The sequence below is a fragment of the Rattus norvegicus genome, chromosome 13 (genome assembly GCF_021556685.1).
Source record: "Rattus norvegicus strain SHRSP/BbbUtx chromosome 13, alternate assembly SHRSP_T2T, whole genome shotgun sequence".
Classification (NCBI taxonomy): Eukaryota; Metazoa; Chordata; class Mammalia; order Rodentia; family Muridae; genus Rattus; species Rattus norvegicus.
This window is the reverse complement of record NC_141546.1, coordinates 60861758-61438473: the sequence shown is the minus strand read 5'-3', so window position 1 is coordinate 61438473 and position 576716 is coordinate 60861758. Positions and strand designations below refer to the sequence as shown.

General features: G+C 36.1%; 1 protein-coding gene and 2 non-coding genes across 6 annotated transcripts; 1 reads left to right on the top strand and 2 right to left on the bottom strand.

Annotated features, from left to right (window-relative positions):
• Nucleotides 1-90890: 90890 nt before the first annotated feature.
• Brinp3 (BMP/retinoic acid inducible neural specific 3) lies at nucleotides 90891-525626 on the bottom strand. 4 transcript variants are annotated; one of them, XM_087580095.1, is made up of 9 exons: nucleotides 523569-523871; nucleotides 514520-514585; nucleotides 503923-504208; nucleotides 323606-323796; nucleotides 293446-293636; nucleotides 240449-240554; nucleotides 226299-226535; nucleotides 159264-159486; nucleotides 90891-92364 (listed from the first exon to the last, which is right to left on the bottom strand). In XM_087580095.1, the coding sequence occupies exons 3-9, from the start codon at nucleotides 504156-504158 to the stop codon at nucleotides 91248-91250; spliced, it is 2301 nt and encodes a 766-aa protein (XP_087436221.1). In that variant the 5' UTR covers nucleotides 504159-504208; nucleotides 514520-514585; nucleotides 523569-523871; the 3' UTR covers nucleotides 90891-91247. The 4 variants fall into 4 exon arrangements, with proteins under 4 accessions (XP_087436221.1, XP_087436218.1, XP_087436219.1 ...); XM_087580092.1 differs by lacking the exon at nucleotides 514520-514585 and having other exon boundaries at nucleotides 523569-523902; XM_087580093.1 differs by lacking the exons at nucleotides 514520-514585; nucleotides 523569-523871 and adding an exon at nucleotides 522245-523265.
• On the top strand, nucleotides 247856-248038 carry LOC120096403 (U2 spliceosomal RNA). Its single transcript, XR_015636465.1, has one exon. It is a non-coding gene; the product is annotated as a U2 spliceosomal RNA (small nuclear RNA).
• LOC120096447 (U6 spliceosomal RNA) lies at nucleotides 490612-490718 on the bottom strand. Its single transcript, XR_015636435.1, has one exon. It is a non-coding gene; the product is annotated as a U6 spliceosomal RNA (small nuclear RNA).
• Nucleotides 525627-576716: the final 51090 nt, after the last annotated feature.

Sequence of the window (576716 nt, the reverse complement as noted above, 5' to 3'; positions counted from 1 at the left end):
TTCAATTCCTCCTCCTGTTTGGTTGTATTTTCCTATAATTCTTTAAGGGATTTTTATTTCCTTTTTAAGGGCTTCTACCTATTTACTTGTGTACTCCTGTATTACTTTAAGGAACTTTATATCCTTCTTAAATTCCTCTATTATCATCATGAGATGTGATTTTTAAGTTTACGACTTCTTTTTCTAGTGTGTTGGGGTATCCGGGACTTGCTGTGTTGGGAGGAGTGGGTTCTGATGTTGACAAGTAGCCTTGTTTTCTGTTGCTTAGGCTTTTGCACTTGCATCTTGCAATCTGGTTATCTCTGGTATTCCTTGGTCTTTCTTTTTCTGACTGGAGCTTATTCCTTCTGTGAGCCTGTGCAGCAGTGATCTCAGGTGGATAAGCACTCCTGAGAGTCCATCTCTCTCCGAGTATGATTTGGGTAAGGAGAGCTGTGGCACAGCCTTAGCTCTGAGGCACAGAAGGAGACAGGAAGGATCCTGTCCCCAGTTGCTCTGTGGTTCCTGTTCCCTGTGGTCTCCTGGCATGTCTCTTTTTGGCCAGTTATTGGAGAGAACTGGTGGGTCTTACCTGTGAACTTTGGAGTGACAGTGTTCCCGGGAGACCAGCTCTCTCCAGGTGGGATATGTGTACAGTGAGCACAGCCTTAGCTCTGGGACGCAGATGGAAGTGTTTGAAATTCTATTTTTAATAATAATTATTTACATTTCTAATTCTGTTTCCTATGTGCAATTTTGTCTTCCATCTATAAACCCCATCTCAACCCCCAACCCATCCCCTTTGCCTTTAATAGGATTCTCCCCAACCAACCCACTACTCCCCCCTTACCCCTCTAGCATTCCCTTTCACTGTTCCTATTTCTCTGGTAATATTTCTAGAGTCATTTATGTATACTATCATATTATCCACAAATAGGGATACCTTGAATTCTACCTTTATAATTTGTATCATTTTGATGTCCTTTTGTTGGCTAATTGCTAGAGCTAGAACGTCGAGTACTATATTGAATAAGTAGGGAGAAAGTGGGATGCCTTGGTTTGTTCCTGATTTTAGTGCGATTACTTAAATTTTCTCTCAATTTAGTTTAATATTAGCTATTGGTTGACTGTATATTGCTTTTATTATGTTTAGGTTTGGACTTTGAACTCCTGATCTCTCCAATCCTTTTCACATGAAAGGTTGTAGTATTTTGTCAAAGACTTTTTCAGCACCTAATGAGATTGAAATGTTTTTTTTTTCTTTGAGTTTGTTTATATAGTTGAATACGTTGAAGGATTTCTGTATATTGAACCATTTCTGCATCTCTGAGATAACACCTACTCAGTCATGGTGAATGGCTGTTTTGATGTGTTCTTGGATCTCTTTGTGAGAATTTTCTTCATTATTTTTGCATCAATATTCATGAGGTAAATATTTCTGAAGTTCTCTTTATTTGATGGGTCTAGGTGTGGTTTAGGTAGCAGTGTAACTGTGGCTTCAGAGAACATATTTGGTGGTGTCTGTTCTGTACATATTTTGTGAAATAGTGTGAGAAGTATTGGTATTAGTTCTTCTTTGAAGTCTCATCTGACCTGGGCTTTTTTTTTTCCTGGCTGGGAAACTCTTAATAATTGCTTCTATTTTCTTAGGGATTACAGGACTGTTTAGATAGTTCATCTGGTCCTTTGTAAACTTTTGTATCTGTCTAGAATAGTATTCATTTCATCTAAATTTTTCATTTTTCATGAATAGAGGCTTTGGTAGATGAATCTAATGATTTTTTGAATTTCCTAGGTTTTAATTGTTAAGTTCTCCCTTTTCATTTCTGATTTGTTAATGTGTATGTGAACTCTGTGCCCTTTAGTTAGTTTGGCTAAGGGTTTATCTATCTTGTGGCTTTGTCAAACACCTAGCTCTTGGTTTTGTTCATTCTTCATATACTTCCCTTTGTTTCTAATTAGTTGATTTCAACTCCGAGGTTGAATATTTCCCATATTCTACTCCTCTGTGTATTTGCTTCCCTTTGTTCTAGAACTTTCAGGTATCCCATGAATTTGCTGCTGTTGTATGTATTCATTTTCTCTATGAATGTACTCAGTGCTATGAATTTTCCTCTTAGCACTGTTTTCATTGTGTCTCATAAATTTCAGTATGCAGTGCTTCATTTTAGTTAAATTCTAGAAAGTTTTCAATTTCTTTTTTTATTTCTTCCCTTACCAAGTTTTAAAGGAATAGAGAGATGCTCAATTTCTAGGACTATGTGGATAATTTTTTTACTCTAAGTCCAACCTTTGTCCAAGGGAATCTGATTGAATGCATGGGTTTATTTCAATCTTGTATCAGTTGAGGCTTGTGTTGTGTTTGATTATATTTTTGAGAAGGTACCATGAGGTGCTGGGAAGAAGGTATATTATTCTGTTTTAGGGTGGAATGTTTTGCTGATATTTGTTAAACTCATGTGGTTTATGATTTCTGTCAGTTTAACTGTGTCTCTGATTAGTCTCTGTTTCAATGACCCATCTATTGGTGGAGTGGTGTGTTGAAGTCTTCCATTATTATTGTGTGAGGTTCAATGTGTGTTTTGAGCTTTAGTAACATTTCTTTTTTTTTTCCTTAAACAACTTTTTAAAGAATGTTAATGCTTAGTGCAAATACATCACTAAGTATGTGGTAAACCAGTACAAGCTTGTTTAGAATTTAACATAAACAAGTCTGCTTTGCTTTGAGTCTGTGATCTACAACATATAACAATGGAATCTTTTTTTTTAATTTATAATTTTTTTATTAACTTGAGTATTTCTTATATACATTTCCAGTGTTATTCCCTTTCCCGGTATCCGGGCAAACATCCCCCTCCCCCTCCCCTTCCTTATGGGTGTTCCACTCCCAACCCTCCCCCCATTGCCACCCTCCCTCCCATAGTCTAGTTCACTGGGGATTCAGTCTTAGCAGGACCCAGGGCTTCCCCTTCCACTGGTGCTCTTACTAGGATATTCATTGCTACCTATGGGGTCAGAATCCAGGGTCAGTCCATGTATAGTATTTAGGTAGTGCCTTAGTCCCTGGAAGCTCAGGTTGCTTGACATTGTTGTACATATGGGGTCTCGAGCTCCTTCAAGCTCTTCCAGTTCTTTCTCTAATTCCTTCAACGGGGGACCTATTCTCAGTTCAGTGGTTTGCTGCTGGCATTCGCCTCTGTATTTGCTGTATTCTGGCTGTGTCTCTCAAGAGCGATCTACATCCGGCTCCTGTCGGTCTGCACTTCTTTGCTTCATCCATCTTGTCTAATTGGGTGACTGTATATGTATGGGCCACATGTGGGGCAGGCTCTGAATGGGTGTTCCTTCAGTCTCTGTTTTTTTTTTTTTTTTTTTTTTTTTTTTTATTAACTTGAGTATTTCTTATATACATTTCGAGTGTTATTCCCTTTCCCGGTTTCCAGGCAAACATCCCCCTCCCCCCTCCCCTTCCTTATGGGTGTTCCCCTCCCAACCCTCCCCCCATTGCCGCCCACCCCCATAGACTAGTTCACTGGGGGTTCAGTCTTAGCAGGACCCAGGGCTTCCCCTTCCACTGGTGCTCTTACTAGGATATTCATTGCTACCTATGGGGTCAGAGTCCAGGGTCAGTCCATGTATAGTCTTTAGGTAGTGGCTTAGTCCCTGGAAGCTCTGGTTGCTTGGCATTGTTGTACTTTTGGGGTCTCGAGTCCCTTCAAGCTCTTCCAGTTCTTTCTCTGATTCCTTCAATAGGGGACCTATTCTCAGTTCAGTGGTTTGCTGCTGGAATTCACCTCTATATTTGCTGTATTCTGGCTGTGTACTCAGGAGCCATCTACATCCGGCTCCTGTCGGTCTGCACTTTTTTGCTTCATCCATCTTGTCTAATTGGGTGGCTGTATATGTATGGGCCACATGTGGGGCAGGCTCTGAATGGGTGTTCCTTCAGTCTCTGTTTTAATCTTTGCCTCTCCCTTCCCTGCCAAGGGTATTCTTTTTCCTCATTTAAAGAAGGAGTGAAGCATTCACATTTTGATCATCCGTCTTGAGTTTCGTTTGTTCTAGGGATCTAGGGTAATTCAAGCATTTGGGCTAATAGCCACTTATCAATGAGTGCATACCATGTATGTCTTTCTGTGATTGGGTTAGCTCACTCAGGATGATATTTTCCAGTTCCAACCATTTGCCTACGAATATCATAAACTCGTTGTTTTTGATAGCTGTGTAATATTCCATTGTGTAGATGTACCACAATTTCTGTATCCATTCCTCTGTTGAAGGGCATCTGGGTTCTTTCCATTTTCTGGCTATTATAAATAAGGCTGCGATGAACATAGAGGAGCACGTGTCTCTTTTATATGTTGAGGCATCTTTTGGGTATATGGCCAAGAGAGTTATAGCTGGATCCTCAGGCAGTTCAATGTCCAATTTTCTGAGGAACCTCCAGACTGATTTCCAGAATGGTTTTACCAGTCTGCAATCCCACCAACAATGGAGGAGTGTTCCTCTTTCTCCACATCCTCGCCAGCATCTGCTGTCACCTGAGTTTTTGATCTTAGCCAATCGCTCTGGTGTGAGGTGAAATCTCAGGGTTGTTTTGATTTGCATTTCCCTTATGACTAAAGATGTTGAACATTTCTTTAGGTGTTTCTCAGCCATTCGGCATTCCTCAGCTGTGAATTCTTTGTTTAGCTCTGAACCCCATTTTTTAATAGGGTTATTTGTTTCCCTGCGGTCTAACTTCTTGAGTTCTTTGTATATTTTGGATATAAGGCCTCTATCTGTTGTAGGATTGGTAAAGATCTTTTCCCAATCTGTTGGTTGCCGTTTTGTCCTAACCACAGTGTCCTTTGCCTTACAGAAGCTTTGCAGTTTCATGAGATCCCATTTGTCGATTCTTGATCTTAGAGCATAAGCCATTGGTGTTTTGTTCAGGAAATTTTTTCCAGTGCCCATGTGTTCCAGATGCTTCCCTAGTTTTTCTTCTATTAGTTTGAGTGTGTCTGGTTTGATGTGGAGGTCCTTGATCCACTTGGACTTAAGCTTTGTACCGGGTGATAAGCATGGATCGATCTGCATTCTTCTACATGTTGCCCTCCAGTTGAACCAGCACCATTTGCTGAAAATGCTATCTTTTTTCCATTGGATGGTTTTGGCTCCTTTGTCAAAAATCAAGTGACCATAGGTGTGTGCGTTCATTTCTGGGTCTTCAATTCTATTCCATTGGTCTATCTGTCTGTCTCTGTACCAATACCATGCAGTTTTTATCACTATTGCTCTGTAATACTGCTTGAGTTCAGGGATAGTGATTCCCCCTGAAGTCCTTTTATTGTTGAGAATAGCTTTACCTATCCTGGGTTTTTTGTTATTCCAGATGAATTTGCAAATTGTTCTGTCTAACTCTTTGAAGAATTGGATTGGTATTTTGATGGGGATTGCATTGAATCTGTAGATCGCTTTTGGTAAAATGGCCATTTTTACTATATTAATCCTGCCAATCCATGAGCATGGGAGATCTTTCCATCTTCTGAGGTCTTCTTCAATTTCTTTCCTCAGTGTCTTGAAGTTCTTATTGTACAGATCTTTTACTTGCTTGGTTAAAGTCACACCGAGGTACTTTATATTATTTGGGTCTATTATGAAGGGTGTCGTTTCCCTAATTTCTTTCTTGGCTTGTTTCTCTTTTGTATAGAGGAAGGCAACTATTTATTTGAGTTAATTTTATACCCAGCCGCTTTGCTGAAGTTGTTTATCAGCTTTAGTAGTTCTCTGGTGGAACTTTTGGGATCACTTAAATATACTATCATGTCATCTGCAAATAGTGATATTTTGACCTCTTCTTTTCCGATCTGTATCCCCTTGATCTCCTTTTGTTGTCTGATTGCTCTGGCTAGAACTTCAAGAACTATATTGAATAAGTAGGGAGAGAGTGGGCAGCCTTGTCTAGTCCCTGATTTTAGTGGGATTGCTTCAAGTTTCTCTCCATTTAGTTTAATTTTAGCTACTGGTTTGCTGTATATGGCTTTTACTATGTTTAGGTATGGGCCTTGAATTCCTATTCTTTCCAGGACTTTTATCATTAAGGGGTGTTGAATTTTGTCAAATGCTTTCTCAGCATCTAATGAAATGATCATGTGGTTCTGTTCTTTCAGTTTGTTTATATAATGGATCACGTTGATGGTTTTCCGTATATTAAACCATCCCTGCATGCCTGGGATGAAGCCTACTTGATCATGGTGGATGATTGTTTTGATGTGCTCTTGAATTCGGTTTGCCAGAATTTTATTGAGTATTTTTGCGTCGATATTCATAAGGGAAATTGGTCTGAAGTTCTCTTTCTTTGTTGGGTCTTTGTGTGGTTTAGGAATAAGAGTAATTGTGGCTTCATAGAAGGAATTCGGTAGTGCTCCATCTGTTTCAATTTGTGGAAAAGTTTGGATAATATTGGTATGAGATCTTCTATGAAGGTTTGATAGAATTCTGCACTAAACCCGTCTGGACCTGGGCTCTTTTTGGTTGGGAGACCTCTAATGACTGCTTCTATTTCCTTAGGAGTTATGGGGTTGTTTAACTGGTTTATCTGTTCCTGATTTAACTTTGATACCTGGTATCTGTCTAGGAAATTGTCCATTTCCTGAAGATTTTCAAGTTTTGTTGAATATAGGTTTTTATAGTAAGATCTGATGATTTTTTGAATTTCCTCTGAATCTGTAGTTATGTCTCCCTTTTCATTTCTGATTTTGTTAATTTGGACACACTCTCTGTGTCCTCTCGTTAGTCTGGCTAAGGGTTTATCTATCTTGTTGATTTTCTCAAAGAACCAACTTTTGGTTCTGTTGATTCTTTCTATGGTCCTTTTTGTTTCTACTTGGTTGATTTCAGCTCTGAGTTTGATTATTTCCTGCCTTCTACTCCTCCTGGGTGTATTTGCTTCTTTTTGTTCTAGAACTTTTAGGTGTGCTGTCAAGCTGCTGACATATGCTCTTTCCTGTTTCTTTCTGCAGGCACTCACCGCTATGAGTTTTCCTCTTAGCACAGCTTTCATTGTGTCCCATAAGTTTGGGTATTGTACCTTCATTTTCATTAAATTCTAAAAAGTTTTTAATTTCTTTCTTTATTTCTTCCTTGACCAGGTTATCATTGAGTAGAGCATTGTTCAATTTCCATGTATATGTGGGCATTCTTTCTTATTGTTATTGAAGACCAGTTTTAGGCCGTGGTGGTCCGATATCACGCATGGGATTATTTCTATCTTTCTATACCTGTTGAGGCCCGTTTTTTGACCAATTATATGGTCAATTTTGGAGAAAGTACCATGAGGAGCTGAGAAGAAGGTATATCCTTTTGCTTTAGGATAGAATGTTCTATAAATATCCGTTAAGTCCATTTGGCTCATGACTTCTCTTAGTCTGTCGACATCACTGTTTAATTTCTGTTTCCATGATCTGTCCATTGATGAGAGTGGGGTGTTGAAATCTCCCACTATTATTGTGTGAGGTGCAATGTGTGTTTTGAGCTTTAGTAAGGTTTCTTTTACGTATGTAGGTGCCCTTGTATTTGGGGCATAGATATTTAGGATTGAGAGTTCATCTTGGTGGATTTTTCCTTTGATGAATATGAAGTGTCCTTCCTTATCTTTTTTGATGACTTTTAGTTGAAAATTGATTTTATTTGATATTAGAATGGCTACTCCAGCTTGCTTCTTCTGACCATTTGCTTGGAATGTTGTTTTCCAGCCTTTCACTCTGAGGTAGTGTCTTTCTTTGTCTCTGAGGTGTGTTTCCTGTAGGCAGCAGAATGCAGGGTCCTCGTTAAGTATCCAGTTTGTTAATCTATTTCTTTTTATTGGGGAGTTGAGGCCATTGATGTTGAGAGATATTAAGGAATAGTGATCATTGCTTCCCGTCATATTCATATTTGGATGTGAGGTTATGTTTGTGTGCTTTCACTCTCTTTGTTTTGTTGCCAAGACGATTAGTTTCTTGCTTCTTCTAGGGTATAGCTTGCCTCCTTATGTTGGGCTTTACCATTTATTATCCTTTGTAGTGCTGGATTTGTAGAAAGATATTGTGTAAACTTGGTTTTGTCATGGAATATCTTGGTTTCTCCATCTATGTTAATTGAGAGTTTTGCAGGATACAGTAACCTGGGATGGCATTTGTGTTCTCTTAGGGTCTGTATGACATCAGTCCAGGATCTTCTGGCCTTCATAGTTTCTGGCGAGAAATCTGGTGTGATTATGATAGGTCTGCCTTTATATGTTACTTGACCTTTTTCCCTTACTGCTTTTAATATTCTTTCTTTATTTTGTGCGTTTGGTGTTTTGACAATTATGTGATGGGAGGTGTTTCTTTTCTGGTACAATCTATTTGGAGTTCTGTAGGCCTCTTGTATGTCTATGGGTATCTCTTTTTTTAGGTTAGGGAAGTTTTCTTCTATGATTTTGTTGACGATATTTTCTAGTCCTTTGAGCTGGGAGTCTTCACTCTCTTCTATACCTATTATCCTTAGGTTTGATCTTCTCACTGAGTTCTGGATTTCCTGTATGTTTTGGACCAGTAGCTTTTTCTGCTTTACATTATCTTTGACAGTTGAGTCAATGATTTCTATGGAATCTTCTGCTCCTGAGATTCTCTCTTCCATCTCTTGTATTCTTTTGGTGAAATTTGTATTTACAGGTCCTTGTCTCTTCTTTTGGTTTTCTATATCCAGGGTTGTTTCCATGTGTTCTTTCTTGATTGCTTCTATTTCCATTTTTAATTCCTTCAACTGTTTGATTGTGTTTTCCTGGAATTCTTTCAGGGATTTTTGCGATTCTTTCAGGGATTTTTGCGATTCCTCTCTGTAGGCTTCTACTTGTTTATTAATGTTTTCCTGTGTTTCCCTAAGGGAGTTCTTCACGTCTTTCTTGAAGTCCTCCAGCATCATGATCAAATATGATTTTGAAACCAGATCTTGCTTTTCTGGTGTGTTTGGATATTCCATGTTTGTTTTGGTGGGAGAATTGGGCTCCGATGATGCCATGTAGTCTTGGTTTCTGTTGCTTGTGTTCCTGCGCTTGCCTCTCGCCATCAGATTATCTCTAGTGTTACTTTGTTCTGCTATTTCTGACAGTGGCTAGACTGTCCTATAAGCCTGTGTGTCAGGAGTGCTGTAGACCTGTTTTCCTCTCTTTTGTCAGTTATGGGGACAGAGTGTTCTGCTGTCGGGCGTGTAGTTTTTCCTCTCTACAGGTCTTCAGCTGTTCCTGTGGGCCTGTGTCTTGAGTTCACCAGGCAGCTTTCTTGCAGCAGACAAGTTCGTCTTACCTGTGGTCCCGAGGCTCAAGTTCGCTCGTGGGGTGCTGCCCACGGGCTCTCTGCAGCGGCATCAACCAGGAAGATATGCGCCGCCCCTTCCAGGAGCTTCAGTGCACCAGGGTTCCAGATGGTCTTTGGTGTTTTCCTCTGGCGTACGAGATGTGTGTGCAGAGAGCAGTCTCTTCTGGTTTCCCAGGCTTGTCTGCCTCTCTGAAGGTTTAGCTCTCCCTCCCACGGGATTTGGGTGCAGAGAACTGTTTATCCAGTCTGTTTCCTTCAAGTTCTGGCGGTGTCTCAGGCAGGGGTCCTGCCGCTCCTGGGCCCTCCCCCACGGGAGCCCAGAGGCCTTATACAGTTTCCTCTTGGGCCAGGGATGTGGGCAGGGGTGGGCAGTGTTGGTGGTCTCTTCTGCTCTGCAGCCTCAGGAGTGCCCACCTGACCAGGCGGTGAGGTCTCTTTCCCACGGGGTCTGGGAGCAGAGACTTAGTAACATTTCTTTTACAAACATTGGTAACCTTGCATTTGGGACATAGATATTCAGAATTTAGAGTTCATATTGTTGGATTTCTTTTTTTTGTTTGATGAGTATGAAGTGACCTTCTCCATTTTGCTTTATAAATTTTGGTTGAAATTCTATTTTATAGGATAGTAGAATGGCTACTCCAGCTTGTTTATTGGGATCATTTTCTTGGATTTTCTTCTTGCCTTTTTATCTTAGATAATGTCTGTTTTTGTCACTGAGGTGTGTTTTCTGTATACACCAAAATGATGGGTTTTTTATCCAGTCTGTTAGCTTGTGTCTTTTTGGAAGAATTGAGTTCATTGATGTTGAGAGATACTAAAGACCAATTTTTGTTGGTTGCTGTTATTTTTGTTGTTATAGGTAGTATTATGTTTATGTTGTTCTCTTCTTTGGGTTTGTTGTGACATGATCAATTTCTTTGTTTTCCTTGGGTGTATTTTCTCTCCTTGTTCTAGAGTTTTTCTTCTATTTTCCTATGTAGGACTTAATTAATGGAAGCATATTTTTTAGTTTGATTTATGTCATGGAATATCTTGGTCTCTCCATTTATGGTGATTGAGAATTTTGCTGGGTATAACATTCTGGGCTGACATTTCTGTTCTCTTATGGTCTGCATGACATTTGTCTAAGTTCCTCTGACTTTTAGTCTCTGATAAGAAGTCTGGTGTAATTCTCACAAGTCCATCTTTATCTCTTATGTTGGTGATGCTTGCTTTGTATCTATAACTTTTAATCTTTTCACTAGGCTTTCCATTTCTAGGATTGCCCCCCTTTGTGATTTCTTTAATGTTTCTATTTCCAGTTGTAGATCCTGGATGATTTTGTTCATGTCCTTCACTTATTTGATTGTGTTTTCCTGTATTCTTTAAAGGATTTATGGGTTTCCTCTTTAAGGGATACTACCTGTTTACTTGTGTTCTCCTTTATTTCTTTAAAAGAGTCCTCTAAGGGAGTTATTTATGTCCTGATTAAGGTCCTCTATCATTTTCATGAGACAGAATTTTAAGACAGCATCTTGCTTTGCAAGTACTTTAGGATACTTGCAATGTTATGACAATTGGGTTCTGATAGTGCCAAGTGGCATCAGTTTCTCGTACTTATGTGCTTGTACTTCTCTCTTGCCATCTGGTTATTTCTGGTCATAACTAGGCTTGTTGTCTCTGACTGATGCCTGTCCCTCCTGTGAGCCTGATAATGATAGAACTCCTTTAGTCAAGCTGTCTATAGGTGTAGGTAAGTTTGTTTTTGTTTTGTTTTATATCAGTCATTTTAATCCTATTCAATCATTGTTCTATTTTCAAATTGCATTAAACTATTTCAGTAAAATTCTAAAGTAAGCCCTTCATAATATGGATATCCATTGATATTTGTGTACACTAATATGTTTTGTAAATGTGTTAGTACTTAGCAAGTATAATATTAACACACAGAAATGCTGCATTTACTATCGTTTTTGATGTAGTATCAAAGCATATGATTTTGTTAGCAACTCTTACTTTGATAAATCGATGACTTTTATAATTTATTCACATATAAAATTAAATTTAGGAAATGAGCCTACTCTCCATAAAACCTTACCAAGCAGGGATTTGTGACATAGTTGGACTGAAGGGTGCACTACAAGCCAGGACATTTTTCTCTAACCCCACTTTTCTACTTCTGTGTTTATTCACTGGAATCTAGAAGAAATCCACAAGGAATTCACAGCCACCATTATCTTATGAAGTATAAAGGTTTCATTAGAAAAACAGGCTGCAGTTAATAATTTTGAACATGTGGACAGTGACCAATCATTATGATCCTTCTTAAATCATGTATGCAAGACTTTTGCTATATATAAAATAAGTGTCTATACTGATACAAGTATGGACAAAATGGTAATGATTTGGGTTAGCAGTTACGAAAGTGGCCAATAAGAGCAGGTTATCATCTCCTCTATGAATGGTTTAAAGAACAATAATTTAACACCTTCCTGATACATTAATTAATGCAGAACTAAAAATTTATTCATTTATACACATTGCTGATACTTTGTTTGTCTAGTATATATGTGAGCTGGATAAGTTGCACATGGAATTCAGAGGGCAACTTTCAGGAGCCAGAATTCTCTTTCTACCCTGTGGCTGCTGGGAATCAATCTCAGCCCATTAGTCTTGAGGAAAAGTTCCTTTGTGCTTTGAGACATCTTCCTAACACTTGATAAGCAAGTTTTATCATAATTAATTTATAATAATTACAAATTGATGGTAGTCACTGTGATATTTTCATACATGCATTCATAATATGATGATCTCAACTATCTATTTTTCTATACTATTCTATTTTCCCCCTTTTTGTGGCAATAATCACATATTTGTTCTTTCAAAACTTTCCATTTTTCTCTTTATTGTACATTTTAAAATTATTTCCATAAAAGTAAGCAAGAGAGGATTTTTTTCTGCTCAGTTTATTTCATTTAACCCAATACATTAAGAATTTTCTCTTACTGTTGCAACAGACAGGACTCCTACTTTATGATAATGTAATAGCCCATTCTGTGCATATAGTATGTATTGGGATATACATACAAACATACAGAGATCAGGGGACAACTATATGATGTCAATTCTTTTTTTTCCATTTCTATGTGGGTTCCAAGGATGGAACTGAGGTTAGGGATGTGAAGTAAGAGCTTTAAGAATTGAACCATTTTACTGGCTCATAAGTTATCTTTTATATGTAGAATCTAGTTCAGCTGGATAGTTACCCAACTGTGGCCCCACTCTATGATAGTTCTATTTTTAGTTGTACATTAAACCCCCACCCTGCTGTTTGTAATAGAACTCTCTTGCTGTTACCCACAGTAACTGGAACTATTTATTTCCTCAATAATGTTCAAGACTTCCTTCTACTACATGCTGTTGCCAATATTCCTTATTTCATTTCTTTTTAATAAAAACCATATTAGCTGTGGTAAGATGAAATGTTATTATAACCTTGATTTGTAGTTCCTCATGCTGATGCTATTGAGGTTTTTCACATATCTATTCACCATGGGTACCTTTCTTTTAAGAAGTATTGATTAAGATACTGAATATTTAATTCAGATTATTTTGATTTTTTTGTTTATAATAAGTTCTTACTGATAGACCTTCATTAGATTATTAGTAGGATGATGTTTTTCTCTTTTTTCTACACATAGTCTCTTTGCTCTGTTATTTTCATTGCTATGTAGAAGCTTTTAATTTAATGCAATCTCATAACTTATTTTCTTTTTATTCTCAATTTTTAATCATCATCCCAAGGACATTTTTGCTGTGCCAATATCTTGAACTGTTTCTTACATTATTTTGATAGTATTTTCAGAGAATCAAGTCTTATACCAGGGTCACTAATATTTTTCAAGTTGATTTCTGTACAAAGTGAGAGATTGGCATCTGATTTTAAGCTCCCACATTTACCCACCCCAGTTTTCTTCTACCATTCGTTCTTTCTGGTTTAATCACAGGTTACTTTCTGTTGTAACTCTGTTTACTTTGTTTACTCTTGCAGTAAATTTGTTTACTCTTAGGGCATGGATGTGAAGCCATCCACGGAAACAGGAGTAATTTATCAATGTCAATACCACACACAGAGACACAAAATTGACTTCCTCTCTTCCTACACTACTGAGTACCATTAGTTCTGTTGGGGCAACATTGGCTCCTTGCCTACTTAGGACTTGCACATGTGTTGTCTCAGTCTTCTGCAGGTCTATGTAGGTAACCTCACATACATGAGTCAAAATGTCAGGTCATAGCTATGTGGGTTTACTACATCTTATTTTCTTATATTTTGGCGCATATATTATTTTTAATTACTCCTCTGTTCTGCTTCCTGGGTTACATTATATGGTTATTCTTTAAATGTGCAATAATCAGCTATCATGTTTTTTCAGATAAAAAGACAAGATATGCATTTCTGTTCCCTACAAAAGAAAGTGTCTTTTATTTAGACTGATGACAGCACTAGTCTGTGAATATACATATAATATTTAAGAGGCAATCTGACAGTATGTTTATTGGGACTATAAAAGGAGTAGTTCACCTGTAGTGCATATGACTTTTCCAGCAATTAGTAAATAGTTGGTTTACACATTACAATCATACATTATTGAACCAGTAAACATCTTTTTCCTGGCAACTTGGTATTGTAGCATGCAATCTACAGCTGGGAGAGATCCCCCCGTTTTGTTGACTTTTCTTCTCTATGTCAGCATAATAACTTCTGGCATTATGAAGGCTAGGCAGCAGTAGGGAGGCTTCTAGCTCTGTTTTAGCATTGTTTCTACATATTCTCCCACAACAATAAGGGAACCTTTACAACAATCAGGTCTTGCCTCCTAGCTTTGTAAATAATCAATGGCAATGTCTATATCATATAACGTTTTGGGTGTCTCTAAGGATTTCTTTGCCAGCAACTTCTCGCACTGTTATTTTCATGAGATAATGTATAAGGTCTGAAATGAAAATCAGCCAACATCACTTTAAATATTGTTTTAAATTAGATAAACTCTTACACTTTCTTGTTTTCTATCCATATTTCTGTCTTAATCGTATGACTGCTTCCATTTTTATACAACCCCTTTTCTGCTATCCCATTTCTAACCCAGAGTCTCAGTATATTTTTCAGGGCTCTAAAGAATGGTAATTTAAAAAAAATCTAAAAACATGGAATCTATTATTCACATTGGAAAGAGAACATGCAGTGTTTGACTTTCTCTGCAGAGTGATTTCACTCTATATAATTTTTCCTGATCGCATTAATCTCCTAAAATTTTGATTTTTCTTTATACCTGAATAGAATTCAATTGAGTTTATATGCACCACATTTCTTTTTTTTTCCGGAGCTGGGGACTGAACCGAGGGCCTTGAGCTTGCTAGGCAAGCGCTCTACCACTGAGCTAAATCCCCAACCCCTATGCACCACATTTCAATTATCTATTCATCCATTGATGGATATCTAAGCTGATTTCATTTCTACCTACTGTGAATAGAGGAGAACGGGACACAAATATGCAAATATGTCTGTAGTAGAATGGGGAGTCCTTTTGGTATATGGCTGCGGGTGATATAGCAGTACAGTTGGTTTATATGTTAGCTATTTTTCTACTTCTTTTTTTTTTTTGAAAAATACAGGCTGGTTTGCAAAGTGGCTCTTTTAGTTTGCACATGACAAATAGTGTATACATACTATTGCTCCCCACACATATCAGAATTTTCTATTATTTATATTATTATGTTGGCCATTCTGACTGTTGTGTAGTAGATATGTGTAGTAGATACCGAACAGTTTTTACAGTGTTTAATACCAATTTTTGTTTCTTATATTAAAGCTCTCTTCAATTTTCCGTCCATGTTCAATAGGATAGTTATTTATCATCATTAGACATTGATTTTCTGTTCACTCCAAAGTAACATTTCCAGTAATCTCTATAGAATTGGTTTGGCAGTCAAAAATTATTTATTCTATTTCAAAACAGAACATATAGCTTCACATTCAATTGTAGTAGATAATAGTCTAAGTTTGCAGTTTTGGTCTTCTATAACTTGAAATCCACTTTTCCAACCAATTCCAGTGTCATATATATTAATTGAAAAATATAAGTGAAAATTCAATTGCGAAATGTGATTTGAATTTTGTAAGACCAGGAGAAGTAAAGAATGGAAAGAGGAAATGAAGAAGATTTTCTCTAAAATTTCTCTAAAATAGAAACATGATGCAAATAGGAAACAAAACAGAGGTTTCTCACACTCTGCAAGGATTAATGTGGAAATGAAGCCTGTTTATGTGCTCATGACAATTAATCAAGAAGGATGATTATTACAATGGAATATTACTCAGCTATCAAAAACAATGACTTTACGAAATTCAGAGGCAAATGGATGGAACTGGAAAATATCATCCCGATTGAGGTAACCCAATCACAGAAAAACACACATGGTATTCACTCATTGATAAGTGGCTATTAGCTCAATTAGCTTGAATTACCCTAGATGCACAGAACACATGAAACTCAAAGATGACCAAAATGCGAATGCTTCACTCCTTCTTTAAAAGGGGAACAAGAATACCCTTGGCAGGGAATAGGGAGGCAAAGTTTAGAACAGAGGCAGAAGGAACACCCATTCAGAGCCTGCTCTACATGTGGTCCATACATGTACAGCCACCAAACTAGATAAAATGGATGAAACAAAGAAGTGCAGGCCGACAGGAACCGGATGTCTCTCCTGAGAGACACAGCCAGAATACAGCAAATACATAGGCCGACAGGAACCGGATGACTCTCCTGAGAGACACAGCCAGAATACAGCAAATACGTAGGCGGGTGCCAGCAGCAAACCACTGAACTGAGAACGGGACCCCCGTTGAAGGAATCAGAGAGAGGACTGGAAGAGCTTGAAGGGGCTCGAGATCCCAATGCCAACCAACCAGAGCTTCCAGGGACTAAGCCACTACTCAAAGACTATACATGGACTGACCCTGGGCTCCAACCTCATAGGTAGCAATGAATATCCTAGTAAGATCACCAGTGGAAGGGGAAGCCCTTGGCCCTGCCAAGACTGAACACCTAGTGAACGTGATTGTTGGGGGGAGGGTGGTAATGGGGGGAGGATGGGGAGGGGAACACCTATAGAGAGGGGAGGGTGAGGGGTTAGGCAGATGTTGGCCTGGAAAACTGGAAGGGGAATAATAATCAAAATGTAAATAAGAAATACTCATGTTAATAAAAAAAGAAAGATGGTTATTTTAGATATTCAATACTTAAGTATCTAAAAGATAAAGACATTAAGGACAAAATATGTTTTACACAGATAGAAACGCAGAACTCCTCTTTTAAAAGATTAACTTAATTGATTTTATAAGTGAGTGTTTGGCCTGTATGTAAATACTTGCCTGGTAGCTTTAGAGTAGAAAATGTACTGGGTTTCCCTAAACTGGAAGGAATGATGATTATACCTCAGCCTGTGGTGCTGGGACCCAGCTCTTTTTCAGTTATAGCAAGTTCTTTTAGCCACTGAATCATCTCTCCCACCCCATATAATTATTTTATACACTCATGTCGCTGGAGGTGACCTGGAAGATGTAATGGTATTCTACAATGAGCAATTTTTAATAAAAATAAGATTGACCACCAGATAAGATACTCTCAGTGGAATAAGTTAAATGAACTGAAGTAAAATCAGAGTAGAATGCAAGCTATGATGTCTCAGTCTAAGAAGAATATGAAAGGATTTTGATTAATGTAATATGAATCACATTCATAACCCTTAGATTGTTTTTCTCAGACAATTTAGGCAGCATTGTTTCATTGAAGAAGTAGGTATGGAATGATATATGTTTGAATAAAAATGTAAGTAAAGAACAAACAAAAGGATCTCCAGAAGAATGGTAGAGTATGTCTTTCCTGTGCAGTTCTTGGCCTTCAACAATCACAAAATAACCAGCATGTAAAGGAAATGAAAAGAAGGTAAAGGAAAATTGAAAAATAACAAAACAAGCAAGGAACAACACAGAAGCTAATGGACTTACAAATGCAGAAACAGGACTTGTTTTTTTGTTTTTTTTTTTTTTTTTCATTTTATAGTATTCTGTATAGTATTCTGGTTTTGCTATTGTTTCTGACCTATTTTTTTTTTTGGTTTTTTTTTTTGTTTGTTTGGTGTTTTTTTTTTTTTTTTTTTTTGGTTCTTTTTTTTTTGGTTCTTTTTTTTTTTTTTTTTTTTTGGAGCTGGGGACCGAACCCAGGGCCTTGCGCTTGCTAGGCAAGCGCTCTACCACTGAGCTAAATCCCCAACCCCTGACCTGTGTTTTAAATAACAGTAATATTCACATTTAATACTGTGTTCTCCAGGGCCCAACAAAAGCTCCAAAATTTATGGACATGACATCAGCTGTGGTTAATTTCAACAGATGATTATGTACAATGACTAATCATGAAAATGAGAAAGATATTTAGTGAGGGAAGTAGACAAGAGTGATAAGGTAGTGAGAGAGACAGTGATTTCATGTGTTACATACATGTGAAAGAAACAAATATAGTTAGAGAAACATAAAGGAAATAATGTATAAATGGTGGAGATTCTTAGTTTTAAAATATTTCGACTGCTTTTTTCCCTCTCCAGTCCTCCGTGTCTTTTTAATTAATTGCATTATGCTACTTTCTTCCCCCTTTATTTTATGAACTCATGATGTGTCCAGTTTAATGTCTTTAAAAACAGATGCTTTTTAATATATATGTTAAAAATTACATTTATCCTAAAACGAATTAACTAAACCTGGATAACATTAAAAGTACTTTTACTTTTCCTCATACTGTTGAATCAGAACATATTTTATGTTCTAATATTTTGTTTCATTGTTGGGTGAATTGCTCAGTCCAGCTACCTTAAGCCGACAAGAATTATGTATCCTTTCAGTTCTTCTTTACTAGTCCTCCCTGACCATATCCTTTGGTTAGCCAAATACAAACAGAACCTGGTATTTTGCCAAAATCCATCTAAGTCTACTGTCTAACAACAGTTCATTTCATCTCTCCTTAGAATTGTTTAGGGTTAAATTCTTTTCTGATTAAATTCATTTCAGAGTAATAGAAAGGAAAATTCTGTGTTTTGATTATAAAAACCCTTTGAAAAGTACAGGCCACAGATTATACTGATATTTTCACTGTGATGTTCTATGTGTAATTATTATTATTTTTTTTTAGCAAATTTAAGCTTTAATGCCAGGAAATAAACAATGTTAACTAGGGAAGAAAAAAGAGTATAATGATTCTTGCTACTGTGCAAAGTAAACTCTGATTCCTTAGGAAGAAAACATGAGTATCTAAAGCATTATATCTAGAGGGTACAAAGAAATAAGACTACTGAGATAAAAATAATCAAGTAATGTGATCTGTTCTGATTAAATCTATTCATTCATTTGTGCTATTGGTGCACATGTAATATGCTAGTGATGTGGAGATTTTTATACTACAGACTTCATGTTGGAGGGAAGGAATTTAATTTACCCAATGAAATAACAGGAAGTGAACACATGTTTTTGTGTTTTGTCTTTCAGGGTCTGGGTTGCATCACGCCATATAATATTTTCTGGTTCAACTCATGTACCTACCAATCGCTCAGTCACTGTGGGTTTTGTTTGTTTGTTTGCTCCAAGCTGAATAGAATTCTACTGTGTGATAGGTAGCATATTTGATTAGCTACATCCGTAAAATCTTCATAATATGTTCACCTAACAATGACCTACATAATTAATACACCAGTTTTTATGTCAACATGAATGGGAGAAATCACACAAGGCTTGACCCCTACATGCTGCATAGACTGGGAGAATTAATCCTTATTCAGACATGAGTTTCCTGATAAGTTATTCATTCCCAAGTCGTAATCCCTAAACACGTTTATATGCTAGCAACAGCAACACTTAATAGATTTGGCAAATTGTATGTATCAGTACAATAATTGTTAAAATGTACTAAATATTATCAAATTTATATGTACAGTATTAATAATTAAGAAATCATAAATTTCAGAGACAATACAGATAGTCATGAGAGGATCAAAATTAGCACAATATACTAACTTTTGTTCAAGACATGCAATCAAATATCAACAATAGTGAAACCAGTGAACTTAAATCATTAAAATTCTTTCTCTCAACTTTTTAATTCAATGTGAGAAAAGATGATTCAGTTTTTTTCTAGTAATACTTCAACACCTGTGCCAGACGATATTTATATTTAGTAATGTCTAGGTCTTTAAAATTTTTATTTTTTCTTTTATCAAATAGAAAATAAGAAAATCCACCAATTAGCTCTCAAAATAGTAGTTTTATTTTCCTCCTTGCAAAATAGCTATCCAGAAGAAATTTATATCAAATGAAGTAAAATTGTACTGTGGCTGCTTATAATGGATTGTAAATAATATGTATGAAATATGAAAAGCTGTGATCAAGACGGATAAATAAATGAATAACTTAAGTAATGAAAAAATTTAAATCCAGTACAGTGTTGATATGCTGACAAATTTTTAATAAAAGTTAACTATCTAACAAAAAGTGTGAGGCTTGATATCCCGGTAAATATTTTTCAAATAAAAATTAAAAGGGAATAAAGATTCTAAATGTTTTTAATTAAGGAAATGCTATGGTGTTTGTGGTTTTGATTTAAGTGTGACAAATCTGCATTATACTCTACACACACAGACACACACACACACACACACACACACACACACACACTATGTATTCATTTATCCATTTCCTTGACAATGGCATGTGAAAATCACATGTGAACAAATTTCTTCTCTTTCTTAATTTAAGTTTTCTTTTTTATTTATTCACTTTACATCTTACTCACTACCCTCTCCTGATTACACCTGCATCAATCTTTCCCACATCTCCCCCCTTCTCCGTTGAGTGGATTGTGGTGCACCTGGGTATCTCCCCACCCCGGAAGTTCAAGTATCTGCAGGGTAGGTGCTTTCTCACCCCTTGAGGGCACACATGGTGTCCCAGCTAGTAGAACACATCCTACATACGGGGAACAGCTTTCGGGATTGCCTCAATTCCAGTTATTCTGGACCCAAATGAAGTCACAGACTCCATTCACTGTTTGGCTGTAGGTGCAGCCTCTCAAAGGACAACATGCTCCTGAGTGTAAGCCTAATAGAGTAGCATTAATAGTGTTAGGAAGTGGTGCTTGTCCACTCGATGGGTATCAAGTTGGGCCCATGATCTGTTGACTACTCCCTCAGTCTCTGCTCTATTCCCTTGCCTGGATTCCTTGTAGACAGGATACATTTTTGGTTGAAAGTTCTGAGGATGGTTTAATGTCTCTATAGTTCCACTGGGGTTCCTGTCTGGCTACAGGAGGTGGCCTCTTCTGTTTTCATATCCCCAGTGTAGTCACAACTAAGTCCACCCCCATTGATTCTTAGGTGCCTTCCTTACCTTATCCTAGGTCTCTGCCTTGTCCTGGAAATGATGCCTACCTCCTCACACCTGTCAGGTGCAGCTCTATATACATCTTCATGGCTATCTAACCGGCTATCCTGTCCTTCCCCACAACTGATCCTGAACCCCCTGTTCCCCGCCTCATCCATCTCCTTCACTGACCTCTCCCTAACATTTCTTATTACTTTATAAAAATGACTCAGAGGCACAATTTTCTAAAATTGATATAGAATAGACCCACAGCCCAAGCAAGTATCCTATTAGATGCTGATAACTGGACTCTCTATGGGTGCTTTTCAATAATTTTTTTAAAAATCCAAAGGCTTTCACTCATAATTGTGTTTATGTATGCAAATTTGTTTAACTTTTTGATGGAATTTGTTTCTCATTAGTTTGTTCCTTATTTGTACTTGACTAAGTAGTGAATTCAATTTTTTAATATGTAACAAAATGTGAAATCTCTAAATATATTTCACATATATGGCTATCTTTATGGATTAAGCACAATAACTTTCTATTACTTTCTTCTTATAAGATAAAGAGATATGAGGTCTTTTAGTAAATAACTGATAGATTTAGTAATCAAATCTATCACTGTACTCAACAACTGGTCTTACAAGTAACTTGTAGATAATTTTGCACTATCTGTTAAGTATGTCATTAGCCTTTCTTGGAACTGGAAGCTTTAAGGTTTTATGAAAACAAGACTGAGAAATGGGTGATCAAAGAGGTGTTACAGATATATGCTGACATGAAAACTGTTGAATTAAGTGTTGTCCACCATTTATCCTGAAACTCAAGTGTTCATAGAATTGGTCTAAGTGGAGTTTTAGACTGATCAATAAAACTGATTTAAGTGTAAGCTGAGTAAATTATAGATAAACAGGAAGACCAATTTGAAAGAAAATGCAATTTTCAAGGAATTTGTGTCATTTAACAACCAGTTTACTCACTGAAAACTAATCTTAAACAACAGTTTCTGGATACTGACTGTACGTGATGTACAGCACACTTTGTGTTAAAAAGAATGAGCATGTTCCCAGTTTTAAAGCTAGCAGAGAATTTGTCAATTGTATTTCAGTATTTTTAAAGAAAACATTGTGTGACGCTGGGAAACATTTATATGCTGATGCCCCGAAGCAAAGAAATGAGAGTTCAATGTGTGCCTTTTACAGAAAAGCCAGGCTTATAAATACAACTGAGTTCTTGTGGCAGAACTGCCTGGTGCCATCACTTAAATTATTGGATACAAATATACTCCATTTTTTTCAAGTATAAAGCACATTTCAAAGCCCTTACTCATAGCTGTGAATTATGGTTCTAACACTGTAATATTCTATTTCTGAAATCCCACTAAGTTAATACAATAACTAAATGGTAATTCCTATATACTTTTCAGATGGTTCTTTTAGGTTTACTAAATATATTCTTTTTATGCTTTAAAAGAGAATCTTGCTCTCTCTCTCTCTCTCTCTCTCTCTCTCTCTCTCTCTCTCTCTCTCCTCTTTCTTCCTATATCTGTTTACATTCTTAGGCTGATTTCTCCCATACAACTATTTAATATATTCCTAAATTAATTAAACTTAAATGCTTTTATAATGTATGTAAGATTTATTTTATAAGGTCAGATATTTTAGATCTAATGATCATTCATCAACTATCAATTTTATTTTCTCTAAAACAGTTTTAATTAACCATTAAAAATTGAAACCTGTGAGATATAAGCAACATTGCCAGCAAGTCTTGACTTTCATTGAGTACATTCTGAATTAAACTGTTAGACCACTGACTCCAATAAACATATAAACATGCAGAAGGAAAGCAAATCATTCATTGTATTCAGTTGGATCTTTTAAGAATGATAGGTTTGGAGTAAGTGACATATACTGTGACATTAACCTTTCTATGTGTATTACTGTGGTCAGTCAGTTCTCCAGCTATCCAGCAAATGCCCTCATGAGCAGTTGTATGAGCATCTTTCTACTTTAGAGACATGACAACACATCTATTTGCCTCATATAGGACACTGATGCCCAGACTTGACAACCTGTTTTATGAACCAGTAGTTTTATTATTGGGATTTCTCCCAGTAGTGTATCAGTGAGGAAATATTTGTAGGAACATAGGAGACACAAAGGCAGCATCATCATGAAAGGCCACTTTAGTGTGAGCAATTCCTCACAAAAGTTGAGTCCCTGGGGCTTCCTGGACCACTTGCAGGCAGCTCAGTTGGTAGGAAACTCTCCTCTCCTCAACCATCATTACTACTTCTGGGAACAGTTCTTTTGAGATTTACAAGTTTCAGGAGCTGCTAGAGACCCTTGGCTGTATTTCCTTCCTGAGTTTTAGTAATATGTTTCAATTAGGATAAAATGGCTACACAGTGATTGGTGTCTTCTGCCTCTTACACCCTTACGTTGTTATAGCACAGGGACGACATTAGGTCCTGTAGGGTTCTCTGGGCTCTGAGGAGAATGATCATTGGTCTAGAGCCATTGATGCTAACTCTGAAGAAATGGCCTATTTTTTACCTGTGAAGCATGCTGACCCTTGTTAAAAGGGACTCTCCGTCCATGACAGATCAAGACTGGAAGGAAGTAGTTACCTATGGGCATAAAGAGAACTTCTTAAAAGCCAGTTGACCTCACATCCATGTTAAAAAAATAATAGCAATTGCACCTCCAAATTCTGGTCCTATGAAAGGCATTCAAAGAGAAAGGGACTGCTAGTTCAGTCTCCACCTGTTTTCTCCATGTCCTGCCAAAAGTACACCATGTTTTTAATAATCCACTTATTCCTGACTTATCCAACAACAATAGCAATAGTGTTATGCTTTGGGTAGGTTTGCAGCCCTCAGTGTCAGCCAATGCATAAGAAAGCAATTTACTCTCGACACTATTTTGATTCAGAAATGGGTGTTTCTTTTCCCAACCATTAGGTGTATCTTCATTTAAACTTAACTGTTACTTTGACTGCTATGTTTTTTAGGATATTCTTACAAATCTGTGAGAAACTAAAGTCATTATGGGACGGAACCTTCAGGTGTGAGTATCAACTGTACAATTTTTTTATGTCACATTTTTGTTTTATTTGTTTTCTTCTGGTAAATAAGATTTTTAAATTATTGAGATTTATTATACAATGGAATTTAATACACTAGTATATAAGTAATAATGTTATAACTACAGATCCAATTTTAAACCTGTTTATAAGAATATATATGCATGTACTTCTTATGTAAGTTAAAAACATGGTACATTTTATATAAGTTAAAAAGCATGATAAACTTCTGACATTTAAGTAGTTAATATAAGATGCTACATGAATAACAAATTTGTATTGTACCTCCCAAGCCTTATTGAAATTAATATTTCTTACAGAAACATTTTTGAGTGTTTTCAATTTCTCTATGATGCACACCAAATGCTTCACTTAGTACTTAATACCTTAATGTATATGCACTCCAGGTTTTCTTAAATCTTCATTCCTTTTTATTCAGAGAACTATGAGAACCATGTTTATTTTTGAAGAAAACCTTGTCTAAAGCAAATCTTTCTTTAACTGCTAAATCTTGGGAACATGGTCAAGACTCTGACATATCTGAGATTTTCTTCTGGATTCATGCTAACAAGGTAGCTTGCCAGGTTCTTGGATGTCATCAAATGATAGAATACTCTTAGCCACAAAAGGCAGTTTATAATTCAAAGCAATAGTTTCAGGCAATGTATATCCTTTTACCTCTGCCGAACTCCTAAGTCCAATGGGAAAACTTGAGGAAGATGACTAAATACACACACAGTGACTTTGCTTACAGGACTGTGAGCTCAGACAATCCGAATATTTGATATTCAGCAAAAAGCCTTTCTGACCTTTGCTTTGTTAAGATATTTTTTATTCTAGTCTTGGTCAGATAAGTCTACCTTCTACCCTGGAATTAAAGCTATGATTTTTACTGCAGGGAATAGTGATTCATTCCTTTAATCTTAGCACTTGGGAGACAGACAGGCAGAGTTTTGTTGGTTCAATACCAGAATGGTCACATAGTGATTTCTAGGAGAGCTAGAATTGTATAGCAAGATGCAGTCTCAAACAAAACAAACAACACAACTAAGATTTTTCACAGTGAAATTATTAGTTGTTTGCTAAACAAACATATGGAAAATTTAGTGTGTATTAAATTGTTGGTGCCTCTACTAACCAAATGAGCTCAGACACTACAAATAAGTATAATTATAAATAATTATCTCACAATGCAAGGCCGATTTCTGGGGTGAGTTAAAATTTACTCCATTCGTAAATTCATTATATTCTGTTGTTTCTATTAGTCAAATCTTGTCACTGTGCTGAGCAAAAGCAATTATTTTGTATTCAACTTAACATGTTCTGTGTATCTGTCCAGCATTCTTGTCTGCAGGTCAGTGGCCATCTTTGATGGACTTAGGTTTAAGCTCTATGGCTCTACTTCAGAAAAGGAGTCAGCATGGATTGCTGCAGGCAGCTGTGGGATGACGTTCTGCTCAGCATGTCTGGTCAGGCTCCAGGCTGAAGTTATAGCAGTTGCCAGGAGGAAATTTTCATTTCACACATGATGACCAGACCCCCTACGTAGTCAAATCACTCGAGTGTGCAGTGATCCTTCACTTACATCCAGTTGCTTCTCACTCTGTTACGCAACACAAATTACTCAGTCAAGCTCATAGTCATGTGGACAGGGAAATGCATTTTCTTGGAGCCACTAGAAACTGAAAGTTTTTTTTTTATTTTACAAAACTATAATTAATAGCGACTTTTGTAAACTTTTTACTCTTAATGAATATGTTATGAGTTTTCATTGGTTGAATATCTTTAGCAGAAGTAGAAAAATAGAGACAATTGTTGTTAGTACGTGTTAATGTCCTCAATTAAAAGGCAGTGGTAACTAAGAAAATATTCTTACGTCAGGGAAATAATATTTCAATGCCTCATTCTGTCCTCACAGAGATAACAAGATCAAGAAATTAGTAAATAAAACATTTATATTGCTACACAATATTTTAGAGGCATCATATGTGTTTTGTTAATATTCAGAACCAAGGTAAAAAATGACAAAGATAAAAACAAAATTTTATCTTTCTCTTTTCAAAGTCAGTTTATGTGTGTCACAATAATTAAGATAAAACGAGATCATCAATTTGAGAGTAGGGAAGCAGAGGAGAGGTTGGTACCAGGAAATCTCAGGGGATCTGAGGAAAGAAAGTGATGCAATTATATGCAAATAAATAAAAAACCACATGTTTACATAATCTCATTGATTCTCCAAATAGACAAACTTATGACTGAGATAACATTGATAGTCTTTTGCTTTCACAGAGAATCACAACCATCAAACATTATTTTTCTTGGTCAATTGTTTGATATTAGTGAACAAGGAGCCCAATAAACAATGCTCAAAAGCATGGAATAGCTAATATTGAAAAGTCTAATGTATCATCAGTTTGAACTTTTATCTATGTTAAAATAATATGTGTTAAATGAGCAATCATATTGCTAATCTGTTTGCTGGCTTAAAACATTTTATTTAAAATCTCTGTGGTCCAATATCTGCTTTGAGTTAAAACCAAGGTCATGAAATGGAAGCCATACCTGACTCTGCTCATGTGACCAAGTACATGAGCCCTATGCGATCACAAGAATGAGCGAGTCTCAGCATCTCTATTTATTTCTGGGTCTTCTCTAGCCTTCTTTTCCTTCTGTTTGGATTTTTTTCATCCTATTCCAATGTTGTTTCTGTTTTACCACATTATATTGTTTTATTTTTATATCATTATCCTTTAGAAGACTTTTTGTTTTAAAGCAAGAAACACAAAGTAGGGTGCCTCTGGATACAAGGGGAGATGGAGAGAATTGAAAGGAGTAGAGGGAGGGGATAGAGTAATCAGGATATAGTATATAAAACATATCTATGTCCAATAATAGAAAAATTACTCTGTTCTTTAAGATACTATTTTGCCATAACTGAAGACATGTTGATATTTTGCTGATTATAGAAATTAAGTGACTTTTTATGGTATAGTGTCCATATAACCATTCATAAATTGATATCACACTAAAAATACTTCTAAGTTATACTTAGTGCAAAGGCTTACATTAAAAAGTATGACATGAAAAGTCAAAATTTGAAAAGGCCCTCTAATGGGATATTTGAACTCTAATGCTGTCTATTTTTTAGTATATTCCACAGATTTTAGTATATTCACAACATACTGGCATCATCAACATCCTGCCATATATAATCTATCTCAACCTTAATTTTAAATGTTTATATCTCACCAAACATTGTTCATTGTTTCAGGGCTTTTCAGTGTAGCACCATTAAGAAATATATATGTAATATATATATATATATGCACATATATACATGTGCATATACAAATGTTACATATATATCAGTACACACATATATACACACAAAGTTGTATATATACATATATATGTGTGTATAATTATATTATGTATATGTATAAACACACACACTCCACAGGTGAATAGGTGATAGGACTGTTTCAATCTCCATTACAGAAATATTTTTTTAATTAAGAAGGAAAAGACCTATACACTGGGCAGGAACTGACCTGATATCATTCTTCCTGAAGACTAGCTTTTAGGATAACAGAGGTGCCAGTCAAGCTTCCAGATAGTAAAACAACCAATGGCCCTAGCTAGCCCTAATAAATAAGAATCACAACAATTAACAGCATGGCACTCTAGACATAAAGTTTCAGTGCTGCTATACCACAGCTCTCTACTTGGACTAAATGTCTGCTCAATTAGAAGAAAGTCATGACTGGCACTGGGAACGTGGCCAATTACTTAGGGTTAGTAAAGTCATAAATCTCAGTGGAGATACAAAAAACACCATTTTCCTGAAGCAGCACAATCTACAAGTATATTCTAAATGTTTGTTCTTATACACATAAGTGTATTTGTCAACCCTCATCAAGGAATCATTTTATAACATAGGATTCCATTTTATAGACAATGTTAACAAATCAAAATTCAGGGTTGTATATCTAAGTCCAAAAGAATATATTTCTATGCAACTGCTGTGCTTAAGTTTCAGGTATCAATGTTAAAGAGGAGGCAAAAAAAAAGTGAGAAACAGGGAAATAGGGAGTGTGACTTGTGATTGTCTCTCCTAGGTGTAACTGTCTTATGATTTTACTGCTGTGAATGAATGGACATGATGAACAAGGCAATTCTTAAAAGGATAAGATTTAATTGGAGATAGCTTAAAGGTTCAGAGGTTTGGTCCATTATTTATCATCAAGGCTGGATCATAGCAGCATCTAGGAAGGCATGGTGCAAGAGGAGCTGAGGGTTCTACATCTTCATGTGATGGCTGTTAAAAGACTGGTCTCCAGGCAGCTAGAAAAAGGGTGATAAAACTGAAGCCCACACTGACACACTTCCTCCAACAAGGTTAAATCTACTCCAATAAGGATACACCTCAAAATAATGCCAAGCTTATTCAAACCACCACATTCCTCTTCCTGAGCCCCATAGGCTTATTCAAACATGCATCTATGGGTACTATATACCTAAACATAGTATAATGCATAATACATGTAGTCCAATTTCAAATGTATTCATACACCATAACTATCTCAACAATGTTAAAAGTTGAAGGTCTCTTCTAAGATTCATCCAATCACTTAACTCTAATCTCCAAAGCAAGACAGAAAACCAGCTTGGCAAATTCCAAACGTCGTATCTCCATGTCTGATGTCAAAGTGCTCTTCAGAGCTTCAACTCCTTTTTCATCTTTGTTGACGGAAACAAACTTCTTTCTCCTGGGCTAGTTCCTCCGCAGATCGCCCACAGCTCTGGCATGGCAAACACTTTGGCATCTCCAACCAACTTCAATATTACAGCTTCTTATTCTAATGTCTAAGATCCACACATGATCTCCTGGGCCCAAGCGTAGCACTCTCTAAGCTTTGGTTGATGTTTCTTTACTGCTGCTGCCGTTCTAGGCGATCATCCTCTGGTACTTGAATCTCCTATGAACTGATGTCTTCTGCTACAGTTAAGGTTCACCAAGAGCCTCTCATAGGTTTTCTTCACGGTGTCAAACCTCAATTTCTTTGCATAATCTTTCAGTCCTGGTCCGTCAAATACAACTGAGGCAGCACCTTCAGCAGTGACCTTCTCTGACCTCTCACAGTGCCAAGACATAGCTGCTCTCCATGACCCCTTCATGCCTTCAAAATCAGTATCACCTGAGTGATTCTTACACATTGCCAACTTCAGTTGTGGCATGAGGTACAAACTTGGCTATCCCTGAACACAGCTTCTTTGAGCTCTCAGAAAACCCTTCTCAGATGTCACCTCAGTAGTTTTGGTTTTCTCTCTCTCTCTCTCTCTCTCTCTCTCTCTCTCTCTCTCTCTCTCTCTCTCTCCCTCTCTCTCTCCTTTTCTATGCTGATATTATTTTTTTTCTAGTTTTCCCACTTTTTATTGCATATTTTATGTATTTATATTTTAAATGTTATTCCTCTCCCATCCTCCTCCTATAAGCTTCTATGAAGATGCTCCCCCTTACACCCACCTACTCTCACCTCACCACCCTGGCATTCTCCTACACTGGGGTCCCTTCACAGGACCAAGTACTTCTCTTATTGATGCCAGACAATGCCGTCCTCCAATACATATGCAGCTGGAGCAATGGGTTCCTTCATGTGTACTCTTTGGTTGATGGTTTAGTCCCTGGGAGCTGTGCAGGGTCAGGTTGGTTGATGTTGTTGTTCTTTCTATGAGATTGCAAACTCCTTCAGCTCCTTCGGTCCTTTCTCTAACTCCTCCATTGGGGTCCACATGCTCAGTCAGAGGGATTGCTGCAAGTATCTTCATCTGTGTTATTACGGCTCTGACAGAGCCTCTTAGGAAACAGCTATATCAGGGTCCTGACAGCAAGCACTTCTTGACACCAGCAATAGTGACTGGGTTTGGTGGTTGTCTATGGGATGAATCCCCAGGTGGGGAAGTCTCTGGATAGCTTTTCCTTCAATCTCTGCTCCACTCATTTTCCCTGTATTTCCCTTAGAAAGGAGGCGTTCTGGGTTAAATTTCTGAGAATGGTCGGTGGTCCCATCCACTAACTGGGAACCTTGCCTAATTTCTAGGTATGGTTTCTACAGATTCTCCCTCCACTTTGTTGGGCATTTCAGCTAATCTTATCCTCATTGGGTCCTGGGAGCCCCTGGCTTTCCTGGCATCTGGGACTTGCTGGTGGCTTCCCCCAGTTCTCCATCCCCTACTGATACATACCTCTGTTCAAATTTCTGATCCTCTCTATATAATCCCCACAGCCTCTCATACCTAATCTTGTATCCCCTTTTCCTTCCTCCACTTCTTTTCCTTACAAGTCTCTCCCACCCTCTACCTCCCTTGAGTATTTTGTTTCCTCTTCTAAGAAGAAGGACTGAAGCTTCCACATTTTGGTCTTTCTTCTTGAGTTTCATATGGCTTTGGGCTAATATCCACTTCTTAGTCAGTGCATACTGTGTTTGTGGTCTCTTCCTGATGATCACTAAATCTTAGCTCAGGCTAACCAGCATCAATTGTTCCAGTAGTCCTTTCTGTATTCGACTCTAAAGACAGAGTCACGTGGCCAGCGCCTTTGACTTCTGCTCATGCTGGAGATGGAAACCAAGCCCCCACGAACCCCCATTCTATCATATTATCACCAGCTTTCTGTTTTTCAACTTCTTCACTGCCTAAGCTTTACTGTCCTGGACCTTGCATTGTAAACTGACAAGAGGATGTCCCCACCATTTCATCCTCACCCCACCACACTCCTTGGGGTCTCAAGTCGCTTGAGGGACAGGTGTATCTTTTCTGACTGAGTCCAAAGCCAGCAATCCTCATTGACAGGTTATGTGTCCATGCATACAAGAGAATATCCCTACTTCTCACATTTTATAAAATAAATTTTCTCTAACATCAATCAACTATATATAATAGGTACATTTATGAAAAATGTCAGATAAAAATTGAATTCACAATGTTCAATCCACATGCATTTGGTAAGCTTGAAGAATGTATTCCAATATCTGTCTTATCTTGATGAGTCCAAAGTTCTGTACCTAAATCATTTTCTCTCATAACTTGCATTAGCCACCGTATAATGTCTTTTTAGGCTATACAATTTGCATTTCTTAATTACCCTAAACAGATTGTAATAGCAGCTTTCCAAATGACTAGAACTTTATATTGCATTTTTAATGAATGAATTAGGTGCGATACCTTAAATAAGAGGTGAAATATATATATACATGTTACATTGTAATCCTGAATCTGTATCAATATACAAAGTCTATACCAAATGTAAAATTATTTGTTTGTTAATACTCCTTAGTCTAAAAGTAGATCCAGTAATCTACCTTTTTATCTTATTGTTTCTAAATTCTCCCCCTTGTTTCTTCCCTTTCCCATTTATCTTCCTCTCCTGCTAGATAGAACAAAAGGAAGGATAGAGGGGAGAAAAAGTAAAGAGAGAAGTTTCAGAATCTAACTTTCCATAATTTGTTTAAACCTAAGACTTCCTTCTAAATGTTCTTTTTCCTAGTTATACTCAATCATGTTCCCAACCATAACATTTGACTTTTTCAAATGTTTGGTTCTAGTGATAGTACAATCTTTGTTTTCTTTTGCACTTTAGACTGCTCCATTAATTTTGAAGATGTTTCATTAAGTTTTATTAAACTCATTAAACTAAGACAGTAATTGCTACTTTACGCACACTCACACACACACACACACACACACACACACACACACACACACTCCTGTCACAGAAACATTTTACTTAAGACAAAAAACCGTATTGACAACAATGTTCATTGTACAGTGTATTTAGTCTCCTTTTAATACAGTCAATTAGAAATAAGCACTTTAATATGTAACCAACCAAGTAATTTCTTATGATGTTGAAGTTCATCAGTTTTTTTCAAGCACACTATTTTAGAAACTTTTCTACAGTTGCATTTTATAATCATTTGGTCTTTTATTATATTTAAAATTACATGCATTTTACTAAAATTAGGAATAGTTTTTAGCAATATAAAATTTTTGATACAATAAATATATCAAATTGCCCATGCTTCAACATGTTGAAAGTAAAAAATAATACTCTTTTATCTTAGATGTATTGTCCATTTTAACATACAGGGCTGGGCTCAAAAGATTAATGATTATATAAAGGATCATGGGATCAAAATAATACAACAGGTAAATATGCTGTTTCTTCATTTTTTTGATTTTTTTAAGTGATGAGCACAAAATAGAGTTTTTTCTATTTTTTTATTGGTTACTTTAATTATTTATGTTTCAAATGTTGTCCCATTCCAGGTTTCTCTTCTACAAACACCCTATTTGGTCCCAACCTCCTCGACTCTGCTTCTGTGAGGATGCTCCCCCACCCACCCACCCATAGCTTCCCCCTATGCTAGAGCATCGAGCCTCCACAGGACCAAAGCCCTCCCACTGATGCCCGATAAGGCAATCCTCTCCTATACATGGAGTTAGAGCCATGGATCTTACCATGTATACTTTTTAGTTGGTAGTTTAGTTCCTGGGAGCTCTGGAATTGGGTCTTTTTGGTTGATATTATTATTCATCCTATGGGATTGCAAACCCCTTCACCTCCTTCAGTCCTTCCCCCAACCACTCCTTTGGGGTCTCTGTTCTCAGTCCAATGGTTGGCAGTGAGTGTCTGCCTCTGTATTGGTCAGACTCTGTCAGAGCCTCTCAGTGGAAAGCTATACCAGGCTTCTGTCAGCATTACACTTCTTGGGATCAGCAAAAGTTTCTGAGATTGGTGTCTGAAAATGGGATGGATCCCTAGATGGGGAAGTCTTTGGATGGCCTTTCATTCAATGTCTGCTCCACTCTTTGTCTCTGCATTTCCTTTAGACAGGAACAATTCTGGATTAATATTTTTGAGATTGGTGGGTGGCCCCATCCCTCAACCAGGAGCCTTGCCTAACTGCTGGACATGGTCACTACAAGCTCTATCTCCCCTTTGTTGGGTATTTTGGCTAATGACATCCTCATTGGGTCCTGGGAACCTCTTGCTTCCCTGACATCTGGGATGTTCTAGTGTCTACCCCCAGTTTCTCATCCCCATTGCCACAGACCTCTGCTCAATTTCCTCACCCTCTCACCTGTTCCTACCCCCTTGTTCCCTCCTCCTCCACTCTCCCTCCCAGGTCCTTCCCTCCAAGTCCAGTGACAATTTTGTTCCTCCCTCTCAGTAGGATTGAAGCATCTACACTTTGATTATCTAAGTATCATCATTTATATCATCCAAACACTAAGAAACACTAAGATCATATATATTCAATGTGTCTTTTGCCAAACAAAAATAAAAGTTAGGGTAATCTTGCAAAACCTCTTTTTGTATAAGTTTTTGAATGTTTTATCTATGTCATAGATTAAAGCTTACAAAGGGAATATTTAAGTGACTTAAGAAAGCCTATGAGGGCATTTTACAATGTACCTGGAGCATAAAGAAAATACTGTAAATACCAAAAGTGATATTCACTTTGTATATAACTCTTAATATATTCTTTGGTTGGAATTCAGTCACTATTTAGCAATTAGTAAACTAAATGAATCAATTCTTTGTTTTACTTGAAGTTAAGAAAGAATACAAAAGGAAACATTTGTTCAAATACCACCGTGATGGCTAGAAATCAAATATTGGAATGACTAGACCCCTGGGGTAGAACCAAATTTGAAAACAAACAAACAAGCAAACAAGCAAACTACATATATATATATATATATGTATACATATATATATATATATATATATATATAAAGAGAGAGAGAGAGAGAGAGAGATGGAAAAAGAGAGAGAGAGATACTTAGAGATATTTCTTTTTTTGTTTTGTTTTGTTTTTGTTTTGTTTTGTTTGTTTTTATTAACTTGAGTATTTCTTATTTACATTTCGAGTGTTATTCCCTTTCCCGGTTTCCAGGCAAACATCCCCCTAATCCCTCCCCCTCCCCTTCTTTATGGGTGTTACTCATAGATCAGTGTTTTGTCCAGTTGTCATCAGAGAGATATTCTCCAGTTGCTGCTGAGAACTGATGCAGGGACCCACAGCTTACATTATATGAAAAAAGAGTCTAATTGGAATTTTCCATTGGGTTTCTCCCATTGCAGCTTGCAGAACCCTCAGAAAGAAGAAAAGAAATGACTGTTGGGAATTAGAAGCAATGGAGTACTCCAAGAGAACATGGCCCATCAAATCTGCTAATCAGGCTCATATGGGCCCATAGACACTGTAGGGTAAAGGACGGGGGCCTGTGTGGGTTTACACATGGTCTACTTTATATATTATAGTTGTTTGGTTGGTGGTTTTGTGGGACTCCTAACAGTGGAAGTAGTTTTTTCTTTGACTCTTTTGTTTGCTCTTAGGACTCTTCCTCCTATTTTCTTGCCTTGTCTAGTCTATACACAAGGGCCTTCAGCTTGTCTTATTGTATCCTGTTTCGTAGTGTCTGGATGTTCTCTCTTGGAATCCTGTTCCCTTTTGAAGAGAAAGGAAGGGAGAATGGTTCTAGGGATTAGAGATGGTAGGATGGAGCTGGAAGGAATGAAGGGAGGCAAACTGAGGTGGTATGTATTATATAAAGAAGAATCGAGTTCTCTGCACCCAAATCCCGTGGGAGGGAGAGCTAAACCTTCAGAGAGGCAGACAAGCCTGGGAAACCAGAAGAGACTGCTCTCTGCACACACATCTCGGACGCCAGAGGAAAAAGCCAAAGACCATCTGGAACCCTGGTGCACTGAAGCTCCCAGAAGGGGCGGCACAGGTCTTCCTGGTTGCTGCCGCTGCAGAGAGCCCGTGGGCAGCACCCCACGAGCGAACTTGAGCCTCGGGACCACAGGTAAGACCAACTTTTCTGCTGCAAGAAAGCTGCCTGGTGAGCTTGGGATACACGGAAGCAGAATTCCTCTAGGACCGGGCACGTTCTGTGTTTACCAGAAGTCCCACACCCGCGGATCCCGGCCCGCAGCAGCTCTCGGCTCCCAGACCCCGTGAGAGAGAGAGACCCAACCGCCTGGTCAGGTGGGCACTCCTGAGGCTGCAGAGCAGAAGAGACCACCAACACTGCTCACCCCTGCCCACATCCCTGGCCCAAGAGGAAACTGTATAAGGCCTCTGGACTCCCGTGGGGGAGGGCCCAGGAGCGGCAGGACCCCTGCCTGAGACACCGCCAGAACCTGAAGGAAACAGACCTGATAAACAGTTCTCTGCACCCAAATCCCGTGGGAGGGAGAGCTAAACCTTCAGAGAGGCAGACAAGCCTGGGAAACCAGAAGAGACTGCTCTCTGCACACACATCTCGGACGCCAGAGGAAAAAGCCAAAGACCATCTGGAACCCTGGTGCACTGAAGCTCCCGAAAGGGGGGGCACAGGTCTTCCTGGTTGCTGCCGCTGCAGAGAGCCCATGGGCAGCACCCCACGAGTGAACTTGAGCCTCAGGACCACAGGTAAGACCAAATTTTCTGCTGCAAGAAAGCTGCCTGGTGAACTCAAGACACAGGCCCACAGGAACAGCTGAAGACCTGTAGAGAGGAAAAACTACACGCCCGAAAGCAGAACACTCTGTCCCCATAACTGACAGAAAGAGAGGAAAACAGGTCTACAGCACTCCTGACACACAGGCTTATAGGACAGTCTAGCCACTGTCAGAAATAGCAGAACAAAGTAACACTAGAGATAATCTGATGGCGAGAGGCAAGCGCAGGAACCCAAGCAACAGAAACCAAGACTACATGGCACCATCAGAGCCCAATTCTCCCATCAAAACAAACATGGAATATCCAAACACACCAGAAAATCAAGATCTAGTTTCAAAATCATTTTTGATCATAATGCTGGAGGACTTCAAGAAAGACATGAAGAACTCCCTTAGAGAACAAGTAGAAGCCTACAGAGAGGAATCGCAAAAATGCCTGAAAGAATTGCAGGAAAACATAAATAAACAAGTAGAAGCCCATAGAGAGGAGACACAAAAATCCCTGAAAGAATTCCAGGAAAACATAAATAAACAAGTAGAAGCCGAAGAGAGGAGACACAAAAATCCCTGAAAGAATTCCAGGAAAACACAATCTAATGGTTGAAGGAATTAAAAATGGAAATAGAAGCAATCAAGAAAGAACACATGGAAACAACCCTGGATATAGAAAACCAAAAGAAGAGACAAGGAGCTGTAGATACAAGCTTCACCAACAGAATACAAGAGATGGAAGAGAGAATCTCAGGAGCAGAAGATTCCATAGAAATCATTGACTCAACTGTCAAAGATAATGTAAAGCGGAAAAAGCTACTGGTCCAAAACATACAGGAAATCCAGGACTCAATGAGAAGATCAAACCTAAGGATAATAGGTATAGAAGAGAGTGAAGACTCCCAGCTCAAAGGACCAGTAAATATCTTCAACAAAATCATAGAAGAAAACTTCCCTAACCTAAAAAAAGAGATACCCATAGACATACAAGAAGCCTACAGAACTCCAAATAGATTGGACCAGAAAAGAAACACCTCCCGTCACATAATTGTCAAAACACCAAACGCACAAAATAAAGAAAGAATATTAAAAGCAGTAAGGGAAAAAGGTCAAGTAACATATAAAGGGAGACCTATCAGAATCACACCAGACTTCTCGCCAGAAACTATGAAGGCCAGAAGATCGTGGACTGATGTCATACTGACCCTAAGAGAACACAAATGCCAGCCCAGGTTACTGTATCCAGCAAAACTCTCAATTAACATTGATGGAGAAACCAAGATATTCCAAGACAAAACCAAATTTATACAATATCTTTCTACAAATCCAGCACTACAAAGGATAATAAATGGTAAAGCCCAACATAAGGAGGCAAGCTATACCCTAGAAGAAGCAAGAAACTAATCGTCTTGGCAACAAAACAAAGAGAATGAAAGCACACAAACATAACCTCACTTCCAAATATGAATATAACAGGAAGCAATAATCACTATTCCTTAATATCTCTCAACATCAATGGCCTCAACTCCCCAATAAAAAGACATAGATTAACAAACTGGATACGCAACGAGGACCCTGCATTCTGCTGCCTACAGGAAACACACCTCAGAGACAAAAACAGACACTACCTCAGAGTGAAAGGCTGGAAAACAACTTTCCAAGCAAATGGTCAGAAGAAGCAAGCTGGAGTAGCCATTCTAATATCAAATAAAATCAATTTTCAACTAAAAGTCATCAAAAAAGATAAGGAAGGACACTTCAAATTCATCAAAGGAAAAATCCACCAAGATGAAATCTCAATCCTAAATATCTATTCCCCAAATACAAGGGCACCTACATACGTAAAAGAAACCTTACTAAAGCTCAAAACACACATTGCACCTCACACAATAATAGTGGGAGATTTCAACAACCCACTCTCATCAATGGACAGATCATGGAAACAGAAATTAAACAGAGATGTAGACAGACTAAGAGAAGTCATGAGCCAAATGGACTTAACGGATATTTATAGAACATTCTATCCTAAAGCAAAAGGATATACCTTCTTCTCAGCTCCTCATGGTACTTTCTCCAAAATTGACCATATAAGTGGTCAAAAAACGGGCCTCAACAGGTACAGAAAGATAGAAATAATCCCATGCGTGCTATCGGACCACCACGGCCTAAAACTGGTCTTCAATAACAATAAGGGAAGAATGCCCACATATACGTGGAAATTGAACAATGCTCTACTCAATGATAACCTGGTCAAGGAAGAAATAAAGAAAGAAATTAAAAACTTTTTAGAATTTAATGAAAATGAAGGTACAACATACCCAAACTTATGGGACACAATGAAAGCTGTGCTAAGAGGAAAACTCATAGCGCTGAGTGCCTGCAGAAAGAAACAGGAAAGAGCATATGTCAGCAGCTTGACAGCACACCTAAAAGCTCTAGAACAAAAAGAAGCAAATACACCCAGGAGGAGTAGAAGGCAGGAAATAATCAAACTCAGTGCTGAAATAAACCAAGTAGAAACAAAAAGGACCACAGAAAGAATCAACAGAACCAAAAGTTGGTTCTTTGAGAAAATCAACAAGATAGATAAACCCTTAGCCAGACTAACGAGAGGACACAGAGAGTGCGTCCAAATTAACAAAATCAGAAATGAAAAGGGAGACATAACTACAGATTCAGAGGAAATTCAAAAAATCATCAGATCTTACTATAAAAACCTATATTCAACAAAACTTGAAAATCTTCAGGAAATGGACAATTTCCTAGACAGATACCAGGTATCGAAGTTAAATCAGGAACAGAAAAACCAGTTAAACAACCCCATAACTCCTAAGGAAATAGAAGCAGTCACTAAACGTCTCCCAACCAAAAAGAGCCCAGGTCCAGACGGGTTTAGTGCAGAATTCTATCAAACCTTCATAGAAGACCTCATACCAATATTATCCAAACTATTCCACAAAATTGAAACAGATGGAGCCCTACCGAATTCCTTCTACGAAGCCACAATTACTCATATACCTAAACCACACAAAGACACAACAAAGAAAGAGAACTTCAGACCAATTTCCCTTATGAATATCGACGCAAAAATACTCAATATAATTCTGGCAAACCGAATTCAAGAGCACATTAAAACAATCATCCACCATGATCAAGTAGGCTTCATCCCAGGCATGCAGGGATGGTTTAATATACGGAAAACCATCAACGTGATCCATCATATAAACAAACTGAAAGAACAGAACCACATGATCATTTCATTAGATGCTGAGAAAGCATTTGACAAAATTCAACACCCCTTCATGATAAGAGGTCTGGAAAGAATAGGAATTCAAGGCCCATACCTAAACATAGTAAAAGCCATATACAGCAAACCAGTTGCTAACATTAAACTAAATGGAGAGAAACTTGAAGCAATTCCACTAAAATCAGGGACTAGACGAGGCTGCCCACTCTCTCCCTACTTATTCAATATAGTTCTTGAAGTTCTAGCCAGAGCAATCAGACAACAAAAGGAGATCAAGGGGATACAGATCGGAAAAGAAGAGGTCAAAATATCACTATTTGCAGACGACATGATAGTATATTTAAGTGATCCCAAAAGTTCCACCAGAGAACTACTAAAGCTGATAAACAACTTCAGCAAAGTGGCTGGGTATAAAATTAACTCAAATAAATCAGTTGCCTTCCTCTATACAAAAGAGAAACAAGCCGAGAGAGAAATTAGGGAAACGACACCCTTCATAATAGACCCAAATAATATAAAGTACCTCGGTGTGACTTTAACCAAGCAAGTAAAAGATCTGTACAATAAGAACTTCAAGACACTGAGGAAAGAAATTGAAGAAGACCTCAGAAGATGGAAAGATCTCCCATACTCATGGATTGGCAACATTAATATAGTAAAAATGGCCATTTTACCAAAAGCAATCTACAGATTCAATGCAATCCCCATCAAAATACCAATCCAATTCTTCAAAGAGTTAGACAGAACAATTTGCAAATTCATCTGGAATAACAAAAAACCCAGGATAGCTAAAGCTATCCTCAACAATAAAAGGACTTCAGGGGGAACCACTATCCCTGAACTCAAGCAGTATTACAGAGCAATAGTGATAAAAACTGCATGGTATTGGTACAGAGACAGACAGATCGACCAATGGAATAGAATTGAAGACCCAGAAATGAACCCACACACCTATGGTCACTTGATTTTTGACAATGGAGCCAAAACCATCCAATGGAAAAAAGATAGCATTTTCAGCAAATGGTGCTGGATCAACTGGAGGGCAACATGTAGAAGAATGCAGATCGATCCATCCTTATCACCCTGTACAAAGCTTAAGTCCAAGTGGATCAAGGACCTCCACATCAAACCAGACACACTCAAACTAATAGAAGAAAAACTAGGGAAGCATCTGGAACACATGGGCACTGGAAAACATTTCCTGAACAAAACACCAATGGCTTATGCTCTAAGATCAAGAATCGACAAATGGGATCTCATAAAACTGCAAAGCTTCTGTAAGGCAAAGGACACTGTGGTTAGGACAAAACGGCAACCAACAGATTGGGAAAAGATCTTTACCAATCCTACAACAGATAGAGGCTTTATATCCAAAATATACAAAGAACTCAAGAAGTTAGACCGCAGGGAAACAAATAACCCTATTAAAAAATGGCGTTCAGAGCTAAACAAAGAATTCACAGTTGAGGAATGCCGAATGCCTGAGAAGCACCTAAAGAAATGTTCAACATCTTTAGTCATAAGGGAAATGCAAATCAAAACAACCCTGAGATTTCACCTCACACCAGTGAGAATGGCTAAGATCAAAAACTCAGGTGACAGCAGATGCTGGCGAGGATGTGGAGAAAGAGGAACACTCCTCCATTGTTGGTGGGATTGCAGACTGGTAAAACCATTCTGGAAATCAGTCTGGAGGTTCCTCAGAAAATTGGACATTGAACTGCCTGAGGATCCAGCTATACCTCTCTTGGGCATATACCCAAAAGATGCCTCAACATATAAAAGAGACACGTGCTCCACTATGTTCATCGCAGCCTTATTTATAATAGCCAGAAACTGGAAAGAACCCAGATGCCCTTCAAGAGAGGAATGGATACAGAAAATGTGGTACATCTACACAATGGAATATTACTCAGCTATCAAAAACAACGAGTTTATGAAATTTGTAGGCAAATGGTTGGAACTGGAAAATATCATCCTGAGTGAACTAACCCAATCACAGAAAGACATACATGGTATGCACTCATTGATAAGTGGCTATTAGCCCAAATGCTTGAATTACCCTAGATCCCTAGAACAAACGAAACTCAAGACGGATGATCAAAATGTGAATGCTTCACTCCTTCTTTAAATGAGGAAAAAGAATACCCTTGGCAGGGAAGGGAGAGGCAAAGATTAAAACAGAGACTGAAGGAACACCCATTCAGAGCCTGCCCCACATGTGGCCCATACATATACAGCCACCCAATTAGACAAGATGGATGAAGCAAAGAAGTGCAGACTGACAGGAGCCGTATGTAGATCGCTCCTGAGAGACACAGCCAGAATACAGCAAATACAGAGGCGAATGCCAGCAGCAAACCACTGAACTGAGAATAGGTCCCCCGTTGAAGGAATCAGAGAAAGAACTGGAAGAGCTTGAAGGTGCTCGAGACCCCAAAAGTACAACAATGTCAAGCAACCAGAGCTTCCAGGGACTAAGCCGCTACCTAAAGACTATACATGGACTGACCCTGGACTCTGACCCCATAGGTAGCAATGAATATCCTAGTAAGAGCACCAGTGGAAGGTGAAGCCCTGGGTCCTGCTAAGACTGAACCCCCAGTGAACTAGACAATGGGGGGAGGGCGGCAATGGGGGGAGGGTTTTGAGGGGAACACCCATAAGGAAGGGGAGGGGGTAGGGGCATGTTTGTCCGGAAACCGGGAAAGGGAATAACACTTGAAATGTATATAAGAAATACTCAAGTTAATAAAAAAAAAAGAAGAATCTTCTTTCCATAATTTTTTAAATTAAAAAGATGTATATTTTTACATATATAAGTGGGAAGTACTCAATCATAATAGATGCATTATATACAAAGTATGTATATTGGACTACCAGCATTAAATATATATTATATATAATATATAACTTATAAGTAATTATTGATATGTATAATAGATTTTATATCATACTGTATCTTAAAATGTATATCTTACTTATGTTCTACACAAAAATATCATTCAATGTTTATTTTATTGAAATTATTCTCTCAAATATCATATTTATTAAAATATAATAAAGTGTCAACTGTTTATTGCTAAGAATCAGAAGGGAAGAAAAGAACAAAATATAAATGTTTCCATTTTGTTTATTTTTTGTGTTTAACTGGTTGAGTACACTGGTATATTTGTGATTTTTTTATTGAGTTGGGTGTGTATTCTACAACTTTAATTGCAGCCCTCAGGAGGCATAGGTAGGTTTAATCCATGTTTCTGAGGCTAGCCTGGTCTACATAGCAAATTCCAGGATAGGAAGAACTTCATAATAGAGTCCATGTCTCAAACACAATAAAAAAAAGAAAATACGGAATTAAAATGTGTATTTTTACGTGCTTATCTGACATTAGAGTTTTCTCCATTTCAAACTTCTCTATTATATCTGTACCCAACTTTCATTTGGGTTACTTGAGTTATTAGTGTCTAGTTTCTTGAGTTCTTATATTCTGAATATCAGCCCTCAGTCATATATGTTGGTGAAAACCTTTTTCCAGTCTGTAGGCTGTTATTTTTTCTTTGATGGTGTCCTTTGACTTACAGAAGCTTTTCAGTTTCAAAAGTTTCCATTGTTAAATTGTCGAACTTAGTGTCTGAGCTCTTTGCATTCTGTTCAGGAATTTGTTGTTGGAAGTGACAATGCATTCAAGGCTATTTCCCACTATCTCTTATCTCAGAGTTAATGCAGGTAGTTTTATGGGAGGTCTTTGATCCTTCTGGACTTGAGTTTTGTGCAGGGTGTTAGGTACAGATCTATTTACACTGTTTTACATGCAGACATCCTGTTTAACCAGCACCACTTGTTGAAGATATTTTCTTTCACCATTGTATAGTTTTGGAATCTTTATCAAAACCCAAGTGTCCATAGGTGTGTGGAATTCTTCTGGTTTTTGGTTCGACTTGATTGATAAGCATCTGTTTTTATGTCTGTATTATGTTTTTATTAAAATTTCTCTGTAGTATAGCTTGATGCCAGAATATTTTTAATTGTGCAGTAATGTTTTAGCTCTTCAGAAATTTTTATGTCTTTTCTTAGCAAGTTGAGTATTCTGTCAAGGTGTGTAAGGAAATGTACTGGAGTTTTAATGGAAATTACATTGACCCTGTAAATTGCTTATGATAGGATTCCATTTTTACTATGTTAGTCCTACTGATCCATGAGAAAGGAAAATCTTTCCATGTTTTGATATTTTCTACAAAGGTTTGATGTTCTTGTGATACTGGTCTTTACCTTGCTTTGGTAGTTACATGAGGATATTTCTTTATATTTGGGACCACTGTGATTTTTGTTGTTCCCCTAAGACAACTGGATTGAAGTAGAGTGCTATCTTTGAGACAATCTCAAAGTCTAGGACCATGAGAACTCTTGGGAATCTATGAGGGTAGCTCTAGCTAAAACTCCTAGCATTGGGAGATATTGTGCCATCTTCTCTAACCAACCAAGACTTCCAGTGAAGGGACTGGAGTAACAACCCAGCCACAAAATCTTACACCCAAAATTTGTCCTGCCTGGCACATGTACAGAGGTAAAACATGAAGCTAAATCTGAGGGAAGGACCAACTTATGACTGGATCAGCTTGAGGCCTATGCCATGAGACAGAGCATACACCTGACACTATTATTAATATTCTGCTGTACTTGAATTCTGGAGCCTAGCCTGTCATCAGAGGGGCTTCACCCAGAAGCTGGTGGAAATGATGAGAGGCCCACAGTCAAACATTAAGTGGAGCTTGGAAAGTCCTGTGAAAGTGGGAGAGGAAGGATTGAAGGAGACAGAGGAGTCAAAGGTACCACAAGATAACCCATAGAATCAAGTAACCTGGGAACTTACGGGCTCAGGGAGAGTGAACTTCCAACCAGAGAGCAACTATCTTTGCATGGGATAGATTTAGGCCCACATGTGTAACAGCTGTGCAGCTTGGTCTTCATGTGGGACACCTACAATAGGAGTAAGTGCTATCTCTCACTACATTGCCTGCATTTTGGATCCCTTTCCCCTAACTGGGCTTCCTTGTCTAGCCTTAATAATAGATGTGTCTAGTCTTACTGCCACTTGGTATGCCAAGGCTGGTTGATATTCATGGGAAGCCTAACCTTCTCTGAGGAGAAGGGGAGGAGGTGTGCATGGGGCACAGGTGTGCAGAGAGTATAATGGGGAGGAGAGACTGGAAGGAGAGGAGCAAGGAGAAGCTGCAATTGAATGTAAAGTAAATAAATACTTTAATCATTAAAAAAGTGTGTCCTACTGGGATGATGGATACTGATTTTTCTGGGACAAAGAAAAAAAATACAAGTGTAAAGGGAACAGGATCTCCAAAGTAAAAATTTCTGGAAAATACATCTCTAGATGGATGACATACAAGCTGTATTCCATACAGGGAAAGATTGCACATCTTTCTGGCAGTAGAATTTGGCTTACAATGTGTAGGCGTTTTTCATATGAAAGCAAGAAGGAAAACTGGAGAACAGTTGGGTTTGGCCCTATGTGGCAAGGTCAAGGTCTTCCTGAAGCAAAGCCAGGTAGGCCATTAGTTTAAAATGCAGCTTCAATCATGAAGGAAATTCCAAGAATTGAACAGACGTGGAGATAAACTGAGAAGAGAAAATTAATGAAGAAACATTTATTTCGGTTCAATATTTCCGGATTTTCAGTCTTCATATTATTAAAGATGAGAAGTACAACATGAATTACAGGTAGTAGTCCAATTAAGCCAACAATGGCCAGATGTGAATGGAAAGTCCAAGAATCTGGAAGGTAGTCCCATGAGGCTATGTTTTTCAGCTTGTCTCCTGAATTAGCTGAAATCCTGAAGAAGTAGTCTCGAATACATATGCTGGCAAAGTACATAAAACCAGGCAAAGAACCAAAGAACCCTTCCTTCTTCCACTGTCCTTATTAGGCCTCCAGATTAAATGTGTGCTATGAGATCTGCATTAAAATTATGCTGATCCAGATTAAGAACATGCGTCATCCCACCTAAGGATCTGGATCAAAAGCTTGTATCTTCCAGCCTCTAGCAGGTCACAGATGTGCCCTCCATTTCTGGATTGTAGTTCATTCCAGATATATTCAAGTTGACAACCAAGAACAGCATATATATAACCAAGATTAGAATATATATATATTTATTCTAATGATAAGGTAGAATTAATAAAATTAAACTGTGATAAAGATCATGTATCATTTTTTGTATTTCTAATGATGATATTGGAAAATGCTTACAGTTTTGATTTCACATGCCATTCTGCAATACCAAGATGGCAGGACGAACCAATGTGAATGACAGAGGGATATAATACAACATTAGGATACCAATATCTTTTACTGGATCTCTGGAATGCGCAGTGTTTCATCATGACAGTATCTAAATAGTATATTGAAGAAGCAGCTACAATGACTAATAAAAGTTTGGCAATGTAAAATTCACATCCTTCAGTGGATAATGTTGGACAATATGAATAAAATGGCATATCATAAAATTATTTAAATTTAAAATATTGCTCATTTCTGAAAATTTTCTTTTTCTGTTCTTTGAATATTATAGAGTATCTGGATCTGTAGGAAGTGAAATTGTGTATAGGTATGCTTTTTGGATGTGGTTGTTTTATTTGCTTGATTTTTGAGAATAGATGTTATATTGTCCAGGCTACTGAATGTTGGAATTACAGGTGTGTGTCACTGTACCAGTTTATATCATGCTGGTATTGAACCCAAGGCTTGTACCAGTCTGTATCATGCCCTATAAGGCCTTATGCAAGCTTGTTAAGTGGGTAGCCAATTAAGCTCCATTGTGTGGCTCAGAAAGTATAACTGTAAATAAAGGGAATCATTGTACCATGTAAGTTGTCACACACATCGTTTCTTGTTAAGCATTTTATTTACAGGAAGAGAACAAGAAAATGAATACATAGAAAACTTTGTGAACTGTATTATCTGTCCATTACCTAAATTGTATAAAATATTATCTTACTATGCCTAAGAGAGTTCAGGAGTACCACTAGCCTATACATAGTCTGTTATCAAATTTGAGGGTTGCTTGGTAGTTTTATGGACTCTTTTCAACTTTGCAATCACTTTATGGCTCAGAAGTTTAACATTTATAAGTGCTATCCACAAGATTAGAACTTTTGGACTTTGATCCAAACATCTTCAGGTACTGAGGATTGTAGGATGCTCAGAATTTAAATAGCCTGGTGTATAAACTAGGCTGTGGTCTGTTCATGAAGAATCTTCACATTAGCCAGAATCCTCCATGTAATTTCACAAGCAAATCATCTTTCATTTCTTTAATTGACATGTTGTCATATAGAATACAAATTATTGCTGTGTTCATTATGAAGTGCTAATATTTCTCTTAAGCACACTCTTTGAAAAAGTGATTGTACGTTTTTAAAATCTTGCTGCAGATATTTGAATTGGTATCTTTCAGTGTTAGACTTCCAATTATGAAATGTTATTGGGTATTTTCTAAATACTAAAGATATTTTCCAGTGATGAGTTCTCTCACATCACATCAAATATATCCCTAGTTGATCAATTTTTATGGATTAGATTTCTCTGGGTTAAATTTTAACATGAGTGAGCAAAAATTATTAGTTTACAACATCTACACATTTTTTTTTCAAAGGATCTATTTTTAACATAAATTCTTTTACCTGGGAGTTAGCATTTGATTCCAGTCAATTATTCTTTCAATGTAGAAAACTGCTACTTAATTGCTTTGTTTTTCTTTTGTTTTAATTGAATTCTCTTTGAAAATTTCTGGCCATTAAAACACGGTCTTGGATGTTCCCCTCTATGTAGCCAGCAATGATTCAAGTGTAAATGCTACACACTGTGAGACAGCACAGTTTCATTAAGTTGATCAAGGAGTCACTTAGCTTCCTAGCAATTTTGAATGTCTAATATCTGCTGTAAATTATTTCACTAGATAATAACATATTATCATTCTGAACCTGGTAAATACTTTTTTATATCTCATTGTGAACAAACAGCGGCATGATAAAATCATTCTTTAAGTGTTTATGGGACATATAGCTTAACAGAAGATGATAAAAACATAAGCAAAATTTTAATCTACTATTATAATAATGAAAAAGTTATAAGAAGTATAGATTTTTTTAGAAGGTTGTAAATGGTAAGGGATTCTTTAATCTGCACTTGCAGTGATAAATATGTTTGCCATTTCTGTGTTCCTATAAAATTAATTCAAGACTAGCCACTTGATTACATAATATTTGGTTTAACTGCAAGTATAATAAGCAATATGCAGGATGGAAGTAGGCTATCTACGTTTGGCTGTTCTATTTAGCAGTCATATTGTTTAATAAGAACTTAGAAATTGGAGAAATTAAAAAAATAAGAAAACCAATATAAAACTAATTTTCATTTCCACATCTTATTTGAGCACGGCAGGAAATACTAATTGGGATTTTTGTCATTTGAACTAGATTTTGTGGATTCAGAGATGTATTTATAATGCCTCTGGGAAAACGTATTCAATCCTCTCTCTCACAAATATAATCCTTTTCAAATTATACTGTCATGATATTTTATTCATTTTGAAAGTCATGCAAACTCTGATACTGTTTCTAAGAATTAATGTCTAACATATCAAAGTTTGAGTAAAGGGAAAAATGACTTGAACCTTTAATTCATTTGGTTCCTTTGAAAATTATTTTCTCTTCCAGCTGTGTGTTCATTTTGATGATAACAAATTTTTTAGGCTATCTGTGAGTTTTTCTATAACTAAGCATAAGTCATCCTAATTGTATTTTAATAACAAAGAGTTCTAAATCCAATCACGGTTTCTGATAACATTAATTTTGAGTAATACTGTTGGTATTGTAAGAGTGGACACTGTATTTCCACTTGTCTTTTATGTGTTTCCTCCAGACGGAACAGACTGTATAATGTTCTAATCAGGCATCTCAGTCATGAGATTAAATGTTTGAGAAATATAGGATCAAATGAATAGATTATATAATTAAATGAGCTTTCCTTGTCCCTTCCATTAGTTTGTGTTTTCTTTTTTTTAGAGATCCTCCTCCAAAAATACCTTACTTCTGCATAAGTGAGTTGGCCTTGAACTCTTAGTGTCAAATATCACTCATGGTCTTATCATGTCTTCTCCTTTTTATCCAAGAGAACACCAATTTATTTTATAGCCTTCTCTGTTTGCTTATTTTCTATGTTTGATACTAGGAAGAGAACTCAGAGCCATAGCATGCTATGAAAGCATTTTGCCACTTAACTATATTTCAAGACCCAGAGATTAATTTCCTTTATAATTTCATATGCATGTGCTCTATTCACGCCACTCCTCCTGTGCTCTGCTCCTTTTAATTATTACTCAATTCCTCAACACTTCCTCTTGAATGCATGGAATATTTTAATTTAATTATTATTGTTAAATACATATATACATGCATATAAATTGATATGTAAATATACTCTGTTGAGGGTGTGTATGCTCGTAGCATGCAAGAGGCCATACCTACTCCATCAGCAGAGTGGCCTCCATCTTAAAAGAAAAGAGCCTGAGAATTTGACCTGCAGCTGAACCTAAGCTATACCCAAGTACAGGGAAGAAATCCGTGAATTGTGCTTGACCAATTCCTTAGAGTTAATCCCTAGCTACCTCCTAGCCGACAGTTAATCAAAGATTAGTCTGATTCAGATGTACTTTCCTACCATTTGTGATTGTTCATGGTTTTGCTTCAAAGCACTCACCTGTTGGCTTACATCCCCTTGAATGCTTGCCATTCCCTTATAAAATCTTATCCTGATGAGGGCTCGGGGCTACTCTACTTTTCCATTCTGCTATGACAGGGTTGGCAGAGAACCCAAGCTTGAGACTGAAGAGACTCTAACATAGTTGCTTAGGAATAGGCTCCTTGGTGGCCTTTTGGGGTTCATGAATGCTTTTTGGCAAAACGTAAGTGTGTGTGTGTGTGTGTGTGTGTGTGTGTGTGTGTGTGTGTGTGTGTGTGTGTGTGCATCCATGTGCATGTGTGTGTACATGCACACCAGAAAGAGAGAGAGAGACAGACACAGAGAGAGAGAGAGAGAGAGAGAGACAGAAAGAGAGAAAGAGAGAGAGAGAGCGAGCATTATGTCTTTCTCACAGAACTTTTAGCAATCTCTTGATTGCCTTTTGTCCTATTGACAGCATCCTTATGAGGTTCCATTTGTCAATTCTTGGTCTTAGAGCATAAGCCATTGGTGTTCAGTTCAGGAAATTTTCCCCTGTGCCTATGTGTTTGAGGCTCTTCACCACTTTCTCTTCTCTTAGTTTCAGTGCATCTGGTTTTATGTGGAGGTCTTTGATCCCCTTGGACTTGAGCTTTGTACAAGGAGATAAAATGGGTCAATTTTCATTCTTCGACATGCTGACCTCGAAAGGAAGACTTAACTATAGTCAAGAAAATAAAGATCAGGAGGTAGAGATTGTTATCTTATAACCTCAAAAACTGAGGACGACTAAGCTCTCAAAGGCAGAACTAACTGTCTAGTTGTCCTATCGGGCCTACTCAAGGAATTCCCAGTTGAACTCTAATTATAGATAGGTTAATGTGATTGACCAGCATTTGTTTGGTTTCCAGTACTCTCATCTCTTGTCCTCTTGCTTACCCGGCAATGCTATAACTGTTGAGCCATTTACACAGACCATCATTTAATTTATTTATTTCTAAGAAAGGACCCAAGCTGTCCTAGGCTGGGCTTGAACGCACTGGGTGACCATGAAACTTATGATCTTCATGCCTCAATGTCACAAGTATAGAAATCACAGTTTGTGGCACTATATGTACCTTGATAATCTCTTTTAGGAAGAAAAAACATTTAATGTTTAAATAAAAATATTTGTCATTTATAGAGTTTGGAATGAAAACTTTTTTCTAAGTTTTTGCAATACTTTTTTTGCAATTGTTATATTAAGCAACACTAACATTTTTTCTCTATATAAATCTTCATGCAAAATTAACCTAATGATTCATTTAGTATACCTTATTTTTACTGATTCTCATGTTTTCATTATTGACAACAATAGACATTATGGTTTGAACAACTGTTAATGGACAAATTAGACTGTAGTCTTGTGACTGAGTTCACCAGTCTCTGACTGGTGGTACACAATTCTTGCTAATGAATTTACTATTTTTTTTCATTTTCTAAAACATTTGACAAATTCACTCTATTTATGTAGGCTTTAAATTAAATTGTTCAGCTAACAAGGGAGAATTAAACTCCCATTCAATGAGAAACCCATATAGCTTTGGCCATTGAGATACATATTTCCCTTACCAAATTAGATGATGGCGTGCTAATAAGCTATTTTCAATTACTTTTACTATATTTTTAACACGATTCTTGATGTATGTAACAGTAAGTATTGAATGTAAACTTGACTGCATACAGAAGACAAATCTATGTGCATGTGTGTTGAGGAATTTCTGGGTTTTAATAATTAAAGTGGAAAGATCTTCTTCAAATGTGCCTGAAATGCTGTACTGTGCCAACAAGGGTAATTCCTTCTGAGAAACAGCTGTCTTCTCTATATATAGTATAAAGATCTGACTCAGGCTCAGCCAAGAAGGATTTCATGTCTCTACCTTCAAACTGTGATTAATGGTAAATGTGTCTACCCTAGAGATAACTTTGTTAGGTCATTCTTCCACAGAAAGGAAAAATTAACTAATAGAACAAATAAATTAGATTTTGTTTGCTATTTATTAGTAGTGCCTTTTTGTCTTTGTGTTTTGGAGTTGATAAAATTAAATCACCAAGTATTATCAAATGCATCATCACAATCACTAGGGATAAATACAACAAAATAAATAAATTCAATATAAAGGAGAATGAGACTATCACATTGCCATTATCGATGTTTGCATTAATTAATATGTTACTTCTGGAATTACTTCAAAAGAAAGAACTGGATTTTTTGCTAAACGGAAAATTAGGAGATTTCCATCTGTTGTTTCTCACGACTGTTTGTATATCTGTTTATGACTACTAATAATCTAGCTTATTAGCTATCTTTCCATGCATATAAATAGGAAAGAAAGGATTCTTGTTGTCTATAAATTTCAAATCCACTGTATAAATGACGATGACTATACCTTCTATCTTAACCCTACCTCAATTTACTCTGAACTTCTTAGACTATACCGTGTATTCAATATGATTTTAGTTCTAATCCCTGTAATAGTAAAACTCTTCAACATGGGGATGCATGGGGATGCAGAGGAATGACTCAGTCCTTAAGAGCACTGACTACTCTTCCAAAGTACCTGAGTTTGAATCCCAGCATCACATGGTAGCTCGAAACCACCTGTAACTTCAGCTCAATAGGATCCATTACGCTCTTCTGCTGCCTCCCTGAGCACCAGTAATTCGCATGGGGCCAACACAGGCATATGTGGAAGAAAAATAGCCATAGCTATTAAAACAATAAAAGGTATCATTAAATGAAATCAGATAAACATCTTTATCAGTCAAAGTACAACACTCTAAATACCAAATGCAGGTTAATACCAAAACAGCTTTAATTAACATCTGTAAGAATAACAAATAAATATTTAAATGTGTGAGCACTGAAATAGTATGGAGACAAATTCATAAAAAATGAACTCTTGGAAATACATATAACCTGAAAATTGGCAACTGACAATATCTCCCATTAAATGGGACAAAAATTACATTAATTACTACAAAGGACAACTTTCTTTTATCCCATATAATTGGTCACTAATCCCATTAAATCAGAAAAATGGAGAACTGTTTCATTCTCAGTATGCATATGCTCTTAATTTCTGGTCCTTTACTCATTAAGGTCAAATGTAACTTTGTGTTTCAGAAAATAAAATGTGAGAAAGAGATAAAACCCAAGAATATCAAACCAAGATTCAACCAGGCAAGTGCACGTCAGCTTCTATCATGTGTCTCACAGGCACTGGTTAATCAGTCCACACTTAGAACTGACCAATGTTTGGTTTAATCCATCACCATGACCACTGGAACCCATTAACTCTTGAAAAAAGTTCCTTTTGTCACTATTTATATATTGTTGTTTTGAATCTTGAAATTTATGTAGGCAGTTGTGAAGAAATTGGCATATACCAATCAATTACACTTATTCTTTCTCTTCCTTCCTTCCTTCTTTCCTTCCTTCCTTCCTTCCTTCCTCTCTTCCTCTCTTTCTTTCTTTCTTTCTTTCTTCCTTCCTTCCTTCCTCTTTTCCTTTTTTCATTTTTTCCTTTCTTCCTTTCTTCCTTTCTTTCCTTCTTTTTGATAGTATTTACCAATGTGACTACAACCTTAATATAAGATATTTGTAGTATTTTACTGGAACACATTAAGCTAAAACACAAGTGTTCTAATATTAAAAGAAGAAAACACATAGTTCTCTGTAAAAGGCATAACACATTGCTTATATTTTGTACTATTTCATTTCTAGAATTCAGCACTAACAAGAACAATGTGGATGACTAGTATAATTTAGTTGAATAAAGCAAATTTTCCATAGAATAATTAAACTGATGGAATAAGATAAACTCAAATATTTCACTAGATGAGCATAAGTCATGACACAGCCATTGAGAAAATATTGACCCAATATTATTATTGAGTAAAAGTTTCTGAAAACAAGAAAATTCTTGCAAAATTCTCTGCTCAGGAAAAATAAAACAGATGAGTAATACTCCTGTAATACCTTATTTTCAGGAGTATATATAACATTTCATTAAATCATACAGAGTAGAGATAATTCCAGGACATTAAGTAAATCGTAGTAAAATCTTGCTGAATTGGGCATCGATTTCATCTATGTATCTATGTATCTATGTATCTATGTATCTATGTATCTATGTATCTATGTATCTATGTATCTATGTATCTATGTATCTATGTATCTATGTATCTATGTATCTATGTATCTATGTATCTATGTATCTATCTATCTATCTATCTATCTATCTATCTATCTATCTATCTATCTATCTATCTATCCATCCATCCACCTACCTACCTACCTACCTACCTACCTACCTACCTACCTACCTACCTACGTACCTATTTATACTCTTCTCTCTGTTGTAGGCCCTATAACAGAGATGACATATATTAAAGGAAAAAGGACAGCATTCGAATGATTACATGGGCTTCTATGTACCCAAATAATAGAGTAGTGCTTTCGAAAGTGACATAAACATTGAAAGTATAGCTTTGTGGAGTCATTTAGTATATAACAAAGCAAGCTTAGGGTGTGAAATAATCACAGTTATGTGTTATTTCTCAACAGAAAGTAGCTGATGCTTATTTTGATTACTCCATATACTTAGATGTGAAATTCAAAACAAGCAACATCAAAAGAATTGCAGTGAAATACTTTGAAAGCATAAACAAGGATACAGTTTGGACTTCTGAAAAATATCCCTAAAAATACTATACAGAGCAGTAAATGGATCAAAAAATAAATGGAATTCTATAATTGCAACATATGAATGTTTTGCTTATTAATGTGGAAATACATGGTCAGATATTCAATTGCAGAATGCATTCCATATAAAGTAATTCAGTAAAGACTTTATCATGTTAATAAGAATAATGGCTAAACAAAAAGACCTACAATAACATAACAATCAAATAGGATAATTTTATTATTACACTATTGGGTTCTAAACATGATGAATGCATGGATTGCCTTTAAGTAATCACTTTGGGGATAGCGGCAGCCTCTGATGTCCTTAGACTATGAAATTGCAAGGCTTTTTCTATACCATCATTCACAGGCAAACCAAGAGGAAGATTGATCTCAAGATAAGTTTTTTGTTTGTTTATTTGTTTCCAGCAAGTTAGAAGAGAATTGTTAAAAAAAAGTGCTACCAGCATTACCTGGGTCACAATTCAGACACATTATCAAGTCTCCTTATCTTGGAAGTGTTCTACAATGAAAAGTAGTAAATGAAATTGAGATAATACATATTGTTACCAAAAATACTTCCAAGAATATATAAAAAGCTTGTTTTTGTTTTCTTCTTACTTGCTTATCTTTAAACACCTCTCTTTCCTCTGGGAGATCAAGAAGCCCTGCAGAAGAGGAATAGGGAAGATTATAAGAATCAGAGCAGATGGAGGCCAGGAGGCACCAGGGAATCGACTAATCAGAACTCATATGGACTCACAGATACAAAAATAGCAAGCATCGGAACTACAACAGTCTACAATAGGTCTTCTGCATAATGCTACAGTTGTTAGCCTGATGGGTTTACAGGACTCCTACTAATTGTTGGTGCAAGTACATTTCTGACTCTTGCCTGTTCTTGGAACTCGTTTTCTTCTATTGGGTTGTTATCTCCAGCATGATATGAGCATTTTTTCCTTGTTTTATTGTATATTGTTTTGTCCAAACAGGTTGTTTTCTCTCTGATCTTTTCTGAAGAGGAGAAGGAGGAGGAGTAAATCATGGGAAGAGGAGAAGTAGGATTGAGCTAAAGGAAGTGGAGTGAGGAAAAACTGTAGTAGGTGGGTATTGTATGAGAAATCAATTTTAATAAGTTATTGTTGACCAAAATAAAATGAGATAAAAAATAATTTTCAGTTTTTAATGAACATCAATTCCATCCCAGGGTCCATCATGTGTAATAGGAGTTTCTAAACTAGGTTTTTTCTGAAGGAATTTACAGAATAAACAGTAAAAAAACAATTCTTCTCAAGAATTTTCCGGTTTTGCTAATTTAATAATAATCCCTTATTTTATTCTCAGATTTTTAAAGGGTAATATAATAGTATGAGAAATTTTATCTTTCCAAATTTTAATTTTGTACATATACAGCATTAAAATAACATTACATTGCTATATTTTTAGTTACAGTGTATTTCTCTTCAGACTATTTTAAATAGATCTTTTTCCATTCTATTCTGTATAACTTGAATTTGATATGTTTATATATCTTAGGATAATAGTACTTTTAAAAGCAATATACTATAGGATAGATAGATTATATACAACACAAAGTTATTTTTGAAACAGAACTCCAAGGTCAAGATGTTAATCAATTTAATGTTTAGTGAAGATCTCTTTCTTGACTCATAGTGGTAAATCATTGTTATATTTCATGAGGAATAAGGCATAACAAACCTTACTCTGATGAATTTTATCAGGATACACATATCCTCCAAAGTCTGTCTTCTGATCTCATCCCTTTTCTAGGGGAAACATGAGTCAGATAAGGACACAACAGTCACACTTAGAATTTTTTTGGTTTGCATATTGATAATCTCTGATGTTCTAGATATTTGAACTGGTGTCTACAACTAATTTTTATTTTTTATTAACTATTATTTTATGTTTGTGGTTTTTCCTTCTGCTGTGTGTAGTTCTGCAATTTCAGGCTTTCAATAGTTGCAAGGACAAAATATACAAGCTATGTAATTCAATGATCAATTTTGACTGGTGATAGGAATTCCATTTCTAGAAATTCTGAAAGATAGCTATTTGAGATCAATGTTTTTCATTGTATTTATCATTATATAAGCCAGTCCAAATTTTGTATATAGTAAATATACTATGGTTCTGTTTACATTTTATTTCTCTCCTCTCTCACTCTCTCCCTCCCTCCCTTGCCCACTTATGCAACTACAATATACAAAGAACAATTTTGTAAAGCAGATTTTTTTTTGTTTTTCCAGGGTCTCAGGGTATTGAATTCACATTTCTAGACAAGCTAGCCAAATGCTTTATTACCAACCAAGACATATATTAAAAAGCACATATTTTGCTGTTAAATTCAATATAATCAAATGTGGAGGAAAGAATAATGATATCTTGTATTTTTGTGACATGTGAAAGAATCAATCATGTTCTTCATAAAATTAGATTCTTGTAGCTTACATATCTCATGAATTCAATCTCAATGTGACTTTTGTCACATGCAACTTTTACTTAAATCAATCAGGCAAAAATGGCACACTTCTCAAAAAATATTTTTTGGGTGCTTTGGCCATATTAGTGAACTACTGTTAAGGTAAACATGCCAACATTGTAGAGACATCATCTGGACACAAGACTGCTGAACTCAAAGTTGAAGGCATGTGACGTTTTAATTATTTATATGAAAGTGAAAGGAAGCAAAATTTAGAAAATTTAAAAGTGCAGTTATATGAAAATTTAATATAGTTTTACTAATCTTTTTATTTTAGCAAGAAGTTTTCCACTATCTCTGTTTTTATTGATTAATTGATTTAATTTTTTACCAAAATGAGTCTCAAAAGCAATAATCATATTTAAAATCATTTGTATATTTATTGCCCAGAACTTTTTATGGGACAAATTTATAGAAGCTTTTTGGTAAACGAATGAATATTTTGATAAGTACTTGTAGAAATGAGAAAATTTAAAGGCAATCAGATTATTAGTAAGCAAAAGTTCTAGAAAGAGTATAACCATCATAGATATTAGTGTCATTATTTCTTCAGTTATTTTCTGTTGTTTCAATAACCTGTCCATTGATGAGAGGTCCATTGTTGATATCTTCTACAATTAATGTGTGGGGATTAATGTGTGATTTAAGACTTACATATTCAGATTTGAGACATCGACTACGTGATTTTTCCTTTGAAGCATATGACGTATACTTCTCCATTTGTTTTGATAAGTTTTGACTGAAAGTCTGTTTCTTTTCATATGATAATGGCTACTCAAGCTTGTTGTGTCCATTTGCTTTAAAAACCTTTTAATACTTTAGAATTCTGAGGTGTTGCCTATCTTTGTTACTGAGATGTATTTCTTGTATGCAGCAGAATAATGGATTTTATTTATGCATCCATTCTGATATCCTTTGTCCTGCTATTGGTGAATTAGTCCTATTGATATTGAGAGATATTAATGAGCAATGATTTTAGTACCCATCATTTTGCTGTTGAAATTATTAGTGTGTGTCTGTGTGTGTGTGTGTGTGTGTGTGTGTTTGTGTGTTTCTCACCTTAGGTTTTGGTGGTATGAAATTATTTGTGTGTGTGTGTGTGTGTGTGTGTGTGTGTGTGTGTGTGTGTGTGTGTGCATTTTATGGTGTAGTTATCCTCCCTGTGTTGGAGTTTCTCTTGTATTCAGTGTAGGTCTAGATTTGTGGAAATATGTTTAAAGTATGTTTTGTATGGAATGTCTTGGTTTCTTTACATATGGTGATTTAATGTTTTGCTAGGTATGATCTGACATTTATGTTCTCACAGAATTTGCAAAATATCTGTCCAGGCCCTTGTAACTTTTAGAGTTTCTGTGGAGACGTCAGCTCGAATGCCAATAGGGCTGCCTTTATATGTTATTTGGCCTTTTGTCCTTGAAGCTCTTAATATTCTTTTTTTTTTTTATTTTATTTTTTTTTTTATTAACTTGAGTATTTCTTATATACATTTCGAGTGTTATTCCCTTTCCCGGTTTCCGGGCAAACATCCCCCTCCCCCCTCCCCTTCCTTATGGGTGTTCCCCTCCCAACCCTCCCCCCATTGCCGCCCTCCCCCCATAGACTAGTTCACTGTGGGTTCAGTCTTAGCAGGACCCAGGGCTTCACCTTCCACTGGTGCTCTTACTAGGATATTCATTGCTACCTATGGGGTCAGAGTCCAGGGTCAGTCCATGTATAGTCTTTAGGTAGTGGCTTAGTCTCTGGAAGCTGTGGTTGCTTGGCATTGTTGTACTTTTGGGGTCTCGAGCCCCTTCAAGCTCTTCCAGTTCTTTCTCTGATTCCTTCAATAGGGGACCTATTCTCAGTTCAGTGGTTTGCTGCTGGCATTCGCCTCTATATTTGCTGTATTCTGGCTGTGTCTCTCAGGAGCGATCTACATCCGGCTCCTGTCGGTCTGCACTTCTTTGCTTCATCCATCTTGTCTAATTGGGTGGCTGTATATGTATGGGCCACATGTGGGGCAGGCTCTGAATGGGTGTTCCTTCAGTCTCTGTTTTAATCTTTGCCTCTCCCTTCCCTGCCAAGGGTATTCTTTTTCCTCATTTAAAGAAGGAGTGAAGCATTCACATTTTGATCATCCGTCTTGAGTTTCGTTTGTTCTAGGGATCTAGGGTAATTCAAGCATTTGGGCTAATAGCCACTTATCAATGAGTGCATACCATGTATGTCTTTCTGTGATTGGGTTAGCTCACTCAGGATGATATTTTCCAGTTCCAACCATTTGCCTACGAATTTCATAAACTCGTTGTTTTTGATAGCTGAGTAATATTCCATTGTGTAGATGTACCACATTTTCTGTATCCATTCCTCTGTTGAAGGGTATCTGGGTTCTTTCCAGCTTCTGGCTATTATAAATAAGGCTGCGATGAACATAGTGGAGCACGTGTCTCTTTTATATGTTGAGGCATCTTTTGGGTATACGCCCAAGAGAGGTTAATATTCTTTTTGTACTTATTAAATTGTTTTATTTATTTACATTCCAAAGGTTGTCTACCTTTCTGGACACCTCCTCCAATCCTTCACAGCATGTCCATCTCCTTGTCTCTGAAGGAGTACTCTCCCACATGTCCACCTATCCCCACTCCTATCAGGATTTATCTTCTGTGGGGCATTAAGTTTCCATGAGATTAAGCCCATCCTCTCTCACTGAGGACATACCATTACCATCCAGTCCTTTGCAACACATGTGCCCAGGGCCATGAAAAAGGCTTTGTATGCTCCTTGGCTTTTGGCTAATCTCCAGGCGCTCTGAGAAGTCTAGGTTAGTTGGTATTCTTGTTCTTCCTATGAGGTTGCAATCCCTTTCAGCTCCTTCAGTACTTCCCCAAATGCTTCCATATTTGTCCCCAACCTCAATCCATTGGTTTGTTGTAAGTATCAGTATTTCTCAGTCAGTTGATGGCAAAGCCTCTCAGAGGACAGTCATACCAGGTTCCTGTCCGCAAGCACAATATGGCCTCAGTAGTCATGTCAGGATTTGGTGGTGCCTATGGGATGGGTCCCAAGCTGGGTTGGTCACTGAGTGGCCATTCTTTCAGGAACAATTCTGGGTTAAAATTTTTGAAGATAAGTGCTTGGTACCCTGACTCACCTGGGGGGGTGGGGCATGTATATCAACTGGAGGTGATCCCTCCCAGTTTCAGCTTCACACTGTTGAGCATTTTGGATAATGTCATCCCACTTGAGTCCTGGTAGCCTCTCACATCACAGGTCTTTGAGACTTTGTAAAGGTTCTCCCTGAGGGTAGCAGGCCACTGTGACTCTAGGCAGAGCTGGTAGTCCCAGATGATAGCAGGCCCCTGGTTGTTCTGGGTGACAGCATACTTCCAGGGAAGCAGGAGAAAGTTTTTCATGGTGGCTTCAGGCCTCCAGCAATGCAGGAAGAGTTGCACCACTAGGAATTGAGCGGGGATCTGTGATTGCATCCCGAAATGTGGACCTGAAGATAGAGCTCAGCAAGTACAGAGCAGACTTTCATGCCTGCTGGGCTTGCTTTGGGGATAGGCCGTGCTTACCTTGAGGGACCAGATCTTGGATTCAGACTCCATCCTAGAGAACCTGACCCAAGGTTGAACTCAAGTTACTCTGAAACAAGCCTGCATCTAGCACTAGTTTCCATGTTACTCCCTAACAAGCCTGTGTCTAGTACCAGTTTCTAGGGTCCTCCCAAACAAATTTGAGCTCAGCACCAGTTTTCAATTGACAAGTCTGCCCCACAACATCATTAGCTCCTAACAACTACAATCAGGTGGAAGGTAGAAGTTAAGGTATGGTTTGTCTCCAGTCAATTATTTAAAAAGAGCAGCAAAATTCCACAATAGGCCCCCAATAAGATGTGTATCAGGCTAGAAATCCCCTTGCATGTTTGCTTACCTCTATAAAGGCTCGCTTGAAACTGGACTCAGAGCTTCACTTTCCAGTCCTCCTGAGTCAGGGTCAGAGGTGAGTGTGAGCTTGAGATTAAATAAAAATACCCTGGTGTAATTGCTTCAGAATCAACTTCTTTGTGGTTTGGGGGGGGGGCTTGCAAAGAGTCACAACATCTTGGCTGGGAAAGCCTTCATGACATCAGGAATATTTACTCAAAGGTAAGAACTTCTTGTCTGTCGGTATGATAAGTCATGGTACAAACTTCTCTGTCTTTCTATAAAATAAACACATCCATGTGTTTGAGCAGTGCTTCAATTCGGTTCCAAGTGCTTTGAGTAGCACCATGGTAATTCTGTTCCATGTCTGTGTAGAACTGTGGTAATTATGCTTTGAAAAGAGTCCTAAAAATAAAATTGGTATTCAGTGGTTAGAAGTGACTAGGCAGACTCAATAAAAATCCCCACTTGGTGAATCCAAGCACACATACAAAACATCATCCACCACCATCAAATGCATTTCATGCCAGGGATGCAGAGATGTCAGTATATGAAAATTCATCAATAAAATTCACCATATAGCAAATTGAAAGAAAAATCCATGTGATCATCTTATTAGATGCTTAGAAAGCTTTTGACAAAATCCAGGCACTCTTCATATTCAGGCTCTTCCTGAAATCAGGGATATAAGGTACATAATTAAATATAATCAATGCAATATATAGCAAGCTAATAGTGAGCTTCAAACTAAATGGGGAGAAGCTTAAACCAACTCCACTAAAACCAAGGACAAGACAAAGCTAGCCACATTCTCCATATCTCTTCTGTATACTACTTGCAATTCTAACTAGAGCAATATGTCAACTAAAAGACTTGAAGAGGACAGAAATTGGAAAAGAAATCAAAGTAGTGCTGTTCATAGATGGTATGGTAATATTCCCCCCAAATACTATTAAATAACCTCAAAACTGATTAACACCTTCAGTAAAGTGGCTGAATACAAAATTAACTAAAAAAAAAAAGTTGCAGTTCTTTATGCAAATAAACTGGCTGAGAAGTAAATCTAGGAAACAACATCCTTCACAATAAAGTTTCTTCGTGTAACTCTAACCAAGCAAGTGAAAAACCTACATAACAAGAACTTCCAATTTTTGAAAAAAGAAATTGAAGCAAATATAAGATCACTCATGCTCATGTAGCTGTAGAATTAACATATTAAATATGCCAATCTTACCACACAAAAAAATCTACAGTTTCAATGCAATTCTCATCAAAATTCCAAAGCAATTCCTTACAGAACTTGAAAGAAAACTTCTCAACTTCATATGAAAAAAAGACTCCTGGATAGGAAAAACAATCCTGTACAATAAAAGAATTTCTGGGAGTATCACCATTTCTGACTTAAAGTTGTAGTGCAAAGCTATAGCAATGAAAACTGCATACTATTCATACAGGAAGAGACAAGATGATCAATAGAATTGAATCAAAGGCCCCAAAATAAACCTACACACCTACAAACACTTGAGCCTTCACAAAGAAGCCAAAATCATATAGTGGAAAAAAGAACGCATCTTCAACAGATGTTGCTTGTACAACTGGATGTCTTCATGTAGAAGAATGGAAATAGAACCATATCTATCACCTTGCACAACCTCAAGTCCAAGTAATTAAAACACTTCAACATAAAACCAGATATACAAAACCTGTAGAAGAGAAAGTAGGGAATACCTTTGAACAGATTGGTACAGGAAATAACTTTCTGAACACAACACATTAGCCCAGACATTAAGATTAAAAATTGAAAAAAATGCGACCTCGTGAAACTGAAAAGCCTTTTAAGGCAAAGGATACTATCAATAGGTAAATGGCAGCACAAATAATGGGAAAAGACCTTCACCAATCTTACATCTATCAAACACTAATATACAAAATACATAAAGAATAGAAGAAGATAGACAAATAATCCAATCAAAATTGGGGCACAGAGGTAAACAGAGAATTCTCCACACAGGAATCGCAAATGACCTAGAAACATTTAAAGAAATGATCAATGTCTCAAGTAATCAGGAAAATGTAAATCAAAATGACTCTGAGATATGACTTTATACCCTTTAGAATGTCTAAGATCAAAAGCTCAAAGAACAGCACCTGCTGGGGAGGATGTGGTCAGCATGGGATGGTACCCGTGGGAGGGCTTCCTCTTCTCCTCAGAGAATGTGAGAAAGTAATGGAGGGAGGAAATTGGGAGAGGCAGTGTCTGATGAGATGAAGAGAGCTAGGGGAACTTTGATTAGGATGCAGCGTGAATAAATAAATAAATAAGTTAGAGACAAAAATTTAAAAAGAGAAAGTGAATAACCAGAGTCTTGATATTTTAGGGTAAGCGACATTAAGTGTAAATATTTACTTTGTTTACCTGTGAAGAGAAGATCGTATGAAACTCACTCACAATAGTTAATGTGTGACCACCAATCCCTGCTTTCCTAATGAAGAAATAGAAGATATGAACTAACATATAGAGGCACACATTTTTCTGTATTATTTTTAATTTAACTCTAATTATACTAAGTATATTTAAAAATATTTAGCTAAATATGTATCACATATTTGTATTATAATTCATATTAGGTTTATAGAAAAATATTCACAATGGCACATATAGAAGATAGAAAATTTTGAAATCTTATACCACCTGTTAATCCATTTATTGTAAAATGAAGACATAAAAATAAAATGAATTAATAGTGTAGACATCACTGTATCCTCCTTTTATTACTATTTTGCCGCCTCATGTATTTTCCTTTCATGTCATAAGTGAATCATACAGATTTTATAGTTGTAAAACAAAATGATTATGTATTATACATTCAGAGAAGAATTGTTGGGACTGCCTATTAAGTTAATGCTTTATCATGTGGGATAATAATATTTTAGAAAATTTAGGGGTAAGTATAAAGAAAATAAAAATGAATTCTCATATAATGGATATTAGGCTGTGTATATTCATTGTATAATAATTATTCTGTCACTTTATAAAATATATTTTGCCAAAGAACATCAAGGCAGTAAAGCAACCTCGTGTCCAATTCCTGGAGTCAGTGTGATCATAAAATTTTGTTAGTTAAGCTAAGACATGCATTTCACAAATTTTTTAAACTTCCCTGTCACTTAAACAATTTCTACAAATTAAAAAATTTCTACAATTAAACATTTCTACATATTTTAACTTCATACATTCTAAATTGTAGCACATTATTTCCAAAATTTGCACATATTTTTCACTAATGGTAATAGGAAGACAGGCTTTGTAAGTTTGTAAATATGTACTGTCATCATAAAAATATTAAATAGTCTGAAAACTTGTAAATATATGTTATGGTAACCTAATTATTTTAATAATGAAAATGTGCATTTATTGTTCATTATCTTAAGATACCCAAGAAAAGGATTGTTTGATACAAAAATTAATAAATATAAATATTTGTGTTAAAACACATATAGAAATATATTTAGTAATATAACCTTATAAGTGTGCACTTATCTGAAATATTTTATTGATAACTAAATGAATGCATTTACTATGCTTGGTTACCCAAGCAGTGGCAAATATGGTTCTGTCTCATAGAGAAGACTTTAAGTCATATCAGACATTGTTTGGGTACTCTTACAAGCTTTATGCCACTATTGCCCGAGCATATTTTGAAGTCAGGAGACATCATACATCGATGGATTTGTGACTGGGTTGGTTTTTATGTTTCTCTTTTGGTAGCCTGTAGAGTACAATTCTGAACCAAGATACTTGAACTTATGGGTACAGGGTTGCTCTTTCCATGTTCTTCAGTTTATTGAGACTGTTTTGGTAAGGACTTACAGTATTTGGGAATTTCCATGTACCGCCTTTGACTAAAAGCTCAATTAATTATAACCGAGTCCCAGTACTGGAAGCATTGTTTTGTGACAGCAGATGGAAAGTTGGTAGTCTCTCAACCTTATTATTTGGAAATGGCATTAGGATCTCTTTCATGTTTTAGGAAAAAATTACTGTTAGGCTTTCACAACAGTCCACAAATAACCTTTCATTCTAGCTGTCTTGCATAGATCTCCCTTTGTCAACCCCATTTCCTTCCCCATTTCCACCAGATCACCCATTGCCACAGCTCAGCCCCAATTCTATGCTTAAACTCCACTCAATTTATCCTTCACATGGTTATCAATGTATCTCTCCTGGTCCTATCCTCGGTTCCTAAACTCTATATGTCTACAGATTTTAGCTTGGATTTAGGTTTATTTAATGACTGATATCTACATATAAGCAAATATGTACCATATTCATTTTCTTTGGTCTCTGTTATCTCACTCAGGGTGACTTGCTAGATACTTACATTTGATTACAAATTTCATATTGTAATTTTTTCCATCTTTATTAAATTGGGTATTTCTTATTTACATTTCAAATGTTATTCCCATACCCGGTTGAAGGCCAACATCCCCCTAACCTCTACTCTCCCCTTCTATATGGGTGTTCCCCTCACCATCTTCCACCCATTACTGCCATGCCTAAAGAATCACGATCACTGGGGGTCCAGCCTTGGCAGGACCAAGGGATTCCAATTCCACTGGTGCTCTTACTAGGATACTCATTGCTACCTAAGCAGTTGGAGCCCAGGGTCAGTCAATGTACAGTCTTTGGGTAGTGGCTTAGTCCTTGGCAGCTCTTGTTGGTTGGCATTGTTGTTCATATAGGGTCGCAAGATCCTTCAGCTCTTAGAGTCCTTTCTCTGATTCCTACTATAGTGGTCCTGTTCTCGGTTCAGTGGTTTGCTTCTGGCATTAGCCTATTAATTTGCCACATTCTGGCTGTGTCTCTCAGGAGAGATCTACATCGGGTTCCTGTCAGCATGTACTTCTTTGCTTCATGCATCTTATCAAGCATGGTGGCTGTATATGTATGAGCCACCAGTGGGGCAGGCTCTGAATGGATGTTCCTTCAGTCTCTGTTCTAAACTTTGCCTCTCTATCCCCTACTAAGAGTATACTTGTTCCCCTTTTAAAGAAGGAGTGAAGCATCCACATTTTGGTCATTCTTCTTGAGTTTCACATGTTCTGTTCATCTAGGGTAATTCGAGCATTTGGGCTAATATCCACTTATCAATGAGGGCATACCATGTGTGTGTTTCTGTGATTGGGTTACCTCACCCAGGATCATATTTTCCAGTTCCATCCATTTGCTTATGAATTTCATAAAGTCATTGTTTTTGATAGCTGAGTAGTATTCCATTGTGTAGATGTACCACATTTTCTGTAACCATTTCGCTGTTGAACAGTATCTGGGTTCTTTCCAGCTTCTGGCTATTATAAATAAGGCTGCGATGAACATAGTGGAGCATGTGTCTTTGTTATATGTTGGGGCATCCTTTGGGTATATGCCCAAGAGAGGTATAGCTGGGTTCTCAGGTAGTGCAATGTCCAATTTGCTGAGGAACCTTCAGACTGATTTCCAGAATGGTTGTACCAGTTTGCAATCCCACCAACAATGGAGGAATGTTCCTCTTTCTCCACATCCTCACCAACATCTGCTGTCGCCTGAGGAATTTTCGATCTTAGCCATTCTCACTGGTGTGTGGTGAATTCTCATGATTGTTTTGATTTGCATTTCCCTTATAACAAAGGTGTTGAACATTTCTTTAGGTGCTTCTCAGTCATTCAATATTCCTCAAACTGTTCTTTGTTTACCTCTGAGCCCCATTTTTAATAGGGTTATTTGTCTCCCTGAAGTCCAAATTCGTGAGTTCTTTGTATATTTTGGATATAAGCCCTCGAGTGTCCTTTGCCTTACAGAAGCTTTGTAGTTTTATGAGATCCCATTTGTCAAGTCTTGATCATAGAGCATAAGCCATTGGTGTTTTGTTCAGGAAATTTTCTCCAGTACCTATGTGTTCAAGATTCATGCCCACTTTTTATTCTATTAGTTTGAGTATATCTGTTTTGATGTGAAAGTCCTTGACCCACTATGACTTAAGGTTTGTACAGGGTGATAAGAATGGGTCGATCTGCATTCTTCAACATGCTGACCTCCAGTTGAACCAGCACCATTTGCTGAAAATGCAACCATTGGAGGTTTTGGCTCCTTTGTCAAAAAACAAGTGACCATAGGTATGCGGGTTCATTACTGGGTCTTCAATTCTATTCCTCTGGTCTATCTGCCTGTCTCTGTACCAATATCATACAATTTTCATCACTATTGCTCTGAATTACTGCTTAAGTTCCGGGATGGTGATTTCCCTGGGAGTCCTTTAATTGTTTAGGAGAGTTTTAGCTCTCCTGGGTTTTTTGTTATTCCAGATGAATTTACGAATTGTTCTGTCTAACTCTATGAAGAAATGGATTGGAATTTTGATGGGGATTGCATTGAATCTGTAGATTGCTTTTGGTAAAATGGCCATTTTTTCACTATATTAATCCTGCCAATCCATGAGAATGGGAGACCTTTCCATCTTCTGAGATCTTCTTCAATTTCTTTCTTCAGAGGCTTGAAGTTCTTATCATACAGATCTTTCACTTGCTTGGTTAAAATTACACCGCGGAATTTTATATTATTTGGGACAATTATGAAGCATGTCATTTCCCTAATTTCTTTCTTGTCTTGGTTTGCTTTTGCGTAGAGGAAAGCTACTGATTTATTTGAGCTAATTTTATTCCCAGCCACTTTGCTGAAGGTGTTTATCAGATTTAGTAGGTCTCTGGTGGAACTTTGGAATCATTTAAATATACTATCATATCATCTGTAAATAGTGATATTTTGACTTCTTCCTTTCCAATCTATATCCCTTTGATATCCTTTTGTTGTCTGATTGCTCTGGCTAGGACTTCGAGAACTATGTTGAATAAGTAGGAAGAGAGTTGACAGCATTGTTTAGTCCCTGATTTTAGTGGGATTGCTTCAAGTTTCTCTCCATTTAGTTTAATATTAGCGACTGGTTTGCTGTATATGGCTTTTACTATGTTTAGGTATAGGACTTGAATTCCTGTTCTTTCCAGGACTTTTATCATGAAGGGGTGTTGAATTTTGTGAAATGCTTTCTCAGCATCTAATGAAATGATCATGTGGTTTTTATCTTTCAGTTTGTTTATACAGTGGATTACGTTGATGGTTTCCCATATATTAAACCATTCCTGCATACCTGGCATGAAGCCTACTTGATCATGATGGATCATTGTTTTGATGTGCTCTAGAATTCGGTTTGCAAGAATTTTATTGAGTATTTTTGCATCGATATTCATAAGGGAAATTGGTCTGAAGTTCTTTTTGTTTTTTTGGTCTTTGTGTGGTTTATGTATAAGTGTAATTGTGGCTTCATAGAAGGAATTAAGTAGTGCTCCATCTGTTCAAATTTTTTTTAGAATAGTTTGGATAGTATCGGTATGTGGTCTTCTATGAAGGTCTGATAGAATTCTGCACTGAACCCATCTGGACCTGGGCTTTTTTTGGTTTGAAGAGTTTAATGGCTGCCTTTATTTCTTTAGGAGTTATGGGGTTGTTTAAATGGTTCATCTGTTCCTGATTTTACTTCAATACATGGTATGTGTCTAGGAAATTGTCCATTTCCTCCAGATGTTCAAGTTTTGTTTAATATAGGCTTTTGTAGAAGGAGCTAAAGATTTTTTGAATTTCCTATGATTCTGTTGTTAGGCCTCCCTTTTCATTTTTGATTTTTGTTAATTTGGACAGACTCTCGGTGTTCTGTGGTTAGTCTGGCTAAGGGTTTATCTATCTTCTTGATTTTCTAAAAGAACCAACTTTTGGTTCTGTTGATTCTTTATATAGTCCTTTTTGTTTCTACTTAGTTGATTTCAGCTCTGAGTTTGATTATTTCCTGCCTTCTACTCCTCCTGGGTGTATTTGCTTCTTTTTGTTCTAGAGCTTTTAGGTGTGCTGTCAAGCTGCTGATATGTGCTCTCTCCTGTTTCTGTCTGCAGGCACTCAGCGCTATGAGTTTTCCTCTTAGCACAGCTTTCATTGTGTCCTGTAAGTTTGGGTATGTTGTACCTTCATTTTCATTAAATTCTAAGAAGTCTTTTATTTCTTTCTTTATTTCTTCCTTGACCAGGTTATCATTGAGTAGAACATTGTTCAACTTCCCTGTATATGTGGGCATTCTTCCCTTACTGTTTTTGAAGACCAATTTTAGCCTGTGGTGGTCTGATAGGACACATGGGATTATGTCTATCTTTCTGTATCTGTTGAGGCCTGTTTCATGACTGATTATATGGTCAATTTTGGAGAAAGTATCATGAGGTGATGAGAAGAAAGTATATTCTTTTGATTTAGGATTGAATGTTCTATAAATATGTTAAGTCCATTTGGTTCATAACTTCTGCTAGTCTTTCTATGTCTCTGTTTAATTTCTGTTTCCATGATCTGTCCATTGAGGAGAGTTGGGTGTTGAAATCTCCTACTCTTATTGTGTGAGGTGAAGTGTGTGCTTTGAGCTTTAGTAAGGTTTAGTAAGGTTTAGTAAGGTTTCTTTTACGTATGAAGGTGCCCTTGTATTTGGAGCATACTTATTTAGGATGAAAGTTCATCTTGGTGGATATTTCCTTTGATGAATATGAAGTGTCCTTCCTTATCTTTTTTTATGACTTTTGGTGAAAATCGATTATATTCAACATTAGAATGTCTACTCCAGCTTGCTTCTTCACATCATTTGCTTGGAAAGTTGTTTTCCAGCTTTTTACTCTGAGGTAGTATCTGTCATTGTCTCTGAGGTATGTTTCCTGTAGGCAGCAAAATGCTGGGCCCTCATTTTGTATCCAGTTTGTTAATCTGTGTCTTTCTATTGGGGGAATTGAGTCCATTGATGTTGACAGATATTGAGGAATAGTGATTGTTGCTTCCTATTATCTCGTATTTGGAGGTGAGATTATGTTTGTGTGCTTGTCTTCTCTTTGTTTTGCTGCAAAACGATTAGTTTCTTGCTTTTTCTAGGGTGTAGCTTGCCTCCTTGTGTTGGGCTTTACCATTTATTAACTTTTGTAGGGCTGGATTTGTAGAAAGATATTGTGTAAATTTGGTTCTGACATGGAATATCTTGATTTCTCCATCTATGTTAATTGAAAGTTTTGGGGGATACAGTAATCTGGGCTGTAATTTGTGTTCTCTTATGACCATCTCTCCAGGATCTTCTGGCTTTCATACTCTCTTTTGAGAAGTCTGGTGTAATTCTGATAGGTCTGCTTTTATATGTTACTTGACCTTTTTCCCTTACTGCTTTTAATATTCTTTCTTTGTTTTGTGCATTTGGTGTTTTGACTATTATGTAACAGGAAGAGTATCTTTTCTGTTCCAATCAATTTAGAGGTCTGTAGGCTTCCTGTATGTTTATGGGCATCTCTTTCTTTAGGTTAGGGAAGTTTTCTTCTATGATTTTATTGATGATATTTACTGGTCCTCTGAGTTGGGAGTCTTGACTCTCTTCTCTACCTATTATCCTTATGTTTGATCTTCTCATTGTGTCCTGGGTTTCCGGTATGTTTTGAGCCAGTAACTTTTTCTGTTTTACATTATCTTTGATAGTTGTGTCGATGATTTCTATGGAATCTTCTACTCTTGAGATTCTCTCTTCTATCTCTTGTATTTGTTGGAGATGCTTGTATCTGTGGCTTCTTTTCTCTTCCTTTCTTTTCTATATCCAGGGTCATCTCCCTTTGTGCTTGCTTTATTGTCTATTTCCATTTTCAATTCCTTCACCTGTTTGATTGTGTTTTCCTATAATTCTCTCAGGGATTTTTGTGTTTCCTCTCTAAGGGCTTCTACTTGTTTACTTGTGTTTTCCTGCATTTCTCTAAGGGAGTTCTTTATGTCTTTCTTAAAGTCCTCCATCATCATGATAAAATGTGATTTTAAATCTAGATCTTGCTTTTCTGGTGTTTTGGACATTCAGTGTTTGCTTTAATGGGAGAATTTTGCTCTGATGATGTCATGTAGTCATGGTTTCTATTGTTTGAGTTCTTATCTTGCCTCTCACCATCAGGTTGCTTCTTTTGTTACCTTTTTCTGCTATTTTTCACAGTGGCTTGACTGTCCTATAGGCTGTGTCAGGAGTGCTGCAGATCTGTTTTCCTGTTTTCTTTCAGCCAGTTATGGGAACAGGGTGTCCTGCTTTCAGGCGTGTAGTTGTTCCTGTCTACTGGCTTTCAGCTGTTCCAGTTTCCTGAGTCCACCAGGCAAGTCACTTCGAGCAAAAAGGTTGGTCTTACCTCTGGTCTCAGGCCTGAAGTCGCTCATTGTGGCTGGGTTTCAGCTCTCTATGAGGGCAGCAACCAGAAGGGCCTGCCCCTACTTCTGAGTCCCTGTGGACAGGGGACCCTGATGGTGCTAGGTGTTTTCCTCTAGAGTAGTCTCCTCTGGTTTCCCAAGTGTTTCTGCCCTCTGAAGGTCTAGCTCTCCCTCCCATGGGATTTGGGTGCAGGGAGCTGTTTGACCAGTTCCATTCAGATCCGGGCACAGTCCGGACTGCAAGGCTCCTGCAGCTTGACTTGCCCTATCTTTCTGTTCCCAGAGTCCCTATCCAGTTTCGTCTTTGGCAAGGGATGTGGGCAAAGGTGGGCAGAAAGTGGCAATCTCTCCTGTTCTGCAGTCTCAGGATTGCCGACACGTCTGGGCGATGAGCTATCTCTCCCATGGGGTTTGGGAGCAGGGAGCTGTGGGCTTGGATCAGCAAGGTTGGGTCATCAGCTAGAAACCCCATAGTGTAATTTTTAACAGCTGCATAATATTCCATTCTTTAAACATACCATGTTTTCTTTTTCTTTTTTTTTTTTTTTTGGTTCTCTTTTTTTTTTCGGAGCTGGGGACCGAACCCAGGGCCTTGTGCTTCCTAGGTAAGCGCTCTACCGCTGAGCTAAATCCCCAGCCCCATACCATGTTTTCTTTATCTATTTTTCACTAGAGGAACATCTCTCTAGGGTGTTTCCTAGGATAGCACTAAACATGGTTGAGAAAGTAGTCAACTGTCAGATGAAGTGTCTCTTGTAATATGCCCAAGAGTGACATGTCTGGATTTTGAAATAGATCTACTTCCAAATTTCTGAATATACATCATGTTGATTTCCATAGGTAGTTGTAAAGGTTTGCACTCTGACCAGCAGATGGAGGAGTGTTCCCCTTGTTCAGAACCTTCATCAGTATCAGTTGTCACTTGAGTTAGTCATTTAGACAGGTAGATAGTGATAGAATTTTCCTTATGGGCAAGGGTGTTAAGCTGAGTAGATAGCTCAGAGACCCTGAGATGTGGTGTGAAACTAACACTACTACTTGTCTTTAGAAAAGAGATAAGAAAAATATAACAATAATGACGGTGAATGATATTCTTCTACACTAATATACAAGTATCATTTTCAGCTATTATAAGAGAAGCTTTCTCCTGCAGCTGATAGAAGCTAACTCAGAGACCCATAGCCAGATATTGTACAAAAAAAAAAAAAGAAAGAGAGAGAGAGAGAGAGAGAGAAAGAGAGAGAGAGAGAGGGGGGGGTAGAGAGAGAGAAAAAGAGAGAGAGAGCTTTTGAAATACAGCTCTAAATAAAAAGTCTTCATCAAATCTCTCCCCTTAGGTCTCAGGCAATCCTAAAGAATAGGAGAAAAATAGAGTGTAAGATCCAGAAGTGATTGAGGACATAAGGAGAAAAATATCCTCTAAGTTAACTGAGCAAATCTCATATGAATTCACAGAGACTGAAGCAGCAAGCAAAGGGACCATACAAGTCCTCATCAGATCATATGTATGTATGTGCTTATGTGCATATGTGCATATATGTATATGTGTATGTGTATACATGCATACCTGTATACATGTGTATGTGTGTATGTATGTGTGTACTTGTGTATGTGTGTATATATGTATATATGCATATATGTATATATGAATATGTATACATGTGCATATATATTTTATTATAGCTTTTACTTTAGGACTTGTAAGTGTGTAAAAAGATGGGTTTCTGATTATTTTGCCTTCTCATGCATGGGCTTTGTTTTGTCCAACTTTTAGGTGAAGTTTTCATTTTATCTTAGTATGTTTTATTTACTACTTGTTGTTATCTCTTAGAAGCAGATTTGTTATCTGTTGTTTTCTAATGAGAGAAAGAATTGGTGTGGATCCAGGAGGGAGGGATGATAAGGAGGTACTGGCTAAAGTAGTCTGACAAAACTAATCAGAACATACTGTATGAAAAGAATATATTTTCAATAAAGAAAAATCTAAAATGGATTAAGGAAATGCTGTGAAGCCCAAAAAGATAATTTTCTTTCTTTTCTTTTCTTTATTAGATTTTTTAATTTACATTTCAAATGTTATCCCCTTTCCCAATTTCCTAAACTCCCTACCCCTAATTCTTCTATGAGGGTGTTCTCCCCATGAACCACATACCCCTTCCCACCTCCCAGCCCCAACATTCCCCTATACTTGGGCATCGAGCCTTGACAGGACCAAGAACTTCTCCCATTGGTGCCCAACAAGGCCATCCTCTGCTACATATACAGCTGGAGGCATGGGTCTGTCCATGTGTATGTACTCTTTGGGTGGTGATTTAGTACCTAGGAGCCTGGTTGGTTGGTATTGTTGTTCTTATGGGGTTGCAAGCCCCTTCAGCTCCTTTAATTCTTTCTCTAACTCCTCCTATAGGGACCCTGTTCATTCTTAGTTCAATGGTGTGCTGCTAGAATTTGCCTCTGTATTTGTCATGTTCTTGCAGAGTCTTTCAGGAGACAGCTATATTAGGCTCCTATCAGCATGCACTTCTTGGCATCAGCAATATTGTATGGGTTTTATGGCTGTATGAGTATGGTCTGGATTCTAGTCATTATCTATCTTCATACCTCCTTAAGGCAGTTTGTATAGGAAAGACATTAATATTTCATTTGCAATAGAAGTTTAAAATATCAGCTTTTGTAAATACTAAGAGACAACACTTCAGATGAAACTGCTTGGAGGCTAGAAGTGAAATCAACCTTTATTTCAGCACAGTGGCAGTTAAATTCTAGTTGAATGATAAAACAATGTTTTACATTAGGAAGAATATATAACTTCTTATAATTGTGGGTTTGGTATTTTGATTTCAAGTTTACTATAGAATAAATAGCATAGAGATAAACATTATTCATAGAAATGATTTTCATTGCATCTTTAAATTCTAAATCATCCTTCAACATCATTCATTTATTCATTCACTTACTCACCCAATAACCTTTTCCTAGACTTATAAATTATTCTATTTAATGGATATTTTAATTGGATAGTTATCAAATTTTTCATAATAAAATGTAGATGAAGAGTGTGTACCCCATATCTAAAGATATACTAACATAAATATAGGCATAAAATATAAGAAAGCTTACATTAGTATTTTGACCTTGTTATAAATGCAGAGTAGCTCAGTAAATGGTTGTTTTTGTTGTTCTTTTACTAATGAGATTTTGAAGAAAAATTGTTCTGTTTCACAAATGAAAAAAATGAGTAGTATTAAGTTTTCAAGGTAATCAATAATCCTGGACAGAAAATTTTGCTAACTGTTGACAGGTCACTTTCTCAGAAAAACAGCTTCTTGAGTCATTTGAATATATTAGATATTATCTCTCTATTGGATATAGGAATGGTAAAGACTTTTCCCAATCAAGTGCTTGCCATTTTGTCCTTTTGATAGTGTCCTGTGCCTTACAGAAACTTTACAATTTTATGAGGTTCCATTTGTTGATTGTTGATCTTAGAGCATAAGCCACTGGTGTTCTTTTCAGGAAATTTTCACCTGTACACATGTATTATAGACTTTTCCCCACTTTCTCTTCTGTTAGTTTCAGTGTATCTGGTTTTATATGGAAGTGCTAGATCCACTTGGACTTGAGCTTTGTACAGGTGAAAGTAATGGATTCATTTCCATTATTCTACATGCCGATTTCCAGTTTAATAAGTACCATTTTTTGAAAATGCTATCTTTTTCCCCCTCATTGGATCTGGATAGTTTTGGCTCCATTGTCCAAGATCAAGTAATCATAGGTATGTGGGTTCATTTTTGGGTCTTCAATTTTATTCCATTGATCAATCTGCCTGTCTCTATACCAATACCATGCCTTAATTTTTTTATCACTATTGCTCTATAATAGAGCTGGAGTTTAGGAATGGTGATTCTCCAATAAATCTTTTATTGTTGAGAATAGTTTTCACTATCCTGGGCTTTTTAGTATTCCAAATGAATTTGCAAATTGCTCTTTCTAAGTCTAAGAGGAATTGAGTTGGAATTTTGGTGGGAATTCAATGAATCTGTAGATCGCTTTTGGAAAGACAGCTATTTTTACTATATTAATCCTGCCAAACCATGAATATGGGAACTATTTCAATCTTCTGAATTCTTCTTCGATTTTTTTTTCTTCAGAGACTTGAAATTCTTGTCATACAGATCTTTCACATGCTTGATTAGAGTCCAGGTAATTAAATAAGCCTATTTATTTATTCATTTATTTTTGGTTCTTTTTTTTCGGAGCTAGGGACCGAACCCAGGGCCTTGCGGTTCCTAGGCAAGCACTCTGCCACTGAGCCAAATCCCCAACTCCTAAATAAGCCTATTTAAAGTGAGGTACAGAAATAAATAAAGAATTCTCAACTGAGGAATATGGAATGGCTGAGAAGCACCAAAAGAAATGTTCAACATCCTTAGTCACCAGAGAAATGGAAATCAAAACAACCCTGAGATTCTACCTGACACCAGTCAGAATGGCTAAGATAAAAACTTCAGATTACAGCAGATGCTGGCAAGAATGTAGAGAAAGAGAAACACTCCTAGAGGATTTGGTGGGATTAGAAGATGGTAGAACCACTCTGGAAATCAATCTGGTAGTTCCTCAGAAAATTAGACATTGTACTTTCTGAGGTCCAAACTACACATCTCCTGGACATATACCCAAAAGATGCTCCAACATATAACAATGATATATGCTTCACTATGTTCAATAGCAGCCTTGTTGTTAATAGTCAAAAGCTGGAAAGAACCCAGATACCCTTGAACAGAGAAATGGATACTGAAAATGTCATACATCTACACAATGGAGTACTGCTTGGTTATTAAAAACAATGACTTCATGAAATTCTTTTTTTCTTTTCTTTTGTTGGATATTTTCTTTATTTACATTTCAAATGTTATCCCATTTCCCCATTTCCCCTCCAGAATCTCCCCATCCATTCTCCCCTCCCCGTGCTTCAATGAGGGTATTCCCCCACCCAACAACTCCCTCCTCCTTCTTCCCAGACCTGGTATTTCCCTACAGTGGGGTATCAAGACTTGTCAGGACCAAGGGCCTCTCTTGTCACTGATGCCCCATAAGGCCATCCTCTGCTACATGTGTGGCTGAAGCTATGGGTAGCTCCGTGTGTACTCTTTCTTTGGTGGTTGTATTCCTGAGACCTCTGGGAAGTCTGGTTGGTTGATATTGGTCTTCCTATGTGGGTTGCAATTCTTTGGCAAATGGATGGAATTAGAAAATATGATCCTGAGTGAGGTAACCCAATCACAAAAGAACACACGTGGTATGTACTCACTGATAAGTGGATATTTGCTCAAAAGCTTGGAATACCCAATAAAATTCACAGACCACATGAAGCTCAAGACGAAGAAAGATCAAAGTGTGGATGCTTCAGTCCTTCTTAGAAGGGGGAACAAAATACTCACAGGAGGAAGTATGGAGGCAAAGTCTGGAGCAAAGACTGAAGGTAATGCCATCCAGAGACTGCATCTCCTGCAGACCCATCTCATTTAGAGTTACCAAACCCAGAAACTATTGTGGATGCCAGTAGGTACATGCTGACATAGATGCCTCCAGAAAGACTCTGCCAGAATCTGACAAATAAAGAGGTAGATGCTCACAGTTGACCCTTGGATTGAGCATGCGGACCCCAGTGGAGAAGTTAGAGAAAGGACTGAAGGATTTGAAGGGGTTTACAACCCTTTAGGAAGAACAATAATATCAACCAACCATACCCCCTTCCTCTCCAGTGCTTCCTTGGACAAAACCACCAACTAAAGAGTAAACATGGAGCAATCCATGGCTCTTCCAGCTGCATATATAGCAGATCAATGGGAGGAGAGGTCCTTAGTCATGTGAAGTCTTGATGCACCAGTGTAAGGGAATGCCAAAGTGGGGAGGCAGGAGGGAGTGGATTTGTGGGTTGGGGAGTACCCTCACAGAAGCAGGGGGAGATTGGATGGGATTGGGAGTTTGCGTAGGAAAACCATGAAAGGGGATATGAAATTTAAAGAAATTATTCAATAAAAGAAAGAAAAAGTATCTAGGCATTTAGGATTTTGTGTCTAATTATTCAATTTTGTGTCTAATTATTCAATAAAAGAAAAGAAAGAAAAAGTATCTAGGCATTTAGGATTTTGTGCACCACAAGCACTTTTCACAGATAGATTTGTATTAGGATGAAATAAATTCAGTGGAAGAATCAGGCAGGTAATACCCTAGAACTGCATTAAGAAAAACATTACATGCCCATGCCCACTAACAAGTTGTATTTTTACTCTATAGAGAGACACACAGCAAATTTGCATTTTAAAAGGTTTCTGCCTTCAGTGGTCATTCAGTAACTGAGTAGAGAAAGGCTTGGAAAGGTACCAAGGGGAATTAAAGGGAGAAGATGAGCTGTGTGTTTCCATCACAGCAACACTCCTTTATTCAAAAAGCGCTCCCCTATAAACATTTAAAATTGAAAGTGTAAGCAATTATTCTTTTACACAGACCTACAGAGTAACCCAACGAATGGAATTATCAAAGCTCCTGAAACAGAAGTTCTGAAGAGATTATGTAGCATAAAGAACTTGGGTAATGCCTGGTGGGGTAAAGAGTGAGGGAGCAGAGTTGAAATCCCCAAGAAGTATTGCTTTATCCAAATGTAGTCTATTAGGGTATTAGGAAAGACCTTGAGATCTTGGAATGTATAACAAGCACAATAAAACATGAATAAAAAGTATGTAACTTGGATAAAGATGTTCAATCAAGATGACAAGAGACTCTGTCTCTGTCTCTGTCTCTGTCTCTGTCTCTCTCTCTCTCTCTCAAGTAAAGTCATGCATAAAGAAGCAGCAGAGAAGAGTCTGACTCAGAGGAGCACTGTGAATCAATAGTGTCCATGAGGGAGTGCTTGCAACTAAATCCTCAACAATTCCTTGACCATGCTATAGGTAAATGCAAATTGCATACCAGGCTTTCAAATGTTAGTAAAACATGATAATGCTTCATAGTGATTATGTTTGTAAATACAGTATCTTAGATCCACAGATGCACCTAACACCATTTCCTTATTCGTATATTGCAAATATAGCTTACTAGAAATGTAGATGCACTATTTCCATATTAACTTTGCCCCTCCCTTTATAGAGAACCTGAGGATTTATTTTATATGCTGTTCCTCATTTAAGTCAATTTTGAAAATTGCCCCAGAAAATACATTGAGCTTGTAGACTGAATGGGAAAAGAATGGGAGTAGATGTTTCTCAAAAACATAGTGAACAAAAAGTACGAAATCATTATACTGCTTGTATAAAAAATAACCTGGCAATTAATAACTTTTGGTAAGGGTGCATGTATGTAGTAATTTTAAAGAAAAGTGTAAGAATGAGTTCAAAATTCTGGTACTTATTTATTTAGTCTTGTATTTTTGAAAGCTCTATTACAATTATTCTCACTGTAATGCTTCTGACAGAAATAGAGGAATCATAAATACATAAGGATTGCAATTTCACATGGAAGTCCTCTTGTACACCATTCCTCAAGGGTAATACCTTAATGTCTAGATGGTTAATGAGTAAAAAATGCTTTGCAGTTATTTTACAGAAGGTATATAGACTAGTCATTAGACTGACAAATATTTTAGTTATTAATTGCTAAAATGATTTAGAGTGCATGAAATAATTTCCAATGTGATATTTTATTCTGTCTGAAATTCATTTACTTGTATAATTTTATCACACTTGGATTTCCTGCCATAAGCATCAAATGATGTGACATGGATATTCTAATTTACAAGGTTATTAAAAATTATGATGTCAGCTTCATGTAAATTTAATGGAGATATTTGTGAAATTTTCTATTTATGAAAACATATTTGTCAAGTGCTGGAATAATTAGGGATGATGATTGAGTTATTTCTTTAAAGGTTTTCCTTAGATTATCAGAAATATAGTATATAGAAATGTAAATCTGTGTAGGTGGAGTGAAAGACAGCAGAATATTAAATACTAGAATACAGAAAAGACACAACAAATGGGTAGGGAAAGCTGTGAGTTTTCAGGTTATAAAAATCCTACAGGTTGGATATCTTTAAAGCATACCCCCGTATGACTAATATCCATCACTTTTATAGTAGGCAGTCTGAGGAAAATCTCAGTTTTTTGCTTCTGAAGCATTATTTAAATAAATAATGATTCAGAAACAAGTGTAATATTTCTCCTACTCTGTATAATCTGATATTATTATCAATAATGTTGATCTGGAAAATATACAAAAGCCTCTTAAAAACCCTATACATGTTTATTACTTTTTTCTTTTGAGACAGTATCTCTCTATGTATCCCTGTCTATCTTGGAACTGGTTATGTAGACAGGCTGGACTCAGACTCAAAGAGATCTTCCTTCCCCCTGCCTGCTGAGGGCTGAGAATACAGGTCCATGCTACACCATGCTGCTGGGTTTTAAAATCTGATTTTATAGTTTTCTAGCATTTTAAATATTCAGTTTTCTATATTTCTTGAACTTGCTTTCTTCATTGTCTATTATTTCCATAATGTGAGGACTTATTTGACTTTGACGACATTCCATATGGATTTTGTTTTTCAAATTAAGGGAATGTTGAATAGCTATTAAATATTCTTTTGTTTCAACACACAATTCTTTATTGATTCATGAAAAATAGCTTAGCTCTATATTTTTAATTTATTAATAGCAGATTACTTGCTAAAAACAGTGTGCTATTTTAAACCAAAAGGAAAAGTGTGTGTGTGTGTGTGTGTGTGTGTGTGTGTGTGTGTGTGTGTGTGTAGTGTTAGCCACATTAACAAGCCTGGATCTTATTCAAATTCTTTCCACAATACTAGTGACTTTATGTAGAACTAATAGTGTTTTTAATCCATGTGATTGTAATTCTAACAAGTATCAGTGCTGAAATATATGAATCTGTGGAATCTATGTCGTATATTCTCCCTCAGATTGTTTATAATTTCAGCAATTTATGGTCTCTTCCACAGTCTGTAATGTGTTGAATATATGAAACTCGCAAAGTATATTTGCTTGATATTCAGGAGTTATGTGATCATTTTTAAAACAAGAAAGCAACACATTGACTATATTTAATGTGACAGTTAGAAATCCTCTCTTAGGCACCAAAGGGAAGGGAAACCCTTGGTCCTGCCAAGGCTGGACCCCCCAGTGTAAGGGAATGTCAGGGTGGGGAAGCAGGGACGGGTTGGTGGGTTGGGAAGCACCCTAAAGAAGGAGGGGGATAGGGGATGGGATAGGGAGTATATGGACAGGATACAGGGAGAGGGAATAACATGTGAAATGTAAATAAAGAAACACACAAAGGCAAAATTACTCGGGGACCTGGACACTTCTAGTTTCTAGCTGGTGAGCGAACCTCACTGATCCTGGTCACAACTCCGTGCCCCAAACCCAGTGGGAGAGAGTGGTGATCGCACAGAGGTGAGGGCAATCCTGAGACTGTAGGGTAGGAGAGACCATCACTTCTGCCCACCTTTGACCACATCCATGGCCCAAGAGGAAACTGTATAGTGCCTCTGGGCACAGGAAGATACAGTAAAGCTGCAGGAGTACTGCAGTCCAGACTGCAACCCATTCTGAATAGAAACGGTTAAACAGCTCCCTGCACCCAAATCCCATGGAAAAGAGAGCTACCCCTTCAAAGGGGCAGACATGTCTGGGAAACCAGAGGAGACTATTGAAATCCACACATTTCTTTTTTTTTCTATTTAATTTTTTCTCCATCTTTATTAACTTGTATATTTCTTATTTACACTTCAATTGTTATTCCCTTCCTGGCAACCTCCCCCTATCCCATCTCCCTCCCCTTCTATATGGGTGTTCCCCTCCCACATCTTTCTCCACATCCTCACCAGGATATGCTGTCACCTGAGTTTTTGATCTTAGCCATTCTCACTGGTGTGAGGTGGAATCTCAGGGTTGTTTTGATTTGCATTTCCATTATGACTACAGATGTTGAACATTTCTTTAGGTGTTTCTCAGCCATATGACATTCCTCAGCTGTGAATTCTTTGTTGAGCTCTGGACCCCAATTTTAATAGGGTTATTTGTCTCCCTGCAGTCTAACTTCTTGAATTCTTTGTATATTTTGGATATAAGCCCTCTATCACTTGTAGGATTGGTTAAGATCTTTCCCCAATTTGTTGGTTGTTATTTTGTCATAACCACAGTGTCCTTTGCCTTACAGAAGCTTTGCAGTTTTATGAGATCCCATTTGTCGATTCTTGATCTTAGAGCATAAGCAATTGGTGTTTTGTTCAGGAAATTCTCTCCTGTGCCCATATGTTCGAGATTCTTACCCACTTTTTTCTTGCATTAGTTTGAGTGTATCTGGTTTGAGGTGGAGGTCCTTGATCCAATTGGACTTAAACTTTGTATAGGGTGATAAGAATGGATTGATCTGCATTCTTCTATATGCTAATATTCAGTTGAAACAGCACCATTGGCTGAAAATGCTATCTTTTTTCCATTGGATGGTTTTGGCTCCTTTGTAAAAAATTAAGTAACCATAGTTGTGTGGGTTCATTTCTTGGTCTTCAATTCTATTCCAGTGGTATATCTGCCTGTCACTGTACAAATACCATACAATTTTTATCACTATTTCTCTGTAATATTGCTTGAGTTCAGGGATAGTGATTCCCCTGGAAGTCCTTTTATTGTTGAGGATAGTTTTAGCTATCCTGGGTTTTTTGTTATACCAGATGAATTTGTAAATTGTTCTATATACCTCTCTGAAGAATTGGATTGGTATTTTGATGGGGATTGCATTGAATCTGTAGATGGCCATTTTTACTATAATAATCCTCCCAATCCATGAGCATGGAAGATCTTTCCATCTTCTGAGATCTTCTTCAATTTCTTTCTTCAGAGGCTTGAATTTCTTATTACACCGATCTTTCACTTGCTTGGTTAATGTCACACAGAGGTATTTTACATTATTTGGGACTATTATGAAGGGTATCGTTTCCCTAATTTCTTTCTTGTCTTGTTTCTCTTTTGTGTAGAGGAAGGTTACTTATTTATTTGAGTTAATTTTATACCCAGCCACTTTGCTGAAGATGTTTAACAGGTTTAGGAGTTCTCTGGTGGAACTTTTCAGATCACTTAAGTATACAATCATATCATCAGCAAATAGTGATATTATGTCTTCTTCCTTTTCAATCTGTATCCCTTTTGTTGTCTGATTGCTCTGACTAGGACTTCGAGAACTATATTGAATAAGTAGGGAGAGAGTGGGTAGCCTTGTCTAGTCCCTGATTTTAGTGGGATTGTTTCAAGTTTCTCTCCATTTAGTTTAATATTAGCTACTGGTTTCCTGTATATGGCCTTTACTATGTTTACATATGGACCTTGAATTCCTGTTCTTTCCATGACTTTTATCATGAAGGGGTGTTGAATTTTGTCAAATGCTTTCTCCCCATCTAATGAAATGATCATGTGATTTTTATCTTTCAGTTTGTTTATATAGTGGATTACGTTGATGGTTTTCAATATATTAAACCATCCCTGCATTCCTGAAATGAAGCCTACTTGGTCATGATGGATGTTTTGATGTGCTCTTGGATTCAGTTTGTAAAAATTTTATTGAGTATCTTTGCATTGATATTAATAAGGGAAATTGGTCTCAAGTTGTCTTTCTTTGTTGGGTCTTTGTGTGGTTTAGGTATAAGAGTTAATTCTGACTCTAGAGGAAAGCGCCTAGCTCCATCAGGTCCCCTGTGTACAGGGACCTAGGAGAAATAGGGGCAGGAACATCTGGTTCCTGTCCACAGGGACAGATGAAAGCCTGTGGACAGGAATGACTATATGCCTGAGTAAAGAACACTCTGTTCCCATAACTGACTGAAAAAAAAAAAAAACAGGAAAACAGTTCTACAGTACTCCTGACACACAGGCTTATAGGATGGTCATGCCACTGTCAGAAATAGCAAAACAATGTAACACAGAGACAACCTGACTGTGAGAGGCAAGAGCAGGAACCCAAGCAACAGAAAGCAAGACTACATTGCATCATCTGAGCCCAAGTCTCCCACCAAAGCAAACACTGTATATCCAACTACAGTAGAAAAACAAGATCTAGATTGAAAATCACATTTTATCATGATGATGGAGGACTTTAAGAAAGTCATAAATAACTCCCTTAAGGAAATACAGGATAACACAAGTAAACAACTAGAAGCCTTTAAAGAAGAATCACAAAAATTCCTTAAAGAAATATTGGAAAAACAACAAAACAGGAGAAGGAAACGAACAAAACATTCTAGGAGTTAAAAATGGAAATAGAAAAAAATAAAGAAAGCACAAAAGGGAGACAACCCTGGAGATAGAAAACTTAGGGAAGAGATCAGGAGTCACAGATGCGAGTATCATCACCAGAATAAAGAGAGAGAAGAGAGAATCTCAGGAGCAGAAATTCCATAGAAATCATTGAAACAACTGTCAAATATAATGTAAAACAGAAAAAACTACTACACCAAAATATACAGAAAATCCAGGATACAATAAGAAGATGAAACCTAAGGATAACAGGTATAAAAAAGAGTGAAAATTCCCAATTCAAAGGACCAGTAAATATCTTCAATAAAATCATAGAAGAAAACTTCCCTAACCTAAAGAAAGAGATGCCCATAAGCATACAAGAAGCCTACAGAACTCCAAATAGATTGGACCAGAAAAGAAAATCCTCCCCTCACATAGTAGTCAAAACACCAAATGCACAAAATAAAGAAAGAATATTAAAAGCAGTAAGGGAAAAAGGTCAAGTAACATATAAAGCCAGACCTATCAGAATTACACCAGACTTCTCACCAGAGATTATGAAAGCCAGAATATCCTGGACAGATGTCATAGAAAGTAAGAGAACACAAATGCCAGCCCAGGTTACTGTATCCAGCAAAATTCTCAATTAACATAGATGGAGAAACCAAGAAACTCCTTGACAAAACCAAATTTACACAATATCTTTCTACAAATCCATCCCTACAAAGGATAATAAATGGTAAAGCCCAACACAAGGAGGCAAACTACACCCTAGAAAAAGCAAGAAACTAATTGTTTTGCAACAAAAAATACAAAACACGTACACAAACATAATCTCACAGGCAAATATGAAGATAACAGGAAGCAACAATAACTATTCCTTAATGTCTCTCAACATCAATGGACTCAATTCCCCAATAAAAAGACACAGATTAACAATCTCGATATGTAATGAGGACCCAGCATTCTGCTGCCTACAGGAAACACACCTCAGAGACAAAGACAGACACTACATCAGAGTAAAAGGCTGGAAAACAATTTTCCAAGTAAATGGTCTGAAGAAGCAAGCTGTAGTAGCCATTCTAATATCTATTAAAATTGAAATGTACATAAGAAATACACAAGTTAATAAAGATGGAGGGAAAAAAGAAAAAAATTGATTTTCAACCAGAATTCATCAAAAAAGATAAGGAAGGACACTTGATATTCATCAAAGGAAAAATCCGCCAAAATGAATTCTTGATCCTAAATATCTATGCTCAAATTCAAGGGCACAGACATACATAAAAGAAATCTTAGTAAAGCTCAAAGCACGCATTGCACCTCACACAATAATAGTAGGAGATTTCAACAACCCACACTCATCAATGGACAGATCATAGAGACAGAAATTAAACAGAGATATAGACAGACTAACAGAAGTTATGAACCAAATGGACTTAACGGATATTTACAGAACATTCTATCATAAAACAAAAGAATATACCTTCTTCTCACCACCTCATGGTACTTTCTCCAAAATAATCGGGCACATAACAGGCCTCTAAAAAATACAGAAAGATAGAAATAATTCCTTGTGTCCTATCAAACCACCATGGGCTAAAGCTGGTCTTCAATAACAATAAGGAAAGAATGCCAACAAATCCATGGGATTTGAACAATGCTCTACTCAATGATAACATGGTCAAGGAAGAAATAAAGAAAGAAACTAAAGATTTCTTAGAATTTAATGAAAATGAAGGTACAACGTACCCAAACTTATGAGACACAATGAAAGCTATGCTAAGAGGAAAACTCATAGCTCTGAGTGCCAGCAGAAAGAAACAGAAGAGAGCATATATCAGCAGATTGATGGCACACCTAATAGCTCTAGAACAAAAAGAAACAAATACACCCAGGAGAAGTACAAGGCAGGAAATAATCAAACTCAGAGCTGAAATCAAACAAAGTAGAAACAGAAAGGATTATACAAAGAATCAACAGAACCAAAAGCTGGTTCTTTGAGGAAGTCAACAAGATAGATGAAACCTTAGCCAGACTAACCAGAGGACACAGAGAGTGTGTCCAAATTAACAAAATCAGAAATGAAAAGGGAGACATGATGACAGATACAGAGGAAATTAACGAAATCATCAGACCCTATTACAAAATCCTGTATTCAACAAAACTTGAAAATCTGGAGGAAATGGACAATTTCCTAGACAAATACAAGGAACCAAAGTTAAATCAGGAAGATATAAACCATTTGAACAACCCAATAACTCCTAAGAAATAAAAGCAGTCATTAAAAGTCTCCAAATCAAAAAGAGCCCATATAAAGATGGGTTCAGTGCAGAATTCTATCAGACCTTCATAGAAGACCTCATACCGATACTTTCCAAACTATTCCAGAAAATTGAAACTGATGGGTGCTACTGAATTCCTTCTATAAAGCCGCAATTACTCTTACACTTAAACCACACAAAGATCCAACAAAGAAAGACAACTTCAGACCAAATTCCCTTATGAATATCAAAACAAAAATATTCAATAAAATTCTTGCAAACTGAATCCAAGAACACATTAAAACAATCATTCATCATGATCGAGTAGACTTCAACCCAGGGATGCAGGGGTGATTTATATACAGAAAAACATCAACATAATCCACTATATAAATAAACTGAAAGATAAAAACCACATGATCATTTCATTAGATGCTGAGGAAGCATTTCACAAAATTCAATATCCCTTTATGATAAAAGTCCTGGAACGAACAGGAATTCAAGGCCTGCACCTAAACATAGTAAAAGCCATAAACAGGAAACCAGTAGCTAATATTAAACTAAATGGAGAGAAACTTGAACAATCCCACTAAAATCAGGGACTAGACAAGGCTGCCCACTCTGTCCCTACTTATTCAATATAGTTCTCGAAGTCCTAGTCAGAGCAATCAGACAACAAAAGGAGATCAAAGGGATACAGATTGAAAAGGAAGAAGACAAAATATCACTATTTGCTGACGATAGGATTGTATACTTAAGTGATCTGAAAAGTTCCACCAGAGAACTACTAAACCTGATAAATACCTTCAGCAAAGTGGCTGGGTATAAAATTAACTCAAATAAATCAGTAACCTTCCTCTACACAAAAGAGAAATATGCCAAGAATGAAATTAGGTTAACAACACCTTTCATAATAGTCCCAAATAATATAAAATTCCTCAGTATGACTTTATCCAAGCAAGTGAAAAATCTGTATGATAAAATTTCAAGCCTCTGAAGAAAAAAATTGAAGATCTCAGAAGATTGAAAAATCTTCCATGCTCATGGATTGGCAGGATTAAAATAGTAAAAATGGCCATTTTACCAAAAATGATCTGTATGTTCAATGCAATCCCCATCAAAATTCCATTCCAATTCTTCAGAGAGTTAGACAGAACAATTTGCAAATTCATCTAGAATAACAAAAAACCCAGGATAGCTTAAATTATCCTCAAAAATAAAAAGACTTCCGGGGGAATCACTATCTCTGAACTCAAGCAGTATTACAGAACAATACTGATAAAAACTGCATGGTATTGGTACAGAGACAGGCAGATATACCAGTGGAATAGAATTGAAGACCCAGAAATGAACCCACACACCTATGGTCACTTGATTTTTGACAAAGGAGCCAAAGCCATTCAATGGAAAAAAAGATAGCATTTTCAGCAAATGGTGCTGGTTCAACTGGAGGTCAGCATGTAGAAGAATGCAGATCGATCCATGCTTATCACCCTGTACAAAGCTTAAGTCCAAGTGGATCAAGGACCTCCACATCAAACCAGACACACTCAAACTAATAGAAGAAAAACTAGGGCAGCATTTCGAACACATGGGCACAGGAGAGAATTTCCTGAACAAAACACCAATTGCTTATGCTCTAAGATCAAGAATTGACAAATGGGATCTCATAAAATGGCAAAGCTTCTGTAAGGCAAAGGACACTGTGGTTAGGACAAAACAGCAACCAACAGATTGGGAAAATAACTTTACCAATCCCACATCTGATAGAGGGTTTATATCCAAAATATACAAAGAACTCACGAAGTTAAACTGCAGGGAGACAAATAACCCTATTAAAAATGGGGTTCAAAAAATGGGGTTCAGAGCTCAACAAAGAATTCACAGCTGAGGAATTCCGAATGGCTGAGAAGCACCTAAAGAAATGTTCAAAATCTTTAGTCATAATGGAAATGCAAATCAAAACATCCCTGAGATTCCACCTCACACCAGTGAGAATGGCTAAGATCAAAAACTCAGATGACAGCATATGCTGACGAGGATGTGGAGAAGGAGGAACACTTCTCCATTATTGGTGGGATTGCAGTCTGGTACAATCATTGTGGATATCAGTCTTGAAGTTCCTCAGAAAATTGGATATTGCTCTGCCTGAGGACCTAGCTGTACCTCTCTTGGGCATATACCCAAAATATGCTCCAACATACAACAAAACACTATGCTCCACTATGTTTCATAGCAGCCTTATTTATAATAACCAGAAGCTGAAAAGACCCCAGATGCCCTTCAGCAGAGGAATGGATACAGAAAATGTTGTACATCTACATAATGGAATATTACTCAGCTATCAAAAACAATGACTTTATGAAATTCATAGGCAAATGGATGGAACTGAGTGAGGTAACCCAATCACAGAAAAACACACATGGTATGCACTGATTGATAAGTGGATATTAGCTCATTTTCTCTAATTACCCAAGATGCACAGAACACATGAAACTCAAGAAGAATGTCCAAAGTGCTGATGCTTCACTCCTTCTTTTAAAGGAGAATAAGAATCCCCTGAGGCGGGGATAAGGAGGCAAAGTTTAAAACAGAGGCTGAAGGAACGCCCACTCAGAGCCTGCCCCACATGTGGCCCATACGTATACAGCCAACATACTTGATGAGATGCATGAAGCAAAGAAGTGCATGCTGACAGGAACCGGATGTAGATCTCTCCTGGGAGACACAGCCAGAATATGGCAAATTAATAGGTGCATGGCAGCAGCAAACCACTGAACTGAGAACAGGACCACTGTTGTGGGAGTCAGAGAAAGGACTGTAAGGGCTGAAGGATCTTGAGACCCCATATGAACAACAATGCTAACCAACCAGAGCTTCTGAGGACTAAGCCACTACCCAAAGACTGTACATGTACTGACCCTGTGCTCCCACTGCATGGGTATTAACGACTATTCTAGTAGGGGCACCAGTGGAAGTGGAAGGCCTTGGTTCTACCAATTCTGGACCCCCAGTTAACGTGATTATTGTGGTGAGGTCGGTAATGCTGGAGCATGGGGTGGGGAACACCCATACCGAAGGGTAGGGGTAGGGGTTAGGGGGATGTTGGTCTGAAATCCGGGGGAACGGTATAACATTTGAATTGATATATATATATATATATATATATATATATATATATATATATATATTAATAAAGATGGAAAAATGCTTCAGAAGAAAAAAGTTCCAAATTTAAAAATGTATGTGTTTTTTAGGATTTGTTTTTCTCTTTAAATTTTTATTATTTGTCTCTTATTGCTCCCTCTTTCATTGTAATTCACATAAGAGAGTGCTATCTGTGTCATTCACTTTAATAAGAAACACGAAGTTCTTCCTTCCTCATAAATGAGATGAGTTTGAGTGCAGGACTATACAAGGCTCAAGAGAAGCCTAAAAATATTTTTCTATTTTACAGGAATCATAAAAATATAGAGAAAACCAAAGAACCTAGCAGCATATTTTGTTGAAATAAACTCTGGAGGGTTACCAGCTTTTTCTTCCTTTCTTCCTTTCTTCCTTTCTTCCTTTCTTCCTTCCTTCCTTCCTTCCTTCCTTCCTTTCTTTCTTTCTTTATTGATTGATTGATTGATTGATTGATTGATTGATTGATTTTAGGTCATTTTGGTAAAGATTTCATCTAGTTAAAATCCATTGGCTATCCCAGGGAATAGCAAATTAGGTCAAACTATGATGGTAATCAATGTATGTGGGAGAATGGAGCGTTCCCTAGAGAAATCAAATTCTCCATATTTTTGTTTTCATTTCCAGAACGTCAATTTCATGGAATTCATTCAGCTTGTCATTAGAGATATGCAGTGAAAATATCAAGGAGCTAATATCAGGAACTGTAGAGACAGAGTGGTGGTTCAGATCATTGGCTGCTCTCATAGAGGACTGGAGTTTAGCTTCCCCACAGCCTATACCTTCAGCTCCAGGGAAATTTTGCTGCCTCCTATCTTCTGCATGTCCCTCCACACACCTAAATTCACACACAGGAACACGTACATACATACATGTAAATAAAAAACAAAAATTGTTTACAGAAATGGAGTTAAAAAAGAAAGTCAAACTAATACACTCTTTAAAAATATGTGTTTGCTTTAAATAGGTCTTTGAAAGAAAGGTTATCTTTATTATAGATTTTAAGTTCTTCAGTATTTAAGAGGCAGAAGCAGAAGCAGAGGCAGAGGATCAAACACTCATGCCCTTCCTGGCCACAGTGGTCAGGCAGGCTATAGGATAATATGTCTCAAACAGAAACAATTCTAAAATTCTTTAAACTACAAGAAGAAATGCTTTCATATAATCCAGTTCAGCAGAAATGATGCTGTTATGGTCTTTACTCTCTGAATGCATAATTTATTATTATGTTGTCTATAACCTGCTGCACATTTCTTGAGATTTAATAGTATGTAGCTAATTAATAACTGGTAGTCATGTATTGGCAATATATCCTTTAAAATATGTATCAGCACTTAAGAATTTCTTTGGTATGTTTACATACAGTGTTCTTCATTATCATAGAAATACAATTTAGAGAAAGGAATGAATTCTTTTCTTTGCCATCCAGAGAGGCCATTAAGACATTCAAAAGACTTACCGGAGGGTTGGAGATAATCATATTTTATTCCATTCAATATGATTTTTAGTTTATATTTGCCATTACTGGAAGTCTGTAAGCACTTTCTTACCTGTGGTCTTGGGATCATCTCCTCTTCTGTCCCTTACACTGTCCATGGAATATTCAGTCATGCAATAAAAGATGTAAAACCATTGCACATTTTTAGTTACTTGGGAAAGATTGCTTTATAGAAACCATTAGTAATTGTGAAAGGTGCTGGGATAATTTCTGGATGGCAGAGTCTTAGATCAGCTGACACCATGATGATTTTGTAAAGGTCATTGTAAACATATTGATGAGTATGCACAGGCTGAGGATGATTGACTATATCTGGTAAATAACAACTTCATTGTATTTTCAGGAATGCTGTGAGTTCCAATATTCTGCTACATTATCTGGTTTCAACTCATTTCCTTGTTACCCTGTGTTACTGTCTATATATGTTGGTTCCTTTAAAAAATCAGTGGTTAAGATCAAAATTATCAAATTGGTTCTAGAAGAATCTGCTCTAGCTCTGTGGTCTTAAAGAGTTTAACTAACTGTTCCCAATCGTTGCTACAAAGGGAAGGGGATAGTCTAAAGGCAAATGTTTACCAATGCAGTATTTGTGGTCACAGAAGACTTGAAGGTTTAATGTTGATGTGAATTTTCTATTAAATTATTGATAACATGGAAGGTATTGGACATTGGGCATCATGTTTTGCCTTGCAGACAGTATTAATATATAATATAGGATCAAGCAACTTATTTTTTAACTGAAGATATGTATCTCAAGAGTCTTGAATATGTGCAGAATGCTTATATTATTTCATTCATTGTTTTATTTAAATATCACACTTTTTTCATGAATGTCTCTTTTTGTGTTCTTAGAAAAGATGACATATGACTTGAAAATAAATTTGGGGGGCTGGGGATTTAGCTCAGTGGTAGAGCACTTACCTAGGAAGCGCAAGGCCCTGGGTTCGGTCCCCAGCTCCGAAAAAAAGAACCAAAAAAATAAAATAAAATGAAATAAATTTGGTCTTCATAGTTCATTTTGTTATACAGTAAGGAAAGCCTATAAGCTATATCTAGAAAAGATCTTAGTGATAACAAAATATGTTCTAATAATTATGTACTCTATTATAATGAAATTTGAATTTATAGAAAAATAACTTAATATGTCTACTTTTGTATGACAGACATGAAAAATCAATGTTACATTCAAAATAAGCATTTAAGGTAGTTATGAAAGGTCTCTACATCAACTGTATTTTAGTAATGTGAGTCTCACAATGATATGATTATTTGCATGTCAAGTATTTATATGAGCATTTTTATACCCTTAAAGTTTAACCCGTGAAATCTAGAAGTGTTATCTTATAGATATTTGTAAGATGCTGAAATCACAATTTTTTTCATTATTCATAGTTATTTGCACAATATCAATTGCTGGTTATTAGAATTGGAATTAGTGAAAGATTATAGAGGATGTTACTGGTTTATATGTTCTCTGCACTTTGGCTTTTAATCATCTCATTTTGATGCATGTTTGTTGAAATGTGTTGATATCTATTTAAGAATTGATTTTTGGGGTTGGGGATTTAGCTCAGAGGTAGAGTGCTTGCCTAGCAAGCGCAAGGCCCTGGGTTCTGTCCCCAGCTCCAGAAAAAAAAAAGAATTGATTTTTATATCAATCATAATGATGACTGGTTTTTGCTTTGGTTTCTTTACACAGCTGATGAACATCCTTCAGCTATTCTGCTTGTCTCCAAAAGAAAGAACCTGGGTACAAACAGTTCACTTATTTGGTTTTTCAGAAAAGATGATCAAAAGGAACCCTTAACAGTTTCCATTCAAAATGTCCTGGTGAATTTTCCCCAGGTTTCTACAAACTATATCAAATAGAACTCATTTCATGGAAAAAAAATGAATCCCACAGCACTTCTTGTTAATAACTGTTCAGCTACAAAATTTTATTTATATCTTTTTATGTTCCCTCTAGAGGATGTAATGCACAAAAGCATTGCCACGGAACATATAAAATTACAAATGAAATTTATTGTAAAAAGTAGAATGTCTTCTAGACTGGTGTCAGTATTTATTTCATTCATAAACCAAAACTGTAGTATAATATATTCATTGTCAGCAAGTTCATGTGTGTAAATTGCCATCCAACGTTATTGACTGATATAAGACAGATATTGAAAAGACAATTTAAATTTACTTTTCCAAACATAAACTTCCACAAAAGCACTGTAAAAACTCCTCCAAGATTTTGGGTTGTGCTTGACATTTAAGGTTAACTACATAATTTGGTTGTGTCATAATCCACTGTGTTTGGCAACTTGGCATTAAATGCCTGAAGAGCAGATTGAATTCTCACCACCTCACTAGTAGACAACTTGAGTCTATGACGAAGCAAGCAAGAAAACAGATCCAGGCGTCGCTGACCAGGTGGGGAGAGTTTATTTACACGGTCTCTTATCTCTAGTAGTTGCAAAAGTGCCGAGTCCTGGGATCCCTGAGTGTAGGGGTAGTCCAGCTGCAAAATCAGGTCCCGAATGGCTTCTGGGTCAAAGTGCATGCTGTAGCCAAACACTTGGATGTTGTTGATTTTCATGTAGCCCAGGTTCCGGGATGGGTCAATAAACTCCAAAGGCTCGTAGTAAATGCTCTCATTGCTGTTGGGGCCATTTGCTTTGATGCGACTCCTCAGGTAGATGTGTACTGTCTCAAAGAATGTCTTCCATTTGTTTCCCAGAGTCAGTGTCCAGTTATAGCACTGCAGTGGAAGGTCCAATTTAGTCCGCTCCCAGTCTGGAAAGCTGCTCTCGCTCACAGGCATAAACCAGCTCTCGGAGTGGCTGCCTCCAAAGGGATTGATGTAAACAGCCAGCACTGGCTCCAACGTGCTGTTTTTAGTTAAGCAAATCTGTAAAGACAGACCTAAGATCATGTGGACCAGACTGGACTTGTACTTGTTACTCTTCAAGGTCAGGAGCATCCTCTTTCTCCAGGAAGGATCAAACCAGCTGTTGAGGCGCATGTCATTACTGATAAAGATGGCGTGGACTTCTATTCGTCTGTCTGTTTTCTGCAACAGGTATTTCATCTCCAGGTCTTGCAGGTCGGTCTCAAAGCCAATGTAATGATCTGTTGACTCAGCGACTTCAGGCTTGCAGAGTCCCTGGCTCAGCATGTAACCCGTGTTGCAGGTGCCACAGCGGGTGCGATTGTCAGGTGCACAGGTCAGGCAGGCCGAGGCATCGCCCACGGTACAGGGCAGAAAGGCTGTGCACACTACCTGGTCGTTGGGGCATGTGCAGGAATGGGTTTCCTCGGAGAAGCTACCCAGAAGGCCATTTTCATTGCAGTAGAGAAAAGACTGGATGCGAGTGAGCCAGTAGGTTGAAGTTCTAGAAATATAAAACAAAATGAACCTAAATAAATATTTAGATTCTATGTGACATGTGACTACCGCCATAAAGTAAATCCAAGCTTACTACAGCCTGCATGTTTTGCCAAATCTACATCCAGTAAAGATATAAAAGAACCATTTTACATGCACATACATACAGAGGGGGAAGGGAGAGGGGGAGGGAGAGGGAGAGGGAGACGGACAAACAAAATCAAACAATTTTCTCTTTAATATTAATCACACCAAAAACCACTAACCAAATTCCAGAAACTATTCTATTGTTTGAAACCTATTAAAAAATACTGCTGTCAGGCATTGAATCTTATGAGAAGCCATTTGGTTCTGGGTGTTACCATATTCGTTAATGAGTTTATTCCATTGTCAGTGAGAATACATTCCTTTGGAAGGAACACGTTTAACCTCTAGGATAGACAGCAACAGTACTGCTACCAATAACAAGAAGAGCAATGGCAACAACAGATACATATTTTAGCCTGCTTACACATGGGCTTTTGAATACCATGGCTATAGAAATACAAGACAGTTATTGCTATTTCTTTATTACTTACTTGCCAGTCTGTAACATTCTGTTTTAGTAGTCAAAACTGGACTAAGGAATTGTATATCTGAGTTTTTCTAAATATTTTTATGGTGAACTCTGTGATAAACCTTACTACAAGTGTGCCCAAATGTTACAAATGAAAGTTATGTCTCTGCAGTGGCCTGGAGGTACAGAGAGTAATTTCCCCGTTTATTCTATTCTGTTTCCTTTCCTCCACTCTTCTTCTTTCCCTTCATTTTATTTTCTTCTCTTTCCCCTTCCTCCCTCTCTTTATTTCTCTTCCCACTTTTACTTCCATCCTTCCTCCCTTTTTTTCCCCTCAATTTTCTGCTGGGATATTTAGTTTTGTACATGTTTCTCTCATACAAAATGTATAAAATGTAAATCCCACCTGAATTGAAGATTTTATTTGCTTCCCTGAAACCAAGGCGTAAATTCTTAGAGCAGACTCATCCATCCCTTTAAACTCTAATCATGTTTGAGAACAGAAGAACAAATAAATCAGCCTACGGCTAAAGCCTGAGACCACAATCGTAGTGTACTGTAGAAAGAATTGTAGGAATACTGAGAGAAAACAATTACTTTTTCAGCTTTTAAACTTTTCCCACCCAGTATTTAGACCATTTGTGATTGCACAGACATGCTGACGAAAGATCATGTTCATTTTCTTGCTTTTAAGATTGTCATCTGTGAATTCAGAAGGTCAGCATTAAGTCAAATGCTGCACCAGCTATGGAGAGAGAGCAAGGAGAGCTTTGCCTCACAGTCTCCTCTCCTTTTTGCGCTCTAACTACCCTGTGCTGACTCAATTCCATGTTACTAGGTAAGAGATATTTTTCAAAGAAAAAATAAATCAAATAATCTTTCTTTTTCTTTAACTCTCAGTGAAATCTTGGTGTAAGTAGGAGTCAAAAGTGAATATTCAGTGAGTTTCAGCATTGCATACTAGATGTTTCAAATGTATTCAAAAGTTCACACAGCCTTTCCCAACAGAGTAAAATTTAGTTTTGTTATATAATTCTGTAACTTTCAAAAGTTCAAAATAGGTTATCTTCAAAATTCCAATGTAGCTTATGACTTTTATATTTCTTTTTTCTTTTTTTCATAAAGCGCAAGGCAAATAAATAAGTCCTTTTGTTGATTCATATTTATATGTATATTCACAAACACAGAGAGATTCCTGGATCAGTTAAACTACCACTTACGAGGTTGACCACTAAGAATTAAACCCTGTAGATTTTCTACCATATTGATGGGAATCAGGCAGGTCTTCTGCAGCTTTTCAACAAATGTATGTCATTGGTCTTGACATTTACATAAAAGTAGTTCATAGTGCCACACTCCCTAGATTTAGTACCCAAATACTCATTCCACAATCCCCAGTCACACTCCACCACTGTCCATCCTGTCCTGTTGCTATGCCTCAGGCCCCAATGAAGGAAGACTTCTCCTTGTAGGGCACAGTAGTTTGAAGTGGAGGTGCATGAAATGCTAGTCAGAAAAGACAACAGATAAGCAAACTCAGGCATAGACTCTCTCTGGATCAGAAAGCAGACCTGACTAAAGAGCCACAGATAGGTAGCCCAACATTGGCCCTCCTCCACTCAGTCATTGCCCACAAATCCCACCCCCTTATCACAGAATCCCAATAACCAACTAGGAAAGAGGAAACCTGCTGCTCTAAAGGTTAAGCTAACTACCAGACATCCATCCCCGAATTTGGACAGATACACACAAATAAATCAAATGCGAACACACACACACACACACAAACCACAAATTCCAGAAGACAAAAAGAAACAGAAATAAAGGAAAAACACACCTATCCAATAAAGAAAAACTCAGAAATCTGTACCAAGTCCTAAAATGCTTACATGCCAGTGTAAGCACACAGCAACAATAGCCAGGGGAATATGTCACCACCAGAACAATGCTACCCTAGGACAGAAAGACATGGATATTCCAACACAGCTGAAGCACAAAACAAAGAAACAAACAAGCAAACAAAATATAGCCTTAAATCCAACTTTATGCAGACACAAGGAGTCCTTAAAGAGAAGATGAAAAAAATCTCTAAAGAAATCTAGGAAAAGACAAGTAAATATATGGAGGAAATCAATAAATCCCTTAAAGAGCGCAAATAAAGCAAGAAAAATCAAACAAATAGGTAAAAGGAAACTGTTCAATACATAAAAATGGACACAGAAATAAAAGCAGCACAAACTGAGGGAATTCTCAAAATAGAAAATCTAGGTAAGCAAACAAGAACTACAGCCACAACAGAAGACAAGAGATGAAAGAAAAAAAATCTCAGACATTGCAGATACAACAGAAGAAATAGCTTCGTTGATAAAAGAAAATGTTATATCTAAAAAATTCCCAACATAAAGCATTCAGGTAATCTGGGACTCTATGAAAAGACAATATATAAGAACAATAGGAATAGAAAGAAAAGAATCTAGATGAACAAACCAGAAAATATATTTTATGAAATCATAGAGGAAAATTATCTAGCATAAAAAAGAACTTATCTATTAAGGTAACCTTGTAGAACACCAAATAGATTGGGCAGGTAAAGGAAGTTCACTCACAATAGAATAATGAAAACAGTAAACATATGGATTACAGAAAGACTACTAAAAACTGTAAGGATAAAAGGTCAAAAAGACATATAATGACAGACGTATTAGAATTATACCCAATTTCTCAGTGAAGATTCTAAATGCCCAGTGCCTTGGACAGATATTCTTCAGGCACTAAGAGACAACAGATGCCAGACCAGATTACTATACTCAGAAAAGCTTTCAATCATTGTACATGGAGACAAAACAACATTTGATAAGAAAATCAAATTTAAACAGTATATACCCACAAATCCTACCCTATATAAGTTACTAAAAGGAAAAATCCAATGATGGGTGATTAACTACACCTATTAAAACATGTGCAATAAATCTCACACTACTAAAACTCAAAAAAGGAAACAAACAAACACAATAACATTCCAACACACACACACACACAAACACACACACACACACACACACACAAACATACACAGTACCACCACCACTACTCCCACCACCACTACCAAAATAATAGGAATTGACATAGAACATACAGAGCTTATATTAACAGAGCCATTGGTCATTAATGTATCTCAATATCAATGGAATAAATTCCCCAGTAAAAATACACAGGCTAATAGAATAGATAAGGAAGCAGAATCCATCATTTTGCTGCATACAAGAAACATTTAATGAAGATGATTGTACAACATACCCAAACTTATGGAAAACTGTGGAACCAGTGCTAAGAGGAAAACTCATAGCGCTAAGTGCCTTCACATAAAAATTGGTGAGTCTCATATGAGCAACTTAACACACTTGAAAGCTCTAGAAATAAAAGGAGGAGGAGGGGGAGAAGGAGGAGGAGGAGAGGAAGAGGAAGAGGAAGAGGAAGAAGAAGAAGAAGAAGAAGAAGAAGAAGAAGAAGAAGAAGAAGAAGAAGAAGAAGAAGAAGAAGAAGAAGAAGAAGAAGAAGAAGAAGAAGAAGCATACCCAACAGAAGTAGACAGCAGAAAATAATCAAACTGAGGACTGAAATCAATAAAATAGAAAAAAGGGAACAACACAGAAAATTGGTGACCAAATAGTTGATTCGTTGAGAAAGTCATTAAGATAGCCTAACTCTTATCCCAACTAAAAGACAGGTAGAGAATATCCATGTTAACAAAATCAGAAATGGGGGGAAATAACAATAGACATAGGGGAAATTCAAAGAATCAACTAGGTTATATTTCAAAAAATCTGTACTCCACAAAATTGGCAAATCTGAAAGAAATAGACAATTTTCTTGATAGATACCATTCACCAAAATCAAATCAAGATTAGATTAAATTTTTTCATAGACCTATAACCATTAAGTGTATAGAAAGAGTTATTAAAAGTCTCCCAACATCAAAAGAGCCCAGAGCTAGAATGTTTTAGCACAAATTCTACCAGACTTTCAATGAAGAGCTAATATCAATACTTCTCAATTATTCCACAAAATAGAAACAGAAAGGATATTTTCATGAGTCAACTAATAATCAAACCATACAAAGATTCAAAAATGGAAGAGAATTTCATGCCAATTTCTCCCATGAACACTGATATAAAAATACTCAATAAAATACTCAACAAATGATTCTAAGAACACAATAAAATGCACATGTACCATGATCAAGGAGTTGATAAAACTAAAGGAGATGATGGGGCTACAAATTTGAAAGGAAGTCAAAGTATCTCTATTTACAATGATAAGAGTATATATAAGTGACTGCTAATATTCTACAAGGGAATTCCTATAGCTTATAAACTTTTTCAGTAAAGTACTTGGATACACATTTAACTAAAATAAAAAGAAAACCTTAGCCCTCCTTTATATATGTAACAAAAAGGTAAGAAAGAAGTCAAGGAAAACTCACCATCCACAATAGGCACAAATAATATCAAATATCTTGGGGTAACTCTAATCAAGCAAATGAAAGACTTGTGTGTTCTAAACTTTAAATCCTTGTTGAAGGAAATTGAAGAATATATAAGATAATGGAGAGATCTTCCATGACCAGAGATAACTACAATTAACATGATATAAATGGCCATGGTTCAAAAGGCAATGTATAGATTGAACACTATCCACATAAAAATAGAACACAGACAGACATCTTAAAAGAACAATACCCAACTTCATCTGTAAACACAAAAATCTCAGGACAGCTAAAAAAATCCTATAAAATAAACAATCTTCTGTATGTATCCCAGCCCTGCTTTCAAGCTGTATTTCAGATATAAAATTTAAAACTACAAGATATTGACCTGAAAACAGACAGATTCATCAATGGCATCAAACCAAAGACTTGGAAATAAATCTACCGGTACCTGGTTTTTGTTAAGAATCCAGAAACATACAATGGGAAAAGTTTATCAACACTTGGTGCTGGTCTCATGGGATGTAGGAATGTAGAAGAAAGCAAATGTATATATATATATATATATATATATATATATATATATATATATATATATATATATCACCCTGCACTAAAATTAAGTTCATTTACACCAAAAACATAGCATAAAACAAGATACACTGAACCTGATGAAGAAAAAGTGGGAATAGCTTGGAAGGCATTGGCATAGGAGACAACTTTCTGAACTAAACACCAATTGCAGAGACACTAAGATGGACATAATAAATAATATCTCCGGAAACTGAAAAGATTCTGTATGGCCAGGATGGCCAAAATGGCAGACTACAGAATGAAGAAAGATTTTCACCAGATTCACATCTGATATAAGGCTAATATCCAAAATGCATATTTAAAAATAACTCAAAAACTAGACATCAACAAACCAAGTAATCCAGTTAAAAATGGGGAACATCTAAACAGAATTCTCAACAGTGGAATCTCAAATGGCTGAAAAACACTTAAATGTTTAACATCCTCAGCACCAAGTCAAAGCAAATCAAAATGGCTTTAAGATCCACCCTTATACTTGTCAGCATGACTAAGATCAAAACCAAAAATATCAGCTCATGCTGGCAAGGATGTGGAGCAAGGGGTACATACTTCCACTGCTAGTGGCCGTGCACACATGAATGTCATTTTAGAAATTAATATGAGGGTTTCTCAGAAAATTGGAACTGTTATACCTCAAGATCCAGCTGCATCACTCCTGGACATTTACCCAAATGATGCTTTATCTTATCACATGGACACTAGCTCAAACATGTTTAGCACAGCATTATTTATAAACCCAGAAACTGGAAACCACCTAGACATCCTTCAACTGATGAATGGATAAAAAAAATATGGTACCTTACACTTCTTAAAAAAGCAATATTATTTTGAATTTTTCTGGCAAATGGATGCAACTAGGAAAAGCCATCCTGTATAATAAACCCCAGACCTAGAAAGACAAATATGTTATGTTCTCACTTATAAGTGAGCATTAACTGTCAAGTAAAAGATAATGACGTTATGGTTCACAGATCCAGAAAGGCTAAGTAGCAAGGCAAGCTTAAGGGGGCAACAAGTGTTTCCCTGGAAAGGGGAAATAAGATGGATTTTGTGGATAGACTGTGTGTGGGTAGGATTAGGAGCAAGGAGAGATTAGATGAGTGGGATGGGGGACAAAATACTGGGAGAGGTGTTTGAAGGTGGGGTGCATTTCAGTGGTGAAACGGAGATGTAAAAGCCATGACATCTCCAAAGTGACCATAGAAGGGATTCCTGGTAATGGGGGACATGGAGCCTTACTGCCCATCTTCTGTTGCCATGCAAACCTCAAATGGGGGGATTAGAACACCAGCCCAGTCACGGAACCTTTGAACTACAGTGTTCCGGGACCAGATCCTAGCAGAATTGTCTTCGAAGAGATCAAAGAGACTTCTAACTCCTGGATGGTAGCAAATGTACTCTCATATCCAGATGTTGGGTGGGTATCAGACTGTATTGCTAAGGAGGGAGAGAAAGGATTGCTGTAGCTGTAGGGATCTGGGACAGGAGAACATGGCTCAAAAATCAATTAACTGATGGGAACATATATGGACTTGCAGGAATCAAAAAACCTGGGACCTCTGCATGTCTTTGATGGCTGGGTGGCTTAGTGTTCTTATAGGACTTCTAAAGGTGTGAATATGGAGCTGTCGCCGACATCTTTACAGGCTTCTGTGATCCTTTTCCTCCTGCTAGATTGCCTTGTCTAGTCTTGATGTAATGTCTTGTAGCTTGTTATGCCACGTTGAGTTGACAACCCTGAGAGGCCTGATATTTTCCAATGGGAGAAGAGAAAGGAGAGGAAGGAGAGGGAAAGGAAAAATTTGTTCCTTTAATTTGTTTGTATAGTATCTTAGAGAAAAATAAAAGTAAAAATAAAATTGAAGAAGAGCATTTCATAGAGTAAAGAGAGAAAGAAACACTTGGAGAGATGATTGGAAGGGAGGTAAGATAAAAAGAATCAAAATGTAGAAAAAATATGGATTGTGAAAAAGTGTAGTAAAGAGGCTTGGACACTAACCCAGGAAAAAGAACCAACCAAAATTAAGTACACAGACATAGTAAAAGGAGAATAGTCCATCAGGGAAAGAATTTGTTTGTAAGCAAATTTTCTCAAAAGTTAGAGAAGAGTGCTACAAAGGGAAAACAACTTATTAAATAAATCTAAATCTGTTTAAATATTAGCCCAAATGCTTGAATTACCCTAGATCCCTAGAACAAACGAAACTCAAGACGGATGATCAAAATGTGAATGCTTCACTCCTTCTTTAAATGAGGAAAAAGAATACCCTTGGCAGGGAAGGGAGAGGCAAAGATTAAATCAGAGACTTAAGGAACACCCATTCAGAGCCTGCCCCACATGTGGCCCATACATATACAGCCACCCAATTAGACAAGATGGATGAAGCAAAGAAGTGCAGACCGACAGGAGCCGGATGTAGATCGCTCCTGAGAGACACAGCCAGAATACAGCAAATACAGAGGCGAATTCCAGCAGCAAACCACTGAACTGAGAATAGGTCCCCTATTGAAGGAATCAGAGAAAGAACTGGAAGAGCTTGAAGGGGCTCAAGACCCCAAAAGTACAACAATGCCAAGCAACCAGAGCTTCCAGGGACTAAGCCGCTACCTAAAGACTATACATGGACTGACCCTGGACTCTGACTCCATAGGTAGCAATGAATATCCTAGTAAGAGCACCAGTGGAAGGGGAAGCCCTGGGCCGTGCTAAGACTGAACCCCCAGTGAACTAGTCTATGGGGGGAGGGCGGCAATGGGGGGAGGGTTGGGAGGTGAACACCCATAAGGAAGGGGAGGGGGGAGGGGGATGTTTGCCCGGAAACCGGGAAAGGGAATAACACTCGAAATGTATATAAGAAATACTCAAGTTAATAAAAAAAATATTACTCAACAACTGAGAGGCACTTAAATGATTGACAAATTATCTCTCATGTTAACTTTGTCATAAGGCAAAAACTAAGCCCTAGATTAATAAGAAGATCTTATTGTTTTCTACCAATATGAGTTGACTGTCTCATGAAGACCTCACACAAAAGCCAGTTCATATTTTTTTGCCACTCATAAAAAACAATCTTAAATATATTCTTCACGGTTATTAGTTAAGATTTAATACAATATCAAAATTCTACTCTGAGCCATACATTTTAATGCCTTGGTAGCATACATCTATTGACCATTAAAATGGATATAAACTCATAAAAGGAACTATAAATGTTATTTTTAAATATTACATTTTTAAGATTATAATAAAATATGGAAGGAGTATTAAAAGTGTTCAATATTGTAGAAGAAAAATGTCTTATTGATAAGCATGGGAAAAAATCCATTTATTGACATACAAGACTACATCAAAAATACTTAAAATAATTATTTTATTTGTGATGTAATGACCAAAATGCAGAAAGCTTGCTTAAAGGTATTTTCTCTGGGGTCAACTACCAACTTTGAAACTTATTTTATTTACCATGTATGATGACATAGAACAAAATAAGACAGAGAAATGTTTTAAGAATCAAAGTAAATTGATAGTGGAATAGATATTGTATATGCAGAATTAACAGGAAAGTAATGTAAAATCTTATTTCTCTGATCAACACTGCTGTTACTCTTTCAATATTTAAAGAAATGTCATTGTAGGCAATTTCTTTATTATAACTGCATTTTCCCCAGAAAAATGGGCCTTTTCATTTCTCTTTAACAGTTTATGTCTTTATGATTAATATTATACACTGTGCCTACATTACAGTTTTGCTGCAATTGGAAGCCTGTCATTAACTGAACTATACTCCAAGGTGCATGCTGTCTTCATGTGATGATTCAAAGGCCCTTAGAAGTTTGTGCAAATAGCACAATTCCTGAACATACATTGTAGATGCTAATAGTTTGTACTGAGGTATTAGAACATAGGTTGATACGAAAACAATTACCTCTTCTCTGGTTAAATCCTCTCTGAGCACTAATAATCTTATTTCAAAGGTCTTTTATTCCAACCTTCTAATCCTTTATTGCTTTTCAAATCTGGGCAATGTGTATCTTAAATTTTAAACCTAAACAATATAATTTCCATATCTCTTTGAAATTAAGGATTACTCCTTGGGGAAGGCCATTTCATTTTAGCTTTCATAGATTTGTCCTTCTTAGGCCTTAATACCTTAAACTAAATATAAATTCTAGGGATTAAACACCCATGGCCGTTTAAACAATCATAAGCTGATTGTTAGCTCAGTCACACACTGATCAGGGTGTGAAACGCTCTGTCACACTCTCTGTCCTCACTCCACTGCCCTGGACAGCTCAGCCTTGGCAAAGCTTCCTATGCCTCAAGCTGATACAATTGACAAAGAACAGTGTTGCTCTTAGACATAATTATACACTGAGAAAAGCAAACTTCATTTTCAAACTATCCTGCTCACTGTGAGTTTTTCACATACACACACACACACAGAGAGAGAGAGAGAGAGAGAGAGAGAGACAGAGACAGAGACAGAGACAGAGACTCACAGAGACAGACAGAGATTCAAAGACAAAGAGATAAACAGACAGGAAAGAAAGGAGGGATGGAGGGAGAGGTAGAGAGCGGGAAGGATAGAAAATGGTAGAGAAAGAGAGGGAGGGGGAAGGACGTGAGGGAGGCAGACAGTCAGAGACAGAGACTGGGGTTGAGACAGAATTGAAGACATCATTTCACTTTCAGACAGCATGATCTGAAAGTGACATTCATGGAACTTTTCTCATATCTCATATAATTGTTTGTAAACAATTTACAATGTAATTTGAAAACATAAATAATGAGGTTTTTAGTATAAAGGGAAGCTATAAATGTATTTAATGCTTTACAGATATGTTCATAAGTTACAAAAAGATGTTACTGATACAGACATCAATATATGTGAATTTATGAAATTATGCTAAATAAAGTAATCATAATATAAGTCAATATACGACAACTGAATACAATGACATCTAATCAAAGTTCAAGGTAAAATGCAAATGATTGGGTAAGTGATCATGAAAGAATTCCTGGAACAACAATAATAATAATGTATAATTGGATAATATAGAACTTTTTATAAAATATAGATTTTTTTGTAATTGGCCCAGGTATATGAGTTTATCAACTTGTCTCTGAAAGACCTTGCTATATCACTATTAATAGTCTTTGAGATCTAAACAAACTTCTTAATATATGAATCTAGAATTTCTGCAGAGGATGAGTGTTTAGATCCACAGTAGAACACTTTGCTTATCATGTGGTATTGACTGTATTAGAGCTAGAACTTTTTTAACATAGTGTATGAAAAGTAAATTATTCATGGAAATTCAAATAAAAATATAACAAATACAATGAAGTTGAATAGGTTAACCTAAAATAGAACCAACTGTATACTCTGGATAAAGTTACATATGAAAAAAATGGAACAATCTATTCTTTTGCTTGTTTGATATATGTTGCTCTATATGTGTTTAGATTTCTTTGAGAAGAAGGAGATAAACTAAATTACAGTAGAATAAGTAAAATTTTGCTATTTAACTGAAAATGCTATCTGAGAATTTCTTAATACAATGAAAATTTCACTAATAGATTTAAAATCTGTATATCAGTAGAAGAATTCTAAATAGACCAGGGCGCAGATTATAGGCCTATAATGACAGCTACCCATACATAATGGAGTACTGATGATCAGCCTGTAGCAGAGGGTGGTATTATCTGACATAAATGGAAGGTTTGATGCCCCAGGGTAGAGGGATGCTGGAGTGGTGGGGTGGTAGAGGGTGAGTGGATGGGGGAGCACACTCATATAGGCAAGTGGAAGGAGGAGAGGGCAGATGTGGGATGGAGATTTTGGAGGGGTAACAAGGAAGTGGGATATCATTTGAGATGCAAATTAATGGAGAGAAAAACAAAAATAAAGAAAAGAGAAAGGTGAGTACAAGTTCAGTTTAGGTACTTAGTTTGACTTTTGAATGCAGATAATTCAGGAATCAGTTTGGGGATACAGGTCAGTTGTAGAGTGCTTGCCCAATCTGCACTGATGCCAATGTTCAATGAAAAGAACTAGAAATATAAATAACATGATTATGTATCTGAGTTACATGAGATAATATACAAAACTTCTTCCATTCTTATTTCCGACAGGCAATGAAATTTAAGGGTAGAAAGTTAAAACAGATCATGTCAAATGTTAAATCACTACCATCATTTTGTGGTATATTATTGCTTAAGAATTGTTTGAAGCTGGGAGTTGTGGTACATGCCTTTAATCCAAGCACTCTAGAGGCAGAGGCAGGCAAATTTCTGTGAATTGAAGCTCAACTTTGTCTAAATAATGAGTTGCAATGCCATCCCAAGCTACATTGAGAAACCCTACATCAAAATTCAAAAAACAAAAAAGAAACCAAATCAAAACAAAACAAACCAAATAAGAAAGAAACAAGAAAGAAAAAAAATGAATGGGAGTCACGAAGAAAAGAGAAAGAAAGAAAGAAAGAAAGAAAGAAAGAAAGAAAGAAAGAAAGAAAGAAAGAAAGAAAGGAGGGAGGGAGGGAGGGAGGGAGGGAGGGAAGGAGGGAGGGAGGTAGGTAGGAAGGAAAGAAAGAAAGTAGGAAAGAAAGAAAGAAAAAGAAATGAGAGGCAGAAAGAAGGGACCTGGATGGGTTTGGGGAGTTAGAGGGGATTGGAGTGCAGGATCAGGTATGGAAAGAGACAGAAAAGAGGTCCAGAAGGCCAGGAGAATGGGTGGAAATCTGCAGCTGCAGAGAGTGGATGGGTAGGTGGAATCTTTAAGCTGTCCCTGAGACCTGGGAAGCGGGAGGCTCCTAGAAATCAATGTGCTTGACCTTAGTTGAGATGTCAAACATGGGGGACATGGAGAAAAGGGACAAAACTATTGTAGAAGTAGATATCGGGGGAAACGTTGAGGAGACAGTTTCCAGACATCAAGAGGCTCATGGACATATGAACTCACATAGAAGAGACAAAATCTTCCAATACAGAGAAGGGCAAGTATGGGCAAAGTCTATCACCTAACCTGAAGATTAATAACTGCAAGGAGAGGGACAATCAGTTTTCTTATCTATTTTTTGTTATCATTGCTGTGTTGTTTTCATATTGTTTTTTATGCTTCATTTCAAGAGAAAGAATATGAAGAGAATTGTTTAGTGAAGAGTGGAATCTATGATCTATGAGGAGTTGTCAGAAGTGCAAATATATGATCAAAAATAAAAGTATAAATTATGAAAAGTGAAATAATTTCTTACAGGACCCCGACATCTAAGCTACATAGTCACAGGAACGAACTCTGAATTTTGACTTTTGAGCTTGATAAAACGAAATTGGACTAGAAAGACAGAATCTCAATTAAGGGCTTTTCCAGCTCATACTGTTTGAGAAATCATCTGGATTGATGATTGACTGGAGTGAGTGTGAGGGGGGACAGAGCACTGTAGGTGCCATTATTCCCTAGGTAAGTGGACTGTATAAAAGATTTGGCTAAGCATGAGCAATGCTCACGGTTTCTACTTCAGTTTCTGACCTGACTTCCTTTTTGACAGACTGTGACCTAGAAAAAAGAGTCAAATAATATTTTCTCCTCTACCTTGTTCTTATGCTCAGAATATTTACCACAGCAACAGAAAGTAAATTAAAATAGCTCACTTAACAATTAATTTTGAATTGCATAGAGTCATATCTATGAACATGTACAAAAAAACTCACAAATTTTCACTTTTCCTCATAAACATTGCAATGACATCCAGACAGTTTTATTATGGACTGTTAAAATCTCTGTATCTTTCCACACTTGTGCCAAATTTAAAGATGAACCATATTGATTTTTCTGATTTTAACTCTACTTTGTTGGCTCATGACTCCTCAAATAGACTAATCTTTAACAAGAATAACCTATATGCAAAATGGTCCTTGTAGGCATTTTCTTCAGATGAAGGCCTTGTAAATCCTAATAAATATAAGGTAAAATAAATGCATGGGAATCCATAAAATTGTTTCATCATCTTGATAAACTACAATTAGTTCTAAAATATTAGTCATGTCACAATCATTGCACTCTCTAAGAACTGTCTTAGAAACACCCATAGACATACACACAAATAAATACATGCATATCATTTATATATATTATCTATATTCATTACCATATCTATCAAAATATACACCTTCATATCTATTACCATATCCATGCCTGTACCAATACCCATATCCTACATTGAATCATCTATATCTATATCCATATCTATATCCTTACCTTAGCTAATCAATATCTGATTTATATCTCTATCATATATCTATATGTATATATATAGGGGATGATTCTGATGCTTTTGATATGGGATCTGCATGTCCTATTCCCCAACTTGTTCTTGATTGATCAATAAAGATGCCATTGACCAATCACTGGGTAGAAAAGGCAGGACTCCCAGGTTTCCCCAAGCAGGCTAGAAGACATCGGAGACATTTGCCATGCTTCAGAGGGAGAGAGAGTCACCAGCCATGTGAAATCTCAGGTGGAGTGACCATTGGCTATATCCGCAGGAGGGAGATTCGAAACAAAACTAAGGTGAACACAGATGTAGGTTGTTGACCAAGGAGAAGGTAACTGGGAAACTAAGCTAATGGTAGATTAAGAGTGTTGAGCAAGGAGTAAAGGAAAAGGTACACTAGCTATGGGAGTCTTACCAGAACCCAGCAGCTAAGCCAGGATAAACATGAGCTCTCTCTCTCTCTCTCTCTCTCTCTCTCTCTCTCTCTCTCTCTCTCTCTCTCTCTGTATGTGTGTGTGTGTGTGTGTGTGTGTGTGTGTGTGTGTGCATGTGCATGAGCACATGTATGTCTTTCATTCGTGGATCCTAAGGAACCACAGCAAAGAAAGACCCTCAAACATTGACCATGCTTTCCTCTTATGTTCTCTCCATTGCTCAGCTGTGAGGTTCCAGGTTCTAGAGAAAATTCCCTGAGTATTTACTAGAATCTGATTTAACTAGCCTATCACATGTACCTTCTCACCTAAGAGGCAAGGACATTCTTCAGAGTGGGATGTGCATCATGGCACATGGGACAAAGTGTGGGTAAGTGAGGTAACCTAATCACAGAAAAACACACAAGGTATGCACTCATTGATAAGTGGCTATTAGCCCAAATGCTTGAATTACCCTGCATGCATAGAACACATGAAACTCAAGATGGATGATCAAAATGTGAATGCTTCACTCCTTCTTTAAAAGGGGAACAAGAATACCCTTGGCAGGGAGTAGAGAGGCAAAGATTAAAACAGAGACAGAAGGAACACCCATTCAGAGCCTGCCCCACATGTGGCCCACACATATACAGCCTCCCAATTAGACAAGATGGATGAAGCAAAGAAGTGCAGACCGACAGGAGCCGGATGTAGATCTCTCCTGAGAGACACAGCCAGAATACAGCAAACACAGAGGCGAATTCCAGCAGCAAACCACTGAACTGAGAATAGGACCCCCGTTGAAGGAATCAGAGAAAAGAACTGGAAGAGCTTGAAGGGGCTCGAGACCCCTTATGCAAAACAATGCCAAGCAACCAGAGCTTCCAGGGACTAAGCCACTACCTAAAGACTATACACGGACTGACCCTGGACTCCAACCTCTTAGGTAGCAATGAATAGCCTAGTAAGAGCACCAGTGGAAGGGGAAGCCCTGGGTCCTGCCAAGGCTGGACCCCCAGTGAATGTGATTGTTGGGGGAAGGGCGGTAATGGGGGGAGGATGGGGAGTGGAACACCCATATAGAAGAGGAGGGAGAGGGGTTAGGGGGATGTTTGCCCAGAAACCGGGAAAGGGAATAACATTCGAAATGTAAATAAGAAATACTCAAGTTAATAATAAAAAAAAAAGGGCATCTTGATAATTAGCAGCACAGTACTGTTATAATTGCCAAACAAATAAACTATCATCCACCAATTATTACCTACATTGTTAACAAATGGAAGTCACCAAAATTATATGAGTTATCCACTCATTTTAACATTCGGCAAAGTTTTCACTGAACGTTTTGTGTGTATCTGGAGTGACAGTGCACAGGAGGCTTTGAGAAGACTGACTGCATTGCTGCTTCAATGATACAAAGGTGATAGATGTAAAAATGATTTTGAAAAATCATATATTCTAATTCCTAAACTAGAAGAATAAATATAATCTCAGAATAAATGATGGCAAATTAATGAATATTTAAAATGGGGTAGCTAAGTGAATGCGATAGATATAGGACAGCTTAATATAGAGATATTCCTGATCATTTCAAAGCAAAGTTATCCTTTTGCAGGAAAGAGACTGATCCCAGATTCCATGCTAAGTTTATATCTGTGGTAACTGTAAGTGTATTTAGCTACAGAATATCATAATTGGGAAGGAAATAAAATCAAAATATTCTGGCTCTGATCCTATCATCGCTCAGAATTCATAAGACAATAATATGGTTTTTACCTAGCTTTTCTGCTGTGACAAATCTGACTTAACCTGTACAATCATAAAAAATTATGTGACATCTATGTCACCAAGAAACATTATTTATTTTATACTGAATTATCAATTACATACTGGTTATAATTTTTTAGAAATCATGTAGTGATCACCTTGAAATGTTAATGTATGTGCAGGTACGAGTGCTGAACGTTCGTTTGAAGTTAGACAAACACAAAACGTCTAAAATCAACTTCCATCCAAAAATATCTCTGAAATCATATCATCAATGAGTTTTATGAATTTGGTTTGTGGTGGAAATGGAATCTGGTTAGAAGCATGAGTGCTACGGAGACTTGTAACACAAACCACCATTGAATGTATATGGCTCTAAAAAGCATTATTCTCTTGGGAATAAAATAATATTCGCTTGTATGTGGTTGGTTAATATGCATTCATGCATGATTAAGATGGTGGAAAAACTTTATGCCTGTTAAAAGATTTTAACATACATATTTTAAAAGTTGGCCCTCAACCTGCTTGTGTCACAGGCTTTAAACTCATGTTTCATAAGATACATAGATCTTTTTAATTAAGAAAAAGGGAATTTCTATGTTCTGGTGATGTTTTCTAAAATTATGATATTATCTTACATTTGAAAAGTAGACTCAGTATGACTCAAAAGACTGATAGATGGCAAGAGAAGTCTGGTGTGGCTACTAATTTTTGTCATAAGTTCTTAATCGTGATAAGCAAATGATGAATTATTTCAAATGATCCTTTTACAACTATTCAAAAAAAAGAAACCTCACACAAATACAAGAGACAATACTTTAATCTTTGCTTTCAGGCTGACTTATACAATATGGAACATCTCTCTCACTTTCGATTAAGAAAATATCATCTGGTTGGTAACAAGAATGAGTCTTTCTGGATGTTATCAACGGTAACACAAATCAAACAGGAATTCAGAATTTCTCTTCTCTCTTACTTGAAGGGTAAACCATGAAATTATAGATGGGAGCCTGTTATCAAATGTCAGAAATATAGACGGAAATTTCTGTCACTTCCAGAGCTTAGTCATTTCTGCTGTCAGGATGAAAATCTATGTTCATACTTGCCCCATCTAGACTTGCCTCCATTTCACTTTTTGAGAGTAAATTTACTTGCAAAGTATATGAAAATAAGGCATTTACTGTTTTAAAAGTTTCATTATATCCCTTTCCTGTTAATTTATTGCCTTTGCCTTTTTTATCTCTTGATCATAAGTCTCTTTTGAAAATGAAAGTAATAATGTATGCAAATCTTTGCCTAGACTCTTAGGAAAGATAATAAAATAACATAAAAATAAACAACAAATCAGTTTACATTATTATTTGTAAACCCTGGGCTTGCCAGGTCATTTTCACATGCAATATAGTATTTAATCAGTCCTCCAAGACTTCTGTACATCATGTGCAATAACATAGACCTCAACCTTACCTAAAGCTATGACAAAGCATCTGTCTGTATGTTTGTTCAGGCATTGCACAATGCAGTGCTCAGCACTAGAAAAGAGTTCTGACTGGTTTCTTTTCCTCCGATGTAAAGATGGTCAGAGGATGCTGCAGGTGACACAGGAAAGAATATTGTTGAGGTTTCCTGGTGGTTAGCTTGGCTAGAAGATTGGATAGAGGCTGTGTCCTGAAGGAATGAAGTACAACTTAACAGAGCCTGGTCATTCAATGTCTTCTGCCAGCCTCCATGTGCTCAGGATCACTTCTATGTGCAATTTATATTGTAAATGCACATTGACTTGTGCATTTACAGCCAGTAATATGCCCTACCAACAAATTGCCTGCCCCTGACTAACACATACATGCACACAGTTTGAGAACAAATGCAGGGAAGTGGTTTGGGCTTTATGATAATTGCATTTTACCTAAGCAATGTACATCATTCAAACGTTTTATGTTTCAACACACACACACACACACACACACACACACACACAAACACACACACACACACACACACATATATATATATATATATACATACACATCATGAATCCGTATGTGTGTATATGTGTGTGAATTTATGTACACCCATATATCAGAGAAATACAGTTTGTTAGTGAATGTACTGCTGAGAGGCAAAATAGAACACAGCCACAGAACAATGATTCAGATGTAGGTTTCCTTCCCTATCATCTGACAACACAATAGTGATGAATTCGTTATTAAAGCTAAAAAAACCCAACATGTTCAGCATAATATACTAAATACAAATAAACTACTTTCCCAGTTTCTCATAACCCCAAAGACCTGTATGGGACTTAGTTTCGATACAATCCAAAATCTAAGTGAAAGAGTTTGGCATTGTTCAAATTCTTGAAACAAATCAGCAGCATTGGTCATTTCTCTTGCTGGTATTTACTCTGTTAATGCATATCATGCCTCAGGCATAAGGAAGTGTTTTGTGAATTCAAGACAGCAAGTTAATGAGGAATCCAAGGAAGAAGAAAAAAAATAAAATAATATATACTTTCAGAAAGATATTCCACTTCTCATATGGGTTGACAGTGCTCCCTATGAGAACATAGAATCACAACCCCCCACCCCCCAAAAAAATGTCTAAAAAAACTCCTTTTAAATGTTGGTCAAGGCATGATAAAAGCAATATAAACTATTGATACATCCTTTGGCTGTTTCTCAGTGGTTGGAACTAAGTACCTATTGCTGAAAACACCACATACTTAAAGCTTATGAATTGGGATTCTTCCAAGTGGATCTAACTTGAAAGGCAAATATGGTGCTGTGGCCTACTGAGTCCCAGAAAATATAATGCAAGCTGACCAAGGAGGAAAACAATAAATTGATAGTAACAAGTGAACACCTGTGAAACTTAACAAAGATGAGCATGGCAAGGTAGCCTTTTAGATACAATAAGTTACAGTCACTCACATGTTGGTAACCAGTAACTGTGCAATTGAATTGAAAATTCACTTAAGAGGAAATAACTCCTGGCACTAGAAACCTAGTCAAAGTTCTATTATGCCATTGTTCAAGAATAGCACAATCATTAACTGTATTATAAATCTTGTCTTTATATCCACATGTGATGTAGCTATGTCCCTTCCAATGAAGCTTCTCTTACAGAAATTGGAGATCATCACAGAAAATCACATCAGAACACATAACAGAGATCAACAGATCAGAAAACAAACCCCAGTGGACGCATGTATAGCTCTACATTTATGTCTCAGGGGACACAGCAAAAGAGGTATCAAAAAGTTTGTCAAAGCAAGAATACCAGAATGAAAAAAAAAGATACCAGAATGTCTGAAATAAAATATTCTCCCTAGCTGAATAAATAAAATAAGAACAATGGCAATGTCAAAAGACATTGCTAGCATGAAAGGAGAAAAATTACACAGGTTCCAAGACCTAGACAAAGAACTACAAGCAACTAAAGACAGCTAGGTATGGTAGAATTTCTATCTCAGAGATGAACTCCTTTATTGATTATCAAAACCCAATTCTGGCCATCAGCTTCCTAAATGGAGAAAATTCAGAGAAATTCTATGAAGCCACATATACACAAACTATAAAACTCAGAAAGTTATATTTACATATTTGTACTCATACATTACATATCTGTATGTGTGTATATAATAATAATCTAAGAATAAAATTAAAGGGGTTATCAATTTCAGAGATTCTTAGAAAGCTTTGGAGATAGTGTCTAGATGCTTTATTAATTAAAAGTATAGGAAGAAATTAAATTCCTATTATTTGGTGAAAAAGTACATGCTTTTTATATACGAAGGGTTAGATACTTGTTTCAGAAATCATTCTACTTGAAGAAATTTGTTTCCTAAATATAAAAAATGACAAAACAAAAATTTTGAAAAACAAGCTTGACTTAGTAACTCTACAGTGAAAGGCAAGCAGACAAAATTCTTAAAATTGATGTTTAAAAAATATATAAAGATTAAAAATCTGGAATAGAATAAAGGTCCAATTAGTTCAATAGATCAAAACCATGTCCCTCAGCTTTTAAAATGTAGGGAAGAAGTAAGACGTTCCAGAATATTATTAAAATTATCTGAAAATTTTTCCAAGGTCAGTACTGCTTGGGTTGAAACCTGAAAGTACACAAAATGATGTCTGTTTTCTTGTTTTCTGTTTGTTTTAAATTCAGCATGGATTTTTTTGTTTTCTTTTGTTTTTTTGGCTTTGTCTATACATACTACATGATGCTATTGTTCTTGACATATTGGCATAATAATTAGAATGTGGATTTAAAGTCAGGGGAAGATATTCTAAATTTAGATATAATGATACTAATGTGAATGAAGAATAGGATATAGAAATAATTGACTACTAGGAATATTAGGAATTTCATCTACATAATAGCCAATGTTGTATTTCGTGTATATTTATAAATCATTATTTGCACTAAAAATTTATATGTAGTTCTGTGTTATAAGAGAAGAATGAAAAAAAAACAAGGACTATGTAGTAAATAATTTAATCTCACCAATGTTTTACCTTATTCTAGGGAAGAGAAATCTGTGTGCTCTTAACAGAATTTGGATCTTTATAAGAAATGTTTTTCTCATCAATTTAGTTTAGCCCAACATATATCACTTCAGTAAATGATCTGAAGTGCAGCTTCTTCCCAGTCCTCTAAATGGAAAGAAACATGTTGCTATACATCACTGTTTTAAGTTGTTTCGTTCAGAATTGTGCTGAAGCCTTACATTTCCCAAGAAAGAACCAAGGATTAAATCAAACCCGCAACATTCAATTCAGTATTCACAGCACAGCTCTTCATGTCAAAAGAAAATAACACAGTGGGCTTTTTTCTTCATACAAGCATCAAAGAGTACAGACTTTCTGTTATAAGAAATTTCAATTGAAGAGCTCTGTCGCACAGCTTGGTAGGTCACAGCCATGCTAATTTCATTGTGAAAATGATTTGAGTAACAGCACATTTATCAAGACATCATATTGTTTACCCTTAGCAGACACTAGCCCTGTCCACCCAACATTATAAAACTTAAAAGGTATTAAACATGACTCAGCCAAATATTTTTTTTCCTTTCTGTTTCTTACTATACTTCTTTTTAAACACAGTCTTCTGTTAAATTTCTTCAATCACGTATGTAAAATGCTTTAAATCCTATTGCTATTAATGGAGAGCATGTTCATGAAGGTGCGAAGTGTGGTTTTAACCAAGTTCAAAACCTTTTTTGTAATTCTTATTGTGTAGTAGTCATAAGAGGGTATTAATAGATTAACATTTCATTTCTTGAAATTTACTAAGAGTATTGTTTATGTATCAACTCCACATTAATATAGCTGGTTGAAAAAATATTTAAAATTAAGGGAAATATTTTGTCACTTATAAGCAGAGATTAGAAATAAGAACAGGTTTCTTAATTCCAGCACAGAATAAAATGAAGGTATACATTATACCCTGTGGCAAACGTAATGGCCAGATGGTGAACAGACTTGAGATCTAGAGTGGACCCAGCCTTGGTTAGTTCACAGACATTATAAACATTTAATTTGAGGAGGTATCACTTATTTTTGTGGATGTGCTGTCCTTTCTTTGTCATAAAGTTAACTTGTCGTTGATTTGTGTTTGTGTACATGAGAGTGTGTGCATCCTCTAATGTGTCCACGTGTAAATTAATATGATGTAAAGAAGAGGTATTCAACTGAAGTATATTTGGAGTTATAAGCAAATGCTATCCTACCTAACATGAAAAGGCCTGTTGTTTTTAAGAGAACTTAGTCTCCTAACTGCTTACCTTTCTCTCATACCCCTAAATTGTTCTTTCATTACGCCAACTAAGTTTATGCTGTACTATTATTAAATTACTTTGTTCCTTGAACCTTTTCAATTCTGTAGAAAACTATAAAATTCTGTTTTTTCCTAGACAATAGTTATATTAGACCTAAAAATATCACACATTTTTACAACATAGGAGACAGGAAATTTAAACTTTAGTTAATAAGAGTTTGTTAATGCTTTGCAAGTGAAAGTATGAATATTCTTCTCTTTTCAAGTATTTCAGAAATGAATTTGCCTGTGTGTGTACACTGAACCTTTCAAGAAAAAAACTGAAGGATTAATAGCACCAAAATGATTTCATGTTATTCTTTATATGAACTTCTATGCACCTTATTAGACTAAACATGAGAGACCTTGGAGCAATCTCTAAAGCTGTTTTGTTTTAACTTCTGGTACTGCTCTCAGCTTGCATATGAACTCCTTATCCACTCTGGTTATGTTCCATTCTCTCTGGTTTGAAATCTGATATTGGAAGTAAGTACTTGTCTCAATAGGCATTAGCATTCATTGCTTTCTACTCATAGACTCCCTTGGGCATCTATAAAGCTTCTTTACTACACCTAAATATTTGTAAATTGGCATTTTAATAAATGATACATTATCTACCATCCCTTTCCACAGCTACTGTCGATTCAAACTCTCTTTGCTACCTCTCCAAATTCTTTTTCTCATTGAGCAGTTAAAAAAAAAGATTTTTTTAAGGAAACAGTTTCACTAAGGTTCCAATTATTATGATAACATATTTTATCTTAATTATTCATGACTGTATTCCTTACTAAAGTATCTTGTTAATAGCATTCACTCTATAGATTATACTAAAATATAGGAAGTAACTGTGTAAAAAATTGTAAACAGCATAATTTGTCAATATAAGTAAATATAATCTATTGAGTTTTGCTTTGTTGAATTTCCTAAACATTCTTTTATGTACAGTGGAGTCAGTTTTCAGAAAGTAGATACATTTTTGCTAAAATAATGTCCTGTATCTTATCTTGATTGCATCCAACTGTAGAGTGTACTCGTCAATCATCAGTTATTCACTTTATACTGCTTTCCCTTTCTAACAGTTTTGGTGTTTAAAATTAGAATTTAGTTGGCAAAGAGCTTTAGAATAAAGCAAGTGTATGATGAAATGAAAGAAACATCAGCACTCTAGATTTTTTTCTCATGTAAAATTAAGCAATATCTGGATATCAGTTCTTATAGCATGTTCTGTACAGCACTCACTGCCTCCATAATGAAAAGTTAAGAATGTTACTGTACTCAATATTGATATACTTGTATTGTAAGAACTTATGAGTGTTATTTTCCATAGCCAAATTAATAAAACATAGGAGGAAAGAAAAAACATACTGACATGTATATATATATACATATACATATATATATATAATTTAATAATTTAAAAAATAATCTAAAGTTAAGCAATTATGGAAACATAAGGCTAAGGACACCTTCATTATGGTTAGTATCCCTAATGCAGAAAATGTTAAAGAATCTCCAAGGCTGTACTTTCCTTGAACAAGTTGGAGTGGACTCCTTGTCAGTCTGAGATGTCCACGATATTGCTAGGAGTTCTAACAGGTGACAGATGTTTCTTGGTTCTTTTTTTTTTTTTTTTTCGGAGCTGGGGACCGAACCCAGGGCCTTGCGCTTCCTAGGCAAGCGCTCTACCACTGAGCTAAATCCCCAACCCCATGACAGATGTTTCTTATACACATTTAGAATTTATAAATATTTATTCTTATATCATAGATAAATATACACATCTAACAAAATACACCTTCACCTAAGGCCCCGGCTTTTTAATCAAAAGGGTTCAGAAATATTGTCAAAGTCTGATGATAAGGCTGTGATATGTGTCTCCTTGTAATGTTAGAATTTACATCCACAGTGTGTCACCACCATGACTCCCACAACATGAGCTGAACAAGAAATAGAGGAATGGACATGTCAAAGTCGAAGAGGAAAAACTCATGGGGCTTCAACTCCACACAAACAGAACTATAGACAACTGCGGAAAGCTGTGAAAGGGAGAGGAGGTCTGTCCCAGAGAAGAGTATACCATACTGATTGGCTATCCATTGGCAAATAGGCAACTCTGAAAACATACATACAAATAACAAATGTGGGATGACAAGGTTGTATTTAGTAGTATATATGTACATGTATATAACATTTATGAAAATGTGTATGCAAATATTTATATGCAAATATTTGCATACAATACTAATTAAAGAAGAGGCCAATGACCGGAAATGAGAACAAAGTAGGTATTTGGGAGGGGTTGGAGGAGGATGGGTAAGACAGAAATATTATAATTATAATCTTAAAAGTTTAGAGTTAAAAGGAAGGAATAATTCACTTCCTATCTCTGATATCATGTAGAATAAAGTGAACAAAAATGTCCATATCTCAACATTTTCCCTGTTTATATCTACTTTCTTGTACATTGTCAAGAAAGTAAGATTTGGATGTATGTGTGCTTCTTTGAGAAATCCCCTGAGTAAGAAAGCCAGGCAATTTATCTCCCAAAGTTCAAGACCATATGAGGAGTTTTGATAACTTCATTAATTCATTGATTCCATTCTTATTTTTATTTCAGATTATTGAAGATATTTGTGTGTGCTCTCTGCTGTGCAGTGTAATGTAAAATCAGGGAAAAGATGAAGATGTTCTCAAAATCTAGGCATGGTGCTGCTTACACTTGGTAGTTTTGTCTAAATCCTGTGGTACAATGTATTCTGGCAGCATTAGATTTATCATTAGAATTAATGCCATGGACCTCCTGAAAATATACTAATTGAAACTGTATGCCTTTTGCAAAAGTGGTTAAAAGCTACCATTAATGGCTGTACATTGATCGAAGTTGACAAGCTCTGCTCTTAGAACTAAAGGCTCTAACAAATAATATGTAGCCCAGTCAAGTGGGAATACACAAATTTCAGATATACTGTGACATGTCACACGCCCTTGGAAATTAGCTTTCAAAGTGGTATGTCAACATCAATTTTCATAGTTTTGTAATATCTCTAATCATAACCAATGGGGTTAGATGAAAACACTTGCTGTTCTTTCTGTTATTTGTTTGGAAAATCAGATTCAAAGTAGCATGACTACTATATAACAGATCCTCACTCTGGGATAAAGTGTCCTCAAGTGTTCTTGCAATGTCAGCGGTTGGTGTAAACATAGCATTCTAACGAGACTAAAGACAATTTCAAATGAACACATTTGCATTACCTTTCTTAATAGACTTTCTAACTCAAAATCAAGTGAGAAAAATATGAGTTTTTATTTATGAAGTAGCAACCTGAGTAGAAATTCAGGAACAGATTGAAGCCACAAAATATTTTCCTATTTGCATGTGAAACAGATTTGATTTAGCTTAATGAATTGTAGTGCTTCATTCTTTAAATTTCTGTTAAATTACAAACTCCAATTTTTCTGCATGAATGTAAAAGTAGTTGTTAAGGTATGAGGCCACAAAAATTTTAAAAGTTAATCAAAATTTTTAAAAGAATCATTTATCTAAATTAAGTTACATTTGGTGAAGTGCAGTCATTAGTTTTACTATTTAAACTCCTTGTGCAAAATATCATTGACATTTACAACATGTCTTAACAGAATTTGAAAATCATTTTTTCTGTACTGCTTTGTTACAGGTTAGAGCTAAGAATCTCATGTAATTTAATAATAATCATCGTGTTATTTTAACACATTCATATTTGTGTAATGATCATCTGCCACTACAAATAAAGTATATGTAACAATACACACAATGTGTTCATAACATATTAAGTTATTAGTTTAATAAGTAATTATTTGAAATCTGAACAAATATGGTGACTTTATTCATTTATGTAAAATACCAAGTAGGCATGATTTGGTTAAATAGTTTCACCCACACAAATTTTATTACAAACATTTACTTCCACTTTCCACATTTTTAGTTGTACATGTTTAGTAGTTTAGATGCATCTTTAAGAACTCATGATATTTTACATTGATATATATTGCTAGTATTTCTCAATGTGTGTTAAACAATCTAGTGTTAAGAAAGATAATTTAACTCATCAAACCGTAATTAATCTTCTGTCTCACAATAAAAATAACAACAATCTATTGGTAAGGATCCCTTAAACTCAAGTAAATATTTAATTACCTTTTTTATTATAAAATGTTTTATTTAAATTTTTAAATTAAGGTCTCAAACAGATCATAAATGGGTTTGTTAGGTTGTTATAAACTGTCAGGCTTATTCAGTGATTGTTTCTTTTCTTTTCTTTTCTTTTCTTTTTTTTTTTACTTCATTGCCATCTCACTCTTTGAAGAAATGTAGTTGGTTATGTAAAATTGCCCCCTCTTATGGGTATAGATTTTAGAATGCTTATGATGATAGAATGCTTCCATATTTCTAATTAACAATCTAGAAATAGAAATTTACTAAGATTGCATTTTGGGAGGAGTGTGTGAATCTTTATGAATTCTTACCATTTGTTTTAAATTAGCTCTGCTATTGACTGTGTTATACATGTAATATGATTGTAGAAGTCAGTTACTAGAAATGGAAAGGCTTAAGAAGGGGTGAGAGTAGTGGTGAGTCATGGACTTAGGGTTAAGTGGAGTAGGTTAACCAAACTGAAGAAAAATGACAATGCCATATTTAGAATATAAGCCAATAAAAAGATACATTTTTAAAAGAAAATTCAAATAGAGTTAATCAAAATGGGTGGATAATTCTACTCTCTGAAGGCAGGTGGCATTTAATGAAATAGTATGTATAATACTATTCAGTAAATTGATAGGGAGTCCCTGGGTGTGTCCTAAATACTAGAGTTTCTTGCCATTATTCTGGATTGCACATCAGAACTAAATGATAATTCACTAGTGCTGCACCATGTGGGGCAGTAGACAGAGATCTAAAGCTGAAACTGGTCAGCAAGTTTCCTTTAGCTGGCTAGATTTTATAGTGCTAGAAGAGTAATGGAAGATATTCAGGGACAAAATATAAAAGTCATCCATAATTACTTGTTTATAGAAAAACACATTTTCTTTCTGAGATACTATATTGTTAAACAGTCATAATTTTACATATAAAGCCATTTTTACATCTGGGAAAAGTAGTAAGTTAAACAATGACATATACTAGAGTCAACATTAAACGTGGTAGATTTTAAAAGAACTCCAACATTTAGAAAGGTAAATGATGTTCTCAGTCAAGGTGAAAATTCTGTACAATGAAACTGTACATGGAAAGGTGAACAAATCAGGAAAACAGCAAAAGTTGGAAACTGTCTGGAAAGGCCACAGAACAAGCTGGATTTCTAGTTTGTTCTGCTCATGGTAGAAAGCTACAATCATCATGGCATCTACAAGTTGCTCCTTATAATGTAACTTTAAGAAGAGAATTAAATAGCATAATAATATAAGCTAAAACACAAAAGGTCTGTTTAGTAACATATGAAGCATAATTTAATAATACTGTGTATAGAATTAATGAACTTGATGCACAGAATAAAACAAATTGTACTCTATAAAAAAAAAGAACAAGGGTTTCAGATGTAGCTCAGTACTAGAACACATGAATGGAAGAAGGTGAGTACTCACTTTAATCTACTTCATCCCCATCAAAGAAAGAATAGCACATTAATGGAACAAAAAGATCAAATCATAATGAATGCCCCAAAACTTCAAAATCAATATCTACGAAAATGTTTGAATAAAATTGGATTGTGGAGGTACAAAGAAAATCATATCCACAAATGTTACATCATTGTTTTGATCTCTCAAAGTAGCAATATATGAAAATATAGACAATTTTAAGGAGTTCAATTATGGAAAACATATTTAAGCAAACATATTTAAGCAAGAAATGCTTTTATAAAGTTGTGATTATATGTCAGGCAACGTTTTAGATAACATTGTGTGGAGAGAGTGGGAATGGAAGCATTAGGATGCAAATTAAATCTTTTAAAATTACATGTTCTTAGTATACCAGAAATTCATAATCATATAATATATGTCATATAAAATAAAAGCCAATCTATGCCACTTTTTTCAGGAGTTTTACAAATATGAAGTATGTGTACTGAAATAACCATCAGAGATAGTACCGAAAGGAAGGACACAAAACAGAATAGCAGAAGACAGTGGTAGAACAGACCTATAGTAGAAAATTTCATGTACACAGGCAGTAAGGAGGACAGGGTTGTTGATGCTTCAGTTCAACTCCCTATCTTCTCAAGCATCCTCCCTATAATAAGTCGCACCAACTTCAAAATGCACAATGACAAATACTTCTATTTACTCATATTTTTATTATTTCCATTGTCCGTTCTATAAAGTCTTAACTCACAAATGTGTTCATTGATATATTAAATATTAACATTTGAAACATAAATCTAGATATGAATTCAATACTAGGTTGGTGGAATAGCTTCTCCTGTTAAATTTATTGTAAGATTTTCAGATTATGACTATATTTATAAATAGAAGGTTGTGGCACTAAGCAGCCTGACACATCAGGTTTACTCCCATTCTCCTACTACATCCATCAAACCTGAAACTCATGAACTATACAGGTTACCTTGCATTCCCTCACCTATCTTCCCTCCTGATTGATGAGTTCTCTGGGCCAAGTCAAGCTTCCATGAGACCTTTATTCTCTTGCCATCTCTCTACCCATCCTCATCAGCCCTTAGCTTCATAAACCATTCAGACCTACAAGTTCAGAAACATAAAAACCTGCAGGTTTAGAAACATATAGCCAAAGGAAATCAGTCAGAGGTCTGTGGCACCAGGATCATCAAGACTTAGTGCCCTTCCAATACCTACGACAAGAAAAACATCCAAGGATCAAAACCATCCAGATGGCTAAAAGCCCTCAAAGGAAAGAAAGAAAGAAAGAAAGAAAGAAAGAAAGAAAGAAAGAAAGAAAGAGAGAGAGAGAGAGAGAGAGAGAGAGAGAGAGAGAAAGAAAGAAAGAAAGAAAGAAAGAAAGAAAGAAAGAGAGAGAAAGAAAGAAAGACAGGAAGGAAGGAAGGAAGAAAGGAAGAAGAAAGAAAACAATACATTGAATCAAGAAAACAAAGACCTGCTTTTTATTGTTGATTGTTTTGTTTTGTTTTTGAAAAAAATCAGTAAGAAAGAAAAATCCTAAGCAAAATAATCAAGACACAGAGAGACAGAATCAAAAAAAAAAAATCAGTAGTGAAGAGGGAGACAACAACAGACACCTAGAAAATTCAAATAATTATTAGGTCTTACTTCAAAAGTCTGTATTCTGCCAAAAAGCTCAAATTACCCAAGATGCAATCCACAGGAAGCTCAAGAAGAAGGATGATCAAAATGCGGTTGCTCCCACTCCTTCTTAAAAGGGGAAAAATATCCATAGGAGGAGATATGGAAGGAAAGTTTAGAGCAACAACTCAAGGAATGGCCATTCAGAGCCTGACCCACATGTGCCCCATATATATATGGGGCCACCAAACCATATAAGATTGACAAAGCTAGAAAATGCATGCTGAACGGGACCAAATATAGATCTCTCCTGACAGGCACATCCAGAGCATATCCAATACAGAGGTCAGTGCTAGCAGCAAACCACTGAACTGAGAATAGGATGCCCCTTGGCGGAATTAGAGGAAGTATTGAAAGAATTGAAGGAGCTTGCAACCCGATAAAAACAATGCCAACCAACCAGAGCTTCCAGGGACTAAACCACTAAGGAAAAACTATACATGGACTGACCCAGGGCTCCAACTGCATAAGTAGCCTGTTGGGGAAGCACGGAAAGGAGAAGCCCTTGATCCTGCCAAGTTTGGACCCCCAGTGCAGGGGAATATGGGAGGTGGACAATAAGGGAAATGCATCGAGGGAATACCCATATGGGGGAGGGGGAAAGGAGAAAATAGGGGATTATGGACAGGAAACCGGGAAGGGGAATAACGTTTCAAATGTAAGTAAAGACATATATTTAATAAAATATTTTAAAAAGCCTATACTCCACAAAATCAGAAAATCTTAATGAAATGAATTATATTCTAGTTAGATATCACTTACCAAAGTTAAATCAAGTTCAGGTAAACTATTTAAACAGTCCCTTAACCCCTAAATAAATAGAAACAGTTACTAAAGTCTCCCAACTAAGAAAAAAAATCCCAGGGCCAGATCTAACAGACTTTCAAGAAGAGCTAATCCCAATAATCACAAAATAGAAACAGAAGGAACACGGCCATGCTCATTCTATTAGTCAACAATCACCCTGATACCTAAACAATACAGTGACACCAAAAGAAAGAAAACGTAAGAACAATTTCTCTTATGAGCACTGATGCAAAGACACTCAATAAAATACTCTCATACCAAATCCAGAAGCACAAAACATTTCATTCAGCAAGAACACGTAGTCATCATGCCAGTGACACAGGGGTGACTCAATATATAACATTGTTCAACACAATCTACCATATAAACAAACAGAAAGAAAAAAAATCTAATGACTAACTCACTAGATGCTGAAAAAGGCTTTGATAAAATCCAACATCACTTCATAATAAAGGTACCAGAGAAATCAGGGATACCTGTACATAATCAAAACAGAAACCAAACAGAGACATAGTGAAACTAACAGAAGTTATGAAGCAAACCGATTTAACAGATATCTATAGGACATTTCATCCTAAAACAAAGAGACCCCATATGAACAACAATGACAACCAACCAGAGCTTCCAAGGACTAAGCCACTACCCAAAGACTATACATGGACTGACCCTGAGCTCCAACCTCATAGGTAGCAATGAAAAGCCTAGTAAGAGCACCAGTGGAAGGGGAAGCCCTTGGTCCTGCCAAGACTGAACCCCCAGTGAACGTTATTGTTGGGGGGAGGGCGGTAATGGGGGGAGGATGGGGAGGGGAACACCCATACAGAAGGGGAGGAGGTGGGGTTAGAGGGATGTTGGCCCGGAAATCAGGAAGGGGAATAACAATCGAAATGTAAATAAGAAATACTCAAGTTACTAAAGATAAAAAAATCACTTTGAAGGGTGAATAAACTGTGATAAGGGCAGATGATGGGAGGGAACTAGGAAGGAAGAAGTTGGTTCTGAAAATGGGGTGTTCAGGATCAGGTGTGGGGAAGGACAAGGAAGATGGATCAATGATCTCAAAAATTACAGGGAAATCTTCAACTGATGGGGATGAAGTGGGGACATCTCCAGAATGAGGCAGAGACCTAGACAAGGGAGTTATCTAAGAATCAATAGGTGTGAACTTATCTGTGACTCATAACATTGCAGATATGAAACTTGATAAGGCTACTTCCTGTTGCCAGGCTGGAACCCTAATGGAGCAATATAGAAACCAACCCATCACAAAAATTTCAACCCAAAATTTATCCTGTCTACAAAAATTGCAGGCACTGGGGATGGAGCAGAGATGGAGAGACTGGCCAAGCAATAACCAGCCCAAGTTGAGACTCATCCTGTGGTCAAAGCACCAAACTCGGACACTGTTAATGATACTTGTTATGCTTGCAGACAGGAGCGTGCTGTCTTCTGAGAGACTCCACCCAGCAGCTGACTCAGACAGAAACATAGACCCAAAGCCAAACAGTGGATGCAGCTTTGGAACCTCTTTTGTAAGAATATGAGGAGGGATTGCAACCACCAAAGATGATAACTCAACAGCGAGACCAAGAGAGTCAACGAACCTGGGCCCTTGGGGATATCAGAGTCTGAACCACTAACCAAAGAATATAAAGGGTTGGGCCTAGGCGTCCCCACACATATGCAGCAGATGCTATCCTTCTTCTTCAAGTGGGTCCCAAACAACTGGAACAGCAGCTATCCCAAAAGTTGTTACCCATACATGGGACATGATCTAGATGGGCTGCTTGTTTGGCCTCACTGGAGAGGAAGTTTCTAGCCTTGAATAGAATTGAACTGCCATGTTTGGGGGATATTTAGTGGGCCCCCACCTGCTCAAAGGAGAAGAGGAGGGGTACATGGGGGAAATATTGTGGGAGAGATTGAGTGGGAAGGGGCAGTGAGCAGGATGTAGAGTGAATAATAAAAAAATAAGATAAAATTAAAAAAATAAAGTAAACAGAATCTTGCATGTTTGCTAATGCGTAGATGAGGACAAACACTACTGAGTAGACTCTAAATTAAGTATTTTTCTACTTATATGTTAGGTGACAGCAAATGGATAAACATGGTAAGGAAGCTACATGACAGTATACCGAGATATTGTAATAATGAAGCTTAAGTTATGAATCCCAAATTCTTAGCAGCTACCACGAGTTTAAAAATCTTGAGAAATCAAATATCTACTTATAAAGCCACACAATATGTGACCATTACTTTCAGCAGGTCATCATTAGAAATCAGTGGAGATTCTGTTTTACAGACATTTGAGTGATGTTTGGTTCCAGTCATAGAATGCACAGTCTTAGCATTTATCTAAGTAAGTACAATGCCTAGTATTAAAAATTATAATCAATAATAGTATAAATAGTAATACATGCAGGTAGTACTAAGTTTGACACACAGATGACACTAGGAAAACTCTCTTCCAGGCACAGTGGAACTGTTACACATATTACCCTACAAAGTCTGTTATAATATGCACAATATTTTTAGAGACAAGCGAGATGGGTACCAGCAATATGAGGGAGATAGGCACTTGGATAAGAGTTCCATTCTTATAGAAGAATTGATGATTTTCTCGAATTGAAAAGGAGTTTTCTCTGAAATTGTTGAAACTTTAACCTTACTATCCTCTATCTCTCTATTTTCTTCTAAGCATTACCTCATTATGCTTACTGCCGTAAGTTGGTTTAAATCATTTTCTTGTTTATATAGTTGTATAAAGCTATCAAGCTTTGCTTGAGTTCCAGCCTTATGTTAATGGATACAGTGAATGAAGAATTTCCAAATTGTCTTCAGTTTTCTTATTGCTTTCAGATTCTGAAGTCATTTAAAATATGTAGGCACTATATGTAGTTTATGCTCATATATCCCTAAATTAACCTAAATTTTTAGAGCTGATGGGACAGCTTTTGTTTTCCTTTTTGTAGTACAGACGAATTTACAGGATATAGAATCTGTTTAGTGGATATTTATTGACAGTGAAAATAACAACAGTGATACATTATGGCATTTAAATAAATCATTCCAATTTAAATCACTGGGAACAATTTTAGAAGGAGCGTTTATCTATTGTATGCATTTAAGAGGCAGATTCGGAGCATGAAGCATTATGTGTAACACTGTGGTAGACAGACTAAATCGGCATCATTTCATTGCTGATTCTAGAAATGGAGAAGGGAAAATTGATGTTGGAAGGAGAGGAGATTGTAGTTGTTTTGTGCAATTATTGTACATTTTCATGAGCTCAACTCTGTGGCTAAGAAAACCCTGAATTAGTGTTTATATTTAACTAAAATCTTTGCAGATACAGGGATTGGCTTCTTGAACATCACAAGAAAATATATTCCTCAGAGTGTCGTGAAGGTGACTAAGAAAATTAATTAGATCAGCATTCACAAAGTACCATGAGTCAGACAATCATGGAAATTAGAGCAAGATAGGACCTTGGAGATCACCTTGTTCAACACCTTCATTGGCAGATGAGGAAATTGAAACCAGGTTGGCAAGGATAATTTCCCAAGGTCGCAGAGATAATTAGAAGGAGAACAAGGCCTCAGACATGAGTATTCAAAGTCTTAACTAGAGTCCTTTCTGCACCATAAAGGTCACAGTTCTTCAAGGTTTAAAAATGAACTAGAACAAAGAGTCTAGTCATTGAGTACCAAAAGCAAGTGAGATTGATTATAAATGCAAATCATAAAACATATCAATTTGTGAAGACTCTAAGTGTTCTACATCTATTTTTTTAATTTAAATGCTTTTAAGCAATATCTACTTCTCCTTGGAGAGTATGTGGTACATTTTCTTCTAACTGTTATAAGCAACAGGACCTTGTTGATAATGATGTACAAGTAATGTGATTAAGACAGCCAGAGGACAAAATTGATTTCTGCACAGTTCATCTGACTATATCTCAAGGAATTTGCTATATTTTAAGAAAAAGAATGTAACATTTGACAAATGAAATTACAATGATATGAGAATATAGACACTAAAACTTGTTTAATAACATTTGTCTGAATTTTACTTTTTAGGATAGCACAAGGACAGTCAGCCAATGGGCAAATAGTCTAAGCTTTTTCTGCAGTGGCAATTATCTAAGGATAACTTAAGGTGTCTACTGCATTATATAGTCAGCTCGGGACCAAAATTTCATTAAAAAAAAAGCAGGACTGTCAGAACTATAGTGGTAGATGAAATCTGTTCTACATGGTCTAAAATCCATCTGCTTGGAAGACCTCGATCAACAGAAAGATGTACAAGGACTCCCTAACGAAGGAACCCACTTACAGCCTGACCCTCTTACTCATATGTAAGAGAAATATTGTAAGAGAGATATTTCTCTTTACACATGTTAGCATTTCAGTCCTTTTTGTCACATGTTAGCATATGCTTAATAAAAAGCTGACATTGATTTGACTGGTAGAATTAAGTGTTAACAAAAGACAATGATATAAGCAGAATTCTGGATTCAATTGTGAGTCTTTGACCTCATGTGGATTGTAGTTATTCCAGAATAACCATGTACAACCATGCTTATAATATTATATTTTTGCATTACACTGATTTCATTTGAACAAATACTTGGATGTGACTGTGCTACAGTATTTCTTCATATTGGGTCCATGGAAGGAACTACCAAATCATAGAAAGCTATAGGCCAGGATCCCTTTCCAGAGATTCTGCGAAAACCTTTTTTCCCGTTTGTGTTTCTGGTTTCTACCTATAAACACATCACTGCAGGCATCAGGAGCTGTAATTGATCTGTAAGCCTATCTACATTCTACCTCAATATTACAAGTTTCTTCCTCAGCAGTGAAATGATACTCAATGTCATTGCCTATACTGTTCACCATTGTGCATACATATGTAGTTTTATGGACCCATTATGTATTTGTCAAATATTACCTCCTGAGAGAGATTTTCTTAGAGAGGATCTCTCCACATTTGTAGGTGTTTCATAAATTTTAATGTCACGTGAAATTGCCTCTACATTTATTTATTGCTTATGGACCTACATTTTCTTTTTCTTTTTAAAAATGTACCTAACAGCATGTGATGGAATTCTTCAAGTTAGAACATAGACAAACATTGTGATTTAGTAGTATTCCCGGGATGGTGAAATAACAAATCTTAATCAGTTATTCTAATAACCCTCAAAAGAATCACAGGAGTGAAGTATTCTAATTTGAGCATAAAGAGTAAATTTATTTATATCTCAAATTGGTGAATCATAACTTCAATTAATCTTGGCATTGTGTAAAAATGTGAGTGAATTATTAAATTACATAATTTAAAGTCAATTAATTGAAATACTAATTGATATATTTAACACAATTTCAAATTAACTTCTTTTTATTCCTGAGATAAACAGGTAGTGATAGTTTTTTAAATTATTCTAATTCTATTTTATTAACATATATTAATAATTAATTGTGATTGATTTTATAAATATAAAACAGATAAATCACATTAATTCCTACTACAATTATTTTTTTTTATGAAATGGAACATTAGCGGTTTCTCAGAAAACTGGGAATAGTGGCAGGTATACTACTCCTGGAAATATACCAAAATGATGTCCCATTACACCACAGGGACACTTCTTCAACTATGTTTATAGCAGCTTTATTTGTAATAGCCAGAAACAGTAAACAACTTAGATGTCTATGAACTGAAGAATGGATACAGAAAATGTGCTTCATTTAAACAACAGAATATTACTCAGCTATTAAAATCAAGGATATCATAAAATTTGCAGGAAATTGGACAAACTTGTGAATATCATCCTGAATGAGGTAACCGAGAGCCTCAAAGGTATACATGGTATCGTATGTATTCACTTATAAGTGAACATTAGCTATAAAGTTCAGGATAACATGCTATAATCCACAGAGCCAGAGAAACTGGGGAATAATGAATATCACTCAGAAGAGGAAACTAAATAGTCATAAAAGATGGATGAAGAGAAAGAACAGGGTAGGAAAGGAGGTGAACAGGAATATGGGGATGACAATCAGAAATGGGGAGAGGAGAGATAAGAGAGGCATGGGAGTGAGAATGAAAGTGACATGATTAGGAGAGTTGGGATATCTATGGTGACTAGCTGTACGTCTGAGTTCGGGGAGCATACAGGGAGTCTTAGGGAGAGTAAGCTTAGATTCAGACCAGAAGGGGTATAGAAACTAAAATGGTCACCTCCTACAACCAGGCTTGACTTCCAGAGGAGGGAGGGTACCATCAATCTACACACAAAACCTTCAAAAACTTTTTGTCCTGCCTACAAGATGCATAAGGGTAAAGATTGAACAGAGACTGGGAGAACAGCCAACCATAGATTGACCCAATGTGAGCCCCATCCTATATAAAGGAGACCATTCCTGTCTCTGTTAATAATACTATGCTATGCTTGTAGACAGGAAAATAGCATAACTATCTCCCGAGAGGCTTTATCCAGCAGCAGATAGAGGGAGATCCTGAGACTACAGCCAAACATCAAATTTAGCTCAGGGAGTCTTGTGGAAGAGTGGGGGATAGAGATGAGCAAGCAGGAAGGGTCAAGTACACCACAAGAAGACCAACAGAATCAACTAACCGAAGAGCATGGGGGCTCGGAGTGCCTGGGCCACCAACCAGGAAGCATGCAGGAGCTGGACCTAGGCCCCCTACATATTTTTAGCAAATGCTTAGCTTGGTGTTCGTGTGGGTCCCCTAACAAGTGGTGACAGGGTTATATCATTCTTACATGTACTACCTGGTTGGGCTTCAGTGGGAGACGATGTGCCTAGACATGCTGAGACTACATGCTCCAGGGTGGTGTCATACCCAAAATGAATTCATCTTCTCTTAGGAGAAAGAATGGGGACAATTGGGGGCTGATTTTGTAAGGTGGGCCTGGGAAGAGAGGAGGTAGTGGGGCTGTGATCTGGATGTGAAGTGAAGAAAAATTTAAAAGTTAAAAAGAGAATGATTCGTTAAAAATACATATGGTCAACAAATTGTGAAAACTTTAAACTATTTTGAAATATTTTCCATTATCTGCCTAAAAATGCAACACAGGAATTTAAAACATTTAATAACACCTATGAGGGTAGGCTTTTTCTAAGAGAGATTCATAAATATTAGTATTATCAACACGAATTTATTTTCCTTCTGTCTTCTTTCATTTTCAGTTCTGAATGCACAGATTGGTCCAATTACACTAATTTTGCTATGTTTCTCCTGCAATTACTTGAATAACTGGGGTTGCAGCAATTACAGGAACCTTCATGCTGGCCAAATGAATTACCTTACCGATCAAAAAATAATAATAGTCATTCATATCAATTCTTTTTAAAAATTGCTAAAACATAGGCAAATGGGTGGACAACTCATTCTTGTATTAGGGGTCCCTGAAATAAAGGGAGATTGAGAAGGTAAGACGGAACGTTCACATCCGATTACTACAATACAGAGTGTGTGGTAAATGACTTCTTACAGGTGGGTGGAGTTCATTTCTCTTTGTGGTATCTATATGTCAACAGAGTAAAATTGTCCACTAATAAAACATGGAGTTTCAAAACTAGTAAACTGGGATAAAACTAAATATTAAAGGCAATTACAGGACTCCTCGGTAATTTGATCCAGAAGTGAAATATGGTAGTATTGCTCTCAATCCACTGGATTAAAAAACACACTATAGGATGTAGATCGCTCCTGAGAGACACAGCCAGAATATAGCAAATACAGAGGCGAATGCCAGCAGCAAACCACTGAACTGAGAATAGGTCCCCCGTTGAAGGAATCAGAGAAAGAACTGGAAGAGCTTGAAGGGGCTCGAGACCCCAAAAGTACAACAATGCCAAGCAACCAGAGCTTCCAGGGACTAAGCCACTACCTAAATACTATACATGGACTGACCCTGGACTCTGACCTCATAGGTAGCAATGAATATCCTAGTAAGAGCACCAGTGGAAGGGGAAGCCCTGGGTCCTGCTAAGACTGAACCCCCAGTGAACTAGACTATGGGGGGAGGGCGGCAATGGGGGGAGGGTTGGGAGGGGAACACCCATAAGGAAGGGGAGGGGGGAGGGGGATGTTTGCCCGGAAACCGGGAAAGGGAATAACACTTGAAATGTATATAAGAAATACTCAAGTTAATAAAAAAAAAAAAAAAAAAACAAAAAAAACCCACAAAAAACAAAAAAAAAAAAAAAAAAAAAACACACTATAACCCAAAGTTCCTATTGTGGGAAGAATAAAATTAGGGAATGGAAACATGGATATTCAAAAGTTATTAAGGGCCACAAATAATAAGGTTATTTTCTTAAATTAAGTTCTATAGAGACTCTTTTGTGCAATGTGAGGAAGTCTCCCCTGTCAAGAAAATGCTGTTGACCTATAAGCATAGGAAGGAAGTGAGCAGGGGAGATGCTCCATTACAGAGACAGGATTTCTAGGATTGAGTATGGTGGGAGAGGAGTTTTTGTCCAAAACTCAGAGACAGGCACATGAAACTGAGAAGCAGTAACTGGACATGTGACATTTATAGAATAGAATAAATGGGTATTAAATAAGATACAACTTAGTCAAGGAATAAGTCCGAACTTATGACTTAGGCATTTATTCATGAAATAACCCCATTTAAGTGCTGCATTGGGCACAGTTGGAAGAGCCTGAGCTCATATTAGGTATTTCTGATTTTACTATAGAAATCAAAAACAATAGAAAATTGTTTGTTAAAAACAATCTGGCCGGGCAAGCTGGAATTGTTGGTGTGATGTGCTTTGTTCTGTGTTGCAGCACAAGTTCCTGAGACACAACATGTCCAAGTGGCCTTGTAAAATGCTCCAGTCCAAGTGGATCAAATACCTCCACATAAAACCGGATACACTGAAACTAATAAAAGAGAAAGTGGGGAAGATCCTTGAACACATGGGCACTGGGGAAAATTTCCTGAACAGAACAACAATGGCTTATGCTCTATTATCAACATATGACAAATGGGATCTCATTATACAGCGATGATTCTGTAAGGCAAAGAACACTGCTAGTAGGACAAAACAGCCACCAACAGGTTGGGAAGAGTTTTTACCAGTCCTACATCCAATAGAGGGCTAACATCTAATATATAAAAAGAACTCAAGAAGTAAGCCTCCAGAGAACCAAATGACCCTATTAAAAATGGGGTATACAGTTATAAACTATTCTCAACTGAGGAGTATCAAATGGCTGAGAAGCACCTAAAGAAATGTTCAATATCCTTAGTCATCAGGGAAATGAGGTTCCACCTCACACCAGGCAGGATGGCTAAGATCAAAAACTCAGCTGACAACACATGCCTTCCAGGATGTGGAGAAAGGGGAATGCGTGTCCATTGTAGGTGGGATCGCAGACTGGTACAACCACTCTGGAAATTAGTCTGGATGTTCCTCAGAAAATTGGACATAGTACTACCTGAGGACCCAACATACCACTCTTGTGCCTATCCACAAGATTCTCCAACATATAACAAGGACATATGCTACACTACATTCATAGCAGCCTTATTTATAATAGCCAGAAGCTGGAAAGGACCCAGATGTCCGCACCAGAGGAATGGATACAGAAAATATGGTAATTTTACGCAATGGAGTATAACTCAGCTTTTAAAAACAATGACTGCATCAAAGTTTTAAGCAAGTGGATGGATCTATAAACTATCATAGTGAGTGAGGTAAACTGAGTCACAAATGAACACACATGGTTTGGCCAAACTGATAAGTGGATATTAGCCCAAAAGCTTGGAATACCCATAATAGCATTCACAGACCATATGAAGCTCAAGAAGAAGGAAGATCAAAGTGTGGATGCTTCAGTCCTTCTTAGAAGGGGGAACAAAATGTGCCCAGGAGGAAATGAGACAAAAGTGAGGAGCCAAGGCTGAATGAAAGGCCATCCAGAGACTGACCCATCTTGTTTAATAGAGACCATATTACAGATGACAAGAAGAGCTTGCTGAAGGAGCCTGATATAGCTGTCTCCTAAGAGGCTGTGCCAGAGCCTAATAAATACAGAGGCGGATACTCACAGCAAACCAATGAAAGGAGCTGAATAGGGTTTTGCAAAACCATAGGAAGGAAAACAATATCAACTAACCAGATTCCCGAGAGCTCCCAGAGACTAAAGACCCAACAAAACAGTGCATATGGACAGATCCATGGCTCCAGCTTCCTATGTAGCAGAAGATGACCTTGTTGGACATCAGTGGGAGGAGAGCCCCTTGGTCCTGTGAAGTTGCTTCAGTGTATGGTTATGTTCGGCAGGTAAGCTATAGAGAGTGGGTGTGTGGGAGCACTCTCATAGGAGCTAGGGAGCATCTATGTGACAGGGGGTTTCTGGAGGGGAATCCAGGAAGGGGGATAACTTTTGAAATGTAAATAAAGGAAATATCCAAAACAAAATTTCTATTCCTTTTTTGTAAGAATCATATTGCATGATTACAGTACATATAATACACACACACACACACACACGAGAATAACACTGATTATTTACCCAGGAAGCTAGCATTTATTTTATTAAAAAACCCTAATTTTCTTTTTTTTTCTTTTTTCTTTTTTTTTTATTATTAACTTGAGTATTTCTTATATACATTTCAAGTGTTATTCCCTTTCCCGGTTTCCGGACAAACATCACCCTCCCTCCTCCCCTTCCTTATGGGTGTTCCCCTCCCAAACCTCCCCCCATTGCCACCCTCCCCGCATAGTCTAGTTCACTGGGGGTTCAGTCTTAGCAGGACCCAGGGCTTCCCCTTCCACTGGTGCTCTTACTAGGATATTCATTGCTACCTATGGGGACAGAGTCCAGGGTCAGTCCATGTATAGTCTTTAGGTAGTGGCTTAGTCCCTGGAAGCTCTGGTTGCTTGACATTGTTGTACTTTTGGGGTCTCGAGCACCTTCAAGCTCTTCCAGTTCTTTCTCTGATTCCTTCAACGAAAACCCTAATTTTCAATTTTCAGGTTTATCTATATTTTTTCTTCTATAATTTTTGTAAAGAAACTCTATGGTTTTATTTATTGTATTGACAACACAATCGAATCTATCAAACTCTGTTTCCTAAGGCTTATCATTGATAAACTGATTCAAGTACAGCAAATAAACAGAAATTGATTAATGAATAAAATTTATAATTGTCTATTAATATTTACAGTGCTAAAAAAGAATATGGTACAGAAACCTGTTCATATAAATTGGAAATTTGCTGTGTATCTTTAAAAAAAAGAGATGAAATAATTTCACATTTTATATGCATCATTTGTAAATAAATCATGTCCTTAACACCTAACCACAAAATCAGGGACTTTTGCCCATAACCCAAGAAGGTCAAATAATAAAGAAAATAACATACCATAAAACCCAATTTTCTGGCACATAAGATGCAAGGGTTATTGAAGAAAATATCTGAATAGTACTAGGGAATCCTTTATAGAGTCCACTTATTTTTGAAGGCTTGACATATGCTGAATAGAATGAAATCTTTATGCTAACATAATTTTTCACAATAATCAGTACAAAATTTTAGATTATTCAATATCGGTTTGATGTCTCCGACCATAGTTTCATATGAGTAAGCAGTTGAAAGGTCTGATTTAATTGGCTAAGCATACCATGTTTGTACAGAACAGATGGAACTGAAATTTCACTGTGATTTTATTTATACACACTTCAACTCCAGCCAAAACACAAGAAAAAAAAAGACTCAATTTTGTTTGATAGTTCCTTTGTCTGAATACCATTCCTTTATTGTCAGCATAGAAGGATGACACCTTGTTAGGCATAGAGAAGTAGAAGGCTGAAAATAAATCTTTCCCCTTTTCTTCTTTCTTCCAGATTCTTCTGTATAAACTCATTCTGAAATTAATCTGGCTTAGCTAGTAATTCAAAAACAACACAGAAGTGTCTTCTTAAAGTAAAATGACGGCGATTTTATTTTCCAGTAGATTAAGAGTGTGTAAAGAGATATTTTCAGCCATCAACATTCGAATAAGCATCGCATCATCATGTCAGTGTGTGCTGCTACATTATTCATTGGTTTGGGGGATACTTGTAATTCATGCAGTAGATAATTACAGCATTATGTTCTTTTAAATGGCTTTAAAAATCCAGGTGCAGTTTCTGAAAACGGAGGACAATAAGCCAATCTGTGTTTAGAGTAGCATGCCTATTGTGAAGTGTGAGCACGATATTGACAAACATGATTGACACTTAGAAACTGTATGATGTTAACAAACTAGAGGTTGCTCCTAGGTATCTGCTTGGCACTACTCTCTACTTCTTTTGCATACATCCCTAAGAGTTATAAAGTGTTGATAAAGTTATACTAGTTTTGTACTGAACAACTAGTGGCAGTAAAATTTTGTACATACATTTCACAACTATGAGCTAGGTAGATTTTTTAAAAAACTGATGGTCTTTGTATGTATAAAACACCCATACATAATTTCTAAACATCATGACCTATTTAAAAAGGAAGAAAAAAAACAACAACAAAACCTGCATGTGGGCATTTAAAACACTTTCATAATTTCTAAACATCAGATGAAATCTAATTGTCCTTCAGGAAATGATGCCAGTTTCTAAAACCATGTCCTACAGTTTCTAAATTTCCACAGTTGAATGTCATTTTTTCGTGCTGATTAACCATTTATCACTGATTGTGTGGAAGAAAACACACTGAACAAAAGTCATTCTTCAGAGAAAGTACCTTTAAAATGCACGAATCTGTTTTAGACTCATGGACTTATCCTTAGACTATGTCAATACACAATATTGTTATAGTTATGCTTACACATAAAGAATTTTACAAGCAAAGAAAAATGAAACATTAGATGGATGCATGCCCAGGAACAACTCCGAAAGCATATCTCAACACCAATTCTGCTCTGCGTTTGCAGTTTTGTCTTCCATCTTGCTCTGTTTTTTTTTTTAACATTAAATTTGTTTATCTCCTGAGTAGCAAGTTTTGAGAATGAATAAGAGAGCTGACAGATACAGAATTTTGATGAAATGCATCAGTATTCTCTTCAAACTAAAAGCACAGTCTTTAGCTGCTAGTATGGCCTGCCTTCCTGTTACTCAAGGAGTACTCAAGTCTACAACTGAAACAAAAATATCCGAGCTTAGATACTGTTGTCTGTGTGTGTGTGTGTGTGTGTGTGTGTGTGTGTGTGTGTGTGTGCGCGCGCGCGCTATAAAATAAATGTTTCATAAAACTATTCCAATCTCCTTATATGGATAAGCAGTGAATCAGATTCAGAGCCTTTATGCGTGTTTCTTTGATCGCATTTACCATGTTTTGTCATGTTAAAGCAGGAAAACTTGCTGTTAATAACAGGTCCACAGCAAAGTATGCTGGGAGTTTACTGATGCCAGCACACCATATTTCCCGATGAACTCTATTTTTTTGAACACCCATTTTGTTTTGGTAAATATTTAAAACCATTACTGTTTTATTATTTTTCTCATCTTAACTTCTTCTTTTAATTTTAACAGTTGTCATGAGTTTTGGTGTACCACCACGAAGTGGGTTTACATCTGGGGATTGCATCTTCCAGTCAGTTACAAAGCTAGGAACCATCACGGGCAGATGACTAATAGTGCTGTAGGCAAGGAATCCAAAAGCTACTATTTGGAGTATTTTAAGGACAGATGATTTTCGAATGTTTCCCCCATCATATTTATAAGATGATGTTACCCCAGATACCTGTGGAAGCAACTCATCGAAAGTGTAAAATATCCACTGCTTAGTATTACTGAGGGGGTATATTAAATAGAACTATGAGTATTGAGATGAAGATGGGGTGGTTTCCCATCCCTGCTAACCCAAACATGGCTACTTTTACTTTCAGAGCACCACTCCTGATTATTCATTTTTTCTCTTCATATCATACACAAAACACGTATTGAGCATGAAGTCCTTCCTCTAGGAAATAGACCATCATTAGAAACCCTGAAAGACTATACATGGACTGACCCAGGGCTCCAACTGCATATGAAGCAGAAAATAGCATTGTTGGGGCACCAGTAGAAGGGAAAACCCTTGGTCTCGTCAAGGTTGGACACCCAGGGCAGGGGGATATGGGGGAGGGCAATAAAGTGGATCTATAGGGGTAATACCAGTATGGGGGAGGAGGAGGGGAGAGAATGGGGACTCATGGACAGGAAACCTGGAAGGGGAATAAACTTTGAAATGTAAGTAAAGAAATATATAATAAAAAAATTTAAAAGAAACCCTGAAAAATGAGTTAGCATTACACGAGTTACCAAGGAGAAAAGGATAACTAAATTCTTCCAGAGTCTATGTCTTAAAAAGGTTTTTGTTTTTGTCATTCATCTTGGGCATAAGCTGTGGTGAAGCTCAAATACCATGCCATTAAGATAATTAATAAATATTTGAAGATTTCTACCTGGCAGAGATTTATGAACTTCTGACAATGTTCTTGCAGGATACAGGTTGAAACTGGGTCTTCCAGTTGGGGCAAGATTTCACATCTGCAATTGGTCTGACAGTTAAGGCACAGATCTAAAAACATGGATCTCCAAAATATTTTTGCTCTGTGCAAATAAATTTGAAAATAATGTATGTCTTTACAAATAATTATTTTATAGTTTTTATCATAAAAATTTTCCCTTGACATGAGAAATTAACATTTTTCATAGGTTGGTATTATAAACCAGAAGCTTACTTACATAATGATAAATTTTTAATGAAATAGTTGCTAAACACCTAATATGTCTTTTGAAAATAAGCATACGCATTTTGAAAAAAAATTATCTGTAAAAATCAGTGGCATTTCACATGATATAATATGATATGGAGACCATTTGTGGAAATTTAGAGGTACCTCATTAAGGAATGTAAGGGAAGTTTAGAAGATGTAGAATAAATATAATTTTCAATGAATAAGAGGTACACTATATTAGAAAAATACTTAATGTTGTTGAAATATGTATGAGTGTTTGTGTATCTGTGGACCCCAGAGAGGGGAGAGAGAAGAAGAGAGAGACAGCTACAGAGAGAAAGAGAGAGAGAGAGAGAGAGAGGGAGAGGGAGAGAGAGAGAGAGAGAGAGAGAGAGAGAGAGAGAGCGAGCATGTACACATATGCACTTTGTGCATGTCAGTACAAAGCTAAGTATATGCCAAAAACCTAGAAATCAGAACAAGTGATGGCAAAAGTGGGTCAATAGTAAGGATGGAGGATGGCAACAGTACACACAGTACAGGAAAAGAAAACTGCACAGAAGCCTGCAATAAAGATCAAGGGGAAATGGGGTGTGGGAAAATGACCGAGGAGGAGAATCTACAAAACCACACTTCATTAAAAGTACTACAGGTCCAACATGGGTCTGCACCCTGCACCAGGCCTATGCTATGTACTCAGCTTTCACTTTAGCATTTTCATGGATTACCTGATTGTGCAAACAAGGGGATCTCTTGATTCTTGTTCCTGCTTTGAGGATGTTTTTCCATTTTTTTGCCTTGCTTCATCGAACACCGATGTCATGAATTGTGTTTTATTTTTGTATATTTTATTTTGTTATATTTTGTTGTTACCATTCTGAAGCCTGCAACTTTCTAATGAGAGACAAAAATGAAGTGAGATTATATGGGATGAGAATTGGGGAAGAATGTGGAGGAGTAGGGGGACAGGAAACTATTCAGGATATATAAGAAAAGAATCTATTTTTTTTTAAATGGAGGATACGAAATAAGGATAATACAATAAAAATACTATACCGATATTTAACCCGTTATTCTGATTTTAAAAATTAAAGAAAATTAAAAATTACACGTTTACATAAAATAATTATGATTGGTTAAATATTCAGAATTCAACATTATACGAATTTTCTAATCACCTATTTACCTTTAAGAATATACTAAAAGCCTGAATGATGTGTCTCTTTATTTTGTTATTACTGCATTTCTTTTTTTTTTTTTTTATTAACTTGAGTATTTCTTATATACATTTCGAGTGTTATTCCCTTTCCCAGTTTCCGGGCAAACATCCCCCTCCCCCCTCCCCTTCCTTATGGGTGTTCCCCTCCCAACCCTCCCCCCATTGCCGCCCTCCCCCCATAGACTAGTTCACTGTGGGTTCAGTCTTAGCAGGACTCAGGGCTTCCCCTTCCACTGGTGCTCTTACTAGGATATTCATTGCTACCTATGGGGTCAGAGTCCAGGGTCAGTCCATGTATAGTCTTTAGGTAGTGGCTTAGTCCCTGGAAGCTCTGGTTGCTTGGCATTGTTGTACTTTTGGGGTCTCGAGCCCCTTCAAGCTCTAATACATAAGTTTTAACAATGCAGTGTAATTTTTTCATTTTTATTGGTTATTTTATTTATTTACATTTCAAGTGTTATCCTCCTTCCCAGTTTTCTGCCACAACTCCCCATCTCTTCCCCATCTCCTACCTCTATGAGTGTGCTCCCCATCTGCCATTCACTGCTGCTTCAGCACTCTAGCATTCCCCTACCCTGGATCATTGAGCCTCCACAGGACCAAGTGGCTCCCTTTTCAGTGATGCCTGACAATGCCATCCTCTGATATATATTCAGCTGGAGCCATGGGCCCCTCTATGTGTACTCATTGGTTGATGGTTTAGTCCCTAGGAGCTCTGGGGGGATCTGGTTTATTGATACTGTTGTTCTTCCTATGAGTTTGAAAAGCCCTTCAGCTCCTACAGTTCTTGCCCTAACCTCTCCACTGGGGTCCCTGCGCTCAGTCAGATGTTTGGCTGGTTACCTCTGCATCTGCATTGGTTAGTCTCTGACGAAGCTTCTCAAGGGAGAGCTACACCAGGCTCCTGTCAGTAAGCACTTATTGGCATCAGCAAGGGTGTCTGGATTTGGTGACTGCAGATGGGATGGATCCCTAGGTGGAGTCTTTCCTTCCCTGAATGGCCTTTCCTTCTCTAATCTTTTTCCCTGTATTTCCTTTTGACAGGAATAATTCTGGAGTTATCTTTTTGAGGTATTTGGGTGGCCCCATTCCTCAACTGGGTGCATTTTATCTCTCAAGTTTGTTTGTTTGTTTGGTGTATTTTCAAAGATGATTTTTTTTATTTTACATACTCATCTATTCTTGCCTTTTTTTAGTTAGAGCACTATGGTGCATGCTTCCTACTCAATCCTTTTTCTGCCTTCTGGGCTTTACATTCTACAGTATAGTAATGTGCTCTTGGACATTTGATGTCTGATGACTAGAATGGAAAAGTAGGCTAGGTAAAACATTCTCATGAACGTGATCGTTGAGAAGAGAGAAAAGTGACTAGAAATTACATAAAACTATGCAACAGACATGTATTCTAAGCCTCATGTGAAACATCAGGGGTTACAGCAGAGTTATGAATTAAGATTATAATAACTATAAGTATTGATGAAATTATAGCCTGAGTGAAACAGCAAAGAATTTACTGAATGCTTTACATGTCAGGTCTACTGACTTCTGTGGAGAAAGGTAATACTCAGGCAAAGACAAGAGTGAGGTGAGGGTTGGGGATTTAGCTCAGTGGTAGAGCGCTTGCCTAGGAAGCGCAAGGCCCTGGGTTCGGTCCCCAGCTCCGAAAAAAAGAACAAAAAAAAAGTGAGGTGATGTGGGATGACTGTGACCTCACAGTCATAACTGTAGGATCAGAATGACCACAGAAAGACATAATATCACATTTATAATTATAGAAGAGAAATGATGTGGGCAAGCTGTGGTGTTATAGTCATAGTTGTAGCAGTACCATGTTTTCATAATCATAATTGAGGAAGGTGATGGAGATCAGCTATGATGTCACTGTTAGATGGAAAATATGATTGTACTTGACCGCATGGAAAGCAGTTGGGCTGGAGATGCATTTAGAGGTAGTTCAAGATATTAGTACACGTCAAAGAAATGACTGGGATGCAAAGGGAAATGATCGGATGTAAATGAATTGACACGGTCTGATACACAGTCTTCCAAGGTGGCCATTTCAGCTACAAATGTACTTGCATTTATAAGTATTTAATGATCTTAGAGATTTCATACTTTCTACCTATCAGGAGCCTGAAAAGTGACTATCCAGAATCAAGGGTGACAATAATATTATTGCAGTTTCTTATCAATGTTTCATGTATAGGATTGGGTAAAATGTCTGTTCAGATTTTTATTCATTTCTCTTCAATATGTTTATTTTATTTTCTTAGAGTGTAACTTTTCCATATTACTATACAAGTACATTCTCAGAGGAACTAGTAATAAAGCTGCTCAGTTAGAGTGGAGCTCTGTTACTTCATGGTGTACTTCTGTGATGTCATTCAATTGGTTCGCTAATAGTATTCTTTTGTGAATAAGTCATTGGACTCAAAAAATATATTTGCTAGGGATAAAATCTGAAAGGACTATTTCTCATAACTTACTTAGAGAAAAATATATTTTTATATCTCCTACAAGTTCTATCCTAATATCAAATTCATCAAGTACACACAGGTAAGTCATTGTGTACAGATAAAGAAACAGCCTTAAAGTTGATACGTGATTTTAATGATTAAGGCATACGATATTATAGTTGATTAGACTACAGATGAGCCTGATCCACTACACTTTCTCCTCACCTACACTACAAATACTTCACAGAATGGTTATAGTTTTAAACCCTCGACAGTGTGTCATCATCTTGAAAATAGCCAAGGATCACAGCAACTTACTTTTTGAGAAACTTCATTTTTGTTTGTTCTAATTAACGAACGACCAAATTTATAAAATGTATTAGTATTTTCATACCTAAAATTTCAAATGACAAGTCAGTTTTGTTTTTATATTTTTATTGGTAAAAAAAGTAGTGTGCAGTCTGCAAATTTGATACATTTGATTTGGAAGAAGTCTGAACAGCAGATCTCACAGACTAAAACATGACATCAAAACGCTTGAGGGAAGGTTTTTTTTCACAGATATTTACAAGAGAGTCAGTGTATCATTCTGCACCTGTTTTACAAGGAGGTACAACTGCTCAAATTCCAAATTGAACTGGCTTCAAATATTTTTTTTAAAAGAGACTCCCTGTTGTAAGTTTTTTCCTCACTTGTGAATAGAGATTTGTTCTCTTCTGAAAGGCAGGAGTGGCGGTCTATTGGGACATTCTCTGCCAGCGGCACCTGTGAATCTTGGCAAACTAGAGAGTCTTACACTGTTGATATGAATAGGGTTACACTATGTGATTAAAGAGGCCACCAGTACTTGTGATGAATGAGACAAGAGGATGCAAATTTTGTTGTCTTCAAATTGTGTGACTATTTCAGTATTTAAGCCTTGTTTTGAAATACAGTTCACTTCATTTTGCAAAGTTAGAAAACATATCCCTCAGCTTTCATTTCAGCATTTTACCTTACAAAAGACTTGCTGTGATAAAGAAAAAAAATGTGAAAATGGTGTTGGTCCAAAATTTCCGGTTTGTGTAAATAAAATTGACTACAAGTTTACCATAGAGTTTTATGCTTTCAGGCGATTAAATACAGATAATAGGTTCATGTTCATAAAGTAACTGTCTGGCACACATTTTATGACAAGCAGAAGCAAGAATTCCAGGTTAATTGAATTTGAATGCTAGAAAATGCCTTGTTAATTTATTTTGATGTTGCATATTTTCTTTAAATAATCAGATTGTTGGGATTTCATGAATATATGTTTCTTCTCTTATATAGAATATTTTATTTCACAGTAGATATCCTGATACTTGGGGTTTTATCCTATATCCACCCTTTTTTTTTTTTGACAGTGAAACCTTAGCAATATTTATAGGAGTTATATTGTAGATTTGCCAACTGTGGTTGTGTAACTCATGGTCAGTTTTTCTCAGAATTTGACCAGTTGTGGATTTCTGTAAACCCCCTCCCCCGCATACCCATCCCCAACCCCCGCAAACAATAAAAGCAATAACAACAACAAAAAAGAAATGGAAAACAGAACTTCGGTGGAGGTGAGAGCTACAGTTAGCTTGGACTGTACAGATCACTTCGCAGAAGTTATTGAGAGAAGAAGCCACAATTAAGAGAACTAGAGATAAGTGCTGGGATGCTAGGACAGACACCAGAGAAAGTAAAAAAGTCTAAGGGAATGCTTTAAAAATGGAAACCCCTTTAAAGTTAGAGAATCTTTTAAAATATGCTTCAAGGTTCATGCAGCAGATATTACTATCTTAAATAAAATCAACAAATAAGAATATCAAGTGAGTAATAAAAGGCATTCCAAAAATACCTTGGTCAAAAGAATTTACAGTTGAATTCTACTGGAATTTAAAGAGAATGTCTACTACCAATATTTCTTAGACTGTAAAAAAATATTCAAACACAGGGATCGTTTTTTAACTCCACCTAAAAGGCCAGCATTAATATAATACTAAAAGTATTTAAAGGAGGAGGAGGAGGAGGAAAATCGAAGGGAGAGGAGAAAGAATGAGCAAATGAAGAAAAAGAGGGGGAGGAGGCAGAAGAAGGGGAGGAGGAAGAGGAAGAGGAAGAGGAAGAAGAAAAGGACAACAAAAAAAGTACAGGCCAATATTTTTGACAAGCATAAATGAACAGATGCTCAGTAAAATAATTGCCAACTAGAGGTTCATCTGCCACAATAAAGTTGGTTTTATCTCAGATCCATAGAGGTGGTTAACCATACATAAATCAATTAATGTGATAAACATATGATCATGTCAGTTGATACAGAAATTTTTTAAAAATATGTCTTCACAGTAGTCTAGGAGAAAGTAGGATGGAAGGAAATACTTTAATGTATTAAACATTACATGGTACAATCCCAAGCCAACAACGTAGTAAGTGAAGAAAGAAAGCAATCCCATTAGCCTTAGAAAAACTGATAACCACTAACAAAAACAGGCTCATCAGTTGCATGTATGTTTGGGTGTATGTACATGTATGTGTGTGCATATATGTATATATAATCTTAATTTTTTATATCTGTGTGTATTTTTTCTGAATGTTTGCACTTATATGTACATGTGGGCTTGGTGACCACAAAATCAGAAGATGGTATAGGATGCCCTGTAACTTGAGAGTTAGAGATAACCGTAAACTACCATGTAGGTCCTGAGAACCAACCTTGTCCTTTAGTCCTGTTAGACTAGTGAGTGTTTTTATCCAGTGAGTTATCTATCTTACCCCTATACTCAGGTCAATCATTTTCCTTTTCTATGACAGACTATTGCATTCATTTTAGTTTTAATTTCAATAATTTTTAATCTCAACAGGTATATTTTATTTGCTCGTTTTTCTTTACATGACCTAGTGGTAGTTCCTGAAATAAACGGTCTCCAAATTCCTTGAAATGTTGAGTTAACAAGGCTGTTCACAAAAGCTAAACCTCAAAGTTCTTAAACACATTCTTAGAGCAATAGCACCACCAAAATACAGCATTAAGTTAGGAAAAACATGTAAAGTGTTTGGAGCAGTGTTTGACACAGTCCGTGCTTAACACACATTGGTTGCTATCTAACAAGACAGTTCTCAATAGGGAGTTTGCTCCAAAATTATCACCTTTTATGCAGATTTGTTTGTGACAGCACATCAAGGAAAAATGTTCATGGCCATAAAGAGTCCCTCCATCTGTTATACAAGCAGATGTGACAATGGCATGCTGATCAGGGTTTCCTTCTTGCTAGCTTGTTTTCTTCAATATGTTTTCCATAGAAATCTGTACTCATTTCTTCTGTGGTTGGTTGTTTTAGTACCCATGAAGCAAAAAGATCTCCATTGGTTCACTTCTAATAGCAATTGTGGTACATCGTAATCATGAATGGTCCTTATGTCTTAAATATAGTTTACCAACATGTATATATTCATGTTTCCATTGAACATAATGTAGCAAGTACATGTGGATGGTCTTTTAAGTGTGTTTCTCTATGTGTGAGTTATATATGTGAAGTATGTACAAGTATACATACAAATTACACCTGAACTTGGGTAGACTTTCCTTGTATTTGCCCTGTTTTGATGTTTGATTCATTTGGAGTTAATTTTCCTATTTGTATGAACTAATTTTTCTATAGATTTTTCTAAGTTGTTGCCCTAGAAGTTAAACACTTTGTTTCCTTTGAGAAACCTACAAGAAGTCTGCCTGCTTTTTTAATAGTACAATAAACAGGCTGTCCTTCAATCCCCCACCCCCACCCATGTTCCTTTGTGTTGTTCTGTTTCTTGCTGTCTGAAGTGCTCTTATATGGTGAGAAAGAGGATTTTTTTCAATTGGCATTGATTTTTGAATGTATTCACTCTCTTTATAACTTGTGCTCGCCATCTTAAATCAAGTACTTCAAAGATATTTTTTCAGGGTTAGCTCTTTGTGTGTGTGTGTGTGTGTGTGTGTGTGTATTTATATATATTTATATACATATATATATGTATATCTCCTGGTAATATTTCATTTTTACCTCCCTGACTAGTAAAACCATTTGCCTGTAGAAAAAAGTTTCTTACTTTAATACTTACAGATAAAAAATTGATTTTGTCATATACTATTTTAGCAACAGTGTGTCAGCATGTATATACAGGGAGTGAATTGAAGACATTTTGAGTTTATTTTATCTTCTACATGAAGGTTGTTAAATCCTATGAAAGTTAGGGAATCCCCATGTTTATAAATGGAGTTGTCAAATGAGCATATGTGTAAGTGTAAAGTACCTTAATAGTAATTGCCCAGTCCACTAGGCTCATTTGATAGGAAAAAAACAAACAAACAAAAACAAAAAACAAAAAGAAATAACAAGACAAAAACAAAATTCCCGAAAACAATATTCAAAAATGTTACCAGATGTTTTTTTCAAACTGAGAGAAGATACCCTATTATGTGTATGGAGGGACACATATCAGACATACTACATACCAGATACTCACAATAAGATTAATAACTGTGATAGATTTATAGTTAATGTCAAGTAGAAGCAACAAAATAAATTTATGGTTGGGGAAGTCACTGTATTAAGTGTCACAGCCTTAGGAAGATTTAGAATCACTGGTAGAACCCAAAAAGTTTAGAAAATAAATTTTATTACTAAATTTACCTAGTGAAAATTTAATATATTACTTTTAGATTTCCAATACTATTTATATGAAATCTAAGAATGTTTTGTAAAGAAGAAATTTCCTTAAGAGTTAAATATGTAAATTTTTCTCTTATTTCATTTGTGCATGGGGTGTTACTGAACATACTGCTTACTTTTAGTTTGAGTTCTCCATGATGATTAGAAAATATATAATAAAAGGTGCTTGCAACCCCATAAGAAACAACAATACCAACCAACCACAGCTCCCAGGGACTAAACCATTACCCAAACACTATACATAGACAGATCCATGGCTCCAGCTGCATATGTAGCAGAGGATGGCCTTGTTGGGCACCAATGGAAGGAGAAGCCCTTGGTCCTGCCAAGGTTGGAACCCCAGTGTAGGGGAAGGCTGGGGGTGGGGGGCCGGAAGAGAGGGTAGATGGGGAGGGGAACACCCTTATAGAAGAAGGGGAGGGAGATTGGATAGGGGGCTTATGTCCAGGAAACCAGGAAAGGGAATAATATTTGAAACATAAATTTAAAAATCCAATAAAAGAAATATATATTTTATATTAATATTTTTAATATATTAAAATGAATAATTTCAGAGTATCTAGAATGAACATCCTAAAAGTAATGAGATAAAATACATTTTAAAATGGATCAACATTACTATGCTACTAATGTCCTGTGTCTTTAAGGATGAGGGTATTAATAACTCTATTTTCCTGTGAAAGACATGCCAGTTTCAAGTTGAAATTTTACAACTGAAGCAGAATTGTGAAATTATATCTAAACAATGTTAATTATATGATTTCTGGAGGTAAGCAGGATTTGGCAATGGATATTTATGATATAAAGTTCTTATTTAAATAAATACTAAAGTTTATTTCTAAATTTAAAATGGCAAAGTGTTTGGCAGACATACGTTGTTGCTTTTTGCAGAGAGGTTTTTTGTTTTGTTTATTTTGTTGGTTTTTTTTATTATTTACTTCCAGCTAACCTTGTCAAAACTCCTTTAAAATGTATATTTTTATGCAGTAGTTTAAAAATACATCATAAATTTTCAAATCTCCCCTGACCTGTAAAAAGCCTTTATTTTTTTATAAACTGAAGATTAAGTGGGAGTTTTCCAGACTTGTTTTGAAGGCTTATATCTTATATTAAACAAATGCTTCTTCTCCAAACAGGGTACAAAAGGGAGATTCTTTATGTTGGGAATTAAGGACTTTATTTTAAGACCTCTATGATTGTGGACTAAGTGCCTGCTCAGACTCTGGAAATGTCTGTATTGTTCTATGTTGTGGGATTTTTGGCAGCTTACTTTGTGTTCCTGGTGATTCACACGCATGCGCACGTTCTAACCCTGCTACTGAAGGCCGAGTCTGGGAAGTGGTCAGCAACCTCTTACTGGAAAACTCACATAGCTGGTTGGTTTTTCTCTTGCTGTTACTGCTTTCCCCTCTCCTCTCTCTCATTCCCCATTCTCTCTGGTTCCTAGGAGTACAGCATTTACTGTCCTGCCTCCTGCTCAACCATTGGCAACTTTGTTAATAGCTTGAAAACCAACTGAAGGTAAAGACCTTCAGCATCAGTAAACACCGGTTCCGGATCAAAGCATCAGAACCACTCTCTCTATTTCTTTCTTGTCCTCAAACTGATCATTTTATGTGGATACTCTTTTCGCATTCCGCAGAAATGTACTTGAATATGTTATAGTTCATCTTCAGAACACTGTCTCAGTACGAAGAACTGGGAATACTAAATGTCGACTTCATAGATCTTTTGTCCATTCCAAAGAGTTAAAGACGATTAGCTTAAACTCTGTTGTGTCACACTTTCATTTTATTTTAGGGCTACATTTTGACTAAAAAATTTCAAATTATGGACTGACAAGTGTTTTATTGAATGAGAATAGTCCCCATAGGCACATAAGTTTAAATACTTGGTCCCCAAATAGGAGAACCGTTTGAGACATATTAGAACATATGATCTTGTTGGGAAAGGTTTGTCATTGAAAAGACCCATGCAATTCCCACTTGTATTGTTCATTTGTTTGTTGTCGTTGTTGTTATCATTGTCGTTATTTTTTGTTTGTTTTTTATTTTTTTCAGAATAATTTTTTTCTCTGCCATCTGGTTGTACATCAGATGTAAGCTCTCAGTTTCTACTCCAGAACTAGCCTGCCTCCATGCACCCTACCTTGATGATCACAGAATATAACGCTTTTTAATCATGATTCTCCCAAATGAAATACACTCTTTTGTATGTTTCATTGGTCACGGTATCTCTTCAGGGGAATAGAAAAGTAACTGAGGTGAATGCCAAGTTTCTGTATATAAGTATGAATTAGTTTTAAGTTACTTTTTTGGTAATAGATTATTTTGGCCAGAAAATATTATTAAGAAAAGCCCAAATGGAATATTAGAGTGAAGAAGTACAAAGACTTTGATTTCTGGTTGCTGATTTTATTTTCTACCACTAATCTCAATTAGCAATACAGTGAGTGAAATGACAACTTTTAGCTATTTTTGAGTTTTGTTTGTAGGTTGTGTCGTGCCAAAGAATGGGTGAAACCACTGTGGTGGTCTGAACGAAAATGACCCCATAAGAAGTGGCATTATTGGAGATGCGGCTTTGTTGGGGTATGTGTAGCTTTGTTCGAAGCAGTGTGTCCCTGTAGGTAGGCTTTGAGGTTTCAGAAGTTCAAGCCAGTGGCCTGGTTTTTTCATGCTGCCTGCAGTCCAGAGGTAGAAATCTCAGCTCCTTCTCCAGCACCTATCTGCCTTCATGTCACCATGCTGGCTACCAATGCAATAATGGACTAAACCTCAGAAAATCAAGCCAGCCCCAGTTAAATACTTTCCTGTGTAAGACTTGCCATGGTTCTGAAGTCTACTTATACCAATAGACGATCACTATCCCCATTTTCCTACTTTCCTAGACAAATTGCTTTCCCTGTCTTTTTTAGTTCATTTTACCGAGGCATTCTGTCAACTAGCCTTGCGTTTCTTGCAGAAATTGGGTCAGTATCTCATAATAAAATTCAAGTATGAAGCATAGTAAATGAAAATATTGAGGAACTACCCACATATAATAAAATGAGTTCTGTGTTTTCAAAACACAATGTAATTATTTCTTGAACTTCAGTGAACTGGCTATTTCTTTCTCTTTCCCTTGCCTATAGGACATGTTACCTCCTGCTGGGTTGCCTCATCCATCCTTGATGAGGTGGTATGTACATGGTCTTGGTGAAGCTTATTTTGTCATGTTTAGTTAATTTCCCTGGAAGATTTGTGCCTGTCAGAGGAGGGATGGATCTGGGGGAGAGAGGAAGTGGAAGGAACAAACTAAGGGATGGAAGGGAAGGGAAACTGCAATCAAGATGTATTATAAGAGAAAAGAATTTTAAAAGAAGAATAAAAGAAATATTTAAATTATTTCCAAGAACATTCCTGTGAGTCCTCACAGATTGGATACAATTCACCAGTAAAATATTCTTCTTTCAGCATATATGTAAAAACGTAAAATCTTATACAGTTTTATATAACGCAGCTTTGAGGACAAGGTCCCTTGTATTAATATATACATGCCACTTTTAACAATATCATAGACTATGTGATATTAAGGGATTTGGAGGTCATTCTGCAAGGTCTTGTTATTGTTGGAATACAAATTTGGGTAAAGTAATATGTGTCCAATAAGTATGACTGAGCCCGATGGATTTTGTTCCACTCTAAAAGAACTGCAACACAAATTCAAACATGTTATCTTTAAAGAAACTGGACTCTATCCTTCTTAACAGGTGTCTAAGGAATATCTGTGTTGTATTTACAGTCTCACTGCTTGCCCCTAAAGCAAAAGTTGGTAACATCTTGCTAAAAGCAAATAACAAATATGAAAGGTGTGCACAAAAAAAAAATCTGTTAGCGCATACTTACATAGGGCTAAACTTGTACAATAAAAGGTTTCATCATTTATTATATATCTGATGAAGAATTTTAATGTTTCATGGACACATTAAATATTTAAGGACTTAAGATTTAGAGCATAATTTTACATATCAATAAAACTGAAAAAAATAGAATACCTGTAGTGTACACTGAGTTGTAGCAGTTGCTAAGAAAAAGGACCATGCATCTGTAAAGTTATGTGCTAAGATATATCTTTCTATGACAAATGATTTTTACAAGACAGAGTCCAAAATAAAGCTCCCAGCATTCAAACTCAAATATATAGAGCATTTTTGTTTAAATAGAAATGAATGAAGCTGTCACATTAAGACCAATAGACTCATATTTAAGGTCAATGATAAAATTATAATTTTAAAGAAATTGGAAATCCTGTATCTTATACTATGAAACTTACATCTTCCTGAATAGAGAAGTTTTTGTTTTAACTTTTTTATTAGATATATTTCTTTACTTACATTTCAAACGTTATTCCCTTTCCTGGTTTCCTGTCCTTAAGCCCACATTCCCTCCCCTCCCCCTCTCCCATAAAGGTATTCTCCCTATACATCCCCCTTATTGCTCGACTCCCATATTCCTCTGCACTGGGGGTCCAACCTTGGCTGGACCAAGGGCTTCCCCTTCCCCTGGTGACCCAACAAGGCTAGAGAAGATTTTATAAGTCCAAAATAGCGACAAAGTTAAATGCTTTATTATGGTATCATGGCCATTATTTTAGAGATTGTTATGGCTAAGTAAGCCTACATTTTACAATGACTAATGCATAATTTTCTTTGCATGAGTAGAAAATCAATGCAAAGTAGATAATGGACAAAATATTTTGTGTAGTTGACATAAAAAGGTTAATGGTGTAATTTATATTTTATATTTTATTATTAGCTATTGATTTTGTTGTTTGGTCAAATAATATTATTTCCAATTTTCTGCAAAGTCTATTATAGTGTTTGTTGCTGCAAAATGTCTGTAGAAATCTACAAGTACAATTTAGAAGGCTTGCATATATAACAACCCTGAGAATTCAGATAAGCAATGAAATCATACTGAAATGTGGAAAAATCAAAGCGTTGTGCATCGCAAAAATAGTGTACTTACTATTGCTCATCTCAATGATTTTAGTAAACATATCTAAATATCTCTCGATTTTAATTTTAATATAGTACAATAGGTGCATATATATAATTATTATTTATATGCATTGATGCATAAATCTATTTATATATTTGAATTTCAAAATGCAGTTGGGATACTGAATAGTTTCTGAGAAAAACAGAGTGTCCCTATATTAAAACAGTACAGACCTGTTAATCAGAACAGGCTCTTTAGAACATTCCTGTTGACACAGATTGCCTCCCAAGCCACATTATCATATGTAATTTATTTCAGCATCCTTGGATTTAGATTATTTTCTCTTATTTAAGACAAGGTAAATCCTTTCCATTTAATTTTGCTGGGGTTACTGGTATTTTTTACTGTTTTAGTTTATAATATCACTACAATCTAGAAGTATCCTAGAATCCAAAGTGTTTTATATAGGTATTTGTCAATTTGACAAAACAAAGAGTCACCGGGGAGGATAGAAACTCTATTGAAAAAAATGCTGTAATTGATCAGAGTGGAATGTGGTCACTTCTGCAAGGAAATGTCATGTTTCATTTTTTGATGTGGGAGGTTCAGCGAACAGTGGGTAGCAGCAACCCTAGGCAGGTCAGACTATGTTGCACAAGAAAGCTATCAGAGAATAAAAGCAGAGAAAGAAAAAGTAAATAAGTAGTATCCACCCACAATCATGTCTCCAGTGTCTCCTTGAGTTCCTGGCCTGACGTCCCTCTACAATGAAATGTGACTTAGAAGTGTAAGTATATATATCCTTTTCTTTCCATGTTGATTTTAGTCAGCAATAGAAAGCCAACTGTTTAGGAAGTTAAAGACAGAAAGAAGACAGCTGATTGACTTCCTGAAAACAATTCAATTTTCTGTATTGGGACATCAAAGCTCTGTTTGGATAATTTAAGTTGATATATCCGATTTTTGGGGGCATTCCTATGAATAGTGAGTTGAAATTTTGTGTAAACATGCATGAGAACACTTGTGACTATATAATTCATGATAACCTATTCACTTTCTCTTTATAACATCTTTTTACATATGAGAGTGACCTTAGCTGTTGCTAACAACATTGGGCTTACAGAACCTGAAAAGTTCACCTCCTATAGCTGGGTAGGAACCCCAGTGGAGCAACTAGAGACACCAACTCACCCACAAAAATTTCAACCCAAAATGTATCTTGTCTTCAAGAAATACAGGCATAGTGTATGGAACAGATACTGACAAAATGGCCAACCAATAACCTGCCTAACTTGAGATCCACCTCATGGGAAAGCACCAATCCCTGACACAAATAATGACTTTCTGTTATTCTTGCAGACAGGAAGATATTGTCCTCTGAGAGACTCCCCCCAGGAGCTGACTCAGACAAATATAGACACCCACCGCAAAATAGTGGATAGAACTTGGGGATGCTTATGGAAGAAAAGAGCAGATTGCAGGCAATGAGGGGATAGGAACTCCTCAGGTATACCAACATAGTCAACTAACTTGGAATCTTAGGGCTTTCAAAGTATGAACCAAAAACCAAAGAACATACAAAGATTGTGTGGGGAGCGGGTGTGGCGGCAGTCCCAAGATGGTTCCCAGGACTGCAGCTAAGTCTTATCACTAGCACATGACTTCCTCACACACCTGAAACTAGCCACGCCCATTGTGAGAGCTGCGCAGGTGCACCATGATGCAAGATCAGGCCATGTGACGTGGACCTATGAACTGAGATTACACAGTATAGACTGAGGAGGTGGAGTTGAGGGAGGATATAAGGGAGTATGCTCGGGGGCTTAGGAAAGAGAGAAGAAAAGAAAAAAAAAAGATTGCTGCTCACATACAGAAAAAAAGGTTCCTGAATAAACTGCTTTGAAAAGAACGTCGTGGTGTCGCTCCTTTCTTTGGGACAGAGACAGAAGTGACAATTGGTGGCCCATACCGGACATTCATTCAGAACTCATAGCAGCCAGGGTGGCTAGCCGGTAAGTTCCCAGGTAAGTGGGATGAGCTAAGCTCTCGGATTGAGACTATAAGGTTCCCGGTTTTGGGACAAGTCGCACCAATCACAACGGGGAACTCAACATCAGCTCAGGAAGTTCGCCAAGCCCTCAAGGATTTGTTAAAAGCATAAGGAATCAGGCTAAAGGAAGAAATAGTAGAGAATTTTTTAAAAGCAGTGGACCAGGTTACTCCGTGGTTTCTGGTGACAGGACATCTTACAATGCCCAGTTGGAAGAAATTAGGGAAAGATTTGAGGATTGCCAAGGAGCAGGGGGTTTTACCAAAAGGAGTGCTGCCAGTGTGGAGATTAGTGAGAAATTGCATAGGGGATGAGGAAAGGTGTGGCACGGAGCTCCAAAAGGGAAATGAGGCACTAAATCAGGTTAGGGAGGAACGTTCTCAAAAATTAGAGACCAAAGGAAATTCTAGCGAGGGGGAAATGTCGGAAGACGATCTGGAAAGCATCGCTGACAGCTTAGAGAAAATGAAACTAAAGGTAGAACCATCGCCTCAAGGGCAGCCTCATCCGCCTCCGTACACTCTGGGAGGGGCAGAGGGACGTAGCTTACACCCGGAAATCTGGAGAGTTTTTGGCAATACTGCAGCCATTGTTACTGCTATAGCAGTTTCTGCCGCTGCAGCCATTGCTGTGCCATATCCCTTACCTCCGTAGTACAGACTGCAGCACTGTAAGTAATCTATCCGCAGGTGTTGCAGACGCTTTAGATGTTCAGGGTAATATTAATAGTTAGTTGAAAGCGGGAATTTTGCTGCTGTATCAAAGGGTCGATTTGCTCCAGGAACAAGTGGATATTATGATGGAGTTAATGCAATTGGTTGTGAGTGGAAATATTCAGGACTGTGTGTCACCTCCATACCATTTGTGAATGTCAGTTGTACTGCTCAGATATCCCGTAATATATCTCAGTATCTTACAGGAATTTGGTCTCAACACCTTGATGGACTAGATCAGGAATTGAGATGATCCATCATCCATATCATCTCCATTCGAGTGGACGGTCACCGTGGAAGTGGTGGGAAAGGGGAAGTTTAAAGGTGTTGGCCAGAGCTATGACATCACAAAGTCTGCTACAGCATGAAGAGCCCTCTGCAGCCTCAAAGCTAACCAGCCTCTGGTTCCTAACAGCTGAAGCTTCCAGACCCACAGGCAACAAGGCAGTGGACCAGAACCATAGCAACACACCACAAAGGATGATTCAAGCTGACACAGAGCATGTCCTTAGCTGGAGGACTGGCCAATTAGATTGCCACCGTTGCCTCATGGCTAAAAGAATGGCTAGTCTTGCTGGACTTGCCTTATGCCTGATTCTTATTAGTGTCCTGGCCTTTTGGTGCATGTGCTGTATACAGTTTCGTCAGCACAGAACTCAAGCTTTAATGATACAGGCTTTTACAGCAGTGGAGACAGGACAGTCTCCTCAAGTGTGGCTTGACAGGCTAGAGAAGTAGTCAATGATGGGTAAGACTCCCTGGGCGTGTCACAAACCTAAGACAGGGATCAAACCTAAGCTGTTTGTTTCCCGATGATGGGTAAGGGGCATTGCTGCATGGGACAACCTAAGACAGGCATTCTCTCTGCCAAAAACATAAAGAAGGGGAAGATGTGGGGAGCGGGTGTGGTGGCAGTCTCCAGATGGCGCCGGGGACTGCAGCTAAGTCTCATGACTGGCACCTGACTTCCCCATACACCTGAAACTAGCCACGTCCTTTGTGAGAGCTGCGCAGGTGCACCATGATGCAAGATCAGGCCATGTGACATGGACCTATGAACTGAGATTACACAGTATAGACTGAGGAGGCAGAGTTGAAGGAGGATATAAGGGAGTGTGCTGGGGGCTTAGAAAAGAGAGAAGAAAAGAAAAAAAAGATTGCTGCTTACATACAGGAAAAAAAAGGTTCCTAAATAAACTGCTTTAAAAAGAAGTCTTGGTATCCCTCCTTTCTACGGTACAGAGACAGAAGCAACAAGACTGGACATATGTCTTCCTGCACATATGTAGCAAAAGTAAAGATTGGTTTTCGTGTGAGTCCCAAAAAACTGGAATGGATGCTATCCCAAAATCTATGGCTGCACATGGGATATGTTTTAGCTAGGCTGCCCTCTCTGCCCTCTCTGCCCTCAGTGGTAGAGGAAGCACCTAGCCTTGCAGAAACTTGAAGTGTCAGGGTGTAGGGATGCCCAGTAGAGCCCCACACACTCAGAAGAGAAGTGAGGGAGAGGATGATGCAAGGATTGTGGGAAGGGGTGACCAGCATGGTGGGCAATGAGTGGGATATAAAGTAAATGAGTAAAAATTTAAATTACATTAAAAATATTCTTACAAATTACAGTCTCATTTAATATACTACTATTGCACTGGGAGACATTTTTCTTATTGGCATTTAATATTTTCCACTGAAATATAGAAAGGAAGAATAGTAGAAATAAAACTTCTTTTCTATAGTATTTGGAAGCCATTCATGAAAAATACAAATTCAGGACTGAACCATCCACACCCTGGTCTTCCTTCTCCATATGTTCTGTGGGTTGTTTGTGGGCATTGTGGGTTTTGGGCTGATATCCACTTATTAGTGAGTATATAGCATATGTATTCTTTTGGATCTGAGTTTCTTCACTCAGGATGATATTTTCTACTTTCATCCATCCAGGGACCACCCTACCTGGGTATCTATCATGTCTTCAGTCACCAAAACCCACACTGTTGCTGTGGTCAAGAGGTGCTTGCTGATAGGAACCTAATGTGGCAAGTTCTGAGGAAGTCCAGCTGACAACCTACCAATGCAGATGTGGATGCTTAGAGCCAACAATCAGATGGAGCTCCGGGAACCTGGAAGGGAGATGGCAGAAGGACTGGAGGGGAGGAGAGTTGTTGCATCCCCATTAGAAGAAACACATAGGCTGGCCCGATTACCCAGTTTTCACAGAGTCTAGACCACCAACCAAGGAGAGTACCTGGAAGAATCCATGGCTCCAGATATGTAGCAGAGGATGGCCTTGCGTGACAGCAAATAGGAGGGGAGGCCCTTGATCCCAGGGAGGCTTGATGCCCCAGTATAAAGGGGTGCTGGAGTGGTGGGGTGGGAAAGTGTGGGTAGGTAGGGGAGCACTTTCATACAGGCAGAAGGTAGGGGAGAGGGCGGATGTGGATGGGAGCCTGGTGGAGGGGTGGCCGCGAAGTGGGATATCATTTGAGATGTAAACAAATGGAATGATTAATAAAAAGAAAAAATACAAATTCAAAGCTATATTTCAACTCTCAAGAAGTCTTCACTCTTTGTTTTGGAAAATAAAGTACCACTATGCTAATGAAACTAATTTAAAGAATGATATTGCTATGATCCTTTATTTTAGAAATCTCACTAAATACAGTTTTATCCACATTATGTTGAACTCTGACACTGATTACTGCCATCCCACTTGTTCAAATATTCCTTATGTCCCAAATATATGTGTATGCATATGTATATGTATCTGATTTCAGTTAACTTAAAAATAATGTTAAAATCAATTTTATTGTAAGCTTCCTAGCAATTTACTTCTTAATCCTTTCACCTTGTTAGATTTCTTATTTGGAATAAAATAATAAATAGAAGCATTTTAAAAACTGATTCATAAGCATAAATATTAAAATTAATTATAACCAAGTGTCATACATTTCTTGGCCATAATTAATTATCAGCACACATTAACAAAATTGTACAGATATATTAAAATTTTATATTTGGAAGGAATTAATAAAACTTACAAAACATACAATTGATATGAACAATCACAAGGAAAGTTATTAACGTGAAAGCCTGTATTAAAAATGAAAATTTTCAAATATTATGTTCTCTCCCTACAGCAAGCAATTTAAAAAGATGAAGCACACTAAATAAACAAAACAAAGTACAGAAAAAGAAAAAAAATTACATTAAGGAACACTGAAATGAGAAAAATAATGCAGGTAAACAAAAGATGAAATATAAAGATTTAATAAATTCATGGAGCTGATCAAGGAAAGGAATTCAGAAAACATAAAAGAGTAAAAGTATTGAGGTATATGGATTGCACTATGTAAATAAGCACTGACAAATAATAAGAAGCTAAGGTACCTAACAGTATCAGTCACTCATACATGCACATGAAAACATGCTCTCACACAGAGACACACACACATTGCATCAATTTCATACAGACAAACAAGTTTTAGTAATCAAACAGCAGAAATGGACAACTTTTGGTATGGTTTGAAGGGAAAGGAGATGTAGTGTGAGAACTAAAACTAAAAAACGCTATGCAGGCTCATGGGTAAAGAGTTTTGGCAGCTTCTAAAGAACGTTAAAATATAATTACCTTGTAACTCAGCAATGCCCCGCTTCAGTACATACTCAGCAAGATGGAAAACACATATTCACGTAACAAAAGATGTACAAGGGAATTCATACATGTGTCAATCGAAAATGTAAGTAGGAAAACAGAAATGTCCAGCAATATATATTACAAAATGACCATATATTATATAATTCTACTTATATAAAACTTAAGAATGTACCAGAGATCTGGGAGGTGAGAGACTCTCAGGACTCAAAGGAGGGAACCCTAGATGGGATGCCCTACACTGGGGGAGAGGGAACTTGTAGAGCCCACCTCCGCAGAAAAACAGGGCATCAAGTGAGGGATGGGGTTGCTATTCCAAGGTCAAAACTCTGATACATAATTGTTCCTGTCAGAAGAGCTGCAGGGACGGAAATGGAAAAGAACCTGAGGAAAAAAAGGTCCAGCAACAGGCCCAAAGAGCGATCCAACTCAAGGAGAAGCGCCAAGACCTGACACCATTACTGAGGCTATATAGAGATCATAAGAAGGGACCTACCGTGACTGCCCTTCGAAAGACTCAATGAGCAACTGAAAGATTCAGAAGCAGATACTTGTACCCAACCAAAGAACAGAAGCTGGTTGAATAAAACCCTGGTTGAATTAGGGGAAAACTGAAGGAAGCTGAGGAGGGGAACCCTGCAAGAGGTCCAGTACTCTCAATTAAACTGGATCCCCTAGATCTCTCAGACACTGGATCACCGACCACCAGTTGAGATGAGACCCCCAACACATGTACAGCAGAAGACTCCCGGGTCGGGGTTCAGTCAGAGAAGATGCACTTCATCTTCAAGAGACTGGAGGCCCTAGGGAGTTTAGAGGTCTGGTGGGTGGGTGGAATGGGGACATCCTCATGGAGATGGTGCCTGGGGGCGGGAAGTAGTTATGGTATGTGAAACAGTCAAAGGTTAGACCAGGAGTGGAGTAAAATCTGAAGTGAAAAAGAATAAAAAGAATGGGCAGATCTATGGGGACAAATTGTAGACTCTACAAAACTGTAGCATTACATAGCCTGTAGACAGGTGAAGATTACAGTGTAAATGTTCACTCATATATATCTTACATAACTAAAACATAATCTTTAATTCAGATGGCAGATATTTCTTTATGTTTGAAGTATAAGCAATGGAAAATACCACTTGTGTTAGCTTTAAATCAAATCTTTCATAGAGGTTTAATTTAAAGGCTTATTTGATATTTGTAAGATATTTTTAACTATAAATTTTTCTTCTTAATGACTGAAGCTCGATTAAAATCTTTAAGATTTTTATTATGGAAATATTGCTAAAGATGTATTTTTTTTTCGGAGCTGGGGACCGAACCCAGGGCCTTGCGCTTCCTAGGTAAGCGCTCTACCACTGAGCTAAATCCCCAGCCCCAAGATGTATTTTTTAATGTATATTTTTTGATGTATGTTAACCGGACCTTTTTTTATTCTTTTTTAAAAATTTTTTATTAGATATATCTCTTTACTTACATTTCAAATGTTATTTCCCTTCCTGGTTTCCTGTCCATAAGCCCCCATCCCTTCCACTCCCCCTCCCCCATATGGGTATTCTCCCATCCATCCACCCTCACTGCTCCCCCATATTCTCCTGCTTTGGGGGTCCAACCTTGGCAGGACCAAGGGCTACCCTTCCCCTGGTGCTCCAACAAGGCTAGTCTCTGCTACACATGCAGTTGGAGCCCTGGGTCAGTCCATGTACAGTCTGTTGGTAGTGGTTTAGTCCGTGGAAGCTCTGGTTGGTTTTAACCAGACTTCTAATAGGTAAAGCTATGGCTTTTATTTCCACAATTCTTTGAAAAATATAAAACCTTTCAAATTAGATTTGTAAAATAAGTTCTGGCACAAATATTTAAGTATTACAACATCTGCGTTATACATTAGAAGTCTGTGCAGTGAAAATTATGGATTATGGGTTTCCAAATACTCATAAAGCAAAACCTTAATTGTGTTATTCAAAATTAGATATGGAGAAATTTCAGTTTGTGTTTCTTGCCTACTTCACATGCTCCCAGTTTAACTGTGAGTATTCATTTTTTATTCTATTTCATAAAACAGGGTTATTCACTGACTACCATGAAATGTAAAGTATAATGATTGATTGCTTGATTACAGTAACAGAAAAACAAAACAAAGGAGATGTCAGTTTATGTGTTTCCCACTGAATTCTTCCTTTGAACACAAGTGCAATACATTATTTTGAGACACGAGAATCTACACTTTTTAAATTGTCTATCAAGGAAAAGAAAACGCTGTCTGTATCAGCACACCTGCTCTGAGGAACAAGTAGACCTCAGCTCTAAGGACAGAATCACAGTTGTCATGCTATCCCACTCTTACCTCTGTCTTGGCAGGCTGATGAGAGGCTGCTTGTGGCACCGTTTGCTAAGGCTAAAGAGCTTGTGTACAATTCTATGTGCCTTCAGGAAAAGCTGCTTCATGCTGTTCTCTAGTTGTTCATAGCGGCGCTGAAAATTAGAATCCATTGTCCACAAATGCATTATAGTTGAAGTGTTGAGGAAATAATTCATGGGTAGTCTTTTCATAAAGAACTTGAATTCATCTGAAAAACATAAAAAAAAAAGCCACCACATTTTAATTATGTAACAAGTACTTTCTCTCCGACCAAAACACATTGAACCTATTTAAAAGTAAGTGCTAATAGCTTAATATTAGTGCCTAACAAATTGTTAAAATATGAGATTTGGGGGAGTTTTAAAATCATTTGTTTTAATCTTCTTAAAATAGCAGTTTCATGAAAGAATATGGAAATAATTTACAGAAGAACAATAGTCTTGATAGAAAATTTAAATCCAGTTTATTTTCGAGACTCTCCCCATGCTCCCTGAGTAAGACTGATGGTGCAAAAGGGGAACAGATTTCACATTGACAACTGATGGGCATTTGCATGGATTTTTTGCATAGATTTTTGCATTTGAAGGGATTATAGGTTGAAGGAATATGTGTTTAGCTCAGAGTCTTCCCAGCTCAACCTTTTCACTAAATTACAGTGTTTGTGTGTTATTTACATAGAACATACAAATAAGAAATCGGGTAGAAATCCACAATAGATATTATGGAGTAAAAGGTGGCATACCAGTTCAGCAGAAAAGTAAGTATTGCAATAAATAGTTTTTCTCTCACATAGATACTTACATCATTTTTGAAAACAAATAACAAAAGCAAATAAAAACATGTATATTATAGACTCAAACAATCACATTTCTAATAGTTTAAGACATACTATAGAAGACAGAATTTTTATACAGTGCTCTAAAAGTAAACAAGAGTGATAGCTAGATAGGTCATAGATAATGTATCAGAACCTACTATTATTATCCTGATTAATAGATAGGCTATTAAAGTGATTCTTTATGACTCTGGGGTATACCCAGAGAGTAGATCTCAACTCTCATGAGAAAAGCTTCTTGAAGTGAATCACAACCAACATGGAGACAAACATTTGCAGAACAATTACAGAATAAATAATTTGGGCAGGACCCAAGTGTATGTTAAACTTGCTCTTTCAAGGCACAGGATCTTCATGGAAGACAGAGAGGAATGAAGATATAGCAGAGGCAGTTTATATACTAAACAGTATTCTAATCAAAACAAGTGAAGTTGCACAGATGCCATCAGAGATTAGGAAAGCATGGGTAAACTGTGTATAAGCTCAAACCTGACAAAATCTCGGCTGAAGAAATATTAGCATTCAAAAGCTGCCAGGAAAGGAAATGGCAGTAGTCTTTTATATTTTTAATGGTGTGATACTTAGTGTATCCTATATCCCAAGGTGGACCACTTATTCATAATTAGCTGGGTAAGAGAAAAACTCAACTCTGTGAATTGAAAAAGAGAAATGGAAATAGAACACAGAATTGAGTGAGGGGTTATGTTGAAATGTATAGGGGAAGAATATAGGGAAAACATCTCAAAGAATTAATAAAATTATTTGAAAAATATTTAGAGGATAGTTTTATCACTGATGCGTAGCATACTTCAATATCACATCATTAGGGTATTCAGTGTATAGAGTTTTACCTGAAAAAGGAGAAAGGCTTAAAAAAAGGAACAATCTTCACAATATGACAAATATAATTGGATGAGGCTTTATACCTTATTTGCATTAGATAGGTTTCAAATCAAACAGTATCAATAATAGATTAACGTTTTGGTTTGACAATACTATGAAATTTGCTTCCATATGTCTTTTGTAAGAAGTTTCCCACCATTAGGTTAAAAAAAAATTGATGCACAGTCATTGAAAATGTCCCTTTGATAGTCACAGAACAGATGCCACTACTCTGAAAAATCATCATTCACTTCATATTGTCGTCTTTGACTTTGACTCTTCCAGTGAGACCTTATCATGGATTGCTAATTGTACTCTTTGTTATCATAGTATTCAAAAAGGTTCTGAATCAGGAAATTTCAATGAGATGAAAGAATCTTATAAGGTTGAATTTACTTATCTCACTGGAGTGTTTGCAATACTGTGTGTCTGCTGAAAATTATCAATGCATGATCTCGGTGAAGTAGTTTTCACATGACACATGAATAATTACTTCATTATGAAGTCATTAGGAGCCGCCATTGACAGTCACCCACAATAGTTATTGAACACCTGTTGTGCACAGAACATACAGATGTTTCAATCTATGACAGCAAGTGTGAGTAAACCTTTCATCTCATTTTAAACAGTGACTAATTAATGATATGCCTTACTTTCAAATGCTATAAAGCGTCTTCAATTTTTGACAGGTATTTTACCTAGAACTAACTCAAAGGATTTTCTGGAAATGTCATCAAAATATTTTTGTCTCATTTGGCATTCTTTAAAATTAATATTTATAGATTGAAAAAAGGGAATTTCGAAAGGAACTCAGGAACTATTACATAAATCAAAATTACACAGAGAGATAGAACAAAGTAGAAAAAGTAGGGGTAGCAAAATATTTTATCTTAATTTACAGCACTATGTAGAAAATAAGGCACTATTTGCAGTTAATGTGGTAAATACTTAATAACTAATCAGAGACTAGAGGTGTGGCTCTGTAGTTAAAAGTACTACCTGCTTTCCCATTGGGTTCAATTATCAGCACTCACATGGAGTCCCATACCCATCTAAGCTTCCACAGGACCAGACATCCCCTTATACTCTCTACAAATACTGTATGTGCATTCAAAAACATCCATGTACTAAAAATAAAATGATAAGAAATCTCAAGAAAAACTCATCATATTTATGGCATTTTAGATAAATTTAAAAATGAAATCTAAATGTCATATAAAACCACTCACATAATAAATTTGTATAACAAATATGTTATTGTTTAAATATATTTTTAAGTGTGCAGCAACTACATAAAATTGTTCAGTTTAGTATTGGTCATTTGAAGTAGGTAAAGTTTAATGGAGAGTTCTTCACCAATGTCAGAATAATTCTTTGTTCAATGTGTATACTTTTAATTTTTTAAAATTCTTCAGGTTTATCATGGTCTAGTAAAAATGATTTTCAAAGTGTTTCGGGAAAATGTTTGTAAAAGAATTGTTTTAAGGCATGTGATGAGCAGCTTAATTTGTTCCATTTTTGAGTGTCCGATTATTGCCTTTCCTGGCCAATGAATATTTCTATTAAAGCATTTTACATCTGCAGTGCCCACCATTCCAAAGATTATTTTTCTGGATCATGCTGATGTTCAGTGAGACCTGGATTCACAATGGCAGACGTTCTTTGGATGTATTCACCAGTTACCATAGTTAACATTTCCTGCCTTTGACTACCTGATCCTCAGATTTGGATACTTGGTCTTGCACATCCTGTATGCCACAAAGCACAATACTTGCCTCGGCATGATGGCAACTTGAGGCACACTAACAATACCTGATATATTTAAACTCAACTTTCTTTCTTCCAATTTCAAATATACCATCAAGCCAATATGGGCCACAACAATTTGAGTATGATAAAGATTTCAGTTAAAAAAGAGAAGGACAGATATGTACTTGCTTTATAAAATAACATAGTCCTACTCACTACCTCATCAAAAAGCTTAACTAACACAAAATATATTAGCTCCCAGGGACTAAACCACCATCCAAAGAGTACACATGGACAGACCCATGGCTCCAACTGCATATGTAGTAGAGGATGGCCTTGTTGGGCACCAGTGGAAGGAGAAGCCCTTGGTCCTGCCAAGGCTGGATGCTCCAGTATAGGGAAATGTCAGTTCAGGGAAGTGGGATGGGATCGGTAGGTGGGTGGGGGAACACCATCATAGAAGAAGGTGGATGGGGGATGGGATAAGTGGTTTATGGATGGGAAATTGGGGAAGGGGCTAACATTTGAAATGTAAATTAAAAACTATCCAATTAAAAGAAGCTTCTTACATGGTTTTAAAGTTTTGAATGGAATACACAAAAAATTTTACATTAATAAAAAAACTATAAGCCTAAAGTTAGTATTTATTATCTTGACATTATTAGTGTTTGAAACAAGGTGACTCATTGGTAGAATATAATTTCCTGCTCATTGTAGGATGAATGAAAGCATTCTTGTCTTATTTGCTTTGAGGCAGTATAACCAAAACCCGCCTAGCACTCAATTCATACCACAGACTGTTCCTAAACTTGTGGTTATCATGCTTTAGGCTTCTGATGCTGGAATTATGAGACTAGACCGTCATGCCTGTATTATTTTATTGAATAATTTATGTATTTACATTTCAAATATTATGCCCTTACCCTATCCCTTCCCCCACCTCCTCTCCCCCTGCTTTCATGAAGATGCTCTCACTCCCACCCCAAACACTCCCACCTCAACACCCTGGCATTCCCCCTACACTTGGGAAACAAGTCTTCAGAGGATCAAGAGCTTCCCCTCCTATTGATGCCAATCAAAACCATCCTCTGCTACATATGCGGCTGGAGCCATGGGTCCCTCCCTGTGTACTCTTTGGTTGGTGGTTTAGTCCCTGGGAGCTCTGGGGTATCTGGTTGGTTGATATTGTTGTTCTTCCTATGGGGTTGCAAAGCCCTTCAGTTTCTTCAGTCCTTTCTCAAACTCCACCACTGGGGTCCCCGTGCTCAGTCCAGTGGTTAGCTGTGCCTGGTTCTTAACGGTATTCTTTTTTTTAATTAACACATAACATCTTTTAAGGTTTGTTATGACATTTTAAACATTGTTGATTTTCTCTTTCCATCTTCTAACTCATCTCACTTATTCTTTTATGTCTGTTTCTAGTGTATCTCCCTTCTGCTTCTGTGTCACCTGCATCCTATTCCCCTACCCTTCCTCGTGCTTCTTTATTCTCATTTGAAAACACCTAATTTCATAGATTGCACTGTACTCAAACACATGTTCATACATGTATTCAGTAAAATCAAAAATCTGTGTATGAGAGAGAACATGTGATATTTGAGTCCTGAGCCTGAGCCTTCTCAGGTAACAAGCGTTTTCTATATTGATCTATTTTCTAGACAACCTCATTTTTCTCTAAAATTGAGTCAACTTTCATGGTGAGGTTATATGGTTTCATTATCCATCTGTTGACGGACATTTAGAGTGGTTTCATTTTTCTAGTTATTATGAATAACCATGCATCAATAAACGTAGCTGCCTCCGAGGAAGGAGACTGAATCCTTTGAGTATATATAAGGTAAGGTATATCTGTGCTATGTACTCGGCCATTTTAACAATGAAAAACAAACAAACATCTATACTGACTTCCATAATGTCTGTAATAATTTATATTCCCTACGCTATGTGTCGGTATTCCTCTTTTTCACACCCACAGCTGCATTTCTTTTCATCTTTTAGATGTGACCTCAAAGTAGTTGCATTTTTTATTTCCCTAATGGTTATGTATGTGGAACAGGTTTAAAATACTTACTGGCTATTTGTGCTTCTTCTACAGCATAGTTTTCAATAATAAAGATAACAGCAAATATAACAAAGGAAAATGCTAATGAGCATCTGTGCTGGTACAATTTATATCCGGTTTCAGTCTCCTAACAAGACTAAGTCACAGGAAACAAAGAATGATATAGAGGGAATGTATTGCATAACAAACTCTGTACAGGCAAACAGATTAGGATAAGTAACAGTTTTACAAAATGTTACCATTCCCTAAGTAGGCACAGAGCTAATCTGAAATTAAGACAAGTATTTTTTTTTCAAATGACCCTTCCTGTAACTGTTTTTAGCATAGTTATTATGTGTGATTCATTTGAACTTTGATTTCACAATTTAATTTTTAGGTAAGTTTTTTAAGCTACTACATTTTTAGGATTTATAACTCTATGTGTTTTGTATATCTTTAGTACTTTTGGGCGATCAACATGTATATGTATACCTTGGCACACTTTTTTGCCTATATTGGTGGGCATGGAAAACACTAGCCTGTATATTTTTATAACGTAATTTGTAATGTTCAGTGTAATGTGTTAAGAACTGCTATGGAATACATTTTCAAAAATGTTCATAAAACATTTTCACAGTGGAATATTTCTAGAGTGGTAATACCATATAATTTTCTTCTATCCAGAAAAATTGTGTTCATCTATAAATTCATGTAAATAGTTCCAAACTGATACTCATTCCATTAAAAATTAGCTATTGGTATTTAAGATTGAGGAAGGAAACATGCTTTTGTGACTTCTAATTTATAGATATTTATAGATAGAATTGTTAAAACTGTGATAATAGAATAATAAAAGTGATAATATAAGAGTATTGGGTTTTCTATAGGTTTTATGAATATTTTATGTTTACAAGATAAGTAAAACAAGTAATGTCTAAGGACATATAAATATACACATAAATATGCATATCTGTTGGATAAGTTAGCCAACAGTAGTAGAATTGAATTTTCTTGTCAATATAAACAATACAGCATGGAAACAGCTGCTTTTAATCAAAAAGAGTGATAGCTTCTGATTTCTGTGATATTCGTAATCCAGCCTCTTCAATGTCACCTTCTCTGCTTTTAACTGTAACAATTCTTTGAAGTGAATTTATATCAATCCCCTGGAAAACAAAATTTTCTACACAGGAAATGATAAGGCAAACCATCATTTTTTAAAACAAACATAGTACCATATCACATTTTTACCTAAGCAGGTGCATTCTATCTTGGCTGATTTTTATACACTAATTCTTTACTGTTTTATCTTTGTAACCTATGTTAACACAAACAAAGACCAAACAAATGGCAACAGTGAAAAAACAAACAACCATAGACATTTATTAAACCCTAGCTTTAAAGCTGACATTTTGATTTCAAAGTATTTCTCCACTGTACTTCATTGTAATTGCAACGCAGATCACCTTTTTTTTTTCCCGGGGGCTGGGGATCGAACCCAGGACCTTGTGCTTCCTAGGCAAGCGCTCTACCACTGAGCTAAATCCCCAACCCCGCAGATCACCTTCTAATGCAACTGCTTCTTTACCCTTGATAGTCATATTCCCATTGTGTAGAAAACTCACTTACTTCCTTCAGCTTCTTATCACAACATAATTCCCACTACAAGTTAGCTTTTTATTTGTTTATTTTGTTTTATTTTAAAAAACTTTTATCCACAAACATTCCCAAGGGAGTATTTGAATGATGTATATCCAAATTAATTTGTCCATATTCTATAGGATGCCTCTAGTACACCCAGAGGTGACTATATATTTCTATAAGTCTATTTAAAATATACTAACAGACTCGGTAATAGAGCTTATATCAAATCAGCAAAATTAGATAAATGATATCTGGTGCATGACACATTTTATGAGGCTACAATTTTGTAAGTAAATCAAAAGTGTATACCCAGAGCAGATCCTAAGTATTTAGTTGCAGGAGGATGTCATTATGCAGGTGTAGGAAGGTACAAGATAGATTGAGGCCTGCCATTGGACAAGAAGGAAGGATGGGTGGGAGAAAAGTTTTAGAGAAGGTGAGGAGACTGGAGTGAGAGGAGAAGCAGCTGAGAGAACATGGAGGCTGATGTTAAGATTCCTCTCTGCACATTTACAGGTTGTTATGAATATCCTTAAGGGATGGATGTGTACAGGGCTTTGTATGTCAAGGTGGGCAATTAAATATTATCAATTGGATCAGAGGTTATTGTGTTGTGTGTTCTTTCATGTGGCAATTTCATCGAATTCAAGAGAGTATATGTTGGCTGGAGACATGCGTATGTCTGTCATGGTGACAACCTGTCTTGGGAACAGGATGGGCAGAGAGATTCTTGCCAGGCTCAGAGAGAAGCCATCGGCAGTGTGATATGGGATAGAGAAAAGCAGGTGAGACGCTTTGTTGACTGAGATGAAGATTTCTACCAGATATATTGGGGCACTGCAGTGCTGGATCTAATATGGGGTAAAAGACAATATTTTTTATAATTTCACAGCAACATTTAGTAGCTATCTAAAATAAATTATGCTTTTTATTGTTTTATACTTCTTTTAAAGGAATCATATACATTAATATTACAATATAATATTTCAACAATTTAGCTGAATATGAACACCTTTCTTGTTTATATCTCTTCAATGTCTAAGGAAATTCCTAAGCAGAACACGCTCTATTTTCACCTGCAGAGTGTACTTGAAATTACCGAGTTGGTAGATATTTTTTAAAGCTATGGGATTCAATTGAATTCACCCAGATTTATATATTTTCTCTCAGGGGAACAAGAGAATACCAATGATAATAGTATCTTTTGCATTCTGTCCACAGCTTGTAACATTGATGGCCCTACTAGATATATTTTATGGAAAAAATTACTGTTTTTTCACGATGTCATGGAAGAAAGTGTTTCTCTCCCTTCCTTGGTGATTTTATATGTCATACAGTCCTTTAATGAATTCTTTATCAGTTGAACTCAATTAAAACCCTTTTACTTCCTTTAGGAAATGAATCTATGCTGACAGATGAGCAGGTATCAGAGACAATCTTACAAGGTAGCTTAAAAGGAGAAAATGAACAGAATATATTAATTCCTAGGACACACTGGAAAAATTACTGTAAATAGATACAATGATAAACGTGGAATATTGATGAGCGATATACAATATGCACTCATCAAAGCTGAAATTTTATTACTCAGATGACATCTGAGTCCAGTTGCCTATTTTAAACTGATATCAGAGTTTGAAAGTTTTGAAGCCAGGAGATGGGTCAACGACTACTATCTGATTTAGCTATCTCCTGAGAGGCTCTGCCAGAGCTTGTCAAATATAGAGGTAGATGTTCACAGTCAAACATTGAACTGAAAACAGGGTTCCCAATGGAGGAGTTAGAGACAGGACTGAAGGAGCTGAAGGAGTTTGCAACCCAATAAGAAAAATAACAATATCAACTAACCAGACTTCCTCCATCCCAAGAGAATACAGGGATGCACCTATGGTTTCATCTGTATATGTAGCAGAGGATGGGCCTTGTTGGGTATCAATGGCAGGAATAATAGGCTTGATGCCTCAGTGTAGGGGAATGACAGTACGGGGAGATGGGAGGGAGTGGGTGAGTTTGTGAGAGAGTACCCTTATAGAAATAGGCAGGGCCTAATGAGATAGCTGTCTTTGGAGACCAGGAAAGGGGGTCATATTTAAAATGTAAATTTAAAAATTCAATAAAAGAAAAAAGCAAAATATCTCAAACATAGTTTTCCTTCCTTCCTTTCTTTCTTTCTTTCTCTCTTTCATTCTTTCTTCCTTCCTTTCTTTCTTTCTTTCTTTCTTTCTTTTTAACAAAGTACTGAATGAATGTTAGAGAATTCAAAGACAGTGATTTAAAAAAATATATTTTATCTCCTAATGTTGTAGAACTTCAAACAAACTTCGTACTCAAAATTAAATGTAAATGGCCACTAGATTAAAGTTTACATTAAAGTTAGAAGTAACACTGATGGGTGAATGTGTGAGGACAGGGAACAGATGGATCTATATGGAAGAAGCGATATTGACTCAAAATTCCAACATATACATTCTTGTTTTTCTTATCTTTTTCCCATAGAAAAACAAATCAAAGGGATGAACGAGGGGCCAGAAAATCTTCTGGTCTGTTCAATAATCTACTCTACTCTTGTCTTAAGATATTACTTGCAGGATAGAAAGTTGGCTCAGTGGTTAAGAGAACTGACTTCTCTTCCAGAGGTCCTGAGATCAAATCCCAGCAACTTCATGGTGCCTCACAACCATCTGTAATGAGATCTGATTCCCTCTTCTGGTGTGTCTGAAGACAGAGTGTACTTATATATAATAAATCAATAAATAAATCTTTTTTTAAAAAAAGATGTTATTTTCATGTTTTTTACTTTCTTCTTAATTTGTTTTATTTTAATTTAAAATATAATTTCATCAATTTTCTTCCATATGTTGCACACAAATGCTATGATCTACATTTTGAAAATTTAAGCCAAGTAGAAGACTAAGCTTAGAGAACCCCCAAAGAAAAGGAAAGGAAGGATTACAGAATTGAGAGCAGTCTGGGAAACCAGGAGACCATAACCCATAAAATCAACTAAGGAGGGCTCATAGGGGCTCACAGAAGCTGAAGTCACAAGCACATGGACCACATGGGTCTCTAGTAGGTCCTCAACATATATGCTGTGGATATTTAGATTGAGACTTTTGTGGGACTCCTAAGAGAGGGATTAGGGATGTTTCTGCCTTTTTTGCCTGGCCCTGGGATGCATTTCCTCCTAGTTGACTTCATTATCCAACTTTGATATACAATTTCCTGCCTAGTCTTAATCTTTTTGGGCTGTGTTCAGTTAATATCCTGGAGTGGCCTTCTCTTATTCTTAATGGAAACTGAGGAGCAGAGCATCTCAGCAGGTGGGGACAGTTTAATGGGAGCTAGGAAAAGTGGAGGGAAGGGGAATGGTGTCAGGAGGTATTCAATGAGAAAAAACAATGATGATGATGACTTCAACAACAAACTAACAGCAATCAAGGCTATCAAAACATTAGAGTTATTGATTACATCATAACCTCTGTGGACAAAACTGCAGAATATTTCTTGAGCCTCTCTTGGTTTGTATAAATTCTCAGCAAAACATGCCAAGATCAGTCAACAGACAGTTGATTTGAACTAGAATTAAAAAGAAAGATAGGACAACTGAAAAAGTGGAAATAAAGTTTCCCATCAAATTATCAGGCTAAGGCATTTAAAGAGTTAGACTTTCATAATGAAACACATCTTTATAAAGTAAACTATTTTTCTGAAGACAACATTAACTGCTAATGTCAAATTCATTGGGTTTCAAAAGCTACAGAATTCATAAGTAAAATAAATGTGGCAGATATATGCTGTACAAATATGCATAACATATAAACACATGAAAAAAATACTAAATGAATTGGGCTTTTTCTGTATTCCATTCAGCAATGCCCAAAGATATATTATTTGTTTATATGTTTACTATTATAACATATTATTACATATTTACTTTTTTTATTTATGAAAGAAGTTACCTATGGTGTTACCTTTTGGGTTTTGGACAGGGGACTGCTTCCGCTTCCTCTGTCAGCACTTAAAAATTTTGCTTAAATTATGGTTGTATCACTTCATTTTCCCTTTTCCTTCCTCTATCCCTTCCCATTTAAACAAAATCAGAGAAATTTGATTTCTATTCCATATTAGAAAATTCAAATTCTACCTGAATGTAACTTCTTATGGTGAGTATGATTTAAGAAGAGTATGATTCTAATCTAAGCTTCTGTTGTGGATTCTTACTTGTGTCATGAATCCAGGCGAGATGGATAAAGCCCCTTCATATTCATATATACAATGCGTGTGGATTTGGATGTATTCTAGCATTATGAACAGAGAACACATATAACAGTTGGTGTCATAGACCAGACATGACAAGTATTGTAATTTAAACACATTTTCAAGTTGGTTACATAGCAGTCATGTCACAGGTGGGTAGATATTCTCCTTGACATTATAGATCATGTTTTTTAGAGGACGTGAGACTGAAAAGCTGTGAAAAGCATGAGCAGACATTACCATTTACCAGCCCATCCATATCTGAACATCTGGACTAAAAACAAGCCTTGCTCCAAAACCCTGTTGATCCTGAGTGTACTTGGATAGAGCATCAATTTAACCAGTTATATAATAAAAAGTAGAGACCACTGAAACCATATATTGGAGTCAGAATAAAAACTTTCATCAGGTTGAATGTATACGGTAATGTCTATCTGTCTGTCTATCTGTGCATCATCTATCAATCTGTTTTCTCACCATTATCAATAATTTAAGAAAAAGAAGCAATCAATTTAAGTAAGAATAAAGAGGGCATAGGAGAGGTTGGAGGAAGGCAGATGGGAAGGGATAGAGGAAGAAAAAGGAAAATGAAGTGATACAACTATAATTTAAGCAAAATTTTTAAGTGCTGACAGAGGAAGTGGGTGCAGTCCCCTGTCCAAAGTCCAAGAGGTGACACCATAGGAAACTTCTCTCACAAATAAAAAAAATGTACAATAACATCACTGGGTGTGCAAATAAGACTTAATGGCAGATCTTCTGTTGATCAATAGATGATAACAAAAGCACGATGCACGCGCACACACACACACACACATACACACACATACACACATACACACACAGACACACACACGCAGACACACACACATACACACACATACACACACACATACACACATACACACACACAAATACACACATACACACACAAACACACACACAGACACACACACATACACACGTACACACACATCTTAGATTTGGAATATCTTGGTTTCTCCATCAATGTTAATTGAGAGTTTTGCTGGATACAGTAACCTGGGCTGGCATTTGTGTTCTCTTAGGGTCTGTATGACATCAGTCCAGGATCTTCTGGCCTTCATAGTTTCTGGCGAGAAGTCTGGTGTGATTCTAATAGGTCTGCCTTTATATGTTACTTGACCTTTTTCCCTTACTGCTTTTAATATTCTTTCTTTATTTTGTGCGTTTGGTGTTTTGACAATTATGTGACGGGAGGTGTTTCTTTTCTGGTCCAATCTATTTGGAGTTCTGTAGGCTTCTTGTATGTCTATGGGTATCTCTTTTTTTAGGTTAGGGAAGTTTTCTTCTATGATTTTGTTGAAGATATTTACTGGTCCTTTGAGCTGGGAGTCTTCACTCTCTTCTATACCTATTATCCTTAGGTTTGATCTTCTCATTGAGTCCTGGATTTCCTGTATGTTTTGGACCAGTAGCTTTTTCTGCTTTACATTATCTTTGACAGTTGAGTCAATGATTTCTATGGAATCTTCTGCTCCTGAGATTCTCTCTTCCATCTCTTGTATTCTTTTGGTGAAACTTGTATTTACAGCTCCTTGTCTCTTCTTTTGGTTTTCTATATCCAGGGTTGTTTCCATGTGTTCTTTCTTGATTGCTTCTATTTCCATTTTTAATTCCTTCAACTGTTTGATTGTGTTTTCCTGGAATTCTTTCAGGGATTTTTGTGTCTCCTCTCTATGGGCTTCTACTTGTTTATGTTTTCCTGGAATTCTTTCAGGGATTTTTGTGTCTCCTCTCTATGAGCTTCTACTTGTTTATTTATGTTTTCCTGGAATTCTTTCAGGGATTTTTCGGATTCTTTCAGGCATTTTTGCGATTCCTCTCTGTAGGCTTCTACTTGTTCTCTAAGGGAGTTCTTCACGTCTTTCTTGAAGTCCTCCAGCATCATGATCAAAAATGATTTTGAAACTAGATCTTGCTTTTCTGGTGTGTTTGGATATTCCATGTTTGTTTTGGTGGGAGAATTGGGCTCCGATGGTGCCATGTAGTCTTGGTTTCTGTTGCTTGGGTTCCTCCGCTTGCCTCTCGCCATCAGATTATCTCTAGTGTTACTTTGTTCTGCTATTTCTGACAGTGGCTAGACTGTCCTATAAGCCTGTGTGTCAGGAGTGCTGTAGACCTGTTTTCTTCTCTTTCAGTCAGTTATGGGGACAGAGTGTTCTGCTTTCGGGCGTGTAGTTTTTCCTCTCTACAGGTCTTCAGCTGTTCCTGTGGGCCTGTGTCTTGAGTTCACCAGGCAGCTTTCTTGCAGCAGAAAATTTGGTCTTACCTGTGGTCCCGAGGCTCAAGTTCGCTCATGGGGTGCTGCCCACGGGCTCTCTGCAGCTGCAGCAACCAGGAAGACCTGTGCCACCGTTTCCGGGAGCTTCAGTGCACCAGGGTTCCAGATGGTCTTTGGCTTTTTCCTCTGGCGTTCGAGATGTGTGTGCAGAGAGCAGTCTCTTCTGGTTTCCCAGGCTTGTCTGCCTCTCTGAAGGTTCAGCTCTCCCTCCCACGGGATTTGGGTGCAGAGAACTGTTTATCCGGTCTGTTTCCCTCAGGTTCCGGCGGTGGTGTCTCAGGCAGGGGTCCTGCAGCTCCTGGGCCCTCCCCCACGGGAGCCCAGAGGCCTTATACAGTTTCCTCTTGGGCCAGGGATGTGGGCAGGGGTGAGCAGTGTTGGTGGTCTCTTCTGCTCTGCAGCCTCAGGAGTGCCCACCTGACCAGGCGGTTGGGTCTCTCTCTCACAGGGTCTGCCATCTTAGATTTTAATAAATAATTTATCTTTATTTTTAACATTAGGCTCTTACTCTGTTTTTCTTGTTCTGTTCCGATTATTTTTGCTTTATCTTACTTCATTTTATCAGTATTATTTTTATAGACCTGTTTACCTTCTCATGAGAGATTTAAAAAGGGGGTAGGAATTTGACGGGATACAGAGGATGAAGGGATATGGGATGATTTGGGGTGGGGAAAACCATAACTAGAATATAATGAGCGAAATGAAGATTATTTTCAAATAATATATAAAATATAGAAACACAATGTTAGAAACATATGAAGAGAGGAAATACTGTTTCTTTAGCTTTTCTTAACTTAAAAAAAAATGGACAAAGCCCAGGAGTTCCATAAAGTGAATTATCTGGTGACATTTTCTGTAAAGATAACTTTAATAATCTGTATTAAATTGCAGATGCTTCAAATGTAGCCTCATGTCTTCCAAAGGTGTCGTCCAGAGATTTCATCTGCTATGTGAATTTTGAACTGTGTGGGCCATAGACCCTGAGCCAATATTTTCAGTCCTCTTGATAATCTGAGCTTCCCACTTCATTGTTCTTAAATACATTCCTTTCCTGCTGTAGTCAAGTTCTGTTTCAAAAAGAAAACTGAGACCTACACTTAATTAAGGCCTCAAGGGTAATTAGAGTAAATAATTAAACAAGAGCTTAACTAATGTTTATTTAGTGTGTACTATATGCCAATCACCATGCTGATAGATAATTATGATGATCATAGATATACTAATGTAGGATATCCATGTTTGCTAAGGAAGATTGTTATGAAATCAATGAAATTCCTTTACATAATTAGCAAAAACTGCTATCTATATTTTTGTTAATTATTCATCTACTATTATGCTTCTTATACTCCTCTGAGAAATGTATGTAGGTTATCTTGGTTAATCCCTGCCAAAGTAGAGAGATGGGTGTTATTATAATCTTCATTTTCCTCAAAAACTCTGTTTTATCAAGTTTCAACAACTATGCAAACTGATACTGGTAATAATAGATAAAGCCTAGAGCAAACCCTATCTGAAAAAAAAAAGTTCCCGCTTAGCAAGCAGAAATACTCCAAGAGTTGACAAAGATATTAAATTAAATCCTTTATATTTATAAAGTGCTTTTGTTCAGTGGATTTTCCACAACTTTATCTTCTGGAATCTTATAATAACCATGCTTTAGAACAGACTGATTTTGTTTCAAGCAATGCAAAATTAATTTCAATTATAGTTTCATTGTACATAGTAAATTCAGAAAGGAAAACAATCAGCCTAAGGAAATAGAAAAAAATGTTAATTATATATAACAGCAAGAGTGAAAGCAGTGTCTTAATTTTCTTTACTTCACTTGCACAGTTCCTAATACTCTACATTATTATTAGCCTATGCATTACATATTTTATGTGACATAACCATGTGACAAAATGAACAAATAAGTAAATGGTAGAAACTAAGTATAAAAGCATGCCAGATTAGTTTTTCAAATGTTTATTCATATGATATAAAATATGATGCCAGTGACCCACAGAATATATAAAATCAAAACAGTATATGAGAGATCCTCATATATGTGAAAACAGGGAATACAAGTTCTACCTAAAACCAACACACAAAGAAATATCCTGAGTTAAATGCAAAACAGCAAAAACTTTTAAGGTGATAAAATACTATGTATAGATCTCATAGTGACAAAGCATTAATCCGCATGTGACTAGGTGTTATACAAAGTAGAAAAAAGTATGAATCAAAGGCCAAATAAGGAACTATTTCCAAATATCAAGCTTTCCTCTGAGCATTCAAGTCTACCAGTTCTATATTGAGTTTTTCATCATAGCCACAAAATAGAAGTAGTTACCATGATTCAGTGACATTGTATCAATTTCCCCAACTTCCATATCACCTCATCGATGTCTAAGGGGAGCAGCCTAACTACATGAACAATGAAAGCTGCCCTGAGATCCAAACATTTGTAAAAAATGCAGGATGGAAAAAACAGGAAGCCAAAACTTTGGGTTTGTCAGAGAGAAAAAGGAGACTTCTACACTAGTCTTTGTGTATTCTAGCAAGCAACACTTAATTGTAGGAGTGTCCAACTAATACCTAATTTGCCTAGGCAATGAAATTGAACCCATACCTGGCACTGTTTGGTTGACTAAGAATTAGAGGCTACACATGCCAGAAATCTAGGATAAAATCAAATACTACTGGGGAAAAACAGAAAGAGGAAAGGAAAAAAAATATCAGTGAAAGGCACCTAAATATAGTCTGCTATCATCATCGATGAGAGCATCATTCAGACATCATTACAAAAGTTACTTCCTGCAAACTCATGCGAACAAATGCAAAGACTTACAGCCAGACATTGAACAGAGGGAGACCTTCTTGGAACACACGTCTATAAACTGGTATCTCAACCAAATCCATCTTCTTGGAGCTCAGGGAACCCCAAGGAAGAGGAGGTAAAATGAGTGAGGGAGAGGAAAGGCTTCTAAAACTACTAAACAATGCTCACATGAACTTATAGAGATTGTAGCGTCAATCACAGGGCCTACCTGGGTCTCCAGCAAGTCCTATGCACATACACTATTGTGTTCTCTTAGGAAATTTATGGAAATCCTGAATGTATAAACAAATGGGTCTCTGAAACAAGTGGCTTCTCATAGGTCTGTTATTCTTCTGTCAGTTTGTCTTATGCAACTTCAGTATGGTTTTTTTTGTTTGTTTTATCATATTTTTGTTGTTGTTATGTTTTGTTTTTATCTCTTAGAATTCTAATGATAAACAGAATCCTGCCTAGTCTGACTTGGCCATGTTTGGGAGAGTATGACATGATTTCCTGACCTTGTTCAGAAGCCCCAAAAACTACTTAAAGAATTAACACAGCTATTTCATAATATTTTCTAGCAGCTACCCAGAAAAGGCTGTCTGAAGAATGAACACAGCTCTTCTAGAATGTTTTCTGGCTTTTTTATTTTGACTAAAAAACCCAACAATTACTTTTAGAATTTTTCTAATAGGATTTGGGACTTAGTTGGAAAATCCTAGAATTTTTAAAACAGCTTTTCTGACTTTGGTCAGAAAATCCATGAGCTATTCAGAGAGCTTTTTGAAATTTTCTTTTTCTAGCAAGAGAACTGTCTCAATCAGAAGGAGCTGTCTCCAGCAGACTAGAGAGCCAAACACTATCTACAGAGACCTATCTAGGAAGCCATCTTGAATGGAACATAGGCTGTCAGTTAGTAAAAGACCATTTGACTTTGTGTCAATTGTATCCCTCCCACATCCCTCCTCTCAGAACAACTCCTAAGCTGGTCCTTGTTAGCATCCAGATGGGAAAGGAGATGAGAAGAGGTGAAAGAGTAGGAAATGGGAGGAAGAGAAGAGCAGAGTATCTCTATTCCTATTAAATTGTATAAGAAAACAACCTATAACTAATAAAAGGGATAAATTGATGAGTTAATTTAGTTGTTACCACCCCTTGCCTCTTGTAAATTGACTGATTTTATTACTAATCATTATTATTAATTACTAATAATACATATTATTGCTACTGTTTGTTCAAAGGAAGAACCTTTTGAATAAATTTAGGTACACCTTCAAATAGTCAATACTCAGAGAAAAGAAACAGAATAAAACCTTGTGCAGACAAACCCATAATTAGGTGGGAATGTTTCCATAGCACCCAGATTCAAGTCCTTACACACAATTAGGAAAAACAGAACAGGAAACTAGAGATGCTTTTTGCTGGGCTTTAGCGGTTTTCCACCCTTTACAAGGGAGGTTTGTGAAAAGACCTAAATACCAAAGGAGAAAGACAAGGTGATGAAATTTCTAACGGGACAGACTGAGTGCTTATGGTGACAAATATATATCCAGCTTCTGCATATAAATTAGCTTCTCCTTCAAGTATTCAAATACATGTGTCTTTCTCTTATTAGCAGATATGCTCTATTTTTATTTTTCCACAATTACAGATGACTTTTCTTATTTCTCCAGTTGTTGAAAGCACTCTATATTTGTACTCAGACAAATATATTATATTGTGTCACGTTCCTCCAGGGCATTCTCCACATTAGTTAAATTTTGCAAGGAACTTGTTTTTTTTTCTATTATATGTACTCTATTTATTCTATAATAAAACAACACATAGACTGTATTGAGGAATTTTTATACACCGTTGGCAGATTGTTTTTAAAGTTGTTTTTTAGAAAATTATTTGGCACTATTGTCACCGGAATAAGCTGAAAAATTCTGTCTGTTATTTTTGTATTGAGTCCTTGAAGTAAAACTCACATTAGATTTGGAACCATAGCATGAATTAGAAACCATCGTTCTCAGAAAACCTATGTCACTGAACATGTGAGAGTAAGGCTCTTTCCTTCTTAAACTGAACAATAAATTTTGCAGAGAAGCCACAGTATACAACAAAGTGCAAACTCCTCTCCCTCATCTGGTTCCACTTCTCAGTCAGCAAGCATGTATTCTCCTCGTTCTCTACACTAAGAAGACTCTTGCAAATAAACATGTATAGATTCCCCTCCAGTTTTCTTTCTTTCCCATACCTTTCTTTTACTTTCCTGGCATCTGCCTTTCATGACATTTTTTTCATCTCAAACTGTCTAAATCCCGGAAGAGGCATAGCAGTCGTGAGCTGAAGACACAGTTACTACACTGCGTGATCTCAAAGTCTCCCACAGAGAAGTAACACTCAACACATGGTGCTATTTAAAATCCAGCACGGAAAATAACAGAAGAGCACAGGAACCTTAAAATGAAACCGTCCACCTATGGTCACTTTGGTATTTTTAAAGTGCTAAGAATATACATAAGGAAAAGAACAGTACACAGGGCTAGAAAAATTGATTTTCCACACTTAGTTGAATGAAAGTAGAGCCTTATCTTTGACCAGAGATAAAATCAACTCAAAATGGATTAAAGGCTTAAGTATATAACCTGAAATGTGAAAGAGATGGAGAGAAGCTTAGAGAAAACTCGGCAAGATAATGGAAAGAGCAATGGATTTCTTTTTTCTTTTTCCTTTTCCTATAAAGTTTTCCAACAACTAGAAATAAAGCCAAAACCAAAATATCTACATAGCCAAGAAAAACGAAGAATTAACAAATTAAAGAGATTGCCAAGTAGGTTCATGAATACATTCGGTATCTTTCTCTGGTAAGAGATACATTCTTAGAATAAAGAAAGAAGTTAAAATCTCATGACTAAAGATAAATAACCGATTTAAAGAAATTTCTGACATAAAAGCATACAAGTGTTCAACTACATATGAAAGATTTATTCTTCACAGCATAAATTATTAGTATAATAAAGGATATCAAGAAAATTAGATACTATCTCTCTTCAGTAAATTTATCAAAGGTCGTGTCAATTAGGCAAAGGGCACTGATTGTCAGCAAGGACATTAGAACATGAGAAACCCTGTGCATGTTGTTGAATGTATAGAGTTGTTCCTATGCGTGAATTAAGACTTTGTGGCTCCTCATTAAAAAAAAAATCTGGGTTTGGTAATGGATCACAGTAGCAGAACACTGGCCTAACATATACACCGCTCTGGATTTGAAATTAAAGAGAATATATTTAATATATGATGTTGACAGTCCAAAACTGTGGCAACCTGGAGGCTATACTCTTTGATATCTCTGTTGACATTATTAAGCCAAAGTAAGAAGATGCATGCAAACAAGTTGGCCAAGATTGTTGTCCAGCTTAGTAACAAATATATTAAATAAAAAGAAAAGTTTTCATGGTTTTTCTTGTAAAAAATAATTGGAAAAATCGCCCTTTAAATCAATGTCTTGCAAATTCTATATTCTTAAATGCTTAGGATTTGCAATCATGGAAGAGTAGGGCATAGGTTTTCTCTCACATTTCTTGAAGTCATCTATCAGGAGATAAAAAAGAAGAGTCTCGAAGATGCCTTTCTCTAGAATTGACAATACTTTTGAGGATATATAAAATGGAAGAGGGCTGACATAGCAAGACAGGGTTTATAAGGCATCTCACAGCATATTAAAGGAAAGGGTGAGTTACTCCCCCATGGCATGATAGTTATTTTCATTTTTTTGTCTTCTAAAAATTTATTTATGTCTATGTATGTATAAATGCATGTATGTATGAATTCATTATATTATAGTGCAAATACACAATAGAACAGGGTGAGAAAGAAGTAAATTCTATTATTTTGTAAAATTTGGATAAGCCTAAAGTATATTTAGGGCATAAAGTATACATAACATATATAGTATAGGATAAGCCTAAACTATAAAAGTATAACTTCTAAAACCACAGACAGGCATATATATATAATCTCATTCATGAAGACTTGAAAAAAATTTAAAAAAAATGGAATAAACAGATTTGTTACAAAAGCTAAAGAGAGTAGACAGGCATTTGAGATGTAGGGAGGACAGTGATTAACTGATAGCTTTTATGATACACATAGAGTACATTAAGATTTTTATCTTACCATTTTTTAAATTCTGCATTTTGTATTTTAAATGTGCAGAAGGAAGGATATTGAGTGTTTACAACATATAAATATAAGTAGTGAGTTAGGTATGAATATATTGGCTTAAGCCTATAGTAACACTATTTTTTGTATCACTCAAAATAAATTCAAATTTGTTAACAAAAACATTTTCTCCTTAATACATGCAGTGACTTAAAACTGGGCAGTGAGGTCCTTGTGCCTAGGTTATTCATCGTTTTCATTATTCTCTTATAAAAAAACAAAGCATTGATTGCATTGATTTTGTTTTGCACAACAATTGGTCCAGATAGAGAATCCATGTTAGTTTTGGTTGATAGATAACAAAATTCTGTTCAATGTCAGAAAAACAGCAACAATGGTGTATATGATGAACATCCCAGTGCGCTCACATTTGTTTTCAGGTTTAGAGATGTTCTTTCTTCCAGGCATATTGGTTCGTCTCTGGAGAAGTACTGAACTCCAACTGTTACAGCGTGTTTCAAAAGTGTGGAGAGATCAACAGAAAAGGAAGCACCCCAGTCTCCATCTCATGGCCCTTGGATAGAAAACTGAAGTGCAATCTCCCAGCTGCTAGCATACAGACTGCTCTACCATGAGAGGAAGAAACACAATGGAAGAATTTAGGCAACCTGGCCAAAAAATCCCTTCGCAAGTTTCCCATATAGTTCTTTTTAGATACAATCGAGGATGCCATTGAGTTTCTATTTGAGTATTTTTTATAGACAATTATAATATCAAAATCGGTTTCTGTTTAGTAATGAATAAAAAGCAAGATTCTTAGACATTATACATATAATCTTTTTCAGGAATAATGATATTTAATTAACCAAAAATTGTCTCAAGAAATCAACATTATTTTGATCTGGCAAATCATTTTAATTTATAATTCAAGGCAAATATACAGTGGCTACGCTTTCTTCATTATCAACTTTGTTATGATACATCAAACAATGTAGCTTCTACAGATTTCTGCTGTATTATTGAAATGGATATGAAAATGAAGATCTCTGAGTCCTCCATATTGCTGAAATTTTAACTAAGAGACTTAGGTAAGTATTTCAGGTGCCATCAATTTCTAATGATGTGTGTAATGGTTTGTATATGTTTGCCCAGAGAATGGCACAATTTGGAGGTGTTGTGCTGTTAGAGCAGGTGTGGGCTTGTTGGGGTAAGTGTGTCACTGTGTCCATGGCCTTTAATGTCCTCATCCTAACTACCTGTGAGCCAGTCTTCTCCTAGCAACCTCCTGTTGAAGATGTAGAACTCTCAGCTCCTCCTGTACTATGACTGCTTGGATGCTGCCATGCTCCCACCTTGATGATAATGGACTGAACCTCTGAACATGTAAGCCAGCCCAAATTAAATGTTGTCCTTATAAGAGTTGCCTTGGTCATGGGGTCGGTCCACAGCAATGGAAACCCTAACTAAGACAATGTTCCTTTGGAACTGCTCTTGGGAAGAATACCCTGAGGCTAACATATTTGTAAACCGTATTATATTTTACTTATAATTTCCTGTGCCATTCTCTGCAAATGAAGTTTGTTCTTGGTTTTCTTATAGTTATGGGAAGTCAGAGTATCAAATGGAGATTATTTTTGCCAACATCATAGTTGATGCTGCAAATATTCACTATCCCAAAAGAGTTCTTCTATGTGGAAGACAATTTTGAGTGGATGTGATGAAATGCTTTAGAACAAAAGGTAGTAATACTTCTCAGTAAATATGACCATTTATATAATCATGCACATATAAATTTACACAGATATTTATTTTATCATATATTATTTATATTTCAGTAACAAAATCTAAGTTTGAATATTAAGTAGTAAATGATATGTTGTATTTAACATATAAAATATGTTTATGAAAGAAATTAAGTGTATTATAGCAAAATGGCCCATATTCATAGTACACTCTAGAAAAATTCTGTTATTTTGATTCTCCAGTTATATAAAATTCCTTTATAAAAATTGTAATATAATAATAAAAGTGAAATTTGTGAATCAACTTGTATTGAACTACTCTTGCATTCTTTTAATAGCATTACCATTTTATACTACAAATTGTTCTGGACATTTATAGGACTGTGGAGCAAAACTCCAACAATTATTTGCTATTTTGTTTCCCCTAAAATAAGCTTCTGAAATTTTGAAGTACAGTGGCATATTTATGCTGCTTGCTGTGACAGTGAACTACTCTGACCACATCTCTCAAAATCACTAATACTGTTCTTAGTGGAACACACTAATAGCTGGTCATAAAGATATAAATGATACCATATGGCCTGAGAACCTGGAGCTTTTGTGGAATTCTGCTATTGTGTATAAAAAAAGTGATCTAATGATAAAATCACGGCAATATTACTTCTTTCTCCCAACAATATTTTCAATAGTAATCTAGGCCATAAATGTAATAGCAGGTCTCACACCACTGGCAATATTAAACTGAAATGGCAAATTGCAATGCTAGGGAAATTGTTATCACAGGGATTGATCTACGGTAGGGCTAATATCTCAAACTCCCAAATAAATGTTCAATAAAATGAGGCTTCACTATTGTGCAAGCTTTGTAATAATGATTTACCAAAGATATAGTACTTTAAAACCTCTAGCCATCTTTCATCTGTTAGGGCAAAACACAGAGAAATAAAATGAAAATACATTCATTCTTATGTTCCATTGGGTTTTTACTTCACAATATATTTTGTGTCTCATTCTAAAAAGCCTGTACTCTTGGAAGTAAAGAGAGTTCTTTTTTTATCGTATTGAATTCTTGGAAAAAAATAATGCTTAGAAATGTGGTTTTACTGCACAAACTGACATAGAGATTTCACCTAAAGAAAGTTAAACTTTTGAATATTTTAAGTTATGGTTTTTAAACTTTTTCCTTTTTTTATTGGATATTTTCTTTTTTTACATTTCAAATGTTATTGCCTTTCCAGGTTTCATGTTTCTCATGTTCTCATGTTTCTGTGAGGGTGCTACCCCACTCACTTAGCCACTGCTCCCGCCTCTGCACCCTAGCATTCCCCGCCCTGCCCTGACATTCTCCTGCACAAGGGCATTGACTTACACAAGACCAAGGACCTCTCCTCTCATTGATGCCCAACAGGGCTATCCTCTGCTATATAAGAGGCTGGAGTCATGGGTTGCTGCAAGTGTACTCCATGGTGGTTTAGTCCCTGGGAGCTCTGGGGATCTGGTTGGTTGATATTGTTCTTCTTACGGTGGCAAACCACCTTTCTCTAATTCCTCCATTTAGGTTACAGTGCTCAGTCCAATGTGAGCATCCACCTCTGTATCTTTCACCTTCTGGGCAGAACCTCTCAGGAGACAACTATATCAGGCTCCTGTCAGCATGCACTTCTTGGCATCCTCAATAGTGTCTGGGTTTGGTGACTCTGTATGGGAAGGATCCCCAGGTGGGGCAGTCTCTGGATGGCCTTTCCTTCAGTCTCTGCTCTACACTTCGTCTCCGTATTTCCTCTTGTGAGTATTTTGTTCCCCCTATTAAGAAGGACTGAATCATCCACACTTTATCCTTCTTCATTAGCTTCATGTACTCTGCAAATTGTATCTTGAGTTTTTCAAGCTTTTAGGATAATATCCACTTATCAGTAAGTGCATATCACATGTGTTCTTTTGTGACTGGGTTACCTCACTCAGCATGATATTATCTAGTTCCATCAACTTGCCTAAGAATTTCATGAAGACATTGTTTTTAAGAGCCAAGTGAAAAGTGTTGCATTGTGTAAACTTTTTACATTAAAATTATATTAGTTTCCTCTTTTTCTTTTTTAATTCGAAACCCTCTCATATATGACTAGATTTCTTCACTCTTGAAACAATGGTATCTTTTTTTAGTTGAAATATATGATTGAATGCATAAATGGGACCTGCTTAATCTGATTATAGTTACTTGAATGCATATGATCTCAGTGCTGACAAGTTAGTATTTGAAAACTAAGAATAAAACATTGAAGGGGCTCGAGACCCCAAAAGTACAACAATGTCAAGCAACCAGAGCTTCCAGGGACTAAGCCACTACCTAAAGACTATACATGGACTGACCCTGGACTCTGACCCCATAGGTAGCAATGAATATCCTAGTAAGAGCACCAGTGGAAGGGGAAGCCCGGGGTCCTGCTAAGACTGAACCCCCAGTGAACTAGTCTATGGGGGGAGGGCGGCAATGGGGGGAGGGTTGGGAGGGGGACACCCATAAGGAAGGGGAGGGGGGAGGGGGATGTTTGCCCGGAAACCGGGAAAGGGAATAACACTTGAAATGTATATAAGAAATACTCAAGTTAATAAAAAAAAAACATTGAAATATACCATTCTTTTTTCTCATGGAATAAGAAGAAACTAAGAAGAGTATCTCTTTGCTAATCTATTCATGTATCATGTACCATTTCTCTTCACAAGTGTATCTGTTTGTCTTTTGGACAGTTCCACATCATAGATCCATGGCAATTACACGCCTTATTTTCAGGAAAGTCTCTATTTGACTTCCATAATAAGCTATTCCCTGAATCTTAAATGGTTCAGACAACAATGAGGTTTTTGTCCCTTTTCAGGATTATAGATCAATGATAATTTCTAAGGGTTCTCAGATAAATTACCAAAGATCATAAGACTAAGTAACAGAACCCTAAGGCCTTGTTGTTTTCAATATCAGTGAAGAGCAGCTCTCCATGTTTTGCTTTTCTTCCTTGGCCCATAAACAATACCATTAAGTAGTATCAGTAGGATATGAGCATGCCGTATCAAGAGCAGGAAAAAGAAAGAAGCAGACGGAATGAGTGGCAAACCCCCTTTGCCCTCAGACTGCTGGCCTTTGATTACCAATTCCTCTTTTTCACATTCCGATCATTATCAGTCCTACCCTGAGAGAGATGTCCCAAGGGACAAAGGACAAGTTCACTGATAGCTATAGAGAGTCTACAAATGCAAGTTACCTATGGCTTCTGTATTCTACACAATCAGGAAAACCAAAAGAATGAATTAGGTTTTTCCCATATTCAATGTCAATGGAGTAAAAGGGATGTAGTAGCCATCGTAAACAATACAGGCCATGAAGGCTGTGCGTGGAAGACAGAAAGAAGACATTGCTGTTCTCAACTCCTTCTGGTGAACACAATGGAGGATTTTATCTTCCAATTAGGGACAGAAACTAGACTAGGTCTCATTTCAACATTCTTGAGGTTTTCCATTTACTTAATGTTCAGTGTTAGGAAGTTCGCTTACAGTTCTAAAGACTTCTATGTTTGTTTTCTTTCTTGAATTTTTATCTTTGTTACACTAAAAAGCAAATTTATATCAAACGTGTGTGTGTGTGTGTGTGTGTGTGTGTGTGTGTGTGTGTGTGTGTATCTCTTTAAATGTATAGTCTTTGGCCTTTGGCGTCCTTATTCTTAACTTTCTAATGCTTCAGTTCTGTTAACTGAAGGAGGCTGGGAATTTCTGGACATAGGCTCTTTCGTGTCTTAAAGGAAGTATGAATGCTATATAAATAAATGGCCAAACCTAGCCATTACTCAACAACACAAAACACAAACACATTTCATTTTAACCTGCCCATAATGTTGAAATTACAAGTGACAATTGTTCCTCCCTGAAAATAATTGCAGATGAAAGCAATAAGAAGAGGTAATATGAGTTGACAGTTATCCTTACTGCTGCATTGACTGATGACAAGGACAAAATCAGTATCATTTGTCATGTAAGTAGACCACTCTAAGTATTCAGTTCCTCTCCTAGCAAGAAAAGAAAGTTATATAGTAACACTAACCACAGGAACAACTCAGTCTATGTAACTTAGTTATTTGGGGGATGTAAGGTGTTACTTTTCTTTTTATCAATAAAAAATTGATTTCTCTTTAACTTATACCGGTAATGAAATTGGAAACATTATAAAATAGACATAATGTTATATCACGAAAATCCTACAAGGTAATATGTAAAATACTGTGACTACACATGTTATGAAAACTGAACAAGAATTTGTAATTAATTTAACGAGTATGCCTCATTTTACTTAATTTCTTTTGGAAGAATACTTCTCCAGACATATCATGAAGTAAGTTTATATAATTTCGAATGCTAAATGATATAAATATTCAATTATCTTTCTAAAGTCTCGAGTATTATACACACATTTAGAAGTTGATTTGCACATATCACTCAGCACTCTGCCCAGATCACTGTGTCACCACATGCATGTATAATAACTTTGAAACACAACAGAACTCTGCCTTTTTACTGTATTTAGGTTTGGAACTTTTCCATCGATCAATCATTGGTCATATTATTTAAGAATGTTACTGAATGTTGCTGTTGGTACTGTCAGAATTCTATGGTGAGGCAGTAAGCGGTGCGTGAGGGAGCACCCTCATAGAAGCAGGAAGGGGGATGGGATAAGGGGTTTATGGACAAGAAACCAGGAAAGGGCATAACATTTGAAGTGTAAATAAATAAAATATACAATAAAAATAATTCTAAGCAGTTATAGTTTAAATATATTTGTCCTGGATAATTGATGTTACATACATAGACCTCAGACCAGCATGCCAAGGCTACTTTTTATTATTCACAATAAAAGGTAACAAAAGCAACATTTTTTTTTGCTTAAAATAATAATGACAAAAATGCAAATCCTCATTTCTACCTGCTTTGTTTGTCTATAAAAATAGGTCACACCTCAGATGGAATGTTATTTTTTGCAGCACAATGGTAGACGCTGGATTTTACTTTCATTTGGATTCTCCCCATTACTTACTGGAGTGTGCAAAAGTATAGAAAAAAAAACACCAGAGAGGTATAAAAGCACATGCATAATAAACAACAAATATAAGACACATGTGTTGTGTCAAGCAAGATCTGAAACGATAGCTGAGTAATAAAAGCATTCAGAGAAACTGAAGACTATTCAGCAAGGTGATATATTCAAATGTAATGGGTTTTACTTTGTGAAAAATTATCTGAACTATTTCCATGAATGAGATTCGATTATCTGCTCTGCAGGAGTAATGGTCTATATTAATCCGAGCAGACGTCAGTGGAATTAGATCATGCCTCCTCCCTCCTTTCTTTTATTACAATGTCAGCATAATGTTTAAAATGTCTCAGCAAACTCTTCCCTTCACAACTTTAATAAGGAGATTTGCCAGGTGCAGCACTAGCAGGAGGCCTATAATGTATTTAAGTTTGAAAATGAGGCAATTATATTTCAAGGTTCTGATTGGCCACATTTTAATTTGAGACCCATCAGATGTACTGATTTAGCTGGTGGCTTTCTGAAGAAACCTCCTACATATGCACCTGTTCATTTTATTAAAAGAGAAACACCTTGCCAGGGAGAAGAAAAGGATATTGGTCACAGAAACTACAGCAGCTTGGTCCCTCTGCTTTTACTATTGATTACATTTCTCGAGAGTCGCATGGGAGGTAAACTGCTAGCAGGCAATTAACACCCTTACAAAATAATGAAGAAAACATAATTATATTGGGAAACTCCAGAGACTGTTTGTAATCTTACATGCGATATCCCCAGGTCTTTTCCAATATCTATAGTAACCTGAGTCTCTTATTCATCCACCTAGTCCCTATCTATAATAAAAACAGTAGTTATTAATGTATTATATCCTTATAACAAATTATTAAAAATAATCCTCAATTAATATAATCTAATAAAAATCCCCCAAGAAAGCTTTCAAAGAAAATAGATAAAAATATAATTTGCATTTAAAAACATTTTGAGGAAAATGTATTTAATATTATCGAGTCAGAAAACTTTAATATTGGCCTGTGACCTTGATAAATTTATCTCTTTCTCTATCACAGAACTGTATCTCAGTGAGTAAGCTCTAGAGTCAGACACGTAAACCTCAATTTCTGCAGTGTCACCAAAAGTCATCTGTCCTCTCTGAAGGTTACTTAGTCCACCAGAGAAATATAGTTGTGACTTGTGAAGCCAAGTGCTCATGTGTGTGCAGCTCCTCACAGCTCCATGCATTATGAACATGCTGGTAATTCTGGCCCAGAAATGGGCCTCCAGTAAATAATGTGCCTGCCCTCCTTCACCTTGTCCTCATCCAGGAAGTGAAAAAAAACATGATGCCATATTTTGTCCCAATTCTAACCTACGCCCAACTGTCTAGCCACAGTAAACCATCACTTGGCATGTAAAAGGGGAAGAGGCAGCTGTCGCCCTTCCTGACTATAGGGTTCATCTGAGAAACTTTACAGGCTAGGTCCTAAATGCATCTCCATGGTCTACAATATCCCCTGAGAACAGTTACCACTGCTTCTCACCTGCTCCTTCAATGGACATAGAATGTACAGAGAATCTTCTCACACTGACATTGAGAAAGAAAGTTGGTGTCAGTCATAGACCTGTAACCTTTGTGAGGGTTTAAGTTTTACTATGCTGTGAGATTGTCACAGATGTTCTCATAGCAGAGGGAAAATTACTGGATGCATCTTCTTTAACTCGTAGTTATTCCAGGCTAAGCTCCTTTGTTTCACATAATATTTTAAAGATAATTAAATCCAGAGAAGATATGAATTTATAGACAGCCATAGTACTAAGAATTTCTAACACTAAATGGGTAGTACAAATTGTACTTGAATTTTTTTTATAAAGAGGACCTATAGTCTGGTAAAATGGAAGGGAGGTGTATATGATAAAAATACACTGCATATAAATCTCAAATGACTAGTAAAAAGGAGAATAATAATTATATGCAAATGAAAGAAATGAAAATACAAAATCCTGTGCATGTACAATTCAAGTAAACTATGTTAATGTTCATCCTACATTTCCATACAACACAATGAACAAGTGATGAAACTGATACAGATATACACTTACAGGTTTATGTGTAAATATATCAATATCTATGTGTAATACGTTTTTATGAGTATATGAAAACATTATAATCACTGTGTAATGTAAAGATAGAAGGATATTTCATCATTTTAGACATATAGCGGATATAAACAACAAACCCTTTCTGAAACTTTCTGAAAAAGTGATTGTTCTTCTTATCTGTACCATTTGAATATATCATATAAGGAACACGACCCCAATGGGGAAGTTAGGGCAAGGACTATATGAGCTGAAGGGATTTGCAACTTCATAGGAAGAGCAACAATATCAACCAACCAGAACTCCCAAAGCTCTCAGGGGCTAAACCACCATCCAAAGAGTACACACGGGGTAACCATGGCTCCAGCTAGATACATAGCAGAGGATTGTCTTACTGGGCATCACTGGGAGGGGAGTCCCTTGGTCCTGTGGAGACTTGATAACCCAGGAAAGGGGAGCACTAGGCCTATGAGGCAGGAGTGGGTGGGCAGTTGGGGGAGCACAGTCATAGAGGCGGGGGAGAGGAGGGAATAAAGGGATCGTGGAGGGGAAACTTGGACAGGGGATAACATTTAAAATGCAAATAAATAAAATAACCAATAAAAGAAGAAAAGTCTATGATGTTAAGGACTGGTTCCTTTTTCCTTAGCACGATGCCCTAGAATTTAAAAAGGGCTTCTGTGGACCCATAGTAAAGATATTTCCTGTTATTCTTTTTTTTTTTTTTTCGGAGCTGGGGACCGAACCCAGGGCCTTGCGCTTGTTAGGCAAGTGCTCTACCGCTGAGCTAAATCCCCAACCCCGATATTTCCTGTTATTGATGATATTTTAATTTTAGGTAATTTAAAACAATCAATTCATTTTAAGAGCTATCACTGTGATTCAGTTACAACAATAACATAATTAATAATTTTCTTTCAAATATCAAATAATATTTCTGATTGTATTAAAATTTTTCTTCTTTTTGTTATATTATAGAAAGCTCATGTGTAAAAGGACATCAGTTGCACATGCTCATATTTTCTCTAGTTTTTGTTCCCATTTAGTTTGTGAAAAAAAAAATAAATGGTTTTGTTCCTGAAACTGGGTGATAGGTCTTTCCCATTACTATCAGAAATAAGTCACTTCTTTTTGTTCTTCAAGATGTATGATTAATCTTTTGAATTTCTTTCTACATTTTGCTTTCAGCTTTTGATTTGGCATGTATGTTCCTATAGATTTCTTTGAGCTTTCCCAATTTGGACCATGTTCAACTTTGTAAACTGTAGAGGAATTTTTTTTTTATTAACTTGAGTATTTCTTATATACATTTCGAGTGTTATTCCCTTTCCTGGTTTCCGGGCAAACATCCCCCTCCCCCCTCCCCTTCCTTATGGGTGTCCCCCTCCCAACCCTCCCCCCATTGCCTCCCTCCCCCCATAGACTAGTTCACTGGGGGTTCAGTCTTAGCAGGACCCAGCATCATGGCTGCTCTGGAAAAGGATAGCTTTCAAAAATATGATTCAGTCAGATTCCAGAGACATTATGGTTTACAGTATGATCTGGCTACATTGCAGACACAAGTTTAGTACACATCTTTTATCTCTAAATATGAAGGTAGGTTTAGTAGAAGAAAGCAGTCATGTTTAAAGGTGACTTCTATTGAGGGCAGACAAAGTGATGAATCATAGAAAGATTTGACAGACTGATTCAAAGATAGGACACAACTAACTCTTAACAGCAGAGGAAGAGAAGCACTTAGGAATAGAAAGAGAGTAAAAAGGTATGTGATGAATGATGGGTAGAGTGTGTGTGTGTGTGTGTGTGTGTGTGTGTGTGTATGTGTGTGAGTGTATGAGTTTTAGTGGGACAGTTTTACAAAGGCAGATGGCAAATAGAAAAAGAGAAACCAATGTTAAGACAGCATTATCTAGACAATGAGAAGGAGCCAGAAGATTAAAACATTTTGCCAAAGTTAATATGAAGCAAAGCAGAGCAATTCAGTTAGAAACTAAATGAAGTTGTATTGAATATGTCCTTTTGGAAGATTAGACTGCATAGTTAGAAAAGAGAAGGAAACTCTCTGAGCTCAGCCAAAGTCATGGATTTGCACAGCTTGGGCGTGCATAGCATCTCATCACTTCATCTAAGTAAATAAAAGTGAAATTCACAGTAAGCATTTTAACACTTATCTTGGTCAAACTTAGTAACTTTTGTTACTTGCAAACAATTTTATTCTGTCCTGCTTGTATATCTTGATTGAGACGAAATTGAACATATTTCTTTGTCCTGAGCATTCCTCATATGTTCTAATTTCTCATGTGCTTTTCTTCTATTTAAATTATTCACCTGACCAACTCTTTTAGTGTGCTTTATTGTGGTTTAGCAAATCTCCTAACTGTTTCATTTAGTTACAGTTTTTATTTGTAAAATGACAAGTTGGAACACCTAGCAACATTTATATCCTTGCTGCTCAAGAAAATATAAATAAGTAAAGTTATCAAAAAATAATGACATGAGTTTAGCTTCTGAACTTGTCTCTGATGTGCTCGCTTACTTGTGAGCTCTTGTTTGTGACAGAAAGCATTTAATATTGTAGGAAAGGGTGGCTAGCCAATCCATGTAATAATTTGGATAAACAATGATTCTGTGGAGAATACAAGCAAAAATCTGTGAAGAAAGTGCTGAAGTATTTTCCAACGTAAAACCATACTTTTCTTTATGCTCTCTGTGATAATAGTGAGTACAAAAGAGACTAAGGAAATATGGGAGCGAGAGAGAGGGAGAGAGACAGACTGACTGACTGACTGATTGACTGCCTGGCTGACTGACTGAGACTGACATTGATGTGGAAAATAAAAAAAAATAAAAATAAAAAAACCTCCCATTAACACTATGCATAGGAAATGCCATTTTGTGAAGGACCAGCCTCAGTCCTTTCCTGGTTCTCAACAATGGGAGGAAGGTCATACGGAGATTGCCCCACCTGGAGATCAATCCGATATATATATATATATATATATATATATATATATATATATATATATATATATATATATATATATATATATATATATATATCCTCTAAACCCAGGCACTAGTGTAGATACCAAGAAGTCCTTGCTGATAGGAGTCTGATATAGCTGTCTCCTGAGAGGCTCTGCCAAAGCATGGCAAATACACAGGCACATGCTCGCAACCAACCATTGGATGGAGAATGGTGTTCCCAATGGAAGAGTTAGAGAAAGGATTGAAGGAACTGAAGAGGTTTGCAACCTCATTGGAAGAACAGAAATATCAACCAACCAGATCCCTCAGAGCTCCCAGGGACTAAACCACCAATCAAAGTGTACACATGGAGGGAACCATGGCTCCAGCCTTATATGTAGCAGAGTGTGGCCTTGTTGGGTATCAATGACAGGAGAGACCCTTGGTCCTGTAAAAGCTTGATGCCCCAGTGTAGAGGAATGGCAGGGCGGAAGTTGGGAGGGAATGGGTGGGAGAGTGCGGGAGCACCCTCATAGAAGTCGGGGAAGGAGGAGTGAAATTGGGGATGTCTGAGGGGGAAATGGTTGTGGGTAAGGGGTAACATTTGAAATGTAAATAAAAAATACCCCCACCCTTGGTAAAAATGAATGGGAGGATAAATTGGCCTAAATAAGTTTCAGGAAAAAATGCAGGTGCAAGTACAAGAAGACAGGTAACTCATAGATGCTCTAAAGCTGAGCTGGGAGAGAGCTTTCTCTCTCTCTCTCTCTCTCTCTCTCTCTCTCTCTCTCTCTCTCTCTCTCTGTGTGTGTGTGTGTGTGTGTCTGTCTGTCTGTCTGTGTCTCTGTCTGTCTCTGTATGTCTCTGTCTCTCTGTGTGTGTGTCTGTCTGTGTCTCTGTCTGTCTCTGTCTCTGTATGTCTCTGTCTCTCTCTCTCTGTCTCTCTCTCTCTCTCTCTTTCTCGCTCTCGCCCTCTCTCTCATCCACCTCATTCTTTTATTGGTCGCTCAGTTCCTTATTATACAATAATACATAATCAAAAGCCTTTTCATTGTTTCGTCAAGCTTATTATCTTTTCCCCAAAACACACGTGTAACAATGTCACCAGAAAGCACAATCCACACACAAAATCACAGTTCAGTGTCAAACAAGTTATATATTAAGTTTTAGCTCTCAGAATAACTTCCAATCACAGGTCATATGGTTATAGCATTAACATGAAAACAGAGAAGTGGTAAATAAGTCACAGCAATATTTTTTACTTGACTTAAAATTGCAAAATCTCTTTATTAACCTCACCCAAATATGTATTTGTACAATGCTTTCCAATTTTTTTCCATGTGCAATGTGAATTTCTCTTGTAGCTTTTCCCAAGGCTCCTTCACAAGCCTGAATTCGGTCTCTTAGATGTTGAACCCTATTTTTTTAGGCCAGCAGTACCAGGGATTCAAATCAGTAAGTTCCAATCTTTCCAGTATGTTCAGTTCACTAATTCAACTGCCCCCTCATGGGGTCCAAATTCTTCTCTTCATCCTTTATCATATATATATATATATATATATATATATATATATATATAATTTTATCTATCTATATATAATATATATCATTTTTCGAATATTTCTGGATTAAATGTTCTATTATTAGGGATCTCTTCTTATGGGGTCTCACTATTGCTCACAAATCCAGAAAACCCATCTTTTACTTCCTCTACTTGTCCCTTGTATTTTCTATGAATATTTCTGATCTTAGTGACCTAAGGCCTTTTATTCTTTTTCCTTGAGGACTTCAATTCTCTTAGCTACTAAAACTTCAGATTTCTCAAAGACGTTTCTTGTTTCAAATATTTCCTGGTTCAACTTAATTATCATAGATTGGCTAAATTTCCCAGAACAATTAAGGTAGTCACCCTCCAGCATTCAGAAATCTTTGTCCCATTATGCTTGGTTGTCTGCTGGGTTGAGCCAGAGAAGTTCCTTCCCAAAGAGATCAAAGCCTTCTCTAATAATGATCCCAATCCCTTTCCCAGAAATTTTTACTAGAGTTGTAACTGAGGACAAATATGGTATAGAAAAAGGCAAAACAAACAGGCAAATAGAAAGAGCAATGCTATCAGTATACTAGAAAGCCAGAGACGCATTATTCAGGGTGATGGTGCTTTCACAGCTGAAACTGCTATGCAGCCATGATGGCAACGCTGTCACAGCTGACACCATTTAATAAAGCCATTGTAGAAAACATAGAGGATGGCTCAGTGCTTATAATTACTGACTGCTCTCCCTCCGTGTGTGTGTGTGTGTGTGTGTGTGTTTAGGTGTGTGTGTGTTTAGGTGTGTGTGTGTGTGTGTTTAGGTGTGTGTGTGTGTGTGTGTGTGTGTGTGTGTGTGTGTGTGTACACCAGAGTACTATTCACCTAAAAAACTGAATGGGATTTCGTCATTTTCAGGAAAATTGATGGAACTAGAAGTCAGGTTTAAGTCAGATAAGCCTGACATATAAAGGCATACATTTCATGTTTTCTATCATATGTAAAAACTTCAAGTACAAAATACATGATTGTATGAAGAAAAGGTACTATTAGGAGCTAGGAAGCACTTGGTATAAGAACAGGGCAAGGTGAGATGAGAGAATAGAGGATGGATAAGCATAGTCAAGCTACGGTGTTGGCTGATAAGGAAACACACCTGTGAAACCAACTGTTTTATTCAATTGACCTATGCTAGTAACTAACTGCAAAACAATTGTCTTTCTTACAAGAAAAAGATTCCTGTTCTGATTCAACAGCTATAGTTATTTTTTGTTTTGTTTATTGTCATTTTTATTTTTTGGCTGAGATTTTTTTTTGCCAATGTTGAGAAGCATTACTGAATTTTATATGTTGATATTTAAACTTGCGATTTTATTGAATACATTGATTTCTGAGATACTTTAGTGAAGCCTTCAAGATTTTCAATGCATGAGATCTTGTTATCTGCAATCAAGGTCAACTTAACTTCATTCTCCATTCTAATTTGGGTGATTTATTTGTCTCCTCTGTTTAGTTTCCTTGGCTGGGATTTCCAGTCCCATGCTGAAGAGAAGAATCAAGACTTCCCTGACTGGCCTTGGTCCAGACCCAAAAAAGGATTCCAAATTTTTACCATTCAGTAGAACATCTGCTGTGGGGTTTTAATTTTGACACTTTATTCTGTTACAGCGTGATTTATTCTTTATTTCTAGAGAAAGTTTTAAAATAAAGGGATGTTAAATTTTGACAAATGCTTTTGTGATACCTATTAAACTATTATTTTAATATGCTGAATATGATGTTTTTATTTACTTACATACATTGCATGAATCTCACTGATTATGGTGAAGGTCACTTCTACTATGTTCTTGAATTTAGGTTGTAAGCACTGGCTCAGGACTACTCTTTGCTGATCCCTTATGTGCAAATAGGGAGTTGGCTAATATGTTCTCTCTTTGTTTCTGCTGTCTTTGATGAAATTAAGTATCAAGATAAAACTGAAGAAGTGAGTTGAAATTATACCATCTTCTTAAATATTTCTAATTAATTATGTATTCGTGTATTTATTTATTTTGGGGTTTTTTTTTTTGAGGTAGAGTTTCTCTATGTAGTCCCACTTATTCTGGAACTTTTTCTGTATAACAGACTGGTCTCCAACTCAGAGATCTGATTGGATTAAAACCCACAGTTATTGATATAATTTTTTGAATCTTGGAAGCAGTCAGAAATAATACCTCTTAAGCTTGAATTTTTTATAAAATTAGTTTTTATTATTTACATGTTTTTCTGTATTATCTTCTTAAGATTTCTTGTTCCTTCACTACTCACTCTTTTTAAAAATATTATATTTGTTTTTTCATTATATAATCACATCATTCTGCTTTCCATTTCAACACTCAAAATTGTCCCCTGCACAGACCATTTGCTCTTTGAAATTCATGGCCCCTTCTACATATACCTTAGAAATATAGATAGGTAGATATAGATATAGTATTTATGCATATATGTTCACAACATGCACACACACAAGCACAGAGAATCACATATTTTTTAATGTGTACTGACATTTAGCATTTAATGCTATATGTCTTACTTAGAACACACTTCTTAAAGCTCATATAATTTAGCTCATACAGTTTTTAGATAGTCTCAGAATATTTAAATTTTTTATTTTAGTCTCATTTACTCATGAGGTGATTTTTGTCTTTCATAATTCACATTGTCATTTTATTTATTAAAAAATGATAAAGGACTACATTAAAAAGGAAATTCAAGATTATTTTCTTCAGGTAAAATAATTATATTGAGCCTATCAAGAACCATGAGTAGGACAAGAGAGCAGACAATAGAACCGGATATGTTCTTTATCAGCTCTCCCTCTGAGAAAGGTCTAATATCCAAAATGTAAAAGGAACTCAAGAAATTGCATGCCAACAAACCCAAATACCCAATTAAAAATGGGGTACAGACTAAACAGAGAATTCTCAACAGAGGAATCTCTAAGGGCTGAGAAGCACCTAATGAAATATTCAACACCGTTAGTTAACAGTGAAATGCAAATCAAAATGATTCTGATGTCCCATCTTATATCTGTCAGAATTGCTTAGATCAAAAATCAAAAGGTCTCCTATGTTGACAAGGTTGTAGAGCAAGGAGAACACCTCTCTACTCATGGCGGTAAGGGCAAACCACTCTGGAAAGCAATTGGGTGTTTTTTTTTTTTTACAGAAAATCGATAATAGTTCTACCTCAGGAACCAGCTATACTTCTCGTGTGCATATACCAAAATGATATTCCACCACACCACAAAGACACTTGATCAACTATTTTCATAGCAACTTAATTTGTAATAGCCAGAAAATAAAAATACCTAGATGTCCTCAACCAAAGAATGGATTAAGAAAATGTGGTGCAATTACACATTGGAATACTACTCAGTTATTAAAAAAAAAGGGCATGATACACTTTGAAAGCAAAAAGATGCAACTAGGAAATATTCTGAATGAGGTAACCCTGACCCAAAGTACATGCACGGTATAGTCTCACTTATAAGTGAATATTGACCATTAAATATAGGATATCCATGCTAAAATTACAGACCCAAAGAAGCTAAGTAACAAGGAGGAACCAAGGGAGGATGCTTGACTCTAACTCAAAAGGGGAAGTAAAATAGACCCTGGAGGAGGGTAGAAGGAAGGAACAACTAGGTGAGAGAGGGAGTGAGGAGGAAAGAGGGGTGGAGATCAACTGTGCAGTGGCAGAGCAGGAGAAGGCTGTGAGAGAAAACTGAAATCAGTGGGAAGGAACTGGAGGAAGCTGGAAACCTGAGACTTGGGAGGCTCCAGGTAGAATGAGGAGTTACCCTAGCTGAGATTCCTAGCAGCCTGAATATGAAGCCGGAAGTGGTCACCTCCTGTGGTCAAACAGGACTTCCAGTGGAGGGAGTCAGACACCAAACCATCCACAAAACCTTTGACACAAAATTTATCCTGCCCACGAGATGTGAAGGATGAAGATGGACCGGAGATTGAAGAATGGCCATCCAGTAAGCGCCCAACATGAGATCCGTCCCTTGCGATACAGGTAGTCTCTGACACTATTATTGATACTCTGCTATGTTTGAAGATAGGAGCTTTGCATGAAAGTCTCCTGAAAGGCTTCATTCAGCAGCTGATTGAAACATGCAGAGACCCACAGCCAAATATTAGCAGAGCTCATAGAGTCTTGTGAAAAGTTAGGTGAAGGATTGCAGAAGATGGAGTGTTCTGAGACACCATAAAAAGATCTACAGGGTCAAATAACCTGGGCCATGGGGGTTACAGGAACTAAACTACCAACCAAAGATCTCACATGGACTGGACATATGCCGCCTTACACATTTGTAGCAGTTGTGCAGCTTGGTTTCATGAGGGTCCTCTAACAGTTGGAATGGCGGCCGTCTCTGACTCTCTTGCCTGCCTTTGTCTCCCCTTCGTTTAGCTGTGCTGCATTGTCTGGTCTCAGTAGGAGTCAATGCACTTATTCCTGCTGGGACTTGATGTGCCAGGCAGTATGGTATCCACTGAGACCTTCCCCTTATCTCAGGGTTTGTGAGGATGCGAATAGGAGAAGAGGAGGGGAGGGTGTGATTTAAAGTGAATAAATTGATGAATATATAAATGAATGCAAAAAGAAACTCTGGAAAAAAGAAAAGTCTCAAAGTTATTAAAAAATAACTTCCTATGTAATAATAACAATGATAGTAGTAGTAGTAGGAGTAGTAGTAGTAGTAGTAATAAACACTTACTCATAATACTTATATTTTACTTTCCAAAAAGTTTTTATTAACAGAGAGGTAGAGGGAATTTTTAAAAACTTTATGTTAGTACTAAATATATTAATGAAAAACAGTCAATTATAAGCGTTATAAGCTAGATTTGTGTAAATATGAAAGGAGAACAAAAGGAGGGATTATGTAATTATATTACATGCTCCAAAAATTCAAACTTTATAAGCAACCTCAAAATTCGCTATTTTCCTACTGTCTTACTTTTTATTCTATGATTTTTTATTCTATGATTTTTATTCTATGATTTTTATTCTATGATTTATATTTATGAATAGTTTGGAAGCAGATTAAAAATACGAGCTTTGACATTCGTAATATCTGACCTGCTTTCTATCATTTAATAGAAAGTATTTACAAGTATAATTTTAAGTAAAAAGAGCCATTTTATTCATTTTATATAAAAGTAATATTTATTTTTCAAATTATATTTGAAGGTTATTTTCTAAAGACGTTTTACTTTTGTTTGTGCAAATATATGTGAATCTTGTTATGGTTATATGTATGTTAGTGAAGACACATGGAGATCAGAAGAATCAAATACCATTAAGTTTGATGTGGTTAAGATCTGCTGTTTGTATACTGAGAACCAAACTCAACTCTTCTCTGAGAATGGCAAGTGATTTTTAACACATGAGCCATCTCTCTTGCTCCTGGTGTTTATTTTTAAAGGAAATATTTTTTAATCATCCAAATATTGTGTTTCGTAAAATATCAACCAAACAGACCCCCCAGAACTCCCAGAAACTAAACCACCAACCAAAGAGTATACCTGGAGGGACCCATGGCTCCAGCTGCATATGTAGCAGAGGATGGCATTGTCTGGCATCAATAGGAGTAGAAGCCTTTGGTCCTGTGAAGGCTCTTTTCCCCAGTGTAGAGGAATGGTAGGGCGTTGAAGTGGGAGTGGGTGGGCGGATGGGGGAAAATCCTCTTAGAAGCAGGAGGAGGGGCTAAAGTAGAGGGGGAGACTGGAAAGGGAATAACATTTGAAATATAAATACACAAACTATCCAATCAAAAAAAGAAAAATTATACCCTTAAAATAGATAAATATTTTATTCTGTTTATCCAAAATATATAAGGTTGAATATTCCACTGGATTACTAAGGAATATTTGAAAATGTTATTTCTGAAAGTAGTAACATTAACACCTGTTTTGAAAGCAAATTACATCTTAAAAGCAAACAGTTCTGTTTCTGTGTTTTATGTATTTAAGCCTACTAATGTGTTCCGTTTGATGCCAGGTAGTAGAAAAGTATTTTTCACAGACAATAGACTTAAGAGCCTGTTCTTGAAAATTTATGATGTACATTAGCAGTCAGAAGTCTTTTAATTTAAAGATTTTTCATAAGGATGAATTTTAACCCTGCCAGGGGTATGGAGTTTTTAAGAAACACTAGCCTAAGGAGAATTACAATGAAAAAAATCAGTAGTGCATTTTAATAAGGAAAATTAATAAGAAACAAACAGAAAAGTGGCTATGTGTTTAATGCTAGAAGTTATTAAGCTAAGTGGGCATGTGTTTTGTAATTCTTGAAAAGGAATTAAAGCAAATCGCTATGGCCAGCCTTCAACATATTTTGCTCTATTACTTCGATAATGTTTGGTTTGCTTCATTTTTATATTTCTATTTTTTAAAATTATTTTCAAATATAAATATTTTTATCATATTCTTCCTCTCTCAATGTTCCTCAGAATCTTCTCCTCCTCCCTACCCATCCAATAAGTTATTTCTCAAAATCAGAAACAAAACCCAATAAAGCTATAGAAGCCCTCAAAACTAAACCACAACAAACCAATCCAAAACCAAAAGTGAAACAGCACCCTCCCCAAAAACAAAACAAAAAAAACAAACAAACAAAAGGCCACTAAACAAGAACCACATAAAAGCACACACAAAGATGAGAGTCTGTTACATGTGGGCAATTATTTCAGACTATGAGGTCATCTTTGATGTGGTTGATATACCCAGTATTGTTCTATTGGAAGAAAACTAATTTTTCATGTGCCAGAAGATATAAATAACAGTTCAGGTGTTAGACTTATCCCTAGGAAATAGCTTTTCATTCCTTCCTTCCTATAGCCATCCATTCACTTTTAATATAGCAAAATAATATATAATGGGTGCAACAAAACTATCACATTGTATTCCCAGGAAGATATGATTAGGCAATGGTGACACAAAGCTCTAGGAGTAACGAACACATAACCAAGTTAACTTAAGGTCCAGTCGACTAGGTGGAACCCATAACTTACACTGCTGTTTGTAAAACTAGGAACATAAGACTAGAGAGCATGTGGACCAAGGATAAAAAGCAAATGTTACTAGACTAAACAGACAAAACCTCTACTCACAACAAGACTACTAATGATATTCTGCTCTTCTTAGAAATCAGTGCCTTGTTTATCCGTCATCAGAGAAGCTTCTCTCTGCAATGAAATACAAAGACCCCTAACTAGACATTCTGCAGACAGAGCCTTAAATAGGATGTCTCCATCAAATCCTTCCCCATAGAGATCAAGGAACCTTTTCCTTCTGTTGGTTTGTCCTGGAATACTTAGGTTTTGTTTGTTTGTCTGTTTGCTCTTTGTTTTTTCTAACTGTGATTTGGTTAGTGATAATATTTCTGCCAATCAAAAGATTCTTTTTCTTTCTGGGTATAATATTAACATTGCAAGTGAAAATAAAGATTCAGGTTAGGCTAAGTATTGTCAGTTTACTGTACATTAGTTTGAATTATATTAATTGTGTAATATCTTTTATTGTTTATGGAAACCTTTAGTGTGATTATGATGATACGAAGTGAGTTAATGTGGGCTTTTTGGAGAAAATTTTCAGTAGAAGAGGAAAAAAGAGGAATGTTTGATGTGTTAAAATGGGAATATTAGTTTTTAGAAAATTATAAAATAATATTTTAAGAGACACGAGAGAAAATGGTAATCAACTTTCCCATTCAGTTTTGTGATTCATATAGAAACTAAATCGGGGAATTTTGTACAACTTTACAGGATTCCTTACTTTCTGAAGTATGTAGGTTATCAATATTTATAAAAAGTCCTATTAGTCACCTATCAAGCATTCAACCTGAAATTGTTTCTGTACTTGGGAGTATCCTCATCTTTGCAGACATGATTTCCACACAAAACTTGACATGATCCTAGACAGTATTTGTGTTTTCAGCTCCATTAATATTCACATGGGACATTGGGCACCATCTATAGTAGGGGAATACTACAAAAGGGCAGAATCCCACGCTAACTCAGGCTAATCGCTGGCCCTGGCAGTCTTGCTGCCTCCACCCTCCAAGCACCCACACTATCACCTTAGGGCACTGGCGGGCCTCATTTCTAGAGATTCTTTGACTTGGATTTCTGAAATCTCTCCACACAACTCAGTAAGTTTCCAAGGCAGGTTGCTGTCAAACCAGCACCATGCATTCAAATTCCCGAGGCCGACTGGGGAGCCCCACCATAACCACACAAATTTAGTTTAGAATCAAAAGTTAACTCAATCTCTGGGTGCAGCAACTATCATCCTATTTGTAAACCATAGTAAGTTAAATCCTCTGGTGGAGAATCCTGGCAGATGCACCATCTAAACCCGGGTTTATATGTTCCCCACCCCCCTCCCAAGTTCTCCGTATCCAAAATTAGTCACCTTTTCTGGTCTCTACTCTTCCCCTCTTTGACCCGGAAGTCCCGCCTTTTCCTTGTCAATGCTGATCCCCTGAATTCTTTATTCATTAGGGAAAGGTCCTGTCACATTTTACTTAGAATTTCTCCCAAAGAAAATTTACAAAATTTAATTCTTTCTCTGGCAATTTAAATTTTAAATGAATCAGCCTGTGCAGTACTTTATAACTCAAGAAATGCCAACCAACCAGATCTCCCAGGGACTAAACCACTACCCAAAGACTATACATGGACAGACCCATAGCTTCAGCTGCGTATGTAGCAGAAGATGGCCTTGTTGGCACCAATGGAAAGAGAAGTCCTTGGTCCTGCTAAGATTGGATCCCCAGTATAAGGGAATGTCGGGGGTGCGTGGGAAAGGGGGGTGGATGGGGAGGGGAACACCCTTATAGAAGAAAGGGAGGGGGATGAGATAGGGAACTTATGTCCGGGAAAGGGAATAACATTTGAAATGTAAATTTAAAAAATCCAGTAAAGTAAAAATTTTTAAAAATAGTATTTCCCAAAGACCTGATAGTAATCTCTTGAATTTCACCATCAAGAACAGGTTTCTACTTCTGAGGCATTATTAGAGGACACCAAATGACACATAGCCTATAAATATAGACCAAGCTCCATCTTTCACTGCCTTTGTTGTTGTTGTTGTTGTAGTAGTTGTTGTTGCTTTTCCTAGAGGTTCACACAGTGCTTAGAAGGCCAAGCAACTTTTGTTCTAGTGAGTTTAAGTCAATTACTCTCTTCCTGTTTTGTCTGATATTGTTGTCTGCACAGTATTTTTTAATCTCAAGCATAGCCTTAGTCCCTAAGCCAACCAAAAGATCATCTATGGATAGATAAAATGGGAGTAGCACAGAGAATAAGTGGAGTTACAGGGAGCAGAGACCATGGATGATTTGATATATCAAAGAAACAAAACAAAAAACAAAACAAAGTACGACAAACAGACAAACAAATAAACAAACCAAATTAACCAACCACCTAAACAGCCAAGAAAGAGCCAAAAGAATGTAGGCAGCTACCACAAACAGAAAGAGGTAAGGAGTAATGTTCTGCAGACAATGCAGACTAGTTTTATTGTTGCTGCTGTTTGTTTGTTTCTTTCTTATTTCTTTTTCTTTTTTGTTTCTTTTTGGGATATTGGCTGTGAATCTTTTTGCTCAAAGAACTGTGAGATGAAATTTCTATTCTCCCCAAACCACCAAACTTGCAATTATTTATTATACACTGTTGGGTGAGAAAATGTTTTACCAAACTGTTTAAAAATATCAATTCCAATGGATACACTATAGATGGAGATTTTTCATTGATTAAGATGGCCTTGTCAGAAAGCCATATGTTGACACCCAGGCACTGTTTCTACAACACAAGATTTCTTAATGCCTACAGTTCTTTTATTTTGTTTTGACAGAATAAATGTGAAGTTCTTTACTCTGAGTACTGTTGTTAAAATGATACCATTAGATTAGCCACTTAAGCACCTGTTTTGAAGGAAGATACTGTTTAAACAGATTAATTCTGTCAGAGCCCCAGAGATAATAATGGAATCCCCCGATTTAGGATAAACAGCTTCAGTATGGATTTTTGATAAGAAACCAGATGCTCATATGCTAGTAGTAGTAGCTAAAGTCTAAAGGCCATGAGATTTGTCTGTTCTGGAAGAAATGAAAAGCAAGGAACAGATGGCTGGCATAAATAATTCAAAGGAGCTTTCCAGGCACTTTAGGGGAAAACAGCATGTCGAACTATGTTTACAAGGTTACTTGCAACTTTTGGGAAGCAACCATTTCTGTTTCCTTCTCTTGTTTACCTTCAACAGGAAGTTTAGACACAAACCCTACAATGCTTGAAGCGCTGTTGCCTACACAATACCACATATACAATGTAAGAATCATGTCTGTAATTCATTGGCAAAAGTGCGAGAAGCTACATCCAGGACATGGACAAAAATGTGGCTGAGGATAAATGGGTTTGCATTTATTCCTGCAAAACTTACAGAAACACCCACAAAATAATTGGAGTTTATTTCTTATTGCATTTACTGTTTACTACTCTGTCTCTCCACAGCTCATCTCATTTGATGCAGGAAGAATATGACTCTGAAATTAGTCCCTTAGTGAAAAAAGTAATATATAATACTAGCCCAATGTATTTGATAATTCTACTGAGTCCTTACATTTTATAACGAAGTTTTTATATTGCTCTCTCTCAGGTACTCTGACACTGCTTTACTCATGAAAAATATTTTTAAACTAATGTTATTCTCTAGTTTGTTTTTGCGTTTTCCTCTGTATGTGTAAATTCCTCTGGGGACTGACACTGCAGCTCAGTGAGAGAGAACTTGTCTTAGAATGAATCCCTGGAAATGTCGGGCAAACTATTTTCCTTATATAGAAAGATATGAAGAAAAGCATTTGTTTACCTATAGACACTGATTTTCACTTTGTTCTTTGAGCTCCACTATTGTAAAAACACACTTATGATTTCTGAGCCATATCGTTTTCACTTTATTTTCCTCAAGAAATCTTATTTCCTTGTTCTTTACTCCCATATTTCCAAATAATTCTTCTCCTCAATTTCATTCTACTTACTTCTTTGTAAATTAATTTGCAGCCTCACTTATCGATAACATGTTAAACATTGTCTCTGTACAAAGTATCAGGTCAAGTGAGTCTTGGCAGCAGCTAAGATATTTTAAATATCAACTTGATGAAAGACTGACAGAGGCTTTCATATCTCTTGGACCACTCTGATTTATAAAGCTTTTATTCATTAAATTTGTTCTTTGACATTTTCATTCACATTTATAGTGCATTACAATTGCTATCACACACTTTCTTTATCAGCATCCCTTCACAATTTGTAATTCTTTTACCAGATATATGCCCTTTATGATTGTTGCGCTGGTGCTGTTTTTAGTTTTCTGACCAACTAAGTTTACCCAGGGCCTTCTGTGGAACTGTGGAGAAGTAACTATTCTTTGGTGCTCCAATATGTCCTTGGAAACTAAGAATGTGCGATATAGAAGGTAGCACCATAAACATATAACAGGTTAAACCAGACCTGACCCTAAAGTTTCTGTTGTGCTTGCTTGAATAATATTTAAGTATCATTACAATTTCACAGTTCCACCAATCCAACTCCTATTCTATCAGCATGTCATCAGCAGCAGTACGAGATAGATTTAGTTTTTGCAGGTCAGATACATCAAGTAAGTTGATTTCTCATCTGATAGAAGATAGGTGCATCATCACTGATATTCTAGAAATTTCTTGTGATGTTTTCTGGGCCTGTAGAATTATAGGATTCATATTCATTACAAATATTTAACCATATTTCAAATTAAACAGTTTAACATTTTCTTAATAGGGCATTATACAGTAATTTTAATCCAGCAACAGTGTTACTCTGATAAGAGATAAAACCCAAAGACCTTCTTGGTCCATGAGCTCCACCTTTAATGTAATTACACACTGGATTGCAGCATCATCTCACTGGAATACAAACACATCCTTTGTGCCTACCTTTTGTCTCTAATAATGAAGTTAAGATTAGTTTATAGAAGGAAGTAGCCATGTTTTAAAGTGATATCTAATTGAAGGGCAGAAAATGTGGTAAGTGTAAGAAACATTTAATTGAATGAGTTGGAGATAGGATATGCCCAACACAGAAGAATTACAAAGTAAGAAGAAAGTTACTTTTAAGAATAGCTAGAGGGAGGTGGTATACTGAGTGTATATGGCAGCTTTTACAGAGACAGTTTTACAGACATGTAGAAAAAAACAGACACAGGTAAAGACAGAATGAACAAGAAGATGAAAACAATCCAGAAGATTAGAACATATTGCCCAAGTTAGTTTGAAGCCAGGCAGAACAATTCAGTCAGAAGCTGAGAGAAGGCAGTTAGATTTAGATTATTTCCCGGAAACTCAAAGTCACAATGAATTTTTCTTAAAGTAGCTTCAAAAATTTTAGAGAACCTATCCTAGAGTCATATTTAGAGCATTTTAAAGAAGAACATCTGCTGGAAGAATAAAGGTTGAATCAGTTAGCTTGAAAGATTAGATTGCACCGAGGCTAGAAGCACCCAGGCGTAGGCCTGGGGATAGTTAGAACAGAGAAGGACATGATCTGCTCTCAGGCCAAGTCCTTTATTCCTACAGACTGGGTATGGCTTTCCTCCAATACTTTCTTCTGAGGAAAAAGTAAATATCATCATCATCAGAATTGTATATATCCCACCAAGCCTAAGAGAATAAAAATTATATTTATGGAAGTGTAATACCCCAGGAATTTGACATTTCTTTTTCTAGTAGAAGGATTCTCTCTTTGGTATTCGAGACATTTACTGGACATTCCACAAGAGAAACAAATAAGTGGCTGCTGATATAAACCAAGCAAAATAATGTCATGAACAAATTATTGATGGTTGTGTTTGTCACTGTTGCTGTGCGCAACAGGAATTATTAACCATCACTTACTTTAGAGTATGTCCCAGAAAACTTTAAGTCACTGTGAAGTTTTCTTAAAATAGCATTAAAGTTTTTGAGGACATATCATAGAGCCATATTTAGACTATTTTAAAGATGATCATCCACTAGAAGAACACAAGTAAAAACTGGGAAATTTATCGACTTATATATTGTAAACTTACTCATGCACAAGAGTCCAGGTAAAGGAGAATTAAATATAGACATACTGTCATAATAAGTAGAACTACAGATTTCTTACATTTATACAAGCCTCATTGTATTCAGTTTTATATCATGAATATACAATGCATAAAAGAATAGCTAGAAAATACTACCCTAGCTACCATAGAACCAATACTGAAGAGACAGTCCTTTTACTAAAAAATAAGTGTAAAATTCTTGTGATATTTATCTATTACAATTTCATAAATATCATGTTTTTTATTAAGCTATGTTGGATAGATAAAATTCTGATGATGAAGGTATTTACTTTATCAAAACACAGAGGAAGAGTGGACAAAAGTAAGTCAAAGAAAGGAGATAAAGCATGTGGTAGTCTCCTACCAGTAGTAAACTGTCCTTCTTCCTGAAGAACAATGTGACAGAGAAAAAAATCAACAATACTTTTTCCATACAATACATATATATTATCTCAAAAGAAAAGAAAATTCCAAGGTCTCCACATTGTCATGTGACACACTATAGTTGCTGGTCTCATTCTCAGTCATATAATTGGAGAGTCTTGATCAGAGTCAAATCAATGCCCAATTGTTCCCTGGACATGGTAGAAGTGTCCATTTCCTAAAGAGATCCTCTCCACTGATCCACAAGACCTGTAGTGCTTCACACACATCTTCCTACACAGTCCAGTGTATAACTTCATTTACACTGGAAAGAAATGCAGAAGACTAAGTTTCCAGATAAACTTGCTGTTCTCCAAGCAACCTTGATTAAGTCCTGATTAAGCCACTTCTATCTACTCCTGAATACATACCTATCCCTCCTTAAGCAGCCAGTGCCAGCAAACTTCTCTGGTATTAAACATGGACAATATTATGTTAAGATTAATTAAATCATGAAAGACATTGAAAATTTAAGTTGGGAAAAGTCACAAAATATGCTCAAGTATTGACCGTATTATGCAAATCTTGTTTTCTACCCATAGAGCACAGGATCCACAAAGGGGCAAAGGCTTAGTGTTGACTTGCTCCTGAAGCATGAAGAATTTCATGTAGCATGTGCTTTTCCTTGGTAGTCATAGAAAATAAGATGTAGCTAAAAACATAATCTACATACTAAAAAATATAAATTTCTGACAATAAAAAATTAAGAAAACAAACAAATGAAATTTGACCACACACTCAGTTTCCTAGAGAAGTAATGCTCACAAAATACATGGAGAGATTCCAGAACTTCTTGCCCAGTTGGATTATTATGATGGTAAACATGACATGAGCAGCTGCATGTTTTACATGCTATTTTGTTACGGGGTTAATTTCTAGGAAATAAAAGTTCCACATTGATTGACAGCCCCCTTTCGCTTATTCTGTACTACAATGATTTCTTTACAATTCAAAGCCTATCTTGTACACCAGGCCATTCCACCAGTTATTATTAGACATGCTTCGACTCTGATATGAGATATGTTATAACCGTCACATTATGTGGGTATACAGTTCTTTAAAATATTACATAATCTGGTAACCATAATATCAATTAATTTAAGTATGAGTTGATTTATTTTTTAAATCTGTGTTTAATTCTTTAAAGAATACCAGGGGGATTTGAGAACAAAGAGAACAAATAACATTTAAAAAATGGAATACAAATGGTGTTTGCTTTTCGAGAATCAATGTATTTCTTGTAACTCCAACTAAGTAGATGCTTCTACAGCCCTCTTGCCTCTTGGGAAGGATTTTCACATCTGAGAATATTACCATCAAAGCTGGCTCTGACTTTTAAAATGTTGAGAAGTGCAAGCATTGTTTTAAAGATTGTTGAACAGATGTAGTTTCCCTAAGGAGATTTTCTTCATAGTAAATATATTATATTTCATCTGAGAACCTCCAAAGTATAAGCATGCGTTTTAGCAGAAAGAAGATAGATAACCAGGAGATAAAGAAAACAAAGACCAGGCTCAAAGTATAGAGCGTTTCAGTTATCGCTATTCTTACTGCAGAATTTTAAATATATTTCAAAAGAAACAGTTGTGAATACTCTTGACAAATGAAAGATCTCATCAGAAATAACATGGGATGATGGAGATTTACATGTCTGATATTTACTTGTCTTGGGATTATTGCCATTCTTAATTACAAACTGTCATTCACGAGGAAGACTGTGATTTATTTAAAATGTCTAACTTGCATTAGTAGGATTGTAGCACAGTCACGGGTCTAAAATAAAATGCACGTTTTTTCAAGTATATTTTACTGGACAAATGCTGAGTGAATTTCACATTGAGAAAAAAGATAACTCCCTAGAGCTTATTGTGTCCGGGTAAACAGACCAGAAGACATCAGGCTTCGCAGACCCTTCTCCTCTCTGGGTAACATTATTTGTAATTGGATTACTTATGAGAAAACTCTAAGAAGTAAATGGTAGAAATAATGCAGACGTTTCAATTGCATAATGAACAGAAGGGTCATACAGCAAGGTATAATTAGTTTGTTTGAGAAATAAACTCTATAAATACAAATTCTATAATATAAATATGTTTAAAAATGTAAACAAGATAAGCTGTGTTCCATTGCTTGCCCCAAAACTCAAAAAAGTGACTTCAATATGCAGAAATGTAGACCAGAGGGCTGAGAGAAATTAAAGGACAATAATTGCAATAGCTTCTGAAGAATGAAGAGACTGCCTGACAGAGCAAGAATAACTTAATAACCTGAATAAACTAATAATTAATGTTCCAGGTTTTGTTTAGGAGACACTCAAATATTAGAGAGTTAGGAAATGCCAGTTAATGTCTAATACATTTTCCTAACATTGAAATGTAAAACCACGAGGAAATTTCAATGCGAAATATTTCTCACACATATGTATGTGATGTAAGTCAGTGCCTGCTAAGCATAGAGTGGTTCAATTTGATGGTTTCATTTTCTTGAGACAGACTATCCGAATTTGATGACTCAAGTTATAATGTAGGAAGTTTGGTTGATTTTTTTTAAGTTGTTAACCTGTGTTTGCAATCTAACATATTTTTTTCTAATTTACTGCATACAATACTACAACAAAAAGAACTCTAAGCTTAAAAGACATATACCATATGTCCTTGTAAAGGACCTTCGAGATAGTGAAGATCCTTATTTTTCTATCCTCCTCCCCTCCCCTGCCACAATTGCAGATCTTCCTGCATTTAATTGAGAGATTATTCTCTTAACCCATGTCTTTAAAATGTACAGAACAAAGCAGAGATGATCTTGTATATACACGAAATGTGTAGTGTAAATAGACTTTCAATGTTGTGAATCTCTGTGGCCTCGGCAACTGAATCCTATTACATACTGCGATTTCCCTACCATGAAACAGAATCACTGAGAGTCCAAAAATTCTGTTAAATAATGTAGTCTAATGAGATTAAACTTACGAGATGAATGTGTAAGAATGACAGAATTGGGTGCAAGAGGTAAAGCCAGATCTATAAATGAGAAAAAAAAGTGTGTTGATTCTGAAAGACTCAGACTAATGGACAGAAGTTAAAAGGACAGGCATTTCTGTACAAAATGGTAACTTGTTATTTGGGGAGAGAAAAATGTGTGGGGAGATAGAAAATAATTTAATTTCAAAGTAAGTAAATCCTGTCTTACTTAATTAGACATGTGCAAAGTCAAGATCTTCAGCTTTGTGATACACTGAGTTCTCCATCACTGGGGCAGAATGGAAGCAATCAATACTGAGTCTAAAGAAATAGAAGATTCTTCATTAGATAGGCTTGACAAGCTGGTGACCTGCAGTCTTGTCAGTTTTAAGAGTTGAGACATGGCTTCATGCTTCAATGGTGTTTGGGAAAATTTATCTTGTTATTCTGTGATGTCTTGCATAGCCAGGGTGACAAATCTATTCAACCTTTGTAGGACAATACTTGATCCAAGTTCACATAACACAGCTTCCTGAAACCTGGACAGAACACCACACATTTGTTTTACTGCCAATTAACTTCAAGATCTTTCCGCTAACACTTTGTCAACTCTTTCAGCACGGCACTAACTTTGCCAGTACAAGGGTTATTTCTTCTTTAATGGTAGCTGTTAAGATCTTGCTAGCAAGATAACAGAAAGTAAATGGGATGCTCAGTGACAGACCATTTAGCTGTGTGGCAGCTGCTATGCGTGTTCTATATAGGTGTCACTAAATGAGAATAGAGAAGTGTTGTTCAAACTAAAGAAAAATATACTGTAAGAGAGAGTAAACACTGTAAATCAACATATGATGTTCCACAACTTTACAATTACTGATGCATATAAAAATCTTGAATTGTGGCAGAAGAAGACATACTGTGACTTTACAAGACAAGGTGTTATGAACACGATTTGTATGGAAAATAATGCTATTCAACTAACATTATAAACATAATTATGTTTATATTATAATATAACTATATTATATTATAATTAGAATATATTAAAATCTGTTTTTAAAATCACTGTTTTTGTAAGTTACTTTGAATGATGACTATTTTAAAAATAGAAAATATTAATGATTTTGTGAAGGTAGCATGGTAAATTTTAGCTCACACAGTAAATGTCGCGTCGGTTTTACCTTTAGTGATTGCTGTCACTTTATAAATGAGCTAAGAATGAAATACAGCTTCACTGTAAGTATCTAAAAAAAATACACAAACATCACAAATTGGTGATCAGTGGCACTTTTCATAAGGGAAGTCAATTTTCTTGCTTTCTGTAACTATATTATTGTGAATCTTTTTTATTGCCTTCATATAATTTCTTGTATCATGATGGCTTTTATGTTTTGGTATAGTTTATGCTTGGTATTCAATCCAAAGCCTCTTACTTTCTCAGTTAAGTGCTGCTGTAGTAAGTTTTAGTTTTCATGACAAAATAGGGGAAAGAAGAGACTGCAGTAAATACAATTTTGTGAGGCTTCTGGTTTTGGAGAATTTGGCTCATGACCCCATCTTCTGTTGCATTTAGTCCCATGTGTAATGAGGAGAAAAGGCACTGGAGTAAAGTGTTTACATATGTCAGCTTGGAACAAGAGAAGAAGGTGGAGCCCAGAGAAATAATAGTTCTTACAGGGTTAGTTCTCTGTAGCTTTATTCCTCCAGCAAGGTGCATCTCACTAATGCCTAATATTTTCAAATATACCACCACATTTGAATCCATCTGTATGTGCTTTTGTTTTTTGATGACTGACACATTCACATCTCAACTGTGGCACCAGCTGTGAATCACTCCACACATGAAGATTCTTTTGATTGTAGCAGAGTAGCCATAATTTAATCTGTATTACAGAAGTTGTCAAATAAAGAAATGTAAAGATAAAATTAACACTTCTTCTTGAAAGGATAGTGTTCTATATAAGGGTAATTTTAGTTTGGGCTCCTTTTGGGGGATTTGGCACTTATTACCAATTTATTACCAGCATGTTAAAGGACTACTTATGATTTCTTATTTCCAGATTTATTAATTTTAATTTTAATCCATAATATGGGAAATGATTACTTTAAATTGAAATTGATTTTGTGCTATTAAAGCACACACCTGTAATTCCCAGCATGTGGGAGGTTGAAACTGGAGGTCTAGGAGTTCAGTAATTTCCTTGTCCTCATACAACTATTTAGACAGCACGAGCTTCAGCCCTGTTTAAAATAACAGCCACAACAAGTAAGGAAAAGCAAGGCCAGAAATGGTCCTTACCCTTTACATTCTCTCAGAGTTCCCTTTAATGATAGTCTTAGTATATCAGATATTTTGGAAAATACAGTAAACATTTACTGTCACTACCATTGGAGCTAATGCAACTTAAAAATACACAAAATGATTCTTTTCATTGAACATGTCAACAGAATCATAAATACTGATCTTTGGTTTGGTTTTGTTTTTTCATACTCAGAAAGAAAATATGTAATATCTTAATGCCAATTCAACATAGATTAGATTGTGACAAAAAAATAAACACTGCTAAAATATTTTAAGGTTTCAAGAATAACAAAAATGTCTGAGTTTTAGCCTTCCTCAGAGGATAGGTGACTAGACTTTTCATTGTCCCCCTATGGCAACACAGAGTGGCTGTCCTTCCCAATTTGAATGCCGCTAGTTGTTTTTTGGACACAACCCAAACCTAGCCACAGCCATTTTTCTATAGTCTTCCATGTTTCAGTGCTCGGCACTGTTTTCATTTATAGTCCATTTACCCAAACAAGTCATGTGGCCACACTGCTTCAAGATGGTGGTTCATCAATTATCACGTTTTATGTGTGATATGTCTGTTGGATGAAGAGTGTGAATTGCAATTTTGCTTTTCATATCAACTTCTTTTAGTGAGCTTGACTTTTTTCTATAAATCTTGGCAACATTATAGATTGAACCTTAGCATTCTACACAGGTGATCTGTCACTGAACTATATCTCCGGTGAGCTTTCTTTAAATCTGAAGTGTTTATTTTGAAAGCTAGGATTACTAAATACAAAATGCTTCTTATGATAAATCATGACTTGATAATAATTCCTTAAGATGGTGCCAACACACATTCATGCAAAACCAACTTGAAGCTCAATATATTGATGTTTTGTCGCTGAATAACTATAGGTTCTTCATATAAAATGCAGTGAACATGATTATGCAGCTATGGAAAAGAAATCTTATGTATGTCTTTTAGCTGATTGATTATGGCAAAAAATATCTAACTGGAAGGAGTGGAGTGAGAGAAGACTTTGAGATGTACTAAAACAAAAAATGAATATATATATAATATATATATATTCTAAGTGTCTAAGATTTATAAAATAATAGATTAGATATGAAGTGCCAAGCATACTACAGTGGAGGAGTTCATTAAAATCTACATCGCCCACCTGAGGTTACTATGCAAGCAAAAAATACAGTGAGTACCAATAAACTTTGCCAGAGGGTGGAGTTAAAATGAATAATCATATAAGTGGAAAGAAATTAATAGACAAACTCTCAGACATACTTTCAGGTGACCACTGAGTCACCGATTAAATTCTCTGACTATGCTGCTATATTCATTCACCTTCCCATAGGCTTTGTGATATTAAGCAATGAAACATGCAATGAGGTCACTGTTTATCTTGTTTATATGATGCTAGGCATAATCCCTAAAGACTTTATTTCTCATTATAACATGTATTTGAGTAAATTATGGCTTACATATAGAATAATATAACTGAAATAATCAGAACAACCTATATCAACTCCATGGATAGACATCTTTATGATGTCAATGCAATTAAAAACAAAATTATTTCTTTTTTTCTCTGCTTTATCTATATGTTCTAACTCTTTCTGAATGGCATTTAAAGGCATTGTTCATGTATTAGTCCATATTTAAACAACAAATTACATTAAAAAAAGACACATCAAAGCCCAACATTCAAAATTCATGTATGGCATTGAAAATAACACAGAAAATATTTATATTGTTTATAATTATTTTTGAGGGCACACTTGTTGAAAGCAAATGTGACAGTTATCATGCCATCCTCAGAAAAGCAAAAGAAGACAACTGAGGAAATCAAAGCCACAATCAATATTTCATCACATATTACACCTATATTTTATTATGTAATAAACAGTAAATTTGATGCTTTCAGCTAACCATCAGACTGAGGATGGGAACCCCAATAGAAGAATTAGAGAAAGGACTGAAGGATCTGAAGAGATTTGCAACCCCGTAAGAAGAACAAAAATATCAACCAACCAGAGCTCCCAGGGACTAAATCACCAACCAATAAGTACACATGGAGGGACACATGGCTCCAGCCACATATGTAGAAGAGGATGGCCTTATCTGGCATCAGTGGGAGGAGAGGCCTTTGGTCCTATGAAGGCTAGATGCCCCAGTGTAGGGTAATGCCAGTCAGGGTGGTGAGGTGGGAATGGGTGGGTGGGAATGGGTGGGTGGGAATGGAAGCATCTTCATAGACGCAGGGTGAAAGGTGTGAGAGGGAGGGAGAGAGGGAATACCGTTTGAGATGTAAATACATAAAATATCCAGTAAAAATAAATTAAAAATCAGTACATATATGATGATTTATAATGTGTTTACTTTGTATAGCATACATTACTAGGTTTTGTGTAATGACAAAAGAAATGTCTTCTTCTTTGCCCCACGGAAATGTCAAACCCCTTTCATCTTCTTGAAAGGCTAGAACTGATTTTGACAGGAATAAGAGTCATGAGGGCCAACTGGAGCAGGTACGGGGTAGTTGGCAAGAACACTCCCTCTAAATCAAGCAACATTGCACAAAACACCTGGTTGGCAGTCTATAGACATCCTACTTCAGATGAGACCAAAAACTAATTGAACTGCAAAATAAAATTTGTTAATGTCAAAGGTGTTCTTCATAATATAGTAAATACTGAACAGTTAAATACCATCCAAGGGAAGACCAATCAAACCCAATAACAAGAAAACCAATTTGATTTTCTTCTGCCTTTCTTGGACCTTAAAACTATATTTTATGTGGAAATTGTTTACAGATTATGGCAGAGCCAAAGAGAAATTACTGTCAGTTAAAATATGTTATTTTTAGAGAAATTTAGTTTGCAACTTGGTATTATTAAAAAAAAGGTTATTTTCTTGTCTTAACTCTAACATACTAAGTTCCCTTAAGGAACTATGTTGTAAACACAAGAATAATGGCCACAACAATATAATGTACATGAAAACAGCATTGTTTGTGGTAGTTTAATGAGTGGAATAATTTTCTTTTTAGGTCATCAGTCTAAATAGGATTGCTACATGAAAAATGAAGCTGCTGAAATTTTCAAAGAGCAAGTGACCTGCTAAAGTCATGTGGCTTGTTACTAATAAAGTTAGTGTGGTTTGTTTTAGCTATTTAGTTCATATCAAAATTAAAGATACCATAGAAAAATACATCATAGCTCATTTAAGCCTGAATACAGTTCATTTTCCTACTAGTATGCATAATTAAGAAAATCTTATTAGAAAGGGAAAATCTGTATATTGCCCCTGTGTTATAAAATTGTGAGACTTGATGAACTGCACAGATTATGAGCTCCAGTCTACTATCTGAAAATCCAGCTGGCATTTTGACTTTGCAGAGACACTCTTTCTCTTACTCTTCAGTGATCTTGGTAAATGTTATTTCCCTGTTTCCTATCAAATCAGGCTACAACATAAAATATGATTATGAATACAGTGAAGAGAGATTCACTTGAGAGATGAAGGAAATTGACAGTATCTTACCCATCACCAAACCATTACATGGTGGTGTTTTCTTGACCCTGATGTCAGCAATAAGCAAAATGAAGAACAGAGTTTAATTAAGCTCTGGTGGGTATAGAATGCAAATTGCAAACTGCATTTCTTTTTATCTAGGATTATAGGGTCATTTTCCATTACAGTATTGTCACACTGGTCTTACTTCTACAGAAATTTGAACCAGAAATGCAAGGATAAATACTAGTCCCCAGTGAAAAGTCTAATCTTGTAGCATGACTTAATGGCTTATGGAGATATCAATGAAAGTTTAGAATGTCTGAAATTGGAAATATGACACAAGTTAACTACTGGAAAAATAACTTATAAAACTATTATCTACAGTAGCTAAAATAATATATTTTCAATAAAATCAGGGCATGAGGAATAAAAATCAGTTCTGTTTCTAAAAACTTTATAGTTAGTTGTGGTACAGAATCATTCTACATGACAATGAGCTGTTCTTCCACATGGTGACAGCACTGGTAGCCCATGTTCATGGATAACAAGATAAAGAAACCCCATGGTCAATAAGACATGGGGAAGCAATGTGTAGCTAACAAACTGTAGGGCCTTAGTTCAGAGATGGTTTTCTGTAATATATACGTGTGTGTGTGTGTGTGTGTGTGTGTGTGTGTGTGTGTGTGTGTAATGACTATATATATATATATATATATACATATATATATGTAATGAACAAGTAAAAGTCTGAAAAATAAAAGATAATATGTTCTAAACCTGAAGTATTAGAAACATGCATGTGTTTCTCAACTTTGAAAATTAAGAGAATTCATTCAATTTTGGAGCTAATGGTACATTTGTCTGGTTGAAAATAATGAACCCATGGGATTCTCAATTCTCATACCGCATTGAATATCCTTAGAGTGTATGCTTTGAAAAATTTGTATACCATAATTACCTACAGTTGAATTCCTTACAGTTACATATAGTTACAGATTTTTGTCCAGGTAAAACAATTTATATATATATATATATATATATATATATATATATATATATATCCATCCAGACTGACACCCAGAGTTGAGATGACTATACCCAGGATGTGAGTTGGTCATATCCACATATTCCAGGGCAGATAACAATTAGTGCATAATTTTGTCAGGAAATCTATGATTTTGTATTAATTCTGAGATTCACCCAAAGGGATAAAGGGAAGACTTAAGGCAAAATCAGAAAGACATGGTACATAATGATTGTAGTTTCAGCACTACAATCAAATGAAAATAAATTTTCATAACTTCTTGGGAAAAATAAAAATCATTCTTCTCTTGGAAATTTTAGAGAATATTACTGGAGTTAGCAGACACTCAGATGTTCACATGTATTTAATAATATTCTATACAAGGGAAAGAGATTTTATCATTAGCAGGAATCAACTTGAGGTCATGCTGTATACAAGTATATACCATCCATCATGCACTGCTGCACCCGAAATGTTGATTTGTAAGGAAAATATGACCCGTTATTTGGGAGGAAGATTAAAATGAAATAGGATCTAATAAGCTTGTTCTAAATGTCATAGCTTCTGAAATGCCTTCTGACACTATTTGTCATTTATTTGTGCAGTGCCCTTCCCCAGAAAACATTTTTGGTTTATTTTGTGTTTTTGATTTTCTTATAAGGTGATAGTCGACTGTTACCTGAGGTGAAATTTTTAAAGAAGGTAAATTTGAAAAATATTGTACAGGAAACTCAGAGGCATGAATAAATCTTAAATTTGTAGATGAACATACATGAGCCTTTCTGAAACACAACATTCCATATAGTCTTTTCCTTAGGGAGTTCATCAAAATTTCATATCAAATGTTTAAATGCCCAACACTCTCCAAAAGTCACACCTAGACATATGTCATTATGAGGTGTTCTCTAACTGACATTCTTAGAACACCACATAAACATCCTTTAATGTAATAGGACATCTTCTTGTTGAAATACTGTTGACTGCATATCACACATTTGATTCTGTTAAGCCAAGTGATAACAGAAGTATTTCAAAGTGTCATGTCAAAATCTTTCTAAAATACTTAGGTTTATATCAAACAAACTTTTTTCCTTTAAGACAATTACCTGTAATAAACTCCTGTATTCTATAACCCTTCCCTATATAAATAAGTTTTTTACTTATAAAAATAATTAAATTTAAAAAGTAATAGAGAATATAATGCCATTTGTTTGTGTTTATTTGTTTTGGGCAGATTTGGTAAACCATTTAATAGTTTAATTTTAAATGAAAACTAGATATGTAGGCAAGACTTAAATATTCTAATTTTCTCCATAAAGGATGGGAATCTTGACCCAAACATGAGAAAATATTAGATTTTCATTAATGAAAATATAACTGTTATTTTTCAAATAATGAAGCATACCAAATAAATAATAGTTATTGCAAATGAAAGAGTATATGATTAGTCATGTTTTTATTCTCTTCATTTGTAATGACCCGATGTACCTGAGTATCAACATCGTTTAGTATAAATGCTTCATTGTCTGAAAATGTAAAGAATTAATGCATTCTATATTATTTTTATAATCAGCCTTATAAATTTCTGTGGTTCACACTGTGAAATACCCCATATTGCTATTTTACCCTCAGAAAGATTCTTCTAAACTCAAATGAACATTTTCCTGTAATTAAGTATTTTGAATACATTCACAGATTGCAAGTTTCAAAAATTAGTACATTTGTCCTTAAAACTGCCTGACACTTTTGTTTACAGGTTGTAATAAGTATATTTTCTAAGACTTGCATATAACAGAACAAAATGACCGATACACAAGCATGCTGTTCTAATCTACAAATTGGATTTTACATGTGAAAATTGTAAGCATAGCTAACAGAAAAACATTTACAAACAAGTTATCTCGACCTGATGAAATTTGCAACTTACTCTTTTTCGTTTTTTGTGTGGTGACTGCAATTAGCAGTTTAAATTACTGTGGTATGCACCCTGACATACTTCATGCTGTTATTGGTACCTGAGAAAAACACTTCTAAACTCAGATAATTATCCTCCTAATTAAAGAATTACACTCTGATATATCTCTGTTTCAATGAAAATATATTTAGTCTGTTAATTACTAGCATTTGTTTTATTTTTCAAGTTAAATCGAATCAACCATTTAAAAATAAACTACAATGTGTCCCTTATTTTCTTGGGGCTTGGCTTTTGTCTCTTTATGTAAAGTACAAAAGGATTTGATTTTCTCCAATAAAGGTAAGCATGACAAATTCTTATGTCTTGCATCTTTAAGTTCTAGAAGTTATAAAACAAAATAATTTTAACTATCATTGTTTTACAAAAACACAATTTATTGTTTAATTTCTCTGGTAGTTGGCGAAACAGCAGTAAGATATAGAAGTGTAGTTTTTAAATGACTGTGTAGGGAATTGCTTTTAAAATAATTTTATCAAATTTATTCTCCTGCAACTTCATACAGCAACATGATACATTCTGTCTATCTTTTACCTACCTTTCACACATGCTCTAATCCTATTAACCACTTTTCGTATTCCCCCATATTCCTGTCTCTTGTGTTCCTTCTTATCTAATGAGCTTAACCAAGGGGGTCTACATGGCTATAGGTTTTGAACTATTTATTAAAACTTGAGGGGATAATCTGTGGCCATAAAAAAAAAAGACGATAGCGGTCTCTTCCCCAGAGGATGCCAAGAGACAAGTGGCACGAGAGAATTCAGGTATAATCTTGTCAGACTCTTGCAAATGCAGGCAATTCTAGTTGTTGTGAGATCGTGACTACTACAGGTCTTTCATGACCTAGAGGAAGTCTCCCACAGTCACTTCCCCTGTCTTCTAGCTCCCACATTACATGATCAATATTTGTAACATCATACTTCAGATATATTTAGACACTCGTTCCATTGTGACCGTGAGCATGATGCCACTCAGCTCATGCTGCACAACAACACACCATACATGCATTCCAAGTGCATGCTTCCTACTCCATATTCCAATCATCATTGCTTTCAATGATTTACTCAGTGACTCCCATATGTTTTACTAAAATGAAATTTGGTTTACTAATCATGCCTTTAATTAGGATAAAACTTATTTTTTGCCTAAAGCAATGTACAGATTCAATGCAATCCCCATCAAAATTCTAACTCATTTCTTCATAGAGTTAGAAAGAGCAATTTGCCAATTCGTTCTGAATAACAAAAAAACCCAGGATAGCAAAATCTACCCTCAACGATAAAAGAACTTCTGGGGGAATCACTATCCCTGACCACAAGCAGTATTACAGAGCACTAGTGATAAACACTGTATGGTATTGGTACAGAGACAGGCAGATAGATCAGTGGAATAAAATTAAAGACCCAGAAATGAACACACACACATATGATCACTTGATCTTTGATTAAAAAGGTAAAACCACATAGTGGAAATAAGATAGCATTTTCAACAAATGGTGCTGTTTCAACTGGAAGTCAGCACGTAGAAGAATGCAAATCAATCCATTCTTATCACCATGTATAAAGCTTAAGTCCAAGTGGATCAAGGACCTCCACATCAAACCTGATACACTCAAACTAATAGAAGAAAAAGTTGGGAAGAGTCTTGAACACATGGGCACTGGGGAAAATTTCCTGAACAAAACACCAATGGCTAATGCTCTAAGATCAAGAATCAACAAATGGGACCTCATAAAATTGCAAAGCTTCTGTAAGGCAAAGGACACTACCATTAGGACAAAGCAGCAATGAACAGATTGGGAAAAGATCTTTACAAATCCTCCATCTGATAGAGGGCTAATATCCAAAATAAACAAAGAACTGAAGAAGTTAGACTCCAGAGAGCCAAATAACCCTATTAAAAATGGAATACAGAGCTAAACAAAGAATTCTCAACTGAGGAATATCGAGTGACTGAGAAACACCTAAAGAAATGCTCAACATCCTTAGTCATCAGGGAAATGCAAATCAAAACAACCCTAAGATTCCACCTCACACCAGTCAGAATGGCTAAGATTAAAAAAAAAAAAACTCATATGACAGCAGACACTGTTGAGGATGTGGAGAAAGAGGAACACTCCTCCATTTTTGGTGGGACTGCAAGCTGGTACAACTACTCTGGAAATCAGTTTTGAAGATCCTCAGAAAATTGGACATTGTACTACCTGAGGACCCAGCTACACCACTCCTGGGCATATACCCAAATGATTCTCCAACATACAACGAAGACATGCTCCACTATGTTCATAGTAGCCTTATTTATAATAGGCTGAAGCTGAAAAGAACCCAGATGCTTTTCACAGAATCATGGATAGAGAAAATGTGTTACATCTACACAATGGAATACTACTCAGCTTTCAAAAACAATGACTTCATGAAATTCATAGGCAAATGAATGGAACTGGAAAATATCCTGAGTGAAGTAAGCCAATCACACACACACACACACACACACACACACACACACACACACACACACAACCGCACATGGTACACTCTTTAATAAGTGGATATTAGACCAAAAGCTTGAATTACCCAAGATACAATCCACAGACCACATGAAGCACAAGAAGAAGTATGACCAAAATGCGGATGCTTTAGTCCTTCTTAGAAGGGGGAACAAAAATATTCATATGAAAAGATATGTAGACAAAGTGTGGAGCAGAGAATTCCAAAGGAATGGCCATTCAGAGCCTGCCCCACCTAGGGATCCAGCCCATATATAAATACAGCCACCAAAACTAGACAATATTGAAGAAGCCAAATAGTGCAGGCAGGCAGGAGCCTGAATTAGCAGTCTCCTGAGAGTCACATCCATAGTGTGACATATACAGAGACGAATGCTACTAGCAAACCATTGGACTGAGAACAGGGTCCCCATTGGAGGAGTTAGAGAAAGGACTGAAGGAGCTGAAGGAACTTGCAACCCCCCATAAGATCAACAATACCAACCAATCAGAGCTCCCAATCACTAAACCACTACCCAAAGACTACATATGGACAGACTCATGGCTCCAACTGCACATGTAGAAGAGAATGGCATTGTTGGGCACCAATGGGAGGAGAAGCCTTTGGTCCTGCCAAGGCTGGACCCCCCAATGTAGGCAAATGTTAAGGTGGGGAGGTGGGGAGGTGGGAAGGGGGGATAGTTGGGGAGGTGATACACCCTTATAGAAGAAGAGGAGGAGAATGGTATTGGCTGCTTATGGACAGGAAACCAGGAAAGGAAATAACATTTGAAATGTAAATTAAAAATATCCAATAAGAAAACTTATTTTAAAAAAAGTAATTTGTTTATTACTTTCCAATAGCACCTTATGATGCTTTACACACTTTCCTATCCCAAATTTTGATTCTACACATCTGGTGAATATTTTACCATATTTATCTTATGCTTCTTGCCCTTTATTTCATTCAGACAACATTATGATGGCAAGCAGAAAGAGTTTAGCTGCTCATTTCAGTATTTACATCTTCAATTTTCAATGTCTGGGTTTCTACCATCTGTTAAGGATATTTTAACTGTCACATAAAGTATGATTTTTCATATCAGTACACATGTGCCTTGCATAATATCCAGATCATCGTTGCTTCTGTTGTACCAGGACTTTATTATGAAAACCTCAAAGCCCTTTCATCTACTAGCCATCATGACAGTATTAAACAATAGCACACCAGAACTTCTACCACATTCTGAGAAAGCTTTCTGCTCTCATCTGTTTGTCTATTTTTTCACTTACTGGAATTCTTGTTTAAATTTTACTTTTGAATCGAATCATATGGAATTTATATTTATGTGCCTCAGTTATTTCTCTAAACATAATCATCTCTATTTTCACATATATTGAAAGTGATTAAATTTCATTTTTTGATATAGTGTAGTAGGACTTTGATGGTTCTGTGACTTCATGGAGCATTCGATGTTAAGATTTGGGTGAACTGGCATCTTTCCTTTTCTTATAGGGTTGCTATTTCATATCCTCATTGTATGCAAAGGTCCAGTGCACACCACTGGCAGTTGCTATATCCCACTGGATGACTACAGCTATTCTTACTGAATAAAGTATGTCTTGATGCTTTAGTTTTCATTGCCTCCCTGATTAGAAATTTTAAGCTTTTTTTAAAACATAATTTTGTCAAGTCATATATCATGTTTTATGGAAAAATGATTTAGGTAGATTTCTGTCAATTGCTGCTCTTGGATTTTACAGTTCCTTATATTCTAAATATTATACCCTTTCCTGATCATTTTCTAAAATTTTCTTCCATTCCTATGACTAGTCTTTATAGTTCACTCTTTAATTGGAAGCATAGAACCTATTCATTCTGCTTTTATAATATTTATAGATATTTGTTTATATTTTCTGTTTTTAGGGTGTTTTTTGGATGTTTTATTTATTTACATTTCAAAGGGTATCCCCCTTTCTGGTTTCCCCTACACAAACCCCCATCCCATCCCCCCTCCCTCTGCTTCTATGAGAGTGCTCCCCCCCATCCATCCACCCACCCATGAACTCCCACCTTACCACCCTGGCATTCCCCTACAGTGGGGTATCAAACCTTCACAGGACAAAGGGCCTCTCCTCTCTCTGATGCCAGATAAGGCCATTCTCTGATACATATGCAGCTGGAGCTATGGGTCCCTCCATGTGTACTTTTGTTGAGAGTTCTGGGTGGTCTGGTTGGTTGATATTCTTGTTCTTCCTATGGGGTTGCAAAATTTTCCGCTCCATCAGTCCTTTCCCCCACTCTTCAATTTTGGTCCCTACGTTCTGTCCAATTATTGACTGTGTGCATCCACATCTGTATTTGCCAGACTCTGGCAGAGCCTCTCAGGAAGCAGATATATCAGGCTCACTTTATTTTATTTTGATGAATCTTGTCTCCTATGATGTTTTATAGTATGTTTTAGCTTAAATATTCAAAATATGAGGAACTTGCATGGTTTTCCAGATCAGGTATGGATTAAGGCAAATAAATTCACTTCTATTATTTTATTCTTTCCATTCATTATAGTACCACAAGATCCACTAAAAGCAATCAGGCAAGAACCAAAAGGACACACAAGAACCGGACAAAATTAACTCAGATTATCACAGAGTTGTCATGACCCTTTTTTTTTTACATATTTTAATACTTTCATTAATGAGTACTCTATTTAAACAATTTCCACTCTACTCTCCATTTCCAACTCCTGGTTCTGGCACCAATCTCTCTTTAATTCATGACGAATTCTTTAATTAATAGTATTAGTATCCTTAGAGTCAACGGATACAGCCTTATGAGATTTCCCCCATCCATGTTTGAAAGTCAAGTGATGCTGTCATTGTGTAGGTCTGGTTTAGACAATCATATCATGAATGTTTCATAGGTAAAATTGTTTAGAATATATAGAACACACATACAAACACACACACACATGCACGCATGCACACACACATACACACACACACACTCGCGCGCGCCACACATTCATGCCAAATAACAGGGAATTTAATCAAAGAGAAGGAAGCATGCTGCTTATATAACTTAAAAATATATTAAAAGCTGAAAAAAGCAAGGAAGCATGGAGTTAGAATAGAAAGAGAGAAAAATAGCCCAGTAGAACAGTAAAAAGAGCCGAGAAATAAAAGTACATTATGATAAATGTGTAGTGTGTAGTGTGTGTGTGTGTGTGTATGTGTGTGCGTGCATCTGTCTGTCTGTCTATGTGTCTGTTAGAATCTGTTTGGCATATGTGGGTTGACATTTCTCGATATTCTGCATAATATTTTATTCAGTCAAGAAAACGCTGTGAAATTTTATGTCCCCATAAACATTTTGGAAACTACTTTCATCTTCAATAGGCCACCATGTAATTTTTTAATATGTTCTATTTCTCAGAAATCACCATAAGAGCTGATCATGTTAAAATCCCTCAAGTCAAACTCAACGCTGCAATCATGCTTTGCTTCACACCTCTCCTTACACAGCCCTGTACCACATTTACTCTCAAACCTTGTATTCATGATTGTAGCATTCCACTGGATACGATTCCAGTTAACTAATTCGGGCTTTATTGGTTTAACTATCTAACCATCAGCTTTCACATCTAGACTGAAATTAAGGCAAAGACTATAAAGACTTCCTGACTACTGTGCATTCCCAATATAATCATTACAATCTAATTGGCCTGCAGAGGTTGTGCGGCTTACTTGCCCTGAGGCAGAAACCTTTTCCAAGGGCTAGGAGGGTTCTCAGGTTTGAAATCTGCCATGAAATGATAAATGTGCCCCAAGGAAAAGCACTTGCAGGAAGTCAGTGTTCATTCATCATTTTTCTCTCCAGTACTTTCCATCTTTCCCTTCTTTCTTGTCAAGTCTATCCTTCTAACACAACTCTGCTATTTTTTTCAATTATATTTTACTACAAATTGACAAATTATAATTATGATATACAATTTAGTGTTAAGATATGCAGAACTAATGTGGAGTAACTAAATCAAATCTAAGTATAGTATCCATTATCCCGCACAATAAAGAAGACTTTTATTGATAATATTAGGAGTTCAATCAAGAAGTTTTTCAAATATACAATCTATCTCTTTTCCTATAGTCACAAAGCTATACAGTTATTCTCAAATCTTATTGTCCGGGCCTAACTGAAACACTGTGTTAAAAACCAACTATTCCCTTGAAACTCAATGTCTGTTCTCTGTTCCTATGTCTTCATTCTTTATTTTGACAAAAACAGACCTAATGGTATTGATTCTCCCCAGTGCTGCTTATTGTTGTTGTGTATGATGTCATGTCTCACTTTGCTTGCTTGAGGATCAGGCATGCATCGTACATTTTGACTAAATCCTATCATTCATAATACATTAGATTTATTATTTTTGGCTTTGTTATTCATTATCATACACTATCTTTAAACATTTTTATATTACTTTAAAGAATGTTTTCACCTTCCAGTGTTTTAAGGTCAGCATTTTAAAAATGTACACTCTCAAAGCAGACACATATGATTATAAGTTGTGTAGTTAATAAAAAGCAGATTGAAAAGAGAATGTAATGCATTCCCAAATAATCAAAAATAATGGAAAACCTGCAGACCATTAACATCAAATGGCTCTAGATTTAATTAAAAATGTGGTCAATTTATGGTGAGCCATGAGACTAGGAAGGCACACAGGACATGCTGACAACTTTTTCTTCACAAGTGAAGCTCAAGAGCTCCAAGACAATTGCAGAGAAACATGAAAAGCATTAGATGACAACCACAAATATTAAAATGACAGGACAATTTCTTAATATGTGGTTAACTTCAAATCAAGAACAAGTTGCACTCAAATACCAATCTCATATAAGCAATACATAAACCCCCAATACCCTTAGTAAAACACTTATCGAGCAGTAACAATGCAATATAAATATCCACTTACGAGGTTGATAAAAAATAAATAAACTTTCCAAGTATAAAATAAAACATCGTTTCAACAGGAGTAATCAGCCCTTTCCTCATATATTTGGGACCAAGACTAAGTTTACTGTAGTGAAATGTCAGTCTTACCTGAATCTTCAAAGTCACTGTTGTAGGCTTTCCATGTTTCAGTTATTCGAAGAAGATTCTCTTCCATGGCTTGAATATCCATGGAGGGGCAATTGCATTCTGGGAATTTTGGACCACAGAGGCACCAGCAGTCATTCTCCTTGCAGATAAACTCCCCCTCAGAATTACAAGCAATGTAGCTCAACGCTGCCTGTACAAAACGTTCCTGAAGGTAGTCGGGAAGGAGAACTTGAAGCCCTTGAAAGACAAATGAAGAGATCAAGTTTGTGGCCTCAAACATAATCAGAAAACACTTGTTTACAACACCTTGTGTAGATATGGTAAATGTTAGTATTTTAACCTAAGAAGTAAATCTCTTTAAATACTAGGAAAATTATCTGCCTACACAATTTCTATGCTCGATGGCTACAGGAATATAGAATCTCAAATTTTACACAAATGATTACTATTCTATTCTTTATAAACCAATCTTATGAATCTTTGATGAAATATATTAGGGCATTTGACAATGTTTTACAAAGTTTATACTAAACCTACATAGTTGAAGAATCATGACCACCCTTAGCTGCCTATTAATTCCAATACATTCATTATACTTTCAGACTATCACTCTGCCAAAACTAAAATAAAATAATATCATTACTTTTGTTCTAAGAGTGGGTCAATGTCAGGAGGGCAGGCCTTAACATAGGATACAGTGAAACCTATCTTATATGATTCTCTTGTTTAGGAACAAGGACAGAGACTGAGAGGAGCAGATGGCCTGACAGAGTTTCTTCACAGTCCATTTCTTTGTTGTGTGCAAGTCATCTCTACTGATACAGTTCATTACTTTATTAGATGCCAGTTTGGTAGTTACCATGTCTTTAGGGAGTTGCTATTTGAAATAAACATTAAACCTAATATTAGAAACTTTCCATTGAATATATTTTGAGAAAAATAGTTTCCTTTTCACAATTTCTGAATACATAAAAAACATTTTAAAGGAGGAAAATATTCTAACAAAGTCTTATATGATAACACGTGCCTGTTACCAGCAATTAAGAGGAAGAGGCTAAGAGATAAAGCATTATAGGCCACTTTAACTTATAAAACAGGATAGAGGCTAGTCTGAGCTACATATATCGTAGAAAGAAGAAAGAAAGAAAGAAAAGAAGAAAGAAAGAAAGAAAGAAAGAAAGAAAGAAGGAAGGAAAGAAAGAAGGAAGGAAGGAAGGAAGGAAAGAAAGAAAGAAAGAAAGAAAGAAAGAAAGAAAGAAAGAAGGAGATAGGAAGAGAGGGAGTTAAGAAGGGAGGGAGATAGAGAGAGGGAGAAAAGGGAGGAAGGAAATAAGGTAGAAAGGAGAGAAATAGGAAGGGAAAATGGGAAGATAATAGGCCTAAGAAAAAAAGGTAGTAACTAAAACAGTTCGATAGGAATGTCCCCACAAACATGTCCAAACATGTTCACATATTTTAGGGCACATGTGTAGCCACAGACACATGATTGTGCTTATACAAGCCTACGTATATTACATGAACATATACAAAAAGTAGGAAAAAAGCAAAACAGATGGAACCATTTGGTAAAAGTAAAAATAAACATTCAGAGAATTGCATCAACATTAAAAAAATTTTTAAGTACAGAAGTTTCAATAATATTTACATTTCTTACATGACAAAATATATTCATTATTTTCACCTTGACTTTTACCTATAAACCAAATTAAACATTAATATTCAGGAGAAAATGAAATTCACACAAAATTGAGATTTTTACCCATGTTCCTTTATCTGTTAAATAATAATCCCATGTACTTGCCAGTAAAATGATTCTACATATTTATTTGGAGTTGTATTTTAATTTTTTTAATTTAAATAGAAATATTTATTGGAAAATTTATTTGAAAGATCATTTGCTTGGAACACTGTGGATGTGCAAATGACGGACATGATAATCTCCTATCATGGGAAGTAATTTAATAAAAATAATATTACACTAGTAATGTAATAGAATGTAAATTAACAAATATTGAATAGTAATATATGTAATTCACCAGGTATGACTAATTGGGTAATAATTATATTAGCCCTAGGAGAACAAAACAGATCACTAAGGACAGCATTTGACCATGGACGTGACACATGACTTGTTTTCAACATTCTAATATTTAATTTTTATGTCATAGGATGACCACGATAAATCACAAATTAATGAGAGATTCAAAGACATCACATAATGTTGTTTCAATGTGCATGGACAATAACAAGGGCAAGTAAGAAACTTAAACTTAACAGATTAGATTTCTATATGAGAAAGAAGTCTGTGCAATTAAATTATCTACATCTGACACACTTAATCATTGGGGTACTCTGATGATATTGGAAGAAGAATCTATAAAGAAAAATATTGATTTTAGCATTACGAAACATATCAGAGGGCTGCAGTAACTATATATTTGATAAAGGAAATGCTACCTTAAAGTTGACCTAGAAAATTCCTCTTGTCCATTAATTAAACCCACCTGACATCTCTTAAAATATTATCTGTAAGGTATGTGTCAGCTGTAAAGAGAGATAGGCCATCCTACCTCTCTTCATCACCTAAGAAATGCAATTATCAGAATGGCAAAGATCCACCAAGATTCAGTTAAGTCAATAAGAACCAACAGAGAGGTGGAATCTATAAGTTCTCTCTCTCCACTGTAGGGCATTTCACCTTAGATAGGGCATCAAGTGAGAGATAAGGTTGCCATCCCATAGTCAAAAACTCTGACCCATATTTGTTCTGTCTGAAAGAACTGTAGGGACAAAAATGGAAAAAGGGATGAGGAAAAGGAGGTCCAGAGACAGAGCCAAAGTGGGAATCAGCTCAAGGGGAGGCCTCAAGGCATGAAACTATTACTGAAGCTATGGAGGGCTCACAAAAAGGGGCCTATCATGACTGCCCTCCAAAAGACCCAACAAGCAGCTGAAAGAGTCAGATGCAGATATTTACACCCAACCAATGGACAGAAGCTGCTGACCCCTGTGGTTGAATTAGGGAAAACCTAGAAGAAGCTTAGAGGAGGGCAACCCTGTAGGAGGACCAGCAGTTTCAATTAACCTGGACCCTTGAGATCTCTCAGATACTGGACCACCAACTAGGCAGTATACACCAGCTGGTATGAGGCCCCCAACACATATACAGCAGAGGACTTCGAGGTCTGGGTTCAGTCAGAGATGAAGAATTTAACACTCAAGAGACTGGAGGCCACAGGGAGTGAGGAGGTTTGGTAGGGTGGGAGCTGGAGATTAGGGGATGGGGATATCCTCAGGGAGATGGCGGGAGGAGGGATGGGATGTGGAGCTGTCAGAGTGGACCAGGAGGGGGATAAAATCCAGAGTGTAAAAACAATTAAATAAAATTGAAAAACAACAACAAAAGAGAGGTGGGCTTAAGGTCTCCTTAGGATTTATACTGTAAACCTCAGCAACTACCTAATGGCCTGAAACATCATAGAAACTAGAGGAGAATATACTATTGTTACTTTCCTAAATCAGTATGACATATAACATCATTCTAAAGAACTATCCTTATGACAACAGATAGAACTTTCACCCTTCTTCAAAGAAACTTTTTTTTCATAAACAGAAACTATTTCAGAAATCACATTTTTTTCAAAATGAGCTGAATAACTGATATTACGCACATTGGAAAAATTGCAATGGCCAGATGTTCAGGACGTCTCCTATTTATGACTGGGAACCTGAAGACATGTAATCTCAACAATAAGGCTATCTAAGCAACACCTGAAAAAGCTTAAACTGCCTGGAATGTCAACACAGATGGAGGAGAACCCAAAACATCCCTAGATGAAGAGTTACAATCAGTGACTTCTGAAAAAAAAATCAGTATACAGCAGAAACCAGATAACTGATATATACACAGTAACAGGCAGTCAAATCACACACACACACACACACACACACACACACACACACACACTCACACACACACACAGGCATGCACACACACACACGCACACTCACACACGCACACTCACACAGAGGCATGCACACACACACGCACTCAACAACTCAGCAGGTTGTATTTATCTGCTTATGCAATCATATAAATATATAATAATAATTAAAGTAAATGGCAATGAATTTTAGATGGAGCAGTAGGAGAGTAGCATAAAAATTGTGTGAACATAGTATATTTAATGAGTCCTTCTTAAAAGGGGGAAAATTTTCATAGGAGGAGATATAGAGACAAAGTTTGGAACAGAGACTGAAGGAATGACCATTCAGAGCCTGCCCCATATGGGTATCCAGCCCAAATATATACAACCACCAAACCTAGACAGTAGTGATGAAGCCAAGAAGTACATACTGACAGGAGCCAAATATAGCTGTCTCCTGAGAGTCTCAGCCAGAGCATGAAAAATACAGAGGCAAATGCTAGCAGTAAATCATTGAACTGAGAATGGGGTCCCTGTTGAACGAGTTAGAGAAAGGACTGAAGGAGCTGAAGGGGCTTGCAACTCCATAAGAACAATAACAACCAAGCAGAGCTCCCAGGGACTAAACCACTACCCAAAGACTATTAAACATGGAGAGACCCATGGCTCCAGCTGCATATGTAGCAGAAGATGATCTTTTTGGACACCAATGGAAGAAGGAGACCTTGGTCCTGCCAATACTAGACCCTCCAGTGCAGGGTAATATCAGGGCAGGGAGGGAGGAAGGGAGTGTGGTTGGGGAGAATGAACACCCTTATAGAAGAAGAGGAGGGTGATGGGATAGGGGACTTATGGATGGAAAACCAGGAAAGAAAATAACATTTTAAATGCAAATAAAAAATATCCAATACAAATAAATAAATTAAAAAAGAAAGAAAAACTAAAGTAAATATTAAAATGTGAAGAATATAGAATAGAAAGCTCATTAAGACTTACATACAAAAGAGACGCCTAGGACATGTGCAGTTCTACACACACATACACATAAATGCACATGCACTGAAATCCATCACTGAAATCATAATTCTATTTCATAATCAGTATTCCAAAATATTTATTCATTATTATATCTTTATTAATTACTTAAACCTGACTACTGTACTACACTATCAACATAAATATAATATATTTTATACTACATAATAATTACAATATTATAATTTTAACATGAACGTCTGTAAAACAAAATTCTTTCCAATATAAACTCTTATAAGAACTACTCATAAATATGTGTGTTTTCAAAATGCACACGTGTGTGTGTGTGCATGTGTGTGTGCATGTGTGTGTGCGTGTGTGCATGTGTGTGCATGTGTGCATGTGTGTGTGCATGTGTGCATGTGTGTGTGCATGTGTGTGTGCGTGTGTGCATGTGTGTGTGCATGTGTGTGTGCATGTGTGCATGTGTGTGTGCATGTGTGCATGTGTGTGTGCATGTGTGCATGTGTGTGTGCATGTGTGCATGCAGGTATAGAAAACGTTTGAATCTGGTCCTCTCTCCATCATTTGGTCACCAGAAACACAACTCTGTTCTCTATTCTCAGGCTTGTAGTCAAATGTGTTTACTCACAGAACATCTATTTCAACTGTGAAATTGTACAATGATTCACAGATGATGAAATCAGTACGTTGTTCACATGTGATTTCTCAAAATCATTAAATAAATGAAGATATTTTTCTAGAGTTACTGTATATTTCGACCAGAGGTAATATATTGATGGAAAACTAAATATCACATCAAATAAAAAACTCCATATAGAAAAAACAGTGGTGTTAGCACTCTTTTCTTTTTAAGTAACAAAAATATTCAGGTAACTTTAAACCTCAAATAAATAATGAGGTCTATCAAATTTACAGTATTAAAATATTTTATATGTTTTAAAAATATTTATCTCATGTATGTAAGTACATTGTCATTTGATAGGGTAGATAGGAGGGAGATAAAATCTGGAGTGTAAAAGTAAAGATCAAAGCAGCTCTCTGCTCCCAGACCCTGTGGGAAAGACACCTCACCTCCTGATCAGGTGGGCACTCCTGAGGCTGCAGAGCGGAAGAGACCACCAAAACTGCCCACCCCTGCCCACATCCCTGGCCCAATAGAAAACTGTATAATGCCTCTGGGCTTCCGTGGGTGAGGGCCCAGGAGCGGCAGGACCCCTGCCTGAGACACCACCGCCGGAACCTGAGGGAAACAGACCGGATAAACAGTTCTCTGCACCCAAATCCCGTGGGAGGGAGAGCTGAACCTTCAGAGAGGCAGACAAACCTGGGAAACCAGAAGAGACTGCTCTCTGTACATACATCTCGGACGCCAGAGGAAAACACCAAGGCCATCTGGAACCCTGGTGCACTGAAGCTCCCGGAAGGGGCGGCACAGGTCTTCCTGGTTGCTGCCGCTGCAGAGAGCCCCTGGGCAGCACCCCGCGAGCAAATTTGAGCCTCGGGACCACAGGTAAAACCAACTTGTCTGCGGCAAGAAAGCTGCCTGGTGAACTCAAGACACAGGCCCACAGGAACAGCTGAAGACCTGTAGAGAGGAAAAACTACACGCCCGAAAGCAGAACACTCTGTCCCCATAACTGACTGAAAGAGAGGAAAACAGGTCTACAGCACTCCTGACACACAGGCTTATAGGACAGTCTAGCCACTGTCAGAAATAGCAGAACAAAGTAACACTAGAGATAATCTGATGGCGAGAGGCAAGCGCAGGAACCCAAGCAACAGAAACCAAGACTACATGCCATCATCGGAGCCCAATTCTCCCACCAAAACAAACATGGAATATCCAAACACACCAGAAAAGCAAGATCTAGTTTCAAAATCATATTTGATCATGATGCTGGAGGACTTCAAGAAAGACATGAACACACTTAGGGAAACACAGGAAAACATTAATAAAAAAGTAGAAGCCTACAGAGAGGAATCGCAAAAATCCCTGAAAGAATTCCAGGAAAACACAATCAAACAGTTGAAGGAATTAAAAATGGAAATAGAAGCAATCAAGAAAGAACACATGGAAACAACCCTGGATATAGAAAACCAAAAGAAGAGACAAGGAGCTGTAGATAGAAGCCTCACCAACAGAATTCAAGAGATGGAAGAGAGAATCTCAGGAGCAGAAGATTCCATAGAAATCATTGACTCAACTGTCAAAGATAATGTAAAGCAGAAAAAGCTACTGGTCCAAAACATACAGGAAATCCAGGACTCAATGAGAAGATCAAACCTAAGGATAATAGGTATAGAAGAGAGTGAAGACTCCCAGCTCAAAGGACCAGTAAATATCTTCAACAAAATCATAGAAGAAAACTTCCCTAACCTAAAAAAAGAGATACCCATAGACATACAAGAAGCCTACAGAACTCCAAATAGATTGGACCAGAAAAGAAACACCTCCCGTCACATAATTGTCAAAACACCAAACGCACAAAATAAAGAAAGAATATTAAAAGCAATAAGGGAAAAAGGTCAAGTAACATATAAAGGCAGACCTATCAGAATCACACCAGACTTCTCGCCAGAAACTATGAAGGCCAGAAGATCCTGGACTGATGTCATACAGACCCTAAGAGAACACAAATGCCAGCCCAGGTTACTGTATCCTGCAAAACTCTCAATTAACATAGATGGAGAAACCAAGATATTCCATGACAAAACCAAATTTTAACAATATCTTTCTACAAATCCAGCACTACAAAGGATAATAAATGGTAAAGCCCAACATAAGGAGGCAAGCTATACCCTAGAAGAAGCAAGAAACTAATCGTCTTGGCAACAAAACAAAGAGAATGAAAGCACACAAACATAACCTCACATCCAAATATGAATATAACGGGAAGCAATAATCACTAGTCCTTAATATCTCTCAACATCAATGGCCTCAACTCCCCAATAAAAAGAAATAGGTTAACAAACTGGATACGCAACGAGGACCCTGCATTCTGCTGCCTACAGGAAACATACCTCAGAGACAAAGACAAACACTACCTCAGAGTGAAAGGCTGGAAAACAACTTTCCAAGCAAATAGTCAGAAGAAGCAAGCTGGAGTAGCCATTCTAATATCAAATAAAATCAATTTTCAACTAAAAGTCATCAAAAAAGATAAGGAAGGACACTACATATTCATCAAAGGAAAAATCCACCAAGATGAACTCTCAATCCTAAATATCTATGCCCCAAATACAAGGGCACCTACATATGTAAAAGAAACCTTACTAAAGCTCAAAACACACACTGCACCTCACACAATAATAGTGGGAGATTTCAACACCCCACTCTCATCAATGGACAGATCATGGAAACAGAAATTAAACGGAGATGTAGACAGAAAAGAGAAGTCATGAGCCAAATGGACCTAACGAATATTTATAGAACATTCTATCCTAAAGCAAAAGGATATACCTTCTTCTCAGCTCCTCATGGTACTTTCTCCAAAATTGACCATATAATTGGTCAAAAAACGGGCCTCAACAGGTACAGAAAGATAGAAATAATCCCATGCGTGCTATCGGACCACCACGGCCTAAAACTGGTCTTCAATAACAATCAAGGAAGAATGTACACATATACTTGGAAATTGAACAATGCTCTACTCAATGATAACCTGGTCAAGGAAGAAATAAAGAAAGAAATTAAAAACTTTTTAGAATTTAATGAAAATGAAGATACAACATACCCAAACTTATGGGACACAATGAAAGCTGTGCTAAGAGGAAAACTCATAGCGCTGAGTGCCTGCAGAAAGAAACAGGAAAGAGCATATATCAGCAGCTTGACAGCACACCTAAAAGATCTAGAACAAAAAGAAGCAAATACACCCAGGAGGAGTAGAAGGCAGGAAATAGTCAAACTCAGAGCTGAAATCAACCAAGTAGAAACAAAAACGACCATAGAAAGAATCAACAGAACCAAAAGTTGGTTCTTTGAGAAAATCAACAAGATAGATAAACCCTTAGCCAGACTAACAAGAGGACACAGAGAGTGCGTCCAAATTAACAAAATCAGAAATGAAAAGGGAGACATAACTACAGATTCAGAGGAAATTCAAAAAATCATCAGATCATACTACAAAAACCTATATTCAACAAAACTTGAAAATCTGCAGGAAATGGACAATTTCCTAGACAGATACCAGGTACCGAAGTTAAATCAGGAACAGATAAACCAGTTAAACAACCCCATAACTCCTAAGGAAATAGAAGCAGTCATTAAAGGTCTCCCAACCAAAAAGAGCCCAGGTCCAGACGGGTTTAGTGCAGAATTCTATCAAACCTTCATAGAAGACCTCATACCAATATTATCCAAACTATTCCACAAAATTGAAACAGATGGATCACTACCGAATACCTTCTAGGAAGCCACAATTACTCTTATACCTAAACCACACAAAGACACAACAAAGAAAGAGAACTTCAGACCAATTTCCCTTATGAATATCGACGCAAAAATACTCAACAAAATTCTGGCAAACCGAATCCAAGAGCACATCAAAACAATCATCCACCATGATAAAGTAGGCTTCATCCCAGGCATGCAGGGATGGTTTAATATACGGAAAACCATCAACGTGATCCATTATATAAACAAACTGAAAGAACAAAACCACATGATCATTTCATTAGATGCTGAGAAAGCATTTGACAAAATTCAACACCCCTTCATGATAAAAGTCCTGGAAAGAATAGGAATTCAAGGCCCATACCTGAACATGGTAAAAGCCATATACAGCAAACCAGTTGCTAACATTAAACTAAATGGAGAGAAACTTGAAGCAATCCCACTAAAATCAGGGACTAGACAAGGCTGCCCACTCTCTCCCTACTTATTCAATATAGTTCTTGAAGTTCTAGCCAGAGCAATCAGACAACAAAAGTATGTCAAGGGGATACAGATCAGAAAAGAAGAAGTCAAAATATCACTATTTGCAGATGATATGATAGTATATTTAAGTGATCCCAAAAGTTCCACCAGAGAACTACTAAAGCTGATAAACAACTTCAGCAAAGTGGCTGGGTATAAAATTAACTCAAATAAATCAGTTGCCTTCCTCTATATAAAAGAGAAACAAGCCGAGAAAGAAATTAGGGAAACGACACCCTTCATAATAGACCCAAATAATATAAAGTACCTCGGAGTGACTTTAACAAAGCAAGTAAAAGATCTGTACAGTAAGAACTTCAAGACACTGAAGAAGGAAATTGAAGAAGACCTCAGAAGATGGAAAGATCTCCCATGCTCATTGATTGGCAGGATTAATGTAGTAAAAATGCCATTTTACCAAAAGCAATCTACAGATTCAATGCAATCCCCATCAAAATACCAATCCAATTCTTCAAAGAGTTAGACAGAACAATTTGCAAATTCATCTGGAATAACAAAAAACCCAGGATAGCTAAAGCTATCCTCAACAATGAAAGGACTTCAGGGGGAATCACTATCCCTGAACTCAAGCAGCATTACAGAGCAATAGTGATAAAAACTGCATGGTATTGGTACAGAGACAGACAGATAGACCAATGGAATAGAATTGAAGACCCAGAAATGAACCCACACACATATGGTCACTTGATTTTTGACAAAGGAGCCAAAACCATCCAATGGAAAAAAGATAGCATTTTCAGCAAGTGGTGCTGGTTCAACTGGAGGGCAACATGTAGAAGAATGCAGATCGATCCATCCTTATTACCCTGTACAAAGCTTAAGTCCAAGTGGATCAAGGACCTCCACATCAAAGCAGACACACTCAAACTAATAGAAGAAAAACTAGGGAAGCATCTGGAACACATGGGCACTGGAAAAAATTTCCTGAACAAAACACCAATGGCTTACGCTCTAAGATCAAGAATTGACAAATGGGATCTCATAAAACTGCAAAGCTTCTGTAAGGGAAAGGACACTGTGGTTAGGACAAAACCGCAACCAACAGATTGGGAAAAGATCTTTACCAATCCTACAACAGATAGAGGCCTTATATCCAAAATATACAAAGAATTCCAGAAGTTAGACCACAGGGAAACAAATAACCCTATTAAAAAATGGGGCTCAGAGCTAAACAAAAAATTCACAGCTGAGGAATGCCGAATGGCAGAGAAACACCTAAAGAAATGTTCAACATCTTTAGTCATAAGGGAAATGCAAATCAAAACAACCCTGAGATTTCACCTCACACCAGTGAGAATGGCTAAGATCAAAAACTCAGGGGACAACAGATGCTGGCGAGGATGTGGAGAAAGAGGAACACTCCACCATTGTTGGTGGGATTGCAAACTGGTACAACCATTCTGGAAATCAGTCTGGAGGATCCTCAGAAAATTGGACATTGAACTGCCTGAGGATCCAGCTATACCTCTCTTGGGCATATACCCAAAAGATGCCCCAACATATAAAAAAGACACGTGCTCCACTATGTTCATTGCAGCCTTATTTATAATAGCCAGAAGCTGGAAAGAACCCAGATGCCCTTCAACAGAGGAATGGATACAGAAAATGTGGTACATCTACACAATGGAATATTACTCAGCTATCAAAAACAACGACTTTATGAAATTCGTAGGCAAATGGCTGGAACTGGAAAATATCATCCTGAATGAGCTAACCCAAACACAGAAAGACATACATGGTATGCACTCACTGATAAGTGGCTATTAGCCCAAATGCTTGAATTACCCTAAATGCCTAGAACAAATGAAACTCAAGACAGATGATCAAAATGTGAATGCTTCACTCCTTCTTTAAAAGGGGAACAAGAATACCCTTGGCAGGGAAGAGAGAGGCAAAGATTAAAACAGAGACTGAAGGAACACCCATTCAGTGTCTGCCCCACATGTGGCCCATACATATACAGCCACCCAATTAGATAAAATGGATGAAGCAAAGAAGTGCAGACCGACAGGAGCCGGATGTAGATCGCTCCTGAGAGACACAGCCAGAATACAGCAAATACAGAGGCGAATACCAGCAGCAAACCACTGAACTGAGAATAGGACCCCCGTTGAAGGAATCAGAGAAAGAACTGGAAGAGCTTGAAGGGGCTCGAGACCCCATATGTACAACAATGCCAAGCAACCAGAGCTTCCAGGGACTAAGCCACTACCTAAAGACTATACATGGACTGACCCTGGACTCTGACCTCATAGGTAGCAATGAATATCCTAGTAAGAGCACCAGTGGAAGGGGAAGCCCTGGGTCCTGCTAAGACTGAACCCCCAGTGAACTAGACTGTTGGGGGGAGGGGGACAATGGGGGGAGGGTGGGGAGGGGAACACCGATAAGAAAGGGGAGGGGTGAGGGTGATGTTTGCCCGGAAACTGGGAAAGGGAATAACACTCGAAATGTATATAAGAAATACTCAAGTTAATAATAAAAAAAAATAAAATTAAATTAAAAAAAATACCTCATCTATGGCCTTGTTGGACACCAATGGGAGGAGAAGCCCTTGGTCCTGCCAAGTCTGGACCCCCACAGTGTAGGTGAATGTCAGGGTGGGGAGGCAGAAATGGGGGGTGATTGGGGAGGGGAAACACCCTCATAGAAGAGGGGAGGGGATGGGATAGGGGGCTTATGGATGGGAAACCAGGAAAGGGAATACCATTTGAAATGTAAATAAAAAATTATCCAATGAAAAACGTGAAAAAATAAATAAAAATGCCTCATTTATTCCCCCCCAAAAAATAAAGATCAAATAAATTTTTTAAATTATAATATTTGAAGTAAATAGTAATTATTAACCATTTAGGATTCTTTGAACATAAATTATTATGGATATATTTTGTTTTTACATTTATATAATTAGAATATAGAGTGTAATTTCTAAATGATTTTATGTTAAACAAAACACACACACATATATATACATATATATATATAATGTATAAAATTCTGAAAGGGAAATGAAATAGAAATGACAGAAAATTAATTCTGCTCAATAAATTCCCATTTTGATCAACACAGTTCTTCATTGGGGCTATCAGGTCATTTCAATAATACTTATGATGATAATGTGCATTTCTGTTTTTTTTTCTTTTAGAAAATATTTACATATTGTATTTATTTATGATTGTGGGTGTTTGTCTGAATGTGTGAGGATATCTTTTGCATGAAGTGGCCTACCATAGTCAGAAGAGGACATCACATGACCTGAAGGTGGAACCAGAGGCTGAGTTTCTACGTGAATGCTGGGAATCAAATCCTAGTTTTCCACGTGCAGCAAGTGTTCATCACAACTGTGTCATCTCGAGTCAGTTGCACTATCTCTTGCTTTTAAGAATGAAGAACTGTACATTCTTATGTCTGCTTTTGAGAATACACACACACACACACACACACACACACACACACAATTTCCAGGTCTTTTGCTAAAGACCTACATTTAATCACCTTCTAGAGTGTGAGTGAATAAAAGGACATATGCCAACAATCACAAATCCTCCTGAAGTTAAATAATGAGAATATGAACAACTTGATATAATATCGTCTATACCTCTACTCACCAGAAATCTAAGGCATCATTGTCTGCTGTATTAAGTTAAATTGAAACTGCCTGTCATATTTTATAATATGAATAGAAATAATTAATAATACCAATAATTACCAATTATACAAAAAATAATAAAAAAGGCATGGACTACATGGACTATGCAAGCATATATATATATACTCTCTTAGTAGAGAACAGTGGTTGGCATTTACAATAAAATTATTCTCCATATAAGAATTAATAATTATTACTACTTAATTTGTGAAGAAAAATAAGTTGATATTTCTCCACATGATCTACATCATCCAGATATAATAAAATTGTTAGATTAGCGTTGTCAATAACTTTGAAATCCTAGTATGTACATGCCTGGACTTCTCCGTTTTTAAGATTTAAAATTATTTGTAATCATATGCAATCTGTGTGTCTATGTCTAGTTATGCACACAACAGTACAGGTGTCTAAGAAGGCTAGAGGTTTCCCATCCCCAAGATCCAGAAATCCAGAGGGCGATAAGTATTCATATTTGGGGTCTAAGAACTCAACTCAGGTCCTCTGGTAAAGGATCAAGTGCTTTTAAGTCATTTTTTTTCAATACAAAATGGCTTATTTCTATAAATGCAAAACGAATTATAGCTGCATAGCCTATCATCTAGACTCATAAAGAATTCATGTAAATTTATCTACGTACCTTGCAACTGAATTTTATTCTCTGGACTCTGAACCAAGACAGAGCTGACAGAATCTAGGTTGTCATAGTTACTGCAGCCAAGAGGACCCGTCCGTGTTTCTGTCACCTGATTTAAAAAAAAAAAAAGAAAAACATTAACTTTATTAAATAAATCATACTGTTATAACATTCTTGCTGTAGAGTATCCTTGTTTCATACTGTAGTATTTGATGGCAAACATCACTTAAAGTTGTGATACACAGTAGACAATGGCAAGAGGGAGTTCAAAGCGAACAATGAGTAAAGAAACATGTTTCCAGCACTTTCATTCCTCCTTTTAATACATATAAAGCTCACTTTGAGAAAATGTAAGAAATATATAATAAAAGGACATACAACTTAAAGCTATTGGAAATTTTTGACTTCTGTAGCAATTATTTTTTATAGCACTTGTAAATTAAAGTGACATCCTGAGACACTTAAAAATTGACCATCAATTTTATTAAATCAAATGTAAATATATCCACCTGTATGAATGCAGGTATTTTTCTTCCATTTCATCTGCTCAGTATGAGGTCAGTGTCCCTATTCAGATATCATGTTAACTCAAAGTCTTTACCCTTTAGTTGGCCCTCTTCTGATCAAGTTTGAATGCAGTTTTCTCCATTCTCTCTACTGACTAATTTATTTATACTCAAGATAAACCTTATGTGGAAAGACACACTAAGAAGGCTGTAGCTTTCATGGCAAAGTTTTAGTATGGAGTTGAGAAATTTCATATAGTGAATACACATTTTTAAAATATATTGTTATATGTATAAATTTGTCAACATACCAAGAGAGAATTTGCTGATTAGTCAGTGTTTAAATTACTTAAAAACTAAGTTACAACACTTTTTATTTTTTTATTTTTTTTTTTTTTGGTTCTTTTTTTCGGAGCTGGGGATCGAACCCAGGGCCTTGCGCTTCCTAGGTAAGCGCTCTACCACTGAGCTAAATCCCCAGCCCCGCAACACTTTTTATTAAGAAATTATTTTAGAATGTATTATATGATAGGTGAATTCTACAAGCCTTACCAGGCTTAGGAATAGTCTAGGAATAGCATACACAAATATTTTACTTGTAATCGAGTAATAGATTAATACTATTGAAATAAATTTAAATCTTAAATTATTGAGCAAATGTTTTCAAACACATCCATAATCTATAAAGAATAAATATACCAAAACAACATGAATTTTAGCCATCAGTTGAAATATTAATATTTTGTATATTTCTCATAGTCTGTTTTGAAACCAGGTGTCATTTTATAGATAAAAATAAAATGAAAGACAAACAGTAATTTATTAAAGTTTGTGTTTTAGAAAGTGGGAATGATAGTGTCAAAGTATTTTATTTTATTTGTTTGGGGACAGGATATATTAAAAGCAAGGAATCATATCATCTATCACAGTATAAATTTTTTTCTTGGCTCATAGTACTGGGAATGGCTGTACATGGACTAGCCATGTGCTTGATGGCCTGGGGAGAGGAAGTGCTATGTAGCATGTGACATGGGAAGTAAAACTTCACTAACTGTGACAGGTAAACTTGAACCTTGTTAAAATTTTCTCTATAGAGAACTTGCTGTATGAATATGGTAGTCACATATTTGATTCAGGCCCTGAGTTTTTATGTACATTTTCTTCAGACTTTCTTATTATTTTCAGTGAAGATACAAAAGTAGAAAATTTGAATAGAGACTTTCAGGTAGTTTTCAATTTTTCTTTCAACTTCTTTTCTACAGTTTCATTTATTTTACAGTTCTAGAGTTTTACAGAATAGAGATCTATTCCTGTATCAAAGAAATATTACTATAATTGTGTGAACAAATGATAGAGGCTTATGTTTATTTATATTAAATGAAATGTATACCATTAATTAAACCAAGAAAAACTACTACCACTGCTAATTTATATAGATAAACATGATACTAACTAATGTGTACATATGGAGTTGAACTAAAACCTTCCTATCTGTGCTAACAGTATTTCTCCCAATAGCTATAGACAATCTGACAAAGACAAGGCTTGAGAAATCTTCTCGGTGGTTGGTCAGAGTTGTCCAAGAGACTCACACAATGAGTCTTCCTCTTTGACTCTACCTTTTTACCTAGAAGTTGGCATGAATCCCTATCTGAAGATACTATGCCTTTGAACATGTAATCTTGAAGACCTGAACTGGATCTGACCTAAAAAGCCTTTTGATAGACAACTAGATTCCAAGGTATGAGAAAACTCCTATCATGATATAAATGGAGGGAAACAATTTATTCCTATGCTCATGAACCTAAAACAGACCCATTGTGGCATTATATACCAAAGAACACAATACTCCCATGCACATTTTGAAGTACAGTTGTCTTATTGTACTTAATGACCTCAATTAGCAGGAATCATCCTTCCCACTGAAAAATCTAATAAACTACCTAGGCCTACATAACGAAATCAAGGATGTTTGGAGAAGGACTTACATCTATCACTTTTCCTAACCATCATATTTCTTAACTACCTTCTAAATATTAATCTTTATACCCACAGTTAATGAAAGTCCACTCTTCATTCTCCTTGCAAAAGATAAAAACCATTAAAGAAAACAAAACAAAAAACAAAACAAAAAACAAACAACAACAACAAAAAACAGTTCACTAAAAGTCAGAGAACAAGAAAAACTATGGCATCAAGTCATACATCAACACTCCATTTCCTAAGACACAGGTATCATAGAGGTAAAGAAATGAAAATTATTTAAAAGCAGGAGGAGGAAGAAGTTTGCTGGGAGATTTTCTCCTAGAAAAACCGGAGAAACTACAACCATGAAGGCTCATTAACATGTATGCCTAACAAGATCCGAACAAGGTTGACAGCCATATATTGCTAACATGGAAGGAGGGGTCTGTTAATGACAGCTCAAAGTAGAAATTGAACAACAGTTAAATGAGAAATACTGATAGCAGGGCAAAAAGTTTTCCCCAGGGCAGAGACCCCAAGTTACTCAACACCTAGTAGCTAACCCTGTTATCATATGTATATACCACTAACATAATGACTGAACAGATTATATTCATATATATATATTTTTTTTTCCGGAGCTGAGGACCGAACCCAGGGCCTTGTGCACATGCATGAACACACACTTTCACACAGATATCTCCTAAGGATAAAGCATGGTCTTCCTTCTTACCATTTTATTTTTGCCTAATTGTTTTTTTACTTTTTATTACTTACTTTATTTATTTACATTTCAAATATTATCCCCTTTGCTGGACCCCCTCTATAAGCCCTCCCTCCACCTCTTACCCCCTCTCATTTACCTCTGAGAGGGGGCTCCCCAACCCACTCACTCAATCCCATCTCACCCCTCAAGCATCCCCTACTCGAAAATCAAACCTCTACAGGACCAACCTCAACACATCCCACTGAGGCTAGACCAGGCAATCTTCTGCTTCATATGTAGCTGGTGCCACAGAGTAGACTCTTTCGTTAGTTAGTTAGTTAGTTAGTTAGTTAGTTAGTTAGTTAGTTAGCTTATACTGATCTTCTTATTGGGTTCAATCCCCTTCAGCTCCTCCAATCCGTAGGGGACCCTGAGGTTGGCTGTAATGCCCCAATGGCTATCCATATCAGTCCCAGATGCTGATAGAGCCTCTCAGATGACAGCCATGCCAGGCCTCTGTCTTCGAGCACAACATGGAATTAGAAATAGTGTCATTTCCCTAATTTCTTCCTCAGCTTGTTTCTCTTTTGTGTAGAGGAAGGCAACTGATTTATTTGAGTTAATTTTATACCCAGCCACTTTGCTGAAGTTGTTTATCAGCTTTAGTAGTTCTCTGGTGGAACTTTTGGGATCACTTAAATATACTATCATATCATCTGCAAATAGTGATATTTTGACCTCTTCTTTTCCGATCTGTATCCCCTTGATCTCCTTTTTTTTGTCTGATTGCTCTGGCTAGAACTTCAAGAACTATATTGAATAAGTAGAAAGAGAGTGGGCAGCCTTGTCTAGTCCCTGATTTTAGTGGGATTGCTTCACGTTTCTCTCCATTTAGTTTAATGTTAGCAACTGGTTTGCTGTATATGGCTTTTACTATGTTTAGGTATGGGCCTTGAATTCCTATTCTTTCCAGGACTTTTATCATGAAGGGGTGTTGAATTTTGTCAAATGCTTTCTCAGCATCTAATGAAATGATCATGTGGTTCCGTTCTTTCAGTTTGTTTATATAATGGATCACGTTGATGGTTTTCCGTATATTAAACCATCCCTGTATGCCTGGGATGAAGCCTACTTGATCATGGCGGATGATCGTTTTGATGTGCTCTTGGATTCGGTTTGCCAGAATTTTATTGAGTTTTTTTGCGTCGACATTCATAAGGGAAATTGGTCTGAAGTTCTCTTTCTTTGTTGGGTCTTTGTGTGGTTTAGGTATAAGAGTAATTGTGGCTTCATAGAAGGAATTCGGTAGTGATCCATCTGTTTCAATTTTGTGGAATAGTTTGGATAATATTGGTATGAGGTCTTCTATGAAGGTCGGAGAGAATTCTGAACTAAAACCGTCTGGACCTGGGCTCTTTTTGGTTGGGAGACCTTTAATGACTGCTTCTATTTCCTTAGGAGTTATGGGGTTGTTTAACTGGTTTATCTGTTCCTGATTTGACTTCGGTACCTGGTATCTGTCTAGGAAATTGTCCATTTCCTGCAGATTTTCAAGTTTTGTTGAATATAGGCTTTTATAGTAAGATCTGATGATTTTTTTTAATTTCCTCTGAATCTGTAGTTATGAGTGGAAGGGGGAGCCCTTGGTCCTGCTAAGACTGAACCCCCAGTGAACGTGATTGTTGGGGGGAGGGCGGCAATGGGGGGAGGATGGGGAGGGGAACACCCATAAAGAAGGGGAGCAGGAAGGGTTAGGGGGATGTTGGCCCAGAAACCGGGAAAGGGCATAACATTCGAAATGTAAATAAGAAATACTCAAGTTAATAAAAAAAGTAATAAAAAAAAATAGTGTCAGGGTTTGGTGTGTACACATGGGATTGATCTGAAGCTGGTATGGTCTCTGGATGGCCTTTCCTTCAGCCTCTGCTCCATTTTGTCCCTGCATTTCCTTCAGACAGGAATAAGTATGGCTCAAAATTTTGAGATGGATGAGCGGCCCATCCGTCAACTGGGGGCCATGACTAACTACTGGAGGAGATCTCTTCAGATTCCATCTCTCCACTGTTGGGCATTCCAGCTAAGGTCACCCTCACAGGGTCCAGGAATCTTAAATCCCTGGTAACTGGGACGCTCTAAGCATACCCCTGGCCTCACCGTAAACTGCTGCATATTTCTATTCATTGTCTTGGCCCTTTGGGCTTCTCGCTTGTCTCCCCCTATACTTGAACCTGCTCCCACTTTCTTCCCCTGCAAGTTCCGCCCTCCCTCTGAACTCCATGATTATTTTGTTCCCCCTTCTAAATGGAAATGAAGCATCCACTCCTGGACCTCTCTTCTTATTAGACTTCATATTGTCTATGGGCTAAATCACGAGTAATGGGTGTTCTGAACTTTTAAGCTAACACTCACTTATCAGTGAGTATATAGCATGTATGTTCTTTTGGATCTAGTTTACCTTATTCAGGTAAGTAGATATTTTCTAGTTCTTTCCATTTGATTTCAAATGAGGTGCTCATTTGTAACAGCTGAGTAGTATTCCATTATGTAAATGTCTCACATTCTATGTATTCATTCTTCAGTTGAGGAACCTCTGGGTTGTTTCCAGCTTCTGGTTATAGAAAATATGACTGCTATGTAAATAGTGGAGCATATATGCTTGTGATATGAATGTGGCATCTTTTGAGTATATACCCAGTAGTGGTAGAGTTGGGACTTCAGTAAAACTATTTCGAATTTTTCTGAGGAACCATCTAATTGTGGTTGTATCCAGGGTGGTTGTGTCAGTTTGGAAAACCATCAGCAATGGTGGAGAGTTCCTCTTTCTGCACATCCTCACTGGCATCTGCTGTCACCTGAGTTTTGACCTTAAACATTGTGATTGATGTAAGATGGGATCTCAGAGTTGGTTTGATTTGCATTTCCCTGATGACTAAGGAGGTTGAACATTTCTTTATGCACTTTTTGGCAACTTGAGATTCCTCTGCTGAGGATTCACTGCTTAGTCCTGTAGCCCATTTATAATTGGGTTATTTGGTTTTCTGGAATCTTACTTCTTGACTACTTTGAATATTTTTGATATTAGCCCTCTATCTTATGTACGTTTGGTAAAGATCTTTTCCCAATTGGTAGGTTACTATTTTATCCTATTGACAGTGTCCTTTGCCTTACAGAAGCTTTTCAGTTTCATGAGGTCCCATTTGTCAGTTACGGATCTTAGAGTCTGAGCCACTGTTATTCTGTTCAGGAAATTTCCTCCTGTGCCAATGTGTTCAAGGCTCTTTCCAACTTTCTCTTCTATTAGATTCCATATATCTGGTTTCATGGGGAGGTCCTTGATCTACTTGTACTTGAGCTTTGTACAAGGAGATAAAAAGGAATCAATTTGCATTCCTGTACATGCAGACAGCCAGATAGACCAGCACCATTTGTTGAAAATGCTGTCTTTTCCCACTGAATGGTTTTCAATTCTTTCTCAAATATCAAGTGTCCATAGATGTGTGCCTTCATTTTTGGGTCTTCAGTTTGATTCCTTTGATCTACCTGCCAGTCTCTATTTTAATACCATGGGTTTTATTTACATGGTACTCTTTTATATAGCATTGTTTTTTATATCAATAGATACTTTGGAAAAATACATTCTTACATCTTAATAATTCCCAATTAGGCTTATCATCTAGCATGGAATTTATATGTATATGTAATGCATGTATATATATGCATATACATGTACATTTATATATGTATACATGTTTATATTCATTGTAAAATCTACAAGTCAGTAAACAATGATATGAGAATTACAATTGGCATAAAAGTACAGAATGTTGGTTAAGGGAAGAAGTACAATAACATAGCAGGGAAAAATAATTCCCAGAAAAACCAAATGAACTATTCTGTGCCTAACTGAGGAGTTTTCAAAAATAACATTAAATAAAAGTGTAATTATTTATGTTGAGTATAAATTACATTGCCTTGGACAATAATAAATATATGAAGAAGCATACATTTTGTTTAATTATACATTAATTTAAGCTATAATAATTTTATCACCACGGATTCTTAGTATTATGATTCTCTATATATAATATTATTTTGAGGTTTTTAAATTTAAAATAAAAATAGGACATTTCGACAAAAGTGATTATTGCTTCTCATAAATTCAATACAATGTATGGTCACATAAATCACATTTTTAATCAACTGTGCATATTGTTTTTAAAATCTGCATCTCTCATCGCTTCTCGGCCTTTTGGCTAAGATCAAGTGTAAAATCTGCATCTTATGATATCTAATGTTTCTAACAAAGTTTGAAAATACTCAAAGGAAAGAATTTCTTGTTTACTTCCTTTTCTTTTCTGAAAAAGACATCAATGCGTCTCTTTCCCCTGACAGTGTCTTGTCATCTTTGTACTACTTCTTGGTTACATGACTACAAGACATAGAGAGTAGCAATATTATTATTTGTTCAACCTGCCATTTTCAATAAAAACAGTAATAAATGTCTGTGTTGGAAATACAGGTAACTAGATAAATGACTAGCCCAGAGGAACAACTGCTAATATTTTCACCGCGTTTACTTGTTTACTGTCGGAGTTTTATTATACTTGAAAATATTTGAAATGAGACTTTGTGGTTCAGAACTATTGTTTACTCATAGCACCAACACATTCACAGTCATTTTTTTCTTCTCAGATTTTTTTATTTCTTATTATATTGGTTTTATTTTTCTTTGAAAATTTCATCAAGATATAAAATTGTGTCTTGATGATATCAAACCCTTTCTCCTTCCATTTCTTCTGAAATCTTCTATCCCATTTCCCTTCTATATTCCTGTCTTAATGTGTATCTGTATATTTACATATCTAGTATGTAAGTATCTTTCTATTTATTTTTTGGTTTGTTTATTTTTGTTTCTTAACTCTGACTTAGACCAGTACTTCCCATATGCAAACATGAGTAAGGTTCAGCTATCAAGGTAATTCTACTAGATTCCCCCACATTGATCTACCAGAACTATATAAAACCTCATGCAAACCTTTCTTATTGAAAAGATCCACTTGTATTTCACAATTGAATCTGATTCTACCAAAGTAGTTTTTGAGTAATCATATGTAGCTTTGCTTTTGTACAGATGAAACAATGGACTGTTGGTACAAACCAAGTAACCCATTTGCAAGAATATAAGGCAAAAGGCAGGAAGCTAAAGAGTAAAAAACCTGAGAAAGAATCAGGGGAACAAGGCAGATGTTAAATGAAGAAAAAAAAGAGTAAAATAATGTGAATACAGTGCTACTCAGGTATTAAATTCTCAAAAAAAAATTAAAAGATTAACAATTCATTTTTTACTGGATTTTTTATTTATATTTATTGTTTAAGTATCTAATTTGTAGTTTATTTTTCTTTGATAGTTTATGTATTTACATTTCAGAGGACCCTTTCCTGGTCTTTCCCCCTCCCATCCCTCCTTCCCCTACTACTATGAGGATGCTTGCCTATCCACCCACCCACTCCCAACTCATGACCCTGGCATTCCCCTACACTGGGGCATCAAGACTTCACAGGGCCAAGAGTCCCGCCCCCCGCCCTCCTGGTTCCTGTGTGTACTCACTGGGAGTTTAGTCCCTGGGAACTCTGGAGGGTCTGGCTGGTTGATATTGTTCTTCCTATGGGTTGCAAACCACTTCATCTCCTTCAGTCCTTTCTCTAACTCATCCATTGGGGTCCCCAAGCTCAGTCCATTGGTTGGCTGCAAGTATCCCTGTCTGTTTTTGTCAGGCTCTGGCAGAGCGTCTCAGTATACAACTATATCAGGCTCTTGTCAGCAAGCAATTCTTGGCATCCACAATAGTGTCTGGGTTTGGCTTCGGTATACGGGATGGATTCCCCAGGTGGGGCAGTCTCTGCATGGCCTTTCCTTCAGCTCTATTTTTTGTTCCAGTATTTCCTTTAGACAGGAACAATTTTGGGTTATGGTGTACTATTATGTGCTTTACAAATGGTTAAAAAAAAGGAAAATGAACATTGTTAACAATATTTCAAAATTACTGTTTTCTAAGAACTCCACTGAAGAATGTCTTCATATGTAGACAAAGAAATAGCCTAAATATTGAGGATAAAGTAACAATGAACATGCTAAAATCTATGCAAAGTCATTTGCTGTGAGGACATTCTCAGTATGTAGAACCTGTTAGCACTGCAATTTACCATAATGTCACAATTGCTATCTGTTATTAATATAATGTAAAAGCAAATTGAGAGCCTGACTTCTATAGCAGAATATTTAATTCAATGGCATAAAATGAGAAAGAGAATTCTCAGAAATGTAATGTTACAGAAGTAATGCTATGTTAAATCAGATATTTATATTAAATGAAAATTAAGTGAATGGAAGAACAATGAGTAAACAAGTAAAGATAGTGCTCCATTGTTACATATTAAATGAATCAGGCAATGTAATTTAGTGTTAGAGACCGGGATGGTAGTTCCTCAGTGTAGAGGTAACAGTAAATAGATACGATTTGTTAACTTCTGGTAACTTTCTTTTTGATGTAAACAGCAGCAGCTGAAATGGTCATATTTTGAGCTCTCTGATCAGTGTTTATGTTATGTACTAAAAACTAAGTTGATTAATAGGTTAGTAGGTTTTTATTAATAAATCTGTTAATATTTTTTTCAAGATAAAAGTCATATACATCTGAAGATGTTTGGATTTCTATTTGCCTGTTTATGCATTTGCCTAAGAATAATTCATTCATCAAAGACTAGGGAGACAGCTTAGTTCTTAAGAACATTGATGCTGTTCTAGAATATCTAAATTCAGTTCCCAGCATTGAGATGATGACACATAATCATCTGTAACTCTACCTATAGGGACCTAAGATCCATTTCTGGTATCTGACAGTACCAGCCAAAACACCTATACACGTAAAATTCTGAATCAATCAATCGATCAATCAATCAATCAATCAATCAACAGTCAGTCAATCAAACAGGAACTGGAGAGATTAAGTGAAATATTCCAGAAACTCATTTGGTAAAATACTCATGAGAAATTATGTTTCAAACATTATTGAAAGCACTATGAAAATAATCAAGGATGAAGTATTGAAGGCATTTTGCTATCTCACTCCTCCTTCTTACAATAGATTTTTTTTGCTTTATTATGACTATCATAATATGACAATCATAAAATTATAATGCAAATTATATAATTATAATTATATCCCTTGTGTGTTTAGCTCTCATTTTGTTCTTAATAACTATACTATATCTAGAATAGGGTAAGAATTCAGTACCTATAGTGTAAATGAGCAAGTACTTAAGGACTAAACCTTTAATGATTATCTTGGAGAAAAAAACCATCAACTTAAAACACAAATTTTAAGGCTAGGCTCTATGGGAGTTACAAAAATCATAAATCTTTTCTGCTACACATAGACAATATTCTACCTTACCTATTCCTAAAATTTTCAAATATATAAAACACTAAATACTGATGATACCACATAGAGAAAAAGCAATATTATTTATTCAATTCATGGTGTAGCTTTAGGATTCTTCTGGTTAGCATGACATCTGAATACTGAATTTAAAGACACCTGTTTCATTTATCTTTTTTTTCCGGAGCTGGGGACTGAACCCAGGGCCTTGCGCTTCCTAGGCAAGCGCTCTACCACTGAGCTAAATCCCCAAACCCCTCATTTATCTTTTGATAGTCATTTATTACTTCAACATTTATTAAGCTTTTAACATTGGACTGGGATTCCATGTTGGATCTACTTCTTTATCTCTCAGAAATATTTCTAGAAGTCACTTTTACCAATAAATTAATTTTCAGACTTTATCATTATTTTTTAAATGTTTTACAGTCTCCTATTTACCCCCCCTCAAGTTTGCCCTTCTCCTCTCATTCCTCCTAACCCCTGTCTCCTGATCTCCAACTCCCCTTACTCATTCCAACTCCCCACTCCTTTCTCCCAGACCCACCAACCACTCCTGCCACACCTCCTCACTCCCTGGGGCCTCAAATCTTTCAAGGGTTAGGCACACCTACTCCCACAGAGGCTAGACCGGGCAGTCCTCTGCTATATATGTGTCAGGAACCTAGGACCAGCTGGTGTATGCTGCCTGGTTGGTGGCTCAGTGACTGAGAGATCTCAGGGTCAAGGTCAGTTGAGACTGCTGCTCTGCCTATGATGTTACCCTCCTCCTCAGCTTTTTGCAGTCTTTATCTAATTGAACCATGGGGGTCCCTGTCTTCTTTCAATTGGTTGGGTGTAAATATCTGCCTCTGTCTCAGTCAGCTGCTTGTTGGGTCTCTCAGAGGACAGCCATGCTAGGCTCCTGTTTGTAAGTACACCATAGGACCAGTAACTGTGTCAGACCTTGAAGCCTCCCCTTGAGATGAATACAGACAAGTTATTTACTTGAAAGTGTTTTAAAAGGTATTTGAAATGTTCTTATTGGGTTACATTTTAGTCAGGATCAAAAATACTTTGTAAGTTTCCAAATTGCTTTATTTAGGTATTGTTAAAAATGTGTATACATTTGTGTGTCTATGTGAGGTAACATACACAGGTGAATATTTCAGATACCTCTGTGTCTACAGCAAAGAATAAGATTCCATGGAGCTGACAATAAAAGTGACCTTGGGTGCCCTCTGTATAGATGTTGAAAACTGCATTCCTGTCATCTATAGACTCAGAGACATCTATCTGTCCAGCCATGTACGGTCATTCAGGAAACTTCTTCAAAGAGTTTTTGTTATTGTTGCTGTTGTTTGTTTGTTTGTTCGTGGTGTGTGTGTGTGTGTGTGTTTGTGTGTGTGTGTGTGTGTGTGTGTGTGTGTGTGTTTGGAGCTTGGATACATGAAACTTTTGGTGGAGTTGGAAGCTGGTACGACCACTGTGGAAATCATTCTGGCTGTTCCTCAGAAAATTAGACATAGCACTACCTGAGGACCAAGCTCTACCACTCCTGGTCATATAACCAAAAGATACTCCAACATATAACAAGGACACATGCTCCACTATTTTCATATAAGACTTATTTATAATAGCAAGAAGCTAAAAAGAACCCAGACGTCCTTCAACAGAGGAATGGATACAGAAAAGGTGGTACATTTGCACAATGGAGTACTACTCAGCTATTAAAATCAATAGCTGAGTACATGAAATTCATAGGGCAAATGAATGGAACTAGAAAATATCATCCTCAGTGAGGTAACCCAGTCACAAAAGAACACACATGGTATGCACTTACTGATAAGTGGATATTAGCCCAAAAGCTGGAAATACCCAAAAAACAATTCACAGACCATATGAAGCTCTAGAAGAAGGGGGACCAAAGTGTGGATGCTTCAATCTTACTTAGAAGGGGGAACATAATACTCACAGGAGGTAGGGGTAGGAGTGATTTGGGAGGAAGTAAGGCAGGACATAGGAAAAGGGGGCAATACCAGGTATAAGAGGAGACAGGGATGATACACAGAGGGTCAGGATATGGACAGCAGTTTGTAGCAATGGGGGATGGAAAACTTGGGGTAGCTACCTGCAAGTTCTAGATGCTAGGGAACCAAGGGGTTCCCAAGACCCAACAGGGATGAGATTAGCTGAAGTGCCTAACAAAGGGGAGAGAGAACCTGTAGAGACCATATCCAGAAGTTAGGCAAGGACCCTGTTTGGGGACTGGGGCTACTCATCCTTCTCAAAAATTTTACCCAGAATTTTTCCTATCTAAAGGAAATACAGGGAAAAAGAGTGGAGTAAAGACTGAAGGAAAGACCTTCCAGAGACTGCCCAACCTAGAAACCCACCCCATATGAAGCCACTAAACCTAGTCACTATTGCTGATGTCAATAAGTACTTGTTGACAGGACTCTGATATGGATGTTTCCAGAGATTCTCTGCTAGAGACTTACTGATACAGATGAGGATGCTTGGAGCCAACCATCAGATTGAGCACAGGGACCCCAATGGAGTAGTTGAGAAATGACTGAAGGAGCTGAAGGGGTTTGCAACCCCATAGGAAGAACAACAATATCAACCAACCAGACACCCCTTACCCCCACCAGAGCTCCCAGGGATTAAACCACCAACCAAAGAGTACACATGGAGAGACCCATGGCTCCAGCTGCACATTTATCAGAGAATGGCATCGCCTGATATCAACAGGAGTAGAGGCCTTTGGTCCTGTGTAGGCTTTATTCTCCAGTGTAGGTGAATGCCAGGATGTTGAGGTGGGAGTGGTTGGGTAGGAGGGGGAGCCTTCTCATAGGAGCAGAAGGAGGGGATATGGAAGAGGGGGGAACTGGGAATGTGGATAACAGTTGGAATATAAATACATAAAATATGCAAGAATAAAAGATATAACTAAGCGTGATGGCACATATCTTTAATCCCTGCATTCTCGAGGCAGAGGCAGGAAGATCTGTGTGAGTTGAAGTCCTGCTTATTCTATATAGGATTTTTAGGGCGCTCAAGGCTACCTAGTGAGACCATGCCTCAAAAAGATATCACAAACACTACAACATATATCCATTAGATATATACAAATCAGAGAATATAAGCATAAGTTATTATAGTATTAAAATAAAAACTATGTGGAGCAGAACAAGTTTATGTAAAGGAAACAGTTATAGCTTGAGAAGACTGCTACAAAAAGCTAGGCCATGAATTTATTTGTAGATACTGAAGAGTTTACCTTGTAGGAACACAATTATTTCAAAGTGGTTTCTTCTTGTTCTTGCCTCTATGGTTCCATGCAAGGCTACAATGATTGTCCTACTTTTCTATACCCTGCAAATTATCCTCCATCAAAGTAAATACTGCGACTTCCCACCCACAAAGAACCACATGTCAATCTATTGAGAGAGATTGTATGCACTCTTTGAGCAAACATTTAAAAAATAAAATTACACACTGGGCTAGAAAAAAATGTTTTTAGATGCTCTTGAAGTGTCTATTAACGTGATCTGTAATAGGTAAACTGGACACAATCGAGTCAAAACCAGGTTCCCTAATAAAAGCGGGATTTCTTTGTGCTTGCACCATGGTTTCCCTGGAACTTAAATGTTTACTACTTGGTGGGTCCTGGAGAGGCCAAACTTGTGGCTCACACCTATGAAAGTTATTTTTTTTTACTCTTAGATATTAAATCACAGCAATAGCAACAACAACAAAAAACTGGAGAAAAGAAGAGAAAGAAAGACTTTATAGTTGCTTATTGGGATATACATTCAGAAGACATAGGCTAAGTTTGTGATAGCTGTAATTGATGGTATTGTGTAAGTGTGACTGTATGCTCTGTTATAAACCCCTAAAAGGCATTTTGTTAGTATACTACAACTGTCTGGGAGTCATGTGATATCTTCAATACAAACCCTGAAGAGAAGTAAAACCTCCCTGCAAAAGGAAACATGCAGAGATCACAGTCTGCCCAGGGCAGGACAGGGCTGAAATGCTTTCTGCATATAATAAAAGTAATATGTAAGTCATGACGTTGCTAGTGTTGTTGGAACAGATAAATTAAATTTTACAGAAACAGGACAGAAACTACAAGCCATCAACTTATTGTACTTATTTTATATATGCAACGGAATTGAAAAGTAAAATATTATATGATTTTTGTTTTCTTTTTTGCTTATCTATGGGCCATAACCTTATTGTCTGTTTATGCATTTATTCATTCTTCATCTGTGTGTGGGGGTGTGGTGTGAACAACTTGCTGAAGCAGCACATGTACACAATATGGATTCACAGGATAAAACTGAACTCGGTACTAAAGGAATCAAGTAACTGTAGCCACTGTGTTTTCTCACTTGTCCCAAATGTCAGGTTTTTATCCTTTTAGAACTGACCAGCAACTTTAAAACTGAATAGTAAATAATATTTCTAGATCAAAGTTCAGAGAACAAATATCACAGTGTAATCAGAGTTCTTTTATGAATAAAACTACTGAGCTTATTCATTATCTGGATTCTCAATTATTATGAATAAATCTTCCAAGAACAGGGATTAGAAAAAAATTCAGCCCTGCAAATAGTGATTTATGTTTAGGCTGCTCTTGGTTGGTTTTCTGGTTTCTTTTCCCAGTGCCTTCAATGGCCTGAGATTAAAAAACTCCCAGATAGTCCTGAACCTGAATATTTTCTGTCCTTATTAGGTGGAATAATGAAGAAACAAGGCCAGCAGAGTCTTTGGTCTACATTCCACCATATCACAAGATAAAAACAAAATCTCAACACCCAGACAGAACTAAATGCTTTATTAATTTTGTGTAAAGACACAGACCTCCACAGTGGAGAACTGGATTCTGAGCATGAAGCCTTGACCTGATAGTGAGAATTAAGTTAATGTTCCAGAAGGTATGTATTAGAATCTGAGTTTTCTATCTTGCTCTCTTTGACAGGGTAACTGAAAATATTCGAGAGTAAATGTCAAGCATTTGCATGAAGTTTCTATCACTGCATTAGAGGACAGAGGCTGCTGAATCAAGGACACTGACAGACCAACATAGCTAGGAGCTAATAGAAAGTATACCCTGGCCAATCTGTCACTGTCAGAATGTCAGGAACAGTCTCCTAAAATGTTGCAGTTTATTAAGACACCAATGATAGTAGCTGATTAGACTTTCTTGCTTTTTAAAGAAGCCTTAACACAAAACTTCCCACTACTCCTTTGAAATTGCATATTTAATATTAATATTCTGAAATATTTATTAAAGTTCTGATTGCTTGTGCCTTTTGATGTCCAGCAGTACCACATATTTCTAAGTAGTTTTTCAGCAGCTTCCGACTTCAGTTATCTTTTTGTAATAGGACAAATAATGTGTGCACACAAAGACTGACTGAACTTTCATACTGAGACTGTCATATCCATCCATTTATCACCCAATTAAATGAGCACCCAAGAGAACTGATGAGAACAGCATAGAAAAGCTTTGGACTTGAGCATCATTAGCAAGACAGAAGTAGATTTCTTGTTGCAACCGGCTATCACAGAAACAGTTCTGTCATTTTATTTTAATCTGTGTAAAATTGGCTTTGCTCACAAAAAGTAAGTGGAAATTCAAATTCCTTTGGCTATGATAATCACCAAAAGTCAGCACTAGGGTGTCTTCAGAAAAACACAAAATTTATACTGGTATAGAGGACTCATGTAAGGCACATAAATTGTATATGTGTTATTGAAATTCTAAGAGATATAAATAATCAATATACAGATCAAATTTCTTTATAAGATCTTAGCATATTGTTTATTGCTTCAGTCTTCTAATTTTATTTTATTTAAAATGTTGCCTGAAATGTATAATTAACATAACATTCATATCTTTAAGCATTAATGAAAGTATGATAACATACAATGAAAATAATTATTCATTTTTAAAACATATTTATCAGTTTGGTGGAAGAAATAAAAAAGTAAAATGAATCCACTGTGAACTCGCACACATCTTTCTCTTATTCCTGACATCTTTTCCATGTATCCTTATCCCTTGCGTTGTCTCTTCCTGACTACTTAGTTTCTTTAAAGACCCAATTCCCAAAGAGCCTTCTGTACTCCTGAGGTATTTCTCAGATTGTTTGGAAGCTTTATTGGAAATAAGGAAAGTCTTGTTGCAGTAACAACAAATTATCATGCCACAGAGCAGTTTGTGGTTATAAAGGCCTACATCTATGAACTTGGGTCTCCACATTGGTCTTAGCTATGGCCTCTGGGGAAGGTTAATCTTTCCAAATAATAAAATCCACAAAACAGCAATCAAAGTATGAAGGAGAGAAATAGTCTTAGTCCTTCATTTCAATCTATTTTATTTTTTTCAATATAACATTGCAGAACAAAATTAGTATCTCATAAAAATTGTGATAATGTAGAATAACAAAAGAAATTTTGATGAACTTGGACCACATAACTCTTTTTCATGCTTTGAAGCAGATGCAAGGCCAGAGCTGTGATTTCAGTGAGATAATTTGAAGTGTCTTTCCAACCATATCAAAATTATTTCTCCTAGTTCAATCTAGAGCTACTTTTTAGGGTTACAAATAATTTTATTGGTTTATTTACATTGATAATCATGTGTTTCTTGTGTTTTAAAAGATATATTTATTGTCTTTATTAGGTCTTATGTCACTCTCTAAAGCTATTTACCAATCCATTATCAGTGAGGAGGCAAAAAAATATACCATTTGGTAATTGGTGAATGAATGGTTAATCCTTTCCAAATTAATTCATTGCCCGGAGTAAAATGAAATAAACTGTAGGAACGACCTCAAACTAGTACTTGAAATGAATTCATCATCTACTCTCCTTCACTTTACATTTTTAAAACATCTGTACATAGTGACACTAAAAGTCAACATTTGAGTGTGTAAAACAATAAATTGCAAAGATCATATTGATAGTATGCTTAATCAAACTGTTAGAAAAAATCAAAGAAACTACATTATAGCCATGATGTTTATCTCAATATCTGAGATTCCCATTTACCAGCTTTGTAAGTGGCATTATTACAGTAATGATAGCCTTTTCCAGGAGGTACAACATACACAAATTTCATTTATATTATTGGAGCAAAAGCTCTCTTTCCATGTGTGTGTGTGTGTGTGTGTGTGTGTGTGTGTGTGTGTGTGTATGTGTGTGTGTGTATGTGTGTGTCTGTGTGTCTGTGTGTGTATATGTCAGGTGTGTGTGTATGTATACAAATATATGTGTGTATTCATGCAATATATTCTGATTACAGTGTGTATCATATATCCTATATATAATACATAATATATAATATAATATATAATGAGTATATATACACATTCATAGACATGTATTTATATATTTATATTCATATGTATTAAAATGTTTGTGAAGTTTTCTATAAATGTGTGTTTCTGTCTTTGACAAGTTACCCCAGAGTCCCCAGGGACTAAGCCACCAACCAAAATGTACACAAGGATGGAACTATGTCTCCAGCTGCATATGTAGCAGAGGATAGCCTTGTCTAGCATCAATGGGAGGAAAAGCTCTTAGTCCTGTAAAGGTTCAATGTCATCGACACAACTGTCAAAGATAATGGAAAATGGAAAAAGCTACTGATCCAAAACATACAGGAAATCCAGGACTCAATGAGAAGATCAAACCTAAGGATAATAGGTATAGAAGAGAGTGAAGACTCCCAGCTCAAAGGACAAGTAAATATCTTCAACAAAAATCATAGAAGAAAACTTCCCTTACCTAAAAAAAGAGATACCCATAGGCAAACAAGAAGCCTACAGAACTCCAAATAGATTGGACCAGAAAAGAAACACGTCCCGTCACATAATACTCAAAACACCAAACGCACAAAATAAAGAAAGAATATTAAAAGCAGTAAGGGGAAAAGGTCAAGTAACATATAAAGGCAGACCTATCAGAATCACACCAGACTTTTCGCCAGAAACTATGAAAGCCAGAATATCCTGGACAGATGTCATACAGACCCTCAGAGAACACAAATGCCAGCACAGGTTACTGTATCCTGCAAAACTCTCAATTAACATAGATGGAGAAACCAAGATATTCCACGACAAAACCAAATTTACACAATATCTTTCTACAAATCCAGCACTACAAAGGATAATAAATGGTAAAGTCCAACAAAAGGAGGCAAGCTATACCCTAGAAGAAGCAAGAAACTAATCGTCTTGGCAACAAAACAAAGAGAAGAAAAGCACACAAACATAACCTCATATTCAAATATGAATATAACAGGAAGCAATAATCACTAGTCCTTAATATCTCTCAATATCAATGGCCTCAACTCCCCAATAAAAAGACATAGATTAACAAACTGGATACGCAAAGAGGACCCTACATCCTGCTACCTACAGGAAACACACCTCAGAGACAAAGACAGACACTACCTCAGAGTGAAAGGCTGGAAAACAACTTTACAACAAAATAGTCGGAACAAGCAAGCTGGAGTAGCCATTCTAATATCAAATAAAATCAATTTTCAACTAAAAGTCATCAAAAAAGATAAGGAAGGACACTTCATATTCATCAAAGGAAAAATCCACCAAGATGAACTCTCAATCCTAAATATTTATGCCCCAAATACAAGGGCACCTAATATGTAAAAGAAACCTTACTAAAGCTCAAAACACACATTGCACCTCACACAATAATAGGAGGAGATTTCAAAACCCTACTCTCATCAATGGACAGATCATGGAAACAGAAATTAAACAAAGACGTAGACAGACTAAGAGAAGTCATGAGCCAAATGCACTTAACAGATATTTATAGAACATTCTATCCTAAAGCAAAAGGATATACCTTCTTCTCAGCTCCTCATGGTACTTTCTCCAAAATTGACCATATAATTGGTCAAAAAACGGGCCTCAACAGGTACAGAAAGATAGAAATAATCCCATGCGTGCTATCAAACCACCATGGCCTAAAACTGGTCTTCAATAATAATAAGGGAAGAATGTCCACATATACGAGGAAATTGAACAATGCTCTACTCAATGATAACCTGGTCAAGGAAGAAATAAAGAAAGAAATTCAAGACTTTTTAGAATTTAATGAAAATGAAGGTACAACATACCCAAACATATGGGACACAGTGAAAGCTGTGCTAAGAGGAAAACTCATAGCGCTGAGTGCCTGCAGAAAGAAACAGGAAAGAGCATATATCAGCAGCTTGACAGCACACCTAAAAGCTCTAGAACAAAATGAAGCAAATACACCCAGGAGGAGTAGAAGGCAGGAAATAATCAAACTCACACCTGAAATCAACCAAGTAGAAACAAAAAGGACCATAGAAAGAATCAACAGAACCAAAAGTTGGTTCTTTGAGAAAATCAACAAGATAAACCCTTAGCCAAACTAACAAGAGGACACAGAGAGTGTATCCAAATTAACAAAATCAGAAATGAAAAGGGAGACATAACTACAGATTCAGAGGAAATTCAATAAATCATCAGATCTTACTATACAAGCCTATATTCAACAAAACTTGAAAATCTGCAGGAAATGGACAATTTCCTAGACAGGTACCGCAGTTAAATCAGGAACAGATAAACCAATTAAAAAAACCCATAACTTGTAAGGAAATAGAAGCAGTCATTAAAGGTCTCCCAACCAAAAAGAGACCAGGTCCAGACGGGTTTAGTGCAGAATTCTATCAGACCTTCATAGAAGACCTCATACCAATATTATCCAAACGATTCCACAAAATTGAAACAGATGGATCACTACCGAGTTCCTTCTATGAAGCCACAATTACACTCATACCTAAACCAAACAAAGACCCAACAAAGAAAGAGAACTTCAGACCAATTTCCCTTATGAATATCGATGCAAAAATACTCAATAAAATTCTGGCAAACCGAATCCAAGAGCACATCAAAACAATCAAACACCATGATCAATTAGGCTTCATCCAAGGTATGCAGGGATGGTTTAATATACGGAAAACCATCAACGTGATCCATTATATAAACAAACTGAAAGAACAAAACCACATGATCATTTCATTAGACGCTCAGAAAGCATTTGACAAAATTCAGCACCCCTTCATGATAAAAGTCCTGGAAAGAATTGGAATTCAAGGCCCATACCTAAACATAGTAAAAGCCATATACAGCAAACCAGTTGCTAACATTAAACTAAATGGAGAGAAACTTGATGCAATCCCACTAAAATCAGGGACTAGACAAGGCTGCCCACTCTCTCGCTACTTATTCAATATAGTTCTTGAAGTTCTAACCAGAGCAATCAGACAACAAAAGGAGGTCATGGGGATACAGATAAGAAAACAAGAAGTCAAAATATCACTATTTGCAGAAGATATGATAGTATATTTAAGTGATCCCAAAAAGTTCCACCAGAGAACTACTAAAGCTGATAGACAACTTCAGCAAAGTGGCTGGGTATAAAATTAACTCAAATAAATCAGTACCCTTCCTCTACACAAAAGAGAAACAAACCGAGAAAGAAATTAGGGAAACGACACCTTCATAATAGACCCAAATAATATAAAGTAGCTCAGTGTGACTTTAACCAAGCAAGTAAAAGACTTGTACAATAAGAACTTCAAGACTCTGAAGAAAGAAATTGAAGAAGACCTCAGAAGAAGGAAAGATCTCCCATGCTCATGGATTGACAGGAATAATATAGTAAAAATGGCCATTTTACCAAAAGCAATCTACAGATTCAATGCAATCCCCATCAAAATATCAATCCAATTCTTCAAAGAGCTAGACAGAAAAATTTGCAAATTCATCTGGAATAACAAAAAGCCCAGGATAGCTAAAATTATCCTCAACAATAAAAGGACTTCAGGGGGAATCACTATCCCTGAACTCAAGCAGTATTACAGAGCAATAGTGATAAAAACTGCATGGTATTGTTACAGAGACAGACAGATAGACCAATGGAACAGAATTGAAGACCCAGAAATGAACCCACACACCTATGGGCACTTGATTTTTGACAAAGGAGCCAAAACCATCCAATGGAAAAAAGATAGCATTTTCAGCAAATGGTGCTGGTTCAACTGGAGGTCAATGTGTAGAAGAATGCAGATCGATCCATGCTTATCACCCTGTACAAAGCTTAAGTCCAAGTGGATCAAGGACCTCCACATCAAACCAGATACACTCAAACTGATAGAAGAAAAACTAGGGAAGCATCTGGAACACATGGGCACTGGAAAAAATTTCCTGAACAAAACACCAATGGCTTATGCTCTAAGATCAAGAATCGACAAATGGGATCTCATAAAACTGCAAAGCTTCTGTAAGGCAAAGGACACTGTGGTTAGGACAAAACAGCAACCAACAGATTGGGAAAAGATCTTTACCAATCCTACAACAGATAGAGCTTTATATCCAAAATATACAAAGAATTCCAGAAGTTAGACCACAGGGAGACAAATAACCCTATTAAAAATGGGGTTCAGAGCTAAACAAAGAATTCACAGCTAAGGAATGCCGAATGGCTGAGAAACACCTAAAGAAATGTTCAACATCTTTAGTCATAAGGGAAATGCAAATCAAAACAACCCTAAGATTTCACCTCACACCAGTGAGAATGGCTAAGATCAAAAACTCAGATGACAGCAGATGCTGGCGAGGTTGCAGAGAAAGAGGATCATTCCTCCATTGTTGGTGGGATTGCAGATTGGTACAACCATTCTGGAAATCAGTCTGGAGGTTCCTCAGAAAATTGGACATTGAACTGCCTGAGGATCCAGCTATACCTCTCTTGGGCATATACCCACAAGATGCTCCAAATTTAAAAAAGACACGTGCTCCACTGTGTTCATAGCAGCCTTATTTATAATAGCCAGAAGCTGGAAAGAACCCAGATGCCTTTCAGCAGAGGAATGGATACAGAAAATGTGGTACATCTACACAGTGGAATATTACTCAGCTATCAGAAACAATGACTTTATGAAATTCGTAGGCAAATGGTTGGAACTGGAAAATATCATCTTAAGTGAGGTAACCCAATCACAGAATAACACACATGGTATGCACTGATTGATAAGTGGCTATTAGCCCAAATGCTTGAATTACCCTAGATGCCTAGAACAAATGAAACTCAAGACGGATGATCAAAATGTGAATGCTTCACTCCTTCTTTAAAAGGGGAACAAGAATACCCTTGGCAGGGAAGAGAGAGGCAAAGATTAAAACAGAGACTGAAGGAACACACATTCAGAGTCTGCCCCACATGTGGCCCATACATATACAGCCATCCAATTAGACAAGATAGATAAAGCAAAGAACTGCAGGCCGACAGGAGCTGGATGTAGATCGCTCCTGAGAGACACAGCCAGAATACAGCAAATACAGAGGCGAATGCCAGCAGCAAACCACTGAACTGAGAATAGGACCCCCGTTGAAGGAATCAGAGAAAGAACTGGAAGAGCTTGAAGGGGCTCGAGACCCCATATGTACAACAATGCCAAGCAACCAGAGCTTCCAGGGACTAAGCCACTACCTAAAGACTATAAATGGACTGACCCTGGACTCTGACCTCATAGGTAGCAATGAATATCCTAGTAAGAGCACCAGTGGAAGGGGAAGCCCTTGGTCCTGCTAATTCTGAACCCCCAGTGAACGTGATTGTTGGGGGGAGGGCGGCAATAGGGGGAGGATGGGGAGGGGAACACCCATAAAGAAGGGGAGGGGGAAGGATTAGGGGGATGTTCGCCCGGAAACCAGGAAAGGGAATAACACTCGAAATGTATATAAGAAATACTCAAGTTAATAATAAAAAAAAAGGAGCAGGGAGAGAGAAGAAAGAGGGTAAGTAATGGAGAGGGAGGAGAGAGAGGAGATAAAATGGAGAGCATGTGAAAGAAAGAAGGAAAAGGGAGAGTGAGATTTGAGAGCAGAGAGAAAGAGAAGAGAGTGGGAGGAGACTAGAGTCTAGTGGGGACACATGAGAGAGGAGAATGAACAGAAGGACATTGTGGAAAGAGGAGAGAAAACAGAAAAGGGGGAGAAAACAAAGGAACGGGGGGAGAAAGAGGAGAGCGACTGACAGAGAAGAGGTAGCAAAGAAAGAGAGTTAAGGGAGAAACAGGACAGAGTAAAAAAGGAAAAGAGAAAACATGGGGCAAATGGGAAAAAGAAGAGAGGTTTGTAAGAGGGAAGAGAGATGTGTGAGAAAGGGGAGCAAAGGAAAGAGATGAGAGAGAGAGGGGATGGAGGAAGTGGAGGAGAGAAAGAGAGCAGGGGAATGTGGGAAAGAATGGGGAGCAAAGAGTGACAGGAGAGGAAGAAAAAATGTCTTTCAAAAAAAAGAAAACTGAAAAAAAAGAATTTGAAACAAAAATCACATTTATTAATTTTTTCAAGAGTGTCATTAAAGAAGTTTTCTAAAATTAGTTATATCTAATACATATTCATTTTCTGAGTATATTTTATTCTAATTATTATTTGAAGTTGATTTTCTTATTTCGCAAAATTTTCTGATTGCAGTTTCTCTTCTCTGAGCTCATCTCAGATCCTCTCAACTTCCCTACACATGCAAATCCATACCATCTCCTTAGATTTCAAACAAACATAAAAGAAGCAAGACAGAAAAAAATGACAATAATAAACTAAGGTAAAGCTAAAACAAACTAGAATAATACAAAGCAATATTCCGTTGTCAAATATCATAGTATTAAACATAAAATCCAAAGGGAATTCTACTTTTGTTTATTATTATTCAACTAAGATTTAATTAGTTAGCTTATGGACCTATACATCTTAACAATAAGTTCCTGTCCTGCTATGTTTCTTTTAATATATTTTTCCAGGTTAAAATATTAATAAAAAATCTGGGGGCATATATTCTTGTCTAATGCTCACATTTTCATAAGGAAATCATCCAAAATCAACAGACCTGAATTACATCACATGTAAAGAATTAAGTAAACAATCTCTAAGTACCTACAATAAATTTGAAGAAAACACACAAAATTCAAGATGTGTTGCACATAGTGGCATAGTGACAGAAATGCAGATAATTTAATCAATTTAAACTATTTGCATACAATTTCAGTTGTGAGCCTAGCCTTTAGGGACCAACGCATAGATAACCGAGGGTAGGGGAATGCTAGGGTGCTGAGACAGGAGTGGGTGGGCAGGTGGGGAAGAATCTTCACAGAGACAGGAGGAAGGGGGCCCGAATATGGAGTTTGTGAAGAAACTGGGAAGGGGGACAACATTTGAAATGTCAATAGACAAATAATAAAGGTGGAAAAATATTTGCAAACACACCATGATCGTTTGAAAATTAGGGAAAAATACTATCTTTACTGTGTTTTTCTTTCTCTGACTGCACTTGTTCACTAACAGCACATATGTATCTCTCCTAGCTTGGTGGACACAGTGCTTGTATTTCAGATGGTTGGATAAGCACAAGCTTGTTCTTCCTTTTCTTATGTTGGGCCTCAGACTCACTAGTTTGTTCAGAACGACCTTGAACTTCTAGTCCTGCTTTCAAGATCGTTCATACGGTAGGTATGAGTCAATAATTCAATATGTTAGATAGGCAGGCTAAAGACTGAAAAATATCGTTTTCTAAACATGTAATCTATTGTATGGAAACATCTTTATATACCATAGTGCCATATAGAAACCATATGTATGATGAAAATAGTTATTATTATTATTATTATTATTATTATTATTATTATTATTATCAATAGTAAAAGAATTTTAGTTCATCAACATGGCTGCTCAATCACTTCCACGGACATTCTAGATGGGTATGATTGGCCTGAAATTCACACGTGCTCTTAGAACACACCTTGACACTTTAGACTGGAATTCTTTAATTTACAACTTTAATCCCCAAAACATTGAGGGGCAGAAAAAGTGACAAATCAGAGAAAGATTTGGCACAATATGCTAGAGAAAGGACATGCCCAATGGTCAGGAGAAAAGCAATTCAATAGCAGCAGCTCAGGAAGAGGCGTTTAATTTTAGTTGGGAGTAAAATGAGAAATAGTGCAGTGGTGTTGAGTACGGGGAAGTTCAGTTGCTGACAATTCAGTTCCTGGAGTTTTGGGGCATTTTCTAGTGGGATAATTTTTTCTTTTCTTTTATGGGAGGTTTTTGTAAATTTACATTTCAAATGTTATCCCTTTTCCTGGTTTCCCCTCCAGAAATACCCTATCACATCTCTCCTTCCACTGCATCTATGAGAATGCTTAACTAACCACCCACCCACTCCTTCCCACCTGCCTGCCCTGGCATTTCCCCACATTGGTGATTCGAGCCTTCAGAGGAACAAGCGTTTCTTCTACCATTGATGTACAACAAGGCCATCCTCTGCTACATATGCAGCTGGAGCGATAGGTACCCTCCATGTATACTCTTTAGTTAATGGTTTAATCCCTGAGAGATCTGGGATATCTGGTTGGTTGATATCATTGTTCTTCCTATGGGGTGGCAAATCCCTACAACTCCTTAAGTCCTTTCTCTAACTTTTCCATTGGGGACTGTGTTCCCAGTCCAATAGTTGGCTGTAAGCATATGCCTTGCTATTTCTCAGGCTCTGGCAAAGCCTCTCAGGGAACAACTATATCAGGTTTCTGTCAACATGCACATCTTGGCATCCACAATAGTGTCTGGGATTGGAAGTTGTATATGGGATTGATCCTCTGGAGATGGTCTTTCCTTCAGTCTCCGCTTTACACTTTATCTCCATATTTCCTCCAGTGAATATTTTGTTCCCCTTCTAAGAAGGACTGAAGCATCCACACTTTGTTCTTCCTTCTTCTTGAGCTTCATGTAGTCTGAAAATTTTATTTTGGGTAGTATGAGGTTTTGGGCTAATATTCATTTTTCAGTGAGTGCATACCATGTGTGTTCTTTTATGACTAGGTTACCTCACTCAGGATGATATTTTCTAGCTCCATCCATTTGCCTAAGAATTTCATGAAGTCATTGTTTTTAATAGTTGAGTAGTACTCCACTGTGTAAATGTATCCATTCCTCTGTTGAAGGGCATTTGGGTATTTTCCAGCTTCTGGTTATTATAAATAAAGCGGCTATGAACATAGTGGAGCATGTATCCTAGTTATAAGTTGGAGCATCTTTTGGGTATATGCCCAAGAGTGTTATAGTTGGGTCCTCAAGTAGTACCCTGAGGTACTATGTCAAGGTTTCTGGGGAGCCTCCAGATTGATTTCCAGAGTGGTAGTACCAGTTTGCAATCTCACCAACAGTGGAGGAGTGTTCCTTTTTCTCCACATCCTCACCAGCATCTGCTGTAACCTGATTTTTTGATCTTAGCCATTCTGACTGGTGTGAGATAAAATCTCAGAGTTGTTTTGATTTGCATTTTCCTGATGATTAAAGACATTGAACATTTCTTTAGGTGTTTTTCAACCATTCAATATTCCTCAGAGAATTCTTTGTTTAGCTCAGTACCCCATTTTTAATAGGGTTATTTGGCTCTCTGGGGTCTAATTTCTTGAGTTCTTTGTATATTTTGGATATTAGCCCTCTATTGGATACAGGATTGGTAAAGATCTTTCCGAATCTGTTGGTTGTCATTTTGTCCTAATGACAGTGTCCTTTCCCTTTCAGAAGCTTTGTAATTTTATGAGGTCCATTTGTTGATTCTTGATCTTAGAGCATGAGACATTGGTGTTCTGTTCAGGAAAATTACCCCTATAATCAGGTGTTTGAGACTCTTCCCCACTTCCTCTTCTATTGGTTTAAGTGTATTTAGTTTTATGGGGAGGTCTTTGATCCATTTGGACTTGAGCTACGTACAAGGAGATAAGAATTGATCAATTTGGGAACCCCAATGGAGACGTTAGAAAATGGACTGAAGGAGCTGAAGGGGTTGGGAACTTCATAGGAAGAACAACCATATCAGAGCTTAACCCCCCAGAGCTTCGGGCACTAAAGCACCATCCAAAGAGGACACATTGAGAGATCAATAGCCCAAACCGCATATGGAGCAGAGGATGGCATTGTCTGACATTTATAGGAGGAGAAGTCATTGATCCAGTGAAGGCTTGTTTCCCGAGTGTAGGGGAATGTCAGGCTGTTGAACTGGGAGTGGGTGGGTAGGAGTTGGAGCATCTTCATAGAAGCAGGGGGAGGGGGGGAGAGGGAATGAAGGAAGTGAGTCAAGGAGATAACATTGAAATGTAAATACATAAACTATCCAATAAGAGAAAAGAATGGATCAATTTAAACTCTACATGATGACTGCCTATTGAAAAAGCACCATTTGTTGAAAGTACTTTATCTCCTTTCTCAAAATCATGTGACTACAGGTGTCCGGATTCATTTCTTGGTCTTTAATTCTATTTCATTGATCTACCTGCCTGCCTCTGTACCATTACCATACAGTTTTTAATTGCTATTGCTCTGTAATACTGCTTGAGGTTAAGTGTGTTGATTCCCACAGAAAAGTTCTTTTATTATTGAAAATAGTTTTTACTATCCTGGGTTTTTTATTATTCCAAATGAATTTACAAATCAAACGAAATGGACAGAAACTTGAAGCAATTTCACTAAAATCGGATACTAGACAAGGCTGTCCACTCTCTCTCTCTATTCAATATAGTACTCAAAGTCTTAGCCAGATCAATTAGACAACAAAAGGAAATCAAAGGAATACAAATTGGATGGAAGAATTCAAAATATCACTATTTGCATATGATATGATAGTATACTTAGGCGACACCCCCCAAAAAAAAAATCCACCAGAGAACTTTTTTTTTTTTATTAACTTGAGTATTTCTTATATACATTTCGAGTGTTATTCCCTTTCCCGGTTTCCGGGCAAACATCCCCCTCCCCCCTCCCCTTCCTTATGGGTGTCCCCCTCCCAACCCTCCCCCCATTGCCACCCTCCCCCATAGACTAGTTCACTGGGGGTTCAGTCTTAGCAGGACCCAGGGCTTCCCCTTCCACTGGTGCTCTTACTAGGATATTCATTGCTACCTATGGGGTCAGAGTCCAGGGTCAGTCCATGTATAGTCTTTAGGTAGTGGCTTAGTCCCTGGAGCTCTGGTTGCTTGGCATTGTTGTACTTTTGGGGTCTCGAGCCCCTTCAAGCTCTTCCAGTTCTTTCTCTGATTCCTTCAATAGGGGACCTATTCTCAGTTCAGTGTTTTGCTGCTGGCATTCGCCTCTGTATTTGCTGTATTCTGGATGTGTCTCTCAGGAGCGATCTACATCCGGCTCCTGTCGGTCTGCACTTCTTTGCTTCATCCATCTTGTCTAATTGGGTGGCTGTATATGTATGGGCCACATGTGGGGCAGGCTCTGAATGGGTGTTCCTTCAGTCTCTGTTTTAATCTTTGCCTCTCCCTTCCCTGCCAAGGGTATTCTTTTTCCTCATTTAAAGAAGGAGTGAAGCATTCACATTTTGATCATCCGTCTTGAGTTTCGTTTGTTCTAGGGATCTAGGGTAATTCAAGCATTTGGGCTAATAGCCACTTATCAATGAGTGCATACCATGTATGTCTTTCTGTGATTGGGTTAGCTCACTCAGGATGATATTTTCCAGTTCCAACAATTTGCCTACGAATTTCATAAACTCGTTGTTTTTGATAGCTGAGTAATATTCCATTGTGTAGATGTACCACATTTTCTGTATCCATTCCTCTGTTGAAGGGCATCTGGGTTCTTTCCATTTTCTGGCTATTATAAATAAGGCTGCGATGAACATAGTGGAGCACGTGTCTCTTTTATATGTTGAGGCATCTTTTGGGTATATGCCCAAGAGAGGTATAGCTGGATCCTCAGGCAGTTCAATGTCCAATTTTCTGAGGAACCTCCAGACTGATTTCCAGAATGGTTTTACCAGTCTGCAATCCCACCAACAATGGAGGAGTGTTCCTCTTTCTCCACATCCTCGCCAGCATCTGCTGTCACCTGAGTTTTTGATCTTAGCCATTCTCACTGGTGTGAGGTGAAATCTCAGGGTTGTTTTGATTTGCATTTCCCTTATGACTAAAGATGTTGAACATTTCTTTAGGTGTTTCTCAGCCATTCGGCATTCCTCAGCTGTGAATTCTTTGTTTAGCTCTGAACCCCATTTTTTAATAGGGTTATTTGTTTCCCTGCGGTCTAACTTCTTGAGTTCTTTGTATATTTTGGATATAAGGCCTCCATCTGTTGTAGGATTGGTAAAGATCTTTTCCCAATCTGTTGGTTGCCGTTTTGTCATAACCAGAGTGTCCTTTGCCTTACAGAAGCTTTGCAGTTTTATGAGATCCCATTTGTCGATTCTTGATCTTAGAGCATAAGCCATTGGTGTTTTGTTCAGGAAATTTTTTCCAGTGCCCATGTGTTCCAGATGCTTCCCTAGTTTTTCTTCTATTAGTTTGAGTGTGTCTGCTTTGATGTGGAGGTCCTTGATCCACTTGGACTTAAGCTTTGTACAGGGTGATAAGGATGGATCGATCTGCATTCTTCTACATGTTGCCCTCCAGTTGAACCAGCACCATTTGCTGAAAATGCTATCTTTTTTCCATTGGATGGTTTTGGCTCCTTTGTCAAAAATCAAGTGACCATAGGTGTGTGGGTTCATTTCTGGGTCTTCAATTCTATTCCATTGGTCTATCTGTCTGTCTCTGTACCAATACCATGCAGTTTTTATCACTATTGCTCTGTAATACTGCTTGAGTTCAGGGATAGTGATTCCCCCTGAAGTCCTTTTATTGTTGAGGATAGCTTTAGCTATCCTGGGTTTTTTTGTTATTCCAGATGAATTTGCAAATTGTTCTGTCTAACTCTTTGAAGAATTGGATTGGTATTTTGATGGGGATTGCATTGAATCTGTAGATTGCTTTTGGTAAAATGGCCATTTTTACTATATTAATCCTGCCAATCCATGAGCATGGGAGATCTTTCCATCTTCTGAGGTCTTCTTCAATTTCTTTCCTCAGTGTCTTGAAGTTCTTATTGTACAGATCTTTTACTTGCTTGGTTAAAGTCACACCGAGGTACTTTATATTATTTGGGTCTTGAAGTTCTTATTGTACAGATCTTTTACTTGCTTGGTTAAAGTCACACCGAGGTACTTTATATATTTGGGTCTATTATGAAGGGTGTCGTTTCCCTAATTTCTTTCTCGGCTTGTTTCTCTTTTGTATAGAGGAAGGCAACTGATTTATTTGAGTTAATTTTATACCCAGCCACTTTGCTGAAGTTGTTTATCAGCTTTAGTAGTTCTCTGGTGGAACTTTTGGGATCACATCAATATACTATCATGTCATCTGCAAATAGTGATATTTTGACCTCTTCTTTTCCGATCTGTATCCCTTTGATCTCCTTTTGTTGTCTGATTGCTCTGGCTAGAACTTCAAGAACTATATTGAATAAGTAGGGAGAGAGTGGGCAGCCTTGTCTAGTCCCTGATTTTAGTGGGATTGCTTCACGTTTCTCTCCATTTAGTTTAATGTTAGCAACTGGTTTGCTGTATATGGCTTTTACTATGTTTAGGTATGGGCCTTGAATTCCTATTCTTTCCAGGACTTTTATCATGAAGGGGTGTTGAATTTTGTCAAATGCTTTCTCAGCATCTAATGAAATGATCATGTGGTTCTGTTCTTTCAGTTTGTTTATATAATGGATCACGTTGATGGTTTTCCGTATATTAAACCATCCCTGCATGCCTGGGATGAAGCCTACTTGATCATGGTGGATGATTGTTTTGATGTGCTCTTGAATTCGGTTTGCCAGAATTTTATTGAGTATTTTTGCGTCAATATTCATAAGGGAAATTGGTCTGAAGTTCTCTTTCTTTGTTGTGTCTTTGTGTGGTTTAGGTATAAGAGTAATTGTGGCTTCGTAGAAGGAATTCGGTAGGGCTCCATCTGTTTCAATTTTGTGGAATAGTTTGGATAATATTGGTATGAGGTCTTCTATGAAGGTTTGATAGAATTCTGCACTAAACCCGTCTGGACCTGGGCTCTTTTTCGTTGGGAGACCTTTAATGACTGCTTCTATTTCCTTAGGAGTTATGGGGTTGTTTAACTGGTTTATCTGTTCCTGATTTAACTTCGATACCTGGTATCTGTCTAGGAAATTGTCCATTTCCTAAAGATTTTCAAATTTTGTTGAATATAGGTTTTTATAGTAAGATCTGATGATTTTTTGAATTTCCTCTGAATCTGTAGTTATGTACTTTTACAGCTGATAAACAACTTCAGCAAAGTGGCTGGATCTACAATTAACCCAAACAAATCAGTAGCCTTTCTCTACTCAAAAGATAAGCATCCTGAGAAGGAAATTAGGGGAAATGACACCCTTCACAATAGTCACAAATAATATAAAACACTTTTTTTGTGACTCTAACCAAGCAAATAAAAGATCTGTATGACAAGAACTTCAGTCTCTGAAGAAAGAAGTCTCAGGAGATGTAAAGATCTCCTATGCTCATGGATTGGCACGGTTAATGTAGTAAAAATGGCTTATTTGTCTAAAGCAAACTATAGATTCAATGCAATTACCAACAAAATTCCAACTCACTTCTTCTTAGAGTTAGAATGAGCAATTTACTGGGATAATTTTACAGAGACAGGTTGCAGAGTGAACAAGTTAGACATAGGTGAAGACAGAATGAGACAGACAGTGAGAAGGAATCAAAAGATTAGAAAAGGTCACTTTTGTTAGTTTGAGGCTAAGCAGAGAAATTCAATCAAAAGCTGAGAGAAACCATTTTGAGTCAGCCAGATTGCTGAGGAGTTTCAGGCATGAGATCTAAAATGAAACAGCCATCCAGAGCTTAGAAACAGCTGGAAAGGTGATATATTTACAATTATCATTAGCAAACACTTGTTAAACATAAACATCCACCAGCTACCTTTGATAGAAAAGCTGTCCTGACTGCACGATACGCTAGGGCAATGCTGAGCAGAACTTGAGGATGTAGCCTACCAACATGTGATTTAAATCGAGGCAGACTTCACAAGACAGAACACATAAGAACCCATTCCAGACATTGCTTACAGGAGCAAGTACCATAGACTAGACAGCCAGAGACTTAGGAAAAACCAAACACAATAGATGAAAAAAATCATCAATAAACTGACTCCTAGTGATATTATCTTATGCTCATAGAGAAGCTTTATTTTGCAGCAGATAAGAATATATATGTTGACCCACAGCCAGATGTTATGCAGATAGCAGATAATACTTGGAACACAAAGATCTAATAGGATGTCTCCATCATAACCATCACTTCAGAGCTCCTGCAATCTCATAGCAGCAGAGGGAAGAAAAACAATTAAAATCCAGAAAGGATAGAGAACACCAGGAGAACAAGGCCTCTCAATCAACTGTGCAAACTCTACCAGAGAGTGCAGCAGCAAACACAGGCCTACATGGATCTGCACTAGGTCTGACACGTATGTGTTACAGCTTCCAGTTTAGTATTTCTATGGGACTCTGAGTGTGTGAAACAGTGGTTCTATTGCATTGTATTTTAGAATTTGCCTAAATGTACAATCTTGGAAAATGTATGGTTCCCGTCAGATCTCCTGGGACTTGAATTACATAGAAGTGTGAGCTGCTATGTGGAATCTAGGTCCTGTTGAACAGCAGCAGGGCTTTGAACGCCGAGCTATCTCCACTCCATAATCTGAAAGATTTTGAAGATATGCTTTCATTTTCCTGAAATCCAACTTCTACCTTCTCCTTGCTCTGATCCTTTTAAAAAACATTCTAGGACCTTCTAGTCTTTGCAAAGAGAACATCATCACGTGTGCGCTTACTTTACTCCTGAGTTAACATATATCTAAAGAAGGATTTCTTATATAGTTGTACTGTTTTGCTGTTGTTTTCGCATTGCCTGAATTCTCCTTGGTAAACCTATGAATGGAGCATGATCTTACAGCTTCCACAAATCTCTGAATTTGCCTTCATTCTGAGGCAAACATATCACTGGCACATGGAGTCTCACCATGCATCTATCCATACCGCTGTGTGTGGAGAGGTAGAGGGTCTCGAAGCTCTTATCCAAGCTTTCACCTTACTTATCTTAGTACTTTATTAGCTTTAACATTCATTCCGAAAACACCATTTTTTTTGGTCTTTTTTTCGGAGCTGGGGACCGAACCCAGGGCCTTGTGCTTCCTAGGCAAGCGCTCTACCACTGAGCTAAATCCCCAGCCCCCCATTTTTTTGCATAGAAAAAAACTTTACCATTAAGAATAATTTATTTTCAAATATATTCTTTCTATACTATTTTTAATTCTTTCTATAATAGTTCTCCTTTAGTTTATTATTTTTGAGTATTTGCTAAAACTTCAGAAATAATTTGTACACTCTATACTTCTTTGGAGGCTTACATTGGACTTTCTAAATTTTTCCTGAGATTATTCCTTTTTTCAAAACATCTTAATGATTATTTTATCATTTTGATTCTGGTTCAAATAAAAGAACATTGGAATACTTCACATGAGGTTCTGATGAGAACAGTAGAGTATGTGAAAGAGAATGACACCATGAGATTTAAAGTTATAGATTCTGAGAGTCCTTACCCACTCCCTCCGGAAAAAAATCAATATAGGTTCTTGGATTAATTCTATTTTGGTTTCATTGCTTTTGACTTTTCAGAATCCTGTCTCTTCTGAATAAATACCACATGAACAACAATGGTACCACTTGCATTTATAATATATAAATTCTGCACTTTATTGAGCCTATCATCAGTGTGTATTAGCATTCCCTGTATAAGCACCTTAACTGAGTAATTAGTAATCTCCAGAGCAATTCACCATGAACTAGAGAACTAAACATTTAATTATTCCTAGCAATTACAAAATCACAGGTGTAAAATTTTGTTTTAAAAATATTCACAAGAGGTATAATTAGATATTTTATTACCTTTTAGAAGAAGAAAAGAGAAGGTACTATTGAAAATTAAGGACTGATTTTTTTTACATCCTTAATAAAACCACACTGATTATAAGTTAAGATATGTTTATGTACTTAATTTTAAAAGGGAATGATTGTATCTCTTCTGGCTCCTGTGTAAATCACAATTTTTTTCTAGGTATGCTTACATCTCAGACGAGGTTTCAAACTTTAAGACCAAAGGTGAACTTGTTTGAGAAAGAGCTAAATTGCTTCAGGCACTTTGAGTTGTGTGAAGGTGAAAGTCCATTTCTCATGCACCTAACTGAAATGGACTCCAACATTTTCTACTGACGTAAGTCACAAATGACTAATGCTATATATTTTAAGCCTGACAGGATTATTACAGTTCTCACTGAAACCTCTAAATTTAAAAGAATGAATCTTTTTAAGGAAAAAAAATTCTGTTAATGACTCACAAAATGGTAACAGAAGTCTGCAGTTTCAAAGTGAAGAAAATACACTTAAGGGCCAATCAAATTTCTGTCTGGATTAGAAAAGAAAAGAACTCATATCGACTAGTCATACACATAACGGGAAAGATGCTCGGAAGCTAATGCACTTTAAGATGTACAAGCAGTTTAACCCCAGTCTCTGCTGTTGCACTTAGAGGAAATTAGTAATGTGCAGGGTAAAGTCTAGGCATATCATATCATCTTTTGAGATGACATTAAGTATCACAATGAAAATATTCCTGAGAAAATACATTTGTTACAGACCATACTACCAAGTACCCATTAAATATAGATAAGGCTATTTTAAATTCCTGAAGAAACCTGTTCAAATTTTAAGATGAAACTATAATATGCTAAATGTTTAGATTTGTAAAGAAGAAATTAAAATGCCCTTTGATAACTTCATATTTGTGTCAATAACTATTTTATTTTATTTTATTTTTTGGCACTCTTGTTTGTATAGTCACGTGTATGTAAGCTTTCTGAGGTGGCTTTGTTTACTAATTACCTTCTACGCATTTCCTAGAATCGGATATGCTTGCTCAAGTCAGTGAGGTAAAGGTTCAGTAGGATTCAGGGCCTGTACATCACCCAATAGAAGAAACTGCACACTCAGGGACAACAGATATAATTGGGAACAAGAAACCCTATGCATGTCAGACATCCTTGGAACTTCAGTTAAGAAAGTGTAGGAAAAAATAAATTTTGGACTACAATTCAAGCAGAATGTAAAACCTTCCTGTTGAAGTAAGGAGGAGGAAGGGATGAAAAGGGGCCTACATTAGATCCTTGTTCAGGATAGAGTGAAAGTCACAGAAGAGAAAGCTGAAGGGCAAATACAGAGAATAAGAGAGTATGGTGAAAAGCAAAGTAATTTACAACCATTAAGATTTTAATGTAAACCTAGTAAAACTATTGCATTTTTTTCTCTTACACTAACACTTGAAAAGAACTTGTGTTTGAGGCTATCCCAAAATGGAAATACAGATGTCGGCCTTGCCACAGAGGTGTATTTTCTTAAATCATAAATGACAAAATGTGCTACATTAGCATAGAACATTAAAAATGTTTTATACATAATTTTTACAATAGCATGTTCTTTAACTAGCAGCTATTTGTGCATAGTCTCTTCAAAAATACATTTTTTTTAATGTCTAAGTGTGCTTTGCATGCATGCCTGTCTCTGAGCCACATGGACATCTGGTGCCCATGTAGGACAGAACCAAAGAGGGTAAAAGATGTTCAGGACTAGGAGTTGTTGACAGATGTGATTCACCCTTTGGATGCTGAGCATTGAACCAGAATCTTCTCCTAAAGCAGTGATCACTCTTAAGTGCTGAGTCATTTCTCTAGGCCCAATGGTCTCTATATACATATTTTAAAGATATGTTTGCAATTTCTTGTTCTTTTTTTTGTAGCTGTTTTTATTTTCTACTAAACACGGCTTATCACTTTATTTACTTCGCTTCTTTCCCTCTTTAGTACGGTCGTATTTGTCCACATTGCTGAGACAATTGGCTACCCTGTCTCTTACCACAGTTTGTTCTCTTCTAAGCAACTGTGGTGAATTTTACTGGAGACAGCATAGCTTAGGATGCCATAAATCAGATATCACACTTTTTCAGAACTATAAAGCTTCTCATTGGTGAATTGTGGAAATCATCCACTCTCTTTTCTGTTGTCCGGATTCTGAAATAAAACTAATAACTTAAAACCATGCTGGTTCCTGTGACCATTATATAATATCGATAATTCTCATGTGCTCAATTCCCAGTTTCCTAAACTATTTGGCAAGATTATTCTCACTGGCAACTTTCACTGTGGTGTTTCCCACCTCCAGAACTCAGTGCTGCAATGGGACAGCCTTTCAACACTGAAATGAGAATTAAAATAACAAGTTATACTTCAAAATCTGGATTTTAGAAACTGTTATAAACTTCCAATTTTCTATTTCAATCTCAGTATTTAAAGTAGAGATGCTGCTATAGCTGTGCAGGACAACAGCTATTTGAATGTTATAAAAATTAATTAGTCTGATTAAAAAATAAACTGAAGCCTTTGGCACTGCTGCTAATATAACAACTATTTTTCCAGTAATGCATCCAAGTCTAGTTTTGTAGTCTATGTTAACTTCTATTTTGTGGTCCTCCTGCCTGTTGCCAAAGTCCTTTGATTAAAAAATGTACTAATATGGCCAGTCTGGGATGACTTTTATTTATTGTTATTTTATTTGATGTGTATGAATATTTGCCTAGAAACTTCCAAATTGAGAAGACTGTTGTATACCCTGGAACTGGGTACAGAGAGCTGTGTCCCACTATGTGAGTCTGCAAAAACAGCAGGTGCTTTTAACCCCTGATCCATTTCTCTAGTGCCAGGACTTACATTTAATAACAATAATATAATTAGCAGTCCTTAGTTAATTATCATAACAATTATTGAGATTGCTGTCATACTACCTTTTCTCCATGAGATTCCATATCAGGACGCACTGCATTTAGCTATTTTATATCCCATGACAATTTACAAAGATTTGAAGATGACCAATCTGAAAGAATTTTTCCTTCAATTTCTCAGTGCTTTAAAAATTTCTATGATTTGGGTTGTGGTAAAATCAAGTTTTCTTTTAATCCCATGTTTTTAAAAATAGAAGACAAAACAAGACTTTCTATATTTAATAAATAATGTATCTGTAATTTCACTAGCACTCTCACCATTATTGGAGCCCAAAATTAATACTTAACAGTGAAGAAAAATTCAAAAATAAAAACTGTATTTCTTACTGCTCCAGTAAGAAACTTACTTTGCAAATAGTAAGATGATTTCATTTAATTTCTACTCTAACGTATTTTTATACATTGGGGATGCTTAATGACTTCATTGTTAAAAACTGCTGCCATAATTAATCAAATTAACATTTAGACCATCCTTAATATATGTCACTTCTTAGGTCAGCTGCTCTTCTAGGCAGCACTGTGACTATGATTATCTTCCTATTACAAATTGTTAAACAGATACAGCAGAGCACATTTACCAGTAAGATCCTCATGTAATCACTAGTCTGGTTGTACCACTAAATCAGAGATACAAAATAAGGTTGGCATACACGCCTGTGTCTGACATCTTGTGGCGCAGGCTCTTTTCAAAGGTGTGGAACAAAGGAAATTAAAATGTATTTCTCTTGGTTGCTCATTTTTTTCACCCGGGAAGAATACAAAGCAACAAATTGAGAACGCTGTGCAGATATACTATCAGGGCGGTGTGGAAGACATAGAATTTAAAATTCCTTTTCTTCCATCCATTTCAGTAATAATATATTTCTTAATTATTATTTAAAGAGGGCAAAAACACAGACAGCTGTAAAACAATCAATGGCATATTTTTCAATCACGAGCAACCCTTGGTCTTCTCTTACCAGTGCTGTGGAAATGATGTCAGCTGCTCATGTAATCAGAAAAAGATGATAAATAAAAATGTAATTTTTAAATAATTTAATTTATTTTAATTCATGTCACTAAAAATGCATTCTCTTATGTGGAAGGGTTGCCAATTCAATGAAAATTCAATGAAAGGCTTTAATAATTTGACATTTGTTTACAGTTTAAGTACACACATTTTCTCACTTTCTGTTTGTTTTGTTTTCCTTTCTTAACTCTTCTTTGTTTTTCTCTTTCTTTGGTTTTTCTTTCTTTTTTCATTCTTTTGAAACAAGAGTATAAATACTTATACTTCCTTCTCTTCATATCATATTTCTTTATTTTTCTTTCATATATTACATCTCAACCACCATTTACCTTTTATCACTCCTCCCAATTCCCAATCACATACAACACATACATTTTTTCTGAGCCTTTTGATTACAGAAACTTTTTCTTCACCAATCTGATAAAATATACTGAACAAATTTTTTGAACTTACTCTATGACTCAATGCATATGTTCAGTATTTTTAATCTCATTGGTCAAGCATTGCAGAAACTAGGGAAATTTTCCATTGATACATTGGTGAGTTTAATGTTCAGCTATATTGCTTTTTGATCTTTAGAGATGTAAAGTATAATATGCAGAATTGTAGTAAAAGCAAGTGCAAACCTTGAGAATACATTAAAATAAGCTATTTTAAAATAAATATTGTTGAGTTGACCATTACTTTATTACTATTTGGCTGAGAAACAGAGGGATCAGGATTTTGATGAGTCAAAAGGCCATTTGTGATTTCTGTGAAAATGAAAGTTATTTCCACATTTATGACTTTGTTATAAGTAATTACCTCATTTTAGGAGTTTGACCCTCTGGGGTTGCCATCCTCCCTGACCACAATTAAACTTCTGCCCATTCATGGTGATGTCATTTAATTTCTTTAGTATCACTCTGGCTTTCTAATCCTGAGTTTAGAAGAAGAAACCAGAGTATAAAATGCTGGAAAGTGAGTGCTGGATAAAATGTTTTATATTGAATATCTAATATACTTTTTACAATCTTATTTTCTATACATTGTTTTAACATCTTGGCAAAGGATGACGACTCAGGTTGGAGAGTTGGCTCAGCCAGTGAAAGGTTAGACTCACACACAACAAATCATTTGTTTCCTCAACAAATCTGTCCTATACTTAGCCTGGTGCTGAACACTCACGTTTGAAGTTGGAAGTTTCATGTGGATTATTATAAACGCAGCTAAAATTTGAACTTGGACATTCTGGCTTAAAAACTCATGTATAAATATTAAAAGGAGCAAGTGATTTTCTGAATAAATATAAATATGTTAAAAGGATAAAGGGTAATATTCATTGAAAAGAGCTTGAGAGGTAATAAAATGTTATGTATTCAACAGTATAAAAGGACAAATCAAGACAAGAGGAGGAGGGGATACTGAAATTGGTCTGTCAAACACAGTAATTCACTAACCTAAGTGTTAGAAAAAGAAAAAGAGAAATTAGGTGAAGATGAATTCCTTATCACATTGAATGCATACTGTAAGGCTAACACGGTTCCAGAAAAGACTTAAGACTTAAGGCTATAGGATTTCTGGTCCTCATTGAGACTATACCATTGAGAGAACTTTCCACGCTGAAATCCCTTTGTGTCCTGGGACCCTAACTGGTTATCTCACTCCTCAGCCTCCATTGTAATTTTACACTTACTGTGTGATATAGTTTTATTTAAAATACTTTTTATACCACGAGAAAGGTGCTACCTGTATTTTCTGATTACACTTAGCTGCAGCTATGAGATTGAAGTTTCAGCGAACACATAGTATAATTTTTTCACTTCTATTATCCTGCCTAGAAAACACAAGCTCACGGATATATAATGTTAAAATCCTTACACTTACATAGTAAGTACATTTTCCTTGTATTTTTTCTTTCTTCCTTTCTTCTTTCTTTCCTAAAATTTGCTTTTCCAATAGGAATACATTCTTTTTTCTGGGTAATTTCTTAACAGTTAGGCTGTACTTACTTGCTTTTACCTTTGGGGAATACATTTTAATAATAATTAGAAGTTATTAAAGTACTAAAAACTTTTGAAATATTATATATTCTGGTCATGCAGGTGGACATATGAAGGTTGTGATGGTATCTGGTTCTATCAAGCATCTTGGTAGACATAAGACCTGGCCAATTTATTTTATATGTAGTCTCCAGGAGAGCACTTGCACAGGACATGTTGGCTGACATTAAGGATTTTAGAACACAAAATTCTGTAGTAAAAGGTCACTTATTGAATTTAAGAATCCATTTCCTGTACCCTTTACTGTGACTCAGCATATAGCCCAGCTTGATGACCTGAGACTGATCCCCCACAACTAAAGCTGTGGAAGGAGAAAGTTTACTTCAAAAAGTTGTTTTCAGATAACCACACATGCAGCAGGATGTAGACATCAGCCCAGGACAAAGAACTAAACTCAGCTAGGACTCAGGAAATAGGCTCAGATGAAGGATGCTTACATTTGACTTAATGCAAAAACTCAGAGAGGGCTCAGCTGACGAATCCATGGCATTCCTTTTCTCTTGGTCATTCTAATTAACCCCTAGAAATGGGGTTTATAGGATTTTGTTTACTGCTTTGCATGTTCTTCCACTCAGAACATATCTAGTATTTTGCACATATTTAAAGCGGTATACAAGAAGATTGAAAAAAAATAAACACACTTCAGCACCAAAACTGGCTTGGGTCATGCTACATTTTTGTCTAATGGTCTTATTTTTTTTTTAATCCTTCCCTCTCTGGAGAACCTAATGATTGACTGAGCTTGCTTGGTAAGATGGCTGAGACATCATCCATGCCATCTAATGTAAAATATAAACCCTGGGAAACATTTCACAGGAGCCAATGTATGTTTGGAATACTTTATGGGCAACATGTATCCAAAAAAAGTAGCTACAAATAACAGGAAAGCACACTTATAGTAAGGAATATCTAAGAAGTGAGTATGGCCAAAAAGGAAGAGGAAAGGAAGGCCTTTGTAACTCACACCTGAGCAGGGGTAATAGTGGCAAACCCTACATCCCTTAAACACTTAGTACTGGACTTACACAATCCTCAGTGTGGATTAGTGTTCTTAAAATTATCCAGTAGTCTCAAAAGAACAGACTAATAACGATAGTCATCAATGGACGCAGGAAGAGAATGTTCACAGTGCTCTGATTTAAAGCATATGTTACCTAAACATTTCCTTTCTAACAAAAACATTTAGAGTACAGAAAGGAATGGAAAATAGTGACCTTTACCCAGCAAAAAGACCAGAATCAGTTATTTTAACAAGGAACTAGGTGCTGAATTGAACAGAAAAGATTTGAAAATAGCCAAGAGCTATATGGATGGCTTAGCAACAAAGAACACAGATTGCTCCTTTATAGGTCCTTGGTTCAGTTCTCAGTATATATGTAATATCACAAAAATATATGTAATTCCAGTACCAGGCAATATACTGCTTTATCTGGCTTCCATTTGGATACTAGGTAGATACATGGTACACAGACAGACATAGATTCAAAACACACATTGACATAGAATAATAATTTTAAACACTAATGTCAGCACTACAGAAATAATGGAAAATGTGATGCCAATTTTATCTGGAGTATAAATAATGTAATAGCAATGATAAGAATTAGCGAAGGAGTGAAGCATTCATATTTTGGTCATCCTTCTTGAGTTTGGGGAGGCAAAGTTTAGAACAGAGTCAGAAGGAACACCCATTCAGAGCCTGCCCCACATGTGGCCCATACATATACAGCCACCCAATTAGACAAGATGGATGAAGCAAAGAAGTGCAGGCCGACAGGAGCCGGATGTAGATCGCTCCTGAGAGATACAGCCAGAATACAGCAAATACAGAGGCGAATGCCAGCAGCAAACCACTGAACTGAGAACAGGACCCCTGTTGAAGGAATCTTAGAAAGGACTGAAAGAGCTTGAAGGGGCTTGAGACCCCATATGAACAACAATGTCAACCAACCGGAGCTTCCAGGGACTAAGCCACTACCCAAAGACTATACATGGACTGACCCTGGACTCTGACCTCATAGGTAGCAATGAATAGCCTAGTAAGAGCACCAGTGTAAGGGGAAGCCCTTGGTCCTGCTAAGACTGAACCCCCAGTGAACGTGATTGTTGGGGGGAGGGTGGTAATGGGGGGAGGGTGGGGAGGGGAAGCCTCCTTATATAGAAGGGGAGAGGGAGCGGTTAGGGGGATGTTGGCCTGTAAACTGGGAAAGGAATAACAATTGAAATGTAAATAAGAAATACCCAAGCTAATAAAGATGGAGAAAATTAGTGAAACCTCTGTTCTGGATGCATTTTTTAAAAAAAAAAGATGCCCAAATAGTTTCATATAGGTTTAAAGTGCTAGAGATAAGAAATAGTGAATATGCGTGTAAGTCAGTGAATAGTGTACATGCAAGGAACATGAAGGAACATAGCAGGGAATAGCTGAGATTAGAGACCTCTAAAGTACTCTCTACTGTGTCAAAATGGATACTGAGAAATATAAAAAGCAGTTAAGAGGTGATTGTGACATAAAACAGAGGGAGATGCCTTCTCAACTTATCTACAAACAAGAGAATACACATTGAAAATGCTCAATAAATGCTATATAAGGTAAATACAGAAATACCACATCATGTACTGTAGTAAAATAAATACAGACTCAGACATACACATACAATAAAACGCCAAAAAATCAGTACTTACAAATTCCTATATTCAAAAAGAGATATTACATGAAAAGAAGTAAGAAGATGGTGGAAAGTAATAAAGATTGAATTATAACTTAATAACAAATTTAGAAAGAAAATATCTGAGAATGCAATGTATTTCTTCAACAATGTGGCAAAACATTTAATAGAATAAAGCTATGCTAGATTAATTTAAGAAGAAAAGTGTCACATATTAGAGAAATGGATATTTGAAATAACTAAAACTCAAGAAAAAATAACAAGTAATAATTCTAAATATATAAAAATCCAAAGGATAGTAATGATTTCTATAATAATGGTAAACCATAAAGTTATACAATTTTATGACATGAGAATATATCTAGAACATCACAAATTACTGAAAGTGACTCAGAAAATTAATGACTTGGTGGTTATCGCAATAAAAAAATCATTCAAAAATTTGATTAATTGAAAAAACAATCATCAAGCTATGACTTGCACATGTAAAAGAATACCATTGAAATTTCACAGATGACACTATAATCCCAAGAGTACATATTCTCTTCTTAATATGAAAAATTAAGCAATAATTTTTACCCTTACTTTGTAAGCTATTCTGTTGGACTTTCATATACATGTTTAAGAAATATCTCAAGCCATCTACTAAAATAAAGTGAATTGAAGAGCAAATTGGATGCAAAAGTCATGAATCAGTTGATTAAGCACCCACCTCACTTTGACAGGTTTGCAATTTTAATTCCCAGAAACAGATGAAACAAACCTGGGAATGTACAACTGTAAACCTAGTGCTGGTAATACTCTAGCCTGAATAAAGAAACACAGGTTAATGGAATCAAATTGACAGTCACAAATTGATATCATTAATCAAACATCACAGTTATGACAAATATGTCAGGTTGTTAAACAGCAAATTATCTCTCTTCACTGAACTGTCAGTCAGACAACAAAAATTGAAAGATTGAAATTGGATCCTAATATCATATAACACCATAAATTAAATTACAATGAACCAAGATGATGACCTTGAGAACCAAAAGTACATATGACACAGAAGATAATGTGAAGGTACAAAATTTCAAGACCTTTAATTTAGCACAGAATTTCTAGATATCAAAGTGAATCTATATGTAACAAAAGTAAAAAAATAACAAATTGGACTTCCTCAAAATAAAAATATATGTTTTACAATATCATAAAGGAATTGAAAAGATAACTTTCAGAGTAAAGGAAACATTTACACATTAAATATTTAATATTGTAATTATGTTTCATATGTATGTATTATATACATGTATATAATACTTATATATATATATGTATATATATATATATAAGTATTAAGGGCAGAAAAGATTAGCAAGTGATTTGAATACTCATGTTTCCAAGGAAGATATGTGACTGACCAATAAGTACATGAAAAGTTGATTGACATTGACTTCTCTCAGAGAATGCTTTTCAAAGAGATGATAAAGCCACAAACATAACTACGACAAAATGTTATATAAATGCTGCATACTGACACTGAAGTGGAGAAATGGTAACTTCCATCCACAATAGATTAACCTAAAATGCAAAGGCACAATCTGGTAGTTCCTGAGCTAATTAAATACAAATCTATAACAAGACCAAAAAACTCAACTCCTCAGCATGTATTAATGAGAACAGGAAAGATTTAATTAATTATTCACCTTATGTTAATATTTGTAGTAAAATTTATGAAATCTTAAGACTAAATCACATTCATCAGTCAGGAAGTGGAGTATAATATGGGATATAAGTCAGTCTTAAAATATCAGAAACATACTAGTTCATGCTACAACTACAGAAGTCCTCAAAAAGACTATTCCAAATGCAAGAGATAATTTTAAAACTCTATAAATATTCCTTGTTGCCACTTCCAGGAAAATTTAGAACAGGGAAATCCAAGGAGACAAAAATATGTGGTCAGTTACGTTAGTAGGCATAAGAGTGTGGTTATAGTCATAGAGTGCCTTTGATTCCTCATGAAATGAGCAGAGAGGGTTTCCTACACTAAAATTTATTGAAATGGATATTTTATATAAATTTTATGGTATATAGAATTACAACACCCCAAATCTGTCTTCAAAGTCAGCAATAATGACATAGATAAAACCATAGTAAATGGTGTCTCTTCACTGTAGTACAATACATTGCAAACATACTTAATGTAAAATAATAGCTTCTATTTCCTGCATATGATAATATTTATAGTATCATTCACAAACTCTTCTAAAACATGTAAAAATTAATGCAATTTTCTTTTATTCAATCAGAAGAGGTTTTGCATTATGCTTCTGATCAATTCTCTTATTTGTTAGAATATATTTTAATTGTTCAAAAAAATCTCTTCTTTTGAAAATTCATCTTGACCTCTTTGGAGTTGAATATTGATCTTGAAAGAGTTACAAAACTACCCTGGGAGTTTCAGAAATTTGAAAGTCATATAAAGCTAGTTAGGAGACCAACTCAGACATGAAGGGAATCACTGATGAATATCTCAGGCGTTTAATACACCTGAATTCATTCCTCCTACTAAGACTTAGAAGGGTGAGCAACGACCAATGAGAACCTTTTCGGCATAGTGTAACTCTTTATTATGAGCTTACCCTTACTAAAAAGCAGACTGCTAGCTTAATTACTTTATATTTTTCCCTTCGATATTCCATTAGGAACTATCAATTTAACTTGTATGTGGGAAAATATGGTGTTCACAATTTTATTGACTGAAACTACTATCCATGAGAGTTTTTGTTCCAGACTATTGTTTATAATAAGCCAACACTGATTTTTAGTAGAAAGATACGACCTGTATGTAGCACAATGCTGCTAAACTGTGCACTCAATCTCCAAATAAATGTTAAATGAAATGTATTTGTCTGAGTTTATTGACCTAAAACAAATATCAAGATTTTAACAACCTAAAACTAAAGTCCGGACTTCTTTAAAACAGGATGACTAGGATATGCATTTCATTCAAAAACGAGTTAAATTAATTTTCACGTAATTGTAATTATTAACACACCAATAGACTTATTCTTGTAGTATTATAAAAATAAGAAAGATGTCACCATAAATTTCGGAACTAAAGAGCCTATTATAGCTGCCCTGAATGTTATTATGGAGGAAATTATTGTTTCTTTAGATCAGTGTGTCTAGAAGTAGTTTGATAAAATTTTCTTCAGCTTCTTCTAATACCCAAATTCTTTCATCAGAAATAAAAAAAGCACATCTGATTAATGTCATTTGAGAAAGGGATTATGAATGCTCATCTCTGCCCTCACAGAATATGAATTGAGTGGATCCATCAGAGAAGGTGTAGCCTTTATTTTTAAAATGACTCTGACTGAGGACTAGATATTGAAGCTTCATTTAGGTGGAACAGCTTGATGCCTTGAGTGCCTGAACTTCAAAATGATTCCTTAAAATAGTGGTTATACTTTGGTTTCCCTCACTGCAATTTCTACAAGTATTTTTAATGGATTCTAATGTCTTAACAGGATGGGAAGGTTTATATTGAACTTCCAAAAATATTTTCATTGCATTTTTTCAAGGTTCCTTTTTTCATAATATATTAACTTCCATTTTTATTTACTCCTGTTTTACTTTTAGATATTTTTCATACATTTTTGTTTATATGGGCATTTTTTGTTAATTTCATGACACATATTCAGTTTTCTGCCAATTTTGGCTTAATATTTTATAAGCTGCTATAAGGTTAGAAAAAAAAACTTTTTTAAAAGTTGTACAGGTTAGATTTGATAATCCTTTCATTTGCCCTAAATTGCTCATCTCTCTCCAAAGGTTATTCATATTTTTGCACATCTATCATCTACTTATTCTCTGTGAGTGGCCCTTTACCTCCTACCATGTGAGAGACTGACTCACATCTGTGCACCAATTCATATGCCACAGTAAACGTCCCATGTGCTTCTGTCATTCGGCTTTGCTTCCCTTCTTGTCTAAGGATCACTAGGAGAGTGGACACTGGTTTACAGCATCTGAGTTTATGTGGTGTCTAAGGATCTGAACTCAGAACCTCATACTTTGGACAAGAACCTTATTCACTCATCTATCTCCTCAGTGCTATTTCCTTTTACTTTGTGTTTGACCTGTGCACACTTTGTCATTTCTTAAATATGTAAAGGCTTCCTATATTGCTTTTTTGGTACTAATTAATGTGTGAATGGCTTGCATGACATTCACCTATCTATTATTTTACTGCTGAATACATCCCTCCTTTCAGTAATAAGAAAATGGCGTAAGATGTTAATATCTGAAACTGTTAAATGTTTCTTGTCCTTTAGTTGGGCTGAATCTCTTTTGTTGACATAATTATTAAAAATGCTATTTCTTCTAGGCTAATTAACTGATATTCTTTTTAAAAAATCTTTCCAGTTATTTCCTCTAAAATGCTCTTTTCTAATACTTAAGCAGAGACTATAATTACTTGAATGCTCTAGCCTTTTTCATGTCTTTACCTTTTGTTGTTTTATTTCGTGTATGGTTTTGATAATTCTTGCATCCCTAGCTCTGCTAAGACACACTCCAGGGACCAGTGTGGCCCCAAACTCAGAGCAACCCACATGCCTCTGTTCCTATGTGCAGAGAATAAATGATAATCTATACTTAAATCTCAAGATTAATAAGAGGAATCGAAAGGATTTTATTACTTTTGTTTTGAAAATCTATTGTGCTGATCTACCTTATGAGTTTCAGCAGTATACCTAAAGATACGTATATTTCATGTGCTTATTGAAACTGTAAGAGTAAGTTGTATTTATTTGAGTTTTAAATTTTATTGTCTTATCTCTACTTTCATTTTCCCTAATATTCTCATGATAACTGACATATCTTAAAACATACTTTCCTCCTCGTACTATTATCTATAACTGTATTTTCTTATCTTAGTGACTATATTTAGTTACAGTAGTTACAGTCCAAATATTACTGGACTAGTCAACATGAAAGGATCTTGGAGGAGCTCAGTAATCTAGACTGTATATAATCCTCAATCAAGAAGCAGAGAGTACTGAAATCTGACCCTCAGCCTAGATCTTCATTTGTACAGAGACTGTGACCAACCCCAGTCTGTGGACTGATGCCTGTCAGCTTGAGGTAGATAATTGAGCCACAATCACACACACACACACACACACACACACACACACACACACAGAGAGAGAGAGAGAGAGAGAGAGAGAGAGAGAGAGAGAGAGAGAGAGAGAGAGAGAGAATTTGCTTGCTTACATGCTTACAGGTGGTCCTAAATTTCATTAAATTGACAGGGACCATCAGACATCATGATGTGCAATTTAGGAAAACAAAGCATGTGCAACCATTCTGAACTATACCTGTAAAACTCTAAATATGAAATAACACTCATAAACTGAGTTAACTTCAGCATGCACTGTATATTATTCTGCATTTCTTTAAAGTATCAACGCTGAAAATTAGAAAATTATCTGATATTATTCTCTATTAGAGTAAGTACTGTTCTATTACAAGATACAGCCCACAATGAAATAGCAATACATCAAACATTTCAAGAAAATAACAATTATACTATTCTAAAACCATTAATTAAATTCTATCAAATAATTCAACTTTACTCACTGAATAATTTATAGAGATTAATGCAATAACAAAAATCATTTAACATAATGCATATGTATAATCAAAATTGATATTTGGTTCTATTACCTCCCCAGATAAATTTTATTTTCATTTTCTCATTAACATCCCTGTTAAAACTTTGAACTTTATCAGGCTATTTCAAAGTAAAGCCATATTAGCGAAATTATGTCTCGGTTAACTCAGTTGACTTGAGCCTTTAGAAAGCAATAACCAATTCTAGACATTTATTTGACATTACAATGAATGATTTATTGAGAAATACAACTTTATATCAATATATGAATCACACTTACATGGAATATTCTTGAGCTCTGCAGCAGTTTGAGCCTCTGTTTTGAAATTTACAGCTGCATTAATGAGCTACTGCTCCCATTTCCTCTTGTAATTATAGGAGATAAACGCAACAAATTGCTGTATTTCATTTTCTGGAATGCACCTTGTAGTTAGTGCTAATTGCTGAGCTCCTTTGTGTTTTTCAAAAATTCACATGAATAAAGTTGGCACGATTGTGCAGATCTAATTGTATTTTTGTTGATGTCTGATAATCTCATTTGTGTTTATTTTTAGCAGTACTTTGCCTTTTTAAATTCTGAGAATTGAGAGGCAAAACCATTCAACATGTATTCAAGAACTAAAATGCCCAATACATGGTACTTTGAATACCCACATTATAATCAAACCAGGAGAATGTGCATTTTCTTATTCTAATAAAGAAGCTATCATATAATGAATATAATGTAATTAATACAATACTGTAATATATAAAATAATTAATGGAAACTAGAGATTTAATGAAGAAATTAAGTTTAGTTTTAACACACTATCATAACCCTCTGTATTCAGTTATCTACTTCACTTCATTGATTTTATTATTTTTGTTATCTCATTGTTTATTCACTTGTTTATGTGTAGAAGGGTGATTTGTGATGGATATCAATTGGAGTGGCTTCCATAAAGTAGCTCTCTGCCATTTATTTTGTTTGTATTTGGATGCCATTGAACACATCTTCCAATGCCCTTTAACCACCACTACCATGATTACTTGCCTTTTATGCATCGTTTACTACATGTATGATCATACACAAGCACGTTAGACATTTTTAATCCATGTAAGTACCCTTTTTAGCGTATTTGTACATTAAGAGGGCAGTAAAATTGAGGCTCATGTGGACACACAGCATTGGGCTTCATTACAGCTTGAACCAGCTCAGTAGCATAATGTGTCAGTGTCCCAGAATATATCTGCCCTGCCTCAGACATCACCAGTCACTTAAAAATTACAACTTCCTCTGAAAATCATTAGCTTTGAGGACAAAACAAAGTACAGAAAGATGCATTTGCCTCCTTCTCAGTCCTTATGCCTTTCACCCTTGCACACTTGACCAATATGCCTAAGGGCAGAGACATACTAGTGGGATCTGACACAGGTATCATTTTCACTTCTAAAATAACTTAAACCTAAAATATAACTCTTTCTATTCATAACCTCTTCATTCCTTTTCTTCTGCCTATTTTTTTTCTTTTCTCCTAAGACTTGACTTCTGCTAATCTTCAAAATCTGGATACACACACACACACACACACACACACACACATTTGGAAGGTTAATCTGAGGTGCTCATGTTTCAAGGTTAGAGTGTCAGCTTCCAAACACAAGGTTACATTTTCTTTTTTTTTTTTTTTTTTTGCCTTTCAGAGCTGCCCCTGGATGCATCCTTCCTTATCAGAGCCTCCTTTTGAGCCTAATTTATGTTACACAACTACACTGTAAAGTATGGGGAAATGTATCTTTCCAACATAATTTATTGAGAATGAAAAATTAAACATTTCCAATATGGAGTTGCCTGCTATATTAAAATATATACTTTTAATGACGTATTTCTTTTGTGAGAGAAAAACTCTACGGGTAAAAATTCATTAAGTTTAGTCATGAAGTATGGATGAACGGTTTTTACTTAGGAGTAATAAAAAATTCTACTTTTAATGAACAAAAAGTCAATAACTGTATAATAAACGTACATCCATGCTTTTTCTATTAGAAATTATATTATAACACGCTGTTTTCATTGTTAAAATTGATTTCTGAGAAAGCCTATTACTTTTCAGCATCTGCAAGCAAAGTTTCTAACAATATCCTACTTTTCAGCTTTACGTCAACTAGTATATTAGCTCTGTATTTGTTTATACAATGTACTATTGATTTATGCACAGTTCTTTGGTGTAAGCTGGACATTTAAATGTTTACTGCTACATTATATAAATTATAAATTAGAGAGAATTATATTTTATAATTTACACATACAGAAAAATTTCAACTTTTTATATTAAATGCATTAAATATTAACATGTTAGAACATTCCATATTGTTTGATAATTCTTCTTCAAAAGGTATTTCAATATCTTCCAAGATTATCTTTAATAGATATGATTCAGTGTGTGTATGTGTGTACGTGTGTGTGTGTGTGCCTGTGTGTTTGTGTGTGTGTACATACATCCATTCATGTCCACATATTGCATTTCATCAAATATCCAAGTAATACCCTTTCAGTTACAGGCGTGAGGACATGAACACATCCATATTAATTTCATTAAACAACGAATGTTGTACTTGGTATTTTTTCTATTATACTTTTTATCTATTTTTGTGGATAATTTCATCTGAGAAATTATTGTGACTATTCTGTTTAGTTATTATTAATCTTGCTATTTGCTAAATATAATAATCCAATTAGCCTAATACACCATAAAAATATCATTCAAAGTGTATCTCACACATCAAAACCCTATTCTATTTCTCTTTTATTTGAATTTTTTAGATAATTTTGCCTATATCTTTTATTATTTTATCAGTTTTAATAATCAACCTAACTATGTACAAAGTCAAATGACATTAGTGAGGAGATATTATTTCATTAATTCTATATCATGTTATACTTTGCAAGAAATTCATATATTTAACTCAGCTCTCTCTTTCTCTCTCTCTCTCTCTATATATATATATATATGTGTGTGTGTGTGTGTGTGTGTGTGTGTTATGAGTCACTCTAATCATAATAAAACATCCTGATATATTTAAAATATAACATTAGGAACAATTGCAAAGATAATTTATATGCCTTTTAAGGTTTATTTTACAAATATTTTACAAATCCTAAAAAGTCTCAGAACAAGTAAATTTTAATTACACTTCGTCATAAAAATGAAAAAAAAACACCCTACTTATCAATTGAAATTACTTCATCACCTACATCATAATTAATTATACTTTATACATAAAATCATTTGAAAAATCACAACGCACTTTTAAAATCATCATTTAAATCATTGGTCAGAGAAATATCCAGAAGGATGTCATAGAAAGGGGATACAGCTCTCTAAGGACTCAATGGGGTTGACCTTAGCCAAAGTGCCAAACATTTGTACACAGAACTCAAAAGGCCCACCTCCTGTAGCCTCAAGAGGACAGAGTTACTAAACCGCAGTAAAAATTTGTGATCCAGACCTCTTCCTGTTTAAAAGAACTGCAGGATCACAAAAGGAGAAGAGACTGAAGGAAAGGTGGTCCAATGACTGGTCCGACTTGGGATCCATCTCATGGAGGTGCACCAAGGCTTGACATTATTACTAATTCTCAGGTGTGATTAGAGATGGGAGCCTGGCATGGCTGCCCCCTGAGAAGCCCTACCAGCAGCTGACTGACATAGAAGCAGATGTTTAGAGCCAACCATTGAACTGAAGGCTGGGACCCCTACGTTTGAATTAGGGAAGGATTGATGAAACTGAAAGGGAGAGCTACTCCATAGAAAGACCAACATTCTCAACTTACCCAGACCCCAGGGAAGCCCAAGATGGAGCCACCAACTATGGGCACAGACATAGACTGGCACAGTCATAGCAGGAATCTGCTTGGTCAGGCCCTAGTGGAGATGTGCTTAATCCTTCAGAAATTTGAGTCCCCAGGGAAGGGGGTGGACTGCTATGTGTGGGGTAGCATCCTTTTAGATGCAAGGGGGAGGAGGAATTGGATGAGAAACTGGGGAAGGGGGGACTGAAAGCGGTTAAAACTGTGAGAATGTAAGTAAAAATTGAAAAGAAAAAGAAATAAAGAAATGGTATAATACGAAGGAAAGGGACAATGATTTTGTAAGTCCAGGCTTACCTTGATGGCAGTAGATGCAATTTGGATATGGTGAAGCCTGCGAAGGGTGCTGTCCCTGTCAATAAAATAGGAAGCAGCCAATTGATGTAGTGTCTCAAGGGTGACAGACGAACTATTGGTGCTGGTTTCACTTCCTTCTGGTCGTTTGCTCAGCTTCCGCTTGTCCACAAAAATTGTGAGTGACTCCTCTCCTGTATTAAGGATATAAAAAATGATTGTATTCCCCAGTTAAAATAAGATTTATACTTATCACCAAGAATGAATACCTATAAAATCCAATGATGAAACAATTAGTAAAAAAATTTTTTTTAATGAATATTTTAAATTTTCATGGTTTTCTTTCTAAGGTACGTAGAAGTATCATATGAACGTATGTTTAGTAAACGTTAAATGCAGACATGTTAAAGGACTGTTTCATTAATCAAACTGCCATTGTCATGTAGTTTAACTCAGTGAATATGTATAGACCTCAAAGCAAACTACAATAAAATATTAAGTGAAGTTTTGTAGCACTGTATCAAACCATACCTTTTACAACAGAAATAGTATAGCAAGATTGAAATAATAAAATATAATTAGTATATAATTTATACTTTAAAATTAACAGAAGTTCTGTTTCATGCGCCTGTATATATGCTAGTAGAAATACAAGTGGCTATTAGCCCAAATGCTTGAATTACCCTAGATGCCTAGAACAAATGAAACTCAAGACAGATGATCAAAATGTGAATGCTTCACTCCTTCTTTAAAAGGGGAACAAGAATACCCTTGGCAGGGAATAGAGAGGCAAAGATTAAAACAGACACAGAAGGAACACCATTCAGAGCCTGCCCCACATGTGGCCCATACATATACAGCTACCCAATTAGACAAGATGGATGAAGCAAAGAAGTGCAGGCCGACAGGAGCCGGATGTAGATCGCTCCTGAGAGACACAGCCAGAATACAGCAAATACAGGGGCGAATGCCAGCAGCAAACCACTGAACTGAGAACGGGACCCCTGTTGAAGGAATCAGAGAAAGAACTCGAAGAGCTTGAAGGAGCTTGATACCCCGTATGAACAACAATGCCAATCAACCAGAGCTTCCAGGGACTAAGCCACTACCTAAAGACTATACATGGACTGACCCTGGACTCTGACCTCATAGGTAGCAATGAATATTCTAGTAAGATCACCAGTGGAAGGGGAAGCCCTTGGTCCTGCTAAGACTGAACCCCCAGTGAACGTGATTGTTGGGGGGAGGGCAGTAATGGGGGGAGGATGGGGAGGGGAACACCCATAAAGAAAGGGAGGGGGAGGGATTAGGGGGATGTTTGCCTGGAAACTGGGAAGGGGAATAACACTCGAAATGTAAATAAGAAACACTCAAGTTAATAAAAAAAAAAGAAAGAAATACAAGTTTCCTTCTTACTATGTATTAAAGTCTGGTGAATTAATTATCAAGCGCACTGTGTACATGACTAAACTCATGGAACTTGTAGAAACTGACTTTAGACGGTAGACGATGAGACAAGACTTGCTGAGAGTTATAGGGAAGCTATGGTTTGTAAAGACTAAATGCTAATGAACAACTCCCAAATTATCTAAGTTTGATATGAACAACTTTTTTTCTTCTCGGACATTTGCAACACTGCATATTTATCTAACACGATTGCCAAACTGGCTGCATGTTCTGTGTCTTAAGAATCCATCTGTTGTGGTGGCACTGTGCCCACTTACAAACTGTTAGGCTTTGCTTAAGGAAGGTCAGATAAGATCCTCCACAAATGAAATATGTATTCCCTTTCTATCTGAAAGATGATATATATTTTACAATAGCATGGTTCGTGGGATCATCAGGGTACTTGAACTCCTAGACCTCTGTAATACAGCAGGTCATAGTAATCTGTTAACAAAAAGTTTGCTTATACAAAACATTAAAGGAATGAAATGATTTAAAATGATTTTTGAAATTGTAATTATATCATTTACCCCTTCCACTTCCTTCTTCAAAACCTAAGTAAAATATTTAATATATAATATTTTACTATGGTAAGTGATGTAGGCAATATTAATTTTTTTCTAGGAAAACTTGATACCATAGTTTAAAGGCTGGTGCTATGACAGAGCACAGAGAAATGGTTATAGTGATAAATGTATGCGATGTGGTTCAGGGAAATGTATAAGTATGTAAGCCTGAGACTAAATGTGTGATGACAAAAAGAATCTCATATAAAATAAGACAACTAAGAAACAAAACAAGTTTACAAACCATTCTGAAACATAGGAAATGTAGATAAATCTCAAAACAGCTTCCTTCAGAAGCACACATAGCAAATACACTAACAACTAGTTAACATATATTTTTCCTCAAGGGAAGAGAAAAACATATGTAAAATTGACACATATAAAAAAAATCAATGCTGAAAGAAGTAAAAATAATTTTTGAGCTCTCTGTATTTTTTATTGAAATATTTTATTATTTCATAAACCAGTAAGTCTGCTTAAATTTTTAATATTTTATTTTATTTTAATATTTTATATTTATTGTTAATATATTAACATTATTATTTCATTTACATTCCAAATGTTGTTTCTTCTTCCAGTCCTCCATTCCCAATTTCTTTCCCCCATCCCCTTTCTCCTTTGCTTTGAAGAGGGTGCTGTCCCACTCACTCACTCATCCACCCCCTCCTCATCTGCCACCAGCATCCACCTTCCCTGGAGCATCAGGTTACTACAGGATTAGGTGCATCCTCTTCCACTGAGGCCAGACAAGGTAAGCAGTTTGAGTGTAACATAATATACCTCCTTGGTGTGGTACTTTCTCCTAGGCATTGGTAATGCTGTTTCTTCCAAGTATCAATAGTCATTTGTGTCTGAGTGAGTATACCACACAGATCACATTTTAATTAGTTGGTCTATTTTTATATGTGTGCATACATGCACATATGATGTATTTGTATCAATTAACATTGATTTCAATTTTTTCTCATGCATCTTAATGAGCTTTACCGTATATCATGTATGCAGCTCAACATACATCTTTGACAGAGACATATTCTGACACGGTTTAGACATAAGATTTTTTTGTAATCATTTTATTCGTTTACACTTCAAATGATACCCCCTTCTCGGATACCCCTCCACAAACCCTCATCTGATCACCCTTCTCCCCCTTTCCCTTTGCCTCTATGAAGGTACTGCCCCAACCATTCACCCACTCTAGGTTTACCCCTCTAGCATCCTCCTACACTGGGGCATCAAGCCTCCCTCCCCTTTCCATTGATTTCAGGTAAGGTCATCCTCTGCTACACATGTCCTGGTTCCCTCCAGGAATACCATTTGGTTAGTGGCTTAGTCCCTGGGAGCTCTGGGTGGTCCAGTTAGTTGATATTGTTCTTACTATGGAGTGGCAATCCCTTTCATCTCCTTCAGTGCTGTCAGGTGCCAAGATCTTTATCACAGCAATATACTGAGTTCCTGTCCTGTGTATGCTACATGAAAGTCTGTCTAAATACATAAATATACACACAGACATAAACTCATAAACACAGAGACACGAACAATTGCAATGACGAGGAACATACAAAAACAATGCACGCTGAATTAATATTGTCACTAAAACTTTTAAAAGTGATTTATTATGTTGTACTTGTGTGAAATTTAAAAAGATCAATGAACGAATTTGTTCACTCAAATACAGAAATGTAGGATAATGTCATTATGCAGCAAAGGGGGAAGGGGGGTCAAGGATAAGGTTTAGCCTATCATTGGATGAGAAGGAACGGTAGGCGGGGAAAAGTCTTGGAAGGAGGGATCAGGAAGAGGAGCAAGGAAAAATCAGGATAGAGACAACAGAGCAGGTTTACCCAGATACAGGTGGATTGTGTCAATTTTGTCTTGTCCAGATCAGCGGTTTAAATCTTTATTAATTGTCAGTAAATTTGTTGTGTGAATATATTACGGACTGGGAATTTAACATGTAAATCTATTTGCTAACTTACAAGTTTCTGGAACTTTGATTTTACCAGGCTAAGAGAACATTGTGTGCAAGAAATGGCTGAGAGGCAGTTGGTGCGTTCGGATCAGGTTCTACGGCCAGCGCTGAGTGAGAATGCTCAAGGGCTCACAGAACGAGATGTATGTGTGTGTCTGTGTCTGTGTGGGGGGGGGGGTGGTGGATGTGTGTGTGTGTGGGGGGGTGTGCGTGTGCGTGTGCCTGCATGGTACTACCACGTAGGGGACAGTGTGGAATGGGTGACTAAAAGGGGACAGCCAGGAGAAGGCTGCTTGCACACCATGTGGTAGAATAGCAGTTGGAATTAGTAGATCCAGCTCAAGAAAACTGATAGCAAGAGATCTTTTTGAATAAATACAACATAGACATTATATATAAATAAATTATATAAAAATAATAACTAAATGGACAAAACCACACTGATAAAATCTTATTACACATTATTGCTCATGAACGCTAAAAATTAAAATGTAGAAAATAGTTCAATACTCAGAAAATAGTCCTAAAACTCACAAAACCAGACTGTAACAGGTAACTTGGTTATTCATCCTGAACATATTATCAATAAATAATAAATTGATATACATTTCAATGTAAAATTATTTAAAAATAGAACAAGTCATATTTAACCTAGAACTGGGGTTTTCACCTTTAAATTCTAAATGAAAAATATTAATTGAAAATCATCAAGAATACTTTTCTGAGAATTATATCCATAAATCTAGATAATTCAAGGAAAGTAGTATCAATGCAAGACATGGTAGAAAATTGAAACAGAAGTTCAGCGTAACATGACTATTTTAATTTATTGGAAAATGGTAGACCTTTCATTAAATCACACTGTGAGTCCAAAATTGCCTTTTGATATATAGTATGACTTTAAGGATAAATTCCAAAGAAATCAAAGATATGAACATTTAATGTGTTGGTAAGATACATGTCAACCTCAGAAAATAGATAAAGTATCATTTATATTTAAATTTCTAAATACCTATACATGAAGGTCACAAAAGCAGAATTGTGGCCAAGTAATCAATCTGGTGAATGAAAATACTAATGAGTTCTATTAAAAAAATTTCCCTCCCATAAAAAATACCCAATAAACACTTGGAACACAGAGGTCATAGCATTTTCCCTGAGTTGTAGAGTGGGGAAATAAACAAACATAGAACCATTTCTGAAAGTACAACTGAAGAATTGCTGGTTCTGTCCTCAAGAGAAGCCCATAGCACTAAGATTCACATCTAGCCACATGTTTTGGAGACCTAGGCTCAGAAAACCTGTCAATGAAAGAGTAATCCCATATTGTTACTTTAAAATGCAAGAAGGGTGGCCTGGCAAGTCTTGAAAGAATCTATTCTTAAAAGTTGAGCTATACAAAAAGTCTTTGATCACATATTCTGGAGAGGCAGGCTTTGCCTTGCCACAGCACCAAATGAGGGAAACCCATGAATGGGCTTGACAATGCTAAGTGAAAATGTAAAGGTGTCGATAGACTGCCTTAGGGTAGGTAGTACACATGGAGAGAGCATTTGACCCATGCCAGATGGGTAGAAGCAGAACAATGAGCTAAGTGTAAGTGGAGTTTGATACCAAAATGTGGTGGAAATTCTATAGATACCTATTCTTCAGTAGATCTTTAGAACTTTGATGGTACTGGTGTATATATCACAGGGAGAACAATCTCTCAAGGATTTATATTATACAGAGAGAAGCATACATTATTCACAATGCTTCTGTAATTGCTCTTCCTGGTTGTCAACTTGAGTATATCTGGAATGAACTACAATCCAGAATTAGAGGGCACGCCTGTGACCCAGGCCTTGAGGATGGAAGACACAGGGTTCTGGCCTGGATGTTGGCATCAAGACCTTGAGCCATAGTGGTCAAGAAAAGCTGAGCTCCAGGCAAGGTACTGTAGGACTTTAATCCCAGGTCTCAGGCAAGGAGATCTATGAGTTCAAGGTCAGCCTGGGACAAAGCAAGTCACACAAGCAGGTGCAGTGGTACATACCTTTAATGTGGACCACACCTTCTGTTGTAGGCCTACATAAGGACATTGGAAAAAGGAAGATTCACTCTTCTTCAACTGCTTTCGCTTACTTGGCAGCACATCATCTTCTGGAACCTACTTCTACAGAAGACCAGCTTAAACAACTAGCCTGTGGTACTGAGAAACAATTAGGTCCACAGCTGCCCATTGTTGGGTTACTTGGACGACATGCAGTAAGTCATCACAATAAATTCTCTTAATATATACAGACATTCCATAAGTTCTTTGACTCTTGAGAACTCTGACTAATAAAGTTTCATACCCAAGTGATCTTGGAATTGCAAAATCTAATCATCTACTTTTATTGATTTTAGCATTATGTTTGCTCTCCATGTACCTACTCAACTTAAGAGATATGCTCAGTTTAATGTTTACTCTCTACATGGTATACCAATAAACACAAATAGAAAAAATAAGTTAAGGTCAACACCAAATGTTAATATTAACATGTTCACGGTATATTTGTTTCAAGAAGTTTGGATTGTAACTCATTTTTGTAAATCAATTCAAAAGCCGTTTTCTAAATATGGATATAAGTAGAAAGACCAAGTGCTATTTTACAATCTACTTACAATTAGGTTGCATTCAACGCTAAGAATGGTTTTACCTAAGATGACTACATTCAAATGTATGGGCATGTTATTTTTTTGCAAATATTTCACATAGAATGGGTAGTTTTTAAATCCATTTAGAAAAAAATCATAATGGAATAAGTGTTTATAACATTTCTTCTATAATCCATTTGGTTTAAAACAAATTAATTCACAATTAGTTTTTCTGAAGAAATCAATAAATTCGTAAGCAAGATTAAGATTAGAATATAATTCTTTTTTCCATATAGATTTTCTTTTATTTTTTCTTCTCTTGTAGAGTATATCCTAATCACCATTTTCCCTTCCTCCCAGTCCCTCCCCCATCCCCTCTCCATCAGAGCCACTCCGCCTCCATTTCTTTTCAGGAAAGAGCAGGCCTCCCATGGATACTAACCAAAACCAGCCTAACAAGATGCAATAAAACCTGGCATGGACCCTTCTATCAAGGCTGGACAAGGCAACCCAGTAAAAGGGTCCAGAAGGCAGGCAAAATCAGCCTCTGCTCCCACTGTTAAGTGTCCCACAAGAACACTAAGCTAACAACCATAACATATATGCAGATGGCCTAGGTGAGGCCCATGCAGGCTTCCTGGTTTCTTGTTCAGTCTCTGTGAGCCCTTATGAGCACAGGTTAGTTAATTTTGTAGGTTTAGTTGTGGTGTCCATGGATCCCTATGGCTTCTGGAATTTTTCCTCCCCTTCTTCCATGGGGTTCCCTGAGCTCTGCCTGATGCATGGCTGTGGGTTTCTTTATTTTCTTTTCTTTCCATTTTTATTAAATCGGGTATTTCTTATTTACATTTCAAATGTTATTCCCTTTCCAGGTTTCCTGTGCCTAACCCCCCCTCTCCCCTTCTATATGGGTGTTCCCCTCCCCATCCACCCTCATTACTGTTCCCCCCCACAACAATCACCTACACTGGGGATCCAACCTGGGCAGGACCAAGGGCTTCCCCATCCACTGGTGCTCTTACTAGGCTATTCATTGCTACCTATGATGTTGGAGCCCACGGTCAGTCCATGTATAGTCTTTGGATAGTGGCTTAGTCCTGGAAGCTCTGGTTGTTTGGCATTGTTGTTCATATGGGGTCTCAAGCCCCTTCAAGCTCTTTTAATCCTTTCTCTAAGTCATTCTATTTAGACAAATTTTGAAAGTATTCACAGTATTTACTGCAGTTTTCTGTATATCAGTGACAGTTTCCTAGCTGCCTCCCTGCCCTACTTCAAATTAATGACCTATTTTAGCACTATTATTGCAAGCATATATGTATCTACATGTTTAGTTATAAGCTTAAATTTAATCGTAGGATCCATGCAACATTTAGAAAACAAAACAAAATTATTCTGAACCAAAGCCCATTTTCTAATATAAACTAATTTTTCATAATTGTAGCCTCTTTTCTAATTTTCTTGTAATAAACTTTTTAGTGTTGTCTAACTGTAGTATGTTATCATATCCTGAAAATGATTTCTCTGAGTGGATACTTCTAAGACATTTTTCCTATTGTCACTGTTCAGGTGAAAATGGAAAATACTATTAAATACTTTCTCATAAAAGTCAAATCATGCTTTATCCCACATGACAGAAGCATGACATGTGTGTTTGTTTGTTTGGCTTGGTTTCGTATTGGTTTTTGGTTATTATTATTTTTTATTAACTTGAGTATTTCTTATATACATTTCGAGTGTTATTCCCTTTCCCGGTTTCCGGGCAAACATCCCCCTCCCCCCTCCCCTTCCTTATGGGTGTTCCCCTCCCAACCCTCCCCCCATTGCTGCCCTTCCCCCATAGACTAGTTCACTGGGAGTTCAGTCTTAGCAGGACCAAGGGCTTCCCCTTCCACTGGTGCTCTTACTAGGATATTCATTGCTACCTATGGGGTCAGAGTCCAGTGTCAGTCCATGTATAGTCTTTAGGTAGTGGCTTAGTCCCTGGAAGCTCTGGTTGCTTGACATTGTTGTACTTTTGGGGTCTCGAGCCCCTTCAAGCTCTTCCAGTTTTTTCTCTGATTCCTTCAATAGGGGACCAATTCTCAGTTCAGTGGTTTGCTGCTGGCATTCGCCTCTGTATTTGCTGTATTCTGGCTGTGTCTCTCAGGAGCGATCTACATCCGGCTCCTGTCGGTCTGCACTTCTTTGCTTCATCCATCTTGTCTAATTGGGTGGCTGTATATGTATGGGCCACATGTGGGGCAGGCTCTGAATGGGTGTTCCTTCAGACTCTGTTTTAATCTTTGCCTCTCCCTTCCCTGCCAAGGGTATTCTTTTTCCTCATTTAAAGAAGGAGTGAAGCATTCACATTTTGATCATCCGTCTTGAGTTTCGTTTGTTCTAGGGATCCAGGGTAATTCAAGCATTTGGGCTAATAGCCACTTATCAATGAGTGCATACCATGTATGTCTTTCTGTGATTGGGTTAGCTCACTCAGGATGATATTTTCCAGTTCCAACCATTTGCCTACGAATTTCATAAACTCGTTGTTTTTGATAGCTGAGTAATATTCCATTGTGTAGATGTACCACATTTTCTGTATCCATTCCTCTGTTGAAGGGCATCTCGGTTCTTTCCATTTTCTGGCTATTATAAATAAGGCTGCGATGAACATAGTGGAGCACGTGTCTCTTTTATATGTTGAGGCATCTTTTGGGTATATGCCCAAGAGAGGTATAGCTGGATCCTCAGGCAGTTCAATGTCCAATTTTCTGAGGAACCTCCAGACTGATTTCCAGAATGGTTTTACCAGTCTGCAATCCCACCAACAATGGAGGAGTGTTCCTCTTTCTCCACATCCTCGCCAGCATCTGCTGTCACCTGAGTTTTTGATCTTAGCCAATCGCACTGGTGTGAGGTGAAATCTCAGGGTTGTTTTGATTTGCATTTCCCTTATGACTAAAGATGTTGAACATTTCTTTAGGTGTTTCTCAGCCATTCGGCATTCCTCAGCTGTGAATTCTTTGTTTAGCTCTGAACCCCATTTTTAATAGGGTTATTTGTTTCCCTGCGGTCTAACTTCTTGAGTTCTTTGTATATTTTGGATATAAGGCCTCTATCTGTTGTAGGATTGGTAAAGATCTTTTCCCAATTTGTTGGTTGCCGTTTTGTCCTAACCACAGTGTCCTTTGCCTTACAGAAGCTTTGCAGTTTTATGAGATCCCATTTGTCGATTCTTGATCTTAGAGCATAAGCCATTGGTGTTTTGTTCAGGAAATTTTTTCCAGTGCCCATGTGTTCCAGATGTTTCCCTAGTTTTTCTTCTATTAGTTTGAGTGTGTCTGGTTTGATGTGGAGGTCCTTGATCCACTTGGACTTAAGCTTTGTACAGGGTGATAAGCATGGATCGATCTGCATTCTTCTACATGTTGCCCTCCAGTTGAACCAGCACCATTTGCTGAAAATGCTATCTTTTTTCCATTGGATGGTTTTGGCTCCTTTGTCAAAAATCAAGTGACCATAGGTGTGTGGGTTCATTTCTGGGTCTTCAATTCTATTCCATTGGTCTATCCGTCCGTCTCTGTACCAATACCATGCAGTTTTTATCACTATTGCTCTGTAATACTGCTTGAGTTCAGGGATAGTGATTCCCCCTGAAGACCTTTTATTGTTGAGGATAGCTTTAGCTATCCTGGGTTTTTTGTTATTCCAGATGAATTTGCAAATTGTTCTGTCTAACTCTTTGAAGAATTGGATTGGTATTTTGATGGGGATTGCATTGAATCTGTAGATTGCTTTTGGTAAAATGGCCATTTTTACTATATTAATCCTGCCAATCCATGAGCATGGGAGATCTTTCCATCTTCTGAGGTCTTCTTCAATTTCTTTCCTCAGTGTCTTGAAGTTCTTATTGTACAGATCTTTTACTTGCTTGGTTAAAGTCACACCGAGGTACTTTATATTATTTGGGTCTATTATGAAGGGTGTCGTTTCCCTAATTTCTTTCTCGGCTTGTTTCTCTTTTGTATAGAGGAAGGTAACTGATTTATTTGAGTTAATTTTATACCCAGCCACTTTGCTGAAGTTGTTTATCAGCTTTAGTAGTTCTCTGGTGGAACTTTTGGGATCACTTAAATATACTATCATGTCATCTGCAAATAGTGATATTTTGACCTCTTCTTTTCCGATCTGTATCCCTTTGATCTCCTTTTGTTGTCTGATTGCTCTGACTAGAACTTCAAGAACTATATTGAATAAGTAGGGAGAGAGTGGGCAGCCTTGTCTAGTCCCTGATTTTAGTGGGATTGCTTCACGTTTCTCTCCATTTAGTTTAATGTTAGCAACTGGTTTGCTGTATATGGCTTTTACTATGTTTAGGTATGGGCCTTGAATTCCTATTCTTTCCAGGACTTTTATCATGAAGGGGTGTTGAATTTTGTCAAATGCTTTCTCAGCATCTAATGAAATGATCATGTGGTTCTGTTCTTTCAGTTTGTTTATATAATGGATCACGTTGATGGTTTTCCGTATAGTAAACCATCCCTGCATGCCTGGGATGAAGCCTACTTGATCATGGTGGATGATTGTTTTGATGTGCTCTTGAATTCGTTTTGCCAGAATTTTATTGAGTATTTTTGCGTCGATATTCATAAGGGAAATTGGTCTGAAGTTCTCTTTCTTTGTTGTGTCTTTGTGTGGTTTAGGTATAAGAGTAATTGTGGCTTCGTAGAAGGAATTCGGTAGGGCTCCATCTGTTTCAATTTTGTGGAATAGTTTGGATAATATTGGTATGAGGTCTTCTATGAAGGTTTGATAGAATTCTGCACTAAACCCGTCTGGACCTGGGCTCTTTTTGGTTGGGAGACCTTTAATGACTGCTTCTATTTCCTTAGGAGTTATGGGGTTGTTTAACTGGTTTATCTGTTCCTGATTTAACTTCGATACCTGGTATCTGTCTAGGAAATTGTCCATTTCCTGAAGATTTTCAAATTTTGTTGAATATAGGTTTTTACAGTAAGATCTGATGATTTTTTGAATTTCCTCTGAATCTGTAGTTATGTCTCCCTTTTCATTTCTGATTTTGTTAATTTGGACGCACTCTCTGTGTCCTCTCGTTAGTCTGGCTAAGGGTTTATCTATTTTGTTGATTTTCTACTTTTGGTTCTGTTGATTCTTTCTATGGTCCTTTTTGTTTCTACTTGGTTAATTTCAGCTCTGAGTTTGATTATTTCCTGCCTTCTACTCCTCCTGGGTGTATTTGCTTCTTTTTGTTCTAGAGCTTTTATGTGTGCTGTCAAGCTGCTGACATATGCTCTTTCCTGTTTCTTTCTGCAGGCACTCCGCGCTATGAGTTTTCCTCTTAGCACAGCTTTCATTGTGTCCCATAAGTTTGAGTATGTTGTATCTTCATTTTCATTAAATTCTAAAAAGTTTTTAATTTCTTTCTTTATTTCTTCCTTGACCAGGTTATCATTGAGTAGAGCATTGTTCAATTTCCACGTATATGTGGGCATTCTTCCCTTATTGTTATTGAAGACCAGTTTTAGGCCATGGTGGTCCGATAGCACGCATGGGATTATTTCTATCTTTCTGTACCTGTTGAGGCCCGTTTTTTGACCAATTATATGGTCAATTTTGGAGAAAGTGCCATGAGGAGCTGAGAAGAAGGTATATCCTTTTGCTTTAGGATAGAATGTTCTATAAATATCCGTTAAGTCCATTTGGCTCATGACTTCTCTTAGTCTGTCGACATCACTGTTTAATTTCTGTTTCCATGATCTGTCCATTGATGAGAGTGGGGTGTTGAAATCTCCCACTATTATTGTGTGAGGTGCAATGTGTGTTTTGAGCTTTAGTCAGGTTTCTTTTACGTATGTAGGTGCCCTTGTATTTCGGGCATAGATATTTAGGATTGAGAGTTCATCTTGGTGGATTTTTCCTTTGATGAATATGAAGTGTCCTTCCTTATCTTTTTTGATGACTTTTAGTTGGAAATTGATTTTATTTGATATTAGAATGGCTACTCCAGCTTGCTTCTTCTGACCATTTGCTTGGAAAGTTGTTTTCCAGCCTTTCACTCTGAGGTAGTGTCTGTCTTTGTCTCTGAGGTGTGTTTCCTGTAGGCAGCAGAATGCAGGGTCCTCGTTGCGTATCCAGTTTGTTAATCTATGTCTTTTTATTGGGGAGTTGAGGCCATTGATATCGAGAGATATTAAGGAATAGTGATTATTGTTTCCCTTTATATTCATATTTGGATGTGAGGTTATGTTTGTGTGCTTTCATTCTCTTTGTTTTGTTGCCAAGACGATAAGTTTCTTGCTTCTTCTAGGGTATAGCTTGCCTCCTTATATTGGGCTTTACCATTTATTATCCTTTGTAGTGCTGGATTTGTAGAAAGATATTGTGTAAATTTGGTTTTGTCATGGAATATCTTGGTTTCTCCATCAATGTTAATTGAGAGTTTTGCTGGATACAGTAACCTGGGCTGGCATTTGTGTTCTCTTAGGTTCTGTATGACATCAGTCCAGGATCTTCTGGCCTTCATATTTTCTGGCGAGAAGTCTGGTGTGATTCTGATAGGTCTCCCTTTATATGTTACTTGACCTTTTTCCCTTACTGCTTTTAATATTCTTTCTTTATTTTGTGCGTTTGGTGTTTTGACAATTATGTGACGGGAGGTGTTTCTTTTCTGGTCCAATCTATTTGGAGTTCTGTAGGCTTCTTGTATGTCTATGGGTATCTCTTTTTTTAGGTTAGGGAAGTTTTCTTCTATGATTTTGTTGAAGATATTTACTGGTCCTTTGAGCTGGGAGTCTTCACTCTCTTCTATACCTATTATCCTTCGGTTTGATCTTCTCATTGAGTCCTGGATTTCCTGTATGTTTTGGACCAGTAGCTTTTTCTGCTTTACATTATCTTTGACAGTTGAGTCAATGATTTCTATGGAATCTTCTGCTCCTGAGATCCTCTCTTCCATCTCTTGTATTCTGTTGGTGAAGCTTGTATCTACAGCTCCTTGTCTCTTCTTTTGGTTTTCTATATCCAGGGTTGTTTCCATGTGTTCTTTCTTGATTGCTTCTATTTCCATTTTTAATTCCTTCAACTGTTTGATTGTGTTTTCCTGGAATTCTTTCAGGGATTTTTGCGATTCCTCTCTGTAGGCTTCTACTTGTTTATTAATGTTTTCCTGTGTTTCCCTAAGTGTGTTCATGTCTTTCTTGGAGTCCTCCAGCATCATGATCAAATATGATTTTGAAACTAGATCTTGCTTTTATGGTGTGTTTGGATATTCCATGTTTGTTTTGGTGGGTGAATTGGGCTCCGATGATGGCATGTAGTCTTGGTTTCTGTTGCTTGGGTTCCTGTGCTTGCCTCTCGCCATCAGATTATCTCTAGTGTTACTTTGTTCTGCTATTTCTGACAGTGGCTAGACTGTCCTATAAGCCTGTGTGTCAGGAGTGCTGTAGACCTGTTTTCCTCTCTTTCAGTCAGTTATGGGGACAGAGTGTTCTGCTTTCGGGCGTGTAGTTTTTCCTCTCTACAGGTCTTCAGCTGTTCCTATGGGCCTGTGTCTTGAGTTCACCAGGCAGCTTTCTTGCAGCAGAAAATTTGGTCTTACCTGTGGTCCTGAGGCTCAAGTTCGCTCGTGGGGTGCTGCCCAGGGGCTCTCTGCAGCGGCAGCAACCAGGAAGACCTGTGCCGCCCCTTCCGGGAGCTTCACTGCACCAGGGTTCCAGATGGTCTTTGGCTTTTTCCTCTGGCGTCCGAGATGTGTGTGCAGGGAGCAGTCTCTTCTGGTTTCCCAGGATTGTCTGCCTCTCTGAAGGTTTAGCTCTCCCTCCCACGGGATTTGGGTGCAGAGAACTGTTTATCCGGTCTGTTTCTTTCAGGTTCCGGTGGTGTCTCAGGCCGGTGTCCTGCTGCTCCTGGGCCCTCCACCACGGGAGCCCAGAGGCCTTATACAGTTTCCTCGTGGGCCAGGGATGTGGGCAGGGGTGAGCAGTGTTGGTGGTCTCTTCCGCTCTGCAGCCTAAGGAGTGCCCACCTGACCAGGCGGTTGGGTCTCTCTCTCACCGGGTCTGGGAGCAGAGAGCTGGTGCGGGCCGGGATCCGCGGGTGTGGGACTTCCGGTAAACACAGAACGTGCCCGGTCCTAGAGAAATTCTGCTTCCGTGTGTCCCAAGCTCACCAGGCAGCTTTCTTGCAGCAGAAAATTTGGTCTTACCTGTGGTCCTGAGGCTCAGGTTCGCTCGTGGGGTGCTGCCCAGGGGCTCTCTGCAGCGGCAGCAACCAGGAAGACCTGTGCCGCCCCTTCCTGGAGCTTCAGTGCACCAGGGTTCCAGATGGCCTTTGGCTTTTTCCCCTGGCGTCCGAGATGTGTGTACAGGGAGCAGTCTCTTCTGGTTTCCCAGGCTTGTCTGCCTCTCTGAAGGTTTAGCTCTCCCTCCCATGGGATTTGGGTGCAGAGAACTGTTTATCCGGTCTGTTTCTTTCAGGTTCCGGTGGTGTCTCAGGCCGGTGTCCTGCCGCTCCTGGGCCCTCCACCACGGGAGCCCAGAGGCCTTATACAGTTTCCTCTTGGGCCAGGGATGTGGGCAGGGGTGAGCAGTGTTGGTGGTCTCTTCCGCTCTGCAGCCTCAGGAGTGCCCACCTGACCAGGCGGTTGGGTCTCTCTCTCACCGGGTCTGGGGTTTTGGTTATTATTAATGATGTTGTTGTTTGTTTCCTTTTTTATTCAATAATGTTCATTGATTTAAGAATATTTACCAACATTAGACTCCCCGCAAAAATAGAAAGATTCAATAACCACTCTCTCAGATAGAATGACTCAAAATACACTCTGTATGATGGCATACAGGATAATGTATACTGAAACATAGGTGAGCATAGAGAAATGGGGGCCTGAGATGAATGAGTAAGAAGCATCTTTCTTTTGTATTTAAAGGAGAGCTATATATCTTCTTTATTTTTGTCACACTGGTGTGGATAAATCACAGATTAATGTTTTCTTCTAATGTAAAATCATCAATAGATACTTCATACCATAAGCATTAAAATAAAATATCTTTGTAGACACTATATATACATATATATTTCCATTAAATAAGTAATTATAAAGAGAATGTGATCTAATGAGAGCAGCATGCATGGTACTGCTATCATATATGAAGGATATGTTGTTATCATTTACCATGGTTTCTTTGATGATTTTGAGATTTTTATTAAAGTTGCTTAAGATGGTAGTGTCCTCAGTTCCAAATGAGAGCTAATATCTTCTCTGAAATCTTTGTGTACATTAAACAATAATCAGTAGCTTTTGAAAAGCAAATATTAATATAATAAATAATACTTTATTCTTTTTCCTAATTTTATTGTACCTCATGAAGAATGAGGATTCATGGATTAAAAATGCATGGATAAAACTGCTGCTATCTGTAAGCACAACGTGAGTTCAAAGGACAACTAGTAGCACAGTGCAAACAGAGACTGTGTTTTTGAAAGCGTTTCAACACTCCAAGTCAGCTAGAACACAAAACTGATGAATGACAGCAGATAGGAGATGTGATTGTTCTACATGGAAATCATGCAGCTGCCTTCTCCAACTGATGCTCTATGGTGGTTTATGTACAACAAAGGCACAAATTGAAGGATGCTTTTATGGACACTGTATCACAGAAATGTAAAACCAAACCGCAGTTTTTCTATTTCACTATGATTAGCTGACAGCCTTGTATACTTCTGAGCTATATCATTTAGTTATTTCTTTCCGGTCCTGACATGCAAATAGGCTCTGTTAATTCCAAAAAGGAAATAGAAATTAAAACATTCCTATACTGTTTACACTTTTTATATGGTTTTGATCAATTTTCATTCTTGTGTGTGTATATATTATTATTGGTAGAAATAATATTCTGAAGAAATTAGAATAGTAAATTAATAGAATAAAAAGTGCATGAAGAATCTGGAGGGACAAGTAATTGGTTAAGAGCATCTGATGCTCTTCCAAGGACTTGCATTCAGTTCTCAGAATCTACATGACAACTGACAAAATTCCTTAATTCTAGCCTCGGTGATCTAACACCCTGATTTGGATTCCAGAAGCATAAGGTATATATGTGGTGCATATGCATACACACAGGAAAAATATTTGTATACCTAAAGTAAGAGTACACCAATTGATTGTTCAGTACCAAATGTTCAACCCTGAAAACACTCTTACAAATAACACTATATGGATGGAAGAGGTTAGATTTAAGAGTATACTTATATGCACATATCTTGTTTGTATTAAAGAGTGAAAAACATGTCAGATTAAGGATTGATGGAAGGTATATAGTAGCATTTAATTGGTAAGCAGAAGGCACAAATTTTATAATTATACTATCAATTAAAAAACAAAACACGCAAATAAAAAACTCTTCAACCTTTACATGAATTCTGGGGTTAAATCAATCAGAATAGTTCATCACATTACATTTTATTATGCAATCATTTTTATGGTGAAAAAACATATATGGCTCATGGGCCAATTGCTGAGGTCTGTAAGCAGCATATGAAAATGATATATTTCTTGTGGTATTAAGAGGGAGAACACATTGATTCTATGAGAACCAGTTGTGTGTCATCATGCAGGAGAAAGGGTTAAAAGCACAGAATACTTATACCTACTCTGTACCATTTCTCTCTGAAGACAGGGTAGTCCAAAAGAAGCCTTCTTCAACATCTTAACATCCAAAATAAAGAAATCATATGGTTCTCACAGCCACTAGCTAATACTATCACAAAACGACTGATTATAATCCCCTTATTTTTAGTCTTTATTTTCTTTTATTTTTAATATAACTTTGAATTTATAAAATAAGAATGTCATAAATTGAATAACAATGACCCATATAGGCATATATTTGAATGCTTTATTAAAAGATGACATTATGTGAAAGGACTAGAAGAATTAGTAGGTATGGTGTTATTGGAGGACATATGTGCCACTGGGGTTCAGCTTCAAAATCCCATGATAAATTTACAGTCTCTTTCTGCCTATGTATCAAAATGTAACTCTCAGCTGCTGCTCCAATGTGTGCCTTCATACGTATATTAAATCCACCAGGATGATAATAGATTAAATCTTTGAAACTTTAAGCAAGCCTAATTAAATGTTTTCCATTATAATAGTTGCATTGGTCATGGTGTTGCTTTACAACAGTAGAACAGAGAATACCCAAAAGATGTTCCACCATACCACAATGACAGGTGCTCTACTATGCTCATAGCAGCCTTATTTGTAATAGCCAGAAGCTGGAACAACCCAGATGTCCCTCAACTAAAAAGGATACAGAAAATGTGGTACATGTACACAATGGAATACTACTCAGCCATTACAAAGGAAGACAACATGAATTTTGCAGGCAAATGGGTGGAACTTGAAAATATCATCCTGAGTGAGGAAACCCAGACCCAAAAAAGACATGCATGGCACGTACTCATTGGTAGGTGGATCTTAGTTAGTCATAATGATTAGAAGACCCATGATGCAACTCACAGACCACAGGAAGTTTAATAAGAATGTCCAAATGTGGATAACTCAAACCCACTTAGACAGGGATCAAAATTATCATGGGAGAAAAATGGATGGAAGAACCTTGGTGGGAGAGGGGAAGGCAAGGGGGAAGGGGAGCAGAATCAGGGGAAGACAGGAGGGAATCCCAGAAGGCCAGTAGAATGAATCAAAATATGCAGCAATGTAGGGTGAGGGGAAGTGGAACCTCTAGATAATCTCAGAGACCTGGGATGGGAGAGGTTACCAGGACTCAATGGTCCAAATACCCAACAGTGGGGAGATGTAACCTGAAGAGACCACTTCCAATACATAGACATGGTCTCCAGTTGAAGCAGGGGACCACCCACCTATCTCCAAAATTTTGACCCAGAATTACTCCAGTCTAAAGGAAAGGTGGAAACAAAAATGGAGCAGAGAATCAAAGGCCATCCAGAGACAGCACCAACTTGTCATCCTTCCCATGTGCACACAACAAACCTGGACACTGTTACTGATGTCATATTGTTCTTGCAGTCAGGAACCTGACATGGCTGTCCTCTGCTCTATCAGCAGCAGATTGAAACAAATGCAGATATTACAGCCTACCATTAGATTGAAGTCAGGAACCCCTATGGAAGAGTTTGGGGAGGGATTAAAGAAGCTGAGGGGGGATTACACCTCCACAGGTACAACAACAGTGTCAAATAATGGAGACCCCTCAGAGCTCTAAGAGTCTAAGTCACCAACTGAGAAGCATACACGGGTGGGTGTGAGCCCCAGGACACATGGATATAGGAAGACTGCATTTAATCCTGTGGAAACTGGTTCCCTTAGGGAAAATGGAAGCTGAGTTTGGTGTTGAGGTGGGGAGGTGAGTGGGAGACTACCCTCTATGAGGCCAACGAGGTGGTATGGGAGATGGGACGATTAACTTGGGGAGTGGAGCACCGGGATTGGGGACGACTTGTGGAATGTAAATAAATAAAATACTTAAACTCTAAAAAATGCAAAAGGCAAAAAAGATGAGGTTTTGAAATAAGGTAAACAAAAATGCATCCTCACAAGAATTTCTTTCAGATAAATATCATAAGTCTTTAAACTTACAAAAAATATAGTGTTATCTGATAAATAGTTTTATGGCTTTTATTGAACCTGTGTATCAAAAGATGTTTGTACTAGAAATATTTTATGCATCACTCAGAACAAAAACTATTAAAAGGTGTTTTGAAGTAATGAAGAGCAACACATTTGTTTGTTCCTAAGATAAATAAGAATTATACAAGTAATAATACATCTGTTACAAAAGTAATTGGAGGGGGTTGTGGTAGATGGCTTAGTGATAAATAGGGCTTTTTACTCTTACCAAGGACCTGACATTGACTGTCAGAGACTCTGTCAGGCAACTCAAAACTGCTTATACTACCAGGTATAGGAAAGGATCACTCTTCTGACCTCCAATGAAGCTTAGATTTACATGTAGAAACCCCCCCCCACACACACACACACACAGTTTCCCTAAACCTTTGTTTTACTCCTTTCATAAAATTGCAATAGAATGAAATAAAGGCTTCTGGTAGAAGTGGAAAGAGGGGTAGAGTCAATGTTACAGCTCTTGTGAGTTTAGCAGGGAGTGGAGCTGTCAGGTGTAAGAACAGACAACAGTTACTGCTTTTATCAATTCTTGAAAGATGTAAGGAACATAGAAGTAACTGCATATTTCCAATACTAATCTGACTTTCCAAGTAAATTATGTAATTCTGAAATTATCAATCGGATCTACTTAGAAATACTCTATACATATGATATAGAAATTTTATGAAATAATAAATATTTTCATAAAAATATTTTTAACTGTACTTGCAGACTTGAAATCAGAAATCAATTTTAATAATATTTCAAATTACTGCTTCTCTAACTGAATCAATACTTTTAATTTTAAAGCTCTCGTTTTTTCTCCTTTATTTGTTATTTTATTTTCCATATGCATTATATAGACACAATCCTATTACTAAATTTGTTATATATTATATTAAATGAATAACAAAGCAGTCAAGATATTTATTCCATAGCTGGAAATCATTACATCCAAGTATTGTAATATTTTTCAAGATAGAGTCTTTAAAATGAAGAACTATATTAGAAATTTAAACAATGGTGGGGTTTAGATACTATTGTACAAAATAGCAGCAAGTGGCATTACAGCATTAATGAGCGATATGGAAGCAATAAAAATAAAACACGCAGGAAAAGTGATGCATATAGAAGCAGGTTTTGTATAGTTGATTTTCTCTAAAGGAAGGTAATTCAATCAACAGCTTTGTTGATCATAAAGCATCCTATCAAAAACTTCAAGTATAGTATCCAGTTTTTATATCTAAGTTGAAAGCATGATGGACTAAGAAACTCTGGGGAAAATAATCTTTTCTTTTCTAAATTAATTATAGTACAGTTACCTTTGGTTTTAAATGTTTGCTCATATATGGGTATTCGTCATGCTCACTTTTTCTACATTTCACTATAAAATATTTTAACTCCTTGAATAGTATCTTTCTTCAATTTAATTTTCACTTATTCATTGATTGATTGATTCATTCATTCATTTTGTTTTCTGATCTCAGCCCCATCTCTTCTCCCAGTATCTGTCTCTTACACTCCTTCTGTGCATTCATTCCCCCTTCCTTACTCCTATGAATACCTCCTGTGTACCAACTCACTCTGGCGCATCAAATCAATGCAGAGCTAGGCACATTCTCTCTCACTGCTGCAGCACAGTTAGGGGAACAGGGCCCACAGAGAGGCAACAGAGTCAAAGACAGAGCCAACATTAGTTGTGGGGAATCCACATGGAGACCGAGATTCACATCTGCTCATCGTTTGCAGGGGCCTGGGTCCAGCCTATATATACTCTTTGGTTGGTGCTTCAGTTTCTGGGAGGCCCCAGGATTACAGGTTGTTGATTTTGCTGGTTTTCTTGTAGATTCTTATCTCTTGGGGTACATAAATTCTTCCCCCAACTCTTCCACAAGACCCCCAAAGCTCCACTTAATGTTTATCTCTGGGTCTCTGCTTCTGTTTTGATCAGCTTCTGGGTGGAGCCTCTAAAAGGACAGTGATGCTAGGTTCCTGTCTGCAAGCATAACAGAGTATTGTCAATAGTGTCAGTCTTGTCCATGGTATTGATCTCAAGTTGGGCCAGTCATTGCTTGCCCTTTTCTCTCAGTTTGTGTTCCAACTTTGTCTCTGTACTTCCTGTAAGCATGACAAATTTTGGGTCACAGGTTTCGTGGGTAGGTTGGTGTACTTATCTCTCCATTTGGAGTTTCTGCCTGGCTAAATGAGGTGGACACTTCAGACTCAGTGTTCCCCAATGCTAAGAGGCTCAACATGAATCACCACCATAGAGTCCCTGGAGCCTCCCTTATCCCTGGTCTTTGGTTTAGGGAGAGGCCAGGAGTGAGGGCCAGGAGAAAAAAAAAAAGGAAACTGGTGGCAGGAGAGGATGGGGTGAGTGGGTGGTAGGTGACATTTCTAGGATGTGTTGATATTTTAATTATTCTGAATATTTTAGAAAGGACAAGAAAGAAAATGAGGACAGGTACAGAGAGTATTTAAGTTTTATTATAAATCTCATCTTTCTTTAAAAAATCAGAATATAAGAGTTGTGTGCTTTATCAGGTAAGACATATGAAACAAATGGGCAGAAAGTGAAACAAAACAGGGTTACTTCAATTACAACAGCTACAATTTAAATTTTGCCTGGGGTTCTTCAGAGTCAACTATCTAAATATAGTGTATATGTTTAACCTATTTAATAATTTTACTCACTTATGATCAATTACTAACTTTAACCTATGAAAACTGTGGAAGAATCTACAGGCACATTTAAGAAAAAATATCAATGTAATAGAAAAGGTCGGAGAGCGGACCACCCAGGAGTGCAGACAACCTGAGGCCTCAGGACAGACTGCCACCTATGCACACCTCGGTCCACATCCCTGGCCCAAGGGGAAACTGCACAGTGTCTCTGGAAAAAGGGATACAGGAACAGACAGCCCCTGGTACCCGCCGTTCTGGTCTGCGCCCAGGACCTATCTGAACTGGCTAAACAGCTCCCTATACCAAACTCCCGTGGGGGAGAAAGCTGGGCCATCAGAAGTGCTGAAACTCCTGAAAAGTCAGAGAATACCCTCTGCCCACAGTCTAGACACAAGAGGGAATCACATAGTGCCAACTGTGCCCGCCGGGTCCAAGGACCTACAGGAACAACCAGGGGCAGGAATGTTTGATTCTTGTCCAACCTGTAGCTGGAAGACAGTCTCCCGAAGCACCACCACAGCTGAGAGCAGGGGTAAGACTCACTTTTCTGCTACCCAGTAACCTGCCTGGATACACAATTTTCTAGACAGATACCAGGTACCAAAGTTAAATCAGGAACAAATAAACCATCTAAACAACCCTATAACTCCTAAAGAAATAGAAGCGGTTATTAAAATCTCCCAACCAAAAGAGCCCAGGTCCAGATGGGTTCAGTGCAGAATTCTATCAGATCTTCATGGAAGACTTCATACCCATACTGTCCAAACTATTAAACAAAATAGAAACAGACGGAGCAGTACCAAATTCCTTCTATGAAGCCACAATTACTCTTATACCAAAACCACACAAAGACCTAACAAAGAAAGGGAATTTCAGACCAATTTCCCTTATGAATATTGACGCAAAAATACTCAATAAAATTGTTGCAAACCGAATCCAAGAACACATCAAAGTGATCATCCCTCATGATCAATTAGGCTTTATCACAGGGATGCAGGGATGATTTAACATATGAAAATCCATCAATGTAATCCACTATATAAACAAATTCAAAGATAAGAACCACATGGTTTTTTCATTAGATGCTGAGAAAGCATTTGACAAAATACAACACCCCTTCATGATAAAAGTCCTGGAAAGATCAGGAATTCAAGTTCCATATACAGCAAAGCAGTAGCTAACATCAAACTAAATGGAGAGAAACTTGAAGCAATCCCACTAAAATCAGAGACTAGAAAAGGTTCCTCACTCTCTTTCTACTTATTCAATATAGTGCTCGAGTCTTAGCCAAAGCAAACAGACAGTGAAAGGAGGTCAAAGGGATACAAATTGGAAGGGAAGAAATCAAAATATCACTATTTGCAGATGATATGATAGTTTACTTAAATGACCCCAAAAGTTCCAACAGAGAAATACTTAACCTGATAAACAACTTCAGCAAAGTGTCCAGGTATAAAATTAACTCAAACAAATCAGTAGCTTTCCTCTACTCAAAGGATAAACAGGCTGAGAAAGAAATTAAGGAAGTGACATCCTTCACAATCGTCCCAAATAACACAAAATATCTTGGTATGAGTTTAACCAAGCAAGTGAAAGATCTGTATGACAAGAACTTCAAGTCGCTGAAGAACAAAATTGAGGAAGATCTCAGAAGAAGGATAGAATTTCCATGCTCATGGATTGGCAGGATTAATGTAGTAAAGATGGCCATTTTGCCAAAAGCAATCTACAGATTCAGTGCAATCCCTATCAAAATTCCTACTCAATTCTTTATAGAGATAGAAAGAGCAATCTGCAAATTCATTTGCAATAACAAAAACCTCAGGATAGCGAAAACTGTACTCAACAATAAAAGAACTTCTGGGGGGGGATTACCATCCCTGACTTCAAGCAGTATTACAGAGCAATAGTCATAAAAACTGTTTGGTATTGGTATGGAGACAAGAAGATAAATCAGTGGAACACAATTGAAGACCCAGAATTGAACCCACACACCTATAGTCACTTGATCTTTGACAAAGGAGCTAAGAACATTCAATGGAAGAAAGATAACATTTTCAACAAATGGTGGTGGTTCTACTGGAGGTCAGCATGTAGAAGAATGCAAATCGATCCATTCTTATCATCCACCATGTACAAAGCTTAAGTCCAAGTGGATCAAGGACCTCCACATCAAACCAGATATACTCAAACTAATAGAACAAAAAGTGGGGAAGAGTCTCGAACACATGGGCACTGGGCACAATTTTCTGAACAAAACACCAGTCTTTCATGCTTTAACATCAAGAATCTACAAATGGGACCTCATAAAACTGCAAAGCTTTTGTAAAGCAAAAGACACTGTCATTAGAACAAAATGACAACCAACAGATTAGTAAAAGATCTTTACCAATCCTACATTAGAGGGCTAATATCCAAAATATACAAAGAACTCAAGAAGTTAGACTCCGAAGTGCCCAGTAACCCTATAAAGAAATGGGTTACAGAACTAAACAAAACACTCTCAGCTGAGGATTATCTAATGGCCAAAAAACACCTAAAGATATATTCAACATCTTTAGTCATCAGGAAAATGCAAATCAAAACAACCCTGAATTTCCACCTCACACCAGTCAGAATGGCTAAGATAAAAAACTCAGGTGACAGCAGATGCTGGTGAGGATGTGGAGAAAGAGGAACACTCCTCTATTGTTGGTGGGATTGCAAACTGGTACAACCACTCTGGAAATCAGTCTGGAGGTTCCTCAGAAAATTGGATATTTCACTACCTGAGGACCCAGCTATACCTCTCTTGGGCATAAACCCAAAGGATGCACCAACATCCAAAAAAAAAAAAACATGCTCCAATATGTTCATAGCAGCTTTATTTATAATAGCCAGAAGCTGGAAATAACTCAGATGCCTTTCAACAGAGGAATGGATTCAAAAAATGTGGTACATCTACACAATGGAATACTACTCAGCTATCAAAAACAATGAATTCATGAAATTCATAGGCAAATGGAATGAACTAGAAAATATCCTTAGTGAGGTTACACAATCACAGAAAAACACACTTGGTATGCATTCACTGATAAGTGGACATTAGCCAAAAAGCTTGAGTTACCCAAGATGCAGTCCACAGACCACAGGAACCTCAAGAAGGATGACCAAAATGCTGATGCTCCCACTCCTTCTAAAAGAGGAGAATAATATCCATGGAGGGGGATATGGAAGCAAAGTTAGAGCAGCAACTCAAGGAATGGCCATTCAGAGCCTGACCCACATGTGGCCCATGTATATACAGCCACCAAAACTAGATATGATTCATGAAGCTAAAAAATGCATGCTGAAAGGGACCAGATATAGATCTCTCCTGAGAGACACATCCAGAGCATGTCCAATACAGAGGTCAATGCTAGCAGCAAACCACTGAACTGAGAATAGGACACCTTTGAAAGAGTTGCTGGAGCTTGCAACCCCATAAAAACAACAATGCCAACCAACCAGGGCTTCCAGGGACTAAACCACTACTGAAAGACTATACATGGACTGACCCAGGGCTCCAACTGCATATGTAGCAGAGAAAAGCCTTGTTAGTGCAGCAGGGGAAGTAGAAACCCTTGGTCCTGCCAATGTTGGAACCCCAGTGCAGGGGAATATGGGGGGCAATAAGGGGGATGTATATGGGGAATACCCATATTGGGGAGAAGAAAGGGAGGGAATGGGGGCTTATGGACAGGAAACCGGGAAAGGGAATAACGTTTGAAATGTTAGTAAATATATCTAATAAAAAATAAAATAAAGAAAAAAAAAGAAAAAAAGATAAAGTCCATGACCTTTAATTTCTAGTTTTTTTTTTCCATTATCAGGAAGTTGGGATCCGGACTTCAATTCAGGGAGCCTAAGCAATTAGTGAAGATGACTTACACACAAATGAAGCACATACAGTTGTGAGAGAAAAAGTAGTCATCAGGAATTACTGTAGCCTTGAACTGCATTTTAAATCAGAAAGCTGTATTGCTTCCTGCTCAATGTCTTATTGTTGTTCAAAATGTCAACATGACTTTACAAATTTGCCACTTTTTTTTATGATGCCATACAACTATTAAGATTTGTTTTTCCATAGAGGTCAACACTGGCACAGACATTGGGGCCCTGTCACTGATTCTTAAATTGGTTTAAGTAGTAATAATATTCTACAAATGCCGCTTCTTCTAACCTATAAATATTAATTGTCTTTTGATTGCTTTCTTAATTTAATTATTATCAAAACCAAAACAATAAAAAAACCAAGACAAAAAACAAAATGGATGATTCATATTATAAAAGTAAAGGAATAATTAAGTAAAAATAACAAAATTTGAAAAACATATTAACGATGTTTTTCTACAGTAGCCACATGTCTTTCTGTTTTCCCTAAATGTAAACTCGGTTTTTTACAAAGGAATTATTCTAGCTACTCTGCTTTGCTGCTAAAGGAGTAAGGAAGCCTTATGTATGCCTTAAATTATTCAATTTCTTAAAAGTAGAAGTTAGAGAAACAATGTTACTTTCATACTTCAGATTTTATTATTACATTAATTATTACTAATATTACAAAGCATAATAAACACAGATTATTCAAAATCATAATTGTGGTAGTATTTTACCTTTTTACTCATATATGCATATCCATATATGAAAATATACATATGCACACAAAATATAGTGCAACATAAATGTCACACATATTGAAATTGAAGTATATGCTGCAAAAGCAGGGCTTGCCAAACATTTGAAAAAGTTCAATTGATGTTGCTCTTCGAAATGTTAATGTCTTCTGTCAGTTTAAAGGGGAGACAAATGGAACTTGGAATATATTTATTGTCTCTATCTGTTGTTTGTTTAATACTTACCTAGGAAGGAGGGAATGGGAGAGTTGCATGCACATTCAATGACTTGTTATTTGTGCCCACCATTTGCATGCTGCACTTTGAGTGTCATGACTTGGCATGATAGTCTGACATCCTGAAACTATGAGACAGCTCTATCCTTTCCCAATCAACCCATGCTTTACATGCCCTTTCCTAGGATCCCGATTCTCTTTAATTAAGATTCTTTGTAAAGTTCACCCATTTTATATTTTTTCCTTTCACTTATGATTAGAAATCCACTATCTATAATCATCAAGTCTTATATTTTTCAGAAAACTATGCAATGTTGGACTCCTGGTATAATTCTATTTGGTTATTTAATGAACAAATAGTTTAAGAAAAGCCTACCTTACAAAACGGCAACCAACAGATTGGGAAAAGATCTTTACCAATCCTACAACAGATAGAGGCCTTATATCCAAAATATACAAAGAACTCAAGAAGTTAGACCGCAGGGAGACAAATAACCCTATTAAAAAATGGGGTTCAGAGCTAAACAAACAATTCACAGCTCAGGAATGCCAAATGGCTGAGAAACACCTAAAGAAATGTTCAAAATCTTTAGTCATAAGGGAAATGCAAATCAAAACAACCCTGAGATTTCACCGCACACCAGTGAGAATGGCTAAGATCAAAAACTCAGGTGACAACAGATGCTGGCGAGGATGCGGAGAAAGAGGAACACTCCTCCATTGTTGGTGGGATTGCAGACTGGTACAACCATTCTGGAAATCAGTCTGGAGGTTCCTCAGAAAATTGGACATTGAACTGCCTGAGGATTCAGCTATACATCTCTTGGGCATATACCCAAAAGATGCCCCAACATATAAAAAAGACACGTGCTCCACTATGTTCATCGCAGCCTTATTTATAATAGCCAGAAGCTGGAAAGAACCCAGATGCCCTTCAACAGAGGAATGGATACAGAAAATGTGGTACATCTACACAATGGAATATTACTCAGCTATCAAAAACAATGACTTTATGAAATTCGTAGGCAAATGGTTGGAACTGGAAAATATCATTCTGAGTGAGCTAACCCAATCACAGAAAGACATACATGGTATGCACTCATTGATAAGTGTCTATTAGCCCAAATTCTTGAATTACCCTAGATGCCTAGACCAAATGAAACTCAAGACAGATGATCAAAATGTGAATGCTTCACTCCTTCTTTAAAAGGGGAACAAGAATACCCTTGGCAGGGAAGAGAGAGGCAAAGATTAAAACAGAGACTGAAGGAACACCCATTCAGAGCCTGCCCCACATGTGGCCCATACATATACAGCCACCCAATTAGACAATATGGATGAAGCAAAGAAGTGCAGACTGACAGGAGCCGGATGTAGATCGCTCCTGAGAGACACAGCCAGAATACAGCAAATACAGAGGTGAATGCCAGCAGCAAACCACTGAACTGAGAAAAGGACCCCCGTTGAAGGAATCAGAGAAAGAACTGGAAGAGCTTGAAGGGGCTCGAGACCCCATATGTACAACAATGCCAAGCAACCAGAGCTTCCAGGGACTAAGCCACTACCTAAAGACTATACATGGACTGACCCTGGACTCTGACCTCATAGGTAGCAATGAATATCCTAGTAAGAGCACCAGTGGAAGGGGAAACCCTGGGTCCTGCTAAGACTGAATCCCCAGTGAACTAGACTGTTGGGGGGAGGGCGGCAATGGGGGGAGGGTGGGGAGGGGAACACCCATAAGGAAGGGGAGGGGGGAGGGGGGAGGGGGATGTTTGCCCAGAAACCGGGAAAGGGAATAACACTCGAAATGTATATAAGAAATACTCAAGTTAATAATAATAATAAAAAAGAAAAGCCTACCTTGTAGCAAAAACTACTGAGTGAAAAAAATGACAAACTGTTTTTAAAAGTAAGCACAAAAGAGGTCATAAAACATTAACTAGTAAACCAAGTAATTTGAATCAGTATAGTTTCTGTGAACAAGGGAAATGATGATAAGATAATACAGAATAATGAGGTTTACTGTTCTCAGATGACACTAACACTGTGTATCTCACTTGGCATCTAAGATACTTACATTTAAGCAATAAATTAAAGGGCACTGGAGCTAAAATATATTAAGAAGAATCACACATGATGTTTGAGATGAAATCTAGCTCTTGATCTGTAATTTGGGATTTATAAACCACAGAAAGATTCTATTTATGGTGTGTGCCAACTTAGTAACTCCCACTAAAACAAGGATCATATATTGTCTCAGGTTGTCAAATATACTGCATGAAGAATGAACCACAGAAGACTTCTATGATAAATTTTAGAGACTTTCATCTATGTGATGATTTGCTGTAAGTATCACACATACAAGGTGAAGACTTAAGGATATATTCTGAAATAACTATCTGCTTGAATTTCTGACGTACTGGTTTGGGAGACCAAGAAGAATAACAACAAAGAAAAAGACTTTATCCTGTATTGTTAAGACCTGTGAAGAAACAGTTTTCTACAGAATAGACACCATTAGCACAGTCACCTTTTGTGATTCATGGGAAAAAGGAAGAACATACTCTTCTCTTAGCTTGTTTATCCAAATTATTCAACCAGTCTCATAATAAAACCAAAATACCAATTTCTACAGTGTACATTCTAACTTGTGGAAAACAGGTAAATAATTGAAAAGCCTTTTTATGAAAAATACCATAGTTCATTTCTTACTTATTATCTCCTTAAACATCCTTCAGGATCATTCAAATATCCTGCCAAATGAAGATACTGCTGAATCTTAATTACATTGCTAAGCTCATGTTCAACTATGCTTAATAGTAGGTTTCATAATCTTACTAATATACAAAATTAGTGAATGACTTAATTTTAAGATTAATAATCTGCTTTTATATTATTCTCATTTCTGAAATCAGAGGTCAAGTATAGGCTTCTAAAATAGCAGTTTTAAAATATTACAGAAATTTACCACATACTCCAAGAAATCATTAGTTTTCTCTGTTACCAGACGTGATGCCCTTCACCTGCATTGAAACTGTTTATTTTGAAAACATAATTTACCATATCAATTTATGTATACATATATACATACACCACACACACACACACACACACACACACACACACACACACAAAACTTTATGTATATTGGATCTCTAAGCAGTTTTTAGGAAGATAGCAAGGAATTCTCTCATCATTAAAGTGAGTGTATTGTAGAAGGTATTAACTGATCACTTCATCAACATTTTTGATAATGAAGAGTTTCTACAGCAGTGATATGGATTAAATGCTTCTCTGCAGTAAATATACAGTTTTATTTACAGGCAAATACAAGCACAGATATTTTCAAAGTCTCCTACCTCCCAGAGTAGCTGATAGCAAGAAATGAGTCCCATATTTCTTGATAAGATTTTCTGTGATTTGCTGAAGTGTAGGTCGTCGTCCCAAAAGCCTTATATTGCGGAAGAATTCAGGGGCAAGAGGCAGAGGAGAGCCAAGGAAATTTCTTCTCTCAACTGCAAGGTTATTTACCTTCCAACGGCCAAACTCCCTGAAAAGCAAATTTATTTTTTATTCACAACTGTACAATCTAAGTGTTTTCATTCAAAAAGTTATCTTGGTAGGTTAACTGGGCCACTCATTACAATGACTGCAGCTTATATGCCAGGACATATACTAGAAGAGGGCACAGTTATGATTCACTTAACTAGAGTTCTTCCTTAAACACAACTCACAGCAACAGCAATATGGAACTGAAACTGAATACCTTCCACTGACATATTTTCCCAAGGACATGAATATGTAACAGAGGATTGCCTTATCTGGCATCACTGGGAAGGAAATCCCATGGTCCAGTGGAGGCTTGATAACCCAGAGTAGGGGAATGCTAGGGCACTAAGGTAGAAGTGGGTATGCAGGTGAGGGAGCACCCTCATAGAGGCAGAGGAGAGGATTGGGGGTTTGCGGAGAGAAAGGGGGGATAACATTTGAAATGTAAGTAAATAATATAACCAATAAAAATGAAAAAAGAAAAAGAAAAACTAAGGTAATATATTGTGCAAAGTTTAATAAAAATGATTATTTTGACCACTTCCAAGATATCTTTCCAATTCATGTTACAATAGAAAATCTTCAAATTTAAGGGATATTAGAATTGGAAGGCTTACTTTTTGTCATCAAAATGAACAATTGTAATACTGATCATTTTAGTTTCTTCTTTATAAAACTCATTGTATGCAATATATTCAACTTCTCTTTAAATGATTTTTTCATAATGCATAAATTGATAGCTAAAATGACAATGACAGAAATGTAAAGTTATTACAAGATGTACATTACAATATTACCCTTCAGGTCACCATATGTGCCCAAAGCTGTGGCTATTCCACAGCCCTCTGACAAAAAACCTGCCTGTAGAGAGCTGGTCTGCCAGGATTTGTCTCCCTCCTAAGCCCACAGCCCACAGAGGGGAACACAGTTTCTCTCCATTGACTGTAAAAGGAGAGACACTCCAGGAGCACTTGGGGATCAGGAACCTCAGGGTGGATGAGGACCGGACCCTTCCTGTATCCATTTGCACCCAGAGCTAGGGCCATCCCACAACTCTCGGACCCAAAACCTGCTCAGGAGAGATGGTCTGCCAGGAGGAATCTCACTCCAAAGATCGCAGGCTCACAAGTCCACAGGCCCATAGTAGGGACAAGCTTCAGTCAGAGACAGCAAGAACAACTAACATCAGAGATAACCAGATGGGGAGAGAAAAGTACAAGAACCTAAGCAAGAGAAACAAAAACTACTCTGTCATCATTAGATCATCATTCGATCACAGTTCTCCCAACAAGGCAAACACTGGATATCCCAAGACACCAGAAAAGCATTATTTGTATTTAAAATCACATCTCATGATGTTGTTAAACAACATTTTTTTTAAGTTTTCAATGTTTATTATTACGCACTTTGAGTTCTTGCTTCACTAAAATTCTACTTTCAGTTTTTACAGTCACTTCCTGTGGAGATTTAGTCCCTGTGCCCTCACAGCTTTGTCAGAGGTATAACTTATATAATAAAAAGGACATAAATAACTCCCTTAAAGAAATATGGGGGCTGGGGATTTAGCTCAGTGGTAGAGCGCTTACCTAGGAAGCTCAAGGCCCTGGGTTCGGTCCCCAGCTCCGAAAAAAAGAACCAAAAAAAAAAAAAAAAGAAATATGGGAGAACCCAGTTAAACAAGTAGAAATACTTGAAGAGGAAATACAAAATTCCCTTAAAGAATGACAGGAAAACACAACCAAATAGGTGAAGGAAATGGACAAAAACCATGCAGGATCTAAAAAAGGGAAAAGAAGCAATAAAGAATAAAGAAATAACAGAGGGAGACAACCCTGGAGATAGAAAACTTAGGAAAGAGATCAGGGGGTAGACACAAGTATCAATAACAGAATACAAGAGATTGAAAAGAGAATCTCAGGGGCAGAAGATACCATAGAAAACATTGACAAAATATTCGAATAAAATGCAAAAACCAAATAGCTCCTAACATCCAGGAAATCCAGGACACAATGAGAAGACCAAACCTAAGGATAATAGGTATAGAAGAGAATGAAGATTCCCAACTTAAAGGGCCAGTAAATATCCCTTCAGCAAAATTATAGAAAACTTCCCTAACCTAAAAATAGAGATGCCCTTCATCTGAAAGAAGCCTACAGAAACTCCAAACAGATTGGATCAGAAAAGAACTTTCTCCCATCACATAATAATCAAAACACCAAATACAGAAAACAAACAAATAATATTAAAAGAAGTAAGGGAAAAAGGTTAAGTAGCATATAAAGGCAGACCTATCAGAATCACACCAGACTTCTCACCAGAGACTATGAAAGCCAAAAGATGTCATACAGATACTAAGAGAACACAAATGCCAGCCCAGGTTCCTATATCCAGCAAAATTCTCAATTACCATAGATAGAGAAAACAAAATATTCCATGACAAAACCAAATTTACACAATATCTTTCCACAAATCTAGCACTACAAAAGATAATAAATGAAAAACTCCAAAATATAGAGGGGGAACTATACCCTAGAAAAAGCAAAAAGGTAATCTTTTTACAAGAAACCCAACAGAAGAGAGCCACACAAACATAATTCCACCTCTACCAACAAAAATAACAGAAAATAGTATTTATTACTATCTCTTAATGTCAGTGAACTCAATTTCCCAATTAAAACTCATGGACCAACAGACTGGCTATGTAAAAAGGACCTAGCATTTTGCTGCATACTGGAAGCATACCTCAGTGACAAAGATAGACACAACCTCAAAATAAAAGGATGGAAATTTTTTCCAAGCAAATGGTCCCAAGAAACCAGCTGGAGTAGCCATTCTAACATCAAATAAAATTGACTTTCAACCAAAAGTTACAAAAAAAAAAACTTACAGAATGACACTTCATACCCATCAAAGGAACAGTCTACCAATATGAACTCTCAATTCTGAACATCTATGCTCCAAAGGCAAGGGCACACATATTCATAAAAGAAAGTTTACTAAAACTAAAAGCATAAATTGCACTACACAAAATAATAGTAGGAGACTTCAACAGACCACTCTCATCAATGGACAGAATATGGAACAAGAAACTAATAAAGACCCTGAAATTAAGAGACTAACTAGAAGGATTTAGAAGACATCTTTAGAACATTTCATTCCAGAACAAAAGAATATGCCTTCTTCTCAGCATGTAATGGTACCTTCTCAAAAATTCACAAAACAGGTCTCAATAGATACAAGGAGATTGAAATAATCTCATGCATTCCATCAGCTCATCATGGACTAAGGCTGATCTTCAATAACAACAAAACCAACAGAAAGTCCGCATACACATGGAAGCTGAAAAATGCTCTACTTAGTGACAACTTGGTCAAAGAAGAAATAAGGAAATAAAGACTTTTTAGAATGTAATCAAAATGAAGGAACAAGATGCAAAAACTTGCTATGGGATACAATGAAAGCAGTGCTAAGAGGAAAACTCTTAGTCCTAAGTGTCTCCAAAAGAACTGGAGAGAGCCTACACTAACAGCTTGGCAGCACATGTGTAAAGCTCTAGAACAAATAGAAGCCAATTTACCCAAGAGGAGTAGACAGCCATAACTAATCAAACCCAAAGCTGAAATCAATGAAGAAGAAACAAAAAGAACTATACAAAAATCAACAAAACCGGAAGGATGGTTCTCACAAGGACATATCCAAATTGACAAAATCAGAAATGAAGAGGGATAAATAACAATAGAAACTGAGGAAATTAACAAAATATATCAGATTGTACTACAAAAGCATATACTCAACAAAACTGGAAAATCTGGATTAAATGGACAATTTTCTACACAAACACCAGGTGCCAAAGTTAAACCAGGATCAGATAAACCATCTAAACATTCCCATTGCCCCTAAAGTAATACAAGCAGTCATTAAAAGTCTCCAAACCAAAAAACAAAATAAAACAAACAACAAACAAAAAAGCCTCCGGACCAGATTGGTTTAGTGCAGAATTCTATGAGACCATCGAAGAAGACCTAATAGCAATACTCTTCAAATTATTACCACAAAATAGAAACATAAAGAACACAACCAGATTCATTCTTTGAAGTCACAATTATGAGTATAACTAAACCACATGAAGACCCTATAAAGAAAGAGAACTTCAGACCATTTTTCCTCATGAATATTGATGAAAAAATCAATAAAATTCTCACAAACTTAACCCAAGAACACATCTAAACAATCATTCAACATGATCAAGTAAGCTTCATCCCAGGAATGAAAGAATGGTCCAATATGTGGAAATCCATCAACATAATCCACTATATAAACAGACTCAAGGAAAAAAATGACATGACCATTCCATTATATGCTGAGGAAGCATTTGACAAAATTCAACACCATTTCATGATAAAAGTCTTGGAAAGATCAGAAATTCAAGGCCCATGCATAAATATAGTAATATAGTAAATATAGTAAAATACAGCAAACCAGTAGCCAAATCAAATTAAATGGAGAGAAACTTGAAGCAATCCCAGTAAAATCAGGGACTAGACAAAGCTGCAAACTCTCTCCCTTCCAATTAAATATTAGTACTTGAAGTCCTAGCCAGAACAATTAGAAAAAAAAGGAGGTTAAAGGGATACAAATTGGCAAAGAAGAAGTCAAAATAACACTATTTTCAGATGATATAATAGTATACTTAAGTGACCCCAAAAGTTCCAGCCGAGAACCACTAAGCCTGATAAATAACTTCAACAAAGTTGCTGGATATAAAATTAACTCAAACAAATCAGTAGCCTTCCTCTACTCAAAGAAAAAACCAGTTTGAGAAAGAAATTAGGGAAATAACACCCTTCACAATAGCCACAAATAATACAAAATACTTTGGTATGACATTAACCAAGCAAGTGAAAGATCTCTATGACCAGAACTCCTAGTTGCTGAAGAAAGAAATCAAAGATCTCAGAAGATGGGAAGATCTTCCATGCTCATGAATTTAGAGGATTAATATATAAAAATGGCCATTTTGCCAAAAGCAATGTACAGATTCAATGCAATATCCATCAAAATCCCAACTCAATTTTTCATGGAGTTAGAAAGAACAATTTGCATATTCATTTGGAATCACAAATAACCGAGGATAGCAAAAACTATCCTCAACAATGAAAGAACTTATGGTGGAATCACCATCTCTGACCTCAAACTGTATTACAGAGCAATAGTGATAGAAACTGTATGGTACTGGTACAAAGACAGGCAGGTAGATCAATGGAATAGAATTGAAGACCCAAAAACGAACCCACATACCTATGGTCACTTGATCTTTGTCCCACCAAAACCACCCAATGACAGAAAGCATTTTTAGACAGTGGTACTGGTTCAACTGGATGTCAGCATGTTGAAGAATGAAAATCAATCCATCCTTATATTTTTGTACAAAGCTCAAGTCCAATTGGATCAAAGACCTCCACCTAAAACGAGATGCAATGCAACTAATAGAAGAGATAGTGGGGAAGAGCCTCTAATACATAGGCACAGAGGAAATTTTCTTGAACAGAACACCAATGGCTTATGCTCTAAGATCAAGAATCAACAAATGGGAATTTATAAAATTCCAAAGCTTCTGTAAGACAAAGGACACTGTCAATAGGACAAAAACGGCATCCAACAGATTGGGAAAATCTTTCATCTGATAAAAGGCCAAGAACTCAAGAAGTTAGACTCCAGAAAATCAAATATTCCTATTAAAAATGGGTACAGTGTTAAAAAAAGAATTCTCAACTGAGGATTACCAAATATCTGAGAAGAACCAAAAGATATGCTCAACATCCGTAGTCATCAGGAAAATGCAAATCAAAACAACCCTGAGATACCAGCTCACATCAGTCAGAACAACAAAGATCAAAAATGCAGGTGGCAGTAGGTGCTGGGAGGATGTGGAGAAATAGGAATAGTCTTCCATTTTTGGTGGGATTGCATGCTGTAATATGGAAATCAGTCTGGCAGTTCCTCAGAAAATTGGACATAATTCTACCTTAGGACCCAGCTCTACCACTCCTGGGCATACACCCAAAAGATGCTCCAACATAAAACAAGAACACATATTTCACTATGTTCATAGCAGCCTTATTTATAATAGCCAGAAGCTGGAATGAATGTAGGTGTCCCTCAAAAGAGGAATGGATTCAGAATATGTGATACATTTACACAATGGAGTACTCAGCTATTAGAAACAATGGCTACATGAAATTCTTAGGCTAATGGACAGAACTAAAAAATAGCATGGTGAGTGAGGTAAACCAGTCACAAAATAACATACATGGTATGCACTCACTGATAAGTGACAACATATGTGTATCCTGAGAGGCTCTTCCAGAGCCCTACTGATAGAGATGAGGATGATTGCAGTTAACCATTGAACTGAACATGGGGACCCCAATGGAGGAGATAGACAAAACACCAATGGAGCTATCAACTGATAGGAAGAACAACAATATCATCAAACCAGGCCCCACCAAAGCTCCCAGGAACTAAATGAATACAAAATGGAGGGATTCAAGACTCCAGCACAGATGTAGCAGAGCATGGCATTGTCCAGCATCAATAGGAGGAAAAGCCTTCTGTCCTGTGAAGGCTCATTTTTCCTATATAGGGTTATCCCAGTTCATTGAGGTTGGAGTGGATGCGTGGGAGGGAGAGCATCCTCACAGAAGCAGGGGGAGGGAGGAAAGGGGATAACATTTGAAATATAAATATATAAAATGTCCAAGATTAGTAAAATATAAAAATATTCGCATATTTAGCTTCAGTTAAGTCAAACAGAAATATAGGAAAATCCTATGGTGAAGTAGATAAACTGATATTACATTATCCGGATTATTTTTTTTCTTTTTTCTTTTGTTCGGAGCTGGGGACCAAACCCAGGGCCTTGCACTTGCTAGGCAAATGCTCTACCACTGAGCTAAATCCCCAACCCCTATCCGGTGTATTTTTAAGTAGAGAAGCTATTGATTTACATTTGTATTTCTTACAAAAATGCTTCAGTATGTCAGACATAAAAATGCACAATACAAGATATCGGTAAAGAATAAATCCTACCATTTCACCCATTGTACAATTTCCTATCTAGTGAAGTGACTAAATGAAACAGGTAAGACATAGACTTACATTTTACAATAGTCATGTAACATGTTCAGAGAACTACATAGCTTGTTTCCACTAACAGCCAATGGTATGATGGGGCTGTCCTATTTTTTTAATTAATTGCTGTAGAAAGAAACTCTAGAAAGGAACTATGTAAAGCAATACTCAAAGGAGAAAGGACTGCTCAACAAAGAGAAGGATTTACACAGGTTAATGAGCAACAATGTAGACACTTTTAGGACTAAGAAGTCGAACCCCCACCTTCCTTACTGCACATATTTTCCAAATGTATTTTAAAATACCTAATCTTGGAAAAATAATTGTAAGACCAGATTCACTAAGGAAAAAGGAGAAGGCATTGTCCCAAACATAAATTAATAAATTTCCTTAACTTTAGGAAATCTTACTAACTTGCCTATGAGAACATTTATTTAAAAGGTTTCAAACAAGGATGCTTCAGTGTGAGCTCTTAAACTCAGCAGTTATTAAGATCCTTGATATCTACTCTAGAGTTACTGGTTAATGGCATGTTAGGTGGAAATTACTTTATACATTTAAAAACAATAAATTTAGTATTTTAGTATTATATGTTGATTATATGCATGGGGAATTTATTATACAACTTGTCCATATGTGAATAACATCATTTTTATTTTTACTTGCCCTCTTCTAGCTCCAATCTCTCCTACTTGCCTTAATCTTCTCAAATGCTCCCACTTTACATTCATGCTTCTTCTGTCTTTAAAACCTAATTCTACACATATTTCTTTTAACATTCTTCACTTTCCTGCAAATTGCATTATTCTCTTATTTATTGCTAATAATAAAGATAAATGCAAATTTTGCTGTTTAAGGAACTACAGTGTGAAGAAAATTGCTATCTATGTAATTTGGTATATTCTTCTCAAAATCCATTCACTATGCAGTCTTTTATTAAACACATGGCCTTTAACAATTGGTTTTATTAAAATATTAAACATATGCATGTGCTAATGTGCACATACATACACACACATGTCTTTTTACCTAATCTTCAGTTGATGTTAAATTCTTATATTATAAAATTTTCTTGTACAAAAGTTTTGACTGAATATTTTCATACTACAAATACATAGTGCAATTGAATGTGTAGAGATATTCATTTAAATACTTTAAAGTGAGATAATTTTAAGTAAAATATTTATCTCGCTCAATATATCAATAAGATGTCATAATAACAACATGAGAAGTTATTTGTTAAACAATGATATGGACATATTCTCACTCTATGGACATATACTCTAAAGTATATCTTTAGAACAGATGCTTACCAACTACAAACTGTAGCTTTGTATTCAGCAATAAGAAATTAAATCCTGTTTCTGTGACAACTGGAACTGAAGGTGATAAAATTAGGTAGAACATAGCAGTGAGAGAAAGGCAAAAATCACATGACCTCACTCATGCAAAATAGTGTTTCAAAGTTGCTTACATATAAATAAAAGAATTCCAGCAAAAAGCTGGAGAACAAAAGGGAAGTCTTGGGTGATACTGGACAGTAGCTACTACTGAGAGAAGTAGTGTATCGATACTTAATGTAAAATACAATCTGAGAAGCTGCAGAAAGAATTTTTAAATGATGAATACTTGAGGAGGTGAAAATGTCTCTCCTGATTCAGACATATGTTTTAATGTAGTCATACGTAAAAATGAAAGAGCACATGGTAGCCCATACACATGTCTGATGGCTGTACTTACATTATAACCTAAAATAGTATATTTAATTAAGCAAAGTGCAATTAAACATGCACTTGAGGAATATACTGAGATATAATCTAAATGATAAAGATGAACTGAAAAGGTCCAAAATTTCCTTTTCTGTATAAAATACAAATACATAGTCATTCTTATATCTTAAATTTCTCATGACTGTTGTTTGATATAGATTTTCTTAGGTAACTTTATTTGGCACGTATTGTCTCCTCTTAGATTTAGATACCTTACATACTTATATGAACAGACAAGGACTGAATTCCTTTAAAAGAGTATGCTTCAGCCTTCCAGGATTTTAATATGTCAGTTTAAAAAGTCCTATGAGCTTAAAGTCTCAATTCACGTTTTTTATTTTAGATTTTTTTTATCTTTATTAATTGAGTATTTCTTATTTACATTTCGATTGTTATTCCCTTTCCTGGTTTCTAGGCCAACATCCCCCTAACCCTCCCCCTCCCCTTCTATACTGGTGTTCCCCTCCCCATCCTCCCCCCATTACCGCCCTCCCCCCAACAATCATGTTCACTGGGGGTGTTCAGTCTTGGCAGGACCAAGGTCTTCTCAATTCACTTTTTTATCATTTATTTTGGACAAAACACACCTTTAACCTTGATCATTATTTTTTTCTCTATGTCATGTACCAAAAGAAGAATACACCATACATACAAATACATATACATATACACATATACATAAAGATTAACTTAGTATCCAAGTAATGTACATGAAGAGTCTGATAAAATAATACACAATTGTATACTTAATATTTTTAATATATGTAGAAAAATAGAAATTGAGATTATCTAATTGGTCTCTTATTTCTACTTAGAAATATTTGTAGTGTAAAGATACAAAATATCTTGTACTCTCTGTAATGCTTTTCTGGCAATTCAGATAATTTAAAAAAAATCCTGATAGGAGATGATAAAAGAAAACATTCTTTATATGGAAATTGTCTTTGGACTACAACTACTCTGAGAAAATTGTGAATATCCATTGTTTCCTTCTTGGGCCTGGGATCAGTAGGCATCTGCTATTGTTTCCTAAAACAATTGTAGGTTTATTTGACCAGTACTTGAATGTATTACATCAATTGATTTTACTTTTCTAATACTTTTATGGACACAGATTATTTGTCAACATAACTTTGCAGATTGAAGCAACTTGCATGGATTAAAAATAAACATAATCATGTAAATTCATGAAGACTAAAGCTTTTGTTATTTTTCCTGTTCGTTTGTTCTCTAGAAATATATTCAGTCTCATTACAGATCATTTTGACATCAGAAAAAAATGCAAGAATCAAATTGGAAGTTAATATCTGTACATGAATTGGAAGAATGAGAGTGAAGTTTTAATTTCTCTCTCATGAAGAAACAACAGTGACTCTACCATCTACCATAACTTCTTCAAACAAAGCCAGGTCATGCTCTATGGAAAACATGGAAAATGTGGGATTACATATGATTATCAACATGAGAATGCTTTACCTAAGGTCATCTCAGAATTCAATCTAGATGTTGCATGCCTAAGCAAATAACATTCTGAAAACTTACTAAGTCCTTCATTATTTCTTAGAGACTACACAGATTCTAACTATTCTAATTCTTTAAAAGAAAGAGCTACAATGATTAGAATTTAATATATATCAGCTCCTTTAGAAGCACAACTATTCTATAAAGTACAAAACTTTAACCAGTTCAAACAGAACACTTCCTTGAAATGGCTATTCTGGATCTAAGAATACCCTATTAGTTCATTAGTGACATGATTGCTTGCTAAATATTCTGACTTGCAATATCTATTCTTGCATATGCATACATTTATTTACCTCCAATGTCAACTATGGTTTTATTACTACTCATCTTATGAAAGTTTGGAGTAAAAGAATGCACAATGAAAATACATTTTAGTTAAAGTCAGACAATTTCCACATCACCATTGCCCTCCTGTATTCATACCTAAATTTTATATCAAAAATACTCAACTGCAATTTCAGTTTCAGATTTCTCAAAAGTAGAGAATTAGTCTTAGTATATATTGAAAAATTTGAGCACAGTAGCATAGGAAAGCTGGCTAAAATTTTGACAAAGCAAGATAATGCATTGTATCAAATCAGATTTATCTCTAACTAGTAATTTTTATCAAGTGAAAGTATTTTCCTAATTACTCAAATTTATTAACTGCATCAGTTTTTACATTCTTACTCATGCTGGATAATAATTTAATTTAATCAATACTCATTTAATTAAGAGGAATAATATTAAAACAAATATATAATGGAAGTAGTACTGGAGGAATAAATTCAACATGAGAATTATAAAATGACCTGCAATTGATAGTAACAATAACCTTGTAATTGCAGTTGTAAATACATACTAATTTCAAGGAATGCCTGAAATGATTGATATTTCCCATAATTTTGTTGTGTGTAGCTGTTATACATGTTATACATGTAATTAGATTGTTTTTTACCATTCTCATTTTCTGATTTTAAAGGTGATCTTATTTTCCATGTGGCTGGTAAAAGCATATACAAAATAAGAACTCCCTAATGGTTTTGATGAACAGAATTGTGAACAAATGAGGAGAGCTCTTGGTGCCACTTCAAGGATATTGGCAAGAATTTGACATTGGGCTAAAACAAAGAAATAGGCTCAAGTTCTTGATCATCTTGATAAGTCCCTGAATACCATGGGACCTTTGATTATGCCATGTTAATTCCTTGATTATTTTGTATAAGCCTTATTTGTTCCTTGACTACTTTTTTATTGGATATTTTCTTTACTTACATTTCAAATGTTGTTCCCTTTCCTGATTTGTCCCCTGGAGTCCCCCTATCCCTTTCCCCTCCCCCTGCCTCTATGAGAATGTTCCCACACCTACCCACGCAACGCCTCCCATCTCCCTGTCATGGCTTTCCCCTACATAAGGGCATTGAACCTCTCTCACTGATGCCCAATAAGGCCATCCTCTGCTACATAGGTGGCTGAAACCATGGGTTCCTCCACGTGTTCTCTTTGGTTGGTGGTTTAGTCTCTGGGAGCTCTGGGTAGTCTGGTTGGTTGATACTGTTGTTCTTCCTATGGGGTTAAAAAAACCCTTCAGCTCCTTCAGTCCTTTCTCTAACTCCTCCATTAGGGACCCCATTCTCAGTTCAATGTTGGCTGTGAGCACCTGCCTCTGTATGTGTCAGGCTCACTACTACTTTAATTTTTTTTAATGCCTTGGAAATGGCCATATCCTTTGCACATACCTTCAATGATATAAAAGCCAACTGGAAAAAATTAAACATGCTTCAGCATTTGCTGGGTTCATATAATAATGCTATCTGATGCTCATTTCTTTCTGTAATACTCACTCTCTTCCTTGATACCCTGAACTGAACTGAACTGACTGACTGAACTGGCATGGAAAAACAAATAATCAAAATAAAATAATAAGAAAACCCATTCTAAAAGTGGACCAAGGTCCTCAATACAGAACAGTCAAAGGAAGAAAAATAAAATTAAAATATATTTCTAAGAGTATTTCTTTTCCATAGCAATAAGAGAAATGTAAGTCAAAACACCTGAAGAATTAATAATACCTTAATCAAAATGTTAAATATTAACAAAACAAACTACAACAAATGTTGGAGGGTATATGAGGAAACAGGGACCATGATGCACTGTTAGTGAGATTATAAACTTCTTTACTCACTGTATCAATCAATGTAGTAGTTTCTCTAAAAACCAAAAATAAATAAACCCTTTATGTAACTCTTTAGCATGTCCTCAAAAGATTCAATGTCCTATTGCATAAAGACTTTCTCAGGCATATTCATTGCAGCTCTAATCACAATAATTAGAAATTAAAATTAACCTAAATGTTCATTACTGGACAAATAAATAGATAGGAAAATTGGGCTATATATACATTATAGAATACTATTTATTGTATGTAACAGTATTGACTTTCTTTAGTTTCTGATTAAAGCCCCAAAATTATTACAATTAAATGAGAAGTATGTTTTACCACTAAGCAATTTGACATTAAATATCTGAACACACTGAAGTCATAGTTTATTAAGCTATAATGCCATGTGTAATTATTTGTTTGAAAGAAAAGATAAATAAAGTAGTTTTTAAAACTCAATTAAAGTCTGTAGAGATGGCTCAATGGTTAAGAACACTGACTTCTCTTCCAGAGGACCTGAGTTCAATTCCCAGCAACTACCTGGTGGCTCACAACCAACTTTAATGGGATTTGATGCCCTCTTCTGGTATCTCTGAAGACAGTAACACTGCACTCACATAAATGAAATAAATAAATAAATCTTAAAAAAAAAACAATTATATTCAAGTAGCGATCTCACTGGTCCGCAACATAGATTGCAATTAAAAGGCTAGTAGGAAAACATGTTTATATTATAGAATTATAATTCCAAATTGAAAATTAACATTGTTTCAATAATTTCTAATTTCTATAATACTTCTTTAGAGACATTTACTAATGGTACCTTTTATCTTTAACTCCATCTCAAATTAGGACTAACTGTAGATGTGTCCTAAATCATTTAAATCATGAGGTTACAAAGGTCAACAACAGCTTTTTTACAGGATAATTACAATACAGACAATGATAAAAGATGTCTATCTTTTAAAGAAAATTATATATAGTAATTATTATTTAAAAATTAAAAGGTTATAGAACATAATGGTTTTATGAAAAAAATGAACTCTTAAATTTTTTTTGGATATTTTATGTATTTACATTTCAAATGTTATCTCCTTTCCAGGTTCCTGCTTCTCCCATCCAGTCTCCCCCTGATTCTATGAGGGTACTCACTCTCCCACACACCTACTCCCACTTCACCACCCTGGCATTCCCCTACACTTTAGAATCAAGTCTTTGCAGGACCTCTCCTATTGATGCCACACAATGCCATCCTCTGCTATATATGAGGCTGGAGCCATGGGTTCCCCCATGTGTACTCTTTTGTTGGTGGTTTAGTCCCTGGGAGCTCTGCAGGGTCTCATTGGTTGATATTGTTGTTTTTTATTTTTTTAAATCTAACAGTATTGCAATAACTTCTTTAAGACCATATATTTAATGGCCTCACTTCAATCCACCAAACCTCACTTCCTCAAGGTTTTACCGTAATAGCGGTACGATTGCCAACTTAGATTTTTAGCAAGAAACTTTTGGAGACACTTCAGACCTAAATAAAGTAGTACCAAAGTTTTTGTATATATCATTAACCATTCTGTGTGGTATAAAATATTATTAATACAACTTTTGTTGTAAGATCTTAGAATGAATGATAAAGGAAACTTGAGAGGTGGAACTGATTATATAGCAGACAAGAGTCATTTTGCATTTCTCTCAATCCTGACAAAAGGCACTAAACAATGGGCTGAAACCTTGGAAGTCTTGGAAAACATGAGCCCAAAACATAACTTTTTCGTTAAATAATAAATGTATTTCAAACCTTAAAATAAACCCTTTTATCAGAAGAAGTAAAAGAACTTTACAATTAATATCTAAAACTAATGACCGAAATAGAAAGAGACATTAGATGATGGGAAGATTTCCCATGTGTATTAATTGCTAAAATAAATATTTTTAATATTTTGCAAATGCTTAAGAGACAAAATAAAATCTATAGACTCAAAGGGCATAACTATAAAACTCCAATACTATTTTTGCTCAGAAATGATTTCAGAATTTTAAAATTCTCAGGAAAGCACAATATACACCAAATATCTAAAGCTATCCTGAGCAAACCACAGTGCTGAATCATCTCCAAGTTACATTGCAGAGCAAGAGTAACAACAAAGTCGACCAAAACTATATCCTGGCACTGGACTGAAATCCATGATAAAGATCAATGGAATAGAATAGAGAATCCAGATCCAAGTTTACTGCTCTCTGATTTTTGATAAAGTCATGAAAGTTACGATTAGAACAATACAGCTTTATAACGAATCTGAGAAAAATTACAAATCTTTTTGCAGAAGAGTGAAACAAGTTCATTTTTAAATTTTCTATTAGATATTTTCTTTATTTACATTTCAATATTATCCCCTTTCCCAGTTTCCCATCCATAAATCCCCTATCCCATCCCCATCCACCTGCTTCTATGAGGGTGTTCCCCCAACCACCTACTCTCTCCCACCCCCCAGACCCTGACATTCCCCTACACTGGGGCATTAAGCCTTCACAGAACCAAGGGCCTCTCCTTCCAGTCATGTCCAACAAGGCCATCCTAGGCGACATATGCAACTATAGTCATGGTTTGCTTCATGTGTATTCATTGTTTGTTGGTTTAATCCCTGGTAGCTCTGGTGTCTTGCTGGTTGATATTGTTGTTCTTCCTATGGGGTTGCAAACCCTTTCAGCTCCTTCAGACCTTTCTCTAACTCCTCCATTATGATCATCTGCCTCTGTATTTGTCAGGCTCTTTATTTATACAAATAACCATTAATAGAAAAATTCACTTATGAGACTTTAAAACAAAAAGATAAAACAATGTAAAATATAGGTATATTTTACAAACCACAGTTGCTCAGGTAAAAATATCAAAAATCAGCAATATTGTCCTCATGACTTGAAACATGATTCATTTGTTGTCCTGGAAAGATGTCATCAGTTAGGAACATTTTGTTGACCTTCCAATTGCCCCAAGTTTAATTTTTCAGAAACAAAAATCTGCCCTTAACTATCTATAATGCTAATCTGTCATGATCTGTCAGCCTTTTCTGGCATATATGAACACTGCATGCATATGGTGTATAGATATACATGCAGGCTAAACACACATACAGAAAAAATAAAATGAAATGAAACTTTAAAGTATTTATTTTCACTAACTTTATGTTTGTGCTTGTATATGTGGCATTTGCCTGCTATTTTGGGTCTTATACAATTGTCAGTTGCTATGCTTATGCTGAGTTATTAAATTATATTATTATAGCCAGATTATGATTTAATTATTTTAGCAAATGATAAACAGAAGAATTGTAAAATAATTACTTGGGATTACTAATTTAAATTGCAACCTTTTGTTCTACTTAACTGTCTTTATTAAATCTAGTCTTAAATACACGATTCCTATAATCACATTGTAGACTATTATGTTACATATTATTATTTTATTCTATGTGAAAAAAATCCTGTAAGTTTACTTAGTCTGAATTCTACCCTACCATGTGTTTTTAACGATCACCTTGCTTTTGCTGCGTTTGAATGATATTTCTATTTGCATCCTTTAATTCCACACATTTTATACTTCTATTTTGTCACATGTCCTAATAAATATATGGCTTTGGTACTCATACTATTCATATTTGTTACAATTTTTTGTAACGCATTTTTAGTTTTTCAATAGGTTTTCTTTAAAAGACTTACTTTTACTTATGTGGTATATGTCATATGTGAGTGGATGTCCTCAGAGGCTAGAAGAGAACAATAGATTCTCCAGAGCAAGGGCGATTTTAAATCAAACAATTCTGTGCTGGAGCAAGACCTGTGTTCTTGAGAAGAGAAGGATATGCTTTTAAGCACAAAGTCATTTCTCCAGATTATCTGTATAAAATCTAAAATGCTTGTGTAGAGATAAGAGTTAATATAAGAAAGAATACCTATAGCATGTAAGAAAATCTTTTCCATCTATACATTGGACAGAAGATTAAATATGGAATGTAAAAATTGGAAGGGGAGAGGATGGAGCTTACGGACAGGAAACCGGGAAGAGGAATAACATTTGAAATATTAGTAAAGAAATATATCTAATAAAAAATTTAGAAAATAAAAATAAAATTGTTTAGATACAATTGTAGTTAAATGATTTACGTGCATATTACAAAGGTAAACAGCTGGCTCAAATAAAAAGTAAAAATAATGTCAAAAAATTTTAATCTCATTAGAAAAATTAAAACAAATTAAGACAATAAATACATCAGATCTCACCAATTAGAAATGTATTCAACAGTATAACTAAGACAATGTGGAAGAACTACACGTAGACTACTGATCAACATAAAAACTAGTCAATTGCTGTGAAAATCTGTAAGGAGGTTTCCCATGAAACTGAAATTAAGTCTATCATATGACCCAGATATGGCAATTTACACATATGATTTTATATGACAGAAATATTGCAGCATTATTCATAATAGCTAAATAGCAAGCAAACCTGTGCCCAACACCAATGCAATCAGATTAATGACTGAATATAAAGTGACATATATTCATTTGTGTGTACTCTTGTTGTGTGTATGTTCTGTGAGAATATATTTGTTATAGCAATAAATAATGACATTATGCTATTTTCCAGAAAATGCATATAGCTGGAGACATTAAGAAATTTAGCGAGTCTCATATAATCCAGGCCGTATGATATTTTTCTTATTTGTGTTTCTGAATTTTTATATACATTCATTAAACCTTATGAACAAATGTGACTGTAGATGTGAAATGATCTAGAAGAACAAAGATCAGCAGAAGGACACAGTTGGAAGTATGGAGGCACTCTGAAAGTGTAGTATGTGGTTGCTTGTAAAATTTCCCTGTGACACAATAGATTATACAATTATTACACATAACTATAAGTTTGAAATTGTATAAATGAAACATATGGTTGTTATGTATGTAACCATGGTACAGTTATGGTTTCTATTATAGATGACAAGTAGTATAACAGCCAGCAACATCTGGAGGAGTCCCAAAGAGAAAGAAATCCGTAGACTGATTATAGGCATAAGACTGGACATGGTCATGAGAGAAACAGGAGCAGGGTATTCGGAGGTTTGAAAGGAAAAGGGCAGAGAGCTAGAGATGAAGACACAGACAGAATCACAGGAGGGGAAAGATCATAGACAAAATAGCTAGCATTTGACTAATCAAAAGAATTTGGGGAAACAGAGTTTACTTTGGACCTTGCAACGTCATTTTAATGTAATTTTTAAAAAGAAGGAAATAAAACTCCAAGTCTTTGCATCTCAATTTCAAATATTCACTACATTGAATAAAACTTGGTTACAATATTCAGTTTTAGAAGCTATTGAATTAAATAAAATGTGTTCACAATTTGCTGAACATAGTCCTAAATATATGATTATTGAGCTCAAGATATTTTAAATATATACATTAAATTATAAAATTATATTTATCATAATAAAATATCTAAATATTTTATTTTGTTTGTATAGAATTGAGACAAATAAATTTTAATTACACTAGTTGATAGATTTAAGATGTAATTTATTGCAACTTGACCATAACTTTGTATATTTTATATCTTATAGAAGTTGTATATAGCACATTTTGATAAGATAAATATGGAGTAAAATGTAATTCATTAACTGTACAAATTACTCATTCTCTAGATTTCAGCTTTTCATTTTGAGTTAACCTACAGTTAGAATGTTTGCACTGTGTACACGAGCAAACATTTTAAAAAATTCTTGTATCACCTAACTCTTAATATTACTGATATGTTTGGATTGCAAAACATAAATTATGTTAGCACATGTTTACTTTTCCTATTTAATTCTCACGCTAACTAAATTTTGAAAGTACCATTAACATTATACAAGTTTCAAAATCTGAATGTTCTCTTAATGATTGCCTTCTAACTAACATTAGTGAAACTAATCTGTCATATGCCTTCTGTGCATTCACACCAGCATATTTTGTTTCCTATGAATATATTTATTAATTTATGTGTTTGATATATACCAATGGATTAATTGATTAATATCCTTTTCTCCCTTATAAATTAACTTCTTCATACTCACTAATGAGTTTTCTATTTATGTCAATTTCATTCATTAAAAATTCATATGTATACTTCAGAGTTTTCAATCATTATGCAGACCCTGAATCAGCACAAGGAGTTAAAATATACTTGTTGGAGAAAATAACAGTGTGACTTAAAGTGAGTAAAACTTAGAGGGCTCAAAGACTAGCAGAAATGCATTTTCTCAGCTACCCTTTCTGTGGGTTAGAGAACTGGAGTCGGAGAGGACTGAAAGTATTTGGATAAAATTGGAAACCATTAATTATTATGTAACAATATGTTTGTAATGACAGCATCAGTTTCTTCTCATTTTTCTCCTCTTTCTTCTTCTTTATTTGCTATCTAGTCTCTCTCCTCTGTTTCAATGTCTGTCTGTATCTTTATTCTTTTCCTCTTACTCCCTCCTATCTCCTTGTCTATTTGAATCGGTGTATCTTTCTCTGTGTCTGCCTACCACTCTCTGCCTCCCTTTGAATTTCATTAAAACATTATCTTTACTTGAAACTGCAGGAGAATTCAGTGGTAGGTAATTCAAACATTATACTTACGTATTCTGTGGGAAACAACCATACACTCTCAGCTACATGAGGATGTACAGTGTCATATATATCTATCAGTTTTATGACAGGTAGGACAAAGGTTTTCACAAACTCAGTTTCTTTTCATTTTATTGGGTAGTTTATGGATTTACGTTTTAAATGTTATCCTCTTTCTTGGGTCCTCCCATCCCATCCTCCCTTCCCCTGTTTCTATGAGGATGCTTTCCCTCCGACCCACTCCCAACTCAACACACTGGCATTTGCCTACACTGGGGAAATGAGCCTTCACAGGACTAAGGGAATCTCCTCCTATTGATGTCAGACAATGCCATCCTCTGCCACACATGCAGCTGGAGTCCTGAGTCCCTCCCTGTGTACTCTTTGATTGATGATTTAGTCCCTGGCATCTCTGGGGGGTCTGGTTGGTTGATACTGTTGTTCTTCCTATGGGGTTGCAAACTCCCTTAGCTCCTTCAGACTTTTCTCTAACTCCTTCATATGGGTCCCTGTGCTCAGTTTGTATGCTGGTCAATAGAAATAAATATATTTGATTTGACTTTTAAAAAAGTATAAAAATATTTTCCCACAGAAACCCTGAAGCAATTTAATGCTTGCTGGAATGATGAACCAAAAAGTAAACATAACAGAGAAAGCTGACAGATAAATTATATGGTAATTGAAGACAGAATTTTATCAGTGTGTGAATTACTGAACATAAGAGGTTAAATTGGAGAATATGCTCCTTTCTGGAAACAATATAAGTTTGCTACAGAGAGTTATTCAAATTTGTACACCAGCATGAGCTTGAATCTCAGATGTGTGGAAACAGCAATATGCCTTTAACTACTTTGTAAATGTACAACATCATTGATTGAAAGTTGGATTTCAGAGACTGTGCCAGACCTCAATAATACTTTGGGAATAGATATATGGGAAGCATGGGAGGGATTTGGGTAGGGATATATATATATATATAGAGAGAGAGAGGGATTTTAATCAAGCAATGTGGCTGCTGTGTCTGGAATACAGACATACCCTATGTGCAAACCTTCAATCCCAAGCAATATAGGTAAAGTGAGTTTGTAGAAGGAAGCAGCAGTGTTTGAAAGTACACCTCATGGAGTGGCAGAAAAAATGACGAATCAGGGAATGATTTCACAGAATTCCCATGAAAATGGCACAGGAAAGAAGAACTATATAAGGGGAAAACAGGAAGAGAGTTGAGTCAGTTCCATTTAGTCAGTTGAGTTTAGTGAAGTGGAGTAAACTGGGATTCAGTGCAGTGAGTGTAGTGCACTGGAGCTGAGCTTGTTTCTGAGGTCATGCAGGTCAAGGCAGGCCAACAGAGGCAGTTAAAGGGAATAAGAAGGGACCAGAAGATTAGAGTCAGAGTTCGTTTTAGTCCAAGCAGAGCAGTTCAGTCAGCAGCTGGGAGAAGTCAGATGGAATCAGTCAGCTTAAAGAGGAGTTTGAACTAGGAGAACTAAGTTGAACGAGCCATCTATAGAGTTCAGAAATAATTAGAAAGTGTTAGCTTATTCAGTTGTAAGCCTTTGAAGACAATAATTACACCAGGTGAATCAAAGTTACTTTTACAGGTATGAGAAGAGTGAAAAAGAGACATGCAAAAGAAAAAAAATAATAAGTGAATGATACTATCATACGTAAAATACTATGAGAAATTCTAGTACAACACAAATTACTCTTTTTTGTTTGGAATAAAAAGGCCCCAGAAAATAAAATAATCTTATCAATACAAAGAGGAGAATGACATTAACAGTAAATTCACATTTTGTTGAAACTGGAATTCTAAAAACTGAGTAGATAAGCAGGATTATTGTTGATTACTGTTAAAAGAGATGAGCAGTACTACAAAATCATGCCAGAAATTAAGAGAATAAAAGCTCAAAAGACCTACATCTAATAGAGGGTTAATATCCAAAATATTCTAAGAACTCAAGAAGTTAGACTCCAGAGAGCCAAATAACACTATTAAAAATGGGGTACATATTAGGGAAACGACACCCTTCATAATAGACCCAAATAATATAAAGTACCTCGGTGTGAATGTAACCAAGCAAGTAAAAGATCTGTACAATAAGAACTTCAAGACACTGAAGAAAGAAATTGAAGAAGACCTCAGAAGATGGAAAGATCTCCCATGCTCATGGATTGGCAGGATCAATACAGTAAAAATGGCCATTTTACCAAAAGCGATCTACAGATTCAATGCAATCCCCATCAAAATACCAATCCAATTCTTCAAAGAGTTAGACAGAACAATTTTCCAATTCATCTGGAATAACAAAAAACCCAGGATAGCTAAAACTATCCTCAACAATAAAAGGACTTCAGGGGGAATCACTATCCCTGAACTCAAGCACTATTACAGAGCAATAGTGATAAAAACTGCATGGTATTGGTACAGAGACAGACAGATAGAACAATGGAATAGAATTGAAGACCCAGAAATGAACCCACACACCTATGGTCACTTGATTTTTGACAAAGGAGCCAAAACCATCCAATGGAAAAAAGATAGCATTTTCAGCAAATGGTGCTGGTTCAACTGGAGGTCAATATGTAGAAGAATGCAGATCGATCCATGCTTACCACCCTGTACAAAGCTTAAGTCCAAGTGGATCAAGGACCTCCACATCAAACCAGACACACTCAAACTAATAGAAGAAAAACTAGGGAAGCATCTGGAACACATGGGCACTGGAAAAAATTTCCTGAACAAAACACCAATGGCTTATGCTCTAAGATCAAGAATCAACAAATGGGATCTCATAAAACTGCAAAGCTTCTGGAAGGCAAAGGACACTGTGGTTAGGACAAAACTGCAACCAACAGATTGGGAAAAGATCTTCACCAATCCTATAACAGATAGAGGCCTTATATCCAAAATATCCAAAGAACTCAAGAAGTTAGACCGCAGGGAGACAAATAACCCTATTTAAAAATGGGGTTCAGAGCTAAACAAACAATTCACAGCTGAGGAATGCCGAATGGCTGAGAAACACCTAAAGAAATGTTCAACATCTTTAGTCATAAGGGAAATGCAAATCAAAACAACCCTGAGATTTCACCTCACACCAGTGAGAATAGCTAAGATCAAAAACTCAGGTGACAGCAGATGCTGGTGAGGATGCGGAGAAAGAGGAACACTCCTCCATTGTTGGTGGGATTGCAGACTGGTACAACCATTCTGGAAATCAGTCTGGAGGTTCCTCAGAAAATTGGACATTGAACAGCCTGAGGATCCAGCTATACCTCTTTTGGGCATATACCCAAAAGATGCCCCAACATATAAAAAAGACACGTGCTCCACTATGTTCATCGCAGCCTTATTTATAATAGCCAGAAGCTGGAAAGAACCCAGATGCCCTTCAACAGAGGAATGGATACAGAAAATGTGGTACATCTACACAATGGAATATTACTCAGCTATCAAAAACAATGACTTTATGAAATTCGTAGGCAAATGGTTGGAACTGGAAAATATTATCCTGAGTGAGCTAACCCAATCACAGAAAGACATACATGGTATGCACTCATTGATAAGTGGCTATTAGCCCAAATGCTTGAATTACCCTAGATGCCTAGAACAAATGAAACTCAAGAAGGATGATCAAAATGTGAATGTTTCACGCCTTCTTTAAAAGGGGAACAAGAATACCCTTGGCAGGGAAGAGAGAGGCAAAGATTAAAACAGAGACTGAAGTAACACCCATTCAGAGCCTGCCCCACATGTGGCCCATACATATACAGCCACCCAATTAGACAAGATGGATGAAGCAAAGAAGTGCAGACCGACAGGAGCCCGATGTAGATCTCTCCTGAGAGACACAGCCAGAATACAGCAAATACAGAGGCGAATGCCAGCAGCAAACCACTGAACTGAGAATAGAACCCCCGTTGAAGGAGTCAGAGAAAGAACTGGAAGAGCTTGAAGGGGCTCGAGACCCAATATGTACAACAATGCCAAGCAACCAGAGCTTCCAGGGACTAAGCCACTACCTAAAGACTATACATGGACTGACCGTGGACTCTGACCTCATAGGTAGCAATGAATATCTTAGTAAGAGCACCAGTCGAAGGGGATGCCCTGGGTCCTGCTAAGACTGAACCCCCAGTGAACTAGACTGTTGGGGGGAGGGCGGCAATGGGGGGAGGTTTGGAAGGGGAATACCCATAAGGAAAGGGAGGGGGAAGGAGGAGGAGGATTTTTGCCCGGAAACCGGGAAAGGGAATAACACTCAAAATGTATATAAGAAATACTCAAGTTAATAAAAAAAAATGGGGTACAAAGAGAAGCGTGGCAGGACAATGGAGGCTGACGTAAAGATCTCACTCTGTGTATTTACAGGTTGTTATCAATGTTCTTATGGGATGGATGGTACCAGGCTTTGTATGTTTATGTGGGCAATTATATCTTATCAACTGAATCAAATATTATTGTGTTGCGTGTTCTTTTATGTGAGGGTTTGAGAGTGTAGGAAAGTGTGTGGTGGGAGGAGACACTGGGCTGCTATGGAGTTAGGATGTGTTTCCACCAAGATATCTATAGATATCTTGGGGCACTGGGGTGCTGGATCCAGCAGGATATAAGACCAACAATACTTTTTTATTTTTGTATTTTTACAACAACAGATGGCGAACCAATGTGATGGACAAGAATCCACTAGTAATCCTAAGAGTTGAGAGAAAGTTTTTATTTTCTATGAGGAGACCAGCACCATATTAAGTCATATAATATCTCTAGGGTGGGGATTCAAACAAAGAAACAGGGAAGCAGCCTGGGCTGGCAGGCTGTAGGTCCCCTACTGTGTGATAACTAATGGCAGCTCAGAGAGTTAGAGATTAAAGGTTGTTTAGAAAGTCTTTCAGGATACTCATATTCTTTTTAACGTGGGCTCCACGGGAATTTTGGGTTGAAATCATAGTTAGACAAGCTACTTCTTAATTACAGGTATTATTAAAAGGTGATTAAGTTTGTTTTTAGAAAGTAGAGAGTAAAGAGATTACCTGAATCAGGTGGAGATTTTCATCCATGGTTCAGAACTTAAGATAGGAAAAAATTAGTCACTAACCCCAAGTAGAGAGTTGTGATGAATGTCTATAACACCAAGAAGAGTGAACGCAGACATATATTATAGAAGTTATTAAGGTTAAAGAAAATCTGTGACTCCATGTAGAGAGCTTAACAGATGGATATATTTTGGGCTAAAGTCCTGAGTTTTAAGTTGCTTATTGGTTTTAGAATTGATAGAAGGTGTTAAGTTTGTTTTAAGAAGAGTAAAGAGATTACCCGAATCACATGGGGTTTTTCATCTATGGTTCGAAACTTTGATAGCGAAAAAGTGGTCACTAACTCCAAGTAGAGAGTTATGATAAATGTCTGTAACACCAGGGAGAGTAAATGCAGACATATATTATAGAAGTTATAAATAAAAATCTGTAGCTCCAGGTAGAGAGCTTAACAGATGGATATATTTTGGGCTAAAGCCCTGGTTTGATAAGTTGCTTATTGATATTAGAATTGAAAAAAGGTGTTTAGTTTGTTTTATGATTACTCCACTAAAGGCCATGTGGCTCCTTGATGCTGGCTAGCGAGGGTTTGTGGTGACTTTTGATATTTATCACAACAGGAAGCTCAAATTCTCTTAACGTGGGATCCATGGGAATTTTGGTTTCATTTCCTGATATCATAGAGTACAAAAGCCTATCAGGCTCATTGTTTAGCTTGCTCCCTTTTTAAAAAAAATTATTTAATCTTCATGAAGGGTGTGACTTTGAGTTTTATGGTAATATTATTACTCTGGGAGAGAGTGCAAGATACAAACTTTTCTGGTTTCAGACTAAGAAACACAGTATTTTGGCAGAAAGATTTTGTCTTTGTGTTTTTAAAAAGTGTGATTAGGCTCTGGAAAATTCACAGAGTCATACTGATTAGATTTAATAGAGGTAGACCTCCTGAAAACTGTATTCAGAGGAATCAAACAAAAAGATATATCGATTATAAACTTTTTTTCTTGAGAGTTGTATTTCACAGAGTGTGCCTACTTGGATTCCTAGTTTCAAGGACTTTCATCTGGGTCCAGTCAGGACACATCGGCTACAGAATTTGCTTCATTCTTCCTACCCTGTACCCCCAAGGATATCTCAATGTCCATGTACAGCTTGACGAAGTTACAGAGGAGTTGTTGCCCCAATTCCCTGGACTTTGGGGGGGCTGTGAGTAGTTCTTCTAAAGTTGTTTTTATGAGGAATTTAGAAATGTAATTTAACAGGGAGGAATTATCTAGATTGAGTTATACAGTTGCAATCTCATTTACTAACTAAGCTAAAATCATATCTTTGCTTTGAAATAGAATTTATTTGTTAAAAGTTTAAAAGTTCAAGGTTTAGAGCCAGTCCTTCTATTGATGTCATTACAAACTTCTGAGTTGTTTTCACATGTGAGTTAAGCGCCAAATAGCAAACATATTACTGACTTTATGAGAAAACTTTCAAGATATTATTAAGATATAAAGATAACAGTCCAGATTGTCTTATATAGATAGATGGTTTTCAAAAACGTCAGAAATCCACATAATTTGAGATTTAAAGTTCTTTATCTTTTGTTGAGACATATCTGCCCCTAACAGTTCCCCTTTGGCAGATTTAATGAAGAATTTGAACATCTCTATATCCAAGTGAGGCAATACTTTGTGGCTGGGCAGCCACTAGACAAAATTGCCTGTCCAGAAAAAGGACAAATTATGCAGAATAGTTGACTGATAAAATTTGCCAAGATAGGGTGATCAGCACTTCAAAATCTGCATTTCAAGAGTCTGTAAGTTGTTTTTGGGCCTGAAGGTGGAAGACTTGTGCTCACATGTTACTAACAGGGGACTGTACTAGTGGAGATTTGTCTCTACAACCTCTCAGTTCTAGAAGCCATGTTAGGTTTCCTCTTTGTATAGATATTTGGTCATTCTCAGACTTCTGACAGGGTTAAAGACTGATAATAGTCTCATAGCCTATTAGACAGCATAACTCTAAATATACATATTTTATTGGATAGTTATCATATAGTATACAACTTAGCTAAGATATAGATTTTAAGCCTTTTTTAAGCTGGAATGAATAACTAAATGTTCTGTTTAACTGATATAGTGATGGACTGGGTGTTGAGTATATCATATGCTTTATAAATTGTAGAATGGTAATAATTATACTCAATTTACATATAAGTGAACAAGCTTTTTAACTGGACAAAACGGGGGAAATGTTGTGGCTTGCCCTGAAGTTATCTGTATTTTGATGCTAATTCCACTGCCCCAAGGACAGCTGCAAAGTCACATACTCAGGAATCAGGTGACTTCACCAGAACCTTCTCCCCATTGATTTGTAAAGTACAGTTGAGGGGCAGGTACAGGATAGAAGGAGGCCTGTCATTGGAGGAAAAGGAAAGATGGGTGGGAGAGAAGTTTGAAGGAAAGGGAGGAGACTGGGTTGCTTAGGAAGAGATAGAGGAGGAGAGGCTGAGAAACCTTGGCAGGACAATGGAGGCTGATGTAAAGATCTCGCTCTGTGTATTTACAGTTGTTATCAATGTTCTTTTTTTAAATTTTTTTTATTAACTTGATTATTTCTTATTTACATTTCGAGTGTTATTCCCTTTCCCGGTTTCCGGGCAAATATCCCCCTAATCCCTCCCCCTCCCCTTCTTTAGGGGTGTTCCCCTCCCCATCCTCCCCCCATTGCCGGCCTCCCCCCAGAACAGTCTAGTTCACTGGGGGTTCAGTCTTAGCAGGACCCAGGGCTTCCCCTTCGACTGGTGCTCTTACTAGGATATTCATTGCTACTGTAGAACTAGAGTTTCATAAAGGTTACTCATTGTCAGAGCCCGAATGTGCAGAACTAGAGTTTCATAAAGGTTGCTCATTGTCAGAGTCCAGATGTGCAGGGCGGGACGTGCCTGTGGGAGAGCCAGAGATAGGACTTGCCAAACCAGCTATCAGCCCCAAGGGCACTGACCATCCTTCCTTCCCCAAGGACACCCTCCCCTTCCTTCACCCCCCTGAGTGAGATGAGCCATCCTACCTGCCTGCCGAGCTGCTAGATAACACATACTCCTTGCTGATGTCATTTCGCGCCGAAAGTAACCGTGCACCTTTTGAATTGACCAATCATGTGTAACTGCGCGAATGCCCCTTACCTCCCCTATAAAAACCCCCGAGTTTGGAAGCTCGGGGTCGATTCCTCTGTCTCCTGTGTGAGATACGTGTCGACCCGGGATCCCGCTAAGACGTGGGATCTCGTTAATAAAGCTACCTCTTGCTGTTACATCAAGAATGGCTCCTCGTGATTCCTGGGGGCACCCCACCCCGCGATCGGAGCGAGAGACGCGGCTTCCCGTTTTGGGGTACGCTCTTTCACTACCTATGAGGTCAGAGTCCAGGGTCAGTCCATGTATAGTCTTTAGGTAGTGGCTTAGTCCCTTGAAGCTCTGGTTGCTTGGCATTGTTGTACATATGGCGTTTCAAGCCCCTTCAAGCTCTTCCAGTTCTTTCTCTGATTCCTTCAACTGAATCCTATTCTCAATTCAGTGGTTTGCTTCTGGCATTAGCCTCTGTATTTGCTGTATTCTGGCTGTGTCTCTCAGGAGCGATCTACATCCGGCTCCTGTCGGCCTGCACTCCTTTGCTTCATCCATCTTGCCTAATTGGATGGCTGTATATGTATGGGCCACATGTAGGGCAGGCTCTGAATGGGTTTTCCTTCTGTGTCTGTTTTAATCTTTGCCTCTCTATTCCCTGCGAAGGGTATTCTCGTTCCCCTTTTAAAGAAGGAGCGAAGCATTCACATTTTGACCATCTGTCTTGAGTTTCATTTGTTCTAGGCATCTAGGGTAATTCAAGCATTTGGGCTAATAGCCACTTATCAATGAGTGCATACCATGTGTGTTTTTCTGTGATTGGGTTACCTCACACAGGATGATATTTTCCAGTTCCAACCATTTGCCTACGAATTTCATAAAGTCATTGTTTTTGATAGCTGAGTAATATTCCATTGTGTAGATGTACCACATTTTCTGTATCCATTCCTCTGTTGAAGGGCATCTGGGTTCTTTCCAGCTTCTGGCTATTATAAATAAGGCTGCGATGAACATAGTGGAGCACGTGTCTTTTTTATATGTTGGGGCATCTTTTGGGTATATGCCCAAGAGAGGTATAGCTGGATCCTCAGGCAGTTCAATGTCCAATTTTCTGAGGAACCTCCAGACTGATTTCCAGAATGGTTGTACCAGTCTGCAATCCCACCAACAATGGAGGAGTGTTCCTCTTTCTCCGCATCCTCGCCAGCATCTGCTGTCACCTGAGTTTTTGATCTTAGCCATTCTCACTCGTGTGAGGTGAAATCTCAGGGTTGTTTTGATTCGCATTTCCCTTATGACTAAAGATGTTGAACATTTCTTTAGGTGTTTCTCAGCCATTCGGCATTCCTCAGCTGTGAATTGTTTGTTTAGCTCTGAACCCCATTTTTTAATAGGGTTATTTGTCTCCCTGTGGTCTAACTTTTTGAGTTCTTTGTATATTTTGGATATAAGGCCTCTATCTGTTGTAGGATTGGTAAAGATCTTTTCCTAATCTGTTGGTTGCTGTTTTGTCCTAACCACAGAGTCCTTTGCCTTACAGAAGCTTTGCAGTTTTATGTGATCCCATTTGTCGATTCCTGATCTTAGAGCATAAACCATTGGTGTTTTGTTCAGGAAATTTTTTCCAGTGCCCATGTGTTCCAGATGCTTTTCTAGCTTTTCTTCTATTAGTTTGAGTGTATCTGGTTTGATGTGGAGGTCCTTGATCCACTTGGACCTAAGCTTTGTACAGGGTGATAAGCATGGATCGATCTGCATTCTTCTACATGTTGACCTCCAGTTGAACCAGCACCATTTTCTGAAAATGCTATCTTTTTTCCATTGGATGGTTTTGGCTCCTTTGTCAAAAATCAAGTGACCATAGGTGTGTGGGTTCATTTCTGGGTCTTCAATTCTGTTCCATTGGTCTATCTGTCTGTCTCTGTACCAATACCATGCAGTTTTTATCACTATTGCTCTGTAATACTGCTTGAGTTCAGGGATAGTTATTCCCCATGAAGTTCTTTTTTTGTTGAGGATAGTTTTAGCTATCCTGAGTTTTTTGTTATTCCAGATGAATTTGCAAATTGTTCGGTCTAACTCTTTGAAGAATTGGATTGGTATTTTGATGGAGATTGCATTGAATCTGTAGATCGCTTTTGGTAAAATGGCCATTTTTACTATATTAATCCTGCCAATCCATGTGCATGGGAGATCTTTCCATGTTCTGAGGTCTTCTTCAATTTCTTTCTTCAGAGTCTTGAAGTTCTTATTGTACAGATCTTTTACTTGTTTTGTTAAAGTCACACCGAGGTTGTTATCAATGTTCTTAAGGGATGGATAGTACCAGGCTTTGTATGTTTACATGGGCAATTATATTTTATCAAATGGATCTAAAAAATGGGGTACAGCTGAGGAATATGGAATGGCTGAGAAGTACCTAAAAAAGGCTCAAAATTCTTAGTCATCACGGAAATGCAAATCAAAACAACATTGAGTTCCACCAGTCAGAATGGCTATGATAAAAACTCAGGAGACAAACAGATGCTGGTGAGGATGTGGAGAAAGAGGAATGCTCCTCCATTATTGGTGGGATTGCAAACTGGTATAACCACTCTGGAAATCAATGTAGAGTTTCCATAGAAATTGGACATTGTACTACCTGAGGATCCAGCTATACCTCTCCTGGGCATATACCCAAAAGATGCTCCAACATACAACAAAGACATATGCTCCATTATGTTCATAGCAGCCTTATTTATAATAGCCATAAGCTGGAATGAACCCAGATGTCCTTCAACAGAAAAATGGATATAGAAAATGTGGTACATCTACACAATGGAGTACTACACAGCTATCAAAAACAATGACTTCATGAAATTCATAAGCAAATGGATGGAACTAAAAAATATCATCCTGAGTGAAGTAACCCAATCTCAGGAAAACACAGATGGTGCACTCACTGATAAGTGAATATTAGCCCAAAAGCTTTGATTTCCTAAGATGTAATACACAGACCACATTAAGCTCAAGAAGGACAATTAAAGTGCAGATGCTTCACTCCTTGAAAGGGAATAAAAATATCCGTAGGAGGGTATATAGAGGCAAAGTTTGGAGCAGAGACTAAAGGAATGGCCATTCAATGGCTGCCCCACATGTGAATACAGCATGACAAATACAGAGGAGAATGCTAGCAGCAAACCATTGAACTGAGAATGGGACTCCCATTGGAGGAATTAGAGAAAGGATTGAAAGAGCCGAAGCAACTTGTATAAAACCATAAGAATGACAATGCCAATCAACCAGAGCTCCCAGGGACTAAACCATTGCCCCAAAGACTATACATGGACTGACCCAGGGCTCCAGCTGCTTATGTAGCAGAGGTGGCCTAGTTGGGCCTTAATGAAAGAAGAAGCCCTTTGTCCTGCCACGGCTAGACCCCCCCCACAGTGTATGGAAATGTTGGGGTGAAGGAAGGAGGGAATAGTTGGGGAGGGGGACACCCTTATAGAAGAAGGGGAGAGGGATGGGATAGGGGGCTTATGTCTGAGAAACCAGGAAAGGGAATAACATTTGAAATGTAAATTATAAAATCCAATAAAAGGAATATATATATATGTATATATATATATATATATATATATATATATATATATATATATATATCAAAGGAAACCTTTTAAAAAGAAAAAAATAAACATAAGTTTGTACCAAAATTGTGTCTGAGATCCTAGCAAAAAATGGGACATTGGCAAATTCAAGGATTTAGCAGCATGTGTAGTCCTGTATGACTACTTTATAGTAACTTGCATTGGAAGCTTTGTCCAATGCATCATCAGCAGTCCACAGTTGAGGTATTGGGAGGTGCTCATGAGTGGTCTTTCCTCATCAGTGACTCAACCTACTGATCAATTTATGAGTGAAAATACTATTGTCGTTATAATATTAACAACCTATCTTCACTTTTTCCCCTTTATTCTTTGCCTATCTAAATTTATACATTCCAACTCTGACTTTTTCCTTCCATAGTTTGAGTTTCACTTACTATTAGGATTCTTGAAAAAATAACTCATGCCTATTATTTGTCTTCTTTCTTATTTTCTAAATGTAATTACTTTGATTCTTTATTTCCCTGTCAACAGTACTTCAGCCAGAACTTTGAATAATCAATGATTCAATGTATACTCAATGAAAAATATTTAATTATTTTATGAATGTTCCCAAATCCCACACCTTCCTGAGAAACATGAATTTGTTTATTTTTTGAAAGCTTGGAAATTTTATGAACACTCTGCTACTTCCACAATGATTACTTACTTTAATTTTTAAGAATGAACCCTGTGATCATAATTCTCCTCTGTGTAGAGATTTGTCTAAGGACAACTTTTTATTCTGCTGTGTTTCACATATCTTCTTTTTTTCAATTTTATTGGTTCTTTGTACATTTCACATCATGTACCCTAAACTTACTCATCCATTCCTTCCCTTATACCCATCCTCTGCCCTTGAAAACTCCACTCCCTGCACTAACAGAGAAAAAAAATCTTCTGCAATCTATAGTGTGTCACAGTATTTCTCACACTATGTGCTTTCTTGCAAATGTATATTGTAATGAGTCATTGGTCTGATGTGAGGACTCAGGCTTTTACTACTGTATCAATCTGGGTTTCCTTTCAGATATCCTATTGTCCTCTGTCATGAAGACCCTGTAATTTTGGATGTATTCTTGCTCCCTTCATACACTCCAACAGTTCGTAGACAGGGTAGATACTGGTGTTGGCCAATTCAAAATCCTGGTTCTGGGCCTGAGAGGAATCTGTGGAGGGTGCCCTGCCAGCTCCCCTGCTCTCAAGTCCACAGAGTGACTCACTAATAACTTACAAGACCATTCATTCAGAGCCTGCCCCACATGTGGCCCATACATATACAGCCACCCAATTAGATAAGATAGATGAAGCAAAGAAGTGCAGGCTGACAGGAGCCGGATGTAGATCTCTCCTGAGAGACACAGCCAGAATACAACAAATACATAGGCGAATGTCAGCAGCAAACCACTGAACTGAGAATAGGACCCCCGTTGAAGGAATCAGAGAAAGGACTGGAAGAGCTTGAAGGGGCTTGAGACCCCATATGTACAACAATGCCAAGCAACCAGAGCTTCCAGGGACTAAGCCACTACCCAAAGACTACACATGGACTGATCTTGGGCTCCAACCTCATAGGTAGCAATGAATAGCCTAGTAAGAGGACCAATGGAAGGGGAAGACCTTGGTCCTGCCAAGACTGAAACCCAGTGAACGTGATTGTTGGGGGGAGGGTGGTATTGGGGGGAGGATGGGTTGGGGAACACTGATAGAGAAGGGAAGGGGGAAGGGTTAGGGGGATGTTGACCCAGAAACCGGGTAGGGGAATAACAATCGAAATGTAAATAAGAAATACTCAAATTAATAAAGATGGAAAAAAATAACCTACAAGACAAGGATCAGCTCTAACATGATGTCTTGGTGAGGTGCAGGTCTCAGTCTGCCAAGTACTTATGTTTCCTACATCTTAAGTCCATTTGAAGACATCGACATCGTATTAACTCTTTATCATTATCATTATAGTGGAAAACTAGCTCCTAACTTTCTTATTCTATATTCTACTTTGCCCTGTGGGTTTTCACCTTTGTTTTATTTTTCTCTTAATTTATTTACTTTTTCCTTTTATATACCTATCACAGCCTCCTCTCATCTCCTCCCAGTTCCACCCTCAGACTCCCCCCACCCCTTTCCTGTTCCAGCTTTCCTTTCTCTGCCAGACCAGGCAGCTCAGGTTGTAGAAAGGTATCAGAAGGGAATCAACAGGGTCAGTTTCCTCTCCACCTTTTGGCGTACTCACATGCAGACCATGCTGCACATCTGCTGCATGTGACACCTATGTTCAGCCCATGCTTTCTCTGCAGTTAGTGGTTGAGTCTCTGTGAGCCCCTGTAACCCAAGTTAGTTGACTCTGTACATCTTGTGTCATCCTTTTCCCCTCAATCTTCCTAAATCCTTCCTCCCAGTCTTCCACAAGACTCTGTGAGCTCTGGATAATGCTTGGCTGTGTCTCTACATATGTTTCCAGAAGTTGCTGGATGAAGCTCTCCAATGACAATTATGGTTAGCCCCAGTCTATAACCATAGCATGTCATTAATAGTTTCAGTGGCTGGTTGTCTCCCATCGGATGGTCTCAAATTGTTCTAGTCATTCTTTGGCTGTTCTCCCAACCTCTGCTCCTTCTTTATCCATGCACATCTTGTCGGGATAACAAATTTTGAGTTCAAACCTTGGTGGATTTTTGGTGTTCCTCTCCCTCCACTGAAATCCCTGCCTGAAAACGCTCAACATAAAAGTAAATACACTAAATCTAATAAAAGAAAAAGTAAAGCTATCCTTGAGTGCATTGGTACAGGAGAAAATTTACTGAACAGAGCATCAACAACTTAGGTACAAGATCAACAAACAATAAAAGGGACCTCATGAAATTGAAAAGTTTCTGTAAGACAAAGGACACTGTAAATATGGTCAAACTGAGACCTCCAGAATGTGAAAGCTTTTTCACCAACCCCACATCTGACGGAGAGCTAATATCCAAAATATATAAAGAACTCAAGAAATTAGCTGCCACAAACTAAATAACCCAATTAAGCAATGGGGTACAGAGTTAGGTAGAAAATTCTTGTCAAAGGAATCTCTAATGGCCAGGAAGTTCTTAATGAAATATTCATAACCTTTAGTCAACAGGGAAATGCAAATCAAAATGACTCTGAAATTCTATCTTATACTTGTGAGGATGGCCAAGATCAATAACTCAAAGGACAGCACATGCTAGATAGAATGTGGAAAAGGGGGGAACACACCTCCATTTCTAGTAAGATTGCAAAATTGTACAACCACTCTGGAAATAAATTTGGAGGCTTCTTAGAAAATTGGAACTAGGTCTACCTCCAGATCCATTCCTGAGCACATACCCAAAAGTTGTTCCACCATGCCACAAGGACACTTGCTCAACTATGTTTTCAGGAACTCTATGTGTAATAGTCAGCAATTGGAAACAACCAGAATGACTTTGAAACAAAAGTAGGATAAAGAAAATGTGGTATATTTTCACAATGGAGTACTACTCGCTATTAAAAACAAAGATATCATGCAATTTGAAGGCAAATGGATGGAACTAGAAAATATTCTGAGCGAGGTAAGCTAAAGAGACATGCATGGAATGTACTGATATATAGGCAGATATTAGCCATAAACTACAAGATAACCATGTTACAATCCACAGAAGCTAAGTAAGATGCAAGGCCCAAGGGAGGATCCTTGAATTTCCGAAGACAAAATAAAATAGAGGTTGGAGGAGGATGGAGGGAGGGAAGAGGGTGGGTAAGGAGGTGGGGAGGAAAGAGTTGTTGGAGATAATCTTTGTTTTACTTAATATTGAAGTGATATATCTTTTACTTTACTCTGTTCTACTAATACATCTGTAATTAAAATTTGCAGCTAAATAGAAATATGAATGATTCTTATTCTAGCCATAGTAATGTATTAGTTTATATGCAGTGGCTATGAACAAAATGTAGTTCTTTAAAGAAAGAATTATTTTTATTTATCAGTGTATATGACACATACATGTGAATGCCTTCGGTGAATCTAGAATTACAGGTGGTTGTGAACTGGCTTATGCATGTTCAGGAAATGGACTGCTGACCACCAACAGAGCATCAAGAACTCATTTCCTGCTGAGCTCATAAGTCGTCTTCTTGTTTCAATATTTTTCTATTTTCCTAAACATTACATAAACAATTTTAGAACTCCATTTTGATGTGTATTTAATAATGGTGTCTCAATAATTTGTGTACTTTTCCGAAGTGGTTTCACATAATAAATATTATAGGAAAATGCTATTACAGTTTCAGGAATTAGAATATTGTCCATGGCAAAAAATCCTTCATCTCTGTTTATCTAATTTTCTTCCTTTTGATAGACAATTATTTTTAAATTGTTCTGAATTTGGAGTCCTAAAATATCAATGATTTTTTATAACTAGGCAAGTATAATGCAGACTAATCCGTAGAACTAAAGTATATTTACCTACAATTGTGTTCTTCCTTATAATTTTTCTTTATATTTCATCATTCTTTGCTTATTATTTTTCCCTTTGGCTGCTGACATCTTTCTAGAACTTGCCCATTATCTAGAAAATTCATTTTTCTCTTTTCATTTTCAATTGATATCTATTTTTATATTTTATTTATTATGTCTACTCTGCTTCCCTTGATAATCACAAGACTCAGTGTTTCTTCCTTCTAGCCCATGTGATCTCTAAAGTAAAATTCAGCCCATTCTGTTATTTTTTTTTCTGCTGTGGGTAAAATATCATTTCTCTCTAACTGCTAAGAAAAGTAAACTTTTTTATTTCCTATGTAAAGGTTTGATGATGGTATTATTCAGTGTGCATTTCTTGAATTTATAATAGTGTTTATTCAACATCTAGGACCTATGAATTTATGATCTCTAATAAAAAATAATTTCCTTTTTACTGTGTATATCTATATTACTTTGAATTTTATCTTACTGTCTTTGTTGGTAATATTCACAGGTTATAGATGTTTTATTTTAAAATAGTGCCAGAGGTAAACAGGTTCCTTTCCTTACTTTGTGGCAGTGTTCCTTTTGTCTAAAGAGTGTATTTTTCCCTCTCATATTTTATTGGTAACTTTCCCTGTTTTCTACAAATTAATTAATTAATTTGTTTGTTTATTTCCCATGGTTCTGCTCTGCCCTCATGACCTAACTGAACAGGCCAAACTGCTCCCTTCATCCAAATCCCTTGGGGGAGAGAGCTGGCCCCTCAGAAGTGTGGACACTCCTGAGAAGTGAGAGGAGACTACCCTCTGCCCACATTCCAGACCCAAGAGCTAATCCAGTAGTTCCAACTGTGCCCCCTGGGTGCCAGGACCTAAAAGCAATCAGGGGCAGGACCCTTTGATTCCTGCTAGTGCCTAGAACTGGAAGACAGTCTCCAGGAGGACTTACATACCTGAGAGTAGAGGTAATACTCACTTTTCTGCTATCAAGTGACCTGCCTGGTGGATTCAGTATACACAGAGACAGAAGTCCTCTGGGTCAGGGCACTTCCTGTTTCTGGCTCTGCCCGGAAGTGAACTGATACCATCCCACAGTGGGAAAAGAGAGCTGAACACCCAGGAATGCATACATCCTGAGACTGCCTAGAGCTGGAAGACAGTCTCCAGGTGTGCCTACACACCTGAAATCAGAGCACCTGTTCTCAGGAAAGGCTGAAAGAAAACAGGAAAATAGTTCCACAGAAGTGCTGACACAGAGGCCTACAGGTTGTCAAGTTACTCTCAGAAACAGCAAGACAAGCAAACACCAGAGACAACCCAATGGCTAGAGGCAAGCACAGGAACCTAATCAACAGAAACCAAGTCTACCTGGCATCATCAGAACCCAGTTCTCACACCAAAGAAAGTACTGGATATCCAACCATACCAGAAAAGCAAGATTTGGATTTAAAATCATATTTTTTGTTAATGATGGAGGACTTTAAGAAGGACATAGAGAACTCACTTAAAGAAATGCAGGAAAACACAAGTAAATAAATAGAAGCCCTTAGAGAGGAAACACAAAAATCCCTGAAAGAATTACAGGAAAAAAAACAAACAAATCAAAAAAACAAAAAAACAAAACAAAAAAACAAAAAAAACCCCAAAACAAAAAACAAACAGGTGAAGGAATTAAATAAAACCGGTCAAGATTTAAAAATGGAAATAAAAACAATAAAGGAAGCACAAAGGGAGAAAACTGTGGATATAAAAAACCTAAGGAAGAGAAAAGGAGTTGTAGAGACAAACATCACCAACTGAATACACGAGATCGAAGAGAGAATCTCAGGGGCAGAAAATACCATAGAGAACACAACTCTCAAAGATAATGTAAAATGCAAAAAGCTCCTACCCCAAAACACACAGGAAATCCAGGACACAATGAGAAGATCAAACCTAAGGATAATGTGTATAGAAGAGAGTGAAGACTCCTAACTTAAAGAGTCAGTAAATATATTCAACAAAATTATAGAAGAAAACTTCCCTAACCTAAAGAAAGAGATGCCCAGAAACATACAAGAAGCCTACAGAACCCCCCATAAATTGGACCGGAAGAGAAATTCCTCCCGTTACAAATTTATTATTTCCTTCTCTGACAATTTGTCTTTATGCTAATTCTCAGCTTTTGTGGTGTTTTGTTTAACTTTCCATTATTTGTATCTTTCCTTATTGATTAATGCCACAGACCTGATAAGAACTTTCATTTGCCCCTTGTGCTTAAAAGTGGAGATTTCTTTTACAGACATAATTTATACTTCTTTTAAAATTTTTTGTTAGTTCTTAGATTTCTGACCTTTTTTCCTCTGATTCATTATTATGCTTGTTCATCATAATTTACATTTGTATTATTTTGCTTTGTAATTAAAGCATAAGAGTTTATCAAATGAACTTAGAAGGCAGTAATCCCTATTTGAATCTGATGATTTCCCCTTGCACCTTGGTTATTGTTGTTGTTATTGTTTGTTTGTTTGTTTTTGATTTTTTTTGTAATATTTTCCATTACTGTGAGACAACCAGTCTCCATTTTCTACCTCTGTTGAATCTCAGTGGAGAAAGATACTCTTTGAAAAAGGGAATTGTCCTGCTCTTCTGGTATTGTTCTACTACATTCTGATATAATTAGGACTCAAATTGAATACAGTAGCTTTGTATAATGATTCTAAGAACAGTGTGTGTTAAACCATTTCTGGTATGTGCTTTGCGGAGATCAAAATCTTATGTATCTGTTTTCCTTTGAGACTTCGTTAAGGGTGTCTATTTAAGGTTCATTTCAGGTAGAAATTCCAGCTTCACATAGGAGATCTAGTATTATTCAAAACAGTGGTATTGATCTCATGTTGGATTCCTACTGAACTTGCCTATAGTAGAACTATTTTATCTGTTGGTTGGATCATACCTTTTAGCTTTGCAAGGGTCAAGTCCGAAGTCTAAAATGTCCACTCACATTTTGATGATGTGAGTAGAGAGGAGGACAGGGTGGGGTTTTTCTGTCGCTGTTTTCGTTTGCTTATATTCGTTTTTCTTTTCGCATTATCACGTGCTCATTTTTAACATTTGTAGTTTGTAATTGTAGCTTTCCATGAGAAGGGATACCTATTGCCTATTCCTACAATTAGTGGAATTACACTCCTACTGATGGATATTTGTGAGGCTGTAGTCTCATTTGCTTGTTTGGATCCCTGGGTCATCTAAAAATTTTGCCTGGCAGCTCTATTTTTCAATTCAAAAATTTAGTTCTATAAGACAAAGTAAGTATACCAACAATTTAAATTAGTTTGTTGTTTGTTACCTACAATTTATCTTCAGATAATTTTTAAAAACACTTTCCACACTTGCAAACTTCATTTTACATCATTCCATATCCTCTATTACCCATATAAAAGTAACTATTCGTAGATTACCAGGCCTTAAGTTTAAGCATTAGTAAAGAGTCTCAGGAACAGAGATTTGCTCAATGAAACGTTGTGCCTAGATATTTGTATATATTCTCATCTTAAATAAATTATTTTCCAAATAAAGAAAATTATTCAGCTATCTACTGCATACAATTTTGTGTGTTTATAAGAATATAAAACTATTTATGATCACAAAATATTTTTTAATGTGGAGACATCTATTAATGATTTCAGTGTGCAACATCATTGCTTTTAGTGCAGCAACCAGAGAAAAATGATAATTTAAATTTATCACGTAAAGCATACTGGCATACTGTTATTCAAGTAAGAGATGGAATCCCAAGGCACAACTTTACATTTATAAAGAATATAAAGATAAGTCTTATAATTAGGTAGCATATTTTAATATTATAAGTTTGAGTATGTAGTAGCAGATGGAAATTAACTTTTATATTTAATAAGAAACTCATGCCAAGATGATCTCCAAAGAATAATTAAATTAAGCTTTTAGAAAAATTAATATTTTGCCATTCCTATTAACATCAAATAAATATAGTGATATAAAGACTTTATGGTTTACAGAAACCTAACCACTCTCATAATAGTGAAAAGTCTCTGAATTTGTAGATAACCCTATTTTTAAAAATATACTTAGATTGATCATTCATCTAAAGCTTGGTAAATTGAAAACAATAAACTTTAAATACTAAAACTGATGTGTTATGAAAACAAAATTATGTGTTAGGAAAACAAGCTAACTTACTGGGCAATTATTAAATTGAAATGAGCTTTAAATGAGCTTTCTAACACTGCATATCAGTTTCTTATTTTATTTGTTGTGATTTGAATAAGAAGTAATTAAGTATTTTAACATGTGGCCTGATGCATTCTGGTTTGAACTTAAACATCTATTTTACAAATTGGGTACTGGGATTCTTTTGAAAGAAGTAGGTCAATTAAAAGTTAGGAAAGCCAGAAGTCCAGATGGCACTGAATTTACCCAACTAAAATTAACTACCCTAGATTTGGCTCACTCTCATTATTCAATTATTCATGTGATACATGCGAAAATCTGGCAAATTGGAAAATTGCCGGTAATTTGCCCGGTCAATGGAAGATGACTCAGTTCTAATTACAGACTCAGCGAAAATAACTATCTTCCCTTTCCCTCTAGATATTTCAAATGCAAGTGACATTGTAATAATAAATTTAAAAATCAAGTAAAGTCATACATAATTTAATTATTCTTGACTTACTAATTCAAGGAGCAATTCACTTAGAGTTAGCAAGTATTCATCTACTGGGGAAGAAACTACCTTTAAATAAAATAACGGTTGTATGTTTAAAACTAGATAGATGAAGAAAGAAAATACTAATAATCATATGATTCTGCTCCCAAAGAGCTTTAAGACCCCAAATAAACAATTTTTATCATGTAGCTTATCAAAGAGTTTTATTTTAATTTATTTTTGTATAAGTTATACTTAAAACTAAAATATTCAGAATGCGTACTTATTATAATCCTGTTAAAGAAAATAACACATTACTATGTAGCTCTTCCGGACTATCTTTGATTTCAACAAAGTATAAGATACTTCCTTGAATTTCTTTTATATTATTATTCATATATAAAATAAATTCATATACATATTCAAATGCTACTACTTTAAATGCTGGTTATGAAACCCTGTCTATTATAAATTGGAACTTTATGCATATTTACTAAGTAGAGTCTACAATAACCTTATTCATTATACTCAATTATTATCATGAAAGTTGTATAAATGGTAAATAAAGGTTTGTATCCTAATATCAGATATGAGGCAAGGAGAGCAGGTTTATTTAAACCAGGATATAAATCAGTTTTGCTGAATTCAAATGTTTGTAACCTAATAATAAACCCGTACAAGGTGGCAGAAATATGGTGTACCCTGATATGTAGAGAACAGTATGAGAGAGCACCAAGGAGGAAAAGGAATTCCTCAAATTAAAAAAAAATCACAATAGCCAGTATAGAGACAATATTCTTATTGTTAGATATTCTCATTGATCAAACACAGGAATGAATAGAGTTTTTGGAGAGAAACAAAACTCTATATAAAACTTCAAACTCTTTATCAACAGGAATGGATTTTCTTAATTCTGTTTCAAGATAGGTGGAGTATTTATATACATACAACTTATAAACCACATTCAGATTATTTAAGTAAATGGTATTAGCATGAATGGATGTCCCATTTAAATTAGTACCCGTGTTCTATCCAAGTTCTATCTACAACTTCACTTAACAGTAAGATGCAAAATTTGAAGGCACGATTCTAAATAAATAAATGATGATGATTTTCAAGGGAACTATGTGATACCAAAGAAATACTGTATTGTAAATTTTCTTAACTAAAGCATTCACTCTTGGAGAGATAGATATCCCTTAGGCCTCAGAGAGCTCTGAGATTTGTTTCTTGTGATGCAGAGAATTTTTAAGTCTCAGAAAGCCCTGCAATATGTGACCATTACATTTCCTCCCCATCCCTGAGGTTATACAAGCAGTAAAGACTGTTATGGATATGAAGTTTTTCAGTCTGTCCATATGACTTCAAGTTGTACAGAATATGCAGTGTTTCCTGCTCTTATTCATTACCATCCACACAGTGTAGAGTTCTGCTATTGCATCTGGCTTTGGGTCATCCTTGTCCCTCTACAGAACTCCTAGCCCATGTCCTGAAAGTGACCACAGTGAACTAATTGATTCACTATATTGAACTTTAGTGGTATTATCACTCAACTTGGGTTATCTGATTTTTTCATATCTCCCCAGAAAATATTACAAAACAATTATGAAGATCACTTAAGCTCCTTTGATTGAAATAAAACAATCTGTTTTCCATAGGATATTTAGTAAGTTTACATTTTTAAAAAAGAAACTGTCTCTTTTAGGGGCATATTACTGAAGGTGTACAATATTAATATGCATCAACTATAAAAATTTGAAAGATACACTTAATCTGACTATATACATAATATATTCATGTATTGAAATATTACCTAAAATCCAGTTATAAATCTACAATATTATGTTTTGATGTACCTGTTAAAATGTAGATCTGATTAACTTGGAATAACTCTGTAGCCCAAGACTGGTCCTAAAATAAAGTTCTGTCTTCCTGACATTATGAATAATCTTATCTCTGCAATCCTGAAACCAAAGTCCTATCACTCTATTTAATTTATAAAGATCAGTGGAAAAAACAGAAGAGGAACAGAGAGAGGGAGTTGAAGAGGGAGAAGGAAGAAGACACACTTTAAGAGACATAAAATAAAATTAATTTTCTTTAAATCTAATCATAATAATTTCCACAATATAAACCAAGATTTGAAAAAACAAATAAATTAAATTTAAAATTCAAAACAAGGAATGAAGAGATAGCTCATGGGTAAGAGTACTATCTGCTCTTCCAGAGGACCTGCATTTCATGGGAAGCACACACACAGCAGGTCACAAATGTCAACTTCAGTCCCATGGGATTGAAATGCCCCTTCGGGGATTCTGTGGACATTTCATCTATGCATCTATGTGGTACACAAATATACATGCAGAAAAAGCATCAATACGCATAAAGTGCACATACATAAAGCAAATGTAAACAGTTCTTTAAAAATTATAATTCAGAACTAGCTGTGTTTTATTATTGGATGATATGTCTCAGCAAGCAAAAGCATCATTTTATATTTTTAATTAATCATTTTCAGAGTAAAGAATTTATGTAACAAATTTATGAGCACCTACATCTTTACAGCAGAACACTTTCTGCAGAGAAAAAGCATCCTTTCTTGTCTTGTTTAGGAATCTGTGAGAGAATGCAGAACCAAAGACAGAAACAATGATCAAAGCTTCCAGTTAAATAAAGGAAGTAGTTTCTTCCACATAAGTAGCCTCAGAATGGGTGGGAAAAAAGTCTAGAAAACAAAAGGAATAGAATTCTATAGAAGAAATATCTGAGCTAAGGTTTAGAAAAGTAAGATGTTTCTTAAACTCAGATAAAGTTGATTATGAGTTTGTTGTTTTCATGGTGTAACATTTAGTTCTCTGGAAAGAAGACAGAAGGCAGAAAACTTGGAAAAGCAAAGGCCAAGATCCTCATCTTTTGCTATTCATACAGTATAGGACCCTGGAATCTCACTATTTAAGGCCATCAAGACACTATTACTGCTTTACAATAACAGAGATGTTTCATGTCCCCCCCAAAAAACCAATAAAACCTAACTCTGCCACGCATGCAGAAACGTGCGATTAACCTCAGTGCTTGGGACACACAGACACACTAATCTGTTGGTCTCTATAAGTTCAAGGCTAGTCTGGGCTATGTGGCCAGCTTCAGGCCATCCAAGGTTACCTAACAAGAATTTGTCTTTTAAAATTTCCATAAATAAACAAATTCAACTTAAAAATTCTAAGAAACACATTCTTTTTATAAAAAAATTTCAACAAAACTAAAGCTGTAATCTAAAAGAAAAGTAAAGATAATTTAAAATGGTTTGCCAATCTGGGAAGAGTAGGGATAATATTGTAAAAATTAAATAGAGTTATAGCAAGAACATCTGTATAACTTTTGAAAATTGAAAGAGAAAATAAATATCCTCATAGAAGCAGGAATTAGAGGGAACATTTGTTAACATAATAAATGTTATTCAAGAGATCTATATTTTATCCAACTGACATTTTCTCTAAATCCAGAGTGAGACAAGAAGACAAATTTTATTCAGTGAAAAGCTAAATATTCCAACCATAGCAACAAGACAGGAGAAAGGAATTAAAAACAGCAAAGATATGAAGGAAATAACATTATCACTATTTACCAAAACCATGATTCTGAAGGTAAGGGGCATTAAGTGTGCACTGCATAAATTTAATCTTAATAGATTCTTTTATCAAAGTAGTAGAGTACAAAATCAAAATCTGTCGTGCAAGGATAATTGTTCAGATTGTATTTGAAAATATTGCTGGCTTAGTAAAGTGCAGCTGTTCATCCAACAGTGATACGGATGACTTCCCTGTCTCTGGGAACATGGGCTAGGTTTCTAGTACCAAGTATAGTTTCTATCTTGTTGAACAAAACTTATGTTCAACTAAACAGCATAGCAAAGCTTGCAAATAGTTAAACGTTTAGAGATAAATCTAAGGAAGGAGAAGAAGGACCTCTTAAAAGGATAGATTAAGACATCACCTAAAGAAAATGAAGACCTTCGAAGGTAGGAAGACTTCTGTGTTCATGGATTGACAGAATCATTACCATGGCAAATTGTTAAATTAACTAAAAATAAATACACGTTCAGGGAATTCCAATCAAATCCTCACTGACATTCTTTTATTAGACCAAGAAGACTATTATACATTTATATACAAAGACCACAATAACGAAAGTAACTTAAAACAAAATGTTGAAGCAATCACAAAACTTGATCTTAGATTTTACTAAGGAGATGTAAGAAAGGAACAGCACAATGGTGACACAAGTCTACAAAACGGTATTACACAGATATGTACTACCAAAGTGAGTTTACATTATTGGGCAAAAATACACAAGCACATGTTTGAGAAAAGACCGTCTCTGCCTCAATGTACTGAAATCCGAATTTCTGCAAGCAGATAATGGAATAGAACACATGACTCTCACTTTAAGATAAAAAAAAGAAAAAGAAAAAAAAAAGAAAGAAAAACCTTAGGAAAGACGGATTTAAAAAAGCCCTGAAACTGAAACTGAAACTGAAACTACTAGAGAAAAATTATAAGACAAAATATAGGGAGAGGAAGAAGTAATATTTTCTCTAAGGAACAACACACACGCACATGCACACACACGCACATGCACACACACACACACACACACACATACACACACACACACATACACACACACACAAATGGTATATTACATGAAACATAAAAATAACAGCCAGCAAATGCAATTCACCATTTCAATGAAAAGACTACAAATTGATTATGGAAAATATGTGTTACAACAGACAGTTGTGGAGCAATATCGGAAATGTAAAATTCAAACAACAAAAGACCAAACAATCAAGGGCCAATAAACGCTTAAACATTTTTTTCAACCCCCTTAGTCATCAGGGCAATGCAAATGCAAAATGCTTTAAGATTCAAGACACAGGTAGATAATCAAAATGTGGTAACTAATCACAATGGAACTTAAAAAAAAGTTCTGCCTGAAATATTTATTGAAAGTATAAAAAAAATAGTGCCATTCTCTAAAGTTAAGAGATTCAAGGAGACTTTAATTTTAAAATTTCATTTTTTGTGTTGCTCTACATTCCACTATATAGAGATATGTACTGCATAGGAGATCGATTTAAAATAACATTTTATAATCAAAAATAGTTTTAAAATATCTTCATTTTCTCATGATGTTCATACAAGTACAAGTCATGCCATTTCACATAGAAAATATTATGCATTCTCCCTTTCTATCTTTGTATATTCTTATTTATTTATTTATTTATTTATTTATTTACTTTTATTAACTTGAGTGTTTCTTATTTACATTTCGAGTGTTATTCCCTTTCCCGGTTTCCGGGCAAACATCCCCCTAATCCCTCCCCCTCCCCTTCCTTATGGGTGTTCCCCTCCCCATCCTCCCCCCATTGCCGCCCTCCCCCCATAGTCTAGTTCACTAGGGGTTCAGTCTTAGCAGGACCCAGGGCTTCCCCTTCCACTGGTGCTCTTACTAGGATATTCATTGCTTCCTATGAGGTCAGAGTCCAGGGTCAGTCCATGTATAGTCTTTAGGTAGTGGCTTAGTCCCTAGAAGCTCTGGTTGTTTGGCATTGTTGTTCATAAGAGGTCTCCAGCCCCTTCAAGCTCTTCCAGTTCTTTCTCTGATTCCTTCAATGGGGTCCTATTCTCAGTTCAGTGGTTTGCTGCTGGCATTCGCCTCTGTATTTGCTGTATTCTGGCTGTGTCTCTCAGGAGAGATCTACATCCGGTTCCTGTCAGCCTGCCTTTCTTTGCTTCATCCATCTTGTCTAATTGAATGGCTGTATATGTATGGGCCACATGTGGGGCAGGCTCTAAATGTGTGTTCCTTCTGTGTCTGTTTTAATCTTTTCCTCTCTATTCCCTGCCAAGGGTATTCTTGTTCCCCTTTTAAAGAAGGAGTGAAGCATTCACATTTTGATCATCCGTCTTGAGTTTCATTTGCTCTAGGCATCTAGGGTAATTCAAGCATTTGGGCTGATAACCACTTATCAATGAGTGCATACCATGTGTGTTTTTCTGTGATTGGGTTACCTCACTCAGGATGATATTTTCCAGTTCCAACCATTTGCCTACGAATTTCATAAAGTCATTGTTTTTGATAGCTGAGTAATATTCCATTGTGTAGATGTACCACATTTTCTGTATCCATTTCTCTGTTGAAGGGCATCTGGGTTCTTTCGAGCTTCTGGTTATTATAAATAAGGCTGCGATGAACATAGTGGAGCACGTGTCTTTGTTATATATTGGGGCATCTTTAAACTCATGTCTCCACACTCATATCTTAAGTGCTTTTACCTGCTACGGTCTTCTCAGTTCTAAGGATCTGTATTTTCATAGAATCATTGTCTAGAGATGCAGATTAGAGCTTTGAATTTGATTAGCCTTGTTTTCTGATAAATTAAGTTCTAGCACATTTTATGCATATCTAGAAGTATGCACACATTCTTTATTGACCAAGAATATTTGGGGAAAATATGAAGTATCTAATATACAATAGTATCTAATTTATATAATATATATATGTATATATATTATATATAAAATTTATATATTTTATAATAGCATTCCACCTTTTGCAATGTAAGATTCTCAGAAGTTGGGACCAACAATACATTATTCTTTGTAATTTAGGATTACCAAAATATTCTCAGTTTTTAGCTTATTTTAAATCTCTTCTCTCTGTTACTCTACCTCAGCTATAAAACACAATCAGCGAACAAACTTCTGTGGACATACTTAACACTTTCACATCTTCACATAAAATTCCTTATTGCTCACATTCCCAAATCAGTATTTGTTTCCTTACATCTATTCTCTTTGAGATACTGAAAACTCACTGATGGAGAAGAAATGGCAGATTAGGTTATGAGAAACAAAGCAGCAGTTTAATTTTAGAAACAATATAATTCAAGTAACAATATTAAATCAGTGTTTAAAATTCCATGCAGATTCTTTAATTGTAAGCATTATAATATCTAAGCAAAAGGAAACTGACTTGTTTCTCTGTTTCTCCTTTTTCTCATCATAAACCATTTCAACACTGAGAGTTTGACTCGAGACGCTGATACTTTTGCCTCAAAATATGTATTTTCAGTTATTGTATGCTGACACTTGGCTGAAGCAGAAGCCCCCTAAGTATGCCAACTAAAGAAAAGGCAAGCACAGAATTTCACCCAAGGGAGTCATAAATCGTGTGGTTCAAAGATATTGGAGATTTATTTTAATCTTGGATATCAGGAAAGGGTGCACAGAAGACACAGCATTTAAGCATTGCCTTGAAATCTGACAAAGATTTTCATAAATGAGAAATGTGAAAAAGCATCCAAGGCTGAAAAGGAGAATCAGACACGGACATGGATAAATGGAAGCACAGAGCATGCTGATGGAGCTAAGATTGATTCCAGGAGCCCGGAGAAAGGGGAATGAGGTAAGCAATAACAGTTAAAAAGTTGGCAGCAGATGTCATTATTAAGAGCTAAAAGTTTGGAAGCCAAAAGACAAGGAATGTGGCTAGGTAGAAAGATAAGAATGATCTTAATAAATTTTTCTTCATAACACTCAGAAAATGAAATGAATACCAGAAATTCAATAGAATGTAAGTTAAAGTTATATTTCTTCCTTTAATGATAAAAAGAAATAGGTTCCATGTTCTATGTTCTAAGTACTTCTGAACTGTACATTGAAAGCATATTATCCCCTTTCCCGGATTTCGCTCCAGAAACCCCCTATCCCAGACCCTCAACCCATGCTTCTATGACTGTGCTCCACACCCCCACACACCACTCTCTCCCTCCTCCCTGCCCTGGCAAGCCTCCACACGACAAAGGGCCTTCCCTCCCATTGGTGGCAGATAAGGCTATCCTCTGCTACATATGCAGGTGGAGCCATGGGTCAGCCCATGTGTACTCTTTAGTTGGTGGTTTAGTCTGTGGGAGCTTTAGATGGGTCTGTTTGGTTGATATTGATGTTCTTCCTATGGAGTTGCAAACCCTTCCAGCTCCTTCAGTCCTTCCACTAATTCTTCCATTGGGTCTCGGTGCTCAGACCAATGGTTGACTGCAAGCATTTCCTTCTGCATTGTTCAAGCTCTAGCAGAGCCTCTCAGGAGACAGTTATATCAGGCTCCTGCCTACAAGCAATTCTTAGCATCAGCAGTAGTGTCTGGACTTTGTAGGATGGATCCCCAGGTGGGACAGACTCTGGATGACTGTTATTTTCAGTCTCTGCTCTACTCTTCATCCACGTATTTACTTTAGACAGGAGCAATTCTGTGCATATTATCCCTTGACTGAACAAAACATTTAAGATGAGAGTGGCCAGACAGAACCAAAATATACAATTTGATTTCCGTAGATCACCTTAGATAAAAAACACTTCATAATTCAAGTAACTAACCATGTATAGTATGTTCAAGTAACTAACCACATTTGAAATTGTGCCAAACTTTAATAGACTATGATGATCGTCTATAAATTGTGTTTTTATAAATTTAAATATAATTATCATCATAAGAATTCAAACACAGTTTAAAATTAGCTATAATTTAGAGATATTGTAAAAATGGAACGAGCTTCAAAGAGCTAAAATAAAGTTTGAAATGGCAGCTGAGTGAAGAGAAGTCAAAATATAGAATTTCTAACAATACTTTTATATGATCCCCAGAGATATTTGAGGAAAAAGATACTTCATACTTCAAAGTGATCTCCTAAATATATCCTCTCAACCAGAAGTTTCTGGAATGAGTAAAACAGCTTAAGTGTTCAGAGCTCTCAGACGTAGATTCAGTTATATCACAGATTGTCCTCGTTCCTTGAAAGAGGATATGAAACAGACCTTGAGTTGTCACATCGAACTTCTTTCTGTCCCCCTTCAAAACTCTCAGGCCATTTTCTGAAATGATTCATTCCAGTGTCATTGAGACCTTTCAGTTCAAGAAGCCAAAACGTATTTTAAGGAAAGAACAAACATCTCTACAATAAAGGTTTTGAAATATTGAACCAGCTTCTTAAATAAAATCGGACAGAAGGAAAAAGACAAGAATATGACTTTTCTTTCCAGTTTTCAGACAGTGACACAGAATGCGATAGTGTAGTTCTCTTATATTCTCTGACATTTAATTAGAAATAGTCAACAAAATGTATCATAGCAGACTTTTCTGGCAATATGTAACTTAAAGCCTCAGTACGATAATCACACTATTCAGTTGGAGTTTAAAGAAAAATATCAAATTAAAGATTGTATCATTATATATATGAAATTATCAACTTCAATTTATGATTTTTAAATTGTTTTAATATAAATTCTTATTTTACAGTGACAAAAGTCTTTTATATCTAATGGAAAACAGAAAAAATGCAATTTCATTCCAATATGAATAAGCCATATTTAATATGATGGTAAATATGGCTATCAGACCAAAAAATAGATTGGTAGGCTTTAATGTCCTAGAGAAACCTTTGTTGTACTGTGTAAATCAGAACATAATATCAGATGATATCTATTCAGATCTATGTAGAAAATGTGTAAAATAAATGGATAAGTCAAAGTCAAAGAAATAGGTAAAATAGTTGAAATGGGACTCAGAAAAGAGAACAGACATGAAAATAAAGAGAGGGGAGCAGGAAGAATATGAAACTGATGAACTGATTAAGATGCAGCCAATCATCAGACGAGCATGGGGACCCCAATGGAGAAGTTAGAGAAAGTACTGAGGGAGCTTAAGGAGTTTGCAACCACATAGGAAGAACAACAATATCAACCAACGGAGCCCAGGGACTAAACCACCAACCAACACATGGAGGGACACATGGCTCCAGCCATGTATGTAGCAGAGGATAACATTGTTTAACATCAATAGGAGAATAGGAGGAGAGGCCCTTCCTAGGTCCAGTGAATGCTCATTTCCCCATTATTGGGGAATGCTAGGGTGTTAAGGTGGGAGTGGGTGGGTGGGAGGGGGAGCATCCTCATAGAAGCAGGGGAAAGAGTATGGGAGAGGGAGGAACCAAAGAATAAATTGGCAGGTTTTAATGTCCAGAAAGCGGCTAACATCTGGAATGAAATATATAAGTTATCCAATAAAACAAGAAAAAAAGACCAATTTAAATTAAAAGAATTTCACATTTGCTGTGATAATTATATATACTTAGCAAGGAAATATACAAATAGGCAATCTACATAAACAATAAACCCCTATAATGTGTAATATGAATACCTACCCAGTTATTTTGTGCTATTTTCATTTTCCTACAATATGATCCACAGTAATAGTATTTAATGATCTATGCATTGCAGATATTTCTGTAGGTCATTTGTATGCAATTTCTTGTTGTATCCTTATAAATTTTTTAATGTGTGTACCTGAGCTATACACATAAGCTATATGCATACAAAATAAGAAAAATATGATTTAATGGGGTAAACAAGCACATAGAAACAAGGCATACACCATTGTTACTCAGAATAATCTGACTTCTGAGCCTCATATTGCTCCAACTTTATGGATTTACCATATAGATACTTGATTAACTAAATAAAATAGTTTTAAACATTTATTTTCAATACCAAGAATAGGGGGCTGGAGAGATGACTCAGCAGTGCAGCACAGTTGCTCTTACTGCAGAGGCCACTGTCAGCTGTCAACACATGTGCATGTGCATGTGCATGTGTGCAGGCACACAAACACACACACACACACACACACACACACACACACACGCACACACACAGGGCTGCTCACGAACATCTCTAACTACAGTTCCAAAGAATCTAATGCTGTCTTCTGACCTCTGTGAACATGGCTTCCATCTGATGCACGTATTCAACACATTTAAACAATACATTCATACACCTAAAAGAAAATAAAAATGTCTAGTTTGGGATCATAAGGTGACCAATTAGCTGATCTTTGTTCATCAAATGCAATTCCCTTAAGAGTAACAGGTAATTATGCTAAGAGTTCCTCAACATTTTAGGGTGACTTTTGTATAAATTACATTGTGACATGCTTTTGTGTGTGTGTGTTGGTGTGTGTGTGTGTGCGTGTGTGTGTGATCTTTAAAGTAATGCTTTATTTTAAATAAATGAATTTATTTCAAATGATCAAACTATGTTAAAAATTATAATTTTGATGGAGAATACAAATCTAGAAATTCACAAATGTTACATTTTCTAAATGCAGAGAACATACAATCAGTGATAAAAATATTAAGTGCTTTAAAGAATATAATTTTTTCATCTTTATTAACTTGGGTATTTCTTATTTACATTTCGATTGTTATTCCCTTTCCAGGTTTCCTGGCCAACATCCCCCTAACCTCTCCCCCTCCCCTTCTCTATGGGTGTTCCCCTCTACATCCTCCCCCGATTACTACCCTCAAACATTAAAAATAAAATTTTATAAAAATAAAAATGTATAGTGTAGAATTTGAGAAAAGGGAGGAAGAGGAGACATGTGAAGTCTCGGACACCAGTTTGAAGAATCTCAAAACAGCACAAGAATTAAGAAAATGCAGTTAGAGAGGGTGTAAGACATCAGAGGGATTCGAGGGAAGAGGGATGAAAATGGCACCATCCCTGACCTCAAGCTCTACTACAGAGCAATAGTGAAACAACTACATGGTACTGGTTCAGAGATAAACAGGTTGATCGGTGGAATAGAATTGAAAACCAAGAAATAAAACCACACACTTACTTATACTGGATTTTTGACAAAAAGCCAAAAATATACAATGGTAAAAAGATAGCATCATCAATAACTGGTGCTGGTCTAACTGGAAGTCTGTATGTAGAAAAATAAAAATATAACCATATTTATCACCTTAAACAAAACTCAATTCCTAGTGGATCAAGGACTTCAACTGTAAACCAGATACACTGAATCTAAAAAGAGGAAGTGAGAAAGAGCCTTAAACTCACTGGCACGGGTGAAATTTCTTAAACAGAATTCCAATGGGTCATGCTCTAAGGTCACAAATTAATAAATGGTACCTCATGAAACTGAAAACTTCTGTAAGGTAAAGGGCATAGTCAATAAGACAAATTGGCAAGCTACAGATTGGGAAAAAAAAAACACTAATTCCATATCCGATAGAGGGCTAATATCCAAAACTTGGCAGGGAATAGATAGGCAAAGACTAAAACAGACACAGAAGGAACACCCATTCAGAGCCTGCCCTACATGTGGTCCATACATATACAGCCACCCAATTAGACAAGATGGATGAAGCAAAGAAGTGCAGACCGACAGGAGCCGGATGTAGATCTCTCCTGAGAGACACAGCCAGAATACAGCAAATACAGAGGCGAATGCCAGCAGCAAACCACTGAACTGAGAACAGGACCCCCGTTGAAGGAATCAGAGAAAGAACTGGAAGAGCTTGAAGGGGCTCGAGACCCCATATGAACAACAATGAGACAAGCAACCAGAGCTTTCAGGGACTAAGCCACTACCTAAAGACTATACATGGACTGACCCTGGACTCTGACCTCATAGGTAGCAATGAATATCCTAGTAAGAGCACCAGTGGAAGGGGAAGCCCTGGGTCCTGCTAAGACTGAACCCCCAGTGAACTAGACTGTGGGGGGGAGGGCGGCAATGGGGGGAGGATGGGGAGGGGAACACCCCTAAAGAAGGGGAGGGGGAGGGGTTAGGGGGATGTTTGCCCGGAAACCAGGAAAGGGAATAACATTCGAAATGTAAATAAGAAATACTCAAGTTAAAAAAAAAAAAAAGAACTCAAGAAGCTAACCAACATAAAACCAAATAACCCAATCAAAACTGGGGTGTAGAACTAAACCAATTCACAACAGAGAAATTTCAAATGGCTGAAAAGCATCTAAAGAATGTTCAAGTCACTAATGATCAGAGAAATACAAATCAAAACGACCCTGAGAGTCTACTTTATGCAAATCCGAATGGCTAAGTTCGAAACCTCAGGTTGGTAAGGATCACAACATCACATGTTGGTGAGAATGTAGAGAAAAAGAAACACTCCTCCATTTCTGGTGGGATTGTAAACTGGTACAACTACTCTGGAAATCAATTTGGAGGTTCCTCAGAAAACTGGAAATAGATATACCCCAAATATTCCCTACCATGCTACAGGGGCACTTGTTTTACTGTGGTCATAGCGGCATAACTTGTGATAGCCAGAGCTGGAAAACAACCCAAATGTCCCACTACAGAAGAATGGATACAAACATTATGGTTTATTTACTCAATGGAATACTACTCAGCTATTTAGAATGAGGACATCCTGAGTTTTGTAGGCACATGGCTGGGACAAGAAAATGTCATTTTTAGTAAGGTAACTCAGACCCAAAAGGACATGCATTGTTTGTACTCAAAATAATTGGATATAACCCCTCCCCGCCCCTTCCCCCAAAAAAGAAGTACAGAACTAAACAATTCAATATGCTGAAAAGCTTAAGTAAGGACGCCTCCGTCCCACTTGGGAGGGAGAAGAAAGCAACCACAAGGGGGAAGGGAAGGAGAGAAAGGGGACACGGGAGGGGAAAGAAGGGAATATAATCTGGTACTGAGGTGGGGAGGACTGAAGCACCAAAGGCCAGCAGAAGGAATGGAAAGAGGCAACCTGGGGAAGTAGGGGATTGGGAGGACTTTCCAGAATGTACCAGAAACCTGGGAGCTAAGAGACTCTCAGACTCATAGGGAAGGACCCTAGATGAAATGCCCTCCAGTGAGGAGAGGGAACTTGTAGAGTCCATCTCCTGCAGAAGAGAGGGCATCAAGTGTGGGATAGGGTTGCTATCCCGTAGTCAAAATTCTGACCCATAATTGTTCCTGTGTGAAAGAACTATAGTGACAGACATGGAGAAGAGCCTGAGGAAAAGGAAGTTCAGTAACAGGCCCAACATGGGATCCAACTCAAGGGGAGGCCCCAAGGCCTGACGCTATTACTGAGGCTGTGGAGTTCACAGAAAGGGACCTATCTTTACTTTCCTCTAAAAGACCGAAAAAGCAGAGGTGAAAGAGTCATATGCGGATATTTGCACCCAACCAATGGGCAGAAGCTGCTGAACCCCCTAATTCTCAAGAAACTGGAGGCCCCAGGAAGTTTAGTGGTCTGGTGGGGAGTGGGTGGGGTAGAGACATCCTCATGGAGACAGGGGGTGCAGGGAGCAGGTATAGCGTATGGAACAGTTTAAGGGAAGACCTGGAGGATTATAAAACCTGGAGTGTAGAAAAATAAAAATAAAGCAAAAGAAAAATGAAAACAAAACAAAAGCAAATAAAAATGGCTTTAGGGAGAAAATGAAAAGTGATCTATTTCTATTTTAATTAAAAACATTTAAAAATCAAATAAGACTGTACAAAAAAAGTACATGCAATTCCTGAGACAGTGGAAATGTCTACCCAATATTCATGTTGTTTCATTTAGTGGGAGAAAGTAAAGACAGTTTGCTATAGGTAGTTCCCTATCCTTTAAAAAAGACATTTCATAAGTAAATTTAATGCCATGGCATTTTACAAAGAACACAAAATGTGAGGGGATTTAGGAAAGAGGTTTAATTAAAGGGACACTTAACTATGAACTATGACATATAAATTGTATTAGAGAACGGTGGAGTAGCTTAATTTAGTACTATAGTGTGAATACATTTCCTGAACTAACTGTGCCTAGGCTGTTGACAGAGAGTAAAATTATTCAATGCATGTATTTTAGATGCCAACATTTTTTACACTTGTCAAGCATGTTTCTTTATAAAAATATGTATGACTTAGTACATAACCTTAATTTTAAACTTTTGGAAGTTTGAGAAGGTGAACCAGAGATTATGTAATCTGGGGATGAGAAAAAGGAAGGATAATATTAGGTATTTTCTACATCATTAAGTTATAGACAGTAATATATATATATATATATAATTTTTTAATGAAATCTTGTAACTTCCTTTGTAGTCTGTCCACATGATTTATCTGTCTATTGCCATAACTCACATCAGGGAGTTCCGTGTGGTTATCACTGAAAAATACAAAGTTGCCATTGTGAGGTAGTTTGTACACTAGCCATCAACAGTTTCTTGGCATGCCAGGTAAATCTGCTTACTATGTTTTGAACACAGTTATCATTGTCTATGAACTCTGACTTCTTGCCTCAGGATGATCAGAATTATTATTATAATGAATTTAGAATACAGGATTAATACATGATAAACACTGCTCAATACTCTATTAGTTTAAATTATTATTAGTTCCTTATACTCTATTAGGTTAAACTCAGTTGCTCAGATAGATGCGTTCTGTACAAAATAGAAGAGCTTCCTTCCTGCGTTGTTGCAATTAATCTCAGAGACTCAGGTCATGCTAGAGAGGCATCCATTTCTGTGCTTGCTTTATGTAAAATTTCCAAAGTGATGGAGTTCTGAGGATCAATTAATAACCAAAGCCACCAACACATATGGTCAAAATATGTATCATACTTTTGTATGTGAAGTGCAGTGCTTGGTTATGCTTTCTACTATGACTTTTTAAAAACATTTTGTTGACTAATGTAATTCCTTATTATCCATGATCCATTATATTTCTAATTTTCCTCCTAATTGAGAAGCCCATTTCCATTCCTTTTAGCTCCTGTCCATATTCTAGTTGGATGATCTTATTGCTTTTTTCAGCCTATTTTTTACATTAATATTCTCACTCTATATGGAAGTCATCATATATTTTATATACTGCCCTGTATAAACTTTACAGATAGTCCATATTTATTATTTGAAGGTATGTAGATTAGTCTTGACTTTGCCATCAACTCCAGAAACTATGCAGTTCATTTAATATTTACTCTGTTATGACCATGATTCGTGCTCAGCACAGAAAGCAAATGGACACATTTTATCTAAGTATAGTATTTAGTTTATATGCCTCTATTAGCATTTTGAACTTTATACAGTCTTAGAACAGCAAAATAAGCTTTTTTTGCTGTCTGCATTTTGATTTGGCTGTATGAGATTTTCTGATTTGGAATATTTTTATAATAAAATTTTAATTCAAACATTTTCAAATGTGCTGTTTTGCCAAAGGTTTGGGGAAATAATGAGGAAGGTTCCCATTCTTAGTATATTAAAATATTGGCATTAATTATATGTGTGATTAATCCTAGGCAGCAACTTGATACTTATAAAATCATATAGGAGCAGCCCATGGCAAAGTGGTTAGTCTCACAGCTTGTGCATCTGCAGGCCAGAACAATGATTAACAACAGACTTCAACAAATGGCAAAAAACTGTGTCATTGAAACTTGAATAGTTACTTATTCTGGTAGCTCATAAAACTATGTCACAGACATCCTTGGACATCCGTGAGGAAGATTCCGTTCATTACTCCTCAGAGATGAGCAAACTGTGGCTTTTAGAAGCAGGCTCCATGCCCAGATTATCCCCGTTCATCTTTAATACAGGCAGCTGCGTTGTAGATGCTGTCTCTTAACTGTTATTCTGATATATAGACATCGAATTTTAACAAAAAACAAATCACTGATGACCACAGAGAGATTTATGGTAAAGCAGAAGTGAAGATAAGTTGTGAACGTGTGCAGAAGATATAAAGATAGTGAATAAAAACAACTTCACAGAAATGCACACCTGCGGTCGATAAGTTTTCCTAAATTCTGACAACTCAGTGATATAGAGCTAAAGGTATCTGTGGGTCAGCACAACTCTAATACCCATAGCAGACCCATCAGTGGCAAGAGGATGCTTGCATTTAACTTATGATAGAATAATAAATATTATACCAAATATATTCCAAATTTACCAATTTAAGTATTCTCATATTCAAAGAATATTCAAAGAAAGGAACCATGAGGATGGTTATAAGAGCTAGTTTTGTGAAGTTTTGGTTGCACTGGCATGCTAAGGTATGTCTACAGTTTTTATGCCATTTAAACTATTTTTTTTCAGCAGTAACTTCTCTGTGGATAATCCTTAAAATAAAAATAGTATGTGACCTTTACAAGAAATTAAACTTGGAAAAATGTATGATGAAGACGTCCTTACTTATAATTGTCCCAAACTCATCTATTTCCTGACAGTACATAAGTCTTTGTCATTCACTGACCATCCCCAGATTTCAGCCCTGTCCATAGACATTTGTGTTTCTTTCTTCATGATAGAAAGTGAAGCCATTTTGTGCTAAGTCCATGAAGTTCATCTAATCGTCCAGTTTGCTGCTACAGTCTCTTGGGATACACTTTTGTATTTTTCCTTTTAAACTATGCCTGAGATCTGACCAATTTTCATAACTTCCTTTCCCTCAGATTTTCAATTTTGATCCTCACTATTCATTGTTATTAAAGACAGATGGAATTAAACTATGTGTAATATTGCTATTTTGAAAACGACATGTTTTAACAACATCTGTACGTTCACCTCCATTGACTCCTCTGCATAAAATCACTGTTCAATATATTTGTGTGCTTAATTCATATTCATGCCACTAGATTTTTCCATTGCTCTATCTTCCCCAGATCATTATTGGTTTCAGCAAATATACTCTTTCATGTCTTCAATTGATTTTTGCTAAAATTTGTTTTAGTAAAATTTTGTGTTACGTTCTCATCACTTGTAATTAAAAAACATGCCCAGAGTTATATCTGTGAGAGAGAAGGCAGGTTTCATGGAAAAAATATGCCCTGTGAATGAACTACCTTATGTACCTTCAATGCATGTTTGGGGGGATAAATGAGTGAGTGGAAGTATTACCCATTTTAAGAAAACACAGAACATAACAGTTTTCTTTCTTTGTCTCAGTAGTTCCTGGGACGAGGGAAGGCATTCTCAGAGTGACTTGATTATGTTTCACCTTATAACTAGACAAAATATGGTACTGTTCAGATTTCTAAAGAATACATAATACAGTACTGTTTAGTGGAGTTTTCACTGCTTAATTTTTTTTCCTTTTTTTTTGTATTCTAGGTATTCTAATCAAATTCCGTTTCTATGTCAAATTCATTTAACTTTATGTGGTATTAATTTTTCACAAAAATTAAATTGTAAATACCAATTTTTGTAGTTTAATTCTTTCATTTCTATTGAAAGTATTCCCTTGGTCTCAATATTTTTACTATTTAATTTCTCCTTCACATTCTTAAATAAATTGCTTAGGGGAAACAATTTAGCTCGTGATGATTTTTTTCATATAAATGTAAACTTACATATTGGCAGCTGTCAATGGAATTTCATATTGTAGCCTGTTTATCTAGGTAACATACCAGTAGGAGATGGCCAAAGGAGAGGAATAATTGTACAGAAAAATAAAAATGTTTATAATTGTCCCGGCCCCATGGATTTTCTGTTGTTAATAAAAGTAATTGCCACTGTGGCTTGGCATCAATACAAATGTAGAGATTTTTATTTTTTATTTCAGTTGATTCCTGAATTAGGATGCCAGCTCAGGCTTCTGATTCACTCATCTGGCCTAAAAAAATCATTTGCTTAAGTTTTAGGTATCACTCATTCGATTAAACAAACAATTTCAGCCCTAGGAATTAGTATAATCTTTAAAACAGAAATATTTATAAAGATGTTAGGGGCACGCAATGATGGCAGAATGAAGCTCTCTCTGCCTTTACACAACATCGCTTTGACTCATTCACCTTAACTTGTCGTGATGGCTAGTCACAGAGTTTTAGAACAGTCCTTACCAACGGATGGCTTAAAAATAACAGTTTCAGCCAAATCTCTCCCTTATGCTTTTCTGTCGTCCAGCTGGCTTGATCCTGTCCCTGAGCGTTGCTGTTTCACGAGCTTCTGTCTTCTGCCTCCTCAGTGATGCATATGCTCCTCAGCTGGTATCCCTGGTACCACTTCTCAGCTTTTCTCTTGTTTAATGCCCCTGGGTTTCTCTGAATAATGCTCATATCCGAATGTATTTTTAACATATTTATTTTCTCTACAAGGGAATTTTTTTTTAGTAAACGCATGTGATTTGTTTTTGTGTACTTGACACATGGTACTAGGAGGGTTGTTCAGCAGATTTCCTAAAAAACTAGTCAACGATTTAAAACAAAGATGGGGGTTGGGGATTTAGTTCAGTGGTAGAGCGCTTGCCAGCAAGCACAAGCCCCTGAGTTCAGTCCTCAGGTCCGAAAAAAAAAACAAAAAAACAAAAAAACAAAAAAAAAAACCCAAAAAAAAACAAAGATAGGTGAAAATAGACAGTAACAAATAATAGAAATTCCACATCACTGTTTATTTAAATATTGATCGTTTTATTATCCCTATTCATGTGCACACATTTTAAAGGAATTACTATAAAATTCATGAAAATCTTAAATCATATTTTTATATTCATAAAAATGTTAAATATATAAATATATATTTTCATCTTTCGTGGAGTTCAGAATCAGACTACTACATCTCGGCAAAACAGTTTTACTATATAGTGGTTAAAACTTTGAAAGACAGAATTAGTTTAACACGTGAAGAAGAATAAATTAATACTAATATTTGACATAAACCCAATACCCCATTGCAAACATCTGAGTTACATAAAGGTTACTAGCATTCCGCTGAACATTACATAGGTATGAATGAAACCATGCTGTGTTTTTATTTAAGGAAACAGATCGACCTATACTCATGTTCTAGTCTTGCAAAAACTGAGTATATGGGCCCATGCCATCACATTCTGACATTCTGTCCAACAATCTTTCAAATCAATGGTATTCTATACATAAAGCATGATATTGAAAAAGGTCCCACTTCAGGAGAACATAGTATTTAGTTCTGATAATTTGGTTTCATCCTATAAAAAAATAATTTTTGAATAGGGGAAAAGAAGAATTAAGACGAACAACAATAATCTGTCCCTAATTTGGTGCAGAAAAAAAAAGACTCATATAATAAACACCCATTTTTTTTCATTTCCTTGTCTAGAAGCAAGGTCAACAACCTTCATCTTGTACGGATGCTGTTAGGTCTCAATATACTGTCAATCATGGTAGTAAATAACTTACCAAAAAGATAAACATGATGAACATGACTGAGAAGAAATTGTATTAAATGAATCTTATCCAGGAGTTGATAGTTATGGTATAGGTATGGTACATAACTATACCAGGAGTCAGCACAGCAGGTACCGCTTGGACAGTTGTAGCTAATAGGATCTGAGAGAGTTAGCACAATGATCTGCAGAGGAGGCATGACAAACCTTCCAATCAATTTCAAGAATGAATGGAAGAATGTGCTTATGTCCAGCACAGCAGGAAGTCTTATACCACTTGTGATAATGTTGTATATTTTTAAGTTTGAAACTGTATGATGGACAGAAATAACATACAAACTTTCCAAAATATCATAATCATTTCGTTCAAGAGTTAATGAATCATCCCGTTCATTCATTCCCTTGACTGACTCCCTTACATAGTTGATGACGTAACTTGAAATTGTTTGAGTATTGAGTTATTTGACTAAAACAAATTAGGGTTTCCGAGATCTTAAAATGATTACATCAGTTCAAAATTTGTGGTCTATTAATATGTATATTAGACCTAGAAGACTGGAAAGTCTACCAATTAATGTAGATATATTTATTGAATGACTGCCATAGATAATGCCTGTTTTTTACATGCATGTTTTAAACAGTGACCTGACAGAAACCAAATAGTATTCATGTTACCTTCCAAAACAGATGAAGTTTTAAGATAATAATGATTATTAATAACTATCATAACTGAAAAAATAATAAACATTTTATTACTCATTGAAGTGATCAAGAAACATGACATAGTAATAAAGGCTCTTTCAAGTACCATGGTGACATTTAGTGTTCAAACAGTAGAAGGGAGATACCCATATAAAACTATAACATTTATAAGCAAAATATGATAGTAAAATCCTAACTATCATAAGGATAGTTTTTTCCTTTCTTCAGGAAAAAGGAAAGTTCACTTCCTTTCTGAACTGAAAGGAAGGAACTAAAGAAAGGAAAGTTCAGACTAGTTTAAGCCGTTACATGATACTTTCAGCTGAATAAGTAACAAACGACACCATTTATCACATAAAATAGTCTGTCGGCAGAGGAAGGATGAAACTATTGTGAAATTATTCCTGAGATTTTTTTATTTGTTGCTTTTTACTTATCTGCATTAAGTCTGGTTATTTAATTTCTCTGTGTGGTTGAATGTTATAACTCATATCACTGAGACTTCACAAGGAAGCAAGGCCAACATGACAAGCCAGACAGAATCACAAGACACCTGCATGATTATTGCTCATGAAAAGTCTTCAGTGATAAACATCCCTTTACAGCTTAACCACTTGAATATATGAACGCTACGTACCCATTGTCCTGCAATGTGAATTCCCACATCAATAAACAGGAAATCCAAAGAACTCTTGCAAATGCAACCTTCTGGTATAGTAAAGTACTTGGAGGAGTAAATCAACAAATGTACGTGATTTCTTATGACTGCTAAAAGCTTGAGTACAACTGAATTCAACCCCTGCTTGTTCCAAAGTATGAAAAAGTAAAAAATACAAATTTATGTCTAGTTAGATAGATCAATAAATAAGGGCACTCACTGCTACGCCTAACAACCTAAATTAGATTCCCAGGTGTCATATCCTGTATAGTAATTAATTAATTGTCCAGTTTGCTTTTAAAAACAGAATATTACATATTTAGAAAAACTTGCTAGAACTAGACTTTTTTTTCTTTATAGCAGTACAACTTGCTATGTTGTTTTGTTAGGTCACAATAAAGAAGATCCGTATATAAGATCGATATTTATACAATCTCTGTGATGTTTCAAACTGGATGATGATGTTGATGATGATAATGATGATGATGATGATGATGATGATGATGATAATAATAATAATAATAATAATAATAATAATGATGATGTTAAAGAGGGGAAATATAGGTAGAATGTAAATCAGCATGGTAGTTGCAATAATCATGTTATTCTTCAATGGGATCACATACACTGTCTATAACACTAATGTATCTATGTCCTAGACACTAACTACTCAGTGTGAAATTTAACAGACACAGTTTCCAAGTCACATGAACAAAATACACGGAGATACCACTTGTAATTATGGTCTTTTATGCCTAGGTATTAGTTCAGTAGTTGATGTGCCTGTCATAATGATAAATTCACCAACCAAAACTTACATACAGACCTAGTGGATGGTTGACCCCCTGTAAGTTAGCCTTGGAAAGTAGAAATGTTATTATTAGCATGTGCTGACTAATGAGGACTGTAGCAAGGAACTATAGTTTGCCTTAGAGACCCAGTATAAAATTTACTGAAGTGGAAGATCAGAACAGCTTTCTTCACTTCAACCTCAGTGTCCACGAATGTTGGCACATGCAGTTGCAGAAATATGTGCACACATCCATAGGAGTACACAACACAGAAGGAAGATAGAACATAGTTTTTCATCCTATCCTTTCTTTTTGACAGCACATGTTTGTTGAAAAAGGCCAATATTTGTTCAGCAGTCCCTTTTAGGGGGGATAAGAGAATTTGTTTAAATAACATTAAATATAATAATCACTTTATTTTCCTACTGTATATTTGAACTTTGGTTTGATCAACAGAACAATAAAATGAATAGTGATGAGACATTTAGTGATAGTAATTATTGAATAGTTTTAAATATCACCTATAACACTTTAGGTAGTATATACAAAGCTTAGAAAATGAGACATAAAAAATCTTTTTTGTAAGTACAAGAGAATTCATTTGATGATATTTTGACAAACTTATTAAATAAATTACTTCTATGAACTTAGAGCTTCAAATGATGTAATTGAGCAGTCATAACAAAAGAAAAATATAAAGGAAGAAATATTTTGAGGCTAGGGACATGGCTCAGAGCCCAGCTAGTAAAATTGCTTGTAGTGTCAACATAATGCCCTAAATTAAACATCCGGAACCCATATTATAAAGGTAGGGTGGTGGTGTCCCATTGTCTTCCTGGTGGTGTCTCACTTCAACAATAGAGACAGAGGCAGGCTAACATTGTGCAAAATGTTGGAACTGATAGCCTAGAATTATAGCATGAAAAAAAAAAAAAAACTACCTCAACAAGATAGAAGGAGAAAACCAAAGTGGTGTGCCATGACTGTCCACACACAAATGTCACACACTGAAAACAAATTTTGAAAAATTATAAAATTGTGATTTAAACAATAGGTTTTTAAGGGAAGATAAGCTTCAGAAACATGTAAAAGACAGTAATTTTCTCTTTCGTTTTAAATTTAACTTGCATTGACATTTCATGTGTATATTAAAGCATTCTAATTTTTATCACCTTGTAACTTTTCTTAATTCTCTGTGAGACCATTAAGACTTCCCTCCTCTTCATAACAGTGTTTCAAATATTCATATATTTTTACATTGTTTTATGATTCATTTTCTTTAACTATGGTAATGTCTGTGGTCATGAATTTAGAACTATGGATTGAAGGTTTGTGGTCTCAACACTGGGACAGAACTCTAGACAATGATTTCGTCTTTCTTAGAAGTATCAAAAAGTTCAGCTGAAAGGCTTAAAAAAATCCCTGGAGTTCTTACCTGTTATATGATTTGCTGTTGACATGATCACTTGTTACATGCATAAAGCACAAAGTCTTAGCTGTAATGGCTATGCCATTCACATATATGACATTCCACATCCCTTCCCAGACCTTTCTCCTTCTTGCTCCTTTTTCATAATTTACCCTGAGAGTTGGAGAGAGTAATCGACATATATTGATTTATGGAGTCCTCATCTCCCACATATTCTCAGAATCATGTTTTTGCATTCACAACCATCCACAGGAAAAGCACACTCTCATTAGTACTAAGAGTAACATTAGTCTATACAAATGTGAATATTCAGAAGTCTTTTTTTTTACAATGTCACAATAACCAAACCATGTTATTAAATTTCTTGCCTTGTGGAACTTAAAGTCGTGCCAGGAAGTTTGATAAGGTAGAGCACGTCAAGACCCGAGGATTCAGTGGGTACACACCTGAGACTTTGTGACTCCCAGCTCCCTGCCAGACACATGCCATGCTTCTCACATAAACGAAATGTGTCTCATGGTGGGATGGGCTCAAAACAGACTTCTCCATGCTAATGAGAGAGGCACAGAGGGCTTAACATATAAGCTTCCCTTTCCCAAACATTCCTCTCTGCAAAAGGTATTTGCTCTCAGGCCCACTCTGAGAAGTGGGGTATGGTTTTATACACTCATTTTCTGTCATGACAATAAACAGGCAGCCTAATAACCCAAGGCCTCTCTGAGCTCCCAGTCATAGCCACCACCAAGCCTGCCTGGGCTAAGCTAAGTACCATCATCCCTGCTGATACAAGTCTCAGCTCCCTGCTACCCCCATTCCTGAGCTAGACATTGTTCGCAGTCTGTGGCTCCTGACTCTGTTCTCTGTTCTCATGACGCCCAGGGAAGCCTGAATGTCCAAGAGTCTGAGAAGCACGTGGTCTTCTTTTCCCGAACCAGCTCTGGCTTTCCCACATCTAAGACTGTGCTTTCCCACTCCCAGAGCAGTGTCTAAGCACTTCCCTATAGCCCAGCACCTGCCTGTGGGATAAACACACTCAAAAGCCCTGTGTTCTGCCTCCCCAAGCTGCCATGCCCTGTGAAGGAGCAGACTCAGACCTACACTACGAGAGCTTATGAACTTCAAAGTCAGAAAGTACTTTTAGGGGGTGAGAGGCAGCATTGAGAGTACCAGGAATGGATACCAGCCTGATGAATCAACCTCAAACCCAATTTTAATATGGTTTCCCTTATAGGAGTCAGGTCAGTAATATATAACTGGGTACACCTTGCCAGGCAAGCTGGAATTGACATTCACAAGGTTCAAAGCTATTGTTGCCCTTTCTCCCGTGAGAGCCTGAACAACATCTTCTAAAAATACGAAAGGTTCCCGGCAGGGAAGAATTTTCTAGCTCAATCATGTTTGAAACTCTAAACTTCAGCAGAAGCTGCTGTGAACAAAATTTAAAGGAATAAAGATTATAACAATGTGTGCAACGTTCAGGATCACTTTTTCAAATTATGTAGTAAATAGTAAATAATGTTCTCCCAAGCTAGACAGTAGTGCTCTACGCATGTCTATCTCCTCTCATCTTTGTTCTGTCTTTTTTTTGAATTTCACCTACTTAAATTATATTACCTAGAAAAATATCCCCAAGAAGCACACTAAATATTTGATGAAGTAACTTTAGGATTCTGTGGATATCAGCAAAAGTAAGAATTACATACAATGTTGTATAATGCTAATAACTCAAGGCGTCTAGGGAGAAAACGAAGACAAAAGATGCTATGTTTTCATGGATGATCTGTAGAAAAATCAGAGGAAACCAGTAATCCTTCCTATGCTGTGCTCATTTTTCTTTTTTTTTTATCAATTTGGATTTAAAAATCTTTCCTTTAAAAAAGAATAGTTGAGGGACTAGAGAGATGGCTCAGCGGTTAAGAGCACTAACTGCTCTTCCAGAGGTTCTGAGTTCAATTCCCAGCAAACCTATGGTGGCTCACAACCATCTGTAACAGAAACCACTGCCCTCTTCTGGTGTGTCTGAAGAAATCAACAGTGTAGCCCTTTACATAAAATAAAATAAATAAATCTTTAAAGAAAAAAGAAGAGCTGAATTTGTTTTCTATCCACAAACACAAGCAAAGTGCCAAAATACAAGTTAATCTGTGTGATGTGCTTGTATCTGTAACTCTTAAGAGCTTGATACATGAAGTTGTGAACATATATTGATGATCCAAACTTGACCAGAAATTAATCAAAGAGAAATTAATTCAAATGAGTAGGACATTCCAGTTTTCGATGGCTCAGCAGTCTGAAAGCTTCTATAGCTTTGTCTTTGAATTTACACATATATGAACATAACCTATAATCATTATCAACATTTTTTTCATTACATGTATTTTAGTTTTACATTATGAACTATTTCTTCTTATATCTATGCATGAAATAAATTGTATAATACAGGAAGAAATTACTAGCTTGGGCTTTAGATTTTCAAGTCTGTACTGATCTTTTAGATTATACTTACCATTTTTAGCCTAAAGGATACCCTTTTAGTCTGAGGACATAAAGCTAACATGCTCTAAGTTACAGTATCTGATTTTAGGAAGGATGCTATCAGTGCAGGGCAGAACAATGGCTCATTCAAGGGAGAAATAAACACCTTCATCTCCACAAAGAGGAACTGATGTGACAGGTAAATAGATATATTTTTGGGTCATTGTGGGAGAACATGAAAATCAACAGAAGAAAAATAGAAACCTTTCAAGATTCAGAGATCTGGGGCAGCAGTTTGATAGAGGAAATAAAGAATCAAGACACCTGCAATACTGGCCTACAGAAGTGGGATGAGTGTTTCCCCAAAGCAGGCGTAAATGTGAAAGAGAGCCTCAAGAACTCTTATCAGTGAAGATACTGACAGTTCTAGCTAATGGAAACTTTGCCAAACAGCACTGTCTTGTTGACTGACTAGATAATCAACATAAATCTTCACAGAAGCATTGCAAGGAAAAGGGAATCAGTATTTTCTTCCACAGAAGTCAGGGAGTCTTGAAGACAGGAACTTAGTAGAAAAGCAGCCCATTTTACAAATGCAACAAAGTTCTGGGCTTGCTCATTCCAGTTTGTGTGGCATCATAGTCTTTCCAATGTTCCTGTTAAGCAGGTCAATATCAGTCTAACTCACTATATTGTATTATGAAAATGAATGGCATAACATGAATAAAAATGAGGTGTCTTCTCTTCAGTAACTTAGGCAACAGGGAAGGTCTTCTCCAACAATACATAAACAGTTACCTTTGGAATTCTACTTGTTAAAGAACTGAAGCTGAATACCAATGGCTTATGCCCTAAGATAAACAATAGACAAATGGGACCTCAAAAAGTTGCAAAGCTTCTGTAAGGCAAAGGACACTGTCAATAGGACAAAACGGCAACCTAAAGAATGGGAAAAGATCTTTACCAATTTTACATCCAATAGAGAGCTAATATCCAATATATACAAAGATGTTAGACTTCAGGGAATCAAATGACCCTATTAAAAATGGGGTACAGAGCTAAACAAAGAATTCTCAACTGTAGAATATTGAACGGCTGTGAAGCACCTAAAGAAATGAATATACTAGTAAGAGCACCAGTGGAAGGGGAAGCCCTGGGTCCTGCTAAGACTGAACCCCCAGTGAACTAGATTGTTGGGGGAGGGCGGCAATGGGAGGAGGATGGGGAGAGGAACACCCATAAAGGAGGGGAGGGGTAGGGATTAGGGGGATGTTTGCCCGGAAACCAGGAAAGGGAATAACACTCGAAATGTAAATAAGAAATACTCAAGTTAATAAAAAAATAAAATAAAAGGATCTGTCACTGAAAAAAAAGAAATCTCAAAATTCTTAGTCATCAGGGAAATGCAAATCAAAACAAATCTGAGACACTACCTCACACCAGTCAGAATAGCTAAGATAGAAAAACTTAGTTGACAACAGATGCTGGCAAGGATGTGGAAAAGAGGAACACTCTTCCATTGTTGGTGGGATTGCAAGCTGGTGCAACCACTCTGGAAATCAGTCTGGTGGTTCCTCATAAAATTGGACACAGTACCACCTGAGAATCCAGCTATACCACTCCTGGGCATATACCCAAAAGATGCTCCAACACATAACAAGGACACATGCTCCCTTATATTCATAGCAGCCTTATTTATAATAACCAGAAGCATGAAAAAACCCAGATGTCCCTCAACAGAGGAATGGATACAGAAAATGTGTTACATTTACACAATGGTGTTCTACTCAGCTATTTAAAACACTGACTACATGTAATTCATAGGCAAATGGATGGAACTAGAAAATATCATCCTGAATGAGATAACCAAACCAAAAAAAGAATATATATATATATATATATATATATATATATATATATATATATAATATGCACTCACTGAAAAGTGGATATTAGCCTATAAGCTCAGAATACTCAAGATAAAATTTACAGATCACACCAAGCTCAAGAAGAAGAAAGACCAAAGTGTGAATGCTTCCGTCCTCCTTAAAGGAGGAACAAAATATTCAGAGAAAGAAATATGGAGACAAACTTTGGAGCAGAGACAAAAGGATGGGCCATCCAGAGACTGCCAGGCATGTGGGATCTATCCCACATACAGTCACCAAACCCAGTCTCTATTGGGGATGCAATAGGTACATGCTGACAGGAGCCTGATATAGCTGTCTTCTGACACATTCTGCTGAAGCCTGACAAATAGAGTGGTGGATGCTCGCAGACAATCATTGGACTAGTGGAGGAGGCAGAGAAAGGACTGAGTGAGGTAGCTGAGGAGGTTTGCAACCCCAAAGGAAGAACAACAATATCAACCAAAAAGACACTCCAGAGCTTCCAGGGACTAAGCCAGTAACCAAAGACTACACAGAAAGCTACTCATGACTCCAGCAGCATATGTAGCAGGTACCTTGGCAGGCATCAATGGGAGGAAAGGCCCTTCATACTGTGAAGGCTCAATGCCCCAGTGTAGGCCAGGGTGGGAAGGCAGGAGGGAGAGGGTGGGGGGATAGAGGAGCACCCTGATAGAGACAGGGGCTGGGGGAATGGATAGGAGGTTTCTGGAGGGGAAACTTGGAAGTTGGGCAATATTTGAAATGTAGATGAAGAAATTATCCAATAAAAAATGGAAAAGAAAGAAAGTGAAAAAAAATAAAAAATAATGAAGCTGTCAATCGTGTGGTTCATGCTGTTTCAACAAGCACTGATAAAGAACTCTGTTCTTAGTTAACTGACAAAGGGTCTTTTTCCTCACTAACAGATTAAAAATATGCTACCTATGTGTGGCCTTGGGAGTGGTCTTCAACAAGATCTTTGGTGTTGCATGTGCTTTTGTTGTAATCCAAGGCACACAGCCTGTGAAGTTTGAGAGCACATTAGTCATGATTTATATATATTCTATTCATTTAAATCCTCTGAATATTTCATCTTAGGGAACTTTTGTCTGGCGCTCCTGCTACTCTCTAGCTCATGCCCTAGAGGTTACGGTAGCTGAGAATTAGAAGGAAAGACTTTTTTTTTCCTGAATCTGTAGAGTCAAAGGAGTCATCAGTAGAGCTTTTCCAACTCTGCTTATGGACCCTTCCCTGTGAGACTAGAGATGGAAGAGTAAAGATAAGAATATCAGTGACTACTCGCATAATCTCACATATGCAGAGATATGTCTTGTCTGATGTCCAATGCTTAGGCAAGAAAATCCATAATAGCAACAGAGATAAATATCAAAATTCCCACCACAATCCTCACAGGTCCAACCCTAGATTGTCCTGTGAATACTTCTGATAAGATTGGATAGTGGATGAGGAGGTATTATGATACTTGCCTATCTATCCGCAGGTGATGAAAATGGAAAGCCATTGTGACTGAAGGGTTATGTTAAATACTCTACACTTAAAGCCAGATTATTTTTTCCAGATGTCATGAAGAGCAGTAGATGTAATGACAATTATATCCAAAGAAAGCCTTGTCACTTAAGAGGCTATTCCACTTTCAATATGGATTACTGCAGAGTTCTCCACATCCTCCCTTTACTATGCCACACTTTCCCAAATTTCTAAAAGGTAAAACACTTTGGTTTCATTACAGAGACACCTCTTTTCCCACAACACTTCTGTGGTATGTGCAGTGACCATTAGATAGAGAAGAGAAAAAGATCTAGAGAGAAATTACATCATTATTCTCAGAAAGGAATAATACCAATAAAATATTGCAAAATCATAGACATTCAAGCAGTGAAGAAGACTTAGTAATCAGGCTATCCAATTAAAGTCACTGAACTCTTCAATCAATTAAATATACAGGTTGCCATTGTAGAAATACAAAAAATGAAATAATAAAACTATGAAATATCAAAATACTATTACTCTTTAGTGGAAGATTATCAGGAATTACAAATGGGTAAAATATCTGATAAATAATTCAACAATGTTTTGTGACACATTCATTGATTTACAAGAAAATACAGATAATTCCCTACATGAAATTAGGTGGATTATTTAGGATATACGTAGGAAATTCATGAAAAAGTAAATATTGTGAAAGGAACCCAAATGAAACATGCTTTTTTTAAAATAAATGATGGACCCAAATAAAGAGCACACTAACTAAAATACAATATTTTGCTGTAAGCCTCAGCAGCAGACTAAAGGCAGGCCTTTAATCCCAGCACTGAGAATGAAAAGGCAGGTGGGTCATAGAGTTCTTGGATGCCATGAACTACAGATATCCAAGATTACACAAGACAACCCTGTCTTCAACATAGAATAGTAATGTTCAAACAGATATAAAAAGTACTTAATGTTCCCTTCTTAAGAACTGCCACAAAAAATGGTTATAGGAGGCAAACTCACAGCCAGCATCATTCTATCAATGCTCCGTCTATCCAATAACAATGGCAGGCAATTTTAAGCCCATAGAAAGTTAAGTGTTCTTTTTCATTTTAGCTTCTAATAATAAAGAACTAGAACAAGATAATCATATCAGCACTCCTCCTGTATGCAATATTATGTGTCTATTTTATACATGTATAAATATTATACATGTATACATATTGTACAGTATATAATATATGTAACATTGTTCCAAGACAATAATTTGCAGAGAACATTGATGTTGTATACCAAATATTGGTCACATTAAAATGAAGTAAGCTAAAAAATTTATGCATTTAACACACTAATTTATTATTACTATTTTATAAAATAGTATAGTAGCATTAATTTTAGTCTAGTGAGCTGTTCTTTGCTTACTTATACTGTTACTCACATTATCCAATAAATTCTATATAAATAAACACACTCTACCAATTCATGATGCAACTTATTGCCATTTTAGAGTAAGAAATGTTTTGAAAGGATTGTAACTAAGAAAAGTTACATCATATAATATCATGCTTTCACAAGTGTAAAACACAGTAAGATATATATTATTGCTTTAAAGGGTATAGTTCTTATTTTATATTTTCAAGTTATAACAGGGTAAGTATATTTTAAGATTGTTGTTTTTATCCATATATATATTTTTCCTTTATGATTCTTCATGGAAATAATTAAATTTTGTTTTAGTTATCTTTTATTTAAAAAATTTTATAGAGGGCTGGAGAGATGGGTCAGTGGCTAAGAGCCCTGACTGCTCTTCCAGAAATCCTGAGTTAAATTCCCAGTGATCACATGTGGGCTCATAACCATTATAATGGGATGTGATGATATCTTTTGGTGTGTTTCAAGATAGCATATATATGAATATGTATATACATATATATTATATATAATTAATAAATCTTTAAAAACAAAAAGAAATTTGCTAGTATGCTTTCAATCTTGAAGGAATGTTACACAATGAGACAATTTACTTTCTTTTTTTTTAATTTATTTAATACTTAATAATAATTCTTTGGTTTCCGGGCAAACATCCCCCTCCCCCTCCCCTTCCTTATGGGTGTTCCCCTCCCAGCCCTCCCCCCATTGCCGCCCTCCCCCCAACAGTCTAGTTCACTGGGGGTTCAGTCTTAGCAGGACCCAGGGCTTCCCCTTCCACTGGTGCTCTTACTAGGATATTCATTGCTACCGATGAGGTCAGAGTCCAGGGTCAGTCCATGTATAGTCTTTAGGTAGTGGCTTAGTCCCTGGAAGCTCTGGTTGCTTGTCTCATTGTTGTGCATATGGGGTCTTGAGCCACTTTCTTAATTTTCAAGTGCTTTGTGAAATTAAAGTTCAAAGTTTATAGTTATAGATGAAACAGAAACAATGGCAATGGTACAAAGTTGAAAGAATATGAACAGACGCATATAAACAATATAAACACACACAAACACAGATATATGGGTATCACAAATATAATTTAATTATTAGGCTAATTTAATTAGGCTACATTTATGGTGATGAGATGACATGTAGCATCAACTTTGATATAAATGATTTTTTCTTTGATGCCTAGAAGCTCTCATTGTTAGGCCAAACCTTGTATTGCTATCTTTCTAAGGTCACTAACGTCAGCAGGACCTGTTCAACGAATTTTTCCTGAAAATTCTGCATCCAACATCCATTTATAAGAACTCTGGTGAGTACAATTAGGTCGTGTCAATAATCTAGAATAATATAATGTAATATAGAATAGTGACATATGTCAAATTATGACCAATTTTATTAATGTTCAACTGTAATATTTCTGTCCTAGTTTGCTTTCTATGATTGCAATAACACCGTGGCAATTTTGGGGAAAAAACCCAGTTTATATCAATTTATTGACTATCGCTGAGGGAAGTCAAGGAAGGAACTCAAGTTAGGAGATTAGATTCAGGAACTGAAACGGAGACCATGGAAGAAAACTGCATTCAGTCTTGCTTTTTCTATGTGCTCAGCTCATTTCCCTATGAGTCCCAAAACCATCTTTCCAAGATGCCACTGTAAACATTAATCTAAGCCCTCCCACATCAAACTTTAATTTAAAAAACAGGCTGCATAGACATGCTCAAGACCAATCTGATGGAAGAAATTTGTCCACTGAGACCCCTTTTACCCAGATGACATTATATAAAGTTTACAAAAAAAAATGACGAGCACAAACTTTTTATCAAATAAGTTAACACAGGCACATTTAAGGTCTTATATGCAAGCTAGCATTCTTCCCGTACATAAATAATCACAACTTTTCTCATAAGAGAAGCTGATATGCTGTGACCATCCTAAGTATCTCCCCAAATACAGTCATCTTATTCCAAAGGTGTTTTATCTGGAGCCATTAGATACATCCAAATGCATTAAACCTTGTCCTAAACTTACTTTTACTCACTGCGAATAAAATAAAATATTTCATTTATCTTTTGAAACTTTGTACTTTTTAATATCCCCACATATTTTTTCATATTATGGAATAGGAAGTTACCTAAACCCTTTCAGGAGAGGTGTGAACGCCCACAAAGCATCATCCCTCGTCTATATCCATAAATCATATGGATATGCCCAAGCATCATCAAAGAGCCTTCATCTAGCAGTTTGTGGGTACATATGCAGAGACCTAGGAGCAGAATTTAGGCAGCCTTTAGGAACACCGATGAGGAGGGGAGGAAGGACTGTAGGAGCCAGAGATGTCAAAGACAGGAAAAGAGTAAGGTCTACAGAATCAATTAAGCAAGGATAATAGTGACTCACAGACAGTGAATCCACAGTCAATGGCTCTGCCTGAGTCTGAATTAGGTCCTTTGTATATATATGTTATGGTCCTGGAGCTTGGAGTGCTTGTGAGATTTTTAACACGGGGAGTAGGGAGGAGGGGGGAAAGAAACACTAGGAGTAGAGGTTTCTATTATTCCTTCTCTTCTTTGGACCCTTTACCTCCTACTGTTGCCTTGTCCAGCTCTGATATGAGGTTTTGTGCCTAGTCCATAGTCTTATTGTGATTTGTTATGCTTGGTTGGATTGGTATCTGTGGAAGGCCTGCTCTATGCTAAAAGCAAACAAAGGAGTCGAGGACTTAGGAGAGATGAGGGGGAAAAACTGAGAGACTTGGGCAAGTGGAAAATTGCTGTGTGGTTATGTTGCATGAGAGAAGAATGCATTTTAAACTATAAACTTCTACATTCATAAATTGAGGATTTCATTGCAGCATATCTCTTTTGTTTGCAGCTCATATCTCAACTCTTGCAAGTCTTTGGACTGAGGTTTAAAGAATCAGACTTATCAGTTTTGAAAAAAAAGAAAGAAAAAAGAAAAAAGAAAATTCCCTAGCTCTTCTCTGGTAACCCAAGCTTATTTTAAGAATCAAATGGATAAATGCAAATATAACAGACTTCTAAGGCTTGTCTCAGATGACAAATATTTCTGTTTGCCTGTAGCCTAGAATAAATACAGAAATGTCTATATAATGAAAGGCTTTGAAGTAAAGTTTAATGGTTGTGAACTTTATTTAGTGGAAATTAAAGGACTGGTGTATGTCTTCAAACAGACCTCTAATGTGTTTTTAACCGTATTTAGTGGAAAAAATATGTCAGGAATGAATTAATGTTATAAAAACATGGTAATGTATTAGTCAGTAAATTATTGAAATAAGGACATGAAAATTGAGGCCATAAAGTTGAAGAAGTGTTGAATATGCACACATAAGCAACACTATATTGACTTAGTGTTTGTACATGTGTATATGTAAATGTATCACATGTTTATGGCAATAATAATTACATAATAGCTCATTTTCTTGTAAATGAGTATAGGGGAAGAGAAGGAGTTTGAGGGGGATGTGAATAAGACAGAAAAAATAACAATGCATCACTCATGTACTCAATTCTCATTTTGGTATAAATTGAGAACATTGGAGAACTGTGGGGAAATTTTTCATTTAGAAAATCTTTAAGATAATGTACATTTACAGAAGTAAATATTGAGTGTTGTGTGGCAGATATACATAAAAATAACTTGCTCTCTTAGGACTCCTTTTAAAAATACATTAAGGTTAGAAATAACAAAAGTCATAATTCTGTGATAGTAAGTGATTACAAATTCAGTTTGACCTCATCCAGGATATTAAATCTGCTATAGAGTTTGGTAGGTTCTCTGGGGTATTCAGTTTAGCCCTATAATGTGTACACATTTACTCCACTAAAATAGAGTCCGTCAGAAAGTATCTGCTCAGGGAACACAAACGGGTGTGACACAGGATGCAAATGGAGTGTTCATCTGGTGCTTTGTTGTAATGCTTGGTCAACTATGATATTAACTGTAATTTCTATCATTCTACTAAAAGCAATAAAAATAATAGTCAATGTAACTACCATAATTACTGTACCCAGCACTCAGTTTACTAAACTGATATATTTAATGAACTAGGTAAAATTACCATGAAAGTATAGGTACATTCAGAACCCATTAATACACTACAAAGCTAGGTCTTTTAGTAACCAAAAGATAAATTTTTACAAAATAAGATTGGTTGCCTTTTAGTCATACATTTAAAAATAAAAAAGAAAGTACAATAATTAGAGAAATATTCAGATAACTTTATGTTTGGAACATCTTATGGTAGTTACTTGTGTAACTGTATATGCTTGGCCCAAGGAATGGTACTATTAGGAAATGTGTCATTGTTGGAAAGGTGTGGGCTTGTTGGAGAAGGTATGTGACTGTGGTCATGGGCTTTAAGACCTTAATTTTAGGTGACAAGAAACCAGTCTTCTCCTATTTCCCTTTGTAATAAGATGTTGAACTCTCAGCTCCGCCTTAACTATGCCTTCCTGGAAGCTGCCTTACTTGATGATAAGGGACTGAATTTCTGAACCTGTAAGTCAGTCCCAATTAAATGTTGTCCTTCTAAGGGTTGCCTTTGTCATAGTGTCTGTTCATAGTGGTAAAACTAAGACACTGGGCAATTGTGCTAATTTTGTTTTTTGCAATGAATTTTTTACTTTAATATTTCCAGGGCTGGGGTTAATATAGAAGATAATTGAGCATTCTAAGGTCACTCAGACTGCAAAAGTATACTGAAGAGAGGTATGGTGCATCAATTTGAAAACTCTTGGTGTTATTCTCCAAACATGTTCACAATATATATAGTGGTTTTTTTTTGCTTTTTTTGCTTTTGTTTTCTTTTGTTTTGTTTTTAAATTTAGCTGAAAAATCTTCCTGCAAAAGCTAAATCAGTGTGATAAATCTCTAACATGTCATGCAGTTGCCCAAAGAGGGAGAAGATATAAGACTAAATATATCAGACACTTTAGATACAGGGCACTAATATTCTTGAGCACTTGACCTGAATGATTTCTTCCTGAGGAGTATCTTTCATAGAATCAGAAGTCTGCATGCAATCTTCCTAAGAAAATATGAAACTAACAATTCTATCCAGTTATGATTTTTATAAACCATATCAAACATCCTGGCTAGATATGATTAAGGGTGCTGTACTAATATACATGCTTCTTCAGTAAATAATGCCTTTCTATTTATACTTAAGATTGATCAACATAACCAAATTGTTCCTGATAGTGGAAAACTAGCCAACCATCAAGAGCCAGTGAAGTCATGTGTCTTAGAGACGATCCTGCAACACTACTTTCATAAAACAGCATAGCCCTAACCTATACTCTAAATGTTGCTTCTTATGTCCACATTATTGTAGCCCTCTTCCCTCATCATCAAATAATTTTCTCTTTCCAAAAGACAGACCCCATTACATTGAACAGAGCCAATAGAAATGCTGTCGTAGAACCCAGTCTCAATGGATACATCTACAAAACTTGACAGATACCTAAGCATCAAAAAAACCATTGCAGAAGAGGAATCAAAGGCATTAAAGCCAAATGATCAGAGAGTTTGTTATGAGAGTGTATCTTCTGGGTAACATAAAAGCTACAATTATAAAGTCTCTTCAACATGGCTGAATACTCAGAAACTATACATGAACAACAAAATAGACATGCTCTGGTGGATGTGAAAATCCCATGAGCCTGAAGCCTACACAAAAAAACTAGCTATAGGCAATGAAAAATGCTGAGAGTACAAGAAATAGTACTCTTCAGTGAATGGCACACTAGTAGGATATCCAATACAAAATGACCAGTCTGAATGCCTGCGAGGAGCCATCAAGGAGAAGCTAAAAGCTAGCAGTAGATCTTCTTGAGATGTTTCCACCATAGAATGTCAGAGTTAATGACAAAATTTCTTCTTGAGGCAAGGGCAAAGATATTTTATTTTAGGAAGAATTACTGCTATTAATATGCTTTTCCTGTTATTAAATATATATAATAATCACTAAGTAATGTCTCACCCATTTGAGCACATCTCTGCAAACCTATGATGATGTACCACCATCTTGTAGTGATGCTGTATAGACAAATGATTACTTAATTATTAAAAAAAAATTATATGAATTACTAAAATTATATTAGTAACTTTAGGCTCTTTTATAATAGAACTCCTATTATGTGGTCTTTAATAAACAAAACCTCAAGGAAAACTCTGCCAGTTTTCAGATGTTATGAGTTAATTGCTTAAGAGGTAGCAAGCATGCATCTGCAATTTAGAGCACATTCCAAGAGATTGTAAAACCATTAACCAAAGGTAATAAAATGGGAACTAATTGTTTACTATAGTACAAGGACAGAAGATAAAATATTGACTGGAGTTATCTTTACAAAACTTCACTTATGAATTAGTCTCAAAAATTTTGGTTTTTAACATTCAATGACCTAGTTGAGTTTATGATAAATAAAGAATATTTAACCAGATAATTACTTCTAATGTATATGTATGTAAACATTATGTTATAAGCTTTTTCTAAACTTTATGATTTGAATTTATGTGTAAACTTGTGGTGAACTTTTTACTTCGTGATTATGTATTCTGAAAGATGTATAAGTGCTGAGGACAAAGAGAGAGAACTTTTTAGATAGAACCCAAGAAGAACTTAGAAGTGAATACATAACATTGGAAGTAATAGTATTTAGAGTAAGGCCATTATTGTGACATCAGAGCAAATTAGAAGAAGAGATCAGAGAGAACGTTTTAGAGAGTAAGGAAGAACTTTCTTAGAGAACTTTTTGAAGAACTTTTTACAGATAACTTTTTGTTTGAGATTCATAGAATGTTTTTGGAGAACTGAAAAACTTAGAAATAAAGGTAAAAATAACTTTTTAAGGAGTCCCTTTCCTTCTTGCACCTTCAACTAGCAAGCCAGGAGTTAGAGTCATGCAGATCTTGCTGGAGATAGAACCAAGGCTATTTTACTTAATCTCCCACTGTTTTAGGATATAGCTTCTGGCCTCAGAGGAACTCTGACAGGCAGGTCAGCTACCAGAGCAAAGTGACGTAGACTTAAAATATGTAAACATTTTATTATCAAACAGCAGCCCTAAATATCTCACAAGACCAAGTCTTGCTCCCGCTGATGTCCTTCCCATTCCACTACCTCAAGAGGAACAAGGATATAACAGCTGTGGTTGGTCATCTACATGCACACAAGTAAAATTTATATATATATATATATATATATATATACATATATATATATTATATATACTGAGCAGGGTATGTGTAAGAGTAAATATGTGTATACATGTTTATTCATATACATAATGAAAAAGAGATCTTGAATATAAAAAAAAGAACAAGGAGAGCTAGATGGAAGGGTTTGAAGGCACAAATAATTTAATTATACTATAATCTTAAAAAGGAAATACAAGATGTGGGTATGTATTGCAATATGACTATAAAATGCAAAAAAAGCAGCTATAGTCAGGGAGATCTTGGATCCAAAAGGAATTGCATGATTTTGAGTCTAGATTTCCTGTCCTTATTGTATCCATAGTTGCCCAATCATGATTTGTTTGACAGCCTAACTATCTCTGGGGTATCAATTATTGCTTTTCTGCAAAGGAGTTAAGGATTTTTTTGTATTCTTGATACCTATGTTTTTAACTATTTCCCCACAAGTGTATTATATTTATCCACATGCAGCATCTGTCTTCATAAAACCTGGTTCTTTTTATCCAAAATATAACAGTGGAATATTCAATTTCTGTCTTTATTATAGTTACATCAGGTGAACTATGACTTAATGCAAGCTTAACTTTCACTCTCTGCCTACTTCAAAAGAAGATAAAATACAGCACATTGCCTCTTTCTGAAGCATATCATCGGTTTTACTGATATTTATTCCTACAATTTTCTGAGATGAACTAAGAACTTATGACACATTTATGTCTTTAGTATAAACGATGTTGCCCACTAAAATAGCTATTATATTTTGAGAATAGAGCATGTTTACAAGCCTGTTGACTGGTAACCAAATAGGCAATCAATGAATCAGTGCTAATAAGATAGGAATGATATGTGGATAACAACTAACCCCAGAAAATCACCACCACAAAGGAGAAGTTTCTCTAAACTCCTCCATTTAAGAACTCACTGAAAGAGACTTTCCTATTTTGTTTTCATAATCTACTTTAATTCAACTCCTTTGTATTATTACTTTTAGAATAATTTAAAGAGATTTCAGATATGCCACAGAAAGATTCCAGGCAATGAAGAGAAGGAAAGAGAAACAGAAAATGATGTCACAAGGTGGACCTCTCTGTGATTTTCCGTTATAAATAATTTACCTGTACCACATATAGCTGTAGATCAGTGATTTTGAACATTTCTAAAGCAGCAACACGTTAATAAAGTTCTTTATGTGGTGGGGATCCATGACCAAAAATTTACTTTTCTTTTTCTTCATAGTTATTATTTATTTTGCTACTGTTTTGAGTTATAATTTAAATATTTTGGAGATAGACATTTGCCAATGGGGTCATGACATGCAGATTGAGAACTATTGCTCTAGATAAAAAGATTAGAATTTTTAGATGCAAATCTATTTCTCAGTGGGTTGAAAATGTAGATGATCTTAGTTGCAATGTCTTAGGCATTAACTAACAGAGACACCAGAGGAGGAGTCTTGTACAGAAGGTCCCATGGCTTTTGTTTGTTTACTTATAATTAGAGAACATAATATATGATTTGAAATTCTCCACTCTGCAACAGTTTTGAAGCTGTTTCTTTATATCTATAATCAAAGGCATTTCCTTCTATTATATTTGACAAATTCCTATTTAATAACACAAATATAAACAAAAAATATACACATGAGATATACATAAAGTGATACTGAAAAGTATTCTATCACCTGGTGCAGCTCACCTGAAGTTTGGTCTTCTATAGGACTGTAATTACTCGGGGGAAGCAAAGCTACATTCTAAAATAGCATCCACAGAAAAGATTCTACCTACAGTACATCATTCAGCAATGATTTCTGGTTGAGTTAGGTAGATAAAGATCACCAGGCGTTAGATACTAGCCTGTTCCACTCACTAGTAAATTGTGTAGGACAACTGTGTTACAATGTAAGATGTGTCTTAAAACAAAAGAAGCTATGTTCACACACATACACAGAAGTTATAGATAGATTTTGTTTAGTCTACCTTAGCTCAAGGACAACTGTGTTACAATGTAAGATGTGTCTTAAAACAAAAGAGGATATGTTCACCCACACACACAGCAGATATAGATTTTGTTTAGTCTACTTTAGCTCAATGATTAGTAACAAGATAGTTGTTACAGAAATGTATTCTTAAACGATGGAATGTCACTTTATGAACTGTCTCAAAACTTAACAGTGTATGTTTTCTATCCCACCAATTCTTATATTCCTGACTTTTCTGATAACCTTTCTCACTACCCTTATCTCGTAAAAAGATAAATTTCGGTTTTTAATTTATTTAGAGTATAAATACAATCATCTGTTTATTCTCCAGGTTAATTGTAGTGAAACAATCTCATCTCCTTCATACAAACCCAATCATGTACATATTTAAATGTGATGAATGTTAGAATTCAGTCAAACATTTTCTGAGATACGTGGGTCTTGTGGCCAACAAAGGTGCTTGCTATTTAGAAAGGATGCATTATCTTTGCTGCCCAAGAACAGCAGAAATGATTCTCTTCACTTATTAAATATTCCAATTAAAATAATATATGTAGACTCACAAAGAGAAGCCTTTTATTTAAAATATATTCCACATTTTACTTACTGCCACACTTTTCATAATGAGGTACATGGTTTAATAGAGTAGAAATAAGTCTAGCATTGTAAGATAAAATTCCCTATAATTAGTTATAGAAATTCATAAAGTAAAGAGCCAAAGGTTAATACCTTTTAGTATTCTTCAGCAAGATTAAAATATTGTCAGAATAATACTTTATGCCAGAATTTCCTTACCAAGTTTGCCCTCATCCATGTCAAAATAGAACCAAGAATTTTGTAAGACGCATGATGCTGGAGTTCTGTCTACATTGTTAGTGAATATTCAGTGGCTGCTGTGCTTGGTTAAATTGTGATTTTCACTGATGTAGATAACAATCATAGCGACAGACTGAAAAATTAAATCAGATTTTAAGCATTTACAATTGAACCATTAAAGAAAGAATAACCTGTCAGAAGGCAATGAGGATGTACTACACCCAACATGTAGATCACAACACTAACACTAAGACTCAGGGAAGATAACAGAGAGGAAAGAAAGATTGTAAGAACAAGAAGAATAGTGCATATATAATATATATGACATATGCTTGAAATGTCAGGGAAGATTCTACTTGTGTCTCAACAATAAGGCTATCTAAACATACTCGAACAGGACAGCAGGAACAGACATAACAGACATAGGCAACAGGGGAATATCTCCACCTTTAATAGCCAGATATTAGTTCTGTTTATGGGGAATCAATCCTTTCTTTTTAATATCCTTAGAATGCTGGACCTTGGTCATGATTTTGGTAATACAAGTTTCCTTTTATTTCTCTCATTTAATAAGTTGTCTGGATGTGCTGGCAGAAAAACAATTTAACATCTTTAACACTTGAGAAACTAATTCAAGATTCGCATACATCTTCATCCTCCTACCATCCTGAGATTCCAGCCCTCTTTATTACCCTTTCTTCCCAGTATACAAACAATGCTTTCAGTATCTCATAGCAGGCTTTGTAATTGTGCTATTACTAGATTATGTTTTTCCATTATTTGTCTTCCCTACCTTTTCCCCGCTTAAGGTTGTGGTTTGAAGAAACACACCAAAGTTAATTATTAATTTACACCGAAGAATTAGTGGAAGTGAATGGAGAAGGTTACTGCTAAACATCCTACAACATGCATGCCATCAAAAATCCACAGAATTATCCAGCTCAAGATAACACTGCAGAAAAGAAGTTTGATAAATAAGAATGATGTTTTACCGTTTCGAGGTTAGAAATGGCATCCTTAATGCCTAAACCCTTAGTATCTAGTGTAAGATAGAAAGGTTGTTTAAGAAATTTATGCTCAATGAATGTAGTGAAGACATGGTTTTTCTAATATAAAAATTAAAAATAGAGTAGATATATTGATTGAATTTTAATTCAATTATTTTAATTTAAATTCAATTATTTTAATTTAATTATTTTCATGATGCATTTTCCTGTTATTCTTGCGCAAACAATATTTCCTTCTTAGATGTTTGGTACTCTTGTACATTATTGCTTCATTAAATTACTAAATATTTTTCTGCCACCTATAAAATACATCTCAAACATGCCTGTCTCCTTTTCTCTTCTCTCTCTCTCTCTCTCTCTCTCTCTCTCTCTCTCTCTCTCTCTCTCTCTCTCTCTCTCTCATTTTGCTTTCTGTTTTTCTCACTCACAGAGAGAAATACATACCTATACACGTAAAATTGCACACATACACAGGTAGACACACACAAATATATACATATATACATACATATAAAATATGTACACATACAGCTAACATCTTTTTAACATCTTTATTTTGAAATTTTATTTTTATTAGATATATTTTTTATTTACATTTCAAATGTTATTCCCTTTCCCAGTTTTCTGTCCATAAGCCCCCACCTACTCCCCCTCCCCTATATGGGTGTGCCCCCCCATTTACTCCCTTTAAACACCCCTAACATTCGCCTGCACTGGGGGTTCAATCTTGGCAGGACCAAGGGCTTCCCCTTCCACTGGTGCTCCAACAAGGCTATTCTCTGTTAACATATGCAGTTGGAGCCCTGGGTCAGTCCATGTATAGTCTTTTGGTAGTGGTTTAGTCCCTGGTAGTTCTGGTTGGTTGGCATTGTTGTTCTTATGGGGATGCAAGCTCTTTCAGCTCTTTCAATCCTTCCTCTGATTCCCTTCCAAGGGGGTCCTGTTCTCAGATCACTGGGTTACTGCTAGCACTGACCTCTGTATTGCACATGCTCTGGATGTGTCTCTCAGGAGAGATCTATATCCGGTCCCTTTCAGCATGCACTTTTTCAGCAAACATCTTTCATTTAAACACTCCAGGTTTTATTAGCTGACTCAGAATTATGTATATTTTAAATCTATTTGTCTCATGTATGTTGAAGCAATTAATCAAACAGTATTGATAGCCCTCCACTGCTTAAGTTGTCTTTTTTCATTTAGACTATAGACAAAGTTGAAGTAAATTAGTGGACATAATTAGTACATGTACAGAGGGTATTTATCATTTTTTGTATGGAATTTCTATGAACTTTGAAGCTGGGAGATAGTACATAATTCTTTTTCTTTTTTTTTTTTACATTATTAAGTTTCAGCAATCCCCCTGGTTCCTAATTCATAAGAAATATATGAAAGCTCCAAATTTTGCATTTATTCAAAAAATTCCTTATGATTAAAACAGTGATTTTAATCTGTAATATTTTCTTTCATTTTATACTTAGGGGAATAGTAAAATCAGTATGTTATTTTCCTTCCTCTGGGAAATTCTCTTTTTTTTTTTTCTGGAGCTGAGGACCGAACCCAGGATTTTGAGCTTGCTAGGCAAGTGCTCTACCACTGAGCTAAATCCCCAACCCCTGGGAAATTCTCAATATAGAGATTCGTAGATGCCTATGGATGTGGAGATATCAGGATTGGTTATGTTCTTGTAATAGACTTCACAACGAGACGCTTTCTTTCCACTACAAGATCATTACAATATATAAAAACAGTTCATTGTAAATAAAAGCAACCTCATTGCATGCATCATGAATTACAGTTTTAAAAGTGTGACATACTCTCATCAATCATCATCATCATCATCATCATCATCATCATAGCTAAACACAATCTATAGACTAAATAATGAAATAAATTCATTCTTTTCAGTGGTTACTTGTGTTCAACACATCCAAAATAAGTAGTAACAACTAGCAGCAGTTACTCAAACTTTTTAGTGGGCTATTCTTCAAATGTCAGTGAGACACTATAATTGAATTATAAATATTCCTTGTAATTAGGACAACTGTATAATTATTATCCAAGCTTGGAGAATTTTTATACTGGAAGTGGACATTGTTGGTTCTCTATGCTAGCACACCAGCATGAGTATTATTCTCCCAGGAAATGATGGCCTGTAGACATCATTCTACTGTGGAGACAGAGATGGCTGAGAAAATATTTAGACATCATGAAAGTGAAACAAGAGAGCTATATACTGTGTATATTCTAGAACCTTGGAGTAATTAAAATGGATATTTTATTAACATGCATTGCATGTTTTGGACACTGGATTTCTAAAATTATATATTTCTTTAAGAATAGTTTTTTCATATGGAAAAATAATTTGTGACCACATGAGAATCTATAGAAAAGTCAATCAATAGCATTTTCTACAACCAAGTTAAACATTTCCATGGTGGAGATATGTGATTTATATTTCACCATATCATGGCTGCTTTCATAAGCACTTTCAAAATAGTTTGCAATATAAGAAAGGAATGAGGAAGTAAATGAAAATATACCAATAAAGCAAATATACATACACATTCATACATACATACACACATACATACAAACATACATACTAACACAAATATATTAACACACACACACACACACACACACACACACACACACACATACACGCATACTAAATAGGGGAGCAGAAGTACAATTATCCTGATTTTGATAAAGCAGTCTGGAGTCTGGGAAGAGTCCCTGAGGTTCTTTTGAACATTAATGTCTCTTATCAAGAAATTTGTTGTTTAAACAATCTCATTCTAGTGAAAATATTAATACAATTGTGGTAATATTTTGAAAAACAAAATGATTAACCTTGACTGAGAAAATAAGCAACATGATCTCATTCTTGCAAAGGTACTGATAAGATCTAAGCAAATAGTCTATTTCTCACAGAAAGCATTCAATTCATAATTTTACATTTCTGCTTTTGTGGATGTACAGATAAATTCTATTTGGGGAAATGAGATTATATGAGATAAATATTAAATATATTTCATAACACTAGTTTTTTGAGCACTGATGGTTGATAGTTAGAAATAAAAAACCTAAACCTGGGAGGAAGTATAGGCTGAATATACAGGCTGTGTTGGGTAGCAATTTCATCTATATCCCCTGGGTAAGGAAATTATATAAAATATGCTACAATAGTGAAGAAAGATAGACACAAGGACACAAGCATTAAAATATTTATATTTTAAAGAGAGAAAGATAAACAACAGCAAGAAGAAAGCAAATATTCCTGACAAGAATTTAGTAACAGGTTCAACAACTGTATGAACTGCTGGGGGGATCAAGAGATAGTTTTGCAAAAGAAGAAGCTGTCAGTGTTATGAAAAATGCAAAATAGTTGCTATCTCTATTGAACAAAATGGTTTTATTGCCTTTAGAAATCTGATGAGTTTTCAATTTATCAAAGTAATTACAGGTTATTTTAGAGCCAAAGCTGGTGGCAGGAAGTTCAGTGTCAAGGGACAGTTCCAACGAAATGAGAGTTTTGATATTTTTACAGGATTTTAGAAAACAGCCAGAGTTGATGAAATACCTTTGATGCTTTTGTAATAGTAGTAATTCCTCGTAGTCATGTACCTAAAATTCAACAAACGTTTATATCTCCACACTATTTCACTGAGAGAGGGCATCATCAGCATGCATGATCCTCACTTTTTTGGTTTCGTTTGTTCCCACAGAGAATTTCACCTCTTTATTGAGATAAATAAAGAGAAACCAATGAAATTGAGAGTGTTCATACTACAAACATAAACATGAGCGATGACAGCTCTTGAGGAAAAGGAACCCAAAAGGGAATAAACTTTTTTGCCTAAAAGAAGCATGAAAAAAGTAGAATCCATAAGTACAAAGAAAGCCAGTTAACAGCATGCCTTACATAAATGGGTCTACATTGTTCCACTTGGTACTTTAAGTGCACCATTTAGAAGAGTGTGATGTTTGTTCACGTTTGGGTCACATTTATACATATAAATGTGTAAATATATGGTGTTCAAATACTTTGTATAATAGTAAATGAATATTTATCTGCAAAACATATCAATTTGCTAGAAATGCTTGTTTATAAATTTTAATTTATAATTTAATGTCTATACAAACATTCTCTCACACATAGAATGCATGTGTACATTTAACTTTAGGGAAATATTACTACATTTATGTAAGAGAATTTTTTTTCTCGTTCTGCTCTTATGTCTGGCTGAGTTCATGTAAGAGAGTAATTATTCTTTCTTGCAATGGAAAATGTGGTTGAATAAGTTCATTATCTACACATCAAGGAAACCACGTCCTTTGTGAGAAGAGAGAGAACAGAGTTGTTACAGCAGAGAACAGAGCAGAACAGAACAGATAGAGGGGCACTGTGATTACTGCTGAGCCATTCTCTCAGGCTGAACAGATTCTCTGACTACCACCATTTGAGAACAGTAGGCACAACTCAAAGGAGGATGTGCAACATTCTCACAGAAGTCATTCAGGTTTATCAAATCCATGCAGGAACGATGACTAAGGAAAAGGTCAAGTTATTAAAAATAGCAATAAATTTGGGCCACTTAATGCAACCAGGATGTTTTTGATGAGATGTTTGAAATGAGAATAGGCTCTACACTGTATCAAGAACATAGGAAATTACTGATTTTTTTTCCTGGTTCATTCATCTCTCGAATCTTGCTTTACAGTGTCTGGAAGAGTTTGACTTTGCTTAGTACAATGGGTGTTACTTGACAAAGAAGGTATGTGTTTCATGTTACTAACTGTAACTACATTTTATTTTTCATTTATTTACATTTTATTTATTCCCATTTCATTTCAGACAGATTTGTCAAAGCACTAAAATTTTTGAAATATTTATTGTCTCAAAACTCTGTAAGTTTTTAGGGGCATGAATAAAAGAAAACCATTAGAATTAGCACTACATTCTATGCTGCTGGGGAGTGAAATACATAAAAAATAAGTAACATAAAATATTACGTCTTTAGGCCAGTATTTTGTTACCATTTTAGCCTACTCATTATTCTAGCCTATCATTTTCTAAAATATATTCTATGTTTTATATATTATTTTATTCAAAGACTTAAGAGACTTTGTTGGTATCCTGTATTAGGGCCTTCATGTTTTTGTGTTTTATCTGCTTACTTACCTTCTAATATTAACCTTATAATACTAAAATTAAAGAACAGCTATTCATTTTAGTATTCCTCTCTTTTGTATATTTTTCTAACCTGAACAAATTAATTGAAAAAGATATATATATATATATATATATATATATATATATATATATATATTGCATGATCATCAAGGTCAAAGATGAAGAATAAAATTATATAGAAAGTTATACCGTGCTTTCATAACAAGTTCAATTCTGTCTACTTTTTTGTAAGCAGAATCTAAACTGTTCTCCTTTAAATAAAAATTACAGGAAACTATTTTCATAACTAGTCTTTTTCTTGGTGTAAAAAGAAAAATAGAGTTCAAAAATGCTTATAGTATGCATATAGTCTAAAGCAAAATCAAACTCAAGTTAAAATATTTATCTGACCTTCAAATAAATTAGAAAAAATAGTTGATGAAAATTCAAAATTGCTACATGACTTGAGTCAAATTGCCTAGTAATGCCATCCTTCTTCTGTCATCTATTTACAAAAAGTGTAACATCAAAAAGCCTGATGTTAACAAGACCTATTTTTATTTGTACCATCCTATATACTTGCTCCACAATAAAATGAACGCACTTTGAAGATGGTAATCTGATCTTTGTTCCTGCCTTTTTATTCTTTCTTTTTCAATATGTCCTGTTCAGTCAGTCAACATACTTAATCTATTCCTATGGAATGAAGTGCAGCCTAATTATATAATACTTTCAAACTGGATGGCTCTAATTTGCTTTTTTAGCCTGTCTAAACTTTTGAATTTCCTTGTAATTGCAGAAAGAACTAACAATGTCATGAGTTTCTCCTTCTAAGACTGGGTAAGACATAAGCTATATTTGATTAGTCCAATGTAACATTACCCAACTTCATCTGAAAAGCACTCAATGAAAACAGGTCCACGCTAAAGGCAGAATGATAGAAAGAGGGAGGGAGCCAGGGAGATATGAACTAGTATTGAGCTGAGAAAATTCAAGGGCTCTGAGGGCACCTACAATAGACAGTAAGAAAAACCTGTTCATGTGAGCTTCATGAGGTGGAGAAATAAATGTACATTTCAACCAAGTTCTAGTTTTAGCCTTGCTGTACTTTTATCAGAAGCCTAGGTAACTTACACAAACTCCAGAGCCAGAGAGCAAGTAAGGGTTGGTATTCATGAGTGGTTTGTAGGTAATTTATTAGAAAGCAGAGTTATCAAGTAAGTTACTGAAGATAATAAAATATACAACAAAGGGGTCAATAATAAATATTTCAATTATGTTTTTATAAGTGTGGATTTTATTACATGTGTTGAGGAGCCTCTATGCTATTGTAAAAGGACTTTTGACTGGTCATATACCATTTGGAAAAGATTCTCTTGCAGTGTTTTCAGGAGTAGATAAGAGAGACAATACTATAGAGTTTGTGCAGTTATAATAGAACTGTATAGATGTTCCAATTAGAGAACCCAGACCAGAATAAAAGTTTATGGTTGAGGTGGAAATTAAGGCATTAGAAAAATGTAGGAAGCCAAATGACAGCCACAGATACCATACAGGTCTAGTTAATGGAGGAGAGTGGAACCATGTAGAAATACTGATTTGGAAATGATATGTCTACAGAAGAAGTTTAGACTTAGGTTTAGGGAAAACACAAAATAAAAGTGATCTTGGAGTATAATGCTTAGAATATCTCTAAGGAATCTGTGGTAAAAAGCAATATCTTAAATTTTCTGTGAAATGGAATTCATAATTGCCTTCTGGGAGGAAATTAACATCTTGGATAAAATGCTCAAGCAATTTCAAGATAAATTTTAAATGATATTCAGAATATTTCTGAGAAAATAATTCTCCTCCTACTCAACTATCAATCAAAAAATGTAAAGTTCTAAGGGTTTTTTAGTTTTAATTTTGTATGCATATTGTGATTCTCTTATATCAAATATCCCTATCATGCATACATTCAACTACTGTAATACAGAAACTGCTCACACATCATTTGAAGCAATATTTGAAGGCTCATCTTCATGATCTAAAAGCCTTAAAGTACATAAATACTCATGACAAAAGTACATATTTTAGTCTCAATATCACAGACAATAATAACAATTAAATAGAGTAAATTTTACAACAGCTAAAAATAATAACAATCAAGAATAATCTTACTTGGGAACAATGTGTATCAAATTATAACTATCATAATGTGACACTATAAAATGGTAATTTAATTTTAGAGTAATTTTCAATAGGCTATTTTAATGACTGATATAAAATGTTAAAAATTGCAATAGCATAAAAATATTATTCTAGGGTATTGATTACCTTTAAGATATATTGAGTAATCTTAAGCAAACTTTAATAAAACATAATAGAACTCATAATGAAAATTTAATAATGCTTCAAAAATTTTCCTGCTGTGTAGGTTAGAGCATTTTAAATTCTGGTATTGGGGTAACCATCTAGAAAAGTACCAATTAATTTCTTGAAAAAAAAAAGGAGACAAAAAATGGGTGAGTGACAAAGATCCTCTCTCTAAATTTTTCTCTCTAAATTTAATTATTCTATTTTATCATAGCTTATAAACTCTGAATATCATGATTGACCATTAGGAATCTAGTTGACTCATAATAAATTTACAGCCAAGAGTTTTACTTAAGAAAATACAAGGGCATTTATGACAGAAAGAAAAGTTATTCATTTCAAGAAAATGTGAGCTTGCATGAAAAAACAACAAACTTTCTATACTACAAAGTCATTTTGATATGGCTATTTGATTTTTTATGCAAATATGAATTTATTCTTATTATGAAGCTAATCAACCCCATGATATCTGAGTATGAAGTATTGTGAAACTGTAATAAAAATTTAAAAAATCCATTTCTAACAACATGTGGTGATCAACTGATATTTATTAATTGTCAGAAAAAGTTTGTATGTTATATCTTCCAATAATCCACTCTTCAGACCACGTACATTATAACATTAGAGATGGCACACTGGATGTCACAAAAGAGTTAGTGAGAGCAAGGGTTGGATAAAAACATTGTAAGTGGGAAAGAAGGAAGACCAGAAGAAAGAAGGAAAGGAGGAGGTAAAGTAGGAAAGAAAGAAGTAAAGAAGAAAAGAATATATATTTGCTATACAGACATGTGTTGTGCATAAGAAGCTTCTGATCTGAGTAGTAAAAATAATGGTGTCATGTGTTTATATGCCCTTATAATACCTTAGCCATGATTTCCTTATAAAAGTAAATTTATGTCCATGACAGAAACAAACAATGTATCATTTTTCAGAAAGTTTGTGATGTGTATGTAACATCCATGTCTCTATCTGCATAGCTATCTCTTTGCCTTCAAACCTTGAGATTTGTGAGGAAACATCTTTGAAAATGCTAATGAAGCTGTAAAGAGTGATGGGAGGATGCATAGGAACAGAATTTTGAATGGATTTTTTAAAAATAACATGTAGAACTGAAATAACACTTTAAGAACTATAACCAGTATATCTGGAAATACCAGAACACAAAAGGGCTTTGTCCAAAGAAACTATTTCAGAGAGCTTCAGACCAAAATACAGAAAAAATTTATCTAAAGGTACATTTGTATTAGTCATGTGCTATATTTATATAAATGGTAGTTTTATTAGTGGTTAAAATAAAATATACAACTGAGATGAAAAAATAATTTTTGCTGGTGTTATAATGGGTTCAGCAGTACTGTATTTTTTTTGCATAGTAATATAGTCCCTGTACCATTGTAAGACCCTAAGACTATAAACTATTATCAGAACAACAGCTCTGTAATTAGATATCAGACATCATTTGAAACCTGACAAACAAGTTTATGAAGTGTTCAAATTTTCTTTAAGATAAATGGAAGTGTTTTATTCATTAATATGTTAATATTTAAGAATACAAAGAACTTCTAAGTAATACTAGATATATGATCTATGATTTTCCAGTGATAAAACATGTATCAAAGACGCCTGGTTTCCAAAATGCTTTAAACTCAGCCAATATGTTAAAACCGGCATGAAAAATGGAGGCACTTTGTGTTTAGAAGTATTCGTGCACGTTTTCATCTAGCTTATATGCAAGATGATTAACCTAGGAGACATGCATATGAATAATGAGCTTACTGAGCAAAAACACTTGCAAACATCTATATCTAAATTCCACAAAAATAAATTTTATAAAATGTCATATCTTGTGACGACATTGCAAGTTATACTTAATCATCACTAAAGGGCATATGTGTAAATACACACATATTATTTTGTTCAAAAATTTGATTGAGTGACTTTAGCTCTTTTTGATGTAGTTTTGTTGAGAAATCTTTGGTTAATTCACATCTGGTGCAATACTTCTCGCCATAATTGAATACCATACACCCACTAAATTGTATCATTTAAAAAATTTCAAAAGAATTATGGGTAAATGCAAGAAAGGCTCCAAGCCATTTCTATCCTCTTTACATTGGCAGAGCATTAATTTAATTAACATTTGCTTGTTCAGCTATATAAGCAAATTTATTTCCTTAAGACTATTATTTGAATATAACTAAATGGATAAATGATCAGATAGTCTAATTAAGACACTAAGAGAATAAATCATGAGCCAAAACAAATAACCATAGAAACAAAAGATATTTTTTAGAAATATACAACTGTAAAATAGACCAGAAAGGTTAGAAAAATAGGTACCTTCCCTAAATAATTAACTCTCATAACTAACCTTAGGAAGAAATAAAGTTCTAAATATACCAAAAATATATAAGAACATCTGTGATAGAAAAGGAAAAAGAAGAATTTTACCCAGAAAATAAATGTCAAAAATGAGTTCTGAAGAAATAGCTAATAGAGAGTTCCTAAATTTGAATATTCATGAAAGCATGCAAACCTAGTTCCTTGATACTGAAACTAGAGTAGTATCTATATTTAGCATTGTATGCAAAAAGACCCATCCTACAGGACAGGATATAGGATTATAACAGAGCATGCATGAGACTCTAGGCTTAATCATCAGTTAAATACATAGTGGATATTTGGGCACAATATCGAGAAGCTTGCCTAGCTAAGAGACAATGGGTTTGGTACCTTTTTGCAGGCCTTAGGTCAGTCCAACACACATAGATAATTAAACTCGGAGTGTTTCCTATTCTCTTGACCCTTGCCAGAAATCAATACCCATTATAATTGATAGCGGATATTTTATTATTTGGGTTGAAATTAATTGTAATTTTAATGTTCATTTCCATGATGATCAAAGGACCTTTTATTTTCCCATATACTCATGGCTGAATATTTATTGATACCCTTAACTATTTTAAAATCAAATTATTTCCTATTTGTTGAATTCCTGCATTTCTTAAATATTTTTAAGTTATTCTCAAATCCATATTTTTCACATTTTGTTGTAATACAACCAGTTTAAACTTATCCTTACAAATTAATGAGATTCAGACTATTGCTATTTTGTTTGACTTTGACAAGTACTTGTGGTAACCCCTGGTCTACTTTTCTAACTGCTGGCCTGGCTACCACCCAGTGGTTTACCCCAAATACTTGTTTTATCTCCTGGCCACATGTTCATGGTCCATCTTCCCTCGTGGTGGCTTTTTCCTCTCCTCCTCATTCTTCCTCCTTCTCCTTCTGGTCTAGCTTTTCTCTTCCTTTTTTCTCCACTCCATCTAAGTAATTCAAATACCACCTATGTCTAGTCTCTCCAATTTGTTGTGGCCGATTTTGTTTAACCAATAGGTTTAAATTAAGGAGCAAGGTTTGCACCAAGAAAGACTGTGAATGTAAAAATTCACTTCTAGACCTAGACCTTCAGGTACACAATTTAGCATTACAGTACATATCAACAGACCCAATATCAACATTTTATTTTCAGTCTGTAAAGTTAGTTTCCACATTTATTGTTAACTTTGTTATATGAAAATAAAATAAGCATTTTGCTACAGGGCCATTTCTATAAGAAAATTACATTATCATGTGATTCCTCAGTATATTTTACATTTGTTGTCTCTGCTTTGGGAATCTTATTAGAAACTGGCATTTACAAGACCAGCACTATGGAACTGCTCCCTAATTTTCTTTTTTCTTTCTAATTATTAATTATTTAATTTATTTACATCCCAAATGTTGCCCTTCTCCTGGTTCCACTCACTGAACTCTTTCCCCCATCCTCTTCCTATTGACCTCTGAGGCACCCTCAAGGTCATCTGACCTTTCTTGGGGCATCAAGTCTCTACAGGATTAGTAGCAGTCTCTCCCACTGAGGTTAGACTAGGCAGTCCTCTGACGTATGTGAACAAGGAGCCTCAAAGCAGCCCCTTGATGCTCTTGGTTGGTGGCTTACTCTGTGGTAGATCTGACCGACTGGGTTCAGGTTAGCTATGGTGCGTCCATTCTCTTCAACTCCTTCAGTCCTTCTTCTATCTCTTCCATAGGGGTCCCAGACCTCAGTCCAATGGTTACTGTGAGTATCTCCATGTGTCTCAGTCAGCTGTGGTAGAATCTCTCAGAGGACAGCCATGGTAGCCTTTTTTTCCACAATCACAACATAGTGTGAGGGTTTGGTGCCTTCCACATGAGATGGATCCCAAGTTGGACCAGTCACTGGTCTGCCATTTTTCAGTCTCCCCTCCATTTTTGTCCCTGCATTTCTTTTTTTTTAAGAAGTCGATACTCGACAAAACTGGAAAATTTAGAAAAAATGGAAGATTTTCTAGACAGACACCATGTACCAAAGTTAAATGAAGATCATTTAAATTATCTAAAATGTACCATAAACTCCAAGGAAATAGAAGCAGTGATTAGAAACCTCCAAATCATAAAAAGCCCAAGGCCAAGTGATTTTAATACAAAATTCTACAGGACCTAATTTTCTTTCATTAAATCATTTTAAAACTTCAGTCTTATGTCAAGCCTTTAGAAGTTTTTATTTTATTTCTATATCTGCTGTGAGACTGGAGTCCAGTTTCATTCTTTTGCCTATGCTAACCAGTTTAACCAATACTACTCATTGCTTCACATTTTTGGGCCATTTGTATTCTTATCATAAGTCAGTTGTTTGCAAATGTATAGAGGACTACTATACTTTAACTGTAACAGCCTGAAATGAAATTCTTTCCAAACTATATAGATATCATTATGGGTAGGTCAGTATATTGGGACTTTTTCATTATTGTAATGAAATATAGGGAGACTGGGAGAATTTCAAAAGAAATTCCTCATCTTTAGCTCAAAATTTGGAAGTCAGAAAGATCACAGAGCATTGAGTCTGTCAAGTGTACCTTTCTCTTCACCTCTTCCTTGCAAATTGAGTCATAATAATATTTGAGAGACTAGGAAGAGGAGAGTTAGAGTAGTAGAATTAGATGAGAAGATAGGAGCTGAAGAATGAGAAAAGGGGAGATGGAAAGATAAGAAGATGACACAAACAGGAAATTAGAGAGAAGTCTTGTAGAGTAAGGCAAGAGACATTCCTAAATGCTGTAGAGTCTATTTCCTCCCTCTTATTAAGTCCTTAATACTCACTCATGAAGACTCGTTATGATGACTTCTTTTTAATCTCAGTTACTTACACAAAGACCCATATCTAAATGTGAAAGTTAGTTTTTGAGGGAAAAGAATTATGTTGAAACCTTAGCATTCTTTTGATCTAAAAGGTTCATCTCACTGACAACGAAATAATTATAAGTAACAGACCCTACCTTAATTTGTTCCATCATTATGTCAAAAAAAACTGTGTATCAATTTAATAACATTTACCTTTTACTGAGCAGCTAAGAGTAGTCATGGGATGCTGGGAGGGAAAGTATCATATATTTTCAGTGTTGTGGTAACCAATACGTTTCCCTGTAGAAGAATTTTAGTCTAGCAACATGGCTCCTCTGGCAAAGCATCATATTCAAAGACTTTGGACAAATGTGCGATTTGGTTGGAGCAGCCATGCTGCTGGACTAAAATCCTTTGCATTGCCTGTGTTATTGTAAATATTTCCTATCTGTGTTTATATGTCTTTGTTTCTGTTTCTCTGCTCCCCACCTCTCTCTCTCTATCTCTCTCTGTCTCTCTGTCTCTATCTCTCTGTCACATACACACACACACACACACACACACACACACAGAGAGAGAGAGAGAGAGAGAGAGAGAGACCTTGATACTAGTCATGAAAGCAATATAATGAAACATGAAACTCAGTGGGAAAAAGTAGGACATTCACAAGAGAGGGCATGTTGGGAAGAAAAAGTACATACTAAAAGGAGATAGAGAATGAGAAATGATAAGAAGTGAAATGGACACAATTCAGTATATAAATGTGTAGAACAAGCAAAGTCTATCAGAAAATGAAAGTTAAGAAAGTTACTTTGAATTTTATTACAATATTTATTAAAGGATATTTTCAAAAGAACTCCCAACTATTTGACATCTGAGTTTGTCATCACTCTGAGAACAGTCAAGTAAATAAATAAATTGGCAATCTAGCTATAACATTCTCCCTCATCAAGAAACAAATCATCTCTGATGACACTCTCACAGCTCAACAAAGGTAATCTGCATCATAATCAAATCATCAATTACAAATTAGGCACAATTTATATCAATCTTACTGAGCACAATTTCTTTCTTTGAAACTTAACAACAACAACAAAAAGCGATTGATGACTATGGACATCTTTGAATATTGAAGAACTCGTGGGCTGCCAAAATTTCCAAGTGTTGCTGCACAGTTGCTCCTTCCCTGCAGTGCTGCATGCACAAATGTGCATGCTCATCCAGGAACAACATTTCCAATGTGGTACTAGCTGGCTGAGAAGCAAATTCTAAACAGTCAAAACAAACATACCAAAAATGCTTATCTTTGGGTGTTCTGGGGTAACTAATGTTCTTAGTAAATATTTTTATAAGAATGTGGGGTTTTGTGGTACATGTGGAATGTTTGGTGCAAATTAAAGCAACACATATGATCGAATTCTATATTTAATCTGGGAATTTAACTCGGATTTTAAAACACTCATCAACAAATTAGAGTTGAGAAATGAATCATTTTCCATCTATATGTGTATTTATAATGAATATTACCTAGTGATTGTGGAGGAATTCAGAATATGTTTCTCAGAGCACTGCATTTTTTTGTTTCTCGTAATGACCCACATTGTGAAATCTGTTATCACCCATCATATCCATGAAGAAATAAATGTTTTTCCAATAGGGCTTTCTTAATAAGAAATCAAAACAAAGGTTGACATCACAGTAGTATTTATTAAATGCTTAGAAGTAATGCTGTGAAAAAAACTGTCATGAATATAAGTTTTTAACAAAAATGCACATAATTAGCAAAAGTGTTTACTTGTCAAACGTTCTGAGTTGTGTACATAATCCAGACTTACAAAACAAACAAAAACAAAATAGAATTATACACCCATGCTACTTAGATAGGTTGTCATTGTGTCAGAATGCAAAACAGAAACAAGGAAAGGAGGAGTATATTTTAGCTCACCCACATTGAGAAGCCAGCCTGTCTGAGCAGGGAAAGCACACTAGCACAGCTCTATTCTGATTGGAGCGGGTAAGAATCAGGGAAGTTGAAGGCCAAATGTGTCTCCCCATTTACTAAAGTTATTTTTAGTTTGGGACTCCAATGTATACAATGCTGTTCCTACATAGATAATAATTACTTAGCTTTCCATCAATAAAATAAATCTGGACACACACTCATAGACACCCCAAATATGCCCTTCACCAAATTCTTAGCTGAATAAAAATCTACTGAGGTTGAGACTAGGTTAACTGTCACATCTAACCAGTATTGACACCTAAGTATGTTTTGTTTGTGAGATAACTGTAGGATTTTAGAATTAATTCGTATGCTTCTTTATTTAAAACATTTTATTCATACTGGGCATTGAGACACGAAGATTTACAAATACAAGAATATAGACCCTGGAGCCTGTGGTCAGTAAACTTTTCTTTAACTATGAAATTATTCCATATTTCTATTCTAATTAGTTGCATCTAGCCACATGTGGCGGCTGCAAACAGACAAAGAGGCAGCACAATGAGAAAACTAAATTTTTAATTTTTGGTAGTATAATTAACTCACATATCTACATTTGGATAATGGACTTTGCTCCTCCATAGTCCATGCCTTTAGCATCCTGTCCTTGTTGGAAGGAAGTACGGTCATCTGACATGAAAAATACCCATATTCCTTGTACTCAGTTTCACACTCCTAAACAAAATACTGTAGCTGTTTTAAAATAGAAAGGTCTGCTTCTACACTTTTTTATTTTATTCATCACACAACAATAACATTAAATCCTTCAAAAACTTGTCTTCATAATACAATATTAAATAGGAAAGAGATTTTTTTCCCTGTGAATAGCAATAAGAGAAGAATGTCTTCTTACACCAGCGTACAACACAGAATACTGGAAATTTTAGCCAGAGTACTTAGGCTTAATAAATAAATAAATAAATAAATAAATAAATAAATAAATAAATAATAAATTAATGGTGTAGTATTCAACAGAGAAGTGAAATTCCTGTTTTTCAATTAAAAGGCACAATTTTTCAAAACATACATAGACCACACACATCCTTTTGGCATGAATTAATTCAGTAAGATACAGGACTCAAAATTTAAGCAAAATTCAGCTGTATTTCTATAAACTAATAGTGCACAATTCAAGAGATTTATAATAGTGCAAAAAAAGAGAATGTCCTTTGAATGCATTGATACAAAGAAGATTAATATTTGAGAAATAGACTCAATACTTCAGAGGAATATTTGCACTTAAGTGGAAAAATAAGCTATGTTCATGGATCAAAGTTGTTAGTCTTGATAATTGGAAATACTACTTTAAGTTATATATATATATGTATATATATACATATATATATATATAAATTCATTACAGTCTATGTACTCACAAATAATTCAGAAATATAAATAAAACTCTAAAATTTATCAAGGGAATAAATGCCTGTCAACCGAATATTAAAAAAAAACAAATAAAAAAATATTGTACTTTCACTGTTCTTGATTTCAAATCCTAATTCTGTAAGTTGAATTAAGCACAAGGATCCCTTTCCATCGTTATGGCTTCATTTAGGTTTCCATACAGGATTCTTACCACACTGTTGTTCTGGGTGCATTCTAGGAACTTTTAAATGTAAAAGAAACCAAGCATGTTGACCTAATAAAATGAATCATTCTATATTGCTCTCTTTTCTGTACATGGAAAGAATTAACTGAAGACTGAAGTTGAGAACAATGTAGCCCTCTCATAACAACAGGCCACCTAAAGGTTTTTCTAAAAGGCTTTTCTATTTTTCTTGTGAAAATGCTACATCCCAGTGATCTACTGATGGATGCTTACATTTACTGGCCTGGCATTTGTTAAGACTGATTCTCTTGGGGAGGTGAATGCTGATTTGTTTTCTGTCTATGAAAATGAAAATGTCCTTTGGATAACCCCACTCCAAGGTTCAATGATTGGTCACATTTGCCAGCATTCTAAAATATTAGGATTTCGTAGCTGAGTTTCATCTGTCAGTTGTGACACAAACTGAACGTGTGAACATCTCCACAAACTGCTCCCAAAGCAGGTGTTGTATTTAACTCATGCTGTCTGAAAGTCCTAGGCCAGTAGCATTCTTGAACTTCACTCAGGACCATTAGGATTTCTGCTTCCATTTGTGAAGCTATGCAAGTGGCAGATTTACCACATATTTTAAAGGGATAGATCAGAATTTCAGTCCTTAGTAAAGAGCAGCAGAAGTGCTGAAGTGAATCCCTGAAATAGGAAGCTGGAGATCGAAACATTCTCTTAAACTCTTATGACTCATTACAAGTTATAATGTTTATATCTTGATGAATATTGTACAGCTTTAAACAAAAATATAGCTCAGAATAGAGCTGTCAAGCAAATCTATAAAAAAAAAATAGGTACCATTTAAGAAATTCTTTCATAATACACGATAAAAGCATTGGAGCTAATTGTAGATTTGAGCCCTCCAGTAAATAATTGGAGATAACTCTTTAAGAGCTCTATTCTTGTTGTTAGTCTTAGTAAGACTTCTGAAAGATCACCCAATAGTTATATTAATAACTTATTTTCTTATATAATAAAATATCATTCAAGAAACAGTGAAAATAAGTAATTATTTAATTATTACTATATCTTTAATACGTAATTTTAGCTATATGTACTTTTGGTTCATAAAACAAACAAGTATGCCCTTTAGTTTTTATTCATTATGTGTATAGTCCTACTGAACTTTCTGGAGTTTCTAGAAATTCTGTAGAAAGAAAGAGGGACTAATGATACCTAAGCTCAAATGAGCACAAGCCGTTGTGCTAAGTAAGGTCCTCCTTGAGTATAGCTGTATTCTTTTAAATCGTACATATAATTTTCATTCACTATTTTAAAATGCACCATATGCATAGCAAAAATATATTCATATCTTCTGTTAATTTCTAGAAACTAATGTTTGCTTATATTTTACCTTAAATAATTTAATTGGTAATAAATATTTGTGCCAATGACTGAGATTTATTCCAACTCTTTGTTGTGATTGAATCATAAAAAGAGTTCATAACTTTCTACAAGTTATTTATTATATATCAAGAAATAATAATGATTGCCTAGCCTCATTAAAAACCTATTATCTTGTAAGTCTAATCTGTATGGATTAATACTCAGTATTATTAATATTACATCCAATGATATAATCTAATAGCATTTTCCATTTTGTGTAGATAATTTTGGACAATTACCTTCTTTTTCATGATAATTTACATGCTGGTATAGTTTTGAGTATAAATTTTTCAGACAAAGATTAGGATAAATAAAAGTTACTACAAAGTATAGTTATATGTGCACTTCAATGCATAGGTTATGTCTATCACACACTATATATTCACCGGAAAATCTGGTATGATAATACATTTCTCTCTTAATATTTAGAAAACTTCTTCCAATAAAATATCATCCTATTCCTCGAAGCCCCAAAATATTATGTAAAATAAATGTTCCTATTCTACACTGCACTTTTCTGTGACATAAATATGAGAGAAAAGAACAGAATGCATAGCAAGCACTTTCTCTAGAGCCCTCAGATTTTTTTTTCAGTGCTCACAACTTTTCTTAATTACTTCATGCTTAGAAATCCTGTCACATCTTTCCTTGTCACACAGCTGGGATTTACATTCTCTCTCCTAAAACACCATTACAAATGAAAACATTGTTTCTGGTTCCAACTGCATATCCGATAGCTTCTAAGGAAGTAAGAATTTAGGAAATCACTTAAAAGTCCCAGCAAACTCATACTTTAATCTAGTAATATAGAAGAACATGAATAAAAAACTTAGAAAGATTATGCTGAACCAAGATTGACTCATTAAAAGGAAAAGAATGTAGCTCTTGCACATTATTTAATGTTGCTTAGAAAATAACAGCCTACTTTGGCACATGCCACAGCAAGATACATAATAATTAATTTTCTGTCATTTAGAATATAGAATTCAAAGCCTTCTCTCCATTTCACAACTCAAAAGCATATCTAATGAATTTCAAGTAAAATAATTTTAAAATCCCATCATTGCTTATTTCTCTCAAAAAGTAGCCAACAAAGTGGCTAAAGCCAGCATTCACAGGACTGTGCACTACCTAAGACCAGGGTGAAGGTGCAAAATAAGTAGTCTTACAGAACCAAGCTGCATGACAGACCCCAGCATCCAATCATCAAAGAAGAGATGCCACAATCAGTTCAATTCCCTGCAGTTGTGTCGACACAGTCTCACTTTTAATTATCTCAAATGCTTTGCCTGCTTTCGTTTGGCAAATTGAGAAGCCAGAATAGATAAGGTACTGATCTATGTCTTCCAAACACTGCAGGTGGACTGGGATATAAAAGGAGGCCCTTGAAATTAGTTACCTGGCACATATCCATTCATGGTATATATTTTCTCTCTCATTTTTTGGTCTGGAAAATGCCAAATTGGATACTTTTTAAGACAAACGTAGTGTTCTTTTCTCAATTCACCAATTGCTTTGTGTTTAAACAGTATAAGTCATGTGATATGGAAACTAGATTTGTTTTATAGGAGAATAAAACATGACATCATTCACAAGACATGACTTGCCATCTTTAGAGGACAGTGATGTGACACTTGATAATAGCATCTAATAGTAAAGAGAGAAAGTTCATAATTACCTTCAAGCAGCATACTTTTCTTTTAAAAGCATGTTATCTAAATAGCTTTTTTCCACCTAACAAAAACTACCACTGAAATTTGAAGTCTCTTAGTAGAGCTCTCTGATATTCCTTTAGATAATAAATGAACCATGTATCAATCATGTGAATTAAACGAAAATAAGGATTTTATTATGTTAGAGTATAACTCAGATGAAACATCAAATGAAGTTCACACCATAAGACCTGGATGAGGGGGCTGGGGATTTAGCTCAGTGGTAGAGCGCTTACCTAGGAAGCACAAGGCCCTGGGTTCGGTCCCACACGTGCTCCACTATGTTCATTGCAGCCTTATTTATAATAGCCAGAAAATGGAAAGAACCCAGATGCCCTTCAACAGAGGAATGGATACAGAAAATGTGGTACATCTACACAATGGAATATTACTCAGCTATCAAAAACAACGACTTTATGAAATTCGTAGGCAAATGGCTGGAACTGAAAAATATCATCCTGAGTGAGCTAACCCAAACACAGAAAGACATACATGGTATGCACTCATTGATAAGTTGCTATTAGCCCAAATGCTTGAATTACCCTAAATGCCTAGAACAAATGAAACTCAAGACAGATGATCAAAATGTGAATGGTTCACTCCTTCTTTAAAAGGGGAACAAGAATACCCTTGGCAGGGAAGAGAGAGGCAAAGATTAAAACAGAGACTGAAGGAACACCCATTCAGAGTCTGCCCCACATGTGGCCCATGCATATATAGCCATCCAATTAGACAAGATGGATGAAGCAAAGAAGTGCAGACCGACAGGAGCCGGATGTAGATCGCTCCTGAGAGACACAGCCAGAATACAGCAAATACAGAGGCGAATGCCAGCAGCAAACCACTGAACTGAGAATAGGACCCCCGTTGAAGGAATCAGAGAAAGAACTGGAAGAGCTTGAAGGGGCTCGAGACCCCATATGTACAACAATGCCAAGCAACCAGAGCTTCCAGGGACTAAGCCAATACCTAAAGACTATACATGGACTGACTCTGGACTCTGACCTCATAGGTAGCAATGAATATCCTAGTAAGAGCACCAGTGGAAGGGGAAGCCCTGGGTCCTGCTAAGACTGAACCCCCAGTGTACTAGACTGGTGGGGGGAGGGCGGCAATGGGGGGAGGGTTGGGAGGGGAGCACCCATTAAGGAAGGGGACGGGGGAGGGGGATGTTTGCCCGGATACCGGGAAAGGGAATAACACTCGAAATGTATATAAGAAATACTCAAGTTAATAAAAAAAAAAGACCTGGATGAGTTCTGCTATTAGACCACCTAATTAATTTGTTAAATTCTCTGTATGAAACTATGTCTTGGCCTGGGTGATAAAAATGACATTGACCTCAATTGACTCTGTGAACAAATACTGTTGTAATAAGCATCCTTATATCATGTAGTAAATGTCACTGGGTTTTAGGTCAGCATTTACACTTTTTCAAACAGTATGGGTACAAAAACTATATGTATGCAAGTATGCTTCTTGCTAAGGATTGTGCCAATAGTGCTCTATTTTTGACACAAAACATCCAGGAAATCTGGGATACTATGAAAAGATCTAACTGAGGAGTAATAGGCATAGAAGAAGGTGGAGAGTTCTAGGTCAAAGGTCCAAAAATATTTTTCAACAAAAACACAGAAGAAAACTTTCCTAAACTAAAGAAACAAGAAAGAAAATTTTCCTGGCATGTAATAATCAAAACACAAATTCTACAGAACAAAGAAAGTATTGTAAAAGTACAGGTAACGTGCAAAGGCAGACCTAACAGAATTATACCCAACTTCTCAACAAAGACTCTAAAAGGGCCTGCTCAGATATCTTGCAACATATTAAAAAAAACAAAGTTGTAAAATTCCCCCCAGGAAATCAGTAGACCCTGATACAAATGATAAAGAGGCTGAGAAAGAAATTAGGGATACAATACCCTTTATAATAGCCATAGATAATATAAAATGCTTTGGTGAAACTCTAACCAAGCAAGTGAAATGTCTGTATGACAAGAACTTCAAGTCCTTGAAGAAAGATATTGAAGAAGACAACAGAGATGGAAAGATCTCCCAGCTCATGGATTTGTAGGACTATCATAGTAAAAATAGGAATCTAATCAAAAACAATCTATACATTCAATGTAATCTCTATCACAATTCTGACACAATATTTTCTAGATCTTGAAAGAGAAATTCTCAACTTTATATGGAAACAAAAACAAAAAAAGAAAAACAAAAAAAAAAAAAACACGTGGATAGACAAAACAATCCTGAACAATAAAAGAACTTAAGGAGGAATCACCATCCTTGAACTCAAGTTATACAGATCAATAGTGATTAAAAAAACTGTGTAGTATTGGTACAGAAACAAACATGCTGATCAATGGAATCAAATCAAAGACCCAGACATAAACCCACAGACCTATGGACACTTGGTTTTGGTAAAGATGCCCTAACTATACAATGAAATAAAGTACCTTCAACAAATAGCGCTGGTCTAACTGTATGACTACATATAGACCAACAAAAATAAATCCATATTTATCACTCTACACAAATATCAAGCCCAAGTACATCAAAAATATAAACATAAAACCAAATATACTAAGTCTCATAGAATTGAAATTGGGAAATATCATTGAACACACAGCCAGAGGAGACAATTTTCTGAAGACAATATTTATGGCTCAGGCCCTAAGATCAAAAATTGATAAGCAGGACCTCATGCAACTGCAAACCTTCTGTAAGGCAAAGAATACTGTCAATTGGACAAAAAAAGCAGCCTACAGATGGGAAAGAATCTTCACCAACCCTACGTTACAGAGGGCTAATATCCTAAATTAAAAAGAACTCAAGAACATAGACACCAACAACCCAAATAAATCAGCTTAAAAATTGGCTACAGAGCTCAACAGAGAATTCTGAACAGATAAATCCTGAATGGCTGAGAAGCACTTAAGGAAATATAGAAAGTTCTTGGTCATTAGGAAAATGCAAACCAAACCAATTCCCAGGATTCATCTTATACCCATCAGAATGACTGAGATTAAAAACAAAACACAAAAAAGACAAAGAAATTCAAGAGATAGCATTTTGCAGTCAAGGATGTGGAGTAAGGGTAACATGTCTTCATGGCTGGTGGAAGGGGAAAGTTGTACAACCACTTTGACAGTTTCTCAAAAAACTGATTAATTCTACCTCAAGACAGAACTCCTGGGCATATACCCAAAAGATGCTCCAACATACCACAAAGACTCTTGTTTAATTATTTTCATACCAGCTTTATTCCTAATAGCTAGAAAATGGAAACAACCCAGATACCCCTCGGGTGAAAAATAGATAAAGAAAATGTGGCATGTCTACAAAGTGGAATACTAGTCAGCTATTAAAAACTAAGACAGCATGAATTTTTCATGTAAATAAATGGAACTTGAGAATATTATCCTAATTGAGGTAACCCAGTCCACCACCACCCCAGAAAAATAGTGCATGCATGTTATGTACTCATTTATAACTGGATATTAGTCATAAAACATGCACACTCTGCTGTACTCTACAAACCCAAAGAAGCTAAACAAGAAGAAAGGCCTAAGTGATGATGCTTGAATCTCTCTTAGAAAGGGGAATTAAAGTCACAAGAGACAGATTGAGAGAGGGAACTGTAATAGACAGGGGAATAGGAGGAGAATGGGGTTTTTCAGGATAGATTGGAGGACAGGAGAGGTGGATAGATGACCATGAAAATGAATGGAAATATAAAACTTACAGGGACATTTCCAGGATGACAGAGAGAACTGGAGTTAGGGAGGCTCCCAAAAATCAATAGCCTTGTCAACAGTCTTGGAGATATGGAACCTGAAGAGGCTACCTCCTGTAGCCAGACAGGAACCCCAGTGGAATGATAGAGATGCCAAACCACACACAAAATGTGGAGAGCTTTTGGGGCAGTTTCTAGGAATTTGGCAAGAATTTAACATTGGGCTGGGTCAGCAAATTAGGCTCAAGGCAATACAGCCGAGGATTGCATTGTACTTCTTGTATCTTGGTTTTGTATCTTGTATCCCTAGACATAGTGACCCCAGAATTTTGTTTATTGCCTTGTTCAATTGCTCTGATTATTGTCCTGTTTGTTTTTGTTTTTGTTTTGTTTTGGTTTTTGCCTACTTAGTTTAGGCCTTAGGACAGACCATATTTTTTATATGTACATAGAATGATACAAAAGCAGACCATAAAAAGCCTCAGCTTCAGAACTTGCTGGGGTCATGTTATAATGCTGTCTAATTGTCTTTATCTTTTCAATCTTCACTCCCTCCCCTGAGATCCTGTTAATTGACTGATCTGGCTTGGTCAACAAAACTTTTTCCTGTTTACAAGAAATTCAGGCACTGGAGACGAAGGAGAGATTGGGGGAACTGCCAACCAATAATTTGCCCAACTTGAGACCCGTCTTTTGGGCCAGCACCAGTCCCTGACACTATTAGTGACACACTGTTGTACTTGCAGACAGAATATTTTTCTATGGGAGGCTCTACCCAGAAGCTGACTCAGATATAGACACCCACAGTCACATAGAAGATGGAGCTTGAGGACTGTTACGGAAGAATAGAAGGAGGAATTGCAGCCCCAAATGGAATAGAAATTGATAGCAAGACGAATAGTGTCAACTAAATTTGACCCTTGGGGCTCAGAGTCTGAACCATCAGCCAAAGAATAATTCTATGCCTCCCTGCACATATGTAGCTGATGTATAGGTTGTTCTTTATGAGTGTGTGAATGTATGAATATATGTTAAACATAAAAATTATGGTTTATGATCATAATGAGAAGGAAACCACCATATCTAATACTTCAAATGTACCCTCTTAACCTGGAATGATGCTGAAGTTAACAAGGTGCTTATACAAGTAAAAGGACCTTAATATATTTCCTAGTTCAGTGATGGGAAGGCCAGGTATAGCAGTACATGTTTGTAAACCTGATGCTAAGGAGGAAGAGACAGATGAATTTCTTGGATTTGCTGGCTCCCAAGACTAGTCTAATCAATGAACTTCAATATACAGTGGTACCTTGTCTCACAATACAGAAGGTTCCTTGATTAATAGCATCTACTCTGCTGGCTTTAACAGGTACATACATGCCTAAATGCAAAGTCTTCAAACGTACACACACACACACACACTCAAACATGTCCTCTACCCACACACAGATTCATATACATTACTATATTCAACCAAAGAAGTACATAATAGTAAATTTAAAATATGTATTATTAAACAAACATTCTTTGTGGCTATCATCACATCATTACTTCCACACCACAACCTTTAGCCAGTATACCTAACAATAGCTCTTTTTAAAATCCAACTATATTTTTCACTCTGTTTTACTTAATTTCAATTACCATGATCATCTTCAATTCTTTCCATATAATTACAGGTCATAGAACTCATTTCTTCATTAAGCTGTGTCAAGTCTAATGTATACAAATATAAATAAATTCAGAATACACAAATGGATAGTGTGTATGAACATATACATATATACACAATATATATTACCTATGTGTATATATATACATATCATATGAATTGTATACTGTGAATATATATTTCTTTGTCCAGCATATGTCAGTAGACATATGTTATAAATATGATTCCATATCTTGGGAATTGTAAATGTTATGAATAAGTTACACTATGCATAGAAGTGTATACATCTGTTCAGCATATTAATTTAAAACATTTTTGGTAAATATTCACATTGAATGACAATTCTATTTTAGTATTTTTACATATTAAAGATATGTGTACATTTATTTAGTGACTTTATTAATTATAACTAGTATTAATTGCTTTCAAGGATTTTAATTTCTTTCATGTCTTTAACAATAAATTATCATTCACTTTCTTTTACAAAGACACTTTAGTAAACCATAATGAAATATTGTGGCTTGAGGATTCTTCTCACCAATGAAAAATGATGGAGATATTTTTTCTTATTCTATTTACAATTTGCATGTTTTTAATGCAAACGTATTAATATCTCTTGATCGTTATCATTCATGGTTTGTTTTCTAATGAGTTCTTTACGTGGTATAATCCATGATATTATATGTGGCCTGTAATTACTCTCTCTGTCTGTAGGCTCTTCTATCTCTTTGCTTTGTAGAAGCTTTTTTACTTTCTCAGCTCCTATCAGTTTGTTTGCTTAAGAATGTGCGTGTGTGTGTGTGTGTGTGTGTGTGTGTGTGTGTGTGTGTGTTTGTGTGTATGTGTGTTGAGTATGTTTGGGTTGAGTGTCTTTGTGTGGTGTCGTGTGTGTTTATTTAATGGTTAATCTTACTGCCATCATGTTTGAGTTGAAAATCACCAATGGACAGGCACCTATGTGTCTTTGAAGACATTTGCAGAATAGTTTAATTGAGGAAGAAGACCCCAGCCTGAATGTTGGCAACAACTTCCAAATGGCTGAGGTCCCAGACTCAATATATGATAAGAATAATGCTTGATCTAGCATTCATATCTCCCCACTTGGTGATAGTGGATGAAAGGCTTCAAGCTCCTTCGGCCATGATATCCTCTCTATGGTGGTTAACTTTACCTGCACAGTGTGAGTCAATATAAAGCCCTTACTTAATTGTAGTGCTTTTATCAAGAATCTTACCAAAGCAATAAAAATAATCTATGCTATGTATTGAGAGTGCCAGCATCCATCGCCTTCTCCCCTTCCCCTGTCACTTTCTTATAAGAGTAGATTTAACCCTCGTAGATTAAAGCATTGTCATTTTACTTTGACTTTTATGCATGGTATCAAATAATGGTCCAGTTTCTTTTATATGCATGTTTATATCTAGCTTTCCAAATACTTTATTGAAGATACTATCTTCATCCCATTTGTTATATTTCCAGCTCTGTGATAATTTTCAAATGTGCTCCTTTTTTAGAATATTTTTTCCATTGGTTGCTATGTTGTTAACACATAATATTAATATTAATTGAACAATGTTGCAAAACAAACATAGCTTTGTATTACAGCTTAAAATATGGAATTCTAATGCTACCAGATTTATTTTAGGATGATATTCAAATCACCACTGTAGACTAGCCTGGAGATTGGATATTTTAGTAAGTATATATCAATGTTGTGGGTTTTTTTTCAGTGTTGTTTTAAAATACATGTTTTTTTCTACTTCTTTTTGGATTTTAGGTACACGTTTAATAGTTTGGGGAAATCTATTATAATTGCATCGGTGTATAATTGCTACTTCTGTGTGCTATTCAGATTTTCTTTACTATAAAAATACATGAGATAAGAAAGTTATAAAAGTGGCTTATTGTGTTAAAAACTACATTGTTTCTCTGAACAAGTGTGCAGATCTATCACTGCAAACATTAGGTCTCTGTGGATTGCAGCTTATCATGATATAAACTGCTCAAGTTAGATAAAGGAGGCAAAAGAAAACAACTGAAGGTCTTATAACCTTTTCATAGCACCACTGATTCAAATAACTCCCATTAACTCTAACTTTCAATTTTTCTACCTTGTCTTGATCACTGTGAAAGGAGAACTAGGCTTCAAATGAGCTATTATATAATCATACCATTTTGTTAAGCAAATTTTACAGTTTTGATAGTTTAGTCTCATTGTCCTCTTCAGTTATACCCATAGAGAGAGCTCTCTATAGATTGATATAACTCACTCCTCAGTTGGTTGCTAGATTTTAATTTTCCTCACATGTGATCACTGATGTTTATCATTTTTAAGGCATTTAAGGCATTTTTTACTTGCCTCTTCGGCTAAGCAAATTCCTAACATAGTAGGAGTTTGGGGGAGGTTATTTTATATAAGAATATATTCCTTCTGGGTGTGGCGATGCAGGCCTTTAATTCCAGCACTGGGAGGCAGAAACATCCTGCTTCTTACATCCTGTCTCAAAAATAAGTAGATAGATAAATAAATATAAATAAATAAATAAATAAGGGATTGTCCCCTTAATTCATTTTGAGTAGTTCGTTTTTTCTAACATAACCACACCTGCTACTTTTTGTCTTATTGATGTTGGTTCTCAGTCCTCTATCTTGATTTGTCATCATTCTGAAATTGCTTTAGTAGGATCTTTTAGAGCTTAGAGTTTTTCTGTCAAGGCTTCCAATATTCTGCTCAATAGATGGTTGAATAAAGTAAGAATCCCTGCAATTTTTCACACCTTTGAAGAAATGCTTTCCATATTTCCTCATTTAGTGTAATTTCAGCTACCTGCTTCTTACTAATCACTTTCTGTGCAGTGAGGGACATTGCTACTCCTGTTAAGTAAGAGTTTTTATGTTTGATGGAGGCTAAAATCTGTGCACTGCTCAAACTCAGTTGTTTTTGTAGTATGTTTATACTGCCATATTGGATGACCTTATTCAGGTCTATGGTTATAAATACCATCTAAGAGCCAATGATAGATACACCAGTATAAATATCTACTCTAGGTTTTGTTTGGTCTGTGTGTGTGTGTGTGTGTGTGTGTGTGTGTGTGTGTGTGTGTGTGTGTGCACTTTGGGCTGATGCGTATCTTCTTTCTGGATATTTCAACTTGATAGTCTAATGGGTTTTCAACCTAATACATCCAAAAATATGCGTTAATGTTCTCCTCCAAAACATCATCTTTCAGTATTCCTCCTCCTCTGAATAAATGACAATTTGATTTTTGCTATCACTCAGATAAGGCATGTAGTGTCATCCTTGACACATCTCTCTTCCTCATTCCACCTCCAATTCATGACAATCACCATGTGTGTGTAACATCTGGCATTTCTCCCATTCTCCAATATTATTACTTACACCGTCTCTCACTGAGGAAATGAATAAGACTTCCTACAGTGTCTCACCTCAGTTAATTTGCAATATAAAAGACAAAGTAGAATAAAAAGAGTCCTGTTTCTTATATGTGTTTGCATAGTAAGTCTAATGTAGAAAGAAAAAACAGTAAAATAATATAAATTGAAAAGAAATTATCCATTTTAATTGTTCAAACAAATGCCAAAGAAAAATATTTTTGTGAATTGTGAGGGGGAATTTTTATGAACGCTGCAAGTCCATAAGGAAGAACAGGTTGCAAAAATCTCCAAAACAGAGGAAGAGAAACATGCAAGTGTAGGATTGCATGTAAGTATATCGGTGTCCTGATAAATAACCTCTCATCCTGAAGTTTGAGGTGGAAGAAAGTTGGACTGTTGAGTCTGCATACGGAGTTGGACTTACATTCAAAATGGGCCTCAGGCATGGATACTTTATAGTGGGTAATGTAAACTGTGGACATTGATAAAGTGAAAAGATTTTCAGAGTTTGCTTGAAGTAAAGTATGACTTCTGACCAGGAGAAATGAGCCATGGACTAATTTTCTAGGTCTCTTTGTTCCACCTATGGCATGAACAAAAGAAAAATAGACTCTAGTTTGTGTCTCTTCCTATGATGTGTCTGTGAGATGGTATAAGGACATTTCATAGGGTGCACTATGACATATGGGGATTGATTTTCAATCAATTGATCATCAAATGCTTAATGGCTCGGGGATGGCCTCACATTCAGTATAGGGCTCCATTTGGCTTCAAACACAAATTAATCCTACCTCAGTTTACTGTGTTCAATTTCAGGCATGAGCTACCACATTTACAATAAAATAGTTATATTTAAAGTTGAAGAGCTCTAATTGACATTTTGGAAACTATATAGTAGAGCATATGTCCTTGTTATATGTTTGAGCATCCTTTGGCTCTTTGGCTATATGCCCAGTAGTGTTATAGCTGTGTCCTCAGGTAGTACTATGTCCACTTTTCTGAGGAACCTCCAGACTGATTTCCAGAGTGGTTGTACCAGTTTGCAATCCCACCAACAGTGGGATTTCTCCATATCCTAGCCAGTATCTGTTGTCAAATGAGTTTTTGATCTTAGCCATTCTGACTGGTGTGAGGTAGATTCTGAGTTGTTTTGATTTGCATTTTCCTGATGACTAAGGATGTTGAACATTTCTTTAGGTGCTTTTAGGACATTCAATATTCCTCTGATGAGAATTCTTTGCTGACCTCTGTACCCCATTTTTAAAAATGTTATTTGATTCTCTGGGGTCTAACTTTTTTTTCTTTTTTTTAAATATTATTTTATTTTATTTTATTTTATTATTAACTTGAGTATTTCTTATATATATTTCGAGTGTTATTCCCTTTCCCAGTTTCCGGGCAAACATCCCCCTCCCCCCTCCCCTTTCTTATCGGTGTTCCCCTCCCCACCCTCCCCCCATTGTCCCCCTCCCCCCAACAGTCTAGTTCACTGGGGGTTCAGTCTTAGCAGGACCCAGGGCTTCCCCTTCCACTGGTGCTCTTACTAGGATACTCAGTGCTACCTATGAGGTCAGAGTCCAGGGTCAGTCCATGTATAGTCTTTAGGTAGTGGCTTAGTCCCTGGAAGCTCTGGTTGATTGGCATTGTTGTACATATTGGGTCTCGAGCCCCTTCAAGCTCTTCCAGTTCTTTCTCTGATTCCTTCAACGGGGGTCCTATTCTCAGTTCAGTTGTTTGCTGCTGGTATTCGCCTCTGTATTTGCTGTATTCTGGCTGTGTCTCTCAGGAGCGATCTACATCCGGCTCCTGTCGGTCTGCACTTCTTTGCTTCATCCATCTTGTCTAATTGGATGGCTGTATATGCATGGGCCACATGTGGGGCAGACTCTGAATGGGTGTTCCTTCTGTGTCTGTTTTAATCTTTGCCTCTCTCTTCCCTGCCAAGGGTATTCTTGTTCCCCTTTTAAAGAAGGAGTGAACCATTCACATTTTGATCATCTGTCTTGAGTTTCATTTGTTCTAGGCATTTAGGGTAATTCAAGCATTTGGGCTAATAGCCACTTATCAATGAGTGCATACCATGTATGTCTTTCTGTGTTTGGGTTAGCTCACTCAGGATGATATTTTTCAGTTCCAGCCATTTGCCTACGAATTTCATAAAGTCGTTGTTTTTGATAGCTGAGTAATATTCCATTGTGTAGATGTACCACATTTTCTGTATCCATTCCTCTGTTGAAGGGCATCTGGGTTCTTTCCAGCTTCTGGCTCTTATAAATAAGGCTGCAATGAAAATAGTGGAGCACGTGTCTTTTTTATATGTTGGGGCATCTTTTGGGTATATGCCCAAGAGAGGTATAGCTGGATCCTCAGGCAGTTCAATGTCCAATTTTCTGAGGAACCTCCAGACTGATTTCCAGAATGGTTGTACCAGTTTGCAATCCCACCAACAATGGAGGAGTGTTCCTCTTTCTCCACATCCTCACCAGCATCTGTTGTCCCCTGAGTTTTTGATCTTAGCCATTCTCACTGGTGTGAGGTGAAATCTCAGGGTTGTTTTGATTTGCATTTCCCTTATGACTAAAGATGTTGAACATTTCTTTAGGTGTTTCTCCGCCATTCGGCATTCCTCAGCTGTGAATTCTTTGTTTAGCTCTGAGCCCCATTTTTTAATAGGGTTATTTGTTTCCCTGTGGTCTAACTTCTTGAGTTCTTTGTATATTTTGGATATAAGGCCTCTATCTGTTGTAGGATTGGTAAAGGTCTTTTCCCAATCTTTTGGTTGCCGATTTGTACTAACCACAGTGTCCTTTGCCTTATAGAAGCTTTGCAGTTTTATGAGATCCCATTTGTCAATTCTTGATCTTAGAGCCTAAGCCATTGGTGTTTTGTTCAGGAAATTTTTTCCAGTGCCCATGTGTTCCAGATGCTTCCCTAGTTTTTCTTCTATTAGTTTGAGTGTGTCTGCTTTGATGTGGAGGTCCTTGATCCACTTGGACTTAAGCTTTGTACAGGGTGATAAGCATGGATCGATCTGCATTCTTCTACATGTTGACCTCCAGTTGAACCAGCACCATTTGCTGAAAATGCTATCTTTTTTCCATTGGATGGTTTTGGCTCCTTTGTCAAAAATCAAGTGACCATATGTGTGTGGGTTCATTTCTGGGTCTTCAATTCTATTCCATTGGTCTATCTGTCTGTCTCTGTACCAATACCATGCAGTTTTTATCACTATTGCTCTGTAATACTGCTTGAGTTCAGGGATAGTGATTCCCCCTGAAGTCCTTTCATTGTTGAGGATAGCTTTAGCTATCCTGGGTTTTTTGTTATTCCAGATGAATTTGCAAATTGTTCTGTCTAACTCTTTGAAGAATTGGATTGGTATTTTGATGGGGATTGCATTGAATCTGTAGATTGCTTTTGGTAAAATGGCCATTTTTCTATATTAATCCTGCCAATCCATGAGCATGGGAGATCTTTCCATCTTCTGAGGTCTTCTTCAATTTCCTTCTTCAGTGTCTTGAAGTTCTTATTGTACAGATCTTTTACTTGCTTTGTTAAAGTCACTCCGAGGTACTTTATATTATTTGGGTCTATTATGAAGGGTGTCGTTTCCCTAATTTCTAACTTCTTTAGTTCTTTGTTCATACTGTGTATTATCCTTCTATCATATGGAGGATTGGTAAAGACCTTTTCCCAATCAATTTGTTGCAATTTGTCCTATTGACAGTGTCCTTTGTATTACAAAAGCTTTGCAATTTATGAAGTCCTATTTGTCAATTCTTGATCTTAAAGCATAAGCCATTGGTGTTCTGTTCAGGAATATTTCCCCTGTGCCTATGTTTTCAAGGCTGTTCCCCACTTTTTCTTCTGTTAGTTTCAGTGTATCTAATTTTATGTGGAATTTCTTGATCCACTTGGACTTGTTCATAGTAGCCTTATTTATAAAAGTGAGAATTTGAAAAAAACCCAGATGTCATTCAACAGAGTAATGAATATAGAAATTGTGATAATTTTTTCAATGGATTATTACTCAACTATTAAAAGAAATGATTTAATGAAATTCTATAGGCAAATAGATGGAACCAGAAAATATCATCCTGAGTGAGGTAACCCGGTCACAAAAGAACATACATGATACACACTCACTGATAAGTAGATATTAGCCCAAAAGCTCAGAATTCCCAAGATACAATTCACAGATCATATGAAGCTCAAGAAGGAAGACCAAATGTGGATGCTTCAGTCCTTTTTAGAAAGAGAAACAAAGTACTCACAGGAAGAAAATACAGGGACAAATAGTGGAACAGAGCTTGTGCCATCCAGAGAGTGCAACAAATGGGGACCTATCCCATATGCAGCCACCAATCACAGTCACTATTGCTGATGACAATAAATGCTAGCTGACAGGAGCCTGATACAGATGTCTCCTGAGAGACTCTGCCAGAGTCTTACTGATATACATAAGGATGCTTGCAGCTAACCATCGGACTGTGCATGGGGACCCCAATGGAGGGGTTATAGAAAGGACTGAAGGAATTGAAGGGGTTTGCAACCCCATAGGAAGAACAACAATATCAACCAACCAGACCCCTCAGAGCTCCCAGGAACTAAACCACCAAACAGTACACATGGAAATTCCCATGGCTCCAGATGCATATGTAGCAGAGGATGGCATTGTGTAGCATCAATTGGAGGAGAAGCTCACAGTTTTGGGAAGTGCCAGGGTCTTGAGGTGGAAGTTAGTTGTTGGGAAGGAAAGCAGCCTCATAGAAGCAGAGGAAGGGAGTGTGGGAGAGAGGGGAACTTGGAAAGGGGATAACATTTGAAATGCAGATACAGAAAGCAGCCAATAAAAAAGAAACAAATCTAAAACCTATATTGTTTTATTGGATACTGTAATTTATAAAAATGATCCTTTCCCTCAGTTTTTGTTTTAGGAGCTAGACTTCCTGAATTGATATATATGGACTATGGGATGGGAATGCTCTACAAGATAGCTTGAACCTGATGAATACTCGTGGCAAGTCTGTTTCCATCTGTAATAGAGAAAAATACCATGTCTGTTTCTGCCTTCTTCTAGCATAAACCAAGGTTTCTTGTATCAGTTTATTCATCATAAATAGTGGGAGAGGAGAAATTACTAATTTGTTTGTGAACACCATGTTCAAAGAAATATTAAATACTGCATAGCCTCTCTTTTGAAAGCATAGTCATTTTCTTGGTGACTATAGCCAACTGCATCAAGTGAAAATGAAGCACAATATTACTTAAGCACTCTAAAGTGTGAAATTAAAAACCTCCTTAGAGATTAGCTTCAGAAAGGTTTTGTTCCCCAATGACTAATACTCCCATTAAAACGCACTTTATATTTTATATTGTGGTCAGTATATGATGTCTCATAACAAATATGAAATTAAAGTAATAAAATAATAATGAATAATGTCAACCTTGTTGGCTATTGCACTACTGGTAATGTCTTCTATAGAGTTCTCAACAAACAGGTCAGGAGCTAACTTAAACACAAAGAATTTATCATCATTTCATCTCAGCATTTGTCTGTGTTAGAACTTTTCCTATTCTATGTTTACTCATAAAAATAAAAGAAGCATTTTGGACAAAAGAGGTAAAGGTTGAAGCTTTACTCTGCTAAAACTAATGTGTCTGGAGTCCTGTAAGCAGGATGCTAATTGTAGTCAGGATGACTCACAATGTACTGTAGAGGGGCAGAGTCAAGTTAAAAAATATTAAAGGTTAGATCCTTCTTAATACATCTTTATTGAAAAGGCACTGTAGTCAATAATGATTTAAATTATTTGCATGCTTTTTTATTCTTCATATTATTTTTCAATAAACATAAGAATGAAAGTTTCAAAGTAGTCCTTTCTTGTAGAGTTCTCAAGTTTCAAGGCTTAATGTAAAACTCATGCTATTGTAGAGTAAAAATAACCTCAGTTATCAATGGAAAAGTAGAATACAAAATACACACTGGGCATTGGCAAAATTAATTAAATTTCCATTTTATAGACAGTTACATTTTTATTGTTTATATAGTATAAAAACAATTAATGAAATAATTTACCAAATAAGGTTTTTTTTCCCAATAGTTTTCTTATTCACTTTACATTCTGATCGCAGATCTTCTCTCTCTTCTCCTTCCAGTCTTGCACTTACAAATCCAACCCCATTATGCTATTCCCTTCTCAGAGAACTTGAAGTCCCCCTTGGTTACTAACCCCACTAAATAGTTCCAGCAGGACTGAAAGCATCCTTTCCCACTGAGGCCCAACCAGGCAGTCCACTTAGGGGAAGGAGATCTAAAGGCAGGGAACAGGGCCAGTGACAGCCCCACTCCAATTATTAGGGGACGCATATGAAGACTTGGCTGCATATCTGCTATAAAAATCTGTTACGGGGGGAGGGGTGCAGAATCAGTGTGGGCATCTCTGGGACAAGTTGGAGACCTGAGATGGGTGAGGGCTATAGGGAGTCTTGGCAGTGACCCAAGCTGAGATTCCTACAGGCAGGGGATACAGAGACTAAAGTGGCTACTTCCTCTAGCTAGGCAAGACTTCCAGTGGAAAAGAACTTGTCCAGCCTAAAGATGCACAGGGATTAAAATGGAGCAGAGACTGAGGAAAAGGCCAACCAATGACTGTCCCAACTTGAAACCCATCCCATCCATGTAAGAAAGCCTTGACACTATTAATGATACTCTGCTATGTTTGCAGTCAAGAACCTAACCTAACTGTATTCTGAGAGTTCCTCCAGCTACAGATAGAAACTGATGCAGAGACCCAGAGCCAAATATTGGGTAGAGCTCAGAGACACTTGTGGAAGAGTACAGAGGAGTCAAGGACACCACAAGAAGTCCTATAGAGTCAACTAAATAAGACTTAGTTAATTTATTTTCTTAATAATTAGTAATTATAGTAATTAATTGCAATTTTGGAATAGAATGTGTCTAAAGAAAATGCTACTCATATGAAAGACACTTTGCTGAGGACCTGAGAATACCATAAATTATTAAAAAGTGTATATCATTTATAGTAGAAGACATATTGCAGATGATTCTGTTTTATTAACAGAAGAATGTCGGCACACACTCCATTACTAAATTTGTCAGCAATTATATATGTGAACAAGGATGCATGTGTTTTCCCATATTCATATTGTTTGCCAAAGGCTTTGTAAGTGCATAAAAGATGATTAAAATGTTCTCTAAGATTGTCACAGGAACCAAAATCCATGTACACCATTTCAAACAGACTGGATCTTATCTGAAGTAGATCTGCATAAATACGGGAAGAAGATACCATGTGTTACCCTTCTAGACTTTAGCATGATCCTAGCAGATATATCAATATACTTAGCACATGAACCAACTCTGGTTTAAAATATTAATGTTGTCTATCTCACTAATATATACACAGCATGTAGCATGTATGCCTGCATATGTATACTTAAACACACACAAGTGTGTGTTTGTGAGTGTGTGTGTATGTGTGTGTGTGTGTGTGTGTGTGTGTGTGTGTGTCTATGTTTCTGTGTGTTTCTGGCTGTGCCTGTACATGTGTACAATGTATGGTACAAAAATCCAGACAAACTTAATATTTCTCTGTACTCCTATTTTATTGTCTAGTAGAGTCATATGTTCAAAACTAATCCTAGATATATTTATTTTAAAGGAGTTTTCTTGTATATAGCTTATAGTTCTAGATATTTAAATTTAAATCATGTTAAAATTTATTGCCTGGATACATAACTGTAAAAGTTCTGCTAAAAATTGCATTTAATTATTCAAAATGAATTTGATGTCTAGTCATGTGTATTCACAGTAACATTTTAGTTTTAAGCATTTAAATATTTTTCTATGCCCTAAAGGAATTGGAAAGTATTCTTAGAAATGGTGTCAAGTGTTTCATTTTTAACATTTCATTTTGAATTGAAACCCTTTTTGTTGAGGAGTTATACATTTTCAAATAGTCTATTATTTTAGACTCAACTGTAATCGATACAACCCAACTGATGTCAGTTGTGTTGTATTCTAGTAGCTTTTCTGTCAGCTGGATGTACTATTGCTGGTAAATTGATCATCATAATTCCTTCGGGCTGGATTCAGAGTAACAAATTAAACCATGAATATGCATAAAGAGTTAAAGAGTGTCAAGTCTTCCACAGGTATAACACTGCATACTACTTTAAGATATTCCCTTTTTCTCTCTCTTAAATTCATTTAGTCTAATTAATGTAAAGTATTTAAGAATTTTTAAACAGAATATAATTTACTTTTTAATAAAAATTAGTATTAAACACAGCACAATTAAAAATCATTACTTCCAATAATACTGACTTCAGATGGTAATGTATTTGTGCAATGGTTTTATCAACTGCTAACTCTCTTTTTTAAAGAGACAATGAGGATGACTGTGCCAAAAAATAGCAGACTCTATATGAGCATTATTGCAAACTGCACAAACTTCTTTACCAGCAATAGAGCAGCTGTCTCGTGGGTCTCATCCTGCCTGTGAATAAAGTTGCTGAAGTGTTGTGTATCTACTGCTATAAGGAGCCATACCTAATTAAATCTAGCAAAGAGGATTAAAAAATAGAATTTAATTAAAGGTAAAGTATATAATGCATTTCACAATCAAAATTCCTTCTTTCAAATATTATATTTCCAAGCTCATTACTAACTTTTATTTTGAAGCAAATTATAACCGTCTAAGTATTTATATTTTTTTCATATTCTTGTAATTATAAAATTTGCCTTACAAATATTCACTTAAATTATGATTTTCTGTGATTTCCAGGAGAGCACATGGACCTAGTGTACAAAAAAAAAAGGAATTGAGGTCTAGAAAGGAAAGAATTCATAAAAGAATTGCAATTTTATGGGCATTTTTTTTTAGTAGAGAGCTTAGAATGTCATCATTTCCCAATAGATATTCACGAAGTCCATCGAAGAGGGTTTAATCCAGTAGTTTTAAAGGAGAGTAGATGACAAAGACTAAAGTCTGCAGGGTGTATGTGGTGATGTAATTAGTGTATTAGTGAGTTATGTCTAGATGGTTATTGCTTCTGTCATTTTGCTAAATAATGTATTTTAGAGATGATGCCTTGAACTAATCATCAAAGGAATGAATCCATCAGTTTTGAATTGTTTGATTACAAACATCAATGTAGAAGACAATAACTAAGATGTAAGCATGAGAAAATATAGAGTGATGCATTGTTTGGTGTATTTAAAAACAAATTGAACAGCTTCTATTTGCCATTCCTTATGGACTGAAATTGAATAGCTTCTGTAATCATGGTAAGAAAAAAATTTAAGATGAAAAATGATGATTATTTAGTGGGATTCCCATCTATTCTACTTCTTCATTAAGATAGGAAGCAACACACTTTCTGGATTGTAAGACAATCTTCTTAGCAGAACGTCTTATCTGTTAGTTTATAAATGCTACCATGAGGTTATAAATGCTACCATGCCCTGCATTATATTTAATACATTTCAATAAAATACTGTAAATGTCAAATCATCTTAGTGTCCTCTCTGGCATTTATTCATAGATGGTTTGTATTGCAATTTACAAATGATATGTTTTATGGTTAAGTTACAGAATGGCTTTTTTTCTTCATTTCTCCAGTGCTGCTGATCAATTTGGTTTAGACTCAAGATTACCATCATTTCTCTTCACTTCTTTTCTTTATAGAAAGATACAACTAGGACTGTTCAAATTGTTTTGCCACAAGTGTGTCTCCTTTAAGTTTAGATCAACCATGCTGAATTCTGGTTGGACCTCTAAAAATTTAGAGGGACCAAGTGATTCATTATTAGTGAGTAATACTTCAAATTATCATTCATAATAAGTGGTGATAATATAATTCATTGGGAGCAAAGTTCTGAATATCCATTATACTGTTTGTCTAACAAATGCAGAAGGCAGGTATGACAGTATCATCGCTTCTTTGTAGATGTAGAGAACTAGGAGATGATGAGGTGAATAATTGTTCAGTCTACCATCTAACAAATTGATATTGATAAGGAAATCCATACTCTAAATGTTGTTTTAAAGTGTACACCACCTCAAATCAATTATGTAAGTGTTGATAAATTGTAAAAATTATAGTACATATATTTATTATGTAGAACAAAATATAATCATCCTTGTGTACTAGTACAAATTTACCAATATTCCCTGACACAGTTTTTTACTCTTTCATTGAACCTGGACCTGTAAGAACAGGTTTAAATATTACATTCTTCCCAGATCACAGATCAGGTATTTATTGGTTTGCAAGGAAACCAATGGCTTTAACTAGTCTTAAATTCTGCATGCCAATCCAGAAAGCACTCATCCAACTGTTTATTTTCCTCTGAATACATTGAATACATTTCTTTCAATATTACACTTATATGCAACACGGAATGCAGAGTGACAAGTGCATATGTTTATAAATTACCAAACCATTTCATAATTTATACATCGTCATTCACTTCTGAGAAAACACTACCTGCCAGGCTGGGTTAAGAGAGGGGCAGCAGTAGCAAGGGAAAGAACACGGAATTGACCTGTACTTTCTCAGGCGTTTACCATGACTCAAGTATTTCTCTTTACCATATTGACTCAACTTATAAATAAAAAAGTTGCACATTTTTATTTCCATTAACTTGTCTCCATTAGAAATGGCATTTCACTTGGAAGTGGAGGGAAGAGAGGAAGTCCACAGGCAGAGGAGAAGTCAGAAGACTGCTATTTGTCATTCTAGTAGACTAAGGTCCATGTGGTCTGTGACTGACTTCTCACTGAATAACACTGTCATTGTCTGTTCTCCCCCGGACTTAGGGTTTATACTGAATTAGGCTACATTCTGAACCAAAATTCTGTCAGGCCACTGTTTGTCCTTGGTGCTCCTCTTACTATAAATCAGATTCATAGACTGTGGCCCTTTATGTGCCACCAGACTCTAGAAATCAAGGGTAATAGCAGGGGTTCTGCCTTAACAGAAAAATTGTATGCAAAAAAAGGTACTTCTAGTGTCTCATGAAATATGATAGATACAAATTTGAAATAACTCACATATTTGAGCTTCTATTATATCCTATGCAGAATTTATGTTTGTATCCATTTTCAGTCATGTATATGGTTTACATAATTGACCTGAGAGTAACTGATATATAAAACAGGATATTCACATTAGTCGGATGGGGTATTCACATTTAATTATCAATATTACAAATGTAAAATATAAAATCACTGATGTTTCATACATGCATATTCCATGTGTTATTCATATTTTCACTTACTATCTTTTTATTCCATAGGCATGTTCTTTTCCTTTCTCACTTTTATCTAATTTAAAGCAGGAAAAGTAAATCTTTCATTCTCTCAAACAAGGAAAAAGTCCTGCAGTATTATTTGTAAAGAAGAGTGGATGACATTTCTAGACTAGTTTAGTAGATTTTTTTCTTGGATTCATTTATTTATTCGGTTGGTTGTTATTTACTTATTATTTTTATTTTTATTGAAGCTGCCAAAGTCCATGGCTGAAAGGAGACTTTTCCCAAAGGAGCCAATCTGTGATTCTTTATGACCTTTCAAGTCACTGTGCCTTCAAGCTAAAAATGGAAGTGACAGAACCTGAGCATGAACTGAAATACATCCTTATAACCAAAAATAGTTCTTGTGTAGATTTTCTCACAGTTTTCAATATTTAGAAAATTAAGTCAGTCCCCAGTAGTTTTATGAAAATGAGGCAGGAAAATAAATCTGGACTACATAGCAGTTTACTACATTAAATCCACACTGAACAGGAATAGGCAGCGTAGGAAATGGGAAGGATTTCCATAATGAGGTCTTCAAAGGGACTTCCTCCAAGTCTATCGATTTCATATGAATTTCATTCCATTCATTTCCTGAGATGAAAAATGAAATTGTTGTTTGGATCATTATTTTTTGGAATCCTTTACGCTTATCATTTAAATTTCTCCTTCTTTACCTTATGGATGGTCACACTCAGCTTTCAAATTTAGTATTAAGTTTATGCACATATTTTTCACATTTCATCCAAAATGTATTCATTAATTCAACAAGTAACAGTGTCCTTGACAATCTAGTCTGAATGGAAGATTTCAAGGGGAGTGGTGAAGACATCCCTATCATCCCTATTGACCTCTGCCTTACATATCTAGTAGGATAAATGAATGGTTGCTGGAACTCTTTTTTAATTGAAACTTATACTCCAAATTCCATCAATCATTGGTGCTTTCTAGAGGTTGTGGTCTTAACTATTATCAGACAGATGAATGATATATGTAAGCTAACTCTAGATAGCTATGAACAAGTCATATAATTTAAAGTTACAAGTGTATTAGAGGATCTTGTAACTGTTTTAAGGTAGGCAAAAATTCTCATGAAAAAATTACTATGGTAAAGAAAATTTTAGACGTGATATAATTTATAAGGAAGAAACTGATAGAGATAATACTGAAATGAGAGGGTTTGGAGAATATTATGAAGAATACGAGAAGTTATATAATTATATTTTATTTTAAAGTATGTAATTCAAAAAAGATATATTTACTTCAAATAGTGTATTTTTTGTTCCTTCACTAGCAGACCATAGACTACCTCTATTTTCCCCAAGCTCTTTAACATAAAATGCTAATGTATCCACACATTTCACTTCATGCTAGCAAGAGGTAGTACTGTTCCCTAGTTGTCACTTTCTATCTCCTTCATCATTTTAGCAGGACACAAGCAGTGCTCCTTTTCTTCCCTGTAAAGGAAGTCAGCAAGTGTCAGCAAAACAGATCTTACCCATAACTCGTTCAATTCATTGTGATTAATTTAACCATTGGGATCATATAAATCCATATTTGTGATACAATTCTGAAATCCCAGCTCAACATTAAAATATATTGTAATTCCCTATTAATTATTTGACAGATAGATACCTGCATATCTGCATATGTCGGACCAGGGCACTAGAAGAAAAGCCGTGTAGTTTAAGATTATGAATGAGAGATCCTCATTTTTAACAAACAGTGAACAAAGGAGTTTTGTCTCAATTTCTGCCTGCTGTCACATTGTGGCATGAGGGAAATCTGTCTGAGGAAATACACAAACTTTGACAGGTGTTGCAGAGAAAAGCATAACATTTAGAAGAACAAACAGTGCTTTGCCCTTACTTGAAGTATACACCTTTAAAGTGCATCATATGTCATTTTATTAAAGCCATAGGTTCTGACATGTTGACAGTGAGAAAGCTTGGGTGTTCTATAATGTGATAGGTCCTGGCCACAGTAAAGACTTCCTGAATGGGAAGACCCCGTAGATACAGATAAGCTGAAGGTGAACTCAACAACTCTCTCAAAACATATAGTTTAAGTAGCAGAGATAGAATACACTGTTAAACCTTTACTGATAACGATCTAATTGACTCAAGCTAATGAAAGACAGGTTTTTTTTTTCATTTTTTTTCTTTATTAAGTATTCTTGAGTATTTCTTATTTACATTTCGATTGTTATTCCTTTCCCGGTTTTCGGGCCAAAATCCCCCTAACCCCTCCCCCTCCCTTCTATATGGGTGTTCCCCTCCCCATCCTCTCACCATTACCGCCCTCCCCCCAACAATCATGTTCACTGGGGGTTCAGTCTAGGCAGGACCAAGGGCTTCCCCTTCCACTGGTGCTCTTACTAGGCTATTCATTGCTACCTATGAGGTTGGAGCCCAGGGTCAGTCCATGTATAGTCTTTGGGTAGAGACTTAGTCCCTGGAAGCTCTGGTTGGTTGGCATTGTTGTTCATACGGGGTCTCGAGAAAGGTTTTTCTGTTAAAGGAAGTGAACCAGTTATGGTCAAACACGTGATTGCTAATATCAGAGGTGAATGTGTACTTTTAAATATATATTCCCTTTAAAATTTTCTTCTTCTATTAGCAGAGATTAAAACTAATATGGCATGCATGTAGGCCCTGAACCTATGACCTTTGATTTTTCATACCTAGCCTAATTTTTGTTTTTTAATGCAACCTTTCTTCTTTTTCTTTTTTATTTGATATTTTCTTTATTTTCTTTTTCTTAATGTAACATTTTGAAATAAAAATTAGAAGTTATTATTCACTCTTGTTCTCAGTCCTTCAAGGAACAAAAATTCATAATTCCTTGTGAGTAAATAAATACTTATGTACATTCATACATATTTAAATTTTAGTAAAAATATTTCTTTGTTTTTATAAATCCTGCAAAGTCTTTAGCACTTTCTTGTAGTATGAAATCAAACTCGTTAGGCAGAGGCTTCAAGTTGAATATCAACTTGAGTTATCTGTGCCCAGTAACTAATATGTGTGGTATCAACAGCCAGAATGTTCCAGCATCAAGTTCTGGTGGGAAATCAAATATATTGGTAGTATCAGCTAATGTCTTAAGAGTCTCTAGGACCCTTAACAAACGACTCAAAAGCAAATAATTCCACCCCTGGTGCTTGGGTCTTTATTTAATGGCATACAGCTTCTGGCAAAGCAGTGTATCCTGTGTGGGGAAGCTTCAGTTAAATTCTGTTTTACATATGTTTTAGAAGCTTGTTACATAGTGCATTTCCATAGAGCTGTTTACAATTTCATTAGGGTTAATACCTTTTACTGTTAACAAATCTGCATGATACATTCTAAAATAAGTATTTGTCGTATGTGTATGTGAATGTGTATTAAAATAAAACTTAAAACTTGTGATATTTTACCCAAAAGATATTTTGCCATAGAGGGCTTGAAGTAAAGCACTGTTAAATTAAACAGAAAAAATATATTTGCCTTTACACTATCAAAGTATCTGGCCTTTTCAAAATTATATACATAAATGCAATTTATGAGTTCTCACATGCATCAACTGAAAGACTTTTAGACACATGAACATTCAAATTGTAATGGACTATAACAGCTTCTCCTCATTCTAAATTAAAATTAGCTACATCAGCTTTATACTTAATAGCAACTATCAATTTAAAAATACAATTTTATTTTAAGAAAATTCTTTAAAGCTCTATATTAAAATCTTTAAACTCTTCTCCAGAGGACAGAGCCACTAAAATTACCCATTCATACAGTAGATGAAAATGTCTTAGGTTCGTAGAACAGTGCTGAACCTATGAGGAAATTTACATTATTCTTTACAGTACACCACTCATGTTTAATGTTTCTATACTATGGCCGAATAAAATATTTTAAACTTAGAAAGCACTGCATTGAAAAATGATGTGCTGACTTTTCTATCATAAAAGTCTTCAAAAGTCTATTTATATAAAATTATTATAAAATAAATTTTAATTTAAACTATTTTCTTAATTATTAATTATCTGAGAATTTCATATAAAATATTTGATAACTCATCTCCTATTTCTATCTCCTTCCATCTTCATCCTTTATTCTATGGCCACTATATGTTTATCATTAATTTTATTTTTGAAAAAAATACGTAGAATCCTATCACTGCTGCTTAGATTGTCTTAGAGAGCTCCCATCCACTGAGCCTGCTTAACCTACCAAGAATCACACGCTTAAAGAAAGATCACTCCTTTTATCTTGGCAGCTGTTAAGTTATTTATTTCCAAAAATCAAAAGAAAGGAAAAGGAAGGAAGGAAGGAAGGAAGGAAGGAAGGAAGGAAGAAAGAAAGAAAGAAGAAAGAAATAAAGGAAGGAAGAAAGAAAGGAAGGAAGAAAGGAGGGAAGAAAGGCAAAAAAGAAAGAAAGGCAAGCCATATTGCAGTGATATAATATGAGGAGGGAAATATTGGAACAGGAATGGTTCCTTCCGGTCCAATATAGAAGGCTGGGGTTGGGAAGATAAAATAAGGAAAGAATGCTATTTGAGATTGCTAGTTAACACTAAAGACTTTCTTAAAAGACAAACAAACAAGTGTGTAAACAAAGACAGGAATATTATAACTTCAATGGAGTTATTCCATAAAGGGGCAAGAACATTCCCACTGGACATACAGGACAGCAAATAACACTGTAATTTTTCAGTCTATTGCACAATCTTTTTTCCTGCTGTCACGAAAACATAAACTTCTGAAGGAACGAACTCTGCAAAAGTTACTTGAAATGTTCATTGTCTTTTGTCCTAGGATGATGAGCACAGATAAACAGGTTAGGCTAGAATTCCTTCTAAACTCAATTATGATAATCTGTCTTAAGTAGTGATGATTTATTCAGGTTGTAATCAGGTAACTCATTTTAATTTGTGCTAAGCAAATCACTTGAATCCTAATGGAAACACTGACACAGTTGTATAGCCCCAGGCTTGATTCTATTTTTTAACAGAGTGAATATAGAAGCTGCCTGATCATATCCACTGACAGAATCTTGCATACCAGAAGGAGTTGACAACATCACATGAGCTGGGTTTAAAGAGCCAAATTAAGAAATTCTGTGTAGGTTATGTATTTTGGTTGCAAATTTTAAAATATTGTGTATTTTTTATTTAAGTATTATTTTGAAGCAGTAAAAACTGTCTAATTATTTATACACTTTTCTCTGTTTTTTTTAACATTCTTAATTATTATACCCATATTTTCTTGAAACACTATATACATATTGATTTGTTAGAAGCATCTTCTTCATTCTTTAAATAATTATTATTATTTAAACTATTATATATCATAGAAAAAATATGGAAATTAGAAATCAAAATCTTGGGCTAAGAAAACAATAAATATTTTAAAGCATGATTGCTGAAGGCACCACATAGCTAGAGGGCATGAGAGAGAAAAAACTATGTACAACTGAGCTTGCAAGCCACTTCCTAGCAGCTTTCATAATTGTGGATGATGTTAGATTGAATGTCTCTGACAGAATGCTCATTGATGGTTTTACACTGTTATAAATCCTATAATTCATAAAAGCAAGATGATTCCAAATATTCAATATTGGCAATAGAGTTAAGAGAGTAATCAACTGCTTTTTGATTGGATTTTTAGATCCACAGGAAACAATCCATGTCCAATAATGTAAATCTGTTATAAAAAATTGTGAAGGAAATTATAAGTCTTTGATGGCAATGGAATACTGTTATTTAGTGACTGGTACACTGGGTCAAGCTGCGTTTTAAATATTGATATGTACACACATTGATAAACACAACTTTCCGCCTTAATCAGATTGCTGGGGTGTGGGGATTTGATAACAATGAGGAAAGAAAAGAGAAGATTGGAGTTAGGAATCAGAGTATATTAAGTGCATAAATGTCATTGTCAAACAAAAATTATATTTTAACTAATTTCAGAACATTTAATCAAATATTAAAAAATTCTATGACGTGGGACTAACATTTTATGGAAATGATCCATGTGCTCTCAAAATAAATTTGTTTTGACAGAAAAATGGAATTGTGAAAAACTGATATGGTCACTCTTCCTTGTGATACTATTATCCAAATTGATCCTTTATAGCATTTATCAGAGCTGCATGTCTTTTGATTGCTCAAAAAACACTTCTGTAAGGATAAACCACAATTTATTGATCCATTTATGAATTGCTATATATTTGCATTATTTTCATTTGGGGTCTATTACAAATAAAGTCTTAATAAAAAAATAATGATGAGAGGAAAGGGTGGTTTAGTGCTTACAAGCATTGCCTACTCTTGCAGCCGTACCAGGTTCAGTTCTGACACAGACATAGTGGTGTGCTTTTTTATTATCATGTCAAAAATCTGTGACCAAGGCAACTTTAAAGCAACAGCAACAACAGCAACACACACACACACACACACACACACACACACACACGCACACACACGCGCGCACACACACACTAATATTAATCTGTCCAAAGGGCTAAAGTCCAAGTGGAAAACACTGTGGCATGTGTAGATAACGCTGAGAAGTAGCTAAGGAATTTTATCTTGATCCACAAGCAGAAAGCAATGTGAGAGCTGAAATCTCAAAGCCTATACCCAGTGAGACACTTCCCCATTTCTCTTACTAATACTTTCTAAGCAATATGCCAGCCGAGGACCAAGCTCTGAAATGGATAAGCCTGTGGGGAGCATGTCCACTGACCCCCAGTGGTTTACAACCGTCCCTAACTCCATTTCCAAGGAATCAAGAGCCATCTTTGGACCTCCATGTACACTTCACATGCAAATAAAACACTTGGATAAATACAGGCACAGTACTCAAACATGTAAAACAAAATAAATATCTCCCAAAAAACATTACAGGTGTTTTATAAGTTTGAAAATGATATGCCTATTGACATGCCTACGTCTCTTTGCTTAGGTAAATTTAATTGCTAAAACATTCTCTACTATTAACATTTTAAGAAAGATAAGATATTTTGAACACATGACGGGAAACATGATCTTCAGATAAAATAAAAGAAACAAGAGAATAATAATATTACCTCACATTTATAAAGTACTAGAAAAATGTGAAGGCTCTTTTATACACTACATCATACAGCTGTAGAAAAGCTCTGCCGGTTTGCCAGAAAAGATAAATTATTAACCTAATTTTACGGGTGAGAAAATTTAGATTTAAAAAGATTAAGTGTCCCATCCAATAATCCACATAGTTTTATGGTGACATTTATGTATTTTTAACGTCAAGTTTTTTATAGCTATTCTGATATCCTTTTCTGGACAGTAACCGCACCTCAGTTTTCAGAAAGGTTTCATTTGAACCCTTTATGTAGATGGTTGCTATTAAATAATCTGTATAATAATTTTCAAGGTATCTGCAAAGAAATTAGTATGTCTGTAATCCAGAAAGCCAAACATGAACACATCAACCAAAAATGAATGGATTGTTTTCACATTCTTTGACATGATTAAACACCACACTTATCCTCTCCATAGATTATTTCTGAGTTTATTATAAAAAGATTTTTTAGTTTTTACTGACAAAACATATTTTCAAAGAATCATTGGCATTTCACATCTTTTTTAATTTGAGTGCCACTAAATGGTTTAAGCTCTGAAGATTCTGGGAGAAGCAAAACCAAAGCTTAGAAGCTTATCATAAAAATTAATGCAATACCACATCTTCAAGTAAGACAGAGAAATGAATCCAAACTAGAAGAGAAAATAGCAGACATAATATTCTAAAATATGCCAAAATTATGCAATAATATCATTTTAGTCTTTAATTTAGGCTTTGGGGATTCCAGAGGGGGATATATGGATTCCATTTGCAAACATCCTTATGTCAACCAGCTAAATTGCTGAAAATATATTAAAAACAGAAAACAAAATTAATTCATACATATCAAAGTATTACTATTAAAGATTAGGCAACCAAGTTAACACCCTCTTTTTAATCACCTTATTTTGATCATAGGGTCAAAGTGATTAGTGACTTTCAAGAATAAATAATGATTTCTGATATTGAGGGTATACTATACTTTAGCTAATTATTTCTTTGTAAATTGTATAGATCTCCAAATTATTAGCTATGTTACAAATATTAATGGATTTTAGACTAACAGAACTAGATTCAATTTTTTTATTATAAACTAGAAAGTGCTCTGAAATTATTACACGATCCATTGTGAACTGCTCCATAAATTAACATGAACAGTTCTGGCTGTTGTATACACAGGTTCTCGGATCTTCTGTTCATTCTAGTGCCAAAAATTCTGAGACACATCTTTTACACTAGACTCTTGGTTTTGATACACTGAGAAATTAACAGAGAATAACCTAACTTTCATGTTTCTGCATCATTTTCCTTTAATATTCTAAGGACCATGTTTCATAAAGCCTGACACAAATCACATTATACTATTTTCGCTAAGCCTGTATTCAAATGCCGCTGCAAGAGTCAGAGCTATCGGCTGAGTCTTCTGACAGCTCAGTTTTTAATCTCAAGGTGACATAAAATGGAGTGAATTTTATTCGGTTTTCCCCTTACTTGATTTTCAAGAACTTGATACAGCTTTTAAATGGGCTGGGATATATTCTTTCCTGCTGTGACATATATCAAGTTAATTAAAAAGAGAAAAACATCCTGTATGTAGAAGATGTAGCTTCATTATCATGAATTGGAAATTCTGAAAATAGTATTTATGTACAAGTTTCTGAAAGACTTATGATGTTGCAAAGTGTGTTAAATGTCACCAATATCAAAATCAGAGGAATTGACTCTGGCAGGTGTTTCCTAAGTCCAAATTAACATCAGAAAACAATTTCATCTAGTAATCAGTTTACCATTAATTGCCATTTTTGTTGTAACAAAAGTGAATCCGCACAAAACCAAAGCTTCCAATGAGTGTTTATTGATGGTCTAGTTTGATCAAATCACAACTGAACTCACAATGCTCTTTCACAATGCATTAGTCTTAATATTTACTGGAAGGTTTTGATCATTAAATAAAAAAAAACCTGTAGCACTAACAAAGTAGGTTGTCCCAGTAGACATTAATAAATTTGTTTGTCTACATATATAACTGACACAAACCTTACTACAGTCTTTATGTCTTCATTCTTATACCTGAATGCAGATCCCTGCATTCCTAGTTAACGGTCTCCATGATACAGGCTCTGAAATTTATACTTGAAATTACTGCTTTGAATTAATAGTCAAAGATAAACAGGATTTATTAGTTTGGCAATGTATTTATTTAAAATGTGAAGCTTTAATTTATCCAACATTTAAAATTTAAAATAAAAATATTAACACTATCAATTTAACCTTTTTGTAATAAAGAGCAATGTGTTGTCTGTTATTCATAGCATATTAGTGCCAATTGAGTTGTTGGCCAAAGTGAGCGGATCCTATGGAAATTTCTGTTGTTGCTCAGAATATTTGCTGCTCCCAGGAAACTGAGAGCAAGATGCTATTGCTGAGGACAGCACCCACACAACTCACAGAACATGGAGAGATTGAGCTGGTGGAGCCTTTAGCCCTACATTCAAGTGCCCTTTAGACCAAAAGTTATCCGGCAGGCTACCAAAGGAGAAATGTAAAAATCAATCCAACAACTTAATGTTTGACCTACAATCTGCCAATTGGGGAAGCACTTTTAGGAGTAACAAGAAAATATATGATTTGACTTAAGTCCCACTCTACAATATGGCACCAATACCTAACATTGCTTGGGTGAACAAGAACTGGAGACTAGATAAACCAGATCTGGGGTAAAACCAAACACTACTGGTCATTACATACATACATACACACATACATACACACACACATACATACATACATACATACATACATACATACATACATACATAGGGACCAATAAAATGAATTCTAAAGACATCCTGCTATACTCAGACCAATGCCTTCTTCAGTCAAAATTAAAGAACCGTCCTCCTGTAGCAGACAGAAACAAGCTCACAACCAAACAATATATGAATAAAAGAGTCCGTGGAACACACATCATTACTCGGGATGTCTCCGCCAACTCCCTTCCTTCAAAGAACCCACAGAAGAGAAAAGAGTGTAAGAGCCAGAGAGATAGAGGACACTAGGAGAAAAATGCATTCCAATCAACTAAGTAAGCCACTTACGAACACATAAAGGCTGAAACAGTAAGCACAGGACCGACATAGGTCTGCACCAGGTCATCTCCCTCTGTACTACAGCATTTAGCTTAATATTTTTGTGGTACCCCTTAGTGTGTGAACCAATGGGTATCAGATACTTGTGTCATCTCTTGGAGTTCTTTTTCTTCCTTTATGTTGCCTTGTTCAGCCTCAGTGAGATAATTTATCCTTTACTTTATTGTATTTTTTTCATGTTTGGTTGTTATTATGTAGAAGTCTGTTATTTTCTAACAAGAGAGAGAAAGGAAATGAATTCATAGGAGAGGGGAGGAGCAAGGGAGGGACTTGCAGTAGACGGAGGGGAAACTGTAATCAGTATATATCATATAAGTAAAAATATATCTTGGATAAAAAGAAGTGAAGAATTAATAATATGTTAATACTGAGAATAGAACCCCCGTTGAAGGAATCAGAGAAAGAACTGGAAGAGCTTGAAGGGGCTCGAGACCCCATATGTACAACAATGAGACAAGCAACCAGAGCTTCCAGGGACTAAGCCACTACCCAAAGACTATACATGGACTGACCCTGGACTCTGACCTCATAGGTAGCAATGAATATCCTAGTAAGAGCACCAGTGGAAGGGGAAGCCCTGGGTCCTGCTAAGACTGAACCCCCAGTGAACGTGATTGTTGGGGGGAGGGCGGCAAGGGGGGAGGGTTGGGAGGGGAACACCCATAAAGAAGGGGAAGGGGGAGGGGGGAGGGGGATTTTTCCCCGGAAACCGGGAAAGGGAATAAAACTCGAAATGTATATAAGAAATACTCAAGTTAATAAAAAAAATAATATGTTAATAAAAATTTCAAATATAACTTCAAAATAGAAAGCATGCTTTTATTGAAAAATATAAAAAAAACCACAGTCACAATGAATACAACAAATCAAAAATCCAGACTAAATTAATGTAATAAAACCTATTTTCTTGTGGAAAAAAAAAACAAGATTTGGGACTTTGGAGATGTCTCAGCAATAAATAGCACCTGTTGCCAAATAAATAAATAAATAAGATTTAGAAAAAGAAAAATTTGTATCATTGTAATCCCTTATATCCTTAATTTTTATATGAATGCATGTTGTTGATAGAGAGGAACCTCTAAGAGCAATTAAAATTTAGTCATTCAATGGATGTAGTAAATGACATAGTATATCCTCCTCTTGATATTCTGAAATGTCTGTCCAGGTTCAACCACATTTTTCTTATGTATATAATACAATGAAGTTTTCACAATCACAAGTATATAAATTTTTCAAAAAACAATTATGAATATAACACACAAATTTCCAGTTCTGTCCATTTTCCTACAAATGTTATAAAACCAACTTTCTTTCTGACTATTTATTTAGTATTGCACGGGACATATAATATATAGCATATATTATGCATAATAGTATTGATAGGATTTAGAGTCTTTTTGCATATAGTTTGGCGTAGTGTACGTTTTATTTATGTTTCAGTTGTTTTATATTAACTTTTTACATGTCAACTGTCTCTACATCATTCCCATACTTCCCTTGGCCTTAGAATTTCAACATTTTCTCTGCCAAATTACAATAGACCATTTTATTATTAATATTAGTGCTGGAACAAAAACACAAGATATCTAAACCAATCTTGGACAATGCAAGAACTTCTGGCAGGACCACCATCTGCAATTTCAAGCTGTACCATAAAACAATGACAATAAAACTGCATGGTATTTCTGTAAAAATAGTCAGGTTGATGAATGGAATCAAATTGACAACCGACAAATAAATCACACATATCGATGCTTGATTTTTGACAATGAAGCCAAAACCATACAATGGAAAAGGGAGAGCATCTTCTTCAACTGGTGCTGGCCTAGCATGATGTTTACTTGTAGAAGAATGCACAAAACTTAAGTGTATCAAAGACCTCAACATAAAATCAGATATACTAAATCTAATAGAACAGAAACTAGGGAATGGCCTTGAAATCATTGGTACAGTAGATAATGTCTTGAACAGAACACCAATGGCTCAGGCACTAAGAGAAACAATTGATAAATGGGACTTCGTGAAACTGAAAAGCCTGTGTAAGTCAAAGGACATCATCAATAGGGCAAAAAGACAGGCTACACTTTGACAAAAGATCTTCTCCAACCCTACATCTGACAGACAGCTAATATCTGAAGTACATAAATAGCTCAAGAAGCTAAAGAACAACCTAAATAATCTGATTAAAAATAGGTTACAAGGGTTGGGGATTTAGCTCAGTGGTAGAGCGCTTGCCTAGGAAGCGCAAGGCCCTGGGTTCGATCCCCAGCTCCGAAAAAAGAAGCAAAAAAAAAAAATAGGTTACAGATGTTTACACCCACTGGTTAGTGGGCAGAAGCTGATGACCCCTGCAGCTGAATTAGGGAAAAGCTGGAAGAAGCTGAGAAGAGTGGTGACCCTAAAGGAAGACCAACAGTCTCAATTAACCTGGACCACGAGATCACTCAGACACTGAGCCACCAACCAGGCAGCATGCATCAGCTGATATGAGACTATAACTGCCTGGTCAGGCCTCAGTGAAAGAAGATGCTCCTAATCCTTGAGAGACATGGGAGTTGGGAAGCCTGGTGGTGGGGTGGGGATGGGTGGTGTGGACATCCTTTTGAAAATGGGGGTAAGAGATATGAGATGAGGAGTGGTTGGGAGTGACATACTGAGCAGGGAATGAAGTCTGGAATGTGAAAAGGGATTAAAGAATAAAAAACGAATAAAATAAAAATAACTCAAGGGATAGCACATGCTGCCAAGGAAGTGGAGCAAGGGGAACACTCTACCACTACTGCTGGGGGTGCAAATTTGCACAACTACTCTGGCAATCAATTTGGCTAAATCAAAGAAAGTTGAGGATATTCCTACACCAAGACCCAGTTATACCACTTTTAGACATATATACCCAAAAGGTGTTCCACCATCCCCCAAGGACATTTCTTCAACTATGTTTATAGCAGCTTTATTTGTAATAGCCAAAAACTGGAAAGCACCTAAATGTCCCTTATCTGAAGAATGGATTTTAAAAAAATGTGGTTCATTTATACAATGGAATACTAATCAGGTATTAAAAACAAGGACATCATGAATTTTGCAGGTGAATGAATGGAACTAGAATATATCATCCCAGAGGTAATCCCGACCCAAAAAGACACTCACTTATAAGTGGATATTAGTCATAAACTACAAGATAGTTATACTATATTATTCACAAGCTCAAAGAAGTCAAATGACAAGAAAGGCCCAAGGGAAGACAGTTGACTCTTTTCAGACATGGCAATAAAATACATATTAGAGGTGGATGGAGGGAGAGAACTGTATGGGGGAGTGGATGTTAAGGGTACCAAGGATGGGGTCAAGGGATCAGGTATAGAGCAAGCAGGAGAGAGATATGGAAATTGGCTGTAGAGAGAAAGCAGTCTCTTGGAAGTGCAAGAGAATTGGAATGGGGGGAGGCCCCCAAGTACTTATGTGGCAACTCTAGCTTTGATTCCTAGGAGTGGAGGATGTAGATCCTGAAGTGGCCACTTACTGTAGCTAGGCAGGAAAGATAAGGATAGCAACCCACCCACAAAACCTTAAATTCAAGCTGTGTCCTGCCTACAAGTTCTACAGGAACAAAGAGAGAGCAGAAACAGAGGGAATGGCCAATCAATGACTGCACCAAGTTGAGACCCACCCCATGGTTACAACCCAATCCCTGTCACTATTAATGATATTCTGTTATGTTTGCAGACAGTATCCTAGAAAAACTGTCTTCTGAGAGGTTCCACCCTGCAGCCATTCAAGAGAGGTTCAGAGACCTCCAGGCAAACATTAATTGGAGCTTTGTGAGTCTTATGGCAAAGTTTGGGGAAGGATTGAGAAACCCAAACATGATGGAACTCTATAAGAAGACCATTAGAGTCAATTAAGCTGGAATGTTTGGAGATCTCAGAGACTGAACCATCAACCAAAGAGCAAGAATGGGCTGGAACTATGGCTCCTGCAAATATGAGGGAGATGGTCTTCATGCAGATCTTCTAACAAGTAGAGCTGAGACTGGCCCAGAACCTGTTGACTTCCTGTGGATCTCAATGCTTTAGTGGGGCTGCCCTGTCTGACCTCAGTGGGAGGCGATATGCCTAGCTCTGTAGTGATGGGTGAGGACATTTATGTGGTTTGTATGTGGAAGGGGTAAGGGGAGTGATACCCAGGGGATTCCCCCTTGGGAAAAGGGGGGAAAGATCTCTGTGAGGGAGATTGGGAGGATAGAGGGCTAATATTAGGATGTAAAGTGATTGAATAAATAAAATTTAAAAAGATTAATGCCACATTATATATTAGCTTTTGAATTTTCAAATAAGACTTATTTTTCTCCATTCTCCAGAATATAACCCCCTATCTTTAAGGAACTACTGGCCAAATTAATCACTATAGTAATTCTATATATCAAGAGTTAATTTGGCTGCTAATATCAAAATTTTTATGTCAGTAAATTTAATGTAATTACTATTCTTTTCTTCTGAAAACCTAACATGAAGATATTGGACATTAATAGCCAAAATAGAATGACTATGAAAATAGGCATTTTATAGGGTTTGGGGTTTTTTGTTTGTTTGTTGGTAGGTTGGTTGGTTTTATATTTAACTCTAACATTACATTATTTTGACGAAGCATCTCTGCCAAGGATTGCTGTAAGTATCATCTGGATCAAAAACGTATGTAGAAAAGAAAGAGCAAGGAAGGAGAGACTCCCTTGGATGAGTCCAGTCTCTCTCAGGATCCATGCATGCTACAATTCATCTGTGTCTCACTGCCCATCTTAGTATGGTAGAGACAGAAACATGTGTCTCAGTTGGGGAAGATATCAACAGGTTCGAGGAAGAGTGGATGCTTAGTTAAGAACTGGCAAAGGATTCCAAACCCACGTTGAGTGGACTGTAGGTACACTGAAGGAGTCACTGGCAAGGTGGTTTTCAGCAAGCCTATGCCTCTAGTCAGGAAAAGGTGAAAGGATTGCTCTGGTGAGCTAATGACAGCTGAGTTTGTTACTCCATCAGCTAGGACAGCATGCAAATAAACTAATTTTCTACTTAAATGCTTGGTTCAAAGTTACTCGATTTGTTCAAACTGTGTTGCTAAAACAAGAGGAATTAGATATGCATACAGATCTTTTAAATTGAACTCCTGATTACATTGTGACAAGTGGCAATCTGTCCACTAATATCTGTGTTGTACATGTAACGTTTTACTATATAATTTTTTAAATATATTACCCTTAGGAGTCTGAGTTTGGTAACTGAATAACTTCTTGGTTAGTAGAATAATTGAGATTCAAGTCAGAATGCCCCAAATAAGTCGCTTTAGCTGGTAAGGTATGACAAGGTAAAAAATGAATTTTTCCCACTTCTAGTTTACAAGTCTTCAGAAACATATTATATGTATTGACAGATAACATTCAATGGCCCCAGATTTACAGAAATGAATATAAAGACAAGCACAGTAAATTTTCTAAAACCAAACTAGTGAACATTTTTTATCTAAAGGTAATTACTGCTTTTCATATGGAGAAAAACATTCAAAAGAAAAATATGAACATGATAAAATTAAGAATCTAAATTTAACTCAGTATTTGAAAATGAGGCTTTAACTAATTATCACTTAGGTCCAAAATCAATACTTCTTTCAAGCATTTCATTCTATTTTCTCTTTCACATATTTAATATGCTCCAGAATTTAAATTCAAGTCTGGCCCCTCTAAATAGACATTTTATAGCACATAGCTTGAAACTCTGATTAAATGATAACAGACAAAAGCACAACTGTATTCAGTACTCCAGAGAACTACACAGTTCTTCAGATATCTGTCATCTAAATTTTTGCTTATATTTCTTTCATACTTATAGTGGATAAATGTCTATAAGTATCTGAAGCTGAAGGATAATCAGGTCTACTTTGGACATGTATAAAGCCTTTCCTTTTTTTCTATTTCAATTCTAATTTTGGCTACTAAATAAATAAGAACACCCTCCATAAAAATGGTCTTTCATATCCTTTGCCAGCCCTTTTCTGGACATGGACTTTGGTTTCCTCTAGGCTTAACTACCACACTGAAGGATGTTCCTAAAAATTGTAGCATCTGAAGAAATATTCAGAAAATGTTTCCAGTGAACTAAACTTTAAAACCTGAAGTAGAAGACAGGAAGGCTGATCTAAGAAGAAAAATTCCTAGAATAGATGCCACAAATGGTCATGATAGAATGTGGTCCTACAATGAAATTATGTCTTAAATCTATGACAGATAAACAAATAAACAGTCATTTATTCATAAATATGGCCCAGTTAAGATGAGTAAGAGTATCACTTGTTCTCCCAAAGAACCAGGGTTCCATTTCCAGCACCCACATGTCAGCTGAAAACCCTATGTAACTTCCGTCCTACAGGATCAGAAACACTTCTCTGACTTGCTCTAGTACTTAATGCACTTTCACAAAAACACAGACAGACACACACACACACACACACACACACACACACACACACACACACATGAACACACCATTTTTTTTAAATAAAAGTTTTAACCTTTGAGGAGATAATCATTATCACAGTCACTAAGATCAACAACAAATAAGTGGGACCTCATGAAACTGAAAAACTCTTTGGCAAATAATACCATTATTCAGACAAAGTGGCATGCTTCAAAACGAGAAAAGATTGTATATATAACATATTATATATAATATGTATATATTTATATATTAAATATGTTGTATGCATATTTAAAAAATGTCAAGAACTCAAAAACCAGATAACAAGAAAACAAGTAACCCAAATAAAATGGGGTGCTGATCTAAATTCTCTAAAGAGGAAGCTGAAATAGTTGAGAAACACTTAAAAAATGTGCAACATCCCTAGTCCTCAGTTAAAGGTTAATCAAAACAACCTTCAGATTTCGTCTTATACCAGTTAGGAGGCTAAGTGCAATACAACAAATGACAGCTCATGCTGGTGATGAGGATGTGGAGAAAGCAAACAAACACTTGTTCATTGCTGGTGAGAGAGCAAACTTTTACAGCCACTATGTTAACCAAAGCGGTGGTTCCTCAGGAAGGAATTGACCTATCCCATGATATAGCTATGCCAAAGGGTGCTTTGTCGACAGACTCTTCTTGCTCAACTATGTTCATAGTTGCTCGATGCAAAATAGCTCCAAACTGAAAACAACGAAGATGCTCTTTAATAGATAAATAGATAAAACTACTCAAATTATCAAAAACTGTAATCATGATATTCACAGTTAAATAGATGAAGCTAGAAAACATCATTCTTCATGAAGTACCACAGAGCCAGAAAAATATATAATAAAGCGTTAGTGGATATAGGTGAGTATTGGCTGTTAAGAAAGTGATTAACGAACTCTAAAAATTTAGTGAACTATGGAAGTTAGGTACAGAGTAAGTGAATTGGGGTTGGAGGGTCTTTCTAAGGGAACTTTCTAGGAAATAGAATAGAGAGTTATGGATGGTGGATGGGAGACGGGACAGAAGGATTGAATAGAAAGGTGCGGGGAGAGGGAGAGAATATGAGGAGGTGATAGCTAAAATTAGGGACGTTTTGAATGTTAGTGTGTTAATACAGTAGAAGCCTTTTAAAATATGAACATACATGAAGGAAGTTTGAAAGAAATCGCCGAATAATAGGGGTCACAGCACCAACTGGCCATCCCTTGTCACCAAATGAAGCTTCAATTACTGAGACTATGTTAGATATAATTGACTTATTTACTAAAAGCACCCCATGAGAACATTCAAACAACCCAGGCTGTTCTCAAAAATATAGGTTGTTCTCCATATACTAATTACAGGGACTCAAAGCTGAAAACAACACCCACACACTCATCTTTAAACTCAGAGAAGTTGAGCTTTTGCCTAGAGAGAGCTTTCACCTGTTTCTTTGGGACAGAAAGTTATTCTGCAGGCTACCAAAGAACAAATGTAAACCCTAAGCAGGCACACATGTTTTGCTGTATAATTGAGTTCTGACTGCAAGACTGGTGCAATGGTATAGACAACCCTGTGTTAAGGCCAGGCAGCATGGCCAGAAGGGGCCGACCAACTGAAAAGAACCCAAAGACATCTTTGCAGATGGCTTCCTAGTTAGGAATGTCTTATCATGGCTTTTCCTTCAAATAAAAACAAACAAACAAACAAACAAACAAACAAACAAAAGAACACTCATTACTTTTCATTTCATTCATAAATTTTTCATCTCTCCTTTGACTCAACTCCTTTGCACACATATTATGGCTTCCAGTTTAGTGATTTCTGGGATTTCTGTGTATTCCAATGAGTGGGTCTAAGATGCTTATGCCTTCTGTTGGGATCTTTTCCTTCTGTTTGTCCTATTCTGATGGGTTAGTTTTATTTTATCTTGTTTTATCTTATTTTGTTATTTTAGTTAATCATTCTCCTATAGAACCTTTTTGTCTTCTACTGAGAGACAAAAATGGGAAAGATCCAGTTAGGCGTCAAAGAAGAAACTTGGAGTAGAAGGATGTAAAACTTTATTTTTGGAAATCTTATGTGAAAAAACATTTTCAAGAAATGAAAAGAAATATAAAATAAAGAAAGGAAAAGAAAAATAGATTCAAAAAATTTTTAAAAATCTGTAACACATGATTTACATAAAGAGCACATTCATTAATCCATTTTTTAGGAGCCACAGTGTTCTAATTGGTCAATTGCAAGTTTCGAAAGGTTTTCATTTACAACTGGTCTTCAGCAAGGAACGATGCAATGTTCAAGGCCATCAAAGCATGAGCTTTCTTCTATATTCTCCCTTGTGTCTTAATCAGAGAACCCTGTATGAGGGACTAAGATCAGGATTTACTTAACATGCTTATTTCAGAAACTAAAATTAGTTATATGCTGCCTCTCCTTCTTTCTGTTGCTAGGAAACTGACAGTTAAGTACATGAAATCTTCTAAATTCAAGTGGAGAACAACTTTCTGAACCACAGTAAAACTTCATTAAAATGAAATTGCTAATTAAGCAAATAAAGCTGTTTTAGAGGTGATTTAAGAGTTATTAGATATCAAGTATACACCAACTTTCCAATGCATAAACTATGTTATTTGATTAAATAGAAATAAAACAATCTACATAGGACCAATTTTATAATTCAGAGAGAAACAAGTTTTGTTTTAAGTTCCTGTAGCTATTACAGCATTTTCTTGATACTTTCCTACCCTTCTTTTAAAAAATTATTTATTTATTTATTTTTTACACTCCAGATTTTATTCCACTACTGACTCTTCCACATCCCATCCCATCGAACCCCCATCTCCACAAGGATGCCCCTACCCTACCCACCCCATCAGACCTCTAAACTTCCATCAGTGGAAAACAACTGAAGACCCAGAAATAAAACCACACATTTACCCACACCTGATCTTTGACAAAGAAGCCAAAAATACACAATGAAAAAAAGAAAGCATCTTCAATTGATGAAGCTGGTCTAATTGGCTGTCTGTGTGTAGAAAAATTAAAATAGATCCATATTTGTCACCATGCACAAAGCTCAAGTCCAAGTGGATAAATGACCACAGCAAAAAAAGGAGATACACTGAATCTAATAGAAGAGAAGAACCTTGAACTCACTGGTACAGGGAGAAATTTCCTAAACAGAACTCAAATGGCTTATGCCCTAAGATCAAGAACTGATAAATGGGACCTCAAGACTGGAAAGACAAATTGGCATTCTACAGATTGGGAAAACATCTTCAAAAACTGCACATCCAATAGAGGGCTAATATCAAAACTCAAGAAGCTAACCACCAAAAAGACAAATAACACAATCAAGAAGTGGGGTACAGAATTAAACTGAGAATTCACAACAGAAGAATCTTGAATAGCTGAGAAGCACCTAAAGAAATGTTCAAAGTCCTTAGTGATCAGAGAAATTTAAATCAAAAATACTCTGAGATTCTACCTTATTCCAGTCAGAATGGCTAAGATCAAAACCTCAGGTGACAACACATGGTCTCAAGGATGTGAAGAAATGGGAACACTCTTCCATTGCTGCTGGGATTGTAAACTGAAACAATCACTCTGGAAATCAATTTGGAGGTTCCTCAGAAAATTGGAAACAGACCTACCTAAAGACCCAGCAATACCACTCTTGGAAATATACCCAAAAGATACCCCATCATACCATAGGGACATATGTTCCACTATGTTTCATATGACCTTATTTGTGATAGACAGAAGCTGGAAACAACCCAGATACCCCACAACAGAAAAATGGATACAGAAAATGTGGCTCATTTATACAATGCAATAATCAGATATTAAGAATGAGGACATCCTGAGTTTTACAGGCAAATAGATAGAAATAGAAAATATCATCCTGAGTGAGGTAACTCAGACACAAAAGGACATGCATGGTATGTTCCCTATCCTGCTTTGTGAAATTTAGCACTGTATTCAGAAGCCTGTTGGCTCATATAGTGGTTGGAATTTTTCTACACTGGCTTTTTACCTGCTCATTGTCTGTCATGCCTACAGCCCCAATTAAAAGTTGGAAAGCAAAACATCCAAGGGTAGTAGGGTCTTGCATTATGATGATGATGATGATAATACACTTTGCCTTGAAATTAAGAGAAATAGTCCTAGTTACACATTGCCATAATGAAGTATGAAATGTCAGAGTTATTCTAAAAAGTGGTCACAGACAGGCAGAAGTGCAGATGTGCTTATAGCCAGGTATCTAGTGCTAGCAGAAACATGCTGATAAGGTGTTTTATTTTTAAATCAGTTATCCTGTGAAAACCAATTTTTAAGAAAAAATAATACAGGGCTGTATATAATACACAAAGATATATTATTATCTGCTTTCACTTTTCTTAAAAAGTAACTTTCAACATAGAAGGAAAAGAAGAAGAAAAGAATCAAACTGACTTGTCTATTCTATACTTAAATATTCAAGAGTCTTTATTTTTTTGGCAGACTTGAGAGCTAATGGGCAGTATTACTCAAGGTCCATTAAAACAAACTGCAACAACTCTGTTTCCTGAAACTATATTTAACTATATACCGCAGTTAAAAATTGATTTACTTTAAAATGAGATAATAATGCAAAATTATATCACTGGAATTTATTCTGTGTATCAGAAAATTCTATTAAAATATAAATATAAGAATAAAGAAATGAATAAAGAAATAAAGAAACAATACATATGTACTACTTAATCTACATTAGCTGATTTGGTAAAGTTTACCTTGAGTTCATTAAAGAGATATGCTTAGTTAACAGTTTTAACAGTTCTATGTCACAAGATACATGTGATGGTTTGCATATATGCTCAGCCCAAGGAGTGGCACTATTAGATGGTGTGACCATGGCGGAGAAAGTGTGGTTTTGTTAGAGTAGATGTGCCACTGTGGGTTTGCACCATCGGACTTTCTAGGTGACTGGAAGTCAGTCTTAAAGGCCGGCAGTTGAATATGTAGACGTATCTAGTTCTTCTGTACCATGCCTGCCTGGATGCTGCCATGTTCATGCCTTGATGATACTGAACTGAACCTCTGAACCCATAAGCCAGCTCCAATTCAATGTTATCCTTATAAGGATTTCTTTGGTCATGGTGTCTGTTCACTGCAGTAAAACCCTAACTAAGAAAATACATCTATTTAAATATTAATGAAAGCCATCATGAGCATATTTTCCGTGGTTAATAAAGCTCTGACTGAACTACCTGATGAAATTTATATATTTTATTATATAAATGTGTGTGCCTGCACACACACATGGTTGCACATCTTCCTTTAACATATGGCAAACCCTTAACAATTAACCCTCCTCCACTAAAAATAACTAAACATAGATAGTTAGTAGATGTGGTAGTTCAGAACCTGAAATCTCAGTACTCTGAAGGGTGAAATCTAGGGACTGCCATGATTTGATGTCCAGTCTCATCTACAAGGCAAGTTCCTGTCTTTGTTGAAGGGTAGAATGAGACCTTCTCTCACTCAAAAAAGAAAAAAAAAGTACAGATGGGTTTAAGTAAAAGAAAAGAGAATAACATAGTAAAATTGTAACTTCTGCTTATTGTAAGTGGATGAGTTATTGTCTTATAAGATAAGCTAGTCTATCTCTTTGGATAAAAATAAGAGAATGTATTTGATATAAAAATGAGAAACAGGAGAAAGAAGTGCTGAGAGATGTATGCTACTATTTATATTTCAAACAATTTAATGCTTCTTTTTGAAAAGCATATTAAAACCATGTTGCTGGTGACATAAGGAAAAGCAACCAAGTAACATACAAACACCCAAAATAGTGTGCAAGTACAAATGATTTGGAACAACAATGGACTCAGTCCTCTCACAGGTGCTTAAATTTAAGAACAGCGTTCTGCTCTTGTGTATCTAATACATCGACTTTACACATCATTGATTGTAATTGGCTTCCTACTGCTTTTAACTCTACTGATATCTCCTATTGTCAGTGTCATAATTTCTCTGTCCTTCCTGTATAGAAATTCCTTTTTCTCCTTTCTGCTCTTGTCACTTACACAGATCCCACATAGAGATTGTGTCATCAACAGCCTGATTCAAATGGCACTGCCCAGTGTCTCCTGGATTGAAATTCCCTCGGCAGAATGCTTGATCCTGGTGTCATGTTGATAATATTGCATATTTCACGTATTTACACTTCTGTCCCCATATTCATTGCTGATGTGTAATGTATATGGGTGCATGTGCATTCTTAACCATGTGTAAGATAGTTTGGCATAGTAATGCCAGCAAATGTGCAATGATATATTTCAACATTAAATTATTCTGCTTTTATTTATATTTGCCACAAACATATATCTGTAAACAAACTTACTCTTACTTCATAAATGTCTTTTAAAAATAAAATATCCCCAATGCCAATGGATATATGGTTCAGTCTATCTCATTCACATTGTTTACACCATTTCCCAGATTTCTCTATATCTTTCACAACTGTCTCTTCTTAGTATTATTTTCCTTTATTGAACGTAAACATGCATTATTTTACTATTGTATTGTGACTGAATAAGAATGTTCCAGGCACTAATGTGCAAAAATAACTTTTATTCAGCATATATAATTGTCATCACAGAGGCTTACTGTTGAATAAGCTCACCCTTTCTAATTCTTTCTGAACTCTGGCTGACTGGTTCAACTCAGTTGTTCTGGCCCAACTTTTTCTTCAACCTGACTGATTCAGTTTGACTGCTTGGCCTTAAACTAGCTGTAGAAATTTGTTCTAATCTTTTGGGTCCTACTTATTCTCTGTCTTCAACTGCCTCTTTTGACCTGCACAGCATTAATGTCACAAAATAAATGGAAGCAACTACATTTACCTCAATTGCATTGACCTGACTGACTATTTCTCTTTGTTCTCTTAAGTAGCCTCTCTTTCCTGTCTCTTCTCATGAGAGCTGGGTGTATCCTATCTCTGACTCATTTTATCAAATCTTTCTCTGATTTATCACTTTGCCTACTTCTCAATTAGATGCCATTTTCAAATGTGGATGCTTCCTTCTACAACTTAGCATTACTTTCACAGTTTTAGATCAAAGGTGTGTACTTAGGGAATTTCTTTATTCTTGTCAAAGGGATGAAAGTTGTGGTGTGTCTGCATTCCATCCAGATTACATAGAGCTAAAGGGTCTTTGAATGTGATCCCTTGCCAAAGCAGCCATATTGCTGGATTAAAATTCCCCTACACTAATGAACCTAGTTGTCTTAGTTATTAATATATTACAGTGAAGATGATTCTATGACCAAGGAAACTTAAAATAAACCATTTAATTGGAGGCTTGCTGATTGTTACAGAGTGTTACTCCATGATCTTCCTGGCAGGAAGTGTGGTGGCAGGCAGGAAGGTCTGACAAGATGCTGTGGCCACAGCTGAGAGTTTATATCCTGATCCACAGACAGGAGGAAGAGATAGAGCTAGAGAGAGAGACAGAGAGAGAGACAGAGAGAGAGACAGAGAGAGAGAGAGACAGACAGACAGACAGAGACAGAGACACAGAGAGAAACAGAGGGAGAATGAAAAGGAGATGGAAAGAGAAGGAGAGGGAGAGGGAGAGGAAGGGAGGAGACTGAGAAAAAAAGGGATCAGGAGAGGGAAAGACTGGGCTTGGCATAGGCTTTTGAAACTGCAAAACCTACCCACAGTGACTCACTTTTTCAAAGACACACCTACTTCAGAGGGGTCACATCTCCTTACCAAGCAGTCACAATAACAGGGGAATAAGCATGAGGCAATGTCAGTCATTCTCTTTCAAACCTCACATGGGTTTAAAACAATGGGGAAACAATATTGTTTGCTAAAATTTGCTTCATTTTGCTCTATGCTTTTATTTAAAAAATGTATAAAACCATGAAAAGAACAGAAATGTTACCTAATCTTTTATTATAGAATTGTACATATTTCTCTATTGGAGATCAGTTTGAGAACAATTCTATATAGTTTAGGAGAAGTAGGAGAAATGTATCCTCTTACTAACAATATTCTTTTGAAAATTTAGGTTCTAAATAAATAAGTAGAGTCCTATGGAATGTTTTCTCCAAATGAAGATCATTTTTATAAAATGTGTTTTCCTGATACTGAAGATTCACCATAAAAAATGACAAGTAGTCCATTCATGAATTTTTCTTTGAGCACCTGTTTTCCAGCTGAATATCACTGAAATGCCTAGGAGAATAAGGATTACTAAAATATAAATAATCATTATTTAAATGTAAAATTCAAATTATTTTATTTAAAATGAGAAACATATAGGACTGGATATTTCACACCATGACATTTTAAAAAATACAAACTAGTTAAAAAAACTTTTTAATCGTGTTATCTCTATATGCTTATTTCATGACCATTATTTACAGATTAAATTCATAGATTTAAGATTCAGTAAATTTGATATGCTCCTTCCTATTACTGTTGTATAGGTATAAAATGTGATACATAAATTTAAAATGTTTGACAAATATTTTACTACCCTTGCTGGCTTTCAGAAATATAGATGATCCATTATTCTACACTGTTATGGTCTCATGTCTAGAAAACTCTATGTAAAAGTGAATATATACGTCCAGTAATAGAAATGACAAGCTAAAATAATTGATACAATATTATCTAAAATTTTAAAAAATATATTCCAATGTGATCTCTAGCTTTCAGAGTACCATGCTATAGTGGTCAGGTTGTTGTGATCCATTGTTAAGATCAGATTTGAAACTATGAAACTGAAAACAAATATGGTAGAATTATCACACAAGTAATGTTTAGTAATAGCAACCTACTTAATCTGTATTTAACTATAATTTTTATTCAAATATACAAGCACTTAGAATAAAATTATGCATAGAAGTGCTAATCTAAATCTAATCAAAGATGCAAAATTGTATCTTTTCTGTACAGTTTTCACACATTTTCTCACACATTTTTCACACATTTTCTCAGTATCATTTTCTTACTGATGATGCTCATAAATACATTTAAATATACACATGCATACACCCACACATACAAATATACAGTCATACATATACCCACACAAACATGTGCACACATTAAATGCTCAATGAACTGATAAGAAAAAATTTCTGACAGCAAACTGATAGCAAAATGACACAAATTGAAACATTCACTAACATTAACTACAAGAGAATAAAATCACATTTTAGAAAATATATCACTTCCAATTAGTAAGTTTATATCACTTAGATGTAAAGCGGGATAGAAAAGACAAGAACATATTGAGACATGACAATGGAAAGGAACCTTACTTACACTGGGGGCTGTTAAAGCCTGTGAACAGCAGTCAGGCAAGAATTCCAGCATAATTAACAATAATTTAAGGACTCTTCTCCTTTCTTACTAAAATTATCTGGGAAATCCCTGTTCATGTGAAAGGATATTTATTCAGCACCTTCTACAACATTTATTTGTTATACGTGATCATGCTATAGTACTATCTAAATCATCCCCAGATAAAACTATGAACTATAAACCTAATTACCAAAAGAGATGGAAAAAATACCAACAAAAACATGTACTAGTAAGTTTTTGATACATAATTTAAGGGCCATAGAAATAGTTGGTGTGCATAATTACTTGGCCATATAAATCTCTTAGGATGTATATACTCACATTTGAGTATACTCTGTTGGTGTTTGACTTTTTCCAGACCCATGTGTTTAAGAACATTATTAAAATGTCTTTTTTTTTATTAACTTGAGTATTTCTTATATACATTTCGAGTGTTATTCCCTTTCCCGGTTTCCGGGCAAACATCCCCCTCCCCCCTCCCCTTCCTTATGGGTGTTCCCCTCCCAACCCTCCCCCCATTGCCGCCCTCCCCCCATAGACTAGTTCACTGGGGGTTCAGTCTTAGCAGGACCAAGGGCTTCCCCTTCCACTGGTGCTCTTACTAGGATATTCATTGCTACCTATGGGGTCAGAGTCCAGGGTCAGTCCATGTATAGTCTTTAGGTAGTGGCTTAGTCCCTGGAAGCTCTGGTTGCTTGGCATTGTTGTACTTTTGGGGTCTCGAGCCCCTTCAAGCTCTTCCAGTTCTTTCTCTGATTCCTTCAATAGGGGACCTATTCTCAGTTCAGTGGTTTGCTGCTGGCATTCTTTTAAATGTTCTCTTTATAGTAGTCGTGAAATTATTTTCTGTGTCCAAGCAATGAATCCTGATTTGGCCTAAGCTGGGTTTCATAATAGAGTGAGGGAGCTCTTGAGGCTACCCAGGGCAACAGTAAGAAACACTATGTTCCACACCACTGACAGTAACAGTCTGTCTTTTAAAATAATTTGTTCCTCTTGAGAGGTTAAACAAATATCAGCTGTGTTGGTATATGTTTTCAAGCAAACCAAATTTCAGGGCGAAAGTAGATTCATTATAAAAAATGAATCTATCTGTGAATCTTAAATAAGATTCAGTAAGCAAGCAGATGGTCCCCCAGGTGGCCATGTCTTCCAAACGAAATCTTTTCAAGGAGGAACATGTGTTAGTATCTTAAAGCAACAATGGACACATTGAGTATTCCAAGTCTTATCCAATCTACTGACATGAAATATTCTGTCAATCATTTGTCTACAACTATATATATCCAGTTGTCCCTGAAAATCACCTTCATCAAGAGCTCCCTGTGTTATATCCTACAATGTGCATTTGGAATGTGTCTAAAAATTAGAGAGCATCCATGCTTGGAAGGATGCAAATGCTGATTGCATATGGGCAAAATAAAGAATTAAATTACAAATGAAAGGCAGTGCAGTAAAATTTCTTAAATCCTTACTAGAAGAAGGCTAGTCAAATCTTTAAAATCAGTTTATTTATAATCTAGGACTAGCCAAAATGATCCATGCATTGTTCTCTTTCAATAAAACCACACTTCACAAAAGTGTCACAACTCACATTAAGTGTTACTTCTTAATGTACAAATTTTCCACATGCCTAGCAATTTCCCCAGGTTTATTTCTTTTTTTTTCCCTTCTGTTTAGAAAAAAAATGGAAACTCCAATGCTCTAATTTTATTAAGTGTCTTTGAAAGATCACCTATTTCGCAATTCAAAAAAGGAGAAGCTTCCACTACCACGGTTTACCCAGGTGAAAAGAGCTACCTCCTACAAGGGGACAGGCAAAAAAGCTGAGATTTTCTATTTCACTGTGGTTGAACAAGGATGTTAGCAAAGTGGGCCTTGCAGTGGAATTTCTAACTTTCCACAATCTAAAATTTCTATTTTGGATATCATAAGGAGGTCAGAATGAGCTTGTTCTGTGAAACCCCTTGAGAGTAGAGCTGTGATGTCTCTGCAATATAACCTTGGCGAATGTAATCGCTGCAGTACTCTCCCTCAGTATGCAGGGAAGAATGCTTAGCATCCTGGTGCTAACTATTCTGCTGGCAACTGCACAAACCTCTGACCCAATATTAATTACAACTGGAAAAGAAGGTATTCCCATTGTAATCCAATATGACTTCTTTCACAGGTTCTCCACTCTCTGCTGCAATTCTCACCACAAATCCCCCATTTCCGTGGTGCATACAATTGTAATGATAGGATAATGAGTATCTTATCCACCTAAATTTCTGGAGGGTATTTGAGTGAATTTTCTTTTAAAGATTTTAAATTTATATTTGTGCACAATGACTGTAAAATAATGTGGTCTACTCTGAAATTACTTTAATATGCATTGCCTGGTACATTTTAAAAATTGTTATTACTAGGAGTTGATACATCCTAAAAGGCAAAAAAAGAAAACAAGGAAGGATATAAATAGGGTTCTGGTCAAATTGTATAGTCCATCTATGATGGTTGAGCTGTTTAATGTATAAGACTTTAAAAATAATATTAAAAAATTAATACATGCGCTATTATGTTAAAATTTACATAAATTTGCTTCATATATTTTTCAGTGGTGACTATGATGCTATGTTAAATGTTAAAACATGTGCTTATAGAAATAGATAAAATTCAGTGCTCTGACCACTATAATATATGACCATATAATAAATATGTCTAATTTGCTTAAATTTAATTAAATGAGGAATTTTATTAGCAGACAGGGTCAATTCATGGAAATGAATCTTTTAAAACATAAAAATTTAATAATTTTTGTAGGTTGTTTCTAAAACTATGGCAAACATTAGGTATCAACGATTTGCATAAAATACTTGGATAATTTTAAATTCATCACCAATATATTTAAACAAAATCTTCACCTAAACAAAGAATTAAATTAGTTCCATTGATAGAAAATGTTACTTCATCTAGAAGCTTCAAATGCAGGTAAAGTCCTGAGGACTTAGAGAGTAAATGTGAGGATTGTGTCCTGTTACTCCAGACTTGCAAACAAAAGCTAACACTCTGATTTTCAAAGCAGCAATGGTGTGAAAGCCTTTCCCGGTGATCTTGCCATCTGGGTATGCAGGTCTGTAGTCCAGGCACTACTGTCCATTGGTCTCTGCTTCTGAACGAATCATTCAGTTTCCATGAACTCTACCTTCATTTGTAAAATGTACTAATGAATGGATTTCCAGAGAGAAAAAGTGGGCATGACTATGAAATAATGAGTATATTATTATTCAAAATCTTAGATTTTCTGTGACTAGTTTTCCTTGATAGTGTGCTAGGAATGCTATCCGCATTCATTTCTCTCTTTTAGCTACTAAAACCTTGCCGATTGTTTCTAAAAGGTTTATCAGTAAGATGCCCAATCAGTTCTCTTTTCAAGAAAAGTTTCCCTTTCTTGTCTTTGTTTTCCTGAATCACTAACATTTCAAGAAAGGACTATCTGTGTTCCAATTTGGTGGCTAAATAATATATGTCTTGGGTGAATTATTAAACCTATTTTATAAAAGTTTTCCAATCAGAGGAGTAAAAGCCATCATTATATTTATGGTAGAATTCAAGAGTTAAATGAGGTTATAACTAGAGTATTAAATGTTATTTATACCTGTAGCCATTCACATGCTACTGATCTTTGAAACCTAATTGATTAGTCATTTTCAGTGCAGAGATGCCACATAGTTGGAACCTTTATAATCTAGAACTCAACCTATCATAACATTCTAATTACCTATGAATCTCAAAAACAAAAGCATGGTTCTATATCATTAAATCATTTAAAAATTCAGTCACAGAAAAACACACATGGTATGCACTCACTGATAAGTGGATATTAGCCCAAAAGCTCAAATTGCCCAAGATACAATCCACAGACATCATGAAGAAGGACAACCAAAGTGTGGATGCTTCAGTCCTACTTAAAAGAAAGAACAAAATTACTCATAGGATGGGAGATGGAGGTAAAGTTTGGAACAGAGACTGAAGGCATGACCATTCAGAGCCTGCCCCATATGGGTATACAGAACAGATATATATATGTGTGTGTGTGTGTGTGTGTGTGTGTGTGTGTGTGTGTGTGTGTGCGTGTGTGTGTGTGTGTGTGTGTGTGTATAGTCACCAAACTAGATAATAACTGATGAAGCTAAGAAGTCCATGCTGACAGGAACTGTATATAGCTGTCTCCTGAGAACCACAGCCAGAGCATGTCAAATAGAGAGGCAGATGCTAGCAGCAAACCATTGAACTAAGAACGGGGTCCCCTTTGGAGGAATTAGAGAAAGGATTGAAAGAACTGAAGGGGTTTGCACCCCTGTAAGAACAACAATGCCAACCAACCAGAGTTCCAAGGGACTAAACCACTACCCAAAGACTATATACATAGACTAACTCATTGGCTCCAGCTGCATATGTAGCAGAGGATGGCCTTGTTGGGCATCAGTGAAAGGAGAAGCCATTGTTCCAGCCAAGGCTGAACCCCCCAGTGTAGGGGAATGTTTGGGGACTAAAGGGAGGTGGTTGGAGAGGAAAACACCCTTATCAAAGAAGACGAGGGGAACACCCTTATACAAGAAGGGGAGGGAGATGTCTGGGAAACCGGGAAAGGGAATAACATTTGAAATGCAAATAAAAATATATCCAATTAAAAAATTCAATAGTTATAAATTATTATCATTTATTATTTATATTACATATATTATTATTTATGCTATTATTATTATTGCTATTTATAAAAGTATTAGGGATAATTCAAATAGCTTGCACATATAAAATTCCATCAACATCTCATATTTAAAAATAATGGTGATTTTCAAAATAAAACAAAAACATTGGCATTATTATCATATTTAAAATCCAGTATATCCTCACATTTTGCATTTCAAATTCTATATTGATTTCAATCCCAGAAAACCTAGAACTTTGTATCAGATTTTTTTTAACAGCAAGAAGCTTGAATTTGGACCTAGACAGGTAATGAGAAAAAAAATGAAGAAATTATTTTGTTCTATATGACTTCTCCCCGGATGACAAGATTCTTCCTCCTGCTTTTTTAAAATTAATATTGCTTTTACTTACATTCAAAACATTTCTCATCCCTGGTGGTCCCCCCAAGATGAGAAGGGTTTCATAATTAAGATTGTTGCAACTTCCCATAGGGTGACATGTGAGCAATGAAAAGGTGTTTGAGCAGTGTGTTAGTTATGAAGGACTAAATATTTTTCTATGCTTTTATTTGGACAGTGGTAGATTCTTACTTCTGGAAGTGTACCCCATCTTTTTCAAATGATATGTTTCAATCAATATAAAATTCTAACAACAACAACAACAACAAAAACAAGCTAGCGTAGATCCATAGTTCTGTACTCTAGAATTGTGAAAAGCCCAATCTACCACGCAGACTGAATTACATTAACTTAACATAGTGCTAAAGAGGTAATACTTTTTCTACCTTACAAATACATACAATATACATAGACATAAAGTGTTAAATGTCCCTTCCTAAGTCTTGTAACATTGACATCAGATAAGTAAGCTACACCCAAGAATCTCAAATTATTGTGCTTTTTCAACATTTGACATTTTGAGAAGGAAAACTCTGTAGTCCTTTAAGCATATAATCCTTTGTGCCTATTTATGTTATATAATAGAACTTTTCTTATAGATTAAGCCATCTAATAATTTAATGTGTTCATTCGTGTTCTTCTTTACAGGTTTCTTTGTTAGATTTTAAAATATCAAAATAGCACTCTTCCAGTACACAAACCATACACACTTATCTCACAGTAACAGATTTAATTCTAAGGACTTTATTTTTATTAAATTACTACTAGAACAGTTTTATTTTAAAGAAAATATTGTTGTCCCATGAAGGTTTAATAACATATTATTATTGTAATACAATGTTGACAATATATTATGCTTATGCTAATGTAGTTTCAGTCTGTATTTATTGACTGATTTTTGAATATGACTATATCACTATATACATTGTTAAAGTGTGTACATGTAAACTCTTCATATTCTTATGATTTTCATTCCTATTTTTCTACATCCGCTCATAAACCCTAAGCCTTGAAATGCAAATTGATGCTGACCAGGGCTGTTTAAGAACAGGAAGAGAGGAATTGTATTAAGGACAACAGAGCCAAGAACATTGGGGAAGAACATTGCTAGTAATTTACGATGACAAATATTTGAAGTACATAGATTGTTTCTTTAAAGTGAAAGGAAGCTTACCTATTAATAAAAACATGCATATACATTGGGCACCATTTGATCTTTCGATAGAAGTCTGCACTGTTCAATGTTTAATTTAGTCCAAATAAATCTATTACTTTAAACACTTTTTATTATTTTATGTTGAAAACATTTAGCCTATTTAATTCTTACTCTGTGAACTATATCATGCATTTTTCTTATGTGTGTATAGTCACATAAATGGTTCTTATCTATATATTGGTTGGCTATAACATCTCACCTCTGTACCATCCGGAAATTCCTGAATTAAACTGAAGGGGTTAAAGGGTTCTTATGTAGCCTCAATGGGAGGGGAGGCCCTTGGTCCTGTGAAGGTCTGATGCCCCAGTGTAGAGGAATGTCAGGGCGGTGAGGCGGGAGTGATTGGGTGGGTGGGTAGAGGAGCACCCTCATAGAAGCAGGGGAGGAGGGATGGGATAGTGGCCTTGTATAGGAAACCTGGAAAGGAAATATCATTTGAAATGCAAATAAATAAAATAGCCATTTTTTAAATGTTTTGTAGGGCAGGAACTCTGCCCAACATCCTGTCTCCCTGCTGTCCATAGGAGAATTGAGTGATACTAAAGGCAGTTGTTTTTACTGGTTATAAGCATGGAATCATTTTGATTTTAAAGAATTTAGCATATTTAAAATCTATTGTAGAGAAGCTCTATCATTATCTGAATTTACAGTTAAATCTATATTAAAGATATTCTATTTAGAAGATCATCTCCCAGAAGTACATATATTTTCCATAACATTGGAAAAAACTGTAAGTACTGTGCCAGTTGGTGGGAAGGAATATGCACCGTGGCCACGTGTTTTTAAAACAGTGTGCAGGTAAGAAAACCAGAGAGTCAAAAGAGGATTTCAATTAAAGGGAAGATGGATAAGCTGAGAGAAAACTTCAAGGGAACAAGAAACTACAATGATCTAGGGTACATATACAGCCACCCAATTAGACAAGATGGATGAAGCAAAGAAGTGCAGACCGACAGGAGCCGGATGTAGATCGCTCCTGAGAGACACAGCCAGAATACAGCAAATACAGAGGCGAATGCCAGCAGCAAACCACTGAACTGAGAATAGGTCCTCTATTGAAGGAATCAAAGAAAGAACTGGAAGAGCTTGAAGGGGCTCGAGACCCCAAAAGTACAACAATGCCAAGCAACCAGAGCTTCCAGGGACTAAGCCACTACCTAAAGACTATACATGGACTGACCCTGGACTCTGACCCCATAGGTAGCAATGAATATCCTAGTAAGAGCACCAGTGGAAGGGGAAGCCCTGGGTCCTGCTAAGACTGAACCCCCAGTGAACTAGTCTATGGGGGGAGGGCGGCAATGGGGGGAAGGTTGGGAGGGGGACACCCATAAGGAAGGGGAGGGGGGAGGGGGATGTTTGCCCGGAAACCGGGAAAGGGAATAACACTCGAAATGTATATAAGAAATACTCAAGTTAATAAAAAAAAAAAAAACTACAATGATAAATAAGAATCAGATTGAGGACGGACACAAGCAAAACTGACATGTCAAATAACTGCAAATGAAAAAAATAATAAGAGAAGCTTGCTAGTAGTCAATAGCTTATGAAGCCAACAAAGATGGTATATCAAATTAGCTTATGTTCGTTCCCATAAACAAGGTGCCAGGCTTCCCTTCTGTACTCTCTACTGATCAGTTTATTCCCACAGTATAGACAATAAGATTAAGACTGCTACTAAGGATGCACCAGTCTGTTTAAAAAAATGACTGAGCTGTTGATTAGCAAAGAATGGCACTCATTTTTACTCTGAGAAATCTTAGCTTACTTCCCAAGAAATATCAAATAGTATTAAAAGGGTTTTAATTTCACTTCTGTCCCAGGAACATGAACTATAAACTGAGTTAAGTTAAATAGATTCTGTAGAAAGAGGCTGAGGCAACATATAACGTTGTACAACAGCTAAGTTGGCAAAACCTTTCTTTGACCTTAACGAAGTATACTTGTTAGAATTATTTCCAAATCAATAACCATTAGACCCAAACAATGTTGATTTGTGCCTTCCTGAAAGGTAAATGGCTCAAACAAAATCATTGCAATAAAATTTTCCTCTCTAACAGTATTCATTTCAACAGGAAGCCAATAAATCTCACTCCCATGAAAAGCCAATAAATAATAAAAAGCCCAGAATTTTATTTTTAATCAGCAAAACTTTAAATGCTTTGGCATGTACAGTGTCTAGCAATGCATAAAAGTTCTGAAATTGTATATTGATATATCATTACAGGACTTGAAGATAAAGAGGAATACAGGTCAGTGTGAAGACTGTAAAAGCCTCTATGTATCTCTTAATTGGGAAATATGCTATGGTGATGAAAATGAAAACGGCTTAAGGTTCATGCTTGTTTCTACAGGAACAAATAAAATATCCCTATTTTATATTTTAATCCTGCAGACAACCACATAAAATTAAAGTCTAAAAAAATGAAATGTCCTTGTTGCTGTGGCAACATTAGTGTTCTAATATAAGTAATGTGTGCTTGATTTTTTTATCCCACCAAGGTTTTGTGATCCTTACATCTCATGCCTGTTACAGACTCTTACTTAATTATGTTTAATATATTAATTAAATTAAAAATATATCCATGTAAAAATTACACTACAAGAAAAGATATAAAGTGTACCAAATTCCTTCCAGAAAATAGAATTATTCTTAGGCATAATTTTTATTAACTATCATTAAGAGGTATAGTTATTAAGCAATTTGTTAAAAATAAAATTGTTAGAATGTTAATGAAGTTATGTAAGTCAAAACAGTATGCTCCCACAACCCTAACAGACAAGGCTCAGCCACCTGTTTCCAGTGTACGAATTAAAGAAACAAAGAAAGTGGAAAAGCAGATGTATTCACTATAGTCACAAAGAACTGAGTAATAAAATGTTTTATGTGTTACTCAATCGTGTTATGCCTAAGAAGTATTAACATGCCTGCTATCCTCATCATGAACACATCATTGTCTTATATCTAGTTGTGGAAAACGATCATCTATTTTAAATGGTAAATTAGAGTGTCGGGACCTGTTATTCTTCAGGATGCAGATTTTCATTGCTGAAGTTCTGTTTTCCCCCCTTAGGAATCCACGTTAGGAGTCAACACAATTCTCAAAAGCAGCTTCTAAATGCCTGTTTTGTGTGAAGCTCTGTACTTTGAAGTACTCTATTATGATCAAGTTATTTCACAACTTCCCATCTTCCTTCACGGTATCTAAATAATAGATATTTCTTTGGTGAATATGAAAATTAAAGGGTATGCTCCATAGGAAATGCCAAGTGGACCCTGGAACAATAGAAGATACTCTAAGATATTGAATTTCCTGCCAGCTAACTCGTTTATCTTTGCATCTGAGCTATGCAGATTTAAGTTGCCTTGTATTGTAATTCTTACTTACAGTTCTAAATTATTAGGCCCTAGAGGTTAAGGGTTTTCTATTATGTAGACTAATTCTGTGAGCTGAGAAAGCAAGTCTGTACCAAAATTAGTATAGAGTGTTCTCTATATGGTTCTTGTAAGTAACTTGACAGTGGACAATTGTGCTGCCCACTGCATGAATATTCCCTGGGGAAAATCTCAAGTAAAATTCACCCTTCTGAATTTTGGTATCTATCACTCCAAATTGTATTCTGAAAGCGTGGTGATGTTTTAAACCCATGCCTTACATCAGCCATGGATAATTATCTTCTGCGTCAAAATAACATTTTTGTGACCAGAAATTCTTTCCTTTTTGAAAAAGAATGCCTTTTTACTCTTAATAACTTATGCCTGAAAATATATCTTTTCTTTAAAATGATTTGTGTTGGTTTGTCTCTTTACCTTTTACAGTAAGATTTGTTTTTGCAAAGGATGTTAGGAATTGTTTCCACTATTCAACTCCTTGTTACAGCATGTATACTCAATACATAGGAAACCATGGATTATCCCTGGAAGAGTAAGTTTGATGGATCTTGTGGTATGGATTTTGAGTACACATGCTGTATAGTAGTCAATAAACATAATACATAGGAAACCATGGATTATCCCTGGAAGAGTAAGTTTGATGGATCTTGTGGTATGGATTTTGAGTACACATGCTGTATAGTAGTCAATAAACATAATACATAGGAAACCATGGATTATCCCTGGAAGAGTAAGTTTGATGGATCTTGTGGTATGGATTTTATGTTTATTGACTACTCTCCCACTAGTCACTCTAATTAGTCTTGACTAAATAATTCACAAATTATATTTATTTCAGCATGTACAGCTGAGGAACATTCAAGTTATTGAAAGATTTTACAACATATGTTTTTGTTTGTTGTTGTTGTTTTTGTTGTTGTTGTTGTTGTTGTTGATAACTATTCTAAACACACTTGAACCTACTCTCACCAGGTTCTTGTTTTGTCCTTGGCTTTATGTATACTCTCCTGGGTTTTTGTCCATCCAGACACATCACAAAATGAGAACCTCATTTTTTCTCCTGATTTAAATTGTCATTCTCCTGGAAAATATATCACCAAATGCCTTTGAGTGTTGTCCCTAATACCAGGTTGGAGATTAAAAGTGCTTTTCCCCATTTCTTTCATTATTTATTATTTCAAAGTAATCAAAGTAGCAATTATATATTCTGTTTTAGATAATTTCATTAATTCAATTCCAAAAAGAGATGCAACTTTCTCAAGAAATATACTTTCTCCATCTGAACATTAATTCATCCACAAGTCACTGTTTGCTTTGTTTTGCCATCACCTTTTATCAAGGGATTTTCTAGAGATTATCTAAAGACTCAATTATCCCTTGAGGTGTAATTTTAAAAATCATTCTTCTAAATTTGCACTCTAGTATCTAAAATTCAAATTTTTGTGAATAAAATTTTCTCAAATATAGCTTAAGACATTTTACTAGACGTTCACTGTGAATTTATTAAAATCAAACAACATAAACTAGAGGTTCAAAGTCACAAAAATCTATTTTAAACCATATTTAAAATTCATGGTAGAACTAAACAATACATTAAATATTTTTTTATGAATTGGAAACCAATTTATCTGCTTTACATTATAGCCTTTAGACAAAATCTATTAATAAGTTTAAAGTAGGCCAAAATTTCCTGTATACAGCTTAAGAATATACAAATGATGGCCTTCTGATCACCCAAATGTCATTTATGTGCAGATAAGAGAAAAAATCACTGAGAAGATTAATTAGAGGGGAATGGTGATGTAGAAGTCTAAGGTGGTACCCTTATGTGGAAACTAGTGAGATGTTGAGATGTTGCTATGCTGATACTTCATATGCAACATGAAAACTGCAAAATATACAAAGGGCAGTCAGACTAGGACATAAAAATTGTGAAACCTCCGAAATAGTACAGTGTGTGCAATTCAAACAACAATGGGTTTGGAGCTCATATAGTAACTAGAAGACAAAGAAAAAAATCCCTGTGGCAATGACCTAAATCATATTTTTATTGTGAGACTGAAATATTTTGAGGTACAGAAGTAAAAAAAAATAGTCTAATTATTCTTTCACTTTAACAAAACCTTTTTGGAAGTTAATCCAAAGACAAACTGAAAATTAGGAAAACAAGAAACAAATCTATAAAGACGCCATTGAACAATACAAAGCTTAATGTATTAATGTGTCATGTAATACGTATGTCACAACAAGTAAGGGCACATGCCTCTCAGCATGATGGATTGATTTTAATCCCACTTGGTGTCCTGCTTGGTGAAAGTATCTCCACATACATGTGTGGCTGGAGGCACAAGCAGATTCACATAGACAAATGCAAATAAATAAGTGTAAAAACAAAATTACTCTTCTGTGAGAGCTATACAAATCGTAGAATACCTTGAATATGATGATCCCATAATCATTCCGTATTATGTGTCTTTAAATACCATACTTCATTTTTGTTTATATTTCCACCCATGGAGAATGGCAACTAAAGCTATCATCTATAAAAGCACATGAAACCCATTTACATAAAAACAATCAAATGACATCAGAGAAGTAGAAGATCTAAATTACATGAGAGGTTTGAGACTTTATAGTACATCTCAGATCTCTGATAAATTCCAGCTTTCAGAAGGTTGATTTCTTTCTTTCTTTTTTTTTTAATTTTTTCTCCATCTTTATTAACTTGGATATTTCTATTTTACATTTCAATTGTTATTCCCTTTCCTGGTTTCTGGGCCAACATCCCCCTAACCCCTCCTCCTCCCCTTCTATCTGGGCTTCCCCTCCCCATCCTCCCCCCATTATCACCCTCCCCCCAACAATCACGTTCACTGGGGGTTCAGACTTGGCAGGACCAAGGGCTGCCCTTTCCACTGGTGCTATTACTAGGCTATTCATTGCTACCTATGAGGTTGGAGCTCAGGGTCAGTCCATGTATAGTCTTTGGGTAGTGTCTTAATCCCTGGAAGCTCTGGTTGGTTGACATTGCTGTTCATATGAGGTCTCGAACCCCTTCAAGCTCTTCCAGACCTTTCTCTGATTCCCAGAAGGTTGATTTCTAAGACAGGGAAAGATGAGTTTTTAAGAATGAATGCACATGGTATCATTAACTCATACCCTAATGTGCCATTTTCAAACTTGATTCCCTTAATTCTCTCAGTTTTCATTGGCTTCTTTTGTATTATACTCGCTTAGACTTTAATTTGGGTCTTGTTCTCACATGAATGTCAATATATATTCAGGTTGGGTAATAATGAAACACAAAAGTACTATTGTGTTTTATTCCCTTTTTAATTTACATTTTAAATATTATCCCATGTTCTGTGATTCCAAAAATCCACTGTCCCATCCCACCCCTCTGCTTCTATGATGATGCTCACTGACCCACCAACCCAGTCTCTCCCACCTCCCTGCCCTGACGTTCCCCTACACTGGGGCATTACGCCTTGACAGGACTAAGGCCCTCTCCTCCCACTGATGCCCAACAAGGCCATGCTCTGTTACAAATGTGGATGAAGCCACATGTCAATCCCTGTGTTCTCTTGGGATGCTGGTTTAATCCTTGGGAGCTGTGGGAGGTCTCTTAGGTCGATATTGTATTTTTCTTAGTTTGCAAACCCTTTCAGCTATTTCAGTCCTTTCTCTAATTCCTCCACTGGGGACCCTGTTCTCAGTTCAGTGATTGGCTGCGACCATCTATCTCTGTATTTGTAAAGCTCTGGCAGAGCCTCTCAGCTGTATCAGATTTCTGTTAGCATGTAGTTCTTGCCAACCACAATGTTATCTGGATTTGGTGGCTCTATATGGGATGCATCCCTGTGTGGAGCAGTCTCTGGATGGCTTTTAAGTCTCTGCTACAAACTTTGTCTCTGTATTTCCTCCTGTGAGTAGTTTTGTTCCCAGCTTCTAAGAAGGACTGAAGCATCCACACTTTGGTCATCCTTCTTCTTGAGCTTCATGTGGTGTGTAAATTGTATCTTGGGTATTCTGAGCTTTTGGGCTAATATCTGCTTATCAGTGAGTGCATACCACATTTGGTTGTTTTGTGATTGGGTTACCTCACTCAGGATGATGTCTTCTAGTTCCATCCATCTGCCTATGAATTTCACGAAGTCATTTCTTTAATAGCTGAGTCACACTCCATTCCGTTGATGTACCACATTTTCTGTAACAATTACTCTGTCGAAGGGCATCTGGGTCCTTTCCAACTTCTGGGTATTATAAATAAGGATACTATGAACATAGTGGAGCATGTGAACTTGGTATATGTTGGAGTATCTTTTTAGTATATGCCCAGGAGAGGTATAGCTGGGTCCTCAGGTAGTACTATGTCCAATTTTCTGAGGAACCTCCAGACTGATTTCCAGAATTGTTGTACCAGTCTGCAATCCCACCAACAATGGAGGAGTGTTCCTCTTTCTCCACATTCTTGCTAGCATCTGCTGTCACCTGAGTTTTTTATCTTAGCCATTCTCACTGGTGTGACGTGAAATCTCAGGGTTGTTTTGATTTGCATCTCCCTGATGACTAAGGATGTTGAACATTTCTTTAGGTGTTTCTTGGCCATACGATATTCCTCAGTTGATTCTTTGTCTGGCTCTGTAGCCCATTTTTTTAAAAGGGTTATTTCATTCTCTGGAGTCTAATACTTGAGTTCTTTGTATATATTGGATATTAGCCCTCTATCGGATGTAGGATTGGTAAATATCTTGATACTGTGTTTTGTGGTTTTGAGACAGAATCTTGCTTTGTAATTACCCATCCTAGAAATAACTATATAACTCAGACTGGTCTTTGACTTGCAGCAATCTTCATAAAATTATGCTGAAATTAGAACTGTTGGCTACTACATCAGACTAGAACAGTTTAAGGCTTTCTTCTGAATCTCAAGAGGATCATAACTGTGATTAGAAACAAGACCCTGTATCTAAATGGTTTCTTCCAAAATGGGATATCCATTAATAAGGTAAAAGAGAGTAGAAGAGTCTAAAAAGCATTAGACGAGTAAAGGGGTCAATGGCAGTGTCAGTACAGAAGGAAACATAACCTTACTATAAAGAGCAGCACTTATCATGTAAGATGGCAAGTTGAACTTACAATTACAAGAAGTTATGGGTTTTCGTCATTCAATTGTTTTCTGACAAATGTTATTTTGTTGAATCATCCTAAGAAAGCTCTAAGGCAGATAATACCATCCTGTCCTCTAACTGGTGACAAAGGAAGCAGTGAATGAGTTTAAATAATTTGTTCAAGCTTTTGAGTTACTAAAGTAACAAGGAAATAATGAAAATTTAGAGTTTTAATTAACACATGTTCAGTTACTTCCATATTGTTAACGAAATTGAATGCACTGGATTTTCAAAATAGATCACTTGCAGAATTAAGTCAAATCAACATTTGTCTCTTGAGGTTCAACATAGGGCATAAACTTACTTTATATCAACTACATTAATATGAATTGTGTGTACCGGTCTTTAAAAAATATTAGGCATTTTTATTTTCATGATATTTATGATAATCTTCAGAATCAATTACCACAGTCTTATTGAGTGAGACTGTATTTTTTTTCTCATTGAAAAAATATCCTATATATTAGAGTGTTAGGAAAATTCTAATGAAAACTGACTTCACTCAAGCCTGATCGTTTCCCTTTTGCTTCATGATGAATAAGTTCATTATTATTCGACATAGATATTTACTTCAAAGTTCTCTTTTATCAAGGTTAGGTAAATTACAGAAAGAAAGCATTTTAAACTCCTAAAGTCGTCAGGCCAGGTGAAGTCATACATATCTGTAATTCCAGTAGTCAAGACACTGAGGCAGGAGCAGAACAAGTTCAAGCTTCCCGCTAAATTAATTATTTAATTAAAATAAAAGTCATAACACTCATTAGTCATTTTGGTAGAAGTTCCTTTAAATAACTTGTGGTGTGGCATGGCTCAGTGAGGAAAGGGGGGCAATATGGTAACTGATCCAAATACCAACCCAGTTGAACGCTGACTTCTTTCCAAACCAGGATTTAGGGAAACTAGGACTCACATCAATGTCAAGTTTAACTGACAAAAATTTAAGTAGGAAATGGCCTCCATCCAAACTGACAGTCTAACAGTTCTTACATTTCTTAGAAATGAGGGAAGGTTTGTGTAAGGGCTGAATGTCTTTAGGACAGAAGAGAAAGGTCAGAAGGTCACTTCTCAAGGGAGAGAAAATACAGGTATTATGACCATGTAAGAACTGTAATGCTAAAGCACATTAGAGTATCTTATATACTCTTATTTTCACCAAAGTTTTATCAAAACTTTGCATTTTCAAGCTTTATATAGGGACAACTTACATTTTTAGTGACATTTAAAAACCATCACATTCAAAAGCAACAATGACATTTCACATTTTATTAGTGTAGAATGTTGAAGTATGACAAAATGTGCCATAGCTTTTTGAAACAAGAATTCAAATGTTTTCCTTTCCATTGGAGAATATCTGTACACTGCATTTGTTCAAACTTACTGAATAATTTATAAAAAATGGAGGTGACAGGGATGTGAACAACTCAAATGTATTGTATTGAAATAAATTTAACATGACTTCTGTATGTCTACAAAATTATTTATGATTTGTACTATTTCATTGAACCATTGGTAACATGGTAATTATTACAAACTATGAGAAGTGAATAATTGATAAAATGTTATGAATTAATGCTGTGCTTTAACTATTAGTAGAGACATTTTGGAAAGTATACTATATTTCTTGATTGGAATATTATATAAAATAGAGATAACACTGAAAAAAGGAGAAATTATTGCCTAAACTTGACAGATAGACTGAAATAATGAGCACTGCTTAATTGACTGGTTCCAAAAGTATAATTGACTTTCTATAAGTATAGTTTGGAACCAAATATTTAAATCCAAGTTTAAAGGTAACAGTTTATATAGAAATTACATCTGAGTGTTATTTTATGATAATTACTTTAATAGATTATTAAACTGTACAAAATTGATTCATTTTCTATCCAAAAAGAACTCTGTAAATAAAATAAAGACAGGCATTTTTGAAAACTCTTTAATAAACTACAGTATTTTTAGTGTTCCTGTCTTTGTTCTAATAGTAGAAATCAAATTAATGCAAACATGCAGTATTAAGAATTTTTCCAAATGTGTATCTATATTCATCCAATAATTGAAAATAAATAACACAATTTGGCCATAAACAGAAGCACCTTGGTGAAAATTCAGTTTTACCAAAAAATACCAATTAGGGAGGACAGTAATGAAAATGGAAGAGAACACAGTGGTAAAGCACATTCAAATATGCACAGAAAAACATTAGGATTGCTACACTCTAAAATAAAAACTCCAAAAGGCAAGTTTGTAAGTCACAAAGCATTGTAAAGAAACAAATAGAACCTGTGATGTCATTGTATTTCTAGTCTCATTCATAAGTCATATTATGACTCACTGAGCTTAGTTCCCATCTAAAAAGCAGAGATCACAGTATTTTATTGCAAGTGAAAATCATAAAATTTCTAGTTGCTGTCTATTTCCAAAATAACACACTCTTACGAACCACAATGTGCATCTGACAAACCAATTGAAAACTTTGCTACTCTCATTCTGGGTTCTTCTGAATGGCTAAAGCCCCATGATCTGCATGCATACAAAACCAATAGGCCCTTTTAATTACTGAGCCTTCGCTTCCATTTGTTACAAACACACAACTTCAAGAGCAATACGCTGGTCTCAGAGTCTACAATTTTACTGTGGAAGAGCCTGTGGCATCAGCCTAACATTCTTGAAATAAGAATTATCTGCTTTAGCCTGCAGTTATACGGCCCATTGTAGCAGGTGGGATTGAATTAAAGTTTGCATCTCCACAGGATGGGAGTGTTAATCTCTTTCAGGGTTCCTCAGCTGAAGTCCAGTTTAATCCATCTTTTAGAAATGCCTGAAACTGCCAGGCAGACAGGCAGAATGACCTCACTTCAAGAAATTCCAACAAAGGGTGCATTACATCATATGCTTAGGGTGCAAAAGACAATTCTTACGTTAATTGATTTATAATGTTTATTTTGTATTTTAATTGTGTTATGTAGATGTGTCTGTGTGAGAGTGTGTGTACATTTATGCAGCTGCACAAGGAGGCCAGAGCCATGGAAACACTGAAGAATGAGTTGCAGTAGTCACAAGCTACCTAACCAGTATTGAAAACAAATTGTGCCTCCATGGAATAAAAGGACATTCTTTTAACCATTGAGTCATCTTTCCAGTTCTAACTGGAATACTTTTTAATGGCTAAAACTGATGGATCATGTTCTGGTAGAGTTAAAATGGTCAAGAAGATTAAGTTTACTCTAAGCTACACTTTTCAGTTGGCATAAACTACTACAAATCTATCATTGTCAGCTTTCATAAACTCTGTATATATTGGTAGAAATAGCAACTCTACTGTTCTATTTTCTTCTCTCTCCTTCTTCCAAGTCAATAATTTCCAATAATTTAAAAAGTGAATCACATAGGCAGATTATAAACTTTTAATACTATCCCATGTATTTTAGAAGAAAGCATTAATTTAACTTGGACATTTAAAGAGATGGCGGCTACTTTCCTGGGTCTCTAAAACAATTTATCTAATCATTTAAGGACATCGAAGGTCATATTCCTTCCACAGCATTTGAGAAGTTATACAGTCCTGTAGTTTTAGACAATGGTGACAAATGTGGGAGAGGTTCTGCAGACACCAAACCGTGACACTATTGTTGGTGCCAAGAAGCACTTGTTGACAGGAGCCTGGTGTGGCTACTTCATGAGAGCCTGACTAATACTGATGCTGATACTCACTGACAACCCTTGGTTTGAGCCTGGGACCCTAGTAGAAAAGTTAGGGAAAGGACTGAAGGAGCTGAAAGGGTTGCAACACCATAGGAAGACCTAACTGGACTGCCCACAGCTCCCAGAGACTAAACCACAAACCAAAAATATACGTGGAGGAATCCATGGCTCTAGATACATTTGTATCAGAGGATGGCCTTATCTGACATCAACAGGATGGGAGGCCCTTAGTCCTGTAGAGGTTTATGGCTGTAGGGTAGGTGAGGCAGGAGTGAGTGGGTGGATGGAGAAGCACCGGCATAGAAGCAAAGGGGAAGGGAAGGCAGGATGGGGGTTTCTGGAGGGGTAACTGGGAAGCGGGATATTACTTGAAATGCAAATGAATACAGTGATTTAAATAAAAAGAATGTGGGAGAGGTTTTATGGAATGGAAATTTTTCTTATCACAATAGAGTAGACTAATAATAAATTTATTTTTTAGTTTCAGTATTTTTTTCGACTTTTCCTTTAAACTAGTTGGAACTTATTTTCCCCTTTAATGATGGAAAGAATATTTGTGCATTTTCTCCTTATAACATTCTTTAAAAAGAGAAAAAGAGAACGTTTCACGAATTTGCGTGTCATCCTTGCGCAAGGGTCATGCTAATCTTCTCTGTATCTTTCCAAGTTTAGTATATGTGCTGCTTAAGCGAGCACTCCTTATAACTTTCTCTGAAGTCAGTTTTCTACCCTCTTTACAAGGTAACTTTTAAATTTTGTATACATATTAGGGCCTTTATTTTCCTATTTTTGTTTAAACAAATGATGATTAAGGGTTCATGGAATGAGAAAAACACAACACTGATCTATTGATTTCAGATTTGTGTGCTAAAGGAGAAAAGGGATACATTTCTACAGTTGTACTGATTATTAAAGAAACAATCCTATAAATAACGAACTATTATGTGTATAACGACTTTTCCTTTGGATGGTAAATACTATGATTTCCTTATATAAAACAACATTCCTACTGAGATAAGGTAAATTATCTGAAAACAGCTCTCATTTGCCATATTAACCTTATAAACTCATAAATTGATAATAGGAAATTCAAAATATTTAATGAATAGTTACAGTACTACAATTTTCTAATGTTATGTAAAATTATCTGAATAACACATCCTTCATAATGGAATAACAGCAAAAACTCAAATCGAGGACACTACAGTCTATTCAATAGGAAATCATACAAGGAAAGTAGACCCTGAGATTTAGTGGATTGAAATGCTATTACCAAGGATGAGTTGAGATTACTGAACCCTAGATGCACAGTGCCACCTACTGGAAGTTTAGAAGCTTGTTTGAGTGTTTATTGAGCATATGTTATGTCCATGACCTTATCCTCTACCCTGGAACCATAATAACAGATGAGAACTACATTTGTTCTCAGGTTGTCTACAGTCTTACACCCTACTGGCAGATTATCAAGTAAGTAATACAAGTTAGCATAATTCTTATAATACCAGCCTTCCTGTAGGGCAAAACATCCTGACGCCTGCTTAGAGACTTCAGGAAAATTAATGCCTTTGAAAATAGCTTTTAAATGTTTGCTGTGATGTTTTTATGCTACTATTTAAAGAAGAAAAATAAACTTCCCAAGTAACTTAAATTGGTTTCTTCAGAAGACATTCACATTGATACATTACAGTGAAAATATTTAAGGTTTTGTGGTATAGCTTATTAAATAAACTAAATACCTTAGACATTTTATTTAATCCTCTAGGGAATACTTGACCAAGAGCACAGTCTTATGAGGCATTAAATTATTGTACACAGAGATCCTACAGCAATATTAATATCACTATAAATGTCATTTTGTAATCCCAGAAAAGACTTTGGAACTTAAACATCAAATAACAATGTTTACCATTACAGAATCCCTAGGGTTTGCTTATGAAAGAGAAAGGAAGCATCGGCAACACTTCCTTCTAAGACAACAAAGTCAGCTTTGCACTCATTTTCACGTGCTTTATATAGAAGTCAGTATTAAACAAATCAAGCTCAAATACTTATAAACTTTGAAAAGATTCAAGTAGTTTATGTATTTGTATGTTTACTGATTGATTTGTTTTAACACAGTTGTTGTATTAAACCTTTAATTAAACCTTTTCTTGTAACAAAGCTTTATACATCCTAGCCTGAAGTTCTTCTTTGTGCAAACTCAAAATTTTAATGTCTTGTTGGTATGCTCTTTAAATGTTCAAAATACATGGGCTACCAAAGTCATCTTTTCAATTATATTAATAGAAACTTGGATAGCAAAAATAGATCAAGGCTGAATACTGGAAAATTAGTTTTGTTAGAATTTATCCTTTTAAGTTTTATAATATGCTTATTAATGTAACGTTAAAATGAAGATCATGGGCCATGTGAATACACACACACCTAATAAATATTTTTATATATAATATGATTTTAATATAATAATGTATATATTAAAATTATGTTTTATGTATATATAGATCTAGCTATATATAAAATTTCCTTGGAAAATTTTCATAGTACATTTAAATGCTAAAATGAGAGAATCCAAATTAATCTTTCCTTCTCAAATTCAAGCTTCATTACAGAATTACCAGTTGATCATTGTGTAACTGAAGCATAGTCTTCAGTTGCTTGAAACAAGAGTATGAAAAAATTATTTTTATTATGAGCCCATATGATAGAGCATTCCATATATCATTTTAGCATTTTTCAGTTATTTAATTATGACCTGATCTTTTCAAAATGTCTTTTTTTATTTTTCTGTTGTTATTTTCTTCTCTTTGTCAGTGTAAACTAAGCCAAAATGCTTCCTCATCAATGTCACCTGAGTCAATATTCTCTTAATTGCTTTCAAAAAGATAATGATCAGGACTGGAGAGATGACTCAGAGGTAAGAGCACTGTCTGTTCTTCCAGAGGTCCTGAGTTCAATTCCCAGCAACCACATGGTGGCTCACAACCATCTATAATCAGGTCTGGTGCCCTCTTCTGGCCTGCAGGCATACATGGAGGCAGAAAGGTGTATGACGTATACATAATAAATAAATAAATGTTAAAAAAAAAGATAATGATCCAGACTTTGTAGAGACTCATATTTTACTATCAAAATCCATCCTTTCTTTAAAGAAATTGTCTTGGTTTCTTTTTTAAATATAAAGTTCTTAGGGGGCTGGAGAAATTGGTCAGTTAGTAAGAACATTTACTGCTTTGGAAGAAGAGTAAGCACCCACACAGTGGTTTACAACTACTCATAGCTTTAAGTCCAGGGGATCAAATACACTCTTCCAACTTTCAAAGGGTCCTATATTCTTATGGAACACATACATACACTTAACCACTCAATATTTTTTTTAAATTACATCTTTATTTTATTTACCATTAAATCCTTAATATTAAAACCACTGAGATGACTTTCATGTGGACATATGTTGACATAAATGAGATTCTGTACCTTTTAACCAGTATGAGAGCATCAGTTCTGGGCAAGGTACACATGAGGCTGATCCATTTGTGTATATGAGGAGAACATTGTGTACAGTGAAGGAGAAGGGCCCCAGTAAGAATGAAGAAAGGTTTCTCCTGAAGACGTAATGTAAGTTAAACACTGCTAGCTTTTAGCATAGTGAAACCAAGAATAAATAAAGTGCCAAGAACACCATCACAGTCTCAGGTATACAATTATCAGATTCCAAAGTGCAAGACCAGTCATGATTTCAGCTTCTTGTAACCCCTGCAATCTCTTGTCCCTCTGTCACGAAACAGAAATCTCGCAGGGATTTTTTTTTATTTTGTTCTGCATTGCACTGAATAGAATTTATTGTTACCATAGAATCTCTTTATCACTCGTGTTTTGAGTTGAGTGCATGAGTAACACGGTAGCAGTAAGGGAGGAGTGGGCATCTCAAATCAAGTTTTATGAATTCATGAGTGAATAAAGCTATAATAAAATGCTAGTCAGAATTAAAAACTAACAAGTCAGTGAATATATAACAGGAAGGAATGCTAGTTTAAATTTATGAGGAAAAGAAGACAGGATAAAGAGAAAGTATATTCGGTAAGATTACTTTAGTAGGAGAGCTTTACAAACTCAAAATAAGATATAGTAAAGTAAAGCAGGTCTGTGGATAAGCTGGGTGTAGGATGAATGAGAGAGTGATTCTACAAGTCTCCAAGGGAACTCACCAGTCATGAGGAAACACCTGAGTCTAAGACACTACCACTTTATTACGTGCATGGCTATGCATGTCTACACTCTGCAAATTTTAAACATCAAATACTTGTGTGTGAAAGTTTGGATTTGACAAAACTATGACATACATAAATAAGGTTTTTCTTTCATTTGCTCCCATTGATTCTTATTACTTGGTGTGTAATGTCCAAAGTTTCTCCCCAAGAAGTCTTTTATTAAAAGAAAACGTTCACATAAAACACACTACGAAAAATCTGACCTATTTGTGTGTTCGGGGTCTGATTACTGTACAATTTGCAATGAAAATAACTCTATTAACTTCACTAAAACTAATTTTGCCATTCAATAGACTTAATCATTTTTATTCATGTGTTTTATAGTTCTAATTTTAGAAGCAGTTATGAGTTTACTTGGTAAAAGTTGCATTAGAAGTAAACTAGAGAAATCAGGTCAATCTATTAAGCTTTATATTTCACAAAATTCATTTTCATGTCAAACAAAGCTCAAAATAATTTGGTATTGGAGCTACGGTTAAAGTTTTAAGTTTTTCCTACTTCACAGTTTTGAACTTTCACCTTTCACAAAGAGTGAAATTTTCTTGGATGTCAGTAATATGAATTTGATTCTGTCAAAAAGATAAACGGATCGATTTGGCTTGAATGCAAAGCCACAAGAAGTAATTATAGGGAGTTTCCTTAGTTCCTAGCATGTGTGCTAGCTGGGGAAGAAAGCACACATGGATGAAGCATTGTCAACGATAAACACTTCTATAAAGCCAGTTAGCTAGCTCTATGATCTATTGACAGTTACCTCTGCTTTTTTTATTATAAGGGAGATATGCCCAAAATAAATGCATAGCATTTTATGCACAATATCAATTAATAAAAATAAAATAAATTTCAATGAATTATATGATAAAAGCAAAGAAAAGATTCAGAAAATATTGATGAGAGGTCATGTCTAATAAAAATTAATTTCTTATAATAAATATTCTGTGTTCAAAATTGAAAGGAAACAAAAAAATCCCCTTTTAATGTTGAATTTAGTATTATATCAAAACATCACTTTATATGTTGCAGTCAGTCTTTGAATGATTGCATTTTGTAAAGAAACATTTTAACTCATTTTAATCCAGTGTGTTTATTTAAGTCTAATTTTCTAGCTTGTTTTTCAATAATAGCTGTGTGTGTCTTTAGGATAAGACAGCACAACAGACTCAGGAAAGTGGAGCCTTTGCTATTTTTTTTAAGCTGTTGCTAATTTCAGGCTGACAGAAGAGGTAGTTTAATTAGTGAGCTGTTAATATCTATTTAAGTGAGCAGCCAGGGAAATCTCAGCTGGAGAAAGGACATGCAAGTCTTTGGCCTAGCTATTCTTCCTGCCTCTTGCAATTGTTTTTAAAGGAACAACAACAACAAAAAAAAACTATTTTCAAAAATGTGGAAAAGAAAGTGAACATACAAGAAGAGTGTGTGCAGACTAACAAAATTCAGTAAGTTCTTGAGTACTACCCATTTCAAAATATAAAGATTAGTATCCCTTTTTTTTATTAACTTGAGTATTTCTTGTTATTTTGTCTGTTCCCCTCCCCCCCGCCCCCGAAGCTGAGGAAGGAACCCAGGGCCTTGCCCTTGCTAGGCAAGCGCTCTACCACTGAACTAAATCCCCAACCGAGTATTTCTTATTTTCATTTCGAATGTTATTCCCTTTTCCGGTTTCCAGGCCAACATCCTCTAACCCCTCCCCCTCCCCTTCTTGAAAGACTCAGACTAGTGATGATGAAAGACAACAGTGATGATTTGGGCTATTTAACTTGGAAAACAGTAACTATAGACTGTGAGAATCAGGGATAATGTTGACATGCAACCAGACACACCAAATAATCAACTTATTTACTTAATACTAAAGTTGCAATTGTTCCTTCCCAGTTCATGAGTACTAACCACGTGTAAATTAACCACATGAACTGGCAATATTTTTTACACGTTTTCATCTCAATAGCAAAATATATGAATACAATTTTAAAATAAAAACCCTTAAGATTTAACTAGTTATCTAAAAAGCATATTCTTAAATATAATAATGAACTTAATTTACACTCAAATTTAAGAATATACTCTTTAGAAATCCAACTATAATCCTTAACGTCTTGAATTAATGAATTTATTCTTAAATGGAATTATACTAACATCTCCAATGCGTGTTGATAGTATGAATGTCTAGGTAGAGTCAATTTCTGAATTAAGATTAAATAACAAAATTTGAGGTAAATCACATGATTTAATCTTACTGGTAGATTCACTATATAAATGTGCTCAGCAATTGTGTTTACTTATAGGTAAAACTCTGCCTAGAATGTCCATAATTTATCACTGCAGTGTGCGGTGTGCTTCAGACTAATGAAATTATTTACAGAAAATCAACCACTAAGTCCAATAGCTTTCATTATATGAAAACCACTGAAAAACCATATATAAGAAACAAAAGACTTGGAGATACCAAGAAAAGTAACAGGTTTTAGAGCAAACAGACAGGAACATGGCAGCGTATACAACTCTTACGTTATTATGAAAGAAGTATTTATAAAATACTTAAAATACCTGTAAAAGACAAGCAAGTGCAGACATTACACACAGAAATTGACTTGAGGTAAAATACTGATCTACACAGTCTTATGTCTTCGCATTATGCATTTATTACAGAAATATTGATCTTAACATTGAATATATATATATATATGAAATTGAGTAGTTAATTCACAGATGTGGTTAAAAAAGTATAATAAAATAGGAAAAAAACAAGGAAGCCATCATCTCAGCAATCTGCATTAACAGAACTGATTAATCCCAAAGGGTAGGAGAAAAACTAAAACGTGCTTATCATTAAGACAAAGGATATTTCGCTGAGATGAGCTTTGCGTTCTAGGTCAGGCAGATGTAAATGTAAAGTTGACGTCTCTGACAGGAAAATTATTGGCTTGCTCAAGGAATGGAAGTACAAAGAGAAAAACGAAGATGAAATCAGTTTCTGCATTCTGATTGATACGAGTTAGCAGGTTGCTCAGGTGGCAGTGATACCCGAGAATAAGAAAGCCCTATGGGTACATGCCATCAGGGAATGACTTGTGACATGGGATTCAGTATCATTTTATCGTGCACTTAGTGCCACCACATGTGAAAGAAAACAACCACACAACGCAAAAATAGATTTTCCTTTTCTAAAAGACTTCTAAGGTATTTTATAGAAGTCCCTGATTTGAAATAAAACTTGATTACATTCACAAAGAGTTAATGTTAAATCAGGAACAGATCCTCTTTATTGTAATTATTTGTATTATTATAATTATTTATTATCATAATCTTGATAGAGTCTTATAATTCCATTTACAGTTATTGGAAACTGTTTGGGAAATTAACTTCACTAGGGCTCATTTTTCTTTTTTGTACAAGTACAGTAACATCACTATTACTCAACAAAAATTGTTTGATGTCTAAACTTTTATGGATTAGTTTTAGTTATTTTACTAAGCTTTCAAAGATTTTTGAATTTCCATTATTACTGAAATAAAATGTTATTTGCTGCCAAGTATTCTAGAACTTTCGAAATTCAGAGCAACTAACTGATTTTCTTAAAATTAATTTTTGTATATTGATAACTATTCATCTTTAGAGTAGCATTTTGAAAACTTTAAAATGCAATGCTATACTTCTAAGTGTGTTTAATAGTTAAGGAACATCTGGGTTTGTATATAATGAATATAAACAAGTGTACCCTACCACTGGGTTTTAAGATTCCTTTGCTTGCCATGGTAAAAGATTTTTTTCTTACTTCCTTCAGTAACTAGGGTATCCACCCAAATATTTGTAGACTACAAATACAACTGTGTTATTGCCTGATTTTATTTCTCTGCATTAGGTTTCATAAAGTGAATTTTGTCACAACCTACATGTTGCTAAGATATAAATGGAGACACTTTATGTGTGTATGTGTCTGTGCACAGGTGTATTTGTATATGTATTTGGTGTATTTTGTGTTTAGATGCATGTAGAAGGATGTGCTTACACATGCAGCCTCTCAACATGTACTGTCCAGAATTTGACATAATTTACTTTCTTCTATCAATCTCCTGTTTATTTTTTGAGATAGGGTCTCTTACTGAGGATTTGAAAATACAATGCCATATCTGGATTTCCCCGGATGTTGAGCATTAGAACAGAGTTCTTACTGTCTATAAAGCAAGGACCTTATCCATAGACCCATATCTCCATCTCACTGAGAAATAATGCTTAATATCACTACTCATGTGTTTCCTCCTAGACTTTCCAGATTTAACATGTAAAGGAACATGACAAAAATCAATTAAAATATAAATAAATTTCTTTACAAATAACATATTTCACAATATTGCATATGGTATAATTATCAGATTCATGTGTCCTTTTATTGATGTGAATATCATTTTCCTATGTATATGATGAAGAAGTCATTGCAGTGTGACTCCTTCACAAATTCGGTCCACAGACAAGGGAAGACTGCGTCCCTTTTTATGCAGCACCTGACAGCTTTTCTGAGCATGTAGGCACCTGAAGGCAATGATGACACTCGCTAGTGGATTTGATTTGCCTTCCTGTCTGCCACTCTTGACCAAATGGTTAAGACAGGAGTGGTGGGGCAGGAGTAGGTTGGTGGGTGAGAGAGCACCCTCAGAGAGGCAAAGGGTAAGGAGGAGAGGGCAGATGTGGGATGTGGGTTTATTGAGGAGTAACTGCAAAGGAGGATATCATTCGAGATGTAAAAGAGTGGAATGATTAAATTCAAACTACCTGAGGACCCAGCTATACCACTCCTGGGCATATACCCAAAAGATGTCCCGAAATATAACAAGGACACACTCTCCACTCTTGTCATAGCAGCCTTATTTATAATAGGCAGAAGCTGGAAAAAACCCAGATGCCCTTCAACATAGTAATGGATACAGAAAATGTGGTACATCTACACAATGGAATACTTCTTAGCTATTAAAAACAATGACTTCATGTTTTTATCATTATCTTAGATTTTCTCATTTCAGCATAAGTAATAACAATTTTAATGTTCCTAACAAGCTGCTAGTTTTTGTTTAATCATATTATGTATAAATGTATTGTATTCCCTTCACTTAAAATTTTCTCATAAAGCACAACCGGCTATTAATATTTGCTATATTCATGTCAATGTCATTGTTCCTGAGTGATAACTAGATATGAGTGTATTGCCTCATGATCTAAGATATCCTTAAGTTTCCCAATATTATAAAGACAAATTATTACAAATTATTCATCTGGAATTTTTGTTGTTTTAATAAATGTTGTTTTATTATGAGAATATATATTTATGCACAGATTAATACAATATATTGGACTTACGTTTATGTAATCATACTTCTAACAAAGAATTATTTGTTTAATTAATCACCCACCCACATTGGCTACATAATCTGTGAAATATGAAGTAGCCATGTATGTGTACATAATTTCCAGAGAGCTAACCACTGCAAGATTTTTTTCTTCTAAATTATTTTATCTAAATATGTGTAACAAAATGAATGTGTAGTATGATATATGTATATGTATGATATACATGTATGTACATTTATATGTACATATGGATTTATATAAACAGCATACAAGCAAGGACATTCAAGATAGACAGTACTTATATCTATACTCTTTAATGTACGTGATATGATTCGGTGAGGCTGTTTTGGGCAGGCATCATTGCTTTATTTGCATTTAAACTTCAGGAAAAAAATACAAGATAATTTATTTGTATTTATTAATAGATTTAGTCAGATCCCTTTTAAGAATTTATTCAGGAAGTTGGTTAAAAACAGTAAAGCACAGAATGAATTTTTTTCTACTGTTAGATGTACAGCATTCTTTGAACAATTCCTCTCAGAAAGCAAAAAATAAAAATTATAATAGTTTTGCTTATCTAACTTATTTTGAATGCTATGAAAACCATCTACATACCATCACAGTTTATTTCTGCAGGTGGTTTACTAAAGAAACAGATAAGGAAATTGAAAAGAACTTTTAAAAACCATATTCAAAGTTTTAACTCTGTGTAATGTTTCTATTATAGGAACAAAATTTCTGAGGGATGTGAGCTTGAAACACACAGGAATGGTTCAAAAGAGATATCAGACTGGCATTATTGATATGAAAAAGTCCTTATTTTAGCTTCTTATAAGCTGTTAAGTTGATTAATGGAGATTTATCAATTTACCTTGTTAAATTGATGCACTGGTGTTGCAAATACTCCTGGACTCACTGCCTTAGAGATCTTTACCATATAACTATGCAGTTAAGTTGCTATTAAAAACCAAGTAATTATATTTCTACTTTATGTTTTACAGGCAAACATTTCTACAGTGTAATTGGTTTTATTACTTATTTTCATTATTTTTAAGATTTAGTTAACTTTATTTTATGTGTATTTTTGTGGGTGCTCTGCTTAGCTGTGCCTACGTATCACATGCTAATGTCGTGCCAACAGAGGTCATAAATGGTATTGGATTCTTTTGAACTAGAACTATGGTTGATTGTGAGCCACCATGTAAATGCTTGGAATTGGTTCTTGGTCCACTGGAGCTGAAAGTCCAAAGACTCTTACTTTACCTTTTAATTCTGTATGTTCTTACTTCAAACCATATGTAAGCATGAAAGATGGTTTAAAACTCTTATTTCTAACTTACAACCAAAGAACAGACATATCCATATTAATATTCTATATCTTTCTATATTCTAAGCCATAAAGGACTTTTGGAGTCGTGCATAGAATCTTCAGTATCAGTTCTCATGCACTTCCTTTTCCTTTCAGACATGTCCAATTTAGTAAACAAAAAAATTGGCAAACCATTGAAGTAAAGTGTAATAATAGATAACAAAGGTTTTGCAGTTAATATTATACAGTGAGCAGTTGTAATACAAATATCTACCACTTTACACTTGTAAAGTTTTATTCCTAACATGGCAGAAGGAAGTTATTTGCATTGTTACTACACAGCCAAGGGAGTTCTACAACAAAGAGAGAGCTACATGTCTGCAGTGAGACACTGCTCCCATAATTTCCAGAAATAAAATTTAATAGATCTTTAAATTGGCTGGTTTTAAAATAAATGTAGACTGAGGCCCTTTTTTATGAAAAATAACTATGCCTTTTTGAAATGGGAGAAAACATTTTAATATTGTTTTGGGGTATGTGAAACCAGTGATCTTTAATAATCTCATCTTGCTCTAGTATTTGAAGTGAAAGAAAAGATATGCTTCCAGAAAAGGAGCTGAAATGAGGGAAGACAACTGAAAGAGACTTGACCTAATTATGTTAACATGCTTAATACGTTCTAAATGCAGAGCTAATGCCTTCCAGAAGATTTGGCAATATAACATGCCACATGAAGGATTTTATGGCAGTCATCAGCAATAGTAGATATGGCTGATTACTTTAGAAAATCATATGGTCTTTAAAATGATAAGCCAAGTAGCTAATGTGGAATATATTAATTTTCCATCTGTGTTGTTAATATCTATAATTTCCATATCAGTATTTATGGCAAATATATGCGAAAATTTAAAAAGTCATTGTAACATTTTTTTTTCAAGACACGGTTTCTCTGTGTAGTACTGGTGCTTGCTCTGTGGACCCTGACTAGCCTTGAACGCTAAGATTTGCCTCCCCCTCTGCCTTCTGAGTTCTGGAATAAAGGCATGTGCCCCACTGCCCAACCTCTAAAACTGACTTTTAAGAAAAATAAGGACAACCTCTATAAAGTTATTCTAGTACCTAATTCTATGATTGTCTACTCTTTCAAGAATTTCTTCAAAATAAATGTTTGCATCTACAACATTGTCTGGAGAGTTATAGGGCAACCTTTCTACATAAAGAAATACTGTTTGACCAATTAAGTACCTCTTCTCACCAACACTGAAAATCTCCAGTGAAAGGGTTGTATTTTTTTTATTTCAAGGCAATTATCAATGACAATTGCATCATTAGAAAAGAACAAAGGCATTTAAAACACTGTAACCCAGCTCAGAAACAGGTGGATTTTAAACCTTCATGTTTTTACATCTACTTATCATCTAAACATGCTATTTAAGACACACACACACACACACACACACACACACACACACACACACACACAAAATACATGAGGAAGATAAACCAAAAATCATTTTAAATTTCCCAAAGACCAAACAGTAGATGAGCCTTGCAGAGACACTCCAAAAGTTTTCTTTCTTTTATGTTTTTAAATGTCATGACCCAAATAATGATTTTGAGTCAACTCAAAACCTTAAGAAACATGTAGAAAGAGTCTGCAATTCACACATGATTAGCCAAGAGGCCAAGGCACCAAAACAAACACATAAGATAACTTAGATTTCCAGAGAGAGACCCCAGTACAACACAGGCCAATGCTCCTTTGGCAGTCTGCCTGTCTGTCAAAAATCTTGTATTGCTCAAATGTTACACATTCACAGTCTTAATATCCAGCAGAGTTTCTTAAGGGGAGCTTCTTAAACCAGAAAATATTCAAAAAATGCGTATCCAGAAATCCCACGCCCTTTCTGGTCTGATAAATTTAGACAGAAGGTTTTTAATACATGTCACTTTGCTTAAAGGTTCAGAATAAGGCTTTTTTCCTGTTTTTAGACATGCTAGTACTTTCTGTGATCTAAGGCAATTTTTTAAGGGAAAATTAAAAAAATAAATGGAACTCGTGTATACTTTGATCTTCTGCAACTCTGATCTGCAAATAAGGTTTATAAATTTTTTCTTAATTCTATATAAAAGACTATGCACAGACCTGAAACACACTGCCCTCTGGTGCACATACTGGATAAAATAAAATATTTATAGAACATTTTCTGGGTAGTCACAGACAGAAAACATGATAAGCTAAATTTTATTCTTCATAAATGCAAAGAATTGGGAATTACCAAGTCTTCCTCAAAGAAACAATCCAAAGCAATAATTGCCATAAACATTCTTAATGGCAAATAAGGATATGACATAATTCACTAAAGTGACCCCTAGTACATCATCTGTTCAAAGGAATCTCTGGGCTGTGTGGGAATAAAAAGCTCTTGCTTGTTTCAATATATGACTTTCTTTTGTCTAAGCATACTTAGACTTCAGATTTAGAAAAAAAATGGTAAATGTTAGCGAACACATCTGAGACTTTTTTGTTTTGTTTGCTATCATATCCATCTGTCTGGTGTTCTTTTATATTAATACTTTTGCTTTTTCTTCAAGTTTAAGACTATACTATTACTTTCTTGTAAACAAGGATAAATTGACAAAATTTCTCAGTGACAAGTACAAGATTTGATTCCCGTTTGGGGGAAGAAGTGTGCCATAAACTAATAAAAGTGTTTTTTAAGTAATTTAAAAAGTACAGGCTATATAATAAGAAGTGGCTTGCAAGACAACTGGCTTATATATTCAAATTGGAAAGAGTTACATATCCAGATACCCATTTTTTTCTAATAACTTTTCACACCTACAAGAACAATTTTAAATGGTAAAAAAGCATTACTGTGGACATTACTCATCGGTGACCCTTCTGTAACTTTCCATTGGAACAGCCCTTATTTACATACAGCCTCCAAGTGTGGTATATGTAATTGCCTTCCCTTCATACCTGTATATCTTGTATCTTGTGCTAAATCCCTGTCGGCTTCTGTCCACAAAATCTGTGTACTCCTGTGAGCGATGGAAGGGTCCCTTATCAGAGAGGAGCCAGTCGAAGGGGCTTGTGGCATGCTGGTCAGAGACAGCAGCAACCGCTAAAACCCAGCAATGAAGACTCAGTACTATCCACTCCCATAGAGCCATCAGAGAGGACAATTCAGCACCAGCTCTGCGCCGCCATATCATGCTTCCACTGGGGACTTAGAGCCTTCATCCTCTCAGCTTTCCTTCAACACCTAGACAGAAAACACAAGCAATTAGTTACCCTGCAAGAGAACACATCAGCCGAGCTGCTGAGCTGGCAAGCTTTTCTTATCTTAGATAGCATCTTAAAATGTTTTTTAATTAAAGGATAGCAGACTTGAATAAGAAGAAAATCAGTTAACTTTTGTTTCAGGGCTATATATTTTTTATACTTTGTATCTAAATTTCTACTTCAATAGAAAGTAAAATTATTAAGTAAATTACAGGCCATGTCATAACAATGCCATCCAGTGGATTATTCATTAAATGTCTTAAGCAATAATAAACTTGAGTAAATATTTATTTTTCTGCTAACGTATTTGCAAAAATTCTATATAACAAAAATTATATCTGTTTATTATTATATAAAATTATATAAAATTTATATTAAATGAAGCAGATAAATGAGCACATAAGTTTTGACAATAGGTATATTTGATATTTTATTTTAAATTTATTTTATATGTTTGTTTTATATATAAACATAAATATATAGATACATAGATATAGATATAGATATATGCTAGATGTAGATAGATATAGTGTGTATATGTGTGTGTGGCATTAATGTGTCTGAATACACATATACATGAGCCAACGTGCAAGTGTGAACTTTGAAGACAACCGCAAATATGTGTTCTTAATGCCTTCCACTTTTTTTAAGGTAGGCTATTCTGTACAAATGCGGGTAAGACTTGCCTAGGGGTTTTTTGGATTTCCCCTCTCTGTCTTTCTTCTCTTCATAAGAGTGCTGGGTTTTTGTATGTGCATGCTACCATTCCTGGCTTAAGCTGTTAGCTAGTTAGTTGGTTGGTTAGTTAGTTAGTTAGCTAGTTAGTTAGTTAGTTAGTTAGTTAGTTAGTTTTGAGAGTGAATACAATTCAGCTGATTGAGCCATAACCAGCTCTCATAATTACTTCAGGGGATCTGCTTTTGTTTGTTTTGTTTTCGAGACAAAAATCTATGTAGAACAGGCTGGCCTCCAGCTCTGTCTGTCTCTGTCTCTTGTTTCTTTAGTGTGTGTACCACTAAACCTAGCTATTTTAGCTGTTTTGAGAAATGCATTTGAAATAAATTATTCAGATAATATGTAAATAATCTATAAATTTGGAATAAAATAATTACTCAGAAAACAGTAATACACAATCTGTACACGATCAAGCATGTGTATATAGAAAGATAATAGCAGATAGGTCAATGTTTATGATAGAATAAGAAGGGAAATCATTAGTACAGAAATATATTTTTCATATTTACTTAAACCTTTGTCTTTATCGCTGGGAAAATTATAATTGCATTCTTTTTTGAGGATTTAAAAGATCCACGTATATATGGTGTCTTAGCCATATATAAATGTATATAGTTCTTGTGAACACAGTAACTAAATAATATAGAATATTCACAAACTTTGAAACTAAATACATTATATTATACCCATCCAAGAATAAAATAAGAGACATATATTCCCAGATATTACCCACAGTGTGTAATCCTACAAATAATTTCATGCCAGGATGCAGATAGTGCATAATGCCTATGTATTAAACACAACATATTCTACCTGAATTTGGTTTTCTTTCTCATCTATTTTTTTAAATGACATTATAAAGAGTTCACATTGCCATGAATAGAAAGTTTTGGTGCAAAAATTTTAGCCAGAAGAACTTTTCATAACATAACCAAAATTCATAATAGTGAGTAAAGTACTGTTTAATTGCTTGTGTGTCTTTTTCCTTGAAATGGGAATTTGATAGTCTTAATTTACTCTTCTAGCTGCATCTCCCCATATTTTCTTTTAATCTTAAGCTGCTTTGATAAAAGAGCTATTTAGCAATAATTTGTAACTAAAAATATCTAATAGCAATAACAAAACCACCTGACCTGGATCACAATAGTGAACTCTACAGATGTGTCTACAAAATATGCTGACTTTCCCAATCTCATTAAATAGCTCCATTCTGCTAATTAAGAAAAACCCTTTTGTAACCATAGAAAATTATCACATAGAAGTACTTTTAAAGCAGTTCATTACTAGGTCTTACAGGGTATGATAGAGGTAGGAACATACGTGAATTATTTCATAGTAATTGCTAATTTATAGACATCACTGTCAAATCAATCAGTTCACAACTTCCAAATGTCTTGGGTAAAATTAATGTATTTACACATTATCTCACTTATATGGGGAATATATCTTAATTACTTTGCTGTTAATCTGCATTCATTAGTTTGTAGTATATGGTGTAATATTCCTGGTATAAACAAATATTTTTCATCTATGGCAAGCATTCATGACTTTCTACTCTATTTTTAAAAAGAATTGGATTTTTTAAATTTCCCAATAAGAATTTGTATTTCTCAAATGAACTCAGAACATACATTTAAAGATATTATTTGTTTTGAATGTGTATTTAATATCTAATATGAAAGGAAATTATTTTGATTTGAAAGAATCTATAGTTTCACTTTCTTTCAGAGCCTTCTGATTAACAATTATACTTGTGACAAATCTGCTGAAAATATATAAACAAAAATGATTTGAGTGACTAATAACTTGAAAAATGATACTATGAAAGCACCAAAAATTAATGCTCAACTTCTTCAAGAAACATTTTCCAGCATCTGGGCAGTCCAGGTTTAGTAAAAGGACCTGGCTTTAATTCATGATGGCCGTGGCAACATCTTCGTAAGTTCTGAAGCTGCCATTGTGCCTTGGTTTCCTCACTTGAGCTGGGCACACCTCACTGACCTTTCCCTATTAGACTGAATGTTAGACCACACCAATCCTTCTATAAAATATGTCTTTATGACTTAGTTTCCAAAGTATTACATAGTGCTGCTTTGCCCTTTGTTTTCTGGGACAGTTGCAGATAATATCTGAGAATAAATGTATTACAGTAGATGGACTATTTCAGGATCCAATAATCAAAAAATCAATAAGGTAATAATCAAGTTTCTTCCTTAGATTTAAAAAAAGCTGTAAAGTGATCTTGACCTCACTGTGAAAAACTATGAAACTAACTGACTAAAAATGGAAAAAAAAATTGTCAATTGTTGATGCACAATGTTTTCTAGAACCTTTAATTGTTTTTGGGTTCTTTTGTTTGCTTTTGTTTTTGGAAAAGAGAACAATAAAATAAAATGAAGAAAAAGAGAAGATAACATAAAAATCAAATTGAAAAAGACTGCATTATAGTGTGATATGTATTTTTATAGTTCATATTGTTAAGATGTCCTTTCTATAACAAAAAAGAAGTATATACTGAAACTCTCACTTTTTAAAAAATATGTATTACCTGTAAGACTCTTATAAATTACATTTTCATATAATACTGTATGTTGACAGTTATGTGTTCTAAATATATTTGCAAAATCTCAAAGCTTTTAAAAAATCTATGCTGCAAAACGTGTTAAAATGATATGTGGCATAATGAATAGTAATAATAATAATAATAATAATAATAATAATAATAAATACTATACTGCCTATTACAGACATTCAAGTAGACACTAACAATTCCTCCTTAGCTCTCTGTGATCCTGCTTCCATTTTCAATACCTTAAGTTTATGTAAAATAAGGATATAAAATGCATACAGACCCCAAAGGACGTGCACGGTATGTACTCACTAAAAAGTGGATATTAGCCACAAAAGCTCAGAATACTCAGGACACAACCCACAGGACTCAGGAAGGTTGAAAAGCTGAAGGACCCAAGTGAGATGCCTCAATCCCACGTGGGATGGAGAAGAATGGACTTACTGGGGTGGGGTGGTGCAGTGACAGGGACAGCGGGATCTGGGTAGGAGAGGGGATAGGGAGGTGAGGAGGGGAACATGGTCGGGTACTGTACGTGAGATGGAGTGTGGTGGGGAACAGTACAGAAGCCCTGAGGGCCGGCAGAAAGAATGGAAACAGGCAACCTCACGAGGTATTTGGTGGGGGGACTGTCTAGAATGTACCAAAGACCTGGGAGGGGAGAAACTCTCACGACTCAAAGGGAGGAATCTTGGATGAAGTACTCTACAGTGGGGAGGCATAAGTAGTAGAGTCCAACTCCAGCAGAAAGAAAGACAGGACATCAAATGGAGGGATGGGGTTGCCATCCCACCGTCAAAAGCTCTGACCCAAAATTGTTCCTGTCTGAAGGAACTTCAGGGTCAAAAAATGAGAAGAGCACAAGAGAAAAGTTGTCCAATGACAGGACCAAATTGGGATCCAGCTCTAGGACAGGCCCCAAGCCTGACCCTTTCTGATGCTGTAATGTGCTTCCAGAGCCTAACATGGCTGCCCCGGAGAGGGCCAACAAGCAGCTGGCAGAGTCAGATGCAGATATGAGCACCCAACCAATGGACAGAAGCCAGGGACTCCTGTGGTTGAATTGGAGAAAAGCTGGAAGAAGCTGAGGAGGAGAGCGGTCCCAGGGAAAGACCAGCAGTGTCAACTCACCAGAACCCCGTAGATATCTAAGACACTGAGGCACCAACCAGGCAACAACAGATGACCGCCTCGTCTAACCTAAATCTCAAGAGACTTGAGGCCCCAGGGAGTAGGGTGGGGATATCTTGGAGACAGGGGAAGGGGAGTGAAGGTATGGGTTGGGGACCGGTCAGGAGTAGGGACAGACCAGGTAGGGGATGAAGTCTGGACTGTGAAAAAATGATTAACTAATAAAAATAAATAATTTTAAAAAAAGAAATTCACAAAATTTAAATACCATAAGCATTTTACATGATATTAATATTGAATTTCTAATATGACTGAAAGTACGAATATAAAACCCAATGTTAAGGATTTCTCATCAAGGAAGCTACTTTTGCACTCTTATCAATGATTGCAGACTCACAGTTGAGAAAGAGGGACATAGAAAGCTTCTTTGATGACCCTCCCTTTCTCCAAATGAATAGCCTGGGCAGGAAGCCATCGAAGAGAAGTCTTAAAAGCTTGATGCCGCAGTATAGAAGGATGTCAGGGCAGGAGGCAGGAATGACTGGGTGGGTGGGTGGGTGGGTGGGAGGGTGGGGGAGCACTGTCATAGAATTAGGTGGGATAGTGGGTTACCAGAAAGGAAATTGGGAAAGGGGATAACATTTGAAATGTAAAATAAAAATATATATCCAATTTTTAAAAAAAGTTTTAATAAGGAGGCCAGAGTATGATTCTCTGCAATGGCTTATGGAAAGAGTGTGGGAGGGGAAGGATTCAGTTTTCTTTAAGGTTAAGCATGTTCCAGCGAACATACTGGTAACACCGATTGAACGTGTGGATTTGTTTGTTTGTTTGTTTGTTTCTTTGTTTGTTTTCTTTTATCAACTGGTGGGCCATATCCAAGAGTATCATCTTTGACACTGCAATGTATTTTTCATCAACTTACAAGATGCTAAGTAATAACTATTATTTTGGAAACAACATGGCAACTATATAATTTCTCCATATAAAATATATTTTTTCATTAAGGTTGACTTTTGCTCATACACAAAATATTTTCACAAAATAATACCATCAAACTTTCCTACTTAACTTCAACCATGGGAAAACCCAAGGAGAGTTGAAAGTACGGTATAATAAATACATCTTTCACTCACGCATTCTCTCTTTCTCTCTCCCCTACACCTTGCTGCCCAACTCACATACAGAGTCATAAATTTTAAGGAACAGTAAAAGGCCAGGGAAAGATCACATATTATTGAAGGCCCTAGAGAAGCTTTTAAAGCTCACTATTCCACAGCGTTTGCTTCTATGCTTAGCAATGTGAAAGTTTGCAGAAAATATAAAATAAATATACAGACCTTCGAGTGATATATTGATTTAAAAAAACACATGTTTACAAAATATATTCACTTATAGAAGATGTTTAAAATGTAGAGTCAAATAATGTATCTATAACATTCTAAGAATTAAATAGTTTATATAATACGTAAATGTAGTTTAATTTTTGGATATTATATAAACAGTGACTCAGAAACAAATGTCTGTTAAGTATATAACTTCATAAGAAATGAATAATGAATTAAGAATGATATATTTAGCTCTAATATTTCAATGATGTTCCCGAACAGAGATTGCTTAATTTCAATGTGGTATATAGCTCATAATCTAGAAAGCCATACAGATGAGTATTATGATCTGTCTAGAATGCTCACATCTACAATGTGCAAAATGTGATAATTTGTAGATGGCTGTAGGTCACTCGTGACTAGGAATACTGCTTCTCTGACGAGGAATATACTACAGGAATATTTCTATTCTGAACCTAGTTCCTCGCTATATCAGGAAGGTCTTTTAACTGCAGAGAAGACACACACAACTTCAGCCACAAGCAAAACAGTCTTGGTATTAAAAATCATTGATACAAGTATAAAAGTGATCAAATATTCCAAACAACACCATCTTAGAGGCATATCAAGATCTGGAATGTTATCATGATCCGAGAACACAAGAAACATTTTGACTATGCCATTTTCCTTATAATTTCTATTGATTAAAAAAAACAGGTGTTACCATCAAACAGATTATTTTCAAGAACAACCAAGAATAGATCTCAGTGAGGCTCTGCATGCATATTCCACTGTGTTGCCACTCTTAACTTCGACAATAATAAAACAAGGAGTGAAACTTGAAAGCTTAACATTCCTTTTCCTTTGAAAGTTTATAAGGATCGATAACTTGGAATAAACTTGATAATTAAGGAGGAGAAAAAAAGAATTGGACTGACGAAATACTGTGCTCCTTACAGAGTTTTCTCAGCCAAATTAACAATTTCTGAACTGTCTCATATGACATAATATTCTCTTATTTTCCTCTTGGGAAAATATACAATGTGGTATGGGTTAGTACTTCTCAGAGTATTCTTTATAAAAATGAGGTTTGTAATAAATGAATCAGCGTTGGGGCAAATACTGAGAAATGTTAAAATTTGAAAACCACATGCCTATACAAGCATAAAGTGGCAAGTTTCTCTGTGTATGTGCATGTTGCTTTTTCTTCTACATGTGTGTGCTTGCTGGCATTTGTTTTTGTGTCTTAGTGGTTTGTGAGGTTACATTTATTTACTGCTTTAGTGAAATACTAATGATAGTGTTTGGACTTAAAATACCCTAAAATTGTTTTTACTTATACTGGATATGAGATTTTTGAAAGGTGATGAACTGTAAACTGGTGAAATAAACTAGATTATTTTCATTTTATTAACACAATGAATTTATGAATATGTTATAATCTTTTCTCTTTTACAACATTTTACACACATACAGGACTACCTTCTTCTCTTCATTTTAGTGGGTGTGTAGAATGATCGCTTGATCTGTGTGATTTTCTTAGAAGTATCACACAGTAATATGTAGAAGTGGGCATATTCTAACACTAATGATTCCAGTATCTTTGACATAAATGAGAACTACAGAAAATTTTAATTTGTTTTGCATTGATAAAGTTTTTCAAAAATTGGAATGTATTTGTGAAATTTTAAAGCAGAAGAGCTATAAATCGCAAACAGAAAGCTGTCCCAATAGTCATCAAGGTAACTAGACTCGTAATTTGTGGACCAAATAAAACTATCAGGACAGAACATTGAAATTAAAATTCCTTTGGCATAAAATGATAACTTTCTTTAGCAAATATATTTAACATAAGTTACAAATATTAATATTAAGAATATACTAGATTGATAAATTGAGGATATACAAGATTGATTCTTCAGGAGTCTTTAAACATTTTCAGCATTCTGGCGATAGCCTTTTCATAGAGTTTCTCATCTATTCCTCATACAGACTCTTGTCAGCATTTGCTTAGCTCACCCTGTGACTCCTAACCCTGTACATGCTATTTTGCACATAGTAAATTTTTAGATGATATGCTGACTTTGACTCTTTCCCCCAACTTTATAGACTAGTTCACTGTGTCTTCTGATGCTAGAGATTCCCACTCTGTTTAATCTACAAGTTCTATATTATTCTGCATTTGTACATTCTGTGAGAAAGATACTCTTCTAGATCTGACTCCGGTCTAGCTTCTCTAGATTGTATTTTTATAAGTCCTTAACTGGTGTTTCTCCCATCCACTTTAGAATATGAATTTTCTCACTTTACTCACATTGTATAGGTTGAAGCTGCCTATATAAGGGTGTATCTTATATATTTACCTTTGGTAAGCGTCGATTTTCCAGAGGGCCCTTACTACTTATTTATTTTAACTCAGAAGGCAACACAGTGCCTCTGAATTACAGCTCTAAGTGCTTTCCGTCCTAATGAGGGTGAGTATTCCTGTGGGAAGTACATGCTGCAGAGGGAAGTAATCTCCTGCTTGATCCTGTCAATACAATCTTGTCCTACCAATAAAGAGGGCATTAAATGCCGTTGCCTAATGGTAGGACTGATTAGGAAGAATGAAGAGAAGGTGTGTTTCATTCCTTAACAGTGTCCTGCACATGAGAAAATGGTCTTACAAAAACAAAGTGTGAAAGCCATTTGTGCTACCAGATACCTTAAATAATGGGTGTTTCAGCATGGTTGAGCATATTAAAAATAGTAAAATTAATAATGGAATCATAAGGAGCTACAGAACAACAGTCAAATGAAATCTGTTCAGAAATAGATGTTAAGAAAATAATTTTGATTTAATTGGACTCAATTCTAATTTTAAAAGCGTAGTTGAGGATTCTAGTTATTACAAGTCTGAGTTACTGTTGCCAGAGAATGTGGGATTTGTTCTCAGGACACATAGTGACCCTTTGCCACTGATAACTCTGGCTCAAGATGATCTGAGGCCCTCTCCTACTTCCATGAGCTCCAGAAATGCATGAAGTGTATATACATACCCATGCAGGTAAAACGGTCATACACATAAAATTAAATGACTTGCTTTTTTTAAACTAAAGAAATATGAGGAATGCTGTGATAAAGATATTTTTCTGGATCTGACTCCAGTCTGCCTTCTCTGAAATGTATTTCTATATGTCCTTACATTATGTTTGATACTTTCCTTTCTGCAAGCATTGTGGGCTACCTATACTTTCGCAGAATCCGGACTTTCCATAGAGGGAAAGTATATTTATGTCTGGGTTCCTAGTCTTGGACTTTCCATGTGATGTCTCATCACTATGGACGAACATTGAAGAATGTTTTAAGCAAACATCTTTCATCTGATCATCCTGCTGCTCCTTTACCATCCACTGACTCACCTACCACAATCCTCTGGGGGTTTTTTTGTTCTATTAAGAACTGAATCAAACATTACTTTCTTACTATAAAATCCCATTAAAAGAGCCCTTGTGTAATACCTTACCATTTTTTAACAAGTGTCATGAAGAACTTTAGAATCAACTGGTAATATATTAAAATTAATATATTCTAGTATCAGAACAGTGAAACAGAAGACAATTTAAGATAAAGGTTAAAAGAATATATGTGCAGGAACAGAGTGGAAGTAACAATTGCAGACATTAAGATTCAAGGTGGTTTTACCATTTATCCTTTCTTGGAGTCTTACATCTTAAAAGTCATATCTTTGTACTTTTATCAAAATAAATTATCAATGAAATAATTTGTCCCATAAATGTCACTTTGATGGAAATTTGAGGAGTTTGGCTAAGTTTATGTAATGTTTTCCTGCAATGTATTTTACCAGTATCTATGAAACTCAAAAGATAATTATCATTTTGCTCTTACTTTCATGACTAGCATTCTCAATGGTCATTCAGCAAAGATTTTGAAATGCTTTAAAAATAGTGTTACTTTAAAACAATTTGCAAAATAATTACTATAAATTTGTTCAGCAGAAGAAATAATTATTATTTTAAACTAAATCCTACTAGTAATAGACTAACTACACGGAAATGCAGCCAGAAAACTTTAGAATTGGGTCACTGAATAGACAATATTTTTTGTGTTGCAAAGGACCAAGAATACCTCAGAGTTTACCAAATCTGCAAAAGAAAGGTCACTGCATAATTAGAAATTATTTTGTTAAAAATGTAAATAATAATGTGTTCAATGGCTACATACATAAAAATATTAAATTTAATTAACTTTCAAGGAATATCTGGCTTTTAAAAATGTTGAGTGGATCACCATTATTCAGGTTGTAGAAGAACTCCTTCAAATTAAAGACAATTGTTTTCAGATAAAACTTTCAGATAATTGTTGTCCACGTAAAAGAAAGTTAAGTATGTAGTATTCACAATGTATTTGTTAGCGCCCACATTTCTCTTTTTCCTATTTACAGATTCCACTGATTCCACAGAGTAATTCCAAGATATTTTACACAGCATGAAATATGGATCTGAGAATTTTTCTTCTTCTGGCATACCTTTATTATCAACAACAGGATCCCACAGGGTGAAGGTCCTTACAGAATGTCGCATATAATACTTAGCTATAATAAAAAATTTATGAAGAAAGTCCTTGTGAGTATTTCATTTATTTTACTTATTAAACTAAATGAGCTACTAATTAAAACGTTCTTGATTCAAGAAATCTAGAATGCTTTTGAAAAGTGTACTAAATGAAATCATGTAAAGTTAGAATTCTAACACTTTTTTTCTCAAGTTTCTTTAACTATTTCTTTTAATATACATGATAGAAATATATATATATTTCAATTGAGTTTTCCCTGTAAAGAAACATTAAAAAGTCATCCTCTTTAAAGAGAGATATATTTGCAATATCAGAATTGGACAGTCATAACAATGAAATGGGTAAGCAAGCATCACACCTCTTCTAATGGATTAAGGAGCACTGAGAATACTTCAGAAAACAAAGACTTGTAATCCTCTGCCTTACCATTTCTTAGATCACTTAGATCAGCCATGTTTCTGTTGTACTTCTTTTTTTTTTTTTTTTGGTTCTTTTTTTTTTTTTTTTCGGAGCTGGGGACCGAACCCAGGGCCTTGTGCTTCCTAGGTAAGCGCTCTACCACTGAGCTAAATCCCCAGCCCCTTCTGTTGTACTTCTAAGACTTCATGCACACAATAAAAACTTGACAATACAGAGTCTTGGTTAAGAATCAAAAACAAAAGCAGCAGAGACTATCTTCACTGAGCAAACTAATTCAGGATTTCATATTTAAAATTTATCTAGTGCTCTCCAGTACCTTCTGAACACCTACATGACAAAAAGCAATGCACATATTTTTACTTTTCACTAACCCTAGTGTATCTGACCTAGTTGACAAACATACTAGCTAATAAAATAGTCTCACATCACCAGATGTTAGTAATATATTGAGCTGAAATTAAGTTTTTTTAATAAAAAACATCTGTTTGCATACTGTTCCTCAAAATGAAAAATTTGATATTTTCAAGAACAACACTGCAAATATTTATTCAAGATCTCTAATAGTTTAACTGTTACTAGGTTTTAATGATGATACAGTAAATATTAATAGAAAATCGATGTAAATTTCCATTACATACAATATATGTATATATGATAACTTCCATATTTTAATAATCATCAAATATTTGAAGAAAATTCAGAAAACAGAAAATAAAGTATACAAAATCATGTCTAATGATTATAGAGAAGTTACCATTAGATACTTCTGTTATGTTGTTATGCAGTGAGCGGTAATTTGGAAGTCAACTTGATAGAACATAACAGAAATTGTTTCACAATTATAGTCACAGATAAATGTATTTAACCATGCTTACTGGAGGTCTAACTTAGTAATAACTACTTTTTAATGAATAAGTTATATCAATAAATAAAAATAGTCAGCCAATTTTGACCAGTTTTGTGATGAAATGGCCATGTATAAGATGGATGGGTAGATTAAATTTCTGTTTGGCTTATACACTAGGGATCGTTGAAGATAAACAAGTATTTTAATAGGTCATCAAAACAGTTCTTGGGAGCAGCTGCCTCTTCCTTGAAATCAGAATTGATTCTTCAGTTAGCTGTAGTCTGGATGGGTTTAAATGCAATAAAGGCAGTAGTGGTCTTTGGCTCTCATGCCAGCCTATGCTCAACACACCGGAAATTTTTATATCTTTTAAATGAACTCAACAATGACATGTTAAATCTTACAACGGTTATGTTTGGATTAAAAAATGCAAAATAAACCCACCATATTAAAGTTTGCTGTCATTATAAAACATGAATAAATTTGTTTCCAATATGTAGTTTACTATTCAAAAATAGTACTTCAATAAAGGTGTTTTATATTTAAAATAATGGCAATCTTTTATTTGTGGTAAACTTGTGGAAATGGATTGTTATAATGGAAAGGAGAGGAGAGCAGAAAGTGTATAGAACCAGAAATGTATTAACTCACTGTTAAGTATAAAAGATACTTAATAAACAAAATGCTTAATATTAATTCTAAAAATTGCATTAGGTGCTCTTCGAACAATACACTAGGAATCTTTTTCTTCATTATGTATTCTAAATCTCTGTCCTCATTCATGGGAATCACTTATCTTTTTTCACATTTTGAAACAAGTCAGATAGATTTAATCTTGGATTGACTTTGAATGGTGGGCTGATACCTTTGAAATGAATTCATTCTATGAGTTGGCAAAACAAATCCTATCATAATATTTTAGTTGGGGATTCGAGTTATTAATGTTTAATGTTTATTTTACTTGTATTATTGTTTTATTTACATGTAACAGAGGCCAGAAGAATGCACCAGATCGCATTAAACTGTAGTTACAGATACTTGTGAGACAGAGTGTGTGTGCTGTAAACTGAATCAAGTTTCTCTTCAAGAGTAGCAAATGTTCTTAAATATTGAGCCCTATCTTTGGAGCCAGATGTATATTTTTGAAATACAAGTTAAGGCATTCGGGGTTGGGGATTTGGCTCAGTGGTAGAGCGCTTACCTAGGAAGCGCAAGGTCCTGGGTTCGGTCCCCAGCCCCATTAAAAAAAAAAAAAAAAAAAACCTAAAAACAAGTTAAGGCATTATATTAAAACTTCCCTTTTGAGCAATATTAGCAGTAACCAACACGAATCTGCTTTTTGCTACTATTGCCACTGTGAATTGACTTTTATTTATATTACATACTACATGATTTGGGGGAAACTGATTCTTCTTATTATTCTATAATATAATTACAAACACTATAACACTCTTGAAATACACTGTAATTATGCCTTTGCATATTAACAACTGTTGGGACAGAGAATAAGACATTATTACTGTAAGTTAGAACTATTCGATTTTAATGAAATGAGTAAACTTGAATTTCTTTACATACCAAGATGCTTGTTGGTATCCAAAAAAATGTTGAGAAAGCCACACATTTTTAAGATCATTTATTCAACTTTTCATGGCTTTTTTTATAAAACTGAAGTGATTGGCATAACCGTTGAAGAAGAATTTCGTACTTAAATGTTTATTTTTCATTTTTCCATATGCATTTACAGAGTTTATATTTCAGAGCTTATGTTTTAAACCATAAGGAGTTTTACGCATTAAAGACACAATAGACTCTTGAGTTCATCACCTACCCCAAACTCTTCCCAATTGCATTAGTTGTGTTATATATTTACATTAACCGTGATAGAAGGCCTTGTGTTAATTAGTATATCTTGTATTAGCCACAAAGATTCCTGCATTCAAAGTGTACATGTATCCAATTTTACACAATAATAAACAACTAGAATAAACCTGATTTATTTTGCTTTATTTAGTTTTATTTTCTCAGACGTGGTCTCAGTTCATATCTGAAACTGGGGTAAAACTGTGTGTATCCTAGGCTACCTAGCTTTGAAGTCACAGTGATCCCCTAGCTTTGGCTTCCTGAATTAGGGGATTTAAGGCAAAAAAAAGGGACAAAAGATCACCACCACCAACAATACAACAATTAAAAACGTGATATTTAAATATGACAGCTAAATAAACCTATAATATTCAAACACATATTTCCCCAAAATAGCTTATGTTTGTGAATATCATGCAACATATTTTAAATAAAATTTCTGTTTGAATATTAAAGTGAATCTACAGAAAAAAGTATAAGTTACATACTGGCCACTCTTTGAAACTGAGCAGTCTAAAGTGTATGCTTACTCAGTTCTGTTCTTTCCAAGGCTAGATTGTTTTTTAATAGTGTAATATTCTAGAGATAGATTTGAAAATTAACAAGATGCAGGAGTCCAGAAAAGTTAATAAAAACTAGCTCAATCCTGATGAGGTTGGCTGATATAGAATTCAGGAAGAATAAGTCTATCTGTATTTCTTCACAGTAAATCTATAATGGAATTTAAATGAAACACACCATTATGAGAGAATAATTCTTACATAGCATAGTGCTATAATGCATTTGAATGTAATGTTCATATATTTATTAATCCAATCAATAAATGTGTATTTTATAGATTTAATTTGCTGGAACTATAATATGATAGTTCCTTTATTGACTATTAAGGAGAATTTTTTATACTTTGGGTGCTCTTAAGGCATCTGGGCAAATTAGGGTTTATACATTAAAACAATACTTAAAATAATTTATAAAATAGGTCAGACTACAGATAAGTGTATTTTAAACTGTAGGCATAATAAACTTTTACAAATAATAAATTAAGATCGAAAATAATAGATTTAGAATAGGTGTATTCTCAAGTAAGTAGATTATATGTCACTTTCTGCATCTCAATTTCTATTTTATTAATTGAAAATAAACATCTAAACAACACACTAATTTCATCCTGAAATATGTAGTAATGTAACACATCCATCAAATGTATTATTTATGTAAATTAATCCTTGTGAAAAATAAAATTGTTACTGGACCACAATTGTGCTTATGTCATTTGTTAAAGAATGAAAATTTGTTACTTTGAATATAAATTAGTAGCCACTTGAAAACTCTTTCCCTTATTTACTTTAAACTTTATTAAGAACAGTAGATTCATAACATAAAATAATTGTCAGTGAAACCCTTTCAATAAGATAGAAATATTTGGTAGAAATTGAATACAAATATTCTTTATGGATCACCAAATAGTCTTGAAAAAGATATAAGAGCCTGAAAGTGTAAATGTCAATTATATTTGAAGACCATTGTGAGGGGTTATTTTTGCCACTTGGTACCATTAAGAAAGCCATGAACTATTTCTAACTAAACCTTTCAGGTATTGATTGAATGGAAAGTCCATTAGTACTCAGATTAAATTTCAACTTCAGAGACTCAATTCTTTTTCATAGAACAGAATAAACATTGTTATACTTTTTTATCATTTAAGCAATTAACATGAGTTATTAAAAACAAAAATATTAAAACAGAAAATAGTATTTCTATCTTTTTCCATCAATGGGAATTTAAATGTCAAAGTCATAAAATAATATAATATGCAGAATTATATATTGTAATACTGTTCAGAAAAATACTCCAAGTTGTCTAAGAGAAATTCACCAAGTAGTTACTAAATTAATGCACTGACTGTTAGGTGTCATCTGCCTTCATCTTAGTAAACTATTAATATATAAAAGAGACTATAAATTCAATTTTTAGTTTTTCCTACTTTAATATTATTATATGAAAATACTTTTTATTTCATTTGAGGATGAACATTATCAAACGAATAAATATAAATCCACTAAGAATCAGCATTTTCTTTCATTAATTGACAGCAAGAAGGCAGTCAATTAAAAGCCTCATTTTCTAAAAGTGTCTGACTTTTATAAAAATATAAAATCCCAGGTAAATATGCTGTCAATGAAGCCATAGCTGTGGGGCCTCAACAATTTTGGTATTTTACTCTTTAAAAGGGGAATAATAGTAAAACTCAGTTGGTACACCATAGACCTAGACTACTTCATAGTCACATTAAAATACTGAAGTCAGCCTTTGTTCTTAGGAAGTTATAACACTATGTTGAGACTTAGAAATTCAAAGCTGTGGAAATCTTTTGAGTGGATGAATCGTGATATTTGTGCAACATGTTTGCCTTTAATTTCTCTCAATTTTATCTTGGCATGCCTTTAGAAAGCATTCTCTCCTCTCTCTTATTCTTGTGAGAAGTGAGAAAAATAAATTAAAACTGATGGGAACAAGTCTTCTTAGGACAATATAAGTGAGGTAGAACTAAAGTGGAGATACAGGAGAAAGTCTACCAACAATCAACCTTTCCTGTGAACTTCCTCTTCAGAGGGGAAGCAAGATAATGGAAAGAGTCTTTGAAAATTATATCACTGATCCTAAATCCTGAACATAATTACAAACACACACGGGCTTTTCTTTTATAAAAAATAGATTTATGTTAATCTTGTCACATACTGTTATCATAGTCACATTTATGCTGGAAATATTTCGATATTAAGTTCAATATTCTATATTAATAAAATGTTTTGATTCCTGCTCTAACCAGTGTCTTCACATTTGAAAAATAATAAGAAAATAATCTCTAACAGTAAGAAATAAAAGTTATAAAAGTCCCCAACTATGTTTCTTCTCCCTCTTGCAGAAGACTTCTGTGAAGAACTATTTGAGAAAACAATTATACTGCATTTAATAACACACCAGTCTTAATTGTAAGGGTGGTATGTGCATGTTTATATCATAGGTTGGCCTATCTACACCTTAATATAAAGACCTCTTTCGACTTAGACTTGATCTACTTAGCTGTTGTACACCAATCATTTCTGTTGAAAACAATCAACAGGTACTATAACTTATAAATCATATATTTATACAATTATGTTACTTTTTCTTAAAACAAGATAGCCTATGAGAGGATGAAATAATACCTAATCTGGTCAAAAGTAAATGAAATTGATCCTTGAATGATACCCTGTATATTTCACTGCTAGATTATGACTTAAACAATATTTCATATAAGTATATTCCCCATCAATTTAAAGTTGAATACAGATGAAAACATCCACATAGAGACATAATAAGTATTTTTCTTTTACAACAAACTCCAAAGGCTAAAATGCAAAAAAAAACTGGCAAATTGAAATGTGTTGATGGCTTTCTCTTGTGTGGTAAAAACTACCATTTGCTTCAAACTAAGAAAAGTACTATAACTTTGCAGTTTTCCAACCGAAAGTAGCAATTATTCTTACTTATTCAATATTTTATCTGTGAGCCTCACAAGCAGAAAAAAATATTGATTCAGAAGTCCACGTCAATAAATGTAAGCACTAAAGTTATTTCCACAGATATTGTAAAGATAATTTACTAGACAAAATGCTATTAGCAACTGGTATGGTTTTATGATGGTGTCTTATTAATTTGTTGGGTTCGTGCTTCAATATCTGCAAATTCTCAGCTCCTTCAACTATAGCCAGAATATAACAAAATAAGGACAGTAATAATAATTTAAAAAAACACTTTAGACCATGCAGATTTATTATTTTAATTGAGTTAAACCTGATAGTGGAAGAAATCTATTAATTGCTCAATCTACATATCTACCAAACTTTGAATAAAAATAAAGGAAGTTCATTTTGGGTGTGTTTCCATAACCCCCCTTTTCAGTTTTTCAGTTATTTTTCTTAGACTTAAACATATGTGTATCTGGGGTTCATGTAAAAGCGTGCCTCTGGGTAATCTCCTCTTCCTCCTCCAATTTTACAAATCAATTTAATACAATACCTGAGCATCTTTGTTTTCAAGCTTGAGAAGATAGCATAAGGGTGTCCACAAAAAAATACTCTCAAGGTGTCACAATTACTTTTTCAGTTCAAGAGGCCTTCAATAGTTCTCCATTTGCCCTCTGTATAGGAAGGTTTGTGACCTCAGCAAAAGACATGGTATAAGGCATTTCTGCAAATGCCACTTCCATAACTCATTATGACTACCCACCCCTTCCTCTAATTCTCTATCTTCCCAATCACTGCCTCTCCCCTAGGTCCATTTTATGATTTTTTGTAGCACAGTTTTACATTTAAATAAAGTCACATTAAACATTTAAATGAATGCACATTGAATCACTGAATGATATTAAATATACTCATGAATGCGAATATGAAGAAGTTATGGATCTTAGAACCAACTAAAAAAATGCATGTCTTCTGTAGGTCCGAATAGGTCAAAACCAGACTTAAGGTTGCTGATATCACATAGACATTTAGTCCTTACCTGGTTAACTGCATGACGACAAGCAAATCAAAGAAAAAGTCCCCAAATTCTGAATCATCTGTCTCCACACTGCTGTGACAGCTTTACAGCTTGGGGTTTTCTTCCTTGCTTACACACATTTGTCTGGCTATCCTCTGCAAGGAATGCTAGGGTTAATCTGTAACCCGGGTCACCTCCTCCTCTTTTCCAACAGCTGTTTGACAGCTCACACAGAAGAGAAAGTGCATTTTACCCGTACAAGTAGAACCTACCCTGAATCTCCACACCAAGGCTCCCTTTACAAAGAGGTCCCTGCTCTGCTGGAGAAACTGATCACGTTCTGAACCTACAGGAAAGTACAAGGCTTTCAGCTTCAACTCTTAGGGACTAGACCAGCCATCAAAGACTTCAACTCTCTTCTCCTGTTTGGCTACAGAAGCTGCAGAAACCCGCAGCCCAAAAGCGCCACCCCCTCCCTGGTGGTCAGCACCGGAGCAGAGAGCCCAGAAATGGGTCTTCTTTTCTCAACTCCACCTCCAGGGAAAGGGGGTGAGCAAAATAAAGAGAGAACTTTACAGTGGCTTTAACAAAAGCGTGTAGCACCTGAGCCTCTCAGACTGCGGATAATATAGCATTCCAATCCCTGGCTCCAAGTTGAAATCCAACTCACTTCACCCGGTCACCCTCCGGATTCTGTGAGTTAGTGAAGGAAGGAAAGGCAATAGTGATGGTTAGTAATACTTAACCACTGTTCTAAAAAAAAGTCCTTCAGCTATCCTGAGGTCTACTAAACAGACAGATAACAATGATCGGGGCTTTAAAAACAAGTATCCGGGGGAAGCATCGCGCTCTGTGCTTAGATTCAGCTCAGGAAAATAATAAAGACATTGCAACACAGAACCGCGGTAAGAGATTACAGAAAAAGCAAGTCTTTCTTTCTCACAGAAGAGGTTTAGGAGCCCAGGAAAACTGGACATTCGACGTTGTGGAAGGTGGAAAACCCTTGCAAACCTCACTCTCATAGGCTGCAAATGTCCACCGCGAGCCGCAGGGGTGAGGGCAGAGCGTTGCCTGCGCCAGCGGGTCGGGGACTCCATCCCCACCCTCATGCTCCCGCACCACCACTGAGCCCTGGACCAGCCTGGCTACTAGGAGCTTTGCCCTCCACGTCCCCAGAACCCAGGAGGCTTAGATGTAGCCTAGGGCGGCCGCGAAATCTCCAGACACACTCGCCTGTTGCTAGCCCTCTGGTTAAAGCATTCTTGGCTGCAAGAGCCTGTCTCTCTTGTCAATTTCCCTCACAGAAGGCTGAGCTCCGGGTTCTAACACAGCAAAACGCACTTACCTAGACAGCGAACGTCTGTGCCTCACTGTGTCACACTGATTAAGCAGAAAAAGGTCTGACTGCACTGAAAGTTTTCTCCTTCCTCTCTCTCTCTCCCTCCACCCCTGCGCAACAGCAGTAGTCCTCTAGAGAGGGTATTTGAATTGGCGAATTACACCAAAGCCTCTTTTCTTCAAATGAAGTCACGGACGCTAATGGCCCTGGCTTGTCAGGCAGGACGGACCGAACTGGCAAAGGCAGCAGGTAGACTAGCGCTGGGTGAGGGACGCCAAGAGGTGCAGATCACTGTGTGAGCCCCAATTCCTCTCCTACTCGGTGGGAAGCAAGGGGGAAAGCCCTGGAATCTGAGTCGGGGGAGGGGGATGGTGCGATGCTGCAGCTGGAGTACTTTTATGTCTGGAAGCTTTAAAGGCTTTTGAATTAAAAAGAAAGAAATCATTGCCTAGATTGTCGCGTCAGCCATCAATGACTGGAACAGTTCTTTCCCAGAAATTAAAAAGAACACCCCCCCTTAAAAATAAATTAGGAAGGAGAAGCTTGAACAATATATCCTCATCTCCATCCACCCAAGTAAAGGGAGATTGGGCAAAATTTTGTGCTTTACAGATTATGGACGTGTGCATGTTTGTGATTGGTAATTACCAAACTCTTGGCCATATGTAAAGTAAAATCCAACATTTAAATGATCCTCAAAGCAACTCGGTGGAATGAGAAGGATCATCAGTTAAAGCCCATAGAAATGTTCATAAAAGCCCAACACAGCGAGCATATTAACATACTTATTAAAAACTGAGGGCAGGGGTGGGCAAGTGTGAAGGGAGAGGCAATTACATTTTTCATGTAAAGTCCCTCCCTGAATTTCAATGTATTAGAACCCAGATAATCAGTGGCTTCTGATAGCTCTCTTCATCTGAAGGGAGACCTCCCTGACCAATTAACTGTTCCCAGCATAATTCACAAAACCTAAATGCATTGCAAAATGCTGCCCAGACAGGAACCACGATGACCAAAATAATGTGCCCAGGTACAATTTGGATATGGTATAAAGAACGATGCCCTCAAAACTCGGACTCTTCTTCCTTGTCATAGAGTGCGATGATAGTATTTAGGATCCTACTAAATCAATAGACACACTTAACCAAAGTCCTCCCTCAACCATTCAGTTGTTTAGGATGGGATGAACACATGCTGACCTGGACCAGCTTCTGAACGTCACTGAGACTAGTGAACTTTCCCAAACCCATAAATAACCAGTTCTCCTTCAGAAATAGCTCTCCTTGAAGCATTTTCATAGAGTAATAGAAAAAAATACCTCTTCAAATGATACTATGCTGTGTTCCAGGATGGGTACATTATTGGGAGGTAATGTCCACATTACCTGATAGAAACTTGTATATAGTTGGGGATTTTCTTTTTTCTTTATTTTTTAAGGAAGTATTGGGGCACGTTATTTTACAGGCTACATCTTACTAGTTACAGCATGTACCAATGGTCACACACATAGGTATTTGCAATCTGAAAGTAACTGTATAAAGACAGACAGAATGAGAGAGAGAGAGAGAGAGAGAGAGAGAGAGGTTGAAGAAAAAGTAGTGCTTATGCTTATTTTTAAAAATAAAAAAAATAACACAAGTAGTATATTATTCATCATATGTAAAGAAACACTTACCGGAGGAAACTCAATGAAGCCAGATGACTGTAAGAGAAATACATCCACAATTCAAGGAGACATCCCATGATCTTCCAGAGCAGTGTAGATTTGTAAGCTGCAGGACACTAGGAGTTGGAAACACCCAGTAGTTCCTGGTGGCATCTAATCAAGTGAAAGCCACTTACTGAAGGGGCCAAGAACCCAAAAGTAAAGGAGGCAAAAATGTTAAAGTGCTTTTTTTTTTTTTTAACTGAGAATGGGTAACCGTGGGAACCTTTCCTATTATGGTCCTCAGGCGAACAAATTTACTTAACTGCACGTCCCCACACAGTGAGAAAAGGCAGAAGCTGAGTAACCCAAGAGAACGGGATGGATAAGACAAACAGATCTGCAAAGAGAGGTGAAAGGGTCTGTTGGAAATAGGGAGTAGACAACTAGTGAGCTAGGCTGTAGTCATCCTCAGAGAGCGGCAGCACTGATTTAGGCTGCTGGGGAGGGATGATCCAATGAGAATTCAGGAGAGCACCGCTTCGGAAATCCTGCAGGATCTTCCCACTCACAGTTCTTTTCAGAGTTTACCTGCGCTGAGAACGTTATCATTAGGATTAATAGTATTCCATCAGTGCATTTCACTAGCACTTGCCTGGAATCGCTTCCCTTGCAGAAACTGATCCAGGCATAGTAAGACAATCTGACATAACACACACCCCAAATAAACCAGCAGGACCGGTCCCATTGCTTTGATCTAATCCTCCGCGATTTTTGCATAGGCAGGGGCTGGGAGGTGAATGGTTGAAGGTCGTAGTCACTCAGAGTTTTCGAGGACGCTACGCTTTGGAGGGTTAGCAAGAGGACCCAGAAGTGGGTGATGGGGTACCTAGGCGGCAGCAGCCCTCCTAGGTCCCATTTCCTTGTTAAATCATGCTGCCTGCGATTAAGGCAATTGCTTTCAGTCCTGAGCCCCTGCGCAGAGACCATGCTCCAAGAAGCTAGATTTTAGGGCAGTCTGAGAACTGTCCCTGGTCCCTTGGGGATAGGGTAGGAGGGGTGCACCAGTGGCCGGCTGTGCCATGTCTGCCTTGAATTTGATTCCAGCAGTTATCGAGCTAAACTAGAGAAAGAAATAGCTTTGTTGTGGATTGCATTGTCGAGCCATTTTCGTGTCCTGATACCGCATAAACGATCACCTGATCACTGGATCGATTGGGTAAGATTAGCCTGATCTCTTCTCGTTTTCCTTTCTGTGACCAACCCCCTTCCCCGTTCTCTCTCTAAACCTATTCCTCAACCTTTCTTTCCCTGCTTCCTTCCCTCTCTCCTCCTCTCCTCCTCTCCTCTCTTCTCTCTGAAATCTACGGCCACCGGGGAACTTGACTCACTGAGGCTGATAAAACTGTAACCGATTTATTTCTGTATTTATTTATTTATTTATTTATTTATTTATTTATTCCACGGAATGACGATCACCTCCCTGCTAAACATGTTTTCTTTGGGAGGATTCTGGGTCCTTATCTTTAGAAATTCTATGAATGACCCAGAAGGTGTGTAGAGAGTACAGTCAGGTACTAGAATCTTTAACCAAGGATTCCAGCTCAGTCTTGCTGAAGCTTACAAATTATGTATCTGTCTGTTTTAGAAATGGGAAGAGAAGGTAACCTGGAAATCGATTTATTTGTTGTAGAAACCGAGTTGTTGAATGGTGGAAGGGTTAATCATTTACCGAGGATAAAAATGTTCTTCATAAGTAATCTTGTTTTCTGCGGTTGAAAAGGCAACAAATTGCTTCTCAGGGACCCATCCCCCACTCCATTCATTTATATCCTTTCTGTATGTAAATCACGGAGGAGCTGGGTCACTGGAAATTTTCTTTTCCTCTTTCCTGGGAGAGTAGAAGCCTGCAAATGTGAAGTTAAAGGGGGGATTGGTCGGGGGGGGGGGGTCGTTTTGGAAACAATAGCAACACTTTAAGGTCCTTCCTATCTTGTATAAAAATACTCACAGGTAAAGTATCTTCGGTTTCTTAAGGATCCATCTCACTTTTAACTCTTTATTTTCTGGAGATGAAGTGAATTTTGGGATAGCAGCTCATATTAAATATACTATGAGTACACTCTGTTTGAAAACGAGTACTGTTCCGGCGATAGCAATAACGATATTGGTTATCTTTTAATGTTTTACTGGAAAGATGACACTAGAAACCTTTTATCAAGTGTGCAATCTTAGTTCCAATTCCTATATCTGTCCCACTGTCCCAAGTGAATATTTGCTGGCCAGGATGAAGCTTTCTGCTTGCCAAGAGTCTCCAGCACCTACACTTGTGAATGGTTACCTTGAAGGGAGGGCATGTACAAACTTGTGAAGTTGCTGAGCTGCTCTTGATGGTACTGTTATTTCATTCTGCTAACTGTGGAGGATAACAAGTCTTGAAACTGGCATGAACTTGGATTAAGAGTGCAAGCTGACTATTTTGGTTCCAAAACATCCCAGGATGCTATCAAATAAAAAGCACTGCAATTTTGAATTACCTTTCACTGGCAAAAACATATATATTAATTTTTTCCTCTGTTGTTAATCCTAGTGTAGTACCCTGTCTCCAAACCTCAATAATGAAAGACAAGCTAATTAGTGTCAATATGCATGTCTTATGCAACTGTGAAGACTGGTGCCTCAACAGAAATATATACTAAAATTCTATTGATTAAAGCCGAATTTCTTTTATGATAACCATCACTGTAGACGTCAGTACTATAACATAAAGAAAGAGAGCTATGTGCCATGAAACAGAAGCAAACTGAAATAGGTGTGCTCAAGTATCTATCGTGTGTATTACTGTCAAAGACTGTTAAAGGCAAAAATTTAGTAAGGACATGGTGATAGAACTTTCCCTTTCCTTTTTAGGATGCAGGCTGTGCTGAATGTTCTGACGAGGTAGAAAATTTCTTTGGTGTCTCATTTTCTAACAAGATGGATTATTTCTGTGTCTCTCTGTGTTTATTACAGAGGCTGACAAATTCTGCCAAGAGGACCCAAGGCCACAGAAAGAGCTGATATCCACACCTTGAGATACGAGATACGTTCACTACCAATAGAGCTTAACAACTGTGTTCTGTGCAGTCCATACTGAGAACCACAGAATGTTGTGCAAGGGCACTTACCCAACTGACAGTTAAGAGGAATGTGCTGTTTATTTAGGACCCAGTCTGACTTTTGTCAGACAATTGAAACAAAGTTTCATTTTATAGGCATCCACAGTGATGCACTGTTGTATTCTGTATTTGTAGTTGTGTAGATCTGAGGCAAGCTTAGACTATGTAGTAATACCTTGACTCAACAAGCAAACAGTGTGTATGTGGTGTGTGTATGTGTGTGTGTGTGTGTGTGTGTGTGTGTGTGTGTGTGTGTGTGTGTGTAATGTTCTTAAATTTTTTAAAGGACAGAAGAAAGATTCATTTTATGAGTCTTAGAAACTTTAGAAAAGTTTTATAATTTTCCAATGATCATTAATTCATGCACATGCTTGAATACGATATTAAACTATATGATTACTTAACTATACCCTCATGTAATGTCATAGACATTGTATCCCCTGTTTTCTGGCTTCAGAGCAAGTGTATTTTTTACAATGCCTTGAGAAGGTAAGATATTTTAATTTCAAGCTGAGAAGGTAGCTTCGTCCATTTCGAGGTGCTCATCTGAAGCTGTATATTTAGTGGACTTCCTGCTAGGGAAGGGTGTTCTTTGCCTTTTTGTCTTATCTTCCTTCATATGTACAAATCAACACATTTCTCTTATTACCTCACTAAAAAAACTTCCAAAACAATATTCAAAGGAGTTAGTGCTTGAGATGCAATGTAGCCTTAGAGCATCTTATGCAAATACCTGCATCTCTGTGTCTGGGTTTGCTGTTCAGCAGCCCCCCACCCATCCCAGAAAAACATATTCATATTCTTTTAACTCTTTTTACAGTGTGTGTGTGTGTGTGTATGTGTGTGTGTGTGTACAGAAGTTCACAAGGGGAGTAACTTTTTTCCATCATGTAGGGTTCAAAGATTGGCCTCAACTTTGGGGCTTGGTGGTAAAAATTCACTCTGCTGTGCTATCTCCCCATTGCTCTCAAAATAAATATTTAGTTACAGAAATCAAGTTGCAGTTTGCTTATATAGAAAATATCTATATCTCAGAAAAATATTTATATTAAATCTAATTTATAATAAAACATAAAAGAAGGAACCCATTAAGGAAAAGTTGTATATATGTATATGTATATATGTATATGTATACTGAATATATACATATATATTATTGCTTGCATATGAAAAAGCCATATTTGACACATATTTATGCATGCATATTTGTCCTCACTGTGGTATTGAAATTCATTCACTTTAGTCTCTGTGCTGTTTACTTTGTCTTCAGAGCTTTCACATTGAAAGTATCCAAAGTTGCCTTGGTGCCTCTGTGTACTCCAATCTTCACATTTAATTCTATAAGATCAAGGTGCTGTTAAATAACCTGATTCAGTGAATTTGAATCTCAAGTCAAAGATGCTTTGGAACTAGCTAGTTCATAAAGATAATTTAGTCTGTTCTCTCACACTAACGGAGAAGTTAAGAACTATAGGTGACATGGTTATTATCAGCATATGCCAACTAGTGATCTAAGAGATATGACCTGCAGTTTCCTGGGCTTTTCAGCTACTCTGAATTCTATATTAATTAAATCCTTCGGTAGTCCTTATAGGAGGCATCATTTGAGATTAAGATAGAGAATCCGTGGAAGGAAGGAAAAACACTACAAAGACCAATGATGTGCAGCTAGCTATGTCAGAATATTTAGGAAGCTACTATTTATATTTCTGCTCCAGCTTATGGTATAGACACTCTTCCACCATCCTCCATAGGAAGAGAAAATATTTAATATCATAATCCTGATTAATCATGGAGTGCCTCCAATTTTCTATCTGTTCTATGTTCTATCTATGTGTTGTTCTATCTTTGGACTATTTCAGCCTCACACCAAAAACTGTGGAAAGGCAAGCTAGATGCAATATAATACTCCATTAAGTCGCATCTAATTTACTTATTAAATTTCCAATCTACATAGAAGATGGGACTTTTGTAAAGAGAAACACAATCTAAAATCCTCATATAAAAGATATATGGCCCCATAATCAAAACATGCAGAATGTTACATATTTCATTAAAATAATTAGAAACTTTCCAATTTATAACAAAACACCAAAACTTAAGTCATTTAAAATTGCTTAATTTTCTAAAAAGCAGAAATCAATAAAAATTTATTTTCATCTTTTATGTATGTCAAGATTGGAACATTTTATGCAATTATTTACATATTCATTTATTCAGCAAGCCTGGAGTGAATATGAGTATCAAAATCTATTTGCCAAATGTTTCTTATAAAATATATAGGAACAACAGCAACAGCAACAGCAAAAAAAATAACAAAATGAAATCTAAACATTTTTCAGATGCTATCCCACTTCCTGGTTACCCCTTCACAACCCCCCCCATCCCACAACCTCCTTTCCACTTTATCTCCATGAAGGTGCTTCCCCAGCCACCTACCCTCTCCTGTACCACCCCTCCAGCATCCCCTTACTCTGGGGCATCAAACCTTCACAGGACCAAGGGCCTTTCCACCCATTGATGTCAGGCAAGGCCATTCTCTACTACCTACATATCTGGAGCCATGGATCCCTCCCTCCCTGGTGGTCTATTCCCTGGGAGCACTGGTGGTCTGGCCAGCTGATGTTGTTTTTCCTATGGGGTTGCAATCCCTCTTTTTAAATGTCCAAGCTACTCCCTTACCAAATTAAAATATTTTAGCTAAAAATATTATCTATGACTTATGGAAAATCTGTTACAAACAATTGTTAAGTAGAGTTTGCAATGCTGGATGTGTTTGTGTGCTCATACCAAGTCTTTTTTTTTAATTGGATATTTTTTTAATTTAAATTTCAAATGTTATCCCCTTTCCTCGGTTTCCCCTCCAGAAACCCCTTATCCCATCCCCTCTCCCACTATTTCTATGAAGGTGCTTCCCCACCCACCGACTCCCTCCTGCCTCCCTGCCCTGGCAATGCACTACACTGAGGCATCAAGCCTTCACAGGACCAAGTGCCTCTCCTCCCACTAATGCCTGACAAGGCCATCCACTGCTACATATGCATCTGGAGTCATGGGTCACTCTATGTGTACTCTTTGGTTTTTGGTTTAGTCCCTGGTTGCTCTGGTGGGTCTGGTTGGTTGATATCTTTGTTCTTCCTATGGGTTTGCAATATTCATGTAATTAGTATAGAGCTGACCGTATTTCCAATAAGATTCTGTCAACTTCTGTTTCAACATTGGGACAAGACAAATCCAAATTGAGTTTCCTTCATGATCTTTCTATTGTCCTCCTTCTATATTCCTAATATCTAGCACAGTACTCAATGTAGAGAAAAAGCTCAGTAATGTTTTCCTAAAGGCTGCAACTAACTAGTTCACTAAACTCTCCACCATTTTAAATAAAGCTTGTATTTAATTTTCCTATTTATTTACAAACACAGTTAGTGAATGAAGCATTATATTTCAAAATAATTTTACAGTATTTGTTATCCATTACCCAGTGATCCAAATTAGAAATGTCAAACTTCATAAGCAACTCTGGATTATTAATGTGTTATTAGGCATGTTATTAACTTGATTTTTTTTTACCATTCTTTGAAGCAAAGCACATGCTTATTTAAAAATGGAGAAGTAGGGCTGGAGAGATGGCTCAGGGGTTAAGAGCACCCAACTACTCTTCCAAAGGTCCTGAGTTCAATTCCCAGCAACCACATGGTGGCTCACAACCATCTGTAAAGAGATCTGATGCCCTCTTCTGGTGTATCTGAAGACAGCTACAGTGTACTTGCATATAATAAATGAATAAATCTTTAAAATATGGAGAAGTAAGGTATAAGGAAATTGAAAATCATTTATTAGGGGTTGGGGATTTGGCTCAGTGGTAGAGCGCTTACCTAGGAAGCGCAAGGTCCTGGGTTCGGTCCCCAGCCCCAGAAAAAAAAAAAACGAAAATTATTTATTAACTTCTGGCTTAAGCTGTCTTTTCAGGATGCTGTGATAAAACATGTTATGTTGGAAGTCTCAGACAACAGAACTTTATTTTTCTCATCATATGGACTAAAAGCCCCAGGTGAAGTAATCTATGATATGGTCCTTGGGAGGGCTCTTCTTTCTGGTTTGCAGTAGAAGTCTTACTGATTGCTTACCTAACTTTCCCATTGGCAGGCGCACACAGACACAGACACAGACACAGACACAGATACATAAACACACACACAAACACATGCATACACACACACACACACACAGACACACAGACACACACACACTTAGAAAGCAAAGTAGAAAAACAGAAGGATAAAAGACAACATTACTCCTTAATTCAATTGACCACAATCTACAATGACTGGCTCTCCAAGAGCAATCACACTAGAAATTTTATTTCAATGTGTGAATTACACAGTCAAACCAGTCTATAACAAGACCTCTAGATATACTAGTGTGACAGTGAAAGCCCTCTAGTCCTCAACCCTTTACTAGAACAGCAATCAATAAAGGGTTGCTGAGAGCAGGAACAAAAGTCTTTCCCCAGGGAAGAGCATACCAATTGGTTATCAAATATTGACGGTCAGCCCTGAAAACATTGTACATACAGAGAGGGTTGTATTTAAACATTACATGTGCAAACAAAATTATAAATTTGTGAAATAACAGTTTTTGAAAAGAGAAGCTATGAGTTTGAAAATAAAAGCAAGAAGGTACTACATTGGGTTTTCCTTTTGAGGAAGAAATATTGTAATTATAATCTCTAAAATAAAAATATTACTGAGATATCAATGAATTGTTTAATTTTTACTTTAATTATTTTTGATTTTGTAATTGTGTGTGTGTGTGTGTGTGTGTGTGTGTGTGTGTGTGTGTGTGTATGATCATAGATTCCAGATGCTCTGGATTACCCTAAAACTTGAGATTCATGTCATTGTTTCCAGTCTGATACTAGTAATAGACTTAGGATGTCTGTAAAACCATTATGCACTGATTACCAGTGCACCAGTTCCTCAGCCCTGACTGAGTTATTTTTATACACCATATTGCATTTCTCCCAGTTTTAAAAAGAAAAATTTAAAATTATTAATTTTCAGCGATTTTTGTTAATAACATTAGCGTGTTCTTTACCTATAAATTATTCATTTGCTTCTAGGAAATAAAATATTTTCATAGAAAAATAAAATACTGTAATATAATGATCTGAATTTTTTCTTTTTCTTTTTTTTTCGGAGCTGGGGACCGAACCCAGGGCCTTGCGCTTCCTAGGCAAGCGCTCTACCGCTGAGCCAAATCCCCAACCCATAATGATCTGAATTTTAAAACTAGTTTATGCAACATTTTTGCTATTTGGGGTTTATGAGATTGACAAATTTTATCTTCTTAAATCAGCTATTTAACTACTCCTAACTACTCAGTAGTGTTATGGCTAAAACATAATCATTACATAGGGAATAATACAAATAGGCAAATTCCGGCTACCTATAAATATAATTGTATGATATACAAGGTAACAAAAACAAATATAGAAATATTACAAAAATGATGAACCAAACTTCTTAAGGTTCTTTTATGCATATGTACTTTAAAATATGCAGATCCTAAATCTCAAAAATGCGAATGCTGTTTCATGACCAAAGTAGTTTTCCAAACTTTATAACATGCACCTTGTAATGTATCGGCTATATCGTTTCTAATTGGAAACCTCAGAGGGCGGGGTGGGGAAAGGGCGCCGTGTATGAATCAGAAAAGAAAGTATAAAAGTATAATGGGTACACTGATTTTGGAGTTAGGTAAGCCAGGTCATTCTGATTGAGAACATGCTGGAATCTGGAAATGAAAGGAAGAACAATTTTAGAGTTTCTAGAAGCAATGGGCCCATTTAGATTTTGGAAGACAAAACAAACACACACACACACACACACACACACACACACACACACACACACACACAAGAACCAAACCGAACCAAAACACTATTTTCTACAAATTGAATAGATAAGAGCATATAAGATTGCATGAATTTATTTCAAATATACTAGTTAGCATACATTTTTATTAATGTTCAAAGAACTATCCATATAGCAGATAAATATACTAAGATGTGAGGCAGAGAAAGAGAGAGGAGATAAAGAGAGAGAAGGACAGATTTGTGTTCAAATCATTCAAGGCAGTTTGGAAATTAGCAGACACAGGATGAAGAAAAGACACTAAGTAAAATAGATTCTATGCAGATGCTGTTAATATTTAACAAGTATAAAAAAGTAATAAAGGAAGGGAGAATGGAAGGAAGGACATCAAAAATGAGGACACAAGAGAATGGCAGACAGTGTGTGTGGTGGGAGTAGGGGTAGTAATTTTCATGAATAGGGTGTCCTAAAGCTATTTGAACCTGTTCTTCTTATACTTTTTACAGTATACAATCAAGAAAGCTAACTGAACATTTACTTAATTAGGGTGCATCATTAATTATAGTGTCTTATGAACTCTGAAGGCCTTTCCCCTCTTTAATGAAAATAAGGAGAAGCTGTAGTACTTGATTGCTAATTCTCTTGGTAGCTCTAAGTCTCCTTAATGCTTCTACTTTCTTTTCTCAAGAAATAGATATCTTCTAGGATGATGGAAATTATTCCTTTAAAATTAATATCTAGTTTTGGTTCTGTGGAAAAACAATGAATTTATAGAGAATTATCTTTTAAAGAAAATGTAAAATTGATTCCATATTTATGGAAGAAAGAATAAGTCTAAAAGGCTATTTGACAAATATTTATTCATCATTTATTCAATATTGCCTATGAATAACCTCCTGTAGAGGTTTTAGTGTTTCAAGGGCATAAAAATAATTTGTAGTATTTTAGCTCTAGTTGAGGAGTAAGGTAAGTAAATAATAAATATGAACAATTTTTCCTCCACTCTATATTACACCTACTTCTTTAATAATCCATTTTTAAGAAACAAACAAAAGTACAAAAGTTGATGTTATTAGTGGGCCAAGGGCTTCCTAGGGGGTGGAAGAAATGGCCAAGTGAGACAATTAATGAGAAAGACACTAAGTAGACTACAAATATTATCGAAACCATTCTATTAATGATTAGAGAAAATAATTACCTTAGAATCAAATATCACTTCTTCTGTAAAGATTTGAATTTCTTTACACATCATTTTAAACCATAGCTTGAAATTTCTTAGACCTTAACAAGAAATATTTGAAGTAGATAGAATAGAAGCTATTTTCTACATAATGTGAATGCTATAAATAAGAACTCAAAATAAAGTTTTACTTTTTTATTTCACAGAATTCAGATAAGTTTCTAGAAAGGCTTTAGTGTTCTAATTCACATGGCTTCAGTGATCCAAAAAGGTATCCTCTCATGACTCAGCACGGTACCAAGTTTTTAAACTTTTTGGGCTGAATTTGGCAAATGTAGGCCCATCTCTTAGGAGATTTTATGGACATTCAAAGTCCACTAACAGAATATTCACAGGACCACTGTAGTATGCATGTTGTGGACCAGCTGCGGTTCAGAGACTTTTTCTCCTCTCTGAATGTTTCTAGGTATGCTGCCACAAAACTGGAAGCATGAAGCAAAGTTAGAAACAGGTGGCATCTGCAGGATCTAGGTCCAAGACTTGTGTGAGTGAGTGGGTGAGTAGTGGAGTGTTCTGAGGATTTTAGTGTTACAGTTCTCTTTTCAGATGATACACAATGAAACAGGTCTTTTAAACAATCTTGAGTAAAGTAGCTGGATTATTACACGTTTTCCAGGATTACCAAGGGCTTTATATGAACCTTGGAGAGTGGGAGGGGGTTTTTCAGAGTGAATGTAAAACCTGTGGCTGGAGCCTAACTTGCTGTGAAAGCCTCATATGCACAGATAGGCAGGCATTTCAGGAATCCCAGGCACTTGATCACTTGATGGGTGAGTTCTTATTGGGTAAGAGGAAATTGAATTTAAGGTTGCCAAGGGGCCAAGGGGTTACACGACCTTCCCCAGGGAGAGAGAGAGAGAGAGAGAGAGAGAGAGAGAGAGAGAGAGAGAGAGAGAGAGAGAGAGTATTTTGTGGTGGGGGATGTCCTGCTCCTCAGACAAGTTCAGAGAACGGAAAACCGTATTGGAAAAAGGGAGAACTCTACTTTGTGCCAAGCTCAGAGGAACTGTGTCTAGACATTGTAGATTTTAATCTTAAACTGCACAGTTTCCCAACAGGCCACACATTGCTACAAAGAATGCTGAACAGTAGAGTTGATCTTAAATCTGGGAAGATAAAGGCAACATAAAGAAAGCAACATGGTATGTTGATTTGATCACTCCAAAGTATTTTTCTAAATGATTGAATCATTGGATTGCATATTTAATATAAAGGGAGGAATTCACAGATCTTCTGTGAATAAGGCAGAAGGTTTAATAAAAGAGGCAAGTAGGTAACAAAGGAGACCAGATCATTCTATAAACTAATAGACTATATGGATATTTACTTTTTAAACAAATGTGTATCTGTTTTCCCTGATCGTTCTCACAAAATTCCTTTGTATTATTCAGCTAGGTATCCACATGCTAATACACCAACAGTGAACAAATGTACTCACAAAGTTAATCTAGATATCGACGCTATAGATTTCACAAAACTTTCTCAAAGTAGATGTATGACTTTACATAAAAGCATAATCTATAAAAATATGAGAAAACAGCATATAAAATATTTAGATGATCTTGAGTTTAGAAAATATTTTTGATATAACTGATAAATATTTCCTGAAAAAATGGTAAGTTGAACATCATTAATATTAAAACCCCTTTATAGCAAAGGATAGTTAAGAAGTAGAACAATGGCAAAAGACTTAGAGATAATTTTTCCAAAATACTTGGTATTAAAATATACATCTATCATATAAAACTCGGCAACCATTAAAAAAAAAACGAAACTAGACAAATGATTTAAATAAAGACTTCACCAAACATGATTGGTAGAATAGTTTCTTTTTTCTGCCCATAAATTCATGTTGTCCTTTCCTCAGACACATCATGGCCTACAATGGAGTTAAGATGGATAACAGAGACCTTACCAAAGACTGAAAGAAGAAATTAAACTTTTTCTTTGGCTGTGAACCAAAAGATGAAAAGCTGAAAAAAAGAACAAAGGAATGTAGACATCTAAAAGTGTGGCAGGCAACAAAGGTTTAAGATTACAAGCATCAGGCTGGAGAGATGGCTCAGTGGTTAAGAGCACTGACTGTTCTTCCAGAGGCACTGAGTTCAATTTCCAGCAACCACATGGTGGCTCACAACCATCTGTAATGAGATCTGGTGCCCTCTTCTGGTGTGTCTGAAGACAGCTACAGTGTACTGATATTAAAAAGGTTTAAAAAGAAAATAATAAATAAGTAAAAGTGTGGCAGGGGATCTGAAGTCTAATAGAGTACTCTTGGATAGGAACTCGACACCTCTCAATGGAAAGACAAAGAAAAATAAAGATCTTATATTGCAGACTCCAGTGTTTGACCCTTCCAAATATCAAGAGTTTGGTCTATAAGGAGGTACCTCTCCTGACTCTTTAAATGTATGAAATACCTTATGTGTTCATAGACAAGAAGACTTATTTGATTCTAATCTACAGAATTATGGAGTCATATAGAAAATATAGTTTTTAATCAAAAGACAGGGGGTAAAATCTAGGATAACTTGAAGTTAATAATAGTAATATGCTTGAAGTTAATAATAGTAAAGAAACAAAAACAAAAGAGTATGGGAGAATTTGGTACATAGCACAGAATTTACTGGGAAGCTAGGTTAAATAAGTTCATATAGCAAAGCAATCTAAAAAAATGTTCACAAAGTTATACAATTCATATTTGCATAAAAAATTTCATGTTTGAAGAATGCTTGGGAATCATCTCCACCCAATGTTATTATTCTTGATAGGCATAAGGTCACATGATCATTATGAAAGAATGTTGTTGAGAATTTGCAGCCTTCTTTAGCTAAGAATCCTAAGTCTTGCAGTCATTTCAAGAGTGTACTCTTTAAGACATCCTTCTTGAAATTTAAGTGCAATCACAAATCATGCAACAAATACCTGAAAATGTGTTATTTGATATAAAGTAACTCTGCTGGGATGTCAGAAGAAAATCAAAAGTGAACCCCACTTCTTTCTTTCCCAACATGTTCTACGAAACTGGTGACTTATTTCATGTGTTATAAAATAAGCAAATGCAGAAATAGGAGATAGTTTGTGTCTTGTAAGATTTGGTAGAACATTGTTGACAGCTTCCTAAAGCAGATGTACTTGTTATTATCAAATACTGACAACATGTGCTGTGAAATTTGGAAGAAAAACATTTTTGGATGAGCTACTCTTTGAATATGTTTAGAGTTACAAAAAAACATTTAAAAAGATGTTTAAGGGGCTGGGGATTTAGCTCAGTGGTAGAGCGCTTACCTAGGAAGCGTAAGGCCCTGGGTTCGGTCCCCAGCTCCGAAAAAAAGAACTAAAAAAAAAAAAAAAAAAAAAAAAGATGTTTAAGAGCATGATGTACACTTTTTTTGAGTCATTAGTGTTTATTTTATTTTTATTGGATTTTTTATTTATATTTTAAATGTTATTCCCTTTGCCAGTTTTCTGGACATAAGGCCCCTATCCCTTCCTCCTCCCCTTCTTCTATAAGGGTGTTCCCTTCCCCATCCATCCCCCCTTCCTGCCCCCCTCCGACATTCCCCTACACTGGGGGTCTAACATTGCAAATGCAGGACCAAGAGCTTCTCCTTCCATTGGTGTCCAACAAGGCCATCCTCTTACATATGCAGTTGGAGTGATGTATACTTCTGATACAAAACAAAAGTGGAAAAAAATAGATGCTATTAGAAATTGTTTAGAATTTTTTTAAAAAATGTGATCGAATCTTCTGGTTTTCTTTGTTCTTTTACTTGAATTAATCAATGCCAAAAGGGAACTTACAGGTTTCATTGAGAAAGTGACATTATTTTTTTAAAAATACTTGTTATTTTCTTTAAAAAAAATTTTAATGCTCATATAAATGCCTGTAGCTCCTCTGTTTGGAAGTCAAGTTCCCCAGCTCTTCTTTGGGAAGCAGATGGTGATTGGTAAAAGTCCAAGTAAGTAACTCAGCAGAGGAAGAAGCCTGTTAGGCTCCATCTCCAGTCATGGCAGCCACCATGCTGAATCTGGCTTTTCTAATGTCCAGATGAGATCAACGTACAGAATGGCAGGTGGTTGGAAAGAGAAGTCTGTGCCCCTTTCCTGTGGTGGCCTTCCATCAGAATTCACATTACAGGAGCCATCATTTGCCATACAGTATTGATCAACCTCATACATAATGCATAACTGAGCTGGCTTGTGTTTCAAACAATTTATCCTCATTTACCATCTACATACATGGTCACAAAACTACTGAGCCTTCTTATAAGCAGCAACGAATCCAGGTACAATAAATGGTAGCTGACTTCCTACCTCTTCTACATTACTAGTGATCAATTTATATATTATCCAGTCTTCATGTTTTATGGTGAAAAATGGAAAACTATCCACCTATGAACTCAAAGGATGTAAGCCTGGTATTTACACAAAGAAGTAGTTTGCCACTGGTCCTTCACCAAGGATCTCAGGAATTTAATTTGTAACTTAAAAAAGACTCAGATAGAGGCTTGGGACTTCCATAATATGAAGTAACTGTTTATAAGAAAGTAGCTAAATTTTAAAGGCTTCCCAGTCTTTATGATGCCCATTTTAAAGGAACCTCAGCCCCTTTAAGCATCTATGTCCTCATGTATTTTCTGAGTGATGTCAGTATTTTCATCTAACATTCTATTTATGAAAGATGCATTTATATCATTATAACAGACAATAAGAAATAAGACAATATATCACATGCATGTTGCTGGGCTAGATTCTGTTTAATTCATGTATCATCTTCTGGGTCTTTAATACTGAGTACTATATTAGTATTCTTTCCATTGTGTTATTCAGTTTATTTTATATGGTATATTATAGTACCGATTTCTTTCTTTGTTAATTTTTAAAATTTTAATTAATTCATTTACTTTCGTCAAAACCTTTGTCTCTCCTTCCAGTCTGCCCTTTATAGAATCCCTTCCCCATATTTCATTCCCTTCTGTTCTGAGAGAGTGAGCACCCTGGCACATCAAGTCTCTATAGGGTTATATGCAACCTATCCCACTGCTGCCAGACAAGGCAGCCTTAATCGCCAGGAACCTTGGTCCAGCCCATGTGTGCTCTCTGGTTGATGGCTCAGTCACTGAGAACTAACAAGGGTCCAGGCTAGTTGATTCTGTCGGTCTTCCTGTGGAGTTCCCTTCCTATTCAGGGCCCTCAATCCTTACCCCAACTCTTCTATGAGAGTTGTTGACTTCTTTGCAATGTTTGGCTATGAGTATCTGTTTCAGTTGGCTGCTGGGTAGACCCTCTCAGAGGATAGTTTTGCCAGGCTCCTGTCTTGACCATAACAGATTATCATTAATAGTGTCAGGGATTTTGGTGCTTGACCATGCAATGGGTCTCAAATTGGGCTGGAAATTAGTAGGTCTGTCCTTCAATCTCTGCTCCTTCTACGTGCCTGCATTGCTTTTAGACAGGACGAATTTTGGGTTGAAAGTTTTGTGGGTGGTTTGGTGTCCTTATCCTCCACTGGGAGTCCTGCCTGGCTACAGAAAGTGGCTTCTTATGGTTTCATGTCCCCACTCTTAGTTTTATCAGCTAAGTTCACCTGAATTGATTCAAGGGAGTCTCACTCACACCAGGTTTCTGGTGCTTCTTAGAAATTCTCACCATCTCCTTACCCTCAGGCAGCTGAAGATTTCCATTCATTCTCCTATCCATCCAACTCTCTCTCCTGTCTCTCCTGACACCTGATACTGACCATTTCCCTCCCCATCCACTCTTCCACTAGTTCCCTTCCTCCCTCTGCCTCCTTTGACTATTTTATTGCTCCTTTTAAATGAGATTCAAGCATCCTTGCTTGGGAACTTCTGTGTCGTGCATCAGGGGTATTCTGTACTTTATTCTGGCTATTCAACTTATCAATGAGTACATACCATGCATGTCCTTTTGGGACTCAGGATGGTATTTAATAGTTCCATTCATTTGAATGGAAAATTCATGATATCCTTGATTTTAACAGCTAACTGATATTCCGTTGTGTAAATGAACCATGTTTTCTGCTTCTATTCTTCAGTTGAGGGACATCTGCATTGTTTCCACTTTGTGGCTATTATGAGTAAAGCTGCTATGAACATAAGCGGAACATGTGTCCTTATGGTATTATGGAGCATTGCCAAGGGACAGCTTCAGCTTCCAGAGGGGATCCTGAAGGAAGGGATGTCATGGAACAAGAAACAAACAACTGGAAGTCAAATTGTGGGTTTAAAACTAATGGCCTACGCTCTGCTTGAGACAGATTTTCCAGACCTCTCTTTCTCTTTCTCTTTGTGTTCTGCTCCAGACCACTTTTTCTTGCTGTTCTAAAAACTCCCTGGATAGCTCATCTTTTGAAGACCAAAAGCTCAGTCTTGTATTTACATATCAATTCAGTCACTACCCAGATTCCTTTTGATTATACCATGAATCAGCATCACATGACCTTGGACCCTTGACAGCAAATACTTTTTTTTTTAACACTGCAAATGATTTCAGGCGTCTACTAGCTTCTATAAATTTAGCTACGTGGGATTCCATTCTAAGATTACCACTATGATCACTCCAGGACCTAAATTCCCTCTATCCCAGGGTGATCTTGAATTCAGGAATCTGCCTGCCTTTGGATTTGCCAGTTTTTGCATCTTTCTGACAAGATGGCTTATAGTGTCTCTGATTTTTTTAGGTACAAGAAGCCTCTCAACTAATTCACACTAAGCATTATAGTTCGCAGAGTTGAGAAATAATACATTTTGAACTCATGGTTTTAGATCCCCACTCTGTGTTTTAAGGACTGTCCTGAAGGTCAAAGCACTCTATCATTTTGGTGAGACATTAGACAAACCCTCAACTCCCAGACTTGTGCTGTTTCTAATTATCATGGAGTCATTTACCATGGCAGGGAGAACATTTCCTACAACTTTGGTGGGGAGAATATTTCCTGAAGGAAGAACATGAAGTAAAAAATAATTTTCTATCTAAACACGGCCTGCTGGCTCTGTCCAAGGAGCTGTGTCCACATCATCCCGTCCCTACCATGGCAATGCAGGACTTGGCAGAGCACCTTTTGGGTACATGGCCAGGAGCAGTGCACCTGGGTCTTTAGGTAAAACTATTTCCAATTTTCTGGTATCTGACTAGAAAATAATCCACATTGTTTAGATTTAGCTATTTGTGAAGTACAGCCTGTTGAAGTAAGACTTGATGATTTTTCAAATTTCTTCAGCTTCTGTTGTTATGTTTTCCTTTTCATTTCCGATTTGGTAAATTTGGATACTGTCTCTGTTCCTTTTAGTTAGTTTTCCTGAGGATTTTCTATGTTGTTGATTTTCTGAAATAACCTGCACTTGGTTTTGTTGATTACTTGTATTGTTTTCTTTGTCTCTAATTAATTGATTTCAGCTCTTCTTTGGCTATTTCCTGGCACCTACCTTTCCTTGATGTGCTTGCTTCTTTTCGCTCTAGACCTTTCAGGTGTGTTGTTACATTGCGTTATGAAAGCACTTACTGCTATGAACTTACCTCTCAGCACTGCTTTCATTGTGTCCCATGGTTGGGTATGATGTGGCTTCATTTTCTTTGAATTCTATAGTTTTTTTAATTTCTTTCTTTATTTCTTCCCTGACCAAGTGATTATTAAATACAGCGTTACTCAATTTCCATTAGTATGTGGGCTTTTTGTTTTGTCTGTTGTTGAAGTCCAGCCTTAAACCATAATCATCTGATAAGATACAAAGGGCTATTTCAATCTTCTTGTATCTATTGAAGCCTGCTTTGTGGCCAATTATATTAGGAATTTAGGAGAAGGTTCTTTGTGGAGTGGAGAGGAAAGAATATTGTTTTGGGTGAAAGGTTCTATGGATATCTGTTAGATCACTTCATTTATATTGTCTGTTATTTTCACTGTATCTCTGCTGATTTTGTTTTTCAATGACCTGCTCCAAGTAGGGTGTTGAAGTCCCCCCACTATTACACTTTAGATTCTAATATGTGTTTTGAGCTTTAATAATGTTTCTTTCCATCTTAGCACTTATTCCCACCCCTTGTATTTACTCCCTCCCTCTCAAATTCATGATCTCTCTTCATATATATATATATATATATATATATATATATATATACATACATACATACACACAATACCCAGCATTTTTTTGGAGCTGGGACTAGGTATATCCCTAATTTTATGCATTTTGATCAGTGGATTTCTGTGATGTCCTTCATTTGTTGTAAAAATAAATTTCTTTCATGCAGTTTGAGCTATATAGTCTTTGGATATAGCAATAGCAATAGACAATAGATAATTAGAACACAGTTGGAAACTTTATTGTTTAACAGGGGTCCTAGTAAGATCTCTTCTATGTTCTATGGCCTTTCCAACAAGAAACAGTTCAGGATAGTTGTAGTAGCATCTATCTGCTACAGAAAGAAGCTACTTGGATGAAAAATGAGAGAGTTTTTTGTTTTGCTTTGTTTTTGTTTTTTGCTTTTTTGATTTGCATAGAAAGGGGAGTCCTCCCTTACCATTGGTAAAATTGCAAATTTGGTAACTACTATGATTATGAGTGTGGACGATTTCCAAAAAGGTAAAAGCAGGGGTTGGGGATTTAGCTCAGTGAAAGGAATCACATCATCTGAAGCAGGTGACAGTCAGACGGGTCAGCCGCAGCACGGCGTGCCGTATTTCAGAAAAATTCTCCAATCAGAAACTGACAGACTAAACTCACACTGCCTGGACTGGGAGAAGAAGCTAGAACTGGACATTCCCGATGATGCTAAAGATCTTATCCGGACAGCGGTTGGTCAAACAAGACTCCTTATCATGGAGAGATTCAGACAGTTCGAAGGACTGGTGGATAATTGTGAATATAAACGCGGGGAAAAGGAGACCACCTGTACAGGTCTGGATGGATTCTGGGATATGGTTAGTTTTCAGGTCGATGATGTAACCCAAAAGTTCAACAACCTGATGAAACTCGAGGAGTCTGGATGGAAAGACAACAATAATCCAAGCAAAAAAGTCGTCCGGAAAAAAATTGTGCCTGGTAAAACAAGCAAAGCAAAGCAGGACGAAGACGGACGAACGGCAGCTAGGAGTCGTCTCGCCGCCATAAAGAACGCAGCAATGAAAGACCGGCTGCGGCAGGAAGCACAAGCCCAGGCTGCAGTTCCAGAGATACCAACGGCAGCTGACAAAATAGTGTTTGATGCTGGGTTCTTCAGAATCGAGAGTCCTGTTAAGTCGTTCTCAGTCCTGTCCTCTGAACGTCGTTCTCAAAGGCCCTGGGTTCGGTCCCCAGCTCCGGAAAAAAAAAAAAAAAGGTAAAAGCAGATCATCATGCCCCTCTATCACTCCTGGTTATATGTCCAAAAGAGTCAACATTCAACTCCTTACATTCTTATTCAGCCACATTTATTGCCTCTGTCTTCACAATACCTAGTAATAGGAATGACCCAAATGTTATTCAATTAATAAATACAGCCACCAAACCCAGACAATATTGTTGATGCCAAGAAGTGCAGGCTGGCAGGAGCCTGATACAGCAGTCTCCTGAGAGGTTCTGCCAGAGCATGACAAACACAGAGGCAAATGCTCACAGCAAACCATTGAACTGAGAATGGCTTACCCATTGGAGGAGTTAGAGAAAGGATTGAAGGAGCTGAATGGGTTTGCAACCCATAAGAACAACAATACCAAATCAACCAGAGCTCGCAGGGACTAAACCACCATACAAAGAATACACATGGACAAACCCATGGCTGCAGCTGCATGTGTAGCAGAGGATGGCCTTGTTGGGCACCAATGAAAGGAGAAGCCCTTTGTCCTGCCATGGCTGGACCCCCACCCCCACCTCCCAATGTAAGGGGATGTTAGGGCAGAAAGCAAGAAGCAGTGGGTAGTTGGGTGGGGGAACACCCTTATAGAAGAAGGGGTAGGGGGATGGGAGAGGGAGTTTATGGACAGGAAACTGGAATAGTGGCTAACATTTGAAATGTAAATAAAAAATATCCAATAAAAAATGGCCAATGAAAATATAGCACAAATACACAATGGGATTTCATTCAACTGTCAAGAAAAATATAACCATGAATCCTGTATGTGAATGGTTAGAACGGGAAGATATGCTGATGGTGAAAACACAACAAATAGCACATGATTTTTGTTTGTTTATCTGTAGACCATAGTTCTGAGTCTTTAGATGGTAGTGCATCAACTGGAATAAAAACAGATACCAGTCACACAGAATGGGATCAATGGGTCTCTAGAGAGGCAATTAGATAATCAGTGCTGTAAAGTGAGGAATGGACAAGGGAGAGAGGGGCTTTATCTAGGGTGGAGGGCAGAAAGGCAACATAAAGGGAAGGAAAGACAATTGGGATGAAGAACACTAAACCTGACTGTAAAAAAAAGCTGCATTGTTTCAATTTTATTTAAAACACATGCATGTGCGTCTCTATACATATGAATAACTTACATGAAATCATGACACTTGGGATGAAAATGCTCCCCTCAAGTGCAGTAGACTCCCTAACAAAAGCACCAGGGCCTAGCATGGTGAAACTCTATTTAAGTTATTGTTTAGAGAAGTCTGGAGACACTGTAAACAAATAAATATCCTTGTTATTGTCCTTGGATGCCTCTCAGAACTTGACACAAAGTCCCTCTAATATGGACGCTGCATACTTTGGAGACATAACTTGGAGAAATCTGGCTGGAACTGACCAAGGAGCCACTTCCCTGAGGATTAGCTCTCATAGTATCAGAAGGTGCTGTGCAAGCTGCCATGGGAGAAGAGAAATCAATAGCCCTGAGCTTGAATGTGTGAAACAAAAGTAGCGACTTCAGAGTGTAGAGGGATAGAGGGAAACTGCTCTGTGGCAAGTCCAGTTTGTCTCACCTTTCCTCTGGCTGCTGCTGATTAGTTTTGAGCTCCAGGATATCACTAATTTCAGTTCATTGTGCCTGCCGAGTTTTCCCTGTAATTTTACGGCATTTGCCATTGCACATTGTGAAAGATAAAAAAAAATAAATAAATAAAATCAACTTGTCCTAAGAAAGAGAGTAAGAAAAGAAAATAGCTCTGCCTTACCCTGTTAGAGAAATGCAAATTAAGAGGTCATTAAACATAAGCACCTCTGTTACAAAAGCTGAATTAAAGTAAAACAAAAGCAAATTATAAGAGAATGTATAATAAATGAGTTATTTTTTCTTTTTTTGCTGGTGAGTATGCAAAATGACAGGCATTTCGGACAACAGTTTGGCAAATTCTCAGGAAATTTAGTACAGTTTTGTCATTGAGTTAAACAATGACATCCTTTGGTATTTTCACAAGGAGCTTATTTTTCTCAATTGCGACAATTTGGCAGCACGGAAGATATCCTTCAAAAAAGCGAATTTAGAAAAATACTATCTCGAGCTAACACTATGCAACACAGTGAGCAAATGAGTGGGCCACCACATTAAATAATATATGGAGAAAATCTAAATGAATTCCACTTAGTGAGAACGATACACTCTTTGATTGCAAACACATGCCATTTTGGAAACCACAAACTACAAAGTCAGGAAAATTATCAGTGGTTGATTAATAGTTAAGTTTTGTTGGTGACAGTGGGAAAGAATACTACACATGAGTAGTAGGACTTAGAGGATATATAATCTGTCCAGTGGCTAATTCTTGATCTGCATTGTCTTTGAATAGCTAGCAATACTTAATATAATACTCTTTCTTTAACTACAATGTAGCCTTTAAGATAAAACATCATTTGATCAGTGATTAAGATAGAGTATAGTTCATTCTCATGCAATCAGGTTTGGGGCTGAGTTATTTTTTAATTATTCTTAAATTCTATGTGTAAAGTGTTTTCCTTCACATTTGTGAATGTGCCTTGTGTTTGTAGAGGCCAGAAAAGACATCAGATACCTTGAATGTGGAGCTATGGATGGATGTGAGCGTTCATATGGGTGTTTCCAAACCTACCCAGGTCTGCCTTAAGAGCAGGCACTGGGCTTATCTACTGAGCCACCTTTCCATTTCCTTAGCTATAATTCTTCTATGGTCTATTTATTGAATTTATATGTGCTTAGAACAACTTCTTGAAATTTTATTTTCTGTCTACTTATTTGCTCCTACTTACCTCCAAATATGTGTCTTTACACTTCCTCTTTTCTTACCTTCCAGAGTCCACATACCTTTCTATTCGGAAATCTTTTGCACTGTAACAGCCTTTATAATGAAATGTATACAAAATTAGCACTGTACTCCAACCATTTCTAGTATCTGTTCACCCCCATTTCCCCATAGTTCAATTAAAATAAAATAAAATCCACTCTTCATGTAATCATTAAACAGATTTCTGAATGAATAGTATCATGTTGTCTCTTTTTCAGAATACTGAAAGATATTCATGGACAGATGATTGTGAGTTCCTTATACAACTGTAGGATGTTGCTGATTGATACTAACTTGTAAATGTTGAAAGAAATTTGAATTGTAGCCATATTTTCTTTCATTCTCTCAAAATTCTTTTGCAGTTGTCCTTCAATTTCCATACCAAATATTCAGCTCAAAAATGTATGATGATTATCCAATCTAATTAGTCACTTTCATCAACTCTAATTGAGTTCTTCAAATTATAATTGAAATTCTGTAACTATTCATGCTTTTATGTTGTAAAATAATATAGATAATTAAACACTTAAATTACTAATAACAGCAAATTTTTTTAGTATCTATTGTAAAGTAAATAAGCTTCTAGTTTTTAAATGAAGACATTATTTTCTCAAATATAATAAACATAAAAGTAGGTATTTACCATGTGTTATTTGTAATTCTGTGTTTTAGCTTCTTTATTTTTTCATACTTAATTTAATTCTAAATATGACATAAAACTTTATTATAAATAGTTTATGAGGGTAACATTGGAGGCCTCATACCTTTCATAATTAAATACACCAATAAATGCATTAAATTTCTTTCACATTCCATCGTATTTTGATTACATTAATATACTGAAAACAAGATCCTTAAATAAAACCATAATAGATATTTATAATAAGCCATAGACATTTCTATCACATAATATGACAACTTTTTAGTTAAACAGCAGTAAACAAATTAATATTAATTACTCAATTTTATTAATTATTTAATTTATTTTGGCTTTTATTCTTTCCAAGGAGTTTGACTATGTACCACACATGAATGAGTAATATTCTTAGAACTGGAGTACATACAGTTGTGAACTACCATGTAAGTGCTATGAACTGACCTCAGATCCTCTGAAATAGTATCCAGTTCTCTTAACCAATAAGCCATCTCATTAGCAAAATATTAAAAAATATATACTAAATTCATCAAATATGTATTTAAAAGATTTGGGGAATTGGAGAAACTTGATATTTCTTCATTAAATCTAATACATTATTATAGGGTATGAGTTGGTATTTTCTTGACTAATTATAGGAAAAATGCATGAAATGTCAATGGACAGACATACATCTATATGCAATTTGATACATGCACATTGAAAAGAATTTGATATTTTAATGGGTTCATGGTGATTAAACTACTGAGTATGAATATTAAAAAACTTCCTAAATATCAACATTACAATTTCTTGTCAGTAAATAATTGGCCCATAGAAAGTAGTAAACATGATTTCATTGTTACATTAAGATTAAACAAAGATAGTTATTTATTTGTCTGTGTTCCAATCATAACACATTTTAAATACAGGTGTACTGGCTAGTTTTGAGAAATTAGAAAGGAGGGCGCCTCAATTGAAATGCTTCCATAAAATCCAGCAGTAAAGTATTGTCTCAATTAGTGATCATGCCATTTTGGGTGATGCCATCACTGGACAAGTAGTTCTGGACTCTATAAAAAAGGAGGTTGAGCAAGCCACCAGAAGAAAGCCAGTAAGAAGCATGAGCCCTTGGCTTCAGCATCAGCTCCTGCCTCCACGATCCCACTCTGTTTAGTTTATGTGCTGAATTCCTTCAATAATGAAAAGCAGCGTGTAAGTCAAATAACTCCCCCTTTCCCCAATTTGCTTTGTGATCATGATGTTTCCTTGCAGCAATAGAAACCCTAACTAAGGCAACAGGTCGTTTTTATTCTTTCATGCAACAAAAGTCTGCAGCCATCGTGATCCTCCTGTATTTCATATAACATAGCTAAGGATGTAGGATTTCCTCCACTATTCAATAAGAGTTTGTACAATGCTATGTATTTTTACATTTTGAAACAACCAAGAGAATAAATTTGGGTAAAAGTAAAAAAAAAATATATTAGTGGGTGAATGGAATGGGGATGGTATAGCAAATTACCATGGCATGTGGGGTTTAAACAACAAATATTGTAGGTCTGAAAAATACATAATTTTAAGGAGGCAGTTTGAACAGGTACTGGTAAGAATTTTCTTCTAGGGTTGTTCATGTCACGTCTCTTCTTCCTGTGCCTTTACGTGATGGACAGAAATGCTCGTCTGTATTTTGTCATCATCATCATCGGGTTCCTTTTCCACCTGATTCTCCACATCCTCTAAATCCTCTTTTTATTTCATATACAAGATTAATTTTGTTGAATGTGTCTAAGCACTTCTGATCATTACACGCCTTTTTTAAAGCCATTTCTCCAAAATATCAACATATGTGATATGTGCAACGTTTTAGCAGAATGTTTATGGATCTTCCAATGAACAATAATTTTCTCTAATATTTAAGATTAATGACCTTGAATGCTTACTTCATCAGTCTTCACTACATTCTCTCTTTTAAGAGTAAATGATGTTTAAAAGAGTATCCATAAAGAAAACAACTCAAGTGCTCTTAAGTATCATATACAATTATTAAGAAAATCATAAGGAAAGAGTGCTCAGTCCATTAAGTTAGTCAACAAATTCTACCTTGTTGTGTAGGGACAATAATGGAAAAGAGTTCCAACTCTGTCTTCCTACCTGAGACAATTTCTGACTCATACATATCAAGTGAAGTGACTTCTAAATAGATTGTATTATTCTCATTTTCTTCTGCTATCCCTCCTCCTTTAGAGTTTTATTTTAAATCTCTCATATACTTAGTGTAATACATATAATGCTAAATTGTTGAAATATTGGTTGCTTGTTGTTGGAAATCCATTTCCATGGGTGAAGAATCCTCCCTGAAAAGCACTGATTTGGACTCAGAAAAGCTGTAGAGTTGATTGATTCCAGCACAGCATATGTTTTAGGTGGGTAATCAGATGCACACACCTAGTGATTTAAATTTCCAACTAGAAACACAAATCACCACACACAGTCAGGGATTCATTTTTGAGTTAGCAACAAACACAGCAGTAGCATCTCATTTTCAGTTTAGGTAGCAGTAGTCACAGAAGAAACTTTAGCAAGAGCAAACATCAGATGTGCTGAGGTAGAGCAGGTCAAATGGGTAGTGAGCAAAGCAGTAGGGTATCAATATTGTCACCACACTGGGTGTATTTTCTGGTCCTTGGTGTAATATTTGTTTTAGTTTCAACATCTTTTTATTATCATTTTTATATATTATTTTGAGTTTGATTAAATGCTACATTAAAGAATCCTTGAGCTAATAGGATCCTTCCAATAGATTCACTCTTCTGTTTCAAGGAGTCACAGTTGTTTCTAATGCCTACGTGAGGAAATCCTATTAACTACTTACTGGAAAGTGCATGCTACTGTCTTCAACCTCCCTTGGTAGTTTTGACTCAAGGTAAGGAATGCCCATGTACTGTATCCTGTTAGGACAAAGTCATAAATTCCTGCAAGATAGTAAATTCAAAACTGAAACCATCATTTGTTTTTTTCAAGCCTTAATTACCTTTAAGTGTTCACATATCAGTTACACTATTATTATCTATATAGCTATATGAATCAAACTTGAATCATTTTTTTCTCTTTAATAGCTACCAGGTGCATCTATGAAATAAACAACTCAGTGTGATAACATCTCTTACATTGTAACCCAATACCATCAACCCAAACCATCAGTGTTTCTCACTTAGAATATGCACAGATCTCCCGCTTGCATCTAAAGCAATTTTTCTACAACCTAACCACAGTTGTAACTTCAAAAGTCTTATAATGATACTACTCATGCATCCCTTCTTTGGATTTTAATTTTAATGTGTTTTATTTAACTTTTCAAAGGATCAATTCAAATCAGGCTTTCATCGTGTGTGTGTGTGTGTGTGTGTGTGTGTGTGTGTGTGTGTGTGTTTGTATGAATATAAGTAAGAGTTACAATTTATTGGGAGCATTTTTAACTCACAGGCAGATTCCTTACTGAAAGTACAGGCTACCATGGATTTTCACTCATGAAAATATTTGCCTGATTTGCAAACATATCCACTGGTTAGAGAATCTCCTTCCTTGCCTAAATAAAGGCCTAAAAGGGAAGAAAACTGAGAGTATGATATATCTCATGGATTTCTGACTGGTGAGCTATTTCCTTCCTGAGTTTAAATGAGCCACCTTTAGAATATCCTGAGTCTTAGGAAGATTTCCTCCAAAATACCATGCCTTATTTTGGAGGGTGTGACTACAAACAGTAGCATTTAGTATGATGGAGTCAAGATAAATCAGCAGAACAGAGAACCTAGCCTTCATCCTACCACATCAGTCTGTATACACTCAATAAAGTAGAAGCCTCTGACTAGTGTAATTAGAAGCCCAGATGTCTTTTTCTTTATTAGTACTGAAATTCACAACACTAAGCTATGCCCAGTTTTTCTGAAGTTCCTGAGACAACTTTGTTTTGAAGAGGTCAGCACATATTAGATCAATAATTGGCAAGGTAGCAAGACTCTTTCACTGATACGATTAAATGAGAAGGCTTGAAATAACTCTAGTTACTGTAATACCCCTTAAGTATTTTTAATACTTTTATTGATATTAATGGAACTGATATAGAATATTTTTCCTTAGTCTTTTTGTATTTTTCTACTATCCTTGTACTTATCTTTATGCAATAAATTCATATAGATATAGGAAAAATATACTACCTTTTGAATGACACCGTAATATGCATCTTATAGAATTTAAGTGTATTAACATATGAAAGAGAAGAAGGCAGATGTCACTTTTTTTGTTCTGTTTGGAGAGAAAATTTTATGAAGGAATGGAAAAGATGTTTGTATGAGGAATGGGAAAAAGGAAGGAAAAAGGGAAGAGCTACTTAATTTCATTTCCTCCTGTGCTCTTCTGAATAAATCAATTATCTTGAAATTTTAATCTGAAGTGTTTAAATACCCTGAGTATATGGACTGAAGTTTATAGATTCTTCTAGATCTCTGCAGATGAAGGCCTTAAGGAATACTTCTTGTATCTTTCCTGTTTCATTTCCAGCAGACAGAAACAGATGAAATGCCAATTTAGGGCGGCCATAGTGAATGACAGCAACTGCATACTTAATGTTCAACAATAAATACTTGCTGTGTGTATGTAACCTATGATTAGCAGTATTGCCCTCTGGGATTACATATTGCCCTTTTAAAGTATATACAATCATTCCTAGTATTAATTGCTTATAATATTTCATACTTTCATATAACAAGGTTAATATGTATCTTTGGCTAGGAACTTCCAGCAAATTTCTTGACAAGGGCCTCTTGTGTTTTGTTCTATGCTCCGGTCCTTCTTGGTTTGTTTTCATGTGTGGGGACAGGATGTAAGGGCAATGATGCACTGTGTAAGTAGGATACTAAAGGAAACACACCTTACTCCTGCTATTGATTTTGAATCTCTGCCCAGTAAATTCATTTTGAACATGCATGATTTTATACCTTGTTAGTTTTTAATGCTGCTGTGCAAAGAGACACTCAAAGCTAAAGCTGCTGCTGTGGTAAAAGTTATCAGGTTTAATTATGATTTAACATAATTGAACACCCTCAAAAGCTAGCACTTTTATTAAATATGTAATTTTCCCTATATAAGGGGATATATCATACAGCTTTAAATATAATGTATAGTATAATGCAACAATAGAATAAAACTTTTTTTTATTCTAAAGGTAATTTTGGCATGGAATTAATCAATGACAAGTATATAAGCATTTACTTATTTTGAGAATTTGTGTATCCAAAACCTATTTTAGTGCCCTGGACAAGGTTTAGCACGGAATAAAAGCCTGTTGAATTATTACTCTTCTCTGCTTGAAATTTATTCCTTTTCCTAACTCTATTGCTAATTCCGCAAGGATTTTATAATATTTTACATGTTGTTTGGGTTCCTTCTGTTTTAAGTACATAGTAACAGCATTGTTTTATCAAGACTTAAAATATTCTTTATGACTTCTTCAGAATAAATTATCATTGGATAAAGGTACTAATGAACTTTAAACATTTTTTGTACATATTAAAATATGCTCATTTAACCATACATTCTAATAAAGGTAAAATATAAGGCTACACATGAATTTCACATAAACACACACACACACACACACACACACACACACACACACACACACACAGTAATTACTACCAACACAGACATTCAGAACATATCCCATCACTATGAAAAGCAATCATCTGACACCTGTTATGAATAATAACTTTCATGTCTTAGGATGTGTAAATCTTTCCATTTGTATATTCATGTTTTTAAACTAAATTATGAAAAATGTTTCTACAGTCCAGATGTGAAGCTGCTGAGCGACCAAAGATGATTTCCTAAGAAGGTACAGAACTTACCAATAATAAGCAAACACCCCCATGCATTCCAGTCTTTACAATTTTCCTAATGGTTAATGTCATTGTTTCCTCGATAATTTAAGGTTTTAAACAGGTACCTGATACAGCTGTCACCTGAGAGGCTCAGCCAGAGCATAACAAATACAGAGGCAGATGCTCGCAGTAAACCATTGAACTGAGAACTGGATTCCCTTTGGAGGAGTTAGGGAAAGGACTGAAGGAGCTGAAGGGGTTTGCAACCACATATGAACAACAATACCAACCAACCAGAGCTCCCAGGGTCTCAACCAACCAGAGCTCCCAGAGTTTGAACAACCATCCAAAGAGTACACATGTCTCCAGCTGCGTATGTAGCAGAGGATGGCCTTGTTGGGCACCAATGGGAGAAGTCCTTGGTCCTGCCAAGGCTCGACCCCCTAGTGTAGGGGAATGTCAGGGAGGTAAGGGAAGGGGTAGGTGGTGGTGGGGTAACACCTTCAAAGAAGCAGGGGGAGGGAGGGTGGGATAGGGGGTTTATGGATGGGAAACCGGGAAAGGGGATAACATTTAAAATATAAATAAAAAAATCCAATAAAAATTTAAATAAATTTGAAAAAATCCAATAAAAAGGTTTTAAAATTCAATTTTTATATAATTGTTTACCAAACATTCTATTTTCTTTAAAACTTTATATATGTAGTTTTGCGTGTACAACTATACTGCATTTTTACTTTTTTCACATAATTTTTTTCATCTTTATTAACTTGGGAATTTCTTATATACATTTTGATAGTTATTCCCTTTCCCAGTTTCCAGGCCAAAGTTCCCCTAACCCCTCCCCTCCCTTTCGCTATGGGTGTTCCCCTCCCCATCCTCCCCCCCATTACCACCCTCCCCCCAACAATCACGTTCACTGGGGGTTCAGTCTTGGCAGGACCAAGGGCTTCCCCTTCCACTGGTGCTCTTACTAGGCTATTCATTGCTACCTATGAGGTCAGAGTCCAGGGTCAGTCCATGCATAGTCTCTGGGTAGTGGCTTAGTCCCTGGAAGCTCTGGTTGGTTGGCAATGTTCGTCATATGGAGTCTCAAGCCCCTTCAAGCTCTTTTAGTCCTTTCTAAGATTCCTTCAACGGGGGTTCCGTTCTCAGTTCAGTGGTTTAAAGATGTCATTCGCCTATGTATTTGCTATATTCTGGTTGTGTCTTTCAGGAGAGATCTACATCCAGTTCCTGTCGGTCTGCACTTCTTTGCTTCATCCATCTTGTCTAATTGGGTGGCTGTATATGTATGGGCCACATGTGGGACAGGCTCTGAATGGGTGTTCCTTCTGCCTCTGTTCTAAACTTTGCCTCCCTATTCCCTCCCAAGGGTATTCTTGTTCCCCTTTTAAAGAAGGAGCGAAGCATTCACATTTTGGTCATCCTTCTTGATTTTCATGTGTTCTGTTCATCTTCGGTAATTCAAGCATTTGGCTAATAGCCACTTATCAATGAGTGCATACCATGTGTGTTTTTCTGTGATTGGGTTACCTCACTCAGGATGATATTTTCCAGTTCCATCCATTTGCCTATGAATTTCATAAAGTCATTCATAAATAAGTTTTAATTTTCAATTTATACATAATAGTTTTACATATCTAAGTGCTGTAGCAATCTACTCTGATGTATCATTATTGGAACAGATTGAGGGATCTATCACATCATTATATTTTTTCATAGAGAACATTCAAAATCAACCTGACTATCTGTTACAGTTCACTCATTGCCATTCATAGTTATCATGATGTGCAACAGAACAATTAGAAAATGTTTCCCAATGAACTTGCTCTTGCACACGTGTGACCTATGTTCTCTCTGTCCTCTGCTCCCGCCTCCATACCATCCCAAATTCTGGTAATGAGGACTCAACTTTTGCTTCTTCGACACCATTGTTAACTTCACATGTTAATGAGATTTGGCAGTATCTCTCTTTATGTGACTGAGTATTTTCTCCTCACATAATGGTATTTAATAGGACTCATATTACTTTTCACACTGAAACTCAATTCGTTTTGTTCGTAACTTTTCACTAAAGAATATGTTTATTGACTACATTTGTTTTTTGAAAGTTTCATAGATACATACTGGAAATTATTTACTATACTATGTATATCACCCCCAACACTCTCAAACCCATGAAGAATATATTTTTTAATTTTATTGGCTATTTCCTTTATCCTCATTTCAAATATCATCTCTGTTCCTGGTTTCCCCTTCAGAAACCCCCATCCCATCCACCCACACCCTGCCTCCTTGAGGGTGCTCCCTCACCCAAACTCCCACTCCCTCCTGTCCCCCTCTTGCCTTGGCATTGCCCTATACTGGTGCATCAAGCCTTCACAAGACCAAGGGTCTCTCTTTTCATTGTTGCCCAACAAGGCCATCCTCTGCTACTCATGCAGCTGGAGCCATGGGTCTCTCCATGTGTACTCTTTGGTTGGTGGTTTAGTCCCTGGGAGCTCTGGGGTGTCTCGTTGGTTGATATTGTTCTTCCTAGCGGGTTGCAAACCCCTACAGCTCCTTCAATCCTTTCTCTAACTCCTCCCTTGGGGATCACGTGCTTAGTCCCATGGTTAGCTGAGAGCATCTGCTCTGTATTTGTCTGGCTCTAGCAGAGCCTCTCAGGAGACAGCTATATCAGGCTCCTGTCATCTTGTACCTCTTGGCATCCCCAGTAGATACTGAGTTTGTGACTGCATGTGGGATGGATCTCCATGTGTGGCAGTCTCTGTATGAACTTTCCTTCTGTCTTTGCTTTACTCTTTGTCTCTCAGTTTCCTCCTGTGAGTATTTTGTTCCCCCTTCTAAGAAGTACTGAAGCATCCACATTTTGACCTTCTTGAGCTGCATGTGGTTTATAAATTGGATCTTGGGTAATCCAAGCTTTTGGGCTAATATCCACTTATCAGTGAGTGCATATCATGTGTGTTCTTTTGTGATTGGGCTCCGATACAGAATATTACAGATCCCCTTTTCGTTTAGTTTACTGACCTGCTGATTTTAGTTAAGACTCTCTGTGTGTCTACAGATTTGAAACTATTCACTAGAACCTGATGGGTTCACCATTTGGCACAGACCTCCAAGTAATTATAGCCTCCCACACTCTGAATCCACCAGTGAAGAGTTCAATGGGGAGAAGTCTGGCCTCATTAGCCCCTCCTTAATCCATGATTAGCTGTTGAATCCATGATTAGTCTTGTGCATAAGGTTCATCCTACTGGAGGACAGTTTAGGCAAATATTTTGGTCCTTTGCAATGGTTGTGTCATGCTAAAACTACTATTTTAAAACCATTATCATGATTCATACCATTATGTTCTTTTCCCTTATTTTACAATGTTTCTTGAGCATTTTTAAACAAACGAACAAACAAAAATAGTGTATAAATGTCCTTTGTTAGCACTAAACACTCTAACCTGAGCCTCTTGGGATGCTATGTCATCTGTATTCTCTGCCATTAACTCAGAAGAGAAACGTTTCTAATTAAGTATGAGAGTGTCATTTCTATGGCTATAAGCAAAATATTTAGACTGTAGTTTGGTGTTATTTGGCTAATAAGCAATATTTCTTTCTGACCTAAGTCCCATGGTTGCCAGCCTTAGGTTTGTCTGGGTTTGTTTGTTTGTTTTTTTTTTTTGTTTTTTAATTGGGTTTAGAGTACCCTGCATATATTACCTTCTATGCATATGGTCTTAAATCTAATCAAAGAGTAGTATGTTTTTAATCCTACATGGGCTATCCCACTATTTATCAGTGAGCACATCTTGTCTGGCAAGTTTATACAGTAGCTCATATAATTCAGTGTTAGTTAACTGCTGATGCCCTTTCTGCTACAGTAGCCTACATAGCATTTTCTGGAACTATGAAGGCTAGCCAGCAAGGAAGATCCTTACAGTTCTGTTCTAGCCTTCTTTCTCTGTGTCTTTCAATCATGGTGTTTCTTGTCTTCAGCGACAAGATTTCATCTTTTAGTCCTGATGAGCAATTAACTGAATTACAACAGCCTGTATTGTTTTGAGTGCCACTGATGCCTTCCTGAGAAAGAATTCAGTGGGGCTTCAACAGTCTATAAGGAAGCACGTGACACCTGGCACTGGAAATTTTGTTTAATACATAGTGATTTTGAGCCATAGCATCATCCTACTACTTATACTATCTCCTTTATAACTGATTATTTGGACATAAACTTTAATTGGCTTACAGAGCAGTAGGCTTCCATGTGACTTTTACATAGATCACTTACTATGATTAGCTGCTCCTCTCTAGCTTGTCCATTTCCATCGATGTCCCGAAGCTCTACTTGAACATTCTCATGTCCAGTGTTCATTCGATCATCACACTATGTGCCTGCTACCATCTTGCCCTCCTTAAGACATCTTTCCTTATTCTTTTCTTGTTCCCTGACTTCTATAGGTGTTCAAAGTAAAATCCACAACACTAAAATTTTAAGAGAGGATCTCCCTACATGAGAGAACACGCTATGCTCAGTTCTGGATCTGAGTTAACTGACTCAGTGTGCATGTTTGCTTTCCATCACTATACCTGCAAGTTTCTAGTACTGCACACGTTATTAGTGTAATAGTTCTGATATTTATATATACATGTGTATTTCACATTAATAAATGTAGTGAATCTCCATTGACACTTCCTCTACCTGCTTCAAACTTCTACTCCATAACCTCCTCCTTGATATCCTTTCTCAGTGTTTCATAGTCCTTCTTCTTTATTAAGCTCCACATGCTTGTGAGATTTACCTTCTACAAATGAAAGATGTAAATGACCCTTTTTATCTTCTTGTATTATTTTAATTAAAATACACATTCTTATTTACATTTAGATTTTATTTTTAATGTACATTGAATTTAATGTTTTGCCTTTGTTCTTGTGATCTTATTACATTCACTACAAAATTTCACAGAGATAATTATTACTTTCTATACACATGTGTCATCTTTGAATGATCTTTACTTCCTATTTGTATATATACAGCATTTCTTTTTATTCCTGTTGTCTTATTGTATTAGTTAGAGTCAATGCTACATTTTAATGGTATGACAAATCATAGTTGACTCATCACTTTAAAGCAAATATTATTAGTTATTCGTTCCAGATATTTTATATTTGCCGTCATCAAATTAGAGAAGTTCTGTTGCCAGAGATAAGAATAGTTCATAAGATGGTGAATTTGTTCCAGTGATTTTTCTGCCTCTACAATATATACACATATCATTCTTCTGTCAATTTCATGATGTTGAGGTTTAAAAACAGAGCCATGATCATCATTCTAGACAAAAATTCAGTCACTGAGTCAGAGACATTTCCTTCCGTATTCTCCTTACAAGGTAATGACACTGAGTTTTGAATATAAACTACTTTTACATCTCTAGAGTAAGCACTGATACATGATGGCGTATCATCATTTTCTTGCACTGTTAAAATTTGATTTAAAATTTGGTTTAATATAGATTTGTTAAAATCTATACAGTATTTTATGTGTATATTAGCAAAATGTTGATTTGTAGTTTTATTAATGCTAGAATAATGCCAACTAATACAAACATTCTGGTGCTTGTGCTTCACTAATTCCAACTCTTTAAGATGTTCTGAATATCATATACTGTGTAGCATTGAATTTTCTTTTTCTTGTTGAAATGGCCTTGCACTGTGGCTTACATATACCCCTTTAAGTCCATATTCAATAACATAATGACATAAGTCACTTTTCATATTCATTTTATCCCTTTTGTTGACCATTTGACAGTAAATCCTGTTCTCACATATATGAAATCTTTTATTGGAAGGTTTCAGGGAATTCAAAAATTGTGGCTAAGAATTCAAAATCATCTTTGGCTACATAGTATGTCTGACGCTAGTGCTGATCACAACACTCACTGTCACAAGGAGAAAGACAGAGAAAGTGAAAAAAAGAGAGCAAAAAATGTTCCATTTGATTACTTAATGACTTGAGTTGTAGATTAGGGATTTTTTCATTTTTCTCATAATATTATCTTAATATGTTAACTGTTACCTTTTACCAGCTGTAGAATATTTTGTCATTAGCATTCATACTGTTTTTTCACTTATCCCAAAGCATGGCAAACTTAACTTTGAAATACTTCTGTAATACGGTTTCTCCTTCCCCACCATAGCCCTCATTTTCCTTCACTATTTGTTTCATAAAATATATTCTGGTCCTCGTGCATGTAACAAAATGTGACTTACTGATTGCCAACCTCAGAGTTTTCTGTCAGTCTTGATTCTGCTCAATTTAACAGTGGCCCTGCACACAGTCAATCACAATGTTCTTGTCACTTGACTTCACAGGGTAGCAGCACTTTCTCATCTTGCATCTTATTGTTCCAATCATCTTCTTTTGCCTATGTGGCAAAGAAACTTCCTAAGATTCCCAATATGCCACTTAGAGCACACAATTAACGGCCAGGGTTGGTTGAATCACTGTGGGGTCTCTTTTCTCTCTGCTGTGCTTCCTGAATTTATAGTCTATGCAGAGCTTTACAGTAATGGATGCACACAGAGCCTTCTATACTGAAAGAATATATCACTTAATCGTTGCCGTGCCTCTTCATAAATATCTTATATTCAGAATGTTAGCTTTTTGTACACGAAGCAGAAAAACAGTTTATATTGAAATATATTTCTTGTATTTTTAAAGCAAAGAGAAAAGACTATACTTTCCCTCAATCAGAAATACTTTTAGAATAAAAGTAAGGTGTTAATAATATAATTAATAAATCACCTTTATAAGTATTAAGAACATTATATAACTAGTATGTATAGTCTGCATAAGATAAGTTGATACAATGGATTTGACTCAGGCAACATCAGAGATGATTTTAAAGTAAAAAATGCCATGTATTAACTAAGATAATAAAATGAATAGATAGACTATATAGTCTTGGATGTGAGAGAAAAAGGAATGCACATAGGCAAAGAAATGTATTCTTATGTGTAATAGGCAAGAGAGACAAACAGAGAGACCAGGGCACATAAAAACCAAATAAATCCAGTTACAGTTACTTTTAAATTACTCTTTAGATAGATTATACAACATAATATATCATACTAATACTGTTTAAGTTCAGTTTATTTATAAAGTTGTTTATAATTATTGTGGCAGTTCATATCTGTTCTCGTAATTCAGAGGGAACAATCCATATAATTTTGTAACTGAATAGTGAAATAACTAAAGCCTTTGCAACATTTTTTTAACCAATGCTTTTAAGAATACTTTAGGGAGCACTGATATCTTCTCTTTCACATTTGCTAATTTTATTTATACATTCAATGAACTACCCTCCGTCACTGAATTTGGTGAGATTTTTAATACAAGTCAGTTTTGAATTACCTTTAAACAAATCCATGTGAGATTTAATTTGGAAATGCATCATTTATGCAGAACAAATGAGTATAATCACCTGACAATTCAGTTTTGGAAAAAAAAACTATTTTGTTACCAGTGTGCAAAGTGCTACAAAAACCGAACTTTACATGTGTGCTTCTGAGAGTTGCACAATGAACATAGTAGCTAATTTATACACTGAATCTTTTTTCCACTACATTTATTTTATTACTGGATAATTTAACTGAACACTATATTAAGATATTCTCTACTCCAAAGCAAGGAGAGTTGTGTTGTATACAACATGGAAATAATGAGACAGTTTGATGAAGACCAAAGCTTACCAGCTGGAAATAGAAGCAGAAAATAAGTTCTGGAAGACGCTGATATATCTAACAATAGGGAGTTTGTAAACATAGAAAAACTAAGCATTACCGAGAATGAGAAAAAGCAAGCACGTCCAAGATTTATGAATCCCAAGGGGTTAACCCTCTATGGGATATTAAACTTAGTTCCATGATATGTGAAATAAAACTAAACTAGACTAAGTCTTCAGAAACTGTAATATGGAGTTTGAGGTGGAAACTTCTAAGGCCTGCAATGACTTCTGTTTAGAGGCACATTCAATGTGTGAGAAGTCATTAAAGAAAACGTGTTTTATGAGGAACGATCAATCACACATGTTTCTTTAGAGTATAATACTGTATAGTGAGGAAATGCCTAATAGATCATAAAAAATAATCATACAAAAATATGAAATAAATATTTTAAAATACTTTTATAGCTTCTAAAAGCAACAGCTTCTAAATCCTTATCCACGTGCATAAAGTTGGTTGAACTTATCCAGATGATGAATGTACTGAAGACATCTCTCAGTGAGGATTAGCTACATAACTGAGTCCAGCATTCCTGATATGGACAATGAGAAAAATCTATAAATAGTAACATTATTCCCCCTTCAAGAACATTAAAGAGGTAGTTAGGCTATAAAGTTTATGAGGAATATTCAGAGAAAACTAAACTGCATAGAAATAAACCATGGTTAACATTTCCTTTTATTAAAAAAAAACTAATATTTAGCATTCTTGAGGAATGTAACAGAGATTCCACAGTCTGCTACACCTGAAGAGAGGGAGAGGAAGTAGAAACAAGTAGTAAAAAGGAGAAAGAAAGGGAAATAAGAAAGGGAATGAAGGAAGGAAGGAAGGAAGGAAGGAAGGAAGGGAGGAAGGAAGGAAGGAAGGAAGGGAAAGAAAGTTAAAAGAGATATGTATATTTGAGAAAGAGAATATGATAAAACCACTGAACACACTTTCTAAACCAAACAATTTCTTTTTTAAATTTAATTTATTTATTTTTAATTTTATATACATTAGTGTTTTTCTGCATGTATGTCTGTATAAAGGTCGATCCTCTGGAGCTGAGGTTACAGACAGTGGGAAGCAGCCGCGTGGGAGCTAGGAATTGAACCTGGGTCCTCTAGCAGAGCAAGCAGTGCCCTTATCTGCTGAGCCATCTCTCCAGCACCCAAACACAGTTTCTAACTGTGTTTTCAATACACTAATATGATCCCTACAAATAAGTATTGCTCTCATACCTCATCACAGAAGCTTCTTTTTTCATCAAACAAAAGCTAACTCAGAGATATGCAACTGCTCAATATACAAATAATAAGTGATCAAGAGGTACTGAGTCCCCAGTTCACACAGTGCATCTATAAGACAACTTCAATATCTAATGAGCAGGGAACATTTTGGAAGAGACAGTGGAAAGAGTGTAAGAGTCAGGGCACTAGAGAAAAACCTAATTGAGTTTTTGGGACAGGGCTGAGACAATGTACTGTGAAATTCATCAATATGGTTTACTAAACAAGGCCTGTGTAATGACAGCACCAGTCTACATGCTAGCAGAGATGAGAAAATTTCACTGGTCCCACAACTAGATGAAGAGCTACAGGAAATCAATAGTTGCTGAGAATAGAAGAGTCTGTCTTACTAAAGAAAACCCATCAGTCATTCAGTCATAAGCACATAAGGGATAGAGAAAGGTTAGGAAGGGATAAACATGATGAGGATCAACACAGTTCTCACATATCAAATCTGGTGCAAAAAGTTAAATAAATGAAAAATACCTGAACAAAAATATGTGATTCCTTACAATACACAATTTAGAAATATGCACATATTTGAAAATATCCTCAAACATATTTAACCAGGAGAGACAGTCTGAATACCTTTTATAGCACTAGGAAAATGCCAACAAATGAAAGCATGAAATCATTAATAGAAACTTCCAAGAATAGAAACACAATCAAGAGAGGAATCCAAACAAATATTGATTGTGGGAATAATAAACATATTTGAAAGATGTATGAAAATAGAAACAAGAATATCTAAAGTATTCTAGAAGAAAGCACTTATCACACAGTCCAATGGGTTTGTATAGGGAATGAGAAAGTAGAAATTAGAAATTATTATTTTATTAATAATGTAACATTTTATGCAGAAATTATGTAGCAAAGGAAAGTTACATGTTATACATTAATTAAAATATGATTCTGTTTATCACATTGAAAATATTTCTGAATATTTTTATATTTATATTTTATTGTTTATTAATAATTCATTCAATTTACATTTCAAATGAAATCCCACTTTCAGGTTACCCCTCAATAAGCCCCCAACCTCACAATCTCCCTCTCCTGCTCCACTCTTCCAGCATCCCCCTATGCTGGGACATCAAACTTCCACAGGACCAAGGGCCTCTTTTCCCAGTGATGTCAGATAAGGCCATCCTCTGCTATCTATGTATTTTGAGCCATGGATCCATCCCTGTACACTCCTTTGTTGGCCATCTAATCCCTGAGAGCATGGGGTGGTCTGGTCAGTTGATGTTATTCCTCCTATGGGATTACAATTTCCCTCAGCTTCACCAGTCCTTCCACCAGCTCCCCCACTAGGGTCCTGAAGCTCGATCTAGCATATATCTGAGCATTTAAAGATAGAATGAGACAAAAAACATGTAGAAATAAATATTTAGGAAGAAAAACAGTGGTCAGTGCTGTTGACTGCTTCTGCTTTGGTGATATTGTGATAGTTTGTTTGGTATTGTCTTATTTTATTGAAAATGTTTCTTGAGATATTTATGTTATGATGTATTATTTATGATCATGATTATATCATAGACTTTGGGAACTTTGTTATCAATATAAATTAATACATATAGTAATCAGATGAAGTAGCAATGTCTGCTAAATCCCCAATTCTCTTCAATTAGTTAATTAATTAACTATAATTAGTGTGTGGTTCTGACATGAAATGAGGCAGAATCCCACATAAGCAATGGCACTTGTGTGGAGTTTAAAGTTCAATTTGAGTGAGTTGGGATTAACTGTTGTGGATTAATGAGATCAAACACTGCTCACTGGGCTTTGCTGCAAGTATCTTTACTACCTGACCCTTTTTACAAACTTCCCTGAAATTTTTAGAAATTGTAATTATTTGATAACAATGGATTTAACAGGATTATTGGAAACATTATATTTTTGTCATCAGCATCCTAATAAAAGTAATGTTCAGAAAAGTAACAATACAACTGAATGTCCTTTGAAGTTTTCAAATAGAATAACAGTAACCCTTCATCTTCTAAGTATCAATCAATCAAATCCTGTTTTCTAGGAAATCAGCACCTCACTTAATATTTCTTTTATTGCCAAATTGGGAATATTTTAATCAATAGCATCTACAAAACAAGGATAAACAAACTTTTTGTCTTGTTCACTTAAATTAAGAAGAATATTGAATAACTAAAAATTGGTAATATTTGAAGACTGAGGAAAGAAAAAGGAAAAAGGAGAGAAGGATTATTAAATATGTTAAAGTACAGACAAGTAAAATTTAAAATGTATTGGCATTATCAATTATAGTATTGTTACTCATGTATAAGTTTGATAATTATGATAAAGAATGATCTAAAAAGCAGAGATGTTAATATCAAGAACAGATATGAAGGAAAGAAATTCAACTGATATTTAAAATAAATGTCTAATTAAAATAGTGACTATAATATTCAATCATTGTAATTGTTCCATTCTATTGAATATATTTCAATGTTTCTCATAAATTAATTAGTCTCCTGAAACATTATGGTGGTAGACACAATTTTTGCAATTTACTTTAGGAAAATACTGACCTATTAACCTAGGCAAGGTGAGAGAGACAACAATTATCTAAATTAATCCAAACAATGACAGTATAACTCTAGACTTAATGTGTTATTTTAGCTTTCTGTTTTTGTGGTAATATAAAAAAAACAATTTAAACAAATAGAAGATTGTTTTGAGCTCATAAAATAATCAGTTATGTCCATGGTTCTTTGACTTCAGTGTATGAGGAGCTGGTGGCTAAGTATGATACCATAATACAAAGTGAATGGTGAAGGATAGTTGTTCATTAATTGCTACAAAAACGCAGAGGAAAAGAGAAACGTAGAAAGAGAAAGAGATAGATAGATGATACATAGGTGATAGATAGGTAGACATACCAGTTGAGAATATGATGTATTCAAGGTTATGCCCCTGATTACTTAGTTACCCCCTACTATATATCACTTCCCAAATTTTATGAGAACTTGTAACTGTATAACAGGCCCGCAGTCCAGTTTTTAACACAAAAAACTATAGAAGCCTTCAGCATACAATATACTAACCATTACAAACGACACTGAACCTAGTAATGGGAAGAACCTGTCGTATAAGAAAATGAAACAATTTGTTACTACAGAGGAAAGAGAAAGACTAAAGATGGCCAAAATACAGAAATATTGCATTTTCTCTTTTTATTTATTCTGTTTTTACAATCCAGGCTTTATCCACCTCCTGGTCTACCCTCTGACTGTTCTACATTCCATACCTCCTCCCCTGGCTCCAAGAGGATGTCCCCACCCCACCCACACCACCCCATCAGATCTCCTCACTCCCTGGGACCTCAAGTGTCTGGAAAGTTAGGAACATTATCTTTTGATAACACTGAGAATAGAAATCTTTTTCAGAAGCTAAGTAATATGAATATATGGAAAATACAATTCCATTGGGTCTTTAATTTTTGAACATTTTTTTTTCATAGAGAAAAACTGCCTTGAGTGTAGAGAGAGGAGAAAGGGCCAAGTGCCATAGGGTTGTAGATAAATAAAATTAAATAAAAAAGACTACTATCATAAATTAATACACACATCATCTATAACCTCTGCTTCAAGCTCTCATTTTAAGTTACTCCTTTGACTTCCCTCCATGATGCATTGTAATATATAAGGAGAAATAAACCTTTTCCTACCTAAGTTGTGTTTGTTCATGAACACCAAACAGAAAACAATCTGTAATATTTATATGAGCTATTCATGCATATATCACATAGGATGCATGAACTTCTAATAATAGTTTTACCAAAAAACATGAACTCTAATGTTCCTCTATAGGTTTTTCAAGCATTTTATTAAATTTTTGAAAATTTCATGTCATTTCCTTTTTAACCTACTAAATTTCCCTCTCTAAATACCACATATGATCATGCTCTCCAACCCCCTTCCCTACCCTCCCAACATTGGGATTGTTTTCCACAAGGTCAAATATAAATAACCTTTGATAACTGAAAGTGATCAGATTTTGATGTAATGATATAAATGATGTATTTTTTCTAACAACTTTATTGACAATAATGAACACAGAATATGGTGAACACAATTAGCTAGAAATAATTTAGCTAATTTTATGCCATGTATACAATGTAGAGAAGCAACAATGATATGAATGGGGTGGTGTAGAATAAGTAAAGATTACTTTGAGAAATTGAGATGTGCTTCATTTGAAGATTGCACAGAACAGTATTCCATGGCCCTGGGTTGTTAGAATTATCTCCCTGAGTGTTAGATGGAGAAATGTAAACCACAGAAAAGATCAGAAGAAAGAAGCTGAAGTCTCAAGGACAAAATGACTGCCCAATAAAACAATAGTTAACATTACAAAATGAACATGGTAAATACCAATCCATCCCATTCTTAAGTTAAAAGAGTATATTCAATTAAGAGTTGATATGATAGAGAAAAAGAGAAAGTTCATCCTTCTACATGTTACTCAATCCAAAGTTGTCATCATTGAACATAGTCATACACATATAGGCAACACTATATGGATTCAGCAATATTTACACATGCACAGACACACACATACACACAAATACACACACACATACACATATACATTAAGAAAATAGGTACAAAAGAAGAGGTCATGAATTCATGAATTTAAGGAGTTGGAGGCACCAGGTGAGTTGGAAATGCCATAGATTATCACGTAAATGATATAAGTACAGTACTTATGCATAAAACTCCCAAGTGATACAATAAAATACATGTAAAATTATAGATTTACACAAAAGGCATGAGAAATTTCTTCCTGTGAGCACATTATTCAAATTTAAACTTCTCATTCCTTGTGCTCAAATACTAAGTCCAAATTCAGTCCATTCATCATTGCTATGTGTTAATCTCTCAGTGGGCCTTATGAAAAGAGCCTGTGAATTCCTAAATCCATATAGTCTTCTCTTCTGCCACCTAAACTTTTGACAATGGTATCTGTTCACTGCTGCTGTTAAAGATAGCATTTAGTTTATATTATTCTTAGAAAGCAAGTGTCTTCAACTTGAAGTAAAGGAAAAAAACTACAGTCTTACAATGGTTTTAGAGTCTTTTAGAAAAATAGAAAAGGAAAATAAATTAGTTCTGAGTCTAAAGCCCCATAGACAAGTTTTAACACACACACACACACACACACACACACACACACACACATCCATCATTTGTAGCTCAATTTTAAATGGAACTCCTGAGACAATATTTTGGTCACAAGTGAGTATTAAAATTAGACTATAACATTTCAGACCGATACCTGAGGGAGCAATAAGTAACTGATTTAGTTCTAGATAAACTTGTTTCTGGCCATACATTTGTGGACTTTGTGACAAGTAACTGTGGGGGGATTTGCAAGAACTCACAGAATTCTTTGCACAAACCTTAATGTTGTTCCTTTTGTTTGCACTGTCAGAGCAATACATTGCTGCCCTCTGGGCTTTGATACCTATGCTCCTGAGCTGTTACAGATTTATACCAGTATTTAAGAGAACAAACATGGCCAGGGTTCTGAACTGATAGGGTATGTGGAGACTAGCTGAAGTGGCTTCCTGGAAATCTGCTTTCTACAAATGCCTGCTAAGTTGCTCTTCTCTGAGCCTTGCCCATACTTGCAAAACAGCATGGATTTGTGTTATTACTTATATTTGTTTTTAGACAGAAACAACAATAAAATAAGTCATGTTTCTTCTCTGAAATACAGAAAATGTTTTGACATGATGAAAAAATGTGCATGCTAGATTTAGAATAGATGTCAAGGGTGAATTTCAAAAATTACAGTTAGGACAGCCAAAATTAAATGTCTTTTAAAAATATTTCCTCTTTTAAGAATTTACATGACTACCTAAGTACCATTTCAAAAGTGGGCATGGTAACATATAGTCTGCAATCTACAGAAATAATTTTTTTAGTAACATGCAAATAAAAGAGGCAGCAGAAATTGTAAGCTGTATGATAAGGTAGCTCACATGCTGTTTTAAAATGGCTTGTTTTCCACTTCTCTGGGGAAAAAATCATCAAAATAACCCCATTTTATTTCTCCTCCTCATAAATCTTAGGGTTATTTTGAACCTTAAGAAATTGGAAAGTAAATAAATATATATTTGTGAATGTCATAGTAATATTTATGTGCCTGGTAGTAGCTTAAAATCTATTCTAATAAATAATTGGTAATAGCACACAATTTGGGATACCATATAATATTTGAGAAAGAAGTGTGTCTAAAGTAATTTAAGCAGAATTATATTAGATTAAAATGGAGTGACCCAGCTATATTTGAAACAACCAATAGAAGTATAGAAAATGGGGACAACTGTGTTCTGTAGCACTCTGACCAGTTGCATACACAAAAACAAAGATCCAAAGGGAGTGGAACAAAGACATTATTATTATTATTATTATTATCATTATTATTTTATTACTATTATTGTTTTTGTTGTTGATGTTATTGTTATTACTATTATTATTATTGTTGTTGTTGTTATTATTACTATTGTTTATTATTATTATTGTTGTTGTTGTTGTTGTTGTTATTTATGTCTGCCATAAGGACTCAATGGACAAGGACATTTGTCATCAGACAGAAGAGCCTGAGTCTGACTCCTGGAAGCAGAGTATTGACTCCTGCAAAATGTACTCTGACCAACATGTGGCATGGCATCTGTGTATAGATATGTACATATACCCATAGCACTGCACACACACACACGCACACACACATACACACACACACACACACACACACACACACACACACACACACACACTGTCTGTGAATAGACAAAGGGAAGTCTTTTAAAGGACAACATTATAAAGGCTGGCTTACAGGTTCAGAGATTTCAGCCCATCATCATCAAAGTGGGAGCAGGGCAGCATCTAGCCAGGCATGTTGCAGGCAGAGTGAAGAGTTCTACATTGTCATCTGGAGACTGCTAGCAGAATACTGACTTCTAAGCAGCTATAATGAATCTTATACCACACTCACAGTGACACACCTACTCCAACAGGGTCACACCTTTTAATCCTGCCTTTTTGTGCGCCATGCATATGTAAACCATCACACACACACACACACACACACACACACACACACACCGTGTAAAAAAAGATTTACTAGAGTAAAATATGAAAGGCACTCTTTCTTTTCCCACAATATATGTACAGAAGAAAGTAGAAAGCCCACAGAATCTGCTGATGTGTTACTGTAATTTCATTAAGATCTTGTCTAGCTTTTTGTTATCATATGAGTCATGAATAGATAATTACACCTAGGAATATGTTTGTTGTATGTGATTATAAATAACTACAGATAAAGGGGAATATAAATCCTCTGACTCTGTTGCTCATTTAAAGTAATGAGTGCTGGGATACTTGGAATGGCTGTACTTTCTCAAATCAGGTGGTGTTTTGATTATGAGATTTTAAAAGCAATATTAGATATGACTAAAGATGTTTCAAGTACATATGGAACTCCAGTGTTGTTCTCATTCTTTCAAGTTTGGAATTATAATTATATTTTCATTTTTAATTTTCATTGTCACCACACCAAATTCTTGCATATTTCATTAAATTTACCTCTTAAAAAGATATTGGATTCCTGCCTGTGCTTAGAGCTGAAAGACAGACACCAGGAGCACCTACATACCTGAGAGCAGATGTAAGACCCACTTTTCTGCTCCAAGTGACCTGCCTGGTGGATTCAGGACACACAGAGGCAGAAGTCATCAGGTCACTTCCTGTTTCTGGCTTTGCACGGAAGAAAACTGATACCACCCCACAGTTACCTGAACCCAAATCACTTTGGGAAGAGAGCTGAACACTCAGAAGTGCAGACATCCTGAGACCACAAGTCAGACTGCCACTTCTACACACTTCTGCCCACATCCCTGGTCCAAGGGGAAACTGCACAGTGCCTCTGGATACAGGAATATAGGAACAGTCAACCACCAATACCTGCGGTTCTGGTCTGAGCCCAGGACTGAACTGAACCAGCCAAACTGCTCCCTGCACCCAAATCCTGTGTGGGAGAGAGCTGGACACACAGAAGTGTGGACGCTCCTGAGAAATCATAGGAAACTACCCTCTGCCCACATTCCAGACTGAAAAGGGAATTGCCAACTGTCCCCCCTGGGTGCAAGGACCTAGGAGTGGTCAGTGGCAGGACACTTCTGGTTCCTGCCTGCACCTACAGCTGAAAGACAGTCACAAGGACCACCTACACACCTGAAATCAGAGCACCTGTTCTCAGAAAAGCATGAAAGGAAATGGGAAAACAGTTCTACAGGATGCTGACACACAGGCCTACAGGTGGGTCCAGTCACTCTCAGAAACAGCAAGACAAGCAAACACCAGAGACAGCTCAATGGCTAGAGGCAAGCACAGGAAACTAAGCAACATAAGCCAAGACTACTTGGCATCATCAGAGCCCAGTTCTCCTACCAAAGAAAATATTGGATATACAAACATACTAGAAAAGCAAGACTCAGATTTAAAATCACATTTTATGATGATGATGGAGGACTTTAAGAAGGACATAAATAACTATCTTAAAGAAATGCAGGACCATGCAAGTAAACAAATAGAAGCCATTAAAGAGAAAACACAAAAATCCTTGAAAGAATTACAGGAAAACACAACCAAACAGGTGAAGGAATTGAACAGAACTGTCCAGGATTTAAAAATGGAAATAGAAACAATAAAGAAAGCAGAAAGGGAGACAACCCTAAAGATAGAAAACCTAAGGAAGAGACAAGGAGTCATAAATAGAAGCATCACCAACAGAATACAAGAAATAAAAGAGAGAATCTTAGGGGCAGAAGATACCATAAAAAACATTGACACATCCATCAAAGATAATGTAAAATGCAAAAAGCTCTTACCCCAAAACATACAGGAAATCCAAAACAAAATGAGAAGATCAAACCTAAGGATAATAGGTATAGAAGAAAGTGAAGACTCCCAACATAAATGTCCAGTAAATATCTTCAACAAAATTATAGAAGAAAACTTCCCTAATCTAAAGAAAGAGATGACCATAAACATACAAGAAGCCTACAGAACTCCAAACATATTGGACCAGAAAAGAAACTCCTCCTGTCACATAATAGTCAAAACACCAAACACACACAAAAAAGAAAGAATATTAAAAGCAGTAAGTGACATATAAAGGTCAAGTGACATATGAAGGCAGACCTATAAGAATTACACCAGACTTCTTACCAGAGACTATGAAAGCCAGAAGATCCTGGACAGATGTCATACAGACCCTAAGAGAACAGAGATGCCAGCCCAAGTTACTGTATCCAACAAAACTCTCAATTAACATAGATGGAAAGATCAAGATCTTCCATAACAAAACCAAACCCATCCCTACAAAGGATAATAGATGGAAAACTCCAACACAAAGAGAGAAACTACAACATACAGAAAGCAAGAATATAATTTCCTTGCATTGAAACCAAAAGAGAGACAAACAAACATAATTCCACCTCTAACAATAAAAATAACAAGAAGTGACAATCATTATTCCTTAATATTTCTCAACATCAACAGACTCAATTCCCCAATAAAAAGACATAGACTAATAGACTGGATAGGTAAAGAGGACCCAACATTTTGCTGCATGCAGGAAAAACACCTCAGGAACAATGACAGACACCACCTCAGAGTAAATAGATGGAAAACAACTTTCCAAACAAATGGCCTAAAGAAATAAGCTGGAGTTGCCATTCTAATATCAAATAAAATTGACTTTCAACCAAAGGTCATTAAAAAAGATAAGGAAGGACACTTCATATTCATCTAAGGAAAAAATCCACAAAGATGAACTCTCAATCCTAAATATCTATACTCTAAATGCAAAGGCACCTACATACATAAAGGAACCTTACTAAAGCTTAGGGCTGACATTGCACCTCACACAATAAGAGCAGGAGATTTCAACACCCCACTCTCATCAATGGACAGATCATGGAAACAGAAATTAAACAGAGACATAGAGAAACTAACAGAAATTATGAATCAAATGGATTTAACAGATTTATAGAACATTTCATCCTAAAACTGAAGAATATAACTTCTCCTCAGCACCTTATGGTACCTTCTCCAAAACTGACCATGTAATCGGTCACAAAACCGGCTTCAACAGATACAAGAAGACTGAAATTATCCCATGCATCTTGGTGATTTGATAAACCACCACACTCTAAGGCTGTTCTTCAATAACAAAATGTGGAGAAAGAGGAACACTCTTCCATTGTTGGTGGAATTTCAAACTGGTACAACCACCATGGAATTCAGTCTGGAATTTCCTCAGAAAATTGGACATTGCATTACCTGAGGACTGAGCTATACCTTTCCTGGGCATACACCCTAAAATGCTGCAACATACAACAAAGACATATGCTCCACTATGTTCATAGCAGCCTTATTTAAAATAGCCAAAATCTGGAAAAAAACCAGATGCCCTTTAACAGAGGAATGAATAAAGAATATGTGGTACATCTATACAATGTTGTACTACTCAGCTATCAAAAACAATGACTTCATGAAATTCATAGGCAAATGGATTGAACTAGAAAATATCATCCTAAATGAGATAACCCAATCACAGAAAAGCACTCGTGCTATGCACTCACTGATGAGTGCCCAAAAGCTTGAATTACCCAAGATACAATCCACAGACAGCTAGAAACTGAAGAAGTATGTCCAAAGTACGGATGATCCACTCCTTAAAAGGGGAAACAAAAATATTCATAGGAAGGGATATGGAGGCAAAGTTTTGAGCAGAGACTGAAGGAACAGTCATTCAGACCCTTCCCCACATGGGCATTCAGCCCATATATTTCCAGCCACCAAAACTAGCTAAGATTAATGAAGCTAAGAAGTGCATGCTGACAGAACTCAGATTTAGCTGTCTCCTGAGAGGCACAGTCAGAGATTGTCAAATACAGAGGTGAATGTTAGCAGCAAACCATTTATTTACCTAAGAACAGGATCCCTGTTGGAAGAATTAAAGAAAGGATTGAGAGAGCTGAAGGGGTTTGCAACCCCAAAACAACAACAATGCCACCCAACCAGAGCACCCAGGGACTAAACCACTACCAAAAACCTACATATGGACTGACCTGTATATGTAGCAGAGGATGGCTTTGTTGTACGCCAATGGAAGGAGAAGCCCTTGATCCTGCCAATTCTGCCCCCCCCCAGTGTAGGGAAATATTGAGGGGTATGGGAAGTACTGGTGGTTGGGGAAGAAAACACCCTTATAGAAGAAGGGGAGGGGATGGGCTATGGGGCTTATGTCCCGGAAACCAGGAAACAGGATAACATTTGAAATGTAGTTATAAAGTAGCCATTTAAATAAAGAAAAAAGAGAAAAGTTACTGATAAAAAATGTTGTAGAGCATCTGGGGAAGGAGAATTCATATTTACAGTTAGTGGTAAACACTGTGGGAAAGCAAAAATCTCTAAAAATTTGTTACCACATGATCCAGTTATACAATTTCTTGACTTACATATATACTCAAAGGGGTCAGTATTCTACTACAGTGAAACTTGTTTGGCCATAATCATTTCCTGTCTCTTCATAATAGTTAAAGAGCCTTGATGTCTATCAAATGACAGGTAGGTAAACAAATAAAGCACACGCAAACACACACACACACACACACACACACACACACACACACACGCACACTCCTAAATGGATGCGTGCATGACAGTGCAAGTATAAAGGTCAGAAGTTACCTTTGTAGAAGTCAGTTCTCTTCTGCAGTGTAGCTCTAGTGATAAAAATTAGGTGACCATGTTTGTAGCAAAGTGTCATTCCCTCTTGTGCTGTCTAAGTGTCACCCTCCCTAATTTCATTGAGAAGGTTAAAATAAAATAATATAATTGTAAGTCACATCTGGATTTATGAAACCTCATATATTTCTTTTAAATTAGTGATTTTTAAGCAAGCTTTGTTACCATCACTCTTTTACAATAGAAATTCAAAATTAGTATCTATAAAACTTTATAAAAGAAAAATGTGTCCGTTCTATTTGCTCAATTAAATGCCAATGTACAAATAGATTTTATTAAAAGATAATGTCAGATAAAATTGGATTACATATTTTTTTAAACTGCATAATGTCAGAGTGAAGCCTATTGCATCACAAATGTAGAACATAAGGTCTATAAACTTGAGCAAATGAATTGAGGAATGCCAGAGACCATGCGAAAAGCAGTGATACTGGATTAAGTGGAAAGACTCTTTTGACAGTTGCTTGCCATGATGTATATACAAGTTTACTGTAATTTTAAGATAATTTTGTGAAAATCTTTATGAGTCAAATTTAAAGGAAAGGTGGTAATGGTGATGGCAATGGACATGTGTCTTTTCTCAAATTTTAAGTGCAATCCTCAGGATCTCAACCAAAACATTATTATAAGCAATGCATTGATATTCTTAAAATAAATTCGAATTATTGGAAATAGTAGATATTAAATTTTTTTTGAGAACTTCAGACCAATTTGGTTTTTTTTTTTACATTTTTTTAATTAACTTGAGTATTTCTTATATACATTTCCTTATGTTATTCCCTTTCCCGGTTTCCGAGCAAACATCCCCCTCCCCCCTCCCCTTCCTTATGGGTGTTCCCCTCCCAACCCTCCCCCCATTGCCGCCCTCCCCCAATAGTCTAGTTCACTGGGGTTTCAGTCTTAGCAGGACCCAGAACTTCCCCTTCCACTGGTGCTCTTACTAGGATATTCATTGCTACCTATGGGGTCAGAGTCCAGGGTCAGTCCATGTATAGTCTTTAGGTAGTGGCTTAGTCCCTGGAAGCTCTGGTTGCTTGGCATTGTTGTACTTTTGGGGTCTCGAGCCCCTTCAAGCTCTTCCAGTTCTTTCTCTGATTCCTTCAACGGGGGACCTATTCTCAGTTCAGTGGTTTGCTGCTGGCATTCGCCTCTGTATTTGCTGTATTCTGGCTGTGTCTCTCAGGAGCGATCTACATCCGGCTCCTGTCGTCTGCACTTCTTTGCTTCATCCATCTTGTCTAATTGGGTGGCTGTATATGTATGGGCCACATGTGGGGCAGGCTCTGAATGGATGTTCCTTTAGTCTCTGTTTTAATCTTTGCCTCTCCCTTCCCTGCCAAGGGTATTCTTTTTCCTCATTTAAAGAAGGAGTGAAGCATTCACATTTTGATCATCCGTCTTGAGTTTCGTTTGTTCTAGGGATCTAGGGTAATTCAAGCATTTGGGCTAATAGCCACTTATCAATGAGTGCATACCATGTATGTCTTTCTGTGATTGGGTTAGCTCACTCAGGATGGTATTTTCCAGTTCCAACCATTTGCCTACGAATTTCATAAACTCGTTGTTTTTGATAGCTGAGTAATATTCCATTGTGTAGATGTACCACATTTTCTGTATCCATTCCTCTGTTGAAGGGCATCTG

Coding starts and splice junctions, on each gene's coding strand:
- Brinp3 (NM_173121.2), bottom strand. CDS start 504,158: ATGATATGGCGGCGCAGAGCTGGTGCTGAATTGTCCTCTCTGATGGCT. Junction 323,797..503,922: donor ACAAGATACAAGATATACAG/GTATGAAGGGAA, acceptor TTTGCTTTTCAG/GGAGTTTGGCCGTTGGAAGG. Junction 240,555..293,445: donor TTGCATCTACTGCCATCAAG/GTAAGCCTGGAC, acceptor TTTTTAAATCAG/GTGACAGAAACACGGACGGG.